The sequence below is a fragment of the Cyprinodon tularosa genome, unplaced genomic scaffold (genome assembly GCF_016077235.1).
Source record: "Cyprinodon tularosa strain WSP-4 unplaced genomic scaffold, ASM1607723v1 ctg331, whole genome shotgun sequence".
In the NCBI taxonomy this organism is placed as follows: domain Eukaryota; kingdom Metazoa; phylum Chordata; class Actinopteri; order Cyprinodontiformes; family Cyprinodontidae; genus Cyprinodon; species Cyprinodon tularosa.
The window spans coordinates 156,878-707,500 of NW_024039043.1; the positions used below are offsets into that span (position 1 = coordinate 156,878).

General features: G+C 37.2%; 11 protein-coding genes across 16 annotated transcripts in view; 6 read left to right on the plus strand and 5 right to left on the minus strand.

Moving 5' to 3' along the window:
- The first annotated feature begins 33,517 nt into the window (after positions 1–33,517).
- On the plus strand, positions 33,518–139,651 carry LOC119789119 (ankyrin-3-like). Its single transcript, XM_038293902.1, has 49 exons — positions 33,518–34,038; positions 66,114–66,215; positions 66,328–66,426; positions 70,009–70,107; positions 70,861–70,959; positions 72,544–72,729; positions 76,049–76,147; positions 76,787–76,885; positions 77,126–77,224; positions 77,767–77,964; positions 78,879–78,977; positions 79,094–79,192; positions 79,269–79,367; positions 79,457–79,654; positions 81,546–81,644; positions 83,904–84,002; positions 86,854–87,051; positions 87,240–87,338; positions 87,899–87,997; positions 88,828–88,926; positions 89,015–89,110; positions 89,509–89,581; positions 95,215–95,338; positions 98,377–98,388; positions 102,513–102,615; positions 103,182–103,232; positions 105,984–106,093; positions 106,814–106,846; positions 108,038–108,262; positions 108,354–108,508; positions 109,096–109,307; positions 109,520–109,727; positions 109,846–109,942; positions 110,772–111,000; positions 111,137–111,262; positions 112,343–112,465; positions 112,976–113,002; positions 114,927–115,008; positions 116,189–123,433; positions 124,346–124,420; positions 126,750–126,881; positions 127,204–127,347; positions 131,729–133,085; positions 133,177–133,336; positions 133,857–133,934; positions 134,265–134,348; positions 134,484–134,597; positions 135,560–135,636; positions 137,569–139,651. The coding sequence occupies exons 1-48, from the start codon at positions 33,916–33,918 to the stop codon at positions 135,614–135,616; spliced, it is 13,923 nt and encodes a 4,640-aa protein (XP_038149830.1). The 5' UTR covers positions 33,518–33,915; the 3' UTR covers positions 135,617–135,636; positions 137,569–139,651.
- Positions 139,652–144,538: 4,887 nt separating this feature from the next.
- Positions 144,539–161,197, plus strand: LOC119789114 (coiled-coil domain-containing protein 6-like). 2 transcript variants are annotated; one of them, XM_038293890.1, is made up of 9 exons: positions 144,539–144,876; positions 146,622–146,771; positions 147,286–147,414; positions 149,206–149,309; positions 150,161–150,321; positions 150,993–151,149; positions 154,605–154,720; positions 155,359–155,480; positions 159,764–161,197. In XM_038293890.1, exons 1-9 carry the CDS (start codon positions 144,622–144,624, stop codon positions 159,962–159,964), a joined length of 1,395 nt encoding a protein of 464 aa, XP_038149818.1. In that variant the 5' UTR covers positions 144,539–144,621; the 3' UTR covers positions 159,965–161,197. The 2 variants fall into 2 exon arrangements, with proteins under 2 accessions (XP_038149818.1, XP_038149819.1); XM_038293891.1 differs by having other exon boundaries at positions 144,540–144,876; positions 154,623–154,720.
- A 5,544-nt stretch (positions 161,198–166,741) lies between these two features.
- Positions 166,742–173,493, plus strand: slc16a9a (solute carrier family 16 member 9a). 4 transcript variants are annotated; one of them, XM_038293900.1, is made up of 6 exons: positions 166,742–166,900; positions 168,098–168,355; positions 169,643–169,786; positions 171,211–171,306; positions 171,660–172,535; positions 172,661–173,493. In XM_038293900.1, the coding sequence occupies exons 2-6, from the start codon at positions 168,157–168,159 to the stop codon at positions 172,843–172,845; spliced, it is 1,500 nt and encodes a 499-aa protein (XP_038149828.1). In that variant the 5' UTR covers positions 166,742–166,900; positions 168,098–168,156; the 3' UTR covers positions 172,846–173,493. The 4 variants fall into 4 exon arrangements, with proteins under 4 accessions (XP_038149828.1, XP_038149827.1, XP_038149826.1 ...); XM_038293899.1 differs by lacking the exon at positions 166,742–166,900 and adding an exon at positions 167,210–167,462; XM_038293898.1 differs by lacking the exon at positions 166,742–166,900 and adding an exon at positions 167,836–167,987.
- Positions 173,494–175,903: 2,410 nt separating this feature from the next.
- LOC119789105 (protein FAM13B-like) lies at positions 175,904–193,785 on the plus strand. Of its 2 annotated transcripts, none has more exons than XM_038293878.1 (21): positions 175,904–176,150; positions 176,999–177,197; positions 177,308–177,517; positions 178,254–178,434; positions 179,763–179,940; positions 180,344–180,465; positions 182,462–182,683; positions 182,792–182,894; positions 183,083–183,180; positions 184,006–184,060; positions 185,441–185,515; positions 186,617–186,803; positions 187,741–187,972; positions 188,098–188,230; positions 189,007–189,088; positions 190,503–190,738; positions 190,884–190,967; positions 191,085–191,186; positions 191,518–191,732; positions 192,690–192,791; positions 193,256–193,785. In XM_038293878.1, the coding sequence occupies exons 1-21, from the start codon at positions 176,121–176,123 to the stop codon at positions 193,377–193,379; spliced, it is 2,970 nt and encodes a 989-aa protein (XP_038149806.1). In that variant the 5' UTR covers positions 175,904–176,120; the 3' UTR covers positions 193,380–193,785. The 2 variants fall into 2 exon arrangements, with proteins under 2 accessions (XP_038149806.1, XP_038149807.1); XM_038293879.1 differs by having other exon boundaries at positions 182,795–182,894.
- A 510-nt stretch (positions 193,786–194,295) lies between these two features.
- On the minus strand, positions 194,296–216,534 carry LOC119789106 (phytanoyl-CoA hydroxylase-interacting protein-like). Its single transcript, XM_038293880.1, has 5 exons — positions 215,883–216,534; positions 206,195–206,382; positions 204,974–205,148; positions 197,724–197,841; positions 194,296–195,524 (listed from the first exon to the last, which is right to left on the minus strand). Exons 1-5 carry the CDS (start codon positions 215,986–215,988, stop codon positions 194,987–194,989), a joined length of 1,125 nt encoding a protein of 374 aa, XP_038149808.1. The 5' UTR covers positions 215,989–216,534; the 3' UTR covers positions 194,296–194,986.
- An 18,987-nt stretch (positions 216,535–235,521) lies between these two features.
- On the minus strand, positions 235,522–322,884 carry LOC119789100 (protein bicaudal C homolog 1-like). Its single transcript, XM_038293871.1, has 21 exons — positions 322,216–322,884; positions 284,717–284,763; positions 270,773–270,842; positions 264,621–264,700; positions 263,873–264,031; positions 262,145–262,198; positions 257,567–257,749; positions 253,311–253,562; positions 251,661–251,792; positions 249,188–249,392; positions 244,121–244,282; positions 243,830–244,002; positions 243,610–243,742; positions 242,512–242,665; positions 241,992–242,151; positions 241,869–241,908; positions 241,613–241,767; positions 240,334–240,490; positions 239,955–240,118; positions 238,946–239,045; positions 235,522–236,823 (listed from the first exon to the last, which is right to left on the minus strand). The coding sequence occupies exons 1-21, from the start codon at positions 322,421–322,423 to the stop codon at positions 236,696–236,698; spliced, it is 2,916 nt and encodes a 971-aa protein (XP_038149799.1). The 5' UTR covers positions 322,424–322,884; the 3' UTR covers positions 235,522–236,695.
- Positions 322,885–325,300: 2,416 nt separating this feature from the next.
- On the minus strand, positions 325,301–330,847 carry LOC119789101 (ubiquitin-conjugating enzyme E2 D4-like). The gene is made up of 7 exons (XM_038293872.1): positions 330,678–330,847; positions 330,111–330,174; positions 329,947–329,978; positions 329,617–329,694; positions 329,413–329,518; positions 326,744–326,837; positions 325,301–326,652 (listed from the first exon to the last, which is right to left on the minus strand). Exons 1-7 carry the CDS (start codon positions 330,699–330,701, stop codon positions 326,607–326,609), a joined length of 444 nt encoding a protein of 147 aa, XP_038149800.1. The 5' UTR covers positions 330,702–330,847; the 3' UTR covers positions 325,301–326,606.
- A 9,377-nt stretch (positions 330,848–340,224) lies between these two features.
- Positions 340,225–418,935, plus strand: rgs7a (regulator of G protein signaling 7a). The gene is made up of 18 exons (XM_038293908.1): positions 340,225–340,447; positions 342,833–342,951; positions 390,235–390,331; positions 395,832–395,882; positions 403,995–404,101; positions 406,294–406,345; positions 408,690–408,754; positions 409,022–409,098; positions 409,286–409,367; positions 412,780–412,854; positions 412,963–413,061; positions 413,527–413,588; positions 414,150–414,260; positions 414,367–414,492; positions 415,734–415,920; positions 416,077–416,166; positions 416,616–416,652; positions 418,133–418,935. The coding sequence occupies exons 2-17, from the start codon at positions 342,874–342,876 to the stop codon at positions 416,634–416,636; spliced, it is 1,380 nt and encodes a 459-aa protein (XP_038149836.1). The 5' UTR covers positions 340,225–340,447; positions 342,833–342,873; the 3' UTR covers positions 416,637–416,652; positions 418,133–418,935.
- A 1,373-nt stretch (positions 418,936–420,308) lies between these two features.
- grem2a (gremlin 2, DAN family BMP antagonist a) lies at positions 420,309–430,206 on the plus strand. Its single transcript, XM_038293886.1, has 2 exons — positions 420,309–420,678; positions 428,944–430,206. The coding sequence occupies exon 2, from the start codon at positions 428,945–428,947 to the stop codon at positions 429,521–429,523; it is 579 nt and encodes a 192-aa protein (XP_038149814.1). The 5' UTR covers positions 420,309–420,678; position 428,944; the 3' UTR covers positions 429,524–430,206.
- A 293-nt stretch (positions 430,207–430,499) lies between these two features.
- Positions 430,500–487,250, minus strand: LOC119789109 (formin-2). The gene is made up of 18 exons (XM_038293885.1): positions 487,176–487,250; positions 481,896–484,107; positions 474,911–475,074; positions 471,113–471,244; positions 468,204–468,976; positions 467,625–467,766; positions 463,516–463,603; positions 458,243–458,304; positions 451,641–451,732; positions 451,427–451,556; positions 450,329–450,475; positions 449,328–449,387; positions 448,610–448,730; positions 443,332–443,424; positions 436,847–436,898; positions 435,831–435,980; positions 430,992–431,073; positions 430,500–430,845 (listed from the first exon to the last, which is right to left on the minus strand). Exons 2-18 carry the CDS (start codon positions 484,060–484,062, stop codon positions 430,819–430,821), a joined length of 4,482 nt encoding a protein of 1,493 aa, XP_038149813.1. The 5' UTR covers positions 484,063–484,107; positions 487,176–487,250; the 3' UTR covers positions 430,500–430,818.
- A 1,112-nt stretch (positions 487,251–488,362) lies between these two features.
- chrm3a (cholinergic receptor, muscarinic 3a) overlaps positions 488,363–550,623 on the minus strand; it is a 137,701-nt gene continuing 75,440 nt past the window's right edge. The window contains exon 3 of the mRNA XM_038293907.1: positions 488,363–491,871. Coding sequence (XP_038149835.1) covers positions 489,921–491,852 — 1,932 coding nt within the window. The 5' untranslated portion in view covers positions 491,853–491,871 and the 3' untranslated portion in view covers positions 488,363–489,920. The remainder of the gene's footprint in view (positions 491,872–550,623) is intronic.

A 550,623-nucleotide genomic window follows, 5' to 3' on the forward strand; every position in this document is an offset into this window, starting at 1 on the left:
TTGTGGTGGGTTGAAATTGTGACACAATATTAAAAATAAAAAATGAAAAAGACAATAACCTTTGCAGGTTTAAGCAATTTTGTAATTTTTGTGTTTTAATTCTTTATGTTGCTCCCACAGTATTATTCATCTCTCTTATAACTCACTGTATTCTGTAATACAATGAAGATGACAAGTTTTGATAAATTAAAGATATTCTTCTAGCCACTTTTAGGGCAGCCAAAAAGTATTTACCTTACTGCTGAGTTGGGCTGGGCAATTAATTGCATTTTAATTGTAATTGCAACTTAACAAAATGCAATTTTCAAGTCGCAGAGGCACTGATTTTTAATCACACTATATTAGACACTAAATTTCTCCCTCCAGGCCTTTAGGTGGTGATTAAATGCTTGAAGAGAGTTTGTCGCCACACAGAAAGGTAGCAGCTAGCACACAGATCCATGCATGCAGGTAAAGGTAAACACTTTTTCATACAGTAAAGTCCTGTAACAATGGACTCTGGGCAAGCAAGCTATCAAAAAACAAAAAAACTGGATTGAAACATCAACAAGCTTGGAGTTAGTGCAAAGAAAAATCAAAAGTAAAATCTTAATCGCAATTTTGTTAAAAAAATTATTGCAATTTAGATTTTTTGCAAAATTGTTCAGCCCTAATTTTTAGTATGTAACAGTGAATCAAAGTGATGGGGGATGATCTTCAGCCTCATTTGTCTTTGTTATCAGTGGAGGAAATATATGAAAACCAGCTGACTGGTAATGCTGAGCAGAGAGTGGGGCAAAAGCAAAAGAAAACAACTTTATACCAGGATTAATGATATGAAAGGAATTTTAATAATATTGTTTTCAAGGTTAAATTTCGATGTCATTTGAAGCCCATATCTGCCCAACATAATCTAAGTAATTTAGGACCGAAAATATGATTACTCATGAAAAGAGTCCACACACTTCCACATGTCAATGCGGAGGTGTGTGTGAATCCACATGTGCCATCCCTCTGGAGCTCTCTAAATGTCGGCATGCGTGGCTGTGTGGGCGGCTGCATTCCTGCCGTTTCTCCTTTAGTGTGAGTTTTGGGTTGGTAGGCGTCTGGGAGCTGGGCCACAGCTGTATGCCCTCAGGAGGGGCAGAGGGATCAGCATGTTAGAGCTCCATCACTCTCAGATGAACTGTCCCTGCTCTTGTGTTTCCACTGAGGCTGGGAAGGAGGAGGTGAAGATGAAGATCAGGAGTCAAGGGAGAGGATGGGGTTAAAGAGAGAAGGAAGGAGGTGGGATAGAGAGGGGTGAAAAGAGCCAGGAGAAAGAGATGTGAAAGTGAGGTGTGATCTGGGCAGTGATGGAAGAGAAGAAGAGAAGGAAAAGATGTGAAAGGATTTTAACATTGATTCTAAGACATTTTGGACCTTTGTTTCACTTGAGTGCTTTTTATGGGAGAATAAATGAGATAGGATACTTCAACTGAAATACTGATCTTGTTCTGGCATCACAAAATACAAAATCGCAACATTTATCTATTTATTGTTATGTATTTAACATGTATATTGATTTGTAACCGCTAAGATCACAGAGTTACAATTTCTGTATTTTAGATATGTATTGTCTAAGTTTACAGTTCATATTTTGATTATTTGCTATTGTTTAAGTTCCAAAAGTATGTCATATTTCCTATAAATCTTGATGTAGACATATAAGTTAAAACAAAAAGAGAATGATTTTTAAAGACCTTCATTGTTGTTTCTTTTCTTTCTCTATTCCTATGTTTTTATTCCATTTGCTTAGGTGTTTATCACAACAAATTACGGCACAGTGCATTTATACAAGCAGGTAGGAAAATATAACAAGCTAATCAGATAAGACAAGGTAATGGGATTATGATATAAGATTATATCAAGATATTTGTCCCAAATTATTTCCTTTTCTTCTTCTGTTTTATATAAGTAAAAATATCAATATTCTAACTAGAGGTATATCTGTTCTCAGTTTGGTGTAATCTAATCTATGTAACTTTGGTATTAACTGTTTATAATGCATGTATTCCAAAAACAATTCAGTTTATTTATATAGCCCCTCAGCACTTCATCTTGAGGCACTTTACAGAGACAATTCATCCAGATCATACAGGCAAACTGATTAAAAGTTTTCTATCTAAGGAAAACCAGCCGATTGCATCAACTCATTATTATAAAAACAATCCCTCACATCAAGCATGCATGTAGGGACAGTGGAGAGGAAAACTCTCTTTTAACAAGAAGAAACTTCCAGCAGAACCAGGCTCAGTGTGAGCGGCCATCTGCAGAGGCCGACTGGGTTTCAGGTAGACAGAGGCAGACATACAGATGGAAGCAAAGATACAAAAGGTAACTGTCAACCAGCTCCACAGGCGGCCCTGTCCAGGAAACTCACAGCCAGACAGAAGAGCTACGAACACGCTGCCATGTGAGTGAATGAAAGAGAGCACATCCAGTTAGTTACAGTCTGAGAACCAGGACTACACTTAAAAACAGGCCAAGCTCCAACTTCTATAAACAAAGGTGTTATGGCAGCAGCACAGCTGATATTTTTCTCCAAGATGGTGTCACAGCCAAACAGGAGACGACCAGATAAATCTACTAAGAGAAAAAGCAGAAAGAACATAAAGTTATAGATTGAACTAACAAATACTACAGAAATATAATCAAGCAGAATGATGAAAAAGGGTCCCTATGTCATCTAGCAGTCTAAGCCTATAGCAGCATAAATATAGAGATAGCTCTGGATAACTTGAGCCACTCTAACTATAAGCTTAATCAAAAAGCAAAGTTTTAAGCCTAGCCTTAAAAGTAGACAGGGTGTCTGCCTCACAGACTGAAACTGGTAGTTGGTTCCACAGGAGAGGAGCCTGATAACTAAAAGATCTGCCTCCCATTCTACTTTTAGAAATTCAAGGAACCACAAGTACACCTGCAGATTGAGAGTGAAGTGCTCTGTTAGGAACATAAGGAACATTCATATCTCTGATGTATTGTATCTCTGATGGAGCTTTGTTATTTAAGGCTTTGTATGTGAGAAGGATGATTTTAAATTCTATTCTGGATTTAACAGGAAGCCAATAAAGAGAAGCTAAGATAGGACAGACATGCTTCAGTATTTAGTTTTGTTTTATTTAGTAATTGGTTAGGTCATAAGCAAGAGATGGTCAAATGCAAAGAAGAATCACTGAAAACTGAAAAGATTGCTGAGCATCAATAGGAAGCTAAAAGTATATTCAGACTTAAGCATTGTTAGAACCAGCAGTTATCCATTTTGATATTTTCAGATCACATAAAAGTCTTTCATATCTTGTAAATGTCTTGAAAGTAATGAAGACTTAAATGATTTTGTAAGTGAGTCTGCAAATCGAGCATGAAGTCGTTACAAGTCTGAGTCTGAGTTTTTAAAACAAGATACAACATGCCAAATGTAGAGCCTTAAACATGACACCAGGACCTGATAATAAGCGTTTACTTTGCAGTTGAAATAATGACATCAGATGGATAAGATGAGACAGACTTAATTTTAATGACTAATGTAGTCTGTTTCTGTAAATGTAAAGAGGAAAACTCTGTAAGTATATGTTTTAATGTAGGCTACATTGGCCTAAATGATGAAATCAGACACATTTTGTTTTTGAATAGAGCTCCACACACAGTTTAATAATATTCAAGACAGACAGAACATTCAAAGCCAGCTAACGGGCTCCTGAACAACAGTAAAATAATAAAAAAAAATTTTTATTTCAACAGTTTTTTTAATTTTCTTCACATTTGAGAATCACCACGGAATACAGACCTTAGTGGTTGTTTTTTGTTTGCTTTTTGTATGTCTATCCATCAATTCATCCATTTTCTGAGCCCCACCGGGGTTGCAAGAAGTGCTGGTGCCTATCTCTGCTGTCTACGGGCGAGAGGCGGGGTGCACCCTGGACAGGTCTCCAGTCCATCGCAATTCTTGTATGTCTGCAAGAATTAATCAATAATATTGAAGGCTCAGAGCAATTTAAAAGTGTTTCTCTCCCTATAAAAAAGGTTACTGAGCTGTAACGTAATTTCTCTAATTAAACACTTGTGAAGACTTGTGTGTAATTAAAAATAGATTTGTTGAATTGCTGGAAAGTCTGAATGTAAAACAGCTGAAGGTTTTCAGCTAAGGCTGTTTGGTGACCCAGAATGCAGCTGCTCTGAGACATCCAGTATGCAATAATATGCACTCGGATATCTACTTGACTGGTACTTTCCTCTGCTGGCAGTAACTCTTGCCTGAATCAGAGAGCAGTTTCCGTTCCCAGCAGCTCTGTGCAGGAGGGTTATTACCGGTACATCTGAAACACTTTTTCTGTTCCTTTCTTTCCCTCAACTTCTCTCTGTGAAAGACATTATGAAACATCAAGAATTGAACAAAGACACAAAGTATTTTCCTGGCAGATTTAGGAGCCTTTATAAAAACAAGAGATTGATCCTTTCTGCACTGTTGCTATAGCAACTGTCAAAAGGAGATCAGCAAGATGACAAAAAATGTTAAAGTAGAACTGTGTCAATCAGAAAGTTGGTCTTTTTTTGTTAAAGATTTAAATATTTTTTTTATAGAACACAATTAAATATTATGTTATACAGGGTTTTACTTATTCAAATCCAAAGAAATTTATATTGAAGTTACCATTTCAAGTACTTTTAAAGACAGTATATTTGCATTTGGCACATATATATCATTGCTTATATATTCACCAGTCTTTGCATGTATTACCTTAAAGGTATAATGGAGGTTTTTATTTTTCCCAGTGGATCATCCAAATAATTGATCCTCCTAATTGTCAATCATTCTGGTGATATTTTTGAGTAAGGCTGTCCGTGCTCGTCCTCATTTTCACTTACCGGTGCTGAGTCTGACATAGTGGAAAAATTGCAAATCTTTTGTAAAGTGATGCAAACAGCAACTTTTAAACAGAGCGTGCAGGAGGAGAAATGAGCCTGTGCATGCTCACACACGCGGTTAATAAGTGTTCCTTTTCAGGAACAGGTACAGGGTTGTGCATGTGTATTTTTGTTTGAAAGTGGAGAGAGCGGGTCTTTTCAAAAATTTGCGAAAAATTCTCTACTATACCTTAAACTATGAGCGATCTAAAAGGCTTCTAGCATTTCACCATCCAGCATCTTCCATTATAGACAGAGAAGAGCAGGAAGCCTCTAGGTACTTTAAATATTAGTTATACACCGGAATCAATTGCATTTCCTCTATTTCTTCCTCCATCTGAAAACGTTTTCATCTTTCTGTTCCTTCTCAGACATCACTAATAATAAAAGTCTCATAAAGTATCTCTCATCAGTATAAGCTTGCACACAATGAGGTTACGCTAATTACATAACCTGGTTGGGGTTAGGTATGGGTTCACTGACTGGATAAAGAGCTAATCATTGAGTTTCTGATCAGCTGATCACTAGTCAGGTCTGGTAAAGCCAAACATGGCCAGGTTGGTCAACAGATTATTTTTTGATACATATCAAAAAAGAAAGAAAACATATGTTAATCGAGCTAGAAGCTATTCTTGTTGTTATTGGGAGATTCTATAGGTTATCCTATATAGTTTGAAAATAAATGAAACGATCTTTTCATCTTAATCTGGAAAGCAGTTGGTTTATTCCTCTTCCTTCTTGTAGTAAATCAATGTTTAGCCAATTCACTGAAAATAACTGGGAAAATATTGTCATGTTAATACTGCTACCATGAAGACAATAACAATGATCCCACTGTTCCCACTCTAGTTTCCAGGACGAAGACTTCCCATCATGTGATCTGAATTCCTGTTTGTCATCTTTAATGTGCAGATTGATTGTCCTTGTGATAAATATGCATGGGGGGCACTGTGGGTGTGAAAAGAAGAGATGACAGTTTCAACAGTTATAGCAGCAGCCCTTCAGTGACCCACATCAGGCCAGTGACATTTACAACCTTGTTCACAACTGAGAGAAGATAATTTACTGCAAAGGACAAACTGCATCCATCATAGCCAGTTTTTGTTCTCAGGTGTTGTTTACTGAAGTAGTGGATGTATTTTGGGATCAGGAGTACTTCCAGTGGAGCCGTTCCAGATGGCTCACTAGAGCTTCCTCCATTGGATGAAGAATAAAAGCTTCTAAAATGAATAAATAAAAGAGAATGAAGTGTGAGGAGATGGCTGTCTTACAGCGAATCTGCAGATTGTTAAGACCCTTCTGTTAACTTCCTGCTTGAAGATGCAGACAGTTAACAGGAGGATCAAGATTTTCTGGATAGGAAATTAAAAATGTTAAACAGAGAACACCAAAGAATCAAGGCTGTGCTTCTGAATCTAAAGCAGATTGCCAGTTTGGCATGATCCAAGATGAGTTAGTGCCAGAAAACCAGGTGAGGGAGATACAGTGTGCTGGAAACCTGCTGTACAGCATGTTTTTAAGAATCCTCTTTTGAGAATTGTGTTTAGATCTAATATCTTTGTATGTTTAAAGCGATTCGGTTTTCCTAAGTTAAATCTGTATTGTAGTGTTATGGTAAATGTTTCATCAACTAAGCAAAGTTCATTTACATTGTTTATTCAGGATGGAAGCATCCTTATTTTGTATGAAAAATAGAAGGAAATGATATTGGGCCTAAAGATGGTAATATCCTCTACAGATTTTGTGAGGTTTCATCCTATCTCCTGTTTTCACTACATAAATGCTTATTTAGGAAAAGGTTCAGCATCTTATGCTTGTAAAATATACAATTCCCTGGATTTATGTCATGGTCCGTGTCACTATAAGTTTCTGATAATCTCCATTGTTCTATTTTCATGAATTCCTTTGTAAAAGAATATATATATATATATATGTATGAAAACGTTTGGACAGTAAAAAAAAATCTCCCAATTCAGCTAAATGATATCTTAGCTTGCCAAATGTGCATTGCTCTGAAAAACAACAATAATAAAAAAAAAAAAAAACAATAGCTGTTTGCCATTTAAATGTTGGACATTAATTTCCTTAGGCTATGTCTGATTTTGAATCCTGTTGTGGGTTTCTATCAGCTGTTAGCAGACCTTCTGCTGTAAAATCTAACTTAATGTGTCATAGATGTTTTAGTTTGCGTTCCCTGCTTGGTTTATTTTAAAGGGTACCTCAATAAGATAGTTCCTCCTCTTTATTGATGTCAGGTTTGGGTTGAAAGCCTTATGATATGAGCCCTGAAGCAACATGACCTAAGCCACATGGCAATCATGTTATTTGGAAAATGTACTGAAAGGACTAGATAGATTTGAGGAAGGTGGTTGAGGAAAATGGATGAGTGTCAGGGGAAACGTGAGGGAGGAACGTTTTTTAAAGAGATAAAAGCACAGAGATTCCCCACAGGTACTGAATGCGTGGGTGCAAACCTGAAATAGCTTCCCTTCAGGAGATTCCCTAAGGCCTCTTTGACAGTCACAGAGGAGGTGTCTTTATCACAGTATTGCATAAGAAGAAAAAAATGTCTCTTCTGTATTCTGGTAAAACTTTGACATTTGTCAGGTTTTCTTATATGAGAGAAAATCCTCCAACTCATCCGCTCTCCTTTCCTCTCATAGCAGTAGAGCAGAGGAGACAGACAGATGGGATTCACTTGATATTGATATCTCAATTTGTGCTGAAGACAGACTAATGTGCTTTTGATCTGATTATGCACTATGCTCCTCTGGGAGGAGATAAAGGTGGCTGCCTGTCCTTTTGTTTGCCTTGAGATATTTTAGTCTTTTTGTCTGATATGTTTTTTTGCTCCTCATGATAGATTTTTTTGTGTTTATACTAAAATAAAGAACTGCATCTTCTGCCCCAACATTTCTGAAAATCTTGGATATAAATTGCTTCATATATTAGTCTAATTGCAATGTTCAGAGGTATGAAGACGAAGGTGGAGTCTCGCCTAAAAACAGTGCTGTCCATTTCTGTCACACAGAGCAGAATCATTAAGTCTCATTACTTACAGCCTACAGGACTTAGCCTTTTATTGCTATTAAAAAAGTCAACCAAAAATGGTTTTGTTAATTTTATCAAAATTTAATGTACTCGATAATAATAATAATAATAATAACAACACAAACATCAGAATCAGAATCATAATTTTCAGATCTTGGTAAAATAAAGAAAGTGGATTTGTTAATCAGACAGTACTAAATGTAAAAAACAGAAATATTTGCCATGTTTCCAGGTATAAATGTTCTAAACCTATTTCAGTTTTTATTTATCTTGGTGATATTTTGCTTTGTCTCTGCAACATCTAAAGAATCTGGGTAATTCTTTTATTAAAATACTTGCTTTATTTAGCCAATTTTATAAAATGGGTATGCCCAAGTTTACTGAACTGATGTCAATGGATGCCATTTCAAAGTAAAACATTTTAATGTGTATTCTTTAAAAGGCTTAATTATAGATAAAATAAAAAATCCCTACCAACTTCTTTTTTTTAAGTGGCCTATCTGTTTATCAATGTGTATTTTTATTTTTCCTCAAAAATGTGCTGAGGGTTGTAAATGGAATAAAATCGGCTCTTAGGAATTAATCAAAATTCCATCCATCCATCCATCCATCCATCCATCCATCCATCCATCCATCCATCCATCCATCCATCCATCCATCCATCCATCCATCCATCCATCCATCCATCCATCCATCCATCCATCCATCCATCCATCCATCCATCCATCCATTTTCTTCCACTTTATCCGGGCCTGGTCTCAGAGGCAGCAGCCTTAGCGGAGATGCCCAGACTTTCTGATCAACACTTCCTCCAGCTGCACTGGAGGGACCCCAAGGAGACACCAGGCCAGCTCAGAGACATAGTCCCTCCAGTGTGTCCTGGGCCTTTCACAAGGCCTCCTCCCAACATACTTAGAACACTTCCAGAGGGAGGTGACCGGTAGGCATCTGGAACCAATGCCCGAGCCACCTCAGCTGGCTCCTTTCGACGTGGAGGACCCACGACTCTACTCCAAGCTCCTCCTAGGTAACTGAGCTCCTCCCCGATCTCGGAGAGTGTGCGTTTTTATCAAAATTCATCACAGAAGAAGCTTTTACAGGAAAAAACCAAAGGTGCCGAAACTCTCTACTAAACCTCAAATTTTCATAAAAATGGTTCTCCAAGCTCATTTCTTTTTTACTTTTGATAGAAAACATAGAACATTTATAATTTTGGCAGAATATAAATATATAAAAAAAAAATTGATAAATTTTTTTTTTCCTCCATTAAAGCTGTAAATCCTAATGAGGTGTGATAATTTAATGTGTTGCATTTCAAAGATCTGCATCTTTGAATGAAGTCATACAAGTCTCAAGTGTATGTTAAGTGTTAGTGTGCCTGTTATTCCTAAAAAGTGTCAGGGTTTCTCTTGTCCTGGGGTCAAAGGCAACAAACACATAATGTGACAAACTCCAGCTGTGAGGGTGTGAATCTGCTAATGAGATACCCTTTGAATCTGTGCATGTGTGTGGGTATGTGTCTGGGTTTGTTTGTGGAGATCTTTTCCTATGAAATAACCTGAATGGACGTTTTTATGAGAGGGGTGCCCATTATGACATTAGTTGCAGCATTATACATACGGTAATGGTGCGGCAGGGTTTGAAAATAGGGCATATTAGTTGAATTGCAAGCCCTTTTTTAAATTTTGGTGACAAAATGTGTGTTTTTAGTACTGTACACGTCTTTTTATTTTCAGTAATGCTCGAAAATAGTTTAAAAAAGCTTCCTTTTTATTAATTTTCCTTTTCTTATTGCAGAAAGTCTCAATCTTAAAACTGCTTAAAGAGTCATTTTTTTATCTGTTAGAATTTTATCTTTTGGGAAAATATAAACATATGTATCATCATCTGCACTCCACATATTGGCTCTTCTAAAAAATAGTTTTAAAAGTATATAACCAAAGATCTGAAGTATAAATAGGGCTTCATACACATGACCACTCCTCTTAGCCACTTTATGAAATAGGAAATACAATGGAACATATCTTTTTAGCAAAGCAGTTGTGTTTTCACAAGACATAAGCTGCATAAAAACAAAAAAAATCTAATCACCTGAGCTTACTCATATCTACAGGAGAGCACTCATTAAAATGATTGCATCAATTTTTTTTGTTGCTACGTAAAGTAAGCAAAATGTAAGGGAGGCAAAAATCTGCTAGGCCAACTAGTAGCAGAAAAAAGTGGCTTTCAAAAAAAACTAAGGAAAGTTTTCTAACAAACACCTTAAGTCTGTTTAGGGCAAAGAAAATATGACTAGGTGGAAAACACCTTATGTCCACTATAAGGTAGAGAGGAGGAATAGTGATGCTGAGGGGTTGTCTCTCTCTTTAAGGATCTGGGATCTCTTTAACTTGAATGTTGTCATAAAAACATTATTTTTAAGCATTTTACTTATTTTTACAACAGGTAGAGCAAACACAGGGTGCTGTATGTGTTTTATCTGCAGAATCGTACTGTAATGCACCTGCAGCAGCAGCTTTAACTTTACCAAGTTATTTTCAAAGGTAAACAATATACAGCAGCTGACACTTGAAGAAGTTAGTGCTCTGACTAAGTAGTATTGGCAGCTTCAGTCATTCTCTAAGAAAATAAGCGCAAAATACTATATATTTCTAGAATACTCCCTTAAAATTCCCTCTTCTTTAAATAATACAAAGTAAATTTTAAATATATTCTAAAATACTCCAGTTTTAGAATGAATCATTCTGGGTGATCAAAAGCTTGACGTTATAAACATGAACTGCATGCAGAGAAAAAGAGCTTCCAGATGTCTCCTGATGATTAAATGTGACTAAAATGAGTAGGTAGACATGGGAGGAAGAGTTCTCAAAGGCTGCCAATATGGTGAAAATCAGCAGAGCACAGAGGAAGTGAAAATGATGTGACTGTGTTGAGGGGAAAGCTGAGGAAGCAAGGGAGAGGAAGCCTCGGTGTTCACCCACTTGTGTCATGAATAAATCACAGATGAGATCTTCTTGGTGTCTGGCCCAGTGCAGACCAGCATGCTTCCATAGTTATAGCTCATCCCAGATGGCCTAGTTTACCCACAGAGAATAAGCCAAGTCATAGTTTACCAGCTGGGGGACTTTTTCTGATTGCTTCATCCATCATGACTTACCCAACTGAACTCACTCCGAGCTCCCCGGTCAAACAAAGAGGGCATCCCTACTACTGCACTCCCTCTGAGCAGAAGACAAAAACAATCATGTGAAAGGTGGAGCGGCTGAAAAGCCTCTTTCATAGAACTGACAAAAAGTTATCTGAATTCCAAGAAGATGAAGAATTTTCTAAAAATGACTGACATTTCATCCACAGTTGTAGAGTGTTACATAAAAATTGAGTGGGAAGATGAAAGAGCTGCCAAAAGGGAAATAAAAGTCAAAATGACTAAATTATAAAGTTTTGTCAGCACTGTAGAAATTGCTATAATGGTTATTAAGTTTTACAGGAACAAAAACGACACAATTTTCTCTTTCAGTGTGATTAAACAATGGAGACATCCTCCTCACTGTTCAACACAGAGAGGGACTGAGTGGTTAAAGGAAGACCTACAAAATGTATCACAGCTGCTCTGCCTTTCCTGAGTCTGTCTGGGTTTCAGGGTTATGAAAAGGTTTAGACACTAAAACGATTGCAGTAAAGCGATGCAGAAAATTATCAAATAAGGTCCTAAGTGTCATCTTGTGCAAAGAGTAGCTAAGGCGTCTTTAATTGTCCTGCTTGTTAATCTTTATTGTTCTTAAAATATAGCATTCAGACTAAAAAGTTACGGTTAAAAGGGAGATTATTCAACTATGAAGAAATTTCATCATAGGTGGTAAAATCACCAGCTTCATTAGGTTTACCACAAGGTTTAGGAGTGTTTTTATGAGAATTTTTTATCATCTTTCCATAGGTGCATCTAATTCATCTGAAATATGTTCTATCGGTTTGAGATTAACTCAACGACACTGGTGAGCAATCATGTTGGAACAGTATTGACCTCAAACTGTTCCAGCAAATTTGGGAGGAGCTAGTTGTTCAAAATGTCTCAGTATCCTGAAGGCATCTGTTTGGAGAACCGCGTGTTCTTAAACATTCTTGCACAGGATTCAACTTGAACCACATGACATTGGGGTCAGTAGTGATCATGTCTGCAGATGGGTGGTGTACTACAAAATTTAGCATATACTGCTGTGGCTTATTGGTTTTACCTGGCCTGCTGTGGCTGACTTGCTGATGTAATCATAATCACCTGCGTTTTGTCTAATTAGCAATTATTTGTTTAATGAATTATTGGGTAGGTGGCATGCTATCATGCAATCACACTTGAATTGATTGACGTCTCAGAGCTGTCATTTCAAGGTTCTGGGTGCATACCTGTTTTATTGATGTGATTCAATATAGAACTGGAATTTAATCTTCTATCAGTTCTTTAAACTGCACAATAATGCTGTGCTGTATGGCAGCAGGATGGCATTATGTATATTAAAATAAATTATTTGCCCAAAAAACATAAAAAATACCATTTAACTCCTAATCTTTTTTAATCCACGTACAGCATCAGTTTCTGAGACATGGTATCCTCTTTATGTCTACTCTATACCAGGCTCCGGGAAGCTTAAATTATAACCACCACCCAGGTTTCTGGGTTATCACTGCTTTAATATTGGTTCTGCACAGATCTGTCAGTGTGCTAAAGCTGCATACTCTACCAGCGTAATCACAGATAAGAGTTCTGTAGAGGAAGCATTAATATTGATTCCATATAGACCTATGGTTGGGTAATGTGCTGAAAGCTGGAAGTCATCAGCAACAATAAGTGATGCATCACAGGAAACCAAAAGACCAAAAGAACATATTTTTTGGAGAGATATTTAAAGACCAAATGTAGTTTAGTGTACGTGACTGAAAAGGGAATCTGAATCATTGTACCTTTGGTAAGATAAAGATACTGTTGTGATGATTTATTTAGAAATACATTGTATGATATGTAAAAACTTTCTTACTATTGTTTATTTTTTTATTTGCTTTCCTCATCTGTGTTTATCTGCCTCAGTAGCTAAAGCAGAATCCCCTCTTCTGGGCAACCAATCTGTCTGGCTTAGCAGAATAAAACATTATCTACTATGACCTTCTTTGCTTTCCTCCTCACACTTTCTATAAGAAGTTGTTGCTTTTTTCACAATTCCCCCCCCCTCTTATTCCTACCTTCTTGGTGTCATTATTCACATTTTTTTGGCTGCATTCTTGTTGAAACACAGAGTAAACACAAAAAACCTTAAACCTTAATGTCTTCCATGAAGAAGAAGAAGCTCACACCAGCCATCAAAAAGAACAAAAACAAACAGACTGAACATTTAAGCCTGTTTCATTCTTTGACCAGAGCAGGGGAAGAACAGATCAGAGAGGGCATGCAGATTGGACATCTTACAGTGACAATGCTTTAAATCCTCGCTGTCTTTTCTCATCACTCCAGGGATATAAGTGGCTATCTGTATTGAAATAAATGTGTGTGTGGTTCCAAGCCTTCTGCATGTTCATTTTTTGACCCGGCTGCAAGATCTGCAGCTCAGCATGAGTCATCTGGATCCTGCCTGCAATCAGGCTTCTGGGGTGTCTCTGCTTCAGATTGTATGATGGCGAAAAATTCTCTACGGGTGTATGTTAGTTTGGCCTCTGTACACAATTCAAGTTACAAAAATATTTCATAATGTATAATGTTTTTATACCATTTGACAGGAAATAGTTCTCACAGTTTAAATACTTTAGAGGGTGATCAGCCATTGTAGTGAGTTTTTTTTTTGTCTGGTTGATGCTAATAACTAAACGTCTCATAAATCTTAATAAATTCCAGCATAATGCTCCAAAATCCTACAGATGGACATCACTGATCTATGATCAGCATGTCCTATAAGCAACTGAATACCAGCAACTTTAGCAAACAGCTTCATGTTTTAAACATTTTGTGTGTTACTCTGTAAAGAATATACAAGTGAAATAGGCATAACATTTATTGCAATAACTGATTTAAAGTACATATCAAGATTTGTGCTGCTGACACATACAGAGGCAGATGAGGGGGGCTGTATTTGCTCTTTAAACGGCGAAATTTATCTCTTTGTTATGTTTGCTCCTCTTCTGTGTCGAGCGAGTATCTTGGGCATGGGTTAGCCCTCCATGTTTTATTATCTGTTCCAATTGCAAATCCTTTGTCACTGTGATATTTCTCAGCAACAACAACATATAGCTGTCTGAAAGAAAAAAAAGGAGTAAATTAGCAACTTTAAAGAGCTGCATATGCTATAATTACAGTTTAATGGTCTGTCGAGAAAAAAAAGGATTGAAATGGAAGAAAATCCAGGTAATATGTTTCTAAGTGAAGTTATTGAAATTTCTTCACACTGTGAGTTTTTGACTCCAAAGTTTAATAAACAATGTATTTTGATATATAGATGCTGCAGCAGGAGGAAGCTTTTATTAAAGCACTAAAAGCAAACCCTGAATTTATATTCTATTTTGCCCTTTTCTCTTTCGTCATTTGAGGCCAAAATTTCCATAAGCAAAACATTATGAACTATTGTTCCAACAGACTGGTCTGCTCATATAGGATATACCATACACCGTTATTTCCCATATCTTTCTATTTAGTGCTCTGTTCATTTTTCCCTGATCTGAGTAAATTAAAAACAAAAGCAAAGAATATAATATACTAGAACCATCAGATGTTTACAGTGATGCTTTCTTTGAATCTGTTGCTGTAATAACACTTTGATCCCAGTGGATGCTTGGAGTGGCATCTGTAAAATTCCAGCAGCAGGATGGTTTTTTTCCCCCATCTCTTGTGTTGGCTGCAGCCTCCTTGTTTCCATGGAGACTAAAAGAGGTGTGGAAAATCCTGAATCCTCACTTTGGTCGCTGAGTTTGTCATCCTGCCACCACTGCTTTCCCATTTTGAACCAAACCCATTTGCCTTGTGTTTTGACATTGCTGAGAGGAACACACAGCCTTGTTTATATCGCATTAAAATAAGTATAAAAAAAGTAAAAAAAAAAGTCTAAGGTCTGGCCTACTACTGACAAATATAGCTAAAATATTTCTGCAGATCGATGCTTCTGCTGGATGTTACTCAGATCCTATTCTAAACTAGGACACTATACCCCCTGTCTATCATTTTCCTTGTTTTCCTTAACAATGCCACTGACCTGTTGTATTGTCCAAAGCCGTGTCCTTATTTTCAGCTGTGAGAGGCTCATTTGTTGATCTCCTCAATAGATTAGCACTTGTCTGATTAACAGCCTCCAGCCCCTAATGCTGCTTCTATCTGGAGAGTTATTGGGGCAGGGCTTCGCACTCTTACTGTCCCAGCTTAGACTGGCTCACAGCATCTGACACGCTTTCCCTTTTTGCACCTGTAGAGCTTGTGGACAATGTCAGGTGTGTGTGAGATTAACTGAAGATGTTGGGGGCTGAAAGGGTGAGTTTGAAAACACAGCCACAAAGGGCTTTTGTGTTTTTCGTCTACTGTTTAGGGATTTCTGTATAAGGTCTGGCCTACTTACACAACAAATGTTCCAACAAAATGACTTACACAAGGCAACTTATACAATTTCAGTACACTGGTAACCTGTTTCTGTGTCTACTTGATGAGTGGATGTAGGATACTTTAAGATTACGTTTGGCTAATCAGGTCCCATGTCTTAGATCAGGTGTGACTAGACTATAACGACTCTGCTTACCAAGGATGCATATTAGAAAAGATGTAGAATCTGGAAAAAGTATTCATACCACTTTTCTCATTTTTATGATGTCGCATACTCAAATTTTAATGATGAATGAGGAAAACAAAAACAAATATTAATTGATTTTACATTTTTTTGGGATGTGCTCTCATATAGAATCACTTCTCAGCTGCCGGTATTTTGCTGTATGTCTCTGCCAGCTTTGCACATTCACTCAAGCTCAGTCAGGGTTAATCTCTGCTATCGCCTTTTAGCTCTACCTTAATGTTTAGAACCTTTGTCCTAATGAATCTTGAACCTCTGATCGTGTCTCTGGCGTTTTCAGCCTCTTATCAGCTGCTTTGATCCTCCATCCTGCTAAAGAAAAGGAACCAAGTGGCATAATCATGCTAACATCATCCAGGCACAGTCTGGCCGTTAGATCACCTCTTAAGTTAATTAGATGGGATGGATTTAAGTTGGGAGCACCAGAGTAAAAGGGGCTGCAAAGAGTTTCCATTGTGTTATTAGAAAGGTAATGTATTATTTTCTGTCTAGCAAGTAATGATATATGCTTTATTATGTTTTAGTCTATTTCATTAAATCTGAAAAAATAAGCTTTAGTTTGTAGTTGGAACCAAAAAGAAATGTAATCATTTAAGTGTCCTCTGCAGCTCTGTTTAATGAAACCCAAAGGGGCCTTCAGAAACTCCTAAAAAAAAACCTTTATCTGCATTTTCTTATCAAATCAGAGTAACATGTTTTCATACATTATTTTTGCTTTAAAACAATTTAGATATAGATACAGCAATATGAACTCACAGGGTGAACTGCAGAGAAAATGGAAGTGAAACAATAATCTGTTCCCTATTTCTCCTAAAGGGCATTCAAAAAGGCTCAGGCAGATTGAAATCACATTTACCTGAACTCGATATCCCACTGCAAGGTAGTATTAGCCTTTGAGGTACAGGAAGATGGAAGATTCATGAACAGGGAGCGTCCATTGTCTTGACCTTTGACCAATCACCTTTTCATTTTGGCCCCTGTCTGAGTTATCATGACAGGTCGGTCTGCAACAATGTAGTAGGTGAGGACACAATGTAAAGGGGTTGAAGCAAACGAGTTTCAGTAGGGGGGCTGAGATGGAGAGAAACACGCTTCACCAGACTAATTTATCCTCTGAGCACTACAGGTGCTGGTCATAAAATTAGAATATCATGAAAAAGTAGATTGATTTCAGTAATTCCATTTAAAAAGTGAAACTTGTATATTATATTCATACATTACATACAAACTCATATATTTCAGATGTTTATTTTGTTTAATTTTGATGATTACAAATGACAACAAATGAAAATCTCAAATTCATCATATCAGAAAATTAGAATATTGTGAAAAGGTTCAAAATTGATGGCCCCTGGTGCCACACTCTAATCAGCTAATTAACTCATACCACCTGCAAAAGCCTTTAAATGGTCTTTCAGTCTAGTTCTATAGGCTACACAATCATGGGGAAGACTGCTGACTTGACAGTTGTCCAAAAGACGACCATCGACACCTTGCACAAGGAGGGCAAGACACAAAAGGTCATCGCTAAAGAGGCTGGCTGTTCACAGAGCTCAGTGTCCAAGCACATTAATAGAGAGGCGAAGGGAAGGAAAAGATGTGGTCGAAAAAAGTGTACAAGCAAGAGAGATAACCGCACCCTGGAGAGGATTGTGAAACAAAACCCCTTCAAAAATGTGGGGGAGATTCACAAAGAGTGGACTGCAGCTGGAGTGAGTGCTTCAAGAACCACCACACACAGACGTATGAAAGACATGGGTTTCTGCTGTCGCAATCCTTGTGTCAAGCCACTCTTGAACCACAGACAGCGTCAGAAGCGTCTTGCCTGGGCTAAAGAGAAACAGGACTGGACTGCTGGTGAGTGGTCCAAAGTCATGTTCTCTGATGAAAGTAAATTTTGCATTTCCTTTGGAAATCAAGGTCCCAGAGTCTGGAGGAAAAGAAGAGAGGCACTTCATCCACGTTGCTTGAAGTCCAGTGTAAAGTTTCCACAGTCAGTGATGGTTTGGGGTGCCATGTCATCTGCTGGTGTTGGTCCATTGTGTTTTCTGAGGTCCAGGGTCAACGCAGCCACATTCCAGGAAGTTTTAGAGCACTTCATGCTTCCTGCAGCTGACCAACTTTTTGGAGATGCAGATTTCATTTTCCAACAGGACTTGGCACCTGCACACAGTGCCAAAGCTACCAGTACCTGGTTGAAGGACCATGGTATCCCTGTTCTTAATTGGCCAGCAAACTCTCCTGACCTTAACCCCATAGAAAATCTATGGGGTATTGTGAAGAAGAAGATGCAATACACCAGACCCAACAATTCAGAAGAGCTAAAAGCCACTATTAGAGCAACCTGGGCTATCATAACACCTGAGCAGTGCCACAGACTGATCGACTTCATGCCACGCCGCATTGCTGCAGTAATACAGGCCAAAGGAGGCCCAACTAAATACTGAGTGCTGTACATGCTCATACTTTTCATGTTCATACTTTTCAGTTGGCCAACATTTCTATAAATCCTTTGTTTTTATTGGTCTTCAGTAATATTCTAATTTTCTGATATGATGAATTTGAGATTTTCATTTGTTGTCATTTGTAATCATCAAAATTAAACAAAATAAACATCTGAAATATATGAGTTTGTATGTAATGTATGAATATAATATACAAGTTTCACTTTTTAAATGGAATTACTGAAATCAATCTACTTTTTCATGATATTCTAATTTTATGACCAGCACCTGTAGAGCTGGGGTGACAGCCATCATGTGGGGACCAGGGACAACGAGTTGAGGGAAGATTGTGTGTGTGCCTATATGTGCATGGCCTTTGCAGCAGTGCTCTCCTACACCATCACTCGGACTGTCTTACTGGAGTGACAGTTAAGGAAATTTCCACTGATGTGGGACCGGGGCCCCAGCTGTCATGTTGAAGCAGCAGGGCAGGGAAGGGTGGAGTGAAATGAGAGGGAAAGAGTGTATGGTGTTGCTTATCAGACCTGGAAAGATCCTGCAGCTTTTCTGGCTTATGGAGGGAAACTCTGATATGTTTAATGCCATTCTGTCTGTGTGTGATTGCCGATCATTGGGCTTGTTCTGGTTTCTGGGCCAAGTGCTGCATCATCAGTTGTTTGATGGCTGGAAATAGACATTAAAAATGCATTGTCTGCTGACTTTAAGGCTTTAAGACAAACCAAAATATATTCTTCCTACTTAACATCAAATGTACAGAGGCCTTGTTGCTATATATTGGTGAGGAACTACAATTTTTGGAATAATTCATACTGAAAAATCTTTATTTGACTTTTGTAAAAACAGAAACTTCACAAATAATTATCCTGTATTAATTTTTATTTTTATACTGTATCTCTATCGCTTTGGGGACTATGCATTGTCCAGATCTTCTAGTATATTGGGAATATGTAAAGGTCTTAATATTAAACAACAAAGTTTTAATCTTTGGCTTTAAACAGTCTTTTTCCATACTTGATTCTGGTGTACTTTCAGTTGCAAGTTTCTTTAAAGGGAAAAATGACTGAGATCATGTACATCTGAAAGTAAGTTAGATCTAAAATCTAAGCAAGTATATTGTTTGTTAAGCATCACCAAGTCTAATACCAACATTTGCTTGGATAAGCCTTTTTTTTAAAAAGGCTTCTACTTTGTATAATTTTTTCTTCAGCAAGTGAAAGGGATCTTAAATGTATTTACGTTGGAGCTTTAAAGCTTTAAAGTTTATTTTACTTCTTTACTTTAGTTGATTTGATAGTTTCTTTTAAGCCTCTATGTGGTTTTTCTGTAAAGTATCATCAAATTTACATCTTCCTGAGTTCAAGCCTTTGATTTCCAATCATTAGTGTCACAGTGTTTACTCCTATGAATTAATCTAGCTGACGCTGTCATCACTAAGCATGAGTTACAGTATGTCTTGCTGTTTAAAGACATGCATTCCCATAGCCTCCCAATACGTATGTTGCATCAGTCGCTGTTCTGAGCCTTCACCTTTCTTTGTTCTTTCTGCCATTTGGTTTCAGGCTTTTGTCCGTTTATTCATATCCATGAATGTTGCTCCAGGTTTTGAATGTGTCTTTTTTTTTAGCTAACATTTAATTAAGTCTTTCTATTATGAGTAGTTTCTACTTTCTGGTGAATGGGCTGTATCTGCTCTCTAAAAACCTTTTCATTTAGGAAGACATGAATAATATACACTTAGCTGACATGGAAAAGTTAAGAACGGTAATGGCTCTTAGGGCTGGTCTTCTGTTGACTTCAAGGACTTTTGATATAACAAATCTCTCCACTTCATTTATTTTCCATGAATGTACCAAATAGTCTTTTTTTATAATAATAATTTTGAGTGGCTTTGCAAAAAAAGGAGATTTAAAAGTACAGTCATCATCAATAAAAAGTGACATACGCTCGAAGTCAGCTCCTGCTCAGAGGAGGTGTTCTTCTCATTATGACTGCATTGGAGATCTCCTTAACTTTATCCTCTTTTCAAGTGAACCTTGAATTGATGGAACCATCCTGCAAAACTTTTGCTCTGACATTTGCTACAACTCTGATTGACCTACTGTACCCCATTCAGACTTTCTTGTGGCTCAGTGTGCATGAATGCATTTCTTGGAGCATGATGATCATTGCAGAGGTGTGAGAAAGATCAAGGAATTAGATCAATGTGACCCAGACGGCGGTAAGGTTTTGTGTAAAGCATATGTATGCCTGTAAATGCGGTTTGCTGCCTCTGTGCTAAAGTTCAAACACAATTAGCTGATTTATGTTCAATTAAAACTTCAGTAAACTATGTTGGTAACCTTTACATGCAGTCCAGTTTCCAGTTACTATATCAGATAGCGTGCCCGACCTTTTGGCAGCACTTTATAAGAAGTGGAATGAGCTAAGCATGGCAGAGCTACATTTCCATTACGGAGAGTCTTCGTCTAGATAGTAAACATCTTTGGCTGGCAGTTCACTTCTCCTTTTCCAGATGATGGAAATGAATCCTGCAAGTGATAAAACAACCTAGCTATTACTGCGACTGGGCAAGAGGTTAGAACCGGAAAACATGGGTTTAATTCCAGGCTTTGCGTTACACTTTACATGAGATAGGAAACACCTAAGATCTTTTGGCAGAGAGGGCACTATGTGGAGATTAAGGATTAGATGATGGACAAAATCCACAGGTTGGTTCAACCTTTTTCTGTTCACAATTTTTTTTTCTTTCTTTTTTTTTTTTTCAACCCATGCTCTGATCAAAGCGTTGACCTAAAAGCTTAATTTACTTCACTGGGATTGTATAAATCTCTTTCTCAGAACTTAGAATGGCATTTTTGGGAAAAAGACAAAAATTAAAACCTTTTCTTTCTTAGGATGGAGGTGAATTTTATTTATCTAATGATTTTTGTCTTCATGTCTTTTAAAAGAAAAGGAAAAAATGTGTAAAATGGAAGTCAGTGCAACAAAATAGTGTTTGCTTCTTCTCAAAATAGCTTTTTATCATTTGCAAAAACTGCATCATTTCAACTCTATACTTGCACAGCATCAAGTAAAATAGGACTGATATAGAACAAGAATGTATTACCTTTCTCAAAAATATTGCTCAAATCTCATCTAGGGTCACTCTTTGAACCTGAAATTGTTATGGAGTTATATCTTTACAGGGATTGTTAGGATCTCCAGAACTAAGAAATAAACCTCAAGCTATAAGGCAATATTTTAAAGAAATTATGTGTTTTATTTTAAAAGTTAAAGAAAAACAAATTTAATTCAAAGTTAAAGTTCACATCAATAGAAGGTAATGTTGGTATTCTTGTTTAGAAACTGCTCTAAATGTACCTTCCTTTGTTTAAGACTGGTCTCACAAAGCAGAATGAGACTATCAGCTAACAGTGCTTTCCAGGTGGTTGCTTTATGTATGTGGAAGACTTTTATATGGCCCTGGCATACTATGCAAGACTGGGCAAGGCTCCCCAGGCACTGTGCCTCTTGGTACAACTCTATGATCCCGTCCTGACCAGGAAACTTGACACTGAGGAGGATATTCCACTGGCCAGCAGCTCAGAGAGCAAGCACGACTGCACAAACATCCATTTCTTACAGTTAAAGTGACAGAATCTGTTAAAATATGCAGAGATTTATACGCACTCTAGCTCCTAGCCGGTTCGACACAGACGTTTGTTCCTGCTTTTATTTACAAACTCCCTTCAGACTCGATCCAACCCTTTATGCATACAAATCCATAAACAGTTATGCACACCCTCCCAGGCAGTTCTGTAGTAATGAACACCCCTATTGCTGAGAGGGCGGTGAGATTATGGGAACACTGAAAACATTAGACCAGCACTTTCAGGCATATGGCATGTAGACCCACTGATGAGCACACACATATGGTGCTGGTGGCTTCTGCTGCTTCGCATGGAAGGAAGTCACTATGCTCGCCTTTGATCAGGCTCCAAATCATACAGCAGAGCACACAAAGTACAATCTGAACATATATTCAGATTGCTATGCAGGGTGCTGAAAATGTTCTATTTTCTAGCCTCCTGAAGTGTAAACAAAATAGATAAAACTTAAAATTCTGCTAAATAAAAGCCCCAATTGTACTGTACCAGTCCTTCGCATAGTTATAACAGTCTATATAATACTATTTAAGGTTTTCCTCTAAGTGCATGAAAGTGGTGTAAATATTAGACTATTGAACAGAAAGACTGAGTTTTGGCCTTGGTTAGCTTTGACTACTGTAAGTGGTCAAATACCGATAAAACCTACTTTAAAGATATAAAGCACAATCTTTTATTTCCGGGTGGATCATCTAAATAAGTGGTCCTCCTAATTGTCAATCATTCTGGTGATATGTTTATGTTAGGCCACCCAACGTCCTCGTCCTGTTAGCTATATAGGCTTGTTAGGCGTATATCTGTGATGAGCTATGGTTTCACACATTGAAGTCATTGAAGCTCACCTTTGTCACGCGGTTCTTTGAAAATGGCAGAGGATCGTAAGAGAAAAAGTGTCTACGAAGTGTATGAGAAGAAAAGAAAGACCTCAGAAGAGGCAGATACATCCCGGAATACTTCAGTCACCATAGCCTGCCGCTACCTGACAGCGGTGACTAATATGCGACCAACAGACCAAAAAGTAGTGATCATCTGTCCGAATGGTACGTAACTTAACTGAGTTTGCTATAAAGTCCACTATAGAGTCCCCCGCTCTATATAGTGATTAAGGGATTTAGGGGTTAAAGGGGATGGTTGGCACAGTAAGCCTGTGTGACCTATGAAAACAGCACCTTTAAAACAGAGCATGCACAAGGAGAAATGAGCTTGTGCATGCATTTTTTTTTTTTAAGCAGAGAGGGCTGGTCTTCTAAAAAATTCCTGAAAATCCTCCACAATATCTTTAAGCTAAAAAAAATGAGCAAAACTCTGTTGGAGGTTTTTCTCCCTGTTTTTTTTTTTTTTGGTGTCACCGCATGCATGCCCAGTATGAGAGATTGTTCCAAAGTTAAAAACAAATTGCAATTACCTGTTCAGGAAGAGCCATTACTTTAAAGTCAGTGACTCATTGTAAACACCCCGGTTTCCTAAGATAAAAGCCTTTTGCTAAGTGATAAAACATTATTTACTTGATGGCATTCCTAAAACTAGACGTTAATAGGATTTCATGCACATAACTTTGAACCTGTCTTTACGGTTGGATTGAATTGACAATATTTGTACACATGAATTAGTTGCTTTCTGCTTTCTTAAAATGCCTTAATAGGAAAGCAGTGAAGCAGTGTAAAAATAACGAAACTGCATTCAATTTAATTGAATAAAAAATGCATTCACAATTGTTCTAAGCATATTTTTCCTAACTTTAAATTTTTTTCTTTTTTACCTGCAGATACAAATCTCAGCTGTCCAACTCATGTTTAAGACTAATTCTTTAAAGTATTTGAAATATCTTTTTCCCCTCTGGCCATTAGTACTCACTATTGTAGACAGACATGCAACAACCAATTTGCAGTCACTGTGAAACAGGATTTACTGTTTTTAAGCAAAGTGAAAACATTATGAAGTAGATGTTTAAACATTTTAGGTGTCTTTAATTAACTTATGTCATGATATAAACTTAAAGATATAGTGGAGGATTTTCTCGAATTTTTGAAAAGATCCGCTCTCTCCACTTAAAAAAAAAAATGCACGTGCATAACTCGCTGCAGAGAGGGAACTCCATATCGTGTGCGAGATATGGCGCTGTGCTGCACAGCCAAAGGGCTCCACAGGTCTATCTATCAGAGTGGCTGTGCAGAGGTAGCCCATTTTTCCTCATTGTTTTAAGTAAAAAATTTTTTTTAATCGATATTAGGAACTGCAAGATCAATATTATATTGAGCAGCCGAATATCATAATATATCGCCAAATCGATTTTTTCCCCACACCCCTAATACACTTTTTTTTTGTCATCTTTCACACAATTGTGCATCAAGTTTGGGGAACGAACCAACTCCTGACCAAGTGATATGTCATACGTCATGCAGTATTCAATGGGTTGGGAAATGCAATTGGCTCCTCAAGACATAATCCCAATCAGAAATCGTGGGCCGCAAGAAAATCAAACATGTTTTATATTTTAGTCGTGGGTTGTGAGTGAATCGCATGTGGAAGCTGTGACATGACCTGACTGAGAACTCTTTCCTCAGAGATTTTTGCATTATGCAAAACGAAAACAGAAGTTTCTTCTTTTTCTATTATTAGCTACCTCTATTTATTGTGTTGGTTATGCAAGACCTCGATCTGTCTTTGATGTCGTATCCCAGCACCGATTCGTACAGTGTGAGGACATATATTGCAAGCTGCGAACTTTTGAACCTTGCGATTGATTTCCGCAATTTGAGTTGGGGCTGCGAGCAGTGATTGAAAATATTGCATAGTGTATCCCAGGCCTTATTCCTACGAAACTTATCCTACATAGCTCATTGTGAAATTGATTACATCAAATTACATCTTTTAACTAGATGGGATTGCCTTTGAGGCAATAGGTCGATGCAATCAACTGGTTTTCCTTACATAGAAAACTGAAACAATTTGTCTTTAAGATCTGGTTGAATTGTCTCTGTAAAGTGCCTTGCCTTGACATGTGTTGTGAATTGGCGCTACATAAATAAACTGAATTCAGTTGAACAAAAAAAATGGTTAAAGAGCATTTTTGGCAAGAAAAAAAAGGTATAGTTCCTTTAAAATATCCCAAATCTCAACTTATTTTTTAACATTTATGGCATCCTTTAAAAGTTGCTGATTTGGATCTCGCTCATGTAAACCTACTTCAGTACAGTAGGCTGATATAAAGAAGCCTTTGAACAGGAACACGCGGGTCGAGATTAGCAAAGGCTGAGTCTTACTGTTTCCAGCAGACCATGAAATTGTTTATTCCTCTACTGCCATTTTCTGTGTGAAATAGAAGGAACTTCTCTGTCCGCTGCTGTACAATCATCCCAGCTAGACACCTCTTGTTTCAGCTGACAAATTAACAGCAAGTTCATTACAGCAAACTGTTCATCATAGGGGAATTTTATTTGATATTACTGTTGTTTGGATTTTTTCAGGAAAAAGAATGCTTTTATGTTGTTGACTCACCTTTTTTTTTTTTAATTTGGGAGGATAAAAAAGGAGAATATATCTTGTATAAAATGAGTACCTATAAATAATTGTTGTTTTCATGGATTCACAGAAACGTTCTCTTCTACTGATTTCTAAGAGGAGGTACACTGGAAAAACTATCTAGATATAAGTAAAATAAATCTTAAATTAAGTGTTTTACCCTTAATTTGAGCAAGTAAATGAGATAGTTTTCCAATGGAATGAGTATTTTTTACTCTTTAAATAAGATAATTAGATAATATGTACTTGGAATAAGACAGCACAATTGTGTTTTCTTATTTTAAGTTTAAGTTGTCTTGTTCCATTGGCAAAATGTCTCTTTTACCTCCTCAATCCAAGAATAAATGCATTTATTTTAAGAAAAAATGACTTATCTAGATTCAATTTTTTTCCAGTGTAAAAGTGAATATTTTACTTGCTCTCTGCCTGAACCCCTAATGTTTTTAGAGCTAAAAAGGCATCAATGTTTTTTGTTTTTGTGAATCAGTTCCTAATAAATTACTTTTTATATATTAATTCTTTTTTTTAGCTATGTCCACAATATATAATAATATAATATGATTTTGTTTGAGTTTAGTTTAGTGCCAAACCAACATCCAATTATCCAGTAAGTGCTGTTCAATGGGATACTGCAAAGAAAAAACCCTTCTTAAAATCCAATCAGTCATTTCATCCTGTGGGATTACACCTCAAACCATGGCGTCGACATGGCATTCCTCAGAATGTGTGTGTCTGTCCAGCCCTACATCTCCTTCTGCCCCTCTGTGGGGAAACTATGCAAGGACGTTTTGATCTTGTTGCGCTGCTTGGTTGTGTGACACATATTTAGGTAGGTTATCAGTGGCTAACTGGGTTAAAGCGCACGTCTAATGGCATATTTTTCTTTTCCGGAGGGGAAATGTTACAATAATTGAGATGGTGGAGAAGAGGAACATGAGGGATTTTGAGAGTAAAAAGAGATTAAAGATTTGATTGATTTTATATGTGATATACTGTAATAAATCAGGGGTAAAAAAAAAACAACATTAAATATATTTATAAATATCATCCCTTGCTGAGACGCCTTTGATTCTCCAAGAAACTCTGCACACATCTTCTTACTGTGGGTGTTTTATTGTGATGTATGCTTTCTTACTGCTTTGATTTGTTATCTTGTCTTTAAAATGAGTAGTGTTTACTCAAACACATTTAAGGTGTTAACTTGTTTTTACATTTTTCCTCTATTTTAATTGCAAATACCTCCCAGCCTTCAAAACAAGTACAGATAAATGAAAGCGATTACTCTTTTGTCATATCTAATATCAGCTCACATGTCAAGTAACCTTTCACCTTTCATTTGCATTGCTTTTACGTTTCATCAACATATCATAATCAATAGGAACAGAACAGTCCATTTTTTTTCTCCCCTGACAGCATATTCTGTGACGTCACTACTTGTTTATCTTCACTTGAAGATCATAGGTAAGAAGTGATCACTCAGGATAGATTTTAAAGCATTTTATGTTTGTTTAGTTACTCAGATATTGGTTGTTTCTTCCCTCTGGCAGCTCAGTTCATTCTAAGACAAACATGACAGACCGGATCCAAGATAAACTGTAAAATATTGCGTTGATATTTTTTAGTAGTGTGCAGAAAAAGTATAGATTCTTTTCTGTTGTATTCTAGTCTATTCTGTTCTACTCTATTCTATTCTATTGATGCACAATTCAACTGACCTCTTTTTATGTTATAGTTAAGCTGTGAACACTAGAGGGCAGCACAGTATTAGAAACATAGGATTCAATTTCTACTTGAGCTCAATAATAACTACTCTAGATCTTAATTTATAAGACTTGACCCTCATTTCTACTTAGCTCTGATTTCCTAGTTTTATATTCTCACTAATTATGAGTTTGCATTTATTAATTTTTTTGTCCTTATGAAGCTAAATTAAAACACATCTTTATTATTATTATCTGGCATTTTCACAAGAAATGCACCTGAAATACAAAGAGCAATGACAGTTGTACAATATATTCATGGTAAAGGAAAGCTAAATTATGCACCTTTACTGAAATAGTGTTGCTCAAAAGTCAATTATTTCCCAAAGTATGCTGTCAGTATTTATATTAGTCATTTGTTAATCTCAAAGTGACCCAAACAGCTTAAACCCAGCGTTCTGGTTGGTGTGTTGGGTTACGCTGTTGCATGTGCCGAGGTCAGAAGGGCCACTAAGACTGATGCTGCTGTTTGGTTTTGTTGCACCCATGGGAGTTGGAGCAGTGAGAGACAGACACAGGACAAGTACGATCTCCAGAGATAATGGACTGAGTCAAACAAAGTGGTATCAGGGGCATCTGGACACACATGAAGGGTTGACTGTTGGATGACCTTCGGGTTAAGCTGTGTGAATTGTAATTTTAAAGCTTTGAATGTCATTCAAGGCTATTCATTAATTTATCCCAAGTCACGCGTCGATTGATTGAATACCTTGTTTGTAAAATTAGCTTTCTGTGTGATGAAAGTTGGATTGTTATCTTAAAACTAAGGGATTATTTAATATGACACAAGAACATAGATTGTGCTTTGCCTTTGGTATAACAAAAGGTAGAAAATAAACGGTTCCTGATCAAAAATATTTTAGTTATAGCTACTGAACCGTAATTTGATATCAGGTTGGTACACAGTCCATTTCAGCAGTTATGAAAGCTGATTTTATTAACACCAAGAGTCGATCTTCAGTGCCATAAAATAATGTCCTACGCTTCAGTGGTGTGACCCTAACTCCATTAACAACCATATCTGGATGCTGCAGTTTCTTCCATCCACGTTTTATGACATACTTTGTCATTTGCTCCCAAAGATACAACATCAAAAAACCACTACAAAACTCTGGTTTTGCTCTTCAACCAATACTTTCAAGACGAGCGATTAGTTATGTTAACATTAGCCTTTTAACATCATTTATTGATGACTTGATAAGTTAAATGTACAGCAAAACACAGTGAGTTATTTTTTAAAGTTGTAAAAGTTCAGAACTAGTATCTAATCAACTCTCTCTACTCCACTGAACACTGACTGAACAAATGAGAGCAGCAGGTAGAGCTTCCATTGATCATCTATCTAAAGGGGAAGACTGTTTTGATAAAAAAAAAAAAAAAAACAACAACTCAGATTTGATAAAGAAGCTTCTGTACAAATTCTCTCACAACATTTGCCCAAGAATCCATGTTTTTTCCAAGAGATGATGTAACATCCTGCACATAAACAGCAAGCATTTTCTCTGAAAATTAATTCATAAATAGAATTTATATCTGTATAGTAATCAAGCTCATATCAAGTATTTTATTTACGGAATGATAGTAAATAAACATGGATGTGGGCATCCACAAATATGTGCTGTAAATATTTCAGTATTTTTTTTCTCAGTTATTACTTTTTTTTAGATTTCTAATATTTCTCACTGCTATATAATATAAGCTGTATGAAACGCAATTTCGTTCTGTATGCACTCTGTCCATACAAAATGACAAATAAAGAAGTCTAAGCCTAAGTCTAAGTCTAGTCTATATCAATAATGAAGCATGATGCTTGTCTATCTCTAGCAAATACGTGTATAAAACCAGTACAGAACTAATTATGTAGAAATAAATTTATCTATAGTTATGATATAATGTTTTATTTTAACTGTAGTTGTGCTTGGTTTTCTCTGTATGGCCTTGTGCCCAAAAGAAGTGGAAAACATCCAATTCTTATCCATTTCTTGAATCCACTGTCCACTTAACTCCATTGTAGTTGTGTTTTTTTTCTTTCTCTCTCTCTCTCTTTTTGCTGGCAATAGTGGTGTCTGGAAAATAGGACACCTCTGTGGTGGCTTTGACTACAACTGTTGGACCAGAGTTGGGAGCTGAAGGTGTTGATTAGGTTTTTCCTCCAGAATAATGCATTAAATTGCTTTTTATTGGAAATATTCTTAGGATTGTTCTAATGTTGAAATATGCCAGGGTTATATCCTCTCAAATGATTTTCTATAATTTTTATATTTGTTTTTTATTTTCATATGATTAATTTACACACCCCCTCCACCCACCCACCCATCCCCATCCCTCTTCTTACCTCTCCATGCTCCTTATCCATCCATCCCGTCCTCCCGAGAGCCATCTCATTGGCCCTCGCCTAGCAACCGTATGATAATTTGGTATAATGTGACACCCCCTGATGCATGATAGGGGCTGTAAGTCAACATACGTCCCCCACCTCTTTTTCAGCTGGTGGCTTGTGCTCGTGTTTGAAAGGGAAGACGGATGAAGCAGGGAGGCTGAATACATTTGAGGGAGAGAAAAGGGGATTTCACGCTCATGTCGTTACATGACTGGTGTCCGGCGGCTAAACCTGTCATCTCCCTCCCTGGAGGGCTTTTTTCCTCCCTTTTTATCCCTCAGCATCTGATTGTCTCTTTTATTATTCCCAGCTTCTCTCCACATGGCTCCGTTTTAGCCCATATGTATATCTGGAGCTGTGAACAAATAAAAAAAAATATATCTGAAGCAGCACAGTGTGGGCAGGCGGGAAACCAGGCAGCCTCTCCGCATCTAGAGGACCCAAACACCCGTATGTACTTCTGACATGCAGGCAGGCAGGGAGGGGAAGGAACACAAAGATGGCTGCTCCATTTGTGTCTGACGTGAGCACGGCGGCTGTGAAGGACATCCTGATGGAGACACCTTTCATTCTTGGTGTTTCTTCTCTATGTTTTAAGCAATAAAAACCATAACTATAAGCTTTTTAATGCTTCTCTGAGGGGTAGATCCTTTTTCTTTTTGGTTCCTCATTTTAATGTGTCTTTGATTTTCAACAAAATAAGTGATGTAGCAAAACAAAAGCTCCCTTGATCGTGTTTGACCTTTCCATCGATCCCAGTGAGGTGACCACTCTAAGTCCGTACAAGGAGCACAGACCTGAGGAGAGAAATCATGGAAATAAGCATGAGCCTGCTAGTTTTTAAATGATTCATTTATTCATCTCTTAGAATTATTTATAACATCATGATGAGTTTGTTCATCTACTGGATCGCTTTTTGTCTGTCTATGATTAATTGAGCTTATAGGACATTAATAATGAGCCTGTGAGTCAGGATTTAAAAACACTGTCATGGCTGAGGATGTCTGTTTATATTCTGTTGGATTTCTTCTGTCAGAGGAGAAGATCTTTGCTCTGTTTTTAGTATTTATTTTCTCATTGTGAATCCACTCTTCCTGTGTGCCTTTGTGTCTTGATTCAATTTTTGATTCTGCTTCTAGCATAGCACCGATTTACAACATTTGTCATCTCAAGTCACTTTTGGGTGACGATTCAGTTAAATCAGATTTTTTTAAAGTTTTTTATCTGAACTCATCTGATTGTATCAAATTATAAAATTTGTAGAGTACGCTCCGCCTTGATGAGCATGTACAGTGCATTTTTACAGAATAATCATGATTCAGGATTTCATCTCTTCATTGCGGCACATGTCAGTAGGTGGGATGAATCAAATAAGCATACACTATATGTTCTTTGCCGTTGATGCAGCAGGAATAACTGGAAAACATTTTAAGCAAAGTTTTGAGTGAGTGATATCAGCATCTGTAGTAATATGCAGACACATTTCTTTAAGGGGTAATGCAGTTTCCAGGGTTTTTTTCTTATCTCCTTGCATTTTCGCTTCCTCTACCAGGAACTGAAGTTGTACTTTGCCTTTTTTACAAGAACCTTTACTTCTGTTTTGAGCATTTGAAGCATTCCATTTTTTTTGTACTTTATTTAACAATATTTTCAGCATAATCAGTATCAAATAGTCAAGGGGTCAATCTTTCTGTTAATTTCAACTTTGATTGATTGATGATTTTAAGCATCATTTTCTGTTTTCAGCTGTCTGTGGAGGTGTTTTAGCATACAAGAAGCCCTGTGAATCTATTACAGACTTTTAAGTGGCAAGTTGCTACATTTGTAGGGTTCAAGAGCAATTTGTGTGGATATTACCAACCTCATCTCATTTTAAAGGAATTCTAATCCAACTCTTTGAAACTATTATAATTTCACTACTAGAACACATGACTTTTATTTTCACCTCTGTTTATTTGAATTTAAACAGCCGCTTCTCATTTAATCTGATTTGATAAAATGGGATATCTGATGTCATGTCTGTTTTCTTGCTGTGAGCAGATGTATAATGTATGAATCTGTGAAAGTTATAAAGTATAGAAAATTCAGCAGAATGATTCTTTCAGCTGTTGAATATCTCAGCCTTCCTATTCTGTAATGGGAGCATCTGAGCAAAGCCTCTGCTTGCTATTGTGGGAGGGGTTATGTCTAGTTATTTAGTGATCCTATCAATAAAAGCGACAATCATCCCAGATCAAGTTCCTGAATGATAAGTTCAAAGGAATGTATCAGTATCATTGATCTCAAAATCATTCTTCCTGCTTGTCCAAACCTCCCTATTTTGCCTGTAATTTATAAGTAATTATTTTAAATATAAAAATATAAAGCATTGCATTCTTCAATCTGTTTCCATAATCATCTATAGAGGTGCAGCAGGAGGTCCAAGCCTCCGTGTTCTGTCTGAGTACTCCATTGTTGGGCAGCAATGCACAACCAACTTTGTAAGGATTGAGCAAATATGTAAAACATGTGGATGGATTAAACAATACCTATAATAAGTATGATAATTTGTGATGCATGACTGAAGAGTCAGAAGATAAAAACAAGACAAATGCGAATCCATCGTGCAAAAGATCAGTATCTATCAGAAGTGGTCCAAGAAGGTAGGAGTGATGAACTACTGTAACAACAGGGTCATGGTACATTGACTCACATTAGGAGCAAATGGTTCTTTCAATTCTAGTGGGTTTGAAAATGATGTCTAACAAAGAACATTCAGCTTTTATGGTCATGTTATTCTTCTGATGGAAAAGAAGACATAATGCATTGCAGGGTATATGTTGCTCAATAGCTGTTAACCCGTCACTGCTCATGCTGGTCATAATGTTATGCTTGTTTTCTATACATTGAAATACAGTATGAACCTAAAACATGATTGTAGACTGGATTCTTTGTTTTCTTTAATCATCTAATCATTGACTTAGATAGATTTTTTTGTAAGTTATTACCTTCTTACCTATTCTGTTTTTTTTTTTTTTTTGCAATGAACATAACCGCCTATGGAATCATTTATCTTTTTTTTAGTTGATTCAAAATTATGCAATCTTAGATGTGGACGGAATTTTTTCTTATCCTGTAAATTTACCTTCATTGTATACTCTACACTTTATTCTTAATTTGTGCTCTATATCTTATTGTTTGTTAAAATCTGAATGCTTCAATTTGTTTGGTTTTGGGTACACCTGAATTTAATGAAGATGAAGGGTCATTTTTACTCTATTCTTTTAAATTCTCTAAAATTCTTCTAAGAGCAAACCTTCAGCTTGTGTCCTATAGACTTAGATGTTAGACCACGGAAAACTGCAGTTCTGTGTCAACCAGGAAAAACCAGATCTGCACCTTTCTAGTAATATTTTCTATTTTGAATACTAAAATCATCCCAGATTATTTTATTGGACGGCAATCAAAACGATCAAACCTGCTTCTGTATGTATGCGGACATGCAGTTGCCTGCTGCTTGTGTGGAGTGGGGGTGTACATTAGTGGTCGTGCATTCAGCCTCCTCCACCCATGTCCTATGCCTGTTCTCCCCCATCTCCATCCTGATACTCGGTCACCTGCACCTCTATCTTGTAAAATGTGGGGATAGTAGCACTCACACTACTGTTGCTCCCCCACCTCCTTCCCACTTCTTGCCTTTGGTTCATTCATGCTCTCACTACCATTCACTCACTCAGTTTATTGTTTTTCTTTTAATTGTGCATCTCTATCATGTGTTTATTCATGTGAAGCTCTGAGCAGAAAAAAATAATTGCAGCCTGGCCGCTTAAAAACAGAAAATAAAACACAAAAAGATGTCAATTTTCACAAATGGAGTAAAAGAGAGCGTTGTTACCGTGGAAACAGCTCCCCTTGCACCGCCCCCTCCTCCCTCCATCTTTCTCCTCCCATCCACCTCTGTGTTGGTGATGCTCGTGTGTCTTTTCTCTCCACCCGGTTTGTCCTCACCTCTCCTGGACATGCTCCTCTCACACTGCCAGAGGAGGACGCACGAGGAGGAGGAGAAGGAGAAAGAGGAGATGAGGAGAAGCAGCTGCCTCTTCTCTCCTATTGCTCCATCACTTTAAAATGAGAAGAGCAACAACCAAAAGAAAACAGGACACAGGAATTACTTTGGTACCAGAACCCCTACTCTTCCCCATTCTCATTTTCAAGGAGGGCATTTTTCTTCCCTTTCCCCCCCTTTCCTTTTCTACCCCGATTTTTTCCTCTGAGGTCCCGGTTTTGTTTTTGTCATCAGCAAGCCCCTGAACTTCTCTGGGATTTCAGGTGAGGCGCGCGTGTGCAGTGTGTGGTGCCTTTCCCCATCATTTTTCTCTACCTATCATGGCTCACGCGGCCTCCCAGCTGAAGAAGAATCGGGGGGAAGTGGATGTGAATGCATTAGAGGACGAGAAGGAGAAGCGGAGGAAGAGCAGGAGAGCATCGTCCCGGGAACAAAAGAGAAAGGTAACAGGCGAGGGCTGGCAGCCTGGTCCGGCTGGTGGCTTCATCTGCTCTGCTCTCTCAGTATCACTGGAGCGTAGCGCTGTGCACGCATGTGTGTGCTCATAAGACTTCATCAGAGAGGTTCGGAGGAACCATGTGGGTTTATTCATTGATGAGCCCTCATTGGTGCATTATCTGCTTCTGGCTTCCTAACCATGTTTGCTACATGTATCATAATAACTCTTTTGTTGGTCGTCAGCATCAAATGTTTCATCTTGACTCAATGTCAAACATTGTAGAGATGCAATGATCTGGCTTTTTCTGCAACATAGCAGTTTCAGGTTTCTTCAGAGTCTGACCAGTGGGTTCACTTTTTGACACTACAATATTTTTTTCTTAGAACTACATCACATAAAAGAAAATAATGTCCTTAGGCTTCTAGGAAAATCTGAGGCATTTGGTTGCCAATTGGAAATGGAGGAATTAAAAGATCATCCCAGATTATGAATTAAAATCTTGATCTATTATGTTTTCTATAGACGCCTGCATTAAACTACATGTTTATTGATGCATTTAAGAGCTAAAGATTGACAGAGTTTCAACAAATGTGATCAGACTCAACATAATTTTATTTAATCAGTGGTTTAACCCATATTCTTGTAAGGGTTCTAACACACAAAAGAGGAAGAAAACATGCATTGCAGGATCTTTTACAAGATGTAGTAGTTTTGATTGCTAAAGCAAATGAAGTAATCCCAGTTTTTGTTATCCCCGACCCAAAAGTCCCTGATCTTTCATGGATTTTCACTTTATTGGCATGTTGTTAGTTAATTCATAGAAAAAAATGTGAGATTCCTATCTTTATTTTTTTATTTTTTATTTTTTTTTTACCATAAACAAGATCAGCCTTTTTGGTATTTGATGTGGTCAAATGTTTGGTGCATGTCTAATAATGTTACGCCCTATCCTAACATGATGCCCTCAGAAACCTGTCTCCAGATGATCCGAGTTCTCAGGCTTTGTTTGCCTCCCTCCAACCCTCTCAGCTCTGCTGCTACTGCATTTCTGTGTGTTTTTTGCTGAAAAACACCAAAAACATGTGATCTCTCCTTGTGCTTCTCTATAAGACTGTGATGGTAAGCTTGCAGACAGCACAAACACAAGATGTATGCAGCTGGTCTTTTGTGATTTTTGTTTAAGTGAGTTTTACCTTGGCGTCTTGCATGTTTGTGTGTGTGTGCTTGAATGCATAGACAGCCATGTATAATGCATACTCAACTGATTTATTGATGACAAAGCTTTTTTGTATGATGAAAACTGAAATGCACGTGTATCTCCATGACTTCCTACCTCTCTAACATATCCAAGCTTGAGTTTGGGCAAAACACAGGTAATCTTACAAAACAAAAAAAATAATTAAACGGAATAAGAAGTTTTAAACAAATAAACACAAATATAAGTATCAGCTTTTCTGCGACTGTTTCTGAGAGCATTTCTCTTATTGATGTTGGTAAATTTGACCGTGAGGGATCAATCCAATAACAGTGTACTTTGTGCCAATGGGTGCATGGTTTTGAATTATGCTGCTGGCATTGTTATTTGACCTTCGCCTATACAAGAACTGAGCCGTAACTGAAAAATCTTTTAGAAAGAGAAAAAAGATTAATAAGGTGAAGGAAAGTTCTGGACCTCTCTCTGTGGCACCGACCATGTGAGAGACCTCACTCACTTTTCACATGTCTGAGATGAAGATCTGTGTTTGAGGAGGTAGTCTGAACATAGGGTCATGTTTCTAGAGTCAGTGATGAAGAGGACAGGTGAAGAGATGTTTCTTTTGAATAAATATGGGTCATCTATGATGGTCAATGCCCTTTTCTACAGTTCAGTGACTATTTTTCATATTTCTTTTGTCTTTTTTACTTATTGTAATGGTGTTTCCAAACCTTTAGTTGAGCTCCAATGTTTGTTTATTATTCAGTTTACTTATTCGGGTCCTATTTGTGAGTTTTATGCCAATAGTTATTAATATGACACATATACTAAATGATACAGAGACAACAACCCTCAACTTAATAAGTACCCTTTTTTCTGTACTGTACTATGGAGAATGCAAGAAGTTATTTCAGTTTTTGGTTCATTTGAATTTTTTATTTTTTTTAAGCCCATTGCCCCTGCTGGTGGCCTTCCAGCTCTCCTTTTGCCTCTGAACACTGTCTGACTAAGCACCGTCAGTGTCATAGATGCAGAGCAGGAAAGAATCATGCAAACGACTTTTTATTACATTGCAATACAGCCAATAATGATGCCTGATGCATACTTAATGATTTGTTATATGAAGGAAAAATTACATTCTGGGCAAATTCCTATTATTATACAACTTGACATTGCTGCAGAGTGATATTGCTGCGCTGCTGCAAACTTGTACAACAATCTGCTTTGAGTCATTGCTTTCACAGCTCCTACAGCTCTATATTTAGAATTCAAAACAGGTAGAAAACTTTGTATGGAGAACACTTGTAAAAGCAGAGCTGCATTAGTCACTAGGCAGGCTGATTTCTTCATACACTATGTCAGGAACAGACACTGTATTTTTGTGGCCGGATCACAGTTCATTTCAGGGACACATTTGTTTGCACCTGTGGTTACGATGGGTGAGAAACAGTTTGTAATGAGTATATTACAGCCGCATAATGTTACAGTGAAACATTGTCTTTGATTCTTCTTTGCATATTTCTACAACGCTTAGTTTCCTGTTCCATCTCTTATTCACTCTTCTCTTTAAAATTATCTACAACATCTCGGTCTGTGCAAAAGCTTGGGCCACATGGTCTTTATGGGTTAGGTGGGACACTTCTCTGTTGAATTAGCCATATGTGTCTGTTCAAAAAATCCTACTGATGAAAAATTTCACTTTAAAGATCTCAGTTTACAGAGAAAATTGGCAAAAGCAATGTGGGGTTTAAACTTTGCTACCATTGGATGTTTTTTGTGCTTTGTTCTAATACTGTAACTCAGTGCAGTAATCCCCCCAAAAAAGTTGCATTTGAATTAATTCCAAAATTTATTTTAGAAATACAATGAAACTTGTACTACTGTTTTGTTTCTTAAGATTGAGCATTTTTCCCAACTGAAAAAGTTTGCTCGAATAAAATGCTTGAATTTTTTCTTGATGTAAGATTTATTGTTATGCTAAATTTATTGTTAGGCTTTTCGTACATTTTCAAACATATCCATATTTGTAAAATATGACCTGTAGAGTTTCGTAAATACTAACGTTGAACATTAGTCAATCTATAAGTTGTAATGTCAGACTCGATACATTTGCTGATTTTGTCTTGTTAAAATTGTCAGTTTAAAACGCTCTAAACTATTCTACAATATTCTAAAAATGCACTTCAAGAATTTTACTTTCACTTCTCTCCCAAAATAAACCTAAGTCCACTCTGACTATCAGGTAACTCGTCTTTGCATCTTTACTTTCATTATGTTATGTTTCTGTGTAAATCACAACAAAACATTCCCTTTTTTTGCAAATGCCTAAACAGTTACAGTTAGTTAGTGCACGGTGAATTTGGGGGGAAAGACAGTCTGAATTAAAATTAAAAATTAAAAAAACAAAACAATTCAAATAGGAAAAGATAAGTAATGATTATAATTGTGATTCTACCATCTCACTATATATCTCAGTCTGATGAACTACTAGATAAATTTATTTTATTTTATTAATAACCTGGTAGAAAAGCTCCTCATGTGTGTTTGGTAAATAGCTGGAATCTCCTCCTTGCGTTATTTCTAAGGGTCAGCTGGTTGCATGTTGGGGACATTTCAATGGGAAATCCCTATCTCTTTTCTCCACCAATTTTCCAAGATGGTTTAGTTTCAATGACATTCTTCTAAAGCCGGGATCTCCCAGTGGATTCCCACACAAGAAAAGAGAGAGAAAAGCGAAGCATAATTTTTCTCTTCATGTGTCCTAGTTTTACAAGGTTTCCCAGAACTGAAGCATACAGCACTTTGACACAGTACTGGTTATTTCTCAATCAAGAGAGATGTTTCTGTGCACCTTTATGTATAAAACAGATATAATGCTTTAGCCTTCAAAGACCTTTAGAACACAGTGTCAGCAGTTGTGTGTTGCTATTATTTATTATCCTCATATATCCTCTATTTCAAGTCTAAATGATCAGTGAATCTAAAGTAAAGGGGATTAAATAAGTGCTGGAAGGGGAGTAGCAGTGTTCAAATAAGATTTTAGCTCAGTCCTGCACTTTGAGGTTGCCTGTGGGGGAAGTGGCAATACTGGAATCTTTTCTTTCCTCAGAGGAAAATCTAAAAGAGAGAAAAACGTTCCAATTGCTACAGGGGGAGAGACCCATAAAGTAATTCCATATTTTATGTCCTTTCTTTTTCCTTTTCTTTCTCTATCTGTCCCCTTTCAGTTATATTTCTTTCATTAGTAGATGTGTTTTGCAACCCTCATTCCTATCACCACCTCCTTTAGCCCTCGTCCGTTACCATAAGCCCATCATATATGGAGGTTAATGAATTCAGTGCCCATGCGTGCCTCAGTTAATTGCATTGACATCAGGAACTCCTCTCTCAATTACTAAATGTTTTCACTACCAAGATGGCCACTGCCTAGAGAACCCATTACGGAAGAGAAGTGCTGAGCTTGTGTTGGTGACAAAGAAGGGTATATAAACAGGAAACGTTGAGAGCATGATTGCAACAAACATTTTTTCACTTGAGGTGAAAATATTTGACTAGTTCAAAGTGGTTAAGTTTTACAAAAAGGCACATTGAGCTGAAAATGTATGTTCAAATTCTTGTCAGCTAATTTCCATCACTATGTCATTTCTTAATTGCCCTTGTAGCCCGTAGCAGTTGTAATGGTTGACTGGGCTGTATTACAGAGTTCTGCAGGACATATATCTTGTACTTGAAAATCAAAATCAAAGTTCTAGTCTCTATGGGCGATATCGTTCTCCCTTTTTGGGACTTTGAGGTTTTGATTTTCAGTTTTCACTATTTAAGTAATTCTGTTTTGTTGATCTTTGGCTTATTTTCCATTTTTTTATATATATTTAAGCCAGTCTTTCGTTACTCTCTGTTGCCCCCTTGTGCCTGTCTCCTTTCCCCTAGATTTCTTCTGGTCTCTTCCATCCACACCTGCTCCATATTATCTGATTACCCCAGTCTTTGTTTTGTCTCCCATGTATACTCTCCCTGTGCTGTTCTTCAGCGCTGGTTCCTTGTTGTTTGGCTGCTCCCTCGTCTCTGGCTCCCCACATGAGCTTTCCCTGATGTTTGCTCGGTTTTTGGCTTTTCTGTATTGCCTACATTTCCTCATTAAGCCTACAAGAACTCATCTCTACTTCCCCCATCGCTGTATTTGGGTTCTAGAGCAACCTCAGCTCCCCCCCCCCCCCCCCCCCCCCACATCACCCCCCCCACATCACCCCCCCCCCCCCCCAAACACACACACACACACACACACCGAACACACACACACACACACACACACGTTGACAATTGGACCTGATTTACTTTGGTGTTGTTATGATTTTGAAACATTTGGTTCTCAAATTGGGATCTTAGGATTATTCTGTAGGCATACAAAACACAAACCCCTTAAAAGAACTGTTAACTGAAAAAATAAAAATCCCTATTAGTTATACTTTGAGTGCATTAGCAATACTCCATTGTATAGTCTGGAGATCCCACCTAGATGGACAGAAAGCAGATGAAGGATCCAAACAGAAAGACAGAAAGATGCTAGCAGAGATCCAAACCCATGACATTCTTATAATAAGACAACTACTAACAACTGCTTTGTTGTAATTTAAAAACTACTAGGATGTTATACGATTCTAGGTGTTTTGAATAAAGATGCTAAATAGATTAAAAAGCTGACTGTGACTATCTAATAAAGTGTAAAATTAATGCCACCTGAATTCCGTTCTTATTCTCACCATCTCATTGAAACTAAATAATTTTATCATCTATTAACAGAATATTGTGTGGAAATATGATAAATCCGCAGGATAATCAAACTGACCAAATGGAGATTAGAACCACAATAAGAAAAATATCGTCTAACCCCTTGAACCCTACGGACCCACCGGTGGGTCCAGCTGCTACGTGACCTCGTAATTTTACCAAACCCCCAGTATTGATGTAAAAAACATATTTGGCACAGTTTGGTGACATTTATGGATAAATGTGCCAAAATGGCCTCTCCGCCTAAGAAATTTCTCACTAATACCATTCTAAAATAAATATGATTCATCTGATTGAGTCCAAATTTGGTATATTTTTACACAACATTTAGATTTGAAAGTCTGTACTACTTTTTTGTGCTATAAATAATATTTTGGTAGTGTTTTGCAATGTTTATTTCAAAGGAAATTTTGGCGAGGTTCAAAAAATGCAAAATATCTTGTATTTTGTCCCTAATATTTCAGGCAGGGTCAAAGCTACAATGGTGCTGACACCAGAAAACCATTCTATGACATCTTACCTTTACAGAGGTACCAAAAGTTTCTTCTTAAATCTAATAGCTTTGAGGCTATGTTATTTACTTTTGTGTGTTTTTGTCAGGCAGAAATTTATTTATACCCCCTTAGGGTGTAAGAGGCTAATTTACACTCTGAAAGAAATTTGATTTTTTAAATAATAATTCTGTAATTGTGAAATAACCTTTTTCATGTCTTTATTTTTTAAATTCACATTAATTTGTAATGTCGACCAAGAGAGATAAATGAACACCCAGTGGTTTAAATGGGTTACAAAGGCATTATTTTGATGGGGAGAAATGTATATGTGGAGATAATGAAATGGTAAAACTAGAAGGGAAGGGGTATGAGTAAACAACACAAGAGAAAAAAACAAAATAATCTGCTTAAAATCCTTTTTCCTGTTGCTTGATTAGCTCAATAAAAAGGCAAAAGGGAGCAGTGATTTGACCTTAATGTTAGCTTTGACTTAAGTTGTTTTATTCATGCATTTATAAAAACAGTATTTCATTTATTGGAATGGTAGATTATCAGCCAAAATATCACACGAATGTAGTTTATTCAGTAACTTTAATTCCTATTTTTCACATTCTGACTGATTAAAAATGATTCTTTACTTACAAAAAGTCTGTAAAATTTACTACAAATAGACAGACCATCCATCCATCCATCCATCCATCCATCCATCCATCCATCCATCCATCCATCCATCCATCCATCCATCCATCCATCCATCCATCCATCCATCCATCCATCCATCCATCCATCCATCCATCCATCCATCCATCCATCCATCCAGTGGTTTAATGTATTATTTTTAACAGAATTTTTATTTATGTCTGTAGTCTCATATAGGGTCTACACTTCAAAATCTGATCTAAAAGTAAAGGAAAATATCTGCGCTGATGATTTGAAACTCGATAACAAAGTTGTTTTCTTAAATAAAAAAAATTGTGTTTCATATGGCTTTGATCTTAACAGGAAGATCACTGAAGTCAGTGTTCCTATTAAAGGTAAAAATATCTGTTTACAGTAAGCATTCTTTATTAACCCTTTAAAGTATATCTGCAGTATGTAAATAAGTAAAAAAAAAATAAAAATAAATAAAAAGAATGCTCAATTCCACATGCTGCTAAGAACTTGAGGTACAAGAATAAACCCCCAGAAGAAGCGGCCTCAATGTGATCAGCCTTCTGCCACGATGAATAACGACAGCAACCTTGCAGGCCTTTCCTGTGTAGATCTCCAGTCTTGGTCTTCTTTGGCAGTTGTTCTAGGTTCTGTAGAGAACTTCCTCTCCTTCTTTTCAGGTTCTTAAACCCATTAACTTCCTACTTCTGCCAACCTTGTTCTCAGTTGTGTTCCCAACTGAGTTTCTCAGTAGTAATTTCTACTCGAGTTATTGACAAACTCTTCAATAACTATGACCATCTCCCTGTTTTATGAGCATCAATAAATCTTTTTTATGTCTGAATTTACTTCTTTTTTTGGTACAGTGCTTTACTAAGTTGATTGCTATACAGAGATTAGATGGGGGAAAGCTTCCAGCACACCTGAGGTTTTTGCTATTGTATGGAGCAAATAACTGATTCTTAAAGCTTTTCTAGATCTTAAACCCATTATCTTTTCAATATTTGATATTCATTTGCATTAATTTGTCCATTGTCATGGAAACATCTGTATAACACATGTAGAAAAGCGAGTAGGGTTACAGAAGTGTGCAGCAGAGCATCCTTTATGCACCTCGACATCAGCTTCAGCCTCTAAAGGGAAATGAGAACCCGTAATAAGGATTGTTCTAATTATTGATCCACTTAAGGGTCTTTACAGAGAACTGCTGCAGGAGGGGGTGCTCTGTGAAGGTGCTGAATATATTTTTTTGTGGACCCTGAATAACAGAAAATATATGCACGTAAAAGTTGTGCCATTTGTGAACAGGGGATTCCCCATTTATCCAAAAACAAAACCTGATTTTTCTCCAAAACTCATGCTAGGGCTGAAATGTGGTCCTTTATACTGAGGAAAATCACTGAGGAGAAATGGTAAGACAGAGAGGACGAGGAGATGACTTGATGGTATGTTTGTATGTGCTACAGAAAAGAGGAAAAGACAAAAAATATCAGAGCAGAAAGGCAAGTTTATTTGTTTATTTGTTAAGCACAATTCAGTATACAGTATGGGCAATTCAAATTGCTTTACATGAATTAGATAATAAAATAGAAGAAAAATAAAAGCAGAAGAAAAATAATTAAAGATTAAAAAACACATAGAGAGCAGAATCATAATCTGAAATGTCATTTGAAGGTGATTGTTTTTTTTCTCACCACGATGAGAAACCATCAGCATTCCTCTTTCCTCCTGAATGCTAATGCTAATGTGACATCCTGTCAAAAAACAGGAAGCAAAGTTACATCTTGCACGTCAGTAATAACCCACAGACACAGCATAAATAGTCACTGTTCACAGCTAAAAATCCCTGTGGGGTCAACTCTGAAGGTTCAGGGTTTCTGAACAGAAGAGGACTGAAAACTTCAGCCAACTGGTTTCATCCAAAAATATTTGTGGCTCAATTTTAGATGCCAGATGGTGTCCATGTGCCCAATCAGGTTCTGGTATACTGTGATATAGATCATTTCACAATGTTGTCATGCATAAACATCATTTGCTTTTATAAATCCGCTTTAGGTTAAACTCGCTGTAGGTTTCTAAGAATAAAATCTGTCTTTATCCCACAATTAGTAGGAGAAGAAGAATCTGTAATTATTTCTTATTAGAACAACCCAACTACACATTGTAAACCTACAAGTTTGACCTGTAAACGGTTTTTAAAGTTTATGAAATGGGTTGTGATTAGGGCTGTAAAAATCTGATTAATCATGATTAATCAATTATTTAAAATAATCGTCAACTAATTTAGTAATAGATTATTCGTTAACTGGAATATTGAGAAAGTAACACATAGCTTTAGCTGACAGAGCAACCTACTTACAGCAGTAATTGTATCAAAATTGTAAAAAAAAAAAAAATGAACACTTAGCATTTAAGATTAAAAAAAAATTTTTTTCCTCTGCCAATACATCAGTTCACTCCAAAACGTTTTAGTTTTTCCTGGTTTGATTTCATAAAGTCTTCATCAAAGAACTTTTGCTATCCGATTATTAATCAATTAATCATTTGACAGATTAATACATTTCCAAAATAATCATTAGTTGCAGCCCTAGTTGTGATCGACATACTGCCTATGTTCATTTTCAGCTGCCCGTATGTTAAAAAATACAACAAAAAACAAACAGGGTGTTGTATGAGTATAGTTCTAAATATGAGGCTTGGTCCATCCTGCCAGAGTTGCCGAATACTTCCCATCTCAGCACACAGTTTATGACTACAAAGAAATCCCTATTTGTTTTTAGGTTTCCAGGGCATGGGTTTAAAGAATGTCTCTGCAAGCACAGCAAAGCACATGCCTTAACCTAACTGAGGTGCTGCAGAAAAACCTTAGTTCTTTCTTGATTTAAAGATGCAGTGCATTCTACATTATATTACATAAATTATTACCTTTGTTTTGCGCATTTATAATGACCTCTTTTTTTAATGCCCCAGCTTGCTGTCACACCCGTTCATGCTCTACTGGGCACCATCAGCAGACATGTTTCATCAAGCTCAGCAAAGATCCAAATGTTGGGTTGATGTGATGTTTTTCATACTTGTATGGCAGGTGTTCCTCATCGTCACACAGATAACACTTCTATAATTGAAATAATGCTGCCTTGCCTCATTCTCTCTCACGCACTCACACCCCTTCTCTGACCCCAGGGACTCGTGCCTGTACGGCTTGATAATTACTTTCATTTGTTCGCCCCCACTCCCACTGCTGCCATGTCTTCCATTCTCTACTTAACCACCTGCCACTCCACCGTGATGTGCAGCGATAACCAGATTCATCTGGCCATCCCTTTGGTCACATTCTTTGATTTTGTTGCCCCAGATATATTTTAAGGACTGCACTTATCAGGTCATTGCATCCCGCCAAATCTGTGTTACAACGCTGGAAAAAATAACCCCAAGTATAGCTCTTTTGCCAAGGACAAAAGCATGCCTTCTTAGCCTTGGTTGCTCTGCCACGTAGGCTCAGGAGCCGAGGAAACGGGCTGTGTTTGGACAGATCGATGGTAATCACACCGTTTCACAGTTAGCTCCCTTAGATGGGGGGAGGAAGAGGAAAACAGCGGCAAAAGGGAGATAGGGAGCAGGGGGCACCATGGGAGGGAGGTGCATACAAGAGAGGCCCTTTGGGAAAAGGAGTATGTCTCCTTTAAAATTAGAGAAAAAATATTCGCTCTTTTTAAACCCCTTTTCCCTATAAATTGACAACCATGGATCTAGCCCTTTGTCTGAACCGACTCCAGCCTAACTTCAATTCTCTATTTTAAATATAGAGCCTGGACAACCTTTTCTATAAAGCTTTGCCAATCATGATCAATTTCCTTTTTCTTTGTATTATTTCATTAAATGGCTCACAAAAACATCTAGAGCAATAAGGCTGTCGGTAACATACAATTAGGACTAAACAAATATGGCAAAAATCCAGGCTTACAGTAAAATGCCCATTTTAAAACTACTTTTTACACTTGAAAATCTTTTAGTTGACGTTTTTTCAATCTTTCACTTTTCAGACAGAATTTCTAACTGTGTAAATAGAGACATAGTATTAGTGATTTTTATTTGTATTTATTTTATTTTGTATGTGGGCTACCTTTATTCAAGGTCAAATGAATGTGATAAAACATGACAGTTCTCTAAACATAAAATAAGTAATGGAAGTGAATGCAATGTGGATTAAAGGTAAAACATTACGGGAACAAAAAGCTTTGATCATCTTTTGGCTTCTGGTATACATTAAAAATCAACGATGCACAGAATGCTGTTATCCAACAGAAAGCTGGCTGTTAGGAAAAGGTTAATTGTAGCTGCAAGGTGGTGTTGGTATTCTTTCAGTCAGCTGGCTGTGTGTCCGATCATGGAAAAGATAGACCTTTAGATAAGATATATTACTGAACACACTGATAATCACAGGCATATCATTGAAATCTTTGAGTGCATTTCTGCTGTTTTTTGTTTTTTTTCCAACAGTGGTGAGCACAGCCCAAAGAGAAGAAAATCATTGTTTCTGCCTCTTTTTCATGTTATATAATTGACAGGCATCTTTGTGTGTTTGCACTCTGGTTATAATGTACAATTATGTTGAGTTTTCGAAGGAGCATGTTTATACCCAGTTAGCCTCTCCTGGTGATGTCCTCACTTTCTGAGCCAATGCTTATTGAGGTGTTGCCTTTCTGGTCTACTCTTTCTGGGTACTTTGAAAGTTACCTTTGAGAGAAAAAAAAATAATTCAGAATTCACCTTAAAGAATACAAAAAAGAAGTGATATGGGTATAAAAAAGCTTTAGGCAAACGTTTCTGACAACTATGTTGTTTTTAAAATTGTGAAGCAGACACCAACTCCCAAAAAAACATTGTAACACAGCTTGTGTAACTTAACATGGACGGATCCAGTTTCCTTAAAAACTTACGAGCTGCAACTAGAGGGTTTGTTAACGGGAAACTCCACTTGATCAAGTGTTTAAGTAAACGTTTGTATTGGAAATCATTCAACAAAAGACAGATTTATAAACAAAAGTTGCTTTTTAAGCAATCTCTGAACTGTACTTCTTGCATAAAGAGGCTACAACAAGAGTGCCATTTCACAGTTTACATCTCACTTTGACTGTCTTAGTTGACCCAAAATGCAACTGTTTTGCATTCTCATCAGTTTGCCTCATAGGTCTGACCAACAGAGAATCTATCAAACAGTTGAGACCTATGCATTCATGTATGTGAGTTTTATATGGCGCCCCTGGTCTAAACAAACAAGACAGAATGACATGGTGTAACTCCATCCTATAAAAAGCACAGCACCGTTTATCTTTTAATTGAGAAAATAAAGAAATTGTTTGCTTAAAAACTCTTAATCTATATGAAAGAAGAACACTCTGTCTCTAAGAAGCATGTAGAAGTTAAAGCAGCAGTGATGACTTATGATAGTGAGGATGATGGTGAAACTTAATCTACCCTATCTCAGCTGTCAGGTCATTACCTACACATTAGCCAGCTCTTTCCCACTAAACTGAGTCATGATTTTTCCTTATGTTCCATATCATAGGCCAAATCGTCTGGATTCCTAACACATTGTCTAAGATCTCTCTCTATCTTTTACCCTTTGTTTGGCTTTCACAATCACTCAAGGTGTTGAAAATAGAACATCCCCACAGCAGCTTCCACCCTGGTCCCAGGTTGATGTGCATGTTCATATTGACGGCATTGCTTCCAGATATTTTTGGTTTTGTACCCTGTTGCTACTTTGAACGCAGCATGAGTCAGAGACACTTTTGGGATCCATATGATCTCTGTATCATTACATAGTAGTAATGAGATCTCATCCTGCTTTACACTTATGCTACTTACTAATCTATCTGCTCTCACTCCTATTTACAAAAAAATAATAATATTTCAACAGTTAAAGAAAACACAATCGAAAACAAAATAAATTAAAGGAAATAACAATAATCTGTAAGGCTTTGATTGGTTCATTTAAAACATATGCGTTAAATGAGTGAGTGAATGAATGAAAGAGTTAATTAAATTTATTTGAGACAATTAACAAATACTCAAAATAATAATAGATAACTCAATTTCAGAAAATATTTGAAACAAAAAAACCATGTACCACACAATAAAAGACAAGTGATCGATTACAGATTTAACATTAAATTAACTTAAATCCATTTGAACATAGATAGACGCTAATAAAATAAAGAAAATGTTCCACTTAATAAACTTGCCAGTATATGTAGCCTGAAATCAGACATTAATTATTGATTGATTTATGATTCTTGATTATTAATATATGTTAATTGTCTGAAAAGGGGTATGAAGGAGTAAAACTTGTTTTACATAGCCCCTTCTGCCTCTAATTGCAATTAAATTAACTGACCTCACTATTTAACTTCTCTGTTTTGGATGCCAGTGCACCTGTGATTAACAACTGCACACAGTTCTTTCCTTGTGTAATGTCATGGAAAAATCCAGAGAGGTTTGCTACAATGTCAAGAATAATCTGTTCAACTTTAATTTCCTGATGATTGATGCCATATTTAATGTCATCACTACTCAGGAAAGAGGTGGGTGAAAGGTTTGTATCAACACCAAGCCTGTTGAATATGCTTTCCGAAGCAACTAACACTCGTTCGATATCTTTGTATCAATAAGGGCTGAAAGGTCACTCAGGAGGAAAGAAGCCATTTCTATAAAACCAACCATCTTCTGATTAACATGTCCTAATTATTTTTTTGTAGACTTTACAGCTACACATTAAGTGAGTTTTGTTTATAGAAATCTGACAAACAAATGCTTCATTTTGTCAAAAGGGACTATAAACCCTTTTATAACAAAAGTGTTATAAACCCAAAGCAAACTACTGACATGTGGGACTACTTACTACTGACTATTGTGGATATTTCAACTATCAGGGGTTCAACTGAGAGACAGTTTTTCAAGAGATTTTACATTTAAGCCATGTTTTTTAGATTCTCATTGCTTTAACAGTAAGTAGCCTCATGTTTAAGCCCTTCATAGGCATAAGTAATACATCATATTATTTATTTTTTTACTGGAAAGAGAATTGTAAATACTGTACATGTGATTTTTTTTATGCTTCCTCTTTTGAAACTTCAAATTTGCTTTTGGGTATTAAAGTTTTATCAATCCAGACATATCTTAATGCATTTGCTTTATGTTCAACACCAACGGATTAGGGATTTATGGAAGGTGGGTGCAGAATTACTAATCTGTTATAGCAATATTAAAATGGCTTTGTTCATCATACATTTTGACTAATTGTACACTTTCCTAACTGTCTGTCAGACTGAGGGTTTGATGTGATGCTCTGAGACACAGCAGTACAAGTCAGGCTGTTATTGGGGTTAATGCTGACTGGGTTGTTGTCACCCAGTTTATATGTGTGAAGGAGGGTTAGTGCTGACGGAGAAGCTGTCAGCCACCTTGCCAGCCTCATCATACGTTTCTCTTTTCAGAGACCTTCCCTCTGGACAGCTACCAACCATGGATGTGGACATTTAACACATAAGTTGCTGAGTTGACCAGTTAGAAAAATTATTACTGTAACTTAGCAAAAATGGAAAAAAGACAACTGAAAATAATTTATGTGCTCATTCAGTTAAATATATAATTATTAACTAGACAGTGTTATTAAAACAGGTTGAAAACTCCCTCACATTTCTCACAGTTTGGCAAGTTGAGAAGCAGCATCTTAATTCAGTTTAACCATGAAGACTAGGATTTCGTGAAAAGAAGAGGTCCATTACACAGCCTGCTGTTTAGGAGAGTTTCCCTTGATTGAATTTGTGTGTGTGATTAACAAGGTGTGTATTAGTTTATAGCTTTTACTTTTGTTTCACTAAAAAGGCTGATTGTATTTCACTAAACTAAACTGATACCTAAATGAGGGATTTCAAGGTGAGAATGAAAACTTTTTTCTCCAGGTCTGATCTGCTGGATTGGATATTTTGTTAGGATTGTAAATATGATTCTGGATTTTTCTCGTCGTAGGAAAAAATTATAAATATTGAAAATGTGAAACTTTCTGCAGGATCCTTGATGGAGGGGTCATAGTTTTGCTCCCAACAGAAAATAGAAATATGCAAGATTTTCATTAATGCACGAAAGCAGTTATTCAGAGCATAAAACAGGTTTTTAAAGGACTAAGAAAAGTCCTTAATAGAAGTAGATGTTTTAATTAATTTACAGACCAGTGTTATATTACAAATAGACAATATGATATAACGGTATTAAACTTTCATATCACATAATTAAAATTACTTTTATTATTATTATAATATGTTTTCGTTTATTGTACTATGGTCTTTGGAGAGTTTGGAACAAATGTTGTTATATGAAAAACCTTTTTACAAAAGAAAGCGGAAAACCTTAGCTGAAAAAGATAAGTAAAACTGAAGTACAACAAATCATAATCCCCTTCAGGGACGAGAACTGAAACTGAGGGATCCTGAGCTGCTAGCAGCAGAGGACTCTGACTGTGTTCACTACTTCACTGCCAAGTAAACTGAGTGTCCCCATCAGTCAAGGTTGTGCGTCCTATTATAGGTTGATAGTCTCTCTGCTCAGCTGCGACCTTGGCACAGAGGGACAGAGCATATATACGTACCATAGCAGGCAAAAAGCTTATTGCGTTTTTGGGTGTGTACAGGTGAAGCTTTAATCAGTGTAGTGAATTCTTATTAGCTGTGTGTTTGCACAAGTTGCTGCAGAGTTAAAAAAAACAGTCAGCTGTGTTAGTGGCATGGAAGGACGAACAGATAGATGAAGCTCTATTGTCAGACACTGGGAAACCTTGTCAGTGTCAGATTTAGTTCTACAGCAGGACTGATGCTAGTGAGGTAAAAGTGCTGCCTCCCACAGTAAAATGTTTGCTGTGCAGGACAGAAGACTGCCAGCAAACATTTATCGCCTGTTTTTCTTTTACCTAACCTGACAGCTGCAGAGCAACATGCAACCCACAGGATTTCATCAAGTTCTCAGAGCATCAGCTGACTCCTTGTTTGCATCAAGCATCTGAACCATCCAACAGTTTGTCTGTCAGTTTCCCTGAAAATAGCATTAAAACCTCCAAGTGCAACCATGACTTTTCAGTTACATCTGTCAGCTTTAAACTATAAGAGTATAGGAGTAAAGTCTCCTTCTTTATATGCTTAAAAAAACAAATATAATGGAGCTTTAATTCTTCATTATGAAACTTTGTCTGAATAGCTTTGATTTACTCAACAAACCTGACCTATATAGATGAGTGGTCCCACAAAAATACATGTCACTGCTGCAGGAAAACCTGTTGGAGGTTTAAACAGACCGAGCTGGAGGTTCATCTTCAAGCAAAATAACAACTTCTAAGTACATAGCTAAAGCTACAAACAAATGGCTCAAATTAGATCATATTAAACTCACAAAAGCCTAATAAATAGAAAGAAACTCAATAAACATTAAAACCTAATTTTATATAATGTTCAATTGGGTTTTCCATTCCAGGCCTGGAATGGAAAACCTAACTGAACATTGACCATTAATCTGCATTTTACATTTGCAAATCTAGTGTAGAAACAACGCCCAAAATCATTCACCTCTTCTTAGCTAAAGATAGATCTACAGTTAAATATTAGACCACCTTGTTTTTTTTAAAATCTTTTTTTGTCATTGTGTTAAATTTCAGCACGCATTTTGGAAGAAATCATTGGTCAGCAAGTATTTTTTTTCATGGCTGTAAATATTTCAGGTTATATTGTTAATTAATTAAAATCCAGATAAATTAAAATGAACTCTGTGGGTGTACCATAACACAAAATGACATATGTCAACGGGGTGTGAATACTTTTGTGAGGGACTTATCAACTCCTTATCAACTTAAAGACATTAGCAATCAGTGTTTGGTATGAAAAGGCGTAAACATTTTCTACTGCAGTTAAAGTTTCTAAGTCAGTCATTTAATCATGCAAAACCCAACATTGTTTTTGGGAGACATCGGTAGACCTTGTTTGATTTAGAAATAGAGGATAATGAATGACTGCAGTGAAAAAAATCACAGAGCAGCAGATGATAAAGTTCAAGGAAAGGCGTGTAATTCTTGGGATATGAGATCATAAGAGAATGAATCCTGACAACTTTCAACGGTTTCCTTCTCTTTTTCTTAAATACAGTCTGCACTTCATATCTAATGCAAAACTTCCTGACTTTGACTCAATAAATTTGGCAAAATGTCCCCAAAGTGTAGACTACGCGTTTTGGGTTGCTGTATTACACCAGTGTATCGGATTCACATCGCAGAGCCCTGCAGGCAAAAAATAGCCAGCCAAACTGGGCTCAAAGACGCAAGGAGAAATCAGCTGTGGATCAGTATTTACCTCTCTCTCTATTGATTTCTAAGTTCTGAGCTAAACAAAGCTCAGTTGGAAAAGAGAGATTCTTCATAAACACAATCTACCTCAGACTGAAGCAACAGACAGAATTATTCTATTTTCTGCTTCTTCTTTTATAGATTTTCCTGAATTATTTGTCCGCTGTAGGTTATATATCTAAATTAGCTCCTCTAAGCAGACAGACTCAATGGTTGCACTGCTGCTCTGTCCCCTTAAATGTATTGAAATCCTTCTGGAGGCAATGCTTGACCCGGCTGACCTCTTAACCTCCGGTGGCCTCTAGTGAGCTTCAGTTATGGCATCTTTATTGGCTGAGCTTCCTCTGCTTTCCATTAAAGCTCTAAGAAGATCCCATGGATAATCTCACCAGCTTAAACACATTTTCATTGATACTAAGTACCATTAGCAGCCGTTGTGTTTCATAGGTAAAAAAAAATGTATTTTTATTCACTACTTCTGCTCATTGGCTGTCCTGTTTCCTGCTGTTATGGACTTGGGCCTCCTCTATTCATTCGCCTATCACTTTATGATGCCTTGGGGGGCAGCTGGCTGTTCGCCTAGCGTAAACGCCAGATTTTTAAAGGCCATTTTAATTGTTGGTAAAGCAGTAATGTATCATGGCTTCTGTATTTCCAGAGGCAAATTTATCTATATATGATGGTTTTAAAGTTTTAATTCATTAAGTGAAAATCCAAAATGAATCCCTTTAAAGTATCTTACTTATGCTGTTTTTTTTCTGTCTAGATAGAACATTTCCTTTGTTTGGTGTCAAGAAGGATGATTGTGGAGAAAAAAAAAAATATTGTCTTCTACTGTAATTCTTTTTAGTTTTGTCTATATCGTGGTTACGTGGGTGTATATGTGTGTGTGTGGGGGGGGGGTGTATCTGTGTGCTGTGTTGACACTGAGGGGGTCTCAGAGAGGACAGATGGCTCTTAGTCTACTCTCGTCTGGTGCTCTCTGCCTGCCAAAGATCAGGCGAAAACAGTTTCAGCGCTCTCTGTTTCATTCAAATCTGTTCCACAGCCAAAATAACAGTCCTTTTTTTTCTATCCTTGTTTATTTTTTATAGACAGCTTTATAAGCGGATAAAATGTTACGATGAAAGCCACAAAGAGCAATATTTACAACACATTTTTTTAGCATCAGTGACAGGCATTCAATTGATTTTTTTGTCTACCCAGGTGTCAAAGTTTACCCCTTCTTTTAAACAAATATTCACTTAAAGATTTTATGACGAGCTTTGTAGAATGATGTTTAAGGTGCATGTTTCAGTCTGCACGGCTTTAATAATGTATAAAGGGACTTTGTGCTTCTGCTCCGTTAGCTTCTGTCGCTCTGAAAATTTCAGGATGCGCCGGATTAAATGTTAGCCTAATTTTTCTTAAAATTTGCTGTTTTTGCTGATGTAAACAATGAGCTCTTTTCTTACATGTAGCATACGAGATGCTCAAAGCTGACCCTATATACTCCAATGCAAACATGACCATAAAATCAAATTACAGTTATATTCCATTGTCTGCTCTTGTCAAAGTGCTATGCTTTTGGCTATGATACTATTTAATGAGATGTCTGTTAGTACATGGTAAAGGGAGAATCTTTTTCTGGACGTTTACACCTCAAAGGATGTCTTTTAATGGAGATTTGCACCCTGAAAAAGTGAACTAAAAAGTCTGAAAGAATAATCTCTTGTTTTCACCCTTGATAACGACAGCATGGTGCTTTTTTGTAGTCCACATGTGATGACCTTATAATGGGGCAACCTGTGGGAGGGAGCTAGTGCTGACACTGTGTAAAGGAGAGGTCATAGAGTAAAATGAGAGAAAGCGAAAGCTTAGGCTAAGAGAAGCACATAACTAAAACCCATTGTAATAAGGAGATAAATACTTTTTCAAATCTGATTATTATTTTATTATTTATTTTTTATCATATTATTCTTTTTAATTTCTTGCAAGTTCTGTTTTTTTCTTTGTGCTCCTGCTGTAGAGACAGACCCAGTTTGTATGAGAAGAGCACCTTCTTGTTTGGCCAGAATTTGATCCAGACAGACGTCAGAGTAAACTCCTCAGGCATACAAAACGGTTATGTTGAAGCTATTGTTCTTCCTCAGAGTCATATCATACATTTATAATTTCAAATCATTACCCTAAAGCATTTGGCTAACCTTTCAGTGATAGAGAGAGATCTTAATTTACTCCTTCAGCCATTGGTACATGGATATTCAATTCCTTTCAAAATCCTCCTATAATTAGATTTCTTGTTTTTCTTTTCTTGTCATGATTCTTTATGTAAGTATTTACGTAAATTGTTTGCTCAATCAATCACCTCAGATACATTTTTAAAGAATATTTTTTTAAGTGATATAAATAAATAATATGTGACATAGTTGACCCCACCCCCACCCCCGCCCCAGCTCTGCTACTAATGTTTGCACTACTTCTATGTGTTTTTCTTTTTTTAATTGTAAATTCTGTACTCTGCAAGGTTCTTTTGGTGTTTGAGTGGCTAAATTGACTGTGTTGACCTAAAAAGATGATCTATTATTATGTTCGCCGTATGTTTCTTGTTTTTGCATAATCATGGGGACCATTTTTGCAATTATTTGTGCTCAGTTTGTTTTATATATTTTCAGTTACCATTAAAGACTTGCATTAGCTGAGTTTGAATATACATGCTGCTAAGGAATCAGGAACAAATGGCCATAATTATAGTTATTTGCTTTATAGTTGTGATTCTTCATTTCAAATAGCCGCCTTTTAAAGGAATGAAACATAAATATGAGATCAGTATGTACATTATAGATTATGCTTAAAAAAATATGATGATTTTGGTCAGTAGGTTTCCTGGTGTAGGCTTGCAGTGAATGCCTCGGTGGGACCTGTGATGCAATGCAGCTGTGATGTAGTAGACTCTCCACCAGAGTCCAGTATTTGACTGTGCAACAGCATGTGACCCAGATCAGGCTAAGGTTAGAGATGCAGAGCGAAAAAATAGGAAGAGTGTATATTGTTATTTAAAAAAAGCAAGGTTTTTGTTTTATTTATATTTGCACAAACTATGCATCATTCAGCTTTGATTTTATTTCTCCTCCCTTGTTTTCAGTTTATACTTAATCTTTGCTTCATTTTGTTTACTATAACATTCTGACCTTTTTGTCCTATCAATCTTCTTTAAGAACTAAACCCCTCCTCTCTGCAGTGCACATAGCGTGACCTGTGCTCCTCTTTGTCTCATTGTAAGGTGACATGCTGCAGACAGATATTGATGCAGCATAATCCATAACTGTGTAGATTTCACCTGTTCAGCTGACAAGCCAGTTGGATGAAATCCAATATGACATTCATGTTCTCCCCATTTCTGTGTCAGGGTTAGGGGTCCAACACAGAAGCTTTGGGACGTTTCTGCTCTGCATCATCCCTTTAAATGCAGCCATTTTCAGCACTTTCAATGGAATTCAAACTTTGGGCAAATATATGATAGATTCTGAGTGAGACTGAAAAAGCTAAGACTTAAATTAAACTCCCAGTTTTACTATCTAATCTATTTTTTCCTATTCAAACCAACAGTTTATTTCCTCTCCAGATTACCCTCCCATGTGGCGGGGCTGTGCCCTTAAGCGCCCTTTGTGCAGCTAAAGCAGTGAAAACATGCCATCTTTTTGATATTTGGTTCTTCTGCATAAATAATATCCTCCCCAGAAATCTTGTCTTGAGATTAGCAACAAACAAGTGTTCCCAAAGCCATCTCTAAACTTTTATATTATCTAAGCATATTTTTCAGTGTGTGAGGTAGAAGTAATTCCTTGGAGTAGCCTTTCAAGAGCTATAAGTGGTGTTTTTTAAGGCTTATGATAAAGATGAAGTGTTTCTTTAAGTCAGAATACCATAGAATTTCTGTGTTGTAAAAATGTGCCATCTGCAATGGTGTGGGTCTGTTTTCCTTCCCAATAACTAGTAGGAATTGCTGGCATCGTGAAGTCGTAGAAGTACCTGGAAAGCTTTAAAAGATTGAATGAGTCCAAATGTGAAGCAAAATGTGTTTTTCTGCAGCATAACAATCTAAATCGAACAGATCAACAATTAAAAATAAGCAAAAAATGTACATTTTCATGGCTGTCTGAGCGCCCAATAGAACGGTTGGTTAGACTTGAAGAGAAAGGTGTGTATGAGAGAGATCCCGGGATGACCTGGGGATGTTTTCAAAAAGAAATGGTCAAGATCCTTAACTCGGTACTTTCATCCTTAGAGAATAAAAGTGCTAACTTGTTTGAAAAGTACCATTCAAATCCTAGCGTGTTTTTTTTTTTTTTTCATGAAAACAAGCATGAAATTGACTAAAGTAAGAATTCGGTTGTTTATTTAGCAACAATTAAAGTAGTTTAAAGCATAGATATATGTTTATTTTGAGGTCTTCTCTTGTGTTAAATAAAACTGCATTTGATTGTTTAAAAAAAACTATAACTTAACAACCAAAACACATTTAAACTGCCAGACCTAAATACCCTTTCTTCATTGTAATCTCCCTGTAACCATGGTAACCCTGTCTTTTCCAAGAATGCTTGCTTACTGTTGCGTTAGCGTGAAGGAGCTTGTGATCCACCAATCACACGTCGCATTCGCCTAATTTCCAGAGCATCTGTCACTTTCTCTGTCAGTCCAGGACTTTCCTTTGTTTGAAATCCTCACGGTCATCACATTATTTTTATGTCTTATTTCAAAGCGCAGGAATATACCCACTCATAAACAGTTTTATTAAATATTTTCTTTGGATTTTCTCTTTTAGAACCCATCCACTACAAATCAGTGGAAGCCTCTATAGTAGTTTTTGATGAAATAATCTTATTCAGAAATCTTTTGTCAGTTCATGATGCACTTAAAAAGACAATGGATAATAACTTCTTGACATTTTCTAACATTTTTAACATTGCAGTCACAAACTTCAATTTGTGTTGTTGGGACTTTTGTGTATCATACCATCTAAGAGTAGGGAAATGTTACTAGGTGAAAGAATAAAAAAAAACATATATAAATAAATAAAAGTTTAACAAACATTTAAGTTTCTCTCCCGAGAGGGAGAACTATCTTTTACTAAATTTTGCATTATTTTTCCTTTAGCATCGCTGAGCTTAAGAATGAAACATCTGTCAATTTGTCTTTACAAAATAACTCAAACTTTGTGCAAAGGAATATGGGGGAATTAGCACTATCCTACCCCAGCTAATCATATTACAGCTGATAAGTAGCATCCCAAACACTGCCACCATTTTTTTTTCACTTGTGAGAATCATTTAGTCTTAGCGATGTGATAATTACCGTATTAATTTATGCCAATAAATAGCACAAAGGATCAAACAATTTTAGAGCGTTTGCCCTTGGAAAATAATTCTTTTTAAACAGTGTTTCATCATTTGCCATTTTGATATTTGCCTATTAAACTATTTCTAGAGTTTCATACAATCTTCGGCTCACATATAAACAGTAAAATCATGCCAATAAATTAGAGTAATAATTCAAATAGCGGGTTTAAAACATGCAGTTCATTAAATCCAAATTTCCTGTGATAAAAAGGTTTAATTTAATTTGTCTGAAGTAATATTCTAAACTTAGATTATTTCATTAGCTGTTAATAGTCAATATTCACAGTCATAACATCATAGTAATTAACATAAATAAATATGTAATAAATCTAAATAAAGTGATTCACTCAGACAGTTAAGTTGATCAAATAAAAGCACTTTTCATTAGTATTGATGTGTAACAAATAGGACTTAGCTAATATAGTGAAAATGTATGATTAGTTGGTCAGGGCAATTCTGTGTTTACTTTTGATGCTATTTGGATTATCAGATGAGGAAGACGACGAAAATATATTAGTGTTTAGAGACAATTTGCTGATCTTGTGTAGCCGCAGATAAAATACTTTTCAAAATTTCCATGAGCAATTACATTTTGTTGCACCTCCTTCAAGATGGCATCAGGTGACCTTTCCCTCTCAGGTGTAATTATCAGAGAACAGTGTTTACTCCTCTATCTTCCTTTTCCATGCAGAGTTCTTTTTTTTTTCACCAGTAATGTTTATAGATGTTATCTTACTGTGTTGATGCATAGATTTAAATGAGATTTGCCTGGAAAAATATAGTGGAGGTGTGAGTTTTCTATCTGCATCTCCCCCCTCAGCGGACTGCGGCTGTGCGTGTCTCCTAAGGGTATAGAGGTGGAGAGACAGAGGGTGTCCCTAATGCTAGAGGAAAAAGCCCCTAATCCTATGTGAACATGTCACCACTGGCGGTTACAGGGGGCCCTCATGTCCTGTGGCCTTAGAATAGCGTCTGTTGTTATTGTTTGTCCCCTGCTGCGTTCCCCCCAACCCCCCATCAGCAGATATACATACAATCAGCACTGTGTTGGGATGATGCTACATACAGATTCCAGGTAGAGAAAGCCCAGCCAGGGTGAACGCACTCCCAGCACTGACACTGGTCTTTGTTTGGGGAGGGAAAAAAGCCTATTAGCAGGGTGACAATAAAGAGCAGAGCGTGCTGGCAGACACATGACTGAATGAGAGGGAGGGAAAGAGGGTGAGTGGGTGGGATAGCACAGCGGGCATTTTGGTGAAAGTATTTGTTTCAGCTGCTATTTTCAGTTTTGCCCCTTTGGCTGCTTGTAACCTTGGATATCCAGATCATCCTCAGTCATAGATGAAGGTGAGGAAGAAGAGAAAGGAAGCAGAGAGGGATGGAGAAGCCTCAGTTTTGATGGTAAGTCAGCTTCACTGTCTGTAAGGAGGCAGGGATTTACCCTTGTTTACAGATTTAAGGAAAAAAGAGAAACACGGGGAAGGGATGGGGAGGGAGGGAGGGAGTCAGCAGAGGGGATTTGGCATTTGTCCTTTCTGCAGTGTGAGCGCTTTGTTTACTCGCTCCAGCAGGGTTATGTTAACTCCCCTTTTCTTATCAAACCTCCTACCATCCTTTTCTTTTAACCTCTCATACTCACCTCTTTACCCTCCTCTCAACCCTCATCCTAATGTGCATCGACCACAAAGTGGAAGGAGCCCAGAATTCCCAATGCTTGCAGTTTTTCCTCCCTACTCTGTCACCTGAGCCAATGGCTCCTTGCACTTTACTCCGGGTGGGATGGAAGTTTGTGAGGCTGAGATAGGAGCTCTCTGACAGGCTGAATAAATGACTGGTGGGCTGCTTGGCCGCCTGGCCGCTCTCATCTCAGGTTTCACTTTTTCGTTATTTGGAGGAGAGAAAGAAAGAGGCAAAGAACTTGAACATGGCTGTGGAGGAAGGTGCAACCTTTCTAACCCCAGTAAGTGTTGCTATTTCTTATAATATCTTATCATATTTGTTTGATGTTCTTTTGTATTTGACTTTAGCAATTATGATTGGCAAGGATATGACTGCAGAAACTACCAGGACTCAAACACTGTTAGTCTGTTAGTAGGGAAATTCAGCTGAGCTTATAAACAGACTGATATATGCAAATTTGTATTGGTATTTATTATGTTTTATATATCATAAAAAAGATGCCACTATGTTTTAAGAGAACAGTTTGATCATTTGCTTTTGTTGTAAGTATTTAGTTGACATTCGTTTTTTTGACCAGCTGTTATTTTTGGTCTAATTTTAATTTTTTTTAAAACAGCCAAGTCCTTATCTTAATTTAATGTCCAGGTACATACAAACACCAGATGGACATTTTTGTTGTTTTGATCTATTTTTTATTTTAAGATAGGAGCAAGATTGATTTCTGCAGAGTTTAAATTTGAAATTACACTGAAAGCATTATGCTGCTATCACCATGGTGCCATCCTCAGTGTAAATCCTGCTGTTCAGTGATGGCTTTAGAGGTTAGAGAAAATTATGGGAAAAATCACACAAGACAAGGTACTACCACAAAAAGGCAACTGGTGACAATGTGGAGAGTGTTGAAAGTAGGAATGAGTTATATGAAATACTCAGAGATTTGCAGTTTTTGGTCCATTGTATGAAAATATAGACTATGATAAAACTAAACTGTTGAACTTGGATATTTACCTGGAATGAAAGGCTGGGTAAGAAGAGTATAAACCCAGGAAGTAGCCGAGAGGGCCAAGGCCACTCTGGAGGAGTGGCAGATATCTGCAGCTCAGGTGGAAATCAGCTTTTATTCCATGCAGACAGTAAAGCTAACGCTACGTATTACATGGAATACTGCCTCCATGTTGAAACACGGTAGTGGCAGCATCATGCTTACTCTTCACATTTAAAAGAATTCCAGGAGGTATAGATTTTTTTGAAAAGCACTGTAAATATACATTTTCAAGCATTTTTTTTTATCATCTACTGAGATTAAAAGCCTCGACCACCCAAGGGAACATATGCGGAGTGGAGACATTCAGTCTTTAATGGGTTTGTTGTTTTTAACAGAGTTAGAGAAATCATTCTGCAAAGATCTGTTTGAGTTAATAAATGTATTTTACTATTTTTGGCATTGAGAGAAAGCAATGTGTCTGCTTTGATGAGGTGTTTTGGCATCGCTTGTTGCTGCCACCCTATTCCTGTTGCAAATGCTTTGTGCTACCAGCTCTGTCTGTATAGCTCTGAATTTGTTCTGTCAGGAGAGGCGGGGATAAAGTGAAACAATTCAGCTGCTGCTGGTGTGGATCCTTACAGTACCTCTAAGCTCCCACAGAGTGTATAATGATGACATCAGCATGTGTTTTTTTCAACTCCTATTATTTTTATGTTGGCAAACAACATAAAAAGAGATTGAAGACTTCCATAATAACATGTATAGCCTATTATTTTTGTGCAGATTTTTCTTTGGTTTTGTATTGTGCTGTCTGCCAAGATGACATCATGGAGGCGATGGTACCCAGTGATTTGTCTGAAAACTGACAGAATATTTAGTAGAATATACTTTTCGTGCTGATGGTGAGAAGGGTAGCAGACCCAGGGCTAAATTTATCTTGCTTTATAATACTGAATAATTATAAAAACAATTTCCCTTGCATCAAACTATTAAATTTATTTTATTGTAATACAGAATTTAAAGAGAATTACTTAATTACAATATTACAGATAGTTACAACAAACAAATAGAGAGAACCAGAATAATATTCAGTACGAAAAGTAAAAACACAGGACTACAATATCTAAAAAAAAACACTGTGATGAATAAATACACTGAATCAAAATAATGATATTTAAAGTTAGGCAAAATAATACAAAATACTGTTTTGTGTTTTAATATATTGCCACAGATTTGCCAATATATAAGAATATGCTTGTGTCATTTACTACTACTACTCCATTATAAAGCACACATTTACAGCACATGTCTTTTCAAGGCACTTTACACAGTCATATCAAACAAGTCATACAGAAGGGGTTTTGTTTAATCCTGCAGATTGCATTGAGTCATTGTCTTTGCTCAGTTCACTCCTCCTGGATGAGCACGTACTGTAGCAGTATTGGACAGTTGCTTGCAGTTGTTTTAATGGAGCTTACATTTTCTCAACTGCATACATTCATTCTCCGGTGGTTTTTCACTGGATGGGTCTCCACTACATTATATGTACTTTAAGTACTTATGTACTTTTAAGAATAAAATGTGAATGAGAAAGGCTTTTCTGCATTTGCGGCTGTTGAGTGTTTAGTTTGGAGTCAACACGTGTCATTTATTCCATGTGTGTCAGATTTGCCTCCCTCCCCTTGCTCTTCCATTTGACGCTAGATTAATGCTTTCCATCAGGCTTAACCTCAATTGAAATGACCCAGTTCTCTTTGATGTTTGATCTGTCCATGCTTCATGATATTTCCTTGCTTCTCGTCTTCTTATGAGTAATACTTTCTGTTAGTCTCAAGGCTTTTGCATTGACATACAGCATCAAAACCTCACTGGGTCACATAACTGGCTGCTGAAATCAGGGGGCTTCACACTGAGATTGCATTCCATTCCTGTAAAAAACTGGACATCCGTTTGGGTTTAATCATATATTTCAATGTGAAGTATTAGCTTTTAAAAACACTTACAGTACTCCACAGGTATAGCTGTAGGAGAAATAATGTCACGTAGGAATACATGTTAATTTTGTTGCAAGGTTTGAATACCTGTCATCGGAGGAGTTACTAAAACTATTTAATCTTTGCTTGAAACAAAGTATTTGCTTTAATAATACCATATAAATATGGTTTATGTATTATAATGATAATATATAAACCACAATAAATACAGCAACTAACTGGATGTTTTGGCAGTTGAGCTTCAAGCCAAGACCTACTTTGCAATTTCAGGTTAAAAATATACAACAGGAAAATCTTAAAGTCTCAAAATAAAACAATTAACAATGCCTCCTGTCTGTGTTTACCTTTGCTACCTTCTTTGTAAAGCAACAACATTAAAGCATTGCTTTTGCAACTTCAGATGCACCTTAAAGTCTGACAGCCTTGAAGTTTTTAATGAGTTAAATCAAAATTTCCAGGCTGCAAGGGAGATTGTTCAGCAGACTCACCGGTTCTCTTATGGAAGTAAATATGTGCCATCAGAATTTGAATAAAAAATATCTCTGAAATTTGAATGTTGTATATTAGTGCTTACTTTTTCAGTATTAAAATAAATTCAGAATATATTTTTAACCTAAAAAAAATTCAATGTCATTATTTGTACATTAAAAAAAATTCAGTGTAATTTTTTTTACATGGTTGCAATTTTCAGTTATTAAAAAAATTCACATTCCTATTTCAAAGTGATCAAATTTTCAATATACATATTTTTCACAGTTTAAATTTTCAGTGTTAAAAAATTCAGCATATAAAAAATTCAACTTTTCAAAATTCAAATAATATTTTCGTTGTCCTCCAATTCAACTTGCTCAAATTCACTGTCTCAAATTCAGCGTCTAAAAATTTGATGTAAAAATGGCCAAGGTTACTTCAGGTCACAGACATTAGCAATGGATGTCCGATTCCAACATCCACCTAATCATATGACACAACCGTCATATTGAAGAAGTACAAAGTATCACCCAGGCTGGCAACCATGGAGGTGAACTCAAACCCAACGGTGAGTTTAATGCTTTCATATTTCTGTAGTATATTTTATTTTGCGCATGAAGTTTGATACGTTATCTTAAAGCCTGATTTAAAACACTGGTTTGGGCCGTTGTTAATCTTACACCGTGTAGTGACGGCATATTACTTCTCGCTACCTCCGAGCTAACAATACAGTAGCTGATCAGAGTGGGGTCAGAACTGTTCACAGCCCCTCTTTGAAGCACACAAGGCAGCCATATTAGCTTACTACATTAGCGGTAGCATCTCCTGTAAAATTACGACTTTACTAAGACTGCCTGTAAAAGTGGTATTTCTTTTTGAAATAAAACGGGGGAAATTGGGTCGGGGGGGGGATGCTCGGAGGTAATATGCCGGCACTACACGGTGTAAGATTAACAACGGCCCAAACCAGTGTTTTAAATCAGGCTTTAAGATAATGTATCAAACTTAATGTGCAAAATAAAATATACTACAGAAATATGAAAGCATTAAACTCCCCGTTGGGTTTGAGTTCGCCTCCATGGTCGCCAGCCTGGGTGATACTGGTACTTCTCCAATATCACGGTTGTGTCACGTGATTAGGTGGATGTTGGAATCGGACATCCATTGCTAATGTCTGTGACCTGAAGTAACCTTGGCCATTTTTACAGCAAATTTTTAGATGCTGAATTTGAGACACTGAATTTGAGCAAGTTGAATTGGAGGACAACGAAAATATTGCATTTGAATTTTGAAAAGTTGAATTTTTTATATGCTGAATTTTTTAACACGGAAATTTTAAACTGTGAAAAATATGTATATTGAAAATTTGATCACTTTGAAACAGGAATGTGAATTTTTTTAATAACTGAAAATTGCAACCATGTAAAATAAATTACACTGAATTTTTTTTTAATGTACAAATAATGACATTGAATTTTTTTTAGGTTAAAAATATATTCTGAATTTAGTTTTATACTGAAAAAGTAAGCACTAATATACAACATTCAAATTTCAGAGGTATTTTTTATTCAAATTCTGATGGCACATATTTACTTCCATATTCTCTTTTCATCACCTGCTCAAATAATTTTCCAGAAGTTTGAAGAATCCTGCCATGTATAAAACCTCTATAAAGGAAGATAAAAAAAAAAACAAAGACAGGGATCAACATTTCAAAATGTAAGCCGAACATAAAGGAGTAGAGTTGAATGAAATGAGACCTGTCTTCCTCAGTTTGACTTTATTGTCAGAGAGACATTATTTTCAATTAGGCAGGGCACCAATTACACCTTGAACCAAACTGATATGTAGACCAATGTATGGAATAGAGGAATCTTAAAAGAACAGTTGAAGTTCAGACGGTTTACTTTAGGAAATGTGTGGAGGTGACCAGCAGTGGAGACTGAGGCAAAATACAACATATCTCAGCATCCTTCATCTTCTTTAGACCAGGCTTTACATATTGTTCTAATTTCAACTCTTACTTTATTGTAAATCTAAAGTGAGCTGCTGGTGGTATCTTTGCCTTTCAGCAAGTGTGGAAGTCTAACACACAGATTTACTAACGAGCTAATTTGTAAAGACAGTTTTAAGAGTTTTATATTTATAGATAATTTATATTTGCAGACTTCTAGTTGCAAAAACAAAAACTAATACTAGGCAGTGTGTACCATACCATACCATACCAACTTTATTTATGAAGCACTTTTTCCACCGACAGGAGTATAAAGTGCTGTACACGATCATTGAATAAAATAAAATTGTAAAGTAGAAAAGATTCAATGTAAAATACATATTAATATACAGACACAATCAATACATCAAGCTTTGTAGCTGTAAAGTGACACAATATGAACCTTTTAAGAGGTCATGATTTTTTTTTCTTATATGATCCTGTAACCCCTCTCTGGAAAACCTGACCCGCGTTTTGCCAATTATTTTTGGAGAGAAGAAAGAGGCATTTGATTTTACTGAGATAACCATATCAACGCCCTGTTTTTAATCTATGACTCTTTAAAAGTCACTCAAATATTCCCCCAGCCACACTCATATAGCTTTCTTGATTAAAACATATTAGTTTTGGCTTAATTAATCACTTCTGATCACTGTGATTTTTGATTGCATTGTTACTATTCCCACTTTTCTTTCTAAGTTCAGCCTTGAACCGCTGACTTTTCTCACAGCCATTACAGCAGAAGCATCATTAGCACAACAAAACCATCCGCTGAGAATTGAGGATATGGAAAAAGGAAGAACAAATGTCTACAGTACATGCATGCAAGCTGATTGTCCGCAGCGATCTGATATTTGGCTTAATGGTTTCTTGTAATCAGGAAATGACTGGGCTTCCAGTTAGCATGGCTTCATTTGCCATTAATTTGTTTGTCTCTACATGAACAGATAAGCACAAATATTTTCCTCCCGCACTTTTATTTACAGCTTATATGTGGAAAAATCTGATGCTGGATGTTTTGCACGGTCACATTTTGGCTCTGAGCCACTGTTATTTCAGGACAAGCATAGCAGAGGGGGTGGTGGAGGATAAAACTTTGGATTGACCAGTTTGGCCCAGCTGAGTTTATTCTAAGTGTCTCTGGGTGCGAGGCTAAATTTAGCTGGTCTGTCCTGTTGATAATTCAGAGGAATTTGGACTTTAAGCTTCTGTTATGAAGGAGCTTTTCTTCATCCTGATCTCAGCGGCTCTGCTGAGTTTTACAAAACAGTCCTTGCAAGGCTGATGCTATGAAGAGAAAAATGTGCAGAGTTTGCTTTGTGTCATTGCATGTCATATCTAATGTCCTGGGAGCCAACATAGACACAGGAAAGAAGCGCAACCTTCATTTTTTCTTTTAGCCCTCTCCCCATCTTTGCTTTTGGGCTCTCTCTCCTCCTCCTCTTCTTCTCCTCCTCATCCAAACCCTCTCATGCTCTCCACATTTGTTATACAGGGGTGCAAACTTGCTTACCTCATCATTTTATTTTGGTGTGCAAAGCCCTATTTCTGTATTGGGATAAAGGACAGTGAAGCAGAGTAGAGGGTGCGCTGCTCCTTGTAGCAGAGGAACTGTTTCGCTGGTGATCTGTGTGGAAAAGAGGAGGGTTCTGTGGCTGCAGGGCGGACCACCCGGTCACTGAACTTCCAACGCTTTGGGAATTGGAGACATTTGGATGGAACACAGCTAAAATAACAGACATTTTGGGAAATTATGGATTTTGACAGAGGACTGTTGGGATGATACGATGTGGAGGACTTCTTAAAATGTCAATTGAAACCCTAGTTGATGGACGTAAATTGATTTGTTTCTTTTGAGTGTCCGTGAATCCCTCTTTTTGGTTTTTGCCTTCGTCAGCATATCACTAAATGTCTGAGAAATAATGACAGAGTTCTACCTGGTACAATAATGCTTATGCTTTTGTTTTCTGAAGATAGATTTGCAAAGGACTCAGTTGGATGTTTTGCCTCATCTTTTACACGTGTTCTTTCCTTAACTGTCTTTGTTTTCCTGTTTTCTCCAGTCTGACAGTAATGCTAGTTACCTGCGAGCTGCCCGGGCGGGAAACCTTGAAAAAGTCCTTGACTACCTCAAGTCTGGAGTTGAGATCAACATTTGCAATCAGGTACGTTTTTGTGAAATGCAAACATTCTAACAAAGCCATATTTCCGCTCTATAGAAACAGTCAAACTAACAAATTGCAAGTTTAACTCCTCTGAATAATGTTCTACTCCCAGAATGGGCTAAATGCTCTACACCTGGCCTCCAAAGAGGGACATGTAGAGGTTGTTGCTGAGCTGCTGAAGCTTGAAGCAACAGTGGATGCAGCCACAAAGGTAAGACACACCCAGTCTCTCATGCAAGTAAGCTTGAATTCAGTGCAAAACATGGTCTTTGTTAGAGTTCTAAGGAGAATCTCTAATTAACGATGCCTTTGGGGATTTCTTCTGCCGTTGGTTACAATTATAGAGGAATATCTAACTAGTGTGATCTGCTGAATAAAAAGGCGCCGTGTTATGCAGATGGTTCTTCTGTTTCTACTTTTTGTAACATTTTTAATCACAGAAAAAAAAGGTAAATATCAGATATAGTTTACTCCATTTTTGGAAAGCTGGTTTATTTCACATCTCCTATCTTGATCAAAGTCTGATCACTACCAGACCTGTAGATTCAATAAAACACTTAATTCAAAACAGTTTGACAACAAGAAGTAGTCAAATAGATGCCTAAACAATATTCACTGATCTTAACAAATTTAAGAACAGATAAAAAAAATCAGAGTTACTGAGATTTATTTGTCTAGAGATGTTTACAAAGCTAAGTCCTTACACTGCATAACATTCTATCTAGGTACATAACTTTTTCTAAAAATAAGTGCATGAGTTTTTCTTGAATTGAGCAGATAAGTGTCATTGCCAATAGAATAAGAGAATTTACATATAAAATAAGAAAAAAAAACTGCATTGTCTTATTCCAAATACATACTGTAATATCAAATTATCTTATTTGTATGGCAGAAACACTAATTCCACTGGCAAATCATCTTTTTGACCCACGTTTAAATTGCCCCAGCTCTGATCGGCATGCAGTGAGAACACCAGAGCCTGGTTGACCTGCAAAACTATGTGATTCTATTGAGCGCAATATGGTTGTCAACTCTGTTTACATTTGATAAACATGGAGCAGCACTGGTGAGAGGGATTCAGAGGGACAACAGAGCGAAACATTAAAGCACACTGACTACCCCCTGGCTTCCTTACATGTTACTCTCCATTGTTTACTTTCCTGAAATTCTGTCGCATTGGTGACATCATCAGTGCTACAGTAACCCAGCATGATGGTGTCACCAGACACTCACCTGTTGGAGGACAGCCAGTAGGAGGTTAGACTCAGCTTTTTTTCCCAGTGGGAAAGGATCCAAATACCTATTGTTAGCGAGTCGACCCATATTTGAAAAACACCCATTAATGCGCCATTTTCAGTGGGAAAGATGCTTTAGAAAAATGACAAATACTGCTCCAACTATATATCTTCATTTACTATAACTTGGCTACTACTAAAAGCATTTCAATCACTTGGAGGTGCACGTACGTTGAACATAGTTTTCTCCACTCACACAACTTATGCCACATTACTAACATTTTTAAAGGCAAGGAGGTACCTTGATTTTTTGAAGTATATTCTATTAATCTGGGTTCTAAGTGTGGCCAGAATTGAAGGTGTCACCACTGCTCCAAAAAAAAGGTCCTGTCTCACATTTATCAGAGAAGATTAACTTAATAATTCCCAAGACTTTAGAGATGTATTCTACCAACTGCTGAAAAAAAACTTTCCACACCATAACTTGGATAATGTATTGTAATTGATTAAATTATGATTTTTACTGTTTAACACAATATTCAGATGGGAAAGCAAAGTTTGCTTGAAAGCTTCACTGAACAAATGAAGTCATGGTTTAAAAAATAAGATGTTTCTCTTTGATTTACTTAGGCTGTTTGTCTAATGCTAAAAACAAATTGTATCTGAAACATTTAAGTGTGAATAAATATAAAATATAAATCAATCAAAAACAAAACTGGATCTATGAGGGTGCAAATAATTTCATACCATGTTAACACATACAAGCCAAGCAAAGCTACCAGAGGTTTGATTCTGAAAAGGGACTCAGAAGCAGAGCCAATAGAAACATTATTCATATTTATACCTTTAAGGCTTTTCAGTCCCCTTTTATGGGCTGCTTTAGCATCTCTGCCCCAGGCAACTTGTCTGGTGCTGACATAAACATAGGGCACTAGAAAAAAATTCAGATCAAGGAGAAAATCTACAATTAAAATATCCCTGTATTATGACCCTGAGGATTCCTAGGATTCGTTTTGATCCCGCGGGCATCTGAATATCAACAGATACTATTATTTGTTTTGCAGAGTAAGTGGGTGATAGTGAAAAATAACAATCAAACATTTTTGAGGTTGTTTAGAGGCACCCTCCTGATATGTTTCTCATCTAGTTGTGAATAAAATAAATAAAATAAAATGAAATAATGGGTTTTCTTTTGTTTATTGACTCCTTCAAACAATATTTAAAATATAAATTTCAAATAATGATTCCTAAATTTCTTTTTTTTTTTGAAAAACATCATTGCTTTACCTAATACAAGATATTGCATCATTGACTGCATCTATAAGCTTTAAAGCAGGGGTTCATTTTAAGATAGACCTAAAGTGTAATGTGGGCCAAAATACATCACATCATACAATACATAAAAGTATAAGTCATGAATTAAATATATATAATATAAAAAATGTACAGTTTTATTTATATATTTAATCTACGTTTATGATCAAGTATACCATTACATTAAGACATGAACAAAGGAATTAAATGCCTCAGTAAATATTTCAAAGCACCTTTTAAATGATTCAATAAGAAATAAATATATTTTTAGAAATACAGTTAATTAAACATACATGTAGTTATTTAAGTTTATATCTATGTATCACTTAGAGAGGGAATTAATGGTTTGTGTTTAGGGGTCACCCATCTCTCACACTGTTATTTTTGGGGTCACAGTCTGAAATGTTTGGGATCCCCAGATCCAAACCATGCCAATGGCACTTCTTTTATATGTTTGGGGTCATTTTTCTCACTCATGCCAGTGAGTTCGTATTGCTTTCTTTTATTTCCCCATATGTGTCGGATATTACTAGTAAATGATAGGATTCTTCCACCTTTAATGATAAACTCTACAGCTTCGCTAAAATTGCTTAGGTTCCCTTGTTAATTCCACTGATAAATGCTCTCCTTGCCTGTTTTGTGATTTTCAGCTGTGAATGATAGATTCAAAGGCACTTTGTGAGAGCCTGTAAGTATTTTTTAATAAGCTAATGGAATCACAGTAAAGCACAGTAAAGTAGTTCTAACTAATACTTTTGCATCTGACTGCATATAACAAGTCACTTCCATATTTTTTGTCTTAATAATAGTCTGCTCTGAATATCAGATGCATATCTAATTTTACTGCTAATGAACCCAGTAAATGTGACCAATCACTGTTGCGCTAAAGCACCTTGTCACAAGCACATTCCCATATCATATAGCCAAGGGACAACCTGGGGGTCAGCTCTGCCTTCACTCTGACCGGGACAGATTCTTAGAAGCTTGGTGTGGTTTTATTTTTAGGGTGAGTCTCATTTATGTGTGAGATGTCGGGATCGGAAGTGACACATTGTTGGCAGTTCAGCCAGGGGGATGCCAGAGCCCAAGTACCAGTTCAAGCATGTGATCACTGGGATGGGATTCACTTGTTCATATGGATGCGGGCTGCAGTGGAAAATAAAGTAGCTCACGTACAGGGGAAATGCTGGGACAGGTGGACCAGAGCTTAACATGCATTCTCTTGGTTGTTCTGTGTAATCTAGAAAGGAAACACTGCTCTGCACATAGCCTCACTGGCTGGCCAGACGGAAGTCGTCAAAGAGCTGGTCACTAACGGAGCCAATGTCAACGCACAATCTCAGGTGGGACACACACGCTAATGTAAACCCAAAGATAAAATGGTGCTAAGAGAGCGCAGCTCTGTTGACCATAAGCCAATATAGTGTAATCACAGCCAATATAGTGTAATCACACTTCCACAAGGCACACGTTTGTTGGGCTGATAGTGTGTGTGGTCATCAGTGACATTGTAGGAATCACTGTTTGGAAAGGTTTTTACTGACAGTAGCTGGCTTATTACCAACTAGGCCTCTGCTGAAAACTGCTGTCCATGCAATTTAGGTTTACTCTGTCACATCAAGGTGAAAAAGAATGACTTCTTCTCAGTTAGTAATTCTTTCTTGCCTCTTCTTTTGAAACATGGGTCTCAAACTCGGATCTTTGAGAGCAACTGTGACAGAAATATATATCCCAACGTCAACACCACTGTATAAAATGACTGTGTCTCTATCAAGCCTCTGCAGATTTTTGATGGGATGTTGAGGAAGCTTTTCACTCATTTGATTAAGTTGTGTTGGAGGAGAGATCTATCTAAAAGTGTTGATAGATCCTGTGTTGAATGACAGAGAGATTCAAAAAGACTCCAAACAGCTGCGTTTTGAGCAATCACAGCATCTTAAAAGAAATTATCCTATTTTTCTGAAGTTTATTTTGTAGTGCAGGTAAATGTGTGTTGTGCTCTGTTGATCTAAGGTTTAAGATGATATTGAACCAGTGTCTTTGTTTTAACGTTTGTATGTGTACATCATGTGTCTTTTGCCTGGTTCTGCATGCAGAATGGCTTCACTCCTCTATACATGGCGGCCCAGGAGAATCACCTGGAGGTGGTGCGGTTCCTTCTGGAGAACAACGCCAGCCAGAGTATTGCCACCGAGGTAAAGTGCTTGTGTAGAAATGCTTTGTACTCGACTATGTATTTTTTATGTCACTGCTGTCGTACAGTATGTCTCCATGTATTTGCCTCAGTCACTTCTGGTTTTGCAGCTGTTGTACTAACCTCATTCATCTGCTCTCGTCCTTTTTTTCCTCCTTTTTTACTTCTCCCTCCCCCACTTGCCCCATACCTTCCTGTGTTTCCTTCTGTCTCTCTGTCCTCTCTGTTTCCTCTAAATGTGTTTTCCCTCATCCTCTCTGTCTCACATAATCACTCCATTTGTCTCCTCCTCTCCTCCTGTCCCTGCTCCTTCTACAACCCCCGCACCCCCCACCTTACTCCGCATATCTCCATGAGCGCCACGGCAGAGTCTCATTGATTGGTAGTGTATGTTGGTGGAGGCAGTGACCTTGAGTTGGTCACAGACGAGATCAGCTCCGCTCTCTGCCTCTCCTCCACAGCTGCTTCTGAGATTTAGCACTGCTCAGTCTGTTGAACTCGTACACTTGCACGACTACCAGTCACCACGCATATTCACACAAACACATGGTCAGACAGTGATAGATAGCTGCTTGTGCTAACACTAAATCCAGTCTACAGTCAACTGGTTTACAGCCATGGGCTACATCCTACAATATGGGATGCCTCTCTAACTTTATCTGCATGTAAATAGAACATAATAGATAACCTGCAAAGCAAAAAATGAGGAACCAGTGCAGACAATTTTCTCAAAGTGAAAATATTGAAATGTTGTTTTCAATGCCATATTAGTAAAGGTGTTCAAAGCTCACAGGTTGTTGTTGAGGTTTTTCCATTTTCTGTCAACCACTGGGATGTTAAATCTGAAACTAAGCCTGTGGAGAGTGAGGGCAAAATCGATCCATACATAACAGATTGTATTGTTCTGTGTTTTTGTCCGGGTGTTGTAGTTGTTGGGAAATTATGAGGATAACACTATTTGCTACAGCTGGGGGGATTCCACCCGCATCATTTCAACATCTTTTTTAACTAAGGAGACAGCAACCGACTGAACAACAGTCGCCTGTAACACAGCATGTCAGCTTCAGCAGGACTTAATGACATGCTGATGAGGTCATTAGGTCATTAATTCAGCGATTAATGACTTCATTGGTTTTTGAGCGAGGATACATCTGAAACATGCTGAACATGTTGATCTCCACTGGTGTAGGAAAGTTGATATCTATCAACAGCCTTGAAATGTATCTGCTTTTCTACACACTTACTGCATTATGACATCTTTCTATTATAAATAAGACACTTTTTCAATACAGACTTTGCAGAACCTTATTTCAACATCTAAAAATTATTAATTGAATTCCTGCCTCTGAGCTATAAATGTAGTCAAGATGTCATACATTTATATTCCTGTATATTTTATATTCGATATATTTTTACTATGTGCCTGAAGCAAGTGAGATAAGAGAAAATATACAAGCTACCTCTCTTCATAATCTGCTTTAAACCAGTTTAACCTCCAATAATCTGTCATTCTTCATCAGTCAAAGACTAAGTATTGCATATATCACTTTGGCATTAGTGAACTTCTCTTTTCCCTCATATGCAGGATGGCTTCACCCCTCTAGCGGTGGCCCTCCAGCAGGGCCATGACCAGGTGGTCTCCCTGCTACTGGAGAACGATACAAAGGGCAAGGTGCGTCTGCCTGCCCTGCACATCGCTGCACGCAAGGATGACACCAAGGCCGCGGCCCTGCTCCTTCAGAATGACCACAATGCCGACGTGGAGTCCAAGGTGAGCTTTGACGCTGGTCCTTCGGTCAGCTGGTTATTTTTATGTCTGATTTTTAATTTGAACCCATAGGGATTCTGGATTCCTGCGCTAGTTAAGCTTGTTGCTTTAACTTCTCACTTATTATTGGAAGTTGTTGCAAATATTTACTTTATTTATTTATTTATTATTTTATTTTTATTTTTGCAAAAAGGAGAAAGAAGCAAAACTGACTTTTGACTATGTTTAATTGCTGACTATGCAAGTTTCTAGAGGCATTAAAAGAATGCTTTATTCAAATTATCTTTGACACATCTGGGATGGAGTGGAGAACATGCTAGCAAACACTAAATGAAAGAGCCTGCTAATGAAATGTTGGCATTAATATGCAAGACTTAGTTTTACTGACATGCTTTGTGCATTATCAGTATAATGAAGAGATTGAACTTTTATAGTACGGTATATCCAACTTATAGTTTTAAAAAGATCTGCTTTGAGAGTAAAATGGAAATGCTCCATGAGTGCAACATATGATGAAACATTATAACTACATTAAGCTTCAAAATATTATTCACAGTCCTCAAATTCTATTTAAATTTACATTTTGAGTCCAGGTGAAGTATTTTGAACCAAGCTCCTTTTCTCCTTTTTGCACCTCCTCTTTTTAAACAAAAGGAGGCTTTTCTGCTTTTTTTACACTAACTGCCCATTCTCTCTTCTTTTGGCCGGCTCTGTAGATGATGGTGAATAGAACAACAGAGGTATACATATATATCTGTACATTATGTAGCGTCATCATTGCAGTTCATGAAAACAAACAATCACTTCAGTGTGTCCAATGCAGTAGTGTTTCTGCAGCCCTTTATATCCCCCTATTCCATTTAAGCTTGTGTCTTTCTCCTCTTCATGGCTTCATTATAGTTTACACCTAAAGTCATGCAGAAAAATCGAAGAAAGTAAGCATGTTTATACAAAAACAGAAAAATCTAGAAGTGGAGTTCTGGCTTTCAAGGTTTTTCTTGATTGAAATGGTTTAATGGTGTCTAAAAATGTCCAAGGTTTCCCTTTCTGGCTAATTAATCTATGAATGTTGACAGAAATGTTATCTTAATGTGTCCTGGAAAGTGTATGTCCATGAAACTGGTTAAACATGATAACCATTGATCGCATGAAATGTGGTTATCATTCACTGAATAGATGCAGTTTGTCTTTAACTTGCATGGCAATCCCACTAAGCTGTAAAACATCCAGCTGTCCAGCAACAGGCCTGAGTCTGTTGGTTTTAATCTTTAGCATGCAGTGCCTTGCAAAATGTCTCTAACCACTTCTCCTTATTTCAACTTCGTTATATTTCATTGCAATTTTATGTGATTAGCAAACACAGGAGGAAAAAATTTAACCTTTATGTAAATCCTTAAATCTGAGTTAATTCTCTTCAGAATACATACATTGCACAGGTATATGATGGATATACATTAAGTAAACATCCTTGCACATTTACATTAATATTGCAATGATCCTAAAGGACTTGAAGAGAGAGAGAACATATATATAAAGTAGGTAGAGCATTTTTAAAGAGAATTATTTGCACCCACTTTATATAGGGTATCAGAGCAAAGGTACTGTAGCAGATTAAAGATATACACCTTTCAGATTGTAATTTGCAAAAACAAACATGAAAACCAAATATGAGTACTGTATGTAATGAATATGCTGTATTATATGCTGATCTATCGAAATCCATATAAGATATATGAAATTCGTGCTTGCGATCTGACTGCAAGCTCAAATTATGTTGATAAATTTGCAAGGCACTGCTCTTCTAATCCTTAATCTGTGCACTTGAAGCATTTTGCATGGGACTAAAGCAACAAGGTAACATACTTCTGCAATAATCAGGGTCCCTTCCTAACCCAAAGGCCAGGTGGCCACCTCCCGTGTGTGCCTGTTGGTTCGCTGGCTTTGTTTCTGCCGTTGGCAGGCCTGACAGTCATCTGGTATGATTCACCTAAAAATGGCTCTGTTGACTTGAAGACTGTGCATTGTGGTAAACAAATTTGCATAATGATCAGATAGAAGAAATGTTTTTGAGGAATAGTTCAAACCATTATACACTTACAGACTTTAAAACCAAAAGACATTTTGAAGTACTTTTAAATTATATTGAAAAATAAAATTATTATAATTATACTGGTTTGACTTTTGTAGAAACCCAGGGTATACTCCAGGTACACTCAGGGTGTGCAAACATCCCAAAATAACCGGTCTTGCTAATGACATCCTATTATTTACATTCCAGAAACTAATAAGCTTTGATAACCCCTAATTATTTATTTGCTGGTTTCCTGTTCCTTCCTCCTCCCTTTGTCTTAACAAATTATGCATAGAAAAATCCAACAAACTGGATGTTAAGTTAACTTGCAGTGCACCTGTTTTAACCAATGCAGGATTCAGGGTGTTAAAAAGCTAATTTATCAACCATATTTATTATTTAAAGCACCTTTTATATGGCTGAATACTTTACAGAGGTTTAAAAACAGGGAAATGCATAAAATGACATGCACATACAAAATTATTGAACAAATTACAGAAGATTTAATGAAGGTAATGTAAATAATAAGATAATAAAGAATTATTTTTGAATTATGAATAAAACATCAAGGGCTACTCAGTGGAACAGTGGGTAGCACTGCTGCCTCGCAGTAAGAAGGTTGTTGGTTCAATTCCTGGCCCAGAGTCTTTCTGCATGGAGTTTGCATGCTCTCCCTGAGCATGTGTGGGTTTTCTCTGGGTATTCTGGCTTCCTCCCACAGTACAAAAACATGACTGTTAGGTTAATTGACTTTTCTAAATTCTCCTTAGGTTTGAGTGGGCGTGAATGGTGGTTTGTCCTGGTGTCTCTGTGATGCCATGCAATGGACTGGCTACGTGTCCAGGGTGTACTCCGCCTCTTGCCCATTGACTGCTGGAGATAGGCACCAGTACTGCTCGGGACAAGCGTGTCAGATAATGGATGAATGGATAAAACATTAATAGGAGACAAGAAACAACTAAAACTAATATTTATTTTCAAAAGGATCAAGATCTACAGTACATTCAGCGACTGCAGGGCAATTTAAATTGTCAGACTTAATTTGACAATTTACTGTCAATAAACATGTGGTTGGACCCATATGTAATGATTTCTCTTTGAGAAAATTCCAGTAATCATGAACGTGTGTCCTTCTTTGTTATTGATATAAGGGTTAGTTCATGACTTCCTCTAAATATTCTTCTGATTTGTTTCTAATCTATTGTGTCCTTTTGTCTGGCTTTGGTATTCTTGTATTTTTCTTATCCCCAGAGTGGCTTTACCCCCCTGCACATCGCTGCTCATTATGGCAACATTAACGTGGCCACATTGCTGTTGAACAGAGGGGCTGCTGTGGACTTCATGGCTAGGGTAAGTTTATTCCGCCCTCTGCTGTCCGATGGGGACATTACAAGCTGTCCTTTAGGAGATAAGCAAAAGTCTTCACACTTTTAATCAAAATTTTCAATTAAATTACATGCTTTTTTTTATTGTGAACCTATTTGTGCAGCAATCACAGGTTTTAGTTTAGACAATTAAAGGCAATATTCTACACACTGAGCCAGAAGCCTACATTTTCCTTTATATATCCATTAAATATGTGATGAGAGTCTACCAAATTCAGTTGTTTCATGGGATGTTGCCCTCACCATAACTAATGGAGGCCTTATTACGTTGTGTTGACTGCTGTTTTTTTAAGGGTGCTGGTGTTTGCTCAGGGTTTCACGCTGGTTACAGGTCTAGATTGTCTTGCATGAGGAGAAGCGATGGTTAGAGTTACGTGATGAAGAGGTCCTACTGATGTTTGTTTTTCAATGTACTATTTATTTTTCCCCAAGGTGGGTATATGGCTGTTTAAATGTTGAAATCCCTTTGATCTAAGGAGAAAATTGAATACATTTTTGAAATACAGTTTTATTTGTAAAGACATTTAACGTGCAATTTCGAGGAATATTAAACAACTAAGTTTACTGCTAATTAATTATAAAAATTGTCCTTTTTTCCAATTAGAATGACATCACTCCACTTCATGTGGCATCAAAAAGGGGCAACAGCAACATGGTGAAGTTACTACTAGACAGAGGGGCCAAAATAGATGTAAAGACCAAGGTGAGCCTGATTTTTCTTCTTCTTCTCTAAATATTGTGGAAGTCATAAGTTAAGAACAGAGGGTCCTTTTGTGACATGATTTGATGTAAAGACCCAAAAGAAAATACTGGAAGTTTTAGATTTCATTCTTCCATTTTCAAAACTGTTGGAAGTTTATCTCAACCTTTGAGTAACATTTTAGAAGCAAAGATATTTTGTTGAAAAGCGGAGATAAATATTGTTGGATTTCTGTGCCTTTAGGACGGTCTAACACCTCTTCACTGTGGAGCGAGGAGCGGCCATGAACAGGTGGTAGAAATCCTGTTGGACCGAGGAGCTCCTATCCTGTCCAAGACCAAGGTAGCTACTTAAATGATGAGTTTAGAAGATGAGGCTTTGATCAATTAATGAAGAGGTCACAAAGACACCACATTTATTTTAGGCTCTAAAGAATAAGGTCATAATAGGTCATTTATTTATTAATCATGCTGACTCGTTTGTTTCAATCAGTTCCTCTAATCACACAGAGCGATTTGAAATATGCTATCCAATCAAACAGCAGATCTGTTGCTGTAGTGTTGTCGCATTGTCTCCATAACGTCTGTGCGACTTCTCCAGAACAGCCTGTCCTCGCTGCGTAACCCTGCAGTTTGACCGCGCAGGACAACCAGTGTAACAACATAGACATTGTTGTAATGACCTCGTTATAACAATGCTTCTGTAACAGCAACTTCCTTCACAGTTTTACCAGTAGAGCGCACGGTCGCCTTCTAACTGCCTGTGTCTGTCTGTCCACCTGTCTGTCTGCATGTGTCTGTTTGTCTCTCTTTGTGTCTGGATCTCTCTGTCTCCTCCTCTCTCTCCTTCTCTGTTTTCTCTGTCCTCTCTCCAACGCCTTGTAGAACGGCCTGTCACCGCTGCACATGGCCACTCAGGGGGACCACCTGAACTGCGTCCAGCTCCTGCTGCATCACGATGTGCCGGTGGATGATGTCACCAACGACTACCTGACTGCACTGCATGTTGCTGCACACTGCGGGCACTACAAGGTGGCCAAGCTCATCGTGGACAAGAAGGCTAACCCAAATGCAAAGGCTCTGGTACGGATAACTAGGCGGCATGTGGAAGCAAAGACTTGGCTTTAATAGTGAAGGGGAAAGAATTGGCTTTAACAGTCTTTTTTTTTTTTACATAAAAAAGGCGTTTTCCTCATTTTATAGTTGGAACTTGGACACAAAAGAGTCTTCCAACTAAATAAATATCACAAGTAAACATAAACAGCTTTGGAAGAGCTCCCGAAGGCCCTTTGAGAAAGCCCTGACCTCAGTTTAAGTAAACATTTGTTTACTATGATCAAACACTGGATGAGGAGACGAACCAGTACAAGTTCTCACAGAATCTGCCAAAGCAGTGGTCAGATGTCCAGCCAGAATAAAGTCACAATCTTGTTAATGAAACTTTTAAATGAACATTTACCCAAATATTACATCTGCCTATGTGAACATTTGACCCTGTTTTAATGAGATAAAATCCTCAATAAAGTCAAACATTTGCACCCAAATTTTTCTTTTATGAAAGGAAACAGTGCATCAATTTAAATCAAGTATTTCAATTATTTGCTTTGCAGCATAATTCAGTATCACAGATTTTCCTTACTGTAATTTACTGTAAAATTTTTATTGTGCTGAGTTTTTCTTGCTAGATTTTGTAAAAAGATCTCTTGTCCAGCTGTTTGTGCAGCACTCATGATCCTCTTTAAAACAGCAACTTACTTGAGTCACACCAGGAAAAACTAGAATATAATAAGAATATACGACCAAAATAAGGTGGATCCACATACTTCAATTGAGAATTAAAAAAAATTTAACATTGACAAAGCAGTTTTATGTGTCTGGATTCATATTTATCCTCTTAAATGGTCATCAATAAACAATTAACAGTTTTGTTACAGTCAATACCTAACTAGATGTAACTGCTTTACAGTAGCCTTAATTTTCTCCGTGACTGTGTGCAGAATGGTTTCACTCCTCTTCATATCGCCTGCAAGAAGAACAGAGTGAAAGTGATGGAGCTCTTGCTGAAGCATGGTGCTTCTATCCAGGCTGTTACAGAGGTACAATAGAGTTGGAGCTCAATTTCTAACAAAATTCCAATCATCCCAGAGCTGCTCTTCAAGACTATTTCATACATTGGAATTGGCATTGAAAACATTATTATTTCCATCTGCAGTCTGGCCTAACGCCAATCCATGTGGCAGCCTTCATGGGCCATGAGAACATCGTTCATGCGCTGACACGCCACGGAGCATCACCAAACACAACCAACGTTGTGAGTAGATGATAGAAAAGAAATTAAATGTTTCTGCTGAAGTTTTGCCTAAAACGTTTTCTTTTGTGTCCTCCAGCGAGGGGAGACGGCTCTCCACATGGCAGCAAGGGCAGGCCAGGCAGATGTAGTTCGATACCTGCTGAAGAATGGTGCCAAGGTGGACACCAAGTCTAAGGTTAGAGCAAGGAGCATGATTGTGATCTACTCACCTTGGGAGAGAACATTCAGGAATAGCCATTAAGGTCACCTCATCACACTGTGCAGGACGACCAGACAGCGTTGCACATCTCCAGTCGGCTAGGAAAGGTTGACATCGTCCAGCAGCTGCTGCATTGTGGTGCATCTGCCAACTCTGCCACCACTTCAGGTTATACTCCCCTACACCTGGCCGCCCGTGAAGGACACCAAGATGTTGCGTCCATGCTGCTGGAGAACGGTGCCTCACTTTCATCCTCCACAAAGGTCAGGCCAATAGAGGAGCTCATGTTAAACACAGAAACTCAGAAAACAGATCAGATGCCCTATTGTTCCAGTACCCTTTATCCAAGGCCTGCTTAATACCCGTTTGCTGTTTCAAACTCACTTTCAGTTCTGATAGGTGCTGTTGTAAGATTTGTGACTGCTCTGTATCTTAATACTAGTTCTACACTCAAGCATCTTCAGTTGTGGTTCAGGATGCACATCTGAGTCGTTTCAACGATCAGGGTCAAAGAAGGGATGTGAAGAAGAACTAATGAAGCTGATTTGTGGAAGTGTGCAATGTGTAGCTGGCGGCCGTTTTCAAAGGTCACCTCTGTCAGCAGAGCAGATTAATGGAGGGTAAACCCCATGGTGGGCTCTCTCTCTCTAACACTCACTCATCCAGTATCTTCTGGGGGTTGCACAGATGCTGAGCGAGAAATAGATGCCCCTTGATGTAAAACAGGGAATAATTGGAGTGTAGCAATGATGAACTGACTTGTAATTTGTACTAAACTGAGCCTTTTCAAGGAGTAGCTTCTCCATCTTTCTGCTTGTCTTGTTCGCTGTGGAGGTCATGTGAATGCTGACTGTAGGCAATCAGAAAAGGAGGTCATGTGTTTCAGAGCAAATGGGAATCTGTGGGAGTCCCGCATTCCTCTGGAAAATATGACCAAATGTCTTTAAATATCTCCACATACACACACCCGGAGGAAGCCAGGAGTAACTCCATACAGCACTCCTCTGGAGCATGTTTGGCCCACTTTCTGAGGGAGACGTGATCTACTGTGTTTCTTTTGTGAAGTTAATGCTTGCTTACAGCAAAACAGACATAAGAAGTTATTTTAGTCAGTAGGTTCACAAAAGATACGAAAAGAGCGATGAGATTTTTGTGTGATCTTGATTATTGATAGTTAAGGAAAACAATTAAACTTCCACAGAGCAGCTTAAGTCCCTTTCTAATTAAACATTTTACTTAAATGTGACATTTATTTATTTTTTTCAGTATTTGACTCATATTTCTGAAGTTAACTTCTGTAGAAGACAAATAATAAAGAAATTAGTTAAATTAGTTATAATAAATAAATTAAATAAATGAGTACAGGTAGGGAGTGGATCTGCAAAATAGATAATGGCTGGAAAACCAGTGCAGAGCCAAGTGGTTACTTTTGTAACACTAACCATGTGCTGTTCCAGATCAAATTAACTTGAATCAATAAGTCAGTGAACTGGCTGCATGTAAAACCCCTCCTCCTGAATTAGCAGACAAGATTTAACAATTTACTTGAAGTCACAGTAATTTTCTTGGCAGACCGTCAGACTGAAGCATTAAACTGTCTTCAACCTGTAAGCAGTTCATTTTGAAATCCCTTTTATAGTCCTGTGCTACCAATTAAATGGCAAATAAGGACACTTATTACATTCAGTAAACATCCAAGCTCATTATCACATGAACATGTGGAGCTGAACTGGTCATCCTGAAAGATAAAGCTAAGCATGAATTAGGCAGCACTTTAGACTGACTGACATTCCATTGACTAACATCTGTCTAACCTGATCTACAGCCATTTTAAATCTATAAACTGAGCTGGACAGTTAAAAGTTATCTAGGGGGTTAGAAAAATACATTTGATTTTTATAAGCCTTGGATATATTGTGACTTTCCTCTTTAGTCGTTGTTACCTCATCTTAAGTAAATCAGTTTGCTTGCGTCTTCTTTTTCACACTGTGATTACTATGGACTTTGGTCAGATGAGTAAATTTGTGTGTAAATCTATGTTGCTAAAAATTAATTCATATAAAAAGGCTTTAAAAACCCTGAGAGCTCTCTTTATGTCTTTGCATTCTATTTATACTGTTCTTATCTCACTGTTTTTTGCCATGTTTCCAACAGAAAGGGTTCACTCCGCTGCATGTAGCAGCCAAGTATGGTAAGATGGAAGTGGCCAGTTTGCTCCTTCAGAAGAGAGCCCCGCCGGACGCTGCCGGAAAGGTGAGGACAAAGCTGCCGTCTATTTTCTTTTAGGAAGCAAATGTCTTCATTAAGATCTAAATATTTTCATAGGGGAACAAAAAGGGTAGATAAAGACATATATATCATTTTTTTTTCTCATCTTACAATCTGATTTTTGTTGGGCATTTTCCAAAAGAACAATAGAATAAAACAAAGTTAGGCAGAAAGGTGTGTTTTTTGCAGTGAGGATTGGACCAAAGTATGAGAAATCAAGGAACCCTTCTTATTGTTTAAAATCTGGTTATGATTTTACAAATGATTCTTCAAAGGCTGCTAGGATGCTAGGATTGCACAAAGCTTGTTGGCAGATTTACCTTCACTCCTCTTACGCACTCAGTCACCTACATTGGCACACTTTCTTAGAACAGACCCACTGGTATTCGGCAACCACCTGAAAACACTTATCCTAATGGCACTTAGGTATGATAATGAAGCTACCAAAATGCATAGTGTCACGGCAGATTCCTAAATCTAGTCTTTATTTCTTAATGAAAGAAACAAACAAAAAAAAAAAAAACGTGGGATATTTTTGAACTTTTTTTTCTTGCAGATATGCTTCAGTTTGACTCACCAGAACTTAAGCGTGTTTAGAAATTTACTATTGCTAGGGTAAAGGAGAAACAGGATTCGTGGTGCAGATGTTTTAGACCATTGACATGATCCAACAAATTGTTCCTGATGACGCATGTTTTAGTAGCAGCTGCAAATGAAGCTGGCCTGGTTCCTGTTTCTACTTTCTGATACTGAAATGTGTTTCTATGCACATCCGGTTTGGCTTTACACCATCTGTTGTAGCATTTTTCCTTTAACTCACATAAACACTCTGCGTCTTGACTGTTTTGCATACTGCAGTGTGGGTGCTGAAGTCATTGCTGAGCAGCTCTGCTGTGCTTCAGTGTCACACATGTGGGTTTTAAAACTAGCAGTCCTTCTCTACTTTTTCTATGCCGGGTTTAGGACAAGTGGGAAACATTTTCTAATATAAATGGTAGAGAAGACATTTTATGTTAACCTCTATAAATAAATGAAAAGCAATTAAACTTACCAGCTACTTACTCTAAATAAAGCTGATATAGATGTAAACACAATTTCTGACAAAACAACCCCCCTAAAGGGGTGAGTTTTTAAACTTTTATTCCCCAGAACATAACAAACCCTTAAACCTCAATTTCTTCAGGGCTGTTTTGGACATTTATGCCGATACTGTTGTGTAAAAGTATTTTTTTCCATGCTGAATGTTGACCTGACTCATGCATCCCATATCTAACACGCAGCTTGCAGGATAGTTGCATAGTCTGATAAGGAGAAGGGGAAAGAGATCCATCTCTGTAAATAGCTGGGATTTTACATCAATATAACAGTAAGCCATGATTCTTTTACAGCAGTTTTAATATTTGACTTATTCAAAATTATTACAGATTTGGTGTAAAGGTGTATCTGCATTCCTGCCTGCACTGTGTAAGATAAAGGACACACAATACTTTTTTTTATTAGCAAGAACAGACTAAAAATCTAACTTCCATTATGTTTGATTCTTTTACAGTGTTTATATTTAAAAACATATATAAAATGCTTAATGAATAACACATAATAAGCCTGGACTCACACACAAAAGGTATACATTCCTGTTGGGTGAGGCTTGCTTTTTATCTAATGCTGGGAACTTATCATCATGTCATGATCCTATCATGTCTTCAAAGGATCGCAGCATTATCAAGTTGTATTTGTTTCTGCCAGAGTTGTACATTTCCATAGCAGATAGAAGTAAATGAATGCTTCTGAAAACATCTGATCACTGAGGTGGAACTACACCTTAAAATATCTTATCTATTGCTTTAATTTTTTTATAGATTTAAAATCCTGTTAATGTTTTTTTTTTATTATTATTATTATCCTTTGGCATTAGAAATCTTTAAGAAAATCTGCAAATCATAGTTGATGATTTCATGCTGTCCCTGAGTTGCAATGTCACTTTCTCCTTCAGTATGTTCCTCTAATACCAGCTTAATGTTTCAGCTTCTTTAAAAAGTTTAGCAAATTTGCTCTAACCTGCTGCTCTTTTTCTCCTTCTTCACCTCCATTCATCCTCCTCCTCCATCCCTCCATATTCTGTTGATTTGGTGCTTTCATTTAACATCATGGTCTGCATCGTAAATGATGTCTAATCTTCTGGGTTGCATGCCTTGTTTGCGTGAATGTGTGTGTGGGTATGTGTGTGCTGGTGGGTGGGTGCTTTAGAGTGGCCTAACTCCGCTCCATGTAGCCGCCCACTACGATAATCAGAGAGTGGCGCTGTTGTTACTGGATCAGGGATCTTCACCACATGCTGCCGCCAAGGTATCAGCACAGAAATACATAAAAGCTCACATTTCTAACTTTGCCTACATGTTTTAGGTTCTTTGTTCTTCAAATACACACTAATTTTTCTGCAGTTTGCTGTTTTTCGATGTTATTATGATCCAAAGTAATTTCCTCCCATCTCATCATTTTAAATTCTCTTTGCAGTCTAATTTTGTCCCTATGCTTTTTATCCCTTTTCTCCAACACTCACCATAGTGTTAAAGATCTGAGCTTCACTGTTGATGCAGCTTTTAAACTAGACAAACACATCTCTACAAAATATTGAATTGTGTGTTTTCTAATTGTCTCTTATTGAAGGGTGATCCATACTTTCATTTTCTCATTTCAACTATTGTAGCACCTTATATCTCAGCTTAGATTAAAAATCTTTACATTACTAGCTAATTGACAGGTACGCAACAGCTCTTAAGGAAAATGAACACATATCTCTTGTTAAGGCTTCTCTCCGCTTATTTTAATCCGTTTTAGGATAGATTTTCATGTTCTACTGCTAATAAAGTCTTAGTTAAATCTGTTCTTTCATACTTATATGATTTTCCACTATCTCTACTTCACTCAGCTGCATGTATTCTATTAGCATCCTTTCTTACATACTTTACAACCCAAATTGAAATTTAAAGGTGACCATGCCTTTGCAGGGATTTCTCCAAACTTTTGGAATAGTTTAACTTCTTATATGTAAACTGGTTTGCTTTACTGACTTACTTTGGTTGATTCTATTGTTTCTAATATTCAATATTAACATATAGTGTTTATAATCTAAGCAATGTTAACTTTGCATGACAATATTCATTGATTTACAAAGGTCACTTTCAGTGGCTTCTGTAATCTGTCGAAGGGAATGGTTGTCACATGTGTTGTTTTTGTTTTTTGTTTTTAAACCACTGCCATGGAATCAATTTCCCCCGGGGGGGATAACAAAATGTCTTGAACTTGAACTAATTATGAGCACTGGTAGAACCACTAAAAACAAGAGAAGCAAAAAATCACTTTGAGTCCAACTGCCAAGAGAAATGTTGAAATTTTAATTCCTATTTTAGCTTATTTTTTTTCTCTAACCTCTGTCATCCCTAAATGTAACTCTTTTCTCTTTCTTATTCTCACAATAAAATGTTTTTTTTGGGGATGGATTGGTGCTGTTTGGATTAATTTAAGTGATTCTGGCAAGTTGTTACTCAGTGTGTAGGCCAGTTGTTGCCGAGGGACTATCATAGAAATGCGAGCTGTAAATTATCTCAGTCAGACCATAAAATTCTATGCATGTGGGCCTTTTCTGTGCCTCAGATGAAAAAAAGCATTCGGGAATCTTATGAAATGTTTGCGCTTTTATTAAATCAACTAAATCTGAGCTGCTTAAAGAAGAAGGACAATTTTAGAAGATAATGTGTCTTTTGTTGTATATTTTATGTTATGAAGCAAGACAGTAACAGTCAAATTAGATGTTATCAAAATTTTTCAATGGTCGTAGATTCCTTTATCAGTCTTTCTTTATTTCTCTACCTCTACTTCAAACTGTTATCAATGGATTAAGAATTGATAGAAACTAGAATTAAGAATCTTCACATTTTCCTAGTAAAGACACACTTATCAGGCATATGAAATCCCTTGCAGTGCCCTGTGTATTCTGGGACTTTTTCAGCAGAACCAGTATTAGTTGGTTATTTTAGCCTTTGCAGCTTGTTTGTTGGATTCGACCGCATGGTTCAGAGTTTGTAGACAATGTGCACTTTTGATCAGAGATGCTCGATCTGATATTACTATCTCTATCGGTATCGATATTAAATAAAATTCTAGATCAAGTATCAGCAAAAATGGCTCTGATCCATAGTGGCAGATGTATCTATTTCTGTAATACTGTAATTAAAATTAGCTTTAAAAAAAATACTTAGACAGCAGAACGTTTTGCCCATTTTTTGGCATCTGTCTTTGATTCAATAAATTGTCAGTTTTAACCAGATGTTTGTTTTCAAAATTGAAAAACTTTGTCCTATTAGCTTTCAGACATACTAATCTCAATTTGGCCTTTGGGATATAAATGTGTATATTCATGGATACCATACTTGCTTGTAGCGAAGCGTCGATGACAGCCTTGTAAAGAAAGAGGGATTATGTTTTCAGAGCTGGAATCATTTAAACTTAGATCTATTATTTGAGACCCGAACAGTTTATTTTCTAAAGTAAACAATGGTGAATAGAAACCATGACTTTTGGTCCTGACAGAAGTTCAGAATGGGGATGCACATTAGATGTGCTTTTTAAGATGCTCTTACATTATTACCCAGTGATGTTTTCACACCTTGGGCTGTTAATGTCTCCGTTCATCTTTGCTGTTTCTTCTTTTTAGTGTCCAGAATCTAACCAATCAGTGGATGAATATCTTTATGTAGAAAATAAAAATAACTTTGCTCTTACATCTATGTTAAGCAGGGTCTGTCATTAGAACTACCCATTTTGTTTTTCAAAGTAAGAGCACTTCCTGTTGTGTTCATTCTTTAATCATGAATATTTAGTTTTTGTATAAAATCTGTGTTTGCTCTTTTCGCTCTAGGACGGCATTAAATTATCTTAATTTTATCATCGTCCATTGCTAAAAACATAGATTTTTTTTCTCCCTCCAATGTTTATTTTATCAAATGTTTAGCTGTAAAGGCTGTCATTTTGAAACCAAACTTCCATCCATCTCTACCTTTAAAACAATGGGTTTTTTTTTTATTATAGGTTTACTTTGATCAGTAATGCATGGAAACAGTTTCTTGATTCTATCAGTCAGATCTAATGAAGAGTCCAGCACATTTTTTATAACTTGCATTTCCCTAATGTTTCCTAGAATGGCTACACACCTCTCCACATCGCTGCCAAAAAGAGCCAAATGGACATCGGGACCACACTGCTGGAGTACGGCGCGGACACCAACGCAATGACACGGCAGGGCATCACTCCAATTCATCTGGCAGCCCAGGAGGGCAGCGTGGACCTAGTGTCCCTTCTGCTGGCTAAGAATGCTAACGTCAATGTGTGCAATAAGGTGAAAACATCCCTGTTTTTAACATCCTTGTTTCAAACCCTTATTTAGCTCTTCAGCCCAATAATGTACCAATGTTTTTTCTTTAATCGAGGTCAAATCTTGTCAGAGGTCAAATCTAGAACAGATTTGTTTGTGTATTTCATGTGTTTATTTGCTCTGTTGTGTATGTTTACCTTCATCTAATACAGAGCGGACTCACGCCCCTGCACTTAGCAGCTCAGGAAGATAGAGTCAATGTTGCAGAAGTCCTTCTAAACCACGGTGCGGATGTTGACCCACAAACTAAGGTAAAGCTCTCAGAGCAAATTCTGCAAATGCACAAAAAATATATCATTTTGATTTTTTAGTTTTTGTTAATTTATTCCTTCTTCTTTAACTACTGTTCAATGATTTTTGAGATTTGACATTTTATATCAATAAAAAGGTCTTTATTGATGTTCCTGCACTGAAGCAAAGAAACACATTTTTATAATGAATCAGCTTGAATGTCTCCACTGAGACTGATCTGCTCCAGCTGAAGGTTATTTGCTGTGTGTTTGTGCGGACTTGACAGATGTTTATAACAGAAAGGTTCTTCTTTCTCTGATCTCTAAAACTGTGATGCTCATAGTCATAATTCAGCAGACATGAAGCGGTTTTCGGTGTCATTTAAAGAGACAGCTCTTGCCTGTTTGTTTATATGAACATGTTTCCACATTCTTTTAAAAATATCATTCACCAAAAAAAAAAAGAAGATGAAGATCTTTGGAAGGTGTCCCGTTCCATTTCAATTCTTCTATTAATCGCCATTAGCTTACCTCCTTCCTCTCTGTTTATTGTCTTTTCTTTTCATGTTCTCCATCTACAGATCGGTTACACCCCGCTACATGTGGCTTGTCACTACGGCAATGCAAAGATGGTGAATTTCCTTTTGGAGAACCATGCCAAAGTCAATGCCAAAACAAAGGTAAACAAACCTTTGCAGTGATGTAGTCGCTCTAAATATAATTTAAATCCAGTTCATGTCCACAATGTAACCATTGTGTAAGAAAAAAATGCAAACCTTTCAACTAAGTTTTAGAAAAGAAAAACAGAGTTTTTAATTCCTTTGTAATATTTTTTTAAAAGAACATGGACAATCTAACAGTTTATTTAAGATTACACTACTCTACATTTCTGCTTGTTGTTGACTTTTTAGCAAAAGGGAGCAACAAATAGGACAAAAAAAGCATGTTTGACAGAAATTGAGCTGATAAATCTATAAAAATTATTTCAAGTCTTTAAATGTAATTAATGTGTAAAATTAAGGTTAATTAACAATTACGGTATGTGGCTCTGTTTTTTTCTAGGCATTTTCATATTAAAATGCATATTACATTCATGAAGAAAGACACTAGTAGTTAACTAAACTAGCATTAATCAAAGTGTTTATTTTCAAATAAAACACTCAATATAAGTTACTCAGCATATTAAACAAGAAGAAAGTCATCAGCATCCAGTTTAGACTCATAAGAGAGTCCAGAGAAGCTGCAGGGGGAATTATATAATTGTATAAATAGAATCATGTAATCACAACTTTAATATCACAGAGCCTGGTTTTACAAATGATTTTAAAACTAAGTTCATTTGACCGAAATCATCAACTTTGTTCTGTTGTTTAAAGTAGGCAGTTAAGCACAGTCTCTTTAGAGATTCAATGGTCAAAGTTCAGTGATTTACAGACTACAGTGGAACGTATGAACATGGTCTTTGATTTCTTCTCCAATTCTTACTTATTGTGTGTGTTTCTCTGCCTAGAATGGCTACACTCCACTCCACCAAGCGGCTCAGCAGGGACACACCCACATCATCAACCTACTGCTTCAGCACGGAGCCTCAGCTAACGAGCTCTCTGTGGTAGGCACAATGAAAACACAGGCTAAAATATGGAATGTTTTCTCTGTTTTCTGAACCTTAAACACAGCCCTTTTTTGCCATTGTTTAGAATGGGAACACTGCCCTTTCCATTGCCCGTCGTCTGGGTTATATCTCTGTGGTGGACACTCTGAGGCCCATGACCGATGAAAATCTCTCAGCCATGGTCAGACACTGTCTTCTTCAAAAGGGTTTTGTATTATAATGTAAAAAAATGTATAACTGTTGTAACTATATAAAGGCTTTAGAGTGTAATGAAATAATCAGCTTGATTTAACTCACTTGTTTAGTTGCAGACTTGTCTAGATTAAATGTGATCATTTATCCAGGAGCACAGTTCGTGCATTGAATGAACAAATATGGCAACATAAGCCATAAAGTCAATCTGCAAGCTCTGTCACATGTGGAAAGTTTTCCAGATTAGGAAACAGATAAAAGGCTTAAATTGAAGCGTATCACCACTGTGATATTAAAGATTAGAAAAACCTTGATAATGTGTCCGTGTATGGATGTATCAGCAGATTCTAACTATCTGAATTGTCACAATGTGTCTTTTTTGTCCAGAGTCCATCAGAAAAACACAAAATCAACGTCCCAGAGACCATAAACGAGTTCCTGGACATGTCAGATGATGAAGGTATGTGATTGCTTGTAAATCAGCTATGACTGCTTTCTTTTGGTAGGGTGTTTGACCTTTGCATGTTTGAATATGTGTATCCAACTTACAGTTCAGGCTAATTCGCCACAAATTCTCAGAGAAGAGTCATGTTCTGATGTTAATAAAGGTATTACCGGTCGGTTTGAATCTGCCTCCTGCTTCTTGCCTTCTGTTTCTATAGAATCAGCAGACAAATGTAACCTTTAATCATTTTTGCTTATCTGCTATTCAGCTGTTTTGCCCATTTTATTGATCAAGAATTTATACTTAACTTAAGCGATGTGATTTGTTTGTTTTTCTGGGTGCAAAGCTCTATTAACCATGTGTGCTACTGCTGTGCAAAAATAAAAAAATTTATTTTTGGTCTTTTATTCTATAATTTATACCATCTGCATTTTATTGAAGAAAATACCTTTGCAAAATAAAAGTACTGTCAAGTTTTACTCTTTAGCTCTGCAGGTTTTAGAAATTTAAAACTGGTTCTCTTTGTCAAATCTGTGAATTTTTTTTTTTTTTTTTTTTTTACTTTTATACTATTTTGCATTGGCATCAAAGCTTGTGGTCCGATATATCATCAATTCTTCAAAATATCTGCTGAATCTCCTACATGATTTATAGCCCACATTAATTATTGCTTCTTATGACTTTCTGCTTATTGTGACCTCTTTCTTGCCAGTCTTTTAGTTAGGCTATGGATCTCCTCCTGACCTGTTTGCTGTGTTCTTTGGACAGGTTCACTAACATGTATCCAAATTGCACACAATGAGGCTGCATTTGACTAAGACAGTTATGAATGCAGTTGGTTGCATTGGACTTTGCTTAGGAAATTTGGTTTAAAAAAAGGGGTTAAACACAAATGCATCAGTCTTTTTTGATTCCTTTTTATAAAATTTTGAAAGACCAATACTTTTCTACCTTCTAACTTCACAGTTAAGTGTTATTTCATGTTGGTTTGTCACATAAAATCCTAATACAGTTCATTTATGTCTTTAGCTTTAATGAAACAGAATTTGGAACATTTTACAAAGTGAGCAATATGCAAGAAAATAAAAAGAAAAGGTGGGCAGTAGTGTTTTTTATCATTTACATGATAGGATATATAACAATTGCATTCTTGGCAGCATCAGAATATAGCTAGTCTAGTCCTTCAGAGCCAAGTATATAGAAATACCGTAGACACATGTTTTTAAGCTACTACCTTCAGTCCCCTGCAGTTTGTTTTGGAACTTCTCAGCTAACACGCTTGTAAAATTGATGAGCTTGTTCACAGGCTGTTACTTAGGGAACGGCCTAAAGGGGTTGGAGGGGGTGTTCTTTTTTTCAGGTGATACGGATATAGAATCAACAACCATATCAAGTGATGGTGGAATATTTTATTATTGAGCTGGAACATCACTATCACTGTGTTCCCGCCAGCATGGACAGATTGTAAATAAAGAGATCAACAGTCTCTTGCGTTATATAAACTGTGTATATGCCCTGTGGTAGTGATAGTGGCCCTGTAGAATAAGGGTGTTGTATTCAGGACTGGCATCCCTCCTCACCCGAACGGTTTTCTCTCTGTAAAGCAGCAGGGGAAAGTTAAGACTTATCACAACTCTCTTTAATCCAATATGGGGAAATCCTAAATCCTATTATAGAGCAGGTTGAACTGGGACTAGTATGTGTTGCTGCTGGCTGTATTTGTGGATTTTTCTCACTTAAACTATTCTTTCAGATTTCTAATTAAGCTGCATATTTCGTGAAAAAAAAATGTATTTCTTGTGACCTTCTGTTAATAGTTTTTTTTTTTTGTTTGTTTGTTTCTTTTTTTTTTTTTTTTGGAAGATTTAGTCTGGTGCAGTATGCAGGGTTAACAAAAAAGACATAGAGTTGTATCTCAATATGTTCAAAGAAAGGCTGAAAAAAGCCTGCTGGGTTTTTCATCATTACTGAGCTTCCCCAGTTTGACAAGCAGCCAAACTTTCTCCCTGGTTTCCAGCATACAGAGCTTTCCTGTTCTTTATTTCCTCTGTCACTCTCTTCTCCAGTGAGATTCCCAGGCATTTGCTGAAATAACCTGTCAGCTGACTGTGTCTGCTCTCCACGGAGCTCTAAACACTTCCAGTGACGCTGCTCTGCTTGTGTTTGTTGTGGACGGAGAGTTTATCTCTCTTTCTCTCTCTCCCTCTCTCTCTAAATCCAATAAGATGAGCTTTCTTTCTCTGAGCCGCCTGAAGGGGAATTAGCTCATGTTGATCAGATGGCTTTTTGACATATGACATTCGCAAAGGCGAAAAAACCTCAGAGAATTTACATTTACTCTTTTCATTTCTCTGCTGAAAGGTGACGGAAGGTATGGCGCGCGCCGGCGGATAAAAACGCGCAGGTTTAGTCGGAGCGCAGTTTGGAGTTGAATGAACAGAGAGCGGAGCTTTTTTCTTTTGAGCCGCGCAGGAATGACTGATCGATGCAGGCTTTCATAAGAGTTTTTTTCTTAGTGGATCCTTTTTCATTTTTATTTGTTTCTAAGTTCTGGTAGGACCAAGACAAGTTTTAGAAAAAATAAATAAACAACAGAGCCCAGATCAACATGGCTGCTTTTGAAAAAGGTAAGTTGGTATTAACCATAAGAGCACGTTGAGTAAACATATCAGCCTAAAAAAATAATAAGAATAATAGTGAAAGGAGCCAATATAAAACGCCACCTTGGTAGATATAACATTTTCATATACATTTGTCTATTTGTTGATTTCTTTATCCTTAAAGGAAACTGTGATGTGGATGAATTTATTAAGTTTTAGATGTGAGTTTGAATAGATAAGAGAGACTCTGCTTTAAAAAGAAGGGAATTGCTTGTTTGGTCAAGGCAGAAAAAGTGTATATTAAAGAACACACAGGAAGTTGTGTTTCACCACCTGAATATAGCAGGCTAACTCCCTAAAAGGTGAACAGCTTGTCATATTTAATCTTTTTGAAGTATTTTGGGAAACTGCAATGCATTATTTTTGTCTTGGTGTTTTTTCTATTAGAAACTGTGTGTTGTAATTTATTTATTGAATGAAAAAGTTTCATTCAAATCAGTTACTGCAATAATACTTTCAATTTTAGATATAATAATTACCGGTAGCTTACTGTTTCATTATCATCTATATTGTAAAAGCTAATTATTGAAAAATACAGTCTAAATTTCTCACCAGTTAACTATTAAGCCAATAGAGTTTCTAGTCAGCTGGCTTCACAGTGTGAGTTTACTGGCATGCAGGGCCAGTGCAAGCTGCCGTGGGGCCTTTAGAAAATTAGATTTTGGCCCCCTTTTCAATAATAACTGTAGCTGCAATCAGCATTCTGATCAGATCACTCACACACCTACTATAAACTCATGAAGCACTGGCAGTGCTGTTTAGAGTCTCCTATCTGTAACAAGCACCTACTTTTACTAAAAGTAATTAATTAAACTAATTTGTCCTTTTTTACAGTAGTACAGCAAGGTGCAGAAGGAGCCTTTTAGTGCAAGTATAGCAATAGGTATGTTAGCCTTGATAAACAAGGTGATACATTTATTTATACAAAAACAGAATAATTTAAACAATAAGAAATAGAATATCAAGCATGTTCCTAAATAATAAAAATAAAAGTAATCTTAAAGCCGGTAGACAATGAAATGAAATTTAAAACTGAAACATTTGCTCTACATAATACAAATATATTTAACTATTTGCAAATTATATCTATGAAAACATAATCTACCTAAATTAAACTACCTACAGTAGTCCAGTCACTTAATGGTAATTGTGCTTCCCAGCTTTTCAATTCAGATCTTATTGATATTACTGTGAGAGATTTTACAGTCAACTCTGTTGTTTATACTAATAACCTCTGATAATTTTTATAGAAGCATGGAATATCAAAAGTAGTTCTCTATTAATTTGAGTTTGAAAATATTCAAAGTAATCCAACAGATACAACAGTCAAAAGGAGAGTGCAGGCCGCCAAAAGAGCTACCCATAGATTGAGGTAGAGCTCAGATCGTATATTGAGAGAAGTGAGTAAACGAGGTTATCTATCTTTTTGGAAGTTGTTCCATCTTTGAAACCAACACACTTCCTTAACTATCAGAGTATTCTTCAAAGATTAAGTTTGTCTGTAAGAACTACACTGGTCCTTCCTCATCTGTGTGTCAATTTGGTCCAAAGACCAATATGAGAAAGATTTCTGCATGATTATAGATGTATAGAGTTAGAAAATGCACTCTTTATTATGAAACTATAGCTACCTTTGGTTACTATACTCATATGGTAAGGACTATAAATAAAATAAAAAATCAATAAAATTAGTTTTTCTTTGGGGCTCCCTAGTTGCCCTGGGGTCCTCAGCTGTTGTTTTGTTCCATCAAGAGCATCTACTCCATTTAAGGGCTCCCTGAAGTAAACTTCTGGCTCAAACATCTAAGGTTGAACTTTGCTACATTAACAGATTGCTTTGCTTCTTCTAATGCCCAGATGGACCTTAAAAAATGCCAGTGCCACTTTTGGATGTGCAATCCTCTTTAAATAATAAGAATGAAATCAAATAATCTTTAAAATAACTAATTTATAAAGTCAAAATAAAAAATCCTTAAACAAAACACACAAAAATATTAAAGTGAAGCATTCGAATACAATAGAAATGTGAGAGAAGTCACGCATCTGTTTCACTAAAGGCAAATTATCAGCTTGAATCTTGAGTCTCTTGATATTTAGGCTACTTGTCCAGTTTGCAATAAAACAAAATAATACCACTGAAAGAGAACCATGAAAACATACAGGGTAAGAAAATATAGGCTGATAAAGTTATTTTCGACTCATTTCCCCCCTGAAAAAAAGGCCAGTTATCTTTTTGTTTTTTTATTTTATTTTATAGCTTTCCTCCTTTTTTTTTTTTCTTTTTGTTTTTTTAATTCGGGCTCGTGTAAGTTTTTATTTTGAAATCCGGCACCGGAAGCGCTCCCGTTCGGCTCTCCCTTGACTCGGGTTTGTGTGTCTGCTCGGAGTGCGGCAGTGCTGACGGCAGGAGTGGGAGGGGCTGCGGTGAAGGAGCACAGTGTTGCAGGCAGGACAGAGGCGGACATGAGGGAGAAGGGGAAACACTACAGCCGCTCCGGCGGCTTCATTGATCGGCGTGTCATCGTCCACCGCTCCGCTGATCGAGGTGCGTTGCGCTCTTCAACTTCCCGCTGCGTGTTTGTTTTTGCGTCTTTTCTGTCTCCTGTGTTTTGAGTGCAGTGATGGGTACTGCGTTTGATTTTTATAGGACAGCAGCATATTTACCGCAAAGTTGCTTTACTGCTGCCTCTGATGATTTTTTTTGTTAAATCATGTTTAACCTCTTAAAGAGCTGCAACAAATAAGGATTCGGGTCTATTGAAGTGGTTAAAATAAAAGTAGCAGTAGGCTGTACATCTGCAGTGATGCTTTGCTTTAACGTCAGGGTTGCTTATAATTGCCCCAGGGCCTTAATAAATAATCGTATGAAATGAAGAGACTCATTATAGCAACTAATCTGGTTTGTTTTCCTTTTCTGAGGTGCTGCATCATTTCCTTTTTTTTCTGCTGAGTTTAATGCAGAATGGTTTGACTTGATCTCTCCTCCAGGTGAGGATGCCATGACCGGTGACACAGACAAATACCTGCGACCTCAGGACCTGAAGGAGCTTGGGGATGATTCTCTCCCCCAGGAGGGCTATATGGGCCTCAGCATAGGGGCCCGCTCCGCCAGGTAGGCACCTGCCATTTAAATCTATTTCATATACATCCAGCTGGATTATTGGGAGATTATTTATGCTCTGGTCACCTTCATTTTAGATTTTTGACTACTGCATAGTCCTTTAATGTACAAAACTGAGGTATGCTATAAAATATTTAGTTTTTTTATATAGATATTTGAATGCATGCAAAATATTAGAAATCTCCTCAAAGAGTCTGGAAAGTTGCCATCCAGTGATTCAACCTGAACCGATGATTCGGCATTTTGTGTGACCTCATTCAAACCTAGAGCAGAACCACAAAACAGCTCAAAGTGTTACACTGTATAGGTGGGAGCTGTATCTCTGAGCGAAGCGCCCGCATGAGTACACTCTCAAAGAGAAGACAAAAGGTTGTTGTGGAAAACTGGCAGACTGCAGGGAAAACCTATCAGAGGCTATTGTTTCTATAGTGACAGATGGCAGGTGGACTGTGATGGCTGGATTGATTAAAAAAAACAAGACAAAAAAGCTGAACTGTGACAGGAAGCTGCTAACATCAGCAGGGCCCTGCAAACCAGGGAAAACCCAGAATTAGATGGAAACATTCCATGTAAACATGTTTGTTTTAGAGGACAGTGATGGAAAAAGTTTTAGCAGAATCACTGAATGTCTCTGCCTTTTACATTTTAACAGGATTGTGAGAAGTGAGGGGATTTACCTTTATTATAATCATATACATTTTACTATGCTTGTCATTGTTGATATTAAGGATATCGCTTATCAGATATTTGTGGTCAATTTCCTCTCTTATTGTTGCAAAGATGTACCATGATATTCCACTTTGATTCCAACTTTTCTCTCAGAAATGTTTTGCTAATTGATTAATCTGTCGATTCTTTTTCATTTAATATATCAGTAATCAGATGGTTAGAGGTTTCTTAAAGGAGATTTTACACAGAATTCAAACCAAGTGAGTCTAAAACTGTTCAGTTTTAGGACTGTTTCAACCCTTTTGAAAATATTTCCGTCTTGTCTTCCTTCCAGGATAGGCTAATAACTATTTAGACACAAAGGTGATGTAACAGCATGTGTAAACATGCTAGTTAAAAGTTTGTTTTGCAATTATATAAGAAAGAAATATTAATTGCAAAGTTGAGTTTTAAACATTTTTAGTTTAGGAAATTGTAAGTTAGTTTTCTCCCAAAAAGACTGGGAATTGGTAGAACTGATTATACTGAACAATGAGCATCTGATGATAAACGCAATGTTACATTTAACTCTGAAGCAATGGCATAATGACACAACAATAAGGAACATTATCTGGGTGGGCCCCATATGAAGTACAACACCAACTGCCCCTGTAGCTATGTAGTTAATAAGGAATTTATATAAAGCTGTGCTTGAAGTATTCAATTAGACAGAAATACTAAAACATTTGAATAAACAATTTTTACTTTTTAATCTACAAACATTTAAAATCTGAGGCAGCCATGTTGGATTTTGGACTTTTCTGCTTGGAAATCCTCTATGGCCTCTATGTTTTTTTTTTTCACTCTAACAAATATCCAAAACCCTTGTTGTACTGCTGTTTTAGAAAGTGTTATTTACTGAGCTTATTGTTTATTATGGAGGTACGTTTTCTAAAAAGTTTGAAAGCTACCCCCTTAGATGATGTACAACCTTTATAGTTATAATGGAGGATGTTCTTTTTTCGGTATCATCAAAATAAGTGGTCCTCTTAAATGTCAATCATTCTGGTGATATGTTATGTAAGGACTCCAGAGTGCTCGTTCCCATTTTCACTTACCGGTGTTGAGTCTGACATAGTGGAAAAATTGCAAATCTTCTTTTGGAAAGTAAGCTTGTATGATCGATGCAAACAGTGACTTTTAAACACAGCTTGCACAAGGAGAAATGGACTCGTGCATGCCCTCCCACACATTTAATAGGAGTTTCCTCTCGGGAGTGGGTACAGGGTTGTGCATGTTCATTTATTTATCCTTTTAAGTGGAGAGGAGGGGTCTTTTCAAAAATTTGCAAAGATCCTCCACTATACCTTTCATTGTAAGAATTCCAAAAAGCAGTCAACATTTCCAAGCATTTTCCTTTACACATGGAAGTTGAAAGCTCAGAAGGATTAAAGAGAAGAAACTATGTAGTAACATATTTAGGTTGCACAATAATGCCTGAAATTGGTTCAGGGTTGTATTGTCCCTGTGTCAATTCATCAGAACTGTCCTCATGACAAACTGTCAGTCAGTAATAGATGACTCCTTTTTGTAAGTCAAACATTCAGGTGTTAATAAACTAAAAGAGAAGAAAAAATAACAATAATTTCTCAGTTGGAGCAGCCTGAGCAAAAAGTTAGATAGCCTCTTTGGAAAAATCTGTCCTTTTAGATAGCTTCTTAAATTGTTTTCCTCAAAAAGTATTTTTAAACCTGTCAGTGATACTAAAAATAGTTCACTTTGAGCTTCTTTACTCAGAAACAGCTTCCACTTTAAAGAATATTGTTGGTATTATCTGTTAGTGCCTAATGTGAAACAGTTTTTTTCCTTTATGAATGGTCAATCAGCAGTCAGGGAAGGTCAAGCTCAAAATAGCCCCACATTTTTGACCAAACCATCTCTAGGTGCAACTCTGATAGTTTTTATAACTTTGCCATCTCTTTGCAATGCAATTTGTGATCATGTGAAATTCTACAAAATGCATTCCTGTTGGACTAATGCTGTGCATAAATGTCTTTTTACAATAATGTGAATGTTGTGAAATATTTTAATTAATGTATTGATCTGTGTTTACATATGATGCTGAATTAGGTCTTTGCTTTCCCTTACCTTTCTGTTTATACATCAACATTGCATGGTTTTTGCTGGGCTGGATACACACATACACACACTCATCTAAACCCAGAAAAAAAAAGTGCTTAATGTAGGGAAACCATGCAAAAGCACAGCATCAGTGCCCTATGTTTGAAGAAAAGTCATATCATACCTAAATGTTTTCAAAATGCTTTGCTTTTCACTCTTCTATTTTGTTCTTCTCCTTGTTTTCCTGTCCCTCATTCCAGCCCTAGAATCAGGTAAGAAAAGGGTAGCAGTAGTGGAAGAAGTTAAAGCATAAGCTATGAATCGTTTCTCTCCCTCGTCCCTTCAGTCTTTTATGTATTAAACTCTCACCAAACACCACAAGTCATTCTGTTCCACGTTAGTGTCATCTTGTTGCCGTTTCCCTGTTTGTGGGAGTTGATATCTTACATTATTGTTGTTTGTTTGTTTCTCCATTTTAGCTGGTTGGCACCCATATCTTCTCAACAAATTCATTATATTTGTGTTTTGAATTAGAAAGTGAATTTGTTTATTTGGATTACTGGTGTGAAAAAAAACAAAAACAAAGGAAGCACTTAGTGGTGTTTTCTGTTTTTGTTTACTTTATCTTAGAGATGCACCTATCCGAGAATATGGTGGCTGGGTTTACCGTTTTGTATCATATTGACCTGTCGATACCTACTAGCTTATTTATTTTTTACTTCAGGTGATATAAGTTAAAAATAAATATCTGACCATCAAAGACAGAGATTTCTGCACATATATTCAACTTAGAAGAATTGCTATTTATCTCTTTATTTGTTTTTTTAATGAAATAAATTCTAGCTAAACTTTTTTTTTAAATTGATTGTAGATGAATAGATATTTCTTTTTCCACGTCTGTTCAAAATAAATGTAAAGTCATGTTAAAACTTATTTTCTGTTGACTGTTTTAGCTTGTTAAATCACTGATTAATTAATGTAATGCAACATTTCTGTGATTTGATCATTAATTCTAAAAGAAGATGTGAGATCATATGTTGTATGACAACAGTTTGCTTTACACAATTCTAGTAAGGTATTATTTCATTGATATTTTAAATAAGACAATATGATTTAGTGATTTTTTTTCTAAACCATTTTTGGCATCTAACATCGGCGGTAAGCAAAGGATGTGTGATTAGCATTCTAGCTGTCAGCATTATTCTTCATGAGCTTTTACTCCACTAGATCATTTCCTTAACAGATATTTCTCCAAAAATGAAATATTTCCAAATCAAACTTCACAGATAGAACTAAATTCTTCAAACGGCTAAAAGAAATGAACTTTGATTTGTTTTGTTGAAGTTAAGTAGAGGTCTTAGTGAACAGCCCAAAAAAAAGATCTCTGTTTCTGTAAGCAGAACACCTTTGAATCTTTCATTTTTAAATATCTCACTTTACAAAAAATGTCGACAATATTTACTATTAGAAATAGAAAAAAAATGTTTTTCCAGAATGTTAGCATACTCTACCAGACTCTAAAATACGACACTACTAAGGCAATAACTTGGGCAATGTATAATGTATTTTACAATTTTTATTTGATGCCCTGTGCAATAACCTATTTCTTTATATTTGACATCCAGTGTAATAACTATATATATAAACTTAAATATCCATCTATATAAATACTCATGTAAACACCCTGTGCAATAACCCTGTATAATAATACTACTATAAAAAAAATGCTTTCATATGTGGACGCACTGTATATACGGTACTGTATATATCCCATGCACCTTTTTCTTCCCACATTCTTCTTTTCCTTTGACTATTTGAGCGGATGTAACGAGTACATTTCTCCACTGTGAGATCAATAAAGTCAATCAATCAGTTTGTGTTTTGGCTAAAAAAAAAAAAATACCAATCAGCACTTATCAAGCTGAAAATCCCCCAAATCTGGTCACCATTGTTGTTCTCGGTGCATCTCTAGTTTATGTGTTTTCTTTTGTTTTTTTTGTTGTCTTTTTTGTTGTCGAGATTAACTTCTTTAACCTTTCAATGGAGTGTCACCAAGTGTAACTTCCAGGGATTAAAACGTTCGGATTCTTCTACCCTGTCCGACTTGCGATCTTGTCAACATTTCAGTAATCAAGGTCCCTAAAGGATTATTCCAGATACAGCGATGGTTTGCAGAGATGGAAAGTGTGCATGGTCGCTGACAGACGAGGAGAGACACACCTGCAAATTTGACATATACATGGGTTCACAACGACTCAACAGTCAGCAGTTGTCTTTGAGTGTCCACACCCACTCCCACTGCAACTGAAAACCCCTGATTTATTCAGATGAGGAGAATTGGAGAAACAGCATTTACAGAGTGGGTAATCACCAGTAAAATAAATTGATTTGTGTGCCAAGAGGAAGTAGGGCAGCAGAAAAGAATGTGGAAAGAAAGAAGCTAGATTGAGAAAAAGCAGAAATGCCTTCTGTTAAACCGCCCGGTGCAATGTTTCCCAGCGCGCAGAATAAAGAAATACTGTTATGAAGAAATAGATAGTTGACAGACCATAAGATGAGAAAGAAACAAAGAGAAGTGAGGGGAGAGGGATGTGCAGAAGGAGGAAGCTGTGAAGAACAAACAAGGTCCTGGTTTGAACAGAAGAGGGGGGCGAGGTGGACGCCATGCCAGCGAGTCCATTCAGTCTGTACAGAGTTGCTTGGTTACTTTGACAGTGTAGGCCGTCTCTGCTGAATAAAGGGCTTCTCTCTCTGCTGAATAGTGTGCCCACTTAAACCCGCTGAGCTCTGCAATATCTCTCCACCCTCCCTCGTGTCCCGGCCGCTGACTCCCATGCACATAACGCATCTATACACACATACTACTTTCACAGACAACACAGCACTGTGACGTCAACCCTTCCTGTGGGTGTGAAAATTGTGTTTAATTTATTAATGCATAATCACTTATAAAGCATAAAATAAAGAAATCCAATTTTAATTTTGCCTTGCAAAAGTATTCACACCCTGTTATGGTCTGACATAATCATGCCACAAATCTTAATATGTCTGATGTGGATTTTTATCTAAAAGACCAATTATGAAGTTATTTATGTTTTTTATTTGTATACAAATAAAAATCTCTGTGGTCTTGACTACATTTGTATTCACACATTGTATTCTGCTACCTCTGAATGCAATTCATATAAGTAAAAATTCAACTGTTACAAAGATTGTAGATGTAAATTAGTAAGCAAGCAGTGTTATGGAGAGCTAGGACCACAGAAGACAGGTCAGAGATAAAGATGTGAAGTTTACGTTGTAAATCAATATCCAAAGCATAGAAATATCCAATCCATCATTCAACCATGGACACAGATAAGGAAACTGCAAACCTGCCAAGTCAGAATCACAAACTTAAACAGGGAGGCCAGGTAAGGAAAACATTAATCAGAGAGCTACCTACAATATTTAGCCATGTCCTCCACAAATCTAGCTTATGTAGACATGTGGCAAGAAGAAACTCATTTTTAAAAAGCCATAAAAAGTTTAATTTCAAGTTTTAAAATACATCAAATGAGAAATGACCAGATCTAAGTTGCAAAAAAAAAAAAAACACTAAACATTTCTCCCTCCTCTAAATTATGCACTACCTTGTGTAAAGTATTGCCCATAAGCCCTAGTAAAATGAATATTGATGTTGAAGTGAAAGGACTTAAAAACATATTGTGCAGCCAAACACATGTTCAACTTTGTGTGGCAAAGAGCTAGAGATAAATAAAAAGATGAAAGGAATCCACAGTACTGCATTGATGCTGCAGAAATAGCCACACACTACTGCACGCAGCAATAAAACAGACTGCAGCAAGATTGAGCAAAAAACATACCTCGCTTTTCCGAGACATGCCGAGAAATGCTGTTATTATAACGAAGCTAATGCTGTCGCTGACCTCAAAGCAGGTTTGACAGCTGAGATTAAGTTTTTTTTGCCCCTTGCACAAGTGTAAAAAGTCCCCTGCCAACTAATCTCTTGTATTTCATCATGTTTAGCTTAGATAAATCTGTCCTTATGATGCACACCCACCACACCTTCCTAGAGAAATATTTTCAGCTCTTTCACTTTCCTCTCTGCTCTGCCCACTTTCCCTATTTATCTCTTACAGCAAATAAACTGACCTCACTCTCATTTCCATCTCTGAAAAACCTGCTACAGTATCTCTTCCTCCTTTAACTGCGGGCTCTTCTGCCTCTCTACATTTTCCCCTTGGCAACTGGACTCTTCTTTTGTCCAGTAACTAAATTCTGGTTCCCTGGAGGTTGCATATTGTAATGGAGTTTTTGCTTTTTGTTTTGTGCCCTGTCCCTCTGCCCGTCACTTGTTGTTGCCCGTGGCGCTGGATTGCATGGTAACATGTAGCCTCCACTCATTCAGTTCGGATAGGTCCAACACTCTCAACCGGAGCTCCTTTGCCAGAGACAGCATGATGATTGAGGAGATTCTGGCCCCCCCAAAAGATCCGGTAAGGCAAATGTTTTCTTTTCTTTGATATCATCCTCTATTATTTGACTTTCTTTGGCATTCATACATCTATCGTTTGATAGTTGCTTGTCAACATCTGACTATTTTCACAACTTTTGTGCTTTCTTTGTTTTCCTCTATGTTTAACACAAAGCACAGGTTGTAAAAGTTAAAGTAGCTAGCCTCTGTTGGTTACACTGGCAGATGCACTGTTAAGGCTAAGCATGTAATGGTGGTGAGAGTTTGCACATATAATCCTTTCAAAAAAAGAGTTTCTTAAACCTAAAGATTTCAGTCAAGCTATTTTCTTCCATCTAATCTGGATTCACTCATTTTATGATATTATATTTGATTTTTTTGTTTTAACCACTTTTCATAGTACTATTCTCTGATGTCATACAATAAGTGACGGTCAGATCTAATGTGATCTCATTTTTCAATAAATATAAATGTGTGTTGTTTTTTTTCATAAATTCTTAATCAAAACTAACATCAATAAGTTTGTTTACCTGGGCTACACATGCTCCCAAGTAAAAGCTTTAAAAAATGTTTTTAATCTCCCCTAAGCTTCAGACTGTCTGTAAAGACATTTTCTACCTGGTCGACCCACATAACAAGGTATTCGGCATGGAAGATTTCAGGCATATTCTTTAGCTTTTTGATTTTGTTTTATGTGGGTGAGATTCATGGTTGCTTTTTTTTTAATCTATATACTTTTACTTTAATTTATTTGTTGTGAGTTCATGTCATTGCTGTTGTAACTGTTTCTGCCTTCTTCCTCTCCCTTCACATCTTTTCATTGATTCACATGGTCCTTTTTATGATGTTTGAACAAAGCTCCCTTAATGTCTTATTTTTTCTCTCCATTAAATTTTAGTCCTTAGTTTTGGCTGTGCTTGCTGCAGTTTACCGTAGCATATTTCTTTCCATGCAAAGAAGTCATGGGACCATGTTGACATGGGAGCTTTAAATGTACCATTCTGGCTCGTGCTGACCGTTTTGGCTCTTCGGCATACTTATGCATTTTCTGGTGTTTGTCCTAGACTTTCTTAACTATGAAAAGGAGAGGGCTGCCGTCAGCCATTTAAAACCAGCCAGGGGTCAAGTCATTGTGAACGTTTCACACCCATTTTGACTATAGATGGGAAGGATTTACTGATACTTTATAAAACGAAATACAGGTGGGCTCTATATTTAGTCTGGTGACTAGATTACAGTAAAGGGGAAGGGTGTTCAAATTGACCTCATTTGTCCCTCAGAATAATCTTTTGTTGTTGGTGTATCACAAATCCCTACAGCCTAACCTTGATCCTTACCCTAAATTTAACTAGTACAGGTTAATACCTAAGCCTAACCCCTACATCAACTGACACCTGAGCCCTAAATGTTATCCCTGACGCACAAACAGCAATTCCCCTGTGGGGTTTAGGCATCAGGCCCCACAAGGAGCAGTCGGTCCTCACAATGTGCTGCCTTCCCAGAAAATGGGCCCCACAATGTATTAAAAACAAGAACACACATTCACACACAATATACCAACTATCGACCAATATCCTGCCTCTTCACAACGTGGAAGCACCTGTCAGGCACCATGGTGGCTAAGATAAGCAGGTATAAGGATCAACAGTACAGAACAGTAAAAATATAGAGGAGCCAAACACCGCTGCAGGTTTACAGAACAGTATTCTGTGTCTGCAAAAGCAGAAAAACAAACCTGTGCACTGCCTGGGTTGATTGCAAGAAAGCCAATGAATGGTTCAATGCCACACATGAATCCTGGATTGCCTGAAGCTCTACAAGGTCAACAATCTAAGAGCCTTCATTGCAAACTACATGAGGCGGTAGAAAAACACTCTTGAAGCCGATATTAAGACAATTGATCAAATTTTATTAAATGTGGAATAAAGCAAGGATTCAGTCTGAGTTTTATGACATGGCATGTGCCATTAGAATATGGGTACTTGATCATAAAGGTACGAAGCGTAGGACTAGGAGTAGACTGTGGCTTTGACTATACAGTAGGTACTAACACCATTTCCCTACCACCAGTCCTGATACAAGGCAGGATTGATCCATGCTTTCATGTTGTTGGTACCAAATTCTGACTCTACCATTCAAATGTCACAGCAGAAATCAAGATTCATCAGACCAGACAATGTTTTCCCAATTTTTTTATTGTCCAACTTTGGTGAGCCTGTGCCAAGTGTAGCCTCAGTTTCCTGTCCTTATCTAACAGGAGTGACATCCGAGTTTGACATGTTTTGCAGAGATGCTCTTTTACATACCTCGTTTGTAAGTTGTTATTGTTGTAATTTGTTACTGATGCCTTTCTTTTAGCTCGAACCAGTCTGGCCACTCTTCCCTGAGCTCTGGCATCAACTAGGCATTTGCACTCACAAAACTGCTGCTCACTGGATACTTTCTCTTTTTCGGACCCTTTTCTGTAAACCCTAGAGATGGTTGTGGATGAAAATCCCAGTAGATCAGCAGTGTGTGAAATACTTAGCCCAGCCTGTCTGGCATCAACAACCATGCCCCATTCAAAGGCCCCTAAATCACCTTCCTTAACAATTCTAATGCTCCACTTGAAACACAGCAGATTGTCTCGACCATGTCTACATGCTTAACTGCATTGAGTTGCTGCCATGGGATTATCTGATTATAATTTTGCATTAACAAGCAGTTGGACAGGTATACCTAATGAAGTGGCAGGGTTTTTAGGACATTTTCTATATAAATGATTTCACAATGCAGTCCTATCGACACAAAAAGCATTTCTTAAAGTAATTATTTACTCTTTCTTTAAAAAATATTATATTTTCTTTATGAAATATAAGTACTTCCTCGAGTTTGGGTTTTCTAAAATATCTGAAAGTGCCTCTTTAGGTGATTTCTTGTTAAATTTAAATGTTAAAACTTGTTAACTGCTGCAAATGAGACATAGCATTATACTAGTAGTGAAAACACCTATGGCAAGGATACGCTGGCTAGGCACTCTGTATTTTTGGATATATCCATATATCCAAACTCTGAACTGAGCTGATTAGATACATAGGTAGAAATTGGTCTCCGTAGAAACATGCAACTGGTGGTAATGAAATAAGGTAGTAATTGTCTCAGGGCTCATATTAACTGAGAGTAATTTATACTACGCAGGAAACTAGGGGTTATGAAAATGGAAGCAAAGTGGATTTCTGTCCATCCTCTGACTGTTATCTCTTTTTTATGTTGGTCCTTTATTCCACTCTGTTCAACCGTGCTCCCACTGCCTGATAATTCTCATTTCCACCCTGTTTATTTGGTTTTCTTTTATCTCTGTTCTCTTTTTCCATCATTATCTCCCCTTTTTTTTCTCCTATTCTTCTCCAGCACCTCGCCGTGACCGGGGACTATAGTTCAGACTGTATGCGCCGCTACAGCTGGACTCCGGACACTGTGGACCACAGTCACAACACTGCTTCCAGCCCTATTCACTCTGGGTAAGAGCATTGCCTCATCCTGTCTCCAGACATATGTTTGCTTACACTTCTAAAGATGCATGAAAATAACCACAAAAAAAAACTCATATTCAGCAAATCCACCAAAACCTATACAGACAGCATTGTTGCTACTACAGACATTATTTTGTAATAGCTACTTTAAAAAAAAAAAAATTCATCCCCTAAAGCTCTTATGTAACACCCCACATCTAGATATGCTCCAGATGTAGATCCTTACCCGCTGACGTTCTATTTTAATCATTAGTCAAATAAAACTACATGCTCTACATGAGCTCATCCTCCATTAGCCTAATGTGTGTCATTTGGATACACTGATAAAGTTCTGCTTTCATGTCCTGCTCCCACTTTGAATATATGACAGGTGCTAAGGACTGTTTTAAACAATCAGCACTGTGTTTGCACAGATATTAGCTGCTCTTATTTATAGATTAAATACGGGGATGTTTCATGTCCAACTTTGGTTCTATTTTTGTCTGGTAAGTTAGTAGGTGTTGAAGTTATGCCATTCATTGTCATTTTTTTCACAGTGTGTGCTATTTAAGTGTTTCCAGTCTACCACTTTTTTGTTTTAAGCCGTCTTTCATCCTCAGTGCCCATTGCAGATCCAAACAGACATTTTGATTCTTTGATACTAAAATTGCATTCTGGCGGGGGGGGATTGGTTGCCTCCTGCATTGTCCCCATGTGTTTACTTTGCAGCTGCTCGTCCCCGTTCGCTCAGTATGACCCAAGGTGACGACTGAGTTTGCTGCTCACAGCCATGATGTCACAGTGATGTCACTCACTCCTCCATTTCTCATCTTCATTATTGTTGATTTTTTTTCCCCCCTCTCTGTCCAATCTGTGCCCGTCGCATCCATGTGGTTTGGTGTTTCATTTGCAATGCCGAGGTAGTAAATGTGTGTTGGGAGTCCTTATTTTCTGTGCAACGACTCTCTCCCAGTGCATGTCCGAAATATAAACTAAAAACATAACTTTCAGGGGTCCTGCTGCGGTACATACTCCTTCAATCTTTTCAAGTTTTGTCATCGTAGAACTTCAAACCACAAAGTATTTGATTTCATTATTTTGTGATAGATCAGCACAGATTATGATAAAACTTAATGAAAGAAGGAAAATTCATTTGAAGGATATGTTGACCACATTTTGCTGTTCATATTTTAGATAGCTAGACTAATTTTATTTGCAAACTAATTGCTTTTCAGTCAGCTTGGGTAAGGAGTGTCTGAGGTCGATTCTGAAATCCCTCCGTAGCATGACGCTGCCATCACCGTGTTCCCCCACAGATGACCTCTGCTTTGTGCTGAACTATCACATAAAACCTCAATAACATACACTGAGGTTTGTGGATGAAATGTGAATATGGGAAAAAGTTTAAGAGATGTGAATACTTTTTCTGAGACACTATAACAAAGTATTTTAGACTCGTATTTACACTTAAACAACACGTCATCCATTCTCATATTCTTATTCTAGGGTGCCATTAAAAGTTCATTATTATACACATAGGATGCATATCTTCTGAGCATTGATACCCTGATCTTTGTGAAAAATTTGTGAAAACTGTTAAATATCTGACCACTAAATGCTGCTGTTGAGGGACTGGCTCTTTGACATCCATCTCATCTTCAACCAAAGAGCTGGAAAAATTGAGCTTTCAGCACATAATTTCAGACGATGTCCGATGTAGGAAAGAAGAAGGTTGATGGTGAGAACTGTCAAGCTTCAGAGCTCAAAGCATCTTTTTACTTCTGTTATTCTTTCTCTCTGTCTATTTTGGTTCATTTCTACTTTTCCCTTTACTCGGGTGTCCGGTGATCACAGCATGGGAACCGTTCTCCTCTCCGTGTGTCTGTCCATCCATGTCTGTCCTTGTTTTCTAGCATTCTCCCTTTTTTGAATTGGCCTCCATTCGTCTTGCAGGTTCTTGGTCAGCTTCATGGTGGATGCTCGTGGTGGTTCAATGAGAGGAAGCCGTCACAATGGGATGCGCATCATCATTCCTCCCAGGAATTGCACGGCACCTACGCGCATCACCTGTCGCTTAGCCAAAAGGCACAAACTGGCCTATCCTCCGCCTATGGTGGAGGGAGAGGGGCTGGTCAGTCGATTAATTGAGGTCGGACCTGCTGGTGCTCAGTTTCTTGGGTAGGCAACATTCAATACCATGACTCATCTACATGTCTGGAATTGCTTGAACAGATATATAACAACTGTAATGTTCTGTTTCCTGTCTTAGACCTGTTATTGTGGAAATCCCTCATTTTGGTTCAATGAGAGGGAAAGAAAGGGAGCTGATTGTGTTAAGGAGTGATAACGGGGACACTTGGAAGGAACACCAGTTTGACACTAGGCCAGAAGACCTCACGGAACTGCTCGCTGGGATGGATGAAGGTAAAGAAAATATTTTCCAAAATCTGAGGGTAAACTGAATCAAAGTATGGTAAACTGATCTCAGTATGGCTAGAGTACCCAATACTGGAAAACACTCTGGCGTCAAGGTAGTGACAGCCCGCTGCTCAAATACTCCTCTGGTAATGGCCCAAGGAGCTGCAGGTGTGCAAGGAGGCTCAACGAGGAAAGGGCACCATCTGGTGGTGGAGAGAAGAAAAACACAAAAACAACCCACACAAACTGGAATCCTAACAATAAGCTAATTTTAAAGAGTTGAATGTACAAAACTCTTACAGAAATTCAATAGATTATCTCATCAAAAAACTCTGAGCAGACTGTGCAGATATAAGGAAAATCACTTTTTAAAAGATTTGAAAGTAACTGAACTCTGTTATGTTCTAACTCTCTAATATTCCTTTCTTTAGTCAAATTTAGCCTTTAACAATTACAATTGTGAGCCTTGATATAACGTGTTGTAATTTGGCGCTATATAAATAAACGGAATTGAATTGCACTGAATTAAAATTGTAACAATTGTTTATTGCATCCTAAACTAGTATGCAATAAGTTTTATTTTTGTCCAACAGAGATGGACAGTCCCGAGGAGTTGGAGAAGAAGCGGATCTGCCGCATCATCACAAGGGATTTTCCGCAGTATTTTGCTGTGGTGTCCAGGATCAAGCAAGAGTCCAATCACATGGGTCCTGACGGAGGCGTCCTCTCCTGCAGCACGGTGCAGATGGTCCAAGCCTCGTTTCCACAGGGAGCTCTAACCAAGAGGATCCGTGTGGGTCTGCAGGTATACAAAGACCCCTCTTATTATCTTAAATGTAATGTTTGCAGATAATGTTCTCTTATATAAATATTTGACCTATTTTTGTCAAACATTGAATCCTACCCAATTAGCCTGTCACCTTTAATTCTGAGTATTCTACAGTAAGTAGCTCTGTCGTTAATGCTGCATCCCAAGTATTAAGACCTCATTATTTTGGTATTTCTGTTTCTGTGCAGGCTCAGCCAGTGCCAGATGAGTTAGTTAGGGCGGTCCTTGGAAACAGAGCAACCTTCAGCCCCATCGTCACCGTTGAGCCTAGAAGGAGAAAGTTTCACAAGCCGATCACTATGACGATCCCAGTCCCTCCCCGATCGGCAGAAGGTCATCCTAGTGGCCAGCGAGGCGAGTCTGCGCCATGCCTGCGCTTGCTCTGCAGCATCACAGGCAAGTCGACATGTAGACAATTAGAACATGGTCCATCTGCTGCTGGGGCAATTCGAACAAAAAGGAAAGGCTTTTCTCGAAGGCAAATGAGCTCATCTAATGGCCCCATTTCACACAGGAGGGACGTCTCCTGCACAGTGGGAGGACATCACAGGAACCACACCGCTGTCCTTTGTAACTGACTGTGTCTCCTTCACCACAAATGTATCGGCCAGGTGAGATAAACTCCTGTCTAGTTTTTTTTATCCAATGGTTTGATTATTTATAGAAGTAAGACTTTTCTTTTAAACTATATAAAAATGTGCTTTACGGTTAATAAAGGTAATTAATACATTTTTTTAGATTTGTTGGAAATGTGACTTCATTTAGCATAGGACAGACTTGTAAATAAGTATCCATTTTCATTTTTATTTATCTGAAGTTTAAAGTCTATGACTGATCATCAGTAATATGCAGTCATTTAAGTTTATTTAAGATGTTTTTATGATTTACTTAAATTTAACAATTGCTTATATAATGCGTTAAGAGCTTGCTCAAAGTTTCTATTCAAACAAACTTCAATAAAAAAAAACACAAAGTAAATAGATGATACAAAGAATGTGAATAAATAAAAATTTGATTTGACCTTTTTTCTGACTTTTGTCTCCACTAATCAGAAGCTCAGTTTCCATCAAGCTCTAATCAGTAGAATCTCTGTTTGTTTAATATGATTGTTTTGTTTATTATAATTAGTATTTAAGTATTTTTTGCAACCCTTTAAGCAGGACTATTATACCTTTCCTTTAGGCATTCTGATGAACTGACCTGTGTTGTACTTTCTTGGTCACACAATGCAAAGTCATAAACCCTCATCCCTGCCTGGTTTTGAATAATGTGGTAAATGTGCAGCCTGGTTTTATCTCCCACTTTAGTAACTCTCCAATTATTTTGCTACACAGCTTCCATATGTCTGTGGTCTTCTCTTTAAAACCAGCTCTAACTAATGAAAGTTCCTTGAACTTAAAACAGGAAGTTAATCTTGTTTCCTCTCTACCCACTCCTTAGGTTCTGGCTTGCAGACTGTCACCAGATTCCTGAGACGGTAAGTCTAGCGTCTCAGTTATACCGGGAGCTGATCTGCGTGCCATACCTGGCCAAGTTTGTGGTGTTTGCAAAAATGAATGACACTGTGGAGGCCCGGCTGCGCTGCTTCTGCATGACCGACGACAAGGTGGACAAGACCTTAGAGCAGCAGGAAAACTTTGAGGAAGTGGCACGCAGCAAAGACATTGAGGTAAGGTTATGCTCTTTTAGATATACGAGTGTATAAATATTGTAACTTAGAAAAAAAAAACAACTTCCTGATACTTAATGCGACCTAATATCAGCTTTTTTTTCTAGCTTTGATATATGTTACATGTACATTTCAGGTTCTTGAGGGAAAACCCATCTATGTGGATTGCTATGGCAACCTTTCACCTCTCACCAAAAGCGGGCAGCAGTTGGTTTTTAACTTCTACTCTTTCAAGGAAAACAGACTTCCTTTCAATGTGAAGGTAGAAAATGCATTCCACTTATTACATTTTACTTTTGTTCAAAGTTTTTGGTGTCATGGCTGGAATTAATACCAGCAGAAGGGTTTCAGTGCAGCATATATGATGTAGTGCAAATTGTTAAACCAAATTTCACTCAATTAAGTGTTTTTATACAGCGCCAATTTACACCACATCATCTCTAAGCACTTTACAGAGGCAATGCTGTCAGATTGATTAGAATTTTCGGTTGCATTCAGCAATCCCTCATACCAAGCATGCATATAGTGACAGTGGAGAGGAAGAAACCTCTAGCAGAACCAGGCTCAGTGTGAGCGGCCATCTGCCGATGCGTCTATGGTTTAAGGAGACAGAAGCAGATGTAGAAAAGGACGATACAAAAGATAACTGTAAACATGCTCCACAGGTTGCCCCGTCCAGGAAACACACAGCCAGGCAGAGGAGCTCTGAGCCAGCTTCAGTGTCAGAGGATCAAAGAGAGCACATACAGTTAGTCACAGTCTGAGAAACAGGACTTACACTGAAAAACAGGCAAAACTCGAACATCTATAAACAGAGGTATATATTTCAGCAGCACAGATGATATTTCTCTTCACGATGGTGTCACAGCCAAACAGGAACAGAAAAGATGAAGCTAGTATGATGAGAAAAAGCAGAGAGAGCATAAAGTTATGAGTGGAACTTCACAAATATTATAGAATGGGAGATTAAAGATATAACGAAGCAGAATGAGGAAAATATGTCCCTATGTGATCCAGCAGCCTAAACATATAGCAGCACAAATACAGAAAACAGCATAACCTTACTATTTTGATAACATACAAAAAAGGTCAGCTGCAGTTATGCTCAGCTGGTTAGCATGTTTTACTTTGGCGTTAATGTCAAAATAGGGTACAAACTTTTGACATCTATCTCAACAAGGTCATATACAAAGCCTTGTCTCTGACAATAACAGCTTCTATGTAATTGAGTAGGTTTCAGTCACAGAGGAAAATGAGAAAATCCAATTTAACCCTTAATTCCTTTTATAGTATGTGGAATCAGGTGAGAGCAGTCTTTTCTGTGTTTTTCAACCCTCCAAAGGTTCGAGATGTAGGCCAGGAGCCCTGTGGCCGCCTCTCCTTCCTGAGAGAACCCAAAACTGCTAAAGGCCTTCCACAGACTGCCATATGCAATTTGAATATAACACTGCCGACTCACAAGAAGGTAGGATTACTATATTTGTACTTTTCATCCTGTTACACCATATCATATCATCTAAATGTAAATGATGTTCCCAGGTAGAGAACCTCTGAAGCTGAATCAGTCCACACTTGACTGCCTGCTGCTTGTTTTTTAAATAATGGTCAAGCCTGTGCCAGTCATAAGACCCCACAACGTAGACACTAAAGAACACATGCACACTCTGCTATGATCTGTTGCCTGGCTCGGTGTGGGCATTCAAAAATAATGCAAAAACATCTAGATGTTTTTTGTGGCATTTATTGATCTCAATAAACTGTATCTATTTTGCTTATGCTTTTTTTTTTTTTGCTGTTTGTTTTGTTTATTAATCCCATAGATTTTTTCAGATGCCTTTTGTTGTTTTTGCTGCTCCATTTTCATCCCCTGAGTTTTATTTCTGCCTCCCACCCCCACCCGCTCTCTATAACTTCCCTGCTGTCCATTGTGTCATCTCTCCTCTCCTCTCCCGCAATGCACCTTGGAATACCACAGGATATGGAGTCTGACCCTGATGATGAGGTAAACATATTCTTCATCATCACATGAAACTGCTTCTTCTTGGTCATTCTTTCTCTTGCCTTTGTTGCAGAATCTGGAAAAAAAAATAAGTGTGCTTCAGATAGTTTGTGTCTGTGCAGTTGCCTGTGCCTGTCAGATGCTGCTTACTGCGTGTTTTATATATTTTTTATTATTGTTCTAGGAATGTTTATAAAATGATCTTATGCACTGCATGTAATACAATTGCAATCATTTTTGTTTAGCCAATATTTCTTTTTTGTCTGCATCCCAAGTCCAAATGAACCAGATTTTGTCCCATATTTGGCTTTTTTTCACCCCTTTTCCTTCACATACACCTGCAACTGGGCCTCATTATTCTGACTAACTCCTCCTTGATACAATGTTAAAGATGAAACAGTAATTAGTGATATTAGTCCACTTCTTTTTAACTTTCATTAGTATTGTTTGTAGTTTTAGACCTTGGTGTTTATGTTTAGTAGATTTTCATTCAACGGGCAGGCTAGAATAGAAGATAAAGTCCCCTTTTATTATAAAAAAAGTTGTTTCAGGAAGCTAAAGAAGAAAAACAAGTAACTACTAAGATATTTGCATCTGCACAATTTAAATTCAATGTTCAAAAATACTTCAATGAATCTCAAAGGGAAATAAAATATTGCAGTAACTCATAGGTCATTTTTTATCGAGGTGTTGATAGCTGTAGCCAGGTAGGATCTGCTGTATCATTTTGTCTTGCACCGGATATAACGCCTCTGACCGAAGTAACTTTATTTTTGTTTTAAAATGTTCTGAAGGGGATTGTCACTGTTGTCCATAATCTTCTTCACTTTAGGAAGAATTCTTCTTTGTAAAATAAGAGTTTAGAGAAGCAATAGACACATAAAACATAAAACTCTATAAAATCTATTGTTCTTACCCCAAATTGCTTGTTTCTGAACTTCCTTGTTCTTTCAAATGTTATTTATTTATGCAGTAAATATGATGGTTAATGCATTCACTTTTAACTACTGAATCAAATTAAAGCCCAGCAGTAATGGGTTTATGTTTGTGTTTTTTGTGATTAAAAAAATTTATGACAATTATGCACCATATGAGTATAAAGAAATTCACTATGACTTGTAAATTGACTTCACCTGCTTCCTAAATTGATTGCTTATGAACAGAAGGAAAATTGTTGTGACCAGTACAGTCTCTCCTTTACTGCAAAACTCATTGCAAGTGTTACAATTTAGAGGTTTTTGACAAGTCCTAGGTTTAAATTAAAAGTATCTTCAGCAACTCATGGGGTCCTTGCACGGCCTTTCCACCAATCAGAGGTTCTTGGGCTAAAATGGATTGAAAACCCCTGACTTGGACCGGGGGGTGGGGGGGACTCTTTAAATTACATTTTCATAGAGGTAATACTTGTAAAAATCTCTAGTTATTTAAGAAACAACATGTCTTTGCTTTGGTCTTTTAATGCTTTAAAATCTACTATTACGTACAGTATCTCCCACCAATAACAAATCTGTAGGATTATATTGTAGTTTAACTGGCCAAAAAATATTACCAATGAAATAAGATAGCTAGTTTATTGTAAAAAAATAAAAATAAAAAACACTAAATTGACACTATCACTATTACTATCTACTTTAATCTAACCATGTCATATTAGTTACACTTGACTGTTTTTTGTTGTTGTATTGTTTTTTTCAAGACCAGGGCATTTCATTGATTAAAAATGTGCAGCAAAAGTGTTCATTACTTACGATAATGTACTGTAAACCTGCAATACCTTTAGTGTCACTAAACATATGTGTTACATCCCTAAGAACAGGACTATATATTTAGTTTAAGTTAAACTACTATTTTAAATTTGATAGATTAGAACTAGATTAAGTTTATGTTTATGTTACAGCACCTTTTGTTCTTTTGTTATTTGTTTCAGACTGAAAAGCCAGAACGACGTCATACCTTTGCCTCCTTAGCTTTGCGTAAGCGCTACAGCTATTTGACTGACCCAGCAGCGAGTGAGTTTCTGGTTTTTACTTTGTAATAATTTTCCTTCGATTTAAGATGGGTATTTTGTTATATTTGAAATAGTTTTATTGCCCATAGTTCTTATTATTTAGTGCATATATGTCTTTTAGAGGCCCATCTATACATAAAGATCTATGACTTGTTCTCACCTCAAACAGATGTTCACCAATCATTAATTTTCACCTCCCAACACATGCTCTTCTGTCATCCTCTATTCCTCAGCTATTTGCATGGTTTTTGTGTGTCTTAAGCTTTGCTGACCAACCCCATGTTGAAAAAAAATGTCCAGCTGTTTCAACTGTTTTGTCATTTTTATATTTGTTTGAAGCACTGGAAACTGATATGTCTTTATCTACAATTAAAACATATTTCAAGTCATGTTAAATAAAAATGATTTATTTTAAATTGTTGTCATCGTTTTAGTGCCCATTGCATTTTTTTGGGCTTTATGATTGTGTGCAAATGTGTATATTATTGTTAAACATGTTGCACTTTACAACAGTTTGATTCCTTAAGTATTGAGAATAAAAATGTAGCATATTTATTTACTCTTTCAAGTTTTAAAAGACAATAACAAATGACTTTTGTATTTGTTCATAAAGCTCATCTTGTCAAAAAGTGGTGTACTTAAGTTAAAGTAAATGGCATGTGTCTCATTTAGAATTCCCTTATTGTAAAGTGCAACTCCTAAATCAAACAATAAAAAAAAGAAATGTTCATATTCTTATTAGTAATATACACGTGTGGGGTCCTCTGGCATTGGAAATGTAACATGGAAAAAGCTAATTTTTATTCTAAAAGATACTATTGCTGATAGGCATAGGCTACAGATTAGCACGCAAATATCCATAGAATCGTAAATTTGTATTTTCTTCATTTCATCTTGTCACCTGTATCGTATGTCAAGCATTCTTATTCTTGCTTCATTCTGTTCCAAGTATAGTTTGCCATTGAATCATCATTACTTGCCATAGAAACCTTTTATTGTTATATTCTCATGTTGTTTGTGTAAAATGTGGCTTTGTTACTCTGTATGCAATTCCCCTTTTGACTGACTCTAATTTCTCTTTCTGTTTTTTTTTGTTTGTTTTGTTCAATTATTTTATGTTACTTTTATGTTGAATTTATTATTGCTTTTGATTTAAATTTTAATTTAAATTATTCTTGAAGAAACAACTGATCGAAGCCCGCCAAGAACACAGGCTTCTGGCTACCCTCACAAACCTGTCTTTTCAACAAGGTCTTATCAGGCGTGGTCGCCTGTTCCTATCACCGTCCCTGGCCAAGCAAAGTCTGGGTTTGGTTCCCTCTCAAGCTCATCATCAAACACGCCTTCTGCCTCTCCCTTGAAATCTGTATGGTCCATCAACTCTGCTTCCCCCATTAAGACCAATATCCCTGGATCACCAGCCTCCTCTGTAAAGTCAGTTAGTGACACAGCCTCTCCCATTCGATCGTACAGATCTATTTCATCTCCTATAAAAACTGTAATCCACCAATCCCAGTACCCTGTTCAGGTGTCCCCCAGCCCCATGGCCTCTCCTGGTAAAAGTACTTCAGACCCTTTGTCAATGAAAGGATTTTCGGCATTGTCCTGTAGAACCCCTATCACATCACCTGGAGGCGGAAGTCCTTATCTTGAAAGAACATCTATGGGTCTGACCCCACCAACCTCTCCAAAATCTTCTTTTAGCATGTTTGGGTCTCCCCTGCCATATAAAACTATATTGGGAAGTTCAACTGGTACAACGCCATCCTCCTCACCCATTAAAACAGTCCCTGGTCTTACATCTGTACGTTCTCTTGCAATGGATTCCACTGCTCCTGTAAGAAGCCTGTTCTCCTCTCTTTCCTCACCTATTAAATCCTCCAACCCTCCAAGTGCTGCTGCTCTGATTAATGGAACTGTTTCACCTGCACAGTACCGCTCTTCATCCCCAACAACTCATCTTGTGAGCAGCCTACAAGAAAGAATACAAGCAACCACCAACGCTGCTACTACAAGTGTTGATGCAGCCTTTGATGAGGTTGAAAAGACATTCAATTCTTGCTCTGCAGGTTACGGCACTTTAAAGTCTTTTTCTTCGTCTGCCTCCTCCTCATACCAGTCCATGAGGTCATCAGCATCTGGTTCACTCTACGCCTCCCTAAGATCTCCTCCTAATGTCACAACTGCTGTAACTTCAAGTACAATGACTGTTCCAGTATACTCTGTGATGAATGTGGTGCCAGAGTCCCAGTTGAAAAGGAGAACCGAGGTGCCTCCCTCAGTGGCTGTCCTTCTGTCGCCTAGAAAAAGTATTCCTTCTGATGGGAATACTCAGCCCTCATTTGCCAAAACTCTGTCCCCTGTCAAAGCACCCCTTTATTCTTCCAGCATCAAATCCAGCATGGCATCACCATTGTCATCAAGCCAAGAAATTCTAAAGGATGTAGCTGAAATGAAAGAGGACTTGATAAGAATGTCAGCCATTTTGCAGACAGACCCAAACTCTACAGCTAGCAAAGGGTTTCAGTCTGATTCTCCCAAAGAGGCTAAGATAGAGGATGAGGAGCCATATCGGATTGTGGAGAAAGTAAAACAAGACTTGGTAAAAGTAAGTGAAATCCTGACTAAAGATTCCAGGAAGGATGGTAGGATTTCTCCATCTAGAGGTTCTTTGGATGACATACAATTTTCAAAAGTGCAAGTTGAACAGCCACCAAGCAACTGGAGCTATCCACCAAGATATGAGACAGTTGTTTCTCAAGCAAGATCAAAAAACATACCTGATAGAGATATTAATCTGTCTAAAGTGGTTGACTACCTAGCCAATGATGTTGGCACCAACACGTTCTCTAAAATGCATGACATAAAACAGAAAGCAGATGAAGGAAAAAGAGAAGGAGAGGGCAAAGAGAAGCAGAAACGAATCCTAAAACCCACTATAGCTGTTCAGGAGCATAAGCTCAAAATGCCTCCAACAACCATGCGATCTTCTCCCTCTGAAAAAGAAATGAGTAAAGTGACTGATGCACTTTTTGGTGGTGACACTGTGCTGGAATCCCCTGACGACATATCCCATGAGCAGGATAAAAGTCCTCTCTCAGACAGTGGGTTTGAGACCAGGAGTGAGAGGACACCTTCAGCTCCTCAAAGTGCAGAAGGCACAGGTCCCAAGGCTCCATTTCAGGATATCACAGTACCACCAGTTATCACAGAGACTAGAACTGAAGTTGTGCATGTCATCAGGAGCTATGAACCAGAGGATGACAAGCAGTTAACAATGGAAGATGCAGATTCTGATAGAAAAATAGACCCAGATTTAAAGGGGCATCAGACTCCTTCTTTATCACTTCCAGACCAGAATAAATGCTATTCTGTGAAAGGTAGCCCTGATGAAGATCCAATGGGAAAGGGAATGAGGGTGAAAGAGGAAACTCACATCACTACCACCACCAGGATGGTGTACCACAAACCAACTGGCAAAGAAGCTGCATCTGAGAGGTGTGAAGAAACAATGTCGGTGCATGATATCATGAGGGCTTTTCAGTCAGGAAAGGACCCCTCTAGAGAGCTGGCTGGATTGTTTGAACACAAGTCTTGCAATGAGGAAGTGTCACAAAGATTGCTTGAGGACTCCAAACCTAAGGTTGAAAGAATAATTGAGGTTCATATTGAAAAGGGCAGTAAAACAGAACCAACAGAAGTAATAATTAGAGAGACAAAAAATCATGCAGAGAAAGACATGTATTACTACCATGGGAGTAGACAAGAAGACGAGGAGCCCGAGGAGTCACTTCCAGTGTACCTTGAGTCCCCTAGAATGAATACCCCTTTGTCACAGGAAGAAGACAGTCGTCCCACTTCTGCTCAGCTAGTGTCCGATGACTCCTATAAAACATTAAAGCTACTTAGCCAGCAATCTGTAGAGTACCATGATGATGAATCATCGGAGCTTAGAGGAGAATCATACAACTTTGCTGAAAAAATGCTATTATCTGAGAAAATTGATCAATCTCATTCAGACACTGAAGAGTACCTGAGAGATAGATCCCGGTACCATTCACCTGACAGAAGCACTCCCAGTAAGGGTAGGTCATCTGCGCCTAGAACTGAGTATGTATTTCGGTCATCAAGAAATGTCTTTGATAAATCGGGTCGAATGGCTAATGTTGATGATAACTTTGACAAACTAACACTTTTGCAATATTCCTCAGAGCCTGGTAGCCCTAAGCAGTCTGTTTGGATGCGTGTGCCAGATGACACACACAGTAAGGAGAAAGAACAAGTTGTATATGAGGACAGAGTGGATAGGACTGTAAAAGAGGCAGAGGAAAAACTTAGCGAGGTATCTCAGTTTTTTCGGGATAAAACAGAACAGCTTAATGATGAACTGTCATCTCCAGAGAAGAAGTCTCGAAGATCAGACTTCAGGGAATCCCGATCAGGGCCGAGTTCAACCCAAAGTAGCCCAGAGAGGTCACCCTATAAAAGTGGGACAAATGGGGAGGAGTGGAACAGAGAAAGATTAAGAGATAGATTTGGTCCTAGTGATAGAAAATGTGCCAGTTTACCTAGCAGTCCCGAAAGAAGGGTATTGCTCCAGTTAAGTGATGCTGACTCTAGAAAACAAGGAGATGGAAAATTACAGGAAAGTGTTAGTGATTGTCCTAAATCTTTTCAAGTGTCTTCTTCCAAAGTGAGTGCAGTCAGATTAAAGTTTGAACAAGAGGCTCAAAAGCAAGACAGGGTAAGTCCAGGGAGTCATACCCAAAATTCTCCTATCAGGAAACTTCAGGAAACGAGACTACCAGTATATCAAATGTTTTCTGGGTCTAGTATTCAAAAAGTACCTGACAGTCCAGCAACCCAAAGAAAATACCCAGATACTACGTCACATAAGCCATCGCCCTGTCAGGAAACCAGTCGAAAAGATCAGGAAGACAGCAAATCATTCAAAGCATGGGAAAGCCAGAGGTATGGACACTGTAAACCTCAGTCTTCAAAATTATCAAATTATTTGGCTCATGATTCTGTAAAAGATTGCAGTAGTGATTCCCAAAGGCAAGAAACAACTAAAAAGATAATTTATACAGAATTTGTTGTCAGAGAAGGTACAAGTACCAATGACAGTAAAAAAAAAAACTCGGAATCACAAATTCCTGTAAAAAAATCATTTAATTTTTCAGAAAACCACAAATCCACCTCTTTAAAATTAGATGAACCAAATGAAATACCTGGGCATCCAACATCTACTTTAGGTAGAAATCTGTTACACAGCAGCTCTGAATCAAATAAGTCTACTCACCGACGATCCTTAGGAAAATCCATAGAAAGTAGCCAGTCAAATGTAGTGTGTAATGGTATTGATGATGATCAGGTACAATACTTGGATCAAGCAATTCCGGTAGTTGTGACTGAGGGTTTCAAAGATATTAAACCTTTACCAGTGTATGTCAGCATCCAAGTTGGAAAGCAATATGAGAAGGAAACAACTTCAGGGCAGAAGGGGACTTACAAAAAGATTGTGAGTCATGAGAGTAGAACAGTACATGAAACGAGAGGTGCAGTCTGCAGTGTCAAACAGAAACAGTCTCCTTCTCCTCAAGGAAGTCCAGAAGATGACACTCTTGAACAGGTAACTTTCATGGATAGCTCGGGGAAAAGCCCTGTAACTCCTGAGACTCCAAGCTCGGAGGAACTGAGCTTAGCGTCAAGAACACCAGACTCTGTGATTGGTTTCATGACTGGCATGCCAAGCCCTATCCCTGAGGAATCTGAGGAGGAAGATGGAAAGACCTTCATCTATAAAGAACCATTAAAAGAAAAACCTAAGTCAGCCACCTCAGAGACTCCCAGTAAAAAGCAGGATGCAGAAAGAGGGAAGTCAAAGGAGAAAAGAGTTGCCTATATAGAGTTTCCACCCCCGCCTCCATTAGAGTCAGAGCAGTCCAGTGCTAAGAAAAGGACTGCATGTACTACCTCTGAGGCAGAGACAGAGATGATGGAGGTAAATCTGCAAGAGGAGCATGACAGACACCTTCTAGCTGAGCCTATTATTCGAGTCCAGCCTCCATCCCCTATCCCCCCAGGAGCTGATAACAGTGATTCTAGCGATGATGAGTCTGTCTTCCATCCTGCCCCTGTCAAAAAGTACACCTTTAAAATTAAAGAAGATGGAGAAAAATGTCAGAAAAACAAAAAGTTTGAGAAAGATGGAAATGGAAAGGAGTCTGGTGCTAATGGTGGTGGAAAGGGAGAGGACACTGAATTGGAACAAAATGGAAATGATCAGTCAATCACTGACTGCTCAATAGCTACAACCGCTGAGTTCTCCCATGACACAGATGCTACAGAGATTGACTCTTTAGATGGATATGACCTTCAGGATGAAGATGACGGACTAAGTGAAGACCCTAAAACATCTAGCTTGTCCAATGACGGGAAAACTGCTGACCGTTCATTTAATCAGTCCAAGCTTGAAGTAATAGAAGAAGAGAAATGTGAGGAAGGAGGTGACATTGGAAAGAATAAAAGTAGTGCATCTGCAGCAAAAGCAAGTGGTGATAAGAAAGACTATACCCTTGAAGGAAGACACCCAGATAGAAAGAGCTCTGGGGAGAACTATTTTGGATACCAACTTCAAGATGAGTTAAATACAACCTTTAAAACTGTTGCTACAAAAGGTCTGGACTTTGACCCTTGGTCAACAAAAGGTGTAGATAATGAAGGGCTTTTTGAGTCTAAAGCAAAAGAAGAGGACCCAAAACCTTACAGTTTGTCGGCTGAGGAAAAATCACAGGCTACAACACCTGACACAACCCCTGCTCGAACACCAACTGATGAGAGCACGCCAACTAGTGAGCCTAACCCCTTCCCTTTCCATGAAGGGAAGATGTTTGAGATGACACGCAGTGGTGCTATTGACATGAGCAAGCGGGACTTTGTTGAAGAGAGGCTTCAGTTTTTCCAGATTGGTGAGCATTCCTCTGACCCTACAACAGGGGAAAGGGGGAGAGGGGGAATGATCCAGGGGGTACCTTCCTCTCAGTCAAAAACTGGGGAGAGGTCAACAGTAGATGGAAAGGTGACGGTTGTAGATGTTACCTTAGACAGCAGCAGCACTAGACCAACAACACCAGCTACAACTGCAGCCAAATACAATCCTGCACAGCCTGGCAGTGACATAGGTTGTGCTGTTACTAATATCCCTGCCTGTGAAGCCATAGCTGAGACTGCCTCTTCATGCACAATCACTGCCTCTAAGGTTGATTCCAAATTACGAACTCCCATTAAAATGGGCATAGCTGCCTCCATAACTGTAAAGAAAGACTCAGGGGATCTCCTGGACAGTAAAACTGAGTTGTCTGAGGGTCAGGTGGTGCCAGAATACATTAGTATAGAGGGTAGGTGTTTGGAGAAACAGCCTAGCAGCCATGCTGAGCCTAGGAAAGAAAAAAAAGAATATCCATCTGAAAACTGCAACAACAACAATAACTTGGAATCATCCAGTGTTCAGGCCAACTATATTCATTGTGGTAGTTTAGTTTTTAATTTACAGTCTTCCTCTGAGCCCACTCTACAGAAAGCTAGCAGAATAGAAACCCTATGCTGTAAAGATAAGAATGAGAGAGTCGAAGAGCCCACTAGCACTCAGGTTCAAGAGCAGAAAACAGAAGTAGTTAAAGAAAGTGAGGCAAAGCTGCCCAGGTCGAGGCTTCCTGTCAAAGCATCAGGGTGGTCTTTTCATACACAGGGAACGACTGTTGGGAAGCAGAAACCCAAACAAGCAGTAACAGGTGAGGTCAGGAAAAGAGGAGATCCATTGATTGCTAAAGTTGAGCCTAGATCAAGGATACCGGTCAAAGATGTTAAGAGGATCAGTCATGCTTCCACAGTTAGCTTACCTGTCTCAGTTCGTATTACATCACGTCCTGTAAAGACACTGAATACAGCAAGAGCAGCCGTACAGCTACCCACAAGGCAACCACAAAAGGATAAGCATCAGGTCTGCAGTGTCACCAATGAAGGAGCATCTAGACAGAATAGACAGGAAAACCCTAGTGAACTTTGTAAGCGCACCATCGAATACTTTAAAGACATTAGCGGGGAGACGCTAAAGTTGGTGGATCGCCTGTCAGACGAGGAGAAAAAGACGCAAACAGAGCAGTCGGAGGAAGACAGCACCTCCCGAAGCACCTCTCTGTCGGACGCCTCCCAGCCTTCCCAGCCCTCCCAGCCCTCCCGCTCATCCAGGTCTGGTAGAGGTTCGAGGGCTGAGGCCGGGGCCGCGTCCGTAAGGGCAAAGGTGGCGACGACGGACAGGGCTTCCGGCAGTGAGAGGAGGAGAAGGAGTAGGCGGACTGGTGGGAAGGAGGGCAGTCAGGGACTCACAGGGTCTCGAACGCCTCCCATCGCGGAGATCAAGCCTAGTTTGTAAAACTTTCACACTATGTTTAAAATACATCTATATATTTAAATTTTTCACTTTTAGTTGCATGACATTGTTGTGATCATTTTATCAATTGATTGGAATGCCTGTGGCGTGTTTACATAATCTCCTCAAAGCAGTAGCTGTCATTTAAATTCCTTTTTGTTGTCATAAATGTACTGTGCTGTCACTGTTACAAGATTTTCTGTCTTTCACTCCCCTCTTTCAACCTTGTTAAGCATAGATATGAGGGGCTAAGCATGCCATAAGATGTGTCAGGTCACTGGCACAACCAGTCCCATGTTTGCCGAACTCCCTGGTCTGTCTATTTGTCCGTGCAGGGTGGTTACTGACTTATTGTGGTAGTTTGTTGTAGAACATTTGATACAGCTGTCATTGAGACTAATACGTGTTTACCAAAAACACAAAAGTACCAATGCATGGTGACGTTTTTAGATTCTAGATTTATAGACCTATATGCCTTTTGTTGAATCATGTTTTTTTTTGTTTTGGTTTGTGTAATTGTCATGACAGTTACTGCCTGTTTAGTGCCTACTTACCACAAACAGTCACAGAGCACCACTTACTTTATGGACACATCCAAGTCATGATGTCTGTAGTGAAAAATATCCTTTTCTTGTCATCTTGAGCTGATTAATTACCTTAACTAAAAAAGATTAATTTGATGAATTGGGCTGGTCATTTTGATAAACCACCAGTTTTAATTGCATTTCTGCTTTTTAGTCAATTAATAAATCAATATTTTGTAAGTCTCATAATAACAGGTCTGAAACATATATAAAACAAGTGGCCAGAAAAGGAAATTATGTCATTTGTTTTTCTCTTCTATTAGAAAACAACCTTTTTAAAAAGAAAATTATATTGATATATTTTTATTCTTTATTATAACCAGGTCCCCAAAGTCCTTGTGAGCGAACAGACCTGCGCATGGCCATCGTTGCAGATCACCTGGGCCTCAGCTGGACAGGTATAAACCAGTCTCTAAGGATGTCAAAAGATTAGAACATAATTTAAATGCCTTTTAATTTTACTAGATTAATTTACAAAGTAAAACTCCTTTTAGCTCAAATCATTATACACATACATTTGAAACATTTGTTTCTGTTAGCTTATATAACTGGCCTATTTAACACAGCTAATGTAAACCCCAAATTTCAGTTTCCTTTATTAGACCATTACAGACAAACAAAAAGATATCTTTGTATATAGAAACATTTGTTACTGAAAAGTGTAGTACTTTGTAGTATTTTAGAGACTTGAAGGAAGCCCAGGTTTATCTAGTCATCTAACCTTCCCCTTACCAATAGAACATATGTTTCCGTATGTAATTGCAGCACCAGCATCTCCAAAAGCTTTTCTGCAAAGGGAAAATGTTCTCCTTCCAGATGAATGGCAGGACTACGGACTTAATAAAACTCTCTCATGACTTGGCTTCACAAACCATCAGTGTTAAAAATTCAGACTGAATCTCCAACTACTTGGATTATCTGCCTCTTCTGTTATTCTCTACTGTTTGAGAACTTGATTGCCCAATGAAATACAAATTTGCTTTCATCTGATAAGATGAAAGCAAATTTCTTGTCCAACCTAAAAACAGTCCAGTCCCTTTTTTATTCCTAGACCAGGTTAAAAACCTTTAACACATCTGTGGTCTAAGAGCGGATAAACAAGGGATGAATCAGCTGATGCCTACAGCGGTGTTTGTTGCTATCTAAAACCCTGACTCCAGCTCTGTCCACACCTTCAGAATCTCTCACACTATTGAATAATTTTTTATCTTTAGTCAAGACCAACGTTTTTTTCTGTTGCTTGTGCATCTTTTCTATCACCCTTTTTCCTTCTCTTGTTTTCCCCATAATAAGCTAGTCCACAGCACTGTGTGACCAGCCAGCTTCTTTAGCACCAATGTCTTGAGACTTACCTTTATTGAGGAAGAAGTCGTTGAGTGTTGAGCACGACTGTCGAGTCAGCTTGCTTCTCCATTACACTGTAGTACATAGCATTACATTCCTTTAAAGGGGTCATAGAATGATTATATAGGGTATTTACTGCTGGTCCTTAAGATCTCAGAATAAGGTGTGTAACATTGGTTGGGCCAAAAATTGCATATCTGCTGTTCTATGAGCCCTACTGCAAGCCTGGTTAAAAGCCCTAGAATAAGACGGCAGGTTTTTCTTCCTTTTATCATATGCTCATGTATATTTAAATGAGCTTTGCACTGATTGGTAGGTTTACAACCAGCGAAGCTGCTGAGCAAAGACGCATCATAGCAATAAGCACTCACTCACTGAAAGATCAAATTGGGTGACCACACGTCATCTTTTTCCTGGACATGTCAGGGGGGAATTTCAAAGTCGTCCTGGATTTTGGTCGACTACAATCCTGCATTGTAGTCGAAACACACCGGGTACCAAACCTAGCCGTCAGCTCCAGGGCTGGTCGCTCAGAGGGAGTGACCGAACCCAACCCGACACCGGCGGCCCCGTGCTTACTGTCTCCGGTAAGAGTACCGTCACCAGGTCGGGTTCGGTCACTCTGTCCCCAGCTGGCTTGGTTCAAATGCCCAGGGCGGTCCAGTCAGCTGCCCAGGTTTAAACTTCTCTGTACGTCCATTTCACACACTGAGCTATCATTATTCATCTTTGACAATGTAAACTCGGTTTTGCATTCTATGACCCCAAATAATAAATGGTTATAATGTGTCACACTGTGAGTAATGCATCTATGTTACCTTTTTTAAATGGTTTTACATTAATTAACATTTTCCATGGTAATTAAATTTATTGAGTTTCACTTGCAGCTTCTCTCTGAGTCTTCCTATTTTTTCTGGCCTTTCTGTCTCAATGTCTTTTTTGCTGCCACCTTCAGGTTACGTTACACCAAACAAGAAATACTTTGTTTTAACTCAGTGCAGTGTCCACATTATACTCTATTACCATTTGACTTCAAGGTAAATTTCTGGTCATTTAGTCAGGGATCAGACATAGATATTCTAATATTGTTGCTTAGATTGACATTTTTAAAGCTTATTTTCAAACTTTCCATTGGTGCTCATTGTGGAGCTCTAAAACTGATTTCTTTTTTATCTCCTTTAACAATGCAACACACTAAACAAATACAATAAATCTAACTGGAAGTTAGTAATTTTATGTAGACAATTGTAGGTAAAAAAAAAAAAAAAAAAAAAAAACTAAAGCGACAACACAGAAGAATGAAATGTAAAATAAATATACTTGATTCCATTTAAATGTTATATTTCCAATACTAATATTTGAGTTGCATTACTGTGATCACAGAGCTGGCTCGGGAGATGAACTTCACAGTGGATGAGATCAACCACATAAGACTTGAGAACCCAAACTCTCTGACGGCACAGAGCTTCATGCTTCTTAAAAAATGGGTCAGTCGTGAAGGGAAAAATGCCACAAGTAAGCCTATTTTTATTTACAAAAACATTACTGACATCTCTGGTCTTGCACAGAAGCTGAATTATTACTTTCACAAGTATATTTAAGTAAAAGATATTCCCACAAGCTGAAGTCATCTATTATCCTACTATTTTCTTTTCAGTGTTTCTTCCTTCATTTCTATCTAATTTGATATTTGCTCCAACATGTAGTCGGGATAATCTGTTAAATCAGAACATATGAAAAACTGAGTGGTTTACTTTTGCTGAGAATTGTTTTGGAAAATAATAGATTATTTTTGTGATGATTCATGAAAGAAACATGACTTATTTTCTCTCCACAGCGGATGCCTTAACTGAAGTGCTGACCAAAGTCAATCGGATGGATATTGTGACTTTGCTGGAGGGCCCAATATTTGACTATGGTAACATTTCAGGCACGAGATGTTTTGCCGATGATAACGCTGTTTTCCGGGATCAGGCTGATGGTAAAGTTTAGCTCTACTAGCTGACCTCTTACCTCTCCCTGCTACCTTTTCTGTTGTGCAAATGCATGGGTCAACTAGCTTTTTGACCTAAAGAAAATTTCTAAAGTAGATATTTTTTACACTAAGATTTGCTCTTTGGACAACTGGATACCACTGTTTTCCAAATGCTTGGTGGGTTCCTGTAATTCCATAGAGTATTTGATATGATAAACAGCATAACATTTCTCTTTACTTTACAGTTATACAATTTAATTCTATTATTAATTCTTTAGCTAACAACCTTTGTTTATTTGAATTAAGATACGTTAGTTCAGTCCAAAAAGGATCAATACGGTGAATCCAGTTGTCCCAAATAACCATTTTAGTGATTAAACCCTTCTATAAGTGCATGTTGACTACTGCAAATTGCTTCAGTGTTGCTTAATTTTATGTAAATAGGAATTAAATAATTTTGTAGAATCTGCCTTTCTGCCTTTATTGAGCCTTGAAGAAATATTTATTTCCCTTGAACTCCAAGTGTCACAATACAACTGCAATGCTATTTATTAGGATTTTGTGTGATAGACCAAGTCAAAGTACAGCATAATTGTGAAGTGGAAGGCAACTATATAGTCTAGTATATCTACTGAAAAGGCAAAGATTGTTTTACACCTTGCAATACCTCACTGACTGAAGAAAAAGAGCATTAACCAGAGAAGCTGCTAAGAGGTCCAACTCTCCTGGAGTTGTAGACATTCATGTCTCATATCAGGAAATTTGCCTTCATCATTCAAAGTTTTGGAAGAAAATGGCAAGAAAAAGCCATAGCTAAGGAACAAAATACATGCAAATGCATGTGGTACAAATGTAGTCAAATGAACAAAACTGTTGGTGGAAGCATCATGCCTAAATAATATGTTTAATTAGAAGGCACAAGGAGTTTATTCAGAGATGATGTGTGGATAATTAATCAATCAATCAATCAAAGTTTATTTGTATAGCACTTAACAACAACAGCAGGGACACCAACGTGCTTCACAGAAAGAAAAAAACATTGTAAAAAAACAAAACTCCTAAGCAATAGCAGTGTGTTCTAAGTATTAACAGCCAGATTTAAAGAATTAGTCTTTAGAAATGTATTAAAAGGGGCACTGTTTTTACCTGGATCTGGGCACATCCAGAAAATTTGATAGGCAGACCGGAGAGCTCTGATGGGGCAATGCACTGCCAACAGACTTAAAAGTGTTTGAAAATAAATCCTATTCCTGGAAGGAAACCTGTTAGTATTTGCACAAGACTTTAGAATTAGGCTGATGTTCTGTGTTCAGCAAAACCACAACCCTAAACCTGGAACCAAAGCTACGACTAAATAGAGGTATTTAAACTATTATATACCGGTATGTTTTGAGGGGTGTAGTCAAAGACCAAACCTATATCAAATTGAGCACCCATCTTTAAAATCGATTTCCACAGATGTGCAAAGAAGAATGGGCAGCTGTATTTAGATAAAGTTTTTTTTCTGTTTATGAAATGTTTTGACAACCATTTGCCTTTCACTTCACAACGATGGACTATTGTTCTTTTGGTTAATTCCAGAAAACGCCATTTAAGTATGTAACTGTTCAAAATTGGTATCGGTTTATGATGCCTAAAGTTCAAGGGAGTAGATATTTTTGAAAATCACAGTTTTTAGTTCAATCTTGTAGTTCTCCTTCAGTTCCTCTGAGCCTTCTTTGGATAGATGAGAGAAATTCTTCCTCTGTGACCCAGACTGCCTCCTCCTCCTCCTCCTCCTGCATTCCCTTCACCTCCCTGCAGTACCATGAGTCGCTGATAACAGCACAAAACAGCTCCTAACTATTTAAGAGTCATCCACGTGTGCCTGCTCCTAAATCCCCCACATTATTCATTCGTTTTGTTTTACAAGCATTGTTTCACATCACTTTGTTTTTCTTTTTTTCCTTTCTTCAACCCTTTTGTGTTTTGACCTCTATGTTCTTTGTCATTTTGTGTGTTTATAGTTTGTATTATTATTCCCCTAACTCCCGGAAGCACTGAAACACCTTATATCCTGCCGACACCGAGTCCATTTTTCCCAACACAAATGCCAACTCCTCCACCCACTCCCCTCACACCTTCTGCCACAGCTACCTCCCGTCCTTTATCCCAGCACCGGTCTTTGAGTTATGAATCATCCATTTTGCTTAAAGACTTGGCTCCTGCTACACCGTTGGAGCTCTTGCAGTCCAACCGTCTGTCCTTGCGGCCAGTTCCTCAATGGCCCTCGTCTGACCCATGTGAATTCTCCTTCTTGCCTCAAATTTCCTCCCCAATTCCCCTCATCACCTCACCAATACCATACTCACCTGCACCTTTCTCACCATCGCCCTGTTCAGTCACATCCATCCCATCTTCTCCAACTTCAGTTCCAGTGTCACCCATTCATAACACACCTGGTTTGATTTCTTCACAAGCAGAAATAGCCTCTCCAACATTTACAAATTTCTCCTGTGACATATCCTGCCAAACCCCCTCCTCAATAAAAACAGACCTCAGTCCTGCAGCCATAAGCTCTTTATCTTCCTCTCATGACCCTAACCTGTTTCAGTCCATTACCATCCTTTCACCCTCTGTCATTGACTCTGCAAGCAAAGACTCTCTAATTGCCCAGCTGAACTCCTCATCGCGACCACTCTCCCCTCTCTCTGTATGCACCCTTCCTAACTTTTCTCCCTCGGGGTCCCGTTGCCCCAGCCCCAGTCCTTCCTCTCCCCCTCTGCGCTCCTTGTCTCCCTGTCCTGTTTGCCAGTGCAAATGTATGACGTCAGTCAACCCGCCTCCCGCTCGAACCCGCTCAGATCCTTCTAAAATGGAACTATTCATTTAGCCAGCTCTTGTTTCGTCCCATTTCTCTCCTCCCAACCCTTCCTTTTTCACATCTCTCATCTTTCATCTGTTTTATGTGAGCTTGCAAATCTACACCCTGACAAATAATGTGTAATTACACCTATCAAATCCAACACCATGACTCATGTAGCCTTAAGGCGCTGCTTTATCATCTTACCACTCTCTAACCAACAGCCTGAAAATCAGCAATTATATTTCTTACATAATTCTATGGTTCTCAAACTGTAATAAAGGTACCACTGATGGTAAATGAGGAACCTGGAGCTGGGCTTGAATGGGATGCAGACCATCAGAAGAGCTATTAAACAGTATATTTGGAAATGTTTTGGCTAATTTTGACTATATTTTATGTGTACAAGAGCAGCATTAAATTATTTTTGTTGAGAAATAACACTCACCAAAATAATTATGATTTCAGAGAAAGTTTTATTTCTTTTTATATGGACTATATAGAAAATCAGAGTTCCTGGTATGAAAAGAGAGCATTGTTCTATGCAGGGTGGAAATAAACATAATAAAAATGTAAAGTAAGCACCAAGATTACCTTACTGGATTTAGGAAGGGCATTAAATGTTTCAAGTTTAGAACCGATGGGTTCTTCTAAGTTATAGTTATTATTCACCAAAAAAATGCATTAATCGTTTCCTGATCCTTTCTATTAGCCTTGTATTCATCGGCATTATGAACATCCAAACACTGTAGGGATGTATTCAGTTGAATAAAAAATTTTATCATCAAAAATGAAAGTTAGCTTTCCTTTTTATACTGCAGCAATCACTAATGCACATGGCAGCCATATTGGATTGCTGTGTGGGTGAGCACTGTTCAAACATTGATATTTGGAACTCCAGCTTCTGTGGGTCTCTCTGTAAACTTTCCCACCTTTAAACTTCAGTTTCTGACTACTTTAAATGAACAAGTGTATGATGTGAGTCCATAATTAAACCAGATCCCAGAACCAATTGAGTAGTGCCAATTTGAGTTGTTGTAGATTGCTTTTCTTTTGGAAGGCAGAGTTTGTTTGTCACATAACAAACAAACCAAAAAGTATGATCAAAGTCCTTTAATTATACAGTTTTAAAATGTTAATCCAGATGATGTTTTTTTTTTTTTTTTTAGAAATCTTGGTATTTACTGAAGTGGTACCTGTTATGAAAAGTTTGAGAACCAGGAGAGTAATTTTAACTTGATACATCCATATACTTTTTAAGGTATAGTTTACAAAGTAATCCTTAAAAAATATATGGAATGATTTCTTGTACATTTCTGTTTAAATGTTTTTTATGTTAGTTTGCCATGTAGTGATTTGACTGGATCCCTTTAATGCCATATTACATGTTAGTCTAGATACATGCCTCACTCTTGAGTCTCTTTCACTGTCCATGTCATGTGGGTTTTGATGGGTTTTATGTTTTTTTCTGTGTTTTGGTGTGTTGTATTCTGTTGTGGCATGCTTCTATCCGTGTCTGTATGTTTCTCATCCTTTCACCTACAGATTATCAGAGCATTCTAGCTGAGCTGCAGTCTCCTGCTGCTCTGCACTCCACTCCCCACTTCCTGGAGCCTGAACTCCCAGTCACCCCCAACCCTTCCCTTCCTCAGCATCAGCATCTCCATTACCCCAAACCAGACTCCTCTCTTCAGACTTACAGTAACCCGCAGCTCACTGCCTGGAGCCCAGAGGTTGAAGCTTGTAGCAAAGAGCCAGAGAGCTCCCCTAAGAGTCCCCCAAGGCCCTGTGACCTTGCTCTGCCCGTTCCAACCTTTGATTTTCCCGATCCTCTTCCTTCTAAGGTCAGAAAGCCCCATATTGCTTTAAATGACCAGCTTCTTTTGAGTGAAGAGGAGGACAGATCTTTTCAAGAAATGCAGCCAACCCTCAAGCCCAGGTCACAGTCCTTCCCAACAATGTGTGAATTGGACGTTGAAATGGCATTCTCTACGTCTTCACCTTCGCTGTCATTCATGTCTTCAATAACTCCATCATCCTCCGACAGAACGTGTTTTGGTGTGCCGATGGTCAACACCCTTGATGCGGCACAAGACGACGTAGGTCAGAAAGGAAGTCAAATGGAAGTCAAAGAAGAAATTGAAAAGGTTGTTGCAGCTCAGTTAGCAGAGAGGAGTGGATTAGTGCAGAAGTTGGTAGAACAAGAATTGATTAAAAATGTGGAGAGAAAGTGTGAGATGGTTGCAAAAGACAGGTCTCAGTTGGAAGAAGAAAAAACAAAATTGGTGGAACAGAAATGGTCTACAGAGCAGGCCAAAAGTCATGTTAATGTGCAGCACGATGGTGTTCAAGATGGGAATAAAACAGGGGTATATAAGGAGGAGAAGGCTAGAGATGAACAAAATTTCTTAACGGAGAATATTAATCTAATAAAAACTGAACATAAAGGATTGAAAGAGGTTGTTTTTCAACCTCCGGCTGCTGGGGATGAAGTACAAGTGAAGGAAAAATTGGAAGAGGTTGATTTAGAACTGTGTTATAAAGAAGAAGCACCAGAACATCAGCCTGTTTCTGAAATTTCCCCTCAAGCTTGGGTTGAAGCGCTTGAGCAACTTCAGCCTAGTGAGTCTGGATCCAATGAGGAAGAACAGCAACGAGACAGAGAAATGCCAGAGGAAGGATCTTTGTTGGAGGAGGTGATTAAAGAAGGCTCAGAGGAAAAGAAGGAGCAGGACACAGAAGTGATTGAATCAAGGCATCAGAAGAGTTTTGAGGAGGTTGAACATGCAGAAAAAAACATATGCTCACTTTCAGGATGGCACAGTGATTCATCCAGCGTCAATGTTGAGCCACCAACACCAGGCCGCAGTGTCAGCTCAGACCTACTGGACAGACAGGAAAGGTACAAGTGTAATCCCATCTAAAGTAGGATTTAGAAAAAAGATAAATTATTCCATTTTTTGATTAAAACGTTCATTGTCTTTACTTTGCAGCCAGGAAAACTCTAGTGAGTCTATCACCTCCTCGTCCAGAGCTGAATCAGGGAGATCCCGACCTAATGGCGACAACTCAAAGCACTCACCTCAGGACGCCTCATCGGAGTCATCTAATGGAAGAAAAGACAGCACACTAGTGTCGGAGAAAAAAATTCAGGTGATGACATATTGAATAAAGAGATGTAAATGAAAAGAAATTAAGGAGAAATTAATCTCTGATCTTTATTTCTGTTTATTTTGTTGGTTGTCGCTTACAGCTGATGGAAGCCCGAAATTAAGTTTCTAAGAAAATTAGCCATATTATGACCTACAGAACATCTGACTTATAAGATATCTATTCTTTATGTATTAGTTCATCAAATTTAGAGACATTAATTCCTCCTTTTTCCCACCTTTTTATTACAGTGTTATTAATTAGCTGTAAGCAATAATCATTGAAACAGAAAAGCAATGAATGAACTCCTTGTAATGATGCTGTTTATGAATTTGACATTCACAGAAATGGATGAACCTTTTCATTTTATTCTGTATTACTAAGATGCACCTGTGGGCAACACTTGTTTTTTTCATACAGCCAAGCACAGAGTAATACCTCATCTAAAAAATGCTCTAACTGACAGATTTGTGTATTTGTTGAGCATAAGTGACGTGTAATCTTCTAACCCATTCCTCCGCAGCGGGTTAGTGTAGATTCCGGTTCAGATGAAGAACAGACTGTGACCACCAGAATCTTCCGCCGTCGTCTCATTTTAAAGGTACCCTGAAAGCCTGGTGTATAGACTTGCTGGGCTTTGGTTTTGGTGATGTTTTTTTTGTTTTTTCCTCATTCAGTTGTGCCGTCTTATCGATTTGCTCTCTGTTCTGACAGGATTTTTCTCTCTTTGTGTGAATGTGTTGTTTGAGAAAAAAATATTTCTGTACATGTGTCATCAATTTTATTAATGGAAGCTCATGACTGAGGACTAACTCCGGGCGTTGTTGTTCTCTAATGTTTTCTTCTAGCGTGGTGTTGGTGATGGACTAGTTAGCTTTCTTTTGTGTCAAGGGTTTAGCATTAATTATGAGCTAACCGCAAACACTTACAGGGAGAAGAAGCCAAAAACATCCCAGGCGAGTCTATGACAGAAGAGCACTATATGGACAAGGATGGTAACCTCATCAGTAGAAAAGTAACGTACAATATTTGTTCTAATGTAACATTTATCTCTTTAGATCACAATAGCATGGTTAATGTATTTTCTCAAAGTATAAGAGGACTTTTCAGATCATTTCTCCCTTGTCAACATCCCTTTTTCCTCGAGCAGGTGATCAGGAAAGTGATTCGACGAGTCTCAACTCCAACTCCAGAAAACCAAGGAGGTGACAGGTGGAAAAGTGACTTTCACCACAGTCCCATTCAGCAGGACTTTGGTTCTGAGGTTGGCATGAAGAGAAATCCCTTTAATTATTTTAAGGTTTAATCTAAGTGGGTGTGGATTTCTGGGGTTAGGATGTGGGGGAGTTTAACTGCTTATCAGAAGTTTGGCTTAAAGCTGCACTAAAGATCAAAGTATTTTTAGAGTCTAAAGCCAAATATTAAATTAACTTAAATGGCTCATTTTGTTCACAACTGAAAATAAATTCTGTGATTGGTCTGGCTGCTAACTGCCTGCTTGAGCTATTGTTTATCCGCATGGCATGAATTGACCTCTGATCTTTCTGCTGTGGATTGTTCTTTCCCTTAAACCAAAGTTTCCAATTTTCTTCCTAATTCTAAGACATACAAAAATATTCTCCCCTATGGAGCTGATTGGTTGATCGATTTCAGATAATTCCATTATCAAAAATGTTAGTTTAAACTAAACATACACAAGGAAAAAGAACAACATATACAAAGTCATTGGTATAAACTCAACACTGCATTTTTTATATCTTTGTTGGGATTCTTGTTAATAGTTTTAACTCACCTGCCCTCAATAATTCTACCTAGGGGAATAAAATGCATTCATATGAAATGCAACCTTTCACGCTGTTTCTGAGTACGATGGAGAGTGAATCAATTTGCTCCTCATTCTGCGTGTTTTTACTGTTTTTTTCCCCAGTTGGTTTCCCAGAGTGCTTTGACTTGATTGTTCCTAACTCTGCTCATAACAAATGTTTCTCCTTCTAGGTATGTTGCTGGTGTGGTGTTGGTTTTTATTAAGTACTTTCTATAACAGCTCTCACTAACCCTTGCTTTTGGTGACAGCGCCATGAAACCAAACCTCAAGTTTGTGTTTTTGTGCTCATTTTTTTGTGAGATTTCAGATTTGCTGTTTTGGGGTGAAGTTTGCTTATGTGCTGTTAAAGAAACCAGAACATTTTTAGTTAAAGAACTTTCTCTTTGTTTTTTGTGGTTCAGCAGGGTGATGGAGTAAGGAAATGCAGACGATCAGGGGATAAAAAGCACCACTCGTAGGAATGGTTTGGAGTTATCAGGTACATTAACATACCTTTTTTATCATATCATAATATATCTACTCTAATACTTCCTTATACATTTTTTTCCCATTTTGTATCTTGTTGTTACTTTTTTTATTTGCAATATTTGGAAATGCACAGATAATTAAGAATTGATTATTTAAGCAATTTACCGCTAAATTAGACTAACCTTCATTTAATGAATGTACAAATGTGTCATGCACAAACATTGGATGCCTATGTATGCCAGCTTATATATATCAGCAATATATTTTCATATTTTCAATAGAAACTGAGTGCTTTACCTGTTTTTTTTTTTATCAAACAGTAGAAGTATTTCAGATCAGTTAGTGCTATACTGTGCAATTGAAAGAGATGATTGTTTTAAATGAATTTGCACACTTAGAGTACCATATACGGTATATATATATATATATATATATATATATATATATATATATATATATATATATATATATATATATATATATATATATATATATAAATACATTTTTTTGTCTGTTTGGCAAAAAAAAAATACTCTGTGTATTTTTTGTGTAACAAAAACACAAAGTACTCATAATTGTAGAGTGAAATGATACATGCTACAAAGTACGCAAAGTCCTCCTTCAGCATGATGCTGCAGCCAACATCATTACCTGTGAAGATAGTGTTCATTTTCATGTGCGGTCTTATATACAAAAGATAATGGTTTTGCATGTAGACCAGAAAGTACAGGTTGGGTTTAATCTGATCAGACCAACTCCTTCCATTCGTTCAGAGCTGAGCTCAGTGTTTGCAATGTAAATAAAATATTGAAAAGTTGAAGAAGTATCAATACTTTTGTAAGGTGTGGCCAAAGCTTGTCTAAGCTGCGGTTGTTTCATGTGTCTCTATATGTGTTTGCATATTAGGTTGAAGTGTTACCTCAGTAGTAGCTTCTAAAGCCATTGTTCTTTTTCTTGCTGCTGTTCTGCACAGTTGCAGCAACATTTAACTAAAAGCAGAACTTATAATTATTGCAGTGATTGATAAAAAAATAAAAAAAAGATTGCACAGATGCACAGTCTGCACAGTTGTTTATCATTTAAAATGAACCCTTATCTGCCAGGTTATAAAAATACATACTAACTTAACCCACAAACTTGCTTTGTGTCGCTGTGCTCAGTATAAAAAGCTGACTGCTGGGAGTCTGCTTATCCATTGGCATAATTTCTGCCCTACTCAGTGAGACTGAATAGGAGCAGGATACAAAGGAAACAGGGCTCACTGGTAGCACACACCTCATGTCCTGCATGCCTGTTTTTGTCTACTTAATCCACAACTTAGAACAACATCACAGCATCCTAAAAGAGTTTGTTATCCCGTTAGCCAGACTGTTAATCCCTGCTGCTGCTTGCCCTCATGCTTGCTGTGAATCATTCCATCTGTGTACAAGTGACTTAAAAAGAGAGCAACACTGCCGTGAAATTACTGAGGGAGAGTTGATACGAGGAAGGGCTGCAGTAGCAACCAAGTGTCAGGTTTTACCATTTCATGTTGAGGTCAAGTAGGGAGAAGAAACTCTTCATACACATTTTAATTAAATTGTAAGCAGTGCTCTTTAAGCTTTTTCAACAAGCTGTTCTGAATTAAACACCTTGAGCTTATTTGCAAGGAATAAGCCAACAAGTCTTCTATATGTGCAGAGCTGGCTTCCAAATATAGGTGGACTCATGTGCATTCAAATTCATGACACACAATTTTGTTTTGTATTTTTTTTTTTTTTATATGCAAAAACCATTTGTTGTTTTCTTACCAACCTGTTGTTGGTCTATAACATAAAATAAAATCAAGTTTCTAATTTTGAAATGTTTTTTTTTATCTTTCTTCAAAAACAGATTTGTGCATTTGAGATCATGATATCCTCTGTAATTGATATACATCTCCCCAAAATATTGTGTCTTGCAGGCTCACAGGAACCATTGTTTAAGTCACCTGGGAACAACTGCTCAAACCATTTTGAGGGTTCCATTCATTGGGAAGCAATTAAATAAAAGCTCCAGTCTGCTTCAAACAAGTGATATTTCTTTCCCGTAAGAGGAGTCAGACACTCTCGGTTTTACGCATGAGCATGAAAAACTCACTTTGGGTTAGTAAAAAAGGACCAGGTGGTTCCTTTCTTTTTTCGACTGCGGTGGACCATTGGACAGAGATTCTGCTTCCTGTTTGGCGTGAAACAGTCTGTGTTGCAGATCTACTGATGGTGCGAGAACTTTCTCAGGAGCATCATTTGCTGTTGGAATAAGAAAAAGGACTAAACAGGCACAACTGTGACCAAAGATGGCACAAAAGCTCAAGGAAAGAATAAAGCAGACACTGTACCACAAAAATAATCAACCGGAGCTCTTTTGAACCCGACTACAACACTCGCCTTATAGTCTTTTTTTCTTGTTTCATTGCTCTCAAGATGTAAATTGTTTGAGGGGTTATTTTTGTTTTTGCTCCTTTTTTAAATTTAAACTAACAGGATAAGCTTTTTTTTCTGTCTAGAGAATGGGCAGTGTATAATTCTGAAATAAAGGGCGCGTTATTGATAAGGGGCACTGGGGAGAAGGATCCTTTTCAAGTGCTTTCATAAACTACAGAAGCAGTTCAACTTTTAAGGATCTGACTAACTTCACCAGTTCTTGTATATTTAATTATTAGAGCAGGTTTAATGTTTGTACACACAAAAAGATGGTTTGATTTTAATAGGGAGAATGGGGAATTTCCAGAAACTTTCTCTTCCCACCTTGGGAGCTGATCTAATTGAAAAAAAAAAAAACAGCCTTTCAGAGTTACTCATATTTTCATGCATGCTGTTCACCTTATTTTAGGTACAATTTTTACAAGTTTGCAAATACTGTATTCAAGTGATAAAACCCTTTATCTCTGTACACATAAAGCCCTGAAAGGTTTCACCTGTTTTATATTTTGAACTGGCAAATAATGCCATTCACTTGTTTTTAATGCTGGGGCTGAGGATGAAAAGCATATAGCTCGTTTAGGGTGTGATGTCTCGTCTGTTTGTGTTAAAAACTGAAAGGGGCCGACTTCTGCTACTAGGACAAGGTGACCTGAATGTAAATGCTTGTAGGCGGGCTCGCTGTGAAATTCAACTTGTACTGTGTGTATTGGCAGTAAGGTGTTGGGAGTCCATGTACACTGTTAGACTGTTTGTTACCATTTTAGCTAAGTGTGGATTTGGTTTTCTAACAGCTGGTGTGGTGTTAATAAAGAAGTATTGGGGCATTCCTTTTTTTGAGGGTGGATATTTTAATCATAGGGTGGGGGGGGGGGGTATTACTATGATTTAAAAGACAATACGGACGAATAAAGATTTGATTGTAGCTCTACATAGAGTAATGTATGACAAAACAATGGATCAAAAACATTAATTTAAGCATCAATAAATTGTGTTTAACTCTGAAACTGTGTTATCTCTTTAGAATTGAGGGACTGTATATGCAGTGTGAAAAAAATGTTTTCAATAGCTCACTGAGAGGATTTTATTTTGTATTAGGAGCCATCTTTGTATTGGTTTCATTAGGTTAATTTAGTTCTAAAGCGTGGTGTTTTACTGATGCAAGGCCTCAGTATGCTGATGTCTATGCTGTGGACATAAAAAACAACTATGTGACCTGTTTTTATTTTCTTTTGGTTGGGGATACTTAAAGAACATCAGATAGGGTGCAAAATGACGTCCCGCACTACTTCTATGTCAGATGATGGGGGGGGCTATAAAAGATCCTTTGATATGATTGGGAATAGTTTTTTTTTTTTTTTGTCAATTTTGTTTAAAATGTGTTTTCACTTGAGCAGACTTTTTGATGTACAATTCCTACTAACAGAGTGAAGCCATTGAAAATGTTAATATTCTAGCACTTTGGTTATTCAAGGTCTTTTAGAGGCTATAGCAGCAAATGATGCCACCACAAATGTTTCAGACATCTTTAAAAGATTTCAAACAAAACTTTAAAAAAATAAATAAAAATGCAAATATTTCGCAGTATTGCTGTTTCTGCTCTCATTTTTGTGTCTATAAATGGTTTTCTATGTAATGAGTCCACCTCACTTGCAGAACGGCTTTGTGGTCGTCGCTAAAAAGTACTGACTTTGTGGTCATTCAGACTCTTTATAACTTTGCATCCACTCTTCTTCCATTATGCTTGGAGATTTTGCTTCAGTGCTTTCATATAGTATTTTCTCTAGCAAAAAAAAATAAAAAATACTAAAACATACAACAACTAAAAAAACAACCTCACAGAATTATGCTGCCACCAACAGGTTTGACAGCTTTGAGTGGAATTTATATTCACTTTTTTCTGAAGAATACTCTTATGTGTTTCCCAAAGACAGAAGTAGCTTTGCTTCCCCTTAGCTTTGTACACAGCCTTTCCAAATGATTACAACTTGTGACTTGTCAAATCCAAATTAGTAATGTAGATGTGTGCTGTGCTGTTGCTCGCCTGGATTGGACAAGTTAGAAATCCAGAAGGTTAATGTTTTTTTAATATACATGCAAATTCTTGTGGGTATATTACAAACAGACGTATGTTCAATTGTACCCTAATTTTAAACATATCTAACAGGCATTTAATACTGTCTTTACAGAAGTTCTGGATCTTAAAACATTCCCTTAGATTTTATTTCCTTTCTTATTCAAATGTTATATGTCTATCTGAAGGCTGATATTCTGTGTGTAAATTCAGTCATCCAGTGGAATGCTCCACTCTCCAGCTCCTAAAGGTAGATGTTAGCCACTGTGGGGGTAAACTGGTGAGCCCATGGCACAGCCATCTGTCCATAAAAGCTGTCATTATATTTGATAGACATGGTTCATAGGCAGGGGACTAACATGTCAAAGCAGAAGGTATTAAAGAAGCCCAGTCTTTCATCGTGAAGGAAATATTCAAATTTTGGACAGAGAGGATATATGGTTTGAAAGAGGTACCATTTTTGTCAAGAGAAAAGTTATCACTAAAAGTAGTAGGAGGAGGATTGCAGTTTTAGCTTCCAAGCATTTAGAGTTCAGTCCTGGAACTCGTTCCAAAGAGGTTACACAAGCACACTCATCAATATTCAATAGCAAAACTCCAAACCTATACACAACAAAAGACTCCAACAACCCAGGAGAACAGCAGGTGGGTTTTTTTGGTTTGCATCTGACTTAGGATTTGCTTAGTAGGATGGCCCTCCATGCTAGTGAAATAACTTCAGCAGACCGACTGCAGTTTGCTCTCTTGCGAGCCGTCAGAACTGACAAAGACATGCAGATAGGTGTCAAAACATCCACATAAAACCTGAGTGAAAGTCCAGTTAGCTTCCATTTAGCACTGTTTTGTGACATATGATGTTTTTCTGATGTCACATATGCTCTCATTACCATTTCTGCTGCATTATTTTCAGCTCTCATACAAGTTGTATATTATCTATTCTGGTTCATCTATGTCCTATAGTATATCAGTTTTCTAAACATCCAATTTCTCCACTGTAGATAGACTATAGCCATCAACCAAGCCCCCCCCTGACTGGGAATCAAACCCAGGAAACTGCTGCAGGGCTTTTTTACTAAAACTGCCCCTCCATGCAGCCCTAAATTATGGAGTAGATTTTAAACCCCAGGTTGTTAAAATTTCACCTTGATATCATAAACAGGCTGTTAAATGTAAGCTTGATGCTCTCCTCTTTATTAAGGAGTGTTAACTGATTTAGAGTTGTTAACTGTAGCCAGAGAAAGATTCAAACTTTTAAGTGAATATAAGGAGGTTTGTAATTGGACCATTGGTCAGGAAAACAAAACTAAATATCAGCAGAAAAGGAGACAGGAAGCTCCATCCCTGCAATACTGATACCTGATAGACTCGGAGTGTTCTTGCTGCTATGGCAGCCCTGTCTGCTAAATCACATATTATTTTACAACACATTATCTTCTTGGTCTGTGTGTGAGTTTCTTTCCAGGGGAACATGTGGCATCAGGACACACTTAGGGGAAAGCCAGTCAGCAGCAGCAGTGTCATGAGTTTAGCAACTCAAGAAACAGCAGATCTCCCATGGCTCCCATGTCTTTTAGAATTGTTTTCATGGTTTTGGTTTAAACCCTGGAATGTTTAAACATATAACCCTGTCAAGCTTTTACATTCATACATCCCACTTACAACACTGAAGTTATCAGAACCTGAATCTCTACGTTGTTCCCAAAAATGAGCTGGAGTTCCTTTAGGCTTGGAAAAAGTCGACCTTAATTTGTGACGTTGGATGGAGCTTAAAATTGTTTTTAATCTCTTTCAAATACTCCCCCTCTAAAGCTGATTTTAGAACCCTATTACTTGGACAGTCCTTGTTTCCTAACATATTAAACAAGAAACGATAGTTTCTTGTTAAATTGATTGCTTATTGATTGCTTATCATTTTAACTTTATATTTCATTCCTTGTTTCTTTGTATTATTTGTTTATATTCTATCCGTTATTCACTTTGGTCGCTCTTTGTTTTGTAAAGTGCTTTTACATTTTTACACTATAATCATTCTGATAAAAAAAATGTAAACCAAATACATTTGCTTCTGTTCTGTCACTGAAAATTTGCATTATTTTTTCATAAAAAAACTATATATATATATATATATATATATATATATATATATATATACACATTCCCCCGGGGAGCAGTGGCCTGCCATTGTGCGTTGCCTGGGGAGCAGTGTGGGGGGTTAAGGGACTTTCTCAGGGACCCAGAGTGACAGTCTATGGCAGTAGAGCTTGGACTTGGAACCTCAGGATTCCAAGCTATATGCCCTAACCTAACCACTAGGTGTTAATTTAGACAGTTTAGAGATGTCAATTAACCTTTAATTTTTTTTGCCTTGTGACACTTACAATTTCCTTCATAAACAAATAGTCCTTTGTCACATTTTCTAGTCATGCAATAAGCTTGACTCTCCTAGGGAAGAGAATTAGGACCACTGAAAAAAAATAAATTAATAAAATTTTATTTTAGTTTAATATGGGAAAAAGTCAGAATTCTGAGATTAAAGACAGAATTCTGAAAAAGAAATTTGAATTCTGAGAAAAAAAGTCCGAATTCTGAGGGAAAAATATCCGAATTCTGAGATTAAAGTCCGAATTCTGAGATTTAAGTCAGAATTCTGACCTTTTTCCCATATTAAACTGAAATAAAATGTAAAAATCAGTTAAAATATTTTTCCCGCAGAAGCCGTTATATATTATCTTTTAAACACATAAAGTACTAATGGGTTGCTGTTTTTTTTTTTTTTTTTTTTTTTTTTTGAAGTCGCTATCCTCTAGGAAGTTCTGGAGACATCCTGGTGGGGTGGAAGGCCGGAAAGATTGCATGTGGATGGTCGTTTGGTGCATGGCGCGTGTTTTGAAGCTGCTTATGGAGAAATGTCTTGGGCCGTGAGTAGTGAGGAAACAGGAAGCGATTCTTGTGGGATGGAAGAGGGAAATAGTGACAATGAAGGTTGGAAGATAGCAACATCAAAAAATGAGAAAAAGCGGAAAAAACAGAGATCAGTTCAAGGGGAATCTAGTTCAGAACAATCCAGTGATGATCATTCCATACATTCCACAGCACAACAAAATGAATTCAAAGTCATATTCAAAGTCGTTAATCAGGCAGACTCTTTTACAAATTGGAATCCGGTTCACTTAACAAAAACCATCAATAAACTTGTCGGAGAAGTCAGAGGTGCCAGAATTCTGTACAGTGGAGACCTGCTAATTATCTGCAGAGACAGCGCCCAGCAAGGCAAAGCAATACGGATCAACAAAATTGACGGGATAAGAGTTCAGTGCAGCTTAATGGAGAACAAAAAGTTCAGCAGGGGAGTCATTGGAGGAGTTCCTCTAAAAATTTCTGAAAAAGAGATTCTGGAAAACATAAGAGGTGCAAAAGTAAAAGAAGTAAAACGGTTAAAAACAACAAGAAACGGAGAAAGATCTGACAGTTTATCTGTGCTAATTAAATTCGAAGAAGAGCAATTACCAAGCAAAGTATTCATCGGTTACATAAGCTATAATGTCAAAATCTACAATCCTCCACCATTGAGATGTTTCAAATGCCAAAAATTCGGTCACATTGCAGCAGTTTGTAAAGGGAAACAGAGGTGTGGAAGGTGTGCAGGAGAACATGAGTACGGAAAATGTGGAAAAGAAGCTAAAATAAAATGCTGTAATTGTGGTGGAGAACATACTGCTGCCTATCGCGGCTGTGAAGCAAGCAAAAGGTCTGAGGAAATTAAAAAAATGAAATTTGAGCTCGGAATAACCTACGCTGAAGCTGCAAAAAGGATCCCATCTCAGTCAGAAAAACCCAAACCTACAGTTCAACACACAGCAAATTCCAAACCTCTAGAGAAATCTCTAAAAATTGATGAAGACTCACTTATTGTTAAAAAGACAAATTTTGTTCTTTTCATGGTAGAAGTTATTAATTGTACTGCACAGACAACAAAAAAAACGGAAAAAATCAAAATAATAGTGAAGGCTGCAGAAAAATATCTGGACATTAAAGATTTGAACTGGGAGATGGTTGGAAGTATGATGGGAGGACCGATGGGACCATCAGAAACTGGCAGAGTTAAGATGACCTAGAGTAAATTAAAATTATATGGGCAAATGTGATTTAGTATTATGTTGGTTTAAGTTACACAGGTTTTTTTTTTTTTTTTTTTTTTTTTTTTTTTTTTTTTTTTTTTTTTTTTTTTTTTTTTGGGGGGGTGAATCGTTTCCTGTTTTCTTGCTTTACTCCATATCAGTTGGTGGCGGTAATGCACAATTCACAAGTCTGCCAACCGCCATAAAATCCCATAAGAAGAAGAAGACATCCTGGTGGGGTCGCTGTGTCCGTCGCCAGGGCAAGGTCACACCGTGCATCGTTCTGTCGTACTCGCCCCTCGCGCACACCGCTCAAGCTCCAGTGCTCTTCCCCTCCTTCCCTCTCCAGTTACTGCCGCACAGCCATGGCGGACAGCGCGAGCGAGAGCGACACTGACGGAGCGGGGAGCAGCTCGGCCACCCCGATGTCCTCCTCCGCTTCAAATTCTGGGAAACCAAGTATAGTCATTTCACAGTTTCGCTTGGAGGAGCTAACGAACCGTCTTGCATCGTTACAACAAGAGAACAAAGTTCTGAAAATCGAGCTGGAGACGTTTAAACTAAAGTGTAAAGCCCTGCAGGAGGAGAATCGGGACCTCCGCAAAGCTAGCGTCACCATTGTGAGTAATGTTAGCCAGCTAACTAGCTACATGCTGTTATGATTCGACTATTTAGCATTTGTCTTTCGGTTAACCGTGGCTGTTGGTATTAATTCAGTTAGGACTGGTTCGTTCTTGAAAGAATGGACCGTCATTTGGTGATATTACTTAATGGTGAACACATACGGTGGATGTTTTGCTAGCTTTGCTATCACTTAGCTTGTTGCTAAATTAGCCAGCAGGGTAACGTTTGCAAGGTAGTCGGGCAATGACTGGCAGCTACTTTGCTTTGTTATGCTACGTTATCGCTAGCACAAAGGCACGTTCACCACTTTTAAATTGTTTGCTAATTGATTACTCAGTGTAGTGTCATTCATTATTTCCAATAAGGTTAGGATAGATGAGTTGACAAATAGCCGAGCAGTAATTCTGGCACATGGTGACGCTTGATATGTCTCCATGCGGGGTTAATGAGCCAAAGCTTCGCAGTTATGTGTAAGCGATCTGCTGGATGGATGGATGGGGGTATATCTAGGCCAAACTTTACGACGTAGCGAAATACCAACCTATTAACATGGCGAGGTCAACTCCTCTGCTCCTCTTTCACCCCATAGAAATATTGGGGAATGTTGTTTCGTTCATATTGCAAAGTTGGTATATTGTCACTGCTTGATAAAGCACTTTTTAATCATGAGGGTGCTAAAGAATGAGAGATGGGGCGGATGAGAGTGGCAAGGACAGAAGTATGATCACACTGTAATGCTAGCAGTTGGGTTTCACATGCCACCCTCTAGTGCTGCTTTCCTTTCATTATAACCTCGCCCTCTAAAGCTATACCTTCTCACTTACTGGAAAAAAACACTGACTTATCTGTAGCCAGTTCTAGTGGATCCCCATAATCTGTTTTTCAATGGTTTCTAATGTTCTGACATTCTTTTTGCAGCAAAGATTTATTCCCCTCAAAGTTGGTTACTCCATTTTTGCTGTAAATCGATTAATATTTATGTTTTTTCTTTTCAATTAATTGATTAATAATCGGATAGCCAAAGGTACCTTAACGCCTTATAGGGCACTCGGTGAAATACTTTGAAAATCAAAATTTCAGGCCAATAGTGTTATTGGAATCCAGGACAATACAAATTATCTTTGTAACATTAAAAAAATATGGATATTTTAATGGATATGTTAATGTATAACAAGAAATGCTAACTTCCCCCAATATATTAAGAAATATAACAAAAAAGCTTCTATGAGAAATTCATAAAAAACACAGAGTGAAAGAAACACATTTTTTGGCTACAACATAACCTTAAAGAGGCATTAATGCCTCTGGATAGAGCATATTGACAGAAGTGCAAAATGTTTATATATTTTTTACATTTTTGATATAATTAGTTCTCTATGTGGGTTGTTCTGTCAGCTAAAGGCACGTATTAGTCTTTACATTCCATTTAACGAATCTCGTAACTAAATTAAATGGCAAATATTTCAATAATTGATTAATCCGATTAATTGTTTCAGCCCTAATAAAATCCTTAACTGTTGTATATATTGTTGAATTTTGAATTCCATTTGTTGTCAATGTAGTATCAGGTCTGTATTATCCATGTGGAATCAAAGCCACCTGCATTCATGGTTATGCTCATTGGTTTGCTGTTCCAGTTTAATTAGGATAAAGATGGAAGCACTGTGCTGTGCCAGGATGCTAAGAGTCTGTTCAACTGATTTTTTTTTTCTGGCACTTTCCTGGGTTTTATGTTGCACAGCAAGCAAGAGCAGAGCAGGAGGAAGAATTCATCAGCAACACCTTGTTCAAGAAGATCCAAGCTCTCCAGAAGGAGAAAGAGACCTTGGCAGTCAACTATGAAAAGGAGGAAGAATTTCTCACAAATGAACTGTCAAGGAAACTTATGCAAGTGAGTGATCTGAAGAATGGTCAGAGATTAATACTAAAAAGTTTGCCCTGTTAAGAGGTTTATTATGGCACTTTTTCTGAGGCTGTGCATACGGATGTTGATGCTTTTAGCTCACCATAAACCGGTGGTTTAAGCTACAGTCGGATTTGATTAACACTGTTTGAAAATGCCAATATCTTTTGGTTTCAATCAGTTTACTTGTTAATAAAGTTTTTTTTTTTTAGGAAAGTGAAACTGCCATTGAATTGATTTGCCCATACGAATGATCCCATTTGCTTCATTATTTGTGGACAGACACACTTTACCAAATTCAGTTATTTTCATGGGTTTTTAAAATTTCTGTGATTTGAAAATCATTACTTATCCCTGTCTAAATTAAGCTAAACCCTTTTTTTAAATTCCAATTGTTTATTATTATTATTATTTTTTTTTTAAACTTAGCTGATCCTTTTTCATTGCCTGGTTTCCTTTGTCTTTTCCCTCCCTCTGTGTTTTTTTTTTTTTTGTATTTTAGCTTCAACATGAGAAGGCGGAGTTGGAGCAGCATTTGGAGCAAGAACAGGAGTTTCAGGTCAACAAGTTAATGAAGAAGATCAAGAAGATGGAGAACGAAACCATCTCAAAGCAGCTGACTCTGGAACAGGTAGAGTTTCGTACTTTGGAGACAGAAGCATTGAGTAGATACAACCTGTCCCTTAACTCAGCTTGACTTTCAATGCCTTAGCTGGAATCTTATCCATAGTTCTTCCCTCAACATATTTTTATATGTGGTAGCATCAGACTCTGAACTTCACTGAAGCATTTTCTTTTAATAATCAATGGGTATTTTTTAGCAGATTAAGGTATATCAGCTGCCTATAGCTTGCTCTACATAATCCAATTCTTTTTGTCTTTCTTCAGTAAATACAGCTTAGTTTTGCCAAAAACAAAGATCTTATTGTATCTTTTTATATCGACCATAGTACTATTATTCATGCAATGACTGTGGCCTTATTCTCACCACAACCTCACACTGAAGCCATAATGGATTGGGATGCTTTCATATGCCAAAAAGAGGCTTTTCTTTTTTGCCATTCTCAGTTTCTAGCATGCTAAGATTAATCAGCTTTTAAACATGATTGGAAAAGCCTGAGAAGAATTTCGCAGACTCTTGGTCTGTTTTTTTTTTTTTATTCACAACATTTAAGTTAGGATAAGGATCTGATAATGCATAGTATAAGCAACCATGCTACTCGGAGAGAAGGAATCCATTAATATTAAAGGAACCTAAAAGCCTGATTATAGTTTTAAAAATTCCTGCAGAGACAAAGACTTTTTGAAGAATTTTGAAGACATATGCTGTGATTTGATCAAATAAATTTGTTGTAGGCCTTCGATGAGCATTGCTACATTTGAGGCCGAGGCCATAAGCATACCTGGATTCAGCTGTTTATATGGTGGAAACACCCTCTGTGTTTTGTGAAGTGTTCTCTCTGCACACTACCGTTGTTCCACAGTTAGTGGAGATGTTCTAGCAGGTCCATCCAAAAGGGTCGCCCACCATCAGTTTTTGCACCCACCGCTATGAGCTGATGACTTTGTGCTCCTTAAGCCCAGTCTGTTTATATTTTCAGAAAACTTCCTGTAAATTTTCCAAACAAACCAGCAGGCTGTCATATTATTCTTGTCTTGGGCTCCTTTTCGCTGCTCAGTCTCCTCCTCCCCCTCAGGGATCAGAATGCTAGAGCTTTTACAGAATGACAGGTACACACACCCACCAGCAAAACAAGCCAGTTTCTTCAATTTTGCAACAGTCTACATTGCTGAGTCTGGTTGCAATTTGGAGTTTCAACTCTGACCCCTTGCCTTAGGGGTGTGTGCCGTGCATATTGCTTTTACTCTGCCAGGGGCTTTAATAAGGAGAGTTTTTGTCACTTGGAAAGCATGGCTTTTTATTTTCTAAAGATTTATGAAGTATTTTTTTCTGGTTTTAACAAGGACTGCAAGAACCGGAGACAGTTAATTACTCACTAGAAATTCTCTCTACCAGTTCTGCTTCAGTTTCTTGGACACAACGTTCTTCTGTAACCGTATGCCCCCATGTTCCGCTCAGGATCCCTGTGTCCTGCCATGGTTATGATAAACAACCATGACTTCTGTGTGGATGTCTGTTAATGCTCTAAACTGTCAGACTACTTTGACGTAATGGAGGACTCCTGTGCACAAGAAGACCTCATCCAGCATCTGCAGAGAACGTCATGTCCTGAAGGATTGATGCGTTCTTAAACATGTGTGATAAGTCTTAGTCTGATGTATGTAGATCTCTTTATACGGAAAGTTTTCTTAGGGTGTTGTCCTTTGGTTTGAAGACAGATTTTTTTTTTTTGTGAGTGCGCATTCAGTTGGCACCATCTTGTTTTTTTCTGAAATGTATTTCTTTGTTTTCCATTTCCAGTTGAGGAGGGAGAAGATTGACCTTGAGAACACGTTAGAGCAAGAACAAGAAGCACTTGTCAACAGGCTATGGAAGCGGATGGACAAACTGGAGGCGGAGAAAAGGTAGAAAATAAAATCAGCAGCGGCTTTGTTTAAACAAAGATGTTAAAATAAAGATAGATCCTTCAGGATGGTGTGTTGCTGGTTTGAAAAATCAATGTAACTTATATAGCAAATTGTTTAAAAAAAAATTTTTACCTAACCTGTTGTCTCCAAACACTGGACATTTCTTTTTTGGCAACAAGGTCAGTCCTTTAGCATAAGACCTCTTTTGCTCTCGACAAATAACATAATCCGTTTTCTAAAAAATGTAAATAAGATAGCTATCTAGACGAGTTTTATCATGCTGGCTGTGATTAAAATCAAGGATTTCCCGGATAAACTCTTTCTGTCGGCTTGCTTAGATCAGAGACTTTAGTTGCAGGCCAAAATATTTTAATATACATCTTTTGGCTTTTATCAAACCAATTTCCAATATCAATATCAGATTGGGACATCTCTAATTAAAGTTTTGTTCACAGCAAAGATGTCTTAAATGTTATACAGAAGCTTGAGACACACATATTTTATATTTGTAAATCAGTTCCAAGTTTTTATTTGTAAAAGCAGAAATGCAATTTTATAATTAAATTATGTTAGCCCTTTGGTATCTTACGTTTTAATTTCTGTAGACAGAGCTACAGCATTCAAAAAACTTTGTCTATTTAATCTAATAAACAGCATCTAGAAATAAAAAGTCTTGGAACTAATGTAAATCCTTGCAGCATTTTATCACAGCTCAATAGGACTACATTTGTTTTGAAAATGTTAAAGTTCTTAAGGGTCATGCTGTTCTTTTTTTATAGTTACTTCAGTAGCAATATGTTTTGTTTTTATCTTTAAGTAAATGAATAAAGCCTTTTCTATTCAACTAGAATCCTTCAAGAGAAGTTGGACCAGCCTGTATCAGCTCCTCCTTCTCCTCGAGATGTTTCCATGGAAATAGACTCACCAGAGAACATGATGCGGCATATCCGCTTCCTGAAGAATGAGGTGGAAAGACTCAAGAAAAGTCTGCGTACCACTGAGTTGCAGCGTAAGTGCTCGCTGTCCTGCAGGTGTGGGGTTGGCATTCAATATTAATCCATTATTAGTAAAACTAACTGGTAAACAAAGGTGAACAGTTTTTTGTACCCAGTGTTACTTTTTCTTATGTTGTCTATTCAAAATGATATCAGTGTTGGATTGTGACATGAAGTTTTGCACGCTCTTTTGTCCTAACTTTACAAATGACTAAAATAATAATGCTATCTCTACATATAATTTTATGAGGGCATCATTTATATTAATTATTTAAAAAAAGGTAGCAGTGACATCACAACACAGGAGAATACAGCTACTGTTGGGAGGCTGTATTCTGTAACTTGGATTTTGTCTGCGCTCCTTCTTACCACTAGATGGAGATATAACACAAACTTTTTTTTAACAAACTTGAGGTAAAGGACGCTAGGATAAGGAGTCACAGCATTCCTCTTTGTTTGTCTTCTAAACCAGCTGTGTTATTAAAGCCTGGCATTGACCCACTTCTTAGCTGGAAAAGCAACAGCAGTGTAATGCACACAATGGGTTGTATTGAGTTTACTGGGACATTGTTCACCACTTTCAGATAGATGTTTTTGTGTGCTAGTCGGTTGACTCAGTTGATTTGGGTGCTCTGTATATTATATAAAGCTGTTATTATATATATATATATATGTTTCTGTCTAGACACTGAGAAGCGGGCCCAGTACATAGAAGAGGAGCGGCAGATGCGGGAGGAGAACATTCGGTTGCAAAGAAAGCTTCAGAGAGAGATGGAGCGCAGGGAGGCTCTATGCAGGCAACTGTCTGAGAGTGAATCCAGTCTGGAGATGGATGATGAGAGGTGAAAAAATGCTACATATCACAGTACAGAATATCACTTGGTTTAAAAATAGTTTTTACATTAGGTTAGTACAAAATTATATTCAACAGTAATATCTGTAGATAAGTCTGATATTGTGAGGGTCCTTGCTGATGAATTGGAAGATCATAATAAATGAAAGCATTCTGCTTATTGTCCTATAAGTTTGAACTTGAAATTTAAATAAGTCAAGATCTGGAAAAGTTAAAAAAAAAAACTAATAGATGATTTATATAGTAAGACCGCCATTATAAGGTTAACTAGGCGTTCAATATAGCTTCCTCTCTTTCGGATAGAAAACAATTATCATGCAGACATCCACACTTCATGGAGCTTTTGTATTTCGTGCTGTTCTGACCTTAAACTGCAGTGTTTTTTATTGGGTTTTTATGTAATAAAACAGAACAAATGGAGCACAACATTGAAGCACAGGGGGAAAAAGGTACAAAGGTTTTCTAAAGTTTTTTAAAATAGAAATCTGATTAATGTGATGTTAATATGCATTTAGCTCACCAGTCAAAACCTGTAGTTAGCTGAACCATCTTCATTGCGGATAGAAGCACCCGTGCTTTTAAGGCACAGTGGATGCAGAAAGTAACTACAGAGATAAGCCTTTTCCACCTTTTAATGCTGTTAAAGGCGCAGTGGAGGTTGCAGCTCCAGTGTTCCTCTTTAGAAATGGAAGCACCCAGGATGTCAGCATTTTTGTCCTCCACTACATTAATAAGTTCTGTGTGTGGGAGTGGCCCTATGACAATGGCACACTGCACTGTTAAGAATCCAATCTTTACTGTAAATTATGAGACTAGGAGCGTCTTTTAGTGAAAATGTCTGTATGTGGCAGGAACTGGAGAACATCTGGAAACAATATGCTAGATTTATGTCCGTCTATCATCCCATTCGTTAAAATTCAAGAATGTGTTTCAATCGTACCCCGTATTTACTCTGTGTCCAGCTTGGCTGTGCTGCGAACTTCGTTGCAATTATAATCTATAAAAGCATTTGCACATCTTCCAAACACCAATGGAGGGCAGTTGCGGGCAGATGGCATGCTGTGAAAATTTGACTCAATTTCTTTTTTTGTCAAACTGCAGAAATCACCTCCAACTGGAACTAAAGAATCACAGAATCCCAATTTTCAAACCAACTGACTGAAGAGAGAGATTTGCTTAAACTAAAAGACCTTTCACATCTGGGATCAACCACAGAGCTGCAAATGTTGCTTTAACCAAAACATAATGATTAAAAAACAAATGTATCAAAGTATGCAAAAAAAGTAGTCTACTATCCAGTTATTGAATATAATTGATTAAAAATATCTTCATGCCAAAAACTAAAAATAAAGCAATTTCAACAGTTACAAAATCTTCCCGATAAGAACTTTTGGTCTAACTGCCATATTTATCTCTGGCTTTTATTATGTGATCTGCACATGCTCCTTTACCTCCTAAGGGCTTCTCAGTGCAGATGGATAGGGGTAAATTGGAGGTCTTTGGCGGCCTTTAAAAGGGTTTCCACCAGGTTTGCCTTTATTAACTCCTCCCCTCATCGGTCCTGACCATCTTTTTTTCCTGCTAATATAAACGTATCAACACAGCATGCCTCTACCACCACCATTTGTCACTTGGAGGATTATTGTATTCAGGGTGATGTGCATCTTTTATTATTTTTTACCACATACTGGCCAAAAAAAAAAAAGTTCAGTTTTATTTGCATCTGATCAGAACAAAATGTTTTACATGGCTGCCAGTTGCCCTATGTAGCTTGTGGCAAACTCCTTGCTAAATACTACCTTAGCATAAAAAATGCTAACACATAAACCTTGAACACATAAACCAACAACTTCATATTTTAGATGTCTCTACCTTAAGCACACCTGATCTAATGCTGTAAAATCACCTTTTTTTTTTAGGTCATCTGTGTGGAGGCAGGGAAACACTTATAACATGTAGGCCAGGGTTCAGAAACTGTGGTTTAAAGCTTGGAATATTGTTTTATTTCATAATTATGCTTCTCCATTAGCTGTCTGCTGTCCTCCTTGGTCTTTATGATGGTTAATCTTTACTACTGTTCTCTAACAAACCTCTGAAGCCATCAGAGAACACTTTTATTATTGTTTGCATTAAATTATGGACAGGCTAACTATTTACTAATTAGATGACATCATCAGACACTTGTTTGCACTGGATCCTTAATTGTTGGTATCTGAGTAAAGGGGGAGGGGCGAAAAATGTAAGCTGAAATTCTTGGGTATTTATTTTGGTAAAACGTCTGAAAACGGTGCCTCCCTTATTTTAACAATTATTTACTACTTTGTTTATGCATTTTTCTTTAAATGTGTAAAATATGCTTTGTTTTTATGGTTGTAACATGACAAAAAGTGAAAGAATTTAGGAAGTATTAATACTTTTACTGGGTAATCCACATTTGTGTTTGAGGAGTGTGTCTTCCTCTGCAAAGACCACATCAAAGTGTACTTTCTGTGCGGTTAAGAACAGCGTGTTCGAACTGTGTAATCATTTTACATCTGAAAGGCATTCTTAAAAATAACCTGGGCACATAAGCTTTACCCAGATGATTTCCTGTTATGTTCAGATATTCAAGACAAATGTTAGATTGTGCCTCCTCAAACCACAAAAATCCTCTAAACAGTCAGATATCTTAATTTGAAACCAGCATTTTTGTCTTAAGTGATTACTCTTGGCTGCATTCATGATAAATGCACATCTTTATTTGTTTGTTTTTTTTACATGAAAACAAAAAAAATATGGTTCTGCTTTAGTTTTCTGTGAAATATAAAAAAATCTAAGGCTATAGTTTTGCATCAACCGCAGCCATATTGCTGCTTGTTTAAAAAAGAGATTTGATGAATAGAACATTAGGTTGTTAGATTTTCTCTGCATGTTTTGGCTTCAGCTGCTTGTTATAAGTTTCAGTTGTAGGGCGTGGCACACCTTTGACGCCACAGACTGTTGAGAACCAACTAGGTGATATGATGATAATGACAGAAAGTAAACCAAGGCGTTCTAGGTCACTTGCTGACATTTTTATCTTTGCGAGGTGTAACGTGAGATAGCAAAAGCCAATCACATCACTCTCTATTATTAAGGAAATATCCGTTTCCGGAAGGCAAAAGGGACAGAGGCAAAACTAATTTATATTGAACAGTCAGGGGGGGAAAAGTCAATAGGAACCGGAGTGTTTATTGCAGGTTAGCAATATTGAAGCATGTTAGAATGAGCACCATATGTAAGGTAATCTGCTGCGTTTCAGACAGACTTGAAAGTAATCTCCTGTTTGCCTTTATACCACTAATCCAGCTCCCCTCGTTTTGAACGTTGCGATTAGATCTTAGCATATTACTTCATGCCTTTATCGCCATCTGTATATGAATTGAGAATGATGTTTTGGGCTTGAAACCAATTCATTTTCACAAGGTCGTCTGATCCTCTCAGATACTTCAATGAGATGTCACAAGGTCTGCGAGCGAGGACGGTGTCCAGCCCCATCCCCTACACCCCCTCCCCCAGCTCGAGTCGACCCATATCACCCGGTAAGTACAAAATGTAATAAAAAGTACCTTTGGTGTCAATTAAGAGCCCTTTTATCTTTGATCCAAGTTTTATCTTTGTAATAAAAGTTGTATATTAATTGCCCTGTGTCTAACCTGGTGCAAACGTTTATAAACAAGCTATTATGATGTTGGATGTGACTGAGTAAAGATACTGAAGAGATGTGTCTTGTACGTTTTCAAAATGTTAACAAACCTCTGATCACAATATAGACAAGGACAGAAAGTTTAGACATTTTAATAGGTGCATTTTTTCCTGAATTTAGGGAAGGAAGTGAGACACTTAACAGATGTAACAAAACAATTTGGATTTAAAATAAGAAAAAAACAATTGCATTGTCTAATAACATGTTGATATCTAATTATCTTATTATAATAGTACAAATACTCATTCCATTGTCAAATTATCTTGACCTACTCAAATTAAGTGCATTTACCCTTAATTTAAGACATTTTAACTTATTTCTAGATTGTTTTTGCAGTGTAGAATGTAGTTATAGTCACCATTATTTGTTGAATGGTTGCTTCTACAGTAATGTTACGTCATGTGACAAAAAATGCATCATTCTTTTAATTTCATTTTTGTTTTTTTGTCTTTTTCCCCACAAATTGTCTCACAGGGCTCTCATATGGAACACACACAGTAGGCTTCACGCCTCCAGCAACGCTGTCCAGAGCTTCCATTTCCCACTACAACACCCCCGCCCTGCACATTCACGGAAGCTCTTCTCATGCCGTAGCGGTAAGCAACATGCACTAATATCAATGCACAAGGAAGAATATGACTAATCTTTTTAGTCTGATAATTATACCCATTTCTTTAAAAAGTCTTGTGTAGCTTTTTAGAGTAACAACAGCATCCTAAAGGCTCAGTCCTGAATGCTTTAGATGTCTCTGCTCCAACATGGCTCAATCAAAGAGAGGACTTGGCTCCACCCCATGTCATCCAGTTCTACTGGACTCTGCTTGTGACTCATTCATTGTTTAAGGTCTGTTGAGCTGATGAAACATGCAGGATACCAGTCTTCAAGGACAGACTTATGGTACCTTTGGTTTCCAAATAATGAAATAGAAGTTGGCAGTAAGGAAAGTCTATGTGCACTGTTTCTAGAGCATAAAGAGGTTTAAGATGGTTCAATGAAAGATAAGAGGTAAACTATAAAGAGCCTACAGCCTACTTTCTTAACATATCCTGACTTACTTAATTGGCATGAAAGGAACAATTTTAGCTGGTTTTATCAAAGAACAGATCTGGTTTTTCCCTTTGAGCCACAGTAATGCGTCTCTAAGAATGTCTAATCCTGATTCTTCTTGCTTATTCAGAATATTTGGGGGTTAAGCAGTTCAGGGACACTGTTTCATTACATAACATTGTTGATTCCTGCATCCCAGCAAACTAATGCTTACATATTATCATTTTAACTTATAAATTACATTATGAGCCACATAAAGTGTTTTTTGTTTACGTTTTAGGGTATCCATGGTTTAAGAGTTTTTTTGGGGTTTTTTTTCAATATGAGCAGAGATTGGTGCCTCTGATTTCAGTGAGCAATAGAAATAAAGCACATATTTCTGCCCCCAAAATTACATTAAACCACTTAACTGATTTCTTTTCCTTTCTTTGTTCCTGCTTTGTTTTACTTTGGTATTAAAAGAAGAAGAAAAACAATCATTCAATTCCATTTTCTTCAAAAAGAAATTAGCTGGTAATGCTTTGTATTTTAACACTTACATATTCACCTCGTCTTTCTTTCTCGTTTTTTTTTTATTATTATTAAAACCAGCTAAAATATATGAAAGTGTAAACGGCTAACATTTAAAAAATATAGTGATACAGGTAAAAAAAATAATGTTTTTATTAAAAAATAAGCATAGAAAATGGCTGTATTTATGCAATAAAAATCTGTTTTTGTTTTGTTTTTTTTCCTTTTAAATATTAAGCAAGTATTTGTCTACAATGTTAGTATTTGATGTATTTTTCTTCTGTGGAGGCTAGCGGGCACTGGGTGTGTCTGTAAGATAAAAAAAAAAAAAAAAAAAAAAACGAAGCCTCTCTTTAAGGCTTAGAGTAATTAGTGTGGACCACCTCTATCTACAGAAGCTCAGCAGAGTAGGAGTATAATAAAGTGTCCTTCTATAGGGCCTTTTATCAGATACAAAGCAAATGGCAATAAAGCGGCAGCTAAATAAAGGGCCTCTGGTGATTCAGTCTCCTGGACTGTGGACCAAAGGATCAGCAGACTGTTTCAATTCTTGTAAAATCATGATGTCAGTAGCTTACCTTGAAACTATGCAACTTCTACTGGAAACGACGACTCTAATGGGCATTTCTGCCCCAGCTGTAATTTAACAGTAGGAATCTATTCATTCTTATGTGATGAATAGATCTAATAGCAGTCTCAGTTCAGACATAAAGCAGCACCATCCTGTCAGGAACACAGCACTTCTCATATAGTATTTCAGGCAAATTTTCCAAACGGAGACCTGCCAAGGAAAACTCCTGATTTTCGTTCAGATATGGCTGCCCTGTAACATTGATACCTGAAGAACCTTCTGCAGCTCATAAATGCTCCTGCATGTGCATTTTTTTTATATAACTGGTTGATAACAAAATCAGTGTTCCCTGTTTAACAAGCATATCTCTTTATATGGCTCTGTTCACGTTTCAATATACAGCTTTGTTCCGGGTTGGCAAATAACCCTATTCAGCAGTTTTATTTTTAGATTCTGTTTTGATTGCAACACCTTTATATTAATGTTATTCTGGTCACTTTGGCTTCTCATTAAAAGGCTTTTAAACTGTCGGACTGTAACTTGTTTAAGTCTCTTTTACCAACTCATACATCGCTTCAGTATTTTATCAGAAATATTTCATCTGTCTGGGGTGCAAACATGTTAAATTTCACTGTGAAGAACAACAAAATAGATTGGGGGCTACAGGATTGCAGGTTGCAGACAGCTGCACAATACAACCCACCTCAAAAAAACATAATAAAATCTGAAGAGGTGTAGATGGATTAAAGTTAGTTTCACTAAAACAAAAACATCCCAATATTTAAATCGTTAGCATCTTAGGGAGAAGTCTTTACCTTATCATGTTCCTCCTGATTTATTGTTGAGAAGATGGCTTCCTTTTATTTAATGCTGCTTTAAAGGATTATTTGTTTTAATGTTTGCAGTAGGACCGCACAAATCCACTCCTTGGCCTCCAATAGATATGATTGACATCAGTTCAACACTTTATAACTTTTTGTTCTTGGATGTTTATTCATCTCCGATAAACTATGTCTGCGTGATACCACTGCCTGAAAACATTTAGTGTTATATCGTGTTTGTTGTGGAACATGTTTATATTACAAGCATGTTTCACAGCTTCAGTTCAAACTGAGGTCACCTCCCAGATGATTGATTTAAAGGCTAGTTTTTGGGCGATATACGTCGTTTTCCTATTTTATTATAAAACCCATCAATTAGAAGGAATCAAAGATTAAATTTTTAAAACATATTGCCAAACTCTATTTCAGGGGTTGGCAACCCAAAATGCTCAAAGAGCTATATTGGACCACCAAAACAAAAAATTAAAATGTCTGGAGCCGCAAAAATGTAAAAGTTTTATATATGCCTCTTATGGCAACACGGGCTCTAAGTGCATTATCCCACTATAGAAAAGCAGTATCTGGGCTTAAATATATAATAAGCATTTATGATTAAATGTTTATCCTGGAGCAAATTTCACATCGCAGCATGAGGTGAGGGAGGAGTCGTGAATGCTCTCACCGTGCGCTGCTTCATCTGGCATCGCTTAACCGCACTTCGCTTCACTTCGCGGGTTTTGTTGCATTGATGAAATGATAAAAACACGATAAATGTTTCTATGGTAAACTTGTTTCTGTTGTGAAGAGTTGATTGAGTCATGAGGAACGAAGCAGGAACTGAAATCTCACATCCTCTGTCACCATCTTGGTGTTATTTATATTTTTAGGATTTGGGGGGAAAATGGAAGAAAGTTCACATACCTGCATCAGAGCGCTACCTGTTTGATCTGTGGACGGTTTTCCATCCTTGCAACCAAACTAGCAGCAGTATTGGAGATGCAATCCACTATCTATCCATATATCTTTGCTCTCCTCTAATTTATCCAGAAGTTCTGCAATCGCACTTTTTCTCTCACTCCCAGCTTGGTGGTCGGCTGCATATTTAGCTTGCCTTCCCTGGAAATGCCTTTCCAAATTTTAATTTTTATTTTTTGACAACCTCTCATTACTAAGCAAAAATGAAGGCCATCCTTCTGCATTTATATTGAAAGCAAATGATTTGGTCCATTCTTTGAATCCTCTTTTGTCATCAGCGATCTTCCTTTTTTCCTTTAGAAACCATGGTCTGAGACACACCTGCTGCAATATTTGCCTGGCACTGCGCCACGCTGGTTCCAAGTTATGGCCACTGATCTCCATGGCTATGACGCAAATTATTGTTTAAATTTATTTATTATACAAATGTTTACAGCATTGGAAAACATGATACATTTTTTGCATACCATATTAAAACAAACAAACAAAATAAATCGATTTTCATACATTTTTGTAAAATCTCCAGGGAGCCGCAAGGGGGACACTAAAGAGCCGCATGCGACTCCGGGGCCGCGGGTTGTCGACCCCCGCTCTAGTTTGTAGTCATTGGTTCTAAAAATAGGTTTTCATTTAGACCCAATGTTGAAACTTTAAAGAAGCTCTCTGACCCTAAAGAAGTTGGTGTTGAATTAGATGGGCCCCTCTTTTAACACATTTAAATCCAAAGGTAGAAGCATATCATAGGAGGCCTGGTAATGACCCATTCATTGGATCCAGTGTGTCAGCCAGGGCTATATTTAATGCCTGAGGACACCAGCCTGTGACAACAGAGGTGTAGTAACATGTTAGGCATGGCAACTTCAGACCAAATGAAACTGCCGTTCTAAATGTGACTTTTTTTCATATAAAGTCTTTAATCTTCTTCCTTTCTTGTTGCTCTTTCTTTCTAAAACAGAGGCCCTCCCCAAGAAGGAGCACCAGTCCTGACAAATTCAAACGTCCAACACCACCGCCCTCTCCTAACACGCACTCAGGGGCCCAGCAGGTCCAACCTCCACTTCCCCCACCGGCCCAGCCCATGGTCCAGTCCATGTCCTCGCCGGCGGCCATGTCACATCACGCAGCACCGCAGCAGCAGCCTCCCTCCCAGCCTTAACGCCTCACACGTGCACACCCACACAGTCTCTGTCTCTGCGCATGACTGCGCATTGATTGCCACGATGCTACCGCTGTAACTTCCATCTTTTCCAGCTCTGGAAGTGAAGTTCCTTACTCTTAAAGTCCACAAGACGCAGCTTCAGATGTTTTGGAGGGAAAAGGAAACAAGAAGGCGACTCGGTCTCAGTCACGGTAGCGGCCTGCCAAATCCACATGTGGCGTTACTCATCTACTCTTAAAAGGAAAGGATGGACTTCAGAATAAATGCTTCTGGGATTTGTAGGATAAATACTTGTTCCACCTTCTGTCTTGTACTTGTTCTGTTCTCTGCTTGGGACTCTAGACGGTTGGAGTTGTTGTTGTGGCGCTTCAAAGATAGCACAAACAGCACAGTTAGTGTGTTCCATGGTGGTGTTTTATTATAGGTTGGATGTTCGGATTGATGGATGTACAGCTAGAGAAGTGGATGGATGGATTGATTTTTCTTTTTTTTTTATGCCTATAATATGACACATAGCAGTAAAGTCCTCCACTCCAGCTCACCCTTTGTTTTCTAAGCCGTGTCATTATGACCAAGTTAATCGTGGCTTCGACTAGGTCTTTAAAAAAAAGAGTTGTTGTAGAAGGCTGTCGGGATGTTCTCCATCGTAGGACACAGTGCAGTTATTTTAGTTCCTGAAAGCCTTCAAATAAAGTTAAAGTTAAAAAAAATATCCATGAAGATTGACACTGGTTCAGAAACCAGAGATTAATGTCAACAACTATAATCCAAGGTGTTACAGCTTAGTCATGTACTCAGTCTTCTCTCTGATCTATCCAGTGTATTTCTGAAAGCTTCTATCATCCTAATGGATATTTCTCATCAGAAAAAAAAAGAAAATCATAAATCTCTACACTAAATATACATACAGATAGAGCATTCTGATTGAATGGTACTGTTGGCTAAATTTCTATGTATGATTAAAGCTCTTGACATGACAACACCGGCTTTGTTCGTTTTATGAGGAATTGCTACTCATTTGTAATCTTGTGAGGATTTAAAAATACACCTCCACAAACATCTGTTATAGTTTCCCTAATCGAAAATCCATTGATTTTTATGCACATATTTATCGGATTACTGTATATTTAGCCTGCTTGTAATGTCTCATTGTGGAACTTATCATATCCTTCATTCTAATGGTAATTGATGGAAAATGTTTGTGCCTTAAATAAATCTGCACCATCAAAACAACTGTGATATTTTACCAAAATTCTATAGAGGGGATTTTTGCATTACAGTTGCTAGTTTTATACATAAACAGATAAAACTGTACAGCACTTAACAGGTGAGTACAATCGGACCCCAGTGTCCTTATGGTTTGTAAACATTACAACGGTTTTTACTATGAGCTGTTTAGTTTTCTAGTTTGTCCTCTTTAGATAATGATTTGTCTGACAGGTTTGCTGCAGGATCTTAAAATCATTCAGGTAAAAACTCAATACTTACTTTCTAAAACATCTAAATTTATAGATCAAAATAAATTCTTAAATTTGAGCATTAATTCATGTTAGTTCAATAGATAAGGTGAACATTTTCTTTCTGTTACAACAAATGTTGACCAACTTAAAAAATAAAAATAAATAAATAATAATAAAAAAAAAAAAAAATATATATATATATATATATGCACAAACTATCTGTTATCACTGTGTTGCTCTATTTTAACCTACCGCATGGATTCAGGTTAGACAAGTTTGCCAGCCAATCCAATTCAATGATCGCAAGCTTATTTGAGCACGTAATGGTATATATAGGTAGTGCGAGAAGGTTTAAGACACTGCAAAACTTCATCAAAGTCACCTCTATATAGCATGTCAGAAGGATTCTTGAAATGCTGGTACACAGCTTAACTGACTTTGGAATAGTGGCAGCAAATAACCTGGCCCAAACCGCTATCGACTCCAGGGACTTCCCAATGGACCTCAAGCTGCTTACATTTGGTGGATCTATACTCTTCTTCCAGACCTTAAAGATTTATACTGAAAGGCAAATTTACTTTCATTAAGAAAGGACCGCATCAATTCTGACTTCTTTCTAAGTAGCTCAGGTAAAACACGCCTGACATTGCCTCAGGTTTGCTTAAAGGTATAGTGGGGGATGTTCGTCTTCTGGATGGGTCATCAAAATAAGTGGTCCCCCTAATTGTGTAAAGCCTGTATGAGCGATGCAAACAGCAATTTTTCAAACAGCGTGCATGAGGTTGTGCATGTGCATTTTTCTTCTAAGAGACGGCGGGTCTTTTCAAAAAAATTGAGAAAATCCTCACTATACCTTTAACTCAAAGAAAACTTCCTTCATACAATGGTCTGATGGCTCTTAAACCACCAACACTAGTTTAATTAACTTTTTGTAACAATTTTCAATGTTACTTTAATACTTTTCTATTTAACCTTTTTCCTTCTACTTTATTATCTGTATAACCAGCCATTGTGATGACCTTTTACTGCTTAATGTTGAATGAGTGAATCAACATACCAGGACATTTCTTTTCCTTTCAGTCTACGGTACTTTTCATTGCTATCACATTTTTCATTTTATTAGTATTAGATTACTCTTCTAAAGTATACCTGTACGTTAGATTTAATAAGGTATATGCTGAATCATCACGGCTGCAGAAATCGGGTGGAACGTTAAAGCCCCCAGGGTCACATGTTAGTTGCCCCACATCTCTAATATTAATTAAAATCCCTGACTTTCTTGAGGGCAAAATTGGTGCCTGTAAGGACTAGCAGTCTGGCATTCCCTTTCGCATTGCTAAACAAAAAACTTGGATATCTATGGAGTAGGTTATCCTTTGAGATTAATCTATTGTTACGCAACCAACTCGTGATGTCCTCTAAAACAGTCTTTCTTTTTGTGCCAGCGTCTAATTTTCATGTGGTCGACATGGTTTAACCGGTTCTAACTGGCTGGGTGCTGTAGGAGTGGTTTCCACAAATCAATCATTCCAGGGCCATTTAACACCATAAACCTTTTTAATGTGGGTGTAATAACAGCATGTAGGAAAAGAAAAGAAAGCAAATGAGACGCATTAGGCTTTCATTAGGTCACTGTGGGTTACTGCAGCTGATTCACACATTTGTCAGCTGAACCTCACCAGAAGTAACACATACTCAGCACTCTAGGTGTGACATAAGTATGTTTTCGTCCAAAGACTTGCTGAGAGTTCTGAAACACGTCGAGGTGTATCCTGTGTCCTGAGTTTCCTTATTGTGCTGCTGTGTTATCTCAGCAACCTGACCTAATCCAAGCAGGAATCTAGGCTGGAGGCTCAGATGGCCATGTTCTGTCACCTTTTCACCCCTCCAGCTCTCTGGAACCAGCCTGCTAAACTAAAGAGATTTATCAAGATCGTTGGGGGGGGGGCTCTTTGTGCATACAACTGTCCAACCTCTCAGAGGAAGGAACAGCAGGCTGCTGCTTCTCAGGTATCACAAAAGTCCTGGACAAAGAGAAATACTCATAACATCACGTCAGCTTGTGTATAACCGATGGGAACCTAGAGACTCTGGATTAAAACACAAATAATTCATGTTTACAAGCAGGTGTGTGGATTCTGCAGTAAATGGGCATCTGAGTGGGTGCTTGGTGTCATTGTTACAATGCATCTTATTGGCCAAATTACAAACACAATAAATATTTATCATCTGACTGTTTAATTGATGTCAATATGCCATGGTGTATAAATGTCTTTTAGATTTTGTTTTACTTATAAAGTTAATGTAATGGATCAATTTGTATTTAAAAATTATACTTTCTTTTGGTGTCCTAAATCAGTCCCTTGAGGAACGCCAACTTTCTTGGGCTTGATTTCAAAATGTTTCTATGTTCCACATTTAAGTAAATAACTCTAGTGCACTAACTTCACCCTTCATTCCTGTCTTTCCTTTCTTTTTATCTGTTTCAATATGCCATAAATGTGGGTTTTCTTAACCCCTCCTTGAAGGTTGTTATAGTTTAACACCTTATATTTAATTGTGTCACTTCTGGAGGATTTTTTTGATGGCAGGGTGCCATCGAAGGATGCAGGGATTCGTCCTGCAATAAGAGGGTTGGACGATCTATACAAGTTTTCTTCTGCTTATTTGTTGCGTCCTTTGGGCAAGACACTTCACCTCCTGCCCGCTGATGATCAGAGGCTAATGATCAGAGGCCAAGGCCAAGGTGGTGCCCTCCGACAATGAAGCTTGCCTCTGTCAGGGAATGACAGAGGCAATAGAGACCTGATAAAGAGCTATACAAGTACAGGCCAACATTAGCAGATGTTTTATTTCCTTTACAGAGGCTAAAGAAAAAATTATATGCCAAACAAATAGGTAGAAGCAAATGCTAATCAATTTTACCAGATAAAATAATCTAATCCATAAACTATTAATAAAAATTGTGAAAATAAGTTGGTTATGGTGACTAGAGTAATAGTTTTTAGATATCACTAAACTTCTAAATCAATACTGTCATTACTGGGTCACTAGCCAAAAAGCCAAAAAGTCTCGGGTCAATAAGCCATCAGAATTAATGGCCCTTTGAAGTCTGCAGTCGACATTAATTCCAGAATCGGTTAATAATCCACTCCCTCGAATTCTTTACACATTGTCCCCTACATGCACTATATCTAGTTGAAACTGGTCTGGAGGCACTTGTCAGTGAAATGCCAGTATAAAGTACGATTAACTAAGGATTATGGACGCTAAATCGTTTCACTAACCCCCCCTTCCTGGAAGTTTACCTCACTTATGGGGGGAAAAAAATGAATCAAAGATCCAGGAAGAGTTTATCTTAATAGTCAAATGCACTTTTGCGTCTGTTTACCCCTTAAATTTATGGCCTTTTATCTTCCATGTCCTAAGTTCTACGGGTTGTTTGTTCACATCAGTTTTATTTACAATCCCTCCCTACAGTGTTTTTGCTGACAATGCCTTATGCTGCGTTTGACTACATGTTTGAAAAACAGGGACAATCACTTTGGGTGATATAACTTTATGATGCCTGTGTGGTTTTACAAAGAGCAATTCTCCCATCTACTCTTACATCTCAACAGTAAGACGGAAACAGAGTGATTTTCAGGTCGCTGAGGTGATTTCATTATTTTATATGATAGAACATCATTAAATAAAAGAATTATGATAAATAAATATAAGATGCAAGCAAAAATGAATGGTTGCTCTAGCGTTGATGGGAGTTTTCATCAATACGAAAACCGTTAGTCATGCATGCCAAAAATCTGGCCTCTATGGAGTATTAGCAAAACAATAACTGTAGCTAAAGAAAGTTTCAAATAAATCCTCCACGAGGTTTGCTACAATTAAAATTATTAATTTAAAGGATGCACCATACCCAGAATAAAACACGATAGTAGGAGTATCATGCTGTGAGATGGATGGGTGTTTAGTTCAGCAACCCATGAAGAGAACCTGCTAAAAGCTGCAGATGTCTTGAGGCTGAGGCCTTGTGGCCTAGTCAAAGTCCAAACTTAAATCCAAATGAGATTTGGTGATAAAATTAAAAAGCAAAGTTTTTAGACACCTTCAGTCTAATCAGAATGAGGCTGAATTAATTTGAAAAGAGGAATGGCACAACATTTTTCCTCTCTAATTTAATAAAAACTGGTTGACATAAGGAAAATGAATTGCGGCTGTAATTAAAGCTAAAGATAGTTCCATAAATTATTGGGACTGGGACTGAATAATACTTTGTCCCTCATTTGTTTTTGTATTTTCCTCTCAACTATCATTTATGTAATACTTTTTTTTTTGGTCACCTGATCACCAGAGGTGGGTATAATTATATTTACTCAGTTACAGTTACTTGGGTAACTTTTTTTGATAAACGTTTTACTGCTCTGTACATTTAACATTTCTTTGAGTTATATAAATAAAATATGATAATATAAATGAATGACGAAAAACTGCCCGGAACAAAGACACATAGTTAAAATTTATGTCAAAATGAGACTTCTTATTTTGTCCAAGCTTACTTGAATATACCATGACATTTGAAGGTCAAAATAGATATTGCAGCTGGAGGTACTGGTTTCATAACTTTTAAAAAGAAAAATGTTTCTCCTGCCCTGATTTGATTTTTTTATGGACGCAAATACCAGAATTTGCACATAACTTTACATTTCAGTCTGTCTTTATGTCATAATTTTAAATATCTGATTTACTCAGTACTCCATTTCTTTTTTTAAACTTTATTTAAGTACATTTTTTGGGTAGCCTATTATATCCACCTCTGCTGATCACACACAATCCTAATTAGATATATAGAAAATTGTTGCTGTGATGTGATTAAATATAAACTCAAGAGATATAATACATAATATTATTATGCCAATGTAAGGGTTTTCTGATTTTTCAAGGAAAACGTATGCCTAATATTTTATTTCACCATAATTAGTCCACTAATCTGCCATCAAATCAACCTGACCCTAAATATTCCCCTGGAATCACTTCTCTCACCTGATCATGTTATTTATGGCAGACTACCCACGTGGTGCAGCATAATATTGAGTCTCACTTATCCTTTGAAGGTGTTTCCCATCTTAATCCTTTGTTTATATATATTTAATGAAAGATCGGAACACATTTCAGAATGATTTTCCTTATTTCCATATAGTTGCGCACCGCGGGGTTTCCTCTGGGTAGTGCGCCCCGGTGGGGCTGTGTGCTTCTGCTTTCCATGATCCACCAACCGGTTCAGACTGGACTGATGGCAACAAGAACAAAGTGACTGGTAGGAAGGAGCCCATTCAGCAGCACCCATCTCTGGAGCAACAACTTTCACATCCACGCACAAGCATGCAGATTATCACCAATCACTTTTCTTGAAAAGGTCCACTCTTAAAAGAAAAAAGAATCAAAGAGTTCCCCTGCGACTGAGGGAACTTTGCAGGTAAAAGAAAAAGGAGTGTTTTGCATGTGATTTTATTATTATAATTTTTTTCTATTATTGATATATGTGGCGTGAACGCGCTCCTCTTTTGGTTGCTTTTAAGCTGCGTAATTGTTTAGTTAAAAAGGGAAGAATCTAAACCAAAGCAGTCAACACATCAGACCGTTTGCTGCGCTGCGCCTCAGACGCACAAGAGGAAGCGCTGCGCCTCAGACGCACAAGAGGAAGCGCTGCTTCCTCCCTGTGAGTCGTGGCTGCGCTCAAGCTGCTGCTGGACCAGCAGGAACAGCTTTGAACCGGTTTGTCACCGGCTACAAAGCAGCAGAAAAAGAAAAAGCCAGCGCACAATAAGCGCTGTTGCTGCAGAGCGGTTCCCCCCTTCACACGCATTTCTCACAGAGCTCATCATAAAACCAAAACATCGGTCCGCGATGCTCTTTTTGGGGTTGATATTTTGTAAATATTATGTCTAAGAGAGATTTTTTGGGGGGCTTTCTGTGCGTGAAAAGTTCCCGCAGAGCGCGCAGCTCCGCAGCCGCTGTCTGCTGCTGTAGATGCTGAGGTGAGTGGCACATTTTGGTTATAACTAGGTAACAAAATAATACCTGCGTTGTTTCCCCCCAAATAGTTTATTGTTATTTAACTGGAAAAAAAAATGCTTTTGTTTAATATCAAGTCATTATGACATCTTGTTTTCCTCCTTTTACACCAACATCTGGAAAAAGAACTATTTGATGTTAATTATTTGTGATAAATAAATGACCAAATAGCTTATTTCGTTAACTTTTACTCCGATATCAGAGTGGTGAATATTTAACATGTAAAAAGATGTTTAATTTTGGTGCAATGGCCTACAAATAATTAATAGAAAGTGCTGAATGTGAAGAAGTCAGGAAAAGACAGGTCATGGAGGCAGTGAGGGGAGATCAGCCTTATTCCCCTCCTATAAGGTGTGGTTAGACAGAAAGCAACAAATAGGGCAGCTGGCTGTGGGGAGGCTGCAGTCACATCGAGCTGAGGACCTCACACAGGTGACCAAACACCCACAGCAGGTGTTACAGCAGCCCTCCTGACATCGAGGCTAGGAGTAAGTAAAAGAGTCAGGAAGATGTTGTAGGTCGGTTTAAAAATGGGATGCTTTTTTAAAAGTTATGCTGACATGATTTATAATGTGTTTGTTTCTTTTCCTTTCTTTAGGAACTTCTCCTCAATAAAAGCTGTAACAGATCCCCTCGGGCCCCAGTAACATCGGCATCATGACTTCATCCACCAAAACCTTGGATGGAGGCTGGGGATGGGCAATTGTTGCTGCGTCTTTCATGGCCCAGCTTCTGTCCTTTGGATCCCCCCAGTCCGTGGGGGTCCTGTACCCCGAGTGGTTGCACACCTACCAGGAGAGCAAGGCCATGACCGCCTGGGTGGGCTCTCTGGTGGGAGGAGTGGGATTAATTGCCAGTGAGTAACAAACCTTGCCGTCACGCAAGAAATTATACCTATTATTCTTCTTTTTTTTTTTTTACATTACTGACAGATAATCAATTAATCAATATAATTCCTTCTGAACAAAAATAAGTGAAGAAAAAGCAATAATATCCTAAATCTTCTCAATGTTATATATATATAAAAAAAGAAGTTTTTAAACAGCTGCTATCAATATGATCAATAAATGTGTGATTAGGATAGCTGTACTAAATGAGTTATGTGTTTAAAGTGGAACTCTTAAAAATGAAACCTTTCACTTTCACACCTGTATAACCATCTCCACCCAGTCGTAATCACTCAGCACTGATAACAGAGGAGACATGGTCCTTGTTTAAAGTCTATATGATAAGTGCTATCTAAGAAGCAATAACGCTATGATCCAGACATTCAGTCAACAGATAGATGAAGTTGGATCATAATAAAGAGCACTTTGTGGCTCTCTGAGCAGAGTTGCACGTATCGATTTTCCCGGAGAGCAAAGCAAGTGCATGTCATCCATGCTGTGAACGTAGGAGGATCATTTAGCTCTTAAGCCAACCGCTGAGATGCTGAGAGAGGGAAAGGAGAGACAGGAGGAAGACAATGACACGGAAGAAATAATTGGACTCATCGGCTGGATTTGTCCTTGTTCTTTATAGTAAAAGAAAAAAAAGAGAAAGTGCCTTAAAGTGTGCCAGAAAAAAAGTTAAAATGTTATTGTTCTAGAACAACGTGGAAGCTTATCTTTTCTCCAGGAATGCTGACAAACAGGAGCAGTGATTAACTCATGACTTAATCTGAAATTTCCATAGGCAGAGCCTTCCTCTCAAGCATGGCTTTTGGCTGTCTGTCTGAAAAGAGAGAGTGGGGAAAATCAAAACTAGATAGATCTAGCTTCAGGCCTGGGCAAGACCGGGACACGTGTCCTAGCCGTCAGCTTTCTAAAACGCTGCAGTTCCTGCAAGACAGCAGCAGCAAAAGCAGTCACACCCACAGGATCTCGGAAAATTGACATTAAAAAAGGCTTTTAGTTACTCAGCCTCAGGATATAGATATATTTAGACTAGTAGGAATTACTTGTATTATTATGCAATACAATTTATCAAACTACTGAATGAAACAGCATTTGATAGAATATAACAACACATCTAAGGTGATCTGATGATGTAGTAGTTTATATCTTCTCTGTCCTTTCTTAGCCTGATATTTTTAGCCCTCATCAAACTGCCATTTCCCCTGACTATCTTTTTCTTTACCTTTCTTCCTCTACCTTCCCCTCAGGTCCCATCTGCAGTGCCTGCGTTGACAACTTTGGAGCACGCCCTGTCACCATCTTCAGTGGTGTGATGGTGGCAGGCGGCCTGATGCTCAGTGCCTTTGCTCCAAACGTCCAGTTCCTCATATTTTCCTATGGAATTGTTGTTGGTAAGCAATCATTTAAATGAACAGTATCTCCTTTTCAGAGATAACATCAGTCAAGATATCCAGTCCAATAGATTTGATTGAATATTTATCTCTCGTTTTAACTGCTTGCACCTCATTAGATGCTGTTTTCCGATAAGCACAATATTTGCAAGACATTTTAGAACTTTTTTAGGTTCATGTATTTTACCATGAATCAGAAATGATTAAATAAAACATAAATATCTATTGGTACAGTCATTTTTTTAAGTAAGAATTTAAACATTTCAAGTTTTAAGATTGAGCCAAGAAGATATTTGAGGACATTTAAAAATGGTAATTGCTCCAGAAACAGTACAGATTAAAAGAAATCTTTTACTCTCATTTCAACATGCACAGATGTTATTTTTCAAATATCCTGTCTTTACGCATAATAATAGCAAAAGCAGTAATTGATACTTCAATTGTAAAGAGTCTTTTCTCTGGGGAAAAGAGACTCATTTTATTAGTTTTCTTCACTTGCAGGTAGAAGCTGGTTCAGTTGAGTTGGATGTTGCTCTTTTAGCCAATCTCTGATGACAGCTCAGCAGTTAAGGTTTCTAAGTCATCTGCTTGAGTTCGTCCAGATGAATCCTTAAAATATTCTCAATTTCCTGATTGAATAGTACTCCTTTGAAGCAAACTTTACTCATAGTGAAAAGCAAAAATGCAAAGTCCCAGACATGGAGAAGTAGTGAGTTGAAAGGACATTGATGTACCCATTTAGATCTTATCTTGTAGCAATAAAACATGTGGTTTATGTTTCTCTGTTCATGGTTGTAAATTGGTCTGATGTCCTTCAAACCTTTGTGCATTAAAAACATATTGTATAATCACTGAAAACAGGCAAGACAGCATGTTAAGGCAAAAAAAGTTATGTAACATCAGAGACCTACTTTAGCCCCAATTACTGGTTAATAAACACCGATGGACCAGATATGGTGGCAGCATATACCCTTACCCATTGTTCCATTTGTTTGACCATTACTGACCACTGTTTACAGAAAAATAAGAACTAATGACTCAGCCATAATTCCCATTTGGGCTTTTACTGCCTGTGTCTCCTTCCCAGTGCTTATGCATGGACCCAGCTACCACCTGTTGCTGCATATTAAGTGACTGTCCAGGCGTGCTTAACCCTGATAAACCCCCTCACCCCCAATGCTACTTTTCATGCAGGGTGCGCTGACAAGAGATGGTGTGCATATTCAAAGAGCAATTTATTTTTAGAGATGCCCTCAGAAAACTGTCTGTTGCTGAACAAGCATATGTAGCTTGTTTACTTATCATGTTTCATGTTTTTCTAGGGGTCTTACATAAGTCTGTTGATGCTCTTTCAAATTAAATATGGTTATCCTCAAAATAAATAATCTGGGCTAATCGATTATATATTTTTTCTCTCTTCCTAGGCCTGGGTTGTGGTCTTGTCTACGCAGCCACCTTGACAATCACCTGTCAGTATTTTGACAAGAGACGCGGCCTCGCCCTCGGCATCGTCACCACAGGTACTCCCGCCTACCTCTGCCCTGAGATCTCTGGGTGCCTTGCTGTTCTCCATGCTCACTTCTTTAATGTTTGAGCTCCTGGGAGCCTTACGAAGCTCAGGTAAACATGTGTAGTGTAGTGAAGCCAGAGAGGTCCATTAATTAGACAGGTGGACAGACCTGTTGACTTGATCTGGCTTGGCTGAGATTGAAATCTTCCTTGGAATCGATCAGGAAATTTGACCTCTTGGGGTTAATAGAATAACACTGCGATAATGACTGAGCATCTTCTTTTCCTTACCCTGCATAATTTTAAATGAGGTGTCTTTATTTTTTACACCAATTTTAATTTTTTCCCTTCTCCTCTTGTGCAGGCACAAGTGTAGGCGCCTTCATCTATGCCACCGCTCAGAACGAGCTGATTGTCCTTTACGGCCTGGATGGCTGCCTGCTAATCATCGGAGCCATAGCACTGAATCTCATGGCGTGCTCTGGTTTCATGAGGCCCCTCAACATGCCTGGGTACTACATCAAGCAAAAGGCAGCCCTCGAGCGAAACACGGAGGAGCAGCTCTTCATGAAGCCACCTTTTGATGACCTCAAGATTGCAGTGGGTTCAGCAACGACCGCTCCAGAGAAACCTCTCACAGTGAAGGAGTTGCTCATCACCATTGATTCCAAGGACTTGACGATTCAAACAGAGAAAAAAGAGGGTCCCTTAGCTGGATTAGCCATCATGAAAGCAATCAAGAAAAAACACAAGGCTTACTGCAAGTACATGCAGTCATTGTACGAGATCTTGCAGGACCAAGAAATGGTGGCCTTCTGCATTGCCATCTTCTTGTTTAGCTTGGGGGCATTCCCACCTGTCCTCTTTATTGAGGATGTGGCACAGAGTGAAGGACTCATTGAAGAAGTTAGCATCATTCCTCTTGTATCAATAGGGGCTATCAGCACCTGCATAGGCAAACTAGCACTGGGTATTATAGTGGACTTCAAATGGATCAACGGTGTCTATCTATATGCCTTCACAATGTTTGCAGGAGGTTTGGCACTGCTCCTTATCCCCATCACCAAAAGTTATATTGGACTGCAGATCCTTACTGCCATTCTTGGTTTCTTCTCTGGAAACTGGTCGCTCACTTCTTACATTACCACTAAAATCGTTGGCTTAGATAGACTGACACAAGCTCACGGCATCCTAATGTTCTTCGGGGGATTCGGAATCATGCTTGGGCCCCCTGTTGTTGGTAAGAAACTTGCTTTTATCTATGTTTTAAACTTCCTAGCAGCCTCTGACGTGTTCTAAGAGGTTGCTTGTCTGAAGCCTTGTTGACGGTCCTGACCATGGTGTTTTCTTCATATCACTTTGCAGGGTGGTTTTTCGACTGGACGCAGTCTTACGACTTGGCGTTCTACTTTAGTGGGAGCTGCGTGCTGTTGGGAGCATTTATCCTTTTTCTACTCAGCCTTCCCTGCTGGAACAGGAAGTCCTCTGAGAATAACAAACCCGAAGTCCAATACACCTGCACCTGTGAAAAAGTTGCCTCAGTTGCCTGAATTTAAGCACCTTTCACAAAGATCCCGGCACTTGCTGCTCACAGACTGTTTTTTTGGACTATGCTCAAACAAACTCTTAGAGATTTTTTTTCTCTAAATATGCTGGGGAGTCTTCTGTATTTCTGCTGCCAGATTTCAATATACCAGGTTCTCAGGTTCAACCCACTTACAGCAGATATTTATAAAGTGTTGACTCTAAATCCTTTTATGAATATTTTTCTTATTATTACCTCATTTTACGAGGTTGGTAGAACAATGTTGGTAAAAAACTCAAAAAATTTCTTTTTTTATTGTTGACTATTTTTTCCTTTGGGTCTTAAAAGCATAAAATTATGCCACCTATGAACATTCTGTAAAACAGAGTGTAACACAGTAAAATGTGATGTTGAAACGCACACATAATCACCCATTTTAAGGTAGACAATAGTTAATTATGTGTTGGTTGTAAGCTTTTTTTTGATACTCATAAAGGGTAAGTCTGATATTGTATTTTGGTCTCAGTAAGTGATCACTCCACTCTGTATGTTACCAAAGCATCTAGGATAACCAATGCCTGTTATCAAATAATGCCTGTTAAATCAACGTACATGCCTTGCTTTCTTCTTATGTTTTCATATGTAATTGCATTTTGTTTTATGTTTTACAATAACATACCTCTTTCTTTGACCAGACAGATACTTGTAAAAACATGTAGACAAATTGGCAAATCTTGCTGTTTGTGTGACATTTTTGCTGCATGTTGATTCTCTGTGCTGCAAGGGTTTTTCATGAGACCTCACAAAGTTTCATTTCGGCCCTCCTGGTCCTTGTCCATCACTTTCTGTGCATCTATGTTTTTTTTTGTGTGTGTTTGCGTCCCTGCACCCAGTCGTTCGCTTCTGAGTCATGTCCTTATATTACCCGTAGTTTGTTAAGCTCTATGTGCTAGTGACTTTTATATGCACAAAACTGGTTATAGAGCTGTTAAACAATGTTATAAAGGTTGTTATTGAGTTGAAGTATAACAGGCTTTTGAAACTGTATATGCTGTTGAGTAAAACCACTACAGATGTTTTTGGTAGCTCCAGTGTAAAGAGTGAGCGTGAATCTGGGACTTAATTGTTCATCATTGTTTTGTTCTGGTAGGGTGCAGCAGATGAAGTACTGTAGCCATTCAGCTGTATGTCATAGCTTTTCATTTTTTTATTTCATCATTGTAATATTTATGTGAGCCTTATAGTTTTCTTGTTTTATTTAAAATGTGCCAATAAAGCTGTTTTGATTAGTAATTTTGCGGACTGATTTTTGTGAAGCATGTGTTATGATGTCTTGATTGTTTAAGTTGTAGGTAGTGCTGGGAGAGCTTTACAATTAAAGAGCAAATTTTACTTGTACTTATATTGATTTGATAGAATGTATAGCCCAAAATCCCCCAATCCTTTCAAAAACTACCAGTTCATACTTTATAACACATCTTATATCACATACCCTTTGAACTTTTTCCTATTTTTTAATAAATACAGACCTCATTGTGTGTTATTGCAGCTTTATGTGATAGAATAACATTTACTTTTGCACAAAGAAATGGTTGTTCACTCTTCTTTAACATCTCAAGCTTAGTCAGATTGGAGTTAGATCATCAGTAGGCAACAATATTCAAGTCCATTGCATATTTTTAATCCTGCTCTTATTTTGGGCCATCCTACATCATGACTATACTGTAATCTAAGCTTTCCTTTATAAGTCTGGCTCCCTGTCTTAGTAGAAAGTGAACTTCTAGTCTTGCATGGTTTGTAACCTGTAACAATTTACTTGATGGCCTTGTATTTGGCTTTATATAGCTTAATCATCAACTTTGAATAACTTCCTCCTTGCAGAAGAAAAAGCCACCCCACAGCGTGTTTTCAATGTGCTTAGCAGTGTAGGTTTGGTTTTTCTTCTACAAACTTATATTTTCTGATAAAAAGTCTGAAGAGAATTTCTTGACTGTGTTTTATTCATCAGCTCCAGAAAAAAAAAAGCTTGCCAAAGTTTTAAGATTTATATTTGCAGAAAATAAAAATCATGAATAGTTTATATTCTAATTCAGAATATGTGATATGCATTTTTTTTGATGAAATACAAATGCTCATTGAGATAAAATACTGTGGATTTTTATTTAGGATCATAGAACAGAAGTTTAAGAATAACAAAAAATACAGCGAGAGAAGCATATATTTTGTGTAACCAACTAAGTATAGTTTGCAAATTGTAACCTAGTCATATGAAAAGATTGAGCATGAACTGGGTTCCTTGCACCATCGCTGTTACTGCACTGTGCAATTTCAATGCAGAAATTACGTTTAATTGACTGCTGTATTTAGTTTTTCTTTTTGATTTAAATGCAGAATATAGATTTTGATTTGTTGAGGTTCCATAAGTGTGGATTAATTTGAGTATATGATGCATGTGTATAGAACGATGTTTTAGGGTTGGGACTCAAATGATGTCATCTATATAAAGTTGATCTTATAAATGTCATACTCTGTGTTTGATTTACCACATCACATGTTTTTTTTTTACTTTGATTGATTTTTTTTGTGTGTGTTTAGGAGTTACTGACTATGAAATCTCAGATGCACGCTTATTCAAAGTCCGGAAAGGATCATTTTGTAACACTTTGGTCTCCAACCCTGAAATCCGGCTTTTAAACTTTCTCACTTCTTAGACTGCTTGATTCATATACCAACAACTCCAATGGAAATCCAGATTTTTCCATCAGCTTGAAGTTTTTCTAGATTTGACAAGCCAAAGCAGTATAGATATTGAAACAGGATGATTTAGATTAGCCTAGATGCCAATTTAGTGAAAATGTTTATAAAGTCATGTCCTTTTATCATCTCTCAATTTATAACTTATTTAGAGCTACTGTAGGTATTATTATTATCTTTATTATTATTATTAAAACATAAAAGGGTTGGACTGGTCAGTTGGTGATGGAAACCATCTCCAGTTTCACCTGAGCATCTTGAACCTTTTAATTGCTTCCCTTAGCAACGCCCTTAGAGACCATGTACCACGTGACTAGTAACGTAAACAATTTGCCAGTGAAGTAAGCAGGAAAGAACTAAGGAAAAAAGCTTCAACAAAAGCAGCTTTTTGACCAGCTGTTCTCCTGACGCCGGGATGTAAAGACAATGCCGACAACGCGGCTGCAATTCTTCGCAAATGGCGGTAAGCGGAGCATCATGTGGGCAAAAGGAAAGTCCATTCACAACCCAAAGAGGCAGAGCTGTTCCAGTTCGTTGAGCTGAAAAATGGGCGCAAGCGCTTCATTATCACTCTGTGTAAGTCTGCCTTCACATATACTGCTACTCAGTCTTATTACCAGGTGCTTTCCCAAGTCAGCCTAACGCGTGTCCTAATTTGTTTAATGGAGTTTTGTTGTTTACAGGGGGTCCCTGAATGCGTCTTTTTCTATGTAATGTCTGTCATGTTGCCAGGCACACCAGCATTGGACTGATGTTATTTTTAAAGAGGAGTTAGGTTGAATGATCTTACAACAAAAATGTAACTTTGCCCTTTGTTGTTTTTTATTTATTTTTAAAAATTATTCTATAAAATGTAAAATAAAAGAAACAATGAGTTTCACCTAAATTAAATTCTATATAAAAAAAAAAAAACAAAGAAGTGCTTACATCTAAAAAATTATTATGCCTATTATAATTTTTTTGTTTTGTCTTTTACCTTTTAAGTCTACACAATATTTATGTATTATTCATATGTGTTATTTGAGCCATCCATCCATCCATCCATCCATCCATCCATCCATCCATCCATCCATCCATCCATCCATCCATCCATCCATCCATCCATCCATCCATCCATCCATCCATCCATCCATCCATCCATCCATCCATCCATCCATCCATCTCTGTATAGCAAACTCCACTATATGTTGAACATTTATTGGCATTATACTAATTATAAACTTAAAAAATGAACTGAAATGCCAATTTGAATCTGCAAGAGTTTTGAATTTGTTAATGAATAGTATTTGTGTTTGTTAGAGATCTTTTGTATTTTAAATTGTAACACTAGAAGTTAGTAGTTTAACTGAAGTTTGAACCTGTCTGTGGTGTTTGCTGTTATATTAAATAATGTGTCCTTCTATTGATTTCTCTCCTCACTGCAGTGTGAAGCATCTTCCGTGAGAATCTTAAGGCCCAATGCCAAGGTTTGCCCGGAACTCCCTCTTGCACAAGTGCCAGTTTCTAAAGTACCTCCGGGGTGTGTGTTTGGAGTATCTTTGGAAAAACTAAAAGACGATGGGCAGATGATCTTTGGAATACCTTTTGTTTTAAGAGACATGGTGGAGTTCTTGGAAAAGAGAGGTTTGTACGGCTCATCTCTCTTTTCTTCAAGTTCTTTATTCACACTTTTATTTCATTTGTTTCAAATATCACTCTTATGTTTATGACTGGATCTATTTGTGTTATTTTAGGACTGCATCAAAGGGGTTTGTTTCGCTTGAGTGGGTCTGTGGCACGGACCAGGCAGCTGAGACAGCGGTGGGACCTGGGAGAGAAAGTGGATCTGGAGCAAGAGGGGGATGTCCCGACTGTAGCCTCTCTACTCAAGCTCTTTCTGCGGGAACTGCCCACTCCTTTAGTTCCTGAGCCGCAGCGCAAACAGCTGGTTCTGAGCCTAACAGGTACTTGGTACATTTATGTTTTCACTAGCTATATCTAATATAACTGTTATTGCTTTATTTAGATATAAATCATAATTATTTATCCACCGCAGCACGCACCTAAAGAGAATTTAGAGAAGCCAATTAATCAAACAGTTATGTTTTTGGACTGTGGGAGGAAGTCGGAGTACCAGGAGATAACCCATGCCTGCACAGGGAGAACATGCAAACTCCATGCAGAAAGATCTCCGGTTGAGTGTTTGAGAGTGATGCTAAATTATTTTCTTTTTGTTCTGTCTTCTTATCAAAAAAATAATTAAAAAAATAAAATTGTGTTTGCTAAATCCTGCAGACACTTTAGCTGGAACTGTGTTCTTTTTTTTTTTTTTTAGGAAGATTAAAAAAATATACCATGGATTTTGGAGTGGAATGATTAAAGATCATTCTCTCTATATGCTCCAACATTGTCTCATATAATCAGGGAGTGCTTATTAACGCCAGTCCTCAGGAACCACTGTTTCCTTTGTTTTAGATGTTTCCCTGCTGCCACATACCTTGCTTAAATGAACGAGGGAACAATCAAATGTTTAAACCAGGTGTGCTGATTCAGGGAGCATGACAGATGGCGGGCCTTTAGGGACCGCTGTTGTATTCTACTTCAGGAAAAGATTAGTTTATTTTAGAGGTTTATACACATCTTTACCAGGATGTGGAGTCAGGAAACAAATCAATTCTGTTGTTTATTCTCTATTTTTAGGATATGCACATGAGTCCGAGCTGAACCAAAACCTGAGAGAGATCCTTTGCCTCCTGCCTGATTCCTGCCTCAATATTCTGTCTTACCTCGTCCACTTTCTGCGCAGAGTGGCGTCCCAGAGTCATTACAACCACATGCCTGTGGAAAACTTAGCAACCATCTTTGGACCTTGTATATTTCAGTAAGTTTTTGTAATCAGTCTTCATGTTCTTTCAGTGTTATAATGATAGAATGACATCTAGATCAGTTGTGGTAATATTCTTTTTTTTAAATAAATAAATAAAAATGAAGATCTTGTTGTTTCACATATGTTTGTAATTCTGTTAGATCCCCTGCAGGGAAACAGCCTGGTTCACATAAAAACACCCTTCAAAGTTGTGCCCTAGTTCAAAAGCTTCACTGCTGAGTGTTTGTTGTGTGAAGTTATGTTCATCCGCTTGTAGAAAACGGTTGTTATCTGCGGCTTGTAATGCAGAGCATGGCACAGAAAATGACGTACAGATATGAACAAGGTCATCAGGACTTTGCTCGTTGCTTCTCCCTTCCTGTTTACTGAACTGAGCCGTCACTATAAACAAGCCGAGTCTCTGTGGAGCCTCAACTGGCTTCGGGTTTTTAACTTTGTGTGACTGTAGAAAGGAGTCATTATATCGGGTTGACACGTCATTCTTTGATGTTGTTTATATCGGTTGTTTTGTATTAAAGCAAATGCCATGTCTGTCCATCATTGCATAAAGGCTTATGTATGAAACAAGAATGCTGCTTGTACCCACAGGCAGAAATGTTTGGGTTTGTGTAACTGCAAAAGGAACTTTAAAGAAAAAATGGGTTTGAACTAGGTTGTAAATAATGCTGTTCATTTTTCTTTCAGCAGAGATTAGAACAGCTATAGGGTAAAAAAGAATAAAGACTGTTTCATACACGAATAAGAGCCTTTTATGTAGCCTTGGTTTAGATTTGAGTTATATTTCTAACAAGTAACACTGTGTGACAGCTTTGGAACATATGTGCTTGGTAACAGCATCAGTGACACTGACTGCACCCCAGACCTCCTCCATGTTTTCACCCACATGTCTTCAGAAACAGCCACTTCCTCTTGTAGATCTGTCACACTTGATAGACTTAAAAATGACTCCTGTGCCATGGCAGCACATTGCTGTTAAGGTTTTTCACATTTTTAGTGTCCACTTTCAAAAACTTCATTATAAAATTAGTATTTATGTTATTAATTAAAGGAGTACTTTTGATTAATAGAATATTTAAAATGATTTTTTTTTGCCAGAAGGCACAGAAATTGGAGGCTTTTATTTATTTTTATGAGAGGATGATGGCCTTGTGTAGCATTGGAAGAGAGAGCTTCATATTATATTTGTTTCTGTCAGCACAGTGCTGTTTAAGACTCTGTCCACTAGATGGAAACCCTTATCCCAACATTTGTAACTGTATTTTGAATCTTCTTGTTTTAAAATGAACACTGTGTTGTTGATCCTCTTTCTCCTATTCCTGCAGCGTTCCAGCAGGGCCCAGGATGCTGGAGGAGCAGAGTGTTTGTAACGCTCTACTGCTCCACCTTCTGAGAAATTGGGGAGTTCTCCTTACACACAAAGAAGAGGTCTTAACGGCTCCCTCTACTGCTTCTTCCTCTCCTCCACCTCCTCCGAGCCTCTCTGCTCTTTCACAGTTAGAGGTGAATGTCAGGTTTCTTTTTGCAGCAGTTGTTCCATCTTCCGTTTGGTGGTATGTTCTGGAAATGTTGGCACAATTTTTGTTGGCTGCAAGCTTTTTGGAAAATATTTGCAGTTGATTTTAAAATTATAATTCCTCTTAAATGCTATGTTTCTTCTTACAAAAAAAAAATATCTTTGGAAGTGGAGCAGGCAGAGTTCAGACTGTTAGAGAATTATTCTTAATAATTACAAAGAATTATAGTGTCAATAAAACTGGAAATTGGTTGGCGGTTTTTCTATTTTAACAGAAGTGGACAATATATTTGTGCAAAACACATCCAGATTTTTCCTGTTAAAAATATTCTGAATGTTGCATCATTTTAATAATGTCACATTTAATAAAGTGATTACTTTTTTTGGTAGGTCCAACCCAACAGCTGTGAGTCAGAGCGGAACAGCATGGGGAGGTTGGAGGAGGAGATCAATTCGATTTCTGAGAACTTTACATCCGAGCTTACTCTGCAGATGCAGATACAACTCAACAGGTAGATTTAATCTCTAATGGATGGATGGATGGATGGATGGATGGGTAGCTGTGTGGTTGGATCAATGAATGGGTGGGCTGTTGGATGAATAAGTGGGTGGATGGCTGGATTGATAAGTGGGTGCTTGGATGAATGAGTGGTTGGATGGATGAAGGATGGAAGGGTAGGTGAGTGGGCGCATGGATGGATGAGCGGGTGGGTGGATGAGGATGGATGGGTTGATTGATTGAAGGTTGGATTGATGGATGGATGAATGAGTTGGTGAATGAGTGGATGGATGAGTGGGTTGATGAATGGATGACTGGGTGGGTGGATTGATGAGCAGGAGGATGGCTGGATGGATGAGTGGGTGGGTGGATGGATGGATGTGTGAATGGGTGGGTGGGTGGATGGATCAGTAGGTGGGTGGGTGGATGGATGGACGACTGGATGGATGGATGGATGGATGGTTGGATGGTTTGATTGTTAGACAGATGGGTGGATCGATGAATCACTGGGTTAGTGATGAGGGGATGGAAGGATGAGTGTGGGGTGGATTTCTGGATGGATGGGTGGATGGAGTGATGGATCGATGGGCTGATGTGAGAATGGATGGGTGAGTAGGTGGGTGAATGAATGGGTGGATGGGTGGGTGAATGAACAAGTGGGTGGATGAGTGGATGGATGAGTGGGTGGATGGTTGGATAGATGGCTGGATGGGTGGTTGGATGGATGGGTAAATGTGTGGACGGATGAGTGATTTGGTGGTTGGTTTGATGGATTGGTGGATGATGGATGAATAGATGGATGGGTTAATGGTTGGATGGATGGGTTAATGGTTGTACCGATGGATGGGTGGATGGATTGATTTATTGATGGATGAGTGGGTGAGTGGATAGATAAAAGAATGGATGGATGGATAGATGGATGGATGTCAAATAGTGCTGCTCAGCATTCTTGCTGTAACTTTAAAAATTGAATTATTTAATGTTATGATTTATTATCCCTTTTATTTATGTTCCAGTAAACAGTTCTATGGCCTCAGTTATTTCAAAAACGATCCTTGCTGAAGTCAGCACTTCAGATGTATGGCATTCTAAGAAAAGCATGTTGTGTTAGTCAGGCTTAATTCCCCTTTATACCTCCCATCCATGGCTAAAGTCTTTGATAACTATGGAGTTCCACTTACACAGCGGTAAATTAGGTCGGATGTACTGTCCTTTGCTGGCCATCCTGACCTACTTCTGTCTGTGCCGCTGTGCTGTACTAACTCTGCCAAAAATGACAGCACAGTTTTGAGCTGCTCTTTCTGTTGTAAGCGGCCGTGTTTGCAGAGAGGTAACTGAAGCGGGTGGGTCAGTTGTTCTTGCCTCCGGGGCTCTTTTGTGACCATTAAGCCTTTGTCATTGGTGGGTTGTTTTCTTTGCGGCCACATCTTTCTCTAGAGTAGCAGGCTGTTTGCTGCTCTGTTGTTTGTACTTTATGCTGCAGTAAGTCTGCGAAAAGAAATGTTCTCATGTCTGATCAGCTCAGCGACAGCAACTGTGGATCAACTGTACGCTACAAGTGAGCAAACAAATTGGAGACTTTGAGCTGTGATGGATTAAACTATTCTAAGCATGCTTGTATCTACCAGCAAATAAATCTGTGGTTTGATCATTGGTGACTCATCCTTATACTGATTTGCTGAACATTTACCACAGTAAGTGTTATTAACACCCTCTGCTATTTGTTAATTCATTTTTACCACTGTGTTTGGCTGTGATTAAAGTTTCAAAAAGATTAAAGATTCAGAGCTCTTAAATAAATCTTATCATGTAGATTTAGATAAAGCATTGCTTTCCTTTTGCCTGCAGTAGTCAAAAACTTTTTCCTTATTGAATCTTGCATCTCTTCATATGACAGTTATTTTAACTGTCCATGAAGACATTTTAAAACATATATCAAACTTTTCCAGAACCAATGTTTAGTTTTGTCTCTTTTTTTTCTTCTTTGTGCCCTCTGTGTTTTATTTAAGTGGTGACACACTGGTGCCAGCTCGTGAATCCAGGTCTGACGTCAGCACTGACATTCAAGCATTGACTGCAAACCAAGAGCTTCTGCAGGAAGACAGGATTCTAACAGATGAAGGCAGCGTGCTGTCTGACCACACCGACCTGGTGCCAGAGGGACAGGCACAAGATGCACCACTTCAAAACATGCAGGGGGGATATTTTCAAACAGAGCTTACCATGCAACGGTGAATTTTTAAAGGAATAAAGATGACTGCATTTTTAACCCAGCCCCCCGCATGATTATGCTTTAAAAAGATCTGCCCAGTCAGTTAACCTTATTTGCCTCTTATCAGCAGTGGATCTTTGCAGAAACCCCAGCCTAACACTGAATCAAAGCTGAAACAAGAGGAAGACATAGAAAGGAGCTTTGTGTTTGATACAGACAGCTTTCCTGCGGTACGCACAGATTGTTCTACTATTCTCTATCTAAACCCACTCAGCAGCGCTAAGTATTCTTGCAGTAGTAACAGTAACCTACAGAAAACTCCAACACTATTACATTATATAGTTGTTAATTATACTTTAAATGACAAAAATGTTACACGCTAAAGGTTAAAAGATATGGATACATTTTTTTTCTTCAGGTTTCTGCCCACACAGGACAGAATTTTCCTAATTTAGACGGCTGCACATCGGATGAATCACCGAGCAAAGTCCAAAATCAGAGTCAGCTTACAGAGTGGTGAGAAGTTCCAACATTACTATATAAACAAAACAATAAATATAATTTTACCTCCAGCTCCAGTTAGTTGGACGTAAATTATTTTACAGACCATTTTGTATTATTTTTTTCAATGATATTTAAATTGGTTTTATTGGGGTTCTTAATGGTTTTATTGAGGTTCTAAAGTGAAATACCTTTAATATTTCTAGTAGTATAGTTCCATTTGGATCTTAGATACTACAGCTGTTTTACCGCCTCTCCACACCTGCTTTCCTTCCTCTTTTCTCAGGTCATAGCTGAGCCCTGTAGTCACTGCAAAAGTAGGTTACCAGAGTACAGTGCTGCTTACAGTCATGGTTTTGTTATGATTCCAGTCGAACTAACACTGACATGCTGCAGGGCTTCACAGGGATTGAACCGTCTAACTAAGTTAGATCAGTTTAACGTGCCGAGACACTGAGTTTTTGTTCGTGTTGTCTGCACAGAACGCCTCAGTGCACGCTTAACAAGCAGACCCGGGTATCTCTCCACGAGGACATGCCATCTCAGCTACGCCTCATGTGTTTGAGGCGTAAACAAGACATAATTTTAATACCAGTGTCATATGACCTCCTTACTTCTGATCTAAAAACATCCCTGTTTTGTCCTGGTTATAAGCAGGTCCAATAAATTATCGACTGAAATATGGAGTGCTCACAGTGTTTGTTTATAAAGTTACACGGTAGCCAGAGTTAGAATGAGAGCTGGTGCACAAGCTGCCTGCTATTTTTACTGCTACATAATCAGATTTTATTGATCAGTTTTTCATTGTCAGTTCATTATGCTTGTTTTTTTTTTTTCCAGCCTACCGCACATCAAATACAAGACAGGAGATGAAGGGGCCATGTCTTACTACAAGGTAAACTAGCCTCTCTGCAAACAAGTGGCTGTAATCTGGAAAAATATTTATTTCAATGATGTTGTCTTATAATTCCTGAGATAAGATTATTTATTTATTTAAGACAAACCCTTCAGTTTTTTCTGTAATGTTTATATTGAAATAGGGGGTTGGTCCTACCTCCAGCAAATCGGTAACCAACAGATTCAATATGTCAGTCATAAAAGTCTTAAGAAGAGGAATTTTCCTGTTCTTTTTTCTTTGAAAGACTTGTGAATCGGAGACACCTGTGGCCACTTCACGTGTTCCTCTTTCCACAAGTGGAGGACGAACGAGAAGAACGCCCTGTTCTTCCATCAGTGTTAAATTTATTTCAGGGGTATGGAGACGAAAAGAACCAGTGGAGCAAAGGGAATGTCCTGTAGTGTTTATGGATAGTAGTTCGTTGAGATCGTTTGGTTCACACCCATGAAAGGCCCAGTGGGTGAAGAAAAAAATCCGGTATTTAATCCAAACAGAAATGAGAGGCCATAAATGAGAATACAGCTTTTGGGTGCTTGGGCCATATTTTCCTGTTTGAATAATCCAGCATTGAATAGCTAAATGCATAGATGAGTTTTATGGCATCTGACTTAATGAAGAATGGATGAAGTTGTTCCGATGATAGAAAAGTTTTCCACTCTATTTATGTATTATTCCTCTTTATTCCTCTTTTCAGAATGATATAATTTACTTTGTTTTCTTATCTCTTTGGACCTTTTAAAGATCAGGGCAAGGTACACTGCAAAAATTATCTTGAAATGGGTAAAAATGTCTTAAATCAAGTGTATTTACCCTTAATTTGAGCAGGTTAATAAGATGATCCACCAATGGAATTAGAATATTCACCCTTAAAATAAAATAGTTAGATAATATGCACTTAAAATGAGACAATGCAATTGTTTTATTCTTATTTTAAATGTAAATTGTCTTGCTCCATTGGCAAAGTATCTCCCTTTCCTCCTCAATTCAAGAAAAAAATTTCTTATAAGGAGAAATAAGAATTTCTTAGTTAGATTTATATATTTTTTTTCAATGTGTGTTTCTTTTCAAGACATTTTGGCCCACTTCTAGTCATCAGTTAACTTCTATTCAGTCTAATTCTTGCTTGTAAAGGTAATAAAATCCAAGTATTAAAGGTGAAACTTTTTGGAGTTATATCTTCACATAGCACCAGGTTGGTTTGATAAAGTTATTTTTGGAAAGCTCTTATTTTCACTTTTGGTCTGATTAAGTTTGCCGGATTTCAATATAATTGTATAGTTATCCAAAACATTTCAATGTGACGAAAAAAAAAAAAACCCGGAACAAATCTGTGAGGAGGAAATACTTATTTTTATAACGGCTTATCTCTTCCTTCAGAGGAGCAAAGGAGAAAGATGTCGTGCTATCTCTGACACGCATAATGATTGCAGAGGCACCAACATCAGCGATGACGTAAGTTCTCCTTCTTTATAGTCTTTGTTTTTTTTTTTTGTCGTGATTTTTAAAAGAAGGATTATCTAGGTCAGGTGATACCTGGAGTTATCTTTTAGACTCTCCTGTGTGTGTGTATGTTTGTGAGTTCCTGCCTGTAGGTGTTTATCTCCTGTAATAATAGCCTCACTTACTGCCCTCCCTTCCATCCTTCCACCTCCTCTTTCTGACGCACAAGCCTGTTTTTTTTTTTTTTTATGAATGAGCTGCTGGGGAGGATGAGTGAGAGGAACATCAGCCTATATCTGCTGCCACCGCTGGTGATGTTTAGAGCAATGGCGGACCACCTGACGTATGTTCTCCTAAATGACAATAAAGCTGGATCTTTACAGGTCTTTTTCTTAAATGTGAAATACAGAGTCAGAATTCACCAACCTTACTAGCAAACAGTTATGTGACTCCCTGCATCTCCATTCCATTGACTCCTTAACCCAGCCGGACAATGTTGCTGTGGTAACGCCTCGTCATATACAGTACCTCTCTCCTCTCCTGCGCAAGCACCCACACAGCACGCAGCAACACAAGCGATATCCTCACAGCCATCCGTGCACTATGAATAATCCATGTGGAGGCTGCTCGAGTGCAGAGGTGTTGGGAATGCCGGCTGAAAAGATTTAAAGATTCTCAAGAGGGACTCAGAGACACAAACATGTGAAAAAGGAGGTGTAGTTATGATGCTGGAATTAAGATGCGTTGCTGGATGCTGGTGGACTTCAGGAATCTGACTTTCTCGTTCAGACCACTTCGTATTTGACTGCAACTGTCGGAGTTTTGGGAGCAGCGCAGGAGATTCTTAAGGTGTTTTTCCTAAATCTCCATTAAGAGCTGCTTTCTCCCCTTTTTTACCGGCATTTCGCTCATCAGCTCACCTGTCTCGAAAGTCTCCCTCCAACCACAGTCCAGTCGGAGGACAGGATTTGTTTCCAAAGATTTCCCAAAATTCCCAGGGAAAGATGTGAATCCTAAAAGACAGGCTTTCTCTCAGCCAAACTGAGCTTCTTCCCAACCTCTTCTGTCATTTTCAGTCTGCGCCTTGAGAACATGTTTTGCTTCTGTTTCCAGAGTCCTTCCCTTAAGCTCCAAGCCCTGGAGGCTGACTCAAGACCCTCATCAGACTCATTAGAGCCCCAAGCTCAGGATGATACGCCTGCTTGGAAGCAGCCTCTTTCCTCTGGAGCGCAACATTCGATGCAAACGCTGCCTTTGTCACCGTCTCAGCATCAGCAAACAGTTGGTTCATCACAAGCAGGTGAGACAGAATCAGGGAAGCAATATTAATGCAGCAGAACATTGCAAATTAATTATTTGGAAAAATTCATAGTGAGAAATGTGAATGCAACCAAAAATTTTTTTATACTTTATCCACTAAAAGTGTGCTTCCAGTTTAGCATAATTTTAGAGACACATTAATTAGTCATTTAAAGACATGAGTTCTTCCTCCAATGTCTACAATCATTGATCAGCAAGTCAAGTAAGAAAAACCTGATCTTTTTCCCCAACATGCTTTTGATGCATCAAAACTCTTTTAATTTTAGACTATGAAAACATTAGCTAACAGCAATCTAACAACAAAGGTTAGACAAAAATATTTCCACACATAAATGGTAATAATTATGCATTTGGTTCTTTTTACCACTACAAGTATGCAATAAGCTGCAGATCATGGTTCTTGTGTGTTTTGGTTATGAAAAAAAGAAAAATGCAAATTAGTCCATATCAGATTTAAAAGAAAATAGTGTCAACCTGGAGCGGTGATTCGCAACAATTGTTTTGCCTTACATTGAGGTGTGAATCTATTTAAAAACACTTAACAAAATAATGATGAGCTGACAACGGCATGTAGCACAAACCTGTTTTTGCTGCTCATCCAGATTTTTATTGTATAACTCTAAAACTCTGCATCCATCTACTGACCCTTTTTTCTTTTTGGAGTTGTGCACATTAATTCCCTTCTATTGCATCTATTATAAACCATACATGTTTGACATAACTAATTTATTTCCTACAGCCAAAAAAGAACAAAAACTGTATTTGAAGCATAATTGATTCAGTTGATAAGAAGGATTTCCATTGTTTTGTTTATTTGTTTGTAATTTTTATATTTGCTGTCTGGAACCAGGTCTCAAACCTTCCAGACATGAACCTTATTCCTCCTACCCTCTGTCACCCATCTCCATCTTTCCCAGAGTCCAGCTCCGTTCCTTCCCCTGCCACTGTTTCAGAAGGCCTTCCAGGAGAGGACAGCTTGTCGAATCCACTGCACTCAACTGAACTGAACTCCAGCCTGCTGTTATCTCGTTTCACTCCTGGTGATTGCCCGGTTCCCTCGCCGCGCTGTCCGAGTCTCAGCCACAGCCTACGCTACAACCTGGACCCTGAGACAGCACCGTCACCACCCTGCTCACAGCACATACGCATGTGAGATGAGTTAGATGACTAATTTCACAGCTAGAACACTTATGTCATGTTTTCTCTCTAATTACTCTGCAAAGCAAACAGAGTTTCTGTTTTAGCAGCAGACTAATGGGCATTTTCTCCTCCAGGGCTCGCTGCAGTTTTCCTGCAGAGCAAGAAGAAAATTCTGTGTCCATCTCATTGCTTAACAGACACATTCATACTCTCAGAAAGAAGATCCGGCGATTTGAGGAGCATTTTGAACAGGAGAGGCATTACAAGGTACCACTGGATTTAGAAATGTTTATGTGAAACATATGTTACATTGGTCTGTCTTTTATATCAAAAAATTGCTCTTCATTTAAGTTAAATCTTGAAGTTGATGCTAGTAATGCCAATGAAGGATGCAAAGCCAGGGTTTCTACACTGTCTACAGTAGTCTGGAAAAGTTAGATTCATTTCAGATATAGATTAGTGTGGAAAATAAGATCAAATTTACTATACAAAAAATGTTTTATACTCTGAACTTTTTAGGTGATTAAAAAAAACTCATAAGATGTAGTAAAGATTTTGGATTACTTTGATTTATACGTAAATATTTTAATCTATGGCTTGATGCATCATATTGTTACCTCTCAGGATTAGGGTTTTTTCACTTGCTAAATTTTATTTATTACAAATATAAATATTACCAGGCTTTAATAACTGCTTCAACAATTTTTGTTTGAGGGACTGAAATAAACCAGCTTAATTCTAATCGAGATGCCAAAAAGCTGTGAAATTGATTCAATCCCACTTGGATAAGCAGAAGAACTATTGTTTCATTTCATGATTTGTTGAACTAACAGATGTCGAAACAGTTAAACGTAATACCTTGTTCTTTTTTTTTCTTTTTTAAAACGATGAAAAGTCTAGAGAATTTATTCTGAAAAAACGTAGAAGTTTACTTAAAAAGTAAACTGATTAGATTTAGGCTAAATTAGAAAACTGATAGCTTGTTAAGCAAGTCAACAACACACCTGCTCTGCTGTTGATAATTAGATTGTTCTTGCTTTCAGCCAGCCCATAATGATAAGACCTCTCATCCAGAAATGGCCAAACTGATGAAGGAGCTCATCAGGAGCCGCAAGCAGCTGAAAGGTCAGTTATTAACCATGAATATTCACTTTTACTCCCACAGTTACAGTAGCAGGGATATTTTAACCTAAAAGCTGAATTATTGGCAGAGATATCTTTATTATTTAGGCAGATGAGTCAATTAATCAAAGTTGGACTAAATCTGAGCTCAATAGATGTACCTGGAAGCTGGTTTGTAATTTCAGGTATGTATACATATACTAGTACTCATATTACTTAAGGACTGGTTAAAAAAACAATTAAAAAATGACTTTTGCTGTAAGGATTTAAAATACAAAGTTAATGAACTTTTAATAAAAAAAATCAGAGATGTTTTAAAACGCTAGCCTGGCCAGCGAGACTGACATACACTGAATGCAAGCACGACCATTGAGTGTGATTTCAAAGGCAGGAGCTGGGCAGGACTAACAGTGTCAAAAGAAACAGGTTATTCAATTAAATTAAATTAAAAAACAAAAAAACTCTTACAGCAGCCAGTTGATGGAATTTCAAATACACATTGAGCCCATTTGGGACATAATAAATAGCCTAATTAAAACATTGCTAAATTGTGGCTGCAGTCTTGACTGTTATGGTTACAGAAAAGGGATGTTGCATTACTGTGATTGATCTGATGTGTTTTAGACAGGAGAAACTGAGCATTAGCAGAATGACCCTCGCCTCGTGTCAGTCTGGCTAATTTAATACATGATACCTGTCTATGTGTCTGAAAGGGGGGGGGTCCCCTTCAAAGGTCCCTTTCCCTCTAACTATCCCCCTTGCAGAGACATAGACGGATATCAGGTATCGCAGGCTAACAAAGAACCTAAATGACTCCTAAGAGGCGGACCCATTCGTCCGGTTCGATTTGCATGTTCTTCTTCTTCTTCTAAGCCAAAACAAGGCTTTATTTTTGGTGCACTCTATAAAGCTTTGAACTCAACACTATTTCTGATATTATCAATTAAAAAAGCTTCCTGGATGGGAGGTGAAACATCTTCAAACTTGGAAACAAAGTCTAGTGAAATGTTATTTTTTTAACTTTTTTGGAATGACTATGACCTGGATGACTGAGAGTCTTCCCTTCTAAATGGAGAAGGCAAAGTAAAAGGAAATGCAATTTCCAAAAGGATGAAAAAGAAAATAGAATAACGAATTACATTTTAAAATCTGTTATTGAAAAGATTTTATTATAATCAGATTGTTTTTGAAATATACATTTAGAAATAGGAATTGAAAATATGTTACAGTATTTAATAATTGACTATTAAATAAAATTTACAATTAGAAAACTCTTCCCGAATTGTAGTTCTAATTGTATAATTTAAATATTAAATCTGAATTGGCTGTTTTTCTTTTAAGTGGCTCCCCTGGTTCTCTATACACAATATTTTCAATTCACTTAAATTTACTTTAAAAATATGACCTTTGATTTCAGAAATAAAGCTGAAACAATCAGAAGAGTCAGGAGTGAAGGGAACCAGAGGAATCAGTCCTGCTGCTGAAACCTACAGGACTCATATGGACCAGTGGGAGGCAGGGCCAACAGGAACTGAACTTCAACCAATCAACAATAACGGCAACACCAAAGCAAAGGTGGAGGAGACGGTCAACCTGATAACGAACCGACTGAGGGAAAGAAGAAGCGAACTGGGTTTACCTGACAGCCTTAAGGTTGGTGCTCTAAAAAGGTTCCCATCATAAATGCAATTAATTTGAATAAAGTTTGGAGATGAAGTTAAAAGAGATGTTCAAACTCAAATCTGATATCTTTATTATATTAATATACTAGTCCATTTTCACTTTGCTGTCTAAGCAGGAGATGTCCCATTACCAGATGAGCATGGAGAAGACCAGCATGCAGAAGTGTTTGCTGTACTTTGAGGGTCTGCACGGACGTCCAGTATGCCTAAACTTTTAAAAATTTTACTCATCCTTCTTTTAAAACAGTTCCCCCTTTATCTTTCTTTCTTAATCTTTTTAAAATATGATGATACTATGTGTTTTTGTGTTATTTCAGACCACCAAGCAGGAGCGGACTCTGATGAAACCTTTCTACGATCGCTACCGCCTGCTGAAGCAGCTCCTGTCTTCTGTGTCCACAGCTTCCATTACAACCATCGTGAGTTCCTGTTTAAGCAAATGTGTTTTTGTTCGAGGGACAAAACTCAGATTTCAAATTCTTACTCAAAGACTTAAAGAAAGGGAGGAATTCTCTCCAACTATGACAAACCAAGTAAATACAGCTAACTGCCTTAAAGCAATAGTGTCCTCTAGTGGTCAAATATAAGAGCTACATTAAACAACCATCACTTGTAGGCCTAGAACTACACAACAATGAATAGATTGTTTAATACTTTTACCAGATGCAGGTTTTTACAGGTTGAAGACCTATCTCAATAAGCAGATTTTTACAATAAAGGGATGTTTTTATTTGGGGGCGATATGCACAGGAAGAAGAGGAGGATTCTGACGAAGAGCACTTCAAAGAGCAGAGTCCCAGCCAGCAGCCACTCTGGTTAAAAACATCCAGGTTCATGTCTTTAGAAGAAACCCAGTTTCCATCTTCTGTGGACATGTCTGAAACACCTGTGGTGTCACCACTGGATGAGGGGAAAAGTTTCCAGGCGCAGATCATCACTATTTCAACTCTACATGAAGCCTCCAGGTATATATTCACTTTATGTGGGAATGTCTATAAAACAAACCAGAGGTATAGTAAAGGTTTGGCAGTTTGGGCAAACATGGTGGGTCAGGTTGCCTCACTGTGTCAGGGCGAGGGCTAGGTAAAAAAATCGATTTTGAATCGATTCCTTTACATTTTTGCAAAATCGATGTCTAGGGAATGAGATCGATTTGTTTTATAGTGACACGCGTGACATTCACAATTAAATGAGCAGGAAAGATGCATTCAAGATGACTTCAAGCCAGACAGCTGCAAATATAGCCAATAGGTTGATTGAAGACATTAACAAATGGGGGCTGACCAGCAAACACCCTGTAGTTGTTACAGACAACACTGCAAATATGGTTAGTGCAGTGGAGATAATGCAGCTCATGCATGTCTGCTGTGTCCCTGCTGTGTCACGTCTGCTTGCTCGAGTGAGACTTTTTCACTTTTCACAAACAAGTTTGCACTTTTGAGACAGTTTTGTTCACATATCAAGTTTAAACTGTCCGATTTACAAGTTTGCACTTTGTGTTTAATATGACAGGAAAAAATAAAATACATATTTTGAAACACAGTTAAACCACTTTCATTATTGTAAAAACAGATCGAATCAAAACTAATTGATTTAGAACTGAATGAATCTAAATCAAATCGATTCAGGACTTTGGCTAAAATACCCAGCCCTAGTCATGGCACATATGCACCCCGGAATGGGAGAATGGAACACCCCCACCTGCCCTTTTTCATAACTGACTTGGCTTGAATATATTCAATATTTTGGATGGTTGTTTATATGATTTCCACTTAGTCTGGTATGAAATATATGACATTTGATTGAGCAATTTCCCTGATAAAAAGTATGGTCAATATTTAAATATCTGTTTATCCTTAAAGCTAAATGACTGACATCCATCCATATTAATGCATATTATACAAAATATCTCCTTCATGCAGGCAAGAATTGCTGGATCATCTCCGGTCGGTTCGATTAGAGAAGAGAAGACTTCATCAAACCCTCCAAGAGTTTGAAGATCGATTCTATGCACAGACTGGCAGGTAGCTGTTACATACACTGAAACACAACTCTTAGATTTTTTTGCCGTCTCTGTTTTATTTAGTCTTTTAATAAACTTGGAACATTTGGTTCTTTAAACAATGCCTCGTGAAAAAGAAAAGACATCCACACACACAAAAAAAATGAAACAGACGTTATGGTACAACAGTGTAATGCACGCCTATGTAACGCTAACCGGGCACAGACAGCTCAAGAAGGAGACAGAGATAGACATTGGTTCTGAACTGTACACATCATTATGGATTGTTCATGTAAGTCCTCCAAAGTAAATACAGTTAGTTGTTGAATACATTACACACACTGTACAACTCTATCTGAGTAAGGCAACATAGGGACCATCAACCAGTCGTGGAAGCTGCTGCAGTTTGTTTCAAAACTTCGAAAATAAAAAGATAAAAGGTTTTTGCCGTTTTTGCATCATCTTACCTGCGTGTCACGCTAACAGGGCCTGTCAGAAGGAGGACCGTGGACCAATGGCGGAGGAGTACTGCCAGTACAAGAACCTCAAGGCGAAGCTCCGTCTACTGGAGGCTCTGCTCAGTAAACAAGACTCAACCAAATCAAGTTGAGTTACTCACAGTGGGACTTTTTTTTTATTCAGCTCAAAACAACTGGATCATAAAAAAAAAAGAAAAAAAAAAAAGAAAAAGTATTATGCTGATGGGTTTTGTTTCATTCCATGCTCATAATGTAAATAGACTTTCACATGAGGAAAAATGAAATACCAAATGACTCTTTGACACTGAATGAATACTGGGTCCAGATATTTTTGTCCATATCATTCAGGACACTTTTTTTTACCCTGTCATAGCCATTTAGCACAGTTACCATGTCAACAATGAAGCAGCCTTAGCTACATTCAACTAATTTATGAATACATCATGCTCACTCCCTGTCTTTAATACCAACGTTCCTTTTCTAATGGTCAATATGTTAACTGCATTTGTCAAGTCCTGTTTTATGAAAAAAAAAAAAGCAAGCTTAAAATGCAATCAGTGAGACATCCAGCAGTAATTGTGCATGTCAGTTTGTTGCCCTACATTGTGCTATGATATGCATTTTGATGGGTCTTCTAAATAATGTTTGTCCAATTTTAATGTTAAATTGAAATGTATTTAGTGAATGCAGACATCATAGTGCAAGTTGTTTTTAAAGTTTGCATTGACCTCCCCCTTTTTTATGCCTATATGAAGTCAATCCCTCCCCCTTTAAATGTTTATTTTAACAAGGATATGGGCTTCTGAAATTGTGCACTTCTGGTTTATATATTTTTCTATGTATCTATATCCATCTATCTATATATATATGAATATAATTATATATATATAAATGTATATGAGTGCATTGATAAAAAAATAAATATTTTTTCACATTTCCTCTGCAAAAAACACATTTCATGGCTCTACTTTTTTTTCACTGATGATGAAATAAGAGCGAATGTTACGGAGAAAGTTTCTATGATAAAGGTGCTGGCAGCTTTAACACTCATGCTGCACAAAATTGCATCATGCTTTTTTTTTTTTCTTCAAAGTTAACAAATTGCTCACAGTTGGTCACCAAAGACACACTCAGAGACTGTTGCATTAGTACGGTTCAAATCCCACAGCGATTTAATGTCTGGTTTTTAATTCCTTTGGTATGAAAGAAATTTAAATGAACTGATGATGAGTTTTGGAGCCCTAGAAAGCTGTAGTACCGGTCCATGCCACTAGTAGGAGGTTAATAAAGGTCTGAATCAGCTTCATGATTCAGATGTAATGCTATATTAATCAGAAAATACAGTCAATTTAGAGTCTAAATTGCTAGTAAATAGTGCATCAGTAACACCGAGGCTAAGACTGGTCATTTAAGGTGGATAAAAGAAGCAGAAAGTTTAAAAGAAGCATTTTTAAATGTAGTTAAAGGGTTTGGTCAGGATGTAAATATCAGCTGACTGATAGAAGGATCTAATTTTTTTTTACCCTTATTTAGATGATAATGATTAAGAGTTTCAACTTTCCCTTTTTTGTCTTTTAATCTTTGAGAAATTAGGGTTTCAGATATGGAGGAGAGTAATGGGCCTTTTAAATCTGCTGCTTCAAGCATGTGTTTATATTCACATGGCCTTCCTTTGTTTTTGTGGATGGGGTCAGTTAAATTAAGTCTTCTCGCCCCTTTGGGACATTCACCCCCTCTTTTAGCGTCCCACGCTTATGTTGCAGGTCTTGCAGCTGGGGTCTTTCTTGGCGTTAACTGTGGAGAGACTCATCAGCTGGTGCCCGCTGATCTCCTCCACCGTGCCCAGAGCCAGGTCCACAGGCTCAGTGTAGATCACCTCCAAGATGACATCCTGGGCGTGGTGAAACACCAGACTGCCATCTTCATTCTGCTTGCAGGTCAGGAAGCGGTTGTTTCCGATGTCGAGGGCAGGAAGCCTCTGCTTGCAGAAGTCGTCGCCCGTGGAGCCCTTCGGAGCCAGAACAAGGATGACGTAGTGGTAGGCTGTGTACATGCAGTAGAAGTCTCCAAAGTAGAGATTGGTGTCGGGGTTGAAGAGCGCGTCTGCCTGGACCTCAAAACGAAGGCGACCATAGGGCGAGTCCTGTGGAGGCTTTCCAGTGTTGAACTCTGTGTTGCAGCTGAAGAAGATTCCCTCCAGCTTGCCGCTGATGGGTGAGCCGTGACTGCCACTGTTATCTTTCACTGATGGCAGCATCCGGTTCTCCTGCTCCTCCCTGGAGTTTGGAACAAAATCGGTTTAGCTTTTGCTAATTTTCCCTCAGAATCTGCAACACAGTTGTTTTTATTTCTTGTAATTCTTAACCATTTTTGTCTGTTTTTAAATACCTATTTGTTGGAATTGTATCAAAAGTTTGTATCATATATATATATTATACAGATATATAATACAATTGCACATGTTTGAAAAGTGATACCTGCTTTTCAGGATTATTTTGTGTTATGATATGAATAGAATCTTTTGAAGCATGTCTCTACAGCTTTATAAGTCAGACCAAATTGGGAGCATCTGTTTACAGCAGCTTTAAGGCCTTTCAAATGATTCCTCATTGAATTTAGATCCAGACTTTAATCTGAGCCTCCAAAACCATCAGTGTGCTTTGTTCTAAATTACTCCATTGTAGCTCCACATGTGTGTTTAAAGTTGTCCTCCTGAAAGGTGAACAATTTCTTATTTCTGAAGTAATTTTACCAGGATAACATGCAGGGTTTTTGCTCTGCTTCTATATAAAGTCAAAATGAACATAGTGGACATCAGAACCTTTTTCCTTATGTTGAATTTAAGGATGGCATGACTAGTTTGTTAAAGATTATCCCACCTGGGCTGTAGATATCTTTAGCTTCCCTACAGTTACCATTGGGGCTTTTTTATATAATAGTCTTCCTCAACCAATGGTTGGACTTGTCCTTATCTTTATTATGTCATACCTGATATGTTCTTTGATCTCTGTGATGCTGTTTGTTCACATATCTTTTTTTTTTTTGCAGAACCCTCAAAGCCTTCACAGAATAGCTGTACTTTTAATCAGTATGTTTAGCAGTCACAAACTTAGGCCTTTGCAGAAAAAAATCCTTGTTTTGGACTCAGACTAACCAATCAGACAAATCGATTAATCTGGCTTTATGTACAGTAGAGCTTTATGTGCAGTACAGCTAAATACAATGCATATCCCATTTTTTTTTATATTTTCTTTCTACTGCAGCTTAACATAACTGTGTTGACCTATGGTGTAAAATCCCAATAAAATACTTTAAATCTTGTGGTTGTAGTATGACAAAAGATGAAAAAGTTTTCCTAAAGTCAAAGAGATCTGGAATGAAAAAGTTACCAGCTAATATTACTATAATATGATGTACAAATACATCTTTTGACAGAATGACTAAACCACACCCAAAAATATAAGCAGTTTCAATTCTAACAAACATTTAATATAACAGGGTAAATTCCACAAAGAATCATTGTTATGTAATTAAAACTCTGTTTTTTTTTTAGAGGGAATAATGAAATATTTCCATCTCCTCACCGGGGATTGTCAGTTCTAGTAATCCCCACATGATGGGGCAGTTTACCAGAATTGCTTTCCATGAACTGATTCAGCTGCAACTCAGCAAAAGAAAAAAAAAAGGGAAGGAGGAATGACATCATGTTATACACAGCAGACAAAAGAGTGCTCAGAAGCTGCAGCTTAAGTAAAGAAACTGTTGTATAACTGGAAGCAATTCCCGTCAGCAATCCCATGGTAAGAAAACAGGAGAAGAAAATAGGAATGACGTTTTGGAAAATCTCTCTGCCAACTATGTGTGGCTAAGCGTTGCCGTGGGTTTGCTTTCACAACGAACATCCGGGGGTGAAAACAATCTTGTATCTATGGTTGTTTTAATGTGAAAATACATTTCCAGAAATATTGGGCTCTATTCTACTGTAGATTAATGTGACATCTTTAAATTTATGGAAGTAATTAAAATGCTTCACAACTAATGGTAATTTATTTACCTAAAGCAGCTGGAGAGAAACACTTTAAAGTAAAATTAGGAGGTCATCGTGCTGTTTGTACAGGAAATGGTTTCTATAGTAATGGCTAAACATGCAGAACAGTCTGCATCCTTGCAATATCAAAAAAAAAAAAAAAAAGATTTTTTGAGATTTAAGTCTTCGAGGGAGCTAGCTTCTATAACAGAAGAATGCTTCAATGGAGATTGCAATCCAACACTAGCTTTAAGGGATTTGAGTGAGTTGCATATCAATAATTGAACATATAAAGAACTCTATCTTCTTTTATTCAGGGTCACCTTGTTAAAGACTTTCATGATGTTAATAAAGTATGATTGATCCAGAAGAAACGAATGAGAAAGAAAGAAAATGATGACACAATGTCATATAAATGTATAAAGGATGATATTATAGCGATGCCCACCTAGCATGATCAAAGTACTCTTTATGCTGGTTCCTGTAGAAGACAGAGAAGCGCAGCATCCGCCCAGCAATGACCTCTGCCTTCTCCAACAGCTGGTTTAGATGCACTGTAGAGTAATCTGGGAAAGAATCAAACTTTTATTAGTAAAACAAAACAAATCTTAAACATATCTATAAACAGGTAATGGACCAGTAAGATCTCAGTTCTGCATTTGATATGTTCAATGCTAACATTCTTTTAGAAGGGCTTGATCATTTTTTTTTTAGAATTAAGGGAACAACAAAGAGCGAATTTTCTTCATTTCAGAATATTGCAAAAATTAGAAGTATCTTGTCCAGGGACGATGCTGAGAAATTAGTCCATGTATTTGTTTCTTCAGTTCTGAACTATTATAATTATTTACTAAAAGGAAATCCACAGACTATACAGTACTGTAGTTAAAAGCCTTCAGCCGATTAAAAATGCTGCAGCCAGAGTTCTGATGAAAATTAAAAACGAGAGATCATATCTCTCCTATCTCAGCTTCTCTTCATTGGCTTCCTGTTAAATCCAGAATAGAATTTAAAATCCTCCTTCTCACATATAAAGCCTTAAATCACCAACCTCCATCTTACATCGGAGATATGATTCTTCCTTATGTTCCTAACAGAGCACTTTGCTCTCAATCTGCAGGTTTACTAGTGGTTCCTAGAATTTCTAAAAGTGAAATGCGAGGTAGATCTTTTAGGCAGACACCATGTCTACTTTTAAGGCAAGGCTTAAAATTGAAGGCTTTCCTTTTTGACAATGCTTATAGTTAGAGTGGCTCAGGTTATCCAGTGTTATCTCTATAGTTATGCTGATATAGGCTTAGACTGCTGGAGGACATAGGGACCCTTTTCATCACTCTGCTTCTATCTCTACTGTCTCATTTCTGCAGTGTTTGTTAGTTCATTCTCTAACGTTATGGTCTATCTTGTTTTTTCCCATTATAATAGCTTCATCTGGTATTTTCCCATTTTGCTGTGACACCATACTGGAGAGAAATATCAGCTGTGGTGCTGCCATCAACACTTTTGTTTATAGATGTTGGAGCTTGGCCTGTTTCTCCAGTGTTGTCCTGTTTCTCTTACTATTACTAACTGTGTGTGTTCTCTTTCATCCTCTGACATGGAAGCTGGCTTGGTTCTCGTCTGCCTGGCTGTGTGGATCATGGATGGGTTTGCATGTGGAGCTGGTTGGCAGTCGACTTTTGTATCTTTGCTTCTTTCTGTATGCCGGCTTCTGTCTCCTTGAACTCCGGTCGGCCTCGGCAGATGGTCGCTCACACTGAGCCTGGATCTGCTGGAGATTTCTTTTTGTTAAACGAGAGTTTTTTCTCTCCACTGTCGCCACAAGCATGCTTGGTGTGAAGGATTGCTGCAGAGTCAATGAGTACCGTATTTTCACGACTATAAGGCGCACATAAACGTCTTTTTTTTCCCTCAAAATGTGCGGTGCGCCCTATGGTGCGGTGCGCCCTATGTGTGTTGCAACTGCGACTTTTGAGACCACCTCATTGAGGAGATGATGAAAGAGTGGCTGAATGTAAGGAGACCAGGTGTTTTTTTTCCACTCATCACCATCGCTGTTAATATGTGACTCCATGCGTGCCCATCTCACAGCTGGTGTGAAAAACATGGTGAAACAAATTAATGCTGTGCTCGCTGTGAACCAGGTGCAGCAGAAGCAGCAAGTTTACATGCAAAGTCAACGGTTGACGAGCGTATAGACGCAGCAAAAGGTCCCGCAGCGCGTTTTAAGGCAGCAGGCGCAGCGAGTCGGGAGCGCGCCGCCAACGCGCTGCTGCTGCTCGAGATGGAAAAAATTGAAGTTTTGCTGCTGGAAGCGCCGCATCAACCAATCAGAGAAGCTGATCTGGGAGCTGACAGCAAGACAGACACATCGCTCTGATGACATATGATTTTAAAGCAAATGAAAGGGCTGGATGGATGAGGAGATGATGAAAGAGTGGCTGAGGCAGGTGTATGTGAGGAGAACAGGTGCTTTTTTCCACGCATCACCATCGCTTTTAATACACTATATTGCCAAAAGTATTTGCTCACCTGCCTTGACTCACATATGAGCTTAAGTGACATCCCGTTCCTAATCCATAGGGTTCAATATGACGTCGGTCCACCCTTTGCAGCTAGAACAGCTTCAACTCTTCTGGGAAGGCTGTCCACAAGGTTTAGGAGTGTGTTTATGGGAATTTTGGACCATTCTTCCAGAAGCGCATTTGTGAGGTCGCACACTGATGTTGGACGAGAAGGCCTGGCTCTCAGTCTCCGCTCTAATTCATCCCAAAGGTGTTCTATCGGGTTGAGGTCAGGACTCTGTGCAGGCCAGTCAAGTTCATCCACACCAGACTCTGTCATCCATGTCTTTATGGACCTTGCTTTGTGCACTGGTGCACAGTCATGTTGGAAGAGGAAGGGGCCAGCTCCAAACTGTTCCCACAAAGTTGGGAGCATGGAATTGTCCAAAATGTCTTGGTATGCTGAAGCATTCAGAGTTCCTTTCACTGGAACTAAGGGGCCAAGCCCAGCTCCTGAAAAACAACCCCACACCATAATCCCCCCTCCACCAAACTTTACACTTGGCACAATGCAGTCAGACAAGTACCGTTCTCCTGGCAACCGCCAAACCCAGACCCGTCCATCAGATTGCCAGATGGAGAAGCGCGATTCGTCACTCCAGAGAACGCGTCTCCACTGCTCTAGAGTCCAGTGGCGGCGTGCTTTACACCACCGCATCCGACGCTTTGCATTGCACTTGGTGATGTATGGCTTGGATGCAGCTGCTCGACCATGGAAACCCATTCCATGAAGCTCTCTGCGCACTGTTCTTGAGCTAATCTGAAGGCCACATGAAGTTTGGAGGTCTGTAGTGATTGACTCTGCAGAAAGTTGGCGACCTCTTCGCACTATGCGCTTCAGCATCCGCTGACCCCGCTCCGTCAGTTTACGTGGCCTACCACTTCGTGGCTGAGTTGCTGTCGTTCCCAAACACTTCCATTTTCTTATAATACAGCTGACAGTTGACTGTGGAATATTTAGGAGCGAGGAAATTTCACGACTGGATTTGTTGCACAGGTGGCATCCTATCACAGTTCCACGCTGGAATTCACTGAGCTCCTGAGAGCGACCCATTCTTTCACAAATGTTTGTAAAAACAGTCTGCATGCCTAGGTGCTTGAATTTATACACCTGTGGCCATGGAAGTGATTGGAACACCTGATTCCAATAATTTGGATGGGTGAGCAAATACTTTTGGCAATATAGTGTATGTGACTCCATGCGTGCCCATCTCACAGCTGATGTGAAAAACATGGTGAAAAAAAATAAACGCTGTGCTCGCCGTTATCTCGGGGGTCTGACAAAGGAACTTCCACCGCTCGACATCGGTGTGAACCAGCCGTTCAAAGTAAGGCTGCGAGCGGCGTGGGAGCGATGGATGACCGACAGAGACCACAGTTTCAGGATAAGTGGAAGGCAGCGCCGGGCAAGTTACGCCACAGTTAGCGGATGGATTGTTGATGCTTGGACTAACGTGTCTGCTGGCTCTGTTGTTCAAGCTTTCGCAAAAGCCGGCATTATTTCTGAGGAGCCGCGCTGCACGGAAAGTGACTGACAGCGAAGAAGGGTAAATTAGCATGTCTGATTTAGCGCAGCTGTTTTATTCAGAAACAGAGGATGATGACTTTGATGGGTTTGATTAATACTTTGTAATAAATACATGAATAAAGCACAATCATACTCAGTTTTGCTCCCGCTGTATTTTTCTCCCTGAAAACTTAATTCAACAGCAGCCTCTGGGCGGGTCTCCTCCTCTTCACCGCGGTGGCTGGCAGGTGTTTTTTCATCTAAATAATCTAAATCTTGCAGCTATATTTGCTGTGATCAGTGGGAATAAAGTAGTTTTAATATGTTTTTAAGTGAGAAAGTCCACCTGAAAACTTAATAATTGCAGTCAGTTCATCCAGATTATCTATTTCTGTCAGGGGCGCTCAGACCCCCACATACCAGCGGTACACCGACAGTAGAAATCCGTTCAACAGCAGCCTCTAGGCCGGGTATCCTCCGGGTTCATGCAGTGGCTGGCAGGTGTTTTTCATCTAAATAATTTAAACTGCAGGCACCAGGATACCGGTAATAAAAGCGAACAAATTCCGTCGGCAGGTTTCAGGATTTTAAGTTAATTTAGGAGTGATCACAGCGCTGTGTCATCTGAGATGTGTCTGTCTCACGGTCAGCTCCCAGGTTTGATTAATACTTTGTAATAAATACATGAATAAAGCACAGTCATACTCAGTTTTGCCCCCGCTGTATTTTTAAATACGCAGTAGAGGTATTTAAAGGTAGTAGAGGACATGTACCTGTATATAAAAAACGCGCCCTATAGTCCGGTGCGCCTTATGTGTGTGTTAAATACAGAAATGGGACACATAACTGAGAGTGCGCCTTTTAGTACGGTGCGCCTTATGGTCGTGAAAATACGGTATATGCAATCAGCTGGTTTTCCTTAGAAAACTTTGAACTGATCTGACAGTTTGATCTGGTTGAATAGTCTCTATAAAGTGCCTTAAGGTGACATGTGTTGTGAAGTGGTGCTAAATAAGTAAACTGAATTGAATTGAATTAGATCTGCATTTTTTAGTAATTTATGTTGACTATTCACTTATAATTAAGACAATGTTTGCATTCCCAAAGAAGAAAGGATAATGCAATTATTCCCCACTTAATTTTCTCTTCCCCATTGTTAAAAAAACATTTATTCAAATCTTGTAATGTGATTCTACGCTCTCGCACCACATCAGGGTCTCTTTTCCTAATTGAGTGTGGTTACAAGTCAAAATAATGAAGGGAATTCTCCATCTCATAAGCCCAAAACACATCCCACAAACAAGCGCTTCAAGACAAATGCTGATTTGTTTTTACTTTTAATCCAAGAACTAGATTTTTTTTTTTAAACCTGATTGTTGCCATAGTGGACACTATGTTTAAGTCTGATTACACTTTTTGATAATACATTTTTGTTCGTTTATTGACATATATAAAAGGATTTTTCTAAAAAGCAAGGACATTAAAAATGTTGACCTCACTTCTCTCCTATATAAACTGCTTTTTTTATCTGTTTCAAAACCTAATATAAAGGAGGCACCACCCATCCTTTCAATATTGTTCACCTAAGGTATTTGCCAACTGTGCAAGGCTTTATCTAAAGGGAAGATGCCTTGTTTACTAGATTCCTGAAGCACCTCAGGTGAATCCATTTGATTTGAAGGGCCAGCAGCTCCACTCTGAGCTCTCCTCAGATTATGGAGTAACTTTTGGAGGGAGAGCCAAACCGGTACTGTCGAAGCCTCACAAATATGTTAAATCTTTCTGGCAAAAAGGTTGATCACACAAACCCCTGATGAACCAGCTTTAATTAATCTCACTGTCACATTAAATGTGGGCTACATACCACTGGATCTGTAAACAAAATCATGCAAGGAAGTTTATTAAGGAAATACATCACCAGAGAATCAAAATAAACATGTACAATATTACTTTGTAGCCACTCATCTTGTGGGGTATTCGAGTGATTTCAGAGAGACTTGTTTCACTTTGTTCAAAAGATATTCTGGAAATTATTGCAGGCATTGAGTCTGATGAAATTTTTCCTCCAAGCCAGCATACAGATGAAGCTCATTTCAGTCGATGGTTGCCAGGATTTCTTTATTTCAGTCATGATCGATATCTTTTGACTAGGTGAGATTTTCTTTTTTGCTCACCTTCTAATTTGCCATGAGATAGAGCTGTGCACATATTACAGCAGATAAAGCCCTAATTCCATCTATCCATCTCTTTTTTCCCTATCTCTTGCAAACAAAACACTTTTCACTTTGATTATGAAACATCAGAATTAAAGGAATATCTCTTCACACTCCAAACTGCTTTAGATGATTTCTTGAAGCAACCAACAGAATCACACCAATTGCAATCAGCAAACACGAAATCTTGAGGTTCATTATCAGTTCGCCTCTTTGGGAGGCTGTCTGGGAAGAAAATTGTTTAAGCAACAAAACAAAAAGAAGTTTATGAGCTTCGATAAAAGAATACATCTGGTTCAGTGCTACACAGCCAGGATCCAAGGGTCAGTAATCATTTTAAGCCTTCTTTCTAACATCCTAAGGTAATCTTTCCCAGGAGGCTGAGAGAAAGCATCTATTGATCCACACTCTCCATTCCCCACCAGTCTGCTCTGTCACCTCATAGGTGTTCTATCAGTTCTCTGTGAAAAACTGAAAAAGACTCAGAATGTCTAATAAAGAACACTGTGACTTGAGGGTTAGTAGAGCCTGTCAAGCTGACAACCAGAAAACTACAGAGCTATTAACACCATATCAGGATCTAGTCAGCCTGATTCATCCATAAATTCTGAGGCACAGTTAAATAGAAAGCTTTTTAGAAAAATCTCGCTTTTGCTGAAATATTCTCCCTCTTAAACTTCATTATTATTACTTTATTTTTTTCTTTCATTTTTCTAAGGAAATAAAAATATTCTGTGTCTGTGTGACCAGCAAATAGTAACAAATGAAAAAGAGAATTTCTGTTTTAAAATGTTGTTGTTTGTTTATTTCTTGAGCATGGGAGCTTTTTGATACTCATCCAGCACTCTTATATTCATTACAAATCAGTCTTTCCTGATTTTTACTGTGGTTAAGAATATTTTAGTTTTGCGCCTGTATTACACCAATAAAATTTAACTTAACTGAATTTAATGAGATGTTTAATCTCAAAGTCTGTACTGTTGCTGGTTGCCAGAGCTGAGGGCAGAGGGGCGACTCGGCAGCGAACAGCTTAAGCTGTTATCTTCTACCACCCTGCACACCCGCTTTGATAAACTACACCCCCAACCCCACCCACTCACTCTCCTGTCCATTCCCTCCCCTCCCCCGCTCTAAGCCTCTTGGTTGTTATGTTATGCGACACTAGAATTCACGGACATATAGCGCAGCTCTCCTCTGTTTCATTCCTCTATTTCCTCATCACCCATCGTCCATCTCTGGACTGAACCTCTCAGCAACTCACTACATAAGAATTTCAATATTCTTGATTTCTCTGCATTGTTTTTCTTTGTGTGGGTTTCTGTAATCCACTCAGAAGCCTTCTAATCTGAAAGGCAGCTCTGATGGAAGAAAATAGGGAAAATACATGAATTGGTCTGTTTGTGTTCTTACGCACCAGCAGTACAGAACTCAATGATCTCGCTCCACTCAGAGACAGCGTAGTCCCCATCTGTCTGTTTCGATGCAGTCTGGACCGCAACAGTGTACTCTGTGCGGGGGCTCAGGAACCAGTGGCCCCGGACCGTCATGGGCAGGGGGACCGCCTTGGCTACGAGCTTGGTGGGAACATCCTGATGAGGAGAAAAGCAGGATTACAGGCAAGGGAAGAGGTTTGGGGAGAAGGACAATTGTGAAAGGACTAAATTACTGAGTATGAGATTGCTAGTCTCTGGCTTTTGCTTTAGCTACACACAGATATTTGTAAATTCACACATCATCTGACCAGGTCATTTATACACTCAAACTGCTCTGTCATATCCCATCAACGCCCCCCGCCACACAGGTATCAGTTGGCTTTAGCAGCTCAGTGATTGGACTGACAGCTCCTGCCTAGCAACAGAGTCATCCTGCTACAACAAAGCAGAAGGAGAGGTCCTCTGCAGAAGGGTTCAAGCCAGATAAAACAACAATAATGTTTACTAAAAAATGTTAAAAAGAGATCCTTTCTGTTGGTGTAAAAAGAGAGAGGTGTGAAGATGTTGCTAGCCCATTGGAGGTCTTTGAACAAAGCCGTCTTGAATCTTCTACTACATTATAAAACAGGGGAAGGGCCCCCAAAGCAAGAGTTGGCCCCCAGGAGCTGTAGAATAAGTATATTTCTACATGTAAATTGTCTCATAGAGTAACACTCGTCAGAATTATTCACATGTAAACTTTTCTCAACTGATGACTGAATCTTTACAAAAAGTAAAAGAAAAATCTTGTACTACTTTCAAATTTGCATAATTCTTATGAACTTGATTCAAGCAGCAGTGCACATTTGTTTAATCTGTGGCTTTATTCATTAAGCTATAAAATGGTCAAGTTAGATGAAGGATATGAAGATAATATAAAGCCTTGTACCATCTCTGCTGAATTAATCACCATCACATGCTATTTAAGAAGATAGTTACAAAATCAGTTAAAGTTAACACAAACTACCAAAAATCCACTTTAAGCAATGATGATTCAGTTCTTTTTAACAAAATTAATAATTTTGTGAAACTGTTATAATAATGAGCCAATATTTGTTTTCAAAAGGCCACACAGCCCGTAATAAGAGCCTGTTGGATGACTCATCTCTCAGTGACAACCTCCCTTAAAATGTTGTTTATCTGCCAGACTCAAGCATCATTACCTTGTGTTTGAACTTGTTTGAGTTTTTGTTCTCCTTCTTATTCAGGTCAATAAAGTAGTGAGTGATGCGTTCTTTGCTGCGCGCCTCCATGTCCCAGCAGATCTTGAAGGAGTCGCAAGTGATGTTGCTGATTTTGATGTTCTGAGGAACAGGGAGCTCCTCCATGCTGCCATCCTGGGATTTGCTACCTGTATGATTGAAAACGGAACCCTGTTACCAAAGAGCAGCACATTTATTCACACATTGCTTTAGAATATTTGCTTGCCTAAACCGAATAGTGATAATAAATAATACTATTTTATCTACACCATTCAAAACATTAAATCCTGAACTAAAGCATCTTGTTACCCACAGGTTTCTCTACCACCGTAGTGACTCGGGCTTTTAAAAATACTGCATTAGGTATTCGACGCATACCATTTACAGTATAGCCATCAAAACGCACAGTGGGACACAGCTACTTACTGTATATGCTGCCATGGAAACAGCAGTTTCTGCACGCTGTTGCATGCATCTGCTTCACAGAGCCTCAGCATTATTGAGTATCTCTGCTTTTCTACTGCCCTCTCTAAGCAGACCTTATTCTCATCTGTTTTATGAATATACTGAAAGGTGGACAGGATTTCATTTTTGTCACACCATCATTAACCCTTTAACTAAAAATGTAATGCCTTTTAACAAATGCTGTGGGTAAATATTCTATGACCTATTCTTACACAGCTCAAAGTTCACCCAGAGGCTGATGGAAAAACAAAGCCCGGCTGTATAAGAGCTTTGTCACATTGGACTCTGAGACGCCCACTTGGCATGGTAACAATGCATTTTCTGTGTATGCTCTGGGGTCTGAACACAGCAGTGAGTTAAATTCAAGAATGCAGTATTTTTTCGGGGGTAATGTTCAATATGACTGGGCTTTATAGAGGGTTAACAATAGCTGGAGTACTGAAGCATGGAAAATCCATCTCCGCTGGTTCTCGGGAAGAGCCAGAGATAAAAGAGTGGGCTCGTAATTGGGTTTGTGCACTCTACACCTCACCTCCAAGTAATTCTTAAACAGTAAAGCTTTTGTAGATTGATTCTCTTAAAATTCTCAAGCAGAGGGTACCTTTTGAAACACCTACTATGTAGCTGGAGCAATGAAAGCAGATTAAACTTGCAGTCACTGCCCTTTCATAATGAGACTCAATTAAAGCCCTCACTTATTTTCTGCCGTTTGGTCACAACAGGCTGTTTCCAAAATGTAATTCAACATTTAAAGGTTGAGAGCGTCTGACCGTAAACCACAGGGCCATGCAAAATTAACTTTAATGTATTTCTTGTTGGATTTCCTTTATTACACCAACTCAATGCAGTAGATAATTATAAGGTGAAATAAAAAAGAGGATTAAAGAAAAGACGTCTTTTTAAAGCTGTTCTGCAAATAAAAATCTAAGAAAGGTGACATGCATTGGTAATCACCTAAACTAACTGTGCAACCCATTATAAAAATCAGCCTTAGCAGTCACCCATCAGTGCTTGGACTCCCTTTAGGATTTTTTTTCTGAGTGTAACTAGATCTGTTCTGTAAAAGACCCTGAGGTTTCCTAAGAACCAAACCTCATCAAGAAAACAAACTATTTGCAGATGTAAAGATAACTTATCTCTAGTGTATCTCTAGCTTTGAATATCTGCTTCCCCAAACGGACAGTCTGGTCAAGTAGAGCATTGATCAGAAAAGTTGCAAAGATCTGGACTTGATGGAAAAGATGCAAACATGCAAAAAAAAAAAAAAGCATTGTGTTTGCTATAAAACTTATACAACCCAACACACCTCCCCAAACACTGGATAATATTATCTTATTAGAAATGCAAAAAGTAATCTAATTGTGATTAGATTTTTTTTTAACTGCTAAGCAGTAAACTACATATGCAATAATTTAATGAAACAACCAAATGAGTCTGACTGCAGTAGTAAAAGGAATTCAATCATTGTAGATCTAAGATACAAACGTTCTCATGTGTTTGCTTTATTAAAATAAAAGCACAGAGTTTCTCAAATTTAAAAAATACTAAACAAAACTTGCTGTGTTTAGATAAGTTTTCTAAGTGGGGCACTTTGATTGAATCTCATAGTGTGTTTGTTAACCTGCTTACTATGAAATTAAAATGAAAGCTAAAAATATGGTTAATTTAAAAACAAGTGCCGTAATCAAAATTTTGTATTAATTTGTCAACATTTATTTTGGAAAGCCTTGAATTAGATTCTTCTGAAACTGTTATTGTGAGGGCTGCAAATGGTCCCTGGGGAAACAGATTAGAACAGGTTCAGTCAGCATCCATTTTACCATCTTTGACAAGATCTGCAAACTGATATCAACAGGTGCTCTTTATCCAGTTTTAACTATTTCCCAGAGAATGTTTCCCAAACTACTTTGTTTATGAATGTGTGAAGCTGGAAGAGTAATTTCATAGAAGACTTTCAACTGTAACTGCAGAGAAGGAAGGATTCTACAGGTGTTTACTAAACAGAGAGAGGACATAAAAGAGCATGGCACACTTTTCCAATATGCTGGTAAGGAAATGTTAAAAACAATTTAATATTGACTTTAACAGATCACTTAAATTGGTTGGTTTCAGTCAGTGTCTTTTGCAAGACACTGACTGAGCATTAAAGGCTCATATTAGAATGACCCCACATTTACAGTCAGCTTTCCTAAATGTAATATTTGTTATGCATGTATCTCCCAGATTTTACAAGGCACAAAGGGTAGAGCAACTCTTTGTTATGAAATAAACATGCCTCCCTCTGAGTGCACTTGGCCTGACTTCTCCGAGCTTACAGGACACTCCCAGTCCTCTCTATGTTGATTGGTGAAAACATCCTGTCCTGCTGGTGGTCTGCATTTAAAGTGCACATCTCATTAAATCCAAACCCCACTGAGCTGATTAATTTGGCTCAGACTGAGGGGTCAGCTCGAGACATGACGAGGCACAGCTAGGAGAGGAGGCATTGCATCAAGTCAGTGCTGACCAGACAGCGATGTTAGTGCTGTAAAGACCCATTTGAGACAGGGTGGTGCTGACCTTTACCAAAGTCTGAAAAAAAGAGTTCTGCTATCATTCCCTAACATCTAACTTAAGCAACACTGAAATATAGCTGAAAGGGGTTACAAAAGACTTCTTCGCAAGTGTTTTTGAAAAATCCTTAGTGTGCTGCTCATTTAATCTAGTTGAAATGTATTCTTTTTTCTTAAACATGTGCTGGACACTAACAAAAACAAAACAAATACAAATAAAAATGTTTCTCTGTTGCAAAATCCTTCCTTTTCTTCTTTGCTTTGAATGTGTTTCTTTCCACAGTGAGGTTGTTCCTTCAGAACTAAACTCAGCAAAGCTTTATCCTCTTCACTTCCTGTGACTCCATCATACTAATTCATCTCCTGTTTACTGCAGTGCTACTGTAACCTAATTCATTTATAAACAGAGGCTTAATACAAAGACACCACACCTTCAGTAATGTGCTCTAATACTGCCTCCAAAGACTATTAGTCAGTACTTTTATGCAAATATATATGAACACTAAAATACAGGCAGATGTTGAGTGTCTTCTGAAACTTTTCACAGTCTTTTTGTGGATCCAGGTAATGGACCCACATAGAGGAAGAGCAGAATTATTCTGGAAGGAAGATGATACATAATTTACAATTCATTAACAAGGATGCAACATAGCTCTATGATTTAATACTTTGTAAATCATTAGTAGTTAGAATTTTTTAGGGTATGTTCCGTCTTATTAGATGGACTACATCTGAATAATAATAATCATGTATTCTTAACTGGACAGTGACTGAACACTGAATTTTAACACGTCTTTGTGTTTATCTAAATCCTCTTAACCATGGCTGTGAGGTTCTTCTCATCCACTGAATCTCTGCAATCATTCTCAAGTCTCTTGCAGCTTCTAAACATTTTCCTTCCAGGATTTCCCTATTTTACTACCATTTTTCCCAATCTACCCTGACAAAACTTTCCAGTCTCAAGTGGAGTAAAAGCATCCCCACACCATGATGTTGACACCCAGAGGGGTTTTTAGGGTGATGTCCACTGTGGTGCACCTTAAATACATATTATGCATGTTAGGCACACAGAGAAAAAACACTAGAATTTCCTTCTTGTGGGACCTTAAAGGGATTTTCTATTCTACTCTATTCTAAAATAAGTATTAACTTATGCACTTTTTTCTGTTTCTCCTGTGTTAATACTGCACAGTTATTCCATCTGTTTTTGGTGTCATATTTATTTCTGTATCATTGTCCCATATATTATTTGTTGGACTAATGTACTGATTGTCTTGCCTCCTGCTTGCATTTGGCTCCTACATCTCATCAGTTATTGACACCACTACCTAATTATTGATATTTTTCCTCCAGCTTTTATTGTCTTTACACTGTCACAAGTACAGAGAAACGAAATGAACTCTCTGCATTTAACCTGTCCCCTTGGGGAGCAGTGGGCTGTCGTTGTGCGGCGAGCAGGGAGCAGTTTGTGCCCTAACCACTAGACCGTGACCCCTCTAAAAATAAATTACAATCTACTTTTGTCTTTTCTTATCACATTCGATCCCAATTAAAATAAATTCAATTACGTGTTGTTTTAATGGTAAAAAATTTTGAAAATGCTCAGATTATGAAAAAAAAAATTTTCACAGCATTGTATGATCAAAACCACTAACTGTAAACAAGATAAGCCAGACTTTCTCTGTGGGAAACTAGTGCTTGCTCTAAATCTTTGGGGACTGAGAGAGTAGAGGATGAAAAATGGAGGAGTGAGAGCCAAGCTAGATGAAGGTCAGGCTGTGAGAAAGAGGCAAACTGTTAAGTCCCTCACAGGAGGCCTGAACCCTCATCTAGACTTAAATTAATGTGCTAGCATTACGCCCTCGGCTCCATGCTCTTGGATTTGCACAGTGTTTAATTTGGATGGCATATAATGTTACCACAAAGACATATTGTGCCATGCTTCTGTTGTTTTGCCTCATCATCTTATGGACTGTAATGCTTTACTACACAGAAGATGGAGGCTGGTTTTAACACATCATGATTAAGCCTAAATGAGACAGTTTATGAGCCTTTATTTAAGAGTTCAGAAGCACTGATTAAATGTGCAACTCCCTGTGGAGTTTGCAATGACCCAGGAGAGCTCTGCATGCTTCAGCAGAGCACCAAGTGTCAGGATGCAGAGATGTCTGCTCCGCAGGAAAGCTATTAAAGTGGTTAGCTAAATCAGTGAAACTCAAACAAATGCATCTTATTGTCTGCAGCCCTTTTTTTCAGTGCGTCGTTTAGTCCTTGGAGATGCAAAAATGTCAATGAAAATCTTGTTAAGATCCATATGCAGCTAATTCCTAATGCATCTGGTAGGAACTTGTTCCAGTCACACCTTGTGGTATTGTGTATTACCTTTCAGCAGCAATTTATCGACAATTCAGTCTGTCTGAACAGTTTTAATGTGATCTCCATGTTGCCATGTCCACCACATATAACTAGAGCTCCATTTCAGAGCTCTGATAGTGGGAATGGAAAATCATGCTAGATGATAATTCGAATGCACAAGCAAACACTTAGACAAGCCATCTGAAGTACAAAATGCAAGTCTAAAACCAAAATGTAAACATGAACAAACTAACATTTATCAGATCAGATACCCAGTGCCCTTTAAAAAAAAAAAAAGCCAATTGTTGTTTTTGTCCTACCATAGGCCAAACTGAGATTGGAACCATGCTGTGAGCAAGAAAACATCTTTCAGAGTGTGACAAACAATGTGCTGCAATGGAGTCAATTGTTTCCCACACCTTTCGCCATGCAGACAAAAGCAAAAAGAAAGACAAGAAAAAAAAAACAAAACAAGGAATATATTTTTCAAATCTTTCTTTCCCCTCCCCAGCAGATTAAGATGGGGGCTGACAAAATTTTTTAGAACTGCAGTTTATTGTTTGCATATGATTAAAATAAAAAGAAATAACACATTTTTTCTTTTTCGTATTGAAGTCAAGAATTTCTGGAGGTACTCAGGAGTTTTGCAATACTTTGCTAGGGTGATAACTATTACTAAAGTGGATGTTCTGAATTACAATGAATGGGAAAGTTAACAATTCATTAAGTGGTTGTATAACATTTGTAGGTTTTGCCAACACAGTCATGGCACACAGCTGCTAAAACTGAATCTAAAATGTTAGCTTACTCAAATCGTGTCAGAAGGCAGGCATGCTGCTACTTGGTATTGGGCAGAATCATCAGTACAGTAAATGGGCCTGTTTATCTACGTATCTGTGTGGAAGTGTCATGTTTTATGAACCAAAATCCAACAGGCCATTTTGAATCAGATGGAAATAATCAAACCAAAATATATCGATGAATGGCCCTTCTAAAAATATTTATCCTTGCATATAAATCATTGGTCTCAAACTCAAGTTCTTGAGGGCGTTTGTCCTTCAACTTCTAGCTGCGTCTCTGCTTCAACACATCTGGCTCCAGTGTGAGCTCATTAGCAGAGCTCTGCAAAGCCTGACTTCAAATTCTTCACACAAAATGATCCTGCATGTGTAGCCTCAGTTAAAACATCCCCCACCCCTCATGCTGAAGATACACATGTAGTAGCCACATGAATACAGTGAAGCTTTAACCCAATCTTTAACACAGGCAACACAGAAACAAGTTGTTTCCTACTGGGCATTGAAAAGCTCAAACAGGCCTCCATGTGTATGAGAAAGCTCTATGCATTCATTCCCTGGCTCAGTGTAGGCAGGCAAATCTCTCATGCAGGCAATTAAATATTAATAGGATTCAGATAAATTTAGAAACCAAAAGAGAAATGAATGCGTTCTGCATCGACTGGATGGGATGACACACCGTTTCCAAGAAAGGGTGAACATGGATAGTTTGAGGCAGAGAGAGTCTGACTATCTAGTCAATGCAGGCTAAACTTTAACAAGACGTTTTTACAATCAAACTAAAACTACGTAGCTTCTACAGCGGCCACTTTGTGTTTATAAACTTTGGTTCAACAAAGTTTTTGCCTACATGCAGATTTCTCTTTGAATCAACACATAGTAATATAAGACATAGAAATAAAAAAATATTTTTTTAAAACAATGTTTTCATTCATTCACAGAGAAAAGTATAAGCCTGTTTATCTAAAATCATTTGTAAATTAAATATTCTAACTGATTGTATCAACAGCCATTAAGCCTTTTATATCATTTTAGCAACATTAGGGGGGATAAAATGATAGGGGGGGGCTTTTGGGCAGAAACTCAGGGAGATTTTGGTATATACATGGTGACTGCAAAACTTCATTCAGAGATGGATATGCTGGTACTATATTGACTGATGACCTACTGCGCAACCAAGGTGATTTTGATTTAATAAGGTCAGGAACCAATGGCCAGACATTCTAGCATAGAAAATGTTGGTAGAACATAGAAATTTTGGTTCAGTTATATATGTCAAGTCATCAAGGTGCTCAAGCTTTAAAGCTGCCACAGACATCACACTACCACCACCATGCTTAAATGATAGTATTAGATTACCTGATGTATCTCAATGCACTACATCCAAACATATTCGCTTTTCTCCACCAGTGAACAAAATCTTCCTACCAGACTCTTAAGGGAAAATAAGACCATTCTGTAGGAAATATGCTACCCTTCATTGTGTCTTTTTGTTCAGCAGTGAAGGTTGAGCAATGACCACTAACCTTGAAATGATTCCTGCTTCTTTTACAACCCAGAGGATGATTAACCCTGGTGAGTCATCAACATACTCTTAAAAGAAAGAAGATAAGTGTCTGCTGCTGGGAAAGATCCCCATAGTTTCAAGTTTGTGGGTAATGCCTCCCAAAGTGATTTGTTGGAGTCCAAAGAAAAGCCTTGGTGACAAATTCCCAGACCGCTGAAGGTCAGAGAAGTTTTATTCATTTGGCATCATAGGTTGCTTTTTTAGAAATGCTAGCCTTGTTCATGCTGTCAGACAGGTTATATCAAAGCAACTATTGATCATACAGGTCTGGCAATAATCCAGAATGTGTCTGATTAAATAAAACAAAGAAAAAAAAGAAAAAAAGAAGAAACAATTTTAATCAACTCATATTCATGACTTATCAAGAGGGTGCAATTACGTTTTTTTTATATAACCTCAAAGTGGTTTAGAGAACTTTAACCTTAGTAAAATAAAATTACTGATTACAATAATAGATTTTACATATAATTAGACTAATAAATATGGATACAAATGAAAAAACCTGCAAGAGGATAAACAGTTTTTAACAGCATTGTGTGTGTTTTTGTTTCTGTCAAAATCAAGCATTTGCCAAAACTGAGGAATAAAACAATCGAAGGAAAGATTTGGTCATTGGTTGTAAAATAATAAGAAATTATAAATGCTTTCAGATCAGTAGTTATCACAAATTGTTGTCCTTCCAAGTGATCCGAGTACCTGAATATTTTAAATCCCAACAGCCAGTTTTGAGCTTATGGAGAGCATGGACGTTGTTGATACAGCAACACAAAAACAGAGAATATGTGGGCGTCTCAAGGACACAGAAGTAGCTACTACTTACACAAGTAACTGTGGTGCAAATGCAAGACTCACCCTAAACACTGTTTGAAAAGCTGCACAACCAAGCCCAACCTATATACAATTACTGAAATGAAAGAGTCAGAATGATGCCAACAAAGCACTGAGATAATATAAGGACATTATGTTTTGTTGCAGTGTGTGAAACCGCTATGGTAAAGGAGAAAACGTGGCACTATGGCTGCACTGTGATCACATGCTTGCATTAATGAAGATAAATCACTGACTTCTCTGGCCAATTCAAATTTAAATGACTATAATCAGAAAGACCTTACATGTCTTCCATATGACCGTATTTCACAGGTTTAGAAGTGAATTAATACACAATTAATCTATCCAAAGAGGCACCTTTGTGACCAAGCCTCAGATGTGGAATCAGTGCTGTGTAATTGCACTGATGGGTGTGCGGGGCTGCACCGCCTGTGCATGCTCCTCTGGGTGCAGCCATGTTTTAGCTTTCTATTCCTCATGATGACTTGCTTTTCCTCCCATTCGTGCACCAAACATTTTTCATGGGGGAGAAATTTCGGCTGATTTGAACTCTTGTAATGTTGAAAAAACTGCAGTCATGTGTTCTATTTTCCCCTGCTGCTGAATTTGATAACTTTTCAGCCTGTCAGTAAGAGACCAGAAACGTGGCTTGAGGCCATACTGATGGGTTTGATAAGACATTCAGTGAAATGTTGATATATGAATCCATTGCAATTACTGCAAATAGCTATACTGGAAAAACAAATGCAGCTTTTCTCAGAGAGAAGATGAGAAGAAGCGCTGATCAGCTATAGGCGGGGTTGGTGCCTTTCTCTGTCCACGCCTGTGGTGCTGAAATAAAGGCGCTTATCAGCTGCCGACATGTGCGCGTTCAGTCCGCTGGAACAGACAGTTAATTTCAACAAAGACCTCTCATTATTCATTTGGATAAATTCAGTTATTTTAACTGCACACACGAGGGCACAGTTCATTTTTCTTGCAGAGTCACCGGCCCATGCTCATTGTCCAAACTACAGGTTCTGAATGCAGTTCACACCAAAAAGAGCATTCCTCCCAACTGTTTGCACACAATAACAGACACTCACCGTCTCTTTCGCATAATTGTATGGAATCCAGGCTCAGGTCCTTGATCATCCCCTCGCAGGGACTTAATGGGCTGGTGATATTGTGCGCCAAACCTGGTACCTCCATCGCTGCTTAGGGGTCTGGGTGATGCTACTGGTTTGATCGCAGCTTAAATATCGTAGACTGGGACTTGCAGAGGACAAAAGGCGCTCTTCAGCAGAGGCAGAGGAAGGAGGAGAAGAATGAGTCCGATGTCCAGCCCCGCTCTGCCGCTCACAGCCCTTCCTCACCGTCTCCTGGGTTGTGGCGCGTTGATAGTGGCGCGTCAGCGAAATCGCCACGGGCTCGAACAGCGCAACGAGCCGCCGGTCCAGCTGCAGCAAGAGGCAAGGCAGCCGCTGCAGAAAACGTGTTAATAATCAGTATCCGCTTCCAGCACTTCTTGCCGCACAGCTTCTCTGTCCTTGCAAGGAGCCACACGGAGCCACAAGTGTGCGCACTGTGAGTGGGTCCTGACTGTGAGCCGCTGCGGGACAGTTAAACATGAATAGTTTAGAGGATTACCGCAGTCTGCAGACTCAGTGGCTTCTTATGTAACCAGATTAGGCCGGTGGTTCCCCTCTGTTTTAGGTCTGCAGCTGAACTGTGCTGCTCACATGCACCCTTTCTTTCCAGTTTCACGTCCAACGTCATCCCTGCCCGGCATAACACATGTCCTTATTTGGTAAGGTGTACCCCTCTGTGCTTCAGGAGCGCAGGTGCAAATGGACTGTGCCATAATGAGCTGGGGGACTTTAATAGGTGATAAAATGATGGTAATGAATGACCAAAGCATTCTATAGGTCAGACTACTCTTCTAGAAAAAAAAATGTGCAGTATAAATGCAAAACCCAGATTGTTGACCATAAAGTCATTTTAGAGTAGGGTTGCTGGCGAATTTAATTCTTGCTTTGAAAAAGCTCCACTGCTATTACAACTGCATCTACTGAAGGTCCCCTTTAGCTTTACAATCCTTGGTCAGTCTTTGTAAAATAGCTGAAACTCAGTTTGGATGGTGCTTGGAAACAGCAAGCCTTATAGATTCCTTTATTTGATTTAGAAGCTTACTTTGACTATGCCATGCTGATACAGAAATATGTTTTGATCTTTACCTCTGTTACACTGTCAAATCTTTAGCAACCAGTTCAGCAGATCATTAAGCTAACTGATTACAGGACCCTAATCCTAACTCTACAGCACAACAGAAAACAACAGAGAAGTAGAAAGAACAAAGAAATTCTGTGCAGTAATTAATAAACAGGGCATATACAAGTAAAAATGAGGAACATTTATGCTAAATAAAATGTCTTGTTTATGAAACGGGTGAATAATTGTGTAATAAGTATGTAGAAAAGTAATATTTAGCCATGTTTTGGTCAGATAGTCATGAAATTTATGTGAAAATTTAAAATATGGAGATACGAGGACTGGCTAACCAGCACTCAAAGGACCAATATGTGGGACCTAATCTTAATGACCCCAACTCAACTTACCTTTTTAAGTCACCAAACCAAGAGTGCTTACAATTTGATTATGAATCGTGAAGACAGAAACCGTTGGCCAAACCTCAACCCAGAGCAGAAACAGAGGGTGGTTTAAAATAAAAGGTAAACAACAACTGACCAAACTGGATCTACTGCTTCTTATCACTGTTTTCGGTTTTCAGAACCCATTAGACCTTGAAGGCCTGGTAAACAGTTTCTCTCTGAAGTTTCCTTTATATTGGTACCTTGAAACCTTTTCAGTATTTCCTATAAGTATAGCTTAATTCCAGGTTTATTGTTTATAAAAGAATATTAGTTATTATTGAGATTAGTTATAGTTTAACTACTTATTATTTTAGTTAATACTTTGAGTAATTCATTTTAAAGTGAACATGTAAATATTATAAGAGTAAAAATGTTTTGTAAATATATTTCTTACATTACTGTCACACAATAATTTATCGTTCAGAAAGACTAATTTTAAATTTCGACAAATTGTATAATTTATTTAATGTGAACAATACGATGTTTAAAACATACAACATGTACCACTTAAGCTCCATATCTGTGCAGCAAAAGATGTACACTGAAAAAAGTGACTTTTTGGCTCAGTAAACTCTATTAGAGTATTCATCATAAGTTCTACTCTATATTTTTTCATAAGCTTCATTGAAATCTAGAGTTTCTAAAGTAAAATTACACCTCTTTTTAACGTAATACATGAATTTTCTTATACTATTTAAATGTTTAATAGAAGTATGTACATAAACCTAAAAATACTACATAAACTTTACTCTAAAAATGTAGCTTTTTGAAATGCACACAATTCTGCTCTGAGTCCAGATGTTACAGGATCACACAGAGCAAGAGGTAGTCCAGATGACAGCCATTTTGGAAGGGTACTGCAAAACCCTGCTCACTGTTCATAGAACTGATATGCCCTGAAATTGGCATAACCTCCCCCTTTGTGCTACACTTTTATAGTCTTCGAAAAACTTTTCCTGGAGTTGGATGGATTTATACTGTCACCAAAAGTAAATACTCTAAAGTTGAAGTTGCTCTCCTAAATGTATTTATGACTTTGTCATCTTAGGGTGGGAAAATGTGGCATCAAATGCCAAGAATTAGCAGTGGGTTCCAGTTGCCCTTTTTTATTATTATTTACCAAATAAGATACATGTTATTTGGCAAAAAAAACAAAATAAAAACCCAGATACCCTAATTCAAATATCTAGTAGAGATTTTATTCTTCATTGAGAATGGTTAGACAGTTGAAGCTGTTAATTTTTAATTGTGTTGATTTTGTTTCATCAGTGTTGTAATTGCAGTTTCAAACATCCACTAGTCTGGATGACTGGTTTAAATGTTGAAATTGCACTGTTTCAGTGTGTAGGTTTGTAGAATTTTTATTGCATATTTTAGTAGTGACTATATTACCAGATCGTAGCACTGCCGCCCTGCAGCAAGAAGGTTCCGGGTTCGATTCCTGGCCAGGAGTCATTCAGGAGTTCCCATGTTCTCCCTGTGAATGGGAGGGTTCTCTCTGGGTACTCTGGCTTCCTCCCAAAGTCAAAAAACATGACTGATAGGTTAATTGGCTTCTCTAAATTCTCCTTAAGTGTGTGTGCATGATATTCTTACCCTGTCCAGGGTGTACCCCGCCTCTTGCTCATAGAAAGCTGGAGATAATGGAGATAATAATTAATTTCTATGTAATTACTTCATATCAGAAAATACTACAGGAATATAAGATCTACTTAAAATTTTGAGGAAAATGCTGTTTGTGCCTATGAAAAACAAACACACTTTACTTAATTTTTAAAAATAAATCTAACTTACAACTTGGATGTAATTAAGTAAATTTTACTTAATATCTTCACAACTGTTATATCCTATGGAAAGTAAAATTCACGTGATACTGGCAAGTGTGTGTTACCTGTTAATGCGGCATAAAATTTTACATAAATCATTTGCGTGCAAACACTTACATATATATATATATATATTTAAGTAAATGTTATGAGTTTTTTTTTCAGTGTAGTTATACAACCCAACCCTTTCTTCTTACTTATACACGACTTTATCCCTGTCAGGACTCAGAATGGGACCCAGTATTCAAGGTAGACAGACAGACAGATTACTCAAAAGTGTTTATTATAAAACGGATCTTCAGATGCAGCAGCTAGGACATCTAGGGCAGAGCCTCTGCAGGAGAGAAGCACAGGTTAGCGACCACGAAAATCTGGTAGAAGAAGATCATGAACGTGAGTCACTAACCTGGTTTAATAGCTCAGCCTGTGCCAAGAGAACGTGGTTGATTCCAGCCGCCCAGCTGACAGGTCAGGTAAACAGATCAGATGGGAACAGGCAGGTTCAGGGGTTGATAAACAGAATAGGTCAGGATCAGATAACCAGAAACACTAAGGTAACACTGAAACACTCTCACCACTGGCTCAAGAATAATCACGCCTGATGACCGGAAACAGGCAGGTTAAAACAGACCACACAGGAACAGGAGGGCTAAGTGTTTGAGAGGCAGAACAGGAAATCAGAAACACTAAGGTAAGGCTGGCACTCTCTCCCCACTGGCTCGGGAATAATCTGCCGCTGATGACTGGTTAAATAGAAGCAGGAGCAGGTGGATCAGATGAACAGTAATGAGAAATAAGGCAGAATCAGATGTGTGAACAAAAGTAGTAAGTAAATAAGCCAGTCATCAGCTCCAAGATTATGAAAATTCCGGACCTGCCTGCAGTGTTTTTTTACTAATGCTTTCCAAGAAACTTCTAAAGACTTTACATAGCAAATGGATTTAAACAGAAATGAAATAACACTATTGTAAGTATTTTCTTTTCATTTGATGACATAGATGAATCAAACCAATCCTTTATCATTGTTATTCAAACATTCAAATTTTGTTCTACTGGTCAATTTGTTAACATCTTAATCAATTATGTTTTTTTAAGGCCACAAAATGTGAAAACCTGATTAAAAACATTTTAAGACAAAATAATTGTATTAACCTGACTTAATTAGTTTTTTCCGCACCAGGGAGGAAGGCAAATTCAGAACATAGATCAGGGACCGTACATTTTGTGGTTAAACAGGTTTCAGAAACCTCTGGTCATCATTTTACCAATGAGAAGTGCTTATTGTACTAGAATCACTGTTGTTCACACTTTCCCTAAAGTGGTTTTGTCTCCATCCACTACAGAGCATCACCAAAGTGATGCAGTGTCGCTTTCTATTTGTTACGGCTTCTCTCTGTGTCAAAGCCACAAAGTGGTTATCTATTCAGCAGACAGCACATTCTGCAGCTGTGCCTTCGATCTTCTGCTGGAAATGCCAATGAGGGAATAACTGCATAATGAGGGCATGGGTTCTTTTTAGGAGGGAGGGACTTAATCTCATTTGATGGGACATATTAAGATGGTATTGTCATCTCAAGTAAAGACCATCAAAAAGTAAAGCCTTATACCATTTTCTCATTTCTACTCATTCCACTGTAAAGTAGCTGGCGAACATTTTCATAGGGTTTGGAGGATTAAGAAATGGCCTTATTTCAGGCAGGCGAATTAAATTCCTTTTAAGCTCGTAATCACCATGGCATTCAACTGCAGTTCAGATTTCATCTGGGTATTGCTACATCTAGCTCAAATTTCCGGTCTGGGAAATAAAATTCATTAAAAGTGAAGGTCAGTGGCATTCTGAAGATCCCATCACAGCCAATGGACATCTGAGGGGATGATGTTGCCTATTAGATTCAGACCAAACAGAAAAATTATGCTGTATTCAAAATAAATTCTTATATGTTTTAGTACAGCGTTTTTGTCATCACCTTGATCTCTTTTCTTTTCAACTCAGCCTTCCAACCGCCTTAATATCTTTGGATGCCTGCAGTGCATTTTTGGTACAGAAGCAGCAGGAGGATAGAACCAACCGATCTGGAGGATTCTGTTCTAGCCCACCTCAATCCATCCTTCCCGTCAGCCAGCTCTCTCTCCACCCACCCATGTTCCCTTCAGCAAGAGTCATCCTGTGTTAACATCAGTGTTTCCAGCAGAGCTGCAGGACAAGAAGGATGGCGGCTCAGTGTCCTGTGTAACTCACACCAGGACAAGTCCAACCCCTGACCCTTATTCCCCAGCAATCTCAATCTTTTCTTTTACGTCTTTCACAGCATTTAGCGTTGTTATTTCTCAAATACGATTTTCCCCCTAATTTCTTTTCTATATTCTGCTGTTATGGATCTTCTTTTGTCTCCCAGTGTGTTGCGTTTTGTCTGTCCGCTCTGATTTGTTCACTCTACTGTGCTTAAAGGCCACATGATGTAAATACACTTGGGCAGATGGACTACTAGCAGGGAGAAAGGAGGAAAAATATATTGGCCAATTAGGAAAATTATTAAAAAAGATCAAACCAGAGCAGATATATTTTCTTTTATTTAGTAAATTCATGTTGATCTATGCATACTCAATGTACATTAAATTGCCTTACAAAAATCCTAAAAAAACAGAGGAAAGAAAATCAAATGCATAAGGAAAAGCATTAGATGCACGGTAACAGTGTTACATGATAACATCAGACAGTGCTGTGAAGGTGTGGAGGTCATGTCGCATTTTAAGCGTTGATTTTTAAAATACTATCTTTTTGCAAAAACTGACCTGCATTCATATACAGGTTTTTGGTGGCCGATCCAGATGAGAGATATATCCTTGTTTCTACTTGTTTTTTTCTACTTGTTTTGTTTGTATGTATGTCCTGATTTTTTTTTAATTCTATATATAAAACAATGATATGGTAAATATTTGATACCATAGTATAGTAAAATAATAATTGATGGTCATCCATCCATCCATTTTCCCTCACGCTTATCCCTACTGGGGTCACGAGGGGTGCCGGTGCCTGTCTCCAGCTGTCTACGGGAGAGAAGCGGGGTACACCCTGGACAGGTTTCCATTCTATCATAGATTGGTGGTCATTTCAATTATTATTTTGGTCTTTTGTTAAACAGATCTTGCTACTAAATCTGTTGCACTTCTAAAGGGTTTCAAAATCACATAATGGATTTCTAAATAATCGATTGAATCGATTACATTTTACAGTTCTGACTTATTAGCCAGAATAAACATCTTTAGCTATAATGAAATGTTAACCTCCTAATGACCGACTAAATTTTTCATTGGAAATTCCACTGAAGCCTTTTGACAGACAAAACTTTTTCCAAATACATTTGATACATTTCTTAAAGTACCATGAGAGTGTTTGAAACTCAATTCACTGGGAAACATTTTTTTGGCAAGATAGAATATCTGTCCCAAATTGAGACGGAATTATTACCTGCAGAAAGGAGGCATCTTACAACTCCAATGCTTAGGACCCCAGTAATGCTATTCTTAACCTAAAATCTAAACAGAAACATATACAGCCACTTATATTCCACAAATATATGTGCCTCTGGTCATTGCAGTCAGTAGCAGCATTGATGTTGTAGGCATATCCAGCAGTCTTCTTAAACCAGGCATGTCCAAAGTTGTTCCTGAAGGTTTTAAAGGTTTACAAGGTTCAGCATAGCTGTAATTATTAGAATCAGCTGTGCTGAAGCTGAGAAGCAGCTGGGAAAGCAGCCCTTGATGATCGACTTTCTTAAACCATCATAACTTTATATGCAGATGACTCTGGTTTTACTATCTCAGTGTCAGTATCCTCAGAAACAACAAGCTACTGTCAGCACCTCAATACTAGTATTAAGGAAAACAAGATAGATAAAAAAAAAAAACCTTTGCCACTGTCCTTAAACTAATATTTTCCCATTATCAAAAAATATACTTATTATTATTTTTCTTTATTCAAATAGAAAGGTTAAAAAAACTACAAGTAAAACCTCACTAATGGCCCCTCACACAACCAATCACAGGATGTTTTAAACACACAAAGCTCTCATAAAGATTCTGTTAAAGTTAAACACAATAAAAAGGTTATAAAAGATACAAAAAAGGCTAAAACAGTTACAAACATTTTTAATATGTTGAGAAAGGGCCTTCTTAAATACATAAACAAGAGTTATTGAGTCGAGAAGGGATGGAAGAATGCTCCAATTACAAGGTGCTTTATATTTCAATGAAAATGTTCCTGTTTGATATTCACAACAACAAACAAACATTTGATTTGCATGTCTAAAATTATAAGAGGAGCTTTTGTTTTAAATGACCAGAATAGCTAAGACTAATACATTTAAATATAAATGATAACCAATGAAATTATATTCTGGAAGATGGAGAAAACCAGAACAGATGCTGGTACAACAGACAGTGGAGAGTTTCTGAAAGGGCGTTAAAGAATAAAAATGCACAAACTCTTATAAACAACATTTACTTGTTGGAGATCAATAGACGTAGTATTTTGATAAATTATCAAAGTAATCAAAAATAGGAATAAATAACAGTGTTACAATTATTTTTCTCACTGGGAAAGTAAAACAATCAACTGACTGATGAAGTTCAATATTAAAAAGACTCAGGTACTATGTTTGAATTATACACCTAGCAGTAATATGAGGTGTAATTATAAACTAAAATGGGACACAAAATCAATAAAATACTTAGGTGTGAATATCACCCAACATCTAAAAGACCTACATGAGTCAAACTATGGTATTCTAAGTGATCAAATTCAGAAAGATGTAACACGTTGGTCAATGTTGGCTTTAGATTTTAGCACAAGAATAGAGGTGATAAAAATTAATTTGCTGCCTAGATTATTATATGTCTTCCTCTCCCTCCCCATAAGGATCCCAGAAACCCAATTTTCCACATGGAACAAGGTGTTATCTAGATTTATCTGGGCGGGTATTAAACCTAGGGTAAGACTCAGAACACTCCAGTTAGAAAAGGAAAAAGGAGGACTCGCTTTACCTGACCTTAAAAAATACTACTGGGCAGCCCAACTGAGATACGTTGTTTATTGGTGTTCTCCAACATATAGTGCAAAGTGGAAGCAAATCGAATTCAATCTTGGTCAAATACCACCTCCAGCAAAATTGGGGTGTAAAATCTTAACAGATAGTAAAGAGGAGGGAACTATCCTGGGCGAAACTTTGAAAACATGGTATGAGGTCATTAAGAAAAACAAAATTGAAGGTGATAGTAAATTATTAATATGGCCATCTCAAATGCCCAGTTTTGGCCCCAGTGGGTCAGATGATACATTTATCAGGTGGATGGAGAGGGGAATTACGGCAATATGTACACTCACTGAAGGGAAAATATTTAAATCATTTGAAAAAGTTAAAGAAGAATTCAATCTTGAAAACAGAGACCTATATCGCTACCTACAATTGCGTCACTTTTACGACAAAGAGGTGAACAGGGACCTATCAGAAGGAATTAGTGAGGTGATTATACTCTTGACACGTGCATATGGAGGAACTCCCTGAAAAATTGTATCAAAGTTGTACAATAGTCTCCAAAAATGCGATGGCAGAAATTCATTCTATGTTAAAAAAAAAGTGGGAACGAGAATTCAACATTACATTAACTGGGAGTGACTGGTCCTCCATGTGTAAAACACAACAATCTTCAACCAGCTCAAGAAGATGGCGAGAATTTGGATGGAAAAATCTAATTCGTTTTTTTATCACCCCATATATAAAATCTAAATCTAAGTCATTGGAAAAAAAGACATTTACCTCTGCAAAATATTACTGATTGCTGCCAAAAAGGCATTGACAAGGAATTGGTTGAAAAGTGACCCACCTGGGCATGGACAATGGCTGAATATTGTAGACGAACTATACGCCATGGAAAATTTGACTTTTCGTCTGAGCCTTAAAGAAGGAGACTTTGAGAAAAAATGGCAGAAGTGGTCTATGTTCAAGGTCAAAACCCAACCATAAGAGGAAAAAAAACAAAAAAAAAACTTTGGAAAATATGGTAATGTATGCTCCCCCCAGCTCGTTTTTTGTTTTTTCTTTTGTTTTTGTATTATAAAAAAGACTAAATAAAGAGTTGAAAAAAAAAATGTATTTTTTTTTGTAACAGATTATATTTGAGGCTACAAAAATATGAAAGGCCTAGCCAGATGCCTAAATATTTAAACTGCTAAACTGGAACAACTGACGAATCTTTCAAATATGTAAGATGAAACTTCTGTCTGATATTGAGGTTTTCTTGTAGTAGCATAGTTTGGTTTCACCAAGAATCTTCTTATGGGCTTGGAGCTAGACCTAAACTGTGTCAAAGTCACGTTGAACAGAGTGCTGAACTTCAGTAATACTGGATTTGAAACAGTTAGTAATGACATCATCTGCTTAAAGTTCAATATTACAGTCAGTGCAAACAAGATAGTTTCAATCTCGACCTAAAAAGAAATCAATTTTCATCAAGAATTTGTCATAAGAGATTAATATCCAATAAATATTCAGATAATTAATTAAAAGAATGTTTTTTTTAAAGACGTTGACTATGCTGAATCCTCCTAGCTCCTTCCATTGAAAATGTATTTTACAAGTACAATACATATGAACTCAAAAGATTGGCTTAAAAAAAAGAACATGAGATGTATATTTAATAAATTTAGCCAAATACTATCAGAACTAGAGCAAAAGGCAAGGTTTCAGAGAACAAGGTAAAGCTAGGTGAAAAGGGTACTTCAGGCGAATGAGAGAAGGGCATTTGCAATTATCATTGGATCAGAAATAAAGGTATTATTGATAAACATTTTAGTAACAGCACTATCAGAATTACCTAATACATAGTTGTGTTTTATTGGAAATGTCTAGGATTATTGAAACTTAAAAAAACAAAACAAAAATAAATAATAATAGTTTGATTTGGCATGGCTACTGTGTGTACTACAAATATTTCCAAGCTGTTTATATAGTTCAAGGTCATCAAGATCTTTTGTTAGGTGATATGTTCTCCATAAATTATCTTTCCAGTTAAAAAGCCACAGCAGTTCAAAGTTTATCCGGGTAAGAGGCTACCCTATGACCTTGATCACTGTCCCAGATGTAGGTTAATAACTATCAGAATTTCATTATAAGAATAGTTCCATGCATCATTGATAAAAGGTATGGATTTCAGTCTATTCCACTTGGTATGTAACAGGCTATCAAATAAATTATTAAGATTAAATGATTTAGTTTGATGAACATTTTTATGTTCCAGTGACAGTAGATGATAAAAAATACCAGAATCCAATCTGTCAGGATGAATGAGTAAAATCAAGTCAAGAAGAGATTTAGACTAAGAAGTTATTCTAGCAGGTTCATTAATAAGTTGAGTCAAATTTACACTATTGAATATAATATGCTTATTAGCTGAGGATGGAGCTAACTAATTTATTTTAAAATCTGCAAACAATATTTTTTAACATCTTTTATCTAAAGACATAATTTAAAAACATATTTTCCCTCACAAATTGAATTAATGCAGTTACTGAATGGCTTTATGTCATGATGTATGCTGTTCAGGACCCCAGAAAGGATCCTGGATGAAGAGTTGCCACATGTTTGATTGTTTTGACAAAAACTAGTAAATTGTTGTTGCAGTATTGTTTTATTTTTTGTTTCCTTGTTTGAAAAAAAAAAAAAAACTTTCTCATGGGAATATATTTCACTATAGGCAGATTTTGCAGTAAATAAATAAATAATCTGTTGTCTTGATCTCTATCCTCGTCTTGCTATTCCTAAATTGTCAGAGTCCTGGTAGCCATTTCATCTATGTATAGGTACATTATGTGATTATCTAGCATTGCACCAAGTTTCAAGAAAAACAACCCTGGTTTTTGATGCTTCGATCCTCTGAAATGTGTGTCATTTAAAAACCTTTATCTTTGATTGATAGCTTTTTTAGCTCATTCCTCATCTGTGTGCTCCCATACACACGGTGCGGTCACTACATATCAATCTTGAAACAGGAGATGGGTTAAAAGGCAATATACTGAGTACAGGGCACAACATTTTTCACAGGGAGAAAACAATACAAAGTCTCCAGGGTTCAATGAGACAAACACATTTATCTGGCTTTTTTGGGACACTAAATGAAGCATGTCATTGATTTGCAATGTGGAGAATGAGCTCGGCTCCCTTTTGATTGAGAACTTTGATGAGCAATCTTGGCTCTTCAATTATGTTCCACTTTATCTGCACTTTATTCATTTATATGAAATTTAAATGAAACATGGTCATAAAATGAAGCCAATGCACAGGAGGGCCACTCATTTTAATCAGTGGAGAAAAATGAAATCCAGAACTGGAAAGCTTATTACAAAAATAAATTCTATTTGATGCTCAATGTGGGAAGAGCCTGAAGGATCTGTTTAACATAAAAAAAATGTTTGCTGATGAAAATTATGTAAGGAAATGAAATGTTACTATAGCAAAATGCAAATGAAATATGCATGATAAACAAAAACAGCAGGAAACAGCTTTAATACATAGACACCAAGAACACTAATGGATTAAATACATTAGATTACACTTTAGGGTTTAATTCTTCCCCTTTGACCTTTTTTTACAGGTATTTTATGCATGTTTGCAAACTGTACAGCTTAAAAATCCCAGCAGGTATTTCAATCAAATTAGTTAATAATCCTGACATGCAAAATTGAGAAATTGTATTTCAGGGATTTTAAACTTAATCATAATTAAAAATTTCATTTATCTATGTGAAAAAAAAATCTAAAAACAGTGTCATGCATGTTAATTACTATCAAAGAATAAAAAAATAATTTGCTTTTCAAAGGGGAAATTCAAAATGGATCTAGCACTATAGCTTCTGATCAAAATTCCTTTTAACCAAATACAATCTTTAAAATGCGTCTATAAATGGCAATCATATAGTTTATTTTTCCTATTTATATATAATAAATGTCAATTTCCTGGCATAATTAAATACATTAATAATCATGAATCTAATCCATCCGTCCATGTTCAATGACTTGTACATTAGAGTCACTGGGCTGCAGCCTATCTTCAACAGACTATGGGCGGGTAAATTAAGGTCAGATTGGCAGTCCATCATAGAGAAACACAACCAAGCATGACACTTACATCTAAGGACAGTTTAGAGTCACCAATTAACCTAATAGTTATGTTTTGAACTGTGGGGGGGAGCTGAAGAGAACTCATGCATGCACAGGGAGAACATGCAAACTCCATGCAAAACGACCCCAGGCCAGGATTCAAACTAAGGACCTTCTTGCTGCAAGGCAACAGTGCTACAAACTGCACCATCCTGTAGCCCTCAATCTGAATTACTAGCAATTATAAGGAGGTCAAAATATCATGTATTGAGGGTTTTGTAGAAAAAGTTAAATATATCCACTGCTTCTTCACTTTTTGCTAAGATAGTAGTCTAAACTAGGGGTCACCAACCTTTTCAAGACTGAGAGCTACTTCATAAGATGGGCTAAAAATACTGACCCATGAACTGGAGGAGTCAGCACTCACCTACACTTCATAGATAATAAACATATTTGTATGCTTAAGAAGATCAAGAAATGTGTGTCATAATGATAAAACTTAGCCACACTATAAAAACTCCTCAAAGCATCAAAATGTTTCCTTAGTATTTAGTTTTTTCTGTTAGGGTTTCTGTTTGTGGGGATTGTTTTTGTGTTTTCCTTTAGTTTCTCCTTCCACCACTAGATGGTGCCCCTTCGGCTTCCGGTTTTCCTCCCACACCTGCGGCTCCCATCACCAGAGGAGTATTTGAGCAGCGGACTGTCACCACCTCGACGCCAGAGTGTTTGCCAGTATTGGGAAACCCTCCTGATCCGCTGGATAAGCCTGGTCCTTCTCCTCCCTTGGAAGGAAAACATTAGTCTCAATCTGAGCAAGGGGAAACCTTCATATGGAAAATCCTGTTACAGTCTGCTCCACTGCTCCTCTGGACCCATCACTAGTTTGCCTGTCCGCCCTCCAACAAGTACAATCATATCCGGACAATACCCCCACAAACTGAACCCAAGGATCAACCAAGAACCCCTTTATAGTTTCCGGTTCCAGTTCACCAGACCGCTGGATTTTCCCCTGCTGAAAATCCCCATTAGTTTACTCTCTCTGAGTTTCCTCAGACCGTTGGATTCTCCCCTGCTGAGAATCCCCTTTGTTTTTCTCTCTGGTTCCATTTTGTCAACAAACTGGTTAACTTTTACCCTGCCTCTGAGTGGTGTTCTGCATGTGGGCTAACTTTAGGAACCCATCATGACATTTTCTAATTCTGCTTACTTACCATAGTTGTCATTTTACCAGTTTACCTAACCAGTTTATCTAAAGGATTTTATCGTGAACTAGCCTGTCAGCATTTAACTTTTATCCTCTTTGTATAAAGCACTTAGATTTAGCAAACCGACCAACATAAAAAAGAACAAAGACATGTGGAGAAAACTAATTGGTGTAATGGAGAAGAAAATAGGTATGTTGAAAGAAAAGTTTGATCTCAGGATAGCTTTGTAAACAAAGGTGGGAGACTCAGCCATGCATAGGGGCATGCAGGTGGCGCAGTGGTTAGTGTGCTGACCCATGTGCGGAGGCCTTGTTCCTCGAAGTGGCCAACCTGGGTTTGAATCCGACCCGTGGTCCTTTGTCCCATGTCTCTCCCCCTCTCTCATGCCCCCTTTCCTGTCAGCCTACTGTTAAGAAAAAAGAGCCACTAGTGCCATAACTCAAAAAAAAAAAAAAAAAAAAACTGCATTGGTGTACAGATCAAAATGTTTTTCTTTCTGCTTTAATGCACCAGTCTAGAATGTGTGAAATGCTGGCGTGTGATTGCGATGTTTTAAGATTGCCATATAGGCTATGGCTACTGTATTATCTTCATGTACCACGCAGCATATTAGCTCTTTATATACCTCATTTACATCTTTGTTTAATGTATATAATTTTTCAATTACAGACCTATTGTCTATAGCGCATACTTATGTATATCTCTTTCAGATTTGTTCCTTCTGAAATTTTTTTAAAAACATTTTATTGTCTGTCAAAATATTTTTTGCTATATTGTTTCCAAATTTTTAATTAATGTTTTTCTTTATTATATTAACTCCTTAACCTGACCTTAACAAAGGTACACCTTTATACTGCAAAACAAACAAATAAGTAATTTCTTATAAAAATAAATGAATTATTCTTGAATTGAGGAGGAAAGTTAGAAACCTTGCCATTGGAACCAGAAAATGTACATATAAAATAAGAAAAAAATTGTATTGTCTTATTTCAAGTGTATATTATCTACTTTTCTTATTTTAAGAGTAAAATACACATTTAATTGGCAAATCATCTTATTTATCTACTTAAATTAAAGATATATACACTTAATTTATGAAACTTTTACTTGTTTCTAGATCATTTTTGAAGTGTAATCTGTTCTAATGCTAAAACTATAACATTTTCCTCAACAGGATAATGTCCACATTTACTTCACTGGAGGGAAAGTAAGCTTAGCCCTTATTAGGTCAACCACAAAAGTGTCACTGCATGATCAAGAGAGACGCATCTTATTAATTCATTGTTTTAATAGTATGGAGATTACTTTTCCTTTGTCTCTCTCCTACGACCTTGCTGCTTAAGACTCACTGAAAGTCCAATGCACTACTCATAGCAGTTAAAGATTTTTCATGAAATGGCATCCCTGGCATTTTATTCTAATCTTAGGATTCCTTGTGGATACCAGCCCAGATATTTTTTGTTATTTTATGAGAAATAAAACTATAGATAATTCTGCCTCTTTTCAATTACGCTTGCATGCACTATCAATTTAACAACCTAATCCTTAATGTGGAGAAAACGAAGGAGGTCATCATCGACTTCAAGAAGAATCAGCCTAACCACGCTCCACTGCTCATCAACACCTTTGCTGTGGAGGTGGTCAGCAGCACCAAATTCCTGGGGGTGCACGTAACAGACAACCTCACCTGGACTGTAAACACCACCTCACTGGTCAAAAGAGCACTAAAGCGCATGTGCTTTCTGCAGAGGATGAGGAGGATGTTGGCAAAACTATAAATCATATCTCGGTCTCATGTTTACATTTGTTCACTGCTGCATTTTAAGAAACTGAAATGTCTTGAGAGCTGTACAAAACCAAACTTCATTTTGTATTCACCCTGTGTGTACAAAATGACAATAAAGTTTGTCTAAGTCAATTTGTTATTTTTAATATAGATCTGCTGATTCAGTCCAAATAAATAACAACATAAAATGTTTTAAGTGAAGCATTTGACAATAAACAGCCCTAACTTTCTGGAATATTCTACAGCGATCTTCAGAGGGGAACAAAACAACATATTACAGACTGTGAGCATATTGTCCAGTGGAATCAAGCCAACCACGACCAGGTTGTGTCCAAGTCACAGCGGGTCATTTACACCTTCCCTGCAGAGGGAAGCTGCCCTAGAGACCAATATGCCATTCTGCAGACTATGCAGGACTTCAAATGAAGACAACTTGTTCAAAAAGTCCTTTAAAAAAGTCTGTCATTCACTCTCTGCCTCTTAAAGTAGAACATGAAATTAGAATTAGTCATGCAAAGCTCTCAGATAGATTGCCAGTTCATGTCACTGCCTTAAACCAGATGATTAAATATTTAATCTCTGATTATTTAGCATTTCTCTGGTGTGATAAAAATATTTCACAAGGTTAAATCTTTGTTCCAAAAACTTAACATATCTTCTAAATAAACTATATTTAAAGGGCTTTTGGTCTGTTTATCACATAGAGAATTGGCAAAGACACCATAATGAATGTTTTCCTAGCATCCCTCCCACACATTAACGCTGGGCTCCTTAGCTTTTACAGACCAGTATTTACATCTTATTCTGTGCTGTGGTGTTACACAAACATGAAGGCGTTCTGTGTTTTTCCCTTGGCCGAGCACCTGTTTTAATTAATGAGGGGGAGGAGAGAATGGGTGAGTCACTGGCATCCCACAGAACAGGGTTCAGAAGCACCACCTGTTTCTGCTGAGGGCCTGGATGGGACACACACCATGTCTCTCTGTGCCACATGAACAATAATATGTTGCTAGAAAAGGCTACACTGTGAAACTGAATAAAAGAAAAAACAATAAAACATTTCATTCTGCTTTTATAAAAAAAAAAAAACATTTTAAACTAAAGTCTTATTGAAAGTGTCATTAGAATCACAGAAAGTCAGTTTGTTCTACACAACATTCTCATAAGAGGAGAGCTGATGTTTAAAAGAAATTACATTAACATCAAAAATAGAGATACACACGACACATTATTTATAAGACTTATAAGCTGAATTCCTACTTGTTTAATGATAACACTGCCCTCTTGAGTTTTTCAATATAACTACACAGCTGTTAACACCATGGAGACCTTGTCTTTTACAAATGCTGTAAAAAAGACACATTATATATCTCTTTATGATATCAAATGAGAATTTTACTGTCCTGCATTGTACTACTTACCATTTCAAAGCTGAGTAGGACAAAAAAAAATAAAAAAACGGCCACTGGGAAAATATTTAATTAAAAGTATTACTGTTTTCAAGAATTTTATTAATCTTTGCTGTATATCAGTGTATCCATCCGTCCATCTGCTCAAATCTATAACAAAATAAAAACCAAAATGCTGCTAAAATGTATATTTTTTTATCCTATAATGTAATTTTATATCATTTATATATTATTGTTTGATACTTCATGGAGCTTTAGTTCTCTGGTGTTTGTTTTCAATTGTCTCTTTTCCAACATAGAGTTAGTGGCTATGGGCTGTTTGATTAGTTGCACTGATTAGCTCCATCTGATTGGTCAGCCACCTTAAAGGTGACTTTCTTATTGCTAGCAGCTTTTACATTGTACATTTAAGAAAGTGAACCTTAAAAACACTGGTTGGATATTTAAAATAGCATTTAATGAATCAATTTATCTTTATTTTGTTGTTACCTTTGTACTGCTGATCAGCAGTGTGCAGCACACACAGAGATGAATTTAGTATATGCTATATAGGTAGAATTCAATTACTACAATTACTCAAGCATTTTTTTTTCTTGTATCTATTTAAAAGGACTGTAAATCTTAGGAATGGTTGGATTTATTCATTTTTTCAAAAACAATATTTAAGATAAATAGCATATCTAATTCCGTAAAACTGAACATACTATTGATAATATTTTTTTTTTCTTTGGTAAAATGAAAAGTCCCACACATGTTTTTACATAACTTTATTTCCTTCATATTTGAATCTTTGAGCAAACTTTTTTTTTTTTCTGCCAGATGTTTTCTGCTTATATATGTGCTACCGTACAGTTAGAATAACATCAGTATCAACAGATGGTACGTGAACAGAACTTTAGCCTTATGGAAATGTTTCACACACCGTTTAATTCCTGGAACATTGAAAATAATTGTACCTGTATTAAAAAAAAAATAACAGCTGAATATAAAAAACAAAACAAAAAACAAAAACATTAAACCATAATTTGTGTAGTGGTTTACATTTACTATAAATGTACCATTCAACTGCAGTATAAAGGTCCTGCAAATACACCATCTTGCAAAGAACAATAGTATAACTCTAAGACATAATCGAGAAAATAGAACTGAGGACAAAGGTTTAACAAGGTGGTGGTAAATTTGAACTTGTTAAATATTTTTTTGACCTGCAAGGCCAAACATGGATAATTTTCTAAACCCTGCTGTCCTTCTGAAGTATGAGAAGGGAGAAAACAAATGTCTGCCAGAGCAGGAACACGCGTCGCAGCACTGCTGAGGGGTGGGGTGCTCAAGAACTCCAGATCTAAGTAACATGATGTGTGGAGGTAAAACAAACCATGGTTTCCTCTCAGAAAACAGGATCCCAAACTCTTCATATTTTAAGACTTCAAAAAGAATTGAAATAAAATAGACTGATGTACCTGGTCTGCATTAGCACCCATGTCAGAATATTATTCAGCAAAGCCACACGAAAAACAACTGAAATCAGATTTGAAAAGTGATTCCCTTTAGCTTTTGTTTTTTTATGAAATTTATAAAAATAATATGAATCAGGGATTTTATACACTCTTTGTTCAAACAATGCTCTTCTCATTCTTCCCTTTTAGAATGAATGCACTGCAAATATGAACAAAAATTTACTTTACAACGAGCCAACTCATTGCACTTGGAAACGCTCAGGATATTAGCAGATAGTTTCTAGATTAAATCAGAAATGGTTTAAGAATACCATAAAAAAAAAAGAAAAAAATATTTCACTCATCCGTTAATGATCTGCTGGGAAATTATGTTCCTCCTTTTGAAAACACATGCCAGAAATGTCCAAGACGAATACAGAACAAGCAAAGGCTCCAATTATAAACATTAATGCTTTTAGAATCCTGTTACTTCACTGAAGCCTGCTTAACAAGGTTTGTTGGATATTAGATTAAACGTCTGATAGTAGAAAAATCCACATTTTTCTTTGTTTTTCTCTTAAATCTCAGACCTTTTGGCGATATTTCTCTCTCCATATTTGTGTCTGCAGAAAGTCTCACACTAGACAAGCATTGCTGCTAATGCATTTTTTTTTTTGTCTGATACAAGTTCAATCTGGACAAGGAAAGTCATACCTAAGTATTAAAATTTCTCCTTGCTGAAAAAAAACTTTCGTATATAGGCACTTAGTGCTACAAATGCACAGCTTTGCCCTGTTGTAAAATAAAATGGCACGCAAGTGTTGAGTAGAGTACCTCAAATTCTGGATACAAGTAATAGCGAGTAGAGATTTAAAGGGCATCACAAATAATGGATGAGACATGCACTATGAGACAATCAGGGCTTTTAAGGCTTAGTTTGACCGCCTCATGTCTCTGCTGCTGGGTAATGGCACAGCCATATTATGGCTCCACAGATTTAAGGGCAGAAAAAAAATTATAAGATACAATAAATGCAAAAACACATTAAAATCAATAAAACTCGTCACAAAAATATAAAAATACATATGTAAACTGATTAACAACAAACATTCCACTCATTTGCCTAAACTAGTAATAATAACATTAAATCATAATGAAAGAATACAAAAGAGCTTCGCCTTGATATAAACAGACAAAAAGGATTCCTTCCGACACACTACGGACAGCTAGAGGTTAAAGGCCACTGTTATTTTCTTTGGTTTATTTTGCTTTAAGAATTTAAGAAGCAAGGTTGTGAGCAGTTGGTGTTGAGGGCTAAAGCTAACAACTGGTCTGAAAGTGATTGAGAACAAACAGAAGTAAAATGATTTTAGAAAACTTCAACCAATCGCTATGTCTGCATCGGGTGGTTATGGAGCCACCAATAATCATCAAGTGTCAAACATGTACTGATAAAGGAACATGTGGCATCTTTTTAGAGTAACTGATATAAAAGGAAGATTATCGTAGCAGATCAGGCAAATGCAACTTTATTCATTTTAACAGTGCTTTACTTTTATATCACGCGTTTACTCGAACCTGAAATGCCTTACATTTTTTTTCTGCTCTCAGTACGTGGGAAGATTATAAATGGCGCACCGCCTTCAGCATTCATTTCCTATCATTCATTTCCTATTAGGCTTCAGCGTAATCAGCCATCGTATGCAAATATGATAACGGTGTAACAAGCTTCAGCTACAAGACCTATCATCTCGATTTATAGTAAACCAAGATCGTAAATCATCTTCTGAATGTCATATATCAGTTGCTTAAAGATTCTTAACAGAACCTTGCTTCATGAATCAAAACTAGTTCTTTAAAGCAGACGGAGTCACTGCTTGGGTGTGGAGACCTACTTCATTTGGAGGAGTCTTAATCTCACTGGCTAAGTGCTTCCTTGCATTTATTTTTTGGTACAAAATGCATCTGTGCTTTCATTCTATAGAAAAAAACAAACAAACTATAGATTATATTCCTTCATTGTAAAGAGTAAGGCTCCGACAGGCAAAAATCTAGTAATAAAGTGCATATCACTGATACAATCGCATAATACGAATGCAGGTAGTATCAATCGGTAAAAGGATTATACTAATCATTCTGCCTGTTCCCTTTATGAAAAACCTGGAGACAAATACTGGACAGTACCCTTCTTTTGAACCATACTGTTAGCATCCCTTTAGGAATGCTTTAGATAGAGTTGCTGTAAGGAGTTAACACTGAAAAAATCCCTTATTTTTAGTTGGCACTTCAGGTAAAACTATGGCTTAAAAAAACAAAATAAAAAAAAACAGACTTCGTTTTGCATATTAACGCAAAAGTTTACAAGAATGAAGTAGGAGTACACAACTGCAGGAACTTGTGCACCAATGAAAAACACAGTCTTTACGGATGGTTTCCGGGGAAACGACGTCTACCATCGGCCGCTGACACTAGCCATGTCTGCATGAAACTGGCGGGAAAGTCGGCCGCTAGCTCCCCCTTCCAAGAAGGAGGACCTGATGGGTGGCTCGAAAAGCTTCCTGCGGTTCTTGTTTAGTTCTGAAAAAAAAAAAGCACAACCACAAAATTTCAACACATGCAAAGGTGATAAAGGCTCCATCCCAGACATGGGCATCCCCTTTTCTAAGTGCTGCTTCGGGAATTGTAGCAAATCAAAGTGGATAAATAAACACAGCCAAGAGGATTGTTGACAATTTTCCTAAACCTCCACTGATCAACAGCGACAAGAAAATAAGATTCAAATCACCACAGAATGGCTCAGACCAACAAAAGCTGTCTTTGTGGTCATCTAGATTTATGTTAGAATAAGACAAAAAATGTACAACAGACTAAGCTGGCATCTATAGCTTGTTCATTTGATAGCAGAGTTCTGTTGCTGCCAGCATAAACCTCCACTTTGATTCCTGGAGACAGGCAACTTGCGGCAGCAGCCCTTTTTACTGGCAGGGGAGCAGGAATTTTAAACCCTTTTTAAGAAGGAAAATACAAAAAGGATAAGACAGACAGAATCATGCATATTTCAGTTTTAAAGACCTAGAAATAGTCAGTTGAGATGAAAGCTGACCAGTACTTGGCATCAAAACCAGATTTGGCCTTTAGAAAACTGCACCCCTAATAATCAGATCAGGCGTCGATATTTCCCCTTACCACCTCACCCTGGATCGACTTGGAATTTAGTGCACTGAACTCTCACAGAATCTCCAGCTGCTACAGCCTCCAAAAATGATGTCAGTAGTGAAGTCCGACACCCACCACTTTCACATTATACCGAGTGTAAATCAGCAACAATCGAGCAGCAGTAGCTAAATCAGCAAAATTATCTAACTTTGTAATCATTCTTTTTCTTATTTTGGAAAACGAGGTAAATCCAGATAATCTGCAGAGATGTAAGTGTTCTGTCTCTCTCTCTTTCTAACAAACACAGCATATATGCAGCATATTGTCCTACTCTGAACAATGAATAATTTGATGACAAAAAACTGATTAGACTCCTGCGCATGCACAAGGAAGAATGTATTACTCTCAAAAAATGACAGAAAATCAAACAATATGAAGGTTGTTCCTTCTCCTCAAATTGGACAATTTTTTTTGATTCTGAAATAACTATTTTGTGTATGAATTAAGCCTTGGGATATGGTGCACAGAACAGTTTGAAGTGTGCAACGGAAAACTGCAAGTCATCTTTCATCTGACTAGCAAAGAAGTTTCTAATAGATGTTTATTTGGAGTTATCTGACTGGGAAATAATTACCACTAGGGATAAAGCAATTATTCGGATTAATTGTGATTAATCGATTACTGAAATAATCATTAACAAATTTAGTAAAGGATTACTCATCAACTGGAGCATAGAGATTGTAAAATGTGCCTTTAGCTGACAGAGCAACCCACCTTGAGCAGCAATTATACCAAAATTGTACAAAAAAAGTACACATTTTGCATTTAAGATAAAAAAAAAAAAAAAAAAAAATATATATATATATATATATATATATATATATATTTCATTTTTATTTTTTTTGTCTGTCAATATGCTCCATCCAGAATTCCTCAAGTGGAAAAGTTTTAGTTTCATCTGGTTTAATGTTGTAAAAAATCTTTTGCTATCTGATTATTAATCAAATAATCGCAAATATAATCGACAGATTAATTGATTCGCAAAATAATCGTTAGCTACAGCCCTGATTACTACATTTGTAGTTTTTTCAGAGATGCAGCAAAAGACAGATCTCTAACTGGTCTGTTTTTGACTGAATGATTTCTTTGTTTTACAGAAAATGTCTAGATAGGGATTTTAGTTTTTGATTTAGGAAATAAAATAGGAAAGCTATTATTTTGATTTGTCTTCTTAAAGAGGGATAGCAGAGCAACGAGCTGTATGTCAGAGCTCATCTCCATCACGTCTTTAGAGCTATGATCTACTCAGGTTTTTCGTAAAAATATAGGAAACAGTACCGTACTTTGATTATCAGGGGGGACTAAGGACATAAGGCTTCAGGTGGCATTAGATGAACACCAAGAAAAAGAACAAACTGATACTGAAGTGTGTCTCTTTGCACTGAACTGCTTCTTACGACAATGTTTTCCCCATGTGCCTTTAAAGGGCAGCTAATAATTCCATAAAACACAAAACAGATACCATCCTCTTCTTTATTTATACCTGAAATAGCAAGTAGCATTTTCCTGCGGGCACCAAATGTAGTGATTCCTAGTTCCTTCAGGTCCTGGTCTGTGAGAGTCAGGAATGTCTGGAGATCGATCTGAAGAAGAAAAAAAAGAAATAAGGATTTATTAGAACAATAATATAGAATATTATTTATTTATTTAATAGACTTTAAAGACAATAGTTAAAATTAGAAATATTGCAACTTAAGTAAAACCTTAAATTATAGAAATATTTTAAAGAATTATTTGACCAACATTTTTTTTTTTTTTTTTTTGGCATGTTATTGTGGAATACTGAAATAATAACAGCTTTCTTTCACGCATCTCCAAATTTGACAGGCACTGGTAGAAACAAAATGCAAAATGTGGTTAACCTCTTTCCTAATATTTCTTCTGGGTTGTCCTATTGTCATCAACTTCACCCTTCATCCTTGAGAATCTTGGGATTTGGACCCAACTTAAATATGCAATAAAGTGTAATGATAGGATTATTTTTCTGAGAAATATTTATATGTATAATTCTTTACTTTAACATTAAAAGTTCTTTCTTCAGTGTTTTTATTGCTTAATTAATGGATCAAGTTAAAATTCAGCTTTAACATTTCTCAACATGTCATTAGTGTTTGTTTCAGTAGGAGATGAGTTTCACATTAAACTGTTCAAACAAAGATGTTAAGAGCTGATTTTAACAGAATAAAATACTTAACAGTGAAAATAAAATTAGTGATTTAAACAAATAAAGACCTTATAATAAAATAAATAAGACGACTGTCACGGCCTTCCATGTTCTAAAACCAAAACAACAAAGACATTACATCCACTTAATCATCCATTGCTTACCACTTAAATTTTACATATGGATAAGTCACACGAGGTGCACAGGAGGTCATTACTGAAGTTTTTTAAAAAGGTTTTTCCTCCTAAAACCACAGTGTGGCCAAAGCTTTGAAAGAAAAGGATTGATAGAAAATTAATAGAACAGAGGAGGTGCACCAACTCTCTACCTCCTGCTGCTGGAAGATGTCGGTGTACTTCCCTAAACCCAGTTTGCTGAAGAGCTCAGGAAGGTCTGAGCCTTTCAGGGAAGAATTCAGGTTGCAGCCGTTGCTGCCAGTTACTGAGGAGATCGAGTCCATGTAGTTGCTGCTGCTGAGGTAATGCTCTGCAACTGCACAACCAAGAATGAGAGCAACCAATCAGAAACCAATACGTTTAAACAAAATTATTATTATTATTTTTCTTATATATTATTAATCATTTTAATTACTATTCAATTTAAATTCTTAACAAACCTTACTAAAATAGAACATTTCTATCTTAAAGTTACAAATCAGAAGCAGAAAAAGTTAACAGTATGAAGTAAAGAGGGTTTTAAACTCAGACCAGATTTGTTTTGCTTTCTCTTCGGACTGCTGACAGCAGAGGGGAACTCTGTGTGGTTCGGCAGCCCGTTCCCGTTTCTTTCCCTCCAGTTATCTGAGTCACTGCCACTCCCCACGCCTTCTCTGCTGCCGGATCGAGACAAAGACAGCGGAGAACCCTAAAACGTAACAACATGAAAGGAGAACCAAAACATTAAGGGTGTCACTCAAAATATAAATAAAAAGGGTTAGAATACAGAGTAAAACAAAACAGAAAAAGGTCAAATTTAAATGAAACTGCATAGCCTTAAAAGGTCTAAAAAGATTTTTGATTTGATAATTTTCTAAGTCTGAGTCTTTTTTTTTACTTATTCTTTTTGTAAAACATATCTTTTCATTATTACATCACCTTTTAAAACTTTGTTCAACTTATTGAATTTTTTTGGTTTAAAAATGGTTAAATGCAAACTAATAAAAAAAGAAAAGCAAACAAAAAATGTAATTTACAGCTTTTTGGGTGTGTAGATCAATTTGTATTTGGGACAGATTTAAAATGATCTATTCCAAGTTTTTGTTTCACCAGCTTCCTTAAAACCAGCTTCAGCACAAAGTTTGGTTTGTAATTTATAATGAAAATAAATTAAAAAAAATACCTGTTTTACACACAAAGATATATAAAAAGTGATGTAAAAATCTAGAAAATGTTGCTTTGAAATGTATGGAATATAAAATGTACCTCTGTAGGAATCTTGTCCATTACAACTGACAAGATGTAGAATTTTATTTTATTTAATATTAATTTATTTATGAAAATGTTGATCTTTTATTGTAGAGACTCAATCTTACAATAAAAACTTAGGGAGAAAAAAAACATAATATCTTATATATAAATATAATAATTCAGTTAGAAAAAAGCATTCCTGTTCATAAATAAAAAAAAAAAACTATTCCTTACTTATTAAATACTTTAAAGACTCCTATACACATAAAACATAAGGCAGTCTTGTCACTTTTAGTTTTAATTGACTGATTAACGAGCAAGATGTTTATTTTATTACGTAATTCACTGTGAGACAATAGCAACAAGCCTAAAAGTTAATTTGGTAGTTTGTCTTTAATGTGAAAAATTTCTATTCTAACTTAATCTGCAGCAAACATTATTATGATATTTCTCCAAAGCTTAAAATGTTGTAAATATGGGATGATGCTACTAATAAAACCTGAGTTTAATCTAAAGTTTCCATACATCTTTATCACGCTGCCAATACTTGTGTCTGGGATGGTTAATGTTGGCTGTGTACCTCATAAGTGGTGCTCATGCTGGGTTTATATGAGACGTGATTGGCCCTCCGCAGCTCCTTGATGGTCTCAGCTGGCATGGATTTGGAAAAGCCCAGACCGCTCCAAGTGTTTGTTGGGGTTCGTACCTCTGTCACCACAGGCTTCTTTAACATTGCTATGAAGAACCACATCAAACATAATACAGTTGAAGATAAAAAAATTGTGATTTGATATGCAAAAAACAATATTATGGTACATAATGCAGGATAAACTGACCTTTGGTTGCCAACAGCTTTTTCTGTTCGTAGTCAAATGCCTAAAGGAAGCAGATCACAGTTTGATCTGCTTATGTCTCAGCACAGCTAAACACCATTTCTCCCGTTTTTTTTTAATGTATACCTGCATGTTGGCAAAAGAGGTCTGTGGTGCCAGTCTGATCCTCTCTCTCTCATTCTGCTGTGCTGCCCGTTCAGCTGCCCGCTCGCTCCCCGGCGCCCTCTTATCTGCCACAGGCCCGTCCGATGAGCTGGACTCAGCGTCCGACAGGAGACAGTCAGAACTGGTGGAATTACAAAGAAAACAATACAACAGTTTTCATTTGTTACTGTATGTGCATCTCATCTTCTCCTGAAGTTTGAAGATGTTGCTATGTGGATGCAGTTGGCTCTCCCAGTGACAATCCTGTCCAGATTAGTGTGCAACATGGCCCATGTGGCAGCCAACACCTTAAGTGGCTAAATCCTTGTTACTCTGCGGGAATAACTAACCATCTGTCATTTATGTAGCAACATCTTGACTTAATTAAAACAAAATCTGTAGATTTGTGTTTAATTTCAGCCAGATACCATTTTATCCCAATGAAAAACCTGCGAGGCAATGCCAAAGGAAGAAAGGCTTTGAATGATTTTAATAGACATACTGTAGATGGGAGTTCTTGGTGCCCTGCAGGAGCTCGACAGCCTGTCGCTTCCCAGATGACGTCTTGCATGAAGCCAGCATCTGTTTCAGTTCACTCCCATTGGCTGAATGAGAGGGGCTCCTCGGCATGCCCACTTCCACAAATGTGTCTGAGCCTGAAGGGAAACAAAAACATTCGGCCAAAATTAGGGAGAAAAAAAGCAAAACATGAAGAAACAGCTAAAATATTAGAGGACTGTGCATTCACCAAGCCACCCTATGTGTCTCACATATGTGTTAACATCTTAGTCAGATTCAGGATTAATTAAAAACACAGCAGCTGAGACGATGATGACTTCCATATGTTACACATATGAAATGAACCTGCTCTATGCAACACCATGTGTTTGCATACTTGTAAACCATTTGACTTGCATTATTTCTCCAAGCTCAGACAATCCACAATGCAGGGGTGAGACGGACGGCCCAAGCCCATCCAAACATATCATGGGACACAGGAGGAGGTGAAAGAAAGTGGGGGGAAGTTTAGCAGTACGCACCAGGAAGGCGAGGTTCAAGCGGCTCAGAAAGCGGTTAGGAAAACCGAGCCGCGTGAGAGTGAACCTTTAAGGGCAGAACCTCACAGGAGGAAATGAAGGTCCTTTCTGAACCGCTAGGAGAGCAGCAGTTAATCAGTCTCCAGTGAAAAGAAATGCAGTGAACAAGGTCGGATGGACATTATAGAGGAAAAGGACGTTAGCTTTACACATTTCCCTCAGTGTGGTTTTCAGAGCAACATAAATCTAAAGTGGAAAACTGTGATTTGGACATTTATGTTTGGCTATGGTGGCTGGATTCCAGCAAAGAGGAGTCGAAAATTTTAACTGCTCAAAATTTCAGTCCAACCAAGGTCATGAAAACATATAAATCACCCTACTGCGCTAAACATATATAATGGTGGAATGGGAACAGGGCAAAATGTCATGAATGAGAGGCAAATTATTTAAACAAAACAAACAGCATGAAGATGCATTAATGAATAAACTTTCCATAATTTTGGTGTTGTGATCATTTTGCACGCTTTTAGCTCGGGACTGTTGTATTTCTGTTTGAGGAATACCTTCATCTGGGTTGGATTTGCTTGACAGTGGCTCTGAAGGGTTGTGTCCGCTGGCCTCCTGGGCCGAGTCGCATGGCGTTGGACTTAAAACCGTTTCTGTGAGCGATGCTGGTGCTAATCTCCCATAAGGATGCTACACAAGGAGAGAGGACGACACAAAAATATAATAAATTATTTGTACAAAAGTGTAAATGTTGAATAAATAAGAAACAAGGCCAACCTTGACATGTCCATTAAGAGCGCATTCAGGGACCCCGTTTGGCTGCTTGTCTATAGGGGCTAGGCCCGGCGGAGGAGATGGTGTGCTGTGTGTGTAACTCTGCACTCCTGACATTAGGATGCTGCTTAGAGTGGCCTGAGCTGCAGGATGCAGCACTAGCTGTGACGTGAAGCCTGTAAGGAAAGATGAGAGAAACCGACTAGTTTGTAAATTTGGATGATCAACAGATTAAAAACTAAACTAAAGCAAAACCTCAAGAAAAAGTATTCAAAGGTAGCTCTTTATACAAACTTTGGGTGCTGGTGAGCGAGCTAGGCCACATAGAGGGGGGTGGGGTGGGAGTGTTTGGGTTGGGTGTCTGCAGCGGGCTCAGAGCTGAGTTTAAACTGTTCAAAACGGTGTTTGGAGTAGGAGATGTGGGGAGGGAATGGGGTGCTGTTGCACCTAAGAAACCTGTGGAGATCAGAGAGAAATGGAGAAAAAAAAAGTGAACAGATCAGTGGTGATCTTGTAAAAGTGCAGAGCCATATTTCCAGCTAATCATACGGTACGGTGAGGCCCTCAGAAAACAAGCTCGGTTTTCAAGCTATTTTACTGGAATTCCATCAAACTGCAACCAGACAGCAAATGAGAGGAAGGATTTCTTACATTTCTCCAAGGTTGTGGAAACAAAAGCATATATTCAGTGTATCCTCGTACCCAATAAACCCATGTTACTGAAAGCACCAACGATATGGAGCCTGGCGTTTTAACCCAAACACAGTGTATGAAAACAGAAAGAAACAGGTCTGTGGCTTTCATAAGGAGCTACTTTGGCTCCAGGAATAAGACCTGGGATTCTTCTGGCAGGCGGGCCTGTAATCTGAGGAAGAGAAGCATGTAGCAATTACTAAAGGCCAGGATGTGGCCATCCACAGCATAACCCCCGGGCCCCTGGGTTCAAATGAAACAGCAAAAAAAATGACCAATGTAGTGGGTTTCCCTTCACCAATTTACACATTTAAGCGAGCAAAGGAACCTTTTAACTAGCCACACACTTTATATCTTAATAATGATCAGTGAAAGTGCTGAATATGAGAAACTCTGACAAATAAATGGCAACAAAAATCTATATTGCTGACAGAACCTGCTTCCAATGAGACAAATACAAACATCTCACCTCTTTAGAACACAATATAAAACTACTGAATAGATTTTAAATTGTTTTTATTGATGGAAAATCATTTAAAAATCCTTTTTATTTTCAATAACCAGATGAAACCTAATTGAAAGATTAGATTTTCAGGTTCATCCAAACCTTTTCTGATTATTGACCAGGTTACCACAACAACAGCTTTCTTTGATAATTGATTGATAGATTGATTGACATATTGATCTCACAGTGGAGAAAGTTACTCTTTACATAAGCTGAAATAATCAAAGAAGAAGAATGTGCAAAAGAAAGAAAAAGGTGCATGGAATATATACAGTATATACAGTGTGTCCACATATGACAGCTTTTTTCTACTAGGATCATTATACCGTGTTATTGCACAGGGTGTTTAACCGAGTATTTATATGGATGGATATTTATATCTATATATATATTCATAGCACTGGATGTCAAATATAGAGAAACTGTTATTGCACAGGTTATCATATGGTAAATTGCACATTATCCATTGCACATGGTATTGCAGTTGTAGTATCGCATTGTAGAGTGTGGTTGCAGCAGGGATTAAGACCTGCCTTCAATCATTGATATGGGAACTGGTATGGAGGAGCGTTGTTTTGAGGTGAATAATTCATTCTTGGTAAGAACAAAAAGTATGTTCTGTGTAGCAAAGCTGTTTCCTTAATAGGGAACGCTCAACATATTAGAGCCTTGTTGCTCTTTCTGACCCTTTATCTTCAGGAGATGTATATTGACAAAAAATTATGTATGGTGAAAATAATAATAAAGTTTGAAGAAAACCTCATCAAAGATCAACGTTCTTCCAAGAAATAAATGTTCGTTTGGAGAATGAAAAACATGAATCAGGAAGAAAGTCACACAAAAGACATCCTGCACTGCAAATCCTTGAATCCTGAGCATCCTGCTTTAATAAAATCTAATTGTAGAGATAATGTGAATGTCTGGATCAAATTTTTAAAAGCGAAATTCCTAAATAATTTATTGGACATCTAAGATTACAGTCTGATGTTTTTGATTTTTTGTAAAGGGATACTAGAGAGATTTTTTTTTTCTTACAGTCCAACTGAGCCTAAAGCTATTGCATTATTTCCCTAATTTTCTTATGAATAAATACATTTCAAGAGCTTAATTAAAACCTTTGCTTGCTGCAGATGGAACTTTAAAAATCAAGTTTCTCACATTGTCATGGTCTTGTTTCTGTTGTGCTTTACTTTGCTCTATGTTTCCTAGTTTTATTGGTTTAATTCCTGTTTTGTTGTAATTTCTAGATTTATGTTAGTTCTCATGTTTTTCTGTTGTCCTCTGTTGACCTCTTGTGTGTGTGTTCCTTTCCCCTTGGCTCCCTCGTTGTCTCCTCTCACACCTGCTCCTCATCTGCTCGTTAGCCCTGCCTTTGTCTCAGTCAGCTATATATTCTCTCCCTCTGCTGCAACTCCTTGTTGGTTCTTTGTCTTTGCTGTCTTCCCATGTTGTTGTCTACCTACCTCGTCTCTCCCTGGCTCCTCATGTTTGGTTTCCCCAGATGTCTCCATATTTCTGGTTTGCTTAACGTTATTAGTTGGATTTTTGGATTCCTGCCTTTGTTACTGTTTTTTCACCATTAAAACTGCAAGACATCTCCTCAGCCTCTCTGCCTCTGCATCTGGGTCCTCAAACCTCAACCAAACCCTTACACACATGAATAACAAAAAACAAATTTATTTTATGAGATACAAAAATTAAAACCTTTTTTGAAGAAAAAATTAACATACTTAAATGAAACGTGCTTTATTGGTAAAAAAAAAAAAGGCAAAATATAGAACGACTATTAAAAAAAGGGAATAGAAAACAAGTTAAACTATAGATCCAAAACCAGCTACAAAATTCTGATCTGTGTATCTTTAATATATGACATAAATAACACCAATAAGACCACATCTTCAAAATCTTACACCACAGACTTACACCACAAATGGACCAGGATATTACAGTCTCAGTTACTTAAAGATTAACTCCTTTTCTAAGAGCCAAAGGCATTGAATTAGCTGCATTGTGATCAAAACCCAAAGCATGTTTTACATCAGTACCCACTGCTTGCAAACACATGCAAAATGCTTTGCAAAATGGTAAACACTTGCTGCACACGGATCACAATGGTGGGTATCAGTGGCTAAACACAATGACTCAAAATCTATTGCACTTTTGTCTGATGAATGAGGAAACCAATATAAGCCAGTTAAAGAAGCTGTAGAAGGTCAAGGTTTAGCAAGGAAATAGCGGAAAGCAGAGCAGAAGACAAAGAGAACATGTAAAAAAGGTGGTCTTTGAGGGGGGTCGTGGATGTAAATTTGAATAATTTAATAAATGGCGTCAGCATTTAATAGATGACATCAGCATCTCCGCTAACCGTGTCCTCAAACGTAATATAGGCTGTGCATTAAAGAAGTGTACAGAGTGCCTTTTGAGTGAAACTCAAAAAGTGTTAAAGAATAAAGATTTCCCCGTGAACTGGTTTTTCATTTTATCTTTTAAATTTGCATTCTTTTGTGTGTGTAAAGATTTTTTTCCAGTTGGATTCAATGAACCAACTCCACAAATACATTTTTGGATGAAATGAGTTTCTTTTTGGCCAAAAGGAGAAGGAGAGGCAGAAATTAGATGAGTCAATGTGTCATTGTCGCTGCTCCCGGTCAGCGCTGTGGTAACATCCCACTCTCTGCAGCCATAATCATGCTAAAGCTGGACCATGTGGCAGGACCTGGAAAACACTGTGTATTATGTTTTGTAAGTTTCTGCCGCGCAGCCTAGGTGAGGGAATCGTTCCTTTTAAATGAGAATTTTATCAATGTTTGCCCTCCACATAATCCCCTCTTTTGAACCTGCTAAAAGGAGTTTTCCTCTTCTTGGTGGTAGAAGGTTTATAATAGGCAATCTTACAACAGAGAAAACCTCCTGGAGGCGATGGAATTGGCTAGTGAGGGGATAGGTGTGAAGACATGCCAAGCCTGGATCCGACATGCTAGGGGCTTTTTCTCTCCCCGTTTGGCCAAGGAGGATGTGGCCTGTGATGTGGATGCGGTTCTGTGGCCTGACCAAGCGAGAAGACACAACGATGTGGCCAAATGACATATTGCAAATACTGTTTGCTCATGATGAACTTCTTTCTTTGATTTTATTATTTTTCATACAGCATTTTTAATTTTACTTTATGTCTCTATAGCCCTTTGGTACTCTTCTGAGTGTTTTGCCTTACTTTTGAGTATTAGTTTTCTCAATTTTTTATTTTGAGCTTTAAGTATTAGCTTTTTTTTCACGTTTTAATGTTATATTATCTATAGAACTATTCTAGTTAAACTGAATCCTTGTTTTTCCTTCTTTGGTTTTTATTTTTTACTTGAAGAATTTTGTGTTTTGATTTTGCCTTAAGCCTGTTATTAATTATTGTCCATTATTTTTGCCATATTAATTTGATGTGTTTACCTTTTTCAGTTATCTTCTAGTCTATTTCTTTTGCATATTTCTTGGTGTTTTCCTCTGGTTATGTCTTTACTTTCATGAGTGATTATTTCAATATTATTGGAGAGGTTCTCTTGTGTGTTTTACATTATGTTTCCCCATAACAATTTTTTCCTGAGGCAAAGCCTCCAACTAATTAGTAGATTTCATTCACCTTAGTGGTTTTTCATTTAGTTTCTTGGCAATTGAGAAATATAGATATAATCTAAGTTGAAAAGTTCTTAAAGTGAACAGAGCTGTTTATCGCCTCAAACATATGCTGATGCTAATTCTGCTTGAGCAAGAAAACCTGCGCTCCTGCTATTTTGTGATTGTTTGTGGGTCAAATATGAATGGATGGCAAGAAATTTAGAGGAACAGCACCATAAAATGTCATGTGGATTCTGATGGTATCTGTGTGTGCATAAAAGCCACCTGTAGAGAAGGATTCTGCAGAAAGCATCAAGATCACAGTTTGAAGACATCTGTAAAGCCATAGGTCATTTAGCTGAATGCAGACAAGAAGTAGAACTGATTTATGAGGAGACTTATCATACGGTCAGGAAATTTCTACACTGTGTAACTCATAAAAGAAAGACATCGTATTTCTTTAAAAAGATTTATATTTTCTGCATCATGGAAAAAAAAACATCTGGAATGCCACCAGAAGAAAATAAGAAAATAAAAAAGAATTTGGATAGGATTGTTACCCAGATTACTCAGCCCCAGGCCAGCTGAGGTCAGGATGTCCAGGCCGACAGGGCAAATGAGGGATGGCGATGGACCATTATTGGGGGGATTCAGTGCCAGGGAGGGTGAAGAGGAGGACACCCCATTGCTTTCAAGACCCAAGAGGAATTTCCGAGCTTCGTACATGTTGACAGCATTTCTTTCCACACTCTTCACGATGACCGACTAGGAGAGAAAGCAGAAGATCAAAAATAGTCTGGAAAAATAAAAAAAATAGTAAAAAAAGAAGGAAAGGAGCAAAGGATGAGGGGAAGTGAGGGCATGAGAAAAAAAAAGATCATTTGGAGGAGTGAGGGAAAGATAGGACAGGGAATGTTGGCAGAAAAGATAGGGAGTCCGAGGGAGACTAAGGGGGGAGACAACAAGAAATAGGAGGAAGGAAGAGGGAATTAAGAGCAGATTAGAAGGATAAACATTAAGGGAGTGTGGGAGAGACATGGGAGCAATGTTCGAGAGAAGGCATTTTTACATCAGCTGCTAAAAATCTATCGCCTATCTATTTTTCTGATATAAGAAAATTTGGAAATAACTGAAGTTCTCAATGTCAGATAAAATGAAAACATTTTATCTCCAAAAATTGCTGCATTACTGGAAACCCCGCCCAATTTTAAATATTAAAATAACCTAGACACAGTGTTCGCTGACTTTGACTGTTTTGAGCGCTTGAAAAATGATTCCCAAACACAATCCCCCTCCGTCTATTTAATAAACCTGCCCAGGCACCAGGAGCCCTGAAAGTGCAGCCCACACTTAAGCAGACCTTTAAGGGGACTGCAATCACCTTGTTAAAATACTTAAGTGAAGGGTTCCTGTGTGGGTATGCCCTGGGTCACCGTTTACCCTGGCACCTCTGCAACAGTCCCTGCAGATCTGTCTGCTCTGGGCAAGGAGCCCTACCTCAGGGCACCGCAAAGAGCCTCGTCAGTACTTTAGCTAGGTGCTGAAATATCATTAGAAATATTAAACGTTGTTGAGAGGCGGAAGGTGAGTAAGACTAAAGGCATTTTTTAAATCTAAAGCAGGTGGTGATTGTTTTAACAGACAATAAATCACAGTGTGGAATAAAGTTATTGCAAAAGAGCCCAACATGCTGTTATAATGTATAAAAAAATTGTCAATTTAGACAAAAAAAAAGGTCAAAATAAGCTGGTCTACTCTTATGCAGAAGAACTGAGAAAGAACATGAACAAACTTCTCATCAATCAGGTGGAACATGCTTGGCAGCCTGTTTGCAAAGGAGACAGCTGGCTCCAATTCCCTGCAGTGGCAGATGTCTGTTTGCCAGAGCTCTTCCCACTATTGCTACTTGGTTCCAGTTTTTGCTCTTTTCAGCTCTATTAAACAATAATAAAATGCAGCAAGGCAATTTTATTTATTTATTTTGATGCCACATTGTGACAGCTGGTGGAAAGTAGTATGAAAATGCCACAGTGGCTTTTTGTTTCTCTGCCTCTGCTCAACATTGCATGAGATCAAATGTGACATAAGCTGCCTTTTTCCCATAGGGAAAACTAATATAAACTAATAGAGGCTGCCCTCTCGTTATTAAAGTTTCCTTGTATGTGACTTACGTAGATGTAAATGATCAAACTTATGTAATCTAATAATTATAATTATTATTCTCTAAAAATAAAAATAAACCAGTTTTTTAATGAATGGTTCACGAAAAACTGCCTTTTAATTATTAAGATACATAATATATCCTAAAGGAGAGTAATAATATAGAGAGTAACAATATAAGGCGAAACATAAAAAAATATATTATGTTTCAGAGTTTCGTGAGAACTAAAATGCAGAGGTAAGCACAATTATGAAACATCAAAGTGCGTCAAAATAAATTAATAAATAAAAAAGGCACGCCAGGGTGCTAAATTTCTTTGATCAGATGGGCACATCCATAAAACTTAAGCAGACCATGAAATCCCTGTAAAATCATAATGAACTAATACACAAAATTAACATTTACCTCTGCTTTACATTGAATTTTCATCCACACAACATGTGCTGGTTGGATATTTTCTCGTTTTTTTTTTTGGAGAGCTTTAATAAATCCAATAAATATTTGCATATGAATAGCCCATTAGACCTGAAATACTTCAACAACCATTCCATGGTCAAAGTTATTTGTCTTCTTTTTTTGCCCAATATAATGCTTGGTTTGAACTTCAGGATTCATCCTTACCGACTTGAACTGTCTAAATGCATAAAGTTGTGGTCAGGTTATCCACAGTTTGGTTTGTCAATAAGAAATCAAACAAGTGTGTTAATAAAGTAATACATTTAGAATATAGGTAATCAGACACAATTATTTTTTTTAGCACAATGGAAAGTGCAGCTCTGAGGAGTCCCACAATGTAATCAAAAAGCTAGCAAGATTATAGAGCCAAATAGCTAAAGATAATCTTTTTGGAGGGATAATGTGTTGTGCCATACCTTGCTGGGCTGCTTTGGCTTCGGTTTTATGCTGATGAAGACATCCAGTTGCTCTATTAGTGCTGTAATGCACTGAGGTTCCACCTCAATGTCCTCTTTGATGTCAAACATTAACACTAAAGGCAAGCAGCCCTGTGAAAGAAAACAAGAAAACAAGACATAACCAACTGCAATAGATTCTGCTACACTGTGAGCATCACTGCTTAACACTATACTTGTTGTCTATAACCTTTTTGGGTACATAAATTATACACGTTCTCAAAACTGCAGTAAACGTTCCTTTATAATCTACCATTTATAGGCCGATATACCCATGTCGTTAAATATGAGTTTCATGGCTGGATTCGATGCTTCATAGCCTGCGGGAAATTCCGACAACGTAAATCTCTTCTGCACGATCACTACCACAAGCACCACAGAGATTTGTATTTTGGGCTCACAACTGGACAGCTCTCTAACTGAGTGTGGGTGTAATTAGCAGCAGTCTATAGAGGCAGGTTGGCTCTGACAGGGCCCTCAAACTTGAACTGTAATCTACTGTCTGGCCGAGAGGCAGTAATCTATATAGGCCAAAATCACAAAGCCATTGGACTGTGGGTAGCAGTCCTTTCCTTTTCTGCTGTGTTTACTTTCCCTTTTTATCCTCTATGTGCCATTAGTCCTCTATATTGATCTTCTCTATGCTCATACTTTCTTATATGACCCATCCACTGTTAAGGAACTGAAAGAAAAGATGTGTCGTCTTGTGTGTTCTTAGAAACAACGCCGCCACTGTCTAAGCATCTATGGGACCAACAGGGAGACCACATAGAAAGACATGCACTTTTTCCGAATGGTTACATCAAATTACGGATTCCTAAGCAACAACGAGAAGCTTACAAAAGGTTTACAACAGAGAAGTCCTGACTGGTTTAGCAGAAGCTCAAGCCACTAGTGATTAAACAGCCATTACATTTACACTTTTGTGAAACAGACTTCTTATTATGCTCTAAAGTTATTATTGGGAAGAGTAGACTTAGTGGTTGTGGGCAACAAGACATAAATGGCCACTGAGCATTTTTAACAACATGAAAAAAATCACGAGGTGCTACTTTTGATCCAATACAAGAATGGTAACAGAGCATTTCTGAAGGGGAAATATGCGGATGAATTCCAACCGCAAGCAGGCCAAACCTTTATCATTAACTCCAATTAGAAAAATATGCATATGAACACAACAGGAAGCCCAGAAGCCAAAATCAGCTAGACAGGGTCCATTCTGCATGCAGGTATGTGGTTAAAACAAACAACACTATCTAACTGTCAAAAATCGTTTTCCATTTTGGAATATTTCAGCAGAGAAAGGAGAGGCAAGCAAACCTCTCTCAAGGTTATTCGGGATCCCTGAGGCAATCATGGTTCAACCCCCACCCCACCCGCCCAAACTCCTAACTCCATTTAAAAACCACGCATCACTCAGCTCACCCTGATAATGTAAATGAGACAGAGGCATCTATTATAGCTACCACAAAGTCGAAGGAATCTGTGTATGTAAGGAATATGCTACCACTAGCATCTCTAAACCACAAAACAAAGTTTAGTTTGAACTAATCAATTTCAACAATTGGATTGGATGTCAGCAGAAAAAAAAAATACAAAGAAAGAACTTACCATAAGATACTGCCGTGCTAGGCAAACAGATTCGATGGTGCCCTGAATGTAGACTGTGGATTTTTTCTGGGGGCCATTGGGGTCGGGGAAGTGGATCTGGGCTCCCGTTCTCTGGGTTATGTGTTTGATATTGCTGCCGTTGCGTCCCTTCATGAAAAGGTGGTGTTGGGGTGCAATGTCCAAGTGGGTGGTGATGGAGATGGTGCTCGCTAGACTTCCAGCCAGGTGTTCCAGCAACAGAGCAGTACCTCTCTGGGGAAATAGGGATGGAAATGTCAGCAACACAAGGAACCTTAATTATTTCTGATAATATGGAAGGTCCCGTAGAAACATTTCAACTCCTCATGTTTGTTGTAGGTATGATGTGCTTTCAGTCTATACTTTATAGGGTGTTATAATGGGTTTAATATCAGTATTTCAATTCAAAAGTGACTGCTATTACATTTTTCAAGCTTTTATTTCTCTTAATGTTAATAAATTGGGCTTAAAGGTAATGGGAAATTTAAACTAAACTTCTAAAAATCCCAATGACATAATTTTAATAATATCATATTGTTAATAGGTAGTAATCAAATAATACCTCATCAGTATATTGATAGTCTTGTAAAAAAAAAATTTTTTTGCTCTAGCAGTTAAGCCAAAAAACACAACACCACTTAGTAACTCCTAGAAAAAGAATTTAAAAAAATCAAACACTTACAGTTAAGTCGACTTATTCTTTGGTGGCTCTATTCTCTGTCTCCCTGCAAGCCATTTTCAATGCTTAACAGGAATCTACACACTGTAGCCAGCAAATGAATACAACCCAAAGTGATTTTGGCTACCCCTGAACTGTTCTCCGAGGGTCTTGCACTACCACACAACATAGCTTACATATTCTTGCAATACTTTCTAACCTCCATCTGGCATGCGCCCCAAACCCTAAAACCCAACCCATCAGACCTACCCTGAAGTCAGGGATTATCCTTGAATACACTTCCATTTTTTGCACTGCGAACAATATAATGCTTGTAGGTCTGTTGTGCAGAAAATAAAAAATGAGCCAGAGGATAGAAATAAATGAACAAAGGATAGACATTTAGGGAAGGCTGAGATATTGCTGTAAACCTAGCAAAAAATGTTGCTGGGTATAGCTGACCATGTTTCCAGCCTTATGATATCCTTTTCATAATATCATAAGACTGCTGGTTGGATGTAAGACAGAGGTACTTTGTAGAAGCCTGCAGAGAGAATGAGCAGGAAGGAAGAATGAAAGTGGGAGGATTAGAGGAGCATGCCAAGCAGAAGAGAGCGGCAGTGGCGGAGTGGTGAGGGAAGGTGACTGTGGTCAGTGTCCCTGCTGGAGGAAGGACTACGAAACAGTGCTTCTAGAGGTAAATTTAAATGGCTTTTTTAAAAGCCACCTAGCTGGTGAAGATTCTTAGTCATCCAGGTCATAGTCATTCCAAAAAGTTAAAAAACAATCCATTGGACTTTGTTTGATTACATTGGAAACAAAGTCCAGTGAGTTGTTTTTTTTTTTACTTTTTTTGGAATAAAAGCCACCTACAAACCTCTTAATAGCATTTGCGCATCAACCTTTGTCCTTTGTCGACATTATTTTCTCTTTCTTTTTGATAAAAAAAACTCTTTTCTGCCTCTTTCACTACAACAGTTCATGATCATTTCTCGTCTCCTATAATATTGATACCTAAAAATACAGTGTCAATGAACATGACACAGTCGTTAAAGAACTTATGGATTTGATGCTGTGATCAGTGATCAGCTCCAAAAATCCGGACAGGTATATGTCTAGTAAAAAGTATGTAAGAGTAAGAGTGGAAGGACATGGTATTTATAAATGGTTACAACAGAAGGCCAGTCTACTGCAGGGCAATGCAAAGACAGGGATAAATACAACCATGCACACACACCTAAGAACAATTTAGAGATGCTAATTAACCTAACAGTCATGTTTTTGGACTTGATGGAAGCCAGAGTACCTGGAGAGAACCCAAGTATGCATGAGGTGAACATGCAAACCCCATGCAGAAAGACCCTGGCACAGGAGTCAAACACAGGACCTTCTTGCTGCAAATGAACAGTGATATAAACTGCCCCATGCCATTATCATCATGCTACCATACCATCTGGGTTTAATGTAGTTTTCTGTGTATCCTTTTCTAAAGCATATATTTTAAATGTTATATTGATTTTTTTTTATAAACATGTCACAAAAAATGTTATAGGTAAGCACAGTTTTGTTGTGGGCATTCTTGCATTCTTTTGTTTTGTTTATATCTATATCGAAATTCTTTTGCATCGACCAAAATAAAGAAATATATTATGATATACGATGGGCCATTAGGTTTTTAGAGACCTTGGGCCTCATGCAAGAAGTGTTCGTACAAACGGATTCGTTCTTAATTTGTTCGTACAATGATTCAGGAAAAAATGCAGTTTTTACCATTTTTCTCGTATTTTTAATCTTCTCTCAGGTAAGAACAAATTGTATGAGTGCTACAGACTTGTCGTTTGCAGTCTTGCACAATCAGCTGTTATCCAAACCTCGTTTTTCCACTAAATGACTAGATTTCTTGTTAGTTAGAAGTACTTGCCCATTTTAAAAGGCTACATTTGCCGATGAGAGAACTATTGGTCACTACACTGGCAGCTGGCATATTAGTATCTATGGTACATTGGTTTAGTTGTTGTCATTTCGGCTGAAGAACGGTCAGTCAGTAACCTCTGTGTGAGAGTAGCCTACTATTGAAATAACATCTGGAACAGAAAATGGAAGTTCAGAAAGTGGTTGTTAGAAACATTTTTAACAGTGAGACATGCATACAGTTCACTTCCTAACGTGGCGCCTTGGCTTTGTTATTACAGAACATGTGGAATGTTTGGGTTTGGGTCTGTCTGAATTGGTCCAATTAGAGTTTCACCATTTTTATTATGCTTTGTACTAGATGAAGAGTGAGATGAAGGGATGACAGATGTGGTCTGGAGATGTACAATAAATGTTTGTATATTTATGAAAAGGAGATTTTGCTGCATGTTGTGCTTGATGGTTTATGGCAAACTCATATTAAGCATTTACAGGTAATGTTGCACTTCTTCCCCTCACCATTAGTTTCATTGACTTTTGTGGATCAATTGATTTTTCTCTTTACTAATATTTTTCTTTTTTCTTTTACCTATTTAGCAGTGCAACCAACAGGCAACACCTAATTTACAGCTCTTGTAATTTATTCCCGATGCTTGGACTTTACTGGTCCTTCATATTTACCAACAAAGTTTTTCATATACGTCTCGATTCCTTCTTTTTTTACCTTCTTGTTGTTGTTGCATGAGGCTCAATACTGAAAATTTGAAAGTGGCAAGGAGCGCATTAACCAAGGAGGAGACCTATGATAACTCTGGAGGAGCTGCAAATATCAACATATCAATATCATCTGTTAGTTGCGTATTCCACAGTAAACACCACCCTGATTGCGATTGGTAATGGCAAGTTGGTGGCATTAAATATGCCTCGGGATGCATTTCTACAGCTGGAACGCTACTGAATAAAGATATGCAGTGATTGATGTGAGCATTCTCTTAAGAAACTCAGCTTCTGATATTCTGTTTTGTGTATTTGTAATTTTTGTTTTACAGCACTAGCGCCCTTTATTTAAAATTAGGCTTACAGGAAATTGCGTTTAGAGGAGACTTAAGCCTTTGTAAATGGATTGTGTACATTTCCATAGCACTGCAACAGGGTCCCAGGTCCTGATAGTCTTTGAGGGTTTGTTTTGATAAGAAAGACAAACTTCTTTTTACATTATGTTACTATGCACCATATTTCTGAAGGGGGAGATGGATTTTACATGCAAAATTTATATGCAACACAGTAAACTGTGACTGTGACCATACTGCAATATGTTCTGGCCTAAGCTGTTAATATATTTTGATAAATAAAAAATGAATTTCATGCTAATGTTAGCTTTTCACTTGAGCAACAATTAAAGGCAGCAACATGGTTTAAGTCTTAAATCTTTAGAGAATAATTTAGTTGATCTGCTCTATGAGCATTTTAGCAGCCATGATTGAAAAGTTTCAAATGTTGAAAATGCTTTTTGCATGGCAATAAGACATTTTTTGATATATTTGTAAAAAAAAGAAATGAGGTTCCAGTTCTGGTTCAGGTTATTAAAACAACAACAACAACAACAAAAAAAATCATAAAAACCCTCCACCATACAAACCCAACAGCAAAACTGCAGGACTTTGCTCACCTTTACAGCACTGACGTTATTCTGTGAACCACGGACAACTCCGGTGGCCCTGTAGAGACGTGTTGGGGGCTTGAAGGAAACTGTGAGGTTGTATGTCTGTGAGATGTGTTGCACAGTGGGAGAGCTTGGGTCAGACTGCATGATGGCTGGGAGTTCGAAAGACAGCACGAGAGGTAGCAGCTCCTGTAAGATGATGGAATAAGTGGAATAATAAAAAACAATGACGGCGACAGCCTTTGCATGCTCAAAGCCTGGCACATTCTGACCTTATAACAGCTGACAGAAAACATGACATAATCATAAGCAGATTTTGTAAATAAAAACTAACACAGGTGCAGAATAACAGTGTGCACCCTAACATGTTGTCAAACAGACTTAAAAAGAAAAAAAATTGGAGGTAAAGTAAAAACAGCAGGGAAAATGGTGATTTCTTTTCATTTTTACGGCAACTGACACACAGGGCCTCCTTTTAGCCATAGGTGACAAAACTTTGCATGTAACTCTGTCAGTTCAATCCAGACAAGGTAATGAAATAAGACTGAAAAGTTCTCATGCAGGGAACTGTGGTGGTACTGCAAGTTTCATCACTAACACGCAAGCAGACCACTGCCACAGCAGGCCATGAAAAACATTAGAGCTCCTGAGCCCATTAAATATTATGTCTACAAAGATGTTCAAAATTACATTTACGATAACACAAAAAACAGCAGTCATTAGCCTATTCCTTCTCACAGATTAAGGAATAAAACCCAAGGAACAGAACAAGAGATCGGATCCTGCTCTCTGTATTAAACATATCTCTCAAATACAATAGACATTGACAGGACGGCTTCACTCATGCATACACATGCATATGCATGCATGTGGGAGAAAATACACTGGCTTATATTCATACAGATTCAAACTGAAAGAGATATAGAAATACACAAAAACTGATGAACACTCGCACACAGTTATCTAAACACTAACTTTTGGGCAGAGCGCCACCATGGTTTTGGCTGTCAGTGTAGGGCAAGCAACATGAATTGCTCTGACCAAAGAAATGTATCCCTGATCACTCCCATATGCTCTTGGCCTTACATTTATATCACGTTTCAGCAATCCCTCTCTCAGGGCTCCAGAAATTTAGGTCAGGATGGAAGGATAAGCAAGAAAAGACAAGCAGTGAGCAGCAGGAGTCAGGCGCTGAATGAAGAATAGACCAATTTTTATGGCAGAGCTGACTTAAGCTCTTTTTCCTCCAAAAAAAGTCTACAAAGCAAATAGTTTCACATGGGTTCAATCAAAGCCACCACTTTAAAGGCCTTATTTTTACTGACACGAAAGGGAAAAGATGAAGAAAAATGAAAATGTCCTGAGGTAAAGCAACTGGGCAAAGCTTTCATCACCTGAATGTCCATTCCACCACCAAATGAACAAGTGGCATGTTACAAACTGACGCAGAGCTCACCCTAAGATTGGTTTAGGAAAACAGGACGCTTTAAATTCCCTGGCATTATATCTACATGTTCAATAAACACCAGGAAAGGTGAAGCAGATTTATTTATAAAGCACATTTCAGTAGCACAACAATTCAAAGTACTGCACAATAGAAAAAAATATATATATATATTGTAGTATCATACAGAAAACACAAAGAGAATAAAAATTATTTTTTTCCATGGTTATAATTAAAGATAAAAGTGATTGATAGGGGCAGAGCAGTGGTGCAGAAGTTAAGCACACAACCCATGTACAGAGTTTTTTGTCACAGGTTCAAGTCCCGGCCTTGAGACCTTTGCTGCATGCTTTTCCCCTTTCTCTACTCCCATTTCCTGTCTACCTACTTTCAAAAATAACAAAAATAAAGGCCAGTCAAGCCTAAAATATTCTTAAAAAAAAAAAAGGACTGATAAAACATGAAACAGAAGTTGGACAGAAAACTTTAGATAGCAGAGTCAAATTCTCTAGGTTTAAAGCAATTTGGGGTTTCAGTGCTTTTAAAGTTTTGTGGGAGTTTATTCCACATCAGTGGAACATGAGAACTAAAAAATTAATAATTTTAGGCAGACCTGTGAAGAAACAGTTGCAGTAATCAATTTTGCTAAAGATAAACGTATATTAGTTTTCAAAGATCCTGCTGGGACTTTAGTCCTTTAATTCTGGTGTTCAATGTTCAATAAATGATAGAAGGCTGACTTTGTTGATGTCTTTATGTGCCTTTGAAGGTTCTGGTCCATCACCATCACTTTTTGGTCAAGAAAAAATTCTTAATTCAGTTGTACTTTGATTTAGCTGAATAAAATTCTGACACATCTATGTACAGATTTCTTCTATCAATTTGCCCAGTGATTAAAAGGGTTCATAGTACAGCTCAGTGTCATCTGTATAGTTATGGTCACTTCTGTTGCTGTATATTAAAATGTAAGTTGGGTGGGGGGCATGTAGATAATGAACAGGAGGGCTCTAAGATGGGGATCTCTGATGTAAAGTTACCTGCTGACAGTTTTCCCTATATTTTAATAAAATGGAGCGAACACTACAGTAGTGTCCAGCAATACCTGGAATGTGGTTCTTCCATAGTTTGCATTTATATGGATGTCGGTAAACACCTTGACAAAGATAGTTTCTTTACCGGGGTCAGAATGGACGCCTGACTGGCAGATGTGGAAGTATTGCCAGAAGGATGTTTCTCACTTTTGAAACAGCTTTTCTGTTATCTTACTGATGAAGGGGAGGTCTGAAGGATTGATTTTCCAGACAAAAATCTAATATTCAATAAACCATGCTATATATGGATTATTGGCAGATATTTTCTCTGTTTGGTTATACTTGACAGTTTATGGCTTTCAATCTTTTTCTTTCCTATCTTTTATCCTTTTGAAAGAGAAAAAACTTGCAAATTAAAATTCTGTTTTACTAAGTCAAGTTCAGCAGTCTATACGTTTTGTATATACCTTTGGAAATGTTGAAATAAGAACACAGGCGCTTCTCCATTATTTGCAGCACAAAAAGGGTTTTTCACCACCATTTACTTGCCACGTTTTCTCTAACGAAAACCTGGTGTATCCTCATTTCGTTTACATGTATGTTATAAATGTATTTATATTTGTTTCTTTTCTAAATGCAGCAGATTTGCAGAAGCTTGCGGAATGACCTCCTGCAGCACATACTTCGCTCAGCTGCTTTCACAAGCAAACTCAGTGCTGTTGATTCTGCTCAATTCACAGAGGAGGATTGTGTTTGTTGTAGACACGTGTGTAGTGATGAAATGCAGCTAGACTTAAGAGAGGTAATAGAAACCCCTGAAAACCAGCAGAGGTAGTCCTCGGTTCACTAAGCTGGCTTCTATTCAGACCCAAACTGGAGATGAAGGGAAGGTGAAGAAAAGGGAAGGTGATGGAGTTGCCAGAAAAGATTAGGCTCATGCTTTTATTGTACAACTAATCAGTTAAAACGGTTGGAACATAAACTCTCTTCTTCTTTAGTATTTTGGGGGAAAAAATTACATTTTAGGCCTATTACTTTTTTATTATTATGTTATAGGCTTTTGGAGCCAATGATCCAATCCTTATATCTTTTTGGGTTTTTTTTCTTTTATAGAGATCTTTCTTTGAAAAAATGTTTTATTTTACAAACATGGTAAAATTCTCGAATTTCACTTGTTTTGCTGAGTGGTGCAAATTAATAATTTTTCATCATCTACTTCTCATAAAATATCTTCTTAAGATATAAATTTCTCATCAATTAGTAAATTACTGGAATCCAATGTTTACGCTTTTGTCCACTTTTGGTTTTATTTCTAAGAGTGGATCATTTGCACTGCAATTTCCATTTTACCAGGAATTTAATTTTTAATAATAGTGTAAAACAAGAGTATCAACTTTAATTAATTTAGCTAGCAAAACATTGTTTAAAAAACAGTCTTGTGTTTTGTCGAAATATAATTGTCATACATTTTATTTATACTGTAGTCCAAGGACTACATTCACAACAAAATAATATTTTCATACCTTCCATTAAAGAATTAAGCAGAATCATCAGTATAGATTACTCTACACTGAAGCTTTGTGCAAACTCAGGTGAAAATTTATTCCAGTGATTCATTTAATCCAAAAATAATAAAACCTTTAGCAATTGCTTTGTTCTCCATCATCCAGACAGTTTCTGCATAGTCGTAATGAGATGATTGTTCTTGTTAAGCTGGAAGACAACTTATGCTAAAGAAAAAAACTACAGTTAACTCTTTCAACACTCCCAGTGTTGGCACTCTGGTTTACTGTTCTGATTCCTACTTATCATCCATAATTTTGTATGAAAAAGAAGGATTTAAGTGATGCCAGTATGAAATAAAAAATATAATTTGCAGTAAATACAATCAATTAATCTAATTGTATTTCCAGTATAAACTAAGTAAAAATAACTATCTGAACAAAGAAAAGCATGACAATAGTTGCTTTTTTACTCAATAAGATTCAATTGAGTTTTATAAGGATTAAAAAAGTGCAACTTTTTTAAGTCTGCCAGGAATGAGAAATCCCTGCTTAAAATTCAGGGTGGAGTATTCCCTTTAGGCAAACTGGCTAAGCTCCAACTTACCCTTATTTTTACACGAGCTGCCTCCACGCCTGCTGGCTGTCCTGCAATGGAAACCTGTTAACAATAAAAATATTGAAATGAGATAGGCAGTTATGGCAGCAATCAAAACTGGATCAAGCCCGAGATATATATAAGATAAAACCATATTTATATATAGGCAGCCACAACTTGGATAACTGACTTTTAAATGGAGGGCTTAACACTCAAGGTCTGTTTAGATCAAGGCAAATAACTCCCTTCAGCTCTCAATGGAACAAAAACAGCACTTCTAAACTAGAATAAATAAAACTAAATAATGATTAGTGACCATAATCAGTTAATTTCTAGCTTGATCTGCCTAAACTGAAAATACTGTTTATCTAATTACTGAGTGAATCATACATAAATGCTTCAAAGATCTGTTATGTGAGGTTCATTCTGTCACATGAGAACAAGAGAGAGCAGTACTTTCAACAGTTCACAGGAAGGCTGAGGTACATCATAATTAATATTTTTTAATCATATAAATATCTTTTTATTTAAAAAAAAATATGAACAGCCTCTCAGAAATCTCTATATTCTCTAATAATACAGAACAAAGACAACTATCTATCTATCTATCTATCTATCTATCTATCTATCTATCTATCTATCTATCTATCTATCTATCTATCTATCTATCTATCTATCTATCTATCTATCTATCTATCTATCTATCTATCTATCTATCTATCTATCTATCTATCTATCCTATGCTAAAACTGGTAACTTTATACTGTATGACTTAAACTAAATTCAAGTCATATAAATTCTTTTTTTCAGACAAATTCATTAATATAAAGACAAGCAAACATTACTGTGAAATAAAAACAATCACATTTGCAAAAGAGATAAGAAATAATGTTGTTTCTACAGCAGCCAAACACCTCCAAGATCCTGGCAAGGAAAACAGTGAGCTGCAGCATTAATGATTTACAAACCTGTGTTTTTCTGCTAATCAACAATATTTTCTTTCTCAGTATGTGGAACATATCTGAAAGGTTCTACTTAAATCTGAAAGTGTTTGGCGCCAGAGAAAATGAAAAAGATGCTTAAAGGAGTTTTGGCCCTAAAGGGAGTCTGCTTGCAGCTAATCCACCCAAGTTTGCATCATCTGGAGGGGATGGAGTTCTCCCTGGGATCAGAGCACTGAGGAGTTTATTGGTACTGCAATTCAAAATAGAGATGTGCTAAAGAGATACAGCTTGATGGCTGTAGTCTTACATAAATTAATTTAACAGTGATTTATATAACAATGATTTGGAGAGTGGGTGGTAAAAGATGCAGACATGACACTCTGTGTCAACTGCAAATAAAGCAGGATCCAATCCGTTGATTACAACTAATCACAAAACAATATAGAACTTTCTTAAGCAAGGATTATTTAGATGGAAACAAAGGCCAGCACATGCTGATCAACCAAACAACCCAATAAGTTGAAAATTCGATAACAGGACAACACCCCTGAATGAGTGCTGGCTTAGTGGGTTAGAGCAGCGCTCTTGTGCTCTGAGAAGGTTGCAAGTACCCGGTTCAATCCCCTGGATCTCTGAGCAAGACCCTTAACCCCACAATGCTCCCCAGGAGCTGCACAGTGGCAGCCCACTGTGCCCCAAAGGGATGGGTTTAAATGTAGGGATAAATTTCACCAGTAAAATTAAATTATTATTAATTAGCTCAATTATTATAAAACATTAAGAAGTCTCAAACCTGATTGCTTTTTTCTGCCTGGTTGTTCCTGTTTGAGTCAGGGAAATGGATGTGGCACCCTGTCTCCTCCATCACCCTCTTGATGTTGTTGCCACCTTTGCCAATGACGTGGGAGTGCTCTGTGTGGGAAACGTCCATCTTCAGAGTCACCCTGTTGCTCTAAAGAGAAGTGCATCTTTTACAAAAAACAAATATGGAATAGATAGAGGCCTATATCTAAATACATAAAATTTAAACATAGAAGAAACAGAAGTTGTCAGATACATCCCCTATTTAATCTCTAAAATCCCTTTAATCCTGAGAGATTATGATTGTATTTTTAATTTAACTAATTACTGATATATTAAAGTCTGAAAAAAATGCAGAGGATAAAATAAATTAGTAAAATCTAAAATATCGAAGTCATTTTTGCAGCAGATAAACTAAACACAACTAATCCTGCACAAATAAATTTCTTCCTCTATGAGGCGCTATAGTGCAGATATCCAGGTATGCAAAATACTGTGTTGCTATGGCAAAGAAGCTGTATACAAATTCTTAAATTCATGACAACCTAAACACAGGAGTATTTGGCATGTCTGGAGAGAAATTGTACAGTAAGTCTGTTTGTATTCCATCACTTGGACTGCAGTGAAATACATTTGGAGTAAAAATAAAGGAAAAAAGAGAAAGTGGTCGGAAAAAATTAAATAATATTAAAAAAGAAACTGGGAGACAGTTTCACATTTGAAATAAGTGTTAACTGTACCTTTGTGTCAAGCACAGACATGATTCTGTCTTTAGCTTCTCTCACATTATCTCTTTTTCCGCACACTTTGATGTGTGGATCTGAAACAAAGAGCCAAAATGGGGATTTAGTGGTATCTAATCAGTGAGCCAATAAGGAGTTAAGAAGTGCTGTAATAGAAAGCGACAAGTTAAAACCAATTTAACCAAACATGACTGCATTTATCAGCAAATTAGAGAGCTTCAGAGGAAAGCTCTGCGGGAATAATTGCTGTTTTGATATGTGTAGTCCCGATGAAATCTGCAAGCAGCCAGACGACTCCCTGTGGAATTAGATTAATGTCATTTGTCATTCTTTAGAGCTTCCACAAAAAGTGTTGTGCCTGTCAACCAGAGCATTGCAGAAACAGTCTCTCTGCTTTTCTGTTTTCCCCAAATATGAAACTGAATTCAAATGAATAATGGTTCAAGGTTTTAACAGAATTCAATTAACAGCAGTGGTAAGTAAAGTTTTTTAGCTAAATCTTGCAGTTTATTTACAATTTTAACCTGGCTAAAAAACAGTTGTTACTTTATTGATAGCTGTGGTGCAAAATATAACACCAAAGGTTTAAGAAAAATCATAATAGAGACTTGAGGGTTATTTGTTTGCAATAATACAATTCAACACATCTAATTTGGAAGAAACTGAAACACAGAAGCCTCTTTAATCTGGAAAAACAAATAAAGGTTGCAATTATCATAATGTTCTGTTTAATGCATTTTTACACATTTTGCTGGTCATACTGCAATGCTTTAATAACAATTGTAAAAGATAGTAAATAACTGAGAGCTCTGTGATTAACTGCTGAAAAGACAACCAGATGTAAAAATGCAAAGAAAACCCTAAGCAGTCTTGGCTTCTTTAGCTCCTTACCAAAGACATAGGCAGATCACTTCCATGCCGTGCCACACTGGTGCAGTAAATCATGTCGACCTATTCTAATGTCTGTGCAGGTTACATTAACCTAATTATGAAAATAAACAAAGATACATTCCTCTATTTATATAGAATCCATAGAAAAATAATCATTCTTTGGTTTTTCATTACTTCTATAGACACAAAACTCTGCAAACATAGGAGCAATTACAGCAAGAACTGTTCAGCAAAAATAAAAAGGGTCCTTTCAGTTACACATCATCATAAAAAAACTAAACCCAAACTTAGACATGTTATCATTCCTAGGTAAGGTTCATAGCTGAGCATTGTTCCATCTGGGTGCCTTTGCAAATTCAACAATTAGAGAACACAAATGCAAAAGCACACAAACAGAGACCCACAGAAAGAAAACAAATTACACTACACCCTTACAACCCGTGCCCATGTTTAAACAGGAAGCCCACTAAAGCCCCCTTCCAGGAATAACCCTCCCCATGTAGACAAAAAGAACTCTAGATTTACAGTATGAGCTGCACACCAAGCTCAATAAATCAGATTTATTGGTTTAACTTCACACTTGAATGTTGACACTCTCAAAGGAGGTTGGACTAGTAAAAATTCCTGAACAGGTCAGAATCAGACCTGCATTTATTCTAATCACAAATCAGAAAAAAAGCACAAAAAAAAAGCCTGAGAGGAACAAAGAAACAGAAACAGTGAGCAAAACAGGCTGTTGGAGACTTTTCACAGCCTCACTGCTGGTTCCAGGCACTTTTCCCATCATTTGGCTGCTGCTGTAAACAACCAAAAGCTCTCAATTTCCTCCTGCAACACCTGCTCTAACCATTAGAGGGAGACTGGGTCCATTAAGTTTTCACCAACTAACCTCCAGAGCACATCTGGCAAACATTAGACTGCCTAAACGAGTGTTGCAGTTGAGATGTTGAACACCCCCGCATTTCTGGAGTGTGTTGGCTGATTTTTTTTTCTCCCCCTCTTTTTTTTCTCAGTGATTGATTGTGGAATAAAAAATGAACACCTAAAGTCATAATTTGGTTCACACGACAGCTAAGAAAACAAACAACAACAAGGGTTCGACTTGCAGCTAAAAAAAAGTGAGCCTTTTTAGTTGCACACAGCTTTTCTTGACAGAGAAGAAACCTTTTGACCAAGAATTCTCTGCTGGCAAAACTAAGAGATTTTTTTTTTCAGCTACATTAGAAAATACCACACAAATTAACGGAGTTAAGAGTTTGGCGTGGCTTTTTCCATTCAAAAACATCTGCGGAAACAGAAAAAGTTCCAGCTGGTAAGTATAAAAGCGATTACAATGACTTTCAGTAAAACAAAGTGAATTCTAAATAATAAAAGTGTAAATATGATCAGATAAGGTTGCCATTTATTATGGGAAAGATAGACATCAGTCCTCACAGGATTAAAAACTGACTGATGGCTTGCACCAAAGGCTACAAACTGGGCTTATCACACTTCTGCAGGTGGAAGAGATTAATTTGAGAAAGTGATAAATGAAATAGAGGCGAGCATTTTGATAAACTGCTTCACCGAGTGTGAGAGCGGTCACAACCATCCAATTCCCGTCACTTCTGATCAGATCCTGCATATTAAATCCAGACTTCATAGGAAACCCTCAACATTCCAAGAAAACATGAACAACTACAACAAGCATTACTTTAGACTGAAACAGTAAAAAAAAAAAAACGCATTTCAGTACCAGTGAAATGGCTGAATCATCTGCTATTTTATGTGCTCAGCAACTGAGCTTTGTGTTTTTATTCAGGGTTACGAGGTGAGAAAAAATGCAATGTTCATCCTAACCTCAATTAATTTTAACTGTGGCTTCTGTAGCATTTAAAATACAAGTCAAATGGGAGATTATAATGATTGTGTGCAAATTCAATGCAGAATATTTAGAGATTATTTAAAAGGTATTTCAATATTCTGAATAGAGAGGTGTGAGGTATGAATAAGAGTAGTAGTAATAATAAGGCTCATTATCTGCCAAATACCATCTCCTCCACAAACACCATAGGATGTTGATATATTATGTCACATTTACTTTTTGAATACATTATATAAATTTTATTTAAGTTGTTTAAGTAAAGAAAATTAAAGATTGATTACAAACAGTTTTAAAGACTTACATTTTGTTCATGATGAGTTTTTTTCGCCTCAAGCTAATGAAACAACCGTCTAGGATTGGAATATTACGTCAGACAATACAAAAAGTATTTTAATATAGGAATGTGGGCTTAAGAACAACATCTCAGATTTGCTTTAATCTTGTTTTTAAAGGGTAATTCTAATCTCATGATCTAACAAAATACATTCTGTCATTTCTTTTAGTCAATGCCTTTTTTTTGTTGATCTTAGCATAAACCTGCAGGAAGCAAAATGAAAGCTGATGGGTTTTCTTGCCATCTTCAGTCTCCTGAGAGTTGATAGGGCACATGGAGAGTTCCGCATTTCTCCTCAGAAATACTAATGAGATAACAGTGAGACTCTCAAACATTTCCTCTTTACTTGTTTTCTTTGCTTACATTAAATATGCAGAGCCCCAAAAATTCAAGAATTCAAATGGCGCATGTGCATTTATCAAAGGTGGGGCAGGTCATAGTTAGTTTTTTTTTTCTTTTTTTAGTGAATGAAAGGATAACTTAGCATGAATGAAGAGTCATCAATGTATTATCTGCCAAACTTTAAAGTTGATTATGTATTAGAGAGGAAAGAAATGTTAAAGAATCTGCTGTAATCCAATCAACATTTGTCCCAGTTGACTGACTGAGGAAGTTACATAATGTCAGTGGATCGCACATCTGGTTTGAAGACGCACACTGGCAATTCTCCTGGGGGAAACAAAGCGGGCACAACTACACCTATTCCTCCCCCTCATCCTCCTCCTCCTCATAAATGCTTCCCTCCCGGAAGAGCTTTAAATAACCAAGCTAATCTTTTATTGGTAACAGAGTGCTGGAGCAACTTTACCAATAAACGCGAGAGCTTTGACTCCCACACCTCCGCCTGTGCTGAAAAAAAAAAAAAGGCTTTCATGCAGATGAAGCTATTGGCTCGTGAGGAATGGAAAACATGTAAGCTTTCGTCTGTGCAAACTGCTCAATTAGCTTTTTACTAAAGAATGCAGGCGCAACATGGAAATACCTCCCTCTCATCCATCTGATTTCAATAACTTTTTCCAAGAACATATATCTGGCTAAAACAACATGGACGCATACAGATCAAATTAACCTTGAAATATTAAAAATAAATATATATATATATAGACCAAAAGTTTGGACTCACCTCATTCAAAAAGTTTTCTTTATCATGACTATGAAAATTGTAGATTGTACATTGTAGACATGTGGAATTATATACTTAACAGAAAACTGAAACAACTGCAAATATGTCTTATATTCTAGGTTCTTCAACGTAGCCACCTTTTGCTTTGATTACTGCTTTGCACACTCTTGGCATTCTCTTGACGAGCTTCCAGAGGCAGTCACCTGAAATTGTTTTCACTTCACAGGTGTCCCCTGTCAGGTTTAATAAGTGGGATTTCTTGCCTCATAAATGGGGTTCGGACCAACAGTTATGTTGTGCAGAAGTCAGGTGGATACACAGCTGATAGTCCTACTGACTAGACTGTTGGAAATGTATTATAGCAAGAAAAAAGCACCTAAGTAAAGAAAAATGAGTGGCTATCATTACTTTAAGAAATGAAGGTAAGTCAGTCGGAAAAAATTGGCAAAACTTTGAAAGTGTCCACAAGTGCAGTCGCAAAAACCATCAAGCGATACAAAGAAACTGGCTCACATTAGGGCTGCGCCAGGAAAGGAAGACGAAGAGTCACCTCTGCTGTGGAGGATAAGTTCATCTGAGTCACAAGCCTCAGAAATCGCAGGTTAACAGCAGCTCAGATTAGAGACAAGGTCAGAGTTCTGGCAGCAGACACATCTCTAGACCAACTGTTATGAGGAGACTGTGCTAATCAGGCCTTCATGGTTAAAGTAGCTGCTAGGAAACCACTGCTAAGGACAGGCAACAAGGAGAAGAGACTTGCTACGGCTAAAGAACACAGGGAATGGACATTAGACCAGTTGAAATCTGTGCTTTGGTCTGATGAGTCCAAATTTGAGATCTTTGGATCCAACCATCGTGTCTTTGTACGACACAGAAAAGGTGAACAGATGGACTCTACATGCCTGGTTCCCACCATGAAGCATGGAGGAGGAGGTGTGATGGTGTGGGGGTGCTTTGCTGGTGACCCTGTTGGGGATTTATTCAAAATTGAAGGCATACTGAACCAGCATGGCTACCACAGCATCTTGCAGCGGCATGCTATTCCATCCAGTTTGCGTTTAACTGGACCATCATTTATTTTTCAACAGGACAATGACCCCAAACAGACCTCCAGGCTGTGCAAGGACTATTTGACCACGTAGGAGAGTGATAGGGTGCTGCGCCTGATGACCTGGCCTCCACAATCACCGGACCTGAACCCAATCAAGATGGTTCGGGGTGAGCTGAACCGCAGAGTGAAGGCAAAAGGACCAACAAGTGCTAAGCATATCTGGGAACTCCTTCAAGACTGTTGGAAGACCATTTCACGTGACTACCTCTTGCATGAAGCTCATCAAGAGAATGCCAAGAGTGTGCGAAGCAGAAGCAAAAGGTGGCTACTTTGAAGAACCTTCTAGGTAAGACATATTTTAAGTTGTTTCACAGTTTTTTGGTAAGTATATAATTCCACATGTGTTAATTAATCGTTTTGATGCCTTCAGTGTGAATCATCAATTTTCATAGTCATGAACATAAAGAATACTCTGAATCAGAGGGTGTGTCCAAACTTTTGGTTTGGGTTAAATCAGCCAATTCCTTACCTGCTATTAAAATTTTACTTGTTTAGAGAGAAAGATTTTATGGATAAGTTGTTTCCTAAAATGTCTTCCTACATAGAACACTTAATAACAAAACATTTCCTAGTTGAAGTATTTTTAAATTGTTTGTAGACACCTAAAACATGATAAAATATCAGCATTAATGTGGCATTAGGCCATGAACAACAACAACAACAACAACTGTTGTTTATCATTAACCAGAATCCTTTTATAAAGAATATACTCCTTTAATGAGGAATATATGTTCAGCTATGATGATAATGGTCCCTTCAGATATTTCAACAATTGACCAAATCCCCATTTTTCTTAAAAGAAAGGATAACAATAATGAAAAATCACCTTTCTTGGACTTGGCTCCAATTTTCAGTTTGGAAGGCCAGGCTATCTGTGTTTGGGTCTCATCCATGATCTGGAACAGAGTGAAAATGAGCAGATATTAGTTAATCACAGGTAATGACGTTAGCAAATACTGTGTGCTGGAAAGGAGCGAGGAAACTGTGTCTAGTTGTTAGAATAGTAAAGGAGAAACATGATGATGAACACACAAAGTGAACTAAGCTCCTGGATCTATCAACATAGCATCTAGATGTTAGTTTAAACCTGCCTGCTGACTGCAGGTGTTCTAGTCTAAACACACATTTTTTGCTCCGCTTTCAAATCCAGCAAATCCAGTCGCTAAATAAATAAAAGTAAAATAAAACCGGAGTGGACTTGAAGGATTGGAACTAAAAGACGTCTTTGTGAGGCAAAGCCTTTGACAAATCTAACTAAGAGCACATGTGAGAGTGGTTCTTTAAAAAAGCAAACAGCAAGAAGAAGAAATAGGAGTGAGGAGGTGTTCAGGTGACAGCATTTCAATAAGCACCTGCTTGTCTTTGTGATCATCAATAAGAAGTTCCTATATATTAGAGAAATCTTTGGGAATGGGTTAATCTAAGCAGAGGGAATAAAGGAAAAACACCAGATGAAAAAAAAAAAGAATGATCTCTGTGTTCTAATAGCTTTGTCCTCCTCAACGCGCTCCATCCTTGTTTTTACAAAGGTCCTGTAGTCTTTTGTTTATTTTCCTACTTTCCAGGGGTTTGTACTTCCAGGGTGGAGGAGATATGAATTTCTTAAAGTTCTCGAACTTTCAGCCATGTGATGAAGCACCGGAGGGCTGTTTAAAACCATTACAACACTGCTGGCTGCCACTTAATATATCTCAGTGGACAAGTACATTAAGCCATAAGCTAAACAGTCTTACTAAGAATGAAATGTGTATGCATTAAGCTCCATCCGTGCTCCCTGCAGATGTTTAAGCTTGTTAACAATAATAGAAAATCCAAAATCTTTGGTAATGTTAATAAATAATAAAAATAATTTACTAGGATGACATTTTGCAGCTTCCAATTGGTGCCACAAAAGGCATGTTTAAATTCCTCAATGGATTTCTGGAAATAGTGTGATCTGTTTAGGATCTATTAAAATAAGTTTGACAGCTTGTCTGCTGCCACCCTCACACACCTGAGAAACAAAAAGTAGGCTCTGAAAAAGTCAAACACATGCCTCTCATCCTTCTGCAGCTATAAGCTGTGAGACTGTGATGGTTGACTGGAAGCCCTTTCAAGCCTCACTGGTTTTCTACATCCCAGCCTATAATCACATATAAAAATGGAAAGACTAGGTCATCAGCTCTATGAAAAACGCTAAGGCAGCCTCCAGTCTTTTAGAGAGACTCTAAAAACAGTTTTTTGAACGATTCCATAACAACAACACTACTTGCAAAACACAAGTTGGTTCTTATTAAAACACAACTGCTTTCATCAGAAACACATTAAAGGAGATTAATGCAAAACAATAAATTCCTTGCGCAACAAATTCGTAGAACAAATGCTTTTGATGATGTTTTTTCGACATTCTCTTTTTTGTTTTCAGCAAAGAAACTAAGCTTATCCTGAAACATAAATGCATCTGTGAAAAAATAACTGATGTACAGAGCATTGCAAATATTTACAATAGTTACAACCATGAAGTTCTATGAACATCACTATGGTTTATGAATCAATACAAGAAAACTGCTAAGTTAAAGGAAATTTAAAAATTGCTCTTCAGAAGCTTTTTACGTATAAAAATCTAAACATTATGGCATTCATTTGGATTTCACTCTCCTTGGTCAAAATCTTTTAGAACCACCTTTTACTGCTATTACAGCTGCAAGTCTTTTGGACTGCGCCTCACTGGGTTTGCACATGCGTGAAATTTCTGGTCACTCTTTGCAAAATAGGTCAGGTTCAGTCAGACTGGATGGAGAGCATCTGTCAACTGTGGTTTTCAGATATTGCCACATATTCTTAAATGGATTTACATCTGGACTTTGACAAATCCATTCTAATCTTTGTATATGCTAGAAGATGTTAGCTGTGGCTGTATGTTTATGTCCCCTAAGAGGTTAACCCCTTTTTGCTAAAATCTTTTGCAGCCATTAATAGATTTTCTTCATAGATGATGATGATAATTTCTAAAGGTAGTTTGTTAAAATGGTATTCATTTAGGGGTGTTAAAACTGATGAAAACACATGCACACCACACTTTTCAGATATTTATTAGGGTACATATTTCGTATGATTTCTAACTTCATATTTTTACACTACTTTGTTTCATCCTAATTAATAATAAAATGCAATTAGACAAAACATAAAAAAGATTAAAGGTTAGGAATACTTTAGTATATATATTTTCAGTGATTTACACCCGTTTGTTTTTGATAGAGCAATTATAAATACAGATTTATTGTGTCATTTTATGTAACTAAAGAGAAAGCTAAAAGAATTAAGCTAGTTAATCACAGTAATACAAAATCAAGCTGTCTTCTCTTATTGCTGTAAGGTTTTGTAGCTCTGCAAAGGTTAGATGATGATGTTGATTAAAAGATTTCTAGTGCCAAATGTCTTCGCCCCACACAGAACTTGCACTACAGGAGGTTGTAGAATGAGGATCTCTTCCATGGTTCCCCAATCAAGCTGTGATGCTTCAGACTACATTTTCATTGTATTGCCTTGAGAAAAAAAGATGATCAAGCACATGATCCAAGTGGAATCATCTTCTGCTTATAATGCAAATCTATGGAAAGCTTTTTGGCTGCCAGATGTTTTACTTTGAAAATTCCAACTCTATGCCTATGTCCTTATATGCGACAGTTGAGAGGGATACGTAACCAGCAGAGAGAATTTTGTGCAAACAGAAGGATGCTGAGCAGAAGCAACTGACAGCAAATTAAGTTAAATCATTCACTTTATTCTATCATCTTAATTCGCTCTACATTTCAGTTCAGTTATGGTTGTTTTTTGCTCCATCTAGAGTTGTCTAGTTAGCTGCTTTTTAGATCTACTGAACTTTAAGTATTTAGTTAAGTGTTTGTTTCCATAAAGGTTTGGCTTCACCTAATAAATCTTATGGAAGGAGCTTCACCAACTTTAACATTTTGCAGCACCAATTATGTTATTATGACTTTGGAAAATGTATTGCATCAGTATGGTATTGCCCTTGTTCTCACCTTACTCAAACCTGCTAAAGAAAGCAAAGATGGCTTAAAAATGTCCATTATTAGTCGACAAATCAAAAACAATACCGATGACTGCAGTGATGTCAATGACTTCACATGCAGTAAAATACAAGCCTATGAGATTTAATTGCTAATTGGGTGTTTCATGCAATCTGAAGCAGTAACTCTAACATACTACAGCACCCTCCACTATTTTCTGGCACATGTGAGGAAGCACTATAAATCAGTTTTAGTTAAGAGCTGGATGTTAACCTTTCTGACTGAAATCACATGTTCGCACCAAAAACTGGATGCATTACAAACAGCATAAAAAAGATGTTGCTTATGGTTTTGATAAAAAAAAATAATAATCCACAGCAGTTTATGCTTTAAATTTTCTTTCCTTTTTTTGTCTCAAATCCTGTGACATTGTCAGGGTTTTTTACAGACGCATTCATTTGGAACACAGCAATTTAACAAATATAACACTGTGGCTGCTATAATTATGGAGGCAAGGATGAGCTAAATATAAGACCATGATTGAGTCAAGGGGGAGTTAAAGATAAAAAATTTAATTAAAAATCATATATTTGAAATGTAGATTCACTTTCTTTTTAAGCTTAAGGAAATTTCAAGTAGAGCAAAGCAGTGGAAGAAAAGGCTCATTATAAAAATTACATCAGACCTTCTGTTCCACCTTCAAACACTTGAATAGTCACTATTTTCTGTAAAAAGGGCTTTGTTAGGAGAAACCCACTTCCTGTCCAGCTTTGCTATTCTTGGCAGCGCTCAGCAGATGGGACTGATTTCTGACAGACCACACACCATTTTGAAAGGCTGGATGGCGTTTATTTTCACGAAGGGCCATGCATATACCTCTCAAATGGCTAAAGATATTTGCACAAATTGAGAAACCTATACATTTACAATTCCAACCTTGCTTTTAACTTGTCACTCCACCCTTTCTCTGGCCTGAACAAATACAGAAATCGCTGTGATACATTTTAATGACATCGTTCTAATCGCTGATTGGTCAGTTGAGGTTTTCAGCTGTATGGATGTCTACAACTCTGTGTAACATCATACATTTAGGAAAAGTCCATAAAGATAGCACATGTTGTCAATGCATGGGACTGGGTGTGTAACACTGCAGCAAATCCGCATGGCAGCAGCTTGTTTCCTGGACTTTGCTGCGATGGTGCAGCTGTTGATTCAGCTGGAATGTGTGATTGTGGAGAGAGACGAAGAGGGGGCTTTTGGCGGCTGTAAAGCAGAGTTAGGAGGCTCAGGGCGGCAGGGCTAAAGGCTGACAAAGCCGACTCAACCGTCCCTTTGAGAGTCAACAGCCATGTTAAGAATCCAAGTGCTAACTCGCAGCTACACCTCTGTTAACCCTCTTGGTGAGGGATGTATACATAATTATGAAGGGGCAACACAAACTACAAGGAGGGAAAATTTGCAAACAGCCCTGTTGGAATCCAATAAAAAACAGACCTCAAGTGGAAATTCTTTTTATTTTTTTATATCTATGTCCATAATTGACATTTCTCTCCTTTATGAAAATAAAACAAAAAATACAAAAAACTCGAGACTGCTGGACTCAAACTAAAAACATTTAGGCCATTAGAAGTCAGTAACAGAGACTTAAAACGCATCAATATTCAAAGGAATCTGATCCAAAATATGACTTATTTAATATTTAATTTATCCCAGAAGTCTCTGGTCAAACCATTAGAATCTGGGGCGCAAACTTATGGGAAAATATTGATCAATAGAGGTCATGCAGCACTGTGTCTGCTTGGTTTAAAATGCCTTTTAGGTTACTATTATGAATGCACCTCACACCACCACAGAGCCCATGTTGCACCTGTATATCACTAATTCAAGTTGAGGAAATTCCAACACATACCACTCCAAAATACAGGTTGGTATTGGAGGCATGCCGAATTATACCTTATTTACCTTATTTAGCTACTCTGCATTACAAATACCTGAAGTCAAACTGGATAAATGTGCTGTAACAATCTGTACTTCAGATTGTATCTTTTTTTCAAGGAAAAAACACAATTAAATCGTTTTTTTTTATGCAGCTTAAAATACATTTAAGAGTAAAAAAAGAAACAGACTATCAGAAGTGCTAATAAATAGCTTATATCTAATACTACGTGTATAAGGCAATTTCTTTTTGCTTATATATGTATATGAAGGATCTGCAACATCTTATAGGAATCAATCTTGGTGATTTTTGTGAAAACCATGTCTTTCAGCTTTGGGATCAATGCATAGGCACAGAATAGTTATCAATCCATCCAGCTACTGAAAAAAATTATAATTATTTTAATCTCAACAACAAGGTTTACTTAAAAGGCTTTCATCTTTTTTATGCCTGTTATTTATAAGAACATCTTATTTCCTTCCTTAAACATTGTATTTACCCTATTTAATAACAATCCTCAAAGTATATATTATTGGAATGAAGTCTATATGCTTTTCACATATATAAAAAGCTCATATTTAGTGTAGTAAATACATTTATTTGTAATACTGATACTGCATAGAGGGTAACTGTAATAACTGTAGCTTTGCGTTAAATCTTTCAGCCCTAATTACTACTATTGCATTAATGCTCATAAGCACATATTTGAGTGAAGATAATTAGCAGAAAACAATGAGCACATGCAAATTTGTTCACATACATTGATCTTGAGCTTTTCCTGCTTCATTTCGACATGATACAGTAACATTTTTAATATTCTTTTGATTTTATTAAGAAGTTATTTCATGTGTTAAAATAAAATCCAAGTTTAGGAGTTTTGCTTTACAGTAGCAGCCATTCAAAATGGCCCTTCCCAGTCAAATGCTAGCCCACTTTCCTGCAACTCCCAGCAAAATCCTCTCCAACTTCCAGCCACTGGAGTGACCCCCTCCTTCTCCTGAGCGTGCATATTTTTTTACTCTGACTCCACCCTTTCTCTGAATTACATAGTCTGACCAGGGGAAGGCGCTTCTCTTTAGATCTTAATGTCCAAAAGTCATGACAGAAAGAATATGATGTTTAAAAAGGAATTATAGGGGACCAGCCAGGGACCTGTCAAAGGCCAATCGAGGAAAGAGGGGACATTTTGAATGCATACTACTGTATTTCTGAATGGGAGCCCAGAAAAACTTACAAAACACAAACAGCGCGTCTTATGCATAAGTGCTAGACTAAAGTTGTTGTAGCTTATTGGTCAACTTTCTTTCTCATCAATTAACAGCTTTAGCTCACTAGATATACATGGAACAGAACTTCATACTTCCAAAGGTAAGTACCACCAGAGGTTTTTTAGTGTGTGGAGTTAAGCTGTGCGTCAGTTTGGGGCTTTATTTTAAATCCTTCTATAAACAGTATATCTAGTCATTTATAAATAGTGAGATTTATTAGCCTTTGTGTAATGTGGGTATTCTGATTATTGCCACCATGTTATTTCCCTTATGACTGTGAAATTCTCTGTACCAAACATGTATGTTATTTTAAAACACAAGTATGTAACACCTGCAGTAGATGAAGGTTCATGAAGGAATAAGGAAACAGCTTTTGTTCATTTGTGAATGCATTGGTTTCGGGGTGGGATTCAACAAGTGTCTTTGGTACTCGTAGGGATGGGCTTAAAACCAACTTGATCAGACTGGCTTTTTAGTTTCAGTAATTTTACATCTATTTCTTCTTATTTATAAAGTGTATACTTTATATTGTTGATTATTACTTGACTAATGGATTTTACTGTATTAACCTCTATTCATTTTGATTAAGTGGAGCACCACCAACAACATCTCCAGTACACATTATAATATACAGTAGTAGCTTTTTTTTTTTTTTTTTTTTTAAAAAAAGCTATTCATGTAAAAATCCTTTTTTACCAAGACTTTAAGACCTCTATTTTGAAGTGATCTCTGTTGCAAGTCGACTGAGCCTAGAATTCACTGTGGGGTCCAAAAAAAATGTACTTGTGTATGACCTACTTATGTCAGCATCACATAATTCTTTGCTGGGCAGGATAATCTGAACTGTTAATTTTTCATATTTTTGTGAGTCACAGCAACGAAGTAAAAGCTGCAGTGATGCAAAAAAAAAAAAAAAAAAAAAAAAAACTAAACTAAATAAATGATGTTTGGCCGCAGATCTAAGAGGGCTGGCGCTTTTATATTAAGCCTGGCATCATTTACAGAACCACATTCTCTGGGAAGAAAAGATGGAGTAGACGATGAACTGGCTTCCAGTTCAAAGTTGTCTCTAAGCTCAAATCCACTCCGAGTTCTTCTGTGGTGAACAGTTATCATCTTCACCAGCTTTAGGTTCTCAAGTCTCTCCTCTGCCTCAAGACTCAACTTCTATGCAGCTTTCCAAAAAGTGTTCTAAACTTGGCCATGATTTCAAACTCCCAACAGATTACAATGGGAACTTTTTCCAGCACAACAGGCTGTTAAACTGCCTACTGACACATGTTTTCTATTAAACAATCATGAACCTAATTTGCAGAGAAAAACCCACATTGCACCAGACTGATAGCAATGAGACATCAGTGGTTTAATGGACTGCAAAGACAAAGTGACATGAAAGAGAGAGAATAGGGGCCAAAACAAAGCGGAGATTCCCTCATATGAGTTGCAGGGACTTGGAAAGGCCAATGCAAATGTGGTCCAACTCTGTTCTTCTGCCAACATTTTTACTTTTTCAAAAACTCTGTGAACAGGATGAACTGAACTAAACGCAAGGAAGTCCAGCAGACAGTGAGTAAGAGGCTCTGACCAACCAAGGTAAGTGGGCTGGGGGGGGAAGACAGGGGTGGACCATTCTGTACTGTGACTGAACTCCAAATCTCATTCCCAAAGCACAAGTGAATTAAACAGTGTGCGTCAAAAATGAAGTAAAAAATGACCATATGCTTTCGTGAGTAAGAGAGAGAACCAGTTTATTAGTCTCACTGAGTGTGTGCAGTGCATGGGTGTGTTGGATAGGCAGGAAGCCGTCCAACTAAGAGTTTCCATTTTCATAAACTTCAAGGTACTTTATACAACTCATCCATTTTCTTTCAACAATACTGTTCCACGCTAACACTTGGTGTTTATTTTCCGGACCTTTATGGGCATATATAGGGATCAGGCTATCAGGAGTTATATAAATGGAAATACCGCTGGAAAAGCATGCCGCCAGTAGTCCTGGTTTACTGCTTCTTGCCAAGTCAAACACCAGCAAGCTAATTTCTGTTATTTGATTTAATGTGTAATTAGGACTTCTTCTTTGAACAAGCTTTGACAATGTTAAAGGCACGGAATCACCAGCAGATTACATTCAAAATAAAGCGAGCTTACAAAGAGGTACAGTACAGTGCATCCTCCAAATTCCTGCGAGGCGGATTCAAGAGGCGCCTGGTTTGCATTACTAAGCTTTTGAAAACTGCTTAAGGGAAAATTAAATAGCCTTTTTCTTTGGCATTAAACTCAGCTTCCAAACTCCAAACCCGAAAGCGGAAACACAGAAAGAAGGAATGCTAAAACTAACCCGCTGTCCATCATTTATTTCATTACAACCCAATAACATTCTAAGGAGAATGTTTAACGCAATCTACAGGGTGGATTTTAGGCATGGAAGAATCTACATTAGGTGTTTTAAAAAGAACAACATAATTAACAAAACTGAGTAATAAAAACAATCGGGTATTAATGATAGGAGTTTTCCAAAGAGGAAATGGGATTTTATGTAATAAAAACACAAGTAATGGGTCAGTTTTGCACCAGTTTTTAGACTTTTACATAAAACTTTTAATAATAATAGTTAAAGTAATACACACAGCCTGTTGTAGGAATGATTCAAATTAGTTTTAATCTTCATGAGACAAACATGCATGGACAATTTTGTTTCTCCCTTCTGGAAGAGTTGTCATAAAATATGTAAAATAAAATGTTCTTTAATTTAAGTAAAATAATTGCAGGTTAAAAGTCCTCTCAGAGATTTCCAAACTTATCCTAAACAAATTCTTGCCACCTTAAGATCTGAACAAGGAGACAAGAGAGGAGAGGAGGTGCGGTTGAACTCATTGCTAGGTGTGATATTGCTTGTTAGAGCTGTGATTGGTTGATACAAGAAACAAAGAAACTATACAAATACGCTATTTGGATTCTTTATTGTTGTTTACTCTCCGTACTGGGCATTTTAATGTTTCCTCTAGTTAATATCAACTTGTTGCCATTTTACTTTAAATGTCTCCTTGTAAAAGGTGTGATTTGGCAAACAACCATGTAATAAAAAAAAAGGGGTTTTAACAAGAGAGAGGTGCAGCAACTATTGTTGGCAAAGCTCTCCAAGGAGAACAGAGGACTATTGAATGGTAATTTGGTATCAGCATCAAAGTGAGAAGAGGAGGAATTTGAGATATAGGTTTCTTTTACTCTGTTTATACACACTAACCTGAAAAGTGATAATCTCTATCAATTCAGGTGGAAACTATTAATATTATATAAAATTATATTACAAGAGAGCCACATTTAACCTATCCAGCCCCTGATACTAATTAAATTTGACTCTATGGTCCATATGGATGTAAGCAAATAATTAACTTTCAATTTATTGTTGATTAATAGTTTGTTCTATTAAAATTAGTGCTCTCTGATAAACTGATAACATCTTTTTAGAAGGAATTCTTTTCAGCGTTATAGTTTTGTCACCATCCACAAGAGAGTGCCATTGTAGACACTTCAGCAGAGCCTTACTGATATTTACAAGAGAAATAATGCAGAGGCATGCTTTAGCGGAAACATAATTGATCCAGAATATGATCTGGGATTTTTTTACACTATTTAATAGCGACAGATGCAGAATGCACTTTATGCTGTTTAACTTTTAAATATAAAAACTCTATAAACTCCTTAAGTCTGATTTCACAGATTAGCGGATCGAGTCCGGATACGGACCCACCTGCTTGCTAATGCATGTTGTCCGACGACAGTGTCTAAACATCACTTGCCCCACTTCTCCTGTGTGTATGGTAAAGCCATCCAGAGCATCCGGCACCAAGCTGCACGTGATACAAATTAGCCAATAAGCTGTGGCAGTCAGGGCTGCTGCTCCTAGGTACGACACAGCAAGCAAACCTGTGGTAAGCGGGGCGATGGGAAAGGAGAATGGTGTGCTCAAAGATGACCCTACACATTTTGAGTATGTTTGGCTCAACCTGCTTTAAAGCAGGATTCTCCACCATGACCTTAATCAAAAATTTATATCGATCCTAGCTCAAAATGAGCACCTTGATATGTGCTTGAGAATGGCTTTGTTATTCTGCAAAGCTATAAACCCAGGTTTACAGCCTTGCAGGTCAGCCTAAAGCCCACTTCTCTCATTAACCCATAAAAGAAGTGAGTCAGTAAACTGTCTACATACCAAACTGAAAGATTGTTATTCCACTTCAAAAACAATTTAGATATTAAAATGGAAAAACATTCTAGTTTTTATATTTTTTATTTAGAAATTCAATGTATAACATGAATGCATAAACACCTGCATTTTATATCAGTGTTAAATACTGTTTAAAGTAATTATTTAAATTAATTAATTAACTATAATTAATTAAAAATGTCTTTGGACCTTTACTAGTTGTTGATTTTCTTTATTCGGACCCTACTGATTTTTAATTGGTCAACCCTTCCTTATCACCAAAATAGAGCACATTCAGCTAGTCTGGTAGAGCTGTGTCAGTTTTGCTTAGAAGGCGAATACCTAATGATAGAAAAGTTAAGGGCAATACAAAACACATTTGTAACATGCTAGAAAAAGACAAGCTAGCAATAAACAATGGTAGCTGGGATATGCTTTTGTCAGCTAATGCGCTTCATGGAGCCAGATTTTAACATTTCTCTCAGACTAACCACACCGCCAGTTTAAAAGTGTAATAACAGCACAAATTCTCTTTCTGTAATTCAACCATGAATTGTTGAATTACACAAAGAGAGCTACAGTATATCACAACAATGATGGTCTGAAAGAATATATGAGCAACATAGCATGCCTTTTAATGACAGTCTTACATCTCTGGTCATTGGAAATGATATGGGTGCCAAGGAACCTAAAATGTGGCACAATCTGGTTGAATAGCTGGTCAACAATTGGAAGTGTTTAAATGGAAGTGTTGCACCAGACAGACGTTCCACCTCCAATCCTCCAGAGATGAGCCCCACCACCATGATATCATCAGCAAACCTTATGATGGTATTATTGATACAGTAAGGGGTGTAAAGTGTAGAGTAGGGGGTTAAGCACACAGCCTTGTGGAGAGCTGGTACTAGTGCTCAGTGCCAAAGACAAGTAGGATGTAAAAGTCACCCTCTGGGAGCTGTTTGTCAAAAGGGCCACAATCCAGCAGCAGATGTTGTAGCAGGACACTCGGTTCACCCAGCTTGCTCAACATCTAGGAAGAGCAGCCTAACTTAGTTCCCACTTGTTTCTGCATGTGTCAACATGGTTTAGAGAGCAGCAGTGATAGCATCCTCTGTAGACCAGTAGGGTCTGTAGGCAAAGCAGTGGAGGTCAAGTCAAGTGATGTGAATCTGGATCTGTTTTTCCTTTACTTGCAGAGCATGGTAGGATGTAGCTGGTCTACACAGTCCATAAGCACCCTCCCTGTCACAACATCAGTTCTAGGAGCTTTATGAGGGTTTACTCTCTGGGCAGTCCCCCATACTTCCTGTACATTGATTGTTTGGCTGTGGAGGAATGGCCGCGTAAGTAGGGGCTTCACTAGTGTTTCTTCCTCGTGACAGGCAAAGAGGTGGTTGAGCTCCTCTGCCAGAGAAACATCCCTAAAGATTTCAGTGGTATTGCTTGATCTGAAACCGGTGATGTGCTGGATGCCTTGCAACACCTGCCGACTGCTATTGCTGCTGAATACTTCTCCAGTCCTCCGCTTGTTGTTTGCTTTCGCCTTTCAAATTACTCTCTCCAAGAATCAGGCCTCTTGCCAATACTCATGCCAACAGAGACATAAAAATTGGAGAAGAGAGATTAAACAAAAGTGGGGATGACGGGCTGGTGCTTTGGTACAGCTATGTCGAGAACCACATTAACTACCACTACCCACCATTTTTCATGCCAGATGGATGGCCTGAAGCTTTAGTGGGCAGCAAACAGACTTATACCTGAGTGTTGCATTTTGCTGATTACGGAGACCTGGCTCTACTCATCCATTCCTAGCATGGCTATAAAGCTGGCAGGATGCAAATCACATAGATGTGACAGGAGTTGTGACTCTGGTAAGAACAGGGGAGGAGGGCTGTGAACAAACTTGTCACAGTCTTTGACGAGCACAGCTAAGCAGACCTGGAGTTTATGACCGTCAGATGCAGGCTGTACTGTCCCTGTGAGTTTACTGATGTCATGGTAACTGCTGCTTAGTCCAAAAAATACTTATTCTATCCAACATCAGGGCCACTCAGTTACCCTATTTGGACTCCTGAGGTAAGGTGAAACTTTAGTCTGAAGCCGCCACACGGCAGCTGCAGGACTGTCTAGCAACCATAACCTGGGAAATATACATAATTAATTTAATTCCTGGTACTTTTGGCTTTCCATACACATAACACTCAAACTGTTCCTCTTTATAGGCTAAGCTACTTTTGATATGGTTAGATTTAAGGTTTAGAATATGATTAACAACTTTCTTTAACAATTGAGGTTTTACAGCAAGAACTTCTATGTTCAATCCATTCTAGTCTGAACATGCAGATGCAGCAGTGGACAAGCTTGATGGTCACGTCAGCCTAGAGCTAAATAAAACCAGCACAATTACTGGAACCGTCACACAGTTACTATAATAACACCTAGCAAAGATACACAGCATGTCTCTGGGAGAACTTCAAAGTTTGTAAGCACATTAGAGCAGAGACACAGAGAAGAGGTTGTCTGTAGGTAAAAGCAAATCAAAGGAAAGTTGTACCTGCAGCTTGTTCCTCAGGTGAATTGCAGTACTGTTTATATCAAAGTGATGTTGCAGCTGTCTGATCCACAGCAGAGAGGACAATTCCCAGGCTCTGTATTAACCTGTCTCTACCTCTTTTATAGTTACTTTACCAGAATAGCTTAATAAACTAAGGCATTTTAGGCATTAAATGACCTAGAAAGCTCGTGAATAAAACTGAATTCTATTGTAATTAACCTATGAGAGGAGTTTCATCTTTTAATGGTAAATACTGGGTTAATGTTTTGATTATTAACCTTAATCTAACTCTCACAGATACAGTCTATGAAAATATACCATAAAATAGGAAAAATGGCTGTTAAAAACTAAGCCAATGCACACCTTACTGACTAATAAAAAGGAATGTTAGGGACCTGAATTTAAATCCAAATATATATATAATATCCTAAAATAATGATTAATTCTTTTAATATTATTAATTATGTACTGCCAGTATGAGATTTTAATTAAACCAGTCATTAAAAGAGGTATTGCTACCCTCACTAGGCCCATTTATATACCCACGATAATCGTGTATGTCACTGTATATTATGTAAGTCAAAGTGTTGTGTCAGCTGTGTTTTGACATGGAAGTCCTGGGTTCATTTAACGTCAGTAAAGTTCCATTGTTTTTATTTGATTGAGTTTGTAAATAGAAGTGAGTGGACAAAACACCTGACATCTGCTCCTTTACAGAGAGAAGTGGTGCTCAGTGGGCTCGAACACAACAGAAAGAGAAAGCAAACATTACCCAAGTGCAGACTGCACACTTACCTTCTGAAAGAAATCCTCACCGCCATTTACTCGCCCTTCAGAGGCAGCTAGAGTGGAAAGGAGAGAGAAAAAGAAATAGTTTTACTAAAACTACAGAAACATTCACTTATAAAGGCACAATATAATCATGTAACAGCCAAATCACACAATGATTATACAGTCCTCGCTCTGTTACAGTATTTTCATTCCAAGTTAGTGTTTCTGATGGATGTCTCCTTCTCTAGATATTGTGTTTGGCACAGTTGGAGGGATTGCTGATTGGCATGAATGGAATAAAATGTTCCAAGTAATTTTCTATAATCCCAGAGATGGGATAGAACTTCTGTGTAACAAATTGATGGATACAACAAATCTTCATTTCAGTTTACACAAGCATCTTTCAAACCACCTTAGGGTTAAATTTTCTTAATTTTATAACCCCCATCATGAATCATGGCTATCCTTTCGACATTTTTAAAAACACTTAAAAATATCTTATAAGCTGTAACCCTGTTTGGAAAAGTACCTGTAAACAAACTGAGCATTTAAAAAGCTGCACAGTTTACAGTCAGTCTGTACAGTTTTCAAAACAGAAGCAGGTCAGGTCTGAAGTCGCTCCAACACATCTGCAAGTCCTTCAAACTGTTTCAGCTCTGTTGATCGGAAATACATATCTGCTATTCAGGGGAAATTCTTACAATCCTCTGTCATTTGAAAATACAGAGACGGTTTAAATGATGCGATAAGGATGAGTTTTCAAGATGGATTTGATGCAGAGTGGGTAGTTTTGGCAGCAGTCTGGTGGATTACAGAGTTCAGTCATAGATTCTGACCTCAGTAAAAACAACCTGAATAATATTGTTAATAAAAGAGAAAATAAATTCCTATGAAATGAAAGAGCTACCCTAATCCTAAAACACACAGATCAAACCTCTCAATTGACCATATTACAGTGGCTCTAAATTAATTTGATGATTCGTGGACCAGGTGATTAAAATTCAAACATGCAAAAGTACTTTGTTACACTGTTCTAAATACAAGTTTTATGGGGAGTGTGCACAAGAAGTGCTGTTTATGGCATCTAATTTATTTAAATGACCAACTTTTGACAATCAGTTTCTTCTTAATGCCAAGATTAAAACCAGATTTCCGATATCATGAGCTATTTGTAAGGAAGTAATAAGTGTCCAGTTTGCAGTTTATGAAGAGAGAGAGTTGGGTTGTTTATTGGTCAACTACATGCATTTCAAACAATCAATGTCCTAGTGAACTGATAAGAGATTAATTCTGGCTGCTCCATAATATTTCAGCTAAAACAAAGAACACAAAGACACACCCATCGGTGTAGGGACTTTCCATTGACTTCCATTCATATAGAATTCATTTCTAGTGCCTAACCTTAATTCTAAACCTACCCCCTACCCCAAGAAGAGAACAGTAACTTAGTAAGTCCCCAAAATGTAGCAAATAGCTGGAAGATTGTCATAAACATTGACATAAACATGGCCACACGTAGGCACACATGAGCACAGTCACACAAATATTTAAGGAGGCAGGTGGATGACACACTGAGAGCCAACACAAATATTAACAAAAAAGCAGCTTTCATAAAACAGAGACAGAGACCACTGTTCAGCTAATCAGTAAAAACAATGACGATTTATAACCTGTTTTTGTAACAGTCTACCTTTATAAAACAGTCTATAAGCTTCCAGTTGTGTTTGTTTGTATAACAACCTTTTTGTTTTTTTAACCTTTGTTTAAAATGAAAGAAATAAAGCAAAACTGGTGTAAATATAGAATCTACCACCCCTATCGTATATATGCTATCAATAATATTGTACTCTTGTTTTGTACAGTAAGTGTTTATTGGCATGGTTTTAAATCTGTTTCCACAGTCAGGATAATGTGTTTTTACTTGTGCTCGTCTTTCTTACCAAAGTTAACTGGCTTGATTAATCTTATTGAGAATGAGTCACTGCCCAAGAGAGACTTATTTGAACTTTAATAACTTTTTTCACAAGAATTAAGAGCTATGAGGAGAATACTGGATTTTTTTTTTTTTACTTTCGCCTCTCTTCCGTGTAAAACCTACATACACGATATTGGACTTGAATGTGATGCCAGAATTTAATATTATATCAAATTCAAAATACTGCAGCCTATCACACTAGTTTATATTAATTTTGAATTGTCTTACAGTAACACGTGTAACTTTTGACCCAAGTGTTAACTTGATTTGAAATATATTAAGTTATTTTTCTGGTTAATAAACATGGCACATGGTGATGCCGCCTTGCGGGTTTCCCTTCCCAAGAACTTGCCTGTGAGAAAGTCAGATGCGTCACTGGATGAGTCATGTGACATATAACACTCTTTTACGGCTGTCTGATCTCCCTTTAAAAAGAACAGCAAGATAAGGTAAAACTTATTGTTTAGCGAAAATACAGATACGACCCTCACTTGATCAGTCATATTTTTGGTTCTCTTATGAAGAATAAAACTTAATGAGAAATGTGGCCTTGCCTTTATAACTTATTCCATGAATTCTTAATCTGTTGATCCAAAGAAATCTGCTATCATATTCCAAAACACTGAGGCAACAGTGCAGTACTGCCAGTGACCTTCGGAGGTGCAAGACCTGTAACTTCCGGGTGTTGCTAAAATACTCAGTGGGGACCAGTAATAGAGTACATTTAATTGATTACTGCACATTTATTTAGCACCTTTACTTGAATGAAATATTGTACTTTCGACTCTACGTCATTTCTAGGAAGCTAGTCATTACTCGTTCCTTTTGACTGAGTTTAGCTTTGTAATCAACCGTTGCTGTTTTTCTTTTTTGAAATGCAAATGGCCACACTATGCTTCTAACAATTTTGAAGTTCATCCTTAAGAACAGGTATCCTGGATGTTTTGTTTATCTTTTTCAACACACCGTGGTCAAATGATCGCTAATTAGCTGGCATATGCAGAACCTTGCAATGCTGAGGAGGTAGTAAGTACCTCCAAGGAGAAGAACAAAAAAAAAAATTCAAGATAGCAGCCCTTGAGGACTGAAATAGGACAACACTGTTTTAGAGATTTGCATGACATTCTAGAAATGTGAAAAACTAATGGCAGATTTATTATTTGTAGTTTACAAACTTCATTAAGGTGTGAGCTGTTGCCATGTGGCTAAAGTTGTTCAATAGGATCAGTTCTCAAAGCAGTTTTAGTTTCTTTGTGGTAATAAAGGGAGTGGCGGCCTAGTGGCTAGGTCATAGGGCTTGGAATCCTGAGGTTGTGAGTTTGAAACCCACTACCACAGACTGCCACTTTGGGTCTCTGAGCAAGACCCTTAAACCCACACTGCCCTGGGCTGCTCCCCAAAGCCATGGTTTAAATGCAGCGAGTGAATTTCATTTCACTGTACTTGTGACACCGCCATGACAATGAACCTACTTGAAAATGAAAAAAAAAGTAATAGATTAAACCTTAAACCTCTATTCCATAGTGAAAGTGTGAGGAGATTCACACTTGTTTTTTCTTTATGGGTTGTTTTTAAATAAAAATAATAATCCAAAAAGCTGTCCTTAATTTCGTGGCATCTTTATGCTGAATTTCTTTACAGGTTTGAAGCGAAGTGCTTGTATGCGTCAACCCATCAAGTGGTTCCTAAAAGTTACAAGGTTACATAAAATTACTCTGAAAATCATATAGAAATGTACTGATGTTAGAACATTTTATTTGTACTTTTGAATACTTAAGAACTTTTGAATTCATGTAATTTTAATACTTTTAATATTTTAATAATTTTAGTACTTTCCCTTGACTAGATTTCTGACCGAGCAACTTTTACTTGAAGATGATTTAGATTTGACTGAGTATCAAAAGTATAGTTGAGTACTCCGTCCACCACTGTAAAAATTCCATATGGTAGAAATGGGATCCCACTGAAGCAGGACACTTGAGACCATAGATATTTTGTTAATTACATTGTCTTCAATTGCACATTAACGTAACAGATGAGGAAATAATGTGAGTGAAGCAATGTTGATTTCTTTGTAGATGCTGCAAAGAGCCTCTGATTATTGTTTAGAGTTAGAGGGGCTTCAAAGTGTGCATGATGCTCATGGTGATGCACACAGGTTGTTTTGTTTGTTTTCAATCAGATGAAAGATAAGACTGTAATTTCCTTGTGAACAGCTTAATTTTAGATTAAAGCAAATTCAACTGCAGTACTTTTACAGAAACAAATGTGATAAAGACTAACTATACAACAATGCTCAACAGATTCCTTAGTCAATTTAAGTATACATTAATTACAAGCCTTCATATAACAGGAAACACAGGTCATATCTAGTGTTAAGGTAGATACACGGAAACATGTTCTGTCCTTTGGTGACATGAAATGTTGAGTTGGATCCAGTTCTAGAGGAAAAATAAACAAATACTAATATCAAACTAAATGTCTTCATCAGAGATGTATAGAAAATAAAACTCTGGAAGAGATGAATATGCAGAATTCTGACAGCCTGTCCAACGTATCTGGCACTGGTTGTGCACTCCGATGACCAAAGATTTTACATACAATACTTGTAATTATTACAAATTTGTTATGCTTCTTCCTTTAAAATGGAAAACTCAAGGCTTCACTACTCTGAGTTTAGTAAAAAAAACATAAAGGTTTGAGTTATACACAATTGTACTGTAAAAAACAGTTTTCTTTTGTTTTTTACTACTTTCGTTTTTCAGTAAAGTATATAACATTTTGGGTTGCAACTAGGGTTGTCAAAAGTATCGATACTCAAAAAAGTATCGATACTGAAATGTTGTATCCGGATACGATACTCGTTTTCAAAAGTATCGATACAGTGCCACCACCAGTGGCACCTAAGCAGTCATTCATCTAAAGTGCAGAATAGAGGACAATGCACTTTCAGAACACTGTGTGATTGAATAATTCTACGCACTTTTCAGTTTCAGACTTTTTTTTGTAAGAGGTGCAGCTGCTGAGAATTATTTTTGTTTTTTAACCGGTTTGGCTAGCGTCATTGTTAAGTGTGCAAAGCATAGCCAAGGAAGGAACACTTAACTTTAATTTTATACGTTTTTTTATCAAGCTTGCTTAATATTGTGCACAGCATACAACCTCAAAATATTGTTCTTATTGTTTATTGTATTTATTTATTGTATTTAATTTATTAATGAAAATACTTTTGTCGAATTTTGGAGTCTTTGTTTTTATCTTTGTGGTATTGAAAATGATATCGACTATCGAATATTTTCCTTAGTATCGGTATCTAGTTGAAAAGTTTAGTATCTTGACAACCCTAGTTGCAACTAACATTTTTTTTTGCAAACAGATTAATCTGTCAATTATTTGTTCGATTAATCGATTAATAATTGGCTATCAAAAGGTTCCTTCAAGAAGATTTTTTTAACAAAATGTTTTGTTAAACTATGTTTTGCAGGCTCTATATTCCAGTTAACCATCAATCGATTACTAACTTACAGTAGTTGACAATTATATCAATAATCGATTCATCTGATTAGTTGTTTCAGACCTAATAACATATACTAAACTGATAAGAAAAAATCTAAATATATATTTATAACATATAAATAATATGTTATATATATATATATATATATATATATATATATATATATATATATATATATATAGATATATATATATAATTTATTTATCAAGATTAATCTGAAAAAAAAATCATCTTGCATCCTTTTACTTAATCTCTCGAGATCCCCCCACTATAACAACCCTTGTTGCAAAAGATGGAACTGTGAGTTCAGCTCAGAAGGAGAATGTCTAGCCATCAGTTTTTTTTTACCTTAAAGTCAATCTCCCTACAGTTAGGAAGCAGGACACTGACCCAAAACACACCATGGAGACCACCTCTGAATGGTTCAAATAACACTCCCTAAATAAGGAGCTTTAGTGACCTAACCGAACCTTTTAATTTAATACTATTGAGATTCTTCGCTATGATCTTGAGGAAGGCATCCTTGGTCAGAAACCCTCCATTAAAGCTAAATTAAAATCATTAAAAAAAACTTAATGTAGAACCCCCTCCGCAGTGATATTTAAGAATGACTGCAGTTGCTGCTAATACCAAACACTTGTTTAGAATGAAGATGAATTTCCACATATTGTATTGTTTCAATATTTACAAATTACATTTTTCTGACATAAATTGATACTATGAGCCATATAAATATGTCAAAAAAGCCACAAAAAAAGAAAGTAAGGGAGTTCTAAATCACAACACTTTGTAGTTTTGACCATCATGCAGCTTGAATGCCATTTATTAAGACATCAAAGGCAAGGCAAAATATATTTACAAATTCTGCATACAAAAACGGAATGGCATGGATTCTAAGAGTGGCAGAATCCGTGTATCATTCGTTCTTTCTATTTTCAATTGCCAATCAAAAAACAAAAAATAAAAAATTGACTGGTTATTTTGTTATTTGTTTTTTATGGTTAAACCAAAAACGAAAAAAGGATTTGTTTTTCATATATCAATTCTAAGCTCAGATCAAGAATACGAAATGGAAAAACGGACAGCAACGCAGAATTTGTTTTTAATATTTAATCAGTACAGTTTACGTGACCCGGAAATAGCTCTTTGCGCAGCAGTTGGGGTAATGAAGTAGCTACCATGGCGACGCTAGAACCACACACTATGTTGATCGAGAAGCTGTTTGTTGTTGCTAGTTAAAAGTACAGTGCACAGAAAAGTTTCAAGAAAAAAGTTATACCTGGAAAATCCTGCAAATTTTCTCCGTTGTCATGTCCTCCTCAAGAGTCACAAGCTTGGATCCTCGAAATAAAACGTAACTGTCCATGGCTGATAGGTCCGACTGCCTTATCTGGTGCAGTTTGATCGAACGTGGTGGGAGTAAGCCAATTGTTTTTTTAGCTAACGCTCCACCAAACTTCCGGGTCATGTAAACTGTACCGATTAAATATTAAAATCAAATTCTGCGTTGCTGTCCGTTTTTCCATTTCGTATTCTTGATCTGAGCTTAGAATTGAAATATGAAAAACCAATCCTTTTTTCGTTTTTGGTTTAACGATAAAAAACAAAAAACAAAATAACCAGTCAATTTTTTTTTTTTTTGTTTTTTGATTGGCAATTGAAAATAGAAAGAACGAATGATACACGGATTTGGCAGCCATCTCTCCTTTTAATGTACTGTTTCAAAGCAACATTGTCAATAAGCCACATCAGTTAAGATGTATGAAAGTTAATAGTTAAGTCTAGAATAGGCTTTTCACCAACATTGTGTTACCATAAAAATTGTTTTTTTCAGTTGTGACCCTGAGACCTGATGGATAGTGGAAAAGTTTTGGAGTGAGGTGAAATCGATTTTTATGGCACTTACTAAGGTAAAGGTTATTGCATTTACACTGCATTTAACCATATGCTACATTACTTCATGTACTGCTTGAGGCATTAATACTAGCAGCACTCCAAGCAAAGAGACCAAATGCTCCACGTGAAGATCCCTGCAGCGAGGCTTGACCTAGGCAGCATTCATGTAAGTAAGAACTGCTTTTGTGCAAGCAAGTTATTTTTGGGTGTAAGTTGCTGCTTCATACTCCGTTATGCTAAATTCAGGCTATAACGGGATAATGCTCAATGTCATGAAATCTGGATTGCCGTGTTTTGTACTGCACACGTATTATTTCTAAGAACTCAGGAGAAAAAGTGAAAAATAAATGCAGGTAGAATTGCACTCTATATAAAATCTCTCTCTGTTGCATAATATACCTCTTTATATTTTGAATAATTATGATTCCATCTAGCACTGATTAACATTAGAACAAAAACTCTAAAAAGTCAGGTAAATCATATAAACAAACAAAGTAAAATAAAAAAACCTACCATAAAAATTATGAAAACAATGGCAAACCATGAAGTAAAAGCTGGAGATTAAACCAAAGGCTTGTGTACATGAAATTAACAGTGCAACATGAGTTTTGGAAGAAGATATGCAGAAAGATCAATCTATTAAGGATCATTGGTAAGAAAATTATCAATGTATTCAAAGTAAAATATCATATAAACTTATTGTGTAAACTGTCTGTGGAAGAACCCATGGAAGCTAAGTTAAATATAAACTCAGCTCTCTCAAAGAGCTTTCTAGTCCTTTCCTACAACCCCCATGGCATGTAAAAAAGCGTACAAAATAACATAAGAGATCTAATTCAGCAAAACAAAAATATAAAAAGAAAATAAATTAAATAACCCATTTCTTCAGCTGATCCAAAATGCTGCAAAATTAAAATGAAATTAAAAATGATATTTCTCCTAGTTTAGCTTTGCTTCATTGGGTCTCTGTAAAATGCAGAGTAGAATTTAAATTCATCTACTTATGCAAAATGTCCTAAATAATCAAGCTCCGGCATACACAAATTGCAGGTTTACTAGTGGTTCCTAGAATTTCTAAAAGTAAATATTTTAGTTATCAGGCTTCTCTCCAGTAGAACCAACTACCAGTTATATTCTGTGACGCAGACACCCTGTCTTCTTTTAAGACTAGGGTTAAAACTTTCCATTTTGCTAAGGCTTATAGTTAGAGTGGTTCAGGTTATCACAAACTCTCTTAATAGTTATGCTGCTATAGGCTTAGGCTGCTGGAAAACATAGGGGCCACTTTTCATCACTCTACTTATTTCTAATTCTATTCTTGTGCTGAATCTTTGCAGGTGTTAGTTCAACTTCTAAATTTATGTTTTCTAAACTTTGCTCCTTCTAGAAGCTACCTGGTGCTCTGCTGTGGCACCATTCTGGAGGGAGGTATCAGCTGGGATGCTGCTGTCAACGATTACATTTTTAGATGTCAGAGTTGGGCTGCTCAAACTGACCCTGGTTTTACCTCCACGGTTACAGAATGCATGCTAGGTGTGACGGATTGCTGCAAAGTCAACAGTGTAATGCTAGAAAATGTTTGCTGTCACTACATGCTCATCCTGAAGGGGCAAATTCTGCAAAGACAATAACTATGCAATCAGCTTGGATTCTCTTAGATATTTTTTAAACAAATTCAGATGTGTTGTGGATTGGCACTATATGATTTAAATGAATTTAATTAGAGTTAGTAGCCCAACAACTCAATTAATTATCTGCTGGAAGATAGAAAAACAAAGAAATGTAGGAATTTAAAGAACTGACCACTAAAAGAAACTAGAAAGCACTTGGAGAGCACTGATCTCTGCCAAGCAACAAATTTTGCCATATACTGTGACATAGACGTATAGCTGAAATTTGCAAATGATCTGGATCATTATCAAATTTTAATGAATTGCTACTTGGCATGAGGTGCACCTTTGGTAAAAATCTCCTTAAAAATCATTTAATACGTTTAGAAATAAGGCACAGAATGTGTCTGCAGCCTCTGGTGTTTGTTCTGCTCTAACCTTCTTCATTCACTCTGCTCTCAGGTTTCGTCTTTGATCAGCAGACTTCAAACTAGGCATGGCGTTTCTTTCTTGTGTTTTTAAAAAAATTTTTATTCATTTTCTTCAGTATAAAACTTATTTAGGCCCGAAGCTCAAACTGTCAGTAGTCCCTGCTGCTAGCCTCTGGTTTATGGGATAACTGTTTGTTCTGCCAAATAATGTTGAAGAAACTTTAAAAAACTCCTTAATGATAATTATGATGTGGACCATCATCAAAAAATTTAACTGAATGTTTTCTGGCAGGAGGCGTACCTTCTGCCAGAAAATGTTGGGAAAAACCTCAAAAAGAATATTCCTAGTAGGCAGTTGTCTCAGGATTCTGAATAAGCTCAATGAAATAATTTCGATCTGGAGGAGCAGTTGCTGGATACTCTATGCCATGATGAAACTCCTCATTTAGTTTTAAGGGTGAATCCAGCCCCCCATTTCAGCTGCTTGCATCCAGATCTCCTTTTGATGCATATAATACATATTTACTCTGCGTGATATTCAGGTATATCAAAATAATTGCATATTTTTGAAGAACATCCTCTATTATGGACATGGTATTGGATGATGAAACAAGATAGCAATATAAAACCTTGACAGCTACATCACTCGAATTAAACCTGATAAACATTTAAGTGTGGTTCTAAATGCTTAATGCTGGCTGTGTGCAGACACCGTTCACCATCTCAGACATTCCTAACAAAAGTATTCCATCAATTTTCTGACATGCTTCAACCCAAGTGGGGTTGTGAGGGGTGCTGGTGCCTATCTCCAGCTGTCTATGGGCGAGAGGCGGGGTCCAACCTGGACAGTTTGCCAGTCCATCGCAAGGCAACACACAGACAAAGAACCATTCACACACACACTCACACCTAAGGAGAATTTAGAGAAGCCAATTAACTAACAGTCATGTTATTGGACTGTGGGAGGAAGCCGGAGTACCCGGAAATAATCCACACATGCTCAGGGAGAACATGCAAACTCAGACAGACCCCGGGCCGGGAATCAAACCCGCAACCTTCTTGCTGCAAGGCAGCAGTGCTACCCACTGCACCACTGAGCAGCCAACCAACAAAAGGGCTGGTTATACTCCCCGCAGCAGTGTATCGCAGTGAGCTTGACGCAGACATTTTTGATTTTGAGCGTGGTCTGTGCTATACGCTGAGGGTCTAGATACGGCCGAGGCGGTGAGGACGTGGGGGCGAGTTTGTTCGACAACAGAGGGACATGAGGGCAAAAAATAGTGGGGATCCAGGTGGAAAAAGGGTCCCAGCGTTATCGCACACCTCGCTCTCCTAGCTGGTCAAACTTCTCGAGTTGTTTTCCACAATTTCGGTCATAAAAACAAAACAAGCCGGCCTCCTGTCTGCGGCACTGTCTGCGGTCACCTACAACTTGGGTGAGGTGCAGCGGAGTGTCTGCGGAGGGGGCGGGGACGTCTTTGAGTTCACTGTGACATCTACGCAGACGACCTAGTTTCGAAGTATATATCAACCTTATGGCAGCACTTAGCACATGAAATAATTAGCATTTCAGACACACAAAACTGACAATAAGCAAATATAAGCCTAGCCTCAACTTGCCCAATAAGTCTTGTCAATACAAATGTTTCATAGAAAAGATTATGTTTTTTGGGAAATCCTCTAGCTGTGTGAGAAATAAGGATGGATGAAATTCCCATACTTTTTCTTCTTTACTCAAAGTACATGGCAGCAAATGTAAAAGAACTATTGCATATCTGAAAACCAGAAGGATGCAAGCTTCAGCTTCCGCTAAAGTCCCCAGTCATACAGAATAGAAACATGACACTTATCACTGTTTGGATAAAACTGTAAAAAATGTAAAACTATAATTAAACTTTGTAAGATGATTTAATAAATATATTAATGTCTTAAAAGAAATCTTCCATGTGGCAAGATTTTGTGCAAACAAATTGTTGTTTTTTGTAAATGTAAATAAAACTGAGAAAAACAAAATGTTTTTTTTGCAAAAATAATTTTGATTTATGTTAACAAAAAATAAAATAACTCCATGAAAATGTCATTTTACTTAGAGAACCATAAACTTTTCATTTTGTCTGTGCCAGAGCTAAAGAGTGTATATCTATTATGTAGCAGTGCTTTATATAAAAACCTTTTGCTTCTGTTTTCTTTTTAAAGGTCACCTGAGTTCAGTACACTCTCATTCGTTCCAGGAAAAGATTCCAACTCTTCAGCCCAGATTTGCATGTTGCAATCAGGTCTGTCATCAGATCCATTTTCAAAAATATGCAGCTATTAACAATAGTTATTTTCATTCAACGGCTTTTTGAGAAAACAGTTATGACATTTAGAAGTAATCAAACCCACACCCTTGAAATGATATCTACGAAACTTTTGAAATGAATCTCATCACAGGTGCAGGAAGCAAAGGGCGACGGGCATTAGAGGGAAAAGCGCTTGGAGCAGCAGCGCCTGGGATTCATTATTCTGCAGAAAGACGAAGGTTCTGGGAGATTCCGCTGTTTTGACAGTAAAGGAATGTAAACAGAATTTATTTATACGGTTATGACTTCAATCCACACACAACAGTTAGCAAACAATGGAGACAGAAACCCAAATGATTAAAATCACAAGGCAATTTTGACATCAACGTTTTCGCCATTACATAGTTTGATTTGGACACTACTGAGGGTTAGTCGACGCACAAGTTTAAAATGTTTCAGCAACTCCAAATGGCACACATGTTAGGCATTAGAGATTTAGGTTTGACATGCTATATAGTATAATTTATTCTGACATAATAAAAGAAAAAAAGGCATCTGAGGCATTCGCATGACCAGTGTATGTTCACCTGCGGCAAACCATCAGGGATTTTGAGGTTTCAGAGTTGGCACAAAGTAAGTTAGGTTTTTAAGCAAAGAATTCATTCAGACATTTTGCCTTAAATTGAGATTGTGCCTCCTTGTACAAATACAGTCATGAATTTATCAAACAGAAACCCAACTGTAAAGAAACAGTTCATTCTCTGCTGGTTCCAATTGAGTGAAAGCTTTCCAAAATCAATGAAATTAGTAAAAACTGTGCATTTTCATATAGTGGACTTTTCAGTGCACTAGTTAAAAAAAAAGCTGAGGTATTTGTTCCTAAGCTATTTTCATGCTGAAAGCATGAAGACTATTCACTTACATTAACTCAAGAGTTGCTTAAGGCGGAGGGATTATTGATACCACAGAGTAAACAGAGGATCGTTACACTTCAAATAATTGCATTCTAAATAAGCATTTTTTTCTTAGAATACTTGCATTTTTTTCTTGAACAACTTTACATTTAAAATAAGAAAAAAACAATTACATTGTCTTATTTCAAGTGCACATTAATAAGTTGTCTTATTTTAAGAGTAAAAATACTAATTCCATTGACAGATCATCTCATTTACCTACTCAAAATAAGGGTAAATACACTTCATTTAGGAAATTTTTACTTATTTCTATATCCTTTTTACAGTGTAAAGATGTTAAACTCTGGGCTGCTGAATGATTAGAAAAGCACAAAGAAATCAGATGCTGTCTGTATTCAGACCATTTTACACATGAACAGCCTGAATCCATCATAAAAGACATGGAAACAATGATACTTTATTGGTTAAAACAAACAGTGCAAAAAAAAAAAAAAAAAGATTTAAAATTCAATATCACATTAAAAATTCATACGGCTATGTGTGGGACGCATATTACTTAAACATTTGTACAAAATTGAGATATTGGAGATATTAAGTTATGAAATTTTAATAATAATATAAAAAAAAAAAGGTTATTAATAATACAATAACAATATCCATTATATTTGCTTTTTAAATTTGTATTGAAACTGGTGCCAGTTCACTCAACTCTTATTCTTGTTGGTTAATGATTAGTTAGTAAGTAACTAAAATAGATATTTTTCCCCATATTTAAACAAACCATACTTTATCACTAATAGGTCACACTAACAAACTTTTTACACAGTGAAGACTTTTTTTTTAAGTGTTTGAAAATGAGGTCAGAGCAACCAGAAAGGATGAACGAAGCTATAGACATTCCTGTTGGATAACAAATGTAAAGCGTTAAGGCTTTAAGCAAAACACATTTCTAGGCTCTCGCATGTATCAGGCGTTTAAATAAATAAAATATTATAAGCAAAAAATAATTATAGCTCAATTGTTAACTACTGTGTTATGCATTGTGAATTTTAAAATTAAGAAGTCTCTTAAAGATGATGATGTGGATCAGTGTTTTTAAGTTGGCATTGATTTAATTGAATCGCTGAGTGTTTTTGCAGTGTATCGATGTGGAATAGTAATATTTACTTAAACCATCTTTATAGCATTCACCATAAAACTGTAGAATTTAACAAAATAAGACTGTAAAATAAGACATTTAATATAAAGGAAACTTCTCATACATTGTTCTCACATGGAAAAGTCAAACCTAATATGAAAAAAAAAAGATAAAATAAAGATATTTAAACATTACAGTTTATTGGAATGGGATTTTTTTCTTCTTATTTTGTAATGCTTGATCACATAACTACCTGCAACTTTTTAGATAGTTTATAATAATGATTGGTATCTTCACAATCTCTCTTAAGCTGATTCTCTAGAAGCCCAATTTTTTTTTTCTCAAGCCTACAATTATCTTTCGACAGTGAATTAGGAAACAAAACCAAAACACATTCCTCAGATTCTTCAAAAACTGCTAAAACTTCACATTCCAGAAATTACTTTTCATCTTTGACTTCACTTTATCAATACCAGCAGAGACTTGTGTAAGATACTTTTTTTTTTTTTTAAAAGGCCATCTGTGAAGCAGTGGTGGAGGGAATGTTTCACAACAGGATGTTTAGATATTGATTCTACTAATATAGAAGACATTAAACCCATTAAACATAGACCAAAAAAATATCATAAACATTCTGTGTATCAGTATCCTAGGTGTAAAATCCCCACAGCTGCATAAAGAAGACATAGATTACCTTTGCCGTGATGCAACAGTCTTCTTTTATTTATAAATTTTGTTTATACAAAAATCAATAGAATATTTATATGCTTTGAGTTAATAATGGAAGATATGTGTATTAGCTAGGGATCCATGATACACAGTATCAGCTTTAATGTTAGTTTTTAAAATAATGTTCCTGAAAGCAAACCTGATGAGCTAATAATAATAACCAATATGTATTTTCATCTTGTTACTGCTAGTGTATGTTTTTTTCTGGAATGTAAAGGGGTTGGCTGAAACTTGCAAATGATCTGGATCATTATCAAATTTCAATGAATTGATTCTTGGCATGAGGTGCAGCTTTGGTAAAAATCTCCTTAAAATCATTTAATAAGTTTATAAATAAGGCACAGAATGTGTCTGTAGCCTCTGGTGTTTGTTAAAGCAGAAAAATCAGGTTGTTTTTTTAACCGTCAAAGGGGCAGGAAATATATATTTTAAGTACATATAATATTGACTAATGTATTTCTCAACCATAGTAAGTAATATCAATATTGCGTAATTAATCTTAATCTGGTGTTCTCTGATTTTTGACATAGAAACCCATCACAGTCTAGCAAATCAAATGAGCCCCTTAAAACAAAATGACTTGCACACGTTAGAAAAACATGAATGTACACTATCCACCCAAGTTTGATTTTTGCATTTAAATATAATTATTCATATCTTAGCTCCCTTTTCTCGTCTGCTGCATCCTGCATTAGAAAAGTAAAAGTACATATGCATCAACTTAACCTTTAAAATAAATAAAACAAAAAACAGCTGGAAAAATAACTACTCCACTAACAATAAGCGCCGCTTAAGATTTTATCAGCTAACACTTCATAGCAAATGTCAACATTTGTTAAAGTAAAACATAAAAAGATTTTTTAAAGTGAAACAGACTCATACAAAAACAAGACTTGAGAACCACACCTGACTAAATGGTAACCGATTTGATGATTGTCATATTTTCAAAACAACTATCAAATATATTTTCTTCTGCATACCAACTTATGCTATTGTTTTAATGAGGCATGGCAAAACACACATATATAAGTTACATATCAGCCATCAGTCTGTCAAAACTAATATCAAAGCAGATCCAAAAACTGTTTCACCCATTAGCTCGTGAAACCTTCTGAAACAAAAATGGCAAGCAGAGACAGAGTCTGGCACAAAGCTAAAAAAGACAAGGGTTTAAAACACTTCTGTCAAGATAAAGGTAATTTTACAGGATAATGTCCACACTAAAATTACACTAATGTTGCAAAACACAGACTGTACTTGTGCTTTAGAATACTGCTGGATGATCCACCCTTTTCATAAACAGGTTATATTGGTGAGAGCACAAAAGGAAGAGTATATGTTACTAAATGAACACTTGACCACATCCAGACTCATAACACAATGCCTTGAAAAATTTTGATATGACCCATAAGCTTACATTTTAAATAACAAGCACACAAAAACAGAGAAATGACTCAGTATTTATGTGTTGACTAACTCCAGATAAAATATCAGTTTATAAATTGAAGTACTAACCCAGACCCCAGTTTGCAAAGCAAATATTTGTACGGTACTTGCTCAGTAAAATGGATGCTAAATACAGATAATTAACTTCAAAGGTTTTGGAAATTTTTTTGAAAACAAGGGTTAGTGTTTGGCAAAACCAGAACATTAATACAATTCAGAAACAGTAATTCACTATTTGTACTAATAGCTAGTAATCAGCAATAAAACACTTCCAATACTTCTGATAATAATGAATAGTAATACTTTTTCCCAAGACAGTTTTCCTCTTGGTTTTTTTCATATGTCATACTGCTTTCTGCTTTTTTTTTTTTTAACAGATATGTCAGAAATGATGGCTGTGGGTGTGCTGACCTAGCCTGAAGTAGTCCTACTCAATTCTAGTCAGAATATGAGTCTGATACTGCTCCATAGAGCTGTGATTATGGGGCGTGTTTCGAACGAACCAGGAAAAAAAATGCCTCTGCACTCAATTGGATAGATCTACAACCAATAAGAGCAACGGAGTGCGTGACGTAAGTTAAGCGAGACATAGTTGTTGTCAACAAAAATCAAAGCGTGCAGTTTCACGCCTAGAATAAGAAGATGAGCCTTAATCGCGTTTCTCTGTTCCTCTTTTAAAATTAATTTGCTGTCGATATCTTCTAGAACAGACCTAATAGCAGAATCTACTCACCTGAACTCTCCAGCGGCAGCCATTGTTGTTGTCACCCAAGCGCGCATTGGTCATGTGGTTGATTACGTTACTGTTGATCATCTGTCCATCATCGTATAAAGCCCGCCCTGACAATTTGATTGGATCGCCAGAGAGTGGGCGATCATACTCGCGCTACTATGGAGCAATGCCAGACCGAACTTCCCGACCTCAAACGTTGTGGGCGGGACTAAGTTCAGAAAGGCACCCAGGCTAGTGCTGACCCTCTAGGTTACAGAATAAAAATATAAATTATGGGCAGTCTAACCAATTATAAACATTTAAAGTGTTGATGACACAATATTGACATTTTCTAGAATTTTTTGTAGACCAAAATATTTTTTATACCGATGATCAATGTAATAATTTCAACTTCAATTCTTTTTATGCAGGAGACCGACTGAGAGTTGGGTGTTTTGTTATGAACAGCTGCTTAAGTTTTCATCGATTAAAATACAGCTTAGCCTTCATGTTGGGTCGCAGCTTTTTACTTCAGCCCCTATAAGGATGGCATAAATTCAGTTAAGCTCCTCAGGATCCTGAAATGCTTTTAAAAGGCAGGTCAGACGAGATCGGGAGAAGTTGGCCCCTTCACAGTGTCAACATTTTGAGAAGAATGTTTTTTTTTTTCACTTTGTTCCCTCGTTGAAAGAGTCCCTTGGTTGTTCAGTGAAAATCTACCAGGTACTGCTGCCACCAGTCGTACCTATTGCATCCCCTCTGGGGGAGAGAGAGGATATTAACCAGTGTTTGTGTGAGACATGGACGGATTATTATTAAGAACCTGCCAAAGTTGCTGCCAGTGCTTTCTCTTCCAGCTCCACATCCAGTCCAGGTTCATGTTGAAGTGAGAGAAATTTAAATCGTAGATTGCTGCCACCCTGACTCATGATCCAAACTGTTATTAGCTTCAGTAGAACCAGAGTCAGCCTAACTTCATGATAATATCGAGGCTCTGCGTTTCGTATTAGGTGTGGTATTGGTTTGTGGTTTAAACAGAAGATTAAGAGGAATGTATGTTGGTATCTAAAATCTATGTTGTTTTTTTTTTCTACTGGTGCTGCTGCATTCATGAAGCTTAAGCGTGAATTCAACTCGGAAGACTCTTATCAGCTTCACCTGAAGCACCTACGATGTCCCTCGTTCAGCTCCAGTCAATCCACTCAGGGGCCACACCTTTTCCAAATCCAATCATCTTTCAAGATCCCCTTCATTTAGCTCCTGGGAAAGCTTTTCTCCTGCATGCAAGCAAAGTTTCACCCACCTCCACCCCATCTCCTTCCCCATTTTCTAGGTTACCCAAGCGAATGCTGATTGACAGCATCAGTCTTCTGCCGGGGCCCAAGCCTCAAATAACTTATTTTGTTTATGTCTTCATCTACTTCTGTCTCCTTGAATCCAAGTCGGCCTCGGCAGTTTGCTCACACTGAGCCTGGTTCTGCTGGAGGTTTCTCCCTTTTAAAATTGAGTTTTCCTCTCCACTGTGTGTTACCTGTATAAATAAATGTAATATTTTCTAATTCAGCTTTTCTCTGTGTGAGTCTCTCAAAGTTGAAATATTATTCGTCACCCACCAGTTCAAGGTCTGAATCTGTAAGCTACAGGTCTGCTCTGGATGGTTCTGACCTGTAAGGTGTAATGCCTCCATATTTCTCAGCGTCACTACCCTCTCCTGAGCTTGAACTGGCTGATGGTTCAACCATAAAAAACAGTTTCAGACTAGTTGTCCTGGAACAGCCATCAATGTTTCAACCCATCTCCATCATAGAATGTTGAAATAGTTCCCTCTGACGTCACCACGTGGATATGGGTTTTGTACTAGCTATTAATTAGAGGGCTTCTGTGGAGCTACAAAAAGCAAGATATTTGTTTTAAAAATTAGCCTTATTGAATCCTAATAACTCCAATTAAAGTGGTATATCCTGCTGCATGATTTTAATCCAAAATTACATGAAATCAATATCGCGTCATCAAAACTAAATGGTGTTAAAAGCCTTGAATTTTTTGGTCTTATTTATATGCACCAAAATCTGTTGGGTTAAAACTGGTATTTTTATGGCTGTAATAATATATCCCTAAACTCTATGTCCAGATAACACACTGATTAAGTTTGACATGAATCTCATTATCTACCGCAGTATTCCAATTTTCTCAACTAACCAAAAAAAATGAAAGACAGTATCTGCCTATTTGGAGAAGCTCAAAGACTCAAATGCTACAACATGCAAGTGAATATATATCCCGCTAAAACAAGGCTGTTTACATTACAATGGTTTCCCTATAGATCAATTAGATATATTTATGGTTTTAAAAATTTAAAATAAACTGTTTTAAAACCTCCTCTTTCCTTTTAATTTATTGCACATTTATATCCCTGACAATGAGTAAACCATTTCGCATCTAAAAAAGTATACATATATTTATCTCAACAAGGTCTTATTGAAATAAAACTTGTTGTTATTTCCTGATTAAACTTCTGCTTCATTAAGCAACAAATATTACCAAATATATCACTGCCTATATTGATGTCACTCATATATAATTAGCTAAAGTTACTAAAGCCCAACAATTCTTTTTTGTAAAATTGAAATATTATAACAATATATTTTAGGAAAATTGTCTAGACAATTTATGTTACTGCTGCAACTAAAAAACTGTTAACAGTGACTTAAATTTTTGACCTACTATGCTGTATATTACACGATGGGTCATGCTATTTTGCAAGCACCACCCAAGACAAGATGGGCCCAATATTGTACTGTAGCATGTTCCCTCACAAGAATGGAGTTAATGCAAGCTTCTTCAACTCAAAGCAATATTTGAAACTAGAAGAGGTGAGCACATGGCTTTCATCGTGTCCTGGCAGAAGCTCCGCATTGAGACCGGAAAATGTCAACTTGGTTTATTTAAATATCAAAAAAGGAGTATAATATAAAATCTCAGAGGCCTGGTTGATGCAGTCTTAGCAGCACAGGCATTACCAAAGAAAACAGAAAAGGGTTTCTAAAAGCTGTGTTAGCAGATTTAACAGTAAAATGCATATAGCCTGAACCTCCCCCTTAAAAAAAAAAATAATAATTAAGACCTTAGTTATACCAGAAGCAGTGGCTGCAAAAAATTGTTTAAATGTCTGAAGACTAACTGGATCACCACCAGGATCTTTTCATATGTTAAAAAAAAATTACACCACATGAGAGCAAATGTTAAAGCCATGCTCTCGCTAACAACTCACACATGCTTTTTATTGTATTTCTGCTAACTTAAATTCATTACACTATGCCGTTTGAGAAAATCTGATGCAAAATAAAATTTTGTGAAATGTAGGGTTCCCCAATATGAAGATTTGAAACTAGGTAGAAATCCTATAATATTATAGCTAAGGACCAATATTTAATAAATTTTTCCCTCTACCTTTTCAATACAGTAAAATATCTCACTGACATGAATTGTTTGTTTCATCACAGCCCCAATAATCCTCCATAATCCACTAACTAATAAAAAGGTTAGGAATAAAGGTCTGCACTGATACCTTCAATGTTTGAGTCATCTGTAAAATTTCAACATAGAACCATTTTCATATGTGGACTGCATTCCTGAAATGTTTAAATGTGTTCCAGTGGTGGGGCACATATGTCAGTAACTAAATGTCTGCAAGATTCACAGGTGAAACAGTATGCAAATGCAACATGAAACAAGCGGATTTACTGTAAGTGAGTAAATGTTTGGGCACTGAGCTCCTAGTTTCCAGAATTTATTTATATTCAGCTTTTTTTGCTGTAAAAGATCAGTGCCCCCTGCTATAAATTACAGATGTGGAAAACATCTGAACCCAATTGTCTGCATGTACCGTTCAATGTTCATGGAAAAACAACAGACAATCCAGCTGATAGCATTTGACCTGGCTGCTTTTCCACTAAGAGCTGTTCTCATTCATCTAGACTACTCGTCTTCCTTTCCTAACAGATTGTTTCTACAAGTGTATGACCTTGTAGCTGATGGGTAGTTGGCAGTAATGGAATTGAAAGCTATATGAAAACAGATAAATTCTGTATCCATGGGAGCTGCTCTGGGATACTTTATTTATATTGGCACCTCAGTAACAGATTCCGGCACATGAGACACCTTTCAGCTGTTTCTACACAGCAACCAGGCAATATACTCACCCATACATGACTGATGCAGCTATAAGACCAACAGCTGTCCTGTTTATAGGATATGTCTTATCAGTAATGCCAGATAAGATTTTTAAGTTTTCAACACAGGCTAAAAAAAACATGCAACTAAAATATTCTGCAAAATAATCTATTTTATTGAGGTTTATTAGTTGCTAAATCTTGACTGATTTTTTATCTTTTAATGTATATTTTTTTACTGTGACAATTGATATAAAAATTGGGTTGACTGCTAAAGATAAAACTACAATGAAAGGATAGGACAACCTATTTCAATTTTAACATTAAAGTAATTCTAAATGATTTAGATCAAACTTCAAGTCAACAAACTCACACCACATAAATTGCATTAATCATGGGAGAGAAAAAGATGTTTACATGGTTGTTGATGCCAGATGGACACAAAACTACATCTTTGGTTTCATCTGGAAAAGATAAACTAACCAGCGGGAGTTATGTGTATGAAAATGCCTTGTTAAAATCAGAGTTCAGAAGGGAGTGAAATGACAGAAAAACATCACCAGCTTACATAATCAACATTGCTGTAGAGAGGCTACAGAAAAAAAGATTCCATTAGGTGCCACTTCTTTCAGCTGTAAAGAGCAAATGTGGAAAAATATCCCTGCTCTGCTCTGTCAACATTTAAATATTAGGGTAAGACTTAGGCATAAACAATGTAAAAACAGTAATACACCTTGCCTGTATCACTAGATCACACAAATCACATTGAAATTGTAAAGGATATTAGTAATGTTACCCTGACAATATGCCGCAAGGATTTACTGGATAAGGATCAATCCAAATTAGAAAAGTGTACAAAGCTAGGTACTCCCCAGTACCTAGAGCTTAGTGCGCACAACATATATAAAGCAATAGACTCTTACACAGGTGTAATTAATCTTTAAAATTAATGTAGGTATTAGTCACAAACAGCTCTAAAAAGGATTAGGTGGGTATAGAAATAGGTTTGACAGATGGATGGGTGGACAAATGGAAGAACAAAAAACAGACGGATATGACGGATAACAGTAATGGTAAAGGTTTAGACAAAACCTAACTCACAATATTATTTTAGCAGAGTTTACCATAATTTATTAAAATTTCTAGGCTTTTTCTGAGATAGTAATAGTGAGTGCAGTTCCAGTTGCTTTTACAAGTAAGTAAAATACCTCTTTAGGTAGCCAGCTTTTACCTACAGTACCAAAAGGGTCTTCTTTTCTTAGCAGCCCTTCATTTATTTATTTATTCTTGTTTTTTAACTGTTATTATGGTAGGGCTCATTGAGTTTACAAATCTCTTTTGCAAGGCAGACCCAGACAAACCTTATAACAACATACCAACTATTAATACTAACATAAATCTAAATCAAAGCAGTTACAAAATAACACCTACAAACTGATTAATATTTGCCTCTGAAATACATTAAAGGGAACAACTTCTTTCAATTTATTTTCCTTTTTTTCTTTATAAAGTTGTTTAAGTGCAAAAAATAACCACCTGGAAGCTTTTTTCTAACAAGAAGAGACAATAGATACCGGGGAGTGAACCAATACCAGTGGCAAGATGCGTTCCAATCAACACTGGAAACAGATGACAATGGTGAGTTAGGGCAACTAGACCAGTGATAAAATGTAATGTTCCAGGGTATATAGAACTTAATTTATGCAACCTGTATAAGCATTTATGCATATAATTGTGTCACCATAATCTAAGATGGGCAAAAAAGTTGCAGCAACAAGACATTTCCTATTCTCAAATGATAAACAAGATATAATTCTAAAATACAGAACCAGCTTCAGCTTTGTTACAAGTTGTTGAATATGGGGATCAAAACCCATAGAATCCTCACTTATTAAGCCTGAATATACTGTATATAATGATTAGCTGCTTTAACTCTGATCTGGGTATACTTTTATAATTGAAAAACAGCATCACTTTAGATTTCTGAACATTTGAAACCAGCTTTAAATCACCCAAATTGGATTGAATGACATCAAAAAAGGCTCCTAGGCAACAAAACTTAAGACACTAACATTGACATTAATGAAAATGATACTGCTGTACATTGCTATCTAAAATCTTAATATCATTTATAAAAAGAAGGGGACCTAGGACAGAACCTTTTGGGATACCCTTAAATCCTTAAAGGCAGGTGGAAAATGTACCTTCCACCTTTAAACACTGTGGTCGCCCAATTTTAGTTTCTTAAAGGAATAGTACACCCAAAACATGATTAGCCTTCATTTTCTACTCACCCCCATGCTGAACAACACTCTGGAGTACTTTTTTGATATCTCAAATGCATCTGGAGATCTGGGAGGCTTCTTGCTGTCTGCTGACATTCAAATAATGGAGGTCTATGGTGCCCGAGGCAGAAAGGTCCATAGAAGTCCACAAAAAACATGTCAATATTCCTCCATACTGCTCATCCAATGTATTCCAAGTGTCCTGAGTGGGTAGCGTCCATAATTTACTCGAAACGAAGTCATTTAGAATGTTTTTAGAGCATAAACAGTAGTGTATAGGATTTCCTAAAAGCGCGCGCCTGCGTGTTCACGACGCTACGGAAACCGCGGCAGACCAAACCAGATGAAGGTGCGCATTCAGCGTCTGCTCTGCCGATAATGCAAGCGTAGAACAAGAAATGTGCTGTTTACCTGTGCAAAGAAAGAAACAACGAAAGAAAAATCTCTGAGGACTTCAGTGTTGAGGAAGAGCATGAGTTCTTTGCCGAGCTGAATGCGCACTTTCGTCTGGTTTGGTCTGCCGCGGTTTCCGTAGACTCGTGAACGCGCTTTTAGGAAATCCTATACACTACTGTTTATGCTCTAAAAACACTCTAAATGACTTCGTTTCGAGTAAATTATGGACGCTACCCACTCAGGACACTTGGAATACATTGGACGAGCGGTTTGGAGGAATATTGACACGTTTTTTGTGGACTTTTATGGACCTTTCTGCCTCGGGCACCATAGACCTCCATTATTTGAATGTCAGCAGACAGCAAGAAGCCTCTCAGATCTCCAGATGCATTTGAGATATCAAAAAAGTACTCCAGAGTGTTGTTCAGCATGGGTGTGAGTAGAAAATGAAGGCTAATCATGTTTTGGGTGTACTATTCCTTTAACAGTAGTTTTTAACAGGAGTCTTTTAACATTCAACATGATTTACAAGAGTCCAATATCAGAAATCCGTTTCAGCAAGACTTTGTGATTAACTGTATCGGAGGCTTTTATTAAATCAATAAAAAGCGCAACAAAATATTTTTGTATCTGCAAAACCAATTAGGTCATTATTACTTTTAAAGTTGATGTAATAGTGCTGTGCCTTGCTATAAATCCAGAATTGAAAAAAGAAAACATGAGCTACAATTGATCATTTTTGACGAGTGTGCTGCTTCAATACTCTCAGGAGTATCTTCCAATTATTTGTTTTAGTTCATGTCGAAGACTTAAGCTACACAATTATTTTGTTTCATGAAATACAGAAATTACCTCAACTTAAGTTTTCTAAAATATGCTTTTTTACTTTGATTTCAAAATTACGTGAAACTTTTATCAAACAGCTCACAGCCAAAACTTTCAAAGTTTTATGTCCAGGTCCAGCAGTTTCTCTATTCCCAAACTGCTCCTCTTTACTCCAACTTCCTGCAGGGTTACCAAGCAACTATGCTGTGAAACAAATGTACTAAGAGCCAGATGTTCCTGTCTGACAAAGAAACTAGACTTAGTCACTCTAAGGTCACAACGATGGTGAGTCTAAGAACGGAAACAGACCTTGGCCTCATTCTATGAGGAGAGCTGGATTAAGAAAACTTATTGAAAGAATCTTTAATAAAACTAACTTCATATTTGCAGTAGTATCATACAGATAAGCAAATAAGATGATGTTTGTAAGATGCTTGGGTCTTCTTTATCTGCCTTGTATAAACGCTGCCAAGGAATTACATAATGCTGTACATTCCTGATGTCTAACAGATCCCCCACAGAGCATAGGGAGTTGGCTTCATTTAACAGGCTGAGAGTTACTCGATAAAGATTTCACTGAACTATTGGGAAATCACTGACATGTGATGTTCACAGCCCTTTAATTACATAGCAAAAGACCTGTCATTTAAAGACTAGACTTATCTGTTGTTGTTTTTTTTTTTCATTCTATTTCTGGACTCATTTACTCAATATCTACGTTATCTTAACCAGCATACTTGTTGGGGATTGTTTGGATGTAATAATTTAGATGTCACTTAAAGTTTTGGGAAGTTTCCCCGCTAATAATTAGATTTCATTTTTGTTTCCCTTTCACCCATTTCTATAAACTGAGGGGAAAATGTTCTGGTAATGATTGAAACTAGATTCAAAAGGTACTCTCCAAATGGAGAAAGGCTAATCGTTCTGGTTTTTGAATGAGAGAGAATAACAAACCAAAACCCAAGGTTATTCGCACATAAACATTAAAAACCGAACCTGATGGAAGGGTTAAGGCTGGCTGATTTAGATGTGTTGGTGAGGGTACTCAAAGACTTCGTGTGCAGGGAATATCAAGAGGCGTACCCCCAGTGAAACATTTTCTAAAATAGCAACCACAAACCAGACAGAATATAAATCTGTCCTTTGAAAAAGACTGATGAAAAAGGAGGCTGAGGGCCATAGAAAAACAGGTATTCATTTCAGCCCATTTACAGCTCCAGCAGAAAAAGAAATGGGTCACAGCACTCCAGTTTGACTCAAAATGTTGAAATAGCACTCCCGGTTTTATTTTCTTGAGTAATGAAATGCAGGTTTTCCTGTCGAGTGAAGCTCAATTATATTACAGCTTCTGAAAGCCTCATCATGCCCAGGATGAAGGAATTTGACGTGCAAGCAAAGCTGAATAAAATAGTTTAATTGTATCAGCATGTTTTAGAAAGAGAAAGGGTGAGAAAGGAGAGGTGGCAAGATGCTAACAGGGGAAGTCGAATAAAGAAGAAAAGGTCAAATATTAAGGGCACAGGCTGAATAACTTTTTAAAGCAGAGTTTCTTAGAGACTTTAATGTAGCTACAAAAAACTAATTCTTTTAAGGTAAATTTTATTTGAGGATTACTGGTGACTTCAATTACAGGCACTGGACACAAGCATCTCAAATCAAACCTAATGGCAGAAAAAAATCTCTATAAGGTTGAACTAATACCTTGACGTTTGCTTTACTGTTAGTTTGAACACAAGCCTATCAATTGCTCCTGTTAACTAGTGTTCATCCCGAGTTTCTATAGACAACTGTGTGCAGAAAGACTTTTGTGAATTCCAGGCAGTGCAGCATCAGCATCAGCATCTGTTCAAAGGGTGGCACAAAACACACACCACTTTAAAAAATCCGAACTTACATCAAGGGTCAAAAAAGAAAAACTAGCAATGATATTTGTTTTTACGAAACATTCAAAATTAAAGGTAAGCTATTTTCTTATATAAGCTGCGCAACAATATTGGATTGGCCGAAGATGGTCCCTTTTTGGCTAAGGAATATTTGGGAAACAGAGACATGACCGCTGTTAAGCAAAAAGAGTGGTACATGATCAATTTATGAAAAACAGCTGACTCAAACTTATTGACTGATGGGCACTATAAAACTGTAAAGGTACATAAAAGAAAGCTTGGATTATAGGTTTTTCACTACTGCCATATCCTTTAGACCTGCTTGAAGTTACACTCACTTTATCTTCAGATTTTGAAAAAAGATAGGAGAAATAAAATTTTGTTTAACATGTGCACATTTTTTTTCTTGTTTTTGCTTAAAAGTTTGAATTTGTGCCACTATTGATTTTAAAATGTTTCATAAAAGTTTAAGGATGAGCGATGGAAATGTGAAAGGTATTGATGTACAGCAGTAAAACACAAATTTTGACAAATCTGTTTTAAGGTTTTGTTTGACCTTTGGATAACCTTTATAGCTTAATATTTATGAAACTGTAGTAGCAAAAAACAAGCATAGAGAAAACCAATGACATTAATGAATTAATGTTTTAATCTAGTCATGTGAGATGGTGTTTGTGAGGAAGAAGAGGGGCTAATTGACACAACGCAGGCTATAAGATTTCTCCAGAAAGGTAAACCAAGATAATAACCCCACACAACACAAGATAGAGATGAGATAATGAAACTTACACTATTAACTGATGCCTTTTGGCTTCAACAACCAACATTATGGCCTAGATGAAAGAAAAAAAAAAACACCTTCTATCCAGGAATGTGCAAATAATCAACTTATGATTGTTGAATATTGGTTTATTTGATTAAAGTTGGTTCCAGATGATTAATAGATAATGTTTGCTTAAGGGGAATGTTTTCAGATGTAATGTTACCATTGTCCTCAAAAGGGCCCCACTGTTAGTTCTGTTCATTCTTAAGCAGAGCTTCAATGTTATTTAAAAGATCAAAATCAATCATAGGTCTGTCAATTACCGTCACTCTTGGGTGACACAAAAAGAATTTAAAAATAATGAAAAAAGCAGCATTTTCTACCTCTATATATTGTGTGTTGTTGCAAACTTTTGGTCTGTGGCCCCCACGACCTCCTAGAGTTAGCTAGAATATCAGGTAAGGAGGGGAAAGCCAGACAGAGCATAAAAGCTGCAGATCCTATATCTTTGTGTCTCATCTGTGGAAATTATGTGCATAATTGAGCTTTAAGAATTAGACTAATCGTTGTAATCCAGCCATTTTCATAAACTGCAATGTATCTTTAGCTAAATTTGTATGGAAATAAGTAATCTGAATAAATGTTCAGACTAAAAGTATTCCATATAAACATGGCAGTCTGATATTCAGTGTGGTAGTCTTAATATTCTGATAGGATTCGGCAGGATTTCAAGCAAGCTGTCATTCCACTGATATTAGTGGGTTTAAGTTTATTGACATTCCAATGAGCAAACATGTAAATCATTGAAAGCATCAAGTTATTCTGGGAGGCAAACTGACCTGAGAGCACATGTAAATCCTACATCATCCTAACATATTTCCACCTTGGGTGGCTAGTCGCTTTGCCTACATGCTTTCAGAATATTCAGACGGTGACGTTTCCATGACATATTTTTAGCCCAATCAGCCATTTTATCCCCATTACTTATGGCCACATAATGGTACAATCCAATTTAGAGGAGCCAATTCTGAGCAGAAGTTAATGCATTTTACTGAGATATGAGTGGAAAACTGTCGTTCGGTTAGTCCAGAACATATATTCTTACTGAATTCATTATTCTTATTTGAATCTGTGGCTGGTTCCACAAGTGTTAAGGCACAGTCACATCCACAATGCTTAATCTGCATGAAATCCAGTTATGATCTGGTAGATATATCACAGCATTTCTAAATGACAGATGATTTTTAGATCTAGACATGAGCAAGAGATTTTCCTTTCAGTTGCTGTTACGTCCTCATACTTTCCATTCTTCGTAATGTTTCAGTCCGATAATAATCTACTGGAGGATTGAAACCAAGTTCCCAGCTTTTCCATCTTTACTTTCACTTTAGGCTTCTCACTTATGGTAAGAAGCACAGTATAACATCTATTAAATCCAACAAGAAGAAAATAACTTCCCATGTGCAACTAGGTTAGAGTTTTTGTCCTACACCCCGCAACTTTTGGGTGCAAACTTCAAATGATTATTGTGATGTAGTATAAGACAAATACCAGAAAAACTCCAGTGGCTCCATTGTGGATTCAAAGGAAGCTGGAACAACTTAGCAGTGCTATGAACCTTCACCGCTGAAAAATGATGGTGAGAAGAAAAAAATGTATAAAAAAGCGAACAAAACATTCCCCAAAAGACTCTCACTTCCTGTCTGAGAGTCTTACTCAGCACACAGAAGGAAGAGGAGGCTGAGACTCTCACATACTGTATAGTATCCTCACTATATCAATGTTTGCAATGACCCAAAGAAGTCATTATTTGAATAAGACAGACAATGATTCTTTTTTCTTTTACGTCCAGGTCGTCTACTCCTTCTTTGTTGCTCAAATCTTAAACAGTTAAGTTATAACAATAATAAACTAAAAGGGTATTCCACTGCTTCACCGTTTTACTACTTGTGAACAGATAAAATATTGTTGCACCATATTTGCTAGTGTTTTACCTGGCTCCAGGTTCGATCAACTTTCAAAAGCTTCCTTCAAATGCAAGCATTGGACCAACGGGAAGATGTTTTTTCATTCATTTTGTTTTCAGATTCAGCGAAATGGCAAAAACCACTGTACTCTTTGAAAAAAGCACAATTACCAGCGTTCTTGTTTGCATTTTGAAACAAAGATAACCAGTGATGGGCAGCGGTTTAGAAGGGGGAAAGCAAATTAGTTAAATGAGGAAAATGCTTCACTTAACCTAATTGTGGGTTGTTGTCACCATTTCGCAGCAAACATGTTGTTACGATGTGTGCACACACTGTCCCACCAGGAGCCTAAGCTTAATCACAAACACCACTGAACTATCATTACTAGTCTGACCAAAGAAAACCAGAACCACAGCTCTTTCAGAGGACTCAAAGGGACTTTTTTTTTTAATACCAATGTTTGGGAGGGGGTGTGCTGCTTTTCCCTACTCTTGTTTAATCTTTTCAAAATGACTGTAAAGGCAAAACAAAGCCTGTTTCACTCCCTCCTGCTAGCACCAGAACATCTTTCTAGCTTTTACTCGTCTTCAACGGTCTTCAAGATATTAACTGAGGAGCTCTTAAGCAGTGTGTCAGGAGTCCTCTGTACCCAGAGAGCCTTCAGGATAAGATTTTGTTGTCACTTGACCACTACTTACTTATGTAAGATGTAAATAATGTGTTAGAGATGCTAAATATGCAATTTTTGAGCAACTAATAAACTCCATATTTTTCTGAAGTAAATGCTGCTAAAAAACGGGGGACTATTTAGAATAACTAACCCAAATGACAGTTGAAGTAAGCAGGTTGGAGTTTAGATTCAGTCAGGAGATATTCCTCTTACATCCCTTTTATTTAGCAGAATTTATTCTTTTTATCTTTTATTTATTTATGTCCTGTCTGGCAATATGGCAATAAGAGTAATTGTCTTGATGCTAAAAAGAGCCCAAAAGATTTTACTTTTACAAGTGGATCAGTACAGCTATCGCCATAGTGTTCCACTTGATTTATTTAGCAGAATTTAAACACCAGACCCCTAATGAACCAAGTGTGCCTTAAAAAATCTTTTATGCACAACTGTGAAAATATACAGTAATTCTCAGACTTTTGACTGTTAAAAATGTGCAATTGGCAAAAACAAACTACAAACCAAAATTTGGTTCTCATATTAGATTACAAGAGGGCATTATCCTGCCATGTATCAGCAAAGACTAGAGTACATGTAATTGATTCCTCCTTGTATCATAAAAGTATGAGAATAAGATTGCCTGCCCTGTACTGGCCAATGAGCTGTCCCCAAAGCTCACCCAGCCGTCCAACCTCATGCTTTGGAAAAATACCATTTTCATCATTCTAAACATTGTTTGATCTTTATAAATTCCCTCTATATCTAGAACACCTAATTAAAAACCAATCAACCTAATCATCATGTTTATCAACTAAACATGATTATTAGAGAAGAATAAACACTGCACTGGGAGAGCATGCAGCCTCCAGAAATTTTTTAGAAGTTGCAGAGATTTTCAAAACCAGGACTTTTTTGTTGCAAGGCAACAGTGCAACAAACTGCACCACCATCCAGTCCACTATTAAGATACTATCCTAATATTTAATTGAAAAAAAATATATATGTCTACAAATCTAATCTTGATGTAGAAGCCTGCAGTGAGATGATTAGCAGACATGCATTTCATAAATTACAGTTATTGATGCCTTCAGTGTCCATTCCTTCACTGTCATTGTTTAACAAAATATAAATATTTTGATTTTTAATCGCTGGAAAATGTATTAGACTTTAATTTGCCAGCTGATTACCAGTTATCAGCAATATATTATAATATATTTCATATATCTGAGGGGAAAAAAAATCTGTCATTTAGGAACTTCTTTTGGCATCTTGTTATAAATTACTTTTAACCACAAGAATAGTATGGCTGATACTGTTACATGTTTATGATACTGTTACCAGTTTAGGTGCCTTACTTTAATTTCTTTTTACAGGTTTTTAAACAATAGATTATTTTACATAGAGATTTTTTTAGAAAATAGCCTTTAGTTTTTTGTTATGCATGCCCCAAGTTGGACAGAGAATATTGGCAAATAGAGATTTAAAGTAGGATACACAATTCTATGTTTAAGTAACTCAATATAAAGAGGCTTCACATTCTTTAAAAAAAAAAAAACTAAACCTGATATTAAACATTTTACTGAAAGACCTTAGAAAACACAAATGCAATATGCATTTAATTCACAATGTCAGGATTTGGTTTTAAGGTTGTTGATTGGACCCAAAAGCAGAAGCTGAGAGGCATAGGTGAGTTCTTGGAGGGTTTAATCAGAGGTCAGGCAAACAAAAACAGGTATCCAAAAATCCAACTTAAAAATGTTAAACAAAAACAGGAATCCAAAAATCCGACATAAAAATCAAACACAAACCAGAACCATGGAGACATCAGGGGAAAACCATCAAGGAGCCAGGGTGATGAAAGGTAAGACGAGGAACCAGCAAAGAGGGACTGCAGAGGGAGAGTATTTATGGCTGACTGAACAAAGGTAGAGCTAATGAGCTGATAGGGAGCAGGTGTGATTAGAGCGGACGAGGAAGCCAAGGGAAAAGAACTAGTGCTGTCAAAATTATCGCGTTATTATCGCGTTAACGCGAGGCCATTTTAACGGCGATAATTTTTTTAACGTGAGATTAACGCTATGTGGTTTTATGGTACAATTTTCCAAGTACATCCCGCTGCAGCCTGCGGGAAGGCGGGGCTATTTTCCCCCAGTGTATGCATTTCTCATAGGCTTCGAGAGCGGACCTCCTCAAGGGAAAAAGACGCTCATACACTGGGTAGCGCTAGTGCCTTTTCTTTAAGCCCCACCACCAACAAACAAGTTGAGTGTCTGGTAACTAGTAGCAACCTGAAATACGCTGAGAAAACAGATTACTGAGGTGAAATGGAATCTGCTACGGCACTCTTGCCGTCTGTGTACGCCACAGGTCGGTATCGTGTGTGTGTGTTCTCATTTTTGTTAAGAGGCTGAAAAGACTACCTCCATCTAGTGATGTCGGTCTATTGATTTTGATGTATTGATTGAAAATTGTTCATTATTACCTTGGTTAATTAACATCTAATGTTAACTACTGCATTTTATAGCAGTAGGGTAAAATGCTTGTCTTTGTTCAAAAGACTGTATTAACTGTAAAGACTGTCTTTTACATCAGCCTGTTTTCAGGGCCTTTTTTTTGGCTACATATTTGTTATTTTTGGCATAAATCAGTATCTGTGACCTGTTTTCATTTTAAAAAAAGAACATTGGCACAAACCTAGCCTGTATGTATTTTTTTGTATGTCATCGAGAGTATTTAAATGATTTTCAATCAGGAAAAAAATGTGCGATTAAAATGCGATTAATCGCGAGTTAACTCAGGCATTGATGCGATTAATCGCGATTAAAAAAATTTAATCGATTGACAGCACTAAAAAGAACACAAGGAGGCAGCAGAGGACAGACAGAAAAACCTAAGCAACTTAAATGAATCCAGACACACCAAAAAAGCTAGAAAACAATGAAAAACCTGGCTAAACTTGAAACAGAAAACTTAAAGAAAAACAACAGAACCAAGATCGTTACACACAACATTTCAGTTTCCATGTCACAAAAACCCATGGGGACTTAAATGTCCCCATACCTGTTGGCTTAGGTAAAAATCAACAGCAATAAAATCACTGTAAAACAAAAAAATAAGACAAGAACACAACCTGTATGTCTAAGTGTTAAATCTCTTTTAGCAATTATTACTAAAATGTGAAAGTTACCATAACAGTTGTGTGAATTTTTCGAAAATAGAAAAATAGTGATCAAAGTGCAAATATCTTCCCAAAATTGAGTTTGTAAATAACAATAAGCACCTTTTTCCATTGTGCCAATGATCTCTGATTCTGGTGAATAACTGACTCACTTGTGAAATGCTGACCTCGGATTCCATCAGATTTCTTTTTAGCAGGCAATGAGCAGAGTAGATAAAATAATTTTATAATTATCAAATTAGCAAAGCAGGTACAAAACACAGCAAAGAAGAGCAATGAAGTGAAATCACTCCAAAGAAGAGCAATGAAGTGAAATGACTCCAAAGAAGAGCAATGAAGTGAAATGACTCCAAGTAGAAACACACTGATCAAACTGAAGTGGATTTGCTTATGGGTCGTACATACAGTATGCTTATCGCATACACAACAACTTTCTTCTGTAAAGGGAACACTGCTTACTAAGCTTTAAAGATCATGTTGGACTTTTTATACACATCCTCTAAGAACAGCAATTAAGATTGATTCACTGTCTATTTCTACAGGATATATAAATATAAATGTTTCGAAAGTTGGTGATAAGATCAGATTTGCAATTATCCAAATCACATCATCAACCCATAAAAAAATCACATACTTGGACAAAGGTTGTAAGAGAAATTAGATTTGACATTAAACAAGCTTGCTTATTTCAGATTCAGCGATCAGTAATTATACAAAACATATATATTTTAGAGTCAAATCAAATACTAAAAAGTGTGGCATGTATTTGTTTTTATTTTATTTTTAAGCTTAACCCTACCTAACAAACTTTATTCCTGCCTTGCCTGTTGTATTCCGGGATCTATGTGATGTTTGTTAATCAAGTGTCTTCAACGTATCTCTGAAGCCTTTACAGAACAGCTGTATTTATAACAGAGGTAAACAACACATTGAAAAACAACGGTCACTGAAACATCAATGTGTGCGGTATCATCCTCTATAACAGATTGCTAGGATGTAATATTTAGAAGATCATGCAATCAAACTCTGCATGCTAACAATATAAGGGACCCTTTAAATGGAGATGGACTAATACCCTTGATACCTGCATCTGATTTAGAACCAGTCTACATAACTGTTAAAGCTCATAAGGAGAATTAAAGGCATCATTATGGTAGACAAATAAGATAGAAGTCTATGTAATGTGAAGGTTAACCACAAATATCAGACATATACAAATATGTTTGTCTTGCTATATGTAGTGAGGACCATTTGTTGACTCCCATTGACTTTCCATTTTTGACCCTTTCTATGCCCTAACCCGAAAAATGACCCTGAACTGAATGTGCATCTTATTGACAGGTGACAAAGTAAAGTACAGTTTTGAACAGATTCTACCTTAGTCAGTTAAATAACATGCTGCTGTCATTTTTCACATATCTGATGTTGCTACTATTTTCAAATATCCATTACTGAAAAATGTACATTACATAGCTGTATTGATCAATATTGGTTATTTATTCTCCAGGTGCACAGTTTTTATACTTTTATAACACTTTACAGTGCAGTATTTTGTTTATCTTTTAACTCTTCACTATTATGTTATTCATATACATTTTTTAAGGTCCATATTTGTGTGACAATTTTTTCTATCATCTTTTTGCTGCTATAAACACCAGAATTTCACCATTATGGGACAATAAAGGGATTTTCTATTCTGTTCTATTCTAAATATGCCTACTGTTTAGACTACTATCATGACAATTATTATCCTGTTACTTCAACAAACAATCATGCACTATATTCAGTAATGTAAGTTATATACAATTGAATAATATTTGCCTTTTGCCTTTTTGTTTTTTTGGACTGCAATTTCCAGCAAGGTTTCATTATTTACAGTAGCATTTGGAATATATTTCAATTCCAAACTAAATGGTTCTTGTGGCTTAGAAAACACAAACAAAGACAGGCTACCTGGTTAACAGCAATTTAAATTACTGTTGTGTGAGGAGGGATTACAGCATGATGCCCTTTAGCTAATTATTGAAGCTGGAGTCACTGTTAATTTACTGGAAAAGACAGAGCAGCCAGATTGTTACAGCCAATCTAACAGTGGGTATAAAAATATACTGGAACTCCTATAAAATAGCTCATATCTATACCCTATACAGCACAGCCAAGTGTTTCAGGGCTTTGTCATGCATGCGGCTGAAGGAATCATTTGTTACGAAATGAATGTACATGTGCAGAGCAATTCTGATTCCATAATTTTTCGAAACTCAACACTGTTCCATTATATAGCATCTGCTGACATTTAACCATAACAGACATGCATAAACACCCAATCCTCTTAGCTGCTGCGGGGGGCATAGGTCAAAAGCTAAAGCAGTTTCAAGGATGAGATAGTCTGAAACTCTGAGCCACCAGGCAGACCAGCCACTAAGGCACAGCAGACGTTTCCACTCCGCATCTAAACTGCAATGTCAACACAAGCCGTGTCAGCCATGATGTCATAAAGACAAGATTGAGAAACAAGTTGTTAGAAGGAGAGAAGGAGAGACATTTAAAAAGACAAGGAGGACAAACTGAAAAACTGTTGAGATCCCCCCCAAACAGCTACATCACTTCACATACACAGATGCAAAACTAAAAAAACAGACATGTTTGGGTAAGCTGGCGTGACGTGGCGCATGGTATGTCCGGAGGACTCCGACTCGGGGCCGGCCCCTGCTTAAGTTGTTTTCCTGGAAGAGTTCGAGATGACATGGAGCTTTGAGGAATGTACAGCGCAGAGAGGCAACCACCAGGACATTCTCAAGGAGAGCCACATGTGTGCATGGACACATCTGTCTGTGTGTGTCTGTGTTCCACATAAGACCGAATGATTTGCAAAACCCTATCAGATTCACTAATGGGAACTTTTAACCACATTTTATAGAGCACATTTCAAATCAAGTGCAATCAATGTCGAAACAATACATTTTTAGGTTTTCTGTTCTACAAACTTTTGACACAAAAAATAGCTTCAAGCTCAGTTTAGCTGAACTCCTGTGGATCTACTCCACAGGTCAGCACACCCAGCAAAACACTTAAATATGACACATTCATATGTTTTGAAATGAACGACCAGATTAACTCAGCCTTTCCGGTGGGGGATCTGTTTAACGACGCACAAGAACTATTTAAGAATTACAGTCTAAGTCTGCCTTATTTGTTCCACATCAATGTGCAGTTGCTACTAATGATAATTACTTTTTCATATTCAAAGAAAAAAGAATGTTTTTGAAAACTGCTAAATCTCTCCCCTATACAGATCCTCCACTTTTAAGTCCTGGTAATGAGAAGTAAAGCCTAAGTGTCTCTCTTGAGCGGTATATTCTAATGCCCCTGCTTCACTTCTTGATGTCCACTTGTTAACAGAAGGCTACTAACCTTTACCTGGCTTACAAGAAACATAAAGAAAATTAATCAAAACCCCCTCTTGTGAAAAACATGGACAGCTATGGTGTGGTTACTGATATAAACACGGCAATGGCACCACCATGCTGTGGGGATCCCACCAATTATTTTTATGAATGCAATGTATTTTAAAGCAAGCACTAGCTTATTGCAAGAATGCTACATGGACAAATAAAAAGTTGAATTACACAGCTAATAAGAATTTATTACATTTGTGTTATTCTGTAGCAAAATAACCAAACGGAATACTTTTATGCACAAGATTCCCTTAAAAAGTTTAGAAGGTCATTACTCTTTATTTTACATGTGGAATATATTATTACAACTGAAAAAAACTATATTATTATTTTTTTAATGTTGTTATTACAATTTTCTTTCTTTGCCTTCCTCGGGCTTTAGCATCTCAATCAGTACCATCATGAGACGTGAACATAAAAAACAAAGTTCAGTCAATTAAGCAGGGTTTGGATGTACGGCCCTGCATTATTTTAGTCGACATGTTTTCCCTTAAAGCAATCTTATTCATTGCCATACTGCATATGTTGATACTGTGACACAGGGCAATCACAATACAGAAATAGGAGGGATTTATTTTTTCCTTTTGTGTTTTTCATTTCTGTTTTAATATTACTGCGTAAATACTATATTTTTTGTTTGCTTGTGTTTTGTTTTGTTTTTACTCCAGGAGCTCAGCATGAATCCATCATGTTTTAAGCAATTGTTTCAGCAACAGTCAAGAAGTCAGTATGGAGGAAGAAATCTTTGAGATGAGCCAAGCCTGTTGCATCAGTTGTTTTTACATGTAGACTCCTCAGTTGAAAAGTAAGCAAACTGAATGTTCAGGTCAATTTCAGTTTAGTCTACACACTAGAAGGTAAAAAAGGAGCTTGTGTAGCGACACCTTGTGGTCTGTATGAATGTAATAGAGAACTTTTACTGTTTCAACCTATTGTTTAAGTTTGAAGGAGTATTTAGATACATTAGACCAAAACAATCTTGCATTGTCAGCTATTTTGTTTACTTATACGCACTGCGTAAAATTCACATGGCATTCATTGCATTCATAGTCTGAATTTCTCATTTATTCTTTACATTTACAATGAAGGATTGACTTTATATATATATAAACTTTATATACTATAATATAGTATGTTTGTCACTAAAAAAAAAATATTTAAACTTTTATTTTAGACTTGGAAAAAACCTCTCGCTTTGCTTGGTAACAAATATGTGAAGCTTGATTATAATTGAAAGCAGAAAATATCACCTTAAATGAAGATATTTTGGTAACTTTTTTACCTAACAACATGATTTCCAGCTTCTTACGGTCCACCCGGAACCTCTCCTCTGTCCACTCCGGGTCTGGCAGTGGATGGGGGCCGCTAAGGTCCTCCTCTGATCCGGGGAGAGGGGAGTCGGTGCTGCGCTCGCTGTTGGAGCCCTGGTCTGACTGCTGCTGCTGCTGCTGCTGCAAGTATCCGCTCAGAGGGTCGCACTGGGCAGCCATGGCGCAGCGCGCAACTTTCTCCAGGGGCCACAGCAATTTGACTTTTAAAGTAGAGTTAAATAAATAGAAAACACAGCCGTCTGTTAGGTTGTTGAATTCCCTTACTCCGAGGCTTTGTGTGTGCTCATTCTGAGGCAGTCAGGATTTTTTTTTTTGTAATATAATTTTTCCTCCCTGGTTAGTTTAAGTCCCTTCGTTTTTCCTCCATTGGACAGACTTCTAAAAATAGGCAACAGCAGCGCAGTGAGCCTCTCTCTGAAGTTGGTCAGTCTGCAGAGTTAACGGAGCCACTACCAGCACACATACCAAACAGCTCCTCGGCAAAGTTTCACGTGTCAGACTCCTCCCAGAAACTTTTAGAAAACCGACTTCCCCTCCCTCCAAGTCCAGAAGATCTCCAGACTGTTACTGGTTCCGAGAAAGACGCTGAATTTCATTTGTCTGTTCCTGGCTGAGCAACTTCATACACAATGTGGAATAAGCAATTAAAGCCACTTTGCATCAAAAAACTTTACTGCATTTGGAAGTTTTAGGTTACATTAATAAAAAGGAAACATTAAACTTTTTTTATTATTATTGATGCAGGGAACTAATGCAGAAAGAGGACTATGGGCACATTTGGAGCAAGATACAGAAATCCCTGTGATCATCTATACTGACATAACATTATGCAGATGCTCCTGATTTTACCAGCTGCACATCACATTCATGAAAGATTCCAAGGGCCCTTGACTGAGGGGGGCCCCAAAAAAGAAGAAAACATATGACCCACTAGATATTTCAAATATAAAAAGAAAAATCCTGCAGTAGTTAACATTATCTTTACGTTTTCCCTGATATTTCAGGATTAAACAGCGAATATCAATGTCTTTCATAGGGCCCTAAATGGCAGCACCCCTGGACTTCAATTTCCTCTTTCTAGCTGACATGAACACTGTTGCCTATCATCTCCAAACTCAATATGTTGTGCATTCATTGATTGTACTCTTCATAATTTGGTCACAACAATCAAACTTGGGTTTTGTTCCATGTTTTCTTCATGTCATCACCACCATACTTGGCAGTCATTGCATGTTTAAACGTTTCACTTAGGTTCTTATAGACATTTTGTTGGTCAGATGAAATAGGTTAATCTTTTTTTCGACTTAAACATATTTTCAGGTTTGGAGCAGGGACCTTCTACTCTGGCTCTATTATGGCCTATGGAGGTCTCTAAATTGTTTGGCTATTGAAACGGACAATGGGGTCAGGCTTCAGGCTTGGTGGTTCCCGCACATCCCAGGTTACTCCAAGGTTATATCAGCTTGGCTCAGATGGTTGAAACCTGGACACATTTTAGAGTTCCAGTCAGACAAATATCTCCAACACACACAAAACTGTGTTTCAGAAACAAAAGGTCAGCCAGCATTGGACCCCTGGGTTCTGTTTCACGAAGCAGGTTAAACAAACTCAGAATCAAATCCTCAACTCTAAATTGATCTAGCCTAAAGTTGGGAACTCTGGGTTTTCGGGTTCACAACAGCAGCTATAAATTATTTCAATCAACTCCAAGTAGGTCCACTCAGAGTTAAACGCATGTGTGACAAGTTTAGAAAGCCATCATCAGTGGAGCCCCATATCGACGAGTCACCATGACAAAAGGCCTATTTCACCCAACTGGAACTGGAGATTTTAATAAAGAAATGAAAAACAAAATGGAAATTTTGTTTAAAAGACAGAAACAGGTAAGGAAGATGGCGAAGGTGAAGATTGTTGCTCGAGTTAATGCATTAATTTATATGAAGTAGTCTATGGCAGGCCGTATTTACATTTATAAAAAGGACTCTCCTCTCTCTTGTTCTATTTGTAGATCAGTAAAAACGGTCATAGTCTGTTGTGATCATGAAAACATTCCAGATTTATTTCCTGAATGGTAGTGGATCAATGTATCTATTTAGGGGAAATCATCTGGCAGCAGGTAAAGATGAAAAATAAATTTTTTATTGATCATTTCATGGGTTCTCAGTTTGATTCTGTCTTCCATCACTGTTTGCAACTGCTTTGGATGTTATCATCCAAATAAATGGTCATTATTAGCGGTTATCAGTCCCATAGAATGGCTTCAGATTGTTCCAGTAGGCTCATTAGGTTGTTATCACTGAGTGAAACCTAACCCTAAAGGTACTTCCTTTTCTCACTGTGGAATTCATTTATGTATAATCTGAAAATAATTTCAGTAATTCTTCATGTAATGCAATCTAAATAAAAATAAAATTATCCGCATGTTGCTTAGAATAACTACACAGAAAATAAATCTAATATCCTGTCAACTGAGTTGTAGAATCCTCTCCCTATAAATATTTAATTCTCTGTGAAAAAGCACTGATCATTGTTTAATAAGATCCTTGTCAAATGGACATGCAAGGATTCTTTTTAAAACCTAATGTGTCGAACAGACCTGGTGAATTACTTTTTTTTTTAATGCACAAAAGAAAAAAAACTGTGTGATTGGCTGTAAGGAGAACAGAGACAGAGGACACTCAGAGTTTACTGAACAAAACCTGCAAACCAGGTTAGCTCTGGGGAGAATGTTACTATGGTGACTGAAGCAGAGGTTGAGTAACAATCTTCCTGAAACCGAAAACTCAAGTTTCCCGGATTTCAGGTTTAAAAAAGCTTTCAGTAAACCTGTATCGTAAAACAGACCCCTGGAATGAACTTTTTAACTCAATTTATTTACTACTCTGTAATATGAAATTGATTATCTCTTCCAAAAGCCCACAAATATCCATACAGAAAACCATTTCGATGTTTATAAAACTTGCTAAGGGATATTTACACTTTTGACCATTGGGATGAATTATAACTGAGACTGAATGATAGAAAAAACACTTTTCGTTCAAACCTGCAGACCTAATTCGTCATTAAAACATTTTATTGACCTTCTCATGTGCAATCAATCAGGATTACTGCACCAGACAAAAAAAAAAAAAGAACATGACTTTAATAGATCAAATCCCAAGAGGAGTGTGTTAATTTAAAGGAAGTTTTTGAGAAAGTAGTTTTAGCAATAATCCAAAATGTTTTCCTCTAGCTACCAATTACAACCTAATCAAGTAGCATTTGGTTGTTCTGCAACAGCATGGCTTTAAATCTCTAAGAAAAAAAAAAAAAAAAAAAATAGAACCAATTTAAATGAAATTTCTCACAGGCATGAAATCATAAAAAGTTAATCTGTTAGAATCACTCTATCAAAAAGGAAATTTGCAGATCAACTACACAAAGTAAATAGCTTCCAATAAACCAGAGAAAAAAAAAAACATGTATATTAGATGGCAAAAAACTGTTCCATTACATCCCAATAGCATTATTCAGTATGCTTGTTCATGACATGACACATTATATTGCCATCTTTGAAATTATAAGATCAAATTAAACGTTTCACAAACTTATCAGCTTAAAGGACATGTTTGCATCCCCTCTTAAATATAAAGATTTAACGTATTCAAAGAAAACTGGAACACCTTATCAATCTGTGTTTGCTCATTTAACAACCACAGTGGGACAGCTGTTGGAGAAGATAATGGAGGCTTTAATTTCATTTTAGAGAACATCCTTTCTATTTTTATTTCACCGCTGCAGCAGAACACTGTAATAACCACAGCCCACAAAATTAAGCATTTGGCAAATGGATTGAAATGAAACAAAACAGTATTGAGGAGATGAAAGAAAACACCTCATAAAAAAAAAATTAAAACAAAAGCTTGGTTAGTACATAGTAAAGTATGACATCTAGTGGTCACCTAAATTATTAAACAGACATTAAGGCGGTCAAACAAAGTCTTTATTCTACATTTTGTATTATGCTTGCTTAATTCTTGTGGACAGCTAAAACAAAAGAAAAGGTAAATGGAATTCAAATTCTGCTAAATATCTTTATTTCAAGATAATGAAAAATATAAATACAAATCTCTTCAAAGAAACAAATTTGCTCCACCTCAACACTTCAAATAAAATATTCAAAGGAATAATTTGAATAATGCCAAAACAGTAAAACAGTTAAGTCAAGTAAAACCTCAGTAGAGAAAGTGCATTAAGCATATTAAACACCTCAGTTACAACCAGTGTGAAGAAAGCAGTTGAACAGTACTGTCATCTTTCAAGGAGCTCTGGGGGAAGTAATTGGTTCCAAGATATATTCATGTTACATTGCATATCTCTGGGTCCATTCTCGGGCCAGTTTGTTGTACCTTAAAATTGGGAAAATTTTAAATTAAGTAGATGGATTAAAAAAAAGGATTTGTCAGTTTAAATAAAAGAAAACAACACCACAATACTTACTTTTGCTTATCTGCCTTGTAGATGTGTGCGATGTCAGGAACAAGTGGGTCATCAGGATTTGGATCACAAAGCAAGGAGCAGATGGACAACAACACTTAAAGGACAAAATAACAGAATTAGCTCAAAATAAAGGCCTTTTGTTAACCGTGTTGTTAATTCAGCATATTCAATTTATTCTTATAAATCTGACTAACAGACATTAAAGGAAACCTTTTACTTTGCCGTTACATAAATTTGGGGGATTCCTTAAGGTTTGAGTCTGAAATTCAATCGAGCTTCTTGGGATCTTCACTGAGCTAGAATACATGTTTATTTTATTCTGGTATTTAAATAAGATTTAAAGCTGCATTTGACACTAAACATTTTAATCCCTGCTTTTGTAACACTTAGATCTCAGGGTAACATTTTCTATTGTTAGCTTAACTGTGATTTTTAAAAACACTTTTAGTTTTGATTCCTTAAGGCTATCCAATCAGAAAACAAACAAAAGCAGATTTTCACCAGTATATGACTATCTGATCTGATCTTTTACATTTGTGTTTGGATAAACATAAATTCCTAGATCCCATTTCTGCTGAGCCATTTGCTGTGTTTTAGCAAAAAACAAACAAAAAAAACATCTCATTATGAAGTGTTTAAGAAAGCAACAACTGCAGACAAAGTTTAGACCAAACCAACTACTCTGTTCACCATAAAACTTCTAGGTGAGTGTGAAAACAGCCGTGTCTAGTGTGCCTCCAGGTCAGTTTACGACTTGCCCGTATGTCTAAGAAACATATGTTTTGCCATTTCTTTCAACCGCACAGGAAGACAAAATGCAACATTACTACTGTTTATATCCCAACATAAACTGGTCACCGGTTAAAGCAGATAGTTCAACAATGCTTGGAAATGGTACAAGAATGCTGTCCTGCTAAATGCAGCTGTCGCATGCCCTGTATTACACACATTGGTACTTCTGCTACCAAAGTGACACAACTGAACCTCTAAAGCATTGACTTAATAATAAAAGTCCTAAATCTCAGCATTAAATTCTCAATGCATGCTGAATATTTAAAAATAAACAGGGAAGAGAAAGCTTGTTCTGGTGAAGGTTCTCAGTCATCCAGGTAATAGTTTCTTTTTCAGGGAAGCGAAACATCTTCAAACTTGGAAACAAAATCCAGTGGATTGTTTTAATTTTATTTTTTGGAAAGCTCGTTCTATTTTCTAATCAGTTTGTCTCCTGATCACCTGGGAGTGTTAATGACTCTGGACCAACTGATTGAGTCCCTAAACTTGAAAATTAACAAATTATGAAAAAAGAAAGACTGCGCTCTCATGCTAAAGTAACCGACTGTCTCTTGATGTAATTTTTGATGTATTAAAAAGTTGTTTTTTTGGTACATGGGTAATTTCTGTAATACAAAAGGTATTTAAAGTTTTCAATAAAGACAAGTGATTATATGTGTGTTTAATATTATATACCAGCAGAAGGATACATCTTCATTTTAATGTCCTAATCTTTGACTGGCAGATTAGCTAAAAATATAGGATTGAGTAAATTATACATGAGACTTAAGCAGTTCTATTGTGATTTGTCATAATTATTAATGACAATGATTAACCATATAGAGAGATAAATGGTTATATCAGAGTTTAGGACACGGGTATGAAATAGTTGGTTGATGGTTGAAAATGGAAGGAGGAAAAAACAAAAAGAGGTTTAATTAAATTGGAGTCATTTATTTCTCATTGTAGAAATTTCCTCATTGTACCAATTATAATGAATTTTAAAAAGTTCAAATCAAAAGTCATCTAGTTTATATATCAATCCATTCTCAATAATTTGGTTTCTGATCCCATTCGGGATGAGTCACTCTTAAATTAGAAAAATAAGGCAGGCTATGACCTTCATCAAACCAAAAATGACTCAGCAACATCCTGCAAGAAGGAAATATGAAGGATATGCACTGGATGTTTCTGCGACAAGGTTATGCAGCATTTATTGCAAAAATGATATCATTGATGATTAAAATTAGTTTCAAAGTTTGTCTCACCAAAAACATCTCATAGCTAGAGCCTTATAAATAGTCAACATTGCTCTAAAATCAAATTTTAGGCATTCTTTATGTTGCCATAGGAAAAAAAGCAGTGCATCTTTGTTACTAAGAGGTACATGCCTACAGTCAATTTTAAAAGGTAAATTCTGCATTTATTGATAAACTCTTGTAAATACTGAAAAATTTTTTCTTAAAAATGTTAGAAAAGCAGGATTCACACAATTATTAATTGTAGTTACATTTTTGTGACAGTGATACACAATACAATAATTACCCATCTTTAGTATAAATGCTATAAATATCAAGGACCATCATTGCGTTTCAATGAAAGATAATAGGCAGATTAAAAGAAATTACTTTACACCACCAGTAGTCAAAGCAGGCACAAAATATCTCCAAGGCTGGTACAAAATTAGGAAAGGTTAGTATGGAACGTTTTGTGGCAGGCAAATCCCTTTCTTTTACCCAAAAACTGCATGGAAGCAAATTTTCTCAAAGGGCAAAAGAGCACTCTTCTGGTTTAGCCCAATGCATTTACCTTTAAAAGTGTTTTGCATTCTAGCATTTCTTCTCACATCTATTGTGACGTGGTTTGTAATGAATTATCACGATACAAATTTTAGTTACCTTTTGAAATTGTAAGAGCAGGGGACCACTGAGACCTCAATATGTCAAGGCAAATGCTTCCGTTGCTGTTTATGTTTGGATGATAGATTTTTGTAGTAAAGGCCACCTATGGAGATAAACAAAGACCAAATAAAGAATAGAGCTCATAATTTACATTTTAGTTGAACTATTAAGCATACATTTGTATAAAGAATGTAATGCTACCTTTGGTGGTTTAAATGGATAGTCGGTGGGAAAATGCACAGAAAGGAAAAAAACTCCTCCATGATAAGGGCTGTCATTCTGAAACAGAAGAGCAGATTATTGCCAAAGCATGCCTTATATTTGTGGCTCAACAACACCACGGGCTTCAGTGAATACTGTTATAATAGAGCATGCTAGTCTGAGCTCAACATACACAACAGGAAGAGCTGTAAACTCAACATAAAACACCATTGTCTAGAAATCTAGAAGCACTTTGGTGGGGAAAAAAATGCTGGAAACAAATCCAGAATCCAACAGAAAAAAAGACACACACAAAAAACAAAAACTTACTGGTCCTGTGATGGTGGCCTGCCAGTGAAACACTTAAGGAAAAAAAAAAAGTAAAGAAAGATCAGGTTAGATGATTAATACTGGAAGCATCTCAGTCACAAGTTAAAAAAATTAAAATAGGAAAAAAAAGGAACAGAAAAGGACAAATTAGATGCCCAACTTACTGTCTTCCCCTACAGGTCCAGCTGAACATGAAGCTGGGGGGTCTCTCTGCAAGTCATTTAACTCCTGGGGAAAAAATAAATAAATAAAATCAACATTTTGCCCACCTTAACAACAATAATGATGACTGTGCATCCTATGGAAATATTCACTAATATAACAATATGAGGAAGACAATTCTACATAGAAACCACAATTAAATATTGCTGACATTTTTGTTTTCATAGTATTGTTAACCATTAGTCCAAAATACTTTCAATAAATATTAGCTTGTTACAATTAAGATAGTAAACATCTTAAATCATTACGTTTGTTCCTAATGTCAGATACGGCTCTGTGAGATTAACAGGAAATGATTTTTAAACATACAAATTGATCAAAAGTTCCAGTGCTTCAAAAACTACTTACAGTGATAACATAAAGAAAGTAAAAACTCTGGAAAATCAAAGTCATACTAACAGCTCCCAGAAAAGGCTACCAAACAAAATGCTAACGTTACATAGGCGTTTCCGCCGCATAGCTTCATCCTGTCGGGAACAATCAACAAATTTTAAAAACGCTGTTCTTACCTTCTGTATCCTCTTCAAAGCCATGCTGAGGCTTTCTGAGTGGGTTATAAGAAGCTACGATGTAAACTCTAACAGCTGTCACCCACGACGAGGCTCACTTTATGCCGACTCGGTGCTTGTTTTGAAAAACTGATTAGTTCTTTTGTTTCCGCGTTTTTAACTCACGCTTTTAACTGACGACGAGCGTGAACAGGTGCATTGTGGGAAATGGAGTCTTTGACCTAGCTTTTGTAAAAACGTCAACGATATATTCAATCGATCGTTTCCCAAGTGTATATATATATATATATATATATATATATATATATATATATATATATATATATATATATATATATATATATATATATATATATATATATATATATATATATATATATATATATATATATATATAGTAAATATTTTTTTCCTCGTTTTGTTTAAAAAAAAAAAAAAAACACTTTTAGATTTTCATTGCCAAAATGTACCACTGGAGTGAAATCTAAAAATAATTTTGACTAGTTTGAATCAATTTCAGTTTAAATACACGGTTAACAGTTAACTTTAAAATTATTTTGTCCACTAGTCCCTTCAGAATAAGCGTTTTACACTAATCTTTTATCCTATACTTTAATTTAGCTGGTAGTTTTAGAACTCCTCAGTATTTAAATTAGAGCCGTATCTTATTGATTGCTCTGGGTAGGTGGTTGGATTACATAACCATACTCACATAATGTGAATGTGCATCTCTTATTTATTTTTACCACACAGAATTAGGCACAGAGTCAGAACTTGGTTTACATTGTTATTTTTATAGCCATGCGTGTTCACTTACACTAATACTTTGTTTCTTTACATGGTACGGGTTCCCTTAAAATTCTAGGAAAAAATATGATCAAATATAGACAGATCTGAAATAATTTTAAGGAAGTAATAGCAAACAGACTAATATTTGACATTAGGAAAATTAAACAGACAAATTTCAGCTTTCATATAAAACTTAAAATATTGCGAAACAACCTAATGTTAAGCACAAAGCATTATTAATGGCACAAATCAGATAGGTCAGGGATAAAATTGTGGAGCAGTTTACAGCAGCGTTAGGTTTTAAAATAATATGTAAGACTTTGACCATCTGACATAGCACTTTTCAATCTATTATCTGGAAAAAGAAAGACCATATCACAGTTGTACACATATCACATATTACTATCCATATAAAATAAATGGCCCAATCAGTAGAGCTTTAATTAGAGAATGAGCCAATTGCCTCATCTTAGATCTTTGGGAGCCGCAGACATTCTGGTGGTGCAATCAATCTTTGAGCAGTTTTTATTCATTGACAGCACAACTATTAGTTGTTAACACTAAAATATGTCACAACCTAAAGAGAGCTTTAGTTTTATTTATTTATTCTGATAACAGAAAGTAATGGGAAGCAAGCGTCTAGTACAAGGAGACAAAATAATACTTTTAGATCCACAGTAATTGTAAAGTGAGATAATTGGCTAAAAACAAATACTCCAAATTACCCTGAAAACACCATGCCAATGGCGAAACATGGTGGTGACAACATCATGTTGTGTGTATGCTTTCCTCAGCAGTAACAGAGAGACTAATTACATATTACTGTATCCTAGTGTATTAAAAATACTTAAAACTGTATTGGACAAGAAAGGTTAACCTTTGACCAAATTTCTTCAATCAAAATATTTAAATTTAAAGTTTCATTGGACTAATAATAAATAAGAAAGGATAAAACAAAATAGATCTTGAAAAATGGAGAGTTGGCCTCTAGGTTTGTGATATTGTGTTTACTTTACAAAGCAGATATTATTGCGCCCTTTTGATCTAGTCAAAATGATTCTTTACAAAATTGTTAAAATCATAAACAGTTTCCCTTCATTTGGAAATCATCTACTCCTTCTGCCACATAAAATCTAAATAAAATGCATTGCTGTCTGTGGGTGCAAGATGACAAAATGTTAAAAAAACAACTTCAAGGGCAATGGAAAACTTTGCTAAATCAATGAGGCAAAGCTTGCATATCTTCCATCATATATGCTTTTTGATAAAAGGGAATAGATTGGCACTTAGAATACTGTGGAAATGTAGGGAATTCAAGTTGGTTAAGTATTTGACCTCACTGCAGGCAGCGGTTATGAACACCAAAGATGGATTTGAAAAGTATATTAATACATATTAATGAATAGTGGAAGATGGCACTGAGGAAGTAAAGGTAATTTGTTAGTCAAGCAGAAGAGATATGTAGGTAACTGTGGGTGATGGTGGAGCTTCAAAAGAGGAATGTAAGTATATCCACAGAGACAGAGATTTGCAGGTGGTGGTGATTGGTGCTTTTTGTTAATGATTTCCTTATTTTTTCCCCCAGGCGGAGAATCATAGGCTGATGAGTGAGGGCAGGTGAACATGCACGTGAGCAACAGTGCATAGAACATCAAGAAATGCAAGAGTTTAGCAGTTTTAGGTCTGATTATGCTAGTGGAATAAATCAATCTGGCATCTACTTTCAGGACTCCGCTCCTCTTTAAGCTCCCTCAGAGTGGGATTGATGAGCTCCAGCTGTGAGGAAACACCTGCTGGTCACATTCTTCAATTAGAGGAAGTAGCCCTGTGGAAATGACACAAATTTATTTAAACAGACTAAAATATATACAAGCTAGAACAATTAAAGATTTTTCACAGTAGTTCACAAAAATGTAAATAAATATAATAAACAAATAATAGCAAGACTGGATTAATATGTGTTTTATTTGAAAAAAAAAATAAAGTGGTTTGGGTGCTTTTTCCTCTGATCAGCAAATGTGTCATCACTTTTTGAACTTGATACCTAAATGCAGAGTTTAGATTTCAGGCTCTTCCAGCTGGATGCTCCCAGAAGGCCAAATGAATGCACTGCATTTATGTCTTTATCAACCAGATTAAATATTTATTTTGGCTGCAAGCCACTGATAGAAATGGAGTATAAGCTGATGCCACTACTCTTCAACTAACTGGAAGTAACTATAAAGATGTAAGCAAAGGCCTTATGTCATCACCTTAAAAGGCTTTGTTATCATCAAATGATCTGCAGGGAGAACTAAACTGGAATTTCTGTGAGCTCTCAATTTGTAATAGACATGAAACATTGTTACCATTCGAAGATATTGAAAAGCAGATAATACGGTTGCTGTACTGACATTATTATAAGTAACTTACACTTAGTATTGTGAGTAATATTATCAGAGGCATTTTAGCATTGTATTAAAAAAAGTATTAAAACAGATCTAAAATAAACTGTATACATCCTAATGCTATGTTGGTACAAAGAAGTGAATTAAAAGGAAATCTGGACATTCAAGAGATCTGCAGTGTTATGGTTAAAAAAAACCTGACCGTGAATTCAACCCAAATTAGCCAGAGGAAAAATAAATCAGTGATACAATAAATATATTTTCCAATTAATACCGTTTTAATTGCTGCCAGGAGCCAGGTTCATTTTGGTGCCCATAAACTGATAATGTTTTAGCATATGTGTAAAAGGCAGGAAGGCCAAGAAGTAATTTGCTGAAAAATTATTTTGTATAATCAATGTGCAAAAACAGCCAAAAAGTGTAAAATATTTTTTATATGAAGACTAATTTGTTTTTACTCAAAACCCTTTAAAAAATGTAATCTTAAATTAGATGAAGATGAAGTCATGTCATGAGAGGTTTTGTGGAAATATGTATGGTGGTTGTTTTCTGTACTATTTCTGTTTTCAGTTATAGGTCCTCCATTATTTTTTTTTTATTTAACTTAGGTAATTAGATAAATCTTGTCCACTATATACAACTTGCCCCTGGCTTTCTTTTATACTGTCTTATTTGAATCAAATTACCTCCACCAGGTAGACCTCCAGAGCTTGACTGCCGGTCTATGTGACAGCGTCATTGTCCTTCACAGTCTCTTTGGCGGTAACTATGGCATTGAGACTGGACTTTTGAGTCTCCACATCAGATAATGTTGCCTTCAGGTCATCCTCCAGAGCCCTGCTGATGGTCAGAGCAGCCACTGAGTCGCTTGTTTGAACTCTGCTTCTCTTTAGGATGGCTTCCAGTCTTCCGCCTTCAACTGCCCCTCTGGGTCAACTTCCTTGCCAGCTGCACGAAATCTTTTGTTTTTCTGTTTTATTACTTCATATATATATAGGCCTTGATAGGTATTTTGATTCTGAATAGAGAGAGCAAAGATACTGAGGTATTAAGTATTGCTGGTTTAGTCTTGATTTATAGCTGTGGTGTCTTATTTTTAAATTTTTTAAATTCTCCCAGTTTTTGCACCCCCATAGCTTTGCTACATTCCATATTTAGTAATTCAGACTCACTTCATCTTCTTCTCATCTTAACAATCTTGTAGATCTTCCTCCAGGTTCATTCAGTCTCATTAGATTGTCCCATCCTTCTCTAATTTTACTTTTTTGATTTAGGTTCCTATTGTTGTTTCTAAGCATTCTTCTTCACTTTAAGTTGTAAGTTTGTATTTATTTTGCATTTAAGTGTTTTTCTCTCATTATGATCCCTCCTGCCTGCTGCATTGCTCTGACTTTTGCAAAAAACAAAGTCTGCAATAAGAAATGGACATATTAACCCTGCCTTTCTAAAAATCTAATCAGAATTAAAGAAGTGAAAACAAATGGGCCAACTTCTCATTAGATAGAATGAAATGTAAGCAAAAATTAGTTAAAGGGAAAAGTTAAATATCTCTAGCTGTTAAAATGTGTAATGGCAGGAAAGCTTTATAGTTTAGACTTAACATTGTATTTGTACATCTCTCAGGAGCAGAACTTTATTGTAGTAAATAGCCTGAATCTTGAAAGAGCAAAAGAGGACATTAGTTAGATAATACATGAACATACAGGGCATAGGGGGAAGGGACACATCTGTCATCTTTCACGCCTGAACTGTTGCATACTTCAAAGCCACAGTGCAACAAAATCAAAATATATTCAGATAAATATTTTCAGTCATATCCGTAGATACCAAAATGTTTCATTTCATCATGGTTTCTTACACTCGATCCAGTATTTGGATGGATCTCATCTTAAGGCTGACAAGCACATAGTCAAATATCATGTGGAAAACTTAAATATGTCATTTTATGGTATTAGAACTACATTTTGTATACATTTTTTTCTTTCCAATTTATTGTGTTTACGCTCCTTAACGATCTGTCTACATCCAAGATGACTAACTCATAACAAAAAGACTGACAGGGGATTAGAATTTAGTTTGGCCTCAATTTTGTTATTTACAGTTTACATATGTTAAATGGAATAGACTTAGGCAACTTTTATTGTAATTTTGTATACACAAAGGGTATAAAAAATGAAATTTTGTTTTGTACAGCTTTAGATAGTAAATGAGCAGCAGCTTAGCAGTGAAAGGAACCTTTTCATTCCATTAAGTGCAGCAGTGATCAAATGTAAACATTGTGGGAGAAAAAAACATGGTGCAAAACGCATAAATATGGAAGTTCGGAGGATTACAGAGACAAATATATATTGTACAAAACTGCAGTAGTTTTCTTTTTTAGTTGAATTCTGTTTAGTTTGGTGTTATCAGTGTGATGCAGAGTCTGTGTCTTGATTTTTTTTTTTTTTCAAAACTTTAGCAATTTGCTGGCAATGGGGGAAAAGCTGCTGCAGAATCTGCTAGTCCCTGCAAAAGATGCTGTGAAGCCTCTTCCCAGAGGGCAGCAGGGAGAACAGTCCATGTTGGGGGTGTGAAGGATCACTTAGGGATTTATGATGAATACAAACCTTCTTTTGTAAATCAGCTCAAATTACTTTCAATACTCAGCACATATCACAACAAATGTCTTCCCTTGTCACATTGCAAGACAAATAGGTACAACCTACTAATATAAATGTATAAAACCATTATAGCAGATTCAAATAGATATGCATACTTTTCAATGTGTCACATTATGTAACAACTCATTATGCTTTGTTTTCTTCACAAACTGGTTATAAAGAAATATACCTTTCCTCTCTAAGAAACCCAACCTATTACCTTAACTCATTGATTTTGCTCTCTGTTTTCTCCACAACCAGTCAAAAGAAAGCCTAGCAAAGAATCAATTCTAAATGATATCTTTGGAATATATTGGTCAAGGCCTGTCATTTCCTTACTTAGATGTACAGAGAACACTATGGCTGGTAGACATAAGACTTAGATTTAGACAAATTTTATTGTCTCTTTGTATACACAGAAATTTCGTTTTGTACAGCTCTCACGACATTTCCATTTCTTAAAGTGCAGCAGTGATCAAATGTAAACACTGTGGGAGAAAAAAAAAAGCATGGTGCAAAAATACACATTGATATGGAAGTTTAGAGCATTGAAATATACACTTCTCAAAAAAATTAAAGGGACACTTTGTAATCAGAGTATAGCATCAAGTTAATTAAACATGTGGGATGTTGATTTGGTCAGGTAAGTAGCAGAGGGGGTTGTTAATCAGTTTCAGCTGCTTTAGTGTTAATGAAATTAACAACAGGTGCACTAGAGGGGCAAAAACGAGACAACCATCAAAACAGGAATGGTTTTACAGGTAGAGGCAACTGACATTTTTTCCCCTCCTCATGTTTTCTGACTCTTTTTCACCAGTTTTGCATTTGGCTAGGGTCACTGTCAATACTGTTAGCATGAGGCGCTACCTGGACCGTACAGAGGTTGTATAGGCAGTCCAGCTTCTCCAGGATGGCACATCATCACGTGCCATTGACAGAAGGTTTGCTGTGTCTCACAGCACAATCTCAAGAGCATGGAGGAGATTCCAGGAGACAGGCAGTTACTCTAGGAGAGCTGGACAGGGCCGTAGAAGGTCTACAACCCATCAGCAGGACCGGTATCTGCTCCTTTGTGCAAGGAGGAGCAGGAGGAGCCCTACAGAATGACCTCCAGCAGGCCTCTGGTGTCTCTGACCAAACAATCAGAAACAGACTTCACGGGGGTGGCCCGAGGGCCCGACGTCCTCTAGTGGGCCCTGTGCTCACTGCCCAGAACCATGGAGATCGATTGGCATTTGCCACAGAACACCGGAATTGGAAAGTCTGCCACTGGCGCTCTGTGCTTTTCACAGATGAGAGCAGGTTCACCCTGAGCACATGTGGCAGACTTTAAAGGGTCTGGAGAAACTGTAGAGAATGTTATGCTGCCTGTAACATCGTTCAGCATGACCGGTTTGGTGGTGGGTCAGTGATGGTCTGGGAAGGCATATCCATGGAGGGACGCACAGACCTATACAGGCTAGACAATGGCACCCTGACTGCCATTAGGTATTGGGATGAAATCATTGTATCCATTGTCAGACCCTATGCTGGTGCAGTGGGTCCTGGGTTCTTCCTGGTGCACGACAATGCCCGGCCTCATGTGGCGAGAGTATGCAGGCAATTCCTGGAGGATGAAGGAATTGATACCATTGATTGGCCCCCACGCTCGCCTGACCTAAATCCAATATAACACCTCTGGGACATTATGTTTCGGTCCATCTGATGCCGCCAGGTTGCACCTTAGACTGTCCAGGAGCTCAGTGATGCCCTAGTCCAGATCTGGGAGGATATACCCCAGTCATCTCATTAGGAGCATGCCCCAATGCTGTCAGGCATGCATACACATTACGGTATTCAGTAATTTGTATGGGGGCCATACAAATTACTGAATACCATTTTAAGCTGCAATGAAATTTCAGCAAAATGGACTAGCCTGCCACATAATTTTTTCACTATAATTTTTGGGGTGTCTTTAAATTCAGCCCAATTCAGCATGATATTTTCCCCATTGAGATCTGATGTGTTTTCAAAGTGTTCCTTTAATTTTGAGCAGTGTATATGGTGCAATTATGCAGATTTTGGTTTGGTTTTGTAAGTAAGATGCAGAGTCTGTGACATGATTTAGTCTTTTCAACAGTTCAGCTGTCTGATGGTGGGGAAGAAGCTGGATCTGCTAAACCTACCAGCCTTTTCCCAGAGGACAACAGGAAGAACAATCCATGGCAGGGGTGTGAGGGGAGTTTAAATCTAGCAATTTTAGCTTAGCTAAAGACAGAGCTAAACCCACCCTTGATCTAATCATCCCAGTCCTCTGTTTTTTTTTTTTTTGTAGCTCCATTTTTTCAGGTAAGGATTTATTTTTCCCAGTACCTTCAGTTTACAATTCACTCTGATCAGCTTTATCCTTGCTGTAGAAAAAAAACAAAAAATAATTATGGTTCCACCTTGTTTAACAAGGGGTGATGATGTTTCCACTATTAGAACTTGAGCAAGTTTAGTCTAGCACATGCAGCCTTTTCCTACACATGGCTTTAGGCAATCTTTGAATGGGATTTCTAATTCTTTTCTTTGTGCCACTTTCTATAAAGTCCAGCTTTGTGGATTAAACCACTAATCATAGAGCCACCACGGGCTATGAACTGCTGCAGTTTTCATACATTTCTAAGTATCTACAGTGGAAAAGTGTTGTGTACAAGTGTTGAGATGGACAGTTATGTCTTGAGAGCTTTGCACTGGTCTGGTAGATACTCCTCCCATTTCCTTACTATGTCTTGTTGTCGGGAAAATGTAGATGTCTCTTATTTCATAAATTAATTTATCCTATTTACTCACTATAAAAGTTTTCACTCAGTCTGTTTCACCTGGAAGGCCACACAATTCTCTGCATGAGGGTGTTTGTAGACCAGACATAGCTTCTTCTCATAACAAACCAGATTCTTTCTCAAGGTGTATTCATAACATGTTACTGTTAACCAAAGTGTCTGTAATTTCTGTCTCTGACTACTTTCTATTGTTGTAAGTAAAGGGGGGACACTCACTGCTCAGGCAGAACAAGACTGAATGCTTTGCCATAAGGGCCATATGATGAACTGTTCTCTTTTTGCAAAGATATTAATAAAGTGCCGACTGAGTGAAATCCATTGATCTCTGTTTATTTAACTAGGGTGAATAGTTGAATACTTCTTTTCCCCACTACAGTCTCATGTTAATGTCTCATGTTTATGTCTATGGTTGGTCTAGGTCACTGTGTGTTGCCAACCTGTCAGATCCTCACAGAAGAGATGAAATTGTACTGAGATTGACTTACACACGTAAATTCTGTTGAGAAGGAACTTCTGAAGATAGTTGGTTTTGCATGATTTTTTTTTAAAGTGGTGTTAGAATAAAGGGGTTAAGCTTGTGAATCTTTAAAAATGCTAAACCAGTTTCCTCCCACAGTATTTTCTTTTTTAAAATATATGTAGGAGATTGTAGTTGGAAATTGACTAAATGGGAAAATATCAAAGATGTTTAGATATTTAGCAAAACAGGACTTTTTCTAGTTAAGCATGCGCAGTATTGTTCGCCCAGTATTGTCAGGCAATTAGTCTAAATCTGTCGCTAGGACCTATACCTGTCACAGTAATCACTGCAGTTAATAACAGCAACACTGTGTGCCAAAAAATAGCCTCACGCCTCTAAAACAGGGTGTTTTTTATTCCTCACACGCCATTGGTCACACAGATCGATGCGCGCTCGCGGCGCTTCGCGGCGACGCGCCCGCTCTACTGAGCATCGTTTTAAGGGGAAGAGAGCAGAGCCTGTTCCTGATCTGAATCACACACCGAGCGTCCACCGAATGTTTGCTCCTACCCGCTGCCAATGCACACCCCTCGCATTCCTATGTCCGCCAGTTGACACACTGAACTCAAAGGACGAGGCTTCCAAACCTGCGGGGATTCAGGCGTCCTAAAGCGGGCAGCTTTGTTTCCAGGTAAGCCTCTCCCCACTTGTCCTCTCCTTCTCTTTCGGTGATCGTGTTTTTATTGGTCAAGGGGGAAGCAGAAAATAACGGGACGCCGGAGATGTTTTACGGTAACTGTCCGTGGTGCTGAAAGGGCATCGACACATGGTAGTAAAAAGACAATACAGCACCTCTCTACGGCCTCACGATAAAAGCAGGTTGCATGACTTCGCTGTTTAAATCCTATAAGGTGTTTATTTATTTATTTTTTTTTTGCAGACTACATCTCACTAGGTTACCGTAATGGTGTCGATTGGAAGAAAGAAATCACAAAGCTCTCAGATAATTTCGCAAAGTCTCACACATTTTGACAATGGCTGCTTTACTCAAATGGACACATCCAAGCTGCGTTGTAGGTTATGATACCTCCTCTAGGGACGGTGTGTTTTCCTGGATTTACTGTTGTTATGGTCTTTGCCTCACCTTATCTTTCTATTGCAAACATGCATGCAGTCCTTGCAGAACTTTAATTAGTATTAAAATATGACTGATTTAGATTCTGGTGCAAAGACTAAGCTTATATGAAATAACGGTTATTGCAACAATTATTTTTGGGACAAACTTTTTGCCCTGCTCAAAAATACCTTTAACAAATGTCTGTTTAACACAGAAGGACATGGTTTTAAATCAGACACATTCTGTAAAACAAAACCAATGAGGTATTGCCAGTTTCCATTATTAAGGTATAACAGCGTTTTAAAAATTGGAAAACCTTATTTACTTTAAATTAATGTTAGAAAAGGTTCCAGAGTAACCTGTTTATTCCTCACTTGTATAAAACTTAAAGTAATGCATTGCTGCCTCTTCCCAACCTGTTGCTCTGCATAAAATGTACACTAACCTTCCTCTAGAAAGCAGAAGTCTATTTTCGTTTGCTTATCAGAAAAGCAGGGGGAAAAAACAAAAACAACAGCAAAAAAGTAATGGTGTTGTAATCACTTTTGCTAAAGAAGCATGAATTGAGTGCATGTGAAAAAAAAAAGAAAATTAAAAGTTATGGTTTAAAGACTGTTAAATTTTTTTTTCATGCAATTCTTTATGTTAAAGTGTGAATCTATGAAAACAGTAATCCTCATTCACACTTTAAAAAGGCTATTTTTAAACAGATGTATTAATTTTATGTAGCATAAGGACATAAATGCTCTTTCTTCCATAAACAAATCAGTGAAGGCATAGCCTACAGGTCCATTAGCTCTGTTTTCAAGGTAGCAATAATAAAAAATCTCTTAATTTGTTAGTTTTCCGTCACTCTTATATCAAGTCGATCGCAGGGCAACACAGAGACAAACAACCATTCACACACACTCGTATCCATTTAGAATTTAGAGAAGCCAATTAACCTCACAGTTATGTTTTGACTGTGGGAGGAAGCCAGAGTACACAGAGAGAACCCATGCATGCACAGGGAGAACATGCAAACTCCACAAAGAAAGACCCCGGGTCAGGAATCGAACCCAGAACCTTCTTGCTGCAAGGCAACAGTGCTACCCACTACATCACTGAGCAGCTGCTCAGGTATCTAAAAATCTATATTAACATCCAACATTAAGTTTGATCTTCAGAAGCTATCAGATCACCATAGAAACATCCAAACTGTAATAAGGCATTGGCCCATGCAGCATTTTGCATTTTATATGGTGATAAAAATCACTTTCTTTGGTTCTTGGTCATAAGTGTTGCCGTTTAAGTTGAAAATATTCAATAAATAGATTTAGAAAAAATACCATTCTGGGATGATTAATACTCTGTAAATAGTTGTTTGATTTCATACTTATACTGAGTTGAAAACACAGTTCTGGTGTTTAAATAACAGTTGCCAATCGATTGGAGAGTGTCTTTGTAGTAGTAGGTTGGCTACCGGTGCTGATAACCCAACTACTTAACCAGCTTATCTTAGCTTGTGGGGTTACTTGTGTTTACTAATCCAAAAGTGCAGCATATAAATCAATGTTGTTATAAATATAAAATGTGTGATATTTTATTTCAGCAACAATATTGCTATTTTGCAGAGAAGTTCTCAGATCCTGTTATTTTCTTTGTGTAAATATTGTATTATATTTGTATATTTGTGTAAGTATTGTATTATATGATATTTGAAATTGTTAACACGGATCACACCATGGGACTAGTAAGTCAGCCTGTTCCTATTACATATAAGATAACTATATTTAGTTCTCTGCACCTTCACAATCCTTCTTAATATGCCAAAATATGCCAAAACATCATCATTATCCACAAGCCACAAGCATTGTTTATGATTCCTGTCTTGGCAAAGAAAAGCACGAGTCACGTTTTGGCAGCTGCTGCTGCATTGTTTCTCTGACTGGCCAAAATATCCCTCTCTGTCTATAACAGGAGCTCCTGACATTTCCTGTGGCAGATTTACTCAAAGGATCATGGCACAGACCAACAGCAGCGGGCAGGGGACCAATGGAGTAGCGGATGAATCCCCCAACATGATCGTGTACAGAAAGGTAAGACTGGTGCTATTTTTAGCCCTCCTATGTGTCTCTGAGGGGGTGTGAGCATGCATGACTTTCTGGCATCAATTTTGCTTGACAATGAGCTGTGACATTAAAATTACAAAAAACCGTATTGGACCATTAGAAATAAGAGATATTATTCACTGTGTTCTTATTAAGAAAATCTAGAAGTATGTGGAAATATATAATAATACAGAAATGCAGTGTTTGTGAATTACATGAAGGTCTTATGTATCCTAAACCTTTCTTTAGTTGTGTGTTTAGGGAATTCTGTTCATATAGTATACCGATTTAGCTTGACCGCTGTTTCAGTTGGATAATAGAGAATAATATGGATATTGAATTGGAGTCTGATTTCTTAAAAAAAAAAAAAACCCAGTGAAAAAGCCCTTTAGCTTGCTGTTGATGGGGAATCTTGAGTTCATAAGTTCAGCATCACCAACCAACCACAATATGTATGTTATTTCATTATGTGGTTTCCACACTTTAGAAGGAGGGGCCAACTCTCATTGTCTTTAAATGACTATAAGAAAAATACATTTTCTGTTTTTTTTCTTAATAAAAACATTCATCTGTGCATGTGTCTAAATAAAAATTATCACTGCGTTTAAAGTATGTAGCCAGGAGACACCTATTTACGAGGTTGTACATACAGATTTTCCACTGGGTTCCACTGGGTCTAATTGGATGATGTCTTTTTTCTTTAGCAGGCTGACATTAATAGAACAGAAAGGGATTCAAAAGGAAATTAAACATTTCTCATTACACTGCAAGTCATGCTTTTCTTCACTGTTAAATATGTTACTACATTAGGTAATTAAAGGAAGGGCAGGAAGTGAAATTGCCCACTGCTGAGACACCTTAATCCGCACAGCTCCAACATCAAACAAATTAACGAGATTTTAATCTGCATGGAAGATAACATTTGCTTGCTAAAACCTTGACAGATAAATTTTTTTTTATTTTTTTTTTAAATATTCGTTGAGATGGTTATTTACAGTACAATGCTTCTTGTATGTGTTTGCATGGTTGCAATTTTCTCTTCCATCAATACAAAAACTGTAAAGCTAGGTGTAAGATTAACCTACAAATAAACCATTTAGAAAATTGCTTTTGCTTTGAGGGGTTTTAGTTCCCTAGTGGCACTGCCATTGTGTGATGGCAGGAATTTATTTCTGTTCTCTCAATGTAAACCATGCTGCGTGCCTCGTGCAAACCCAAACCAATGCCTTATACTCAGTAGAAGCTGATGGAAACCTGAGATATATGTAATATTTCCTTCCTTCCTTCCTTCCTTCCTTCCTTCCTTCCTTCCTTCCTTCCTTCCTTCCTTCCTTCCTTCCTTCCTTCCTTCCTTCCTTCCTTCCTTCCTTCCTTCCTTCCTTCCTTCCTTCCTTCCTTCCTTCCTTCCTTCCTTCCTTCCTTCCTTCCTTCCACCAATAAGTGAAGAATTTGCACTTAGCGTGACAATACAGATTGACAGGCTTCTTTATGGCGCTCACACTGGGTTAAGCAATCTCTATGTCAGTGTGGGGCAAGATGATTTTGCTAAGTTTGTCACAAAAGCGAGCGCTTGCTGTTTTAGAGGTCCTACATTTCAGAAGATACACTTGAGCATACTGGTTGGGATTAGTTTACTCAGTATTTGATATATGGAGGCTTTTAAAGAACAATTTATCTGAGTTTATTTGGTAACAATTCATTTGCACATACCATAAACTATAATATAATACACACTATTTAAAGAGGAGAGGAATATGGATTGGCTTCCCACTATTTTGTTAATTGCTCTTTTTCTGATCAAGAATAACGTCACAGTCAGGTTTGAAGTGAGGTTAGGTTACAAAACAATATCTAAAGCCTTTCCGGTTTTTCATAGCGCTCAGACCTGCCAAGCTGTGGCCACCCGCCTCAACTGAAAGAAATAGAAAATCCCTAGAAGTCTGTGGAACCTACAGGTGAAAGAATCTGTTGACATGACAACTATTAATCATTCACTGCACAAATCTGTCATCTGAGGAAAAGTGGGTGTAAAGTGGGTGTGAAGGGGTAAAAAAAGCCTTGCATAAAGAAAGCCATTTGATGGTTCCTTTAAAGGTTGTGCTCAAGCAAAAGAGGACGCAACAAACATTGAGAGGCAGATGGGATAGTTTGATGTGACCAAAATTGATCTATTTAAATTACAGGCAATATGTCCTGCATAACACTAAACACACCTTCTTCTCCAAGGATCATGCTGTGGGAGTAACATTTCTTTTCTCAGTTGTAACAGGAAAGCTGATCAGTATCAAAGGGGAAGATGGATGGAGCTATAAACAGGATAATCCTAGAAAGACAAAACAAACAACACAACTTTTAAAATACCTCTAAATATGTGAGACCGGGGCTGAAGGTTTAACTTCCAGCAAAACAACTACCCCAAACTTACATATAAATCCAAAATTGATTTATATGGATTGTTGATATTTTCATAAGACATAATTACAATGTTAACATTGAAAATTGGAGTGTCATCACAGTGTTTCTGTCAATCTTCATCAGCTTTAACATCCTTTGCACTAAATTCTAAGCCAGGATCAAGGCACTGTGCAAAGACACAAAGTAAATTAAAGACATAAAACTGTCAGCCTAGTTCAACCACACTGTTTTACTGCAAGTGACTACAGGGAATGTTATAAGAAATACAAAGATGTCAAAATTATTTAAATTGATTTCAAAACTACATATTAGCAGTGAGTCTCAATTGTTGCCTTTCTTTGGGATAACAGAAATTATGTTAAATAAATATATCACCTAAATGGTTGATTTCACTGTTAATACTTTGACACAAAGGGTCGCAACTTGGCTTTTTTCCTGACACAGCAGGCCAGTACAAATTCATAGCGGTGTAATAGCTCTAACAAAAACTGCAAATGGATGAGCAATCTCTGCAGACATGCGGACGATGCCAAGATGAACAGGTGCTCCAAAGACTTTTCAGATGGAGATAGCTTGGCAGAGGTGATGCAATCCACAATGAGATGAGGTGAACTCTCAAGTGGAAAACACACTTTCAGGGCACTGTTTTGCTGCCCTGGCCTCTAGCACATCAATATCATAAGTAGGCAGGGAACATGCAGCAAGAAGCATTGATAGATAGCAACAGACTACATCTACTCTGGTATCAGGTGATGTGTGAGTACGGCATAGTAGCGGATGTGTTATGTAATATGAGCAGAGGGAGTTTTATGGTTGAGGACAGCAGATAGTGGTTTGATAGTCCTTCCACAGGGAGCATAACTATATCCTTTCATTTTCTGCATATTCTTTCTCTCCTGGCTTCATGCATTCCTCCAGTCCTGTCATTAATGTCTGATTAAAATGGATTGATGTGTGTGTGTGTGTGTGTGTGTGTGTGTGTGTGTGTGTGTGTGTGTGTGCGTGCGCCTGGGTGTTGACCTGCTTGCTGAGGAGATGAGTACAAAGATGCCCGTCTGCATCGAGGACAAATGGAGTCTGGAGACTTGCTAGGATGCATTTATCGGCAGACATGCAGATACATACACAAATATGACTTTGAGAATCCATTTTTGAAGGACAGGCAATACTGAAAAAATAGTCCTCAGCAATTTTAAGCAAAAGATTAACTAAAAAGTCCTGTAAAGACTCCGAAAAATAAATGCCCAAAAAACACAACTTGTGGGTACTTGGAGACAGATCTGTGATTATTTTCCTCATTGCTTTCTATTTAAAAACTCTTTAAATGTCACTTCTCCCACATTAAGCATGTTAAGTCATGCCGAATCGGGCTCTGTATGGGTCTTTTTTATGCCTGCTCACATGTGAGCACCATAAATAATGCTATGATGTGTGTGAGTGCTGTATGTAGGGCGAATGTTGCTAAGAGAGTTGTGAATTTTTTATGCAAGCCTAAAACAGCTTTGGTTCACAGTCACTCAGCATGAAGCAGGAACATCTTCTCTCGCCAGCTAGCACTTTGTTTGAGCTTCTGTGATTTGAGTCTTGGCATAAATGCATGTCTGTGTGAGCAGAGGTGTGGATTCATAATCAAGGTGAGGAAGTTTGCAACATTCTAATTATCAGATTTTTTATTGCCTTGTCCCTCTCCGGTGTTTTGGCTGTAACAATTAAAAAAGTTTCTCAATTTTAAACCTACAAAATTGAAATTTCTGTGTTAATTTTATAGATTTTTTTCATGAAGAGGAGAAATCTGAAGGAAAATTTTATATGCTTAAAATATAATAATTTAAAAAAATTTCATTCACAGCTTTTTCAAAGATGAGTTTATGCCATATGACGCTCCTTACACCAAAAGTCAATTTTAGGCCCTAAGAAACATATTATTCCAAGACTCAAAACAAGACGGAATAGATGATTAAGTTTGCCATATTTTTTTGCAGTAAATTAGAATTGGATCATCCTCTGTGGTTTGCAAACTGACAGCTGAGACATCAGGCCATTCTTTTTTACATCTGAGCTGCCGAAGGGTATTCAGTAATTGGTCTTCCAGCTGCCAGTTTGGATTCTATATCTGTCCAGAGCCATTTATCCTGCACTCTCCACATTTATTAGTTTCGCTCTATTTTTTACCAGTAAAAACAAGGTATATTGCCAGTTTTATTTTTATTTTTTTGTTGTGTGGATGTAACTGAATGGTGTCTTGCATTCTTTTCTACAAACTAAGCTTATAACTTTACATTTGAAAGGCTACCAACTTTTTTCTTTACCGCAAATCACACGCACTGTAGAGGAAAATCAAACACACATGTTGATGTTTTTTTGTATTTTTCTGCTACAGTTTTGCAAATGATTATGGTAAAAATCTGTACTTTGCCAAAATCCATTTTTTCCACAGGCATATGCATTTGATGACATACCCATAAGATATAAGATAACTGCTCTAAATTAAAAAGCCTTACATTTAATCAAGAAAGTCCCATTGAAATTAAGCATGACTTCCTCTAGGGAGTTTAAATGACTCAGATACTTTGCAATTACTAATATTATCAAGATAAGATTGCGAGAAAAATCAAACACTTGATAAATATCAAAAACTACACCAACTAAGGATAGAAAGTTCAATACATGTTATAAGAAAAATAAAATACATACATTTAGACTAAGGTAAGACAAGGCAGTTTTATTTGTATAGCACAAGTCAGAACATCGACATAATAATACAGAAGAAAAATTAAAACAGAATAAAAGCAAAACATTTGTTAAACAAATAAATTAATTGAATGACAAAAAGCAGAACTAAAGCAAGTAAAAAACATAATAAATGTTTAAACAGTTGGATCACAACCTTAAACTAATACCCCAGTTAGCAGTTTAACCTCAACAGTCAAAGGCAGCTCTAAACAAATGGGTTTTAACTTTGATTTAAAAAAAACTAAGGCTTTCAGCACTTTTACAGTCTTTTGGACGTTTGTTTTGGTTAGTGGAGCATAGGAACTAAATGCTGCTTCTCCATGTTTGGTTGTAGTTCTGGGTGAACATAGTAGGCTTGAACTAGAAGTCCTGAGTGGTCTGGGAGTTGATGCACTGACAACAAATCTGTTATGAGGTGCTTATCCAATCAGTGATTTATAGACCAACAGAAGAATTTTAAAGTCTATTCTATGAAGACACTGTTGCTGTAATCAGTTCTAGTTAAATAAATGCATGAATCAGTTTTTTCTAGATCCTCTTTGGACATCAGTCCTTTAATCCTGAAAATGTTCTTCAGATGATAAAAGGTTGGCTTAGTAACTTTCTTTATGTGCCTCTGAAGGTTCAGGTCTGAGTCCATCATGACCCCAAGATTTTGGCCACAATCAGTGGTTTCTAGCTGTAGTAGCTGAAGCTGTGAGCTAACTTTGGTAAAAAAAAAAAAAAAGTATTATCTTAGTTTTGTTTTTATTCAGTTGTAGAAAATCATGGTGTATCCACATATTGATCTGTTCTAAGCATCTAGCAAAAACTCTTAGTAGTTTTAATAAAACACTTAAGTATATGTAGAAAGGGAAATATCTCTAGAATATTGAAACATTTCAAATATGTGGAGTGAAAAAGTCAGTGTGTTAAAAACATCTTCTTGTGTTTTTTTATTTTGTTTTCTATTTCCTTGCATGTTGTTATTCAAATCTCCTCTTCATATGTGTTTACTGGTATTCTGCACTTTTGCAGCTTAACATCTGAGAATACTGCTTCAGTTTCAGAAACTTTGGAACACATAAGTGGCTGGTCAGGATTAACAGGAAAAAAAAAGACCAGATTCTATTTTCAAAAAGGTTCAGTTTTTTTTTTTTTTTTTTTACCAAGTTGTACCTAGATGCATTTCCATAAACAAGGCTTTGAGGCCAAGCAATATTTCCATCATCTGCTGCTTCCAATAAAAAAATATTGTAAGGCCCACTCGCCCACTATAGTGTTTACAATTGGTAGCTATAGCCAAGCAGAATTAGAAGTTTTATTGTGTGGTGTATTTTCTGTGTTTTTCTTTTTTTAACCAACTGAGAACAAAGCTAAAAAAAAAAAAAAGACTGTGAACATCTGACCTCATAACATAATAAAATAAAGAAAAACATTTTTTTATTTTTTTTTGGTTCAGTGATTAAGAAATGCTCATCTATACACATGTAATTAATAGAGAATATTGGTTTACACCCTGTATAATAATTGGTGGAAAATGAACCGGTCCCCGAGGAAAATATGCCTTAAATCAACACCATGTTGTGGAGTCATGCTATTGCTTCCATTTTAAATTAGCAAATAAAATGTGACACGTCATGGTCTTACTGCTTATGTCAGTTCACTTTCAATCTTTTGCCATTATCCATGCAGAGGTTACAAAAGAATCCAGCTGTGCACCTCCGACTGTCCTCTGCTTAAAGCTGCCTTCAGTACACAGTAATAAATGAATGGAAAGATCAATATTATTATTTGTTTGTAGGTATTTTCTTAGAGAATAATTCCTAATATATTTAAAAATAATCCTTTACTATGTAGAGTTGTTTTTTTTTTTTTTTTTAGATCATTTTGTAAGGCGTTACAGAATTTTGTTATAGGCTTCCTTACAAAAAAACTGGGAGAATGTCCATAGATAATTATAGTTATTACAGTGGTGAAGATAGCTTTTTTCTAAATGTCAGCAGCGGGACCATTTTTTTTTTTTCTATTAAAACAGGTATCTTATGATAAGTCTAGATTTGAATTCGGTTCACTTTATTAAACACACTAAAGCTATTTTTTCAGGAGAAATATCTTTAGCAATAGAAAAATTAACAGTTTCCTTTGTCTGTATTTTTACCTCTTTGGCCTAATTAAAACGGGTTATAGTTTAAAAAAATTAAACAAATATATATTTTGGAGTTGTATGATATTTTTAAAGTTTTTTTCTATATATATATTTTAAGTTGTCAAATGGTTTTGGAGTTTCATCTAGAGCAAAATATGTCCAACCATATTTTATTATGTTTTACTATGATAATACAACTTACATTAAGAGGATATAATTGTACTAAAAAGCTTGATATGATGTGCCATGCTGTGCTCCACTCTGTAATAAATTACAAATAATGGTTAGGTCATAGAAATATCAATAGATTAGTTTAATTTGGTATTGTTATTCTAAAGAAAAACTTACAAAAAGGCTAAATGATTAATAATTTATAATTACTGTCATTGGTAGACAAACGATTATATAGAAATGAGACATTCCTTAGTTAAATAAAAAGGAGAAGACAAACAGTGCAAAGGTAATAGAGCTATAAACTGATTTGGCAGTTGATTAAGTTAATGTGTACAAGATTATCTTTTGCAGGACAAATTCTTCATTCTCCTCTGTATCACTATAGCACAGTAGTTTAATAGTTATTAATTGCACAGTGGCTGCAGGTCTGTCAGAATTATGTGAAATTGATATAGATTCTGTAAAAAAAATATTGGTTGTGAATGTTTATTCAAATAGGCATTTGTGTTGCCACTGTTTGATTTTCTATTAAATAAAGCTTCGATCATCAAACAAATCCATAAGCCGCAAATACCTTTCATCTGTAGCACCCCAATTCCTGTTTAAGGTTGTTTTTTTGTTTTTTTTCCAAAATTCGACAGATTCTGTGGTTGAAAGCCTTTTTATTTCTTTTTTTCCATCTACACCCATAAAACTGCGTGCTCCTTCAGCCTCCCATGTTATCAACACAATTTCCCAACCATCCTACAGTTTTCATGAGTCATAAAACAGAGAGAACCGAATACATTTTCAGCTTTTCTCAGTTAAGAGCTGGATTGGAGGGTTCTTGTGCCGCTCGTCTCCCTTGGTGTGCAATCAGAAGATCACTGAGACCAATAGAAAAGGGGGGCTTGAGGTGGGATGATCCATAATTGCCTGATCAGAGAGAAATCTTTGTATGAAGTGGAGCTCTTTGTGCGTCAGATCGTGTGCCAGGCCATTTCACTCTAAGTGTATGTACACGGTCTTGCTCTTTTTTCGCATTTGTTTTTTAAGAGAAAAGGGATGTGCATGTTGGATGAGAAATTTCAGTAAAGAGATTCAAATTAATGCCCCCCACCCTTTCACCTGCAGGTACCTGTAACATTTCTTTGGCAGGGATCACTATCCTCATCTATAATCTATTGCAAATGTATTCATCTTGGAATTGGTGACTCACATGGTGATGCTATGTCATCAAAATTTAAATAAAATATTGAATAAACCTAGATTTAACTTGTGTTTATGTTAAAGAATATGGTGAGCAAAAGATTTTGTTATCCGATTTATAGTGCCTCAAAGTGTGATCGAAGCCACCAGGGGACTGTGCAGTTTTTCTGTCTTTCTTAAACAAAGGCCCATTTTCCAGTGAAATTTTTTCAATTAGATCAATCAAGAATGGAGATTGATCACAGGGTTGCCTATAAGAATATATAGAATGCAGTAAAAACTCAAGGAAAAGTTATGATCATGCTGTGTTTCATTTATATAAATTTTATATCCTAAGAAAACCTAAAAGCAAAAAATAAATTCTAAGTTGCTGCTAAAAATGAGAAATAATGAAGTTGTTCCAGTCCTAATTGTAATAGTTAACCATGAGGACACAGTGGCTCCCCCCAAATAGCTTTTTTACAGAAATGACAAAACTCAAGATAGGGTGCTTAAAAGAAGGTCAAATGAAGAAACTAACTCCAGCCATAATTTTGACGTAACTTGACAGAACCTAAAACCTTTCTAAAAAAAATAAACAGATCTTAAATACAACAAACAAGTCAACTTAACTACTTTACTTGCTGATTAGATCAGACAGATACTCCATCCATTCAAAGATTAGGTCACAAAAATACCTTACCAAACCAGTTTATGTTGGCTTGTTTGTGGTCTGTAAACCAGCATTTTTGAAACTAGGTCCCAGAGTTAAAATATCTGATTACTGTTTATGCAGTTGTGTGGTTACTGCCACTCTGTAACTTTATCTGAGACACTTTATCATTGGCATATTTAGGACATTGATTTGGAAGCACACATTTACTGTGCTGGCTTCATGACCACAGGGGAAAGTCTCTCAAATTTTGAGTGATCTTTGTTTTTATGCGAATGTATGGTGAAACACCTGGGGTGAATGGTGGGGTGGGTCTACTTTGAAATTCAGTGAATGAAAAAGAAGTAAACATGCAGTAAGTTTAAACAGACATTATATATGTTTTTACTGTAAAATATCTTTAAAATACCCTCTTTATTTGACCCTTTATAACTAAAACTTTGTTTGATGAGCAGAGTGACACCTCAGTAGTTCAGCGCTGATGCATCTATAAGCCTGTAGCCTATTTTCCTGAATTTACTGCAGGTCAGAAGTTCCCACGCTGTTTTTGTTAAATGGGTCCGACCTAGCAAACAATCAAAGCATTATATTTAAAATGGATTTTGTGGATACTCAGAAGCGACCAGCATCAAGTTGAACTCAGACACCAATGGTAACTAAACTCCACATAAGGTTTAAAAAAACAACAAAAAAAAAAAAACAGGTCAAGTTGGAGCCCGAGCTACGAGAGCAAACAGAAGGGTGCCTCAGTTCTGTGTTTTGGCCACAGTTGGTAGTGTTTGAAAACTATCCAATGTCTGTTTAAGAATGAACTTAAATGACATTTTTTATATTTTATATTTTTTATACATTAAGTAAAACTAAGAAGCGGGTAACACAGCAAAATAATTCAAGCAAGATATGGAATGAGTGAAAATACTGTTCTCCCAATGGGGGAAACCATTAAAATTACTTTTGTTTTATAAAGAGTTCCTGATGCAAGAAACAGAGTTACTCATCCTCTATGACCACTCTGTAAGGGCCAACAAAACCTGGTGTTGGACTGATGTAAAGTGTTTGAGGATTTTTATTTGCCCTTTAACCTAGAAAGGACTCTGAAACGAATGTGCTATCTGGTGTGTAGAAAAAAAAATCAAAGATGCAAAAACATACATAACTGGAAGTTAACTGATTGCATGCAACTTTGCATGATTAGAATGGTAAAGTTCTGATAAAGAGGACTCAGACTTTTAAGCTGATGGGTAAGGGGAACTCTGGAGCAATTAGGGGGACTTTTTTGTTATTTTATTAGTCAAATAGATTTTTGGGGTTTCTGGGAGCATCAGGAAATGATTTACCTTGAGAAATCAGAAAGAATTGGAGAGCTTGTTTTTAGGGTGCAAATAGAACAGTGAGTACTGTACTTGTGTCATATGGAGTATAATTATATCGACAAAATTGTTGCCAATAGTAAGGGGAAATAAGAGCAGGAGGGGGCAGGCACATAGCCTTGGGACATACCAGAGGGTATAGGGGCTGGTTGATATTCAAATAACCTGTTAGCACTATTTCTGCTGATAGATATTAGATAAGATATTAAAACCTTTTCCTCCAATAGAATTACAGTCTGATGGTGATCATATCATACTGTGCCGCAGGGCGATTAAGTCACATTTTTCACATAAAAAAAAAAAGGAAGTAATGTGCAAAATCCTTCCCTTGTAGAGAGACAGGTATGGAAAAGGGGGTGCTCTGGGGATCAGGAAAAAAACTGTACACCGTGACATTTAAATGCCATATTTAGCTTGAGGGTTTCAACATGCTACCAGTTTGTTGAGTAGATAACGGTTCATTTCGGTTGTTTCTTTCTTCCTGTTATTTTGCTTTGTAAAGGCAATATTAAAATGCCATTAACACCTATAAACCTTAGCAGTGAAAGACATTAGATTAAGGCAAATTAAATCACTTTATTAGAGGCATAATTTAACTGTTACTTTGTGTACTATATCTTAATAGTTCCTCTTTTTTCTGTTTTAGCAAAAAGATGCCCTGAAGCCCTGCAACTGGTTTTAGCTGAAATTTTAAATGATTTTTGGCTGTAAGCCAGTCTTTAAAATTGCAATCTGCCACCATTTACAGAGAATTAGTTTAATAGCTCTATCCCATTACAAGCAAGATAATGAAGAAGTTTAAACCATAACATCAAGTTTTATTTAGAAATGTAATTATTTTATTATTACATTTTCCTTAATAATTAAACAAAAGCAAGATGTAAATTTAAAAAACCCAATTAAATGATTGAAGGTTTGTGTGTAAACTACAAGCTTCTAAAGGGCGGGTTATTATCCCGTAGCAGGGTGTCACACTGAGCCTGTCGCAAATATTTTTGATTTATGCCCAATATTGAAGCTTGGTCTGCGCTATGTTATTCCACGCCACCACGCAAGAGGGACAATCACCAACTAGCTGTGGGTCTTGATACTGCGAGACGGTGCGGAAGTGGGGGCACATTTGCATTCACTGCGACACACACGTAGACGACCTGATTTCTGAGTATATATGTCAGCCTTAAGTCCCCTTACAATGAAGGAGAAGCAAAACTGATCAGCCAAGTCTCCATCATGATATCCCTGTATGAGTAACTGGCTACACAGGAGTGTGTTTATGGATGGAAACCAGTGCTAGCCTGGCCAGCCAGACCGATGAACACTGGGCATATAGTCCGTGATGCTCTCATTCACACCTTTTTGCAGAGATGTGAGCTCCGTGTATAAACTTATTATGCGCGGCTTCCCCTTCCCTGCGTAATGGTCACGGAGGATCTGCAGTGCCTTCCTGCCGTCATCAGCAGCATCTCTCATGACAAGGGACAAACCTTTGTCATCCAGCATTTGACTTAGAACTGTGTACGCCTCTTCATTCTTACTGGCGTCTTCCTCAGCACCTTGAGCATCCTCATCAGGGGCACTTGGGGCTCCTTCACTTAGGATTGTGTTTTTGAGGTGAAGCAGACGCAAATGTGCCAAAAACTTGGTTTCCCACAGTTCATAACTCTTTTAATCTCCGTCAAAACATAAGCGATTCCATCGGCTCCCAAACTCTTTACTGGGCCCATAACCTGTTGACGCAGCCATCGCCACAACAGTTGATCAGCCAGTTTAAGACAGAGGAAAGATAACGACACAGAGACATGAAATGTTGTTTGGCCTGCATGCAATCATTTTTGTGAATAAGCTGCTGCCATTTATTGATGACTGCACACTGGTGTGAAGCCACGCCCACATCCAAAAGAGGATACAAGAATCAATTAGGGACACAGATGTCAACAGTAAGACTCACGCTTTTTGGCCTAAAACAGATCGGACGGATCACAGCACTGGGAGGCAGCGATTTACACCTCAGTGAGAGTTACCTGTAATGCAACACTTTTCTGTAACCATAAAAGTTATAATTGTAGCCACATCGAAACAATGTTTTAATGACACACTGTAAATGCGCCAAATTAGCTGAAATTTTTTACATTTCAAGAACTGGCTGCTTAAAAGGTCTACACTTTATTAAAAAGATTATTTGCTTCAAATCTGTAGTTATCGGATTAATTCAGACTGGCACCCTGTCCAGGGTGTATAGGCCTCTCGCCCATAGACTACCAGAGTTAGGCACTGGTCCCACTGCGACCCTGAAGGAATTAGTGGGATAAGATGAAGGGATGGATGTATGTTTCCACTGTGGTCAGAACTAACCCTTAATTTGCGTGTTCCCGCCTGGGGCTGCCATGTTAAGTGCTGTCCCAAAGGCTGTAGTGGGTAGGGCAGGTGGACAGTTCAGCCCTTAAATAGTGAGTCTGCATCAGTGCAGGCTCGCTGGAATTTGGCAGTGGATGGTTGATGGCGGAGGTAACACTTGCATCCAAATGTAAGTTCTGCCGGTTTGCTGCATCTTTGTCATACTGACAAAAAAATCCTGTTAGGTATAGGAAAAACACATCGTTAATTCCAAAAGGGAAGATCCTCTGTGAAATTGTTTTATATGACCATATACATTTGTTTTAAGAAAAGGGGAAAATGTTTGATTTCATGTCAGACACGCGCAAGAGGCGGTGTACTTTTTCTTGGATGTAGACCTTTTCCATTGGAGAGAATAGGGCATCCCATTCTCGTTTATACCCCCCACCTTCAATTCCAGGCGCCTTCCACAGCTGTGAGTGTGGCTTCATTGGGAGGGACCCTTGATAGTTAAGGGTTAGTGCTTAGCAGCCTGTTTGGGATTGAGCCTATATTTTGTTCGACTTTTTAAAAGTTCAAATTAAATCTGCATCACGTTTGGATTGAAACATTGCAATTGTTTACATTCTTTACCGCTTCTTCCTTTTTCTATGTCGCTACTTGAGTGGCAATGCTCGCGTGCCACCCACTGGCGTTGAGGGATTCATAAGAATGACAGGTTTGTGGGCTACAGCCAGTTTCATCTTTACACTTCAGCTTCTTTGCGCAGATACTTAATATGACTTTGTGTAGATGTTGCCTGAGTCTAATAATTTATTTCAGGTTCGCCCTTTTTGAAAAACATAAAGAAATGCTATGAACCAGATCTTCTCTGCCATAGTGGTGTTAATAGGCACACAGAAACTATGGTTCAAAAAACAACAAAAAGCTTAATAAGATAAGTAACTTTGAAGTGGTATTTTCAATTCACCTCATCACATCAAGTACACATCTGTATATTCATATAAAACATCATTAACATGTCCTTGCACTCACCTTATTTATAACTCTGTCTCCCCTCTTCTTACTCCTTTCTTCATTGCAACACACACCATCTGCATCCAAACTGTGCCGATGCAGTTTCCACTTCTAACACACCATCCAGTCACTTCTTGTGAAGCTTTGCTCCTTCCCACACACCGTCAACAGTGTATAAATTCCCACTTGCCTGCTTGTCTCTATGTCTTGATATGTTTTTGGTGTTGTGTCTGCTTATTGTAGAAGCTTGCTGTGTTGCTTCCCTCATATTTGGAGTTCTATTTCTCCATGATATTGTAACTCTTCTGTTATATGCTCTGCTGTGGTATATAAGTAGCTTATAATTGGTATGCAGTATGTTTTTTTTCTCATGATTAAAGGGATTTTGAGCTTGCAGTAAAATGACAATTTCTACTTGTTTTTGCAGTGGAATTAAAGTTTCGCATATGCAGTATTACTATATAGGTTAGAGATGAGATCTCATTTTACTTATCAGTAATTTAGAGGTCAGATATATTTCAAGAATCTGCAAAAACATAAATCGGCCAAATTGCTAGCCAAGCCAAAATATTAATTTTGGAGCAAGCCTTTTAATACAAACTGAAGTCTTATCTTCCCACAGTATCAAAATCCAAGTAAAAGGCTGTTCTTTGTATTTAGACATATCTCTGTTTTCCAAACTTGTAAAGACAATTTTCTCACACACAACTTTGTCTTCCCAGTTTTCATCACTGTCTGTTTGTCAGTCTGGCATTAGCACTATCAATTCTGTCTCTTTTATGCCCCTCCACCCCTTCACACTCTCCCCCTCCCACTACCATGCCCTCTTTTGTTTCATTTCAGGTCTTTGATGTTCCTCAAATACTAAAAAGATCACACTAACTTTCTCTCTTTGTTTCCCTCATGCTGTGCCCGACACACGTGTGCACTCCCAACCTCTGCTGCCAGAGAAGCATCCATCTACCACTCCCTCTCTGTGTCCCCTCCTCTCACATCCCTCGTCTCTCTTTGAAGTCATCAGAGCCCTATGCCTCTCCAGTCAGCTTTTATCCTCACTTACAGAAAAAGAGAGGAATGTATTTAGACTCTGCTGGAGCACAGTAATCTGTCCTCCTGTGTGAAGTGATTCACTTGTGACTCACAGCTTTATTGGGAGCTTTCTAAACAAGCAACCATTGGATGTTCCGTTTCCATCCAGATCAACTGTAGTTGCAACTGAGAATGTAAGCCTGATTGTACCCCTGCAGCTTGGTGACCCTCTCTTCAATGAGGTGCTGTTGATCCAAAGCAATCATTTCTCAGCGATTAGCCTGACATCACTGAGAGCCAGTGTACATATACAGAAAAAAATTATAAAAAGACTTTTGGGCTAAATTTTTTCACATATAAACCAGAGATCATTCAATGCAGTTTTTGAATTTCGATGCTAATACTGTTTATTTTGACATTAGTCTAATCCAGGAATATCTAAACCTGGTTTTTGAGTGTCACTGTCCTACAGTACAGGGTTTCAATGCTTCAGCACAGCCTGTCCTGATGATTGCAGTTCAGCAAAGGCCTTTTATCAAAGTAAATTAGCTGTGCTGAAGCAGGCAAACCCATAACACCTGCAGGACTGCGGCCCCCAAGGACTGACTTTAGTACATGCCTGGTCTAATGTATTCTCGATATGTACTGGCTATTTCTGGGGTGGGTTCTTGAAGTGGAAATTGCTTTCCCTTCCTCTATTTAAGTGGTAAAAATAACACAATAATAACAAATGATACAAAAGTCTAATTTTAAGCAAAAGCGAACATTTGTTTAACAAATTGTGAACAATATTAACAGTGGATAGCAAATGGAAGTCAATGCACTTACTTGATCTCGAGGCATGCCTGTTGAAGTATCATGTATCAGCCAATACTGATAGAAAAAAAAACATTAATATCATCCAAAAATATCTGTTGGCCAATGTATCGGTCTATCTCCAATCTGATCACTCATCAACAATCCATTGAGCCTTCCAGTTACACAATATTAGCTAAACTTGCAATGCTTTGTGATCTTAAACTAAAAATCATGACACACATATTTATGTTTGCCCTAAATACAAAAATATACTCAGTTGCCACTTTATCACTTTCCCCCCCCCCACCTTTAAAGTAATAGATGGAGCCTATTTTTTCCCTCAGATCTGCCCTAATTCATCATGGCATAGATTCCCCAAAATAAGTAATATTCTTTAGATATTTTATTTCATTTTCACATATTATCACACAGACTCTGTAGAATTTTTTGGTTATATTTAATATAAACATGCCAAGGGAATGTAAATATGTGATTTCAGTATGTACGCATGGTACTTCTACTGATATGGTTCAATGTTTAGCTTGGTTTAACATTTTAACATGTGGAGAATACATCTAAAGCTAAAGTGCACCTTTATTAGGGGTGTTAATCATCAGCTTTATCACAGTTGGATTGTTATCTATTTGGATGATGATACAGTTTGCTATTCTTAAGGTGTTTCTCAAAATGATTTCAGTTTAATTTAATTCATAAGTGAGCAACTAATATAAGGGATGTAATCTACCCCTCTAACACAATTGTCTACATTAATATCAATTGAATTTAGTAAAATGACAGTTTGTTTCTAAACTCTTACAAGCATCAGTCATTTTAATAGCAATTAACACTCTTTTAATTATATATCAAAAATAATAATGATAGATCACCTGCTCACTTTTCTCTCATGCGCAGTAAAAATCAAAATAAATCAGTATCTTAAATTTGATAATGTGGATTGATGTTTTCATTTTGTTCTGATGCTATTGGATCATTAGTCTTTTAACTGATGTGGTTCATTGTATTATTACACCGCCAATCTTTATTCATATGGCACCAATCCTCTTTGATTACCTCCAGTCAGAATTGGGCTGTCAACCACTTATCTTATAGTTCGCATACAATATTGTGATTCAACTCTGTAGTTTTTTGTACTTCACCACAAATTTATTTCACACTTACTTATGAACCTTGTATTTGTTGCTTAGTCTATGACTTCGGGTGAAACCTAGAGGTGTATGTCTAGAAAAACACAAAGCTTAGATTTAACAGTAATAATAAAAATAACAATGAAAAAAGTTCATGATAAGGACCAGGGCAGACTTAAATAGCAACATTAGAATTTCAAGAAACAATTTTATGTTGTGATTTGAGTAGAAAAACAAATAAATAATCTAACATAACTTCTAAAAATGTATAGGAGGAGGTGCATTGTGGTCAGCATAAAATCACTCTCAGCCACACTTAAATCCTGTATGTCCATACGAACATTCAGAACGTTGTTATACTAGCTGTAGAGAGGTACTAAAGTTCACTTGCAAAACAATATGCTACATTATTTTGCTTTGTGGATTAATATAGCCAGCAGCCAAAACAAAGCAACTGTACCACAATGTTCATTAGTTGTCTGTCATTATTTCATCCCTCATGGCTCTCAGACACTGACTCCTGACAGTGGATCATCTGTTAATTGAGAGATGGCATTCCTGTGGACAATGCTGCTGTGTGCAATGGTTGTACTTTCTCCTGCCCTCTGTTTTGTTTCTGTTGTTTTATTAGCTGCTGGCTGTTTTGATCAGATCCCAAGACTACCATGCAATCCGGCTGTCAAACGCAATTTTCTCATAACACGTCCACTATGTGTCCAGAACCCCTTTAGCTAGCAAAGTGATAGGGCGCAATTGTTTATACACACACGCATGTCTGTTTTTAGATTCAGTAGGAGTTAGCAAACATCTGCAAATTTTGCATTGTGCTTTAGAGGGTATGAAAATCTGCAAAGCAGTGTTTAAGAATCATTCATTAGAATATTTTACTTACGAGCACTCTTACATGCTAGAATTGTGCATGTACATTTTTATTACAAATTTACTACTTGTTGATGGATAGTTTTTAGCAGGAGAAGAATACAGTATACATTATAACCAAAAATCAATATCAACTTATATTTTGTTTATCATCGCTAGAAATTGACTATAAATCAGGATACACTCAAGCTAGGTTGCCAATCTGTTACATTGCATTATACAGACATATAAGGGAAACAACTAAGCACACACCCACTATTTACTATATCATTAAGTCCGTTGTAACTATTTGACTTATTTTAGAGGGACAACTTACTTTATTTAATGATATTCATATTTTACCCTGATAGTAATTTGATGGCATCAGTTTTTTTTCAATTAAACCATTACTTATAATATGTGTTTTAGACCCTCTATTAATTAGACTGGATCCTAAATGTGTGTTGTGTCAATATATATTGTTGTTATTGGTGACAAAAGCTGTTCTTACGCTTTTAATAATTGAATTAAGTGACTTCATGCATTTAGTTAATCATAGTTTTGATCATAAAACCATTTATAGATTGCCCGTCTATTACCAGGCATTACACAGACACCTGAACAGGTCTAACTGGGGCTGTTTTGAGTTAGTTCAGCACAAGCTGCAAGCTGACAACACCACACTACACGAGGAAGTACAAAACACATAGTCGTTTACAACTTTATCAAAGACTCTTCGTGCCCTTTGAGAGGGACAATATTTTTTTTCCTAGAGTTTTTCCACAGTCTGTTATTTGTGGTTGCCCTGCGATGGACTGGCGACCTGTCCAGGGTGGACCCCGCCTATCCCAGGTAGACAGCTGGAGATAGGCACCAGCACCCCTTGCGACCCCGTTTGGGATAAGCTGGAAATGGATGGATGGATGTTATTTGTGGTGATATTCTTAGCTGAATCACAGGACGGCTCTAGATGTTTACATTTCTGAACCCCACGCCAGCAGGACCTGCTGCTCTCTCGCCATCTTTTCTGTGCAGATCCGTTCATGTATTTATTCATTTTCCTTGGTGCTTCGTGCAGAAATTCTGTCTTGCATCAAGCATAAGCTAAGCTTAAGAGAGCAGTTTTGGGGTTGGTGGTCTATTTGGATGTCTGATCTGAATGAGTGAGACTGCTGAATTTGAGCTCCACTTAGTTCATCTTAATTTCTCTTTCTTTTTTTTAACTAAGAGTTAATGAACTGGGACCTTATTCCAAATTTCAGACCAAAAACATACTGAGATAAGATGGTATAACAACAAAAAATGGATTGAATCCTTGAAGTTTGGGCTTATAGATGCTGGATGTGCAGGACTGTGTAGGATTTGTTTCTATTTCAGTCACGTGACCCACAAATTGAAAAAATGTCCCACATTTGAATTACAAAATTAGAATAAAAAAAATCTTAAAGTAAAGATGTGCTTTTCTTAGAGCAGAGTTGCAGTTATTGTAACAGATCTGTGTCTGCTATCAGTCAAAATATTACCTCTCTCTTTCTCTCAAGACCAGAGTAGTGCAAGAAGCAAAATGACACCGGCTGTCGTCCAATTGAGATGTTTGTCTTGAATTCTCTGTGTTTGAGAACAAAGTCAAATTCAAGGAGGAGAGGGTGCAAATACATTAATGTGATACGCGCACTGTTATTAACTAAAGCCGCAAATAAGTGCCCTCATTGTCATGATCGGTACACGAATGTGACCCAATTATGCAGAACACCACGAGGCAGGAAACAGTTGAAAAGTTCACAGAGTTTATTGAATACAATTTCAGAGATAATGTGTTCAGGTTCTGGTCCTGGGAAAAACGTGTTCACCGGAGTCTGTGAGGAAGACAGTTTAGTTAGTTGGGTTCTTAGAGGACTGTCCTTAGATAGTTTCTGGTTTGTACCTTGAGGGTCCTTGAATAGCACTTGGAGAGGAAGGTTGTTGGAACTGGAGAGAGTCTGGTTAGCAGAGTCCGTTAGCTGCTTCAGCGTCTTGCTTCTAGGAAGGTAGCAGACCTTGACTTTGGGTTTCCAGCTCTTGGTCCAGAGCTGCATGTGAATCCAGAGGTAATCTTCAGGTTTGGCTCCGAGGGCAGGCTCGGCAGGTTAAGCTCTTCCAGAGCTTCGCAAGGGAAGATCAGGTTTTCCTGGAAAGACAGAGACAAGATTAGGATCCTGTCAGGATTCAGAGCAAACTAAGTTCTCAGAGGTTCTAGGTTTAGGTTCTAACCAACTGGCTCAACACTGCGGCGTTGAGGCAAGGTCTGAAGGCAGCTTAAGTAGTGGATCCTCTTGATGATGGTAATGAGCAGCAGCTGTGCAGGAGGCTCTGCTCAGGAGGATCCACGGCGGACTCTGCTGGAGAAAGGAGGTACTTCTCCAGCTTCCAACAGTACCCCCCCCTCAACGACCGCCCCTTGGCGGTCCGGAGGAAGTAGATGGACAGGAACGCTCGTACTCCTCGATCAAGGAAGGATCGAGGATGTACGAGCCAGGAACCCACTGACGATCTTCTGGTCCGTAGCCCTCCCAGTCGACGAGGTATTGCCAACCGCGACCTCGGCGACGGGAGTCCACAATGCGACGGACGGTAAACGCAGGGTGGCCATCGACTTCCAGGGTGGGTGGTGGGGAGTCGGATGGCGGGCACAAGGGACTAGAAAACACGGGCTTAACCTGAGAGACATGGAAGGTGGGGTGGATGCGTAGACTCGGAGGTAGCTGGAGGCGGACTGCAGAGGGACTGATGACCTGGGAAACCTTGAATGTACCGATGAATCTGGGAGAAAGTTTCCGAGACATCCCCTTGAGGGGGATGTCTCGGGTAGATAGCCAAACCTCTTGTCCGATGGCGTACTCGGGGGCGGGACGTCTTTTGGAATCAGCGAAGCGTTTATTGGTCTCGGATGATCTGTTGAGGGTGGTGATGGTTTCCTTCCAAATTCTCTGACAACAACGAATGTGTTGGTTGATGGTCTTGACCGCTATTTCTTTCTCGTCTGCAGGGAAAAGTGGAGGTTGGAAACCATGACTGACCTGAAATGGTGACTGGCCGGTGGAAGCTGACTTTTGTGAATTATGGGCGTATTCGATCCACGGAAGGTATTGGCTCCAGTCGGTGGGGTTGTTGGAGGTTAGGCAGCGGAGGGTGGATTCAAGGTGCTGATTCATGCGCTCGGTCTGACCGTTGGATTGTGGATGATAACCTGAAGTCAAAGCAGACTTACAGCCCAGAGCTGAGCAGAAGGCTTTCCAAACTTGAGAGATAAATTGAGGACCACGGTCTGATAGGATTTCCTGGGGAATGCCATGTAATCTGAAGACGTGTTTCACGAGCAGCTGAGCAGTCTGGAACGCCGAGGGGAGCTTCCTGAGAGGGACTAAATGACAGGACTTGGAAAAACGGTCAACGATGGTGAGTATTGTGGACATACCTCGAGAGACGGGGAGACCAGTGACGAAATCTATGGCAATGTGGGACCATGGACGTGAAGGGATCGGAAGAGGTTGTAGCAGACCAGAGGGTGGCTGATGCGAGGCCTTGTTTCTAGCACAAATGGGGCAGGCCAGCACATACACTATATTGCCAAAAGTATTTGCTCACCCATCCAAATTATTGGAATCAGGTGTTCCAATCACTTCCATGGCCACAGGTGTATAAATTCAAGCACCTAGGCATGCAGACTGTTTTTACAAACATTTGTGAAAGAATGGGTCGCTCTCAGGAGCTCAGTGAATTCCAGCGTGGAACTGTGATAGGATGCCACCTGTGCAACAAATCCAGTCGTGAAATTTCCTCGCTCCTAAATATTCCACAGTCAACTGTCAGCTGTATTATAAGAAAATGGAAGTGTTTGGGAACGACAGCAACTCAGCCACGAAGTGGTAGGCCACGTAAACTGACGGAGCGGGGTCAGCGGATGCTGAAGCGCATAGTGCGAAGAGGTCGCCAACTTTCTGCAGAGTCAATCACTACAGACCTCCAAACTTCATGTGGCCTTCAGATTAGCTCAAGAACAGTGCGCAGAGAGCTTCATGGAATGGGTTTCCATGGTCGAGCAGCTGCATCCAAGCCATACATCACCAAGTGCAATGCAAAGCGTCGGATGCGGTGGTGTAAAGCACGCCGCCACTGGACTCTAGAGCAGTGGAGACGCGTTCTCTGGAGTGGCAAATCGCGCTTCTCCATCTGGCAATCTGATGGACGGGTCTGGGTTTGGCGGTTGCCAGGAGAACGGTACTTGTCTGACTGCATTGTGCCAAGTGTAAAGTTTGGTGGAGGGGGGATTATGGTGTGGGGTTGTTTTTCAGGAGCTGGGCTTGGCCCCTTAGTTCCAGTGAAAGGAACTCTGAATGCTTCAGCATACCAAGACATTTTGGACAATTCCATGCTCCCAACTTTGTGGGAACAGTTTGGAGCTGGCCCCTTCCTCTTCCAACATGACTGTGCACCAGTGCACAAAGCAAGGTCCATAAAGACATGGATGACAGAGTCTGGTGTGGATGAACTTGACTGGCCTGCACAGAGTCCTGACCTCAACCCGATAGAACACCTTTGGGATGAATTAGAGCGGAGACTGAGAGCCAGGCCTTCTCGTCCAACATCAGTGTGCGACCTCACAAATGCGCTTCTGGAAGAATGGTCAAAAATTCCCATAAACACACTCCTAAACCTTGTGGACAGCCTTCCCAGAAGAGTTGAAGCTGTTCTAGCTGCAAAGGGTGGACCGACGTCATATTGAACCCTATGGATTAGGAACGGGATGTCACTTAAGCTCATATGTGAGTCAAGGCAGGTGAGCAAATACTTTTGGCAATATAGTGTATTCCTTTACGTCCCTGTGGAGAGTGGGCCACCAGAAGCGTCTGGTGATGAGAGCGATGGTTCTACTGACTCCAGGGTGGGCCGAGAATTTGGCAGTGTGCATCCATTGAATGAGCCTGGACCTGACGGAAGACGGAACATAAGTTCTGTTAGCCGGACCGTTACCTGGGTCGGGTTCCGTGGCCAGGGCGGAGTTAATGAGATCGGATATCTCCCAGTTCACGACTCCCACAGTACAAGAGGCCGGGAGGACTGGCTCTGGTGTCTCGGGTTGATCGACGGAGTATAGGCGCGAGAGGGAGTCTGGTTTCACATTCTTTGATCCGGGTCTGTAGGAGATAACGAGATTAAATCTGGAGAAGAAAATGGATCACCTGGATTGACGAGGGTTGGCCTGTTTGGCAGACTGGATGCTAGCAAGGTTCTTGTGATCAGTCCAGACTAGAACCGGGTGCTCAGCTCCCTCTAGCCAGTGTCTCCACTCCTCCAACGCCAATTTGATGGCTAATAGTTCTCGATCTCCAACGCCGTAGTTCTGTTCTGCTGATGAGAGTCTGCGAGAGAAAAAAGCACATGGATGAATCTTTTGATCTGAGTCGAGTCTCTGGGAAAGGACGGCTCCAACGCCAGAATCCGAAGCATCGACCTCCAGGATGAACTGTTTAGAAGGGTCAGGCTGAATTAACACCGGTGCTCTGGAAAACAAAGATTTCAGTTTGTCAAAAGCAGACTGAGCTTCGGGAGTCCATTGAAAATTCCTCTTAACCGAAGTTAAAGAGGTCAGAGGTTGAGCCGTCTGGCTATAATTTCTAATGAAACGACGGTAAAAATTGGCGAACCCCAAAAACCTTTGAAGCTGTTTTCGCGTTTCAGGAATCGGCCAGTCCAATACCGCCTTTATCTTGTCCTCAGCAGGCTTAACCTGCCCGCCCTCGAGCACAAACCCCAAAAAGGTCACTGATGGTTGGTGGAACTCACATTTTTCTGCCTTGACGAATAACTTGTTCTCCAGTAGCCTCTGTAACACCAGGCGGACATGTTTCTTGTGATCAGTTAAGTTCCGTGAATAAATGAGTATGTCGTCTATATAGACAAAGACAAACACATTTAAAAAGTCTCTGAGAGCATCATTCACTAGTGCTTGAAAGCTGTCGGGGGCGTTTGTTAAACCAAAAGGCATCACCAGGTACTCGAACTGACCTAATGGTGTCTTGAAAGCAGTCTTCCATTCATCTCCTTCTCTGATTCTGAGGAGATGATATGCGTTTCTCAGATCCAGTTTGGTGAAGACTGTTGCCCCCTGAACAGGTTCAAAAGCTGAGGCTAGGAGAGGTAGAGGGTACTTATTCTTTATAGTGATTTGGTTCAACCCTCTGTAGTCAATGCATGGTCTTAATGAACCATCCTTCTTGCCAACAAAAAAGAAACCAGCACCCAAAGGAGAAGAGGACGGGCGAATAATTCCAGCAGCTAAAGACTCGTTAATATACCTCTCCATTGTCTCTCGTTCTGGTTTGGAGATGTTATATAAACGGCTGCTGGGTAACGGTGCTCCAGGTAACAACTCAATTGCACAGTCATATGGTCTATGTGGTGGAAGGGACGTAGCACTGACCTTACTGAAGACCGGGGCCAAGTCATGGTACTCAAAGGGAACTGAAGATAGGTCAGGAGAGTCCATCTCTCCCCCCCCTCTAGGAGGCCCCACCACGGGGGCTGCCGACCGAAGACAAGTCTCATGACATGACGAAGACCATGCTTCCACGTGACGTTCAGTCCAATTAATGCGTGGATTGTGTTTCTCCAGCCATTCGAATCCGAGCACCAACGGGGAACATGCAGAAGGAATGACAAAAAATGTGATAGTTTCACGATGGTTACCTGAGAGGAGGAGCTCGAGGGGTTGAGTTTGATGAGTAACTTGGTGGAGATTTTTCCCATCAATGGCAGAGACACGGAGAGGTTGAGAAAGGGGAACAGTTTCAATCATCAACTGTTGAACAAGGTTAGAGTCTATGAGGTTCCGTTCACAGCCTGAGTCAATAAAGGCAGAAAAGGAGAGGTTCTGATTATCACAAAACAAAGTGGCAGGAAGCATCAATCGAGGAGATTTCTTAGGGTTGGTTTGGCCCACCAGACTCCTCAGATCCTCTGGCGGGCCCTGCCTTTTAATTTAGCCGGGCAGGAAGCAATGAAATGTCCACTTTCACCACAATAGATGCAAAGTCTGCTCAAAAAACGTCTTTGTCTCTCCTCAGGAGTAAGCCGAGTGTGTCCCACCTGCATAGGTTCGACCTCCATACCACCTGAATGTGAAGCCTGAACAGGCAGAGGGAGGGACTGGGCCTTTGGTCGCTCTGTGGGAGGAGAAGAAACAGTCACGATATTTGAGGCAGATGTAGGGGCGTGAGACCCAGAGTTTCTTATCTTGGAGCTGTTTCTGGCTCTAATTCTGTTGTCCAATCTAATTGTTAGTTTGGTTAGATCCTCAAGGGAGGCTGGCTCGTCGAGAGTTGCCAGTTCGTCTTTAATATTCTCATTTAAGGCCATGAAATAAGCTCCCTTCAGAGCACTTTGATTCCATCCGGAAGCTGCTGCCTTAACCCGGAAGTTGATCGAAAAATCAGCCACAGATGAATTTCCCTGCTTAATACTGAAAAGAGCACGAGAGTCAATTGTTTGATCAGTTTCTTGATTAAAAACCTGGGAGAACTCAGAAATGAAATCAGAGTATCGGCAGTTGAGACTTTCATCTGAGGGAAATCTGGCCTGGGCCCACTCCAAAGCTCTTCCTGTTAGTTGAGAGAGAATAAAGGTTACTTTCTTAAAGTCCGTCGAAAAACTGTTGGGAGAGTTCTGGAACAATAATCTGCACTGAAATAAAAATCCTCTGCATTCCTTCATATTACCCGAGAATTTTTCAGGAAGGCTTAGGCGGAACTCTGATGACGTCACTTCTGGTGACCTCTGAGGGGGAATTGGACCCGGAAGTGGTTGCGCTGCCGGAACGGCATTAGCGCTTCCAAAATAGCCGGTGAAAGACTGTAAAGTCTGGTTATGGTGTTCAACAAAAGCATTCAACTCACGGAGAGTTTTGGCTTGACCATGGACTTGAGCTTCTAGTACTTCAAGCCTCCTCCGGAGGTGCTCTGCTGGGTCCTGTGTTTGGCGGCAGTGTTCTGTCATGATCGGTACACGAATGTGACCCAATTATGCAGAACACCACGAGGCAGGAAACAGTTTAAAAGTTCACAGAGTTTATTGAATACAATTTCAGAGATAATGTGTTCAGGTTCTGGTCCTGGGAAAAACGTGTTCACCGGAGTCTGTGAGGAAGACAGTTTAGTTAGTTGGGTTCTTAGAGGACTGTCCTTAGATAGTTTCTGGTTTGTACCTTGAGGGTCCTTGAATAGCACTTGGAGAGGAAGGTTGTTGGAACTGGAGAGAGTCTGGTTAGCAGAGTCCGTTAGCTGCTTCAGCGTCTTGCTTCTAGGAAGGTAGCAGACCTTGACTTTGGGTTTCCAGCTCTTGGTCCAGAGCTGCATGTGAATCCAGAGGTAATCTTCAGGTTTGGCTCCGAGGGCAGGCTCGGCAGGTTAAGCTCTTCCAGAGCTTCGCAAGGGAAGATCAGGTTTTCCTGGAAAGACAGAGACAAGATTAGGATCCTGTCAGGATTCAGAGCAAACTAAGTTCTCAGAGGTTCTAGGTTTAGGTTCTAACCAACTGGCTCAACACTGCGGCGTTGAGGCAAGGTCTGAAGGCAGCTTAAGTAGTGGATCCTCTTGATGATGGTAATGAGCAGCAGCTGTGCAGGAGGCTCTGCTCAGGAGGATCCACGGCGGACTCTGCTGGAGAAAGGAGGTACTTTTCCAGCTTCCAACACTCATGAATTGTCTGATTGTATTTTGCCCATCCTAAGCAGCCATTTGCTTACTTCAAGCACACAGCTGATTGGGATTGAAATGCATATCAAAAGCCAGCTTTGGGCCAAGCAAAGACCTCATATGAGCTGCTGGTTTACTCTCCAGATAAGCAGATGCAGGTTGGCTGTGTTTTATGCTAAAAACGGGCCAAGTTTTAACACAAAGTTTACTATAATAAAATTTTCAAAATTCAAAATAGCCCTGAGTGGTGGGTTCATATCTTAAATTTGCACCTTTTGCAATAAATAAAAAAATCTGTCGTACCAAAAATATATATTTGCTCTTTTCTTAATTTGTGTTCTTCTCACTTATTACTACATTGCTCATGGTGTATACTGCATAATATTTATGTAGTGTATCCTCTTCAATTTAAGACCACTCATATGATCATTAAGAGAAAGGTTTTACTGACTTCTTTTAGCTACATATATGTATACATTTGTTCCTTCTTAATAAAACTTGGAATTCCTTTTGCATTTTTAAAAAAGGACATTTTATTAATTTCAATGGAAGGTTAGGCATCCAAGTTAAGCAAAGAAATTATTTTCCTGTTCTTTTACAAAGTGCACAAATAGAATCGTTTTTTGAAAATGTCCTCACATAAGGTCAGCTGAAAAAAAGGCTTATTCATACAGCATATATATATTGCACGACCCTCTATAACATCTACAGTAAATATCTTGCTAATAAATTCCGTCAAAGGAATACAATTATTTTCCACAGCACCATGTGCAAAAAGCAGAACTGATTGTCTAACCTTGAAAGGATAAAAACGAGAAACAATATTCTTTAACGTACTAGAGAGTGTCCTTCTGATCCTTGCTGAGTACTGACTGGATTTGTTGGCAGTAGGTTTCCTTGCTTTTGTCAGTAGACCTCTGTAAACATGAATGAAACTTTACAGCATTTGTTTTGTGCCTTTTTGCCCCATTTTTAGGCAACTTAATCTAAAAAACGGTCCATGTTTAAAAGTTCTTAACTTTGTATGTGTGTGTGTTTCACACATGATGATCTCTGACAACATGTTAGAAATTTCTAAAATATCTAGGCCACTCTACCATACATGGTTTAGTCTGTATCAATGAGCTACTAACGCTGAGTCACTTTATATGTGTTTTAGTTCTTTTTCTTTTCAAAATCTTTCCACAACTATTCATAAATCATTTTCATAGCTCCAAGGTTTAAGTCACTTCCTTCTAACACTATGCCTTTATCAGTTTAGTCTCTATACTGAGTGATATGTCCTCTGATTTGTGCATGTGTGCAAGTACTGTCGGACACCCAGTCCTTGTCTCGACTCTGCAGACAGGAGAAGGCAGAAGGATGTCAGCCTGCCAGTATCCAGCTGCTTCTCGCCTATTGATATTCTAGGCACACAGAGCTGTCCCGAGTGTCTGTTGCATGTGCCAAGGAGGAATGTGGGAAATGAAGGGATAGTGAGTCCCACTCTGTCTTATTTTGTGCGGACCTAAAAATAGACACTATCCTCCCTTCTTCCTTCCATTCCCCATGCATCTCTGTTTCCATACCCAGTTTCTCTCCTCGTTTCTTCTACTTTCCTATCATCCCTTTTCCTTGTCTCCCTGTTTGGTCTATGCAAACATGCTTGCTGGTATCCTGAGATAAGACTTCTTACAGTTTGAAACTAGTTTACACACATGACTTGAAATAGAACTGACTTTGTGGTTGGTTTTGTTTGCCAATACTGTACTGCTTCTGCCAGATTTGTACAATAAACCACTGTAAATAAAACAATTAGCATCCGCAATAAGTGCTAAAATCGATTGTTGTAGATTAATATATGAGCAACTAAAGTCTATTTATAAGGAATACAGTAGCAACAAAACATTGGATATACCCCTGGTTAGATTTAGATTTTTTTGAAAGACTTAATCCATATTACCCTTTGTGTATTATGATTGCATGTCACTGAGTGATACAATAATGGGTGGGCAGGAAGCATTGGTGTTTCAGTGGATCATAGAGCGCATGGCTAACCTTGGCTTAGTCACTGCGCCCACTCCCCGCCCACCAAGACAAAGAGAGTGAGATGATGCCGGTGAGAGTGGCCTCGCCCTTTAAACACAGTCCACCCAATTAGATCAAAGTGGATTTTCAAAAAGAAAGAAAATAAATTGATTTAAAGGGCAAAGTCTTGATAAAAGGGAAAATATAAACCCCACAGAAGAGATGTTCCTATGTAACCAGAAAATGTAAAATATTTGTTCAAATTGTAGCTACCTTTCAGGAGAATCTTTAGAACTATCTGCTGGAGCCATGTCTACATCTCTAATGTTCAACTTCTTAATACCGATTTAGTTACATTGCAATGACAAGACAATTGAAAGTGTTGTACTGCACAGGAATAAAATATAATAGAAAGAAAACAAAAAGCACATTGAAGTGGCTTGATAGAGGCTGGCAAAGAAAAACTTGTACTTCAATTGTAAACAAATGATATTTCAGTTGTTGAGGATCAAATGTCAATAACGTAAGGTTACGTCAAGTCCCTGCGACAGAGGTAACTTAAGAAGCTGACTCCAGCTCCACACTCTCTTGTCTGTGGCTCTCAATTCAATTAAATTTCAATTCAGTTGAACTTACAAAATAAATTATGAAATGGAGCAAACTTTCTGTATTACAGTTAGCCTAATTGACAATGTTTCCAAGGTCTAACTTTGTAGTTTTGCTTGTTGAATACAGGCAAATGGTTATCTCAGTCTCTGTTTGAACTAAGTACCTTAACTGCTCCTAAGCTGGAGGTATAAAACTAAAAGAATGTTTTCATGGCTGAATACTAATGTGATATCTGCTGTGCATAGCCTGTAGGGTGAAATTGTAGTCTTTACAGTAACCTTTAGTTGTTGGGGGAGCTAGACCTGTAACTTCCAGGTTTAATAACAATGTAAGAAACTGGCCACATTTCACTGTCAGGTCAACAGTCTCTAGAGGTTTTGGAATCTGATAGCAGTACTCTTGACCAGTGGATTAAGGAGTCAAGGAGTAACTTGTGAAGACTTGGCCACATTTGCCCCTGTAGATAAAGTTATACATCAGAGAACCAAAATATATCTGATCAGGTAAGTGTCACATGTTTTGTTGCCTGACAGCAACTTTTTAGTATTGTTAGCTGATGTGCTAATGAGTGTCCTTTAGATAGATCCGACCCCCTCAGATTACATAGACGGGTTTTTCTAAAAGAAGAACAGCTGGCATGGAGTATTGGTTTGAACCAAGTGCTGTACATTGACCTGAAAATCATTTAATATAATTTACGCTAATGCTTGGATAAAAAGTTACCCAGTGTTGCTTTAAGTTGCATATTCACTGATTGGAGAATGACCTAATTCTGTACCATTAACCAGTCACTGGTCACGGGCAATTAACTCAAGAGGCATCTCTTATTTTCAGCCTGTTTTTTTCCATCCTTAGGAAAGCTGTTGTTCAATTTGCTATTTGTGGTTTAGCAGGTACTTCTATCCAAAGTTCCTGGTGGATTCATATAAAGACAGCTTACAGTGCAATGTGGACTTTCACTGTGTAAGAAGAAATATGAAATTCCTCTGAGTTGCTTCATGTCTGTTCCAGCTATACTCTTTTATAGTCAGCTTTTTCATTTGCTTTTATGGAGATTTAGATTTATTTATTTTACTGGGACAATGTACATTAATAAGCATTCCTGCAAATGCACCAGAATTAGCCAAAAGGCTATTTTTCATCTGTTGTCCCTGCACAGATCTTAAAATTGTCTACCGAAAAACACAACAGTAAGAATCTTACAGTGAAAAATAAAATTTTGGTATATTTAAGTTGAATCAAGTACAATTTGCATTCAACATGGTGAATGAAACAGCTAGTTGATGTAGAGATGAAGGGTTTTAATATATCCTGCAAAGCACCTGTAATAGTTGTGAAACAGATACTTAATCTATATTAAAAGAAAAGACAAATGGGTAGGCTATCATCCTTTCTAAATCATGTGAAATGCATAAAGCATGAGCTGGTAAATTTGGAGCAGGATCTTCATTAACTGCAGCACAGTCAGATGAGGAAAAATGATGGGGTTTTTGTCTTCCTCAAAGCCGCAATATCTGGATTATTCTCCATGTTTCAGTTCTTTCCTCTCTATATTGTTGCTGATCATTGACAAAATAGATGAATGATTGCCAGGGGATGTGTAGAAGAAAGATGGATTAAGTTGTTCCAAACATGTGGTTGTTGATGGAAATACTGTTAAGGACAATTTGCAACCATCTTGAAAGATTTCTAATGAAACAATGATCTGACCATCTGTCCTTCAAGCAAAATACAACTGTTTGTTATGCTTTTGGATAGCCTGCATGATTAACTGATAAGTCTTATTAGACTGTGAATGAAGAAAAAGATGGTGGTAAAATGTAGAAAAATAATAAATTTCTCATGAAAAAATACCGACAGGATAAATGAAATTTTTTCTTTCTCTTTTTCTCACAGTCCTGTGCAAAACTAGTTACTGTGTGACAGTGGCTCCCACTTTTATTCTGTTCTATTCTATTCTATTCTATTCTATTCTATTCTATTCTATTCTATTCTATTCTATTCTATTCTATTCTATTCTGTGTATTTACTCTGTCTTCACAATCATAAACCGACTTTTATTACAAATATTTTAATATGATGTTAGCAAGCCTTTTTTGTGGTATACTGGAGCAGCTAGAAAACCAAACAAAATGCCACAGAGTAAATTGGATCATTTGCTGACTTGCTGAGGAGGAAGCCATACTTAGTTGGCAGGCCCGAGTGTATAGTGAGGGTCTACTGTGGATATGTAGGAGAGCTCTCAGTCAGGGATATGTACAACTTGCATCCTCTGGAAGACTTATTTTGGATTCCAGGGAATGCTGGGGACATAGAGTCTGAATGGATGTTCTCTGCCTATATTGTTAAGACGACAGTGGAGCCATGACCATAACATCTCCTGTCGCCTCCGTCCTCGATCCAGACTCACTGGCTGCTGCCATTTTCGTATCATGCTCAAAACAGGAACCAACAGTAACTGAGAATCATTACAGACGAGGAAATGGAGCCAATTTGCGAGTGGTGTGCACACAGATGAGCCGTTTGCTTAGAACAAAATAAAAAGGCCATAAACAAGCTGACAAAAAATAGTAATCATCAAAAAAATAATCCGTCGAAGAATTTTTACCGTTGATTACGTCGTCAACTAAGTCAACTAATTGTGGCAGCACTAATATTTGATGAGTTGGGCAAGAGAGTTCATTGTAGAATTGTTTGTAGGTCTTTAGCTTTTTTCTACAGTAATTCATTCTGCACTCATGTACAAAATCAAAGGTAATATAAGTTTAAAGGGTACATAGAATCCAAAACGGAGTTTACATTGAATGAATAACGATAGTTCAGTGGGTAAAATGGACGTATAAAGAAGTTTAAACCCCATCGACACCTCCTTTCTCTGCAAATCTCACAATTCTAAACTTCCACCATAAAATGGGCAAATCCAGCGAAGCCCTGAGTAGAAGTAAACTCAGGGATGGTGCCTTATTTGGTTTTGGCCTGTAGTTTTTTCACGCCCCGACATGTACATACAGACCAGCCCACTGGTTCACTGGCCCAAGAACATGAATAGAGGTAGATGTAAGACACTAGTTTAGTTGTTTAGCCTACAGTTGGGTATACTTCTACAAGAATTACAAAGCAGGCAGTACAAGGGCGTAAATGCAGTGTTCCAGGCTGCATAGAGAAAGGGGACATTTTTCACCATCTTCCCAAAGTTCTGAAGACTCGACATTCATGGATTATTTTTGTCTATCAAGAGATCTCTACAAAGTTTGATGCTCAGCTGTTCATTTGCTCTAAGCATTTTACCAAAGACAACTTTCAAAATCTTGGACAGTTCAAAGCAGGATTTGCTAAACTTCTGTCACTGAAACGAGGGGCTGTTCCGACCGTAAAGCCATTACAACCGCTAGCTGTAAGTACTATTTTGTCGATAAGCTGTTGATAGCAATGCAAGCATTTCTAGGGTGACTAGATTTGGATTTCTGAAAAGGACGACACTTTTTTGGGGGTAGGGCTATGAAGTGTTGACTGCTGGACTCTCAGCAGAGAGCCATGAGCCGCCCGTCCTCAGCCAGAGGAGGGGGGCTGAGGACCAGTAAGGCAGGTGGGGGGAAGCATGGGGCAGCTGGTGTCCAGGCTACCGTCACCAGGTCAGTAAGGCAACCTGTTGTTTCATTCTAGGGCTTTTAACCAGGCTCGCAGGGTGCATAGAACAGCAAATATGCCTTGTTCAGCCCAATCAATGTTACACACCCTATTCAGAGACCTTAAGGACCAGCACCAAATACCCTATATAATCATTCTATGTCCCCTTTAAGCCTTCAGCCCCTCTTTAACAGTATAGCAGAGCAAAATAAGAAATATTAGTCATGCAACTATTATGAATTATTCGCATATTAACCCAAAAAAAATAAAAAGATGGGCCTACAAATAGTTCTCTGGTGAAAGAGGAAACAAAATATACACAGAAAGGAAAACAAACACAAGGCACTTAGCCAGTATCATCAAATTGGGAATCAAAGATCTACTTGTTTGCCTGCAAACATCAGCCTCGTTTTCCTCCATTAGCAATTCAGCCCAAATCAGATCAAGCCATTAACAGCTCTCAGTCACACATCGAACAGCATTTCAAAGCAGGAGAGGCATCATAGTTGACAACAGCTATCTATAATCTTAAAAAAAATCCATGTTTGACCATCAGTGCCACCACAATAGATTATTTTATGAAATTTCAAATGACGTCGGAAAGAGATCCTTCCTTAAATCCCCCTTTGTTTGATGGACAAAGAGGTACAGGACCAGCTGGTACATCGTGTGACATGGTCATTTTAAAAGCAGTGAGAGGAGGTTTAGGAGTAAAGGTTTCAGTGTTGCTTTATGCTGTGCTTGTTATATTTTAACACATTACTTGACAACATATGCATTCAGTGAAAAGAGGAGAAATAAATCTGGAGAGGGAGGGAACATCTTGAAGTATGAAACAGTTAAGAGGCAGTTTAAGAAACAGACCTTACTTTTGGTTGAATGCTTGGTAAAGCGTAAGAATGTATACAACTGCACAAATGTATCACTGAACTCAACAGAAAGCAAGGCTTATTGTTAGCAAACTGCAGATAAACAAATCACTGTTACCTTTTCAAAATCTCTCTTACAGAGAGCAGAAAAAAACTCTGCTTTTATAGAGTAATTGCCTTCTCTGCAGGCGCTGTTCTCACCTGGGCATCTGCTCCTCTCGTTATATGACCCTGGCCTGCAGAGAAGCAGGCCGTTGTCCGTTCCCCATCTGAGCTGCCCCATCAGCATACGAAAGATAAATGAAGAGTTGCATGACCAGGGAAAATTGTAAGTGAAGGAATAGAATGAAATTAAAAACTTGGGCAGTGAAATAAATCAACCGGTTTTGTTTCAAGAGGAATATGCTATGTGGTTAACCTTTATGCTTACAGAGTAAAAAAATCATCAACAACAAAAAAAAAAACTTGCATTTGTGGATAATTGAGATAATTTTTTGCATCTGTCCTTGAAGTGTGAAAAAAAAAGGATTTAAACTTTTATGGTATTTTGACCTTGTTTTTATGAAGGTTTATGTTTACCATTTTAAGAAAAAATAAACATTGCTAAATGAGAAGAAAAGATAAAGCCATCACACTACACTTTTGAAACTGTGCCGAGATTGGTCCAAGCACAGTAACCTAGATAACTGTTGAGTGTAAATGGCGTGCACAACTGAACCACGCCAGACACAACTGAACCATGCTAACATGGTACTTGTTCATCAGTAGGGCTCGGTGCAGCTCAGTGTCGCTCGGTTCTCAGATAACAAAAGTAGACTGCGTAAGCTCCTTACAGTCAGCCTCCGTAATCATGAAATCCGTAAGCCCGGATCGTTTGTTATAGCCACTTCTCAAAAGCTGACTCTTTCAAGTAAATTCACCAAAGGCTGCCTTGAATGTTACAGGGGCTGCCATGTTGAATTGCTTGTTTACATCTAGAGAGCTGTAGTACCCTAGATCGTCACTAGGAGGCAAGGAACTGTGCCAGCGTGGTGTGTAAATGGTCGTGAGAAACCGAGATTGCCACAGTTAACTGATCCAAGTTCGGCATGGATCGGTTTTCAGAGGGTAGTATAAATGGGGCTTTGGAAACAGTTGTCCCTGCTCTTGTCATTGACCAACTCCTGCTGATTTCTCACCTTCTGTAAGCCATGATTAGACTATAGTTTGTTGTATCCACTTCCCAAAAGCCGACTCTGTCAAGTAAATTCACCAAAGGCTGCCTTCTACACCTGACTCTCTGCAAACAACGAAATATCACAATTATGACCAAACTTCCTTAATGTTACAGGAACCACTATGTTGCTTGTTTCCCTCTAGAGAGCAGTAGTACTGTAGGTCTTCAGTAGGCGACGAGGAACCGTGCTAACGTGATATGTAAACGGATGTAAGGAACAGAGCTTGGCACGTTTAGCTGAGCAAAGCTCGGTCCAAACTCGGCACAGATCAGTTTTCAGAGGCTAGTGTAAATGGGGCTATGTTTAACTTCTTCCATTTTCTAAGGATCGCTCCAACAGTGGACCTTTTTTCACCAAGCTGCTTGGCAATTTCCCCATAGCCCTTACCAGCATTGTGGAGGTGTATAATTTTGTCTCTAGTGTCTTTGGACAGCTCTTTGGTCTTGGCCATGTTAGTAGTTGGATTCTTACTAATTGTATGGGGTGAACAGGTATCCCTTATGCCGCTAACAACCTCAAAAAGGTGCATCTAATTAAGGATAATAAATGGAGTGAAGGTGGAAATTTTGAAGGCAGACTAACAGGTCTGTGAGGGTCAGAATTCAAGCTGATAGACAGATGTACAAATATTTATTTGCAGCTGCATCACACAAATAAATAGTTAAAAAAAATCATACATTGTGATTTCTAGTTTCTTTTTTTAGATTATGTCTCTGACAGTGGGCATGCACCTACGATGACAATTTCAGACCTTTCAATGATTTCTTTTTTTTTTTTTTTTTTCAATGATTTCTAACTCTGAGAACTTGAAAAAAGTAGCAGGGTTTTGAAATTCTTATTTCCCTCACTGTATAATAGGAATTGGTAAGGATGATTAAGGGGTATGGGGTTTAGGTTTAGGCATAGGTTAGGATGGAAGTAACATGTCCTGTGATCTTAGGGTAAGTAGCAACAGGTCTGGGTTGGATTATAATAGTAAGGTTATCAGATACCCTATGGTGTGGCTGAGTTTGGTGCAAAACGGAAAAATGAAAAAATCAATAATCTGTCAGAAGTGTATGTTTATGTCGTGAGTACTGTCGGATCCCTGAGGTCCTTGTTTGTGGTTTGTTTGTCCCTATCTCTTTCTGAATTTGGTGACCATTCATATTTCCCTTTTCCTTACTTTAGATGTGGTTCTGGGGTGTAGATGGTGTATGTACACTATTTGTAATGTGTGCAGTTGGATCCCTGAGCGCTTTTGTTTGGGATTATCTGTCCCTTTTTCTTTCTGAGTGTGGTGTCAGTCCTTGTCAATATTTCCCTTTTCCTTTGAGACGTGGTTCTGGGGTGTTAGTGCTGTATGTATATGTAATGAGTGCAGTTGGACCCCTGACGATCCTTGTTTTGGTTTATCTGTCTGCATTTCTTTCTGAGTGTGGTGGCTGTTCTTATCCATATTTCCCTTTCCCTTAATGGGGATGTGGTTCTAGAATGTTGAATGTATATGTAATGTGTACAGTTGGATCCCTGAGGACCCTTGTTTGGGTTTATCTGTCCTTACTTTTTTTTTGAGTGTGGTTGCCATCTTTGTCCATATTTAGTTTTTTTCCTTATATTTGATGTGGTTCTGTGGTGTAAGCATGGCTTAGGGTTAATGTTAGTCCATAAATGAGTGGTAAATTAAAGGAAGTCGATGGAAAGCCCACACGAGCACAGTGTGACACAATGTGTGTGCATGTGATAGGGGTGGAACGGTTCACAAAATCCACAGTTCAGTTCGGCTCACGGTTTCGTGGTCACGGCTTTTGGTTCGGTAAATGTTGATTGTTAGGAAAATCTATTATATCTTGTATAGTCAGGTTAAAACTGAAAGAAAAAAGCAGTCTGACATTTGACTCATCATTGTGAAAGTCTTAGGTCAAAAGTAGGTGAGATTCTGGCATTGCAGGAGAGGAGACAGTGCTAGTTCCAACATGTGCTTCATTTATTTGGCAAACAATCTTTAACAAAGAAGCATAGGCTCTATCAAAACTAGACTTAGGTCCCTTTGTTTGAAATTAACTCAAGATAAATTGACATGTTTCAATTCCATGATTATCAAAACTCAAAACTCAGTTTGTTCTCCAGTGTTTGAAATACAATCAAATAAATAAGGCAAGATTTCTTATCAAACTTTAAGTGCCACTGTGTTATCTAAAATAACAAAATAAATAATCTAGTAAATATTATAATCATCAATATATCCGCAGGTGAGCTTACAGTACATGTTGGTCGTGTTGCTGTTAGCATAAACAACACGTGTTGCACAATGCTTGCACACTGTTGCACTTTTATCCACAACTTTGTTTCCGCCGTCATCGTAGGTCACTCTAAATGCAAAGTGGTCCCATACAGCAGACCTATAAAGTGCTGCTGGCGCGTCTTCCAACTCCTGTTCTTTCCCACTCGCCATACCCACACAATTCTCCACAACAACTAATTTTTTTCTGCTACACCCGGCTACGCTGCTTCGCTTCTTCTTCTTGTTTACTACTGGTGGTTGGCTTTGGTCGCAGTACCGCCACCTTCTGCTCTGGAGTGTACACGCTTCGCCTATGAGAAAAAGGAGCGGCGCATGAACCGAACGCAACACACGCGAATCGAACCGAGAAAGTCGAACCGAACGGTTTGGACGGTTTTCATAAACCGTTCCAACCCTAGCTTGTGAGGGTTTGTAAAGTAAGTCCATGAAACACTGTCGTCTTGGCTATTATGTCTGATAGTACAATGTAATGTACATCAGCCGGCCGCATACTGATCAGGTTCACAGATGTTGTCAGCTAGGGGAGGGGGCAGAGGGAGCAGAGCATTGTGTTTACATAATATCCAGGAGGAGTGTAGAATATGTGGCCCCCCAAGGCAGCACAGGGGAACCAGATTTCAAAACAACAGATTGATACAGATTGTTTGTTTCAGGCTGACTGCTGAACTGGTGCCTCACAATGGTGGATCAAATCCACAAATTATATGGTCCTTTTCCACACAATCTGAGTTTACAACAGCCCTTCAAGATTATACCATTTTACCTCTGAGTCAAGGAACTGCAGCCAGTCTGTGGTCCTGTGCAAGGATCGCAGACTGGTGGCTACATAGCAATTTCACAATATGCTATGTAGCCACCAACTCCAAACAGCAGAAATCCTCTTAGAAAAAATGCAGTTATGTTTGTGTCTTCTGTGTCCTCCACTGATGTCAAAAGACACACAACCTTCTATCCATTGAACATTACTTAAGATTTCAATAAGTCTTCCTACATTTTGAAATTAAACAAGGTCCACAGCTGAAAGGTATAAAATAGCAATTTATACCTCACTAACGTTAAGTCTCCATCTCTAATAAACTAAATAGTTTAAATTTAGGTACCGTAGCTTATATGCCAGACTTCATTTGTACTATCATTTTACATTACACTTAACTTTCAATTCTCGCCTTTAACAACATTATAATCCTTCCTAGCCGATAAATGTTTTGATACAACAATGAAAGCCATAATGTTTGATTTACAATTTTTATGTATAAATCTGTCCGTGTTTGAGAACTAAATAGAGCCATTAAAACTTACCTCTATTCAATCCTATTTATCAGACAGTGACTGCACAAAAAAAAACCACTCCCGCGCCCCAACCTTAACCCTCCACCGCCACAATCCTAACCCCCGACCTCCCTCACTAATGTGCAGGTCCTTTTCCTCTATTGTACTTTGTATGTGGTTTTGCTTTGGCAAAATATCTATCCTATGTAGGCCAGGGCTTATTACTTACATCCATAAGAATCTTAACATCTTCCTTATGGATTTAAAATGGTCAAAGCAAACACAGCACAATTGTTATTTTCCTTTCTTTGTCGATGAACATATTTTTGGCTCCTTGTTTTTTCTGTTCTTACATAATTGTTCTTTTTAAGTATTCCCAGTACGCTGAATGCTCAATGGGTAACATGTTGTACTTTGTGCCTTTGGGTTATAACCTGTGCATAATGCATATCAGGGAGCAGTTAAGGTATAAAACTTTTGTGCTTTCATTTTAGTACAAATCTATATAGGGCAAAAAAAATACATATTGTTATTTTTTTATTTTAGTAATTTTAGGATTGCTTTTAGCTAATATGAGGAAAAAGAAAGTACTTTCTTGCATGTTAAATATCCTTCCTTCCTTCCTTCCTTCCTTCCTTCCTTCCTTCCTTCCTTCCTTCCTTCCTTCCTTCCTTCCTTCCTTCCTTCCTTCCTTCCTTCCTTCCTTCCTTCCTTCCTTCCTTCCTTCCTTCCTTCCTTCCTTCCTTCCTTCCTTCAAATGAGCAATGTCAAGCTGCCAAAGACGTCCTTGTGAAAGTGGTTGCGGTGTTGCTATGGTAACTAACATGGCAACCTCTAAAAAAAACCTGAGATCAATAACACCTGTTCATCCCCCTTGTCCATTCATACTTCATAACTTTCTCCCCCTATCTGTTGTGTAGTTTTGTCTCCAACATGTGGTGGACTGACTTGGTGGTGCGATCTGCAGTGTGCAGAAACTTTTTTAAAACCCTAAAACGTTCTGTCCTGTTCGTCAAAGTGGTATACTTATTGTTATTTACTGGCAGTGAACAAAATAGCAGCTTTCGGTTGTAATGTACAATATTTGTTTTAATGCTTTTTCCTGTGTTGTACAGATTGCCCATATCCCCTTAGAATTGCATGAAGAACATTTTGTTTGTTGCTTTTGCTCAATATGCAAATGCACCAGCTTGTTGAGAAGCAATGGGTGATTCATATGTGGTGACACAGCCTTTTGGAGTTATTTAACCAAGCTGTGGAGTAGACATCTTTTTCTCTGGTAATGCTTATTGTATCAATTATAAATGAATTAACTTTGATAGCAATAAGATCAATACTCTTTTGCATTTTAGAGTTTATTGATCTCATATCTGATGTTATATGTGGGAAATCAGGTTATTTTTTGAAACTACAAGGGACACCAGAAGAGAAATATTATCGCTCAGCCTCCAAACAATGCAGTGAGTGTGAAGAGGAGTTCATAGAGGAATGGGATGCACCAGCCTCAAAGACTGTTTTATCTGCTAGTGCTGTCATGCTATATAGCCAGAGGTTCTGTTCAAGCTGCTCATACTCCGCCTCAGGCAGCCATACTTTAACTAGATTTCTCACTTATTTGATGTTGCATTTTTTTACGGTAAGACAGTTCCAGCCTTCCAGCTTTGTAATTCTCTGAATTCATGATGCATGTGTGTATAACTGTATGATGCAGGGTTGCAAATAGTTTATATTTTACCTTTATGGACAGATTGTGAATCATCAAGATAATAATGTGCTATCCAAGGGAGCAACATTTATATATCCCAGCAAAGATAGCAAGAACAAGGGAGGGGAGTGAGATAGAAGGATGTTGTCAGAGTTCTTTAATTTCCTTTCTGTTCCAGTCATGTCTGACCACCATAAACCAGAATGAACTCTTAATGAGTTTTCAGCTGACTGACAAGACCAAAGTATTAAAGAAAAGGGAATTGCGTAAAAGCACAGTAATACTGTATTTTTTAAAGGAGTTGCAGTGTGGCTTTTAAGTTAAATCAATAGCACAAGTACAGTAGATAATGCTGTATTTATGTATTTTTATAATGTTCTTAATCTCTGTTTGGCTGCAAACACCACAGCTATTACGTAGCCACTAGATCATTTAGAATCAATGAGATCATTAACACAGCCTCCAAACGGCACTGCCCTGCATCACGGTGCGGATGGTAGTTCAAAACAATTCAACTCAGCGAAATGTTTTGATCTGGACCAAAGTAAATATGCAGCAAACTCCTCACAACCACAGGAAGCCTAACCATTAATTGATTTTTAAAATAATTTACTAAAGATAGATATATTTTCTGAAAGAAATAGCCTTATTAATACATTTACAAGCATATTTTATATGTGTGTATATTAGAAATTGCAAAGATTAGTTAGATTACAGAGAGAGAGAGAGAATATACAGCATTGCAAACAGTGTTCTTATCCATTGCAATTTCTCTATGCGAAAACAGAAAATGTGAAGCAGTTTTAATGGTTGTTAGGTCCAACTTTCAGATCTATCACAGTATTTGGAGCTCCTCTGGGCTTCGCACCACTTTGTTTGTAAATTAGGGGTAAGTAGTAAGAGAAAGCGGGTCCTAGTAGTGTTTAACATTTACACTCACTGTTTTCCAACTTCCCACAATTAATGCATACTTTAACTCTCAAGATATTAAAACCCCCGAAGACAGGTGGGGATATTGTGATGAAAGAAAAGTTTGGTCTTTTTTATTTGTTAGTGCCTGAATGATATCACGTTAAGCATTGGATGTATTTATCATTATAATCTGTTGCCCTGTTGATTAGAAATCCAGGCTGTGATTTCTTTTTTTGTGACCCACTTGTTTGGCACCTCATTAGACAACACTCTCTGTCATTAGCCAATCCATATCAGGGTTAAAAACATAACACAATACGATTGCTCAAACCCATAACTTATCCCATTATATCAGCACGGGCAATGTAGCTTAGGTGGTCAGTTGCCCAAAAACAAGAATATGAGTTCTGTTTTATTCTCTAACCAAATCATGAAATCTGCACGGTTTGCTGCCCAATCAAGAAATGAATGCTCTTGGCTTGCATAAGGAGCTCACTTAAATGTCAAGGTCATCGCAGCTTGGAGTAAGTTTCAGCCATGTCTATTCAGACAGTCTTGTCAGCAGTTGTTTGTCCATAATTACCACAAAATAAAATAAATAAAAATCTGGGAGCATTCCTCATTTTAAGTACAACTAGTGATAACTGCCTTCTTTAACTTCAATTGGAAAATTACAAATAAAATTGCTTACTTAGCTTCTTTTCTTTCCTGTTTGTGAAAGTAGCAATTATCACCTTGGCATACAATCTCGAGATAATAATCCGTTTTGCATTTTTACTTGCCACAGTATATTTAGGAACATCATTCATCGTGCTATGATTTTTAAAACTGACCCCTTGGATGAAAACTGATGTTTTTGGCATGCAGGTCGTGCAGTGGTAAGCGCGCATGACCCATGTACGGGGGCCTTAGTCTTTGACACAGGTGACCCGGGTTGAATCCGGCCTGCGGTCCTTTCCCACATGTCTCTCCCCCTGTCTCATACCCCCTTTCCTGTCAGCCTACTGTTGAAAGAACGAGCCAGTAGTGCCATAAAAACTCAACAAAAAAAAATATGTTTTTCCTAATCAGGCCTTTGAACAATCTAAAAGGACAGCACTGATTTACAAACTGGGCCTGGAATTTTCTTTTTTTACTGCTCCAAAGGCTACTTCAGACATTCTGATTGCACTGCAAGTGTCCTCACTGATAGTCTTTGAAGTGCTTCAAGCTCTGTCCTGAAGCTCAGTATGTGCTTATATCTGCAGCTATTGTTAGTCACTTCATATGTACAGAGTCCAGTGAAATCATTATTCAGTGATTCACACTGTGCAGCCAAAACATTCTCTCTTATCTGTTAAGAGGCTGCAGAGACACAGTCAGACAGCTCTGGGTGGGTGGATGGGTAGGGGATGAAGAAAGACAGGAAGAGAGTCTTGTATGTTCTTTCTCTCTATCTCCCTCTCTCTTTCTCTCTCTCTCTTCAGGGAAATGACTTTACTCTCCTCCTTTTCTCTACATGAAGCCAAAGAGCACCCCAACGTCAAGAGCTTTAGATCTTGAATATTCACGCTGGTGGCATTTTACCATCTGTGGGCGGTGAGGCTTTGCAAGGATTGGAGAGAGTGTGTGAAGTATTGATCGCTTTTGTCCTTGTTTGCTCTGTCTCTCAGTGCCAGCTGACTCTCTGAGCAACAGCGAGACAAAGACAGAAACAGAAAGACAGTTGGTGTATTAAGGATAATACTGGTTTGTTTAAACACAGAAAAAAATGTGACTCATCACATAAAAATAAGATTGTATGAAATGCATAAGTTTGGAATTGTTAAACTAAATCTGAATCAATAATAACCAAGAAAATAAAAAAAAAAGAAATTAGGAAATGTTACTGCAACTTGATGCATTTTAAAAAAAATAAATAAAAGTGACACAAAATAATCAGGAAATTCTATCATCATAATTTTGGTTGACAAATGAAGTAAAGATGTAGCCATCAATGAATGCTGGGCACCTTCTTTTAATTTTTATATATATATAAAGTTTACGTATAGAATTTAAAGAAGTGTTGGTTATGCCTTCTTAAAATATGTTCACACCAAAGGTTCAAATATTCCAGAGGCTGACACGGCTGGCAGCCTGGTCCCAGATCTGTGTTTTTCCTTGCCGGTTTCCTCACACTGATTTCGTGCTGTTGCTTTTTGAGCTCTAGAATGCCATCTCACCTAACCCTAAGTTGTCAGGCTGATTCCTCCCCCAATGCAGGACAGCAGAGCTCCAAACTGGGTCACAGATAGGCAAAATTACAGCTGAACGTGAAGGTAATCCAGATGTAACCTCTGGAGGAGGTTACATCTGGATTACCTAAGATCACATACTATGAGGTGATCTTACCTCATAGTATTCCCTATATTGTTTCATCTCTGGGAATCTGGTGAACCTATGAATGCCTGCAGCTTTTTTTTTAGCTTTCTAAAGTAAAAGACACTGCCTTCAAAACCATGTCCGCCATGGTGAGTTGGAACAAACGAACAGACCATGATGTTGGAGGCTTTCACCTGCTGGGCAAATTTTCCTGGTGTGGAAAATGCTTTCGCTGGCAAGGCGAATAGTTTTTATGCTGACCAGGCGACTCTGGACATAAGCTCTGGACTTGTTATGAATACGCTATGTATACGCCCAAAATTGAAAAAATACAAAAAACGTTTAGCCTATGCCTGCTTTTTAGAAGATTCTGGGATGTCAGGCATACCCTGTATAAATTGTCAAGGTGTGACAGGGCCCTAATGACTTAAGCTAAAGCCTAGAAGTGACGTACACCAAGGAGAGTGTAAACACACCCACCATGCAGATGTGCAAACATGCTGCTGCTTTATCTCTCTCACAATCACATCCTTTGATGTGTTGGGAATTTTTAAGAGAATTCTTACTTTTGCATACATGCAGTTTATTTTTGCGATCATATGCCTGCCATTCTGGCACATTTAGATCCAATATTGCCTTAGATCTATTGCATGTTCCTAATCCAGGGCTTACTAAAGTTGATAACGTGGATTCTGTAAATTGTCAGTGGAGCAAGACCATTTCTCTCATCCACTTTGTGTCAAAACAACAATCAGTTTGGTAAGATATAACAAAGAAAATAACTTAAGGGCAGTTTCACATTCACACTTTTTCAAGGTTGCCCTATATCTTGAACCACCAATCCATCTTCTCCCCCTTATTCCGTCAGTGTCGCGGTAGGGCAATGCCTATCTCCGCCAGTCTATGGGCGAGAGGCGGCTTAGACCCTGGAAAGGTCGCCAGTCTTTGTCAGGGCAACACAGAGACACAAAAAGACACACACACACACATTGACAACTAAGGACAATTTAGACCTAAGGACCTAACAGTCATGTTTTTGGACTGTGGGAGGAAGCCGGAGTACCCAGAGAGAACCCACATATACATAGGGAGAAGATGCAAGCTCTTATTATTGTGAATTAGGCTCCAATCACTAACTGGCTCAGCTCTTAGTTACAGGGTATTCAAGTAGTTACAACCTTTGATCATACAGTACTGGCCTAAGAACAGCCAAACCAGAGTGGTTCCACATTAACATATCCATCTCAATCCTTTTTTAATGAAAACCGTTCTCTAGTGTGGCCAAGAAATTCATTTTGTCCTTCACCAAACCTGTCATGATTTTTTCTAAGGCTCGGACCCACATGCAGTGAAACCAAACAGAGAGACACGGATGAAAAGTTTGACGGATTTTATTGAAGATGATAAGCTCGGTGCAGAGTTTCCCTAAACTCTGCTCAGCCGGAACTGGAAGGCGAGGGGAAGACACTGCGGTTAGTTCAGGCTCAGTGGGAAATTTGATTCTTTGATCTTGAAGGAGAGGATCTAATTGTTGACTCACGTTTCCAGAGAAGTGAAGGATCCTTCACTCCAATCTGTGTGTTGGTTATCCAGTGTATGTCTGATTCGGCGGAGGGCGGAACAGGGTTTACCCATAACTCGGACGGTGTAGGTGAACGGAGACGCTGATTGCCACTCAGATTTCCTGCTGTACTTGAACGGGTCGTGGTGAAGATGATTCCCTTGCTCAGAGAGTAATTTCACCATCCTCAAAAGGGAGACTGGATCCAAACCTTCTGTTTGAATCCCTGGCTCCGTTTAAGACTTAGCTGATCCCTCCTGGGAGAGGAGGTCCAAAAAGGTCCAGTTTGCAGGATGACTTCCCGCCGAGAGGCAAAGACAAAAACAAAGTTAATACTCAGGGAGACAAGAACTCAGTCTTGGAGAAAACTCAGCTTGGCTAGAGTACCAAAAACTGGCAAACACTCTGGCGTCGCGGTAGTGGCAATCAGCAGCTTAAGAGCACTCCGTTAATGAGGTAACCGTCAGCAGGTGTGTGAGGAGGCGAACCGGAACCAGGCGCCTCCTGTTGGTGGAAGGGAGACAAACACAAAAACAAACACACAGACGGGAGCCCTGACAAAACCCTTTTGTGTGAGAAGGAATTGGCCCCACTGAAGATGAGCAGCTCTGATAAGGCTTGTCAGTTTCATACAGTATTAAAGAGAGCAAATAAACAAAATTGTGGAGGACCATCCTGCAGTCTGACACATAACAACATTGAACTTGTTAATTGCATATAAAAGTCAGCAGTAATACTTATAACATTGAGATAAACAAACAAAACCAAAAAAAAATCACAATGCTTTAAAAAAGTAGAGTTGTTTACTTAACATGTTACTTCTAATCAGTAAAACATTTTATATTCATTGAAAGCAGTCATGATCAGCAGTTTTACCATCACAAATTTAAAGAAGCATGTTCTTGTTGGAAAAATGTAATGTCTGATTTCATCAACTTTTCTGCCTCAAAGTTTCGTATCATCAAATTAGGCTAAAGCACATTATAGGACGTCGGCACAGTCTAAATAATAGTGTAAAGTGCTATTATTATGTGACGGGGCCGTTCGCCGTAATTTGGCTTAGGCTGTAGGGATTGATACGCCTGGTCCAATACTGGCTCCTTTCCCAAGCCGAGAGTTTCCTTCAGCAGCGTGGAAACTGTGGTCGTTTCAACCGCATCTTGTTCCTCAGGTAGACCTATTATCCTGATGTTGTTACGGCGAGACCTCGCTTCCACATCTCCACACTTATTATCGAGAGTACCAAGTTAGGTGGAAAGTTTTGCCACTTTACTTTGAAGTGAAACCATATCGTCAGTGCATGCCGTCACAGCCCTCCATGTCAGTCACAGTTATCTTTAGCATATTTACCTCCACAAGAATAGCTGCTATTTTGGCATTTAGTTCCATTTTCACAGACTGTAGCACAGACTTTATCTAAGTGAAGTTAATCGTCATTGCCGTATCCAATTCTGTGTTAAAAATGCCTACCACCTCATCTCGAAGACGTGCGAGGAGTTCAGCCTTAAAGTCCGGAGAGGCCATGCTCGACAGTCTTCCTTGGAGTGGGGGCTTTAGCGACGCATTTCGCAGCGGGGTGACCCCACTACTACCCGAAGAGTTTGCAGCCTGGGGGACATTTCCTGGGGGACATTTTTCTGTTATGGAGGCATTACGGCCTGTAATACAGTTGCAACGAGCCTTGTGAAGTCGGAATGTAAAAATAGAGAGTAAACGAAAGGGCCCTATATGATCATTCAAAAGTTTCACAGGAGCTCCCGCAGACACGTCTTACTAAAATGGAAGTCCTGTTTCCTATTGTTAAGATGTTTACCCTTTTTAAATTTGTATTTTTCTGTGTGCAGCTGCTTTTACACCCATGGCATTCCTTGAGACAGATTTTGGTTAAATTTTGTAACACAGCTTAACTTATAACTTATGCTTGATAAGTTCATTCTATACTTCAAAGGTTACTGCTGGTTGAAGACAAAACAATATTGTGATAGATAAAAAGGAAAAAGAGCAAGACTTTCTTTAGTTCAGCACTCAATAAGTATATCTTAAAGCTTGCTTTGTAATACAAAAGTCAACAATTTGTGAGATTTGACGCAAAAATCTGACAACTGTGCTTGTTAGCCACCAGCTGCAGCTCCCTCTCGTTTATCTGGTGATGCAGCTGAACATCATAAACTGTTTTAATTTGTTGGCTTCATTATGTCTTTGCTCTATAACCTAACTTTTCAGACAAAATGAATCGGTAATCTTATCATTCCCTCTTTTTTGTTTCCCATTCTCTCCCTTCTATCTTTCTGTGTTGTCCAGATGGAGGAGTTAATAGCCCGCATGCAGGATGAGAAAAACGGCATTCCCATACGAACAGTGAAAAGCTTCCTCACCAAGATACCCAGTGTTTTTTCAGGTAAGGCCACCTGTCAGAGAATAACACTGTTCTGCTTTTATTGCTATACCCAGTACTAAAGACATGTCTACACACTGTCATGGTTTTGGTTCTGTTTAAGTTTTCTATTTGAGTTTTCATTGGTTAAATTCCCATTTTGTTGTGTTTTCTGGATGTATTTGAGTTCTTATGTATTTCTTGTTTTCCCTCCATTGCCCTCTTGTGTAAGTCTCCTTTCCCCCTAGCTCCCTTTTAGATTCCTCTGTCCACACCTGCTCCCAATCTGCTGATTAGCCTGATCTTTGTTTCTGTCTCCTATATATATATACACCTCCTGTTTGCTGGTTCCTCATCGTCATTTATTTGCTCTTCGTGTCTGTTTTCATGAATTTAAGTATTTTGTTTGTAGACTTTTGGCTCTGTTGCCCATTTGAACATTAAATCTGCAACACAACACCCTAGGCTTCTGTCAATGCATTTGGGTCCTCTTCAAACCTCCGCAGAACCTGACATACAGACCTTAAAGACAAATGGACAGAAGAAAAGTAAAGTTATTCATTCAAATGTTAAGATGATTTTTTTGGTCCAAAAAAGTACTTAAACCACTATTACAACATTTAAAGTGCAGAAGGATCCAGAGCAAACATTGATGGGCAGTGGAGGATTGGCTCAAGTGAAATTAAGTGATGAAGCTTTAATCTACATTCGCTAAGGCATGGATGTTGGGTAGTTTGTGTGATGTCATTCCAATAAAACATAAAACAATGTATGGCTAATAATAGATTGTAGACTCCTCAATAATCTCATAAGCATACCCCTTAAATCTAAATAAATTGAATTGTAGTCCATAGCTCATCTTTCTAGCTCCTATACTGTTATCTTTTGCAAGCTCAACAGTAAGAACACTGTCCTAGGTAGGAAAGGACCTCCTGACTACTGTGCTGAATCTGGACAGCCTTAAGCCAGGTTTTTGCTTGACATGTCCACCACTAAATGAACATCTCAGGTTTATTGATGAAAACATCACTGAGCATATCGCCCTTATGTACGTCATTACATTACAGAAGCATGCATCGATTATGTGCGTCAAAAGTGGTGTTGCAGCCTTTCAAGATAAAATTGCAAAAAAACAAACAAAAAACAAACCTCTCCATTGTAAAGCCCAAAACATGTAAACGTGTGTGAATTTGCATGTGTCACAGAATACACATGTAATACAATTTCTTAGTTAAATTCTGTGTGCTGTGCTTTTAACTTCAGTTTGAATAGTCGGGATCTGTTTAGCTCATAAGTGCTAGATAGGAATACCTGGAGGACCGTATATTCAATAAATACTAAACTATTGATCAGAAACATTGTTTCCTTTTACTACCTACTTTCATTACTGCCAACACTAGTCAGATAGCACCCATTATACAGACTGCTGATGCACTTTGGCTGAAGAGTTCTTAACAGTTCTGCTGAACTGCAATTATCACAATCAGGTGTGTTGAAGTAGAGAAAGATCTAAAACATGCAGAGCAGAATGCCCTGAGGACCGGGGTTGAAAAACACTTCCCTAGATTACCATCATAGGGACATAGAAGAGGCTATGTTAAGATTAAATGTTAGTAATGCTTTAAGTATCAACTGTTTGTTTTTGTTTAGTTTTTTTGTTCTCGCAGCTTATATTTTTTCTGTACTTTTAGGACAACCCGGAGAGTAAAGTCGAAGAAACGATAATTAAAGGCACTGATCATTAAATTAAACATCTGGGGATAAAAATACTGAGCAGCAAAGAAGTTGTCACTTTTCTCTATGTTCTATAAATTTTATATAGAATGATTTGTACTTCAGATTTTTTCAAGATTTTCTATTGGAAATTTTTTTTAGGAAAGATTGACCATTGGTTTAACAAGACAGGGAATCTGAAATAAAAATGTATTTAAAAGGCTGTGTGCTTTGTATTTTAGCAAAATCAAAAGTTACTTTTGTTATTTAAGCCTCTCAGCCCTGGTTATCTAGACGGCGTGTGTGTCTGCTAGCTGTGAATAGATGAGATGACATGAGATGATGCTGTCAATCTCAAATAAAAAATAAAGACCAGAAATCTTTATTTATTTGAAAATTTTTTGGATGCATCAAATAAAAGTTGAGGAAAAGTTAAGGTCACTTTCTATCCTAAGTGAACTAATGACTCCTCTATTGCATGAAAATTTTTAAACTAATATTTACTAATTGCAACCATCAGATATAATTAAAACATGTTTTTCTTACAGTAGCTTTTAATATTAAATCATTCAAAGCTTTTCTGTTTTCATCGAATGTAAGATTATTAAATTTTACTGAAAATCATTTTACTGAAATTTTGCATTAAAAAAGACAAATTTTAGATGTTCTTTAATTTGTTTTCATTTTGCAGCATTTTTTAAATACAAAAAAAATCAGATGTAAGGAAGATAATTGTTGACCTCTGCAAGTATGACTCATTCTAAGGTACAATTTCTACTTACCCGACAGAGGCCCCATTAATCTAAAGGAAAAGTCATTGCTCCAAAATCACATATTTGTGGTTTTGTGTAAATAAAAATCAAGTGTTTTGCCAACAATCTGTGGAAGACAAATGGGAAAGATTGCAAGTCATATAGCAGCATCCCAACTTACAAGTACAAAAGAGGCACAATCACTGTTGGGGTAAATTTCCAGCTGAGAAAATAGTAAATTTCACAAAATAAACAGCATCATGGTTTTAAAAACTTATGTGGAAATATTGAAGCAACATCTAGCAATAACAGCAAACAGACATTGCATGCATTTCATGCAAGTTTGCCTATCTTACTTTTGGAAACTGTTTTTTTCTCCCACATAAAAAAATTATTTGTTTATATATTTTTTTTTGACTTGACATAGTTTGACAAATAGTCAAATGCAGGATTTTATTGTATTTTGTGGGACAGACGTAAAAAGTATGGCACAGAACTGCACTAATTGGCATTTGCATTTTATTGCCCAATTTGTAAGCCTAAAGATTTGAATAAGTGCAGCTTACAGGTTCCTCCTTTGCTCTATGTTTTGCTTCAGCCCTAGCTCGACTGCCCCTCTACCACAGCAGGGTCTGCTGTGAACACAGGCTAGTAAGCAGGGCCACCAATAATAACAGATAAACAGTTATGGCATAACGACTGGTAAGAATGAAACATCAACTACTGCACAACTGCAGTACAGCCGCAATCTTGAGTATGCATAGTGTAGAGGAGGGGTGTGAACAGCATTCACGGGAGCATGACTGAAATTTCTAAGACAGGCTCTGATGGTTTGTTTTCGACCAGGAGCTGTGTATTTTTGATTACACCTCATATTCTACTGTCAGGGAAGTGAAACAAAATGTAAAAAACACAGTTTTACACTTTTATAACCTTCCCCTTACCTGACATCAGTTTTCAAACTTTGCTTCAATCTTATGAGGAGCAATTGATAGATCATATTAATCTAAAAAGGCAGTCGCATAGCAACATACTGTGAAGTTTCTCCAGTTATTATAACTGTTCTCTATTTGCCTTATTCTTTCAATATACTTCCCTGCTTTGTTTCTTTATTATTTCAATTAAAGACACACTGTGTAACTTTTGGCCACTTGGGGCGCTAGACCTGTAATTGCCGGTATTTGGCTTCTACTAAACATCAAAAATAATAACAAAGATATATGACTGTATACTAGGAGCAAAGTGTTAACTTAACAATCAAATAATAAAGTTGAAAGAAGAGAATTGGTTTTACATCCAGCTTCTTCTTTCAACGTGCCCGAACAAAGCAACTCCTTTCTATGATCGACTGTTGTTTTTCTTTGCACACAATCCCTTTCCCGTTTTCTCTTTTAGCCTCCACAGAAGGTTTAAAGTTTGTCATTGCCTCAGCCTTGACCAGTAGTGGAGCAGGCGGAAAAATAGTTGAGCAAAAGCCTTAGCTCTGGGACTATATAAGAGCCGTGTCCATAAGGCGATAACGTTCTTACGGGTCATATGATCTGGCCAACGACGGTGCATCTTCTTCCAACTTACATAGCCAGTATTTCAAGATGGGAGCCCCATTCGTAGCATTAACAGTGCTGAGCCCTGTATATTGACCTGAGGAATTATTTGAAATAACTCATATGCATCAACTCTTTAGGTCACAAAGTCTGCACTTTCCCTTTAAAGATTTGTTTATTTGAATCTCTTTGAAGCACCAAACTCTGGATAAATAAATTACATTGGTTTGCTATGATTGTGTGCCGTGTGTGTGTGTGTACAGTAGGTGGGATATTGTGGCTTTCTGTCAGTTGTGGGTTTGTTTTTAGATGAGACACTAACCAAAGACTAAAAGGCTGCAGCATGCTCACACACTTGTAGGGATGAGCAAACAATCATTTGATCATTCCCTCTTTTCATTGCTAGTAATGGGGAGCTCAGTTAAATATTATGCAGCAAAATGGCACACATGTATCTATCTATATTAGTAGTTCTTTTCTTTGTGTTGAGTTATTTCCAATTCTTCCATACACTGCCACCTGCGCATCTAGCTGTCTGCATGGTTGTGAAAGTATTTAGTTTCAATATTCTTCCGGGGGAATTACACATTGTGATAAAGTCAGCTCTTGGAAAATAGGTCAGCCTTTTAAGTGTGAAAATGGGGTCATGTTAATTATGTTAGTCCTTAAAAATATCACAAATCAAATCAAGCTGGGTACACTGAAATGCAAGGGGATATAATAGTAGGGATATGCAGACACTCAGAGTAGCAGTGTGGTAGATGTAAGGACAGCCACGAGGCTACTCTGCCTCGCTGCATGAATTCCCCCATGTCTCCGTCTCACACCTTTTTCCTGCCTTCTGTGCCTTTGGTCTACTCAACACACCTTCACCTGTCAGTATGATAGACAGTAATGATTGCTCGGAAAATATATAGTCAAAGTGCTGAAGTCGCATGTTGCGTCGCAGTGTGAAAATGCCCAGGGGAGAGCAGAGGATGCTTTTATGTTTGTCTGAAATGGGAAAATGATTTTGTCACATTCTCAGCGGTAAAGATGCAAAATGGCAGCCACAATCAAGAAGTTTCATGTTACTACTTGTTGAAGTGTCACAGGGGTCACATGTGGCCTACCCCCCTTTCTCCTCTCTACTTTTGTTGATGCAGTTTTGCTGCATGGAAGGCAATCTCTGACTTATTAAACCTTTTGAGTCATACAAATGCTGTTGTTATGCAGCACATAATAAGTGCTTCAACCTGCCATTGTATCTGGTGTCATTTATATTAATGGTTTGGAGCCAAACAGAGCTAGCCTGAAGAGGGTGTCAGAAAAGAATATTGGATAATGGATGGTCTATTACCCACCTACATAGTGCAAGGCGAGATACATTTGTATGGTAATCAATGTTGATGGACAAGGTTAAAGGTGTCATTGTTTTCTGTTTCACTCACATTTATATGCAAGCAGGTATTGCAGCTCTTGGAAGATTCTGCAACACTGCTGTAATTCATATTTATGTGCTTTCTGTTATTACAGGTTCTGACATTGTACAATGGCTCATGAAGAACCTGGACATTGAAGATCAAGGTAAATTTTACTGCTACTGAGATACACTATGATGTTTCAATCATAAAGAAAAAAAAAAAACAATGGTTAGTTTAGCTTGACCTCAGATGTAGATTTCTAAACAGCAATAATTGGAGAGAAAGCTTCAATACACAATTTAACTTAATCACTTTCTATGATTCGTCATAAAAAAATCTAAGATCCCTAATTTGACTTATGACTTTTAGTGCATTTTTGGCTAAATGGAGACAGTTTCAGTGTAAATAACAAAGCTGAATATTTAGCCCAGAATACATGTATACAAAATGTATGTTAAACAGATTTAGGAAAGTACAAAATTTGCAAAGAAATATCAGAAAATAAGGATATTTACACAGAACATCAGAACATGTATTGCATATCTGGTATTTTTATTTTGTTACTTAAAAGTCATTGCCTTTTTCTACTCTGAGATTGATTATTGAGGTTATTTACTTTTATTGATATTTATGTGCTGTGATCTTTTGGACTTTGTTGGGTTTTTTTTTCCATAATATTTTATGGAATTTATTTTATCCAAGTGTTGCTACATAATTCATTTGTGCGTAGTTCCTTAATGTTGCTTTTTGTTCTTTTTGAATCTTCTTTGGAATTTTGTTATCCCATGGTTTAACAGTTCCTTCGTATCTCAGTTCAACTCAAAATGTGTTTTAATCATATCTGGATACAGCTTTTTTACTTTCATTTTACCACTGCTGATCCTTCCTTCCTCCTTCCATCCTTCCTCTGATTAGCCAATTTAGTTTCCTCATCCAAACCCTGTTTTAGTGTTCAGTCTACATCCAGGCAGGTTGTTGTTTCATTTAAAACCAAAAATGAAAAGCAAAAACTCAGCAGTATTTTTGTTTTCATTTTTTAAAACGAAAATGAGACATCGGATGATAAACCATTGGCCAATTTACGCACACTTTGAAAAAAAACAAAACAACAGAAAACCAGTGCTAACTCGCTATTTAGTTTTTTTTTTAGATTAAGTCAAGTGGCCTGACCCTGAAAACATTTGTTTCACTTAATTGATGTCAGAGGAATGTTTAGACCCTCTGCTGAGTGGAGAGTGCAAACAACCTGTTTAAGGGGTCAGGAAGAGCTGGGTCATGGTTAAGCTGCTGGTGACTGTGGGATGGTCCACTTTTGGAGGGAACTGGTAGGATGCATACAAGAGTGGCTCTACATGACGTATGTGGGGCGGCAAGGACTTACAGGTCATGCCACTTGTGAAGAAAAAGAAACATTTATGTCAATCAAAAGTGAGCACTTATCAATTTTTTCCATTTTGTTTAGTTGAAACATTTTTTAAATTACTTTATATATATATATATATATATATATATATATATATATATATATATATATATATATATATATATATATATATATATATATATATATATATATAACAGTCTGAATTCTCACTGACCTTTTCTGTGCTCCTAAATTTTCAATGTTTATGTCTGAATTTTTCAGACATAAATTTTTCTTTGTCATGCAATCCATCGCTCTGCTAGTCAGTCTGTTTTATAATCATTCTCTATTTTCTACTGTCCTTGTGCCGAGCCATCTATAAGTTTTCGATTATTGAAGTACTCTGTTACCAGTTTACATCCTTACTGGGACCTTTTCTATGCTGACAATCATGACAAATATGGATTTTAATACATGCACAATACATAGAAGTCTAATACATAGACTTCAGTAAGAATTTAATACCTACTGCATGGATCTGTAGTATTAAAGCCGTTACTGTACAAACAATATTCCTATTATTGGTTCTGTTCTTTATAGAGTAATGCAGGTGTAACACCAGATAGCCGAACTTACTGCTCGGCTATCTAGTGAACAGCCGGCCAACAATTAGCTGCTTAACTTGAAGCCTGCACCTTGAGTCCTCTAGTTTTTAGACTGATTCTAATCTGTGATTTTACAGTTAAGGCTTTTGGTAATGTTACCGTTAATGCTTCGTGTAAGTTGGAGAACATGTTCTTTCAGCCAACTGCCCAACAGTCCCAGATGGCTGCGGGTTGACATGGCATCACAATATGCTCTGTACAGCCAAATTTTTATTTTATTTTTTTGAAGAATTATTTTTGAAGAATTATGGGGATCACAACTTGTAATAATTGCTGAAGTTTGGGTTGTTAGGGCAATTTTTAAATTCGTTTTCATTTTACATACTTCTGCCACTGCTGCTGACTCTTGGCTTCAATTCCGCATGATTGTAAACTCTGTAAATTCTGCATTAAAATGTTATATGTGCTACATTATTACCTACATTCTTATGCTTTTCTGGATCTCATAGTTGTTTGCATGTATCATTTCTCAGATTTTCACGGGAATCAACTTATCAGGCAGATTTTTTTGAGCTGGCTGACTCCACTGATGCAACTTTGATATGGTAGTTTGGCTGAGAAAAACTAGAGAGAACTTAACACAAGGACACACTTTGAAACTTTAATAGCTGCTAATATTGCATAAATGTTCTTGTTATAAATTATGAAAATCCCTTGATCAACTTTAGTGTACACCGCATAAAAAGAACCCATTTCAGCATTTTTAAACCTAAGAACCTTTGTCCAATGTAGCTTCATGGAGCAGCTTCACAGTGCTACAGTTTTCTTTTAACTATCTTTCTGTCCATAAGCTATTGAAAAACCTGAATGACTTAAACTGCTATTTGGACCCTGCATGGTACATTTAGAATAATGATGAATATGAAACCACACATTTATTTAAACTCAAGATGGAAATGGATGCTTTATGCTTACATCCTTAACCGCAGCAGTAAAAAGCTTTTTGTGATTTTGTAATTATAAATGATATATATGATTATGGTAATGTTTTTGAAAATAAAATAATTTAATTTCCCTATGGGAGTAATAAAGTATTTTTAAATTGAATGTATTTGTGAGTGCTGGGTAAGATTAATAATGTTAGAAGATGCATATCAGACTTTTATATTGGTTGTGCAAGAGCTCTGAAATCATTTTCTGTTTCTTACATATCTGCACAGATTTGTGTGTGTATTTTATTATTTTTGTGCATGGATGTGTTTGTCAGTTGTTCAACTTCTGCTGCACTGTTCTGTCTTGAATCAACAATAATTGTTTTCAGCATACTTACATTTATTGGGTACATTTTCTGCTGTAATCATAGACATGTCTTCATAAAGATTTATCTAAATCAATTTAAACTAAACTTCCTTTGACAGTGACCTGTCTAAAAACATGTCAGCAAGCAGCACTCTTTGTCCCTACAGACCATTTCTTTCTGATTTGAGCATGTTTCACAGCACAGACACAAAACATGCTGTCTTGCCCTGCAGTCACAAACACTATGCTCTTTTTAAAATCTTTTTTACTTTAGCTGAGACCAACTCCTCCAGGAAATGACAAAAGGCTAACAGAGATTCATGTAATTGGGCTCTGCACAGTGCAACAGTTACAGCTGCAGCTTAAGCAAGTTTGTTAAGTACAGGCAGATAAGCTTATATCCAAGCTGATTGAGGATAACGTTTTTTGCTAAACGAATCCCACTATGTTTAGTACCAATTATAAACCAAGGACTGCTCTGACTGAAATATGTTTAGGGAAAGGAGTGACATTCAGCTGAACTGCCCAAACTGATTGATGAAGCTACATTTAGTGCCTCCCTACAAAAGTTGAGTCTTAGTCAATCTCGGTAACAAATCAAAATGTCTTAGCAACAACTTAAGCTTGTGAGTGTGACATTCTCTATCTGTAAAAAAATGACATTGTGGATCCTAACAAAACCGATGTGATAGCAGCAGTGACGTGCATGTTCTTGCACTACCATGTTTTGGTTTTGCTGTGTGCTTGGCATCTCTTGTTTCATCACAACTATATGTCCAGCCTTACACTAGCCCCATTTACAGTACACTATCCTTTTGAAACCATGCAGAGATCAGTCTGAGCATGATCACAGAGATAACTTTAGTGTAAATGGTACACAAAACTGAACCGGACCGTGCCAGACACAACTGAACTGTGCTAAACTGGTACTAGTTCATCAGTAGAGCTTGGCGTGATTCACTTCTGGCTCGGTTCACAGATAACAAAGAGAGCATGAGCACCCCTAGTCATCTTCTTACAGTCAGAAATTTCAGACATTCATAAAAATACAGGCTTCCCTTCCTTGCCACATGATTTCCAATGATGATTCTGTTTAGCAGTGTGATTAACCTCAAAGCCTGTCATTGTTTCCTGCTTCTGTAAGCCATGATTAGACTATCATTTGTAAATGCTGACTTTGTCAAGTAAATTCACCTTTTTTGCCTGACTCTCCGCTAACCATGAAATCTGACAATTACAACAAAACCTCCTGAATTTTACAGCCGCCGCCATATTGAATTGCTTGTTTACCTCTATAGAGCTTTGGTTCCGTAGATCGTCACTAGGAGGCGAGGAACTGTGCTAGTGTTATGTGTAAACGGCCATAAGGAACCAAACTCGGTACAGTTAGCTGCTCCAAGCTCGGTCTGAACTCTGCACCGGTCAGTTTCAGAGGGTAGTGTAAATGGGGCTACTATAATAATGCAACATGATGTAAATCTTTATTTTAAGTAAATTTAAACCGGTGATTCCAAATATTTATTTTTCTAAACTTTTACCATAATTAATTTCCCATTGGTTAGTGTAACTGTTTACCTTGTTGTGTAACAGAATTCAACATTGGCATTAATAAATATTAATTTAAATGGCTCCTAATCTTTCAGTTTATAACCCTATAACTGCTTAACCATTGATTTAAACAGTGCATTATAATGTAGGAACTCATCCAAGGACAAGAACTCATTATTAATTTGCCACCACACTGTGAGTTTGTTATAAAGGAAACTAACAAAACCTAATGTTTAAATAAATATGCAAAGAGCTTCATGGCCTCCAGATTTTCTTCATCCACATTGGACAGTATCTGTGTTGTGTTTTATTTAAAATATGAGAGGATTTCTAAAAAATGAATAGATTCTGCTCAATAACTATGCAAATAGATGTCATACTTTTTTTTTTAAGTTTTCTCTCTGAATTTTCATGGCTTTTATTTCCATTTTGTGTTATTCTAGCTATTTTTGGTTGTATTAGAGTTCGTGTTTCTTGTTTACCCTCTGTTGCCCTCTTGTATGAGTCTCTTTCTCCTAGCTCCCTTCTAGATTCTTCAGGAATCCTTCTTTTAAAAACATATAGTCCAAATGTTACAGGGGAATATTATTAGCTTGTTTTTTACTGACATGTGGTGTGAATTGTATGGCAATGGCCCATTAAAAATGCAGTATTTAAACTACAGTAAACATTGACTTGATCAATACATGTTTTGGTAGGCTCCAGACTAATTAAAATCAAACTAAATTCATTCAAATTCAGTCCTTATTATTATTAGAAAATACACATAAATCTTGGTATGCAAACTGTTTCAAATTAATCAAAAAAATTAAATTAATAAATATGTCCATGTCTGTATTTACAAGCATGTAGTGAGAAAAGCAAAAATCATTTTATGAAATGAGGATGAAAGGATGGTTATATGCACAGATCTGATATTACAGAAAAAAAAAGAAACTGCCGCAAGCAACTTTAGTCTCGCTCTCCATGATGCATACTCACCAAAATGTCAATATTATGTTTGTTAACTGGGTTCAAGTGTAGCCTACAGTTGAATAGCTGTTAGTATAATGTCAGTTTATTTCCCTTAAGAAATGGCTGAAACTATGTTCATCCCACAGGAAAAAAAATGCTTTTTTTTCAAGCTCTTTCACTACATCATAAATTTCATAAGCATACATCAATTAACTATAGCTGATATAAACATTTTACTGCAATAAAATACATTATAGTTGAAAGCTTTTACAACTCCTGTAAAATTTTATTTTTACAATTCAGTATATAATATAGAATTATGGCTAAAATTGTTAAACACATGAAAAATTTGCTTTGAAGAAATGAAGTAATTAAAAATGTATTCCATGGTGGTTATACTGATCACACTGTGGTTGGTATTTAAGAATAGCAATTTCTTGTACATTAATAGGCAAAGCTAGATACACACTTGAGGAAAAAATTCAACAGAAAGAGCAGGTACAAAGCAAAGAAAGAAGAAAGAAAAACAATGATAAAGTATTAAACTGTCCAATTGTGTACCAGCTAGAGTCTGATATTGCATGTAAAACAGCAAGTAATCCAAACTGTGAAGGAGAGATCACTAAAATTATTTCTGAGGAAGCACACATGGATCGGCCTAGAGTGAATACATTTTTGAATAATGACGTTTATCTTTTGTCTCAACAATTTAAACGCTTTTTAATCCACAAAAATTAAGAATATCTCCTGAAGAGGGGAACTCCATAACATTTTTACTTGAGATCCTGAGATACATCGAGTAGAACTGATTTGCTGCACGTTTAAAGGTTAATTTCCAATAAAAGCTAAGTGTTTAACTATAATATCTTTAATGAATATGTCTTACCTTCTAAAAACTCCAGAAGAACTCTGCACAGCATGTGATTGTGTACTTTGGGTATCCATCTTGTCACAGCAGTCTTAATTGTTCATTGAAGTTTGGACCTCTCCTGTTTTGTTAATGAGCCAAACTGCACAGAAATAGATAAACCCAGGAAAGACTGAATAATGGCAGTGTAGAAGATGACGATGTTGAAAGGATAATATTGCTCTTACACATAACATGTAAGATGAAGTGGCTGCGTTAATGAGTCAAGGGATTTTAATAAAGTATGGTGAGTCATTATTTATTAATAAATGGAGCCTTGACACAAATGTGCTTATAGACACACACATATACACAATGTCACACCCCATACTCTTAAAGCTGTAACAGTCTTCTCTGTGCTAAGGGAAAAGCTGATCTATATTTATCCCTCACACATGCAGGCGTTGTGAATCTGTCAGAGAGTGAGAGGGCTGTGATGTACATGTTTTACTCACTAAGCCTCTGTTATTGCATCCTTAGACTATGGGCGACATTTTAACAGCTGCATATTATAGTTTTGCTTGAAACTAAGAGATTAAAGCGCTGCTGCATAAAATATCATGTAAATGAATTGTTTCCTCTGCCTGCTGCTAATGAACAAAATGTGTCAACACATTGAAAGAAACATGAGTCTCAACAAAGGTCTTGCAGATTTACAACTGCAGGAAATACCTGGTGGCAGATGAGACATCCAGTAGAGGAAGATGAGATGTTTTCATTATCTGATGGTTTAAATCAGGAACGGAAAACCATGTGCTGTGCAGCGTCGAGAGGAAGCGGTTTTCCACTCCAACCAGGCACAACACCAGGTGATGTGACTGATGAGTTCCGCCTCTCCCGCTGAAGGTGGGCTAATCAGCTAGATCCCCGGCTGTGCTGCGCGTTGTTAGAACCGAGGCCTGCCTATCCATCTGTCAGAGTACTCTCAGATGCTTTTAAAGCAGCAGTTCCTGATTCAAGGGCTGGTGCTCAAAGTCGTTCTTAAAGTCGAGGATGGATGAGCGTCTTGGAAAGATTGTCTGCTGTTTTAACAGACTAACCCATCTAAAGCCAATCGATGGCAGACAGTTTTATTCAGATGTGTCTAAGTAAAGAGGTAGAATATCAATGCAAAGATTTTTATTTCCCCTCTCCTTTGCTTATTAAGGCTATTTTATCTTGTTTTTTATGAATGGTTACCAATAAATGTGACAAAATGCGGAAAAGATAAAATGGCAAAAGTCATTTTATGATATACAGTATCTAATATGGTCATATTTAATAAATTCTTTTAAAATTTATTTTAAATAAAATAATTTTCCTCCTTCTGCTTATGAAAACATGACTTGAAGCTAGAATACATTATAGTAAACATGATTTAATAAGGAGACGCTGGATTAAAGAAACATGTTAACCACCTGATTGGATTGGTGGTACTTTTATTTTTTTAATTTTATTTTTTTAATTTTTTTAAAAAATGGATAAATTACAGAATATGACTTTTATAAAATGTATATGATCATTTTTACAGTAACAGTTTTGGGAATAACAGGAGAAATACAGAAACAGAGTTGTAATCTATATTGTGTTTCTTTCTATCTGTTTTTATTTTCATTCAAGTGGAAGCTCTTCACTTAGGAACACTGATGGCTGCACATGGCTACTTCTTCCCTATATCAGACCATGTCCTCACTCTCAAAGATGACGGTACTTTCTATAGATTTCAGGTAAGGAAATCCATATACAGAACATTATCCCTTCAACATCAAATAACCTTAACTTGAAATACATTTTTGTCTGGAGTTTAATTGGGCAAGCTTTGGTAATACACAGACCCAGCTGCAGAAAAGGGGGTAAAAAGGGGGTTAAAATATGATAAAGTAGTGCTACTCTTACTTAAGTGGAATTTTTGGATACTCTACCCACCTCTGATAAAAAAAAATAAAATCAATAAATAAAATCAGACAGTATTTCCCAAAGCTGAAAAGGCGATCATCTCCCTGGTGGCAGTAACTAAACTACACCACTATGCCTCCAGCCCATTTCAGCACATGCTGTACTTTTTTTAAATACTACATGCTACAATGAACATAAACATATCTTCTTGTGTTGCAGTTTTAGTATATTTTAAGGATTCTAGTCTGTTTTCTGTCTATAAATGTTATTAACTTATGTCTGTGTGTTATGACAAAAAGAAAATTTGATTTAGATATGGTGGCATATTGATCAGATCAGGGTGTTAACCTTCAGGCCTGCAACTTACCCAGGTTTATGTGTGTTAGGGCACAGAGAAATGTAACATACCATAAAGTGAAAAGTACATAACATAAACATTGTTGTAGCTGTGATGTCATTAATCTAATTTATTCCATTTGGTTGTTACACTTTTGGCTTCTTGCTAATGCAGATAATTCTCCAAGCATGAACTTTTAGTCCATTGATGACTTCAGACCTTAGCTTCCAACGGAAATGTATCCCACTGCTTTCTGCCCACTCTTGTCTGTTCCATCAGCCCTTTTGGCAACAGCCCCCATATTCATGCAGCACCTGCTATGGTGACCACAGCCGCCTCAATGACCTGTCCCCCTTACCATGTGTAGGTGGCTAGCATGATGCCTTTGCTCTATGTTTGCATTGGTCAGATTGTGGGATTGACAGATCAAAGATAGGAATGATTAGAAAGTTGACCACTCCAGAGTAAAAAACAAAAGCCAATAAAACACTTCCCCGTCCAGGGCAGGCACAAGTGTCTGGCTGTGCGGGGACGGCCCCCCTATGTCCACCCTTGCACCTGAGGTTAATAAAACAAAAATATGTAAATTTTGATGTTAAAAATTTATGCCATTTTTCAGAATAAAATAACATTTATCTTACAGATAAATGTTATTTTACTATTTAAATTCTTGCCAACTTATGATCCACTTGTGAAAACTTTTACCATTTAAAGTTTATTTGTTTAACAAATTTAAACCTAACTTTTACAAAACCAACCAAATTGGAAAATTTCAAACTGACTAAATTCAAAAATGCTTAAATAAACTAATTATAGAGGACAAATTATACAAGATACACTTTTAAACATCTTTTAGAAATGCTTGTCTTCTCCCTTGTCATTGTATCAGATGCTAAATATGTCTTAAAATCTTGTCGTATTTACCTTTAGTTTTACTTAACTTGAATGCAGTTATTTTATTTGCTGTTTTGTGATTGTTGTAACTGCAAACCTTTTGTGCTGTTGCTGTTTTTATAGAGGCTACATAAATTGAATTGACTTTAACATCTGACATTGCATGAGCAGAGTTTTCATTTGTTGTTTAAGTCTACCTCAAGATTTCCTGGGAAAAAAGTGCTAAATTCAGTTTATTTTGGTTTAAATCGACCACCGGTCTAACCTGGATGTGCTGCTTCTCTATTGTGCAGCTTGAAAAAAGAGATAAATTGGAATTGCAGTACTTCATTGTTCTTAATTGCTCACAAACATAGAAGAAAAACCACATTATTCTGAATGCCCATAAAGACTCTGACAGTTTTAGTGATTTTTCTTTTTTCTCTCCAAGTATGCTACAAAGAACTGACCAGAGTAAATCAATACCTAAGGCTGTTTTGTTGGTGGTTGGCGTCACTTTGCTTTTATGTGTAATCGGTTCTCATCTGAGGCCAGTCTATACAATGCTGCCCCAAGGAGGGTCAAGATTCATGTTCCTGTCTGCTCTCAGGTCTTTCTGAAGGGAACTTATGTCTCTTATATCCAACACCAAGTCCATTATACAGCTAAATATTTTGCTGTGACTGATGTCGCTCTGTATCTGCAGGCCCTATTTTGATGGCAGTAAAATACATAGATTTAAAGAACTCTTTTGGTTTGTTTTGTGCTGGTCTCTTTGTATCTTCCCTGACAATGTTCCTATCTTTCTCTCAGACTCCATACTTTTGGCCGTCAAATTGCTGGGAACCTGAAAACACAGACTATGGTGAGAGAACTGTTTTATTTTTGTATTCCTAATTTCTTCCTTAAAGTGCCTTGCAGAATTTTTTGACCACCTTGAACGTTGTGACACTTTTGTCAGATTATCACAAACTTCAAAGTAATTTATTGGGAGTATATGTGACCGATCATAACTCATCACGGAGCAAAAAAGACACATTCTTTTTAGAACTACTTTTACTAATACCAGTCTTAAAGATGAGACATATAGTTCAACCTGGAGACACTCAAAGAAAAAAGCTGCAATTATAAAAGTATTTTTTAATTTATGTATACATGTAAATCAATCCTAATGTTTAAAATATTTCTATCAAAGGAAAACCAGCTGATTGCGATGACCCATTGACTCTGCAATCTATCACACTGAGCACTTAGCGACGGTGGAGAAGAAAACTCCTTTTTAACAGGAAGAAACCTCCAGAACCAGGCTCAGTGTGAGCGGCCATCTGCTGAGGCCGACTGGGGTTCAAGGAGATAAAAGCAGATAAAGATATAAATGAAATAAGTTATTAGGCGCACGGGCCCCGGCAGGTACTTTGATGCTGAGAATCAACGTACACTTGGGGGAGTAACCTAGAAAAGGATTACCGTAGAAAAAAAGAAATAAAAAATTCCCTTTAATGTCCCACAATGGGGAAATTTACTCTTTGCTTTTAACCCATCCCCTTGGGGAGCAGTGAGCTGCCATTGTGTGGCGCCTGGGGAACAGCATGGGGTTAAGGGTTTTGCACAGGAACCCAGAGTGGAGGCTGTGGGGATCAAACCAGGTACCGGTACTTGCAACCTTCTCAGAGCACAAGCACACTGTTCTAACCACTAGACCAACATTCTCACACAATAGGTGCTAGGTGATGTGATGGCTGTGGGTGCAATGTGGCCACTGTGATGCTCTGTGGTTGCACTGAACCTGCTGTAATGAGGTGTGGATACAATATATCCACCGTTATGTGCACACCGTGATGTGTTGAGGTCTCCAAGTGATGTGCCAGCCACGATGCACATGCCGTGATGCGCACGCCTCAATGTGCTGAGGTCCCAAAGCGATCCGTCAGCCGCAGTGCATATCGGGGTACACAGAGGTTGCACCTCTGTTCCTCAGAAGCGCATCCTCTTTATTTACTTTGTCCTCGCATTATTTCAGTTTGTTTATTCATCAAAGAGTTTTTGTTGTTTTCTTTCATCTCTCTTGAAAATAAGATCTTGGATCTGGAGTTAAATTAACACAATAAAATATTGTATCGTATAGAGTATATTTAATTATGTAGCATGACATTTAATTATGCATTTCATAATTTCATAATATGCATTTATTCATAACATAATGTATTAGAAGAAGAAATGGTACATTTGATTATTTAACATCAAATTAAATGGTACATTTATTTGTTTCATGAAAGAAGAATTTATTTTACCTTAGCCCTCCATACTTCTCAGGTCACATCAGGATCATTCTGAAAAGCCTCTTCTGATTCCCAACTTGTCGATGTCTCGTGATACATAAAAAAAAACCCTGCTCTATTGCATAGTATCTCAGATTAAAACTTGTCTGACAAAATGATATAGAAAGGAAATAGGCTTAACTGCCTTTGCAAATCAATTTATTTAAAGGAAATGCTGAAAACTTGTGCATAATTATATATAACAGAACAAAGAATCCCAGTTACACACCTTGGTCCAATGTTTCTTCATTAGCTATTCTCTCCAACTGCTGCAGTGTGATGCATCTGTACAAAACATGACACGTGTCTGTATGCATGCACCTGTTGTTCATGTTGTTCACAGTTGGCTGAATAGTTTAATGTTGATACAGGGATGAGCTCTTCCTTTTTACAGCCAAGCAGAGTGGAGATAAAGCCTTCATATTATACAAAATGTTTTTTTTTTGTTTTTTTTTCATTGAATCCCTGTACACCGACAGGTCTTTAATTTGCAGCAGAAGAGGGAAAAGGCCAAAGCGCACTGTGGGAATAATCCTGGGAAAGCTGGGGGAAGTTAGAGAACAGCAGATGCAGCAACTGACTCACGTGCATGATGCCCCATAATGAAAACAGTCTAATGGCATAATGAATCTCCCGCATTATGGTCCGTTAACAAAGAGATGAAGGGATGATTATAGCCTAGGAAGAGATCAAAAGTCAGAGACACACACACCAGCGTTGTAGTAACAGACACATTTGCAGCATGCATAGCTAAATGACCTTTATGTGGCCAGTCTAAATGTGCATTTGAGAGGATTAAATGCATAAAAGCAGAGCCACTTAAGGCTGTTAAAGCCAAGCTGATATTCTGTTCTCTCTTTATTACCATTCTTTTTCCCTTCTCTTCCCCAGCTGTTTACCTCTGCAAAAGAACAATGCAAAACAAAGCACGTCTGGAGCTTGCAGACTATGAAGCAGTAAGTTAAGTAAACCTTCAGACATGCCCACTATTTGTGTGTTAGCACACCTCCAGAGCCTTTTGTGTTCATTTTCTTTATAGCTAAGAAGAAAAAAATATGTTTTGATTCTGTGCTGAATCAGTGAGTTGGTTATTTCTGTTTTTGTTTTCCATGTAATCAGAGAGTAGTAAAGGCTGCAGCCAGCAGCATGTCGGACAGACGGAACAAGCCATGTTTCCTCAAAAGCCTTTCTTTTCTAATTTTTATTTTCTGTTTCACCCACAGGAGAGCTTAGCAAGGCTACAGAGAGCTTTTGCCAGGAAATGGGAGTTCATCTTTATGCAAGCAGAAGCACAAGCAAAGTAGGTTTCTAAAAGAACCCCACATGTATAAAGCCATAATAAGTCAGTCCTCTTGTTGTTATGAATCAAGTCAGTAATTCACGGCTGCTGAATATCAGCATAAACCTTTATAGATGTGCAAGCTAGATTAAGAATATTTAATAATGATACTGGATAGAGACAGTTGTAATTTATTTTTCATCCCCAGGGTTGACAAGAAAAGGGACAAAATTGAGAGGAAAATTCTCGACAGTCAGGAAAGAGCATTTTGGGATGTGCACAGACCAGTGGTGAGTGAATTAACCTATTGCATTGATGTGACTTGGCTCTGCTGGGATTCATTTAATTGCAGAAAATAATATATGTAAAAAAGAAGAATCAAGCTGCACAACCTTCTCTAAGATGCTTAGTTGAAAGAATAATTAGAATGCCTTAAAATAATTTCATACATGAACCTTTTTACATTTTGTTTATACAGAACATACAACAAATACAAGCTACACAGTTCAGTCAGTTTCCTTACGATGTCCTGTGATAGATCATAATAAACAGGACTAAAAATGAAGCATGAAATTTTAATAAGTAAAATCTGAGAACATGCTTATCACAGTATTGTGCCCCCATTACTCTGAGACCTCTAAGTAAAACCCCATGCAATTAACGACCTTTTAAAGTAAATTATTTAGTAAATAATCACCCACTGTCATGAATCTATTCCTCATAAAGGCTTGATTTATATTTGATTTGGAGAAAGTGTCACCAAATTTCTCCCTGATGACTAACTGTTAAATTGGAGGAATTGAACAAATTGAATATAAGACACCTGAACTTGAAGTGCAGTTTCATCAAAATATCCTCATGTGTTGAAAAAAAAAATCAAATCCTACAGATAATCTGTGGCAATATTAACATTTTGGATGCTCTCACCACAGCTAACTGAGCTTAAGCATTTTTTTTTTTTAAATAAGAATGGGCAAAAACGTTCAGTCAATTTGCAAAGGTGGAAGAGACATTGCAGAGTGTAATTGCAGCTGTTATCGAAGCAGAGAGTGGTTCTACAAAGTATTGATTCACAAGAACAAAATAAAAATGCATGAAAAAACCTCTCATATCTTAAGTAATGCCTTGTTTAATGGATACTTTCCAAATATGCACTTCTCATTGTCGGTCCATCACATACAGTCCTGACAAAATATTCAAGTCTGTAATTCAAGGGGTAAGGCACTGTTCATTTGACTTAAGAAAAAGCCCTACATATGTTTGTTACACTCATTTCACTCCCACTAGGAATATAATAAGGTTTTTAAAAAAGAAATTGTGTTTTAAAAATGTCATGCAGTCAGAAGCACTCTATGGATTATACAATCTAACATGCTACCTGCAACATTTAAATGTTGTAAAGAAGCAAAGCCACTGCAGATCACTGATGTGTATTTGCCTTTGTCATACACATGAAATGCCACATCAATAACTGTCACAACACATCAGCTTCAGCTGCGCTGTTTACCTTGTTCCCTGCACACTTGCTTCGCATTAGCATTTAGTTTCCTCCCTCCCGAGTTTAAAGGGTCTCCTCTGTTGTGCTTCTCCCAAAGACAGTTTGCTGGTTAATTGGAAAATAAAAAGTTCAATTTATGCGTCCTTGGAGCAACATAATCAATATTAATTCGAATTTCACAGTGAGGACCGTCGGGTTTCTTTGCTCTGTTCTCCTGCAAGGGGGCGAGATTAGGATCACTTGTTCAATCAGCCGGGAGCTGTACTCTGAAAGTCTGATTTCCTGCTCCTTGACATTATTTTTTTACTTGCCGTGTGGTTAAGCATAGTGGATTTGATTAGCAGAAAGTCATTTATTTGTGGAAAAAGTGTGCCTTCACCCCAAAGGAACTGTTGTGGATGGTGAGTGGTTTTAAGGAGGTAGCACATTCCAAAGAGGCCCTCAGTCTGTTTTGTGTAAATATATAATACCATGAATTGAAAAGCTGTTCTCTTAGGGTCAATAGTAAATCTTTTTCATAATACAGCTATAAATTTGAATATATTTTAATTAGAATTTACTAGAAGTGTTACAAGATATCATACATATTCTACACAGTTTTTATTTAATAAAATGAATTATTAAAAATACACTGCAAAAAAATAGAAATCTCAATAAGTTATTTTTTCTTAAAATAAGTGTGTTTTTCCTTGATTTGAGGAGGTAAGTAAGACACTTTGCAAATGGAACAAGACAATTTCCTTTTAAAATAAGAAAAAACTATTTTATCGTCTTATTTCAAGTAAATATTATCTATTTATCTTATTTTAAGAGTAAAAATACTCATTCCATTGGCAAATCATCTTATTTACCTGCTCAAATTAAGGCTAAATATACTTAATTTAAGCAATTTTTTACTTATTTCTGGATTGTTTTTGCAGTGTACAGCCTTCTTATTCATGCTCTTAATAAGAATGAAGATTTTCACTGGTCTTTTTGGCCCATATCTAAAACTAATCCAACACTGGACCCTCAAAAAGAGTTTTAAAAAACATGTTTTTTATAATATTTTGTAAACAAAGAAAAACTATGCATGTTTTCTACTTCACTCCAGTGGTCCTCTTTGTTTTAGTGAATGTAGTTTCAAAGTGTTTGAATACACTTGCAGAGGCACTGCAATAACACAATTAATAGTGTTTTTACAAAGAAAACTATGTTTTTCAAGTATGTTACAATTATAATGATTTAAATGATAGATATCTGCATACATAAAATGATTATAAGAGCAATATATTTGCTGTGTTTTAGATCAAAGCCACATAGGCAAAAAGATCATACAGAGAGAAATAAAGCAGATTAAAACATTATAAATGTAAGGGATGAGTGGGAGTGTGAAACACATGCGTATGCATATATTAATACGACAGACTGATGCATCTTTTGTTGCATCAGTGCTGAAGGGGAAAGGGATTGTGATCACAATTCTAGACTCACTACCGATGGTGGTTTCTACATTGGACTATTATCCCATAAGCTGTTTTTCTCTGTATGTGTGGGTGTTTGTCCTACACTTGCAAATAAGACCATATAACGGACTTTAATGTATTGCTCTATATAATGCCACCTGCTGGCTATGTACTGTAAGTGCATACCCAAAACCGCATGGCTGCCAATGAGCTCCAAATTCCTTAGGTGATATATTTACAGTAGGTTCAGGCACGCAAACGTCTAAAGCCTGCAGCACCTTTCCTTGATGTGACTATTAAGCACATGGTATTGAGGGAGATGAGAATGCTGAAGAAAATGTCACTATGCAGCAGGATAAACCACAGCAGTTCATCAGATATTTGGAAGCTTGGAAAGAATGACATGAAAATGTCTATAAAATATGCAGTAAAACAGGTGGGACAGTAATTTGGGCTTCATGAATAGTAAAGTTTGCCCATGTTTACTAAAGTATTTTTTACTTAATTTTCAATTAATATTGGGTTTTTCTGTTTTCTGTATTTCAAAGTCTAAAGACAATGTTGTCTGTTTGTCTCAATGAAAATGTGAAAAGCTTAATAATTTGACAATTGTCTCATCTCACATCTCATTACAATGAAACTATAATATGTATCCATTTTACAGGAAATATTTACAGGGGGAGGGAAAAAACTAGCTAAAACAAAAAGTGTGAGAAGAAATTAAACCATGATTTTTTCTCCCTTTCTCTCTTTTCTCAGCCTGGATGTGTTAATACAACAGAAGTTGATATAAAGAAGTCCTCCAGAATGAAAAATCCACACAAAACCAGAAAGGTACATGTATTGTAATTATAAGCCATTTTTGTGCTTGTTGTCTGTATTTGTCTCTCAATTCCAAGCTTCTAATGCTAATGCATATGTGTGTCTGGTTTGTCGTCTCAGTCTGTCTATGGGCTGCAGAATGACATCCGTACCCACAGTCCAACCCACACCCCGGTTCCAGAAGCCAAACAACCTACAGAAGAAGAGCTGCAGGACAAGGTTAGGTCAACGTGAATCCCTATACAGAATACAATAAATAATGAGATATGATGCAAACTAGGGCTGCAACTAATGATTATTATGCACATAGATTAATCTGTTGAATATTTTTTGATAAATTGATTAATAATCAGATAGCCAAAGGTTCCTTAAAGTAGGTCTTTCCACTTCAGGAGTTGTGGAAAGAGCATATTAATGGACAAAAATATTTTTTTTGTTCTTAAATGCAAAATATTTATATTTTTATACAATTATAAAATATATAAATTATGTTTATACATATATGTTTTTTTTTTTTTTTTAGAAATTTGGTATAAGTTCTGTTCTAAATGTGTTGCTCTGTCAGCAATAGGTATAGTTTACAGTATATTCTACTTAATGATTAAACATTTAACAAATTAGTTGAAAATTATTTCAATAATCAATTAATCTTCTACTTCTACTTCTATGTCTCTTTTGTTTCAGATCACCTTTTGGCAATTACAGTTAGACCGGCATCGGCTGAAAATGTCCAAAGTGGCAGAGAGGTAAACATTATTTATTGTGTCCTCATTTATTTATGCAGCTTTTCAACTGCTCTATGCACAGGAATCAAGAGCTTTGGTGACTCTGATGCTGGTTTAGATTCATATAACGTTTCATTTAGTTTGAAACATCTGGTTTCAAAAATATAGCACATTTTTGGTTCCTGTTTTGCAAATTGAATACGTCGGACACGAAGACGGAAAGTGATTTGAGAAAGAAAGCGGGTATAAGCGCCAAGGTGAGAGAGAAAGAGATAGAGACAGGAAACAGTGCAAGAAAATAGAGAGAATAAAGCAAAACAGCAAAAACAGACAACACAGAAGATATACAGTAACTCCTAGAGGTCTGCTTCCATACCTGTATTAGATGAGAGGTAGAGAACATAACAGCAAAAAGAAGACAACAGACATTCAAAGAAAGCATTAAGAAAACAGTTCAAAAGCACCGGGCACCCCTTAGATATCCATGTGTGTTTATTTCAATCACTTTAATACATATTTAAAGATTTCCCCTTTTATGATATTTCAGTTAATTTTCTATTTATGTTCTTTTGTTTGGAACAGTTTGCTGGGTTACACAGAGCAGTATGTTGAATATGACCCATGCCTCTCACTTCCTGATCCATCCAACCCCTGGATCTCAGATGATACCACCTTCTGGGAACTGGAAGCCAGGTAGCTACATGACCTCATCAAATATTCACTTTAATATCTTTACCTGTTTGTTACGGCGATGTAGTTGTATCTTTTTTTGAATGTCCCTGCTTTTTGTCTTCTTAAGTAAAGAACCAGGCCAGCAGAGGGTAAAGCGATGGGCGTTTGGCATTGATGAGGTTTTGAAAGATCCTGTTGGAAGAGAGCAGTTCCTCAAGTTTCTTGAATCTGAATTTAGCTCAGAGAATCTCAGGTAAATAAAGAAAACTTAGAACCTCAACATAATATTCCTTTTAGATTTGATCAAAATGTTGAACTTATTTGGGAATCGGCTATATTAATATATTAACCATCGTTATCTTTACACAGTACAATGAATTAATCAGCTAGAATTAAAAAAGCTCAGGACTTGTTCGAAAGCCGAGTGATTTATCGCCTTAGGACTCCTTTGCAGGAGTTAAACAATGTTTTGTTATGTGGAAAGTTTTTGTGGTTTTAGGACATTTAGGTTTCAGGATGTTTAGAGCCATCATCATCAACTTTTAAAGGTTGTCATGCATCCATGAGCTTTGCTTGTTTATCAGGGTGACTCAGTGCAGATGCCATTGTTTTAAGTTGAATATACTTACTATATACATGCATTATATATATATATATATATATATATATATATATATATATATATATATATATATATATATATATATATATATATATATATATATATATATATTTAAAAAATTCTGCAACAATTAATTTTACTAAAGCAAATAAAGATATTGGGAATAAATTTGAGTTTCCTTTGGCGGGGTCTGGAGAAAAAAAATCAGACTGTTTCCTTTGGGCTTTTTCAAACTGTTTAAAAGGTATGTTAACTTAATGCGATAGAAATATACACTAAGTCTGAATTTTAAGATGTTAAAAGAATTTTTTTTTTATGTATTAAAATATATTATTCTTCTACGATATTATGTTTTCTCTTCCATTGCTTTCTCCAGTCAAAAAGGAATAACTGTTAGTAGAAAGCATACAATGAGACAAGCATAAATGAATGCCACATTAGCTCCCTCTGATGGTATGTGCCTGAACTGTCCCTCTTAAATACTGATACTAATTCCCCCCAAAACTTCATTGTAACTTTTTATCATTATTTTAAATGTGATGCATTTAAAAAGTGTTGTAATAGCACCATGACCAGTTTTCCTAAAAAAGTGTTGATTAACCTCAGATTGACCAGTTTAGAAGACAATTGAGGTCTTATGTTGTGACATAAAATTAAATGCTCCCCGATAAGTAGAAGCAATAAGTAGTTATTCCCACACTCTGTGCCCTCCCACAAACCTGCTAAAATGTATGATCTTGAAGCTACCAAAGCAAGTGCCAAGACATCAGTATGAGCTAAAAGAAATATGCTTGTTTTTTATCCCCTATGAAATCAAAGTAATTTTCAACAATTATGCATGTGTTGTTTTTCCTGCTTGCTTTGTTTTTCAGGTTCTGGCTTGCAGTCCAAGAACTAAAAAAGCGCCCCATCAGAGAGGTCCCAACTCGTGTTCAGGAAATCTGGCTGGAGTTTCTGGCCCCTGGAGCACCCAGTGCCATTAATGTGGACTCCAAGAGCTATGGGAAAACCACTCAGAATGTAAAAGATCCTGGACGGTATGCCTTCGAAGATGCACAGGTCAGTTATTAAGTAACTAATCATACTGATAAGACAAATTAGCAAAATACTAATATAGAGAAATAGAAACTTTGTCCTTTGATATTAAAATAGAGTATTATTTATCTGTAAGTGTAGCTTTTAACCTTCAGATTTCTCATTCTGTTACCTCAACAGGAACACATCTACAAATTGATGAAGAGTGATTCTTATAGCCGTTTCATTCGTTCCAGTGCCTACCAGGAATTATTACAGGCCAAGAAGAAGGTAAAAAACAAACTTAAATCCTGATTTAAAACATTAGATAAGATCTAGAAATGATATTAAAAGACTAGATGGACAAAATACTTAAAAACTAAGTTGTTTTAAAAACTACAACTTAAAAAACAAAAACAAATATTAATTCAATAGAGAGGTGGCAGGTGCAACAAAAGTATGTTTTTTTAAGGGGTGATTGTTGTAGCTGAGTAGAACTGATGTCAAGCTATTTGAAAATACTGAAAATAACAAAATAGGTAAACATGTCAAACATGACAGTTAGTCTGGCAGTGTGTTAATGGGTTTCAAACCTCCTACACTTTCATTGCTTGTCATTCTGGCAAAGATTTGAGGTTTTTAATAAAAAAGAAGAAAACACATCACTGCCAGAACATGTATCTAATAAAAACTGGTGTTACATTTAGTTTTCATTTTCTTTTTTTTTTTGTCTCCCACAGAAAAGTAAAAATTTGTTCTGAAGTCTCTTGCTTCCAGGTAACGTATCATATCCGTTTATTTAGCTTTGGCCCATGTACTGTGTTCTGATGTCTCCATAAAATATAATATCTATCCAGTTACTCTACTATAAAATCAAACAGCTTAGAATATTATGTCTATAAATGTATAAACACGTGTCCATTTGATTGCTCTCTTATTTAGGGGTTGAGACAGCAGGTGAATACAACTTAACCAGGCAACTGATTTTGACATAAAGATAATGTGAATGTTGTCTTTAGCATCTTTAAAATACTATTATGTGTATATTTAGTGTTTACCTTAGTGCATTGTGTTACAGAAATAAAATTTCATTTATATTCTAAAAGACTGAGCATGAGTGTTTATACTATCCTAAACTTGAAAGGAAATTAAAAAAGCTTCCACATTTCCAAAGCCAGCATGTTCCAGGACATTCTCCGAATTGAATTTTGAAGATTTAGCTGAAGAGGAGTACTTGTCCTCTCTGACGTTTAACTGCTCTTGTTAACTCCTTATTAAATAGAGTGGCTGAAGCTACTTGTTTTATTATAGTTGTTGGCTATGCTAAGATAACTAAAATTACATCATTGGTTGTTTTTTGTAGTTGTAATGACCGCTGTTTAAAAGATTATATATTGGAACTAATAATAATTTACAAAAAATAAGAATGAGATTATGCACACATATGTAGCAGCTCTAGCTGTAGCTGCAAGGAACGGTTGCACAGAGACTTATAATTATTCACTAGAAAAAATTGAAATCTACATAAGTAATTTTTTCTTAAAATAAGTTCATTTTTTCTTGAATTTAGGAGTGAAGTGAGACACTTTGCCAATTGAATAAGACAATTTACATTTTAAATAAGAAAAAAATAATTTATTGTCTTATTTCAAGTGCATATTATCTAATTATCTTACTTTAAGAGTAAATATCCTCGTCCCATTGGCAACTAATTATTTTTTACCTACTCAAATTAAGGGTAAATACACTTAATTTAAGACATTTTGACTTATTTCTAGATCGTTTTTGCAGTATTAATGGAATATTCTGAGGTCTGTAATAACAAATAGAATAAAAGGCACAAAAAATCCCCATGTCTTTGCCATCCCATGTCTTAAATCAGATGGCAAAGAGGTTTCCCTTATTTTGCTGAGGAATTTGCAACCCTGAGTGGAAGAATCAATTAATTGGCAGCATTACGTTTAATCAGCTAGCAGAGATGATTCAAGAAGATTGATTTTCTAAGTATTTGCAAGCAGCTCATCAGGTTCCATTTACAAGATATTTTTTTTGCTTCATTTCCTCTGAATATATATATTTGGTTTATGTGATTTTGGGTCCTTCTCTGCTGGGTCACTTAAGTCATTACTTAATTATACTTACCATACCTTAAATAATGGCTTCGAAAATCAAACAGAAAGAAGAAAATGTTTCCCGTATTATAACTGGAATACTTTCTTTGTTGAAATTCAAATGTCCTTTTTCCTTTTGAACACAGGAGGAACCACTGGCAGACAAGAGACTGTAAAGTTGTGTGCCATGCTAAAAATCAATGGCTTTCCTCTCTCTGGAGCATGGAGAAGGGGGGCCATCACATCTCATCATTCTCGTCTCTCATCTGCTATTGGCTTAGCCAGACGATGAGCCAAGCTGCCTGTCCGTCTGTTGTCCAGAAGATGTTGCATGTCCATCGAGAGGATGTTTCAGCTCCTCTCTCCTCTTTCAGTACAGTTATATTTCCGGTGTTCCCAAAAAGAAGACGCAGTTGGACTTGTGAGGGGAGTGAGAGACTGTAAAACAAAATGTTGGAAAGTTTGAAATGAGTGCTCCAGTTCTTTCCATCGCAGCTACTCAACTAGGGCCCTTTCTCTCACTTCCAGCAGAACCAAATGATGTCAGAGAGAAATGAGAAAAATACACTTAGAAAAAGAACCCAGTACAAAAAACAGCTTACACTGATAACTTTAACCAATGTCATTGCTTTACATGAGGTTACAAAAACTTTGTCACGCTATGGGAAGTGTTGTGCAGAATGAATATACAAAATATATATACATATATATTATGATTCTGATTATTTATTGTGCATTTAGGTTGCTTTTTATGATTTGGTTGCACTACAATATTTAGCACATATGATTCTCATTGCACCTGTAAAGTCTCATTCAGATTTACAAAGATGCCGTCTCCGGTCGTACGTAGAACTTCATTCTTTGTTATTCTCTCCTGCATTTATTTTTATACCATATTTAAAGACACTTTTACTTACTTGTATTAATAAAGTTGATCCTCTATCTGTTACAACAGTCTTTTTGTGTGTTTTTATCCGTTTAGTTTATATTTATCCTCTGTGAGGCTCTTTCTGTTTTCTTTAGTGTAAAAAAACTCGAGGAGCCTTGTTTAGGTTTTTTGCATTATTGCAGTCTAACACAAGAGGGCGACAGGTTATTTCTCCATGACTTAGGAACCTTACCATCTCCACAGATCTGCAAAAATACAGATAAATGTGATTTTGTCATGCAAAAGTGCCATCATCCTGTGGCCCTCTGAAAAGGGCTATTGTTCAGATGTTAGCCCTCTGATGTTTTGCAGGGTCTGTTGATGTTTCAGCTCTTTGATGGCAGAAGTGACCGTCTGTGTTTCCACTGTCTATGCCCGGCAGTCAGTTTAGCAAGAACCACAACACAGACAAACATCTTTGTCTTGGCTGCATCAAGGAATGTGAACTGTGGCGTTTTTCAAAGCACGCTCTGCAGATATGCATTCAGTGATTTATGGGCTGGAGGTTATGAGACTTAATGTGATGTGGTTCCACTGTCAATGGAAGGGTTGGAAAAGCCATTGTTTTTTTAGCGTCCCTGATTTTATTGTCTTGACGGGCTAAAGTCTAATGAAGGATGTAAAAGTTACAAAGACATGGTAACATAAACAGCCTTTTTTTTATTTTTTACCAATAAATGGGTGGAAAATGTGTCATATTAATGAATAACAAAAGTAATATTAATTCATTACATAATGGAAACATTTTTACATGTTGTATATAACAGCATGCCCATGTTGTCATGCTGCCTTCACAGTTTTGCAGCTGGTATTAAATTAGTGAAATGTTAGTTCTAATTCTCATATACAGTAGATGATTTGCATATAGACTTAAAATCTCTTTTTCTGTTGTCTAATCTAACCAGATTTGATTAATCTAACGAGAGCACTGAGGTCCATGTTAGCGACTTGTAAATTAGAGTTTTTATTATGAAGGCCAGATTGGCAGAATATTCAACTTGTGGTATTTCTGCAAATTCTTTTTGTTCTTGCAATAGATTTTGGACTGAAAAGTTATCCATGAAAAATATATCTTCTTCTTCTACACAATTATGCATTGATTATTTTTGGGTTATTTTACACAAAATCTAATAAAAGTAAATCAAAGCTTCGATTGCAACATGATAAAGTTCGTAAAACGAAATAAATTGTATTTTGCATACGCTGATGCTTAGATATTTTTATCTAGACAGTATTGTTTTTCATAGATAAGATGTCTACTTACAGACAGACAGAATAATATTCAAGAAAGCAAAGAAATTCTGTTTAACTCCTACAATGAACATGGCCAATAGGAAATTACCCTCCCAGTTTTGAGAAAGGAGGTGGGGTGCAAGGGATTCAAGCTAAGGCAGACTTTACAGTGACTCAAACTCTCCCAAAGACAGAGTGCAGACAGTCGCCACAGCACTAAGAAGGGCTTACTGTGACTGAACTGCAGCTTTTCTTGTCATCCTAAAACCAAAAACAGGAGGAAAACTTAGAAACACTGCAAAAGACAGATGGGGTGCTGCAGCATTCCTAGGACAATGGAAAACTGAGTTTCAGCCCTTTTTCTGTATTTAGTGTTAAAGCAAAAGTTGCAAGAACAGACTGGAGGATACAAGAGATTACATTACCATGGAAACCAAAAGCTGGATGCGGACACAAGGACCACTGGAGGTGGACGATCTTCCCTGAATGCATCAGCAGAGATTGCTATCTTGCTGCACACTGTAGTAGGAGGTAAACTGATGTTTTTTATTTGCTTTGGGGAATAATAAATATGTAAATTTAAAGGTTAGATGGGTGTTCAACAAAGCAAGATGAAATCACTTCTTAAGGAAGTGAATATTGCCTCTTAAATTTAAATAACTTAAAGATTAATAGTTTATTTTTATCAAACATTTTATTGAAATTACATATAGACGAGGCAGCAACATTTTAAATCTAAGATGTTTTACAGAGCCTTCAAGAACACAGCTACATTACAACTTTCAGAGTATTGAGTAACAGGACTTCACACTGAGTTCTGCTTTTAATATTCTCATGTCTATGTGAGAGAGTGATTCACTGAGCTTTTGGGTGACTAAGCACAGAATCATGTATTTGGAACAGCACACATTTTGCACTTATTCCATATTTCTGGATCAAATCCCATCAGGGCCACTCAGTGTAAAGAAAAAAAAATACACCTGTAAGGCACTTTAAGGTGTCCCTTGGATAAAAGTGTCAACTGAATTACTATAATTAGTGGCTGGAGGTTGTACATAATTAGTGTTGTGAGGTAGAGAATTAGAGAGTGATGACAGAAAGTTGTACTGTGTCTCTTAAAGAGATTAAAAGTATTTTCTTGAGAGCTAAAAGAAGAGAATAAGACGTAAAAATGAACCTAGCAAACTTGTACTTTGCATGCCCCCCACCCTTCTGCTTGTTTAAACAGGTGTATATTTACAGTATGTCTGGGTCCATGTTTAACTGTATGTGTGCTAACATGTATCTAAACGTGTGAAAATGTAATTGTGGGTAAATATGTGTTGCTGTTGTATGTGTGCAGTGAAAGGTGGGAAGTTTGTTCTCTGATCCTGCTAACAGCTCTGGTGACTTCAATTCCCCTTTTACAATTTGCTTAGATATCAAATAGGATTTTATATGCAGAAAAAATGCTGTTTCTTAAGTGACAAATTCTTTAGCAACCCCATTTTAGACAAAAATACCTAAAAAAAAGTAATGTTTAAGCCTTGTAAATCAAAAGGGATAAGCTAAGGCAACATATTTAAAGCATCAGAATAAATCCCAAAATAATTTACAACATTAAGCAAATATGGTTCTAAAGAACTAGTATGAACTTCAGCATGTGGTTGCTTGTTGGTTCATTAGTCACCGCAAATTAAGGCCCCAAAGGCAGGTTTTAAGGATTGGCATAAGCCTCATAAAATGTACTTTTACCTACATCGGACCTTTAAAATGAGAGAGTAAAGTTTATGGGTGTTAAAGAAAAAGACCTTTTTTTTTTTATCTAACATTATAATAAAAAAAGGGAAACAATTGTTAAAACAATAGAACATTAAAGAGCTTATATATACATAGTTTTTTTTTTTTACCCCATTCTGCTCTAGTTTGTTGAAACTTAAAGTGTACTTTATTTGTTTTGTCCCAGAGGCTGAATATTGCACCTTAAAAGGAAATGACATATGATTTTAGCGGATTCTTGCAAATAACAAAAAAAAAAAAAAAAAAAAAAAAGTTTTTGCTTTGATTCTAATGATTTAGTTGCCACTGGTTTAATAAAATAAGAAATTTAAAAAGTGCTTAAAAAAAGACTGAACAGTAACTTTCTATTAACAGTAATTCTCTATTCTATATGTACTACAGCCATACTGGATTAATTCAGCTGGCACTGATTTTCCCAGTAGAAGTTCTAACTTCATGAGGCATTTTGTTGCTATTTTAATAAGGAAGTCAGCAAGTAGAATTTTCTAGTAAAAAAAATTACAATTAAATAAATTTCAATGGTATAGGAGGAAGAGCAAAAACACAGACAATACTTGTCAAAAAATGCTGATGTTCTTTTTTTTAGCATCTAAACAAGAATGTCCACTTATCACAAAAGTAGCAATGGTAAAGTTTACAGAATCATTTTGATTTTGTAAGTATTTATATTGTAGGGCATATACTGAGGAGGAAGATCTTGCACTCTATGTTTAGTATAATTTACCTGTAATTCATGTCTTTAAAAATGTACATCTCGAAAGAAAAAAAATACAACAAAACATTATTATTATTGGGTCAGAAAAATCATTTCAGTTAATTTCATTGTTATTTAGATAGAAAGTCAGATTAGATGTTTGAATAATAATAATAGCACACACATATTAACACATATTAGCTTCCTGTTCTAATGGGTTAGACTAAAAAAACTGAGCTAACCTTTTCTTTCAACTGACTGAAATGCCGAGCAAAAAAAAAGTATTTTCTTGAGAGCTAAAAGAAGAGAATAAGACGTAAAAATGAACCTAGCAAACTTGTACTTTGCATGCCCCCCACCCTTCTGCTTGTTTAAACAGGTGTATATTTACAGTATGTCTGGGTCCATGTTTAACTGTATGTGTGCTAACATGTATCTAAACGTGTGAAAATGTAATTGTGGGTAAATATGTGTTGCTGTTGTATGTGTGCAGTGAAAGGTGGGAAGTTTGTTCTCTGATCCTGCTAACAGCTCTGGTGACTTCAATTCCCCTTTTACAATTTGCTTAGATATCAAATAGGATTTTATATGCAGAAAAAATGCTGTTTCTTAAGTGACAAATTCTTTAGCAACCCCATTTTAGACAAAAATACCTAAAAAAAAGTAATGTTTAAGCCTTGTAAATCAAAAGGGATAAGCTAAGGCAACATATTTAAAGCATCAGAATAAATCCCAAAATAATTTACAACATTAAGCAAATATGGTTCTAAAGAACTAGTATGAACTTCAGCATGTGGTTGCTTGTTGGTTCATTAGTCACCGCAAATTAAGGCCCCAAAGGCAGGTTTTAAGGATTGGCATAAGCCTCATAAAATGTACTTTTACCTACATCGGACCTTTAAAATGAGAGAGTAAAGTTTATGGGTGTTAAAGAAAAAGACCTTTTTTTTTTTATCTAACATTATAATAAAAAAAGGGAAACAATTGTTAAAACAATAGAACATTAAAGAGCTTATATATACATAGTTTTTTTTTTTTTACCCCATTCTGCTCTAGTTTGTTGAAACTTAAAGTGTACTTTATTTGTTTTGTCCCAGAGGCTGAATATTGCACCTTAAAAGGAAATGACATATGATTTTAGCGGATTCTTGCAAATAACAAAAAAAAAAAAAAAAAAAAAAAAGTTTTTGCTTTGATTCTAATGATTTAGTTGCCACTGGTTTAATAAAATAAGAAATTTAAAAAGTGCTTAAAAAAAGACTGAACAGTAACTTTCTATTAACAGTAATTCTCTATTCTATATGTACTACAGCCATACTGGATTAATTCAGCTGGCACTGATTTTCCCAGTAGAAGTTCTAACTTCATGAGGCATTTTGTTGCTATTTTAATAAGGAAGTCAGCAAGTAGAATTTTCTAGTAAAAAAAATTACAATTAAATAAATTTCAATGGTATAGGAGGAAGAGCAAAAACACAGACAATACTTGTCAAAAAATGCTGATGTTCTTTTTTTTAGCATCTAAACAAGAATGTCCACTTATCACAAAAGTAGCAATGGTAAAGTTTACAGAATCATTTTGATTTTGTAAGTATTTATATTGTAGGGCATATACTGAGGAGGAAGATCTTGCACTCTATGTTTAGTATAATTTACCTGTAATTCATGTCTTTAAAAATGTACATCTCGAAAGAAAAAAAATACAACAAAACATTATTATTATTGGGTCAGAAAAATCATTTCAGTTAATTTCATTGTTATTTAGATAGAAAGTCAGATTAGATGTTTGAATAATAATAATAGCACACACATATTAACACATATTAGCTTCCTGTTCTAATGGGTTAGACTAAAAAAACTGAGCTAACCTTTTCTTTCAACTGACTGAAATGCCGAGCAAAAAAAAAAAAAAAATTTTTTTACAGGATTTCCAAAGATTTTGGACTAACAAATTTTATAAATGCTGTTCTTTAACTGCTGTGGTTTCCTCATTTAATATAGAAATCATTATATGTAAAATGTTATGTCCAACTGCCTTCACTTTCGATTCAAGTATTTTCTATTGCTGAGGTGAAACAGGCAGTTTTTATTCTTGCCACTACTTGTTTCGTAAGCATTAGATCTGGCCTCAGAGTCATTATTAAGACGAATTGTGATGACAAATGGCATCCCAGAGTGCCTAAAGCAGCCTTCTGGCAATGTTGGAATTAGACACATTTACATAGCGAAGTCCCCCCCCCCCCCCAATTAGAGCCTCAAACCACCAACTGTCAAGAAGCCAACAACCAAGTGTAGTTTGGGAAAATACAATCCACAAACTCAGATAATGACACGGTTCCTTTTTGTGTAATTGGTTCAGGGTGAAAACATTTAATTTACCTCTCTGTCCTGTGTTTTTTTTTTTTCTATGTTGTACATCCTGTGTATGTGTTTAAGTCTGTGTGTGAGATAGCAAGCATGTGGTTCGATATTGGTGTGTGTGGACCTTTGTGCATGTGTGGCTAGCCATGAGTGATTGAGGTTTGTGCTCCACGGTGAATTAAATGCAGTTCTACTGTAATTAACTGCACTTACCAGTCTCTGTGAGAGACTTTCTGACGCACCAGTAATTGAGGCATCATGTTTTGTTTGTTTTAACCTGCCTTTGAAGAAATGCTGGGAAGACGTTACACATGGTTTAGAGGAAATACATCTGTGTGTACAAATCTGAAAGACTTTGAAAAGCTTCTCTTCATTCTATGATGTACCATTCTAGTATTTAGAATATTCATACATTCAGAAACCAAGCCTGATCTGCAATAAAAAAAAAAAAAAAAAAAAGAATCCATTCTTTTCCAAACAGAAAACTTCAGCATGGCATTATCATACCATTCTGAAAAATAAAACAGCATGTGCCCCCTTATAATAGATGTTTAAAAAAAAAAAAATGAAGGTTTGTGCAGAGCTCAACAGTCTCTCTGGTATTTGTAATTTCATTAGAGGGTTGAATTTTGGAACCAAGGTCTGCCACAGTTCAGTGAAGCAAATCCAAAGAATTTGTGGTTCTGGTAAAACATAAAGCTGTGTTTGTGCACAATATTAGCATTTAGCAGACAAAAAAGGCCCTGCTTAGTTTTGTCTAAAGATTAACACTCTAAACCACAGTCTCCTTCTGTCTCGAGGCCCATTTGATGGCCAGCGTCAAGGCGGAATGTAAAGGCAGGCTGCTTATGGAAAGCCGGGTCTTGCAACATCCATGTCACCCGAGAGTTTTTGGTTTGATTTCCTGGAGAATCGTATGTTCCCCAATAGTTTCTGAATCCCCATAGCCTAAAATGCCTATTTCTATTTTTAGAGAGAATGATGAGGATACAGAGCCAGTATCTGCTGTCCTCCAAATAGGTTTGAGAGTAGAAAGGAAGCTGAGCCAGTAACTGTACTTTTCATTCATCATCTTCTTTGTAAATGGTTAATGCACTCCTTAGTCACTCCTCAGTTTTTTCTGAAGTTATTTGGATAGTCCAAAAGTAACAGGGTATCTCTTTAAGAGGACAGGAAGAGAGAAAACAGAGTGCATGCAGATATTGGTCCCTGGCCAGAGGAGTTGCTGTATTTAAACTGACAGTCATCAGTGAAGAGGTATATGGAGATTTGTCAAATAAGACTTCTGTAAAAAGGAGGTGGATCACTGCGAGAAAAACTGAGGAGAGAAAAAACTAAGAAAAAGGAGGCCAAGACTCCTTAATACATTGGGTGATGAGAGTAACCAACAGTTGAGTTTGCCCTTAAATTAACTGAAACTCTTCACTGGTATTTGAGTTTGATATCCTAAGGGAAAAAGAAAACCTCAATATTCATGTAACATCTCCGAAAGATATAACCAAACAGCTGCTTTGTAGCTTATGGAAAATACTGCATGGAATGTTAAAGACTTCCATTTTCAAGCTGCTATTACCTGAAGATCAAGAGCAAAACAAACAAAGCCTTGAGAACCAAAGCGGATTGTGATAAAATAATTCGGACTAAGATGCAGGTCCAAGAAAGGCGGGCATAAGAATTTGCACAGCAAAGCAGAGTTTGTGAGGAGCAGCAGCCGCCAATGTCCTTGAGGCAGTTTGGTTCCACATCAGAAATTCTGATTTGATGTCATGCAATGCTTGTCAAGAGCAACATCTGCTGAAAAGATGCTTGAGTGATGGTCAAAAATGTGCTGGCACAAATACTGACAGCGCGCACAAAGGCGGATACTCAATCCCGAATGGCAGAGAGATAATTTTTCCAGATCAGGCCCTAGTATGATACATAGTGGCATTTATGGAGACCATAGGTCAATCTTAGTTCAGGTTTCTCCACTGTATATCACCAAAGAGTAAAAAAGAGTGGACTCCCATAGGGAAACTGTACAATCCTTCAAGTCTTCCTCTAATAACATGCAGATGGGCTTCTCTAACGCCTGTTTACATATCTGCGGCATAGTTCATGAGTAAAGTAAGCAAAGGCCTAATTATTTTACTCAGCGACGGGACCAATAAAATCAACTTCCCCTTCTCATTATGAGTGTTTAAGTGTATCCTTTGATGGCCAGGTTTTGTTTATTTTGGTAAGAGTTGCAAAGCCGAGAGGAAAGCAAATAGAAGTAATGACACAGAGATGCTGACAAATGGGGGCCATGGTGATGGATTCATTTTCTGAATGATGCCTGCAGGGCAGGACTGCAAAAAGTGGGAGAACTTTAAGCCCCCAAACCTCCAAATATATTCGGTAAATAAGTGTTTATCTCATACTTCTTTACAAACAGAGCTTGAATGAAAAGTTTATTTCAGTTTTCAAGTGAGGCTCTGTTATAAATGAGCTGTTAATATCTTACATTGAGAACGTAACTTAGTTTTTTCCTTAGGTGTACAGTATTGTTTTACTGTACTACTAAGGAAAAAAACTAAGAGTTGATTACAATGAGACCAAAAAACTAAAAGTAAAGGAAACTACAGTTAAGTCTACATTATAGTGCTTTTCTGGTAATTACAATTACTCAAGAGTGCTATGACATTAGGGCTACATTTACTCGCTCACATAAATAATGATGCCTTCATACGATGATACTCTCTGGTGGGCAACATGGAGAAATCGGTTATAAAGAAACTAAGCTTAAAGCAAACCTGCAACCTTTAGTTAGCAGGAGAAAGCTTTTGTGAGCAGCAGTGCCAAGTTCAGAAGGGCCCATAGACAGAAATAGAATAATACCATCTTAAAACTCTACTCTTAAAAATGTCATGGCATTTATAAAAACAATGTTTAACATACCTTTAATTAGTTGCCCTCTTGTTATAATGAAGGGCTATTTAAACAGAACTAAGTTTTGATTTATGCATGAAATGAAGGTCAGGGCTGGTACATAACCAATAATCTTGAGTGAAACAATTAGGTAGAACATGCAAAGCATTTGCAGCTAGAATAACAACCTAAAAGAGAGTTGGAGGTTAAATAAAATGGTTGAAATTTTTCTGCAGTATAGTTTACAATTTTTCAGTAATGCTGCACTTATACCTCAAGTTGTAAAGTTTTTTTACAGGCATGTAATTTTTTTTGCATCATACACCGAAATCAAGTTTTTTTTTTTTTTTACTCTGTAGATATGGCAGAAATGTTCAGGCTAACAAAATGACATTGTGAGATTGTACTTATTTTAGGATGGCAGGAGACTACTATGATCTTGGTCCCTCTCAGATACAGGTGTTACCTTGGTTTATTTTATTGATTCTACTCTAAACGACTCAATAATCGTATCTGATTTATTTAAGTTAAATAGGTTGCGATTGTTGATCATCACCACCCCAACTCCTAAAAAATAGGCATTGCCTTAATTTCTCCGTTTTTTCTTCTTGTACAGTGTTTTCTTGATGTCCAGGGTAAATGGTGCCATCATATTAATAAAAATTGTCTAATCTTGGTCAGAGCTCAGACTACAGGCTCAACACATGTATTTTAATATTATTAATATTATATATACATATATAATATATAATATATTTAACTTCAATTTACCGATTAGAATCAAGTGAGTTTGATCATCTCCGTCTTCAATCTTTCTGGTCAGTCCAGTATTTCGCCTTGTGTACTTAGCAGCAACCCATAATAAAACGCATGTGGGCCAGGTTAATTATGGCCCCAGGTCATAATGTCTGAGTCCCTATGATGATTTGAATGATGATTTAACCTCCGTAATTAGGGTTAGCGTAATCAGCTAACCTAAATTTATGCGGAATCAAGAGTTAATCCTTTTAATACATATAGAAATTTCTTTTTTCTCCTGCTACATTTCATTGTTAAATTTCTCCCTTTTTGCAGAATGCTGTGGAGAATCACCATCCCCATCTTCCTTGCTGGCTTCTTCTGCATCACTGCAGAGGCCAGAAAGCTCCGTCCCCAAGGCTCAATACCGTCACCACACAAGACTAAAGGAAACCTGTCTGCAGACCACCCCCACAGACTTTTGCAGCAGAAACCAGAAGTCCTGTCCTCCAGCCGAGAGGCCCTAGTTGTGACTGAGCGACGTTACCTTCGAAGAGACTGGTGCAAAACTCAGCCCCTTCGCCAAACAATCAGTGAAGAGGGTTGCCGTAGCCGCACTGTGGTCAACCACTTCTGCTACGGCCAGTGCAACTCCTTCTACATTCCTCGCCATTTGGGTCCCAGTTTGGGTCATGGACAAAATCGAGGCCAAAACTCAGGCTCTGGAAGAAAGGGTCACAATAAAGGCCAAGAGCCCTTCCAGTCCTGCTCCTTTTGCAGACCACATAGTATCAAACAACTCACAGTGCAGTTAGACTGCCCAGATCTGCAGCCCCCCTTCAGACATCGCAAAGTGCAGAGAGTCAAACAATGCCGCTGCATGTCTGTGGATGTAAGCAGTCATGGGAAACTGTAAAGGACTGCCTTAAAAGATCTGTATTTTTTGCTGTCAGATTCATTGCCAAACTCAGGGCAGACGACTGTCCATTATTATCAAGCTGTACTAAAAATGGTTCGTTCCATTAAAACTGAATGTAGAACAGCTGTTAGACAGTCCAAGTGATGATGATAATACAGCAGTATGGACGTAGTGAGGACCATACTTCATTTCCCAGTTGTAACACATTTTAAATGAAGGGGAGATATCTTTTGAAAGTATACAAGCTTATTGGACACATGATAAACATGCTGACCATTGTGTCATTAAAATTGTATTTTCTGAAAAGTGCAAATAAGTTATTTTACTACAGATGAATGGACAGTTCCATCACCGATTTTCCCTAGGGTTCAGTCCCACCATTACGTCTCATGAGTTTTAACCCAACAGATTATATGTGTGGCTTCAAGTCATGCAGACTCAAAACTTGGTTCTAGGTTGAACAAAATGGACTGCAGCATGTGGAATATTGGTTCCATGGTATATAAACAATATATTATTATATGTATGTGTGTAAGTATATTTGTTTAAAATATATTAAATCTATTTCATATAAAAAGTCACTTTAGAGTGCATGCAATTGTCTATGGACTATGTTAAATAATCAATATTTCCAATGCAAATGTATATATTTGGTTTTATTCAATAAATATTACCTTTTATATGCATTGTTATTTAAAACAATTCTGGCATTGCTTATAAAAAGAATCTCATCATGATCCTAATGCTGGTTATGTAAAGGAATTTTCTCTGAAAACATGGGAAAGGTAAATTACATGCATAGGATTGCACTCAAAATAATAATTAATAAAAGAAATGCTGTTTAACAGGAAAAAATACAACATACCATGTGGATATATGACTTTTAACAAGAAATGGAGTAAAGGAGGTGCTATTTATAAACATTTTAAACCCTCACCAGTTCTGACACATGTGGGAACTAAATCCAAGGCACTTTTTTTTTTTTTTAAAGAAATCGAGATTTTTTGCTTTTCACCACACCATGATGCATTTTCTGTATACACATATGGCAGGAAAATTTCACACAAAAGTGGGAAGACAATTATACCAAAGTTTAAAAAAATGTATTAAAAATGGACATTTTATAATTAAGCCCATGGAATTGTTTTTCTTTTTTCATTTTGATCAGAAAATGTTCTATGAAGACATCTCTAAAACAATGTAGGTGTTTGCAGACAAACTCATTTTTTAAACTTCTGAAGCCAGATCTTGTCAGTGCAAATATCTTCGAGATGATTATCCTTTTTCTTAATTCAGATCTTCTTACGCAGCTTTGCTTTCTGTGAAATACAAAAAACAGGACTTTGTTATTAACATTTAATAACCTTCAAATTCCACATACAGAAGGACATTTGTAGGCAACAGTCTTTCAGGTGAGATAATGGAAAGAAAGAGCAGAAAGGTGGAAAAAATAAGCCTAACATACTATTCCAGTTGCGTTTTTGGTTGTAACGTTATAGGTGGCCTTCTGCCTGGCCTGTTTGAAGCTCTCCTCTGCCTTTTTCACCCTGAAACATACAAGCAGTGAAGGCTGATTCACAATAACATCAAGTGCAGATAACTTTAAGGACACATGCATTCACACAGCTTATTATCAGAAAATTCAGCTTGTTGTCATGTTAGGTTTCAAAGTAAAAAACATGGTTTGTCAAGATGTCTTAGTTCCAGCATTACAAAGCAGCAGAGAAAATGTAAGCATATAAACCAGCAAAAGGAGAACTGGGTTGATAGCCTGTGGCAAACAGCAAAAAGTTAATGCTTTCAAATTTGTTTTAATTCTTTCCTTCTGAAAAAGCAGCGCCCCATGTCATTCGACTCCTCTTTTAAGCGTTATCACAATTTAATCTTTATTGAAAATAATGGACCGATTTACTGTTTGTTGACTTAAGCAACAACATCTTTATATCCATCAAACCACTGGAGGCCAACTGGAAGGTGCATAGGTGCATTTGTTTTGGAGTGACCACAATGATTATGGTCACTTAGGCTCTTTTTCTCCTTATGAATTTGAATGAATCTGATATTATCTTTACTCAGCACGAGATGGGCTGCAAGTTATTAAAGAAAAGGCTGAAGATAAGAAGAATAGAATGGTACAAAAAAGTTGAATCTATAATGACAGGCTAAAGCCAAATAAATTTAAAATGATAATTAGCTCTAGATTTTGGGGGGGGGGGAAATGCATTTCTGGAGTGCTATGCAAAAGTATTCATATGCCTTATATATATATATTTTTTTTTTGTTTGTTTTTGTTTTTCCATCATAAGCTTACAGAGTTTAGAAACCTTTTATGTGATCAGCTTTTAAAGCTACATAAGAATCTGTAATTTAAATATACATTGACAATTATATACTGTTAAAAGAAAATGGTCCACTCTTTGGTGTTTTCTAGCCTCTTAAAGTTTATCTTTCAGGAGTGTGTTGTATTTATAATTATTCTTTTCATCACTCTTGTCAAACAGTTAAAAGATGTGCTTAAATCTACAAAGTGTAAATTTCAGCGACATCTAATGGTCTCACTGCAGCAGCATCACCCCCTCCACTCCAAAAATACAGAGGCTGTTAACGTACAAAAAGCTTTGCCATCTTTGCGTTACACCTACATTAGACCGCAGCATCAAGCTTTTAAAAAAGCTGTTTTAATTTAGCCGCAGAAAGATCGTTTTGTTTCCGACCTCCAGCACAGAGATAGACCAGCTGCTGCTTCTCTCATCTTGCTCCACCTCTCACTCCAGCTGCACACCTCCTCGTGATCAGTGGCTCACCGCCCATGTCCAGAAGTTAGCCTCTAGATGCTAGCCTTGGCCTGCTGTCGTTTCTTTCTGCTCTGTCTCCCTGGCGGCTCCTTCGATGTGACTCCACAACCTATGTCCCCTACTTCTCATTGCGCACCGGATTAATCCGATCTTCTGCCATTCTGCTTTGATCCTCCACAATTAGTCCAGACCTGCTGTAGCCTCTTTTGGGCCAAAAGTGCTGTTTCCCAGCAGGCCACTCCCAGCTGCCACCGTGCTCCTGATCCCGCTTTGCTGCTGAGGTTCATTAGCTCCAGAGGACGGCATAGCTGGCCGGCTCATCCTGGTTATGGAGCTCTCTCTCTACTGCTGTTCTCAGACTGATTCTCTGCTGCTCCTGCCTGAGCTCAGGAACGCTGACTCCCCTTACCTCTGTTGTCCAGGTGATTCTTTTCTCTGTATTGGGCACTCTGACCAAAATAAACATGGACCGAGGGCAGGAAAAAGATGCGAGTCCGCTCAGAAAAACAAAACAAAAATGCAACATTGGGTGATTTAAAGCGGTCATCTTCATAATACCCGGGTTGGTGTAAGTCTAGTTAACATGGTTAATTTTATGAATATTATTTTATAAAAATAGTATTTCTGTGTAGGATTGTATATACAGTCACTAGTTTGTCAGCTTTGTGCTGACAAGATGTCGTCCTCCACGAATCCAAACCTACTCCAGTGTAATCATAAATAGCAATTTCTAAGTCAAGGCAAACAAAGATTGAGATTTTCAGTTCATAGGTAATAACAAATAACATATATATAGATTATATATACCATTTACACCAGTAAGTCCCTATAATTATTAGTGTTGCGGCAATGTCATTTTTTGGCCATGATAACAATACCCGATACAGATACCATCTGTTTGAAATTGATGTATGTGTGTGTACAGGTGCTGGTCATAAAATTAGAATATCTTGAAAAAGTAGATTGATTTCAGTAATTCCATTTAAAAAGTGAAACTTGTATATTATATTCATACATTACATACAAACTCATATATTTCAGATGTTTATTTTGTTTAATTTTGATGATTACAAATGACAACAAATGAAAATCTCAAATTCATCATATCAGAAAATTAGAATATTACTGAAGACCAATAAAAACAAAGGATTTATAGAAATGTTGGCCAACTGAAAAGTATGAACATGAAAAGTATGAGCATGTACAGCACTCAGTATTTAGTTGGGCCTCCTTTGGCCTGTATTACTGCAGCAATGCGGCGTGGCATGGAGTCGATCAGTCTGTGGCACTGCTCAGGTGTTATGATAGCCCAGGTTGCTCTAATAGTGGCTTTTAGCTCTTCTGAATTGTTGGGTCTGGTGTATTGCATCTTCTTCTTCACAATACCCCATAGATTTTCTATGGGGTTAAGGTCAGGAGAGTTTGCTGGCCAATTAAGAACAGGGATACCATGGTCCTTCAACCAGGTACTGGTAGCTTTGGCACTGTGTGCAGGTGCCAAGTCCTGTTGGAAAATGAAATCTGCATCTCCAAAAAGTTGGTCAGCTGCAGGAAGCATGAAGTGCTCTAAAACTTCCTGGTATGTGGCTGCGTTGACCCTGGACCTCAGAAAACACAATGGACCAACACCAGCAGATGACATGGCACCCCAAACCATCACTGACTGTGGAAACTTTACACTGGACTTCAAGCAACGTGGATGAAGTGCCTCTCTTCTTTTCCTCCAGACTCTGGGACCTTGATTTCCAAAGGAAATGCAAAATTTACTTTCATCAGAGAACATGACTTTGGACCACTCACCAGCAGTCCAGTCCTGTTTCTCTTTAGCCCAGGCAAGACGCTTCTGACGCTGTCTGTGGTTCAAGAGTGGCTTGACACAAGGAATGCGACAGCAGAAACCCATGTCTTTCATACGTCTGTGTGTGGTGGTTCTTGAAGCACTCACTCCAGCTGCAGTCCACTCTTTGTGAATCTCCCCCACATTTTTGAAGGGGTTTTGTTTCACAATCCTCTCCAGGGTGCGGTTATCTCTCTTGCTTGTACACTTTTTTCGACCACATCTTTTCCTTCCCTTCGCCCCTCTATTAATGTGCTTGGACACTGAGCTCTGTGAACAGCCAGCCTCTTTAGCGATGACCTTTTGTGTCTTGCCCTCCTTGTGCAAGGTGTCGATGGTCGTCTTTTGGACAACTGTCAAGTCAGCAGTCTTCCCCATGATTGTGTAGCCTATAGAACTAGACTGAAAGACCATTTAAAGGCTTTTGCAGGTGGTTTGAGTTAATTAGCTGATTAGAGTGTGGCAGCAGGGGCCATCAATTTTGAACCTTTTCACAATATTCTAATTTTCTGATATGATGAATTTGAGATTTTCATTTGTTGTCATTTGTAATCATCAAAATTAAACAAAATAAACATCTGAAATATATGAGTTTGTATGTAATGTATGAATATAATATACAAGTTTCACTTTTTAAATGGAATTACTGAAATCAATCTACTTTTTCATGATATTCTAATTTTATGACCAGCACCTGTATATATGAAGAACTGCATACTACTTGGATGTAAAATAATTGTCATCATAGCTTTGTCAAGCTGCTGCCTACCTTTGTGAAGCAGGAAAAAAACTAATACAAAGTGAATCCAATAGAACTTTTTATTGCCTACCACGAATGGGTGACAATAGTTGAATAAACTTTTGTCTCTCAAAATGGTATCGGTGCCCTATTTTTTGGTACTCGTCGATAACGGTACCACCATTTTAATGCAGTAACAGGGCCCTGCCCGATACCAGTATCATTGCAACACTCAGTAAAAGGTAATACTGTACTTTTTTAAAGGTACTATTGTACCTTTAACTCAAGCTTGCAGCTTGTTTGTTTCCTTGTTAAATTTGGAAGCTTTGGTGGATAGCTTCACCTTGAGAGGTTTGAAGATGGATGATGGATGAACTAAGTAGGTTACATACTGCAGTACTCAAATTTTATCCCTCTTGATGTCATCTTGGTGCCAAAAAAGGAAGTAATAAATGAGCAAGCATTTTAGCTCTGAGGTGAATAACTACTTTTATTCACTGGCACATTTTTGACTCTGTTACGTCTGAGCATCTGCAAATGTTGTAAGGTGTGGATGACCTTGTGCTATTCAGAACTACATGGGTTTTTAGACCAAAGTCTTCAGTGATCAGAACTCTGCCAGATGTCGATAGCTACAGAAGTAATTGTATAATTTAACCCAGCTTTAAACTTACCATAACGGCTGTTTCCAATTCGATCCCTGACCTGCTGTTTTTTGCTTGGTCTGTGGTGCTATCTATCTATCTATCTATCTATCTATCTATCTATCTATCTATCTATCTATCTATCTATCTATCTATCTATCTATCTATCTATCTATCTATCTATCTATCTATCTATCTATCTATCTATCTATCTATCTATCTATCTGTGTAAGATCGTATGAAGAAGCTTAAAGGGTATTAATAGATGAATACATTAAAACCTTCTTACCGTTCCTGTAATAGTAGCTTGTTCTGCTTCTTCCACTGTTCCTTAAAATCTGAAGAAAACTCGTGCCAAATAGAAAATAATGTGTTGGGAGAGACTTCTTTCTCTCCTGCCTTGGGTTTTACAGAGAAGGACACACTCAGCTCCAAAAAGCTAAAGACAAGAAAAAACAAAACAAAAGTATAACTTCAAGACCAAGCCATTACAACAACAAAGTGTTGTGAAATATTGCAGAGCAGTACAAAATCCTAAGCGGAAAATATGTTTCTGGAATAATGCAGTTGAACTGACTTGACAGCAAAATTAAGTTCAAACAAATGATTGTCGCTTTCAAACTCTGGTAAACTTGAAAAGCCAATTTTCATAGGAAACACAGTGTCCATGACTTAAACAGAAATTGTTTACTACTGTTACAGAATTCACTTGCCTTCTGTCCTGCTATTTTGGATTCAAAACCTGCTCATACTGTAATTGGTAAAGTGAAAGTGTATTACAAGGAGAACAAGATTCATCTACCAAAAGACAACATGTATATACAAGTGCATGACACATGTTCTAGTGTTAAATGTGGCAGCGATTTGCAATGGATCAATATAACAGACAGGTTGGTCTGTCTTTGTTTGGAGTGTGCTATAGGAACACATTCCTAGCCAGCAGAAACAGAAGCCTGGAGCCACAGCTGTCTACTCTTGCTCCACTTAGATAAACAATGCAGACAACGCACACAGGGGCCTCAACTGAGCTGAAGGCCTGGCAGGATGGCCTGCACCTTCTACGAAACTAAAAGAATCAGGAAGCATAAATATTGAAGTAGTAAAAAAATAGGTTCTGATGCATTAAGCATTTATATTCACAACTGCAATGATTTCCATTACCCTTTGATCATGTGATTTATACTGTAGCTTTGATCAATGTTTGAGAATTGAGGAAATACCCAATGCAAGCAAATTACAATGGCAAAAGTACAGTATTTTTAAAAGTGAGCATAGGAAAACTATGACAAAATAATAATGTCTTACATCCTGTGGGTGTCAGCTAGCTGCTTTTCCTGCGTTTCCAGGTCAGTCTTTGCTGTAGAGTTAAAAAAAAAAGAAAAATGTGCATTGACTCACTCAAGTCTAAAAAAGATCACAAATCATTCACTTTTTACTCAACTTAAGGGAGATTTCAAGATGTGGGCATTTAACTCAGCTATCACTTTCAGGTTCAACTGTGTGCCACCAGTTTACATATAAGAATGTCATGACTATTGCACAACCGATGAATGGCAGATGAGCGAACAAGAGGTTCTTTGTGGAGTATTACTTCAAATAAAGACAGGTGACTGCATGTACATGCCAGAGAATGTTGTAGATAATGATAAAACAACAGAAGCAATGTTAAAAAGCTCAACAATATTGCCCCATTTCAGAATTCATCAGATCTTACATCCACTGACTGAATTTCTTATCTAAACCATCTTTCTGTTATATTTGGGTCTGTAGTGCAATGTAGGAGTTCCGTCTCGCATTGTTAGATGATAATATTTTAGCCATAAGGTACATTCTTTGCTTTCAATAGGACATGTGACAGGCCACTTTCTTTGATCCAAAATATGCCCTTTGCTGTTCTGTTTTGTGATGCATTAATAAGGTTATTGGTCCTGATCTAAGGGCCAGTCTGAACAAATAAACCGGGGTCAGGCCTGGGAAAGAGGCCTGCTGGAAAGCATGTGGTCAGAAAAGGCGTAAAAAAAAGAAAACCTAGACTGCATGGGACCACCCTCCAGTAGACACAACATCTGAAGGTGGTGTTGTAAGGATTTGTGGCTTTGTGGATTCGACAAGGGGGGCTAGAATCTTTCTTCCCCAAGTGGGTTTGCTTAAAACACTCAAACTCTACAGATTATAAAGTTTCAGAAAGTGTGTTTTGTGTGTGTTTGAGCTGAGAAAGGAATCAAACTGCTCTCCCCTGTGATACTGGTGAATTTCAGTGTATCCTTACTTCTTACAGTCTCCCATGATCTTGTACGTTTTCGTCGCTCTGAGGAGACTCAGTGCACAAGAGATCAACTGCACTGCCAGCTGATAAAATGTCAGACCAGATAGGGTTTGAATCAAAATACATGCAATGCTTCCAAGAGTCCAGGGGTATTGTGCTTCCAATGACTGGCAGAGGCCCCACACTAAGAGATCTTGAACTCCTACCTCTGGCAGACCTTTTCTGGTTCACCAAAGGAGACTGAGACAATAGCTCCAAGTGGGACATGTTTATTGCTGTGGCTGTTCAGTGGTTGTGGTAGATATAGCAGTAACCTCTGAGACCAGTGGTGGGAAATCAGGGTGCAAAAGAAAAAAGAAACGAGAAAAAAGAAAGCGAGAAAGAATCAGTCTTCCATCCTGTATAGGCGTACTGTGAAATTACAATATTTAGCATGGCATTCTGACATGGATGCAGCTATAAAGCCGCTGGGTTTACTTCAGGGAGACTAAGACTAAAGCTGTTTTCACCTTGTGCAATGCAGAATTAGTTTACCGCAGGAGTTCTTCGAGTCTAAAGTACCACCTAAACGCAAAGCATCCCCTGCTTTTCCCACGCAGGAAAGCATGGATGCGGAAGATGCTAGCCAGTACAAGCACTGATGTAGCGTAGAAGAGGAGTCGTGTTCTTCAAACTACAATGTTTGAGTTCAACCGAGGCAAGCCCATCCACACAGCTCTATCAGCAAAGCGAACTCATCTCCTCGCAAAGTGGATTGTCACCAGCTGCCGCCATCAGCGTTGCTGAAGATGATGGGCTCGAGCTTGCTCTCCAAGCAGGCACAGGTGACCCATCTCACAAACTATTTGCGAGGTGAACTATCATGAGGAGAATACATGATCAGCAGGCTGTGGAGATAGCTGCCAAAGATGAAAATGTTAGCTTTAGGAAGGCTATGTTATGTAATTTTAAATTTAATTTCAAAACGACTCCACGAAAGATTAATAAAGCATTGTTTTCTTCTTGATGATTGCTTAAATAAATGTGGGTAAAGTGGGATGCTTTTTGAAAATGTAGTTTTTGTGGTATATTTATTTAGCCTATTTCATTTCTAGAGCTAGAGTTTCATAAGATACAAACCCATTCAAAGACATACTTTAACTTATTATTTAGGTAGGACACACATATGAATGCCTTTGTCTTGAATTAAAATGAAGCAATTTTATCTAGATTAATTTACCTAAATAAATAGATAAAGTCATATTAGTCTAGATTAAAAAGAAAAAATCAGTGTCCACCACTATATGAAACCTTAAAGATTTCTGTTAATTTAAACACACAAAGAAAAATGGATAGGACGAGTATAAGTTCTATGTCAGTCCTACTTTTAGTCTTTATGTATATCAGAAACAGATTATCACATGGTGGGCGCTCTTGTGCTTGTCATATTAACTCAATCAAAGACGCATGAGAATTTGTGAAGTGAGCAGAGAAAATCAAGCTAGACCAAACAGCCGAGCTCCAACAAGTCCGCTCACACTGTTTTTCTGCGGTTAGCTTCATGGTCAGAAAATAAACAAAAGTGGTTTAAACCGTGGAGCCAGAAACAGTTTAACCTCAGGCTCTTTAGAAATTACAGAACTAACAAAAATAAGACATTTAGCCGGTGTTGTTTTCCCCTCCACCACTGCAAAAGAGGAACTCAAAGAATTCTGTCTGGAGGCCTCTGATACACATATCCATGCTGTAGTGCTTACATTCTGCTCTCAGGGGAAAAACCTCATCATTTGCATCAAAGAGAGAGCTCCCATATTTGTCTCAAACACACAGCAGAGAAACATGAACAGACGGAATGGAGGTGGAAAAAAGTTGGGTGCTTTCATTTGTAGACTTTAAAAAAAAATGTACACTGAACATTAGTGCTGAATAACATATGCTACGTATTATTCTCTCATTTAAATACAAAAGTGGAAGAGTAGATTATGAGTTGGGGCCTTCAGTAAGGCTAGCCACAACAAGCTGAATATATGCAGGGTCAATGCCAGGGCTAGGCAAAGAATGTCAATTGGCCTGTTATGTTAAATAAAGCATTAAATGTTAGGCTTTACCCTTTTGATGTAGATTAACATGCCCTGATAATGTTATATGCGTTAGATATTTAGAGTAAAAGATTGATTATTTCTGCTTGGCATCTAGTACAAGTGACATGAACCCAATAGTTGTGAAATTATTTTACAATATTTAGAAACATTATATATTTGTAGTGTAATTGAATGTCAGTTTCTATTTTAGCCCTCACAAAGCTTTTTATCTGATTTCAATTCCATGTTCAAATTTAACTATTGGATGGAAAGCCTGGATAACTGTAGGATAGATTATAGAGGTTTGAACATTACATCTGATCAAGAGATAAAACCACAGCTGTAAGTGAGTTTGTAAGAAGGAGAGGCAAGATCTTTTACAGAATATCTTTTGGCAAAATCGGTCCAAATTGTATAACATTTTTTTAGCAATTAATATCCTGAATAAGGTATTAACTTTGTTGACCTGCCAATTTATTTTTCTTTTTTTGAAGTTCATATACTGTGTGCATTCAAGGGTGGGTGCTCACTCCAAATCAAACTAATTGCCACAAAACATTTTTGTTTTGTTTTTGTAAACAATTTTGCCACATGAACACAGCTAGGCATGTGCAGAGAGATTGTCACATATTAAACACAATTACGTGTTAGTAGTCAACAGCAACACAGTATTCTTACAAGGTGCACAAGTTGTCTGTCAAGTTTATCTTTGAGTACTCAATATGGCCATGGCCAGATTTGAACGTTTGACGAGTCTATGACATCAGCTACATTCATTTTTGTTTATCAAGTGTGTTTAGTTCAGATGTATATTGACGTACAGAAGCAGCCACACAGTCTCTCTGCCAGTGGCTGAAACTTGTACGCCTCAGGGCCGTGAGCCTCGTCTCTTTCCCCTTAATATACCGTCTCTGGTGAAGATAGTACAGAGATGTAACTGCTCCATTGTATGCCTCTGAATGTTGAGCTGTTTCCAGTCCAACACCTTTAAGTGAGTCATCATACAGGGGACCAGAATATCTCACCTGTTCAGCCAGGACAACAATTCCCCCTAATGACACCCTTATCAGAGACATAGATCAGTATCAGGTATTGCTGGCTAACAAAGACCCCAAACGACTGCCCATCCAAAGAGGCAGACCCGTTCGTCCGGTTCTATTTCGTCCGGTGCTTGCAGATAAAAGTAAACAGATCTACCTTTGGAGCAACAACAGCAACCAGAAAACTACATAAAACCAATTCAAAACTTACTTGTAATTAATGTTTAGAGAACAAACAGTTTTTCTCTGAGCTGAGAGGGTATACACCAATTAATGTAGGCATACTATTATGAGCAACTGCTTTATAATGTGCAGGTCCCCCTCTTTTCTTGCAAAAACAGCCCTTACTCTTTGAGACATGAGCCTCTGAAATGTGCTGTGGTATCTCACACAAAGGCCACGTCCAGATTGGATAACTGTATGCGCACAGAAACCATAAAGATGAAATCACACTATGCTCTAGCAGCTATTTAAGCCATAGGTAGTGGAATACTTATGCCAGGCCTGTGAGTGGAGTGACTGTTTGCAGATTGTGCTTGTAGTAACGAAGACGAGAAAAAGATGATTGTTTAATATCCATGATAAATGTAATGGATTCTAAAATAACACTGCAACTCTGAAGTCCACTTTTGTTCTTTTTTCTGGTAGGTTAGTCCATGTGTGTTGATTGAAAGGTAATGCCTAGGTCAACAAGCATGTGCAAGCCTGTCAGTTTGTAAGCTAGTCAGGGGTTAGGGCTCCAACATGGAGCCACCACAGGGGTTTGCTTCAGTCTTTCTTAGTGGTTTCCAATGTAGTCTGCTTTGTTGCCAATCCATATCCTACCAAGAAGGTTGGCAAATATGCTCATATTCAAAGTTTTTTTTTAAAGCAGGCAGTAGTTGATGATTTAAGTCCTGTAAATTGTTAGCTGCAGTCATAATGGATAAAATGTTTTTTTAGTACCTTCTTTCAGACAAAACCACTTTATTCTTTTGCTGTTTGGTCCTGATCTGCTATTCAAGAGGCCTTTTGTTGCATCTTTCAGCAGAAGTCATCAAGCACCCTGACTGATTTGTGGTTATGCAGCCCCAGCACCTTGTGTATTCTGACATATTTTTGCCAATAATTGGTTCACAAAAGTTTTCACTGATTGCCTAATATGTCTCAGCTACAAGTAAATGTCCTGACAAATGAACAGCGTCACTGGCTATAACAGAAAGAGACTGACAAATGACAACATAAATAAATCATAATTCCTAATTGGTCTAAAGATGTAAAATAATACTCTGTTTACATTTATGGACATTTATGGATACATTATCTTTATCAGTACCCAAGCCCTGACTTGCCCCAAAAGAAACAAATAGTTCCAGGATTGTTTAGGAAAGGTATAAAAAAACCCAAAGTCTTTAATGTTAAAAGCATTCTTTCATTAGACAGTATACTGGTGTGAAAACCAGATGTTTTATAAAGGTTTAATGTGACCTCTACCCAGGTTTTACCTGCAATGTCTTTGTTTTCTTAAGATCCTTGAACAAACAACATTGTCATCAAAGCAAATGTTTTAAGTTCAATACTATGCTTTTTCTAATTAAATGCCAAATGTTTGTGTTTAAACAACTCATCTTGTCAAAAATGTTTACCAAATAATTTGACTTGCCCTCTGTGGAACAAATTTAAGAAGGATGACTGTTCTTGTATTCTTTTCCTCATCCCATACTGAAAACAAAATTCAATATAAGCTCTTTAATGAAATTGTCTTTGTTTTACTTTTTTTTGGTAGAATGATGTAACCTGACAACAGCCAGATGCATGTCTCGGTCCGCCTAGCTCCACTCACATACATCTGGGACACCGCTCATTGAAAGTGATTTCCCCAACCGAATTTATGGTCTGGCCAATCAGGATGCAGGGCGGGTGTGTCCTGCATGTGACGTAGTGGAGAAGCGGGTTCTGCAAGTCGTTCGTCTATACTTTTTTGGTTGGCTTCTTTTTTAAAAATAAGTCTGCTGTGCACAATGTTGCCTTTTATCCGCACATTTTCATGGCACAAACAACATTGATAATTTACCAACATTGCGCTGATTCCGCTGTTGCTATATCCAAGATGTCGGCTGTTCTGTTTTGTTTTTTTTCCTGTGTAGCTCTCACAGCGTCACGGGTTAGCTTCAGTGTGAGTGGTTGAAATAGCACGTTGATAAAGATGACAGACAAGTGGCTTATCCAATCATATGCAAGGAGTTTTGATAAGGCCCAGCCTTCAGTAAAGGCAATTCCTATGGCGGTGTCCCAGATGTATGTGAGTGGAGCTAGGCGGAGCGAGACATGCATCTGGCTGTTGTCAGGTTAAGAATGATGAGCAAAAGGACATCTTTTTAAAAAAAAATTAAAGACCTGTCCTGATCTTTTTTAAATGTGAAAAAAATGTTAAAATTGACTTACCTTGTGTTAGAAAGTCATTCATTTTGACTTTGAATGGTTGCAGGTTTTCTTCAGATGAAACCTTGCAGACTTTATCGGTTTCATCAAAGCATGCTGAAACAACAAGACAATGTTGCATAAGAAATACATAATTCTAGAAAGGCATCTCATGAGGCACTGTTAAGGTAACTGCAAATTTGTGTTCTACTTCAGACCAACTGATATTTTTAATGCATCTCTAATGAATAATTGAAAAAGAGGGAGCGAAATCAGCACGACCCAAAATGGCTATTAAGCTACTTTAATAAAACTAGCCTGAACCCGTAGAGAAACCTATTGCCACGCTCCATCTGCAACCATAGCAGATATTCAAACTCAGCTCAACACTTAAGAGGTCACGAGTTAAGAGGACAGGGAAGTTGGGATTGAGAAATTTATAGACCATATGGTAACTCAGCCAAAACAAAACTATGCTCTCTCCGTCTACTTATTTGTAAATGTCCCAGCGTCTTCCCAAAGCCATTTGTAATAATCAAAATCTGCAATGGAAATTGCATTTGAACCCAGTGTCTGTCTCATGTGAGTTAACTAGCTAATAATGAACTATGCAGGTATAGCATAAGATAATATACTTTTGCATGATCAGCATGCACCAAGTGCCACTGGGTTGAAAATCAACCTCCTGCAACAGGAACCGCATTTGTATATATTGCTGGTACTTTAACATGTCAGAGAATCTTTATGGCAGAGAAAAAAACAATATTTGGAGAAACTGTTCTGTGAAATAATTAGTTTAGCAGCAAAGATAAATAGAACATAATCATAAGAAAGGACTGCTTTGGCTATTTTTGATCAAGCTCAGTACATTCTCATCTACACAGATAAAAATACAGCTGTTCTTAATCACCATTTTAGGTTTGAAAATTGTTTTGCACATAGTTTCTTCCCAGAGAGTGGAAAAATGCATTTTCCAAACATCAGTGTCATCAAACACTGTCAAACAGGAGCGCAGCATTGGACCCATTTTGTGCCATTACATTTTTAACATTACCATGAAGCTAGGGAAAGGAACAAAACTGTGGAAGGCCTTTTGGGTACCAGTGTCACAGGGCACACACCGGAAAAACCTCATGAACAGTAAACCAGTGGTATTAATATTGCAACTGATGAAGATCCTTGAGTGGTTGGTCCTCCACCATTTTGCCCCTAGTGGGGTCTTCATTTGATCCACTGCAGTTTGTTATCATCCTGACATTAGCTATCTAATGCATTGAGCTTTGACACACTTATGTAAGCACTGTGCAGGTCAGATTCCCTAATTGTTCCCGTTCTTCTGCAGTGGATACCAGCTTAGCTGACTGGCTGCCTGTAGTATCTAAGGACACTAAGATCTGTGTCTGTTTCTGGCTGGTCAACAGTAGCCTGGCCAGCCAGAGTGACAAATGTTGTATACATGGCCTATCTCGAAAGAAGCAGGTAAAGCCGGATTTCAAAGGCACAGAGTCAATAAAAAGAGGTTAAAACTAATCACATATGCCTTTTAAAAAAATGTCTTACAGCAGCCAGTTGTAATTGATTTTAGCATATATCTGGCTCATTTTCGAAATAATAAAGGGTATCATTAAAATATCCCTCCTTTGCAACTGTAATCTTGACATTTATGGTCTCAGAGAGGCCCCATTGCATTATTGGCAACTCTCACATAAGCGCAAACTTCTTTCTCTTGTGACATGATTGGTCCACTCTGTTTTAGACTAGAGGGTCAAAACCAAACCAAACCAGACTGTCCAAGTCTGTCTGGCTGGTCAAACTAGCTCTGTCGAACATGCACTGAAAGGTACTATGCTGGCGCATTATTCTATTTATTCACTACACTGTGGGGTTCCCCCTGAACCCATGCTGCCAGATTCAGAGTTTTGGCTACATGGATGTGTCACATTATTCTCCAAGTAAGTAAAAAGAAAACTGAGGTAATAATCTTTGGACAAAGGGAGAGATCCAGAGCTTACACACAGCTTCAGCTGCTACAGATAGAAACCACTGATTATGGTTGAAATGTTGGTGTCATTATGGTCTCAGACCTGAACCTTCAGTGGCACATAAAGGCAGTTACAAAGTCAGCCATTTAACACTGGAAGAACATTTCCAGGATTAAAGGACTAATGTCCAAGCAGGATATAGAAAGACTCATTCATGCATTTATCTTTAGTAGAATTGATTACTGCAACAGTATCTTCTGAGATTTGTCTAAAAAGTCCTTTATACAGATGCAGCTTATGCAAAATGCTGCTGCCCATGTGCTAACTAGAACTACTGTAAGATAGTAGAGCACATCAGCCTGGTTCTGAAGTCCTTACACTGGCTCCTGCTGATCAGATAATAGAATACATTCTGCCGGGATATAAAACACTGAATGGATCAGCACCAACATAACATAACTTGTTTTCAGTGTTTCAACCTCCAGACTACTCAGGTCTTCTAGTTCATGCCTACTCTGTACACCCAGAACTAAAACCAAATATGGAGAAGCAGCATTTAATTTCTATGCTCCACTTATCTGGAACAAACTTAAAGAAGAGTGTAAAAGTGATGAAAGCCCGAGTTATTTTAAGTCAAAGTTAAAAGCCTGTTTGCGCAGTTCAGCGGAACATTGACATCGATCGCATACATGTTAAATGCGTCCAACCTAGAAAACATTTGAATCGCTATATTCAAGATGGATTTTGTGGATTTTCAGAAGCGACCGGCATCCAACTAAATTCGGACACAAGTCCAGGTAAGGTAAAGACAAACAAAAAAAACTTGCTAAGTATGAGGGTGAGCTACAAAAACAAGCACAAGAAAGCTGTAGTTCCGGATTTATGCCATAGTTGGCAGTATTATTCGAAAATTCTGTAATGCCTTTAAAGTTAAACTGTTAACTGAGGTATTATTATTTTAAGTTTGTGGTCAATTTTTTTATCTGCTTTCCTGCCTGCTTTTCTCATGTTTTTATCTTTACCTGCTTTTATTTTAGTTACATTCTACTGTTTAATGTAAAGCACTTTGAATTGTCTTTGTAATGAACTGTGCTTTATAAATAAACTTGCATTCCCATAATGTACTAACAGTTAAGAATGGTGCTATGAAAACAATCTCATGTCAAAGACCTTCTTTGAATCCCGGTGGCTTCAGCTAGGTTCTATGGTCTGGCTTTTCGGCAGCTAAAAGGAAGCTGTGGACAAGCTCTTAAGAAAGCTTAGCTCTGTCTTAGGATGCCACCTGGACATAGTGCAGGTGTTGGGAGACAGGATTATGAGAAATATAACACTGTTAGACAATGTCTCCCAACCCAAGCATAAAGCGGCAGTAGAGATTATTCAGTGAAAGACTGTTGCACACTTGAAGCCCAAAGTAGAGCTCCCGTTGACCCACTCTCCAAAATGCCATAAGGCTTTATCATCTTTTCTGCTTCCAACAGTCACTGTAGGAGTTTACACACATATTTAAATAGATCAGAATTATTTTGACTTTTCCTAATCGGTCAAATGTGTGTTACTAAAGTAAATTACAGTCATTCTTATTGGTAAGTCATTACATTACATTACTCTAAACTGGCTGCCATTGTTTCACCATGTGGATTAAAAGAAATCCACAAGGAAAATAAATACTAGTCTAAATACTAGTCATGGTGGTATATTTTGTATTTAATTTATTATGAAAAGAGACCTGTTCCAAAAGACCTGCTGCAATGTATTTAGGAGCTAAGCTAGTCAGTGATTTATAGACTCAGAAATATTTTAATACTTAATACTACACATTTTATTTAATTTAAGAATCCCCATTAGTCTCTATGAGAGTAGAGACTACTCTTCCTGGTTATTAGAGCTAGTTTAAGGAGTTTAGAACTGGGGTCATGAGCTCGATTTTCTTAGTTTTGCTGAGGATTCGGATAGTAGTGTTCTGGATCATCTGCAGCTATCTGATCAACTTTTTAGGCAGACCTGTGAAGTCAAAGTTGCAGTAATCAACTCTCCTAAAAATGAGCACGGGCAGGAATCCGTTTTTCAAGACACTTGCCAAGAGGACATCTGGAGGGAAGAAGGATGAGGTAAGCTTTTATTTAAATCCTTTAAAACACTGTATCTCTGAGAATCCTTTTGGCTCTGACTCATACCAGTTAGTGATTTTTTACCCCTTCTGGCCTGGAGAACTTTTGCTATGCACGGTTTGCAGCTTTTCAGAACTTTTTCTTTTTTTACTTTGCATATGTTCTGTGTACTTATGTTAAGCACCTTTGTATTTTTTTTAACAGGTTTTGTATTTGCAATGCATTTTCACTTTACTGCTCTCTTTTTTGTAATTGCAGAATTTCTGTTTTGCATTTTTCTTTTTCATTTGTTTTCTGTAGCTGTATTTTTTGCATTCTCTGTATTCCAGTGTGCTTACACCTCTCAGCCCGTCTAAGACTAAATGAGAATAAACAGACTTCAGGGCCTTCATTTATTGGTTTCACTGTGGAAAATCCAGCGGATAAAAGAATAAAGGTCAAGAACTATTATTATTGACTATTAAAATGTTTCAAAATACACTCGTATTATGCCTCTCAATTGCCAAAGGAAAAATACTAAAATGGTTGTTGGTTGAGCTAATTGGCTAAAACACATCTGATCAAAGAATGCATGAGTCATCTAATAAAAACACCTCTTTATGTATCCAAATATGTTCATTTAGAGTTAGGATTAGCCCATCTAACTATTGCCAATTTAAGTGAGACCAGAGTATGAACAACAATTTGCTCCAGAACAATTTGGAAACTGAGTAATCTAGTCCCAAAAAAAGATAAATAATCACTCTTTCTTCAGAACAATTCTTAGCTCTTCTAGTTTAGCTGATAAAAGAGGATATTTCAGCAGCAACAGTTCCCTGACTACAAATAAAATCATTATATAGTCTCAACTTGGACTTCAGGAAGACAGTAAAGGCATGCAAGGTCTGAGATAGGTATATCTGACAAATCACATCTGCTTCTGGTTACTTCATCTGTACAACCAACAGATACTATCTCTCTGTTGATATGCCTGTCAGTCCATGCATGACCATTGCTGGTAAAGTTAGGAAAATGATGATGAATTTTGCAAGAAATTACCTAAATATGTGCCATAAAATATTTTGAGAAGATTTAGGAGGTAATAAATTCAAAGACCAATGCAATGGCAGCATAATTTGATAGTTTAGCAACAACCACATTTCAGAAAAAATGGGTTTATAATTGAATATTTTAGTAAAAGAAGAGTCAGTGTGATGTAAATGCAAGAACCATTAAGGTCTTTCTTCAGCTTGCGTAGATCTCTTTCAAAATCTTCAAATTTCATCTGGGAGGCTTGAAAAAGGTCCTGGGGCTCAGGCAGAGGGTAGAGGGACGTGTCTTTGCCAGCATCCTAATAAATGACAACACACATGCATGCACGAAAAATATATATGATGCAAAACACACACCACTCTGTCAAAGTAAATCTTACTCCTTAAAGGGAGGGCCTCTCTATCCTAAACACACAAATGGAGGAGTCAAATAAATTCTGTTGGAGATTGACATAAACTTATCAGCAGAAAACAGGTTTCTAACCATCTGATTTTACAAAAAGGCCATTACCAGAGTTACAAGCATGCCATGCAGGTATTTTTTGGCAGACTAAGTTACTGAGTTAATCTCATCTGGAGCAGCAAATTATTTATGCTAACACTTCTTTGGAAGCAGTGCCAGGGGGCCAACTAAAGATTTGAATGAAGCCAGAAGAAAGAAGAACTTAAGCCAGAGATGACGAGAGACGGGCAAAAAAAAAAGAACGTATGAGAATAACAAAAAGAAAGATTTGTCTCTGCTGCAAATGAGAAAAGGGAAAACAAATAATTTGATAAAGGATAGGCCGTGGTATCCTCTGGCAAGAGAGGAAATGAAAAGAGAGCTCTGGAAGGATTTCTAAGCAAATCAGACTAAAACATAGGAGTGATTCAAATAAACAGGAACCAAAACATACCTCATCAAAGTGCTTCAGATAGTAAGCAACAATGTAAGACAAAAGACTTGTGGAGTTATCCTAAAAATGAAAAAGAATGAAAAACATCAAAATAAATAAAGCAGCATGTTTTATCTATTAATCCATTCATTTTGGAGCAGCATGTTTTAATCTATGTTGACATAAAAATGAACAGAGATCCAAGAAGCTGGATTTAAATTAGGACAATGGACGAGAGATGCAGCAAAACACAATTGGGCCGGACTAGTCATCATAACTCACGAGTTAGTGGAAAGTTTCAGTACTTACATGTTCTACTGCTACAAACACGCACAGCACTGTGTCCTTTTATGGCATTTTTTAAGGACACAGTGAGTGTGTTGTGATACCAACTCAGTTGTAAACAGAAAGGCCTAGGGTCTAAATTCTTAACAGCTATTGTATTTGTCTGGGGCCTGTAAGGTTGATCTTTTATATCAAAAACTTAAAATCAAAAATATTATTATATATACACATTACATATAATGTAGATAAATAAGACTAGTAGTAGCCATTCAAAATGTCCCCACTTTCCTTGATGGGCCCTGGCTAGTCCCCTACAATTCCTTTTTAAACATTAATCTTTATACTAAAATGTTCTGTCAGGATTTATGGACATTAAGATCTAAAGAAAAGCCCCTCTTTAGATCTTAGCCCCTCGCATTCACTGAATTACAGGGTCTCCTGGTCAGACCCTGTAATTCAGTGAAAGGGTGGGGTCAGAGTAAAAAAAATTAGCAAGGAGGGGATCACTCCATTGGCTGGACGTTGGATGGGATTTTGCTGGAACTGCAGGGAAGTGGGCTGCCATTCGGCTGGCGTTTGACTGGGAAGGGCCATTGTGAATGGCTGCTACTGTAGTAGCAAATGTTAAAATTATCTTAAAGGTAGACTTGCATTTTTTGGATGAGATTTCAAATCTGATCAAATGTGCTTTCAGATTTCAAATCTTTACTTCAAAATACATTTGACTTCATACTCACACTGCTTTTAACATCCTTTAGTTTTGGCAGGATGTCCAAGGAAAACCCATCAGCCTGTCCACGGGAACGATTACCTCCATTCATGAAGTTGCCAAATGCCAATACAAGGCCAAGCACCTGCAACACGGCCTCACTGCTCTGTAAAGTCTGTGGTAAGACAGAATGACAGAAGGTCAGATGGACCACGGATGTACAGTTTTGCAAAAATATTCATAAACTATTTAAGGTATCTTACAACTAGAAAGTTCATTATATTTTAATATTATAATTTCATGTGATCAACACAAACAGTAATATGAATGAAATTGATGTATAGTTTTCATTTGTTAAAAAAAAAAAATCTCAAAATGTGATAGAATGTTTTGCTAATTGTGCAGTTATCTTTTTGTTGTATAAAAATACAATTGTACTCTCCTCCCTTGATAACTGCATCCGGAGAGCTCCACAAGAGTTACCACAGTGCTTCTGGTTACATCTGTAAAATTAGTTCTTTTCTTGAACAACCTGTAATTTAATGTGCACCTAATAGTACGTATAGGTTTGTGTTTGGGCCATTCACTTATTTTCCTGATAATGGTTTAAACAGTGCTTCTTGATATTTCATAAAGGTTGGGGTATTGTTTTATAATCCAACCCAGCTCTAAACCTTTCCACAAACAGTTTCATGTTATGGGAAACTTTACAACTTCATTCAAGTGGTATTCATTTTTTTGTTTTCATAAGGCTTTTTCACTCAGGATCTCCAGAGAGAAAAAAGGAACAACAAAAAACAATTGTAATTATTAGGACTAATTCCTGCCATCACAAAGACATATCCTGGGCCCAGCAAAGTTAAGGAAATTCAATACTAATGCTGCCACACTTTTTATATTTCATTTTGAGTATAAAATAGTTTGAAAAACGCTGTATTGATTTATTTCAACTTTGTAATCATGCAGTGTTTGTATTTATTATAAGTTTATCACATGATTTTTACTAATCAAAATGCTTCACAGCTTTCAGTTGTAAGATGGCAATTGGAAAAAGTTGAAGCGATGTGAATAGTTTTGGGGAATCTCAGTTTATTGAAATAGACAAATGTAAAGTGCAACAGTTTACCTTGCATACTCTTTGCAGAATTTCAATTTTACGCAAAACTGAGGTGATGCACTCATGAAAGGTTGATTGAAACAAGATGCAGAAGACCCGCTGGGAGAAATTGGGAATTTGGGATAACTGGAATAGAAATCTAGAGAGGGGACAAAATGAAAAACATTACTGTAGCATTATCCTCAGGGAGGATCTGTGTGTTGAACTTGGTTCTAGAACTTACTGTTCAGGCTTGTCCAGAGGCTTTGCATCGTCCTTGTCTTGGTTGGATTTCATGTGCTTTTTAATGGAATCAATCTCGTCATTCTGAGCCCTCTGCCAAGGAAAAATTTAAGTTGAAATGCAAATGATGTTTTCTGCAATGTAGATTAAAACTGTGAAGCTCAAGAAAATTAATCATCGATAAAAGAATAAATGCCCCAATGTTCAAATCAAACCCAGTTTTTTTGACAAGCAGAACTAAAGTTGAAATATGAGTAGCAAACTAATCTTTTAGTAGATATTATAACATAAATATTCTCACAGTCTTCAAAATGCAGTCAGGTGTTTGATGTTTCCCCTCACTTGTCTAAATTCTAATGTCTTTTAATTAATGAGGAAAAACTGAACTTCAACCAGGAAATAACTCAAACTGAACTTTGTAGATAAACCTGATAAACCATGTCTAAATAGGATGAGTTTCACAACTGCCAGTTACTGTAGCTCGACTAGATTTCTGACCATTATCCTGGTGCCAGGTGATGGACCACAGTTTTATTCAAAGTGGTTTAAAAAAGCACTCAAAAATGTGCTATTGTTTCAAAAGATGGCAAGACAAAATACATGAATGTTTTGAAGTAGATGGGCTAAACACTAAACCTTCCTCAGAAAGAAAATGTAAACTTTAAGTCTTTTAAGGCTCATCAACCTATGGTCTAAGCATTTTGGTTTTCTTCATCGCCCTTCATGTCTTTCTCCATTTTTCCCCTTCTCTAGAGTTTGGCCTCGGCATGGATCCTTGGAAAACATCAAACACCAGCATCAAAAGCTCTGAAAGCCCGATTAGTATTCTACACACCGCTGCCTTATGTCGGTGAGGGCAGGCTCTTCTAGAGATGTTTTCAAGTGTAAATATATTTAACACAAAGCAGATCCTTTTCAAAGGGCAGCGGCAGAGCCCAGCAGTGTTTGGTGTAATTGGGGACAAGTAGGCATTAACGTGTGATCCTTGAATTGCTAGGGCATGTTGGAGCGGTTGTTAGCATGAGAAATACAGTCCCATGTGGAATATCCAATGCAAAATAGAGCAGGATATTTGTAATGCTAGAATTCTAGTGGTCACCAAGTGTTATTCATTAACTAGGCTTCTGATGCAAGGCTAAACAGATCCAGTCAGAGCTCAATCACTTTTCAAGTCACTCAACGTGTAAGATTGAGAATTATGAAATTTATGAACAAGTCCTTGAAGATGAATTGTATAATTTTATTAAGACATGTCATGTGCGATCATTGAAAACAGTCTCGATTGAATTTTATATGGAAATCATACTTCACTGTAACAAAAGATTATTCAAGATTAGATTATTTTCAGAGATCGGCATCTTAAATGTTATTTGGCACTGGAAAAACGATCTAAAAATAAGTTAAAATTTCTTAATTTAATTGTATTTACCCTTAGAGAAGGTAAATGAGATAGTTTACCAATGGAATGTGTATTTTTATCCTTAAAATAAGATAATTAGATAATATGCACTTTAAATAAGACATTGCAATTGTGTTTTCACATTTTAAGTGTAAATTGTCTTGTTCGATTGGAAAAGTGTCTCACTTATCTCCTCAATCCAAGAACAAATGCACTTATTTTAAGAAAAAATTTGTTATCTAGATTTTGATTTTTTTCCAGTGTGCCATTTATTGCAACTTCTCTTTATCTTAACCATAGTTATATTCTGAAGTCCCTAGTTAAATCCCTTGTTCTCAACATTGTCTAGTTTAGCTTAAGTTTTTCATTGTACATGGTAAGCTGTATTTTTTAAATTTTGCTAAATGTCTTCTTACTGAATCTGTTTCATATGACAGTCTTATGTATATTGCGATACCTTTCAAAGATCAGACTTTATTTTTGCTCCGTTTTTTTTTTCTTTGGAGAGGGGGGTTTAACTAACAAACAAATAAAATTGTATATATTTACGATAACAGCACCATTTGACCAGGGTAAGTTGTTGCACATGTGCACATGGGTAAACAGGCAAGTAATAAAAATAAGCCAAATACCACCTCCCTGTGAAGATGTGAAAATAATGAAGAAAAGTCCAACATTCAAAGTGGAAACAAAAATATTTTTTTTTACTCAAAGAGGGATAAGACACTGATAAAACTGGGCATACAATGAATGTTGATGCCCCCTTTAGTAATATCTAAACCTGTGAAGGCCTTCAAATGTCACTGCCAAGTTGACGGATACAAGTTTTTGGAATAGAATTGTTGTTCTCTAGAGTCTAACAACAAATAAAATTATTGAATTAATAGATTGAGTTGCCTGCCTTGCCACTCTGGGGGGATGGGGGGTCTCCTTCTATATCTTGGGGGCTGGTTCCCTGCTTGGGGTTGGAGCCTAGACCTGTGAGGGTAATATATATATATAATGAATGTAAAAATTTGTGCGGCGTGTAGTCTTGTGTGTCATTTTATTGAGTGTCTGTTTGTTTGAGGGTATAATCCCATGGTCCACTGGAAGTGGAAGCAATGCGTATGAACAAGCCCTTTTGATAGACACCATATTATACAGGGAGCGGTGTAATCTATAAACCGGCATAGTGTTTCTTTTGCCAGTACTACCAGCATCTTATGTGCCTGTTTTCATCTAGTCACCTTACCTTATTTTCCTTATATATATATATATATATATATATATATATATATATATATATATATATATATATATATATATATATATATATATATATATGAGTTTTAATATTTATTTATTTTTAGATTTTAATTTCTTTTTTTAATTCAATGCTCATATTCATTACTATGACTCTTTCACTGCCTAAATCTCCTCTTCCTCTCTCCTGCTTTCTGTGTCAGATGTTCAGATACTCTTCTGCCTCCTTTAGCAATACCAATACTGGTACATGTAACGACTGTGATCATTTTTTAAATTTTGAGGTGAGGATATTCGAGCTGGAGTACCAGCTTCAGGCCGTTGAAGATCCAGGAGTTGGACCAGGCCGAGTAGCTAGGAGCTCAGAGTCATCGAGACCAGGGCCATGTCCAAGTTGTGGTACTCCAGCAGGTCCTGATAGCCAGCAACTAACAACAGCTGGATGACAGTACATAGAAAGCGTGGTCCCACTGTAGATCTTTGATCACTGGTCAGCACCAATCTATCTGCGTTTTTAGACAATTTTTTCCCTGTTCAGTTACACACCCCCTTTGAAAAGCCCACTCTGATAGTTACCAGCTCCATGAACGTCATATACGTGGCATTAGAGTGCCTAGGGACCATAGTCAAATATTTGCTGGGTATACCCCTTTAACCTGTGGCTTACACAGCTCAGTGTATAGAATGGCCCTGGAGTAATGTGGATTTTCCCGCTATCAGAAGGCAACAATCAGATGAGAATTCAAGACTAATAATAGGTTGAAAATAGAAAAAGAACATTATAAGCCCTGCATGTCTTCCTTTGATGAGTAATCTAACTTTCACCGGAGGGAACAACAGCCTCTGAAAAAGAAACAGCCTAACTGTGAGTAGATCAGATATGATTTTAGGTTTTAGGAATAAGTAACCCTGTTACAATTTGTATTGCTCATTAATTATTTATTAGGGTGAGGCATCTCACTCAGATGTTTATCTCTGCCCACTGATGACCTCTTAATGACTAATGGCCACTTAAAAATAGCAGAATACACAACTGTAAACTTCTTAGTGATTAGAAAACGCCAGATAAAGATTTACTTTACTTGACAAGGCAGATAAGTATGGTGGCATACATTATCATTCTCTATTTCTTCTGGTACAATGTTTAAGATGGAAAAGTTGATTGGTTGGTTTTCATTTGTTTTGTCAGAGACAGCTTATTTAGACAGAGGCAAGTTGGCAATATAATTCATGCAATGCATTATAGATTTGAGTACCAATATGCAAGGATTACTAAAAATAGGTGTATAGGTAAAAAGGCTTTAATATGTTGTTATTGAATAGTGAAATAGAGATATTTAAATCTAAGAAGCTTGATTTAGGCGTCTCTAAATGTCACACTTAAAAACATGATTATTTACAGTCTTATTTCGTAAGATTCGGGGGATCCCTACAGACCTTAGTCACATTCTGCCAACACAAGCTGAAAAAGGATTCCTAACCCACACTGATGCAAGAGAGAGGGAGACCAGTGTTCCACCGTCACTGACCTTTTTTGAATGGTGGTGGCCTTGCTCAGACAACACAAGTGCCTATAATCTGCGGTTGGCAGACAGAGCGACTCTGCCCTGCCTCCGCGTGTTTCTATCTGTGAGCCCAGAGTGTAACGTGTGCATATTTGTGTGGTTCAACTTGTTTGTTTGTGAGCATGTTTGTGAGAACAAGGGGAAAGAAAAGGAGTAAGGGAGTAGCTTGTGATCTAGCTAGTGAGGGTGTAACCATTAGGAGCCCCTCGCATTCCTTAAGACAGGCTGACTGTGCTGCCAACTGTGGTTTAGGGGGCTGGAGACCCACAGACAGGATGGAGTCTTGCAATACAAAAGAGAAACAATTTGGCTCCTCGACTCAATAACACAGCCTCAGGCAATACATGGGGAAAGGAGAAAGAGAGGGGGCTTGAAGTCTCAGGGTGAACGGAGAGGTTGGAAGACTTTTGATCCTAAGTTATGACACATTGGTTCATGACTACAGCTCGTCTCAAGCCACAGTCTCATTCCCATGATCAGCATTATTAATATGCCTCTGGCGGCCAAAGGTCCAGGCCTCTTCTGTGTAGTGGTGCCAAAAATCCCTTTGCAGGAATTTCACAGCATCTTAAACATGTTTCTCCATTGAAATGTGGAAAATACGCTCATTTTCATGTTCCATAATTTACTGACCTGACTTTGAAGGGGTCCTGAACCATTTCATCTGGCCAGGGGAGATTGATGAATATGTATTTACTTTTATAAAGAGACCCTTCATGCCTAATGCAAGGCCTCATTAAGATGTGCTGATGACAGCTCAGTAAGTCAGTCCTAATATTATATAATCCAGAATGGTCACCAATACGTCCTTACTTTTTTCAACTTAAGACAAAAATTCTTCTGTCTTCCTCATTTTCCTTTTACATGACTATTTCAAAAGTTGAGTCATTTTCTCTGAACATGTAGAAAACATGTTAACATGTAAAAGCAAAGATTTTCTTCCAGGATAAACCTAGACAGGAGTGACAGTCTAGCCAAACAGCTCACATACCAGTGTGGCTTGTGGTTTGTCTGTTTGCTTTCGTGTCTAATACATGCTTCTTTTGTTTGCCCCTTTTAAGTTGAACATGGAATAAGAGGGAATATATTCAATGAAGAAGCATCTCAGAATACAAAATGTCATTTCATATCACAGATGTACAAATAGGATATAAAGTGGGTTTTACTTCTAACATTAAAATGCTCTTACTTCCCATCCATTAAACCACCAATAGAAAGGTTAAAGAGCAAGAAGGAAAACCTAGACAGACTCCGACTTCTCATTGATGACTCTTTCTAGCTAATTCTAAGGGAATACAATTTTTCGTCACGTCGAAAACAATCTTAAGTCCCTCCAGTGAGTTTTGATACTGTAAGACAGAGTAGGGTAAGTACCACAGGAACATTTATAGTTAGAATCCTTACTATATGATTTATACAACTTATACTATATAATTATATGGGATTTATAGAAAGGTTATGTTTAAGAAAATTAAGTTTGTAAGTATACATGTACAAGAAAAAACTAAAAATAGGTGAAAATAATGCAGAGATACTGTAGATACCAGCTAACATTCTTCAACATTTGCTTATAAACATAAACACTAAAAGATGTTAATAATTGATCTTACCTATAGACAACCACATTTATGCTTAGTTTGGGATTTAAAAATATGAATTCTGAAAAGTCATTTTGCAAACCTATTAATGAGTGCTGATACTACATTCAAAGTGACATCATCACTTGATGATGTCTTATAGACATACTTTAAAATTATAAACTATTTTAGAACAAAACAGTTCTTTAAAGCCATGGTCAGAAAATGTTCTGTACTCAGTTATTTTAAGCAGTTATTTAAGGTGGGGGCTGCTGATCCTACGGGGAGTAGGTAACTCGAAAAAGGCTTTCTACATTTTAGAAAAGATCATTTAAACATGCAAAGGTAAAGGTATTTTCATTTGGAAATAAACAGCTTTATAAGTAAATATTTTGACTGTACAGCATCATCATCACAAAAAGGACCAGTCAAAGAAACGTCCTAGATCCTCTCAGTTACTCAATGAAGGTGTAAATCTACTTTGCCAGTTTTCTCTTACTGTAGTGTTACTGTTGCAGAATGCCTGGGAACAATGCAATATTAATATGTTTTTTTTAAAGCTAATTTTGTATGTTGGATGGCATAATCTTACTTTAACATATAGGATCATTTTTCTTAACTAAACTAATCTACGCTGTGAATAAATTATTGTATTCATGTTTTTCTTACTAGGGAAGAAAATACTGAGACCAAGTTATTCTTATGATTTTACTGAAACCACAGAGCTCCCTTTAAAGCTGCTAAATGTGGAACATTAATACTTTGATATACATCTTACCTAGATGATATCTGATACTCAAGCTCACTTTCTACTCACATTTTCATAAAGTGCTTGCAGGGTCTCCAGATCAACAACACCGTTGTCCATATTTAGGACAGCTGTGGACAGATTACAAGAGTGACATGGTTAGTGTTAATACTAACACTGAGGCATGTCTTGACATTTCTTTACCTTTAAAGAACACAATTAGCAAGTCAGAAATCACAGACACACAAACAGATCTCCTCTTTCATAAGCAGAAGATTACAACAGTTTGACATAAACCACATAAAAAGACTTAATGCCTTCTCAGATCCAAAATTCCTGGTTTACTAAGGCCTAAAGGTAGCAGTATACAGGGGTAAAATTACCCCATAAAACAAGCCATGTGCTCAGAGTTGCCAAAGTTATCAGTTCTCATCAGGATAGGATGTGAGAAGCAACATGCTGTACATACGAAGGACTTAGAAATCAGTCAGACACAAAGATCTGTGTTTGAACTTCAGTGTTTGAATTCCTCACGTCGCCTTTTTGTCTCGGCGCGAGGACCTGGCGCCCACAAGCATTAATCCTTTGAAAGTAAATGTTTAAAGACAAACAGAGCTCAGAGGTCTGTGGTGTTGAGGCTGAGGTGTTGCCGTACACACAATCACCAAGTGAAGCAGTCAACACCTAGATGTGCATGTTCATCATGCTGTAGGTGTTGAAATTATTCACATTGTTTTGACCTGTTGATATGCTGCTGGGGTACAGGAGGGAACTCGAGTGTCAGAGGAGCTGAGAGTAAAAAAGTGAGCATGACAAGGAAAGATTTTATGAGCATTTCAATCAATTTTGATATGCTTAATATATAAGAATTGGCAATAGATAGGACATCATTCTAATTCAGCCCTGGAGAGACTACTAAAAGAAAGTTTCTCTCAAACAATAATTGTTTTTTATAAATTGTTTCCTAAACCTTTCAGCACTAATGCAAAATGTCTAAGTAACCATGTCAGGTCTGGATGTGAAAATGTTATGCAAAAGCAAAAAAAAAAAGTTAATTAAATTATATATATATATATATATATATATATATATATATATATATATATATATATATATATATATATATATATATATATATATATATATATATATATATATATATATAAATTAGAGTCCTGGTTCTCAGAAAATTTAAAATATGCTGGTCTTTCAATTGAAGTGTTATTTTTCAGGACTTAAACATTCTATCTGAGAGATAACATGGAAGCATTTACAGTTTATATCATTAGAAAGGTGATACTGCATTTAATTTAATACTTTAAATCACCATCCACTCCCAGTGAAATGTGCCTAACTGTCCCCTTAAGACCAGTGCAAACTAGCCACTGACATAAAGGCAAACATAAAAGTTAACTGCTTGGAGGAATTTATGCAATATTTGTAGCAAATGAGATCTATATATTCACTGTGCAGCTCTCTTCTGCCTGTTCTTGTTCTCGGTTTCACTAAGAAGAAGCAAAGGAGGTTTGTTTCTTTGAAACCTATAGGGTTATAAACATCAATTCATTCACCACCAATTACCTCAAATCCCACTAAAACCTTTGTTGAAGTCTGGCCCACATCTTCCCTTCTGACAAAAATCTCCATACGTTTCATCCACTCCTTGCGTTTACTCTTTTTGACTTGTTTTATTCTTCAAAAGCGGCAACAAAAATAACATCCTCCTCTGTTACATTTGCTCTTTTCTTTTAACCATTTGGTTTTCATTACCATCTTACTGAGGCAAACTGTACCACCACAGTCTGTTTTGGTACCTCGATTCAAAGCAGTTTTTTAGATGCAGGTGAAAGTCATGTCATCACTGTGACATGGACGTCTTATGTCTAAAAAGGAAAATCCTAGACCCATCTGTCCACATCTATCCTATACTGCCACATGTGACCCCAGCATGGTGCTGACAACTATGGTCCTGGGGAGAAAAAGAAAAGTTGTAGCCCTCTATAACCTTACAGGAAGCAGACGCTGCATGGAAGTGTCCTATGAAACATGCAGCATGTCAGCTAAGTTTGAGAACAACCAGCAACAGCTGTGAGGAAAGGAAGGGGGGAAATGTGTTGATTCCCTGTTGAGTGGCTGGGCTGCTATAAACCAACAAAACAAAAACTTCATGATTCATAAGCTGTTTTTCTTCAGTTCAGAACAATCCAAATGACAGCTTTGGTAGTCACTGTCACTATTGTGGAATTCAAATTAAATGAAACTGTTTCACAGCGCTTTTATGAGTTAAACTTTTACTTTAAAAAACAGACTGGGATGCAAACGGACATTTTGTTCAGACAAACACGATCTTTAATGTCTGTAATGTGTTTTTAGACATTTCTAATAACAATATGTGCTCACAAACTTTCTGGGAATTAGGAAATAAAAAAGAAAAAAGAAAGAAATAGTGTGAAGTATACCACCAAACCACCATGACACACTCTGTGTTCTCAGTCTGGGATAAACTGAAGTTTCCAATTAGTGTTAATTATACAGCATTTCAAAAATGTCCTAACATAGGAGATAAATTGCAGTGTTAATGACAGTGGCCCTCTCCTGCCCTCCTGTTCAGACCCAAGATGGATGTATCAAAGACATTAAAGCTTGGATCTTGACATTTACACCTAAAATACTGATGCTGCTGTATTTAAACTGTAATAAATGCTCTCCTGTTGGAGGATAAAAAAAGGAAAAGGAAGAGTGTTTAGACACATGGATGAGAGAAGACTGGAGCGCAATCAGAGAGTAACTAAAACAGGAAGAATGTCTGTTCCTATCAACATCTCTTGGATGACTTCACCTCTGCAAAGCCGCCCAGACAAGATGGTGACAACCTCTGAGAGAGATAGAGAGCCGCAGAAAAACATGGCGTGGGTGTTAAACGCAAAGAGATTACAAAAAATGAGAGCAGGGAAAACCAGAGAGGAGGAGGAGGGGAACAAAAGGATAAATAACTTGGATGCCTTTTAGCACAATGACTTTTTGGAGAGCTAGAGAGAGAGAACAACATCTGAATCTCAACAGATTCTAAAATTAATTGTTTGTACTTACTATACATCTAACAGATAAAGGTACTGTAAATCTCAAAAATTTAAATAAAGAGAACCTCAATTTCGTCATTTCAAAGTGAAACTGATTATATGGGTTTATTATACATAATGTATGATACTTTACACTTTTCTTGTAATATTTATGATCATGGTTTACAGATACAAAAATATCAAATCCAGTGTGTCTGAAAATGTTAATAGTTTCACAAGATTAGCATTAAAAGAATGTTTTAAAAAGACCTGGAGGCTTTTGAAAAACAAGTTAGATTTATATACCCTTAATATTTGCCTAAGATGCCTTTTGAATTAATTTCTGTAACAATTCTGCATACCATGGAGGCAATCAGCTTGTGCCACTGCTGAGGTGTAATGGAAGCACAGGTTGCTATGACAGTGGCCTCCAGGTAATTTGCGTCTTTAATGTTTCTCCTCTCCCCTTTGACACTTACTCACAGATTATCTCTGGGGTTAGGGCCAATCAAGCACAGTAAAACATGGATATCAAACTTTGACAATTTGGGCAGGTACTGTTCCAAATCGTGCTGAAAGATGAAATCATAATTGACACGAAGCTTGTCAGAACAGGAAGCATTGCATGCTCTCATATGTCTGGATAGATTGCTGTGCTGATAGTGGACCTAACAGTGGAAGTAAACTAGCAGGTGACATCACACCACTGACTAGAAAATTTACATTAAAATTCTTTGTGCTTCTTCCTACAGGAACATTATTTGAAAATAAAACACAAACTTTGTCTCTTGATGTTCTGTCTCAAGCCTCAGTCCTGTCCTTGTAAAGCTTCCCTAACCTCCTTATTTAATCTAATTTACCAAATCTTAATTTTTTATTATTCCTCCTGCTGATGTATCATACCACTGTTTCACATTATTTGATGCTGCTCTTGTAGAGAGTGTCATGACTGTCTTCTGGGCATCTGGTAAGTCAGCTGTATCCACCAAGGTCATTTACTATCCAGGACTAAGACAACTTACAAGCTCAAGAAACCTTTGTCAGCATTTCAAGTTAATTCCTTTTTTGCAGACCATTTCATATAGCTTACTCACTTTAGTTTTAACACAAAGATTATTATGTTGATTATACTGATCTACACTTCTTTAGACTAAGGCTTTGAAGCAGCTGACAGATGTTGCCACGTGTTACTCTATGGCTGGCGAAAAATCCACCAGCTAAAACTTTTACTGCGATCTTGGTTAATAGGTTTTAAACCATAGGACCAGTTCTGTAGCAATTACTTTTTAAAGCTTTTGGAAATCTTGATACTGGAAACTACGATTATGGTGCGAACTGAGTTAGATAAATATCATGGGACAGAATTATTTAATTTAATGTAAACCTCAAGTCAGGGGAGATCAAAAAAAAGAATGTGGGAATTTATAATTGGCAAATTACCCAAATATCCACCCAGTATTTAGGCTACTATTACAACAATCAAAGACTTGCAAAAAGTATTTAGCCATACATCAAAACACAAATTATATGCAATTGTTGGACTATTGTCTCTCTGCAGAAAGCAAATACTGTACAGGAGCTAAAACTTTGTTTACTATTAGCTTCACAACAGAACATTATTTCCATTAAAATGAAAAAGAACATATACAGAAATATGTTTTAAAGTATTTTGTCATTTAAAGGCTTAGGTTTAAATGTATTAGAATGTCAAGACTCTCACCACTGAAATAAGACTGTTTTTGTTGGGGAAATATCTGTGGATTATAACAGGATTTTAAAGGCTAACTAGTCATTGGTTCCTCTTTGAGTTTATTGTATCTGCTGTCATGATAATAAATTACTGTAATCTTAGCTTTTTAGTTGCAATTATCCGCTCAATTATTTACACCTATTAATTATAAAGCAAAAATGTTATTTACAAAAGCAAAACTTAATTTAAAGGGCTGAAGTATTTTGCATTAATGCACTTGTTAGCGTAAAAAGCAAATACTTCATAAGCTGTGCAAAGCACAAGCCTTAACAATGTTGTTCTAGAGGGCAGAACCAAAGGAGAAAACCTTCCATGCCTTTTAGTATTTTTTTTTTTGCTTTTTAAAATCTTCATATTGAATAGCCCTCAATCTTTCCCTGTTGTATAAATTCAACATGACGTTCAAATGTTGCACCGAGTCCTTTTGTTAAGTGTAAGTATTACAAAGTGCATATTGATAAAGTGCTGCTGCTACCGGTATTTTTTTTTTTTAAATATAAAGTGAAAATCAAGACCCAGAATAAAACACTTACCATTCTGGATGTCCTTCATATCTAGATGAATGCTGGACATCAGGATCCCAACAGCTTGCGAACGCTTGTTGCTTAACAATTTTACCACCTTAGAGAAGAACATGCACAGAGACAGCAGCAGAAAGGTTATATGAAATATATAAATACATAGAAAAACGTTTGTTTCAGTGTGTAAAAATCCTAAAATATTTACAGTCAGTTTGTTATCTGTGTGAGCAAGTACACATGATGATTGATTTGTAAATATTAAGTATATTACTGTAATTTTGCCAAATACAAAAATGCTAAATTTTGAGTTCAATTACTGAACTTAATTAAACCTTAGAGTTTCCAGGGAAAGGCTTTTTTTTTGTTTTTTTTTTTTTTGTTTTGTTTTGCAATGTAGTTACCATTTTGTCAAATGAAAAAATAGATTACGAATGATAAAGAAAAACCAAAGATTAAACTACAGACAGTGTTTCATTTTTGCTTAATGATAACTCTTCATGTTAACTCTAATACATGATATTGTTTTACCAAAAGTCAAAGCTCCGGACATCTACCCAATGTTATTATGATTTAATAGAAACATACACTGGGTTAATCACGAGCCACAGTTTGCCTTAGTAAGCAAAAGATTTAATAAGGCTAAAAAGATTGCACAGAACAGGAAACCCAAAGCCCACTGTTATCCAGACAGAACCCTTTCCCTGAAACCAGATCAGACAGACCACAGACCTTTTAAACATGCAGGAAGTTATATCACGGGGCCCCAAATACACCATCTGTTTTCCTGAAAATAACCACAGATTCAATGGGCATGGACTATGATATGATACTTATTGGACATCCTTTTATATTGAGCTGATTCTGACAAAATGCAGAAGTATTCACACTGCTTCAAAAAGATCCTACAATCAGGAGATTGTGAATAAAACAAGGTTTGTATTTCCATTATAATATTGTCTGGAGGTCAAATCCAAAGGGGCATTTGATAAAAGATGCACGAAGATACAGCTATATCCCATCACACAATCTCTTCAGGGGACCATAAAGGACAAACTGCGAGAGGATTTTAAGTTACCGTCAGATTTTGAGAATTAGCTGATGATCTTAATTGTTGGCCAGCAGTGCTCAGAAAAAGTACATTTTAAAACATAGTTTGACCTCTTTAAAATGAAGGGATCGGCAAACCTTTGAGACAACGAAGGTTTTTATAAGGGTTTCTGGTAAGATTCCTCGATTTTCTATCAATTACATAACAAACCTCTTGGTTTCTAATGATTTCTTTGTAAAAAAATATAACGTGTTACAATGAGTCAGTTTTCAGTGTGGATAACGACTAGGTAGATCCATCCCCTTGACAAAGCATATTGTCTTTGATTTATTTTTTTAAAAATGTTTAAGAAGAGAAAACCATCGACTCTATGTGGATTTAGTAAACCTGGACATTTAATAAGTTTATCAGCAAAGGCTGTTACACTGGATGAGAAATAACATCTGAGCTGCTCTCTAGTGGCAGTTCAAAGGAAGATACTCTTAAAAAAAAAGGTGTACCGTATACCTACATACAGTTTTCCTCCTGTTTTAATGTTTTTCCTATGTTCCTTTTGGTTTGCTTTGTAATTACAACAAGAAAAGTAAAAAATTATTTTATTTTTTTAATACTCAGATGAGTCAATAAGTTCATGAGGAGCAGGAGCTAATAGAATCATTATACATTTCAGATATATGAAGAAAGTAAGTTGTTATCTAATGTCAAATTCTGAATTGCTCTGATCGTATAATGTTATGTTTGAACAATAATTAATCAAATAATTACAGAATTAAAATATTTCAAAAAATATAAGTGTATAATGCAAGCTACCTGTTTATTGTTACAACAATGGTGATTTAATAATTGTTATCTGTGGATGGCCTAATAGAATGGACTGAGAGCTACAGTAAAAACAATTATAATATATTATGTAACATAAAAGATTTATAAAATAGGTGCTGTACATTCTAACATAAAATTGTCTGTTTTTTAATAAGGAAAATCAATGTATTCATAAGTCTCAGCTTGCTTCAATCTTGTTCAATCTCTGTTATTTTCCAATTAAAATGCAAAAAAACTGAATAAGATCCTGGGGTATGAACAGAATTACATTTAGCCACAGACACCATGTATATTAGGCCTATGTGTGAGAAATGCAGATCAAAGCAACACACAAACCTATCCAGGTCACAACCAACCAAAATAAAATTTAGCCTGATACCTTCAGGTTTGATAGTTGGTTCTATGTTAGGTCTAAAACCATAAGCACAACTCTTCATACGTTCTTAACACAGCCACAAATATATGGTCTCTCCAAAATGCAAACGGGCAATTCTCAAAATGTTTGTGATGTAGATGTACATTCATTTGTCTATGGATAATTTTACCCTGTATCAGTTTGCTGCTTTCACTAAATTTGCATGTTGTATCATTTTATCATATGTATCATGTATTTTCATGTAACAGCTATCTCTGGGTAAAGAGCACTTTTAGTGCATCCCTAAAAAAGCCCAAACAAAGAAAACTGTCATCAACAAAAAAAAAACATTTCTGAATGACTCAATTTCTCAGAGAATTTGTGTTATTAGTATTACTCCACCAAGAAAGGGGGCAACAGTGCAACTTGCAATGTTCACTCTTCTATTCACAGCAGAATATCTTTGCAAGTTTTAGGTCAGAACATAAAGTATAAAAAGCAATATTCCTAATTTCAGACCTTAAAATGTCTTCAGCATGGCCATATTTTAAATAGAACTTCTTGAATTATATGTACCGCTAGTTAAATTCTTAATTAGATAAAATGGTATAACAACAATGAAACAATAATGAATTTAACCATTCTTAAATTTTTTTTAGTTATATACTTTTTTTTAGAGTATGCTTGGTATATTTTTACTTTAGGTGTCACACTGGGAAAACATTAAACTTTCATATGCAGGAAAACATGGTGCGCTATCATAAAGACAGCATTAGGCCGTCTTTAAGGAACTGAAAAAGTCAGACTGTCAAATTTTAAATTAGGTAAACGTTCCTGTTCACAAGTACTGACTTGCTTGTCAGGGAATAGTTTATATCCAACAAAAAGGGGCTTGAAAACAGGGATGTGTATCCTTCAGCTAAAACCCATTGTTATATTAAATAAAGGTACTCGTACATGAAGGAAAGTTATAAATAACTAGATTATGTTTGATAAAATGTTAAATGGAGTGAAGCTATTTTCCCAAAATCTATATGTGTTCTATTTAAACTTCTTTACAGTTCTTTAACATGACTTTTGGAAATTCTCCTCAAGGAAATGAATGTTTCCATTTTTACTGACCTACAGTAGAGTTTGCATAAAGGTAAATTCCATTTGTTCGAGCTAAACTTCCATAAGCCTGACGTGTCTCAAAAAAGTTTTATGTTGATTTAATAGTTAAGTTCAACATCTCCTAAACCAAAAGATTTCCCAAAAATGTTTATGCCTTAAGATTAACATTTAATCTCTGCCATAAGTACAGGGTATCCCCCAGAGTGTCAATTAGATGGGTAAAATGCTGTTCCCTTGTGCAACATTATCTGTGATTTAGACACATAAATTTGACCAACTGCACATCAATTTTAGGATGATGACATGAACAGCTTTAAACTGTAGATCAAATGCTTGACTTGGAAATTGACAGAGTGGCATAAAGTGTATAGGGGAGAGAAACAGGCCAACTATTAAACCAAGTCACACAGAAATCATGGTGGGAGGAACCACACTATGAAATACAACTCCCAAGCTTCTCTTGCTCTCCCTCGCTAATTTCCTTTCCCGCTCTCTCTCTCCAGCAGTCATCGCTGTGAGGTTTGCTCACCGCACGCGAGTCTTTGGCTCGGTGCCACTGGATGGTCACAAGGGAGTCGGTTGGGAGCCAGAGCTCACACCACATAATAACTGTCTGGCTGCAGCAGTTCCTCCTGCCACTCAAAGTGACTCTGGGAGCGACAGCAAGGAGAAATGGAAAGGAACGCTGCATGGATGGAAAATTACGCTTGGGAAAGCACCAGGAGAAAAATAATAAAAATCAGCAGAGGAAGTACACAATTAAACAACGTGAATGACACATACCTGTTTGGCCTTTGATTTGCTGATTGTATCTGAAATTGGCTTCTTTTTCTTCTTCACAGCACTTTTAGAGAACAGATCCACAAATTCTCCGAAATCAATAGTTGGCTCCTCTATTTTTTCCCACACCAGTGGTCCAGGGTTTCTAGAGGTAGAATGACAGATTGACTATTTACTTTACAAACAGTAGAATTTTTATCTGACTTTCTGTGGTTGTAAAACTACACTGAAGCCTGTTTCTCAGTACTTTTTGATACAAAAAAAATAAAAAATAAAGTACTATACTTGTCTAAGCTATCAGTCAACAAACTTAGCATCAGATTTCTCACTTGCAATCCTTCAATTTATTTTTAGCAGTTTTTTTAGCCACATTTTTCAAGCCCTATAAGGAAAGAAAACCTGGTTAGAGTCAATTCTGCGCCGACCACAATGCCTGGACTGCATTGCTTTCATTTTCCACAAGCTTAGCATCTCCATTACCATCACAACATGTGGCTGATCTTTATCTTAAGTGGACATGTTTCCTCTCAAATTCTCTACTGTTAAAATGTCTGTGTGCAAATGATGCATATCTGTTCTTACTTTTTTGCATGCAGCTGAATGCGGGTCCAGTAGAGTGGCTTCATTGGCTTGGGGGGCTCTATCATAGCTTTGGCAGGGGATGTTTCCTGAACCATCAGAGAAGGAATGGGACCCGGAGGTGGTGGGATGCAGCCTGGTGGAGGGGGGCACATTCCTGGTGGAGGAGGGGGTCCCATTCCCGGTGGGGGAGGTGGAGGAGGAGGTAGTCCTACTCCAGGTGGAGGAGGGGGTGGAGGTGGTGGCCGAAAGCCTGGTGGTGGAGGTGGTGGTGGTGGACAAGGACCAAAACCAGGTGCAGGAGGTGGAGGAGGAGGAGGAGGAGGCATGGCTCCTGAGATAGGAGGCGGAGGTGGGGGAGGTGGAGGCGGCATGGCTGCTGAGATGGGATGGGGAGGACCTGGTATGATACTTTTTTGCTGCCTCTCTTTGCAGGTGCACACAAAGCTTTCTGTAGCCTTGATGCTTGAGGATGTGACTGAAGATAAGTTGCTACCAATTCCTCCATTCAAACGTACATTAAACTTAAAACCCTCATCCACAGGTGAAGTTTGAACAGATGCCTCCACTTTTTCTCCTTTTTTCTGCAAAGCCTTTGGGCGGGCATTTCCCAAAACTGATACATTATCCTCCGTGCTCTTTGCCAAAGAGGGTCGATGGCTCTGAAGAACAGCAATCTTGTTCTGCAAGTCCTCAATTTTCTTCTCCAGCTGAGGGATGAGACTGCTTTCATCCTCTGAAGATGACGGGCCAGACTTCAACCTGCTAGATTCTGTCTGTTGGTAACCCAGAAAAAAATCAGACAGAAAAATAAACTATTAAATATTTTAAAGTTGACACAAAGATCTAAAAATTGCACCAAAAAAAGGCTTATCTGTCCAATTCTGTCATCAATTCGGCCTTAAAGCCCAATTGGGCACCTTTTAAGCTGGTATCTTTATTTTGTACTTAAACCATTGTTGTCTCAACCCATCAACATAGCCTTTCACGGTCAATCACTGCATATCCTCTTACTTTATGTTGTGAATAGGTAAAGTTATAGCAATTAATGACTGTATGTATATTCTGTATATATACATACATACATACATACATACACACACACACACATATATATATATATATATATATATATATATATATATATATATATATATATATATATCATCTGAAGGCATAGTTGGGTCAACACCTCAACACCAGGATTTTAAATTTAGGCACAATAGCAGTGTTGATACAAATTTCTTTGTAAATTCTAAGATTATAAGCATGAGCAAGTGCAGAAATAGTAAAACATCGACGACTCTGCAGGCTTAAAAAACTCTGGAGGTATGAGTTGAGGAATGTTCATCAAGGTCCACAATGACAGCTTCAAAGAAAACGATACTGAGATATTAGGGCTCCGGAGATGGGGAGTTTTAGTTGGTCCCTCATTGGGAAAAGTTTAATTCTATTTAGAGGTCTCTCAGGTGGCTTAGGTTGTTGTATCTTCTCTATTTTTTTTTTTTCTTTTGGCTTAAATCGCCCCAACTTATCCTTCACAGCTCTTCAAATCAGGCAGCTGTTGTTTGTTCATTTCTCTAGACAAGCCTGACCTCTGGTGGACAAAGAACATTTTACAGGACATGGCAAAAAAAAATCTACATAAATCTGAAAGAAACAAAGAAGGGAAAAATATGTCAGGTTAGGTGGAGGGTTTGAGGACCCAAATGCAGAGATGAGTTTTGCTGATCTAATCAAGGACGAACAGGCAACTGAGGCAGAAATTCAGAAAAATGCAAAAAATACTGAAAAAAATGAGCTGATGTGGAGCCGGTGTGAATAGGACTAACTAGGAAAGAGCCGAGGGGAAGGAACAGGTACAAGGGGGCAACACGGAGTAACTAAGAAACCCCAAACTGACAGAAAACAACTACAAAGACACAGAATATCAAAGAAAGTAAAAATAAACTTAAACAGATGGTAGAACACTGACAATAGCTTTGGTATCAGGCAATAGAAGATAATTGTGAAAAACAATTACATCTGAAATTGATCAATTTATTATGAAATTTAATTTTGTGTCTGAAAATGTTTCCAAATAATTAGCTGGTTTAATTCTGGATCATTGACAGTACCTTAGAAAGTGATTACACCACCTGATGTTTTTTATTTTGTCATATTACAGCAAGAACATTTCATGTATTTTACTCTGATATTATGTGATAGAAAACATGCATTTCACCATAGTTGTGTGTAGTGACAGAAAGTAGTGTATGGTTTTAAAGTACACTGAATTGAAAGATTAATTCACAAAAATACTCTTCAATGTTGAACCCTTTTAACCATTATGCCCTTAAATACAATTTCAATTATGCAACACTTTTTATTAGTTTATCATATAAATCACATTTAATATACACAATATTGGAAAACCATTAGCTTGTCTGCTGGAGTGACAGTCCATGCCTTTTATGGCAGCAAGGCATTGGACACCATGTCCCACGGACGGGCTGTACAGACACTGAATTTCCCTTTGATGATTAATAAAATATAATTGAACTGCATTGGATACTTAGTCCATTGAAATAACATGTCTTTCCTCCCTTTGCATAGGTTTGGGGATGCATTTGTATTCACTTATAATCAGTCAGGAACATATTTATGAGATTAGACACTGACTTTGGAAAACACCAGGCCCTCCTCTCTTCTTATTCATCCCAAAGCTTCTAGGTCTCTAGACTCAATGTCAGGTCTGTATCTTATAGCAAACTCCCTTATCCAGGTATTTATGGACCTTATTCTTTTACCCCAGGGTACAGCCGTGTCTGTGGTATCATTGAATGTTACCTCTTTTCTTGTTGCATAACATTGTCTCAGTTGTGTTGTCTTGCAAAAGTATAATGTATTGTATAATGAATAGAGTAACCAACCTGAAAGTGCAGGGTACCGCATGGTTTGGATGATGAACGATGCAAAGTGGATCTCAGACCTCTTCCATAAAGCTCCCACAGATGGGAAGACACTGGCAGGCCTATGGATGCCCACGTATACAACTGCTCCTCCTAAGCAGAGTTTAAAAAAGGAAAAGTGTAATAGATCAACACCACATTAACTTTAACACTAATCATTAATGTCAATTATTTTCCTTCTACAAATGAATATTGCCCTTCAATAATTTGAATAATGATGGATTGACATGCTAATGCAGGGGAATTATAAACCATTTAACCCTTATATATGGTCCAAATCTAAATCAAATGGTCAAAAACGTTTCCATGTGTTAATCTGGCAATTTGTTTTTTTTTTTCTTGTAACATGAAACCTCTTTTGGCATTTGCAGTGATATTACAATAACAAGCAGTGTAAATACCAAACCAATTTCTACTGGGTTATGCAAAGCATGTTTAATGCAATAAACACGATACTTGAATCTTTAGAAGGCACCATCTTGAAATGTGTTAATAATATCGTTAAGGCTGTTCGCTCCACTGGCAGCAGGTGTTCTACTTTGAAAAAGCTTTACCAGTCCTGGCATTTCATAGACTGCTCTCTGCAGGATTTTCCACACATGTTAAAACTGCTTGAGGTATTTAATGTGTAAGATAAGAAATGCCTTGAAGCAAACATTAATGACTGGAGGCATTGTGTCGTGGTCCAAAGGCTGTCCAGCAATGGTGACAAAGGCTTAGAATGCATGCTGATCATTTCCTAATGTCAGAACGTAAGTGGTAAGGTTTAGATGCCTTGGTATCATGGGGGTACTCCGCCATGTTTTTAACAGTATAAAAAAACAAGAGGACATATATATATTAGGGTCGTCACGATACTAAACTTTTCAACTCGATACCGAAACTAAGTAAAACATTCGATACTCGATGTCATTTTCGATACCACAATGATAAAAACAAAGACTCCAAAATTCAACAGAAATGTTTTCATTAATAAACAAAATACAATAAATGGATAAATAAATACAATAAACAATACTTTGAGGTTGCATGCTGTGCACAATATTAAGCACGCTTGATAAAAAACGTACAAAATTAAAATTAAGTGTTCCTTCCTTGGATATGCTTTACACAGATAACAATGACACTAGCCAAACCAGTTAAAAAACAAAAATAATTCTCAGCAGCGGCACCTGTTACAGAAAAAAGTCTGAAACCAAAAAGTGCACAGAATTCAATCACACAGTGTCCAGAAAGTGCAGTTTCCTCTAATCTGTGCATAAGATGAATGACTGTTTAGGTGCCACTGGTGGTAGCACTGTATCGATACTTTTGAAAATGAGTATTGTATCCGAATACAACCTTTCAGCAGCAATACTTTTTTGAGTATCGATACCTTTAACAACCCTAATATATATATATATATATATATATATATATATATATATATATATATTTACACACAAGGAGAAATAAATGTTAGACACGGCACAATATTTCTCATTAAGTATATTTCTTAGGCCACTATTGACATGACATTTTCACCAGATGTCAGTAACAATCCAAGCAAACCACACATACAAAGAACAGAGATGTTCATTAAATTATGTGGAATGACACAGGGAAAAAGTAATAAGAGTGATTATATTAGTTTATTTTAGTATACGATCATGATTTAAACCATCTAATTAATTGGGAAGTGCTAAAAGGCATGGAAAGCCAAGACACTAGCCAAAAATATCTCTTTAATTTGAAAGCAATCCTGCCCCTTGTCAGTGCAAATTAATGTCAGCTGGTTCAGTCCCAAATGATGGCCTATAAAAAGGTGTCTCTGGCATCACACAAGAAACATCTCATTAAGGGTAAAGATAAAGAGCTTTCTAAAGATCTTCGGAACCTTATTGTTGCAAATCATAATGATGGCATTGGTTACTGAGCGATTTTAAAACTTCAGAATGTTCCTGTGAGCACTGCTGGGGCCATTATCTGGAAGTGGAAATCACATAATTTTACCATAAACTGACCACGACCAGGTGCTACTCACAAGCTTTCGGACACAGGAGAGAAAAATAATTATCATAAGAGTTGCTCAAGAGCCAAAGATCACTTGTGGAGAGATTCAGAAAGGCCTGGAATTAGCAGGTACAGTAGAAAAGTACATCTATGGTTTAAATATTTCATTTAGCCATAAGCCAGATATCATGTAACTGCAAGCGTACAAGCCATAGCAAGCATCTTTAGCAAACCGTAGTAAAGTTTGCACTTGAAATGGAAGTTACTAAAAGTATCTCATAATGGCAAGGGGCCCTACAAAAATCATTAAAAAAAGGTCTCTTTAAAACCATATGGCCGGTATATAATGCAACACTCTTCACATGAAACCATCATATAGAGAAGGCAGTCCTGAATTGAAGACACGCTCCCTCTACCCAAACATCAGAGAAGGGCTATGTAATGAAGAAATATATAAAAAAAAGCAAAATGTACAAATATATACAGGGTTATATTGCTAACAGTCATATTGACCCTATACTGAGCAATGAGAATAAAAACATTAGACAGGTGGTCATGACTCATTTCAAATTCTATACTTTTGATGGCAACAGTAAAGGTTATTCATGGTTAAAATGAATAACAAAGAACTCCAGGCTACAGCCAGATCAGGGACAACTCTGTCCAATCCTGTCATGATGAGCTTTTTGTATGGAAGAACAGCCTGAGCCCAAGGCACGTGGAGTTGTTACATAACGCGGTCAGCAGATGGTCTACACAAGCACAGATATGTTTGTGTGTGAGCGTTCAAGACTTCATGAGCATTAGAGGGAGTCCAGTTAATCCGGCCCTGCCAGACGTTGCCATGTATCGGTGTGGCAACCTGGTCTTTTATATATAATGCACTCCTGCTTGTACCCCCTGGGAGAATTTACAACAAAAGCTGAGTTTTATAATGACATTCTTAGATGCCACAGTATACTAATGAAAGGAAATCTGTTTAAAGAATAAAGTTGACGTATAATTTGTAGAAGATGTGATTTATGAAAGTGATTTTTTTTAGTTTTGTGCAAGGAATTTATTTAACATTATCTATAAATAAACTTCCAAAGAAAAATAGTTAATAATGATATACAATGGAGACCTGACTCAAACCAAGAGAACACAAGAAAAATATTCAATTTGGTGAATCAGCTCCCTAAAAAATAAAACAAATATCCGCCCCCCATTAGATGCCTCAGTGATTACATCTCTGCAGAGCATTGCTGCAACAAGAAAAAGAAAAGTAGGATTCAAGAAGTCTGCTCACATGATTGTCCACTCTCCATTGCACTCCTCCTCTTTTACTAATAAACTAAATCTGTCTGACAGGGAGTCACAGCCATGCAAAAAATATTAGATCTGCCTTTCATATTGCATCTGAGAAAGGAACAAAAGTGTTATGTTGGTGAGAATATTCTGACATAATCATGTGCCCCTTTAGTTACATTACAGTAATTTAGTAGTACATACACATACCCAATATTAAAAGGAAGTAGACTGAGATCTGTTTTGTAAATAACAATTGTTGCATAAAATGCATAGTAAAGCTCCATTCTATTAAAGTTTTTAAATTGCTTAAAAGTTTAATTGCATAGTTTATTTGATATGGATGTGCTCTACAAATGTTGCATGACTTCCTAATTTCACAGTAGAACATCTAAATTATGTTTTAAGCTCCAAGCCAAGGTAAGAGAGATAAACTCATCGTTTCAAAAGATGTAATGGCAGAATGAGGAGATGGCTTACACTAAAGACTGCAGACACAGTCCCATCACTGTGCTGCTCTGTGTTGCTGTCACTGAAGGGGTGCAGCAGACCATAGACCAGCATTCGGTGACACATATCCTTCACCTCATCTTCTGCGGCCCCATCTCCTTGGTGCACGCAAAGCTTTTCCAACAGAGTCTGACCTGGCAACAGAAAAGAGGAGGGTGTTTATTTTGGTAAAGGTTTGAGTGGGAGCTGAAAAGACACCGAACGTTAATGTAGGTAAAGTTGTGCAAGTTTTCAGATTTAGATGTTGTAATTAAACACGTGGGCAAACTTTGCAAACACATTCTGTTCCTGAAAACTGGATGTGTTAATTTCTAGTTAAGGTGTTAAATGATATGTAAAAATAATGAACGAAAGAGGATAGACATTTAAGTTGCCTTGTACCATGACTGTGTCTTTGGGGTTAAAATGTAAAATACAGGTTTACTTTAGATTATGATTATGTACCTTTTTTACCCCACATTTTACCATTGCAATAGTCAAATGATTAAGACATTGCCCCTGTTCAGATGTATGATGTAGTTCTATTAGAGGTCAAATATAAAAATAGGAGACACATAAATGTATCTTTAAACAAGATTATAGGTTAAGTTTACATTTTGGGTAAGACTTCACAGATTTGACGTTTAAGTTTTAGAACATTTAAAGGATTTCAATAAATACTGGATTAGCTATGGCAGTTGTGATAATCTAGCATAAAAAAATTGGTTAAAACTGAAATCAAGTTAAAAAAATTTTTTTTTCCCAGCAATCCATTTGTACCTTGTATGTTGATGTGAATCACGGAAAAGCACAGCATTTTTTAACACAGTTACTGTGCTCAAATTATTTGGTCATAGTGCTGAACAGCTTAATTAGTTTTTTTCCTTCCTTCCACCTCTTTAATAGCAAGGAAGTCGTAGTTCTGTAATAGTACATTTTGATCAGTATTGTTTGCAATTAAAAGCATTCCAGAATGCAGCATAAACAGAGTTAAACATGATTTCAATGTAGATAAAAAGGTAAAGACAGACTCCTAAGGACACTGATCCCAAACCTCATCTACCTTTATTGCTCCAGGTATTTTATAAACTGAATTTACTCTGAGAATATGAGCCCTCAGCCAAAATGTTTGTACAATTCTTGCCACAAAGTCTTGCCAATGTTAGAATTTTATGTTAACAGATGTGTGAATATATCAGTATACATATTTTGGGGATTTGGGAATTTCCTTTGAATTAAAATGTAAATCTAGAGCTTGCTAAGGAAGACTGCAATGCTGGAAAAATGCTGCCATCGTACAGTTATTTCAGCGTGTGTTCTATGTTTAAAACGCAAAACTTAATTTTGAGAAGCAATCAGCTGAGAATGTGTTGCCTTTAACATCATGCTATCTTTGCATTAGGGATGCAGTTGCCCAAGTAGGTGTCTATAATCTTCCCACTCCTTTGGACAGGACAAGAGGAGCTAATATTGTGGCTGAGTGTTCCCACTCAGTTTTTTTATCCATAGATCTAGAGACAAAGCCATTATTTGGCAAGTCAAAGCCGTTATTTGGCAACGGAAGTTTACAGGATCTATAGGACATTTCAGTTCCAAGGTATTTCAAAGTTTTGTATTTGAAAAAAATAAGAAAAGTACATTGCTGTGGCATAAAATAAATAAAATAACATGATTAGATAAACAAATTGACAAGATTGTACTGAAAACTTCAATATTATAGTTACAAACATGTTTTTTTTTTTTTACCTCTATTTACATTAATTTAGTGTTACAACGCTTTTGCAGTTTTCAGTGCACTTATTCCAGATGAGTTGAGCATAAGAATTAATAGTTGCTGCTCCATGTTCGGTTCTGTGTATGCAGAGTAGACCTGAGGGGTCTGGGCAGTTGATAAACAAACAACGAGTCTGCTATGTCAATAGACTAACATAAGTATTTTATAGTATATTTGCACATATACTGGAATCTAGGGTTATTCCTTTAGAACTGCGGTAATGTGTGGAAATTTCTTAGTGTGATTGATGACATCTGGATTAACTGCAGCTGATTAATTTTTTGGCAGACCAATGGATACACCATTAAACCAAGCAATTCTATCATGGAGGTATTTTTATTTGTTACCGTATTTTCACGACTATAAGGCGCACTTAAACGTCTTTTTTCCCCCTCAAAATGTGCGGTGCGCCCTATGGTGCGGTGCGCCCTATGTGTGTTGTAACTGCGACTTTTGAGACCACCTCATTGAGGAGATGATGAAAGAGTGGCTGAATGTAAGGAGACCAGCTGTTTTTTTTCCACTCATCACCATTAATCTGTAACTCCATGCGTGCCCATCTCACAGCTGTGGGAACCGCACCCAGCAGGTGCAGCAGAAGCAGCGAGGAATAACGTGTCTGCTGGCTCTGTTCTTCAAGCTTTTGCAAAAGCAGGCATTATTTCTGAGGAGCCGCGCTGCACGGAAAGTGACTCTGACAGCGCAGAAGGGGAAACTGGCATGTCGGATTTAGCGCAGCTGTTTAATTCAGAAACAGAGGATGATGACTTTGATGGGTTTGATTAATACTTTGTAATAAATACATGAATAAAGCACAATCATACTCAGTTTTGCTCCCGCTCTATTTTTCTACCTGAAAACTTAATTCAACAGCAGGCTCTGGTCCGCGCATCCGGACTCACCTCCGCAGGTGTTTTTTCATCTAAATAATCTAAATCTTTTTAAGTGAGAAAGTCCACCTGAAAATTTAATCATTGCAGTCAGCTCATCCAGATTATTATCCTGCCAATGATTTAAGTTAATTTATGCGTCAATAAACGAAGAAGAAGGGGAAACTGGCATGTCGGATTTAGCGCAGCTGTTTAATTCAGAAACAGAGGATGAGGACTTTGAGGGGTTTGATTAATACTTTGTAATAAATACATGAATAAAGCACAATCATACTCAGTTTTGCTCCCGCTCTATTTTTCTACCTGAAAACTTAATTCAACAGCAGGCTCTGGGCCGCGGCGCATCCGGACTCACCTCCGCAGGTGTTTTTTCATCTAAATAATCTAAATCTTTTTAAGTGAGAAAGTCCACCTGAAAATTTAATCATTGCAGTCAGTTCATCCAGATTATTATCCTGCCTATGTTTTAAGTTAATTTATGCGTCAATAAATTGTATCAGAGGAGTAATCACAGCCCTGTGTCATCAGCGATGTGTCTCTCATGGCCAGCTCCCAGGTTTGAATAATACTTTGTAATAAATACACCTTGCAGCTTTATTTGCTGTGATCAGTGGGAATAAAGTAGTTTTAATATGTTTTTAAGTGGGAAAATCCACCTGAGAGGACATGTACCTGTATATAAAAAACGCGCCCTATAGTCCGGTGCGCCTTATGTGTGTGTTAAATACAGAAATGGGACACATAACTGAGGGTGCGCCTTTTAGTCCGGTGCGCCTTATGGTCGTGAAAATACGGTAGTTTTATTTAAGGTCTTGTTTATACAGTAGTCCTTTAATCCTGGAAATGTTCTTTAGGCTGTAGACTTTTTTATAACTTTGGTTAATTTTACATGGCTCAGTTGTTTTTATACCCATTGATGTTAAGGTTTATGTTTGCTCCCTGTTTTATTAATATTACTTGATCAAGATTTTTCTCATATTATACAGTAAAAAATAAGACATAAAAGATGAAATGATATATATTAATATCGTATCAGGTCAATATCGGTATCGGACAATTCTTAAAGCTGCAATACTGGTATCGTATCAGAAATGGAAACATATCAGGACACCACTAGTCTTTATGTACCTCTGTACTGTTGGTTCAGGTTTGAGTCACTACACCCAGATTTCAAGCTTGATTAGTGATTTCTACGTTCTAAGTCAACTCAAATTTTGTGCTAAGTTTTGTACAATTTACTTTGGTAAAAAATAGGTTCTTAATTTCTGTTTTGATTCAGCTGAAGAAAATCTTGGAACAAAGATGCACTGATTTATTTTATGAATTTACCCATCATTTGAATTGGTACATTGTCAGAGCCCTTTTTCAGAAAGTGGGTTTTATCTTTTCTGAGTGGGAGTGATCCTGAGTCAACATATTGAGCTTTGTCATTTCTGGTTTTTCATTTTCAGCAGAGATTAAGACATTTAATTTGCCAGTTAAGTCAGCCAAGAATTCAAGGTAAGCATGAAAACATGACCCACCATGGCAATGGGAGGAAATAAGAAACCTAAAAGTGTGCATTTCTCACCTATAGAACATAAGACATTATTGACGCCATATGCAGATTACAAAAACATATCAAACAAAAATTCACTGATATCCCTGTTTCAAAATAAAAAGGCTTAACATGGCAGATACCAGTTGATACATAAGTTTAAATTGATAAAGCTCAATGATTAACATTACACCTATAGTGTGTGAAACCTGCATCCAAGTTTAAATTAGCAAACTCAAAAAGGAACGTACCAGTAAATCAAAATAAAATATAAAAATTGCAGTGATATCTGTTATTGTCAAGTTATCAACTATTGTTGCAGTATGTTCCAATTTTACCTACTTAATTATGCTTTATTGGTTAGCCTTATTGAATAAATATACTGTAAATAATATGTAAGAAGTTAAACCTTGGTTCATGACCTAATGAGAAAGAACAGATACATGTAAGCAGCTAAAGCATAATTTCTTTTTTGTTAAGTCAACAGTGAATATGATCACAATATATGCTTCAAATTATGCCTGAAAATATATATATTTTTTGGGTTTCAGAATAGGGTAAAATCCCAACCTAAGGTTTTATTTTATTATTACCACTTTCATATTTCAGGATTTTGGTTAATATTGGACGGAACAAAAAATAAGTTATGTTACGTTTATTGACTCTAATGGAATTGACAAAAATCTATTTCTAGATTTGAATATTTTCATTTTATTAAAAAGTGATTCTGTTCATAACTTGTGGCTTTATATATTTAAATAGCTTAGAAATTTCTTTACAGAAACATATATTTCCAACAAATGTATTTTGCATAAAAAAAAAACTTTCTGTCAGATGAGGATACTCGGTCAGACCAGAATACCCATAGTCAATACCCGTTTACCCCTTTAGTTTTTCCATTTAGTTTTATATGAAAAAAAAAAACTTTAAACTACATTAACCAGCATGTATCCCTTTTGTCATGTACAAAAAAACAATTTAATTACTTAAGTTATGTTGTTTTTTAATCAATGGCGATCTCACCTTAATTCGTTTTTTTTACATGACTAAAGGGATACTACCATTGAGGTAGTTTAAAGTTTAGAACTCATTTATAAAATATAATTTAGAAAAACCCAAGCTATTAAATGATTGAAATGATAAAGACATCATTAGAGCTTCAACCCCAATCTGGATTCAAGCCCTTGTGTGCGGTACGGTAGGTGGAGAAATTCTTGCCTCTACATAAGAAGAATGATGATTGTATAATTGTGATTTAATTGCTCTGTTGTAAGGGTTTTAAACGCTAAAGCTGCTAGTTTGCCTTCAGCATAAAAACAAAGAACAGTACAAAGAACTTGTCATTGTTGTGATATAAAGCGATCTGAGGCTAAAATTCTATTGAGATACATCATTGATTCTGCTGAAAAAATTGATCAGCAAAAAGAATAGGAATCCATATACAAATGCATTTAATCACATGGAACACAATCTACATTTGCTCTCTAAAATCTACAGGCTACTGCATGAAAGGACATCCCATTTCTGACGCTTCATGTCTGATCTTAGCGTAAATGTGAGACAAACTCAGAAAAACTTCAAGAAATCCTGCTACCAACCAGAGCTGATTCAAAAAGCAGCTTGACACATGACAACGGCTACATGGCTTTCTGAATCAAAAAACCAGTGTGTGCAGCCTAGAACTAATTATTTAATCTTACTTATTAACCTTTCTAACAACAGTCCCAGCATTTTCCAGCGTTTTATTGTCATTACACTGTCACAAGTACAGTGCAACTAGTCATCAGTCCCTGGTAACATTGTAATGGATGTCGTCTGCATAGTTATAAGTTATGTTGTTGTTTATCATAATCCGAGTTAGGGGAACATGTAAATACTGAATAGGAGGGGCCCTAAGATGGGCCCTTTGAGAATGCCTTGTGGCTTTTGTAGTCTCTGATATTAAGTTATCTACTGACATACCCAGTTAGTCATGATAGATATGACTAATGTCACTTGAGTTCTGCTGGGGTTTCCTTTTTGTTAAAAGGGACTAGTAATTTTCAAAGATTGAAATTGGCTTGCTTGGAAAAAGGGATTTATGCCAAATCAATAGCTCTAGAAATGTTTTTGTGCTTCCTTGTATAGACATTTTGTAATATAGCTACTTATATTTAACTGAATTAGATTAATTAACATATCTAATATTATTGGATTGTATTGGTAGAAATCTGATTTAGATGTGAATTTTATTAACTTTACCTACAGTATATTACCTTACCTTTGATATTATATTTGTGGAGAATTGGTGCTATGTAAATAAAGAAGTTAATTTGTAATCATTCAATGAGGAGCACATAATTTTATTATGCTGCTTAAAACCGCAAAAGTGTCTACTAACTAGATGCTGAAAAACCTTGATGCTAAACATCTCTATAACACCTAATACTGAATACATATCAGTCTACTATCAGGACTTATTTCTGTCTTGCAGACAAGCTGTCATATGTGTTTAACATCCACAAGCTTACATTGATGAGTTCATATGAGGTCGGGTGTGCATGTGTGTGTCAGGGGTGGGGGAGGGGCTCATGTCTAAGTGAATGGAATCAGAAGATTTCATTGCCATGGGTAGGGAAGGCTGCAGCATTGCGTGCTTAATGCATCAGTACAAAAACAAATAAAAAGCTGAGCTACTGAATGGCCCACAGCCTAAAAAGGAAAACGGGGAAAAATGTCTGTAGAAGGCAACCCCTACTTGAAATTTACTTTGAAATATTACAGCAAGTGACTCACCAGAAAAGACATCTAGGTAAGGTGTGCTGGAGGTTCTCTTTCCATAATGTGCCCTCTTGGAGCCAAGGGTCCAATAATTCCCTGCTGGGTGACATTTTTCTGTAGTGTCCTGCTCTGGAGACTTTGCCACGGTAGTCTGACTTTCTCCCAAGTCCAAATCTGCTGACCAGTCTCCAGAGACTCTATGGGGTCCTGTAACAGAGCTTGATCTATGCTCACGCTTTTCAGACCAATCAGGCCTGTTGAAATCTAACGATGGAGCGAGGGCATCCCTTTTCCTGGGCACATTGGGACTAGTTATGGGGGAGCCAACTGGAGAGGTGAGCTGTCTGGTGGTGGTCTTGACATATGATGGATGGACTGGAGGGTAGAGTTTTACAGTTGAGGGAGAGGTTGCGGATGTTCGTCTTGTCAAGGATGCAGGAATATAATCAGTCGACAGGTGACTAATAGACATGCTGCTCTTTCTCAAACTGAGTGGCAAAAAGTCCGGTCTAACACTTTCCTCATCTATTGCAAGTGAGAGGTCCAAACTGCTGGCACTCTTGTGAGTCCCGGCTGCGTTTCTTCCAGGAGATACAGCATCTAAATAAACACATGGTACACATGTGGTTCTACTTTGTGTTGCAGGGTGATCTTGACTTTGCTCTTGAGCTATATCATCAGGGCTTTCTTGATCATCCTGGGGCTCCTCTGCACTCTCATATGAAGTAGTTCCTGTAGTGTCCTGGAGGCTGTAATCACTGTTAGTTTGTGGGAGAATACTACTGCCGCTTACTTCCAAGTCTAAAACAGAGGATGGTGCTTCACTTTCACTTGATGAGTTTTTGGATAACGGTATGTTTAAGGGTATGTCTGGACATTTATTCTTGATTGCTTTAGAAATTTCTTTGGGTGCACTTTCAGATTGAGACAAATTGTCCTTTTCCAGAGTAAGTAGTTGTTGAGCTGCATTAGTATATGAGTCTACAGTCCCTTTCAGCCCTTCACACATAGATCTTGGCACTGTTTCTAATATCCTGGTGGTATCTATACATTTTTCTTGAATGGCCTGCTGGATATCAGACAAAAGATCATCAGTTTCAGCTGCAGCTGAGTGAAAACTGTAAAGGTCAGCATCTGATCCTGAACTTGTCTTCTGGCCAGTGTCCGATTGTGGACTGTCTGCAGTCAAATGGCTAAGATCTCCCTCAACATCAGACACCATTCCCAGCTCGTCAGGTGAGAAACTTTCCTCTGCACCAAGCTTGAACTCATCTTTGCCAACATGTGCTGATTTCAAAGCTTCTAATGTGTCATCCTTAGACAAGCCTTTTGCTTTAGATAAACTTTTCCTAATCTTCATACCAGAAAACACAGAGCCTTTTGATTCTGGCTTTATTTTCTTCTTGGCATTCTGTTCTCCTCCTTTACTTGCCTTATTGTTGGCCTTTTTGGATTGTTTGTCCACATCTCTTTCATCGGGTTCCCCATCACATCTGGCATCCACTACAGCTGAACCATTTCCTCCTCCTTTCTTCTGCTTGGTCTCCTGGTTCCCCATATTCCTTAATAGGCGAACACCCTTGGCTAACAGGCCATGCTGCTGGGCCTGAGGTTGGGGATTCTGGGGTTCCCCTTCGACCCTCAAGGATGGTGGTACTTGTTTGATCCAAGTTTTTCCAGAGATAGTTAAGCCTTGCTGTTTACTCCCCACAGTTGGTAGCAGATGTGAAGATGATGCTGGCTCCCCCAGCACAGCTACTCCTGATGATGATGATGATGAAAGTAGGAGGAGACTGGCACTGTCAGCCACAGGCTCTCCCTTCCTCCTCCCATGCAAAGCCTCACTCATTCTCTGATCCCTTCTCTCCTTTAGCCCCTCCTTTCTGTCCCCATGTGCTTGTGTAGGCTCCAGCGTCTTACATAATGGGTTGCTGATCGAGCGAGCAAGCCGCTGATGCTCGGAGCTCTGTTGTTCTGCTCCATTTTCCACTGAACTAGGGGGAAGCTGCTTAGGAATTAGCTGCTGGTGCTCTATAATGCACTGCTGTTGATCTAAGAGTGATTGCTGTTTATGGAGGATGTGGGTCACACTACTCTTCCTCCTGCCTTTAAAGGTTGAAGTAAAAAAACTCTCCTTAAGAAAGGGAACCTGGGTTTCCACCGTCTTTATAGTGTGCATCATGTCCACTTCTACTTCATCCAGAAGAAAGGAATGCTGCCAAGGATGCTGTAAAGAGAGACATACAAGGAAATATTGACTTTATTTCAGCAAGCCTTTGTTCATACTGGTTAAGGTGAGGAAAAAGGAGAAGCTAAGACATACTAATTTGAATTACTAAATGGTAAAACTTTTGACTCTTCTTGGCTATAATTATCACAAGGACCTGTCACAGTAAGAGCCTATTGAAATAACTAGGCATGTATCTAAATAGCTATAGTATTTCTTTGTCATGGTTAATTTGCCTCAATGGAATATGGTCTTATTGACTAACTAACTAACTACTTGGGGATCAGGTTGAATACTACACCTTTGGTGCAAAAAACCCTGTTTTTTTTTTAGTTTATTAACTCCCTAGCACTCCTTAGCATGATCACATATGGGCTACACACTGGGCTCACAGTTTATCTCCTTATCATGAATAAGTAGGATGTAATGCTAAGTATTAGCTGTAGACAACATGCAGAACAATCCTTGATTGGAGAATCAAAGAAATTTTCAAATAAAAGGGAAAGACCTCACCTGAAAAAGATACTTAAGATACTCTAGAGCCTATAGTTCTACCCTATACTGTAGGTCACTGACTTAGGCTTGAAACTATAAAGTACTCCAACAGCTGTCAATTTCTTCCCATGTGTCTTTTTCTTGTGAGATTTCAATATAGGCTAAAACACTGAGTTCTAAAAGTCTTAATCAATCTGGGTGGAATTTAAAGTCTGTTTGAGAAAACACCACAATAAAGAGTTACTCTCTATTTTCTTCAGATTTTTCCCACCTAGCACTTGCTGACAAAATAAAGTGCTTCTGCTGTGCAGTTAAGCCATTGCACCTCTTTTTCTCCATTACTGTTGCGCTGCATGTGATGACACTCTTTATTATGCAGATGAGGGTAAGTTTGGAGCCGCAAACAGTTCATACCAGAGTGAGATATGGTCAACATTTTAAAGGTAACAGAAAAAAACACACACAAAAAACTGTGTTGAACAATAATACCTACAGTGATAAAATAGCCTTAGTAAACAGCACCATTTTCCTTGATTGTTCTTACAATTTTTTTTTTAATAACCTTAAAGTTAACTAGCTACTTCAAAAGAGCAGCAGGTTGTTAGTTTCAGAGGATGGTTCCTCCATGTGTCCTTCAATGCATTGTTTTCAGACTGCCATACTGATGCAGGTTAAGGCAGTAAGAATTGGGATTCGAGTACTTTTACACCTGCTAATATACAGTAGAGATATTGCAAAGATGCATGCTAGTGCCAGGTATGAATGGAGCCATTCACTATTGGAAAATATTTTTGCAATCTAAAATGGCCAAAATCCAAGATCTTCAAGTGCTTGGATGCATGTCTTAAAAGCTATATTTCACAGGGTAGAAATGATGTGGAAGATGCAAAATTATGGTTTTGGGTTTCTGTTTGGTAGATGGGTTCATTCAAAGATCACACGAGAGTAATCTGTAATCATTACTTTATAGAGAATAATGTCAATTGGCCATTTTCAAACTTCTAAACTAATACTGATGTTTTAATCCCTCTGCAAACATCCACCAACTTTATTTAGCATTAAACCCAACATTTCCTCTTGATCCCTATAACATTTTTCTTTTTTGTACAAACTGCATACACTAATTGGATTTTCAAACATGCAGGTACATCTGGGTAGGAGCAGACGCTCATAAGGAAACCAAACCTTGGCTACCTGATGTGTTGTTCTGTTAGCCAGCTACTAATTTTAAGCATTACTCTTCTTCAAAACAACTGATTTAATACATATGTGTACAGTAACACTTGACGATAGGCTTAGAAAATATTTCCACCTTTTGACTCCTTTGGAATTAAGCTTGATCTTGCAGGACACTGACCTTAAAACAAAGCTGCCCTCACAAGACTGAGATGATAAATTAAAGGATTTCATATTTCACAAAAGTAGTATTAGTCATTTCTAAACCTCATCACTTTTTCATGCATCCATTTGGTTACTTTGGCACACTTATCCACTGACATTGACATCAGTGATTTTAACGACTTCATAGATTATGGAATTTTAGTTTCTTCTGACTATATGTAAGAAACTGTTATTTTGTTTCATTATCATCATTTAGTTGCAACCTGTGAGCGAAATGGTCATTCTCAGGAACCACAAGGTTGTGACTTGAAGTTGTCTCTGCAAGGTTGTTTAAACAATACCCTTCAGACAGTGGGTGCATTCCTTGTTAGTCATCTGGCAGATTGCCTGTTTGCTGTAATGAGGGGGCAGTATGGGAGGAGTTTCTCTTAAACAGAGAGCAAGAACTGAATTTACATTTAATTAGCCTCATTTACTTGCCAATATATGAAAACAAAATCCCTAATCTGGTCATCTGTCGAAATGTCAGCACAAAACTATCAGTGATGTATGCTTTCCCCCTACATATCACAACATATAGTATATGACTAAGTTTCTGAATCTAATGGCCTTAATAGTCTCCTGATTAAATCACAAATGCAAATCACATAACTTTATATATTTGTAAATGTTATTGTTCTATTGCACATTTGCAAACGCCTGAGCTTTGCTGATCTATTCCTTAACTTGGAACAATCTTCCTCAGTTTAAAAGATAAATTCCATCCCAAATTTGACAGTTTTAACTTTGTTTCTCAAAGAAATCTTACAACCTTTTGATAACGAGAAAACAAAAGGAATAGTCAAGAGTTAATGGCAAATGCAAATCAAACTGTCGCTACCATATATAATAGCAAACAAAGTTCTTAAAAATAGATACAATGAAATAAATTATCTTAAACTGGTGTTTAACAACAGCTGTTGCCTTAAAAACCTCAATTGTAAATACCTTCAAGCATATAAATTGTAAATTATTGGCCTAGCAAATAAAATATCAAGTTTTTATCTCTTCTGGTAGGAAGCTATAACCGGGGATGTCAGTTCATGCAACCTATTATATTCCTTTATCATACAAGCAAGGAAAACTTTTCCTTTTAGAGTAGAAAGTTACAATATCAACCTTAATATTGGACAGTTTAGTAAAATCTGCATCTTTTATAGATTTTTCAATATGACAAACTGTGGTATACTTGCCTTAATGCTGGATCCTGGTTTCTAGTTTAGTGCTGACTGAAGAAAACACAAATGGATGTCTGTCTTCGTCTCTGGGCCGCTCCTTCGTAATGGGTCACATGAAGTTGGTATTTTTTTCCTCATCACATGCTTAAACTGCATAGCCATCCATCTCCCATTTAGAAAAGACTCTCTTCACTAATTTGATAAGGCTTCAACATGGAGCCATGAAAAAGTGTTTAAAATGCAAAGACAACTGTAATGTTTAGTCAGTGAACATTTAGTACAGGAATTGGGGCGTTGAAGAGCGTAGTAGGAAATACATGAAACAAAGGATTTCCCCTTACAGGACAATCACAACTCATTTTATTTTTCCAACTCTTGTTGATTGTTGCCCATTTTAAAGGCTCTTTTCATTTATCTAACAAGCTTCAGCTGTGTACTTTTAGTGCAACTTGCTGACATAAGCAGCAAAATCGGTAGTTAAAATACACCCTAAAGCTCAAACACAAACATGGGAAAAAGAAACAAACAGTATTTTTTTTATTTCAATTTGTAGTTTTACTGTTTGGGTTAAATAAAACAAACTACTTAAATTACCAGTAAAACTATTTGATTTTCTCAAACATTTTCTCAAGATAGATTTTATGATTTTTAGAGCTGTGTTTTTGAAAAATTAAAAGTGTTTTCCCTTCGCTCTGATATGAAACCTTCATGAGAAAAAGACATGAGTTAATGCCTTATATGGAAAAAGTACCACTTCTAATAATTCATTTAGCTGTTGATAGGTCTTGGACATATTGATTAATTTACATTATTTAAAATTGGTGCTTTGAAAAAAATTGAGAGGCACATCATGATTACTTAAAAAAATTATAGAAACAAGACTTCTGGAAGGAGTTTGCTATGCACTCAATTATGAAAGGAGTAGACAAACTTTCAAGCTTCTGAAATTGTAACATTGATAAAGTCACGCTGTCAAGTAGAAGTATATCAGTGATAATTAACAATACTCACATCAGGGAAAAAGCAAAACTAAAATATCAATTAACATCACTCAACAAAAATAAACACAAAAATGTTCTTTATTTTCTTAAAATATATATGATTGGCATACCTAAACATAAATAAATTCAAGAGAAAAAAAGATTTTCTTGTATGATTTCAATGAAGCAAAATATGTTCAAAGCAGGCTAAAATAACAACTGTTGCCAGAGATATATTTTTTTATTTTGACATCCAATTTGTACATAATTCAAAAACAATAGGGTGAACAATAAATTTACCATATTCATTTATTTTCTTCATTTGACAGCTGTTGCACTACAGATCATCTTTTGCCTTTAATATATTTTGCACATTTTCTATTTTTTTGGCAAAACATTACCTTAAGATAAAAAACCTAATGTGCATTACAAAAAAAAGCCAGCAAATTTCTTTTTAAAATACATTAGGAATTATTTTATTCTGTGTTCTTTGCTAGTTGTGTCTTATACGAAGCTTTTGACTTTATATACAAATCATATATGGCGTGGCTTTATAACAAATTTAAAGAACTGCACAAAAGAAAGACAAATCACTGATAGTTGAATGTTTATGGCATTTCCATTACAATGTAAAAAAAATACATAAAGCTTGGAAATGTGGCTGTTTTGATTGAGAATCCTGACCATAAATGTGTAAGAGTTAAAATGCCTCCAGAGGGCGCAGCTGTTCCTTTGACATCGAGAAATTTTAAGTGAGAAACCATGGCAGACAACCAAACGTTTCCTGAAAAATGTATATCTGTGTGTGCAATCAGTCTTCGCATACCAGATCAGAAATGTACACAGAACCTTTTCAGCAATGTACAGTCATCACTTTTGACAGGAAACTGCAAGCATAGAAAAACACAACCAATGCACTTATTGTGTTCACCATAGAAAACCACAACAATCACATTAAACAGAGCAGCAGTTCACTGACTGTAGTTCCACACAGAATATTCACAGTTCACTTCATCAAATGTATAATTTTCAAACTGGCTCGAAATCCCTGGAGTACATAGAAAACCAATGATGAAAATCACAAAATAACAGTTGTCTGATGAGTAAGAGTAAGGACATATTGTAGGATATTTTTTTTTTATTTATATATTCCATCATAAACAGGAAAGCTATACTGATGTAGAAAGATATTCCACAAAAGTTCTGCTAAAAATACATGCCAGTCAAGAAGTCACTGCAAACTAGTAAAATGTAGACACCAGTGAACATAAGTCTCCTCTTTATATTGGCTCTCAGGAACATATATATAAACAGTCTAGTTTAAAATGTAAAACAACTCTACAATACAAACCTAACTACCCTCAGCGGTGGTAAGAAATGTAAATCCCCCTGGGTAACATAGACATGCTTACCATTTGTCAACAGCACTTTCATGTTTCTCCTGCAATGCATTTTAAAAGCCCTTTTCAATATTTTCCTTGTCCTCTTCTCCCAGCAACACTTGCATTAAATGGTAAAGAATTATTTTAGGAGAAAGACAAAGCATTCAGCTTTAGACTTCACCACAGGGAAATACCGTCCCAAGTGTACCCATTTGCCAAAGTACATAGATGCTCTGACATAAACACATACCACAAGACCATTATGTGTTGTTGCTGTATTTTAGCATAACAGCAGACAAGGACATGTTGGGTTTTTTAGGCCAGTGTAACCTTTATTTCCATTGTCCTGTCTTCAGCATTGAAAATTATGTCAACAAATGACTGTATATATAGTCATTTTACGTAGACTCTCTGGGAATGCCTCGGTGGAAGACCACTGATTGCCTCTGTTGAAACTCTTGCTTCCGCCTTTTCTTCTGGTCCCAGTGGCACAGCAGTATCATCTTAAAGGTTGTTCGGAAAGTCTTGTTGCACAGAGCGTAGCACATGGGGTTGACTGTGCTGTTAACGTAGCACAGCCAATACCCTACTGCCCACAGGGTCTCTGGGATGCAAACTTTACAAAATGCTGTGATAAGCACCATGATGTTGTATGGTGTCCAGGTAATTATAAAAGCAAGCAAGATGGCACTGAGTGTTTGAGCAGCCTTCTTCTCCTTCACTAAAGACATTCGTTTCCTCTTGGTGATCTGAGTACGGGTTCGCATGGCAAAGCGCTTTGCCATTGTGGCTTCTTTGAAAGACAGTGGGACAGAGGAGGACTTTGTGGCTGTGCAGGTGGCAGACCTATCAATTGTAGTTGTTGATTCAGTGCCATCCAGAAACCCTTGGCTAGACTTTGCTTGAATGGTGGACATTGACTGTGTTTTGCGTGAGCTGAAACGTTGGTGATAGCTATTTCCTGTATTGTTTGTTCCCTCGGGTGAAATTTCTGTGGCATTCGTGGTAACTGTTGACAAGCTCTCTTGGCTGAATTCAGCTCCCCTTAGTGGGTCCTCTTCTGAGGCTACATCCAGATCCTCACATGATGTAAGCTGAGAGTTGACGGCAGCTTTAATGCCAGGAAGGCTGAGGACAATAGAAAAAATAGCATGACTTTGAGAAATCATCTCTCTTCCCCCACAGTCCTCATCCTCTGAGGAACCAGAATGGTCCAATGAGGCTGCTGCATCATTGTTGTTCCAGCTGTCACTGCTGCTCTGGTCTGGATCACGATCCCCCTGCCGGATACTACCAGGTCTCCATGACCGAACCCCTGGCCAGCAGTGGAATCGCCCAACCAGCCTCTGACATGTACTTTTTTTCTTAGGCAATCTGTTCAACTCATAGCTACCACAGCTCCTAGAACTTCCAGTCTGATGTACAAAATTAGCTTTCTCACCCCTTTTATTATTTCTGGCCCTTCCTCGTATCCCCCCACGACATTCTGAACCTTGAAGCCCAGCTAACTCTTTTGAGCGGTTCTGTGTTTCCTTATAGATACGCCAGTAGAGGATACTCATTATTGTTACAGGCAGGTAGAAAGCCGCCACTGCTGTGCAGAAGGTTGTAATCGGCTCTGTGAGGAACTGGATATAGCACTGATTGTAGGGTACTGTCCTTTTACCAACAAAATATTGCCACAGAAGTATGGCAGGGGCCCACAGAACAAGTGATACAAGCCAGGCTAGGCCAATCATGATTCCAGCCCTCTTCGTGGTCCGTTTGGCACGGTAAGTCAAAGGTCTGGTTATTGAAAAGTAGCGGTCAAAGCTAATAACCAGAAGATTCATAACGGATGCATTGCTTGCAACATAGTCAACTGTCAGCCAAAGGTCACAGGCCCAGGTGCCAAGGGCCCAGTAACCCATTATAAGGTAAACTGTGTAGAGATTCATGGAGATTACTCCTATAATAAGGTCAGCTACAGCCAAGCTCAATAGGAAATAGTTGTTGACTGTCTTCAGCTGCCGATTAACCTTGAAAGACACCACTACCAATATGTTGCCAATGATGGTGACCAGTGACAGGGTGCCAGTCAGTAAAACAATGAGGACAACTTGCCACACAGGGTGGCCACCAAGAGGGTCAAGGGCTGCTGTTTCATTCCCTGCTTGATGAGTGATGTTAAGCGGTTTGTTGGTGAAAGAGGAATTCTCATCAATCACCATCCACGAGACTCCTTCAATCTCTCCACGATGAAGTGTACTGGATTGAGAATAGGCTCCGGCCACTCGTGGTGATGGGTGGGCAGTCAAGAGGAGACCAGGGTCTGTGATGTTGGAGCTCATTGTTGTGTTCTGGCATATTCTGTAGAGACAGGCAGAAAGAGAAGGGGGAATATATGAAATACAGGAGAAAAGTGGACAAAGAGGGATACAGTGGAGAAAAAATAAATGCATGAGAATAGCAAACAATTCTAATAACATCCAGCAGGTGAGGCTGTAGGCATACACAAAAAAATCTGACAAAACTGTTTGACTAAGATGTTTATCTTTAATACATCCTTTAAATATACATATGCATTTTACAAATTACATACACACTGCCAATGTAGTTCCATATAACATTATTACAACATAACATCTAAACCATATTTTACATCTGTAGAAAAAGAGTATTTTCACTGCAAGCTTTTATCATGAAATACAGCAAAACCGCGGATAATTAATCTATATGGTTTTATACTTAGAAAAACTTGCTTTTTGTGTATAGATCTCAGCACTGAAAATGTACCTCATGACACTGGGTGGATAGAATCCATAAACACCTTTTTTTTTTTCAACCTGCCAAAACATTGCTCTTTGTTTGGGAGCAAAACTAAGTTCATATGAAAATGCAACCAAAAATGTACAAATAAAACTGTTCTTAAGACATTTTGTTGGATGTTCTTACACTAGCTAAATTTAACTAACTTTACAAATACCCCAAGCCAAAACAAGATGTACTGGATATACATATTTATTGAATAAAATAGGATTAAGAAAATACTGTGTTAATGGAAATTTCATACTGTTGATACTCCTTACTGTTACTTCAGTTTAACCATTTTTTTTAGATGAGAATTGTAAGAACTTTTATTTCATAATTAATGCCTTTTATGTCCCCAGAGATAAAATACCAGGTGACACCAAGGCCCCTTTCCTTATGGCACTCTTCAAAACAGGAGGGAAAACAGAACATCATTTTAATTTAGAATGGGTTTTCACAAACGATACAGTCTGGAAAAACCAAATTAAAAATGCAAGAGACTGAAAGAGACTACATCTAATTTTTTTTAGTTTTATAATGTAAAGAGTCAGATGTATTTCTAAATGATTAACAAAAGATGTCAAATTACTCAAGTTGTCTAACAAAATATATATTTAAATATTAGAATATGTAACTTTTTAATTGTTTTTCATAATTAACCAGTACAGTTATTTACATTTGAAGTAAAACCTTTATGCTGTACTCAAGAAAAAAACACGTAATCCTGCAATTTCTCTGTCATCATTTCTAGTCGCACAGTTTAAAGAAAAAAAATCTGTGGTTTCTAACTGTACATTTGTACAACCATGATTTCAAACCTGTAATTATGGGACGAAGGCCATGCCTTCCATTTGGCAAAAAAAAAAAAAAGATATAAAAAATGCACAAAGAGGTTCACAAAGAGTTGAAGTAAATGTTCCTCAGTTTTATTTTATAACTATTCAAAACATGAGATTGTAAAAAGCAGTATAAGCTGTACTGATTTTGGGAATTTGTATATGCTTTTAAAAAACAGACCAAGTACCAACCTGATCTGACACTAAGAAGAAATAAAACCACCCGAGTTTGATAAAAAACCACCATGCTGTTATCAACCCCATCAAACAAGGATTTCAGATCACAGCTGCCCCATACTGCTCTAAATGAAAATAGCTCACGCAAAATATCATAGTAGAAACAAGCTTTTGAAGCTGAGAGTGGCACCCGTGCCTAAACCCTCAGACTTCCCACAGAGCTGTTAAATAACCCTAGTAGCCAGCAGCGCTCCTAAACCAAAACTAAACACACCCTGCCACAATTATTATCAAGAGACCCTCACCCCCTGCTGTCCATGGTAGAAACACGTACCACCTGATGATTCATGCAAAAATACAGACAGATTTTTCCAGTCAAATCACTTTACTCTGTACAAGCATGTTATTTTGCATATTGTGTGGAATATCTGTGCAAAAATACATTGCATGCATGTACCAAAGCAAAGGGCTAAACAGAAACGCCCTAACTTAAAAGAAAAATTAGAGAAGTGTTGGAAAAACAACACACATAAAAGGAGTGCAACATTTATGACAGATGACAAAAATTACAAGCCTCTTAAGAGAACAAAGGCTACTTTGTACTTCTACAACTCATATTTTACACAGGATATGATAAAGGAATGCTACAGTGTAAGTGAATGGTGAAAGTCTCTTAATTGGTTTAGAAAGACAAAATGTCCGTGTGTAGATATGAGATGTAGTAGAAACACATTTTTAGTTCTCAACTTGGCATGTTATCAAGAGAGAAGAGACTACAAATGAAACACAAATCTGACAGCAAAACAAAAAAATTAATTAAACATAAACCCCAACATGTTTCTTTTTTTTTTTTGCAGATTTCATACATGAGTCCTCTAGAGTAGCTGGTCATTTTCTTTTTTAAATAGTAGAAGTCAGTCCCTTAATATGGAGGACCTAGACAGTCACTGAAAAATAGATCTTCCCATTTAAAATTAATCATTGAATTCCTATTTGAAAAGCATTTTCTAATTGCACAATTTAAAATAAATTTAAAGGAGGAATTGTAATTTATTAATCCATTATTAATTACTGGAATCTGAAAATGTAAATTCCAATCCTGTTTTTAAATGGGTATTTGAAAATCTGATTATAAATATTTTTTTCTAATTAAACATTTAGAAAAGTTAATCATTATTCCATTTTCATTTTATTTTTCAACTTACAATTTCAAATTCTTTTTGACATTGTATTTTCTTTTTGCACAACCCTTTCCATTTACCTTTTTAATGACCCTTCTGCTCTCTGAGCTAATTAAAAAATTTCTTTCAACTTTTTCAGTGACCCACTAGATCCTCCACACCTTAAATCCACATATATAAAACTCGTGCACAGATTGCTTTATAGAACTTTGTATTTTTATGAAGAAAATCGAGCCTGAGTTGTAAAATGCAACATTTCCAGATCTAAGGACACTACATAAAACTGTCTGATAGCTGTGTGTTTAAATGAAAAAAAGAAGAAACTGAAAAAAGACGCCTTTCTGTTATGACAAAACTTATGCTTAAAATTAAACTGTGAAGTACAAATTTGTGTAGCATTCTCAGTTACACTGAGATCAGTTCTCATTCACTGTGCTGCAACACAATATATTCCCTTTTCTGTAGGCACTGTGTCCCAGCATGGTTGGACTGCACAACCCAAGCCATTTCCAAAGATCTATCTAAATTGGGTGACTAGGCCAGGTGGTGGGAGCTAGTCTGATTGCTGTTCTATCAAGTTTCTATTTTCAGCTACCCAATTTAGCAGAGCACTAATACAGACATATGAGGTACAATATGGACATTTTGGTCTTCATTTTCTCTTTTATGTAAGATGCAATTTCCGCTTAAGCTATCTGCAAACGGACATCTGATGAGAGTAAAAGGGTCTTTGCATTCATCATAATCAGACATCTAAAAAATATAGATATATACAGAATATACAGAAGAGAAACAAGTGGACTATTTGATCATCCATGCAAATGACAAAAAAGCATCTTGCTTAGATTTAAATTCAGCGTAGTAAATATTAAGACCAAAGTGTAAGCTTCAAACACCTTCATTTTTTTTGTTACATGCTTTACATTGCAAAAGTCTTTAGATTGGTTTTAATACATTTGTTTCAGTTGTAAGCAATGCTCTTTAGTTTGTCAGTGTTTTTTTATTAATCAATTTGTCACTTTTGCTTTGCAATTGTGACAAATTTAGCTTCTCTTCCTCCTTTCTTTCCTTCCACAGCACATTGGAGGGGGAAAATTGACTCCAGCCAATCTCCGACTAGAGTGGCAGATTTTTACATTTTCTTTAGTTCTTTAGTTATTATAAAATATATATATAATATTTTTTCTAATAATTTCAGTGATTCCTCCTGCTTTTCAAATCAATCTATCCCAACCAGGTTAGATTTATGCTAGGGCTACAACTAACGATTATTGTACAAATCAATATGTAAATAATTTTTTTGATTATTTGATTAATAATAAAAGGTATCAAAAGGTTCTTTAAAGAAGACTTTTTGCAAAATTAAACTGGTTGAAACAAACTTTTCCACTCAAGGAGTTCTGGATAGAGCATATTGACAGAAGAAAAATATCTTTATCTCAAAAGCAAAATGTGTACATATGATTTACAATCTTGGTATAATTACTGCTATAACTGGTTGGCTTTGTCAGCTAAAGGCATGTTTTTGAGTCTCTATACTCCAGTGGGCGATTATTCGATTTCTTAATTTGTTGACGATTATTTCAATATTAGATTAATCACAATTAATCCGATTAATTGTTTCAGCCCTAGTGTATGCACATTTGGATCAATCTTCACATGCAATTAAAGGTACTGTGAAATCCGCCTTTGTCCAATTTTGGCACAGAGAGAATAGAGGAAATATTTCAAGACCCCTGTGAATGAGCTTAGCATTTCTCAGGAAGATTTATATTACACAAAAGTACTCTATACATCTGCATCTGTCAAACTGCTGACCATTTGCAATAATCCAACAATACACATATTCTATAAAATTTACTATATGTATAAACAACAGCCATCTTGAAACACTTAAAAAACATACCCAGCTAAGATACAGAACAATCAAATCAACTAAATCCCAGAATAGAAAGATTGGAATTCACTAATATACAAACTATTCTGATTCAAGTCAGAAATGCTGTCAAAATGAGTAATGAGAAGATGGTATGTTGATTTATTCTTAATTGTGGCCTTTCTCTAAACTTCAGCTTTAACACAGGGCCTTCTAAGTGGAACTTTTAGTATGTGTAAGTTTTGCAGTCAATCATTGGTTATGATCCCTTCACTGAGATCTTGGATATATATATATATATATATATATATATATATATATATATATATATATATATATATATATATATATATATATATATATATATATATATATATAAAGAAAATATAGAGGCATGCCTTGTAATTGATGCCCTTTTCCAGCTGCTAGATTTGTGATCACAAAATTTTTTCTTTCCCTGAGTATGGCTAGGCTACCCAGCACACATAGGTCCATCTTGTATAATCATTTATCCATGTCTATGCAAGCTTTTAATTTATGAGGCTAATTCAGTTGGGAAGAATTATGGTACAGAAACTAAATTGGCCAAACATATATTGTTTAATCCTCCTTAATTAGAATTTTCTGAGTAAAGCCTCTAGCTGTTTTTAAATGTTTGATGGCTTGATTAACATTAGCAGACAAGCAAGAAAGGATACACCACATCTACTACAGTTTATACTGATTAAGGGGGAAGACTGGGTGGTTTAGGAATGAAACAGGAATGAGCCTATGAGTGCAACATAACTGTTACAGTATTGATTTAGTCTACACAGTATGAGAAAGAAGTCCTGCTGGAAAGTACAAACTATATTACTTTAAGCCAGGCATGGTATCTTAGATTTCCAAACAACAGATCAATTAATGATAAATGTTCAACCGCAATGGTTAATTTGTACTTAGGGAATGAGGCTGTCATGAATTTATCTTCCTTGCAATGAAGTGGCGGTTTGATATTTACAGGATATTGACTTTTTCATCCATCTTTTACTGCAAACCAAAATAATAGATTGACAAAATAATCCATAGATCAAATCTATTTTCCAAAATCAAATAAATACAAACATACACAAGCAACATGTAGTGCGGTGGGAGATCAATAGATCCACTGTATGAACTGGAGTTTTTGTTGATGTTTGGTCGAAGTGGAATGATAATAATAATTATTATTATAAGTAGCATTAGTTGTAGTGCTGGTACTAGTAATTGTTAAAAAAAAGTAATAATAGCATTAGGTAACAGCATTAATCACTTATCATCCAACACATATTTTCTTCTATCTAAAAAAATAAAATAACAGCAGCCTTACAACACCTAGCACTTAGACTTTCTTCTTTACTTTACTCTACTGTACTAATTAGTAAATTTTTATTTATTTTTTTCGTCTTATGGCATAAATACTAGCTTATGAAACAAAACTAAAAATAAGGGTAAAAATGATAACACTTGCATCTGATATACTGTAGAGCTTCAATTATATTGGATAGAGTATCACCCTCAGCTCAATGGTATACATTTCGTATTGTTTGTTTTTTTTTCGCAAAAGGTAAATTTGAAAGTCCACCTCACCGCATACTGAAGATTATCATTAATGTAGAGCATGAATAATAAAGGTCCCGAAACATAGCCCTGTGGGACACCCTTATTGCAAGCTTAAGATGTTTTGAGATGTTTATTGAACTTTGCACTACACATGGTCTCTAAGGTACGACTTTATCCACTCCAGTACACGGTGAGTAGCACAGTGTGGTTCATTGTTTAATCCCCTCCCTCACAAAGTTAAAAAAACAAGGCACCCACAACTCCACCTTTGTCTTCGTTTGCCTTTACATGATCTGTAAAATAAGAAGAGCCACCCCAGCAGAAGAGTTTGTTCGGCACCCAACCTGCATTCGATCTAACCGTTGTTTTCTTCTTTATTTTTTGGGTTTTATAACTGTTCAATCACGACATTGTTGAAGACTTCTGAGACTGCGGTAACTATGCTGAAGGGTGTGCTGGTGAAGATTGTCAGTCACCCAGGTCATAGTTATTCCAAAAAAGTAAAAAAAAAACAATCCACTGGACATTGTTTCCAAGTTTGAAGACGTTTCGCTTCCCATTTATTTGTATATATATATTAGCATTCAAAATGTCAGAGATAGCATTTAGTTTGAGCCTTCATAGAGTGGACCAAAAAACAAAGCCTTGTTTTGGCTTACAACCCCCCTTTCAGAGACACAGACCTAAAAAACTGCCCATTCCTAAGGGGCAGATCCTTTCGTCCGGTTCAATTTGGATGTTTTCTAAACCACTATTTAAAGCCTCGAACGCAACACTATTTCTGCCATTTTGAATTGAAAAAGCTTCCTGGATTGGAAGCGAAATGTCTTTAAAGTTGGAAACGAAGTGGATATTTTTTTTTTTTGGTATTCTGATAGGTCTAATACTTCATACATCATGTTGGTTTCTTCTTTTAAATATTGCAATAATAACTGCAGAAAAAATGGTTAAAAATGATTTAGAAAAAGTAAAAATAAATGCAGAAAAATATACCTTCATAATTGTTAATAAGAAATATTGTCATGTGTTTTCTACTTATTTTACTGTAAAGCCCTAACAAAATGCAACAAATTAGGTGTTCTCACTAGTAGTAGATCACTGCCAGTCATGAGCATAAGGTGATACATTTATAATCCTATTTGAAGCAGACAAAAAAAAAAAAACACACAAAAAAAACAGTTAACCTTAATTAGATCCATTTTCATGTAGATAATGGAATACATTTGAAAATAGCTAAACCATATTACTGACATTCTTTTTATTTCTATGTAAAATGGGTTGAAGACCAGAGCAAAGTTTTTTTTTTTTTTTCATTGCACATGTTAAGCTTAATCTATCACAAACTGGTGATGATGTGTTGCTGCAGAGGATAGTGGAAGGGCTCGTGGAAATGCCTGAGGCCATCTGTCAGGTACTCGGTGCTGACAAGAACAAGCATTTAGTGATTTTTTTGGCAAGGAAATTGCCTGAGTACATAAGGGATGTCTTAAAATTTTTTAAGTTCACAGCTTCTTAGTTTAGCCAATTTCAAATGGGAAAGTTTGATGTTTGGCCTCTGGAGCTCTTAATCTAAATAAGGTAGAAAACTGTGTGTGATGGAGAGTAACAATCATACTCTGTTATTGTCAAAAAGAGGAACAGAGTCAAAGCTGAGAAAATGGAAGAATCAAGCCATTTTATTTCTGTAGATCTCTTCTGTTAGTAAGGTTGGAGTTTCTTTTGTAAACACAAAATACGGTTCAGTAAAAGTGCACAGGACTATAGAGGAAATACTTTCCAGGTTTTTTTCCCCGTTTTCAGTGAAAACAAAGGTGGACAGGCATGCTTTTAACTTGTCTTTCGGGTAGCTGAATTCAGATTGTGGTCAATCAAATGAAAACATTGTCAAAAGTCTTTAAAAACAGCTATGAAAATATAACATGACAAAAAAAGTGCATCATTTTTCCTGAGCCGCTCAGCATCCCCAGCGATGTACATGATAGCACTCCTGCACGGACAACACATCGTCTAGGATCTGGGCTGTGTCCACCCTAATCAATATATAGGGCTATAAAGTGGCTATGTCATTTTAAACGAGTGTCCACATCTAGTGGACGAAAAAGTAGTAGACTTGAAATTTCCCACAATGGAGGTTAAAAAGTAGCTTCTCATATAAATTATACAAGAAACAAGTGAAGGCAAACATTTTACAGGGGAAAAAAAACACAGAATAGTGAAAGAATAGTATGTCAAAAAGAAGAAAAAATAAAACTAAATAAATTGAGAACTTTTCAATTTGTCAAGAGCATATTTTGTTTTAATTGATTTTTGTTCTTCATGTTTCTTTTTATTGGGATGTTGTTTTTTTTTTACGTTTTTTTCCCTCTTAATTTAATTAGGTCTTCAATGAAAGGACAAGTCACTGTTTCCAAAACAGCAAATTGGCTGCTGGGTGCAGCTTTTCCTACGTCTCAGACCAATTCTACAGCTAGACTGCCTGGAGGAGGTTTACCATTCAGAGCATGATACCAAGGTACCTAGCCTGACCAAGAAGGAACCCAGCTTCATGGTACCAAAAAAATCAGTGTTATCCTAAAGTTGTCTCGTTACCCAGTAATCCTTTCGTGGTATAGTCCCCTGGTCCACAGGGTACACTGCCCTACTACCTTTAGATGTTTCTCGGCTTAAACACACCTTATTCAGATGAGTGCAATTCAGCAAGGCTTGTTACTCTGCTATCAACTGATATCAGGTGTGTGAAAGCTGGGAAACATGCAAGACATGCAGGGCAGTGTGCCTTGATGACCAGGGTTAAAAAACACTGATCAAAGGGAAATACCTGGGATTCCTATTACCAGGGCAATACCAATCCTGGGGCTTTACACCCCAGGGCTATTATCCATCCATCCATTTCCCGTCAGACTAATCAAAAGTGGGGTCGTGAAGGGTGCTGGTGCCTATCTCCAGCTGTCAATGGGCAAGAGGCGGGGTACACCAGTCCATCGCAGGGAAACACATAGACACACAGGACAAACAACCATTCATGCACACACTCACACCTAAGGATTATTTAGATAAGCCAGTAACCTAACAGTCAGGTTTTTGGACTGCAGAAGGAATCCGGGGTACCCGGAGAGAACCCACGCCTGCATCTGGGAGAACATACAAACTGCATGCAGAAAGACCCCGGGAGGGGAATCGAACCCTGACCCTTCTTTCTACAAGGCAGCAGTGCTACTCACTGCATCACTGAGCAGCCAGGGGCTATTATCACACCAGTAATTACTTGTTCATGGACATGGAATAAAAATTCTAAAACAATCTGATAAGTTTAAAGAAATTTACAGTAGTAGCCATTCAAAATTTCCACACTTTCCTTGATGGGCCCTTGGCTGGTCCTTGGTGGTCCCCCACAAATTCCTCTTTAAACATCTATCTTTGTGCAAAAATATTTTTTCTGTCATGATTTGTGGACATTAAGATCTAAACAGAAGCACGTTCTCCTGGTCAGACCCTGTAATTGAGTGAAACGGTGGAGTCAGAGTAAAAATATATGCAGGCCCAGGACAAGGAGGGGTCACTCCAGTTGCTGGAAGTTGGAGGGGATTTTTTTTGGGAATCCAAAGGAAATGGGCTGTCATTAAGCTGGCATTTGACTGTGAAGGGCCATTTTGAATCGCCGCTACAGTATAGCATGTTTTACATAACTTTTTTATGTGCATTTGATCCCCTGCAATACTATCAATATACTTGAACAGGTTTTTACTTTTTCACAAGCATGAAAAATAATGTGTGAGATTACCTCCATTATTATCAGACAAATTTTTAGTTTTAAGAATTTATCACTCGGTGTTCACTGACACACAAGGTTCTGAGCTTTCACTCACCAGAGCTGTTTTTCTTCAAGTATCTTGTAAATATTCTTGACAGAATTCTTTTATTAGTCATAACTACCTGTTATCTCATGCTGATGGTGTGCTGACTATTCAGTGCATTAATGTTTTTATCACCCCTAAGTCTTGTGCTTTAATGACGTGTCTAAAAGCCTGTGTGTTTTATGAATGATACAATGCAGCATTATGCATAATTTTATAAAGCTTTTTAAATAATACATTCTAAACCTTGTTTAACAGCAATGGGCTGTATTTTTTTGTAATATTTTTTATTTCTTTTGGCCCTGGAATATATTATAGAAGACATTGTATAGATATATAAAAATGACACCTTCTAATTAGCTGGCAAGTGCAATGTAGCCACATTTTATCCTTTTTCTTACAGAGTAATTAGGTCCTCATGACTTATACTTTAAGCTGTTGGTTATTTCAGGAGGTGAAAGTTCAGCTCACTCTTCTTGTTTTTTGTTAAATTCTGTTATTTCATTTTCTAGGTTACCACTACTTTCATACAATTCCATTTACAATATCATGGAATACAAATTTAGCAAACCTTAATAATTAAGTTTTAGTCCTAAAGTCGACAACTTGTGAAAGTTGAGTTGTCTGTAAATGAGTTCTGTAAAATCTTCTCTTTGCACAGTGAAAATTTTAACTTAACTGCAAAGAGCTGCTTTTGAAAAAAAGATTGGTTGAGGCGTGCAGCTTTGGACCTAAGAAAAAAAATTAAAAACAAACAAAGAAAATAGCTACCCTTCTGCTCTAATAAAAAAAACAGAAGAATTTCTTAAGAATAAAATACAACACAAAAGCACATTTAAAGCTAGATGCCAGAATTCCCATTGCCTCATCTACTATTTAAAATACTTAGGATTCAACTGCCGATTGCACAATGCATTTAATGCTTCTGCATAGTTGGCAAAAATAGCAACACTAAATGTTACAAGTTTGCTGAATTCTAACTGTGATCATGGTGAACTTTTCCTCCCGGTGATTTAGAAAAAGAAAGAAGAGAAAGAATTTCTGACACTTGCTAAATACCAGGAAGCTGTTCAGCATAATTATTCTGCCCAACCTTGTTTATTCTCATTTATGAATACAGCAGCCAGGAGATCTGCTTTTATTGAGGTGTCTTCTTTTACAGCAATCCAGATTACTGCGCGGTAGTCTTGATTCCTGCTTGCACTGGCACCACAAGCCATAAACAGACTGAAGGCTGACAGTAGCTTAGTCTGATAAAATAACGATGTGAGAAGTAAAATAATAATCAGAAAGAAAGGTTACGTAAAGTGCCAAGGAGGCAAAGCTTGAACTCCAGCCAAAACATGGCAGTTGGAAAGATCTCTGTTGAATTAAGAACAGGCTGGCAGAGTACAAGAGCTGCAAATAGCAGCGTTAGATTTAATAGAACATTTCTGTTCTATGTCCTCTTGTATACTTTTTAGAAACAGATTTTGTTTTGATTTATCAGTTTGTTACTGAGATTATATATCAAAGGAAAGGTCCAATCAGCAAGGAATGATGAATGGATCATTATCTTCACCTAAAACTAATACATTTGAGGTTATTTAAAGAATTTAGTGTTAATCAATAAAAAAAATAAATAATAAATTTTCATCATGATCACTGAGTCCAGGACCAGCCATTTTAGCCCAAATATAGTAACACCGCTCTCCTGACATCTTCCGGCAGTGATGTCACAGTGCTGTAAACCTAGCGCCATTGTCCCCGCTTTACAAGCAAAATCAATGGGAACTAATAGACACACCTGCAGTCAACAACAATTATTTAAGATTTAGCTCTTGTAATTCACAAGAGCTATAGTTAAACTGACAATAAACATGTGCATGGTAGTTGGATATTGCAACACCTTGGCTTAAGGTTATAAAAAAATTGTTATTTCAGCTTTCCGATTCATGATCCTGCATGGATGGGTTACTGCGGTTCCGGCCGTTGGAATGCAAACTGGAAGAGGGAGGATTTGCCAACGAACTTCTGGCCACAGAAAATATGTAGCCAACATTTCGAAGAAGAAGAATGTTTTCAAGATCACTTGGATAACAGCCCGTTCTGACAAACACCAGATACAGCATGGGACTTGCTCAACAGCCGATACCGACCCATGAGGTCACAAACAGGTAGGTGACAGTAGTGTTCTTTGAAAAACATGGATGTCTCCAGTACACCACATTCAAATGAAATTACTTTTAGTTAAAAACAATTATCGTTTATTGAACAGTATGTAATAAGTTCATATTTAAAGTACTTTCAGAAGTTTGAATTCTGCATATGATCAGGCCTTTTCTTTAAATATTCACATGAAAAACAATCTTTGCAGTCTAGCAGAATTACAAATAACAAAGGACAAAGATACACATATACATCTACAATATCAAAGGATGACAAGGTCTTGCTTAATTTGCTTTTGTTTCAGAAAACAATATTGACATAAAGTTTACATATATATAGATATGTATATAGATGATAGATAGATAGATAGATAGATAGATAGATAGATAGATAAATAGATAGATATTGTATAGCCTTACCTGACAGTTTTCAAACTAACAGTCAGTTGCTCCTTAAACAAAGAAGTTAGGCTATGAAAATAAGTCTTCATTGCATCCAAAACCCGATGGCCAAATTACCATGGGGATAGTCTAGCAGTCATACCTTACAACCAACCCTCTCTCATGTTCGCCTACACCAAGGTCCTGTTTAAAACTAAATGCTGACAGTATATAAAGGTTGTATGATGGAGGCTCTCTGTGAAAGGAGCTGAAGACTCAATAAAGCTAATGAAGTGAAACATGTTTGGAATAGTGAGGAGGACTACTAGGAAACTAAGAGTGTCTTAAGCAGAGAGATTGAGGAAATGGAGAGAGCTACTTGGCTGATCCACCACCTAAACAGTGCGTGAAAATAGTGAATAAAAATGAGCACGTATACGTAAACAATATCTTTATTATTATAAAGATGAGACAAACTTTATAATCCATGTAGCTGAAATTAATTAGCTTCAGCAAGTGGACAGGTTAAAGGTGCACCTGTAGTTACAAAATTTAATTGAAGAAAGATAATAGGAAAACATTAAATATTCATGGAAAAAATTTGAAAAATGTACAGTACAGAGGAATATCAATATAATCTTCATAATCACAGACAGACATTTCATACGGTATCTATGTACACAGATGAGCTGATAAAGTATTTGGTGTACATGATGTTATTCTTAAACCTTAATTAATTCTTTTGGGGCTTTTGAGTGATTGCTTTTTCACATTGCCGGCTGTTATGTAAAAGGACAGGAAAAGATACGGATCAGTTTGACAATAACCTTGAAAGTTGTCCTCTTCTTGCGAGGTTCAAGTTTCATTATCATGACATGCATTTCTCAACTAAGTCTGAGTTAAAAAAAATAATTTTTTTGGTTGTGTGTTTGTTTTTTTTGTACCAACTAATCGCAGCTCTTAGAAGATAGCGTCACACCTAGCAACAGAGTTGACAAACGTCCTCTTGAAGATTGGGACGTCTGCCAACTATTTGCTTAGTTTCTCTAAGCCAAAATCACAGTTGAATGACTTTTAAGCTAAAACTTCACAGAAGGATTTTCTTGGCTAAGATAGGTGCTCTCTAAGAGGACTCAGGGAATCTTTCTAAATCAGACCCAGTTTTAAGCTATTTTAAAACATAATACCCTTTTTATTTCAGCTTTTATTATCATTACACTGGCCCAAGTACAGAGCAACGAAATGAACTCTCTGCCTTTAACCCATGCCCGTGGGGAGCAGTGGGCTGCCACTGCGCAGCGCCCGGAGAGCAGAATGGGGTTAAGGGTCTTTGCTTTAAGAGCCAGAGTGGCAGTCTGTGGGAGTGGGGCTTGAAGTCAGAGCCTAAGGTTTCCAAGCTCTATGCCCTAACCACCACTCCCCATAAATGCTTTTCCCCTGACTAGGACTGAAACCCCAGCCATGTTGGTGAAGAGTACTAAAGCCCAACATCAAGCCACCAATTGGTGACGCACTACAACTTCCATGACCGGGAATCGACCCGGGCTGCAGCAGTGAGAGCGATGAATTCTGAGCACTAGACAATCAGGGATATGCTTAAATGCTGTCTAGTCTTGTAATACTTGGAAATTATATATTTAATATATATTAAACATATACAGTGTTGGGCACGTTACTTTGAAAAAGTAATTAGTTATAGTTACTAGTTACTTCTCCCAAAAAGTAACTGAGTTACTAACTGAGTTACTCCACAATAAAAGTAACTAGTTACTAGTAAAAGTAACTATTATGTTACTTTTGCGTTTCTTGCCCCCCTAACCCTCACCACCCAGCCCCCACCTTTCGCGGTGTGTTTCCAAAGCCAGCTGAATAGAGCGGACGACAAAGACAAGAACCTGCAGAGAGTTTAGCATTTATTGCAACTCAACGTAAATGACATCGGGGGGGAACGCCATGTGAAGTTTTTTAACAGGGCATTCAGATCTGGTGAAATTAATAACTGGGGATGTCTAATTCTGAAATCCTGTGTGTTTGGGTTGTTATAGATACTGCAACATCTATCTATCTATCTATCTATCTATCTATCTATCTATCTATCTATCTATCTATCTATCTATCTATCTGTATACTCTGTGTGTGACATAAAATATGGATCTCCATCCCTGCCACAAAGGCCATCAAATAATGTTTAAAATCAAAAATACAGTAGGTTGAAAAGGCAGAGTAAGCCATCCATCCATCCATCCATCCATCCATCCATCCATCCATCCATCCATCCATCCATCCATCCATCCATCCATCCATCCATCCATCCATCCATCCATCCAGATTTCTCCCTTTCTCCATACAGACTATCATTTCAGCACAGGGCGACTGTTGCGCGCCTTTAGCGAGCATGCGCGTTTCCTGTCGCTTGCGCAGTGACTCGTGCCGCCTGCGCTGTGCGGAGATGCCGAGGAAACCGTATGTGATGGGGAAACGCAGCTCGACGTAACACCGGTATTTCCATCAGGAAAACGCTGTTTTGCTGCTGGATCATCCTCACTCTCCATCTCTCCGTGTGTGCTGTACGTTAACACCCGCCAGCAGAAACACCCACCTACCCAACTGACAGACGGAATCTCACTATACATCAGCCATTCTCATCCTCCCCTCTCTCGTGACAAGGCGCGCACGAGTCCTATCATGAAAAAAGGTTCATTGTGCTACCAGAGTAACGCGCAGTAACGGGGTGTCTACAATGGTAACTGCGTTATAGTTACAGTCAAAGTAATTAGTTAGATTACTCGTTACTAAAACAAGGTAACGGCGTTAGTAACGCCGTTACTTTCAACGCCGTTAGTCCCATCACTGAACATATATTATTTAAGGTAATGCAGCATTTCTTACAGTTTCCTTGCTGGATACCTTTTGGTAAGCATCATTTCAGCAATATTTAAAATAATTGTAGTTTTCTAACTTCGAATAAAAACAAATAGATCATTACATTTATTATTGAATAGGTCATAAGTGACTTTTTTTTGAAGAAGGACTTTTAATTAAAGTTACATTGCAGAAGGAATTTTATGAAGGCCCAAACCTAGTGTTGTTTAAAGACTTCAGGATTCTTACATTATGGAGCCTCAGATTCCATAGAGTTTATTGTTACAGGAAGGTCTGTAGATGTTTAGTTTATGAATAGGTAAAATCCACGGGTTTTTACCTAATAAACAAGAAGAGAATCATCATGTTACCTTGGTGGTCAGGCTGTGTACTTTCTGATTTGTACTGGCAAAGGGATAAACAGGTTGCTCCTGTCCTTAAATCTAAGACTATTTTTTTATGTTAAAAAAAAAAAAGCAAATGCAGAAAAAAACCCAAAAAACATCTACATAACATTTGGATTGTTTGTTTAAAAGTAAGAACAATTCTGACCTTCAAAAATCCAACAATTTATCCAAAAAAAGGTTTACTCCTTACTCTCTCTATGTTGCCAGTATATAGCGCATCCATTCTTAATAATTATTTCAGATCTACATTTGGTGGCGTTATAGACACTACATCATTAATAACATATAAACACAATACATATCTGTTTTTGAGGATATTTCTCTTACTTGTAGTTTCAGAAAAATGCTTATTTAAGAATCCTCTCTAAAACCTAATAAAATGTAAATTTTTTCAGATGGAATTTATTCGAATTTATTAGCCTTATGTTTTAAAATTAGGTTATTTAACTGTTTGTCTACTTTAGAAATATTTCAATGTTAAAATTATTTTTTAGATTTTTTACAATATAATTCCACTGTTTTACACATTCTTTAAAAAAAATAATATTCAATTAGTGTTACACTAAAAGTAAATTCAGCTAGTATTAAGATATTGATTGCTCGGTTGAAACTGGAAATTGAAAAAAAAAGAAGAATATCTTCATGTGGAAACAGCAGTGGGCTGTAGAGCTACAGGCTCGCACAATTTCACACACAGCCTCACCTCTGCGGTGGGTCTTTGCGCTTTCTGACAGCCTCTGTAACAAGCTGCTGGAACTCTTTAGACATGGCACTCTGAGACACTTAGACATGCCTGTGTAGTATATGTGTATGTGAAAGTATTAACAGGAAGAAACACAGAGAGGTAAAATAGAGGCAGTGGGGGGAGGCTCGGGAATATGTCAAGGTGAAAGGCTGTGGCCACTTCAAGGTGACTACAGGGAAAAACACCAAACGTTTCCTTCACTTCTGCAGTAAATCTAAATCTGGATAAGGTCCAGTGCATACCTTTTGTGTGTGTTTTTAAAACAAAAGCAAAAGGTGCTGTCGTTGGAATTAGTCTAAGTTTTATGGTGAGTGTTGCTTAGGAGCGCAGAGTTGGAGAGAAGTAGTTTAGGCATTAAATTAACTACAGTGACAGCTAGTTCCTAACAATTCACACAATCCAAACTATGAAATACCACACTTTACTAAACAATATTGTTTTTTGCATGTCTAAGGGTCCAGACTAGACCCTCTGTGTTCCTCTTCATGCATGAGCTGGAATACAGCCCTGCACAAATACTATACACATGTATCAGGCGGAATAGGCTATTGCGATCAATCCATAAAAGGAAGCGTAACCATCTGCCTATTGAACAGTCGCTCAAAGGAAAGCAGAAAGAGAAAAGGCACTCACTCTCTTCTATGTAAACATGCTGGAGCAGAAGAAGGGTCTCTAGATGAAAAAAAGTGAGGGGAGGAGGTGAAAGGAATCGGGGCTTGGAATGTGCGAGAAGATAGAAATGGTCTCACCTCTTCTTTGTGAGTGTAAATGGTTGTGATAATATGTTTATATGAAAAAAGGGGGAATAAAACAGATGTGTGATTTTAGGACAAAGGGCTGTCTTGGGTTAATGATCATGACTGCCAAAATTACATATGACACATGCATGCTTACATAAGGCTGACATGGAGACAAAATAACACTCCTCAGCAATGTTGACTTAAATACTGTCTGTCCTAAAGATATATCATCTGTTGTCAAAGTTTATGATTTAGTCCACTTGAAGGAGCAGCGAGTCATTAAGTTGATAACAACAGAGTTTTGAAACTGATCCAAGTTTAGCATTGCCACAAAGAAAGGTGCTGCTGGACTGGACTGGCAGTAATACAGTCCAAACACTTGTCCTGGCGGATGTAGACAGGCTTGTGCAGATGGTTAGCAAAGCACTAAATGTATTACAAACATGTACGCTTGCAAGGATGTGGAAACACACAACCTAATGTCTTCATCTGCCCTTCTGCCTCATTCACTCAAGCAATGCTGACCCAGCCTCCTCATCTCTTTCAGTGCCTGTACACATAGAGATACACACACATACACACCCACCCATACACACATGCACAGCGTAAAATAAACTTGGCAATGAGCGTATTCCATTTCATCCAATAATATCAACCCAGGTGACGTGACTCTACCTCACGTCGGAGCAGAAAATAGCTTTTAAATTCGATTCCTTAAATTCTCTGGGGAAGTCATGGTGGTCTCATCTGTCTGTTTCAATACCACAAGCCTGCTCTCTATTTAGCAGCAGCAGCAGATGAACCCAAACACAATGACAAGATCTGCAAGCAGGTTATTTTAAAACTAAAGAAAAGAAAAAAAAAGGAAAGTGACAATTTCCTGGTTTCCAATGCACAGCCACAATGTTTACATAATTAGAGAGGCATTCATAGCCGTGGAAGACTTAAATTATTATTATTTAATATTTATATTAGTTGGAGCAAAAATCAATTGTGTTGGTTAAATACAGAGATCATTTTACATTTACAGGTATGAGTAATTTGGGGATAAATTGTATGAACATAGAACCTAATTTTCTATGCTTCACATAGAGGGTATGATCTTTAAAGATTACAAATAAGATGCACTGAATTGCATGTTCAATTTGTTTTAGTCTATGTATTTATTGGGCACGTTGTGGGTAATCTACAACGATTGCTGTGTAAATGTTGAGACGTACAAACTGATTTAGTTCTACCCGTTAAAATAAGCAGATTGTGTGTTCTACAGGCAGTTTGAGAGTTGCAAAAGAAATATGAGCTTCAAACCCATGGAGAGAGAGTTAATAATGATGATTATTAAAAAATAATAATCGTGATACACCTACTGTACACATCATAGCCTATTTCAAAGAACTACAAGAAACAGTAACAGAAAATGAAACATCAATGCTTTCTGTACAGTTACTGTATGTTTTCTTAAATTGAGAGATAAAAATCCCTGCTTGTAATGTGAAGAAATGAGCATCCCCAACCCCCATGCGCACAGAATGGCACTCCATCAACTGGCTCTGTTCCAATGCCTCCTACGTGGCAACAATGACCATAGATAGTTTTGCCTGTCCGTTTGCACCTGACTTCAGGAGTACTAAAAAAAAGATGCAAAAAGCGCTGCCGCAGTTCAGTTTCTGTTTGAGAAGATCACTCTGCATGAGGTATATGTTAAATTTGCATATCCATTAATGAAATTCAGTAGTTCAGTAGAATATGATCTTCATATTGATGAGGTCACACGCGCAAATGGTTTGCACACGCTGTCTGCTGAAGTGCAAACGCAAATCACTTTTTACCTTCTTTGAAAACCTGCCTTGCGTGTACAGACAAGTTTATATCTGTTAATCTATTGCACCTTCAAGACACTCAAACCTGTAGGCTATATAAAGCTCTACATCAAACCCAATTGCTTCAAAAAAAAAAAAAAAACATGGAATCTAAAGCAGAACATTTCTTCTTTTGGGCTCAAGCGTTCTTAAATAATTAGAAAAGAGTATATAAATTGTCTTTTGAATAAAGGAACAAATATGTATGCACCGAAATCAAAATATATTGAAATGAGAGTTTGCTTAAATGAAAAAAACTGTTTCGACAATCGTTCCTATCATTTTGTTTTCCCCAATCTAAATGAAATGTTCCTATCTTGTCATTTAGATTGGGCCAAACTGACCTGGTTCCATAAAAAGGTGGGGCGTGCTAAACCTCCGACCTTTCACCAAAGACAGACAGACAGAGAGACAGATTCTAGAATTGCATTTAGGCTCATGAAAAACTGAAACATAATAAGGGTGGACTCTTTTATATATATAACCTAATTTTATGAAGATCAAAGAACCTTTATTCTCCTCTTGCTTTCTCATTCTGTAAGACTAAACATAAGTCTAGCATAAGTCTTGAGCCTTTATTAAATCATGGAAAGTAATAACGCCTCAATCTCTCACGGAAACTGGCCGTTCTGAAAGTTAGAGCAGTCAAAACCAACAAATGTACATTTTTATTGTTTAACTTACTTTGGGTCAGAAGACCCCGTGCTGTTCGTTAGATGTGACGCCAAGGATTTCAACATTAAATGGGTCAGACTTAGCAGCAATCAAAGTTTAATATTCAAGATGGATTTTGTGGCAACTCAGAAGCACCTGGTATCCAGTTTAACTCAGACACAAATTGCAACTCCGGGTACGTAAAAGAAAAAAAAAGAACAGTCAAATATGAGCAACAAGAACCAGCAGAGGCTGCAGTTCTGTGTTTTGCCCACAAGTAGAAGTATCATTAGAAAACTCTGTAACTCCTCTTTAAGATATCTAACCTAGATATCCACTAATACAGTACAGTATATGTCAAAATAGCCAGCCATAGTTTTCTCTGCTGGAGTCCTCTAGGGCTAATATAAAACATAAAAAAGAAAATGTAATGACTGCTATTACCTCTCCTTTTTTCTTGTTTTTTTTTTTTTGTTTTTTTTTTTAGGTTTGTGTTTGTGTGGCCAGGTATTTATTACTTTATTGTGGGGACAATTTACCAGGAATATGCTACAGTGTAGGGACCAACTACTGGTCCTCATAAGAAGTTCTCTTTTTGAGTTAGGGGTTAGGTTTAGGACTAAAGCATAAATTGAGGTGGATGTGTGTTTATACTGATTTTGGTGAGGGTTTGGGTTTGGCCATACAAATAAATCATGAATAGAAAGACCTCCATAAGGATGGTGGGACATGTGTATGTTAAAATCCAATTCACAAGGTCTTATCATTGTTTAGAGTAATGCAGATATGCTACAGGGAAAGCACTGAAAGAGACCAGAACACTGTGGCATGTAAACATGATTTCCAGTGTTGTCTGTGCGCAAAGATTTTTTTGGATAAAGTAGAGATCTCTGGGTAGGACAAGAGCTGAGCCGGTTATGTATGGTTTGTCATGTTTTTCTAAGACATAAAGACAAATTAATTTTAGGGAATTATTGGAAAGACCGCTGTTTTCTCCAACTGCTTAGACAGAGCTTTCTCTTCCCAACCTCTTGTGTTGCACACTCTGGACCTCCCTACTTTGGCTGATATCCCCCGGAAGGAAGGAAGGAAGGAAGGAAGGAAGGAAGGAAGGAAGGAAGGAAGGAAGGAAGGAAGGAAGGAAGGAAGGAAGGAAGGAAGGAAGGAAGGACTTATGCTAATGTCCAAACTTTCTTGACTTGGCATGAATCTCAATATGCAAACATTTAATAAATATATATAATAAATGTTATAACTCAAATTTCATAGTAATATAATACAATCGATTAATTTTATGCTGCACTAAGGAGGCAGTCTTTCATTTCTAATTATCACCCACACTACAAAGGCAAAAAATAAATATCACTCTGAACTTAAACATATGTTCTAAGTTTTGCATTATGATTTCATGTCCTTGTCTCTTTCTTTAAAGTACAAATTTCAAACAATAAATGAAGTGCTTTGGGGGGTCCTTGGACTTGCATAGACAATATGTAAGTACAGGGCATCTACCACTTTCTGTGACTGCAAGATCAATTTATAAAGATACAGAGGTCATTCAAACAGTTCAATTAAAAGGAGGTTTAAACGAAAAAGAAAGGTTTTAATATAAAGATAAATTTCAAAGGCAGGGAGTTGAAGATAATGATGAAAATTGATTACTATTAAAATAATGACATTTTGTGAAATTCAGTTCACATATGTTTCTTAAAGTTATACCAAAACAACTAGAAAAAAACAGTTTAAAGAATTGCTAAAAGTAAAAATATTCAATATTAATGGTAAAACCTGGTAAAAAACAAAAAACAAAAAAACTTAAGCCAAAAAAATACTAAGGGAGAAAAAAACAAAAGAATAAATAAAATCTCCTCTGTAATTACATTGCAATAATCTGTCCAAAGCATGCAATTGTTTTTCCTCACATGTGAAAAAAAATATGCCTATAGTCTGCACCACCACTTCTGGTGTAAATGGAAGCTTTTCTCCAGTGCATCCAGACATTATATTTGTTGTAAAGCGAATCCTGCTGCTCAGAGATAGCATTTCTAGATAGATGATTTGTATACTATTGCTTTTGTTTTTCTTCTGATAGTCGAAATATGTTTACATGTGCACTGACTCTGTTACTCTGTCTGTCACAGAATTATACCTTTTTCTTTCCACAATGACTGCAGTCACTTTTGCAATCAGTTTGCACCTGACTTTCAGATGTGCTAAAGTTAATTAAGATACAGTAACGACACATATGTTTTATGTTTCATAAATTGCATCGAGGTTGGCAAGCCATCACACTGCAGATCACCCTTCCAATGTTTTGCACATTCTGGGTAGTATACGTTCTGCATAGTCATGAACGCAAAGAGCTAAATATTTGTGCCTACTGAGAAATAAATCTGATGGACCTTAGATTTGCAGATCAGCTTCGTGTGCAAACACCCACAAACCTTTATGTACCTAATGGTAACTGCAAAGATCTTTTATAAGCCACATTTTTGAATATATGTGCCCATACATAACAATGGATAAAAATATATGAAAAATATAACATGAAAATGTATTAGACCATATTGGGAACAAAGTTGAACCTCAAGTAATAAAAAAATTATTAATGTAGGCTGTTGGTTCAGTCCAATAACTAAATTTATAACAAACAATAAAAATGTTGTATTAGAAACTTAATAGCTAATGGATTATGATGATAGTTGCCACTATCATTAAGAATGAACTACATAATTAGAAAAGAAGATTATGAAATTAGCATGATATCAACATTTAACTCTGTAAATGTAAAACTTGAGGTAAGTTGTTAAATAAGCATAACAAGAAACCCTGAGCTAACAAACGAACTGACTCATATGTTGTGGAGTAAACCAAACAGCATTTATGTAAGACTGCATCTTGTGAACGGCATTTAGTGGGATGTAATGGCTCCCATCCGGCACACTGACAGAAACATTAGGAGGAAAGAGAGTGATGAGCTCTTCATAAGCTTCTAACAGTGCATGGATCCCTGCTGTGTGGAAATAAACTCTCTTTGACTCCTGTTGCACTTACAAAACTGCAAATATCAAAGAAACCCCTTGATGAAGTAGATATTCCAGACGCAACACAAGTGCTCCAGTAATACATTCAAATAAAATAAACACACAACTTAAGCTTGTTTGAGAAAAAGGTTAAAGATTTACTTATCTATGTTTTTCTTACTGTACAGACATTACCAATCCAGTTAGGGCCTGATCTTCACAAGGTTTGTGTGTGTTAAAACAAATTCAAACTTGTAAGCACATAAAAAAATAATCTAAAAAGCAGACACATATCAAATTGCATGTTTTAAACGAGCAAAACATCACATGCTTACTTTTTTTTTAAAGTAAGCCTTTATGAATATAGTTCATATTCACATGACCAAACTGCACAAATATTTTGTTTGTTTTTTATATAGGCAAGACCTGTGATAAAGTGTATCTATTTATTTCAAATCTTAGTTTCAACAAGTGCTTTCTACTTCTTCACACTGCTGCATTATGTCCAGATTTATGAAGTCCAATACTTGCACTGTCAACAGACTCCCCCTCTTGAGTTGTTGATTTCAGGAGCTCCACCAGAGCTCCATGGGACTCTGTTTGACTATTTAATGTATTCCTTATTGATGTATTAAACAACGAGAGCCTAAAGATTTGGATATTTTTTGTAACCAAACACACTAAACTTCTCTGCACTTTTTTTTTTTTTTTGCTGTTTCATAGGGTTGAAAAAATGCTGTTTGTTTCTTAATGCTCTCCAAGGGACTTTGACTAAACTAAAGTTTTTATAGTGAAATAAAATTGCAGCAGTTAGACTTCTTCTTCATAAAATTAACTGCACTTTACCAGGGGTAAACAGGGCCAATGTCTGATGCAAGCTGCATTCTTGGATCTTTGCTTGTAACTTTTTTCTTTATTTTGACATTAATATGCAACTGTATGTTGGTGTATCACATAAAAACTCAACATTATACATTCAGTTTGATTTCCATTTCATTTTGTAAGTCATATAAAATAAAGGTCTTACATCTATCTTTATTACACAGTTAACAAGATGCCACATTTACAGAAAATCAAATTTAAAGATACACAATAACAACATTTTATGCAGGGCAGCAAAAATAACAATTATTTGACATTTTAAATTAGGATGGTATTACTTCTATGAAGTAAAACCTCTGCTTCTAGCTCACACGCTTGCATATCCTGCCAGAAAATAATAACCACTTTGCTCTTATCACCTTTAGCAGTAGAAATGAGTTTTTCTGGGTTTCATACTTTGAACTACCTCATTTTTTTTATAGACTGGAACCTCCTCTCCCTTTAGGCACTACAGAGTCTCCCTCTTCAGATGTCAGAATCAAGTAAGGAGGCTTTGAACCTCTTAAACTTATTTAAACAGAGGCAAGAGTGAGCATATAACTCATTGCTAAGGTTGGCGGCTGAAGAGAAACCACATAACCATTTATCTTCAGTGTAATTCCTTAAGGTGAAATGATAGAAAGATTCAAAAATTAGCATAAAAACTTCACATATTCAATATAAGATACAACTCAGAAAGGCTTTTGACTTAAAACAATCCTATATGCAGATTTTCCACCCCTATGGGCTAATAGCTTTATTTCATGCCTTTCAATGACTTAGTTTACAGCATGAGAAATAGATGTGCTGGGGACTAAAGCAAGTACTGGGTTTGTGAAGAAAGTACAGTATAGCATGTGTAATAAATGCCAGCAAAAACATCCCAAAGTGTCATGTATTCCCCTAATAAAATGTCATTGGGGACCATCTATCTTATATTTCTTATCCGTCTTCCTCTAAATTTAAAGCACAGTGTTCTGGAAGTCATCAAACTGCAGGATAGAATAAGTATGGGTCCAAATGCTATTCCTTTACATAATAGATGACATGACAAAAACATTTTAAATAAAAGGCTCCTGGTCTGGATTATATGGAGTTACTCTTGGTATTTGTATTAAATTCAAGAAAAAAAAAAGCAACCTGAGAGGAGAAAATAAATTTGAAGGTAAAAATAAAGTGATATGAAAAACAAAAAAATCACACTAATAGCAAAAACTTATGTTAAATGTTTTAAGAGAAAATAATTTTGACAGAATGATGAATAAAAGATAAATTGACTTTTGTAAAATATTCTCCAAGGGAAAAAAAAAATCTCTCAAAAATATATTTTTATTCTCAAATATTGTTTTTTTTTTTGCAGTTTTTTCCCCCCCTCATTTTAAGCATGTGGTAACCATTGGCGGCCGGCCAATAGAGGGCGCAAGGGCGCCGCCCCACTCAACTAATGACCTTGATTAAGACATAAAAAACAAAATGAAATTATAAATTTTAAATATTTCAAAATATATTAATATATCTTTTAGATGTGCAAGATAAATATTTCATCTTTAAAGGCAAGTAAGGCTGTTTTGTTAGTCATTAGTTTGGTGAGATATTTCTGCCCTGGGCCGCAAAAAATATTTGCCCATTGACTCTCATTAAAAGTTGTACATGCGCAGTAGCTCCTCTGCAATACAAAAGATAGAAACATATTGGGGCACAGCTCTCCTGCACACCACCTCCCAGCACAGCCCTGACGTCACAGTCACTTAAAGGAGAATTCCGGTTTTTAACACTTTTAGCCCATTTTCTGTAGTGTCCAGGATGAAATCGAATGATCGACACCAAAATTTTGACAATTGGTCCCGTCTCTGCTTTTTGGCTCATGCAGAATCCCCCCCTGGCTGCTTCAGAATGGCTTCCATTGTGCATGTCCGATAATGTCCTTAAAACAACCTTAAACGTTCTTTTTTTAAAATATGCTACTCACCGGGTCGTCAGCGCTGTTCAATGACGTTCCAAAAAAAGTTTCGTGAAGAAAAACCGTTCCTTTCTTGTTTTATTTAGCATTTTGTAAATCCCAGAACTATTTTTTCCGATACATCACAACCGCTTATAAACTTCCGCTTCCCGTTCGAATCTGAAGCGTTGCACACTCCAGACCACTAGTTGGCGACAATGTCTCTATATACTCCTCCTCAGTATATTCCGGTTCAAAACGGTATCCTCTACCGTCAAACTCAAAGTCCAATATGTCCTCATCAAGAATCCACCTTTCGTATTCCATTTTCAGAGTTTTTTAAAGTGTTTAACAGAGACGTTAGCACCTCGACGTCGGAGTACACAGAGTGAAGCGAAAAGACTACAACTAAGTGTAAACAGGCCCCATTTCCGTTTCCGGTGGCAGCGGAATATTGACTATTCCAACAGAACTCAATGGGATTTACAAAATGCTAAATAAAACACTACAGGAACGTTTTTTCTTTACGAAACTTTTTTTGGAATGTCATTGAACAGCGCTGACGACCCGGTGAGTAGCATATTTTAAAAAAAGAACGTTTAAGGTTGTTTTAAGGACATTATCGGACATGCACAATGGAAGCCATTCTGAATCAGCCAGGGGGGGATTCTGCATGAGCCAAAAAGCAGAGACAGGACCAATTGTCAAAATTTTGGTGTCGATCATTCGATTTCATCCTGGACACTACAGAAAATGGGCTAAAAGTGTTAAAAACCGGAATTCTCCTTTAAAGTACGGCTGATTGATGGATTTATATAATTATTTCAATCAAACTGATTATGTTTTTTTCTCCAAATGTATAGCAAGGTAACGAAGGCGATTGAAGAGAAAAGCAAATATACAAATGTGTGAGAGGGCTTTTACTGTATTTCAACCTATAAAAAATTCAATTACATCTTTGTCTTCTAAATACCCAAATGACTGTGGCAGATGGCTGCTTACACTGAGGCTTGATTTGCTGCACTGTTCCTTCTGTTAAAAGGAAAGAATTTCGTTCTACTGCTGCCACATACTAGTTCATCAGAAGGATCACTATAGGGCCAAATGGCACAAAATGATCAACTCAATTTAACTCATCTCTCATGCCTTCAGATAGAAGGAAATAAGGTAATAAGGCCCTAAAAAAAATTCTTTGAATTATCATTAACATAATTAAGGCTGAAACAATTAATCGATTATTGAAATACTTGTCAACTATAATCTGGTAAGCGATCAATAGTTAACTGGAGTGTAGTGACTCTAAAATGTGCCTTTAACTGATAGAGCGACCCACCTGGAGCAGTAATTAAACCCAAATTGCAAAACTGCCTTTAAGGTAAAAAAATTTGTCATCTGTCAATACGCTCTATCCAGAAATCCTCATGTGGAAAAGCTTTAACATCACTTCGTTTAATTTAACAAAAAGTCTTCTTTAAGGGACCTTTTGCTATCAGATTAGTAATCGAAAAAATAATTGACAGATTACTCGACTTGCAAAATAATTGTTGGTTAAAGCCCTAAACACAATATTTACTTAAATCCTCAGTGAGCACCATGATGATCATAAGGCCAGACCATCTAGGTGAATACATTTGTCAGCTGTTAATGCTCCTTTTCACTGCGTAAGCTTTACAGCTGTAAAGGTGAATTGTGCAGTATGTTTGGCTAGTAGGAATTGATGAAGTTAACAACACCAAACAATGTTTTATATTTAAAACTCAAAATCCAAGAAATGATGACTGACACCTGCAGTTGGTAGGCAAAAAATTATAGGATCCCCACTTTTTGGTATTGTCAATGATTACAATGAGGTGTGCTGATCTTTCACAGGGTATAAGACAGCATTTGATTTTTATTGTGGTTTCTGAAGCAGTGGTTTAAACAGATTCAATCACTCGGTGTATTCAGATTGATGAAAATATCAATGACAAGAGTTAGTTAGTTAGTTAGTTAGTTAGTTAGTTAGTTAGTTAGTTAGTTAGTTAGTTAGTTAGTTAGTTAGTTAGTTAGTTAGTTTATAGCTACAACTTTAATTTCTTTTTTACACAACTTTGCCATTTTATGCTACTGCTGTAATGTGTAATGTAAAACATCAACACCTTTTTTATCATCAGCTTGAGCGGAAAGCTTCCTTTTTTGTATCCCATAATATGACTCATGAATCATCTGACAACCAGCTGCCAGGTGCACATGACTTAGTACATATCCTGCCTGAACAAACACAATGCTTCATTAGCTTGTTTTATCTATTCTTCTTTCAAGTCCCAAAATGGCAAGAAAAAGAGTAACACATATTGCTATTCAAAGTAATAATGAGGTGGATATCTCCTCATGTGCTTAATCCCACAGAAGCACTAATATATAAAATACCTTCATTCAGTTCACACAAAGCCTTAGGTGAGGTGTGTGCCATTTATGGAGAATAAATTCTCAAAACAAGGAAAGAATCACTGTTTTTTTCTCCATTTGTGCAAAATGTGAAACTGGACACCTCTTAAGAAACCTAATGCTTCTCTAAAAACATTGTATAAATCTGGCTTGTGTAACTTTTATGTTGAGGAAATTGGTCACTTAAATCAACTAAAAGATTAGCTGCTGGCTAACAATGCATGTCACTGCTGGGTTTTTTAGGGCACATGAAGAGTTTGAACCAGGAAGCCTGGGAATAATTCACATCCGGGACACGTCATGTTAATGGATTTATTGCAGCCTGCAAAGTTATTTGTCTTTGAAGCACATGCCATGAGGCCAGGCTCCTCTGTAAACATAGCTCAAATTTATGGATCATATTTCAAAATCTCAAGGATTACTACAATATAAATGACTCCCATTCCTCAGTTAGAAAACATTGTAAACTCAGCTTGCCTGGGCTGGAAAACTGAAGTAAGTATGCTTGTATTTCATCAGCTGTGGACTGTTGCGCTCCATTTTTTTCTCTTGGAGATCTGTAGCCCAAAGCAGGACCAGAATATGATATATAAAACATAGGTTTCCCTGTAGGAGTTTTCCCGTGAGCAGAATACAAGATCTAACAGTATTACATAGCTAAGTTACATCACTGACCCATTGACCTCCTACTCTTTTATGTGGCAGACCAAAACCTTCTTATAAATCCTTTTTTTGTAGGAAGAAATCTCAAAGCCACATTTTAAATTCTTTGAAATTCTCTTATGTGTGAAAGTCAGTTGAATTCTTGGTTAAGAAACTTCTTGCGTTTTCAAAGGGGGCATTGGAAAGGTCTTGCTACTCAACGAGAGTGGTTTATGCTCAGTTTTACTAATGAGAATGTGTATTTCAATTACCCTAAAGGTAAACATTAAACTTCAGTTAAGACAACTCAGCTTTTTTCTGTCTTGATGAAAAACTCCTGTAAATTTGCATAAATCAAGAAACAAAGCATATTTAATTCACAATGTTATCAAGAGTGTTAAAGTGTTCGCTGTCATTATCACTGTCAGATAACCATGAGGTGGTATGACTGAGGATATTTTGAAGATAGCTTAGACGGATCTGGCGGAAAAAAATTACAAATTTTGATAATCTACAGAAAGCTTACGGTTTAGAATGTTTTTGGTAGATGCGCAATCAATCATGATTAGGCTGTAATTGGTCAGGGTATTATTTTTGTGAAGGGTCTCAACAGTACTCTCAGTTCAAATACAAAACAAATCTAAATTTCCCTCCTTTTTCATTAAATGTAAGAACTTCTTTTATGATCTACAAACAACTGCAATAGGGTTGCAACTAACGGTTACACTGCAAATCAATTTGTAGATTATTCTTTCGATTAATATTCAGAAAGCAAAAGGTTGCTTATAGAAGTTTTTTCACAAAATTAAACCAGGTAACACTAAACTTTTTCCACTTGAGGAGGTCTAGATAGAGCATATTGACAGATGAAAAAGTTTTTTATTTTAAATCCAAAATGTTTACATATATTTTTCTAACAATCTTGGTATAATTACTGCTCTTAGTGGGTTGCTCTGTCACTTAAAGCTACAGTGTGTAATTATTACAGGGCTATACAGTCAGAAATGTAATATATTATACATAACTATGTTATTTTATCATCATCTACGAGCTCAGCCTCTTAACCTTAATATTTGCGTTGCCTTAGAATTCGTTATTTATAATTACATAGGAGCGGGTCTCGCAGCCATGGAGGCAGACATCTTTGCGCTACGGCAGCGCAGAGCCAACAAACTAGCGATTGCGAGATCGCCCATTACGCCAAAACATCACAACGATGTAGAAAAAATAACGGGTATATTTATTATCTTATTATCGTCTACATGAAAGCTATACCCTACACAGAATAATGAAATACTATCTGTAAAATTATCTATGTAAACAAACCTCATCACTTGAGAAGGTAGGTGATGCGGATGTCGTGGAAGACATTTTGTCCCGTAACGCTCGCCGTACTGTTGGGGGGGGGAGATGTTCATGTTGCTGTGGTCTGCAGTCTGGACGTTAGATGTCGCTGAAAATTACACACTTAAGCTTTAAAGCCATGTTTTAGAGCCGATTATCGATTACTAAAATAGTTGACGATTATTTCAATAATCGATTAATCACGATTAATCCGATTAATTGTTTAATCCCTACAAACACCCTTTCCATTGTTGCATTTTTATTAGTAAGCTAAAGATAACAAATTAACAAAAAAGTGAAGCTAGCAAAAATGAGGATAAGCAGGGCAGACCTAAAAGAAAACCAGGAAGTTGTGTGGTCTAATTTTTCAATTTGCTAAGAGATAAAATTAAATGGATTTTTAAAAGAATTCTATTAAGACCAGTTGCTTAGTTGCTCCTGCAGTTGAGAACAATTGCATAATCCATACTCAAAGTCCTGGTGGCACATAGATTAAAATCAATGTATTACAGCTACTTTAGACCAAACCTTGCTACATATTTAAAGGACATTTTTAGACAAAACATTTTCTAATTATTATTTTTTTAAATTATCCACCATGGACATACAGTACCACAGTGTCAGCAACAATATTGAAGAGAAGAAGGTAAAAACAGTTAGTTTAAGTCATTTTATCTTATCTTCTATATTTTTGTTGTGGACAATGTGATCCATTGCTGGGGAGTGTGATCATCTGTTAAGGTAACAGCATCACAGCATATGACTTAAAAAGCTCAAGAAACTGATAAAGAAGGCAAAATCTCTAGTACCTTTCCAGAAAAAAAAAATCACGAAGAACAACTGTTTATAAAAGCAAGAACATTATAGACAAAGCTCAGCATCCTCATCATCACACCGGTACAGTAAAAAACAGAGACAGTGTATACAGTCAAAGGCTTCTCTAGATCCAGATCCCTCGTGCCTACAGCTACAGCATCAACATCTACAACAACTTTTAATAAAAGGTGTTATAACATTTAATTTCCCTCTGGGATTGATAAAGTATTTTTGAATTGAATTACGTCACTTTTGATGCATGTTATAATGCTCCTTACAGAATATGGCTTTGAGGGATCCAGGTGAGGCTTGTACTTAACCTAAAGGCAGTGGAGACCATTGACCATGAATAGATATATCAGAGGTGTCAAGTGACAAAGTACAAGTACTTTGTTACTGTACTTAGGTACACTTTTTAGGTATCAATACTTTACTCCATTACTTATTTTTATTCCTATTTCTGACTTCTACTCATTACATTTTCACACAAATATCTGTACTTTCTATTCCTTATATTTTTAAAACAAACGTTACTCGTTACTCTTGGCTTCGGTTTAATGTTTATAAATACTTATTTTATCATGTTTTGTCATGTGTGCCATCCAATGCAGATCATTGGCTCCATCCACATCTAGTGTGATTGGATGAGTCATATAACGCAAACACTCATTGGTTAGCTAAAGGAAATCATCAGAAGCAAGCAGGTGTTCTTCAAACTGCAAACGTGAATTGTCTATGCCAGGGGTCGGCAACCCAAACTGCTCAAAGAGCCATATTGGACCAAAAAAAAAATAAAAAATCTGTCTGGAGCCGCAAAAATGTAAAAGCCTTATATAAGCCTCGTATAGCAACATGGGCTCTAAGTGTATTATCCCACTATAGAAAAGGACTATATGGGCTTAAATATATAATAAGCATTTACGATTAAATGTTTATCCTGAAGCAAATGTCACATAGTAGCCATAGGTGACGGAGGAACAGTGAACGCTGGACGTGTTTCTGTTGGGAGGAGTTTATTGAGTCATGAGGAACCAAGCAGGAATTGACATCAGAGCTGTGCTCTCTAACCCCAAAATCCTTGGTCTGATTAATATTTTTAGGATTTGGGGAAAACATGGAAGAAAGTTCAGATACCTGCATCAAAGCGCTACGTGTTTGATCTGTGGATGGTTTTCCATCCTTGCAACAAAACTAGCAGCAGTAGTGGAGTTTGGAAATGCGATCCACTTCTTAAATCTATCTTTGCGCTCTTCTAATTTATCCTGCGATCGCACTTTTTCTCTCACTCACAGCTTGGTGGTGGGCTGCAGATTTAGCCTTCCCTGGAAAAGCCTTTCCAAATTTTTCTTTTTTTTTTTGACACCCTCTCATTACAAAGCGAAAATGCAGGCAATCGTTCAGCATTGATAATGAAAGCAAATGAGTCGGCCTCTTTGAATCCTCTTTTCTCATCAGCTATCTTTCTTTTTTTCCCTTTGGGATTCATATTCCGAGACACACCTGCAGCTTTGTTTGCCTGGCACCGCGTCACGCTGGTTCCAAGTTATGATCACTGATCTCTAGGGCTTTGACGCAAATTATTGTTTAAATTTATTTATAATACAAATGTTTGAAGCATTGGAAACAGTAATTTTTGTTTGCAACCTGCACACCATATTAAAAAAAAAAAAAAATAGATTTTCATAAATTTTTGAAAAAGCTCCAGGGAGCCACAAGGGGGAGGCTAAAGAGCCGCTGGTTGCCGACCCCTGGTCTATGCCATGTTACAATGTCGGATTCAGAAAAAGATGTCGAAATGTCTGAAAGGTCGGACACAGGCGAGAGCGTATCTGGAGACGGAGACCAACAAGACCTCCCATCATCCCAAAGAATTTTTCTAAGTAGTCGAAAAATTGATCTTTCAAATCATATAGTGGCATCTGGCTGTTTTTTTTAAAGGTTACTCTATACTTTTATACTTTAAGTAGTTTTTGGAGCATATACTTTTTTATTTTTACTTGAGTAAAAAGGTCAAGTTGATATTTCAGTGTTTTTAAACTGCAGTATCTATACTTTTACTTAAGTAACAAATGTGTGTACTTTTGACACCACTGCCATATATTCACTCTGAGGCCATCAGTAATTATCTGGCTACCAAATGCATAGAACTGTGTATTTAAACTTTCATCAGCTAAAAATATACAAGACTTATTATAGGTGCCTCTGTATATTATTTAAAGGATGTTTCACACCTGTCACCTTTTTCCTGTGGAATTACAATTCAGCTCTGTATTAGAGAAGTGTCTAAACAAAGCATAATTTAGATTAAACAAGTTGGCAAAATGCATGCAACTTAAATGAAATTGATTCAGATGTCAGTGACAGGGAAGTCTTGATCAAGATTTTCTGTTCTTGGTGCCAATCCAGTTCTTTAAGAAAAATTATTTCCCGTACCACCTCCCAGTCCAATACTTGAATTCGGTCAGTCCCACTACTGTCATTCTCTATTTTCCCAACACCTGCATGTATTTTTTCCCAAGTTGCACTTTTGCAGGACAGCCTCAGACAAGATCGTTTACCTAATCTAGTTGTTGACATTAACACGGAGGAAAGCGCTCTGTTGACTGTGTGGAATAGGATGACAGGCTGCCTTGGTGGACAAAAGAAACGTAGGTTGGTGTGAAATGACAGTAATGTTGTTATTTGCACTTTCTCACTTCTCTTCTTAACACGGACATACATATTGTTATTATTAGAGTTAGCATGGTGCTTTTTAAAATACATTTGACTTGTGATGTGACAAATATCTTAAAACTGTAATTATCTTTTAATAATAATAATAATACATTTTATTTGTATTGCACTTTACATTTAAAAAAAATCTCAAAGTGCTACAAAATTCATAGTTAAAACAAAACCGTATAATAAAAACAGTATACATAGTTAAAATGAGACATTACAGTAAAATAACATACGTAGTAAAAACAAAACAGTAAAATAACCATAAAACCACACAGATAAAATACTAACTAATGTTCATAGGCTTTTTTAAATAAAAATGTCTTGAGGCCTTTTAAGTTGATCTGTCTTATTGCAAACGTTGTGCTATTGCAGGTGTAAGCAAGTTGAAATCAGAGTAGTTCAGTTTTGTGAAAAATAAGCTATAAAACAACAGCAAACACAAATATAGCAGCTTTACCATTCCTTTTTTCTTTTTTTTTTTAAGACAAATCAAGAAAATTTTACCTCTTAGTCTATTGGTACCATTTCTTTATTTCTCGTTTTTTATGGAAATATAGTCAATGATTACCAAAGACTTTGTTCTGGCAATGCAGGCAGAATTAAGTTTTAAAAATGGGTCATATGGCACCCAGCCCAGAGTCCAATTCAATTGGCGGAATTACGAGAACTAAGGGGAGGAATTGCCAAATGAGTCAATACAAAAAGGGATGAAAAACATAGTGTAAGAAAACACAGCTTTATAAGAAGTAGTTTAAAAATGACATTAAAGTTGGTACTGTATCATTCAATTTTAGAGTGGAATGAACTCACTGGCAGACAGACCAGGCATGGCATTGAGTGGGAAATAATTTAGTAAAGAAACACTAAAGAAGTTACAGTTGTGACACAAAAGAAACAGGGCAATATTTGGAGTGAGAGGAATGGAAGATTCTAGCACTAAACAAAAAGATCCAGTTCCCAAAAGTTCCCAAAAGAATCAGAACACATGCATATAAATCATAAGACAAACCTGTCTGGATCATGTCAGTGACAGAGAGATTAGTAAATCGTTAAGCACAATTTCAGAAGCAAGGCAGTTCAGGGTGAGTTACTTCATAAAACATCAAATGTGCAGTGAGATCATAAAAATCATTAAACCAATGTGTTATAAGATACTTTTTTAGGTGCAGCTTTTCAACCTGGATTTGTTGGCAGACTGCTAATCAAAGCCAGCTCTAAATAGGTGGGTATTCTGCCTTGATTGAAAGGACTTTTGAGTTTGTTCCAGATTAAAAGTGTATAACAAACTGAGCAACTTCTCAATTTTTGTTTCTGGAGATAAAAATAGATTGAAATGTTGGAGTGTTTTGTATGGTTGATACAATGATATTAAGAGTTTAATGTATTCTGGTGCCCCTACTAATAGAATTTACCAGCTATTATGTGTTTTTTATTAGATGTTCTTGAGCAAATTTTTTCTTCTCAATTTAAACCTTTAAATGGTTATTGTTGCTTAACTAATTGTATTTATTCTAACCTGAGATGATAGCCAATACATAGCTTAAGAAGTATGTGTTTAAGGTTGTGCAGTCCTTATGGTTCTCATACGCTGGGATTTGTCCGGGGGGGACTTAGAGCCACCCAGGCAGAGTGGGAATCTGGTTCTGCTGTAGTACACAGATAACGTTTCCCCTTTCTCCTTTACTGACCCAGTGGCAGTGTTGATAGGTGGACAGGCAGGTGATGGAAGGATGGATCCAGGAGGCAGTGAGGTAGACGGACTTGGAGCCAGCACAACTGGAACACAGTGCAGAAGTTAACCAATTATCGTCCATCCTAGGAAATCCACTCCTCTAAAAACTGCCTCCCAATTGCAGTAAAGTGGCATCAGCTGGGAGCTCATCCTACCAAAACACTCCCTGGGGAGGAAAAGGTAAAACGCATACACCCACAACCAAGGCCCAACAATAGTATTTTGTAAAATAACACGTTATTAATGTAGCCAAGATGTAGTTTTATATCCAGACCTTGAAAAGGGCAGCTGAATTGATGACCCTGAGGGTTCGAGTAAGAGAATGTGGCTTTGATGATGTAGTAATATAAAAAGCTTGACCATTCAGAACCCTGAAAGATCAGATCAAGATTTCAAAAGGAAATGTTAAATGAACATATACCCTGGGCAAAAACAAAAGAAAGTGAAATAATATCAGCTTGTCTGTTTGCTCTATCCAGTAGACTTGCTTTAGGGTTTTGGAATAACTGAAAATCATAAAAGTACTTTTTTTGAGAAATAGGAAAAGTGTGTTGTGATACTTCAGATTAACCAGTGTGAATAATGGTCAAAGTTTTTGATTTTTTTTTACATCTCCTACCTTCTCAGTTTGCAAATATTGACAGTTGTAAGTAAAACTACATAAGTACCTTGTCCTTTTTAATATTTTAGATTGTTTTGCGAGTTTGCAGCATTGGATTTATAGAAAATGCCCGCAACTATAAAGATTGTTTTTATAATTTAATACATATTTTTTTAAATATAAAAAAATAAAATAAAACTCTATGTGTCCCCCTGGTGAGACATAGAGTTTTTGGCATACAAGTTGAATGACCAGACCACCTTCATCCATACATGTGGATAGTTGCCTTTTTACTGTAGCTCCAACAGCAGCCTTCAGGATGAACATATCTATGCAACACAGGATTGCTTAGCCACAGGCTACTATAGCAGGTCCAAACCTCCAGACAAATTGTCTATTTCTTACCGCGATTCCCCGTTTCTACGGCAGGCAGTCGTGTCATCCTAAGGTACCATCCCTTCCTCCCCATCTTTGATAGTGCTCTCAGGGAACATCAAGGATTTGATATTTTTGTTAAACCCCTCATTGACTACTTTGGGGAGCTCTTTGGTCTCCATGATATGACTCATACTCAGGGATTTTGCAGCTATTGGGGCCTTTCAGAGAACTTTAGACGGATCACATTACACATAATGACACACAGGTGGACTTTTATTACAATAATGACGTGACTTTTGAAGATACTGTAATTAGTTGCACCAGATCATTTTAAGGGGCTATATACTTTATTAACTTAGACTACCTTCTACAGAATTATTAAATAAAATAACATAAAAACCATGTTGAAAAATACCAAGAGGGAAGAATACCTTTGCAAGCTGTCACTTTATAATATAAACAATAGCTTTAGATAAATAGTTTTAAGTAACTTTAAGAGACATCAACTAATTTAAAAAGACACATTCTTTACATTTAGTTTGACACAAAGTCTAAGACTCCAATCCAAATTTTAATTCAGGCAAACCATGCTTTCTGGGGGCAATGAAAAATGTTCTGAGCTAAACATGTTTAAAGGAATAAAATGTATTATACATAAAAACTGTTCTGACATATAATGATATTTGTTGATGATATGTACATCGTTATAAATATTTAAAAAAAGAAAAGGAAGCCAAAAACAGAGCCTTTGCTGTATTAGATCAGTAGAACCTGAAAAAAATTTGGTTTATAGATTACACCAGAAGAGGGCAAAAAAGCTGTAACACAACACAACAACAGTTTGTATAATTTGAGCAATGCAAACATTGAAAATGAATATCTCTTGCCAGGAGAATAATGATCTAACCTATAACTAGAGATTATACTAGGCAAACGACAGTGAACATTCAGACTGATTAGAAAGTTAGCATATTCATAAAAATAAAATCCGGGTCATTGCATGCTGCAATAATTATCACATAATGTTATGATTAGAGACCAAATGAACCAATATGACCTATGTAGCTTCTAGGCAGTCATCTGTTATGTCAGCCATTCATGCTTAAAGGCCTCATGAGCTCATTGAGATATGAAACCAGTGAAGTTCACTCAGACCTACGACATTTAATTTATGTAAGCCAGCTGGCTGCCGGATAGCTGCTAATGTGTATTGTATAACAATAATATTGTTTCCCAGGAAACAGAATAAGATAGTTAGTTACCCTTTTTCACTCTGCTGGTGTAGTTGATTTTTTCTTCAACTTACTTTGGTTTGAAATTACCGGTATTGCACATTGACTGGAGTTATGCAAAGGGTCAAAGCTAAATAAAATCCATTTTGGATAGCACAATGCATCACAGTGGTTTAATAACCTGTTACTATATTCTTGAGAGATGTAAAACATTCTTAATTTGTATGACATTTGTTCCTATTCAGTAACAGTAATGATCCAGTTTCTTTAATTAATTTACTAATTAGCTTATATTCTTGTCTAAAGAGTCTTCGCTTTACGGAAGTACGTCAGTAATGAACTGTGTTTTCCTCTTATTAGGATGCAAATAATGTCAATGTGACAAGCTTGTGGAGAGTGCTCAGACACAGTCAGCGTGTCTGTCTAATGATAGCAGCTCTTTTTCTGCTACATGCATCAACAGTAGGATTTTAAAAACACAAAAAATAGAATAATGCCTATAAAAAAGGGGAGTGGAAGTAAGACACGAAAACAATTTTGGCGGGTGATTTATTTTTTTATGATTTGTCTCAGTCTTGTTTTTTGTTTTGTGTATTTAAGTTAAACTTAATGTCAATAATGTTGAATATATATATATATATATATATATATATATATATATATATATATATATATATATATATATATATATATATATATATATGTCTGTCTGTCTATCTAATGTTTTCATCCAAAAAATAAGTACATTTGTGTTAATTAAAAAGAAATATGGCATGTAAAAATGTTTTCTTTGTATTAAATCAATATGTATTATTTACTTTAATTTTTGTTATTTAAAAGCCTTTTTGGCATTACATCGATCAAGCCCTTCCTGTTTGCTGACCAACTTTTTGTATAATTCCACTTGTATTTTGACTTCTGAATGAGCCTACAATTTTTCTATGAATGTAAGGCCTTCTTACCATCAACATAATCTTAAGGTCACATATGGGGAGCGGCGGCCTTATGGGTAGGGAATAGAGCTTGGAATCCTGGGGTTCTGAGTTCAAGCCCCACTTCCACAGACTGCCACTCTGGATCCCTGAGCAAGATCAATAAAGTTGTATTATCATTTTTTTTAGATTCTCTGGCTCTGTTCGAAAACCTAGGACGTGTCCTCCAAGGACGCAGTCTACCTAGACTGGATCCTTCGAAGTCCTTGAAAATAGGGAGACCGGAAGAGTTTTGGCTGTGAATTCGACCAGGTCTACCCTTCGGCGGGTTTTAGCGCCGTATGCTCTGTTGCTTAGCAACCATGAACGTTGACACACAAAGCAGGAAAAGAATGAATACAGAAGTTTTCAAAACCGTTTATTTATTTGTTTTTTATTATGAAGTGAACAAAGACTACACTCAGAAGAATCCAGAATGGAATAAATGTTCCAACCACCGGGAGCAGGAACAAATAAAATCAAATATAATGATAGAAACCTTAGTCAGTTAAATAACCTGCTGCTGTCATTCTGCACATCTCTGATGTTGCTGCTATTTTCAAATATCCATTACTGTAAAAATGTCCATAGCTGCATATTTGTTATTTATTCTCCAGTTTCATATTGTTAAAACACTTTACAGAATTTAATTGTTTATATTTTAAAGGAGAAGTTCGGTTTTTTACACTTTAAGCCCATTTTCTGTAGTGTCCAGGATGAAATCGAATGATCGACACCAAAAGTTTGACAATTGCTCCTGTCTCTGCTTTTTGGCTCATTTAAAATCACCCCCTGGCTGCTTTAGAATGGCTTGCATAGAGCATGTCCGATAATGTCCTTAAAACAACCTTAAACGTTCTTTTTTTTAAATATGCTACTCACCGTGTCGTCAGCGCTGTTCAATGACGTTCCAAAAAATTTTTCGTGAAGAAAAAACGTTCCTGTAGTGTTTTATTTAGCATTTTGTAAATCCCATTGAGTTCTGTAGGAATAGTCAATATTCCGCTGCCACCGGAAACGGAAATGGGGCCTGTTTACACAGTTGTAGTCTTTTCGCTTCACTCTGTGTACTCCGACGTCGAGAATCAAGAATCCACCTTTCATATTCCATTTTCAGAGTTTTTTAAAGTGTTTAACAGAGACGTTAGCACCTCGACGTCGGAGTACACAGAGTGAAGCGAAAAGACTACAACTGTGTAAACAGGCCCCATTTCCGTTTCCGGTGGCAGCGGAATATTGACTATTCCTACAGAACTCAATGGGATTTACAAAATGCTAAATAAAACAAGACAGGAACGGTTTTTCTTCACGAAACTTTTTTTGGAACGTCATTGAACAGCGCTGACGACACGGTGAGTAGCATATTTAAAAAAAAGAACGTTTAAGGTTGTTTTAAGGACATTATCGGACATGCTCTATGCAAGCCATTCTAAAGCAGCCAGGGGGTGATTTTAAATGAGCCAAAAAGCAGAGACAGGAGCAATTGTCAAACTTTTGGTGTCGATCATTCGATTTCATCCTGGACACTACAGAAAATGGGCTTAAAGTGTAAAAAACCGAACTTCTCCTTTAACTCTTCCCTATTATGTTATTCTTATAAATTTTTCTAAGGTCCACATTTGTGTGACCATTTTCAATAATCTGTCTGCTGCTGTCAATTTGCCCATTGTGGGACAATAAAGGGATTTTCTATTCTTTTCTATAAAAGGGGTAGAAAGATATAAGTAAATCTAAACAATGTATTTATAAAAAATATATCTGCAAAATCTTTAATATTCAACAACAAAAAATACGTAGTTAAGCATATTGTGCAAAACAGCAATAAAAAGATAAAAATCCTATCAGATTTATAGTCCCCACACTGCAAATATATTAGAATCTGTCCTTAAATTACAGCCAAACCCATTTACACAGTAACAGATAAAAACCTTTAGATAAATCAAACATTACCGCCACATGTCTGACTCAATAACCATTAAAACAACTATTTTCATTCATTTCTGACGGAACTATTAAATGACTTGTATTATATTAAACTGAACTTCCAATTTTCACCACTGTTCAGCGCCAAGTAATCTTTTCTCTGATCACAGCTTGCTTGGTCTCGCAATGAATCCAGGGTAAACCAAGGATAGCGAGGATACATCAGACCCATCCTTCAAATCGGGCAAAAAGAAGGACACATTTTAAGGCCGCATAACGAGGACTCTTGGAATCCGACCCGACCTCGGCGCCACGCTATGACGTAATCGGCCTTCGAATCCGGTCTTCTAAGGATGCGTCCTAGGTTTTCGAACAGAGCATCTGTCAGGGCCATCTCTAAACATGACTTTTTCATCAGGTCACAAAAAATATGTTGGTAGAATTCAAAAATTTAATCTGGATTTCATAAAATATTATCCCACCTGATCCCATAAATATATGATGAAACATCAACAGAGGATTGTCTGGCAAACAAAGTCATTGCTTTTTAAAAGATTACTTATATACAACCATTCTGCTCTCATCCTTTGGGTCGAACCATGTTAATAATGTGCAAGTATCATCAAACTGCATTTGCACATTTGATCAGTGCTAATTTCTGTCATTTTTTAAGTGGACATATCTTGTTAGAGAATGTTGGGGTATTAATTTAGCGATAACTGCCAAGGTAAATTGTACTTCACTGCATTCACTTCATAGCGCTATGGGCTTCTTTTGTTCACAATTTAATTCCTGTACACAGATAATTTTATTAGACCCTCCTGATAAATATTTACTTTGTATGATATGTCAGCCGCATAAAAGCATCAACTTCTAAAGAGCAGTACAGCTGTTGTGTTTTTTTTAACACAATATTTTCTGACATTTATTAGCTTGACTAAATCGGTATTTATGTTATCTGAAATACTTTTCTTCATAGTCAAAATAATAATAATGAAGACCACTAACACTAGGAATATGGAGATATGAAATTAATTTGTAGACATCCAAAAATAAATTTTAGATGTGAAGAATGTTTTAAATTGTCATTTTGAAAGGGAAAACGTTTTTTTCACACATTAGGAATACATATTCAGCAATACTGATACATATCAAAATGGCTTGCCATAGCCTGTTGTTACAATGATAACATTACTGTTTATTTCCTGAGTGGTAGTGGATCAAAGTATATTTTTAGGTGAAATCATCTGGCTGCAGGTGAAGATGAAGAATACAATTTTTTTTCTAATAGATAGAACCTGTTCATCATGTAATAGGATTCAGTTTGATTCCAGCTTTTACTAGGATAACCCCAAAAACACTTCCAGAGCCTTAATAGACTGGTTTAGATCAAAACGAATATAGGTGTTAGATCACATACAGTATGCCAAAGTCAATAATTGTTTATCCATGGCCCCCTGGATGGTATTTAATTACCATTAGAACCAGCCCATAGGCTGCCGCCGCTTGAGTTTGCTGCTTTGACTTCACTGGCTACTGTTGCATTGTGGGGGAATGTAGTGTTGGTACGGTTGTGTCGCACTCACCAACACTACATTCCCAGGGAAAAACCTGATAGTGGTTTTCTTTTATTTGTTTATTTTTTTTTTGTGTGCTTTACATGTTTGGATTGTTTTGGTTTTTGCTTTTCCCTCGTTAACAATCCAAGCTGGGCTGAAAGCGGAATCCCTAGATAGAGGGAGGGGCGTAGCTGATCCTGCAGCAGACGGACACGTTGCTGAGCAAAGTGGCAGATGGGATACACACGATACTCTGATCGAGGCGGAGAGCTACTCATAGGCGTGGACCTCTGCCCTGACTCTGCCGTCTGTTCACCTCCCGGTATTCTACAGGTATACTCTGCTGACAACTGTAGTCTTTTTGATTCTTCGGCCCTTTTTGGTATTGCTCTACTTTTTGTTTAATAAATTCTTTGTTCCTACCTCTGGCTGAATTCTTGGCCCTCTGCCATGATTCATCACAAGATTTTTACATTTGTTATGTTTCTTTTAACAAGACGCGATTTTTCTTTGAAGGAAGTATTGTTCTGTCTGTGTGCCATAAATTTTTGTATTTTATTTTATTTAGTCATATTTTTTAGTTGAATGGACAGCAGATAAGAGGCATAAGAGAGAATACAAATATTATTTTTTTTTCTTAATTTACTATTTGAAAGCTGTGATCGGTAGGATCATAGAGCAGCACAGTAATGCATTTTTGGTTTACAATTCATGCACTTTCATTTATGTATTTATCTTAATAAGTTTATTAATATAATAAAACTTTATTAATAATATTTATATTAACACTTTATTTACAAAAAAACAATGTGTTAGGTCTTGGTTGAATAGGCTATGTTAATTTCAATATGTTATAATAAACATTTAAACAGTCCAGCCCTTGGCTTGTAGCAAATTTGTTATTTTGGCCCTCGGTGTATTTGACTTTGACATCCCCGTGTTTGAAGGACCACTTCAATGTCCAGACTGTTTAGAGTCTGTAGCACGACTTGAAAACTGATATTTACAGATGATCTTCATCAAACTTAACTAAATATAAGCTATTTTACAAAGATAAATTGGTAAATGTTTGCAGTAAGTAGATGTGCGAAGTGGAGGGAGACACAATCCAAAACCCCGAAAGCTGTAATTGCTGAGAAATGTGGTTCTACAATCTATGGACCCAAACAAGTTGACATGACCAGTTATTGTTAGTTAATGAAGAATTATTTTAAAACATTTAAAGTCAATATAACCAAGCTAAATAGATATTATTAGGGATTACATTAATAAATGCTGAGATTGGAACCAATGGATATTCTGTTTTGACACCAATGTATTGATAAATGACACTGGGTGGCATTAGAGCTGAAAGGGTATTATCTGCATAATCCACCTCTGAGTGTGTCTGACTGGCAGTGATAACATCCTGTGAAGGGAAATTAATTAACTTTGACAGATAAAGTCAGTGCTTTGAGTGAGAAAAGTAAAGAAAACCACAGTTCCAATGTTTGTTCTGTTTCAGTTGAACTTATCATGTTTATCTTGTCGATCTGTGCATGTTGGTTTGTTTTCCTGTTAAGGATTTTGCCAGGAATGATGAGACCACCTTTGAAGTTATGTTAAGTATGTATGTCCAGACTTGTCATTATAAGTACACATGCTAAAAGGAAAATATTAGATTCTTGCAGGACTCCTGCAAAGTTCTTTATGAGAAATGGAGTTAGAATGAAATGTTTTAATCATTATCAATGCATTTCTTTGTTTTATGTTATATATATATATATATATGTTATTATTTGAGGAAAATGCATTATTGTTTTCATAGAGGCAGAGAAAATATTGTTGTGGACTTGTAGCAGAATGTGGGTAATTCATCTTCTTCTAATTCCCAATGGTATGTCATATTAGCATTATATGGTTTTATGACACTTTCCATCAGCCTTCAGGCATGATGCCAAATCATCTTACAGCATCTGCAGTAACTCTGACGGATGGTGCACTTTGTGATAAAGTAACATTTGCACTTAAAAATTGCTCAATATGTGTGACAATATTTTTCTCTTTCATGCATTTGTTAAGAGTGTAATACAGACAAATATTTGTAGACATTGAAAAATCCATTTTATCACACAGTATAAGTTATTTTAAATCCCTAAGTATGGTAATGTATTAACTAGATGCTAATTAACTGATCCAGTGATTTCAGTGATTCAAAAGCATCCTTTTGATGCATGTTATAGATAAAGGAAAAAGGGTATTTGAGCTAAAGAAAACTCTTAAGAGGCAACCAGAATGTATAAACCAAATTAGTATTTGCTTGGTACCAACAAAGCAGCCTTAGAAACCAGTAGTCAAAGAATTTTCACAAATCCTGTGACGAGTTTACTCCCCAAATGCATGATTTGCCTTGGTTCATTGCCTGGACATAGTGTGGCCCAGCTTTTAGCTTTGTTGCCATGCAGTAAGAGGGTCCTACCGTTACATCTCAACCTGCAATGTTTTTTCCCATTGAGTTTAGGAAATTTCCCTGTGGGTGTGCCTGTTTATCTTTTAACTCTTCACTATTATGTTATTCTTATACATTTTTCTAAGGTCCACATTTGAACAACCTTTTTTTTCTATAACATTTTTCCTGCTGTAAACACCAGAATTTAACCATTGTAGGACAATAAATAAATGAAATAAAATATTTGAAATGTATTGATATCACATTGGAGAAATGTACCTCTGCATTTAACCCCTCCCCTTGGGGAGCAGTGGGCTGCCATCGTGGGGCGTCTGGGGAGCAGAGTGGGGTTAAGGGTATTCCTTAGTGGCAGTCTGGGAATGAGGCTTGAACTTAGAACCTCAGGATTCCAAGCTCTATGCTCTAACCACTAGGCCCCCACTCCCCACTAGGGAAGGATTTTCTATTCTATTCTATTTTATAAACCTCAAAACTAGGGGTGTAAATCACATGCATCATGGCGATTCAATTCAGTATCGATTTCCTGACCCAACAATTCCATTATTTTCGATACTCAAGAATACACCACGATACGATTCGATTTGATTAATCTGTAATTTTTTTTTTTTTTTTTTTACGCCTTACGGGCTAAACAAAGTTTCAAGTTTAAAATAAATCAATGAAAGCTGTAATATGCATTTGCATTTTTTTTTTAGAAACAACAGCAAATAACAGAAGTAGAAAAGTTGCATCAAAAAATACTGCACATAATCAGTGCAATGAGTGCAATGCAATACCTCGGCTCCAGATGGCCCCGCCCCCTCCACAGACGCTCCGCTGCACCTCTCCCAAATTGTAGCTGACCGCAAACAGTGCCGCAGACAGGAGGCCGGCTTGTTTTGTTTTTATGACCGAAATTACGGAAAACAACTCGTAAAGTTTGACCCGCTAGAAGAGTGAGGTGCGCGAGAACGCTGGGACCCTTTTTCCATCTTGATCTCCGCTCTTTTTGGCCCTCATGTCCCGCCGTCGTCGGACTAGACTCGCCCCCACCTCCTCGCCGCCTCGGCCGTATGTAGACCCACAGTGTGTAGCGCAGACCACGCTTCAATATTGAGCATACATAAAAAATGTCTATGTCAAGCACACTGTGACACACGGCTGTAAGAGTATAACCAGGCAGCGAGGTAGGAGGGCAAAATAGGTTTAACGCCACCGCAGCACGGGAGGGAGAATTACGCCCAGGAGCAAATGGATAAAAATTGACCTGAGGAAAAAAAAAACATTAATCGATTCTCTTGCGGACGTGTTGATGCATCAGATCGTCGGCTGTTGGATCGATGCATCGATACAAAACGATTATTATTTACACCCCTACTCAAAACTAATATTGCATTATATCAGCCTGCCTTTAAAATCTATGATTTTAGTTTTCTGATAGAAGCACTCTGCTTCTATTTAAAAGTTCTGTTCCCCATTTGTTGACATTACATGGGTCACCTTTTTTCATGCCTATTGTTTTTGACTATTATTCTCTTTTAGTAATATCACCCACACAAGCCTTTTCTAAAAATCTACCCTAAAAAATAAGTGATAAAGTTGTGTATTAATACTGTACCAGGTCAATATTGATATAACTCAAATCTCTAAGCTGAAATATTGAAATTACATCAGAAATTAAATTTTTTATCAGGACACTTCTATTAAATTTTTTTTTTTATAATTTTCAACTTTTAGTACAGTTTTTCCTTTATTGTGTAACTGTGTATATCGTACTCTTACTATATTTCAATTTTCTATTGTTGCAAAGGAGCAATTGAGACCCTCTAGAGGGCTAATGAGGTTCAATCCCATAATCTGTTATTTTCAATAATCAAGTGAGAATAAATGCTTTACTTAAGCAGAGTATTCCCATAGATTTGCTGAAGCAGGTTTTTCAGGGATATGAAAAAAAAGCATGGCATTATAAAATAGCGACACCTGCAAGATAATGTACTTTAATTCAATTTATAAAACAGCTCTTCAAATAATATTGATGATAAATACTGTAATATGAAAAGAAAAGTACTTAAAAGAAAGACCAGTGAAGTAGGCTATATTAAATATCAGTCTCAATTTGGGCAGAATAGCAAAATCCTGTTTTTCCATTTCCCTTCCCGGAATTTCCTAGTTAGGCTGTTTTTCTTTTAACCAAACAACAACATCTGCAGGGCAATTTTCAGTGGGATAATAAATCACCTGGACCTCTGAGACATTCAAACACACATTCATGATGGATAGCTGTGCTGTTAAAATGTGAAAAAGTAGAGTAAGAATAAAGAGAATTCCATGTCACAGTGCCAAGAGGCCTTTTGCCAAAATGAAAGTACTAGATATCTTGAAAAATAATCTTGAGGGTAGTGGTTAATATAAAACTTTGCTGCTCAAGGTAACAACAATAATGCTTGAAGAGATCACAGAAAAAAGATGTTTTTATTAAATGTTGCCAGAGAAAAACAAGTGAAAAGTGGTAACATTTTCCAACAGCAGAGGACAGAAATGTAAGAAAATAGAAGATGCCACAGAAGACAAAAGCAGTGATGCATGACATGATGGGAGCAGCAAGGAAAAAGGCATGTCAGGAAGTGGGGTAAAATATAAGCATATAAAAAGAGGTTACGACCTATTATGGAGTGAGGTGATTATGTGGTTGTAACATCTGAGTGGATGAGATGAGTATTGGGAGCTGCAATGCAAGATGGGGGGCATTGAAGCGGAAAGGCAGGGAATGTATCTTCTCTTCTGGGGTAAATTGTCTGTGACCAGTTTGCGTGTCCATCATCTCTCTCCGTGGTCTAATTACTGCTGGTTCAACCTGGCTGCACCACTCCCTCCTCCTCTTTGCTCAGCAGCAGTGACATATGACCACAATGAGATTCAGATAGGAAAATATAGAGCTAGGGATAATTGTTCCTTTTGTATATGCAGCATGGCTTTTTTCATTTTTGAGATTCACAATTAAAAGACAAAATTAAGCTATTGCAAAAAGATCATTAGAGATAAAGAAGTTTTAAAGGCATTAGATTACCCTCCAAAAAACAAGAAATCTAAGGGTTTGAGTTTCTAATATTTAGAACCAAACATATGCTTGACCTTCTGCTTTGTTCGAAATGTAATTCTCAGAGGAAAAAGGAAATAAAAAGTAGTTGTGCTTCAATGATAAGAAAAATTAAAACAAGAAACAAAAAAGAAAAAAACACCTTCTAGGAGCTAACTCAAAGCAATACCAAAGCCTAAACATCAGAAAGGAAACCATTAAAAAGTTAAATAACCACCAAAGAAACAAAAGCAAACAAAGCACACAAACAGCCAGGAAACTAAATAACATAAAATTAAACAAGGAAACAGTTTGCAAATCATGTAAAAAAATGAAAAAGTTCTATTATTGTATATATTTTGCACAGTCTTTTTTTCCACAATGACAAGAACCGATAAACAATTTGGTATATATCAAAATTTGCATTTTATGACAGACATTTTCCTTAAGAAAATTACAACTTAAATAAGTATGTCATGGTGTGGTGAATCAATAAACCAATTCCTTTACTTGTGTCAATAATGTAATCTCTGACTATAAAGTGACATGCAGTGCCCTTAAAAAATATCATTTCAACATCTCACCTCCAATTCTCTTTAGCAGTTTTTTTTTTTCAAACTGTATTGTCAGCTTGGGTGCAAAAAATAAAGCCTCTACATGCAAATCCTTTCTCAAATACCCAGAAAAGAAAAAAAAATTACTGAGATCTTGCAGTACGGCTCCAAAAATATGTCATAATGAAAATCCCCCGTCCAAGTATCTAATAAAAAGGACTGCACCCTCTCCTGCTGTAGAAAACTGAATAATAGAAATTTGAGTCTCTCCTCATCAGACAATGCATTTCATCTCTTGCTTTGTGTTAGTTTCAACTCTGCAACAGATTTTAATTGTATCTGTCAGAATACTTCAAAATAAATCATGGAAAATTACAGACAGAATATGGTTGCTTTGACTTGTAGTCTTTCAAGTGCTGGGATGAACCATAAGTAAGTTTTACATTTTATGACATCCTCAGTTCTCTTAGGGAAAAAAAGCTTGTCAGTTCTCAGGGATTTGGAAAAATGTTGTCAGTTCTCAGGAATCAGAAAAGGTTAGGGAACGAGTGAAATAAACAAATGGACAGATATTCTAGACATTCCAGCCAAAAAAACACCTTCAAAGTATATTTTGGGTCATATAAAGCTAAATATATAGATATTCTGACTATAATTTTTGCCACTGTCATCCAGTATTTTTGAGCTGAACAATCCATGTTGAACCGCAATGACTTATGGGAAATGGAGGATGACGCAGAATAGTCCCAATCCTGTGATTCAGCCAGCTGGTACGTTTGCTCCAGCACAGAGTATCCTACATGATCATCCATTCCCTCCATGAGTCATTGTGGGTCAATTCCAAAAAGTCATTTAAAAAAGCCAAATATCTGATACTTGAGAACTGACAACGTTTTTCCTAACACCTGAGAACCAGTGGCAGCTGGCCAATAGAGGGCGCCGTCCCAACAGCTCCATGGCCTTGATTAGGAAATGCAACAAAAAAACAAATGAAAATGAAATTGCATAATTAAAACATTTCGAAATATACTGATAAACATTTTTTAGATGTGCACGATAATTATTTATTCTTTGATGATGAGTAAAGCGTCATTTCATTTTTTTGTTTGATTGGTGATGTATTTCAGATGTCGCATGCAAAAAAGTTTGCCTATTGACTGTTGTTAAAAGTTGTTCATGCCCATTAGCTCCTCTGCAATACAGATGTATAGGAGAGCTCTGGGAACAACAAAGCTATGACCTGAAGTGACAGGAACTGTCGTCACAGTTGTTATGCAGGTGATTGACAGGCAGAGTCACGGGAGGGAAACAAACTTACCAGAGGTGAAAGTGTTTGGACCTGATCAGACCTGATGGTACACTCTGTTTTTCCAGGACCTGGTTTAGCTACAAGACTTGGCTAACTGCATGCAATGAGGCTAACCCTTTATTCTGTTGCTTTGATTGCCTGCATCCTTTTTTAAAGATCAGGATAGGAAAATAATATAATACAGTGTACTTTTTCTAGATGTTTTTTTGTTAATCTTCATTGCTGCTCTTAAATAAACACATTCTCAGAAAATAAATAAAAAGTTTTTATATATTAAAAAACATAAAGCTGAATAATAGTTTCTCCATTATTAAACTGGTACATTATTTTTTTAGGTTTGTGAAACAATATTGGGACATGCAAAACACAGAATTGCCTTCACAAAGCCTCAGAAGGGCAAGATATATGTACAAAAAATAAACCTGTACATGAAATTTTGTCTTTTTATAAATTGTTTTTACAATGTTTTTTGTCGTTGGCATTCATATAAATACACTGGTGTGATAATTTAGTATACGTTTGATTTTGTTTTTGGTATACGTCTATTTTAAATCTCCCCCCCGGAGAAAACTCCACCAGCCGCTATTGCTGAGAACTGACAATGTTTTTCCATATACCTTAGAACTAACAATGATTTTCCGAAGAATTGACCTTTCTGCTGAGAACTAACAACTGTTTTCCTAAGAAATTAGAACGTCCTAAAATCTACACCGTACATAAGAACAAAAAAGATCATTACAGATAGCCCTTTAAAATGTTTATGTCCCACTTTGTAACATATTTCAGAAAGGTAGGGCAGACTTCCACACATACCAAGAAGATATACTGGCAAAAACCTTTATATGGAAATAAGACTATAAACAAGAGGTTGTTACAATAGGTTTTTAATATTTGAAGCCTAATTGCACAGGAGGGGATGATACTCGGAGTAACAGTGTCCTTAGTGAGCTAATTACTCAGAGTAGGTGATCATGTTAGCAGTCTACCAAACCCCTGACACTTCAGATGAATGACAAGTGGTCCACATCAAAATGCACGGCAGGACTTTACTTGACATTAGAGGCTTTGGCAGTCCCACTTCAAAAATAATCATCTAATTACAAAACCTGACAGCTTTGACTGTCTGCATTTATTAAAACAGAAATACTGCCGTGTAATATTAGGAAAGACTATTGTTTAATAAAATAAAAGAATGTATATTTTTACACCTAAAAACTTTTGCAATTATCAGCATAATATAAATATGAGGATTCTAAAAATGATCTCCGGATTACCTAAAAACAGGAAATACTGTAGCTGAAGGATGTTTTTTGCATACAGGAAAGTGAATGCAGTTGAATTAAATATCATCAGTTCACAGCAGCCTGATCAATTAGCAATCACACATTCTAACAGCACAGAGGTACACCCACCAACTGCATAGGAATCTGCGACAGGGAATGTCTCAGCTGCTCTAACGATTGATCACATAGGGTTTCTCATTGAGAGTGACAGCTAAGCAGCAAACTTTACAGCTAAATTAGCCTGGCTTCTCATAAGGAGAATAAAAGAGGAGTTCCATACAAAGTTGAGCACCTTTCCTCAGCATGGTGTCATAAAAAAAGAAAGCTCATCCCATTTCAGAGAAGGAGTTAAAAGCTACTTTAAAGGAAAGGCATTCATTAAAAAGGCTATATTAATGACAAAGCAGTAATTCTGGGCAAAGCCGCATAAAGTAAGGAGTCTATAAACATTTTGTTTCGAAGGCTTAGTGATGTAGTACAGTGAGGTTTTATTCTGACAAGCACAAATACTACAATTTTGTATAACGCATTGCAAAAGTGATTTATTCACTATAACTGTAGTTCAATCGAATTTCATCTGACAGACAAACAGAATGTGTTGCATCACTGTGGAGTAGAAATAAACTGTAAGATGGTTTTCAAAATGGTTTTACTACTAAAATCAGAACAATGTGGAATATATTTGCATTTGCATGTAACAACAGATTTGTTGGAGTATGTCACTGCCAATTTGTACATCTGGGAAAATGTTTATCTCATACAACAAGAAAGCAAACCAATCAGTCTGTTTCCATGAATATTCCACCTTCCTGATCAGTCTGCTTTCTACCCTCAAACGGACCAGAAATTTTAACTGAGTTCCTGCAGTTCTCCGCTTCCAGATTCTTGTTGCTTTTTGTAAATAAAACATTCAATTCACTGGTTCTACACGTGTACATGTGGATCAAAAAACTACAAACCAACATGACATGGAGCAGTTGGCAGTTTTAGTGTGATTAAATTATTAGTGTAATTGCTCAGTGACTTTTGAAAAGAAATATATGCACTGGATTTTATCTAAGAGCCCCCCCCCCCCCCCACAAAAAAAAAAAAAAATACATTTACTAAGGCTAATTCCCAATTTGCTGTTTGTTAAAAAAATTTTGAAGGTACGAATTTATTCAAGTCAGTCTGCAAGATATTTCAAAACTTATATAACAATACTTATCCTAATTGTGGTCGATACACTACCATTTTGACATTCATAAAACAATGCAAAATCCTCAGAAAGACTGCCAAAAATGGCTATGCAGAATCCGGTATAACTTAAAGGCAAATATCTTTGCATGTTTATAAAACTCCTCCAATTTTAGAAATATTTGCTTTCAAGAAGAAAGCACATAAAAATAAATACAACCCCAAACAATAGGCAGTGATAAATACTGTAATTATAGACTATTCTATTATAAAATATTATAAATGTGGTTACAGTATAACTAATTTCACCATTTTTAAATAAAATTATATTGCATTAAATACTGATATTACACTGTGTGCAGCCCTACTTTAAAGTTTGCTGCTCTAATGTGAAAAAAAAATAAAAATTTTAAGAACTATGAATTCTTTTGATATATTCTCTGAATCATTGCAATAATCAGTGAGGGGTGGGCATGCATTTAAGACACAAAGGACAGGCCTTGATAGCATTTCAGGTGATAAAATGAGATCATTCCTGGAGTAGAAGGTGAGACAACAGAATCTAGTGAGCATTTTATAACTATCTAAATTATCTATGCAGCCATTTTGAAATAAAGTATCCTGCCTGGTTGAGAAAAAAATGTATAGTATTAACCTGCACTGACTAAAAGGGGTCATAGAATGATTATATAGGATATTTAGTGCTGGTCCTTAAGGTCTCTGAATAGGGTGTGTAACATTGGTCTGGCTGAAAATGGCATACTTGCTGTTCCCTGTGCCCTAATGCAAGCCTAGTTGTAAGCCTCAGAATGAAAGGTCAGGTTTTCTTCCTTTTATGGTATGCTCATGAATATTTAGGTGAGCTGATTGGTTGGTTTACAACGAGCAAAGCTGCTGAGGAAGAGGCATCATAGCAACAAGCACTCACTCACTGAAGCATCAAATTGTTGATATGGTAGGGTGACCAGATGTCCTCTTCTTCCCTGACATGTCCTACTTTTCATACCATGGCTGTAAGGCCATGGTATGAAAAGTAGGACCTCGTTTCAGTAAAAGACGTTTAGCAAATCCTGGTTTGAACATTCCAAGATTTTGAAAGCTGTCTTTGGTAAAATGCTTAGAGCAAATGAACAGCTGGGCATCAAACTTTGCAGGGATCTTCTGATACACAAACAAAGTCCATGCCTGTCAAGTCTTTGGATCCTTGGGAAGACTGAAAATGTTCCCCTTTCTCTGTGCAGCCTGGAACACTGCATTTACAATAGTGAACCAGTGGATTGGTCTGTAAGTCAATTTCGGGGAGTGACAAAAGTATAGGCCAGAAACAAATAAGGCAACATCCCCGAGTTGACGTCACGTGAATTTGCCCGTTTTATGGTGAAAGTTTAGAATTGTGAGATTTACAGAGAAAGGAGGTCTTGATGGGGTTTGAACTTCTCTTTACGTCCGTTTCACCCACTGAACTATCATTATTCATCTATGACAATGGAAACTCGGTTTTGCATTCTATGACCCCTTTAAAAAAAAAGTGACGGTGATATTTAAAAATGCATGTTGCATGTATTAAATTTCTGGGAAAACAAAACGTCTATAAAAACACTTTTTTTAGTAACAAGGTTATCTGTTGGCTAAACTTCTGTCCTGCTTATACCATTATGCTACCACACAGAATGAAAATCCAGTGTATCAGATCAATGCAAGCATAAGGCGACAAGGCTATTGCTTATCATTACAAACTCAATTTGGTAATGAAGCATGTCATCGCTTAGGAGTGGATGAGTTATAGCTTTGTCAGATTATAAAGACTTCCAAACTATCTTTTCCTATTGTGTCATTTAAACTTCTAATCTCAATAAAGCATTTCATAGGTGGCTTATGACAAAAATGTTATTTTGGTCTGCTTGTGTACCCTAAAATAATCATGTTCTCAAACATAATGCTGCTAAAACTCTCCCGTTGCTTTGCAAGTTTTTTTAAGATAAACATTTCATCCCCTTCCTGAAAATGAAATACTTCCTTTAGGGGCTCAGGCCTATCTTTTTTTCAACATAAAATAAAGTCTTTGTTGAAACAATCATAAACAACTCCCAGTAAAACAGGGAGTGATCACACTTTTGCAGGGAGCAGTTGTATAAGGTGAAGGATTTCTATTCACTGTCTTTAACAGAGGCACAGGAAATTGGGGAAGAGAGGAAGGTTCTGTGGAGGAGGCCAGAGGCACTAAGCCGTACCCGTTTATGCTCTAGATATGCCTGAACTGCAGTAAAGTTAGTTTTTGGTTGAATACTGGATATTCAGCGGTGCCTTCCGCTTCATTCAGTTGATTACAGGGGCCACTAACTTGCTGCTTCCTTTTCCCAGATACTGTGGTTCATATAGGGACTGTCAATAAGTATACAAACAAAACACCCCTTTAGGAAATAAATTAACAATGTTAATGTCTTGTGACCCAGCGACAAAATTAAACTGTTTTCTCAAGAGTGTTTCCACACTTTTCCTCACCTAATCTAAAACAGCCACATGAGTTTACAGAAAATGTTTTGTATCAACGCAATTTTTCGATGGAAGTTTTTATTAACAAATAAGCTACAAGCCGTAAACTAGAGAGGTACAGTAAGTGGCTTGTTCAGGTGGGCACTGCAGGGAGGCAGGTAGAAGTCCCACAGCAAACCACACTCTGGAAAGACACATTACATCACAGTATGCAGAGGGGATTATTATATAGGGTTACTTCAAGAAAATAGCTTATTGCCCAACACTGGTAACAAAAGAAACTAGTGCAGCCAAATTAAGCCCAAATATCCAGATGCAGATCAGCTGTGTTTTATTTTGAAGATAGGAAAAGTAAAAAAAAAAATAAATAAAAAAAAAACTGTCATTTTCAGCCCTGAATGGTTATTTCCTATCATAAACTTGTACATTTTTCACTAAAACAAAATCACCCTCTTCTCACAATTTGAAGTTTTTTGCTATTTTTTTCTCCATTTCTACTGACTTTTTCCTACAGTACTCATAGTGCATCATAGAATGTGCACTTAATCATCAAAACAATGCCAAGGGCAAAACTTTACTCAGGGTAAATTTTCTTTAAAGATTTTTTTCCAAAAACAGAACATAGCAGCTAATTGGAAGAAAAATGCTCAGCACTTTGAAAAGTTTTATCAAGCATTCTTCATATTAGCTGTAGTCATATTTGTTGTCCCTGCTGAATCCATAATCCACATTAGCACGTTCCTGCATCAAACATGATATAGTGTACATGTTAAATTGCAGTGTTACTTATTCTGCCATACAAACACTACTTTTCATAAATAGCTCTCTCCTTGTCAATCTTTAATAAAGGAGTGCATGACCAAACATTCTCCTATCATCCTATTCTTCCGCCACACCTGTGCATCTACTGACTACAGTACAGTAATCTTTGGTACTCCTTTATTATTATCAGTTTAGATTCACAGTCATGTGTTGATAACTTTGTTAACTAATGTTCCCAAAACATACATATTGAGATTATTATAGCACTGATATTTTATTTTTTTATTTTTATTCTGGCCTGCTGATCATCAGTGTTTACATTCTGCTCTGCTCCTCACTGCACGCTCAGTGCTCATTCTTTCCAGCTGTGTCAACTAGCCTCACTCCCAATCAGTGCAACCCAGTTCACCTAGTCTTCTGGCATTATAAGCCTCCACCGGTGATCCAGTCAGTACCAGATTTCTGAATGCTTTTAGAGAGTATATTATCCAGTGTTCTTTCCTTTCCTGCCTGCCTGATCATGTCCTTTTCTGGTACCCGGATTTCCCTGTCTTGCCCTTACTGGATTGACTTGCAAGCTTTTTGATTTTCTGGACTATGACCCTGTTTCTGATCACTTACTAATCGCCTTAAGTCTCAGCCCCTCTGATCTGCTTGCAGGAATATGGGTCCACGGTTCTGACCCTGCTTCCACTCTCTGACCATCGATTTAAGTCTCATCTTTGGATCTGTTTGCTCATTTTGTCAGTGGCAATTGCTGGAAAGAGAGACTGTCTGTCTCGCAACCTCTTCACCTGCCGTGACGTCATCATCCCGCCATCAGCTCTCACAAAGAAACCAAAACAAAGGCTTCATGTCTCCAATAGAGACCTGAGAAGATTAGTTTCTTTTTATTTGAGTGTTCTTCAAATTGTTTAACTCATTCCAGCTGGTAACTTGTCTCTCCCTCCCCAGTTGTTCCTGTTACAGATGGCGTGCAGTTATCCAAACGAGTTATTTTTAAGAAATCTTGTAAACGTTGACATTTTTGTCTGACTGAAACTTCAGGTCCTCAGTTTATCTGATTATTACATTTTATTTAGTTATCAGAAAAAATGGTGACTTTGCAAGCTACACCAACGATGTCCAATTTTTGAATATATTGAAAAATTTCATAACTGTTTTCTCATTGGTTGAAAAATTAAAAATACATAATAAAAAAAAATGTCTTAAGATCTAGAAACCCAGTGAGCTTTCTGGTTTTGAACAATTATCAGTGTCAGCCTTCAGACACATACACAATATGCTAATAAGTCTTGCTTCTGCCTCTTTGAATCCAATTCAAATTCTGCCAGTATTATTTAAAATGCCAAGGAAAGAGTTTAATAGCAGAAAACCAACCTTTCAGGCCTGTCATGGTGCAGTTATGCTGCACATCAACTCATAAATTTCAGCAGATGTGTGTTTGTTAATAGGATTCTGTGGTTGGTGTCATCTACCATGGTCTGTCACAAGATGACTAAAACTTGTTAGCAAAAAGCTGTCAGTTTCCACATGCATGCTTTTTCATTTAGTGTGCAACTTTGTGTGTTATGGCTGACATCTAGGAGTGTGGTTCAGGTATCATACTCTTATTCTAATTTTTATGATTTTCCCAAATGGGCAGGTGTAAAGAAATACTGAAATATCGCTTTGCATAGGTAACTTCTCAAATCTTCATCATCTCACTCCATCAGAGTTGTAACCGTAGAGAAATGTTAGAGTTCTTTTGTTTTTTCATGCTCCTCTCTGCTGTCTTCACAAGGACATATTCATCAGCATGGTTCATTGAGTGCCCCTTGGCATAGTTTTTGCATTATGTCATTTTGGTAAAGTCATCTACACTATGCCACTGCGACATTTCTTGGTCAGCAGCCATACATATAGTTGGTCATCAGAATTCACATCAGATCAAAGCTCATTGTCTGCTTTTTTTTTTTTTTCAACTGGTAGCAGGTGCAAGTACAAAATCGACCCAACACCATTCACTGCAGCAGGTCATTGTGAAAAAGTGATTTTCTATTTTGTGGAGGGGACCCGAAGCAAAGAAGAGCTGCAAGCTATAACAGACATTGACAGCCTGTGCAGGGTGTATGTGGAGAAAAAAAAAAAAAAAGGAATGACTGTTTTATTGACAGTAAACCAAAGGGAATAGAATTCATGAATTAATGTGCACCAGGTTTTATTTTGGGGAACTCATTTGGAAGGACAATTTATGAGTTGTAGTCAATCTCCATTTAAATAATGTTTATTAGCATCTGACTAATACTTGTCTGAACATTACAAGACCATTTGATGGAAAATTACAGAATTGAGGTCAAAATATTATTTCAGCACAGAAAAACACCCATTCGAACATATTCGTGTCCTAAGTTCAGCAGAAACTGAAGACTTGAATGTTTTTGCAATTCAATTTTAGTTATTGTTACTGTATATAGCAGTGCAAAACAAAGCGGAGTGCGTTTGACGTTTGCCGGCAACTATTCATTCATCCTGTCCGCTGAACTGCTGCTAGTTTTACTTACAATTCTGGAAGATGTCTAGTGATACTAACACAGATGATCTCCCTCTATAACTGAATATCTTCAGAACAGCTCCAAATGACACAAAACTGATATGGGTGAGTAGAACATGATGTAATAACGTAAAATCAAGGGCCCAATGTAAAAAAAAAAGGCGTTCCCCTTTAAAAGTATTGTGGAGGATTTTCGCAAATATTTGAAAAGACCTATTCACTTTAAAAAAATAGCATGCACAACCCTGTACCCGCTCCTGAGAGTGAATGCCTATTAAACATGTACAAGAGCAAGCACAAGCCAATTTCTCCTCGTGCACGGTGTATTTAAAAGTTGCTGTATGCATCGCTCATACAAGCTTACTTTCCTAAAGAAGATTTGCAATTTTTCCACTATGACAGATTCACCACCGGTAAGTGAAAATGGGTTAAGCACGTAGGAAGGCCTTACGTAAACATATGACTAGAATGATTGACAATTAGGAGGACTGCTTATTTTGATGATCCACACGGAAAAAGAACGTCCTCCACTAAACCTTTAAGTAAGACTTTTTAAAGCATTTAACACTGCAACATATGCGATCCGTTTGTTAGAAATGTGTCAATACTATATACCTCTTGAATGTTATTTTCCCATAAAAATGTGTGGAAAAGCATCAGGAGACCCATTACCAATAACAAAATTGCTTAATCTCTTTAAGTCCATCAATCTATCAAGTGCTATTCATATAGAGCTTTTCACACTCAACTAACCAAAGTGGTGTACCGCTCAATAAAAATGCTTACAATGAGTGGAATATTACACTACAGTTTGTTTGCAACCACAAATAATGTTGTCTTCTGTACTCAAAAGGAGTCTACTGTAGTTAACATCTTAAAGCGTTAGGTTATCTGACCTTAAGGTCAGCTAATCTGGGAAGCTTTGATAAATAACCTTATACTGAAGCTTTGATAAATATGGACACACCTGATTTTCAAACTTTGACAAAGTCAAATCTTAAAAGCAATCATGAAATGTTCAGGCTACAAGTGGTGAGAGGACCTCGTCGGAAGTAATATGCTCATGTCACCTTTCTCTGGTCAGCCAACAGGCAGTAGCGTTTTGGACCTGCTGCAGGCCATGCAGAAAAGCCAGTATAGAGAGAGATGTTGCAGACATAAGCACTGAAATGAAGCATTCACTCAAACTGTTGAACTATGACAGCACTGGAGGACTGATGGAAAACCA

What these genes read in the sequence shown, in the direction of transcription:
- LOC119789109 (XM_038293885.1), bottom strand. Translation starts at nt 484,062, where the DNA reads ATGATGCACACTATAAAGACGGTGGAAACCCAGGTTCCCTTTCTTAAG. An exon ending in CTAGCTGACACCCACAGGAT is followed by an intron (nt 435,981 to 436,846) that starts GTAAGACATTAT and finishes TCTTGTCTTTAG; the next exon opens with CTTTTTGGAGCTGAGTGTGT. An exon ending in AAGCTACTATTACAGGAACG is followed by an intron (nt 431,074 to 435,830) that starts GTAAGAAGGTTT and finishes TGTATGTTTCAG; the next exon opens with GGTGAAAAAGGCAGAGGAGA.
- LOC119789101 (XM_038293872.1), bottom strand. Translation starts at nt 330,701, where the DNA reads ATGGCTTTGAAGAGGATACAGAAG. An exon ending in CTTTGAAGAGGATACAGAAG is followed by an intron (nt 330,175 to 330,677) that starts GTAAGAACAGCG and finishes TTTTTTCCCCAG; the next exon opens with GAGTTAAATGACTTGCAGAG. An exon ending in AGGCCACCATCACAGGACCA is followed by an intron (nt 329,695 to 329,946) that starts GTAAGTTTTTGT and finishes CTTCTGTTTCAG; the next exon opens with AATGACAGCCCTTATCATGG.
- LOC119789105 (XM_038293878.1), top strand. Translation starts at nt 176,121, where the DNA reads ATGGGCGCAAGCGCTTCATTATCACTCTGT. An exon ending in CTGCTCTTTCACAGTTAGAG is followed by an intron (nt 179,941 to 180,343) that starts GTGAATGTCAGG and finishes TTTTTTTGGTAG; the next exon opens with GTCCAACCCAACAGCTGTGA. An exon ending in AGGGTCTGCACGGACGTCCA is followed by an intron (nt 190,968 to 191,084) that starts GTATGCCTAAAC and finishes GTGTTATTTCAG; the next exon opens with ACCACCAAGCAGGAGCGGAC.
- LOC119789106 (XM_038293880.1), bottom strand. Translation starts at nt 215,988, where the DNA reads ATGGAGGTACCAGGTTTGGCGCACAATATCACCAGCCCATTAAGTCCC. An exon ending in ACAATTATGCGAAAGAGACG is followed by an intron (nt 206,383 to 215,882) that starts GTGAGTGTCTGT and finishes TCAATCATACAG; the next exon opens with GTAGCAAATCCCAGGATGGC. An exon ending in CAAACAAGTTCAAACACAAG is followed by an intron (nt 205,149 to 206,194) that starts GTAATGATGCTT and finishes TCTCCTCATCAG; the next exon opens with GATGTTCCCACCAAGCTCGT.
- slc16a9a (XM_038293900.1), top strand. Translation starts at nt 168,157, where the DNA reads ATGACTTCATCCACCAAAACCTTGGATGGAGGCTGGGGATGGGCAATT. An exon ending in AGGAGTGGGATTAATTGCCA is followed by an intron (nt 168,356 to 169,642) that starts GTGAGTAACAAA and finishes CCTTCCCCTCAG; the next exon opens with GTCCCATCTGCAGTGCCTGC. An exon ending in TTCCTATGGAATTGTTGTTG is followed by an intron (nt 169,787 to 171,210) that starts GTAAGCAATCAT and finishes CTCTCTTCCTAG; the next exon opens with GCCTGGGTTGTGGTCTTGTC.
- LOC119789100 (XM_038293871.1), bottom strand. Translation starts at nt 322,423, where the DNA reads ATGGCTGCCCAGTGCGACCCTCTGAGCGGATACTTGCAGCAGCAGCAG. An exon ending in AAAGCTGTTGGCAACCAAAG is followed by an intron (nt 241,768 to 241,868) that starts GTCAGTTTATCC and finishes GGTTCTTCATAG; the next exon opens with CAATGTTAAAGAAGCCTGTG. An exon ending in ACATCTTCCAGCAGCAGGAG is followed by an intron (nt 239,046 to 239,954) that starts GTAGAGAGTTGG and finishes TTTCTTCTTCAG; the next exon opens with ATCGATCTCCAGACATTCCT.
- LOC119789114 (XM_038293890.1), top strand. Translation starts at nt 144,622, where the DNA reads ATGGCGGACAGCGCGAGCGAGAGCGACACTGACGGAGCGGGGAGCAGC. An exon ending in GCAAAGCTAGCGTCACCATT is followed by an intron (nt 144,877 to 146,621) that starts GTGAGTAATGTT and finishes TATGTTGCACAG; the next exon opens with CAAGCAAGAGCAGAGCAGGA. An exon ending in GAGTCGACCCATATCACCCG is followed by an intron (nt 154,721 to 155,358) that starts GTAAGTACAAAA and finishes ATTGTCTCACAG; the next exon opens with GGCTCTCATATGGAACACAC.
- grem2a (XM_038293886.1), top strand. Translation starts at nt 428,945, where the DNA reads ATGCTGTGGAGAATCACCATCCCCATCTTCCTTGCTGGCTTCTTCTGC.
- LOC119789119 (XM_038293902.1), top strand. Translation starts at nt 33,916, where the DNA reads ATGGCTCACGCGGCCTCCCAGCTGAAGAAGAATCGGGGGGAAGTGGAT. An exon ending in ATGCCGACGTGGAGTCCAAG is followed by an intron (nt 72,730 to 76,048) that starts GTGAGCTTTGAC and finishes TCTTATCCCCAG; the next exon opens with AGTGGCTTTACCCCCCTGCA. An exon ending in ATGTTGACCCACAAACTAAG is followed by an intron (nt 87,339 to 87,898) that starts GTAAAGCTCTCA and finishes CTCCATCTACAG; the next exon opens with ATCGGTTACACCCCGCTACA.
- rgs7a (XM_038293908.1), top strand. Translation starts at nt 342,874, where the DNA reads ATGGCACAGACCAACAGCAGCGGGCAGGGGACCAATGGAGTAGCGGAT. An exon ending in CAAGCAGAAGCACAAGCAAA is followed by an intron (nt 409,099 to 409,285) that starts GTAGGTTTCTAA and finishes TTTCATCCCCAG; the next exon opens with GGTTGACAAGAAAAGGGACA. An exon ending in ATGCCTTCGAAGATGCACAG is followed by an intron (nt 415,921 to 416,076) that starts GTCAGTTATTAA and finishes TTACCTCAACAG; the next exon opens with GAACACATCTACAAATTGAT.